At 47.1% G+C, this 424566-nt stretch overlaps 2 protein-coding genes and 1 long non-coding RNA gene across 3 annotated transcripts; 1 reads left to right on the top strand and 2 right to left on the bottom strand.

Annotated features, from left to right (window-relative positions):
* Positions 1-21060: 21060 nt before the first annotated feature.
* RPGRIP1L (RPGRIP1 like) lies at positions 21061-104322 on the bottom strand. The gene is made up of 26 exons (XM_037141551.2): positions 104195-104322; positions 101530-101621; positions 99824-99968; positions 96379-96677; positions 93253-93346; positions 91835-91978; positions 80937-81042; positions 78246-78392; positions 76676-76749; positions 70992-71131; positions 65989-66095; positions 65706-65756; positions 64834-65013; positions 64221-64338; positions 60104-60556; positions 57383-57534; positions 54119-54497; positions 50924-51114; positions 50718-50804; positions 47954-48046; positions 47353-47515; positions 46311-46375; positions 33870-34053; positions 29137-29221; positions 25737-25870; positions 21061-23511 (listed from the first exon to the last, which is right to left on the bottom strand). The coding sequence occupies exons 2-26, from the start codon at positions 101612-101614 to the stop codon at positions 23387-23389; spliced, it is 3801 nt and encodes a 1266-aa protein (XP_036997446.2). The 5' UTR covers positions 101615-101621; positions 104195-104322; the 3' UTR covers positions 21061-23386.
* Positions 104323-104505: 183 nt separating this feature from the next.
* On the top strand, positions 104506-415733 carry FTO (FTO alpha-ketoglutarate dependent dioxygenase). The gene is made up of 9 exons (XM_037141548.2): positions 104506-104600; positions 186443-186520; positions 199541-200165; positions 212512-212655; positions 226531-226610; positions 228145-228288; positions 235244-235363; positions 271150-271274; positions 413574-415733. Exons 1-9 carry the CDS (start codon positions 104556-104558, stop codon positions 413743-413745), a joined length of 1533 nt encoding a protein of 510 aa, XP_036997443.2. The 5' UTR covers positions 104506-104555; the 3' UTR covers positions 413746-415733.
* On the bottom strand, positions 105932-108870 carry LOC119046449 (uncharacterized). Its single transcript, XR_008391168.1, has 3 exons — positions 108464-108870; positions 106329-106439; positions 105932-106221 (listed from the first exon to the last, which is right to left on the bottom strand). It is a non-coding gene; the product is annotated as an uncharacterized LOC119046449 (long non-coding RNA).
* Positions 415734-424566: the final 8833 nt, after the last annotated feature.

The raw sequence follows: 424566 nt of genomic DNA, 5'->3' as shown, positions 1-424566 counted from the left end.
CCTAAATTCCTCACTCCGGACCCCCACATGGTAGGTTTTCTCACTCCAGTGTGTTTCTAAGTATCTGTGTATTTTTTAGGTGTTAGCGAAATCCATTTTTAGGGATCGAAGCATGTTTTTGAATGTAAGAATCAACGGTTTAAATATCTGTTTTTTAACAGGAAAAGAAAGAAAAATGACAGTTATCAGCCCTCAGAAAAATCAGCTCACTTTGAGACCGCAGTGGCATTATTGCCTCCTTTAATATTGCTGACAGTCTCTTGCAAATGTATCACAAGTTGGCATTTATTAGTGTGAGGCACAAGTACGGGGCGTGTTATTTGATTTGAATAACAGCTCGGAGCTACAGTTTGAGTCCAGAAATATATTAGTCAGAAACAATCTCATTTAATAACACAAAAACTAATAAAAGAAAAGTATTCCGACTGATTCAGAATTGAATTTATGAATATTGCTTTAGCGGGATTAATGATCAAACCCCCAACCTGTTTGTCACGGCACAACCGACTTTTCCATTTAAATGCAAAACCAGAAGTCGCCGGGTCCGAAGGACTGCGTGTCGCTTTGAAGAAGACCAGTTTCTTTTACATGCAGGCTTCCAAATTGGCAATAAACTTTAATTACGGGGTCAGATAATCAAATTATAATCAAATAGCCTCACATAAAAACCTGTGTTTGAAATTAATGAGACACACGCCTGCCACTGGGTATCACGGCACCTCTGCAACTTACTGACAGACTTTTCATTTTCATTTAGAAGTCACCTGAAGGACTTCCTCCGCCACTTCCACTGCTAGCTTAATTCGATTTAGAAAACATTTCATTCTTGGACCACACGGTCCTTCGGATTTTCCTCTCCATCTGCAACTTCCCCTCCTCCTCCCGCCTCGGGAGGTCTGTTTTATCACCAACACTGGGGTTTCCGAATTGGCCCTGTTGGAGGGAGACCTTTCCTCCTGGGAGGTGAGAGTGTATCTCTCTGCCGTGTTGGAAAGAACCTTCAACCTGGGGCCAGGGGTCGTCTGACAGAGGCAGAATCCGCACCCCGGTGCTGAGTGGCCCCAGGGATTTTGCCAGAGGTGAAAGTGGGTATGGCTGAGAGATACTTGCTACTTTGAAATCAACGAGGAGCAAGGGAGCCTCTTCTCTCTTGGACACGCTCTCTCTCCTCAAACGTAGACTTTTCTGGAGCTTTCCCATGTTACTCTGTAAATGGGGTGCACAGCATCTGACAGAGTTGCCAGATAAAAATACATTATTAGTGTAAGGATGTGCCAAATATTGCACGGGACGTACTAATACTAAAAAAAAGTCACTCCTTGTTTATGTGAAATTCGAATTTAACTGGACAGCCTGTATTCATAAGTGCTAAAGCTGGTGATCCCAGTCTGCAACCCCAAAATAATAAATGCTCCCCGAACGCTCAGAACCGGTGTCTTCTGACGCAGCGAACGGTGACTGCCTCTGCGCCTCCAAGATGTGCCCCACCTCCCAGTCCCGAGACAGGCGGGAGCGTTTGCAGCTCTCGGGGCCCAGGCCCATCCTGGGATGCTGACTCTGGAAGTCTGGGGTTTGGCCCAGGGGTTTCTATGGTAACAGCTCTGCCAGGTGGTCCTTGGCATTGAACTAGTTTGAAATACTGCACATGTCTCTTGTCACTACATCCCCGAGAAGCACGTGGCAATGAAGTGCGGGAGACGAGGCAAAAGGCACTTTCGTGTCCCGCTGGAAAAACCAGGGCCCGGAGGACCGAGGGGCGCTGTGGGCTGTGCGTAGAACTGCAGAGCGCCCCACTGCGGTCTGCGGTCCGGGAGGTCTGAGACCATCTCAGTCGTTTCTGCCAGGGTCACCGTGATCTTCACTGTTTGGCCTGCATGCTCAAGGGTCCTACTGGGAGGCGACCAGGTGTGGGGCGTTAGTCGCGTCTGCCCCAGGTGTGTCGTCTGTAATACGATCTCCTGGGCCCCAAGCAGGTGGGTGGAGGCACCTCCCGGGCTCCTCCCGTCAGATTCTGTTCAGATGTGATGTGAAATCCTACGAGGTCCACCTGGTCCGGTCTCGAGGCCTCTCGACCCACAAGTTTCACGATTAGGGGTTCATCTTGAGGACTATCTGCACAAAGCTTATTAAGTGAAAAGCTGGGAATCTCCTGTGGAATTTATAAGCTATGGTTCGTGCGTGTCAAAGAGGACCCTGCAGCCAGAGAAACCCGTGACAACGCGGGAGAACGGTTACCCGCCCCCCTCCCGGCTGGTGAAAATCTCGGGGGGACCGTGTTCTGAGGGCGGGTGAGTTCGGGGCCACTTTAAATGGGGAAGCGTGGACACCTTCAGCTGATAGGATTACGAACACTGTCCATTTGTTATTCCTTTTTGTCTTGTTTTCCAAGTTTTCTGCACAGCAAAAGTTTTTTTTTGGTATTACTTTCTATATTAGGAAATAGCTGTTCCACTTCCGAGGGGGCAAGGGGAACAGGGTGAGGTGTTCCGGACCCTCACGGCGCTGGCTCCCTCCTCCACGCTGGGGCAACTGCCGCTCCGTTCACAGAGTTTCCGAGGCGTTCCCAGCTCTGCCTCGGCGGGTGTCGCTGGTCGGTCTTCTTTCCTCTCTCTGCAGCCGTGTGGAAACTTCTCCGCCACAAGCAGCAGCAGCAGCAGCAGCGAAAGGCCTGCGGTGCATCAGTGATGGGCGTGTTCAGACCTGGCCCGCTGGGCTCATCGCAGAACCTGAGACGCAGAAGGTGCTGATGAAGGTTTGAAACACTTCATTGGCATGAAGAGAGTGCAATCTCGATATTTTGAGGGCTTTTATTGGTTCTGTTGTTAAACTAGAAAAGAGAAAAGTGGAGAAAAACCCCTTTGATTCACTCCATACAAACAGGTTTGAAATAGAAATGCAGACTGACGTGGGCTCAAAGGCTTCTGGCACATTCTGAGGGGCTGCTGCGGTGGAGGCACCCTGGAACAGGCGACGCCGGACTGGACACGCGTGCAGGGAGGGGAGGGGCCTTCATCAGCCTTCACTGCTGTGGGCCCTCGAAGCTCAAGGCCGGCCCCGGCCGTCCTCCCACAGGCTGTAGATGGAGCCATAACCTCACTAAACGGCACCCCAGCCGGCGGGGGCCTGGGGGTTGTGCCGCCAAAGCCAGATGTTTGCAAGTTCTTCGGCTTGAGTTTCTTCTGAGTGCAAACGATGGGAAACGCAGACCATCTCATCTTCTCTGGCGCTGGCTGGGCCGGGCCCTGCTTTCACTCCCTCGGAGGTGATCACCTGCCCTGGCCACCTCCGCCCCGTGACAGTCGGTGCTGGAGGGCACCCTGGGGCTGTCTGTCCGTCCCACGGGGGCCTGGGAACTCGTTTAGAACAGCAGGCCTTTCGCAGCCCGGACTCGCCGGGTGCAGCTGTGGCCGGTTGGTTGCACGCCCGACAACGGGCCTCCCGCACTGGGCACCGCCCCCCTTCCCCAGGGAAGGGCCGCCGCCTGCCGGCCTTGGGTGGTCAGGCCCAGAGCCTCCCTGACCGGGTTAGCTCATTCTTCCTCCTCTTCCTCCCCTTCCCGCCGGGGTCTCCTCTCCCTTCACTCTCCTCTTCCCCTTCCGTCTCCCCTCTGCCTTCTCTCCAGGCCCCCAACCTCTTCTCTCTTCTCTTTCCACACACAGACCCCGCCCCCCCGAAGCTAGAGCCCTGAGACAAAGGTCAAAGGTCATCACCATTCACACTCCCCCATCCTACTGACCTGCCGAAGATTCCCTGGCCCCTCCCTGCTCTCATTCTGGGAAGACCACCCCCCCTTGGCCTGGCATTCCATCCCCTGCCAGGGCAGGCCTGGGCGGGTGAGGCCAACCCAGCCTACCCTGAGGCCCTGCGCCTCCAGGCGCACCCCTCTTCCACTGGCTGAGGCTTCGCTCACCCTTTGAGGCCCAGGTCACCTCTTCCATGCAGCCTGCCTTGCTTGCCTCCTATGTGACTGTCTCTCTCGCTCTCCCAGGCAGGACTTCATGCTGGTACACGGGATGCTCACTTGGCTCCTGGCTGCCTGGGGGCACGTCTGTGTGAGAGCTCATTTGAAGGGTTCCCCTGTGTTTTCTCGTACACTGAGGCCTCTGCCACTCACCTGGCACTTTCCTAGGCTCCCTATTACAAGAGCAGGGAGAGAATATACCAGGGACAGTGAGCTGCCACGTGACTTCCTAAGTCCTTCCTTCCGCCCGTGGGGAGGTCCCCTGCAAACACAGCAGCTTCGAGTCACCATGTGCTGGTAAAAGAGGTGGTCACGCCAAGGGTCCCAGGCCAGGTCAGGGAGGGCAGGAGAGGTGAACATGGGACCGTGGAGGCTGGTGGGTTCCTGCCTGGAGCCGGTGAGCTGGTGAGGCAGGGGGACCCACTGACCCCCTAGAGCTTTGTTGGATCTCAGAACAGAGGACCCCCAGCCTTGCCTTCTGGGTGGAGCCTGGAGAGGTGACCAGCTTTCAGTGACAACTCAGATACAGGGTGAGGGTGGGTCTGGGCAGACAGGGCCGTGGGCAGCCTCACAGAGTTCCAGTCCCCCTGCCTGGCACAGGAGGGACGTGGGGACCGAATAATGGCCCCGCCCCCCCATGTACCCATCCCATACCAACAACAATACTCAGCTCACAGCCAGTCTTGTTTCAACTGTACCTTTACCTACTCTGCCACCTACTGTTTTGTTTTAAAGCAAATCCAAGACATTTCATCATTTCACTCAGTAAAGCATTTCACTTTTGTGATTAGAACTAAAAATAATTACCTGACTCATTCAGAAACTAAATGCCCCATACACCACTGCAGGGGCACCAGAATATCCTGGAGATAAACCCTCAGTCTATGGGGGATTTAGAAGAAATGTGTTTTCTACCCATGGTTCTTAGCAGTGTTTAATCCAAAGGAAGGAATCTCTAACAGTGGATTTTCATATGTCTGTGGAAAAGGCTGTATTTTGAGGCAGGGAACAGGGTCAGCTACTTCACTGTGAAGGGAAATTGCTGTCCATGTTTTTCTCAACCCTTCTTGTACCTTATACACCAAACCCCTTCCTAAGCACTCAGAAAATACAACAGGGAACTTTGGAAGTCCGGCGGCTGCAGCCGGCCATCGCCGCCAGGAGGCTGCACTCATTAAACGTCCACTTGGACTCGCAGCCTCACCTGCTGCCCGCGGGGATCTCCCTTCGATTTGCTCTCCGGGGTGAGCTGTTCGCCTGCTTTATTCATCTGGGTTAGACACCTCCTGACGCTCAACCTGGCTTTCAATTTTCTTTTCCAAAATGATACAAATGTTTTGGAGGGACCCTGGACTCCATTAGGCGATCGCTTCCAATTTTCACGCGAGACGTGTGGAAAGGCTCACCTACGCTTCCAGCTTGTTTCCTGCGACCGCGTGACCCGGTCGACACCCCACGATGGGAAAGACCTTGGAGGCCCCCAGCGCTGGGGCACGTGTCCCGCCGTGGCCTGCACTGACCTCGGGCCAAGACTCAGGAGAACACAGCAGGGCTACGAGGACCCACCCGGACTGGCGGTTGGGAGTGGGGGACCTCCAAACGTTGCAAAGCGAGACTGGACCTGACTTTGGGGGTGGCACAGGTGCTTCTTTGGGGCGCTGGAGAAAGCCCAGGGGGTTTGTTCCCTTGGGGACGGTGCTTGCTCTCCGCCTGCCTGAGCCGATGGAGACAGGCTCTAAACCGCGAGCTCCCTGGGCCCTTGTATGTGGCTTGCAAATACCCATGTGAACTGTTCCCGTACAAAGAGCGCCAGTGGTTGAGTGAGTGTTTGTCCTTCAGTGAAGATTCCGGAACCGAGGGCTGAGGTCTCTCTGCTTTGTGAAAGCACGAGCTTGCACTCGAGGTGCAGGGAGAGGGGGACGGAAAGGAAGACAGACTCAGTCCTTCACGGAGGAGGACGTCCAGCCCTGGGAGGGGCGCTGGGCAATTCCTCATCTCCCTTTGATGTGGGGGCTACGGTCAGCTGCTGAGGGATTTTAAAGGAAAGATTCTTTGGCTGAAAGGAAAGACTGGACCCTGCTCTCTGGCACGGCAGGGAGAGGGGTTCTGAGAGTGGAGAGAGAGAAGAAAGGAGAAACGTAAGGCTGTTTGGAGTGAGGCTGGGGGAGGGCGAGGGAAGGAATGGCCGTCGAGGACTTTTGCTGTGGATGGGCCTGGGATCTTTCCGGGCGTTTTCCCGGTCGCCCGATGAAGATTTAGCTTCTTCTCAGTTGCTCCTGGCCACGGCACATGACCCTGCCTGGCTGCCGCACTAACAGAAGCCTGGGCCCTGAGGTGGCCCAGATCATCTGGGTAACTAGGCTGGGATGTGCACCCTTCAGGCAGAAGAGGGGACAAGAGCAAACGCGTCCCCGGGAGACTGTGAAACGCAGTGCACGCCCACACAGGACCTGTGGCCTTCGGTCGAAGGTCAGCCCCTCTTTTCTCTCTGACAAGGGGGGGCAAGGACGGCGGCCTCGGTCTGCCGCTGGCACTGGGATCAGCCCGTCAGTGCATCCCTGGCGGTGTGCAGGGAATGGGCACCACGGGAGCCCACCGGTCTGGGAGCTGCCTCTCCCAGGCTTGTGGGCAGCTCTGCAGGGAGGGGCGCACTGTGCAGGCAGCAGGGATGTGATGCCAGTTCGGACAAAGGCGCGCGTGGGCAGGGCATCCATCCCTCCATGCTGGGGCCTTGGCGGGGCCGGCAGAGCTTTCTGGCATGGAGTCCTGAGCAGGTAGGGCTGGCTGGCTTCAGAGAACTTCAGAAAGCTCAGGTCAGCCTGCGTCTTGGGGTCTTGTTTGCTGACTGGGAAGTGATGGCGCTGGTTGGCCAAGTGCGAGATGTTCCTTGGGGGACCCGTGTGGAGGCTCTGAACTTGGAGGGGCTCTGTCAAGCCAGCGAAGGCCGGGGGGCAGGAAGGCAGGGCTGGGGATGGAACGCAGGGCAGGTCTCATGGCCAGAGCTACTCTCTGGGCCTTAAGCAAGTCATGGTCCCTGGGAAGAAAAACTCCCTGCTCACTTGGCCCAGAGACAGGAGGGTTCTTTTTTTGTCTACCTCCTGTCTGTGAGGAATTCTGCCCAAACCCAGCCCTCCCTGGAGCACTCTGCCACCTGGACCGGGGCTTGCTTTGAAAAGGCGTCCTTGACCCAGCACATCCATGGAGGCTGCTTCCCTGGAAGCGAAACAATGGTGTTGTGTGCAGACACTTAAGAACCCCGTCTCCCCGCCTCTTCGGGTTCACTCCACTCCACTCCAGGCCCGGCCTGGGGTCGCAGGCAGGTGGCCCCTGGCAGAGTTCCAGCGGAGGGGAGTGCTTCTGCACTTGGAGAGGCCTCTGCCCTGGTTTGCTTGGCCAAGGCAGCTGCCCAAGGACGTGACCCAGATGAAGAGAGTTACCCAAGACTTCAACTGTGTGGCATCGAAAAGAGAAAGGTCTTTTAGAATTCTCTGCTGAGGCCTGGAGGAGTCTGGGGTCCAGAAGAAAGAGACAGGGGTACAGGGCCCCCGGCACTGGCTTCTGTGGCCAGGAGTGGAGGCAGGCTGGAGAGGAGATCCGATGACAAGACCAGGGAACGTGAGGGTCAGACACCTGCAGGGTGGTGTCATTTCCTGCCGCGGGGTCATTAGGAACAGCGACTGTACCACCTCCTGCCTCTCTGGTGGTCTCTCCCCTCACCCCCCGAGACGGGACCCGAAGGAGGGCCACCTGGGCTAGGGTCCCTGGGAAGTGATGTTGCAAGTCCAGGCGGTGGCCAGCCCGAACGACGTTCGGAGATGAGTGACAGTGGAGGCCCAGGCCGCAGTGTGCCAAGTGACCAAGGCACAGGTTGCTAGCGAACTCCGTTTTCTTCCACCCCCCGGAAAAACGAATCTCGAGAGTGCTCGATGGAGGCCGGGAGGCCCTGGTCCAAGTCCTGCGCAGCACGGGGCTCAGGGCTGGGACAGGGCGAGGCCGGGAGGTGGTGTGGCGCTGGCCTCGGGCACATTTCAGGCTGTGCCCCAAACACTCGGCCACTAGGATACATCATGTTCTAATGTGACATTAAACAAACAAACAAAAAAATTAATACATAAACCTGTGATGTGCAAAATACCAAAGTTTTACACAAAACTAGAGTCAGTATGATGGATTTTTCCTTTGGCCTCTGGCTCCGGTACGGCTGGGCAATGCATCACCATGGATCCTGTCTTTATTCAGAATGTTGATAATTTATTCACGATGGATTTTTGGCACTGTGGTTTTTAAAATACTGCATCGAAATATGACTTTTATCTGATGACCGAGTTTGGGGCGCACCCTGAAACGTGCCTCCGGCGAGTGCTTTTCCCCGCTCCCCCAGCCCTGCGCAGGCATCTTGTCTGGCTTTGGAGGAAAGAGTGTCCCACAGACCTGTGGCGCTGGGGTCCTTGCAGAAAACCTCCGGGGGCTCCCGTGCCCCACCGACAGCTGTCCCTCCTCCGGCCAGTTAGTGCTGTCAGATGACAAGAGAAAACAGTTCAGTGAGTGTGACCGAGGTCCGCGGGCCGGGCGTGACGTGCCTCGCCAGCAGCGCAGCCCCTCCCGGGGGATTTTGGATGCGGGGAGTTTTCTCCAATGTCAGGAGTGGGGACGAGGGGGCAGGGCGGGTTCTCTGGGAGGTTGGGGCTTCCTCATGTGGCGAGAAGGCCCCGTTTTCTAGGGGAAGGTGAGCGGGCTAAGGCTGAGCTGGGGGATGGGGGTGGGGGTGTGCCGGGGTCCCTTGGCAGGGGTTTCCCGTCAGCGTGGGCTGCCTGCGGTTCATATCTGTGACGTGGACCAGACCCCTGGGGGCGGTCTCTGCAGGGAGCATCCTGGTGAACGGAACGTCCCGTACCAGCGCCCGGACTGGGACGAGCCCCTGTCACACGTCCCTGCAGGCAGCGGCGCTGGGCCCTCCCTGGGCACAGGCGGTGGGCACGGAGCGAGGAGGCCCGCTGGCCCGAGAGGAGAGCGTTTGTGGGGCGGGGCCTTGGTCTGGTTTTGCCTCCACGGGAACTGTCTCTGGCTCTCTCTCCCTGACCTCACTGCGCATTCCCAAACAACATTCTTCTCCGAACACGCACCAGGACATGATACTCCACGCCCTGCGCTGGAAGTGCTTCAGGCCATGTTGTTCTAGTTCTTTTAAATAGTTCCATGTCAAACCGGATGTTAGCTCTCTGAATAAACCCCAGTGGAAACGCCGTTTTTCCTGCAATAACACCAGTGACAGTCAGAACAGGTGGAAATAATATGAGCCTCTTTTGTTACGGAGCCCAGTGGGTTAGCAGGAAGACACTAAGTTGTCACATGTGTAACAAATAATTCGTATTTACTGATGGTGTGAAAACGAAGGAGGCTCCCAGGGAAAGCGCAGCGGAGGTGGGTTAGTGGGGGAGGGACTCGTGTCTTCCGGGGGGAGGGGGCCTGTTTCTTTCACACTCGGGTTTTGCTTTGCGTCTCGGTCAACACTGGCTTCGCCCGCATTGGGTCCATTGTCGCTGCGGTGTTTTGAAACCTGTTTATTCAGCACGCTGCAAAAGGGACAGCGTCGCCAGGATCTGGGACCCGGGGGATGCTGTGTGTGTCCCTCAGAATCCGGAAATCACGGGATGCTGGACCTGGAGGGGCCCTTGGGGGTCGTCTGCTCCCAGGTTACAACCCCCGCCCTGGCCGCCCTGCACCCTCCCCACTTCACTGTGACGGAACGAGGAGAATGGGGACTCCGGGCAGCGTCACGCACAGCTGGCTTTGTAGGGACACTAGGGCAAGACCTAGACATCTAGCTGTGGTTTCTTCTTTCAATTTCTTCCTGAAGTGCCACATAAAACAGCAACTTCGTTAATGGGTGTTGCGTGCGGCAGAGGTGGCCTGGACACACACACCACCCAGGGGCGCTCCAATCTTCGTTTCCCTCAGAAGATTCCCTCTGGTGAGCGTTGCATTGTGTCTTCAAACACTTGAACTTCACACACAGCACAGGAGGGGCCCTTCAGAAGAGCCCTTGGCTTGCTAACGGTGGCCGAACTAGATTTTAAATGCCGCTAAGGCCAGTCGACTTGGAAGACCTGTGTGTCCGCAGACCCCGGGCCAGAAGACCTCCAAAAACACTCGTCTCGAATCTAGTCAAATCTTGAAAATTTCGTCCGAAACAGCTGCTGCTTGCTGTAATCGTTCCCGCTCTTCTCTGGGTAGACGCCCAGGGCGGGAGAAGGGAAGGCCCTGCCTGCCCCAGCAGGCTCTCTGCCCACGGGCCCTCGGCGTGACGCCGGCCTCGTGGCCCTTTGCTTCCTGAGCTTCCAGACTTGTTCCCGTGCAGCCTTTTTTTGTAGTTGTTGCACTTGTTTATCTTGTTTTGAAAGCTTTTCATCGCAAATCCTAGGCATTCATTTTAGGGGAATGAGAAAACATGGGTAAAAAAGTTAAAAGAGATAGACATTGCCTATAATCCCACAGATGGCCAACCACTGACATTTTGGAATATGTATTTCTAGACTTTGTGTGTATGTACACACATATGTGTTTATGTACACACACGTGTGTACACACACACACTCCAGCACGTCTTCTCGGTAGCAAAGGTGGGGTGGCACTGCGCATGCTTTTGTAACTCTGGGGCGTCCCGCCCAGTGTGCCGCCGTTTCAGAACCCGCCGAGATGGGCTCGGACCCTCTTCTCTGGGCCAGGCTCTCGCCTGAATTCTTCTCACTACAGAGAGAAAGAAGTTTCAAGGTGGCGGAAAAGGGGAGGTGGGACCCAGCAGTGGACTTTCTTCTGCCCTCCATTCTCTGTCCATGATTCTGAGTGTTGCTTCCGGCCTCTGCCGGCAGTGGGATTATTTCCAATGTGCAGGCAGCCATGGCTGTGCCCGTGGTCCTGCACCCTGGCCCCCTGCCCCCATCCCATGGGTTGCCCACCGCCAGAGCCACACTCCGTGAGCCTGACAGGGCGAACGACCGGGGGCTGCCTCTTCCACCAGCAACATGCAGCAGCAGATGCTCCGGTCGGTGACCTCGCATGGACGCACGGTTGTCACCCGAGTGCCCAGCCTGCACCGGACTCACCCTTGCTGCCGTGCATCACAGTGAACATTCACTGCCCCAAAAACCCTCTCCACCCACCTCTTCATCCTTCCCTCCCCCCTGCCCCTGGCGAACGCTGGTTCTTTGTCTCCATGGCTTTGCCTTTAACAGAATTCACCTAGTGGAATCACACAGTGCGAAGCTTTTCAGACGGGCATCTGCCACTAAGGGGCAGGCGTTTCCTCCGGGTCTTTCTTTGGCTTTCATGGCTCCTTTCTTCTTTGTGCCGAGTAACGTTCTCTTGTCTGGATGAACCACAGTCTGTGCACTCACCTGGTGAGGGCACCTGGGTGGTTCCAAGCTTTGGCAACTCTGAATAACCCTGCAGCGACCGTGTCTGTGCAGGTTTTTGTGTGGATGTGGGTTTCCAGCTCATCTGGGTAGATAACAAGGGGCTCGACTGCGGGACTGCATGGCAGGAATGCACTTGGTTTTGGGAGAAACCATCAAACCGACTCCCAAAGGGGCTGCACCATTTGCACGCCCACCCACCGTGCACGAGGGCTCTCTCACCCCCCCAGCACTCAGTGGGGCCAGCACCCCAGATCCCGGCCATCCTCAGAGGTGTGTGGTGGTTTCTCGCTTTAATTTGCATTCCCCGCCCATCTTTAAACTGGGTCCATTGTTTTACAGCTGAGTTTCAAAACTCAGCACGTGTTGGATGACGGTCCTTTATCAGGCACCTCATTTGCAGCTGTATTTCCTCTGTCTGCTATGTCTCTTCTCACTGGCTGGGCAGAGCCGAAGTTTTCAATTTTAATGAAGTCCGGCGTATCAGTTATTTCTTTCATGGATTGTGCCTTTGATGCTGTGTGGTTGCTTTTAATAACAAAGACAATGGCAATAACGAGACTCGCCCAGAGTGAGATGTTAACTGCTGTAAACACATCCTTTGCTGTCCACTGAAGCTCACTGGTAACGTTTTGCTGGGCACGTGAGCATCCCCGTGTGCAGAGAGTTCCTGTGGACGTGTAACGTGCACACATATTTACAACTGCCCGTTGCTGCAACCGTTTCAATGTGCGCAGGAGAAGCATTCTAGGCTGCATGTTCTGCCCCTCCTGAGACGCTGCTCCTGTCACTTGGCTCGAGCTCAGAGTCAGGCCGTGCCAGCCAAGGTGCCTCCTGCTCCCTGGGAAGCCAGGGACAGTGAGCCTGCACTGTTACGGGAAGAGAGACAATGGCTGCAAAGGACCGTCCTCTGCGGACCCTCGGGGTTTGCTGTAGGCGTTGCTGTGCTGAGCAAGAAACAACTGTGAAGGTACCAAGGCAGTGACATGCCCGGGGGCTGGACTCCAATGAAATCTGTGTCCGGAGATTTGGGGAAAGTGCTGGGCAGCGCTGGTCTAAGGGACGCCAAGTGCAGTTGGACTGCGGACTGAGGAGCTCAGAGGAAATGGGGCCTCCTTGAAGGTGCCATCAGGACCTGACATGCATCATCTCGGCTGCCTTCTCGTGGTCAAGACCGTCACAGGCCCAGCCCAGATGCATAGCACAGGAGAAAGAGCCCCCGCCTCTCGAAGCAGGCAGGGGGGTCACTGCCCAGCCACCTGTGGTGATTTCCTTCCTATTGGCCCACTGGCCGGAGAAACCCAAGGGCATGGTGAACCGTGTGTGGCGTCCGTGGAACTCCGGCTGCTGCCTTAGGTGAGAGGGCTCCCCGCTGGGAACTGGGACCTCATGGACGTCACACTGTGAGACTGGGAAGCACATTTCTTCCAGCAGGTGACAGGGAGTGGCGTCAGGGGCTCTCCTGTCTTTTAGCTCCCGGGCCCATGTGCATTAGCCGCTGGGCACGAGGGGCCACGGCAGCTAAGATTCAGCCCCTGCACTGCATCCTGGAGGGCGCGCCTCGGCCTGGTGGGCTGCCTCCGAGCAGGCACCTCAGCTGAGCCTGTCGCGGGCCATCCTGCCGCGGGCCATCCTGCCGTTCTCCTAGGCCGGCGGCTTCGGGGTAGCACGGTGTGTGGTGGCAGTGGCCACATTTCCTCTTTCACTGGAGGGGTCCCTGGACCAGAGGCAACGCAGACAGGATCTCAGTCGGCAAATCAGACACAGTTCCAGCTGCCACGGCAGTGCGGGTGGAGGCCCTGTGGTCAGGGAGGGCGTTGGCGTGTCCAGAGGAGGTTCCAGTGAGAACGAGTCCCTGCCTCCTCTGAACAGGGGTCCAGTGTGACCTACTTGCCATCCAGGGCTGGCTGGGTTCAGTATTCATAAGGAAGACCGGGGTATAGTTTTCTTTCATTTTTGTGGGCAGTATTTACCAGGTTTCTAAGTCTGGAACACTCAGAACAACAATGAAATCATCTAGTCTTTGAAGGCCTATAAATGTCTCTATAGAACCTTCTGGGTCTGCTGCATTTTAGAAATTAGCTTTTTAATAATTGTACTTCTTCTATGGAAACTGATCTTTTAAATTTTTCATTTCTATTAGGGTCGATATCGGTGAGCTTTATTTTCTAGAAAATTATTCATTTAATCTAGGTTTTCAAATGTATCTGCATAGAATTGTACAACTTAGATTCATGGTATTTTCTTTTAAATGTATTTTATTGATTATGCTTTTACAGCTGTCCCATTCCTCCCCCCCCCTTAATTCTCCTCTGCCCTGCACACCCCTCCCACCCACATTGCACCCTGCTTAGTTCATGTCCGTGGGCTGTATTTGTAAGTTCTTTGGCTTCTCCATTTCCTATACTATTCTTAACCTCCCCCTGTCTATTTTGTACCTACCATTTCTGCTTCCTGTTCCCTGTACCTTTTCCCCCATTTGCCCCCTTTCACCTCCCCACTGATAACCCTCCATGTGATCCCCATTTCTGTGATTCTGTTCCTGTGCCAGTTGTTCCTTAGTTGATTTTTGTTTTTGTAGGTTTGGTTGTTGATAGTTGTGAGTCTGTTGTCATTTTACTGTTCATACTTATGATCATCTTCTATTTCTTAGATAAGTCCCATTAACATTTCATATAATAAGGGCTTGGTGATGATGAACTCCTTTAACTTGACCTTAACTGGGAAGTACTTTATCTGCCCTTCCATCCGCTACTCACAAGCCAACTGGGCCCTTCTGGTGCTGATTCCAGGGTGGGTGGGCTGGTGTACATTCTAGAAGCCTTGGGGCTCCCCAACGAGCCCTCCTGTGAGGCTGGGAGTTGCTCCTGCCTCAACCCCCACAGGTGTTTTCAGTCAGAGGTTTGAGGCTTTATTTCTGGCGCCGGAACCCAGGGTTGTGGGGGGGTCTGTCTCGCTCCCCAGTTGTTCCTCCGTTTATCCAGGTTTATCCTGACACGAGCGTGGGACCGCCCGCCCCACCAGCTGCCACCTGCCCGGTCCTCCAGCCGCCGCCTTCCCCGTGTCCCCCTGCCCACCACCCATCTGCGCCCCGCCTACCGGTCTGGGTGAGTGTTTCTGCTTTAACTCCTTGGTTGTCGGACTCCCATACAGTTCGATTTCCCATCAGTTCTGGTTGTTTTCTGTTGTTAAATTTGTTGTCGTCCTTTGGTTGTGCGAGGAGGCGCAGTGTGTCCGTCTTCGCCTCCATCTTGGCCGGAAGTAGGTTCACGCTATTTCAGGACGGCGTCTGACCCTACAGTTAACCTCCGACCGTCATGTTCTAATCTGCACTTATGCTTTCGCTCCTTTAACATGATTAAATCATGTTAAAAGGAGCGAAAAATAACATGCTATTTAATCATGGTTAAAACATGATTAAATAGCATGTTAATTTTTTAATTTATTACTGCTTTTTTCTTTATTATGTCCTCTCTCCTTTCATTAGGTTTACTTTTTGCTCGTTTTCAAATTTTTGAGATAGATATTATTACACTTTCATTTTCATTCTTATGTTTAATCTACACTTTTTCTTCTAACCTTTGTTTTAACTGTATCTCAAAGATTCTGATAGTTTTCCTACTCATTATTTTTAAAAAGTTGTTCAGTTTCAATTTTTATCTCCCTTTTGACTAAAGAATTGTTTAACAATTTTTAAATTCCCAGATGGAAAAAACCTTGTGCCTTTTGATTTTTATTTACTTTTGGTCTTATTGCATTGTAATATGACAGTGTTGTTGGTTTGCATTATTTTTACTTAAAAGAACTTATTGAAGTTTTCTTGGTGACCTCACATGTGGTCAATTTTCATGAATGTTCCATGTGTATTTGAAAAGGGGAAATATTCTCTTTGATAAGGGTAAAGAGTTCAATATGTATCCATAACACCTACCTTGGGATTATATTGTTTAGGATATAGAAACATAAATATTTTCCTCTCAGATATCAAACTCTCAATCCCTGCTTTTTTTAATGTGCATTTGCCAAGTAGAGTTTTGCTGAGTCTTTAATTTTATTGAAGTTTGTTTTAGACGTGTCTCTGACAATACGGAGTTGAATTTTGCCCTGTAAAAAACCCCTGAAAATATTCATCTCATCGGTGAGACCATTTACATTCATTGATACATGAGACCATGTACATTCACTGTTACAACTTACATACTTGGTCTTCGCTCCACTGTTTCACATTATACTCACTGTGCGTATTTACCATGTGTTTTTCATCCCTTACTCTGTTTTCTTTGCTTTTTACTTTTAAAAAGTGTTGTTGATTAGAATGACTTGTGGTTTTATTTTAGTGAAGATCTCTCCACTATGTTTAATGGTGTCTGTGTTTATTTGGGCTTCTGCTGTCTGGTTTGTCTGCTTTCAATGACATCTTTGTTACTTAGGATCCATGTAAAACCGGTACATTTATTCTACTTTCCCACCTCTTTTTCCGCTTTCTTCTAATGAAAAAAAAATTGTGTTCTCTCTGCTTTGTCAGAGCACAGAGTGGCTACCTACAAGCCTTCCACCCGGTCCGGTCTGGGTTCGTGGAGGATCGCCCACCCCCAGGCCTCTCCGCAGCTTCCTCGTCCACTTCTTGGTTGGAAGAAGGTGGTCTCAGAGGAGATTCTCAAGAAAGACGCACAGGACAACAGTGCCTGCCTTCTCACATGTCCACGATTGTTTTTCTATAAACAAGCACATGGCAAGATGCTCAACATCATTAGTCATTAGAGAAATACAAATTAAAACCATAAGGAGATGCCAGTTCACACTCAGGAATGGCTGCTAAAAATTAAAAAGAGGAAAATAAATGTTGCAACACATGTTGCAACTCTGTGGAGAAATTGGAACCCTTGTACCTTGCTGGTGGGGATGTCAAATGATTCAGCCGCTGTGGGAAAGAGTTTGGCTGTTCCCCAGAAAGTTAGCGGTAGCATCGTCACATGACCCGGCAATTCCACTTCTAAATAGAAACCCAGAAGACGTAAGAACAGGCACTCAAGTCCTCGATCCAAAACGTTCAGAGCAGCCCTTCTCACAATAGCCAGGAGGGAGAAACCAGCTGAGCGCCCTTCAGAGGACGAATGGGTAAACAAGTTGTAGTTATACAATGGGACATTACTTAGCCATAAAAAGAAACAAAGTAACAATGTGTGCTACAGTACCCCTGGACCTCCGAAACCCTGTGCTAAGGAAAAGCCAGCACAAAGGCCCGAAGTTGTACAATTCTACTTGTATAAAATATCCAGAAGAGGTAAATCCAAAAGTTGCTTTTCTATAGCCTTGATACTTGAGGGATAGCTGAGTTGGCTGGAGAAAAAAAAACTCTTCAGTTTACATTGTGAGTTTTTTGATAAGAAGATTTCACTGCTGTTTGTTGTTCACGGGGCTGCTCTTGAGAAATCAAATGCCAACCAGATTTTCCTTGTAAATAAGCTTTTTTTTTTTTTTTGGCTTGGAGGACCAGAGGATCATTTTTTAAAGTTTAATATCTAGTTGTTTTATTGCTTCAAACAACTAGAATATGCTTAAAAAGTTCACCATTTTCAAACAATATTCCTTTCAGGTGGCCCTTTCAATATAGAGATTCATGCCTTCTTTTACTGCAGAAAAGGTTTCTTCAATCATTGCTTTATATATTAGTGCTCTTTCATTGTTTTGTGTTTCTCTTCAACATCTCTAATTACACTTAGTTCACCTGTTATAGCTGCCATTGTTCTCACCAATTCTTTCCACCTCTTCCTTTAATATTATTTTCTTGGCTCCTTTCATTTTATTCACTACCTGTTTAGTCTACTCTCAGTAGGTACTTACCTACTTTCTTTCCTCGTAGATACTTACCATTTAGCTATTTCAAGATGAAGTTTTTTTTTCTTTTTAGATTTCTCTCCTGACATCACCTCCTTGTCAATTTCTATTTTGAGTTTTACATTTCTGACCTGTGCCCCCCCCATCTGCAACTGCTTATTTAACTGTAGTTCACTCACGTGGGAATAGTGTAGTCCATTTTCTTTTGCATCGGAGCCGGTTTTCTTTGTCTTCTGGAGTTTGCCATCCACTGAAAACTCATTGCACTTTCACAAAATTTGAAGCGCATCCTGAATTCAGGAAAGTAAACAGCCGATAACCCAACGCTTCACTGCCCCCCCCCAATGTTGAAAGGCCACCGTCCAGACTGTCACGTGCCAGGCTCTCTCACAAGACCACTGACGGTCAGGAGTGTCACCCCGTCTGCCATCACACTAGTGAGTGACGCCGTTTCGGAGTGTCACCCTGATGTTCCGTTTCCTAGGGCCGCTCCCAGTGTCTGTTCCGCCGGGGCTCCCCAGGGCTTGGCCAGCCGGGAACGAGGGCCTGCAGGCAGGCAGGCAGTTTATCTGGGAAAGGACCCGAGAGACAGGAGGGGGGGCTGGCAGGAGTCAGACGTCCGAGGAGGAGGCCAGGGCACACTTGCGTTAGCAGGCTGATCTGCCAGTGACGGGGCTTATGTCTGCTGGAACCCCAGGGCCTTGGCCTCTGGCTCGTCAGCAGAGGAGACTGGTTCCTGGCTCCCACGAGGCAAGAGTCCCCCTGGGGTGTTTACTTCCAAGTTTATGAATGGAAGATAAAGAGGCAGGAGTGAGGCAGGGCCCAAGGGGTGTTTTGTGCTATTTCCCACTGGCTTCCACTGTTTCAGTTAAGGACTCAGCCGTCAGCGCTGACTTTGGCTCCTGACTGCTGATAAGACTTTCTTGTTGTCTTTGGGTTTCCCTGGTTCTCTGATGTGCTTTGAGTGACTTCGTGTTTGTCCACCGTGGGCATATTGGACTGAGTCATTCTCAGACCTACGCCCGATGTGTATTCTGGGAAATTCTTAGCCGTTCTCCTTTGTGATTCTAATTGATTCTAATTCCTTTTTCTGTTCTCCGATTCTAAGTATAATTTCCCACACAATCCCATGTCTTTTAAATCTCCCCACCTTTTTTTTTTTTTTACTATTTCTCATTCTTTTTCCATGCATCAGAATAAATATCATCTTGACCTTTTTTAGTTTCATCTTAAACTGTGTCTGATTTGCTGCTAGAACCACGTGGTGAATCTTAATTCCACACTCATGAAAGTTCCACTTGGTTCTTTGTAAACGATGTCCAATGCCATGTCAAATTCCTTAACACTGCCCTTGAACTATGAGCACACTGAGTAATGTTCTGAAGCCCACAGGTGACAGCTGCATCATCCGAATGGTTCATTTCCCCCCTCCTCTGGGCCTTCAGCCTTCAGGTGCTCTCATCTCCTGCTGTGCCCAGTCAGTCCAGACGTGCACCCAGGCCTGGGAAAGCCCTGGGCAGCTTCTGAGCCGTGACCCCTGCCCTCCAGCTGGCAGACGCCCCTGTCATGCCTGGCCCACACTCAGGGCTGTCCTCTGTCCCCAGACTGAATGTATAGTGTGTGTGTGTGCGCACACACAATCAGCTTTTCTGTTTGTTCTTAATGAAAAGGGTCGTCCGAACTATTAACCTTCACCATTATTAAAGTTGACCTCCATCCTTGTTTTATTTAAGGAATATGGATGTGGGATTCTTTTCCTTTTTCAATTACAACGTGTCCGGGATTCTTCTGCACTAGCTGGGGCAGATTATCATAGAGGCAGGGGCAGGGGCAGATTATCATAGAGGCAGGGGCAGGGGCAGAGCCTGGGTAGCTCACAAGTTTTCTTAGCTCAAGAGTGTCCTCTTCTGTTGCTACAGGGAAGTGCAGTTTTCTTTAATAAGTGACCAGTTTTTACTGCTATTGATACCTTTTCATCAGTCTTGTTTCTCTGGGGCCCAGTTTCAGCTGGTTTCTTCTTTCACTTAATTACTACATCTCCAAAGTACACCTTGCCCTTGCAAAACACAGGGTGCATTTTCAAGGCCACTGCCTCCAGTCCTGCGTCCCTCACCCCCGCACCCAACCCCTCCATTCACTTTCCGGGTAGCCCGTGCTCCGACCCTCCGGGCCTCACGCCTGGCCTGAGAATTGCCCTGTTCGGTGGGCCACACCTGGACCACAACCGGTCAGGGCAAACAAGACAGGTCTTAACCCACGGAGCACCCTGGGAGGCCATCGGAGCAGGCACAGGTGCTGCTGGCATCTCAGGAGGTGGCTGTGCTCCCCCAGGAGAAGGGGGAGGGTGCTTTCACTAACTAAAAATGAGTAGGGGAGGAGGCGTTCTGCTGAATAGAGCTGTGAACAGAACAGATGACAGAAAAACAGAGATCAAGCTGGTAAATTCAGTGAGAAAACCAATGGCGTTCAGTGACGACAGAGACGAGGAAGGTGAACCTCAGCCAGGAGCCAGACGGGGCAGAGGCTGCAGAACGAGCTGGGAGGCGTCCCTGTTCTCAGAACCGGACGTCGCTTCAGGAAAACTGCGGAGGAGACACTGCGATACCTCGGTGGCCGCCACAGGGAACGGGAAGGGCGAGACCAAAGGTGTAACGAAGCCAGGAACAGGGGCCCGGTTTTCCTGGGGATCAGACTGCCAGGTGCCGCCTGCGGTGGCGCTTTGAAGCGGAGGTGAGGGTGCTGTCTTGTGAGATAAAAGAGATCAGGCTGAGGGGGCTCCTAATTCCATATGCTCAGTTTTTAAAACACGTGTTCCTACAGCTTTGATGCGCGCCAGCTTCCTGGTTGACCCGGGGAGGCTGTGTCCCGAACAAAGGGGATGCAAAGCTGTCTTCGCTCCCACTCGTGGATCTGATTAGGTGCGTGGCCCGGTCTCTGGGAAGGTGGTCACAGGCCTTCGGGCAGGAGTCACTTCCTGACACGTGCTCATCCTGATACTGTCAATCACCTGACAACCTTACATCCCCCAGAGCTCTCCTCTGTCGTTTTAAACGACACAAAGATGACATTTTATTGTCAAATTTGTTCACAGGCATGACTCACGTTCTGCTATCTAGTGCTTGAGGAAATCATTCAAAACTCAGCAATACTGCCGGTTTGACTAAAAAAAGTTATTTTCCATATCCGCAAAAATGTTAATCAGATTCTTGCTAGGACATGTGTAAGAAGTGGTTTTCATTGTCACAGCTCTTGATGTCAGATTACTAAAATAATTTATGTTTTGTCGTGGGAACACGGGGGTGCGCAGAGCCCCCCACAGCACACGGCCGCTCTCAGCCCCCAGGTCCTCACAACACACAGCGATTATTCGTGTTTTGTGGTAACAAGTGAATGGCAGGAGCAGCAGAATTTCAATGCGGCTGTTCTTTATTTGATTAAATATATTCTCTATTTATTCTTTAAAAAACTAATTTAAGTTAAACGGCAATAAACCATGATAATTTAGAAAACATGTTGAAACCGAGAGTGAAGAGAAATGTGCTCTCTGTAAACCACACTGTAAACCATGAAACGTATCTTCGTCAACTGCTTCTCATGGCAGCGGCCGGGGACTTGGCGCCTCCTCCACAGTAGGCGAGAACCACGCAGGGTGCACACACCACAGTGCATCCCCACTTGCATTTCCAGCTGGAGGCCTCGCAGCCCGAGTGCTGGGTGCGGTGTGCACACTCCCGCCAGGAGCCGCAGGTCACACAGGCGTCACCCTCAACTGGGGCATTTCCCGCGGCCAGGCCCTGCTGGTGCCCCCCCCCCGCCCCCCTCCCCGCTACAGGAAGCGCATCAGGCTTTGCTCCCCAGACCCAGGGGGCAGTGAGCTGCTCAGAGCACACTGGCCAGCACAGGACAGGAGAAACTGCCCTCGGACAGGTCAGCAGCCCAACGGGAGCGTCCACAGGAGGGCGCCCCACGCCACACGCGGTTCGTGTGCCAATGGGGCGGTTCGGCCACTTGGGAAAATGAGGTTTGTTGGAGAATACGGTGAAACTGGAAAAGCGGTCTTTAGTGATCCGTCGAGGTGCACATGAAGGGGACAGAACAAGGCTATTCCCCCAATCTTATCGGGGGTGCACATTCCACACCGCTGATCAGGTCTCAGAAGTTTTCTAAGAAACCCCTGCTCCGACTACACTTAAGGAGTCAGCACAATCCGGTCCTCCCCGCAACAGAAAGGGTATTTAGTTTGGGATGTAACGTTTTAAAACAGTAATACAAACCTCCTGGGAGAATACCACAATAAATGTCTCAGAAACCACTTGGTTAATCCCAGGGTACGGCCCGGCTGTTTCGAGTTACTGCGGGGGCTCTGATGGGCCTTAATGACGGTGTCGCTGCATGAAAGCCAGAGAAAGCTGGAAGGAGAGGCCAAGAGGATGAGCTCAGAGCCAGCTGAAGTGGCAACAGACACGGGACTGTTTACTAGGCTTGGAGAGGCTCGGGCCACAGATGTCTGTGGTCTCTCGAAGGTTCCGGAGGAATGAGTTACAGTGGGGACTCGCAGAGGCTGAGGAGAGCATGACTCCTCTTGGGGACGGAAGTCCCCAGACAGGGAGGCCCGGTGGCAGAAGCAGAACTTGGAGATTTCCGAGGCCGGCCCCCCGAGGCGCACCAGCACACGGACGCCGTGCGGATGCCGCTTCAAAGCCCCCCGGAGACGGGGGTCGCCTCTGAAGCCACTAGAGCACAGATGGCTCAAACCATAGGCAGATATTCATACTTGCATTTTTGCATTGTAGCTGCTTTTTTTTCTCTGCTGAACTGTAATAAATTGTCTCATAATCTATTCCATCTTCTTGCCATTAGCGAGCTTTGAATGTTCACAAATAGGAGCAAAGAACTCATTTTCCAGAGCTTTAATCACACAAAGAGGGAATGCCTAATTCTCTAAATGAAATGGTCTGTGATCACTGAAGCAGAGATTTAATATATCACGGCAAATTAGGTAGATTTTAATAAATTACTTATCTCCCTGAATACTTTACATATGCTTAGGAAGGAACATAGCCTGTTTGCAAACAGTGAAAACCCACAGCCTATAAAAATCCTTTGAAGAAAACGACAAATAAAAAAGTAAATTAAAAAATGAAATGCGTTATAGCCCAGACCTCTAGAGACAATTCCTTCTCAGTGCTGATTCACGGCTCCATTAAAAAGATCAATTAAATCCTTCGGCGAGATCCGGCAAAAGCTAGAAAATTAACTTTCTGAGTGGCTTTTTGAGGATCTGGTTATCCAGATACACCCAGCATTGTACGAGCCTGATGTACATTTAAAAAATGATAGAAAGATACTCCTTTCGGGTCTAACGGAGCATGTCGTCTTGAGCCATGCTTTTAGCAAGTTCTTTCTCTGTCCAAAGCTCAGTTTCTGAAGTATGAAGTTGGCATATGCTTGTAACCTGTCTCCCCTTTACACACCGTCCCCACATTCCTGGCCCCTATTATCCACATCACCATCCCGAATCCACCAAGATAGTGCCAACAGGAAGAACTGCAATTTTGAAGGAGGAAAAAACCAGAAAACTTGCAGTAATTTAGTAAGTTGGTGCCAAGTCTCATTCTTTATATTTAATTGATAGCAACTGCAGGCATCAGTGAAAATGCACACTGAGCTGTGATGTGCATAAAATGGATATTAGCACTTTAAAGAGGAGGATTAACACATTAATCCAAGTAATTTTCATATATTGCTTCTAATAAAATCTTCACAGTATAAAACTCCTAATGAGGCTAATCATAGGCATTCCACTTACTGGGAAGACGAGGGATAACACAAAAGTATTTCCTTTTCATGGGTTTTCGAAGATGTGTGCTGTCGGCTTATTAAAAATAGAAATGGGACTTGCATTTCAGTGCTTCCTAAGAAAGTGTTGCCAGTGCGAGTGGACTTCCTTATGCCACCTGGCAGGTGTAAATGACGGAGCAGGTGTTCCCTGCGTGGGGACCTGGAATCCTGAGGGATGGCGGGCGAGGGAAGGCGGGGACAAAACACACAGGTGAACGAGTACACAAAACAGGAGCGTTTCAGCCCCGGGGCCCCCCCCTGCTCCCCACGACCTGCAGATGCTGTGCACCGGAGTAACCACACACTGCTCGTCCGAGGGCTGTCGTGGGGGCGTTTACTCAGGGGCAGGAGCCTCCAAGTCGTCTCTGTACTGCTCGTGCACGGACTGGAGGGCCTGCAGCGCCTCGACCGTCACCCGGAGCTGGCCGATTCTCCCGCCGCCCGTGCGGGCGTCTAGCACTAGGGAGAGAAGAGCAGAAGAACGTTCCCATCATTCGACCGATTTTTATTCAGGCAGGGTGGCTGAAACAGTAGTTACAAAGATGAAAGTACTTTTACAATAGCCCAACGTCCGCTGGCATCTCAGAAACCTAAATAGTGGAGCTGCCTCGTGTGTACGCAGACACGCCTTTTAGATGTGTTGCGTGTTTGGGCATGTTTTGCTCAAGGAGCTAGAGCTAATGACGTCTGCCTGGTGGCAAGGCCACAGGATCCCCACCCCCACACCGAGTCTGCGTTTCCAAGCTAGAGAGAAGGGTGTGTCTGGAAGGGACCGAGACACAACAGGGAAGACTTCGCTCTAACTACTGCGAAGAAGTGACCGGGTCCTAACTGGGACCAGTGACTGTCTTCCTAAGGAGAGCGTCGCATTCAGTGTGAAAGCAGGAAAAGCAAAAACGGCACAGTCGGGAGGAGTGAGGTCTGCGGACGGGCTCTGGGGTCCAGGACCAACGCTGCAGGGGAGCAGAGCGGAGATGCTGACTGTGGGGGCTGCCCTGGGGGGCCGCTGCCTCCAGTGGCGGACCAGAGGGGGCTGCCGGACGACAGCGCCGGGCCCTCTGCGCCCTGTGGGCGGCAGGCGGCACCCGGACTCGGAACCTGCAATGCGCCTCTGCGCACACAGAATCCTGGACTCCTTGAGTCTGATAGCATTTGTGAGTCTGTGTGGTTTCCGGTTCGTGTTCCTTGTGGTTTTACTTGAGCTTTTAAACATGTAGGGGTGTGTGTGTGTGTGCGTGTGTGTGTGTGTGAGTGAGAGAGAGAGAACCTCCCAACAGAGCTTGGGACACAGAGACTCGGGTGGAGGCAGGAGCAGGCAGGGGCGCTGCAGGGCTCCGGGCCGTGCACCCCGATCCTAGACAGACCAGTTCCCAGCACCGGGTGACGGCGGCCGTGGAGGCCGGACCACGGGGCCCCTGCGGCCTTAGACAACGAACGAGAAGGTGGGCTGCTGACCAGAACTGCCTGGAGAAAAGGTTACGGCGAAAAGCACATGATTTTGGTTATTTTTGTCAGACCCTCTTGGTCCTGGGTATCGGTGGTTCAGGTTAGTACTTTAATTCTTTCACCTTTTTCTTCTGCGCTGCCAGACAAAGTTCTGACCAACTGTCTTGTAATTAGATGTGCCTAGTTTATCAAAATTTCTCAGGACAGGTTCCTAATTTGGTTATTTGATCTACTTTGATTACTTACTTGGCTTGATCATGACTTTTGAGCACTTTTCTAAGAAAGATTTTTTATTTATTTTTACAGAGAGGGGATGGGAGGGAGAAAAAGTGGGAGAGAAACGTTGATGTGCCAGAGAAGCATCAATCAGTTGCCTCTTGTGCGCCCACAACTGGGACCTGGCCTGCAACCCAGGCATATGCCCTGGGTGGGAATCGAACCAATGACCTTGTGGTCTCCAGGACGTCGCCCAACCCTCTGAGCCCCACCAGCCAGGGCTTGGCTTTTGAGCACTTGACACACACGGGCCGAGCAGCCTGACATATGACCCATGGCTGGGCCGTGTGCCTGGCACTTAGATGCCTAGTTAGTTGTCATTTAATGCACAGATAGATGAGTAAACTGACATGTGCATTTTCCCAGAGATGGCTCTGCTAACTTAACAAATGACCGTGGGACTTGGCCTCCTTCGTCCACATACTGTGGAGCGGTCAGGCCACCCTGGTAACGATTCCTGGAAGTCTGATTCCTAAAGAACAATTTCTTCAGCGTGTTCCACATACGTCCTCCCAGAAGCGAGGGCAGAAGTTAAGCCTCGCTGGGCCTCACGCCCAGTGAGATCCAGCAGAGCGCAGGGGTCAGGGGTCTCCGCCCTCCCTGGGTCCGGGGGCAACAGGTGACCACTGGGACTCTGTCGCCCAGCTGCACCTCTGAACTGAAGGGAAACCTTGCAAAGGCCCCGAAACGCCCCTGGGGGGACAGGCCTTGGCCAAAAGACGGCTGACAGCAAGAGGCTCCCATAAACAACACGAAGACGCCCAGTGGCTCAATTTGTCACATGCCCCCCCCCCCCCAGTAAGTACCAAATCATTCCTTGTGAAACATAACTAATTATTTTTCAATTTCTGTTGATTCAAAGGAAGGCGACTCACGGCCCCTCGCAGCCAGCAAGAGAAGGTTTTAGTCAAGAGTCTGGGTTTCAGCAACCGCTGCCCGCACAGATGGAGCCCGGCCCATACCGTCGATGTCTTGCTCCACGATGTCTCTCCCTTCCCGAAACGCCTCCGCGAGGTCGATGTTCGCGATGCCCACGTCCTCGCACTCCAGCTCCTGCTCATCCTCCGGCGGGTCGCTGACCACAGTGAAGCGGATGCTGGGGAGGAAAGAGACGCAGAAATTCACCGGGACGCAAAACTCCCCGAAGGGCTTTTATCACTGCAGGTGAAATCTTGAAATTCCCAATTATTCCAATAAAAAGAAAAGGGTATTAGGCCAGATAAGTAGTTATATGAACCACCAGAATTATCAGAGCGCACCACGCCTGTGAATGGACGGTAATCCGGTTTTCTCGGCCTCGGTGATGGGCACCTCTCCGACCTGAAGGTGTTATGAGGCAGGGACGGAGCAGATGCTCACCCCGTCACACACCGTCTGGTGGCCCTGTGACACTTGTAAGGCTAAGAGGAGCCAGTGGACAAGGACCATGAGGTTGGGGCAGCCTTTTCGATGAAAACACAATCTCTTCTACAGAAATGCACAGCTTCGGAGCTGCTGAGAAGCAGTTCCACGGGCCGCGCGTGTTCTACGAGGCGGTGAGGGCGGGCTTCCTGACCCGGGGCAGACGCGTGTCGTAGCCCCGCCCGGCAGAAACAGGAGGTGTTTGTTCGACTTTAGCAGGTCTCTCAACACACAAGCAGTGTCCGAGTTTCGTTTTACTTTCAGACACGAGCCGTGGGGCTCGCCCGAGCTGATGTGAGTTAGTGACGTGTGTGGTGGCCAGACTCACTTGGACGAACTACAGGACAGGAATTTGCAGCGAAGCTCTTTGGATGTGTCTTGGCACTGCAGCACGGACCACGGATGCTTGTAAACTGCAATTTTACCCATTTTCAAAACGTACCCATCCCACATCAGAGGTGAAAAAAGAAGCTTGTTTCTTGGGTAACCTTCTCAGATAAAAACCTCAGTGTCTGGGCCTTGGAAAATATGCATAAATCGTATCCTTCCCAAACACATAGGTAAACACGACGATACTTTAAACTAATTTGCTGAAAATAAGTATTCAGCACTTCACTCCATTACTAAGTCCCCGTGAGGACACAGAAGTCCCTTCTCTGCAGTCAAAGGTAGTAGCTGTTCACAGAGGAATTGTGAAGGGTGCAGGGCGAATATTTAGTATGACACATAAAATACTATGACCTCACACAAATATTTTTTAAAGTCTCATTTCCATGTGTGACCTCCCTTTTAAAGTGACGGTTGTGTATCTGTGAGTGTCGCGTGGGGCAGGAGGCAAAGGTCCTTTGTGGAACTCACTGCACAGCGCGTGTCACCCCGCACACGCCAGGGCCCAGGGCCCAGACCTCTCTGGCTGTGGCCCGGGAGGGCTGCCGTCTGGGAGCGCGCACCCTCCTACACCAGGACGGGCTCAGGCAGTGGGGCCTCTGAGCATTTTGCTGGAATAACAACTGTCTTCTGGCCGTGGGAAAGGTCCATGTAAACCCCTTATTTTTTCCTTAAGAAAGTAACCCTGGCAAGGGAGGGAAGGGGCATCCTCTCCCGTGGCAGTCCCAGGAGCACACTGACGAGGTGTCGTCAGTCCGGACTCGGTCACTTGGCACCTGCCATCCCTCTCTCAGGGCGTCTCAAGGACAGGGGCCCTTGCGTCTCTGTGGCCAGTCAGAGATTTCTAGAGAAACAATGATGACTAAGAGGGAGTCTCTACAGTTACCTTGGACTATTTGTTTTGGAAAATAGTTTCCGTTAAAATATGCTATTTATGGAGAAATGAGTGAGTTTACTTTTATAGTATTTTAAAGTATTCTCCGCTTTAATTCATAAGAGGAGAATTTTGATAAAACCTACATGAATGAAAGTGATTCTGAGTCCCAGGGGCCCTCAGTGATTCTGAACGGTGCAAAGGGATTTGGGGTGCTGTGGCCTTTTTATTTTTAAAACGACTTTGGTGCAACCATGCAGATCTTTTGAGGGAAGGCAGGTTTAAAATTAAAGCTGAGTCTGTTCTTTTAAACTTAAGCACTTTTGAGGAAATGGAATTTCGCCGCCATCAAGGAGTGTGACTTCGAGTGTGCACTAACATCCTAGTGACACAGTGAATGTGGAGGTGGACAAACACGGCTGGACAGATGGGCCGGCCCAGCGCAGGGCTCAGCCCCTGTCGGAGCTCAGTCCCGGGCAGAGACGACCTGGCGCGCGGCCGCAGGGCAGCGGAGGACAGGCCTGTGCTGCGTAGTCCTTCCTGCCCCGGGAGAGCCCTGGCGGCCGGTGGAGTTTGAAGGGGCCTTGGCGGAAGCTCACGCACACAAAGGAACTGAGTAAAACTTCAGTGATTCTCCACCACCCGGGGACAAACGGCCTTGGGCCAGCTCACAGGGCGTTGGCGCAAATGATGCACACATTTCAAGGAGTTAACGAAAAGCTACTCTCCGAGCCTAAGAGCTGAGAATTCCAGTCTCCCCTCTTGAAACGGGATGAAATGCTAGGGTGGAAGCTCTTTGAAAAACAGGTCTTTAACCCTCACTTCGTGAGCCGTAGGGCAGGAAAGAGCCCGAGTCTCTCTCAGGGGCTGGGGGAAGCTCCATTTCTGAGGCAGTGAGAGGCTGAGCCATCTTCGGGCCACAAGGTTCATAGATGGAGGGTCCCCCAGACCCGCCGGCGGGGGCGCAGCTCAGGGATTCAGGGCTGGTACTGAGACTCCTCAAACTGCATGGGTGGCAGCTCACACAAATGTGTAAAGTCACTGAGATCAGGTTTTCTTGTTTTTCAAAAGTGTATATAATTTCTCTACTGAACCAGAATTGCAAAGTGTCCTGTTCAAGTTTGCCCCCCACCATGCATTAAAAAAACATCAAATGATGAATTACTATACTGTGACAGTAAAATAAATATTAGTCTGAAAGGCTGATGAGCTATTAAAATGATAATGCAAACATTACTGTTCCTTACAGGGACTGCAACTGACACTTGCTGAGAACTTAGGTGCCCGTCAGGGCCGATCTCTCCGCCGTGGGCACACTCTCTGTGACCTCTACAGCGTCCCTGTTGGCATGGTTACCGCCTCACAGACGAGGAACCTGGGGCACTGGAACTAGTCCCAGGTCAGATGCCCAGTAAGTGGTGGGGCGGGGGTTCGCACCCATGCCTTTTGGCACCAAAGGGCCCCTCCCTGCAAGCACAGGGAGGCTCCTTAGTCACATGCGAGAGGGCAGTCTTTTAGTTTTGGGGGCACTGCAGGACCGTCCGTACGGTTAGCCTGGGTGGCAGGCAGGGCGACTGCGTTTTGGGGGGGTACCCAGGGCGGTCACTCTGAGGCCTGGCTCCTGGCCCTGCGCTTTCTGCCCCCGCCGCGCTACAGATCTGCTTCCAAACCATCAGAGAAAGTAGAAGGCTGAACGGTACCTTCTGTGAGGCATGTCTTGTTTTTGCAGTATAGCTTTTAAGACGTCTCTCTTCGCTTGGTTGTTCTCTTTATCCACGTAGATCACTGTACCAAAAAGAAAAAGAAACAAGGCCACACAGGAAGTCACTGAGGAATTCGCTACATCCGCCCCCTTCTGGACCAGCACCGATGCCTGTTCCAGAGGTGCAGTCCCGGCACCGCTCGCACACCCCCCTGGGAAGGGAAGCCGCCCAGGCGGGGAGCACGCCCGCCCCTCCCCCCACCCCCAGCAGGCCCGTGACGTGGTGCCCGGTCCCTGGCAGGCTTCCGTGCACAGTCAGAAAGGACACGGGCACCATCCAAGAGGGCTGCCGCTGTCACCGCCCGTGAGCGGTGCTGGCGGTCGCGACAGGAAGCCGGGGTCTCTGCTGCATCTGAGGGGTTTACTGCGTCTCCTTTGGCCCACGAAGCGAGCGACAGCGACAGTGTGTGGCAGGGAGCCTGCCCTTCCTGACAGCCCGGTAATTTAATCCTCCTCTGCCGCCACCACCCGCAGTGAAAGAGGCCTCTGGAGCGCGGGCTGGAGGGACCGCGCAGGCTGCCGTTTGCGGAGCAACGTGGCGGAGGAAGGAGAGAGGCTTTTCAGGGGAAGTGTGCCTGGCTTCTAAGGGTGTGTACTGGCCTGCAGGGGCGCCCACCGGACCTAGCTGAGGGTGCAGACCAGAGAGGTGCGCCTCGCCCCACCAGGACGGAGCCCAAGGCCCCCGCAGCTGTGCGGAACGGCCCGTACTGGGGGAAACAGGACCTCCAAGTGTGAGCACGCCGGTTTTCGCCCTGATCACTTTTTCTCCTCTCAGCAGCCTTTCAGCCGCGTCCTAGCTTCTGAAGACACTTCTTTTTCAGATGCCACCTGGGAGGCAAAGGTGCCCCTGGGACCAGATCTCAACTCAGAGGCTGGCCCTGACCAGCAGCACACGCGACTGAAGGACCCACTGGCGGTGCCAAGGCCGGGCTCCCTGGGGAGCAGACCGCTTCATCCCAGAACGTTCCCCAGGACAGTCCTCGTTCAGTCTCACGTTCCGACGCTAGCAGATGATCTCACCACTTGGCTCCGCTGAGCAAACACTAAGTGGGGGCGGAAGACGTGCCGGCACCGAGTTGGGCGCAGGACAGCGTTAGCGATGGGAGACAACCCCAGGCCGGCAACTTTCCCCGCTGTGCCTCCGCACAGCGCCATTAGTCCTGAGTGAGTGTGCCTAAGCACGCGGGTCACCGACGTCTCCAGAGCCTGTCCCCCTCCCCTCGGCACTGCACCTCCTCCTTCCCCGGCTGGGGCCCAGGCCCTGCTGCTGTGTGAGCCCCTCGCTTGGCACGGACTGCAGCGTCAGAGCGGGTGGGACATCGTCCTCCGCTGCCCTTCCTAAAGGGAGCTCGCTTATAAACCCTGGTCCTTACATAACTCTCTTGGCTGAACACTTTGAAGAAGTTCTTTTGAGAGAACTCAGGCTACTCAATAAGCTTCTCCAAAGGTACACGAAATGAGAGCTCGGCTCTGCTGCTTGTACCAACCAGGCCTGGCCTGGGCATGTGGACACAGCCCAGGGATTCTGAAAGCTCTGGAGGGCGTGCTAAGATGCAGGCTGCTGAGTTCACCCCAGTCTCTGACTCAGCAGGACCGGGGCAGGGCCTGAGAACCTGCATTTCTTTTCTACCATTTTTCTAGGCCCTGTTGCCGGTCAGGCCCCACGCACTGCGCACTCGGGTGAGCCCAGGGTTCCTCTGCCCAGTGTTGAGTGGGGGCTGGAACTAGCCACACTGTGTTGAACACGTGGTAAGCAGAAACGCGGAGGCCACTTCTGATTAGGTCCCGGCCCTGAGGACGTCCGTTTTGTCCTCTGAAACTTGATGGGAAAAGGGTCTGCAATTCCCAAAGCGCAGACACACCCTTTCAAAAGCAACTCTGGTGGTTGAGAAACATCAGAACTCCCCAACCGTGAGCTATGTACCTTTCACTTTCATCGGAAGTCACATCTGTTCAGGACTCGCTAGAACTGGACACAAGCTCACTGAAGGCATTGGTCTCAAAGAGAGACAAGCCGGCACTCCAAGTGTCGGGACTTGAGTGGACTCTGAAAAGTCTGCCACTAAGAACACGGCCCTGGCTCCTGCCGCGGGGGAAGTGCGGACGGTTTCACTGCGAGGCGTTGACGGCCTCCATCCCAGAAAACGGCTGTGTCCGAGTGGCCCCCTCCCGTCCCTTCTTGGCCAAGTCTCTCCTCTCCTCAGCAGCCCAACCTGAAGTTCTGCTTCCTCTCGCACTCCAAGTAAAACTCCAGTCGTCCCATCAGACAGGCTCTCCGGTGCTCAGAGACGAAGGACCTCGCTCTGTGGAAATCTCGTAAAAACCCTGGGCGATGGCCTCCACCCTTTCTCTCCCCACTGTCAGTTCTCACACAACACTCTTCAGACCCACCATTAACTCTCTTTCGAACTATTTTTTTTACCTTCTCTGCAAAATTTTCAAGCCCAATAAAATATGATTGTTTTGTTTTTGCTACTATTGCCTAGCTGTGTTTTTTCAGTGTTAGTAACCCAAAGAAGATGATCTTGTTTGTGGAGGTGAAGCTGGTATGAACACCTCTTACTAGAGACTGAGCTGGGTTATGAACAATCCTGGGGACCCGTGGTCTCAACCTCCACTTTTGTGCCCCTGCCTTGGGCCTCTATGTGCAGCCCCCTTTGAATTCACGGCAGGTTCAAGCCGTAAAGCGTGGCCACCGGGCTCAGGCAGTCTCCCCACCGTGTGGTGCTCAGACAGGAGCACAGACTGACTGTCCCTCTAAACTCCCCATGAGAGTTTAAACGTGGGTTTGGAAATGAACTTACTTTCATCACAGCTGCGTGAGCTTTGGAAGATGCAAGTGTACACTGTACTGATCTTTTATATTAAGTAATGACTGAATGGTAAATCATTACAATAATTAGATTAGATTGGTTACTTATTCACTGATGATTCAGGGAGGTTCCCCTGCAATGAAGGCAGGTAAATGTAACACTTTAAAAATAAACATTCTCACTGTGTCATACTTCAGTGAAAAATAAAATAAAACCTACAAGGTTAATATTAATTATTTCTTAAGGTTGATGATGACTGAGGACTTCATTTCTCCAGCTGGAGCAGAAATAAAACAGCATTATTTTGCTTTTAAGCACAAACTACATTCCTCTCCCCTCAATTAATCTTAAAAATTCTCCATCGTCAAATCTCAATAGGTAGGAAGAGATGAGGAAAGGTGAACACCATACTGAATTCATTTCTAACAGGTCACTGACTTTCTTGTTGGTATTGTATAGCCAATTCATAGAAATGTCAGCAACTCTGAAAACACCAGTTAGACAGCAGGGTACCTTGCAGTAAAAGGTGGGAAGCCAAACACACAAAAACAGAACCAATGCCAACCAACCAACCAAGCAAAAGCCTCGCACAGACCCAGGCCACCAAGAAAAAAATGGGCAAAAATTCAGGACCTGCGAGCGTGTGTCTCTGGTCGCGCCCAAGGATGCTTTGCGCTGCTCCTTCGACAAATGGAAACATCTGCTCTGGGGCCGGGCCAAGTTTTCCAACGTACAATCAATTTCTAAAACGCAGTTTTGTTCCCAGTCCAACCAAACTTTCCACTGCTGGCCTTCACAAAGAACTATACAGAAACCAGAGGAGTCTGTCACTTTTCTTGGGAGTATCTTCATTAAAAGTAGTTGACTAAACAGTTCTTTCATTTCTAATAATATTTTGATATGGTTTACTTTTCTGGTACTTTGCAGTGAAAACATCTATAGGAAGCTTGAGAAAATATTTTTGGAAATGCGTCTGTTGTATCAAGTTGATGAAAGGAAGGAGGGATTGGACTTTTGCCCTGACCACACGACTCATTTCTCGAGTGATCACTCAACCTACCTGCCATTATAGAATTACACGTTTGAGCTGGAACGGACCTCAGAGAGCACAGTGTTCAACAGGTAAGAAAGCGGGGAACCGCACAATTTAAACATCTTGCCCGAGTCCACATAAGGTAGTGAGAACTGTGGTTACAGGGAAGAGCGGACCAGGTCTCTCGACACTCACGACTCCTGTCGTCGCTGTCCGAAGCAATAAACACGGTTCTCAACATGCCGGCTGAAAAGAAAGCGCTCACGCACATTGGTAACGGTGCCTGTTGGGGCCGTGCTGGTCCAGGGGACCTGCATGTCAATCAGCCGAGGGAGAAAGCCCTGCATTAAGAGGGAGTCTGCCCTGCTGCTGAACACGGACGTGAGGGAAGAGCTGCGTCACCAGACCATAGTCCTGAACACCTGGCACCAGGTGAGACGCGGGCATCGGTTCTAAAACACCCATGTGATCGCGTTGATCAGAAAGGTGGGGGGAAAACGAGGCCCCTGAATTGTTCAATTCCACATGATTAATAAACGACTCTATTTCCCCCCTTTGAAATGCCGTACTTTTCTATTCAATTCAACTGTGGTTCTAGGTGGCATTTTTTAAAAATGGTACACTGGGAACCATTGTTCCCCCACTGTTTTCATTTTAACTCAGCACTGTTTCACAGTTTCCTTCAATCTACTTCAATTCCTTTATCCTTATGCCCAGGGTGACTTCTCCCCACCGACTCTGACGGGCCTCGGGGGCTTTCTGGGACGAGGAGAGAATGTGCTTTCTCCAGGTCCTCGCAGCTCATCTTGAGCCGTATGCACGCACCGTGGCTGTAGTTGAAGTAGACCCACTGGCCACGCCTGGGCTTGGGCAGGGACACGGGGGTCTCCTCGGCCGGGAGGCTGTAGAACCGGCACTCCACGAAGAGCCGCCGGATGCTGTCGTCCGCAGTCACTCGGGAGTCACTGAGGCTCAGGGCTATGATCTCGATCCGAATCTTCTCTGACGTCTGTTAGAAAAAAAAACCAACACAGAAACGAATGTAGCAAATGGACAAAAAACCCTTTACTCTTTCTCACCATCGACTTTCAGTGAAACACCAAGGCCTACGGTGTCCTCTTTTGGAAAGCACTGCACGCTGCTATCTAGTTGCACGTGATCTATGGTTCCCGACAGAGGGAGGTGGGGGCGGGATGCTAAAGCCCCCGGGTTTGAAGTTAACGTGTCGGGGCCTGAGTCTCCTGGTTTACATGTGAGGCTGCAGACGCCCCACCGGTGGTCCGCCAGGAGGGGAGATTATGAGATCTTCATTTGTGCTCTCAGAATGACAAGCATCCCTTGGCCTTGTTTTACACTGTGTAAGGAAGTTCGTGTTTACCCTGCTGTTTTTTAATCTGCAGCGCCCGGGAAAGTCTGGGTTATTCGGAGATCAAAGCCTGCTGCATACTTTACAGCTACTGTGGTAATAATACACGTAGCTCTATGAATCCATATTAACTAGAGCAGAGCCTGCCCCAGTCCATTAAGTAGTTTTCAAACAAAAGAAACAAGGCTTTTTAAAATCTAATTTAATGTATGTTCTCGCAATTTTTAATTTCGTTTTCACAGAATTAACAACTAAAATATGTATTTGTTGGAGAGGGTTGTTTGCCCTTCAGTTCTTACTTAATGGACTTCAGAGTCACAGACGTTGTTTAGGGGTCACGCGTGTCTCCTTGGGAGTGATTTAAAACCAATAATAAATGATGACTCAAAGACCAGATCACGTCAAGGTGACGCCTCGGTTACATGCTGGTTTTTACAGTTTTTAATAAAGGGGGACTTCTTTATCCCACTTCATTGTACTCAGAAGCACGCTGCTTGAAACTGCGTAACTTCAAATCATGATTAGAAAATCCTGAACATTATTAGCCTTGCTTATGTGACCAACTTTTAGAAATTCACTGTTCAATATAAATCGGTGTGTAAATTTACCAGGGTGATTACTTAGATATTTCAAAGCATATAATTAACCAAATTGAAAAGCACAAGTACCCTCCTGTAAAAATATCCTCACAAAGAACAATTTCCTTTGCTGTCCAACCCCCTCAATATTTGATGAAGTAATTTTACCCCCTTCTTCCAAAAGACATTTCCTTTTATTATGTATTCTAAGACACTTTAACTAAAAACCCAAATCTGAATATTTCAATAAGGCTATTTTATTATTCAGTAGATTCATGGAAATTTTACCAGGATGACAGAGAAAATTCCACACCATTCTGTCTCCACTAATACAGGTACAAGGCTGCAGCTGGCAATATTACTAGGATTAGCATAGTATGATGAAATATTTAAAGGAAAATTTTTTCTAAAACCTAATAAATCAAATGACTGCCAAATGTCATTAAAGTGATGGTCTTTGACTTGAATGTGCTTTTCATATTCAAATGTGGAAAGGAAGAGATGAAAGCCTGGGAAGGTTACTCGGTTTCCACTAATAACCTCAAGCCCTCTCTGCTCACGAGCAGAGAGAATGAGGTGGGCTGCGGTCCCCTCTCACTTCACAAGGCCCCCCTCTGCGTGCGGAGGGCTGACATGGTGAAGAAAACGCCTGAAAGGGTGCTGTGTTTTCCCTAAAATGCACTCTCGCTGTAAAAACACTGCGCACAAACACACCGACACTTCCGGTTCAAATACAGCGCGATGCACACAGTTCGGTCTTTTACGTAACTTGTACTTTGACAAACTTAGAAGTGTTGTAATAATATGTCTCACAAAACCTTCCTGCTTCTGCACAAAAGAATTTTTAAAAAGCCATAAAAAGGCCAAAGAGATCTACATGGTTGTTTTTGTACTGTGAAGATAAGCATTTGAGATTGTTTATCAAAGAACCCAAATGAAGAGATCGATGAACTTTAAATAGCAGAGGAATCAAATTTATTTAAGGCCTATTTTATCAATAATATATCAACTGTATGATCTCCAAGTGAAAACTTGCATTATTACGAATTTAGGCTGTCAAATACGATGATTTCCAAAAGTAATTCCAACTAAAAGGAGGTACCTGGATCACAGGTAAACAAACCAACAAACCAAGAAAAACCCACCATATTATTCAATGAAATCAAAGAGCTTAAAAATTCTTTTTATGATTCCTGTCTTCCTTCTGGTCCTGTTTTGTCTTTTCTTTTTTAAATTTCCTCCCCTAGCTGTATTAATTCTATCATGTGTCCTTTTTAATTCTCTGATATTACTGACAGAAGTTATTAGTTATCATTTCTTTGTTCCTTTGATGATACATGAAGCAACTAAAAATAAATTCCAAACAGATATGTTTCAAATAGTATAGACCTAGGGAGGCATGCTCTGAGTAAAAAATTTTCCAAACATTGTGAATTTTGGCCAACGGGGCTAGCCAACTTATTTCTCAACATCGGAACAATGCTGGTTGTATTCCTCCCCCGTGGGTCAAAGTTCAAGTAGATTCTATGCGAAGCTTTTGAAGAGTAAGAGGTGAATCGGCAGCATGACAGACAACTTGGACTTAGTGTGAGATACGAACCGTCCTCTCGCCTCCCCTCTCCTGTCTCCTTTGTCCTGTTTCCTGTCTCAAGTGATGAGATCACCGTCACTGCTACCAGGAGGCCCTGAGCCACTCCAGCCCTCCCCACTTCTCATGCCCACCCCGCGCCATAGCTCACCCATTCCTGTGCATCTTACCTTCTGAATATCTCAGTGACTCATTGGAGGATAAAAGGCTTAGGATATTCCCAACACTGTGTCAGCGACTGGGGATACAAAGACTAGACAAGATGCGGTTTCTTTTCTCAGTTTCATCTCTAGAGAAAGTTCTTTAGGTTCTCATCTGATCTGAGGGGGAAGGAACACGGCAGCTTCCTAGCATTAGAAAGTTGAAATGGGATAGCATAAGGAGGGAGAAAGCAGCGGGTGTCGTAAAAGACCAGTGTGGTCGGCAGAGTTATGGGCAGACAGACGGCGTACAACCCATCAGCTCGGCGGCACCGGGATGACCAACCCTCTTGCTCACTGTGGCACCAGTGTGGCAGGCAGCACACACTCGATGAACACGTGGGCCCGTGCCCGTGGCTGGCAGAGAGGGAGGCTCCCTGCTCCTACCCCCTTGCCTGCAGCCCCCCCCCATATTCTCGGGGCAGAATTCTTCCCAGAAAACAAATCAGACATCACCTCTCTGCTTCCTTCCTATCACCTGACAGCCCGGCTGGTTCCCCAGACCTGAGGGGTGCTGCTGCCGTCGCTCAGCCTTTGCATCTGAAATCTCCCGCAGACAAAATTCCACCAGTCTGAGGCCCTGGGCCTCACGTACTCTCCTTTGACGGGCATGTCCCGGATCTCCAAGAGCCCGCTGGTTCCCCTCGGGGTCCTCCCCGCGCTGTGTGGTCACAAGGCACTACACGGATTTGCTTACGTAGCTGCCTCCCTCTGCATCCTGTGACCTCTCGGAGGCTGGGCCCATCTTGCTCATCGTCGGCTCTTTATCCCCCCGCCAGGAGCTGACTCAATGATAAGGAGTCAAGAAAGGCTGAATACCTTCCACGTACCCAAAATATCTTTTACAGATTGCCAGACATATGTGAAGCTGCAGGTATTAGTGTTTCCTTCTTTAATAAATACCTACTCTGTCTAGCATGTTTTGGGAACTGGGCGATTATTCACTGTTGAAAAATACACAACAAAATATAAAAAATATACAAAAGCAGTGAGTATTCACTGCCGTTCTAGGTTATAATTGGGTAAGAGTATCTCGGACAGGCCAATGCTGTGGAATCCAGGTGGCAGGATAGTACTGTGCAACTCTTCCCTATGTCTGAAATTTTTCATAGTAAAAAAAGAACAATGTTCAAGTAGGAGACCTGGGAAGGGAAACAATATGCCGATTTGAACCGCAGTGACCGAAGCAAAGCCTTTCAGACAGGTGTGGAACCCCACCTGTCCGGAAGCCCCCGCCGGGCAAGGCCCCGGGTCAGAGCTGTGCAGGGCATCCGTCGGGTGCAGCGTGCCAGCCAGACGGCTCGGCTTCGGGCTTCCCCGTTTTGTTTCTTCGCTCAGGGGGTGAACCTCTGGGACGAGGCCCACCGCTGCCTCTCAGGACCCTCTCGTTTGCCAGCCGTCCTGTGAGCGCCCCTGGTTAGTGAGGCGTCAGCATCAGCGTGCAGAGCAGCACGTGAAAGCCCTGACTGTGACGGACGGAAGCGGTGGAGGTCGCTGGTACAGGAACGCGTGCAGCCTGCTCGAGCTGTCTGCAGAGGTGGAACTCCAGATTATGTGACGGACTGATCCAGAAACGTGATGAGCATTGGGATTACTCTCCGAGAAAAAAGGGTTTCGGTTCTCGTGACTTTGGCTCGGTTCCACCGTTGCTCTCTGACTGATGCTCACTCACATGTCAGGCCGGATTGTTCTGCAGTATTTACTTGGGCTTTTATTAGCATCCTTAAACGTTTTATGTTTTACTTCAGGGGATCGTGCTGAATCCTTCCTCTAGTTTCAACCATGAGAGCAGCCCCACTGAGGCTGGACGGCGAGCTCAGCGAGGCTTCTTCTTTTTTTTTTTTAAATTTTTTTATCTTTAGAGGGGAAGGAGAGAGGGAGAGAAACATCAATGTATGGTTGCCTCTAGTGCATCCCCTGCAGGGAAGTGGCCTGCAGGGAACCTGCCTGCAACCCAGGCATGTGCCCTGACTGGGAATCGAACCACGACCCTCTGGTTCATAGGCCCGCGCTCAATCCACTGAGCTACACCAGCCAGGGCTTGACAGTGAGGCTTCTGAACACGAACTGGACGAGGCGGCCCTTGAACACGGCTGCTCCCCCGACAGCTGCCTACGGGTCGGCGCTGGCGACGCGTCTCCCTTGGTGAGACTTCAGCCCGACTGCGGGGAGGTCCCATGTGAGTTCCATTTCACTCTGAATTTCTACGGCGACGAGACGTTTAACTTTTTAAGTTACAAAGTATAGAAAATAATTTGGCATATTCAAGGTCTCGGCATTTTAAACAGATGTTCCCATTTGGCTGTATCTGATTAAAACCTGTTTGTTGTTATTGTCCAAGAGATGAAATATGTCAGGCACAGGTGAAGTCCTCACCTGTATCTCCCAATTCCTCCCCACCCCCTTCCCCATTGCCCTGAGGTGGCCCTAGCCTGACGCTGGTTGTGTACTGCTTCCAGACATGCTTTTCTATTTTCACCTACATACATGTATGTCCCTCAACAGCCTGTGGCATCGTTTTGTTTTTAGGTTTCATGAGAGTGGTACCGATCTCTGTTTATTGTTCTGTAATTTTTGGCTTTTTCCTACAATATCATATTTTTGAGATTTCTGCATGTTTATAATTAAACTCGAATTCTTTCACATTAATAGTCACACAGAATTCCATTTACATCACACGTACAGCCTACAGTCCATTTACTTATTTCTTTACTGGTGAACAGTGAAGCCATTTACAGTTTTTCTGCTACTGCAAGCGACGCTGCGTTGAATACCCTCTCGCGTTTCCCTGTGTGTGGGATCTCTCAGGAGGAGGCTTGCTGGGTGGTGAGTGGGAGACTCAGTTGAGGAGGACCACCAACCCACTCCCCAAATGGTTACGTGAGTTTACACAAGGACCGTGGGCACCAACACGACCGTGTTTCACATGTGTGTGCGTGTGTAAATAAGTACGAACAAAGCCTTCCGACCGGCACGGCAGTGTGTAGGACCGGTATTTTTTAACAGAACAAAAGAGACAACATGGCAGTGGAGGATAAGGCTTGATGTCTGTGCCCCCTGAGAGCAAAATTTTAATTACGATGAGTTCCAGGATAGGCTCAAACTCACCACAGGCACTGACAGAGCCCTGGGCAATCAGGGTGGAAGTTTACGCTGATTAATGCTGACTCTTTATTTCTGGCTGGGGGTGGGCAGTGTCATCGCAAAGACTCAGGGAAAAAAAAGGCCCCTGGACCTCGTGCCAGGGTCCAAAGCTTCCTGTCCGGGCAATTCTGATTGAAAGGTGTTTTCTCCAAATAACAGCTCTCCGGGACAAATAAGCAGAAATGCCAATTGTTGAGGCAGTAATGTTTTTACCAACAAAACAAAGCGAACCCAGTTTTCAGCAGTGGCAATAACTTATCTTTTCTCATATGTCCTGTTAAAAGACACTGTACTGAACAAATAACATAAATACTGAAAACACCAGTGACGGCGATCAAAATGGTGCCAGGGTTTTTCTTCCTTTTATTGATTTTAGAGAGGAAGCGGCGGAGAGAGGCGGACAGACACCGAGTTGTATCCGTGCACTCATCGGTCGGTTCTTTTACATGCCCTGCCTGGGGACTGAACCCGTGACCCTGGTGTACTGGGACAACGCCGTAACCCCTTGAGCACCCAGCCGGGGCCAGAGTGCTCATTCTGGGGAGAGTGTCACTGTCTCCCTTCGCACCGTGGGAGCCGCTGTGCCCGCAGTGGTCAGCGAATTAACAGAAGCTTGCTACCGTGTGTTCTGAAGCCGCAGCTGGAACCCTGTGCTCGCGCACCTGGGGGACACGACACTCCCACCACTGGCTGCGACTTACTGTGCCAGTGGAATGTGAAGGAAGGAGAGGATTTTAAAATCACCCTCGATTTCAGGTGACTTTGCTGTGCACCCCACTTCCGCCATCATTGAGAGCAGATGTCCTAGGACAGTGGTTTGGGCTGCATGTTAGCGTCACCCAGGGAGCTCTAAACAGACTCCTGACCTCCCTGACGGGTGCGGTGGGGGCGGCCCGGCGTTTGAAAGTGCTCTCTGGGTCCCTCCAGTGCGCAGGCGCCCTGGGGAGCAGGCTCTCTCCCTAAGTCGCGGTTCTCAAACTTCACTGTAACCCAGAAGGCGGGAAAGGCGGGGAACCCCCCCCCCCCCAGGCTGCACGGCCCGCGTTGCAGGGTTTCTGACGCACGGGGTCTGGGGGGGTCACGAGGAAACACAGTTCGAGGAGCCCCGCCCTGAACCGAGAAGGACTCAACCTCATTTGTTGACCCTTCCTGAGACATCTATGGAAAAAGTTCTACGACAGCGTATTAAACTGTTCTTTAGTTGTTCTTCAACATTTTAGTTCAGAATAGGCCAACAAATTATTTCCTTTTTAGAAGCAGTCTACACTCATCATTAAAAAGATCCCAAGGATATACAGTCCAGTAAGTAAAGCATAAAAGCTCCGTGTTTCCTCCCAGTCCCTAACTCAGGGACTGGCAAAGTTTCTCTGTGAGGGACCAACAGCAAGTATTTCCCACTTCGCAGGCCACATGGTCTCTGTTGCAAACAGTGAACTTGCTCTTGTGGAGTAATGACAGCTACAGACAGTATGTAAATGGTGAGGGTGGCCATGTTCCAATAAAACTTTATTAACAAAAATGGGTACAGAGCTGGATTGGGTGCACGGGCCATCGCTGGCTGACCCCTGTTCTGATGCCTGTCCCAGGGATACTTCGTGCTGACAGTGCTTGAGTTATAGACTTTCAGACATCTTCTTTGCTGGCACACTCGTGAACCTAAATGTCGTGTCTGCGTGCTCATGTAAAACTAGGTATGTATGTACATGAACATACCTCTCTGTTTCCTTCTTTTTCAAAGGAATCATCAGTGAGGTATAATTTCTTAGCCATTAATTTGGCAAAGGGCATGATGTGAGGAAACAAGAAGTTTCATACATTGCTATGTATAGAAATGCTACCTAGAAACAACATTTTAAGCAGGAATGTTTATATTTGCAAAAGCTGATAGAAACCTAAGGGGCCATCAAACAAGGCTTATTTAAACACCTGCGTTGGAGATATACAGTGGAATATTGTGTGTGTGTTAAAGAAACAGAGCGTCCTGCTGTGGAGAGAAGTCCATGGTATATTAGTAAAAGATAAAGCTGCAAAACATTAACAAATAGTTTGAAAAGCAATTTTCTATCAGGAAAGTAATTGGACATATCTGGTTTTACTCAAAATATATTTTGAAACCTACTCTATCTAGCTTAAGCTATGTAAGACATTGGGAGGGACTTATTTCACCCACTGATAGGATATATTTGATTCTGAAGAGATTTAGTAATTTTTTGCATATATTTTATTCATTATGCTATTACAGTTGCCTATTGCCCGCCCCCCTTTATTCCCCCAGCCCTGCACCCCCCCACACACTTCCCCCGCCATTAGTTTATGCCCACGGGTCGTACGTATAAGTTCTTGGGCTTGTATATTTCCTATACTATTCTTACCCTCCCCCTGTCTATTTTCTACCTGTCATTTATGCTACTTATTCCCTGTGCCTTTTCCCCCATTCTCCCCTCTACCTACTGATAACCTTCCACGTGATCTCCATTTCTGTGAATCTGTTCTTGTTCTAGTTGTTTGCTTAGGTTGTCTTGGTTTTTTTTTTTAGGTTTGGCTATTGATCATTATGTTGGGTTTGTTGACATTTTATTGTTCATATTTTTTATCTTTTTCTTAGATAAGTCCCTTTAACATTTCATATAATAAAAGTTGGGTGATGATGAACTCCTTTAATTTGACCTAATCTGGGAAGCACTTTATCTGCCCTTCCATTCTAGATGAAAGCTTTGCTGGATAGAGTAATCTTGGATGTAGGTCCTTGCCTTTCATGACTTGGAATACTTCTCTCCAGACCCTTCTTGCCTGTAAGGTTTCTTCTAAGCAATCAGCTGACAGTCTTATGGGAACTCCTTTGTAGGTAACTGATTCCTCTTTAATCTTGTGTAACGTAATTATGATGTGCCTTGGTGTGTTCCTCCTTGGGTCCAACTCCTTTGGGACTCTGAGCTTCCTGGTCTTCCTGGAAATAAATTTACTTTGCCAGTTTGGGGAAGTTCTCCTTCATTATTTTTTCCAGTAAGTTTTCAATTTCTTGCTCTTCTTCTTCTCCTTCTGGTACCCCTATGATTTAGATGTTGGAGCATTTAAAGTTGTCCCAGAGGTCCCTAAGCCTCTCATTTTTTTTGAAGTCTTGCTTCTTCATTCTGTTCTGGTTGAATGTTTCTTTCTTCCTTCTGGTCTAAACCATTGATCTGAGTCCTGGTTTCCTTCCCTTCAGCATTGGTTTCCCTTTACTTCACTTAGCATAGCCTTCACTTCTTCTTCTTCTATTTTTCAACTATACTCAACCAATTTTGTGAGCATCCTATCACCAGTGTTTTGAACTGTGCATCTGATAGGCTGGCTGTCTCTTCATTGCTTCGTTGTATTTTTTCTGGAGCTTTAATCTGTTCTTTCATTTGGGCCATTTTTTGGTCTCCTTGAACCTGTTACATAGTGAGGGGCAGAGGTATTCGCCAGTGTGGGCAACCCACATGGCTGCGTTGTGACGCTGTATGTGGGGGAGGGTCCGAGAGGGAACAGTGCTGCTTGCTGGGCTCTCAGCTGGCTTTCAGTCACTTCCCCACTTCCCACAAGCAAAGTGGGCCCTCTGGTGCTGACTCCCAGGTGCGTGGGCTTGTTCGAGGACCCTGTGGGTCTCTCCAACGAACTCTCCTGTGAGGCTGGGAGTTCCTCCTGCTGCTGCCGCAACCCCCACAGGTGTTTTCAGTCAGAGGTTTGAGGCTTTATTTCCGGTGCTGGAGCCCTGGGCTGTGCGGTCTGTTTCAACCCCGTTGTTCCTCCTGGTTCATCTGCACGTGAGTGTGTGACTGCCCGCTCTTCTAGCCGCCACCACGCTGTGAGCCCTCTCCACCCTCGGCCCATCTCTGCCCCTCCTACCGGTCTGGATGAATGTGTCTTCTTTAATTCCTTGGTTGTTGGACTTCCATACAGTTCGATTTTCTGTCAGTCCTAATTGTTTTTTGTTTTTAAATTTGTTTTCCTTCTTTTGGTAGTGCGAGGAGGTACAGTGTATCCACCTACACCTCCATCTGGGGATTGAGTAATTTTTTAATACATGCATTTTCAAAGTAGTGTGTGACTGCAATGCATTTTGCTTCTGAAAGCTTTAGAATATATTTTGCTGAACAACATTGTTGCAATCACCTGGAAATGCTACCTCACATTGTTCAAGGGAACCTGCTATCCAGGTGGAATTGCAATTCAGTCCAGCTGGATATGGCAGCTTTTACAAAACTGCCGTTAGCAGAAATGGAAGGAGAGCTGTGGAAATACGCACTGTGCAGAGGAGCCCCGTGGTTGCCTGGCCACAGCCTCCCAGGCTCACCCGTGGGCACACTTTAGGAGATCTGCGAGGGGTCGGCAATGCATTTGGTTGTGACAACCGAAAGCTGCATTGCCTAAATGACAGAATTAGAAATAACGTAAAAGGATTGTCATATTTTTAATGCGAGGACAGAGGCAAATTCTCAGTTTTGATGTCTATTTTGAGGACTTAAAATAAGGCTTTTAGTCAATGCATTATATATCAAATTGATAATGTTAACTCGATTATTCGCATTAATAAAATATTCATAGGGAAATGTCCAAAGTTTCCATCTCTCTGAACCTCCCCCCCGAAGGTAATGGCCGTGCCTGGAAGCCTTTCAGCAGAAGCCGCAGCCGTCAGGCTGACACACGCTGACAGGCAGGCCAGGCCCCATCACGCGGGCACACTCAGCGGCACTTTGATGCCCTGGAAACGAGGGGAGACAGGGACGCACTGGGTAGCACATTATGCTAATGGCTCGATTTAATCCAGCCACTAAACTTTATGTAGCCTGTTAAAATAGATGCTAACACAAATTACGCCACTTTGGAAAGGAAAGGAGGGGACAAGCATTTTATTCTGACAAAGTGAAGCTCATAAATGTTGTAAATGAAATGAAACAAAATGAAGTAATCTGTGATTAATTATACATCACAGACAGGAAGAAGAGAGGAAAAGCCAAGTAATATGTCTAAGTCCTGGGAAATCTGTTAGATTCCTTCTAAGGATCCACATTTCTCAGAAATAACTATGAGCTATCAGATTCTGTAACATTAAAAAAACCCTGGATGATCTTAAATAGCTTACACAGTGCAGTAGATCATTCACGGTCACAGTGTAATTGGCATGGATGACATTTATCTTGCACGCTACCTCCGTTCTCACTTCTGTGATATTGTTAGGGTAGAGGCAATGCAAAAAATCTGTGAAGTGGGGCAATGGCAGAGCAGGGTTATCTGGGAACTTTTCCACTGGTCTCTCTGCCTCTAATCTAGGCTCTACATTCCTGAAAGCACGATCTTTTGAAATGCCATTCCCGAGTGTAAATGCCACAGGAGCAAAAGACTGACTTCTCTTATTCTCTGAGATGTTCCCAATCTCGAGAATAAGGCTTGGAACACAGTAAATGCTCATTAAATACCTAAAGAATGAGCGTTCCCCCTCCCTTAAAAGTCCTCGCTGGCTGCCCCTGGAATTTCAGGAGAGACTTCAGCCACCTCGATGGAGAGGCCCCCGCGCTCTGGACATGGCTGACTTCTCAGTGTGTTCTGGCGCTCCCTGGTGTGTGTGCCGTAAGGCTCTGCCCAGCCTGAAGCCGCACTGCAGTCCCAGAACAAGCCGTTCTCCACGTTCTCTCTAACTCTCATGCTCTTGTTCCTTTGGCCTCTGATGACCCCTCCTGGGCTCTCACTAACTCCTCCCAATCATCTTCAACACCTGGTACCAGCTTCACCACCTCTACAAAGACCCTTGAGTGGAGTTAGGAGCCCCCCTGGAGTGCGCCCTTAACACCCTGCACCCCGTGCTCCTAGTGCTGACCACTGCGCACTGTAACTGTGTTTCCTTTACAGACCGTGAGTTCTTTGGGGATTGCTTCTGATTTGACACAGCGGGTGCTAATGAATGAGGAATTGCTGTGAGCAGGAACAACGTAACTTTAACAGTTTGTCAGCAGACATAATTATATACGAAGAGTCTGTAAGTTCACATTTACACATGATTGGAGTTTTAACAGCCATCTCACATTCTGAATTCTTTAAAGTTCAGACCTGATTTAATACATTCTCGTCCAATGGTTCTGAGAAGGAGTCAGGGAGGTCAACTGCTTTTAGCAAGTCCCTTTTGAAGGTGCTGAATGTTAGGTGCTCTCAACACGTAGGCAAAATAATGCCTAGCTGTTCTGGCCCCTTACACGATGAACTATAAACAGAATTTTCTTATACTAGATGGTTACTTGCAAAAGAGTATGCTAAGGTATTTAATTACTTCTAGAAATATTTTTGCCTTAACACGTTCACCTACGAAGATGGATGCACTACGAATGCAAAGCAACTTGATTTCAGACCATTTCTAACTGGTGTCATGTCACTGACCTGCTTGGGGACAGGGCCGGGAATGATGCACTCGTCACTGTCGGAAGCTGATCTGTTTTCCTCATCTGTTAAAAAATGAAATTTTAATAGTTTAAATCTGCTAAACCAGTTATATTTACACCTTGTAAAATGGTGAGACATAAGCACACGTTATAAGGATAACCTTAAAAGAACATGATAATCATATCTAAAACTTTTTAGCAGCATATATGTTTATATTTACATTACTTTTTAGAAAAGAGAAAGAAATGACTGAAAAATTCCAAGTTTAGCTTTAGTACAAAGGAAAAAATGTTCATTGTGCTGCTATGAACTTAAAAAATAATTTTTAAAACAGGACAGAGCAATAGTTTTCCAACAGTCTACTCAATACTGTTGTATAAGAATCAAGTATTCTCACTATTTATAAATATTACTAAGTTTTACAGCTTTACTGTGGTAAAACTGACATCCAGAAAACCACACACATTTAAAGTGCGAAGTTTGCTATTCTGACATATGTAATTCCATGAAAGCATCGTAACAATTAAGGTGATGAACGTACCCATCGTCCCCTAAACGTTCCTCACGCCCATCTTCCCTTCTCACCTCTCTTCCCACCTGCCCTCCCCAGGCAACAGCTTAAATGCTTTCTGTTACCAAAGATTAAGTTCCCTTTTCTACACATTTATATAAGGGAAAGCATGTTGTAAGTTGTTTTTTGTCTGAGTGCTTGGTTTTAATTTTTGCAAACCGAAGTCCTCCAGAATAATCGAGATGACAGCACTGAACCCAAAGAGAATCTAAGGCCACTTAACACCCAAACTGGGAACAGGGCCGGTGATAACACTTGCATTCCGTTGTGGCGCCCCAAGTGGACGTGAGAAGATGTGCAACACTTCCACCTGATCACAGCCAACCAGACCGACCTACATCCATCATTTCTGTTGAGAAGCAGGTATCATGAAGTAACTCTGTGACTCAATGAACATGTTCTACGAGGCATACTATTAAGTCAAGCTAAGAGTTAAGCAAATAACGTCAATTTTAAAAAGAAAGCCACCTTCCGGTTCCAGTTCCTCGGTTACTTCTGTTTCATCTTCGGAGGAAGTCAGGCTGCGCTCTGCCAGTTGGCCCTGGGACAGGAAGGACACGTCACTGCTCCTCCCTCGTTGCGTCTGCTCAGCACCCTCCCTTGCTCCGTCGGCACCGCTGTCTGGGGAAACCTGAGGAGGGGGGAGCACACTGGCTGTTAGCTCTGTCTAGGTCACATTTGTAGCATTTTAGCTTAAATACTTGAATAATAAAGCATGTAAACCTGAGACATAAATATACATACATGCAATACATATAATTCAGTCAAAAATAATCGCTTAAATTGTACGAAACTAAAGAAAATATGGAAATAAATAAGAATCTAGTAATAAAGAATGGAAAAGTAGATTAATTCCAAAATAAATTTTACATGAACTCATATGTATTTGATATTATGCTAATATAGTATAATTGTAGCTGTTACACTTGTCATACTTTTGATTTTTCTATTCCAAGAGAGTCATATACGAAACTAAGATCAATGCTATGATTTCCTGATCTATGTCTATACACAAAGTCTTTAAGAACCAAATCGAATCTTTTGAAATAATGTTAATACAGATGCATACCTCAGACATGTGTGAAACCGTGGGCGTGCTCATATCTGCTTCCGGTGTGTGCTCCACCACGTCCTTCCCATCCGCAGGGGCAGCAGGTAGCTCCTTATATCAATGTGAGAACACGCAGGCCTGTTATTCTGAATTGTTACTAAAGCCAAAGTCACCCTAACACTTTTACACATTCATATGTGTGTATGCTACATATATAATAAATAGCACTAATAAAAACTGGGACCAAATACAGCAGCTGCCCGTGGCACAATGAGAAGTCCAGTTTAAGAACTGCCAGGGTCTTCCACTGAAGCCTTGCTCATAACTCAGAAAAGTGAAAGCAATGCAGGTGTCCACTGGGGCAGGAATCACACCAAATACGCCACATCTGAGTACCGGTGTCTGCGTGACCACGAGACCTAGTAATGCAGATTTGTAGTTACAGACGCTGAAGAGAATATACAGTAAGTTGAGTGAGAAAACTATTATGCAAACATAGACACAGTTGTATACTGTTTTGTTTATCACTTCAACTATTAACTATAGTGAACTATGGTTCACTATAGTTTATCACTTTCACTATTTTAAAAGGAAACATGCCCAATACAGAAAATGGGAAAGTGAAACAAGAAAACATAAAATTAATGAATATAAACCTACATTCCCATTATTCAATGATAATAGGTATTAATACCTAAATTTCTATTTCCTCATAATTGATTTTTATGCAAATAAAAATTTTTAGTTATATAGTGATGATTATAGTATAAATATAATATATACTTTTACATTAAAAACACTTAACATTGTAACACAAAATTTTCTCCTGATATGAAACTTTGGATAAACATCATTTTTTTTAAGCAAAAAAAACCAAAACAAACCCGAATCACTTTATTAGAGGAATGAAATATAGAGTAGACATAATCCTCTGAAGTATATGATGTCAAGAGCTACAGGATTCTTCCTTATCCGCTGACTGGTTTTTGCCGTGATACCGGACTGCAATATTCTAGGGAGGGTCGCTGTTACAGACAGGAACACTGAGCTTCGGCACTTGGCATGTACAGTACTCTCCATTGTGTTGTGCCTTCACTGAACCTCACAACAACCACAAGAGAATTTGCATCGCCACTTTTTTTAAGAGAAAACAAACTCAGTGACAACATATTACACTGAGTGGATGCATCATGATTTAACAAACATTTTACTAGTGTTGGACATTTAACTAGATTGTCAGCTGCTGCGGCTAATGTTGCAAAAAACATCTCTATGTACATGTTTTTTTTATATCAATGATCATTTACTTAGGGATCAGGCTACTTGTGTTTGAATCCCAGATCAAACACTTTGACCTTGAGAAAGCTGCTTAATCTCTGTAGACATTACTTTCCTGACCTGTAAGTGGGAATAATTCCAGTATGAACAGCATGAAGTTGTCGTGAGAATTACAGGAGTTCAGTGATTATGAGGCATTAGGTCAGTGGCTGACGCACAGTAAGCACTCAGTAAATGCTGGCTGTGAAACAGTGCCTAAATGATGACCGCGTTCATTTATTTAGAACATAGCTATTAAATGTCTATATATGTCAGATATTATTTTAAGCCCCGGGGAGAGGGAATATTTTGATCTGGGTGGTGTTTACACGGGTCTATACATACGTTAAAATTCATTGAGCTGTGTGTTTCAGATTTGTGTCCTTTACAACATAGAAGCTATATTACAAAAGGAGTATTTTCTTAAAGTCTTCAAGAGTGAATGGTGGCCCAAGTGGTAATGGTGGGAGAGGATGTGAACACAAGATACATGTTGAAAGCACAGCTCACAGTTTTGTAGGCGAACTGGATGTGAGACGTGAGAAAAAGGAATCGAAAAGATGCCTCTGAAATCTCACGGCCGCGCCACTGGTGTGTGACAATGTCACTTAGTGAGAATGGGAAAAATAAGAGAGAAACGTTTTGAAAAGTTGGTCAGATCAGGTTTGGGTCTGCTGTGCTAAGCTGAGATTCCTATTAGACATTCAGTGTACATGAAATAAACAGTAAAAAAATAAATGTGGAATTCGGCAGCAAGATCAAGACTGAAGATTGTGAACATGGGAGTGTCAGCAAATAGATGCTTTTTAACAAGAGGGGACTGGATGAGCTCTCCTAACATCAACATAGACTGAGAACAGAAGAGGTGTAGGTTTGAAGTTTGACAGTTAAGGCGCTTCAGCATTGCAGAGACATGGTCTCAGAGAGGGAGAACACCTGGTAAACTTGAAGAAAACTCAGAAGGCCCCAAGGCCAAGAGAAGAGGGAGCAGGTACCCTACCGTGGGGAGCGTTACTGGAAGATGAACACAGGGAGAACTGACCCCTGGATGACCACCGGATGTGGCAGGATGAAGGTCCCTGGGTCTCAGCAAGAGTGGTTTTAATCAGGAAGAAGGGCTGACTAGAGTGGGTTCAAGAAACACTTCAAAAAAGGGTAGACAAAATTAGAACAGTTTTTGAAGAGGTTTTATTTATTTGCTTGTTCGTTTTTTGTAAGCAGAGGGCAAAAGATTAAGGGTAATACCTGGAGGAAGGTATGGGGCTGAAAGGAAGATCAGATCAAAGATCAAGAACAGTTAACACACAGAAGACCGAGTTACAAAGCTAACACTTGAAAGGAGAAAGAAATATTCTCCTTTACCCAACTTTCATTGAAATCAGGTAGGGTGTACCGCATCCCCATCATTTATTTCCAGCATTTGCTATAGGAAAAAAAATCAGTGTTTTGAGTGTTTATTACTTACGGCGTCCTGATGTGGCGGGGCATCGTCCACGAAAGACACCTTCTTCGTGACAGCTGTGAGGCGCTGTCTTGGTTTAGGTGTCGGGGCCTAAGGTAAACCGATATGGCAGACTGATTATTTTGATCGTCCGTTTCAGACAAGACTTCAGCTGTTTTCTCTTTCTGTGGCTGTGATGTTATAAGAAATTCAAAGTCACCGTTACTCACCACAACTACTGTGCTCACAGAGGGTGCTGGAGGTATCCTCTGAACAACTTCCGACTCCTCCTTGTGTATGGCATTTCCTAACTCCTCAGAAGTCAGGGATTTACTTGGTGGAAGGTAAGCAAATTTCCACTTCAATGTAACATGAATGGTTCCTGCCGGGTGCTGTTCATGGTCTGTCAACTCGAATATTCCTATCAGAGCACAAGAAAATACTGCTAATTAATGCTGGAGTGAAGTTTTGTTACCAGGGTAATTAACGAGAACAAATCACAACTTAAAAAATGATTCTGGCTTTTACTCATAACCCAAATGACTTAGAGAATAAAATAAAGACAAAAGGATGCATGATAGGTTCATCTCTCAAGAAGACTGCTTTCAGAAGTTACAGCCTCAAAGATAATGCTGTTTCAAAGTGGAGAAAATTAACTTATAAATATTTTAATCCGCTGAAATGAAATTCAGAGATTATTCAAAATTCTAAGCACTCTTCAAAGACATTACCTGGGGTCTATCTCAAATATCAACCTTCATTTTGATTTAAATATTCTTCAAAAAAACTTGTCTCCATAGAAAAATATATTAAAACTTCAAAATTTTAAATAATTCATATATCTAAAGGAGTCCTTATATTACTATATAACTCTATTATAACTTTAAATATTTTATTGAGATTTGTTAAATTACTCCAAATTAATAGAAGCATAGCAAAAATATGTCCATAAGATAAAGCATCCAAAACACAAAGCAGTAATAAAAAGTATTGCCTACCTACATCTGTAATATTGAGTCACAAATTTTAATCATTATACTAAATTTTTCACTCTGAAAAACCCCTGACTAGAAACAAAGCAAGCCTATGTTTCAAGTCTATCTTTTGTCTAGAGGTGCCCTCCCCTTGGTCTGCAAGAGCACGCCACGTCTCTTAATGGCTGGCTGGGAAAGAAAAGACAAACCACTTGAGACATGAGGCAGGACAAAAGGACACAGGTGGAATACAGGGAGGAGGCAAACTTCTCTAACGGGCACAGGTGAGGCTTCCAGAATGGCTGAGTGAAGAGCTCAGCAAATCCTCTCCGTAAAAGTCAATAATAAAACTGGTCCAAATGATCAAAAAGAACCAGTGAAGGCCTCTGGAAATTGGTCAAAAATGTACAGCAAATTAGGAAGCATTTCTTCAAGGAAATCTATTCAACCTTAGTAAGAACAGTACGAATTAGGACAGACCCCAGTAATCTTTCTGCACAGGAGACTTGTGGACTGTGAACCTTGAGTACAAGCCATTCACTGACCTGCAGGCAAAGGGTGGGCACCTGCCAGCCCAAGGGTTGAAGCACAACCTTTGACCAGCCGCCGGTTGACCACTAACCTATGCTGACCAAGGCTTAAAATTAAAATAAGGATAACATGAGCAAACAAAAACTTAGCAGAAACATCAATGGCTACAGTGAGAGAGAAAGACTACAGAATTAGTCTAGGTAGGTCACCAAACAAACAGGAACAGCAACGATAATCACCCCATAGAGTAAGAAAGTTAGAACCCAGAGTTGGTACAATATAGTATCCACAATGTCCAGTTCTAAGGGAAAAAAGAGGGAGAGAGAGAAGTACAAAGAAAGCAGAGGGTGTGATGTACACACAGGGAAAAAGCCACCAACAGACACTTTCTGTGAGTGTCCAGATATTAGACTTAGCCAACAAAGACCTCAGAGCAGCCATTATAAATATGTTCCAATAACTAAAAGAAACCACATTTAAATAGTTAAAGTGTGGTTACAGTGACTTATAAAACAGAATATAATAAAGATACATGAATTACTAAAAAAAGAACTAAACAGAAATTCTGGGGTTGAAAAGTACAATTACTGAAATGACAGGCCCAGTAGGAGATTGAATCTGGCAGAAGAATCAATGAATTTGAAGACTGACCAGTGGAGATTATCCAATTTGAAGAGAAAAATAAAGAGAAATGAACAGAGCCTCAGAGACATGTAGGACACCATTAAACATATGAACATACATGTAATAGGAGTCCAAGAAGAAAAAAAAGGGCAAAAAATAATTCAAGAAATAATGGCAAAAACTCCCCAAATTTGGTACATAACAATACCCTACACATAAAGAAGCTCAACCAAGTTCAAGCAGGCTAAGCACAAAGAAATCCATACTTAGACACGCCATGGACAAAATACTGAAAGCTAAAAAAAAAAAAAAATCTTGATAACAGCAGCAAGTACCTGGAACTGTAATACCATTGACAGCTGACTTCTCATCAGAAACAATGCATGCCAGAAGTCAGCTGTCTGATGTGCTCAAAGTGCTTTACAAAACCCCCTGCCAGCCAAGAATATTGTATCTAACGAGACCGTCCTTCAAAAAGTAAAAGCAAAATAAAGTCATTCCCAGATCACCATGATGGAGAGAATTCATTTCCAGCAGACCTGACTTACAACGCACATTATAGGAAGTTACTCGGACTAAGAGGAAATGACACCAGAGGGCAACTCGAACTGGCGCAAAGGAACAGGCCAATACAGATAATTACATAGGTCATTGTGAAAGCTAGTATAAATAAATGTTTTTCCTAACTACTTCTCTTAACAGATTTAAAAGACAGTGGCATAAAACAATAATTATAAAGTTATATTGTTGGACTTATAGAGAGACAGAAATATAGGAAAATAATAGTACAAAGGACTGGGAAGAAATGAAGCTATAGTGGAGTAAGGAAGGGATCCCAGAAAGGAAGAAATAAAGAGTATCCGAAGTGGTAGATACATGTTAATGTAAGAGGCTCCAGTACTTAACGTACGTTCCCCCTTCCCTTGGTTTCTTTAGAGGATATGCAATGATTGTACACCATGTTGCTGGGTTTCTAACAGATGCGGACAGACCGTGTGTGCATGTGTGTGTGTGTGTGTGTGTGTGTGTGTAACGACAGACATGGGGGTGTGAAATAACACTATACTGGAGTGGACCTATATTTTAATGGACTTGGTATTAATTTTAATCAGATTGTGTTAAGATAAATGTTGTAATTCCTGGAAGAAAAATAAAAAAACTAAATGCTGTAGGCCCACAGTTAAGATTATCCGAGATGGCTAGGAAGATTAATTATAAACAGAACAATATACTCATACCATTAAGGTATAACTTAGGCTTGCGTTTGTAATTTCACAGATTAGAAAATAGGCTTACCTGAGATACACCTGTCATGTGCCAATGAAATGAGAGGCACAGTGGCTTTTCCTATATAAATATTCTCCTGGGTATCGCTGTCATCGAACACGTAAAAACTCAGAGACTCTGACTTAAGGTATCGATCCAAATCCATGTTCATTGGCACTGGGTAGCACCTATGATCATCAAATTGTGGGTCATTGCTACTGGGAATGATGGCCGTATCGTGGTCGGTGAAGTCAAAAAACTTGTACATGACATAGGGGTGTGGCTGGAGGCGGCCTGCTCGGGGCCGCAGCTGGTTACAGCCCCGCACGGTAATGTGAAGTTCATTCAGGTTGCCGTCTCCGGAGTCAGCAGAACTGGGCTGAGCCGTTTTGGATGCTTGTTGACTCAACTGGAGAAACATAGATACTTATATTAATAATACAGTAAAAAGATAAACAGCAGCTGCCGATGCCCAAACAAAATAACTTTGTGAATGGACAAAAATCTGTGCATTTTCACTTCATAGTGAATTTCTCAGTTAGAGACTCCTCATTCTTATTCAAAACCAATAGTCACTGGAACATGTGTAAACAGATGATCCTATGCTAGTAGCAAAAAAAAAAAAAACCCACAGAAGACTGAACGTATATGTAAAGATTGCTGTTAAAACCAAATAAAACCAAGAGAAAGTTAATCTGATGTCCTTTAATTCTATTTAATAACTGAGTAAAGGGAGCAGATCCGGGCAAAGACCAATGTTCTCTAGTTCACGATCTCACTGAGAGTTAATCCTTCCACCATGCCAGCTATTTGGCTGTACCCCTTTCTTAAGTGGGAATCCAGTGAGTCTGATGGGCCCCACCTAGAGAGATAATTTTGTTCCATTTGGGTTGGCCCTCATCTTGAATCAATGGGGTTTGAGGAAGTAGACACCTGAGGGTAAAGACTGGCCAGTGTAGAACTGCAGTAAGAAGGAGAGAACAGAATCAGAGATAAACTTGGAGAGGATAAAAAGCTGGGATCGGGAACCCATTTCAGAAGAGAGAGGAGCAAAAGGACTGTTAGGCAGAGCTAGACACTACCCTGTGGCCCCTTGGCTCAGGCAGCCAGTGAGCGCACAGGCATTTCAGCAAACAGTTGTGCCGTCTGGTTGTTAGCTCCACCACAGCTGATGTGACGTGGGACAAAGACATGCTAGTGTTTCAGTGCCTGGCTCGCTTTGGAGTTGGGCTGTTCCCCACCTTCCAGAAAGGGACCCACTTTCACTGCGTTTCTGACCCTGGGTGGAGCACCTGGGACCTCCGCCTGTGGGGAAGTTTCCTGGAGAAGGAATACTAGAACAGGTCTGATCTCCTCCGGGGAGAGACCCCTGGCCCTGCGGAGAGGGGAATCTGAGAAGCAGCTCAGAGCACTGCTTCCCCAGGGCCAGTGCACTGGGCAGCAGAAGGCTGAGTCGGATGAAAAGTATCCCCTCCACATCTTTCCCAAGTCTACCCACAAAAGCCAAAATTCCCACAGTCAATGACCCATTCGAGCCAGAACCTGGCAGTCTAAACACCTTGAAACTACAAAACTAAATAAATAATCCGGTCCTTCTATTCCGAGTTCCCTTTTCCACTGCAGCGCTTCCCGAAGCGTGTTCTGAAGAACGGTGGTCCAGAAAGATGACCTCTGGGGAAGAGGTGCTGTGCTTTCCGAAGGTCAGGAATCTTAAGTGTTCTATCGGTCATGCTTCTTTGACAAAGTTACAGAAACTAATTCCATCTAGTAAATCTAACACAAAAGACTTTATTTTTTTAAAGACTTTATTTATTTATTTTTAGAGAGAGGGTAAGGGAAGGAGAGAAACGTCAGTGTGTGGTTGCCTCTCGCACACCCCCTACTGTGGACCTGGCCGGCAACCCAGGCACGTGCCCTGACTGGGAATCAAACCGAGACTCTTTGTTTGCAGGCTGCCACTCAATCCACTGAGCCACGCCAGCCAGGGGTAAGGGACTTAATAGAAGCTACAGGGCTAGTCCATAGAGCTGTTATAGGAGAAATGTAGTTGGGCCTTGTTAGGAAGGGGCTAGGACTGGAAAACCACCAGAATTTACTTTCCACCCACTTTCTGTTTTTTTTCTGCATACTTGCTCATGACTATGTGTCTCCAGACCCACTTGCTTTTCTTTGCTGGTTAACGTGGTAGGAACATTTTGCACATTCCAGGAATGGAGAGTCTTGCTTTCTCTTGATCCCAGACAGCAGAATCTGATTGGCTGAACTGGAGTTAGGTGGATCTTCCCGATTCATCAGTTGTAGCCGGGTGGTGAGTGGGAGAGAACAGGAGCATCAGACATAAAGCTTGCCCCTGGGGGCCCAGCCCTGTGGATCAGGAGTGAGGGCAGTTCCAAACACAAAAAGGTACTTAAGGCTTGATCAGACGTTCTGCAAGGTTTCTACGCTGTTCCATCCCTTTGTTACTCTGAGTAGCTGCATACCTTGTGGTTCCTCTTGAGAATCATGATATACACGGGAAGTCCGAAAGTCAAGGATTCTATCTAACTTTGCTTAATTCAGGGCTTTCTGCATCCACTGGATCATGGCATTTGTTCTTTTGAAAAAAAAAACAGCCTTTAAGACTCCAAGAAACATCATTTGGAAAATGCTACCTGGAGGACTTGCATTTAAACATCCAATTTTCAGTTAGGATCCTCACTTTGCCTTCTACTTTGCATTTCAAAAACCTAACATGAGGAAACAATTTGAAAGATCGACCGATGGCCCAATAATAGCTATGTATTTCCTTAACAGTAGGGAGTGTAACGTAGGCCCTTGGTGTGTGGTAACCGCACTGCGGTTCTATTTTTCAAAAGTGTCCTGGGAAGCACGAGGACAGGTTTCTGCATGGAAACAATTCTGCATCTCGATTGTGGCCGTGGTTACATGAACGCCTACATGTGATAAGACTGCACGGAGCTCTTCCTCCTCCCCTGCACATGTAAACGCTGATCAGATCTGCCTGAGGTCTGCAGCCCGGTCAACGGTACTGTGCACGCGTCCGTTTCCCGGTTTTGCTGCCGCACCAGACAGCTACGTGAGCTCTTACAACCGGACGAGCTGTGAGAGGGGTGCACGGGACTTCTCTGACTGCTTTTGCTACTTCCTGCAAGTCTATGATTATTTCAAAATAAAAAGTCAGAAAAAGCCACTTGGTGGCTATGAAAGAAAATAACTTTAGTTTAAAGCACAGCATATAAAGAATATTATAAAATTTTTGTGCCATAAAAGAGTCTTAAAGCCAAACAAGCTTACCCATGGTGTTTGCTCTGGCCCCTTAAAATTTGATGCTATATATCCCAAAGCCTTTGCCCGTTCCCGATAAAGTCGAATTGCTTGGTCCGCAGGAACTCTTAATTGGAGCCAGTATTCCACTGTGCCAAAATTTGGGATGTCTCCTTTAGTTCCTGCAAATCAATATATAACGTGCTGTTAAAATAGTCCCATAAATCAAAATATATACCCATAAAGAATACATCAATGGTACTATACATTAAAACTGTAAATGTTACACTGAGTAAAATAATATATGACGTCCACAAACGATGTGTGATTGGCAAATAACAGAGATGAAGAAAATAATGTTACTCTCCAAGTCTGAGTTGCACTGTATGTCAGGTATTATTTAAGAACTGTAAACTATGTTTGTAAGCTGTTCAATCCTTCTGAAATATAAAGAAAAACCTAAGTATTGAAAATCAAATACCCAGAGACTCTTTTTGATGCTGCTGTTTTTAAAACACAAGGTGCTCTCAGCGCAGTCTGACAGATACAAGACCTCAAAGTTATGAACATGATGTTCCACATTACAGTCAACTTAAAGGAAGCTCGGGCCTCTTCCCACTCCACCATGTCACAAGTAGCGGGAAAAAGGCCTGGGCCAGGCCACAGGCCCACCCCCGTGTCCCCCACCCTTGCGCGATGGCGCCCTGCACACACTCAGCGCGCATTCCAACTTGGGCCGCCCTTCGCCTCTGCCCCTTCACCTCTGCCCCTCTGTGAAGAGCCCTCTCTGCCTCCTGCACAGGACGGCAGGCCGTGTCCTCACCGGGCGCCTGACCTGCCTGCCCGCGCCGCCGTCTGCTTCCCCACCACGCCGTAAGTTTCCCGAGGTCAAGGGCTGTGGTCTCCCTGGATGTGTTCCCACCAGAGGGAGGGGGATGTTCAACCAGAGGGATGGTTGAAGAGGTAACACTCCATATAAAAACTTTCCTGAACATAACATATTAAAAATATTACCCCTAGTCTCTCTTACTTTTATCAGTTCATTGCTTGCCAACGGGTCATTCTCATCAACATGCAAACATGATTCAAATCTGCCATCATTTAAAAACTTGCCCTAAAATAAGAATATTAACACACACACGTGTTTGTATTGCATAAAATTTGGGGGGAAGAATCTGTAGCCTTCGGTGAGAAAACTCAAGGTATCCGGGGGACAGGGCTAGGAGACATTTTACAATGTAAACTTTTGTTTTTGAATCATGTGACTGTATTACCTATGCAATCAATTGCTCAATCAATAAAATAAAATCCCTCCCCAGCACCCAGGTCCCCCTCTTTCCTTCATGAAATGTTTTCTTCACCGGCATCTGGGCTGCTGGACACTCTGGGTTTGCCTCCTACCTCACTGGCCACTCCTGGCTCCTCCTCTTCATCCCTAACCCTAAATTTGGGGATTTCTAAGGCTCGATCCTTCACCATCTTTCCTTTCTTATGTGCATTCACTTTCCATGTGATACTGTCTAGGCTCAAGGCTTAACATATATTCTGTATGTTAATGACTCCCAGTCTCCTCTCCCGGTCCGTGACCTTCGGCCTAGGGTCTCCAACCAGGTCGGTGGCTTCCCCACTTTGCTGCCTTGCAGGCAGGTCAGTCTTAACTTGTTCAGACACAATTCAGTTCTGTTCCTTTCCCAGGCCCACCTCAATAAATCACCTCCCCACTCTCCTAGTTTCTCATGCCAGAAATTCTTGCCTCCTCCATTTCCCTCACTATTCTACATTCAATCAATTAGCAAGTCTCGAAGGAAGAGTGACTCAAACACACATTTACACCCACTTCTCACCGACACGTTCATCACCATCTCCCCAGACCAACGAGAGAGCTGCCTGACAACGGTCCTGTTCTCCCTCCCGGCCCACTTGGACTCTGCTTCCTATGGCGCCCAGGGGGCTTCTCCTAAAACCTGTGAGTGATCCCGTCCCTTTCCTCCTGGGCATCCTCCACTGATCTTCCTCATTCAGAGGGAAAAAAGTGAAATCCAAACTCTTCACCGTGATCTGCAAGGCTCTGGTCCTGGGGTGACCTGGCCCCGCCTTAGCTTAAACCTGGCCTGCGCTCCAGCCCCTGGCCTTCCTGCTACTCCTCCCTCAGGCCTCGAACTTGCTCCTCCCTCTGCCTACAACCCCCTTCCCTGGTCCTGGAGCGGCTCTTTACTCAGCCTTCACCAACGTCACCCCACGGGGAGGCCCTTCTCGGAATCAGCAGCCCTCCACCTCCCTCTTTGCCACCCGCCCTGACGATTTTTCGTCCTATGCGATGATACGTGTACATTTGTTTTATGGCCCGTCTTCCCCTCTAGAAGGTGAGCTGTACGAGGGCAGGCGCTCTGTCTCTCTTATTTACCATTTACCAGTACATTCCCGGTACTTACTAACAGTGATGACAAGATCCGCTCTCAAAAAAACACATTTGATGAATGCACTGCAATTAATGTTTAACAAGCAAGGATATCAATACTGTGGATAAACATTTGCACCTATAGGATTTTAAAGAACTAGCAGTCACTGCACTGACATCGCCAGGACATTCACAACAGTCCACGCACCTGTGGGCAGCTAATCAGAGAACGCGGCCCTTCCCCTGAAGGGACACCTTGAATCTGCAGAAGACGACACCAACCTGGAAGACCAAACCAGTATATAAACCAAACTGGTGATTCAGACCACCGAAGTTTACCAAACTGTACTCACCAACCAAACTTGCTGTGCAAAATATTCTACCGCTCTTTTCTAGAAGTTCGTGGAATCTCAACTGACACGCTGCGATTGTTTCATAGTCTGGTCCGTATGCTTGGTGCACCTCCAGAGTGACAGTGGTCCTCTGAATATAGTGCAGGAACAGGTCGTTGACATGCACGAGGTACCGAGAGGTCAAGTTGTATTCTGGGTGAAGGCCCCGCACGACTGGAGTCGTCTGCAGTTCAAAGTCATAGAAAGCATAGGTACAGAAAGTGACAGGCTCTTTGTCGCCGGATGCCTGTAAAACTTCAGAGGAAAAGGTCACTTTGTTGATGTGGATTTCAAGGAGGTTTTCGCCTCGTTCCAAGTGAATGGTTTCGTCGAATTCATCAACGGAGTCGTCTGGCGTGATTTCTGGTTTAAATTTGTACTGTTTGGTGCCGTAGGCAATGTCCTTTAGTTGGGCTGCAAGAGAAGACACGCAGTTCAGAGCCTTGAAAACACTGGCAGACGAGCATACAAACTGGGTTTTGAAGTTCTAGGAAGTCTTGGTGCTTTTGGTTAATAGCATCCATCTCAAATTCTATGACCACACAACTCTTCTCTAGATAATACTGTATCACACCGAAATTCACCATCTGTTTTACTATCACCTATTAAACAACAAAATTATAACTTAAGCTGTCACACAGGCCTGCCCATGGAAGAGGAAAAATGGCTTTTGAAGGAGCAGCTGAGGTCAGAGCCGGGGATGCACCTGCTCCTCCTCCTGTCACCTTCTCCCCTGCAGAGTCGGTTCCCCTTCCCAAGGCCCCTCCCTTCCACCCGCCAGAACACAGGGCGACTGACGCAGGCTGATGGCTGTGAGTACGCGGAACGCAGTTTAGCACCCTACTGTTTTCCATCTGAGCAACTGTAAACTCACCTTTATCCCACCCGGGATACACTTTCCTACTGGGTTTTGGGGGGTGAGGGATCTGTTTATCTTGATTACGGCGATGGTCTCACAGGTGTACACACATTGATCCATACTCACCAAATTGTATACTTTAAATTATGTGGTATAAAGTTGTTATTTACACTCCTCTAAAAAAGATACCATTTTTAAAAAGATCCAGCTCTTTCTAGACACACATTTCCCCCCAAGGTACAGCCAGATTTCCAGGAGAGTGACGTCTACTGTGTCCCCACCTCCGCATCCAGCAGACACCCTTCAGCCTCCTGCAAGCAGCATCTGCCTTCCTTTTCTCCTGAAACTACCCAAGAAAAGGTTGTCCAATTAACCGCTCTGTTGGGTAGACTTCGGTCCTGTCCTTACTGGATTCCTCTGCATCGCTGACACCAGTAACCACTTCTCAGGACCCCATCCCACCTCGGCTCCCAGTGGCAATCCTTCTGCTTCTCCTCCTGCCCCTCCTCTCGTTCCCGCAGGGCTTCTTTTTCTGCTAGTTTGCTGACGTTCTGTTTTTATCTTCCTCTTAGTCTATGTCTCTCATGGGTAAGTTCATCCTGTTACTATTATCTAATGGCTTGCTGAGCCCTCTATCCAGGTGTTCTCAGGCACATCAAACTCAATATATCCGAAAGAGAATGCTTCCATTGTGTTCTCTTCCAGTTATTTCCGTAATCCGCATCTCAAGTGATGGCAGGAGCCCTCACCAGGCTGCCTTAGGTGAGGCCCACAGTTGTTCTGGTTTCCTCTCCCCACACCCGTAGGGTCGTATCCAACACTGTTTCCTAAGTCTTTGCCCTGTCCTCTTGCCCTGTCCTCTCTGTCTCCACTGATGCTGCCTTACTTAACCTCTAGTGTTTACTTCCCAGGTTATTATAAACCCCCACTGCTTCCCTCCGTCCTATCTGACTTGTTCTTCCCAATCCCGAAGCAGAATAATGTCCACAATGCAGTCCTGGGCATGTTTCTGGAAAAATGCCTTAGCGGCTCTCCAGCTCAGTGAGCTTCCCACGCTTCAGGACGGCAGACCAGGCCTTCACCACGACTGCTCCCGGGTCCCCACTCGATGGGTCCGCACACGGTTTCCCAAAGGAACGACAGAGCTTCCCACGTGGGCCCTTCTTCCCGCCTCATCTCCTACCCAGACCGCCTTCTACAGCTCTTACTCAGTGGTGAGTCCTGCCATCTTTAAACACTCCCAGCCGAGGGTGCGGAGTCTTCCCTGAACCTTCGGGTAGAAACAGGCATTTATTCCTCAATTTTCCTCTGGTACCTTTCGCACATTCCTGGCTCCACGCTCTTCATAGAGAAGTCTATCTGTTTGTTCACACCTCCTGAGGTCCCCAAGGCCCGCGCCCGAGCTGTCCTCCCTGTCCTCCCTGTCTGTGTTCTCGCAGCCTAGCACTCTGCTCAGGACGCGTTAGGAGCTTGGGCACGTTTATGGGCTGAACCAATGAATGTAGGGAACAGATGAAATATACTGGCAAAGATGTACTACGACCTGAAAGAAAGGAAAATCCCAAACTCTGTGACCGTGTTATTCAGGAAGTTGCATGAAGCAAATTTTTATTGCGCACGACTTGAGACGAACGGTGCACACCGCCCTGCGACTTCTGGGAAACCCCGTCCAGTCGGAAAAAGATGCTCTTTGAGCCCTTCTGCCCAGGGCAGTGGTTCTCAAAGTGTGGCCTGGGAACCCCTGAGGGTCCCTGACACAGTTTGAAGGTTTGTGAAGTCAGAACTATTTAAAAAATAATCCTAAGATATTATTTGCTTTGTACATTTTTATTCTCTCAAGAGTGTGTAATGAAGTTTTCCAGAACCTACATGATATGTGATATCATAATGGGTTCAACACAGAAGCACATATAAAAACCCAGCTGTTTTCTATTAAGCCAGACATTAAAAAAATTGCAAAAATGTTAAACAATTTCAAAATTAACAAAAAAGCCCTGGCTGGTGTAGCTGAGTGGATTGAGCGCGGGCCTGTGAACCAAAGGGTCGAGGTTCAATTCCCAGTCAGGGCACATGCCTGGGTTGCAGACCAGGTCCCCAGCAGGGGGTGCACGAGAGGCAACCACACACGTTTCTCTCCCTCTCGCTCCTTCCCTTCCCCTCTCTCTAAAAATAAATAAACTCTTAAGAAAATTAAAGGGGCACTCTTCTCACTACTTTTTGGTATAGAAAGTTTTGCATTTTAAAACTACATGCTGTAATCTATGTTAACATGAATGGGTTTCTTATTATTTAACATGACTTGAAATATTTTAAAAATTTCTCACCTTTAACTCCTAATATAATATCGCAAGTGTAACCCAATAAACAAAAGGCCTCTGGGACCCTCAGTAATTTAGAAGTGTCAAATTGCTGCTGGCATGGATTGTTGAATCAAGCATCGTATGGCAAGGGACAGGAAAGAGAGGTAACGTACTTCCAACCGCAGAACTCACACTGCAGTCACAGAGTGTGCAAAGCCCCGACAGTGAAGAAATTGAGCACTGTACTCCCCGACACAATTTCCGAGTACCCGACAGGAAAAGCGCTCAGTGCCGAGACAGTATTTTTCAAATCGTGGTCTTGCACCTGCATCGGAGTTCCTTCGAGTTATTCATAAATGAATAGACTCGTGGGTCCCAGGGTCCCGGGAGGCCCCAGGAAGCTGCAAGCCCTCCCTGTAATCCTCATATTTGCTTGAGTTGGAAAACTGTTGCAAGGTCATTTCCAGTTGAGGAGTGGAAAGAAGTAATGGGAGCCAGCTTCTTGGCTCGGGCCTGCACTTGGATTTTGAAGCAGGGGAGGGTATATCTTGGAGTCAGGGGGAAAAGGTGGTCCCCGTGGAGGAGGTGCGGCCACGGGACTGAGCTAGAGGAGTGTGACAAAGAGCAGGCATGCTTGTTTGGCTAAGATGCACAGGTTCCTTAGAAGAGAAATTAGAAATGAGGTGGCACATTCAGTCTGAGATACTGTATGAAGTGCCGTGAAATCCTGTCTGCAAGCAGCACTGGATTCAAAAAGCCGTAGGGATGACTACATATTCCTGAGTAGAAAATACTCAGATCTTAACAGCCTCTCTGGAATTTTTATTACAGTTATAAACTGGGGGCGGGGTGGGGAAGGCATAAAGAAACAGAGAGTGCAGATTTGGACGAGACGGACAGTGCACTGCGCACACCGTACCTTCCAGTTTCTGGATGCGCGCCGCCCTGATGTCAAGAAGGTGAACGTACTGCTCCGCTCTGAGTTCGTAATCCTGCTGCAGATTCTCCGTCCTCTGGGTCAATGCCTCAACCTCCATCTAAAAAATGAGATAGGGTTCGGTACTTGTGATTCGTTCCATTTTTGTTTTTTAAAGTAAGAGGGATTCAAGCATTTCCTAGATCCTGCAGATACCGGGAGCTGGAAACCACTTTCCTGCCTTCAAGTAGCTTACAGTTTAGAAAACTGGTTTAGAATTGTTCATAGACTCATAAGTAACATCCACAAAATTCGGATTCCCTGGGCGGGGGCGGTCGTCCCCCTGGCGGAGGTTTGCGCGCACCGTGCTGGGGTGGGGCTCCAGGACCACTGCAGTCCGCCTGCAGAGGGCGCTGCGCCGGAGTTCACTGCCACCACCGCCTCTCAGATCCGGGCCCTTTCGTTCTAAGTACTCAGGTACGAGGCAAACTTCCAGGTATGTGGTAACGCAGGGTCACAGATTACAACAAGATCATACACGAGACTGCTTAAGAAAGTAAATCATCTGCAGAGCATCACAGGAAACTGACTCTCCCCACTCAGTGTATTACATTACCTGATAATCTTTATTAATTTTATGTTGCATAATTAGCATGTTCCTTGTCTTTTCAAGTTCTTGCACCGTTTCTGCATGAGTTGCTTGCAGCTCTCTCAGGGAGTGTTCTAGATCTTTATTAACTTTATTGTCCACTTTCTCTAAAAAGGAAAGGTCTCCATTTTTCTGTGATTTTTGAGCCTAAAACAAAACCATGTTTTATTATTGAAACAAGAGCCTCTGAAATGTAATCATGCAATTTACTATAGATACAGCAAGGAAAAATCATTAATTGAAAACAGATATATTTCCATTTTCCATCAGGAATAAAGTAGTCCTGCTACAGCAAATATATTTGGACAGACATTTGGAACAATTATAGAGAATTCAAAAAAACAGTTTATTACTTCATGACATAAAAAAGAAATCATGTACATTTATTTCTATTTCTGTGTCTTCATATGATTAAAATCTACACTGTGATGATCTCAAAGGAAATAAATGCATTTTCTCATGTCTTCCTGTAAACAACAGAATATCCTAGAACTGGAAAATATCTTCTGGTAACACTTAAAATTCAATCTTTGACTTAAAATGATAGTGTGTACCAAGATCTCTTAGGACAGAATGTTGTTTATTCATTTTATAGTAAGGCATATAAAAGCAAAATGTTTGTTACGGTTGGAGAAAGTCCTTTAAGCAAAAGATTCTGAGATCCGTGGTAATGTAATTTTGGTGTCATTATGAAATATGTAGATGCTGTAAGTATATGTCACCTGACCAGTTTCCTGAATAATTCATTCTCCACCTAAAAGGGTTACAGATAAGGGTCTTCATTATGCTGAAACAGTTATATGTAGACACGAAATTCACGATGAAGTTCAGAAAGTTACCTTTATAAGCAGAAGGGCTTCACTCAGCTCATCAGCATTAATGTCACTCTCCTGCAAAAGACGGAGTAAGCGGAAGTCACAATGAGATATTGATGGCAAGAATGAGAGATGCCCCAACGGTGCAGATTAGCCTCATGGGATGAACGTAGCTGCCTGACCCCAAGAATTAATATGTGAAGCAATATATTTGTATTCTTTTTCGTTCTAGTACAGCGTTCTCTCTGTGCGTAAAATATGTAGGTAAAAATACGGGGTTTATTTCGAGAGGAAGGAAATGGTTCACCTGGTTGTAAAACTTCACTCGGTTTTTAAGTTCATCAAGTTGTTGCTTTTGTTCGAGGGAGTGTAACTGCAGCTCTCTGTTTTCTTGAACCAGTTTCTCATTTTGCTCTTAAAAGTAAAGTCGACACAATCAGAAAGGCATGAGAGGATGCAGGATAAGAACACATTTTACATGAATATAGCTCCTGACGCACACACCCCACGCACTGTTCTGGTCAGAGAGGAAATTGAGCTCGCACTTCGGCGGAGGCGGCGGGGAAGGAGGAATGAACCGACCCTCCCATGTGTCCACCATATGATTCACTGCTTATCGAAAACTTAAGACGTGAGTTCGCAGTACTAATATAAGGAAATTGTGGCCTCTGGGACTTCAAAGGAACATTCTATCTAAAATACCTAAGAAAATATGTTTCTAAATCTACGATTTTTACTTACTTATTAAGGGTCCTGAAAGGCATGCAAAAAAAATTTTTTTTTATCTTTTAGTGTTTTGACTTCCTTGAATTTCCTTTTCCCAACTTAACAAAAAGGGTTTTTTTTTAATTCAAACAAGATAATTTCTCTGGTAATAGCTAAAGCCATAATTTTAATCAGCTATAATTCTAACAAATCCGTTAAGATAGAAATAGATTCTCAACCAGTGCGTGGCAGTATCAATAATAATTCATGTGGGTTGTTGATGAGCTCATGCTGTTAATGAGAAGCCACAGACCCCGAGGTTACAAAACCGGGGTGCGGGGTGTTCCCCAGGCCCACAAACAGGGGTTCAGAGTAGCGGTGTTAACGAAGACAGGAAATCCACAGAGAGACTAATTTTTCTCTCCCTGCATTAAACATGCTTTAAACTTGAAAAAAAGAACGCATAGTAGCTAGCCAACAAGTTTATTCTTTAGCCTCATGTGCTTAAGTGTCCTCTTCCCTCGAGTTCACTGTGGTGGTCAAAGTACCCCCGTCTGGCTCCCCAGTGGACTGACCCTAGACCATGTCATCAGAGCGTCCCCACTAATTTCAGCCACTCCCAGAGATTTATGTTTGTCCTACGCCCTCAATTCAAGTTCTACATTTTTTTGTTTCCTTTTCTTAAAAAAAAGTCAATACATTCTGCCAAGAATTCTTTACATGAGTACATTTGCACACTGACTGCTTTTTATACAAAAATATGTTTCTGACATTTAAAATGCTTTCTGTTGCCAAGCTAGAAATACTACATGTAAGTAAAGAAATGGTAAAACACAGTTAAGAAGAAGGGGAGTAAATCTGGGTATCTGTAATGTCACGTATTTCCTGGCAAACTAAAAAGTAAAACAAACCAACCTGTGAATCTAGGGTGTGCAGAGACATTTTAGAATCAAATATACAGATACCTTTCCTTACTGGTAAAAGGTTAAAGGTTATCCTAGAGGACAAATGGCTAACATTTAATGAACAAAATGGAAAAAAAAATATCATGTGGACAACACTTGGAAACTTTGAAGGTCAAGGTGAAATACTTGTCTTTAAACTAAAAATCAGGATTCATAATAAATATGAATTCTCATGAAATAAACTTGCTCTTTGTTTAGAGAGTAGAGGAAGAATGTGGAAAGCTTTCTTTGAAGTTTATTAGGTTAAAATGACCCCTAGATAGAACAGTTAGGTAACAAAAAGGAGGCGGCTGTGGTCAGAGGGTGTAAAAGCACAGGTCTTGAGGATAATACAATTTCCTTCTCCGGCCAGCAAAACTTCGAGGGACTCTGAGGGTGAACTGAGTGTAAGGGACAGACCTGCCCGAGCTCATTAGACAATTATTTCTATGCTCTAGTTACTCCGCTGTTTCAGTTCTTCAGAGCAGGGCCCCAAGAATGACATGCTAGTAAAAATAAATAAACTTATTCCGATGTTTCTTCTTTTACTCGTTTTTGTTTCAACAACTGTGTCCCCATATGTTCACTGACATTTTTAAACTATGGCATTATTAGTAAGTAAATAACTCAGTGGGAGAAGATATGACTGAGTATCGGTAACTTTCTATTGAATTTTATGTAGAAGTATTCACTATATTTTTCCCTTATTAAACTGTTTATTGGGAGACACTGTAGTTCAAAGAGGAAATAGACTTGCTGAATTATAATATGAAAAATCAAAGCGTCCTGTACAAGATGAAAAATAACCTCCTTTACCTTATCATTTGACAAAAAGCAGGTTAAACTAAACAGCATTTTATTCAAATGAGATAACATTTCACTCTTTTAAAATTATGTTCTTCAAGCACAGCAGTAATAAACAGAGTGCAGAGAACAATTCAACTAAACAATTTTCAGAACTCCTTTGTGCTAATATCTTCAGCTGTGATCAATATAACCATATGCATTATGCTGAATTATGCATTTCAGCTAAAGATAGAAAGGAGCTTTCAAAAGCAGGCCTTTAGACACATGCAGTTAATTTAAGCATTAACCAAATGCAAACGGCATTTACATATCCTTCCCCCACACATTTACACAATCTGAAACTAATTTGTACCTTGAATAAAGAGGTGAGTATTCTCTAAAAATAATTTGCCCGCGAGATGAATGACTTCAAGAAGCCAGGGAAACATCTTCTGGCAAAGAACAGTTGGTACATGAAAAGGTAAGTGTGTGAAGACACTTCAAAGTAAAATTAAATGGTTTCAAAATCTGTTATACAAAAAGGAACTTTCCAAATAGTAAAAGATTTCCTTAAATAGGCAGTGTCAATTTTTTGGTTTAGTGTTTCTTTGGAAAAAAAATAGTTAAAGGCTGCAATATTTTTCTTGTAATCTATTGTGACATTTTCATAAAAAACAAACCCTTAAATCATTAGGCCTATAAATTTCAGGTATTCAAGCAAAAAATAACTTAAGATAAGTGTGGCTTTACAAATAGAGATTTAGTTCCGGTAATTTTCTTTAGAAAAAAATGAATAAATGTACACAGATTTGTTTAGAAATTTTTGATGATACTTAAAAAACTAAAGCAATTAAAAAATTCACCAATGCAAGATTGTTAAACAATCGGTGATCTATCCTCACACTGAGAAACTATGATAACCACGACAGATCAGGAGGATGTCAATTTGGATGCATACTCAAGGAATTATTTCACAATATAGTAAATTAAAAAGCACGTTATAAAACTATCTATACATAGAGAAAAATCTGAAAGGACACACATAAATATTAATAGAGATGATCTTCAGCACTGTGAATTGAGTGATTTAAAAACATTTTTTTACAGGACTTTTGTTTTTTATGGTGCACCTGAGTTATTTTTATTATTGGGAAAATCCAAAAGAGACATAAGAACCAGTTTGTAAAAAAAGATGAGAAATTGACTAGTTGAAATAAAATAACTTGGCAATTGTAGATGTAATAATTTATCAGATGTCCATACATAAGAGTTTCAGAATTCTTAATATCTCCAGAAGTACAGAAAGCACAGAAATAAGAAAAGTTTACTTCATTTCTGTTTCCTTTAAGAATGAGACATTTATATGTTTTTGGAAGAGCACAATTTATGTTTTCTTCGGGAGCGGGAATTCACTGAGCAACTATTAAACCGGGCACTTTGCTAGGTAGTCAGTTCTGCAGCAGTAAAATCAGAAACTGTGTATCTTTCACATCAAAGCTTTAAATACCCACCTGGTCAGAAATCATGTCACCATTTTATTTTACTCACACTATTCTAGATAAATATTCATATAATTTTTCCTCAAATTTAATCACTTGCTAAATAGAAGTGTTTCATTGAAATTAAGACTATCAATCATAAAGTGTGTTCTGTTACAGCCTTCTTAAAATGTTAAAAAAAGTCAGACCATAATTTTAAATGTTATGATTTATAAAAGGCATCTCAATTTCAGAAATGTTAAAAATGGGGAAAAATCTTTCTTATAGTTAATGAAGTATGTCACTGTGATTTAAATCAACATATAGAATACTGACAAGATATTTTTTCTTTTTTTACTGAGCCTGCATTAAACTTTTAAATGGTCTCATAAAACAAAACTGCACATGTTCCAAAGAAGCAACCTTATTATCACATCACTTGGTTTACCTAGTGGATGAGCCACAGATAAAACATGTGAAGCAAATAATTCTGTTCCCCTGTTGTGCACTTGTGTGTAATATATGTGTGTGCAATACAGTGAATCAAACATGTACTGCAATTATGTTTACTTCTATGGGACAGGAAGGGTGAGACCTGTGCCTCGTAACATGAAACTTATTAACAATTATTATTCAGCAGGGACATCTGTTCTTTTTGTGGGGGTGGGGGCCTCATCAGTCCTTGTTTTTATTCACGATACAAAAAAAAAGAAATAAAAAGCAAACAAAAACACACCTGCCTCCTCCAGCATTCCAGTTCTATGCCCACCTCCCCCTCACACACGACTGAATTTTTACAGCAGGGACATCTTGACAAGGCTTCCTGGTATGGGGTGGTCACTGTCACAGTGAGGAATTAGATTTCCCACTATCAGCGGGCCCTTCCCTGCTGGACCCATCAAAAACGTCTGCCGCTCTGTCGCCTGGCACTGCTTGCATTCCCACTGTTCTTGCCTCTGCCAGACACCCAACCTACTTAATCACTGTTCTTCTCCCCTGCTGAACTTACGCAGCATGCGGGCAAGGCTTTCGTATCTGTATCCCCAGATACAGTTCTGGGACACTGCTGCATCCCCAGAACTAAGAACAGCGTCGAGCAAATAAACACTTGTTGACCGTCAAAGAAAGGCTCAAAGTTTAGGAAGACTATACAAATTAAAGACAACCTGCATAACCCGGAGGAAAAACAATCCCTTTGGCCAATAGGCGAGGATGAGTAAAAGAAAATTTTTGCAACCGCTAGTCCTTATGCGTGTGGACAGCTGCAGACACCGGCTGTGGCTCCCACCCACGGCAGGTGCTCGGTAGGTGCTATTCACCCACCGAGTCCGTGAACAGCAAGCAGCGCGTCAGGCACAGGTCTGAAAGGGGTAAGTCAGCAGTCAGGTCACAGGTACCTCTTTCGGTTTTTAACCGGTCAAGGATCTCAGTTTTGTCTGTTAGATCGGATTTTAAGGCCGTCTCGAGCTGAGCGATCTGCACCTTCAGCTGCTGTTCCTTTAACTTCCACTGCTCCTCAGGGGCGGGGCTGAAGGCACTGCAAAACACACGTGACATGCAAGGAGAGCTTGGAAGTCAGCTTGGACCGAAAATAATAAAGAGCAAAGCGTTTGGTGGCGCAGAGACCACTGTCATCATGTCTCAGGAATTAGGTAAACATGTGCTGGTCTGCTGCTGTTGAGACCGAGGCGCCTTTCTCAGGCTGCGGTTGGGGAACATGAAAGGCTGGTGGGATGAGCGGAGGAGCTGGCCTTAATTTAGAGCTCCAGAGTCAGAGCAGTTGGCAGCGTGCAGCGTTTGTGGGGCTGGCGGAGGAATTCAGACCCTGTGCGTGCTCCAGAGGAATCCGCGACTCCAAACCTCAGCGGTCACCGTTGGACCGGTCCCTCCCACGCACACGGCCTCTGCCTGCGGAGCAGGGGACCTGGTCTTTGACTCGGGGCTCTGAAGTGGTTAGAGAGTCTGTGATAATAACACAGCCACGAAAGCCTGGCCTCAGAGTGATAGCATATTGAATGACAAGGCCGCAATGCTGATAATAAGTTGCGATAAGGCAGTTTTTGTCCTAAAAAAACAATAAGCACCAGAACAAAGAGAACAAGTTTGACCGGCAACACATGACCAGGAGGAAAACCCAGTGAGAACACTCTGGTAAGAATTACCCCTCGATAAAAATGTAGCAGTTTAAACCCTTGTTGAAACCTACTACTGACCAAGATTGGAAGGACTTGGTGAAAAAGAACTGATAAACTGTATACAGGAGGTGCGCACACCCTGCATTCGTTTAGGCCAGTGGTGCCCCAATGCTGGCCTCTGCTAAATGCCAGTGACACCGGAGAACACTTGGGGAGATTCCACAATGAAGATCTCGGGGCCCAGCAATCCCTGTTTTTCTAAACCTCCCAGGTGATAGCCAGGTTTTGGAAGAACTGATCTTGATCTGTATTTCAGCAGAGAACTATTATCTGTGAGGCTTGATATGACTGAATAATTATCAGCAGCTTTGACCTTTCTACTTGTTGGAAACCCAGTAAATGAAACAAAAATGTATAAAATCTGGTTTTGTACTGATGATGAAGTAAATGTAAAAGAAACCTGTTATTGAAAATTGCCCTTTTTATGTTGCTCCCAGCTAGTCTTGAGGTTTGGGGTTTTTTTTTTCCTCCCCCAAAAGGGATACTTTTCTGGGAGGCATAACTTTGAAAAGAAAAAAAAAAACCTGTGCTTTCATTTTACATTTTGCATGTTTTTGCTGCATTTAAAATAACATGGCCTCAACAATGAATGAAACTCTAGTTTTTCTCAATGTGATGTCCGCTTCATCTACCGATGTTCTCCTTCCACATATGGAGCCTTAAAAAAATGCATGGATCCGATATGCCAATATTTTAAATTAATTTTTCAAAAGGTACAATTACCTAGACTTAAATGAGATCTAAATACAATACGTACTTTAAATACTAAAGAGCATTCCTTTACATTTTCCTTTTCAAATAAAAAACATATGATTTCTGTGTCTGGTCAAATTATGTCTACCAAACGCATACATATATATGCATGTGAGTTTATGTGTGTGTGTGTGTCTCATATTATTAAAAACATGTACTAGCCAGGAAAAAAATTAGCATGATGAAATAGGCACAACCGTGCATTATATCAGATGCCAGAAATTGGAAACAGTAGTGGTCCAATAGCATTAGTACCAGCAGAAAGATCACCGACAGTTAATCTGGCAGAAACATCAGAAGCTGTGTGTGTTTAAATTAAGAACAATTTAGCAGCCTGGTTTTTCCAAACCCACAAAATGCTAGTGTAAATCAGCATAAGTCAGTCTGAATTTAGTGCACGGCTATCTTCTCCCTGGATGGAGGGCTGCATTCCACTGGAGTTTCATGAGGAATTCCTTTTGAATTTACTGTGTTCCTCTCTGCTCGGAGCCATCTGTGTAACTATAAATGGGCAGCCACATCTGACTCCATTTTCTTTGTAAAGGCTGTGTACATGATTAAATCTGCATAAGAGAACAGGCTCTGAGAGCCTTTTATTCATGAAAATGTTTCTGTGCATTGCCTACAGTGACAACTGAGGGGACGACAGTTGGTCTTTGTGTGCGTTTCCCAGTCCCACTGTGTTGCAGGAGTGATCACGTGTCCATGTGCAGTGGCGGGCCCGCTGGTGCCGGTGCCCACGGGCATGTCCACTGCGGCCATGGGCCAGCGTGCGGTAAACACAGGCCCCTGATCAGCGACAGGAGACCGAAGTGGGAGCTGAAGAATTCATCTCTACCCTTGAGGAATTTTTCTCAGGGGAGAAATCCCACTTACTCCATGTTCAAGGGCACCCTAACGAGACAGGGAGGTGCAAGCTCTAAATCACCCCTGGAGAAATCCACAGGGACTTTAGTTCAGGCCTAATGGAAATGAAATGCGTATCTACATCAGGTGATTTCACTTGTTGAAGGAGAAACAAGGGCCCAAACAGCCTCATGTCCTGTCTGGGAAGCACCGGTCACATGAGCTTCTGTGACTCCTGCCGGGGGCAGGTGCTCACGTGTCGGTGGTGGGGCCCGGAGAGGCGGTGGGTGGCGAGCTCTGCCCCTGGCCATTGTGGGTGTTAGGTGACTGTCACGCTGTAAAAACTCCATTCACCCAAGTCTTAAAGAGGTTAATACCATCTTCAAAAACTAAACTCACTCTTTCTTTAACAACAGACATTAGAGTAGTGTCTCTGGGGAGTTAATATCGTCAGAGCACCTTCAGCAGGTTCTGTGGGTCTGACTACAAACTGACCAAATCCGAGCTGGACGGTGGCAGGTGAAGCGCCCTCAGAGGGGTGGTGGAACCCGCATTTTCTGTTCTCCAGGTTATTCGTGTACGTGATGGTTGAAGGACAGCTGCATTCATTCACTACATGACCCCAAAACTGTACTGACTGCAAAAATGGGACACAGCTTTCGCTACTTTATCGTATGGAGTTTCTCTCTAACCAAATATAAAGATTTAATTGCAAAAAATTTATTCTGAATTTTTAAATTGACCTTTTGTAAGGCTGCACTTATTTCTTGGCATTGCCTCAAGAATGTTTAGCATATTAGAAAAGACTCATACCAAATACTAGCATGAGGGTCTTATCTTACCAGATGATCGCTAATATGTCACATGTCAAGTAATAAACACATTCAAAATCTCATCTGAGCAAGGAAGATGAGAATGCAATCTGCAAGTCATATTTTTCTCCTGAAAACTGGCCAGTTTTGGATAACAAACAAATGCTCTCCTCCTAAGAACATGCTGTCGCTATGACAAACCCAACAGGGCGCATGGAGCTTTGGAGAGCACTAGCTGCTGGCGATGATGAGTAGCAGGGACACGCAAAGCGACAGCCGTACAGAGTCTCAGGAATGGTATTTGTAGCCTGTTGAGTTTCTGTTGGGCTTTGTAGTGTCTCCAACTTCTGAAAACATATTTAAAAAACGCATCGGAGAGTGTTACAGTTCTGTTTACTCTCCTGAGTGCTTGCGGGGCTCCGTGCGTGACGTGGTGTTTTGTGACATGAAGTGTTGTGACCCTCCTCACACACATTCACTGCCAGCTGCCCGACGCAGACTTGGGTGTGCGCAGCACAGTGAAGTCTGCAGAATGTAACAGAAAAAGTGCAGCTCGGGCATAAAGCATAAAAGAAAAAACACTCAAAGTTATATTTATACTCTTAGGTCACCACCTAATATGGGAAGATAAAGTTTCGTGGTGATAAAGTAAATATGAGAAAAAGATGTCTTTCTAAAAACTCCATTTATGAGTTATTCCCAGCTAAGCGTTTTATTCCAAAAGAGTATGTTCAGTAAATCCCCTAATTGGGGGGAAGTAGAAAATGTACAAGTAATGGCCAAATGGCAGTTATTTTCTTGTAGTAAGACTATGCGTTAAATTATTTGAAATTACAAGATGTTGAAGATAAAAATCAATAAAAATTTCGGAACGTATGACAGTTCTGTTATTCCATGAATGTTTCCCTTTTGAATGCATGACTTTCCAGGCCAATTACAGTCAGAGAGAGAGTGAAGCACAGGGGGGAAAAATCAAGTTTTAGGATCAGAAGAATTAGGTGGAAATCGTGCGTGAGAGTCTCAGCCACGCTGTTCTTGAGTCTCAGCTCCCTCATTTATAAAACAGGAGGGTAACATCTGCCCCAACATATAATATGATGGATGTGCAATCGGTGTCATGAAATTTGAATTTTTCAAGCACACAACTACAATGTCCTAAATACTTAGGACATATCAACATAAACCTGTGTTGCTTTATAGAGATGGAAATACAAACCAAGAGGTACGATAAGTGCTTCAGGTAAAATTAACCAGGCCAATGAGGGGACCGGCACACACCACCGAGGCCAAAGGCGCACAAGGGGGCTGCAGTCAGATCCCACAGAGAGGCTGCTGGCCAGTGGCTCCTTGCTGGGGAACCCCAGACACCCCCTGAGCCGTGGCCTGAACCTGCCACTTGTAGCCCTCACTGTATTGAGCCCCTGAGCAGACAGACATCAGCTTCCATCGGTAAGTGACACGGGTAACGCACGCCACTGGAATGATGCCTAACATTAATTTATTTTCAAAGTAAAAATGAGTAACGACCTATCACTATACTCTTTAGGTATGATTTGTTTAATTGAAAAATATAAATTTAGTTTACAAAACATAAACTGTACAGATACAAAGTTAAAGATATATCTGTAGATAAGATGACTACTTTCTGATGGATCAATGGAAGCAACTGTTGTATCGGCTCTAACAGATATCCTTCAGTATACAGCAAACGTGCTTTCCTATAAACGTGTATTCATCGTTTATCGGCATCATGTCCGAAACACACACAGACAGCTGTACCACTTAACTAAACTTAGCTGTGCAGCAGAAGTCTCTAACAGTAGAAGGGATTAAGTTTTTAAACACCTTGATAATAAACCAGATAAACAATAAAACTGGGACAACTCCTTAAATGTATCCTGAGATAAAGATGCTTGTGCTTCTCTTTACAGGGAAGAGAGACACTAAGAAGTTAACACCTTTGCCTCCGCCAGAGACTGCTGGTAAGAATTCTTACGGGCTGGGCAGCCCAGTGGAAGGGAGCAAGGGCGTGGCAGGTTCAAATGCAAGCTCTACTACATCACAGCCGTAAGAAGCTGGGCAAGCTACTTAACTGTCTCATTTTTGTTATCTGCAAAATGGGCATGTACAATGCTTACACTTCCAGGCTGTTGGAAGTTAAATAATGTGTACAGACTGTTCAGTACAGTACCCACTGGCTTTGGTCTGTGTTCAATAATAGCAATAGTTGTTACTAGGAACAGTGATAGGGTTTTCTCGGTAACAGATTACCGCTCAGGTTAAAAAACTTATTGCCAATGCCCCAAAAGGCTCATTTTCTTTTATAATATATATAAACATATATGCCACAACATCTATTTCTTGCATTCCTCTGTAGCTAATTCTTTAATAAATAGTAGATGCTCTGACACCCAATGCTTTGATAGAAAAGATCTCAAGGCAAGAGAATGAGAGAAGACATGGAATCGGATTTACCTGTTATAGAGTTTATCATAGTTTTCCTTTAAAAGTTCCCGCTCCTTTTCTAAATCATTAATTCTATCTTGCAGCTGAAATGAAAACGACACATTAGGTGATTATCACATAGAATCACATGGGTTAAAAGCACGCGAGAGGAGGCTGGCATGTTTCGGTCTTACGTTCTCAATGGCAGCTGCTGACTAGTCCACTTATATTGTCTGCATTTAATTTAGTGCTGATTTTCCCCCAGCTGTTAAGTAAACATGAAATCAATGTATCTGTTTTAATTTAGTAGAAACGTACGCACTGCTTTACAGCAGCCTGTGCCAAAACTCAATAAAGAATGTGTTAAAGCTTGCTGTTGAGTCTGGGGACACATAATATTTTTTTCTTTCCCCCCAATCAATTTCATCATTATATTCATTTTGCATCAATTTCCAATGGGCCCATTAAAAAGAAAAAAGGATTCACTTTACTTTTATTTACGGTTCACAGAAACTTGGTCAAACGCTATTTACTCCGAAGACGTCATTTCTCACGTCACCTGCAGTTCACCAAGAGCCAGCAGCACATCTTTTAAATATATGAGTGAAAAAATAAAACTGTATACGTTGTTATATCCCAAGGAATAGTTTCAGAAGTTAACTTGGGGTAATAATTGTCTTTATGACTAAAACGTAGCTTGCTGTATTTAAGTTTTATTCAGCGGCATATTTTGTAGTTACAACCTCTTCCCACGGATCAGAGTCCTTTTAAAATTCATTTCCGTTCTCAAAGTTCTCTTTTGGTGCTGGCATGAGACCTAGTAAAAGATTCTCCCAAGATGAGAACAGAATGTAGGCATCTTATTTCACCTCTCTCTCTTGGAGAGCGAGTTTCACGGACTACAGACAGAGGCTGCACAAGCTCTGTGCGAGTAGCAGAAATAATAGGGAGATGAGTTTTCAGACAAATTCTTAGGAAAAGAAAATGATTTCACAAAATTGCTCATGTTGCAAAATACAACATCCTTTTCCTCACGACAAATAAATTCCTATAACTTCGTGTTGGCATTGCAAATGACTAATTAACTATAAAAATTGAGAAAGTTAAGTTCCACAGGTCATTTGGCATCTGTTTCAAAATGTTTTCTTTTTCCTCAAAGATCCTTCATTCTTATGTAAACAATGGCTATGGCTCTTGGTACATTTGCAAGTAGTTAAAAAAATTTTTTTTAATTTTACGAATTTTTAAGTTTATTGATTTGAGAGAGCGAGCGAGCGAGAGAAACACTGATTTGTTGTTCCACTTATTTATGCTTCACTGGCTGACTCGTCTGTGTGCTCTGCCCAGGAATTGATCCCACTACCTCGGCGCATCCGGACAACACTGTAGCCAACTGAGCGAATGGACAGGGGCCACTTGCAGGTGTCCGGGCACTGCTTTGCTATCCACGTGACATGCTGACCACACTGTGCTGTGCTCAGTGTGCTGTGTGAGTAGCTTAGGGTTTTTCAATACGTATAGTATCTGAAATGTCTCCACCTTTGCAAAACGGTGCCCGAGAAGCTGCGACGCAGCGGATGCTGCGCACCCTGGGACTCACCTCCTCCGCCCTCCTCTCGGAGAATGTGACGGCCCGCAGCTGCTTCTCCAGGCCGTGGCACTTGGCGCGCTGCTCCTTCAGCTGCTTGGTTAGCTCCTCTCCGTTCGCCATCAAGGCATCGTGGCTGATCCTGAGAGTTTTTTGCTTCTAAAAACCAAAAAAAAAAAAAAATCTTTTCAAAATTATGTTTGGATTCTGATCTGAAAACAACTCCATAAATAAATTTACCCCTCAAGTTCATGTTACACAGTTTGCTCTTCACCTCACAAACGTCTGCAGCACTTGACACAGACCCTCCCAGCCGAGGTGTCTTCAGGGAGGAAATGCAGGGCCAGCTGGGCACAGGGTCAAGTGACGCAAACTGTTCTTGCTCTTTTTACAATTTCTGCCTAGTGTTTCACCTGTTGACAGTGACCAGTGAGTGACTTAGCTCTAACGACCAATTTTTCCTCCTCTTGCTGTGACCAGAGGGGTTGGATCCGTGTCCAGCGAGGCTGCTCCCGGGGGCAGAGGTCAGGGCCGACCATGGGTGGTGAGACGGAAGCCACGCGCCGCCACAGCAGACTGGCGGCCTCGGGAAGGCGGCTTCTAGTTTCAATTAAGCTAAAATTTTCAATTCAGTACAACAGTTTCCGAAGTCTTCTCAATTTTTAGAGTGTCTACGGATATTTTAAACTCAATCTTATATACTTAAATGCCACAACTTTTATAAATAAGAAAGGTGATTATGTTAAAGTCTTTTCAAAGACCCCACGACCATGCCATGCATGCCTCACCTGCTAATTAAAATCACCTACAGCCTTGGCTGGTGTAGCTCAGTGGATTGAGCGCGGGCCCACGAACCAGACAATCGAGGTTCGATTCCCAGTCAGGGCACATGCCTGGGTTGCAGGCCCATTCCCTGCAGGCCAGTTCCCAGAAGGGGATGCACGAAAGGCAACCATACATTGATGTTTCTCTCCCTCTCTCCTTCCCTTCCCCTCTAAAGATAAATAAAATCTTAAAAAAAAATAAAATAAAATCACCTACGTTCTACTGAGTTTCTTCAGTCATTTAAAAGAAACATGTACTGAACTATTCGAGTCCAATTTTTGTTAAACTTGGTGTTATTATAAAACGCCTTCCTAACTCACTGAGGCTGTTGGTCTGAACCTCTGGATTCTCTACCCAATGCCACTCCCCAAACCTGTGCCACAGCTGACACTTGTGAGTGCTGGTATTTCAACAAATTCCTGGCACTGCTGTGAAACGGTGACCAAAACAGTCAGTTGTAAAAGAAGAAATCACTTTTCAAGTCCTCTCTTAATTCCTCATTGTAGGTGAGGTTTTCAGCTACGTGTGTATTCAGTCCCCCTCTTCTTCCAACACAGAGACAGCAGGCCATCATTCCGTTCCAATGGCTCTCCCCGCTTTCATAAACTCTCCTGCTCATAGAGGAGGTAGGTGTACGACTTAACACCGAATTCAGGCTGCAGGTGACCCTATGCTTCACATCGATTTACTGCTTTCCCAGAACTTCTGAGAAAGCACAGCGTCTCCCCTCGACTGTGGGGGACACGTTCCAATACCTCGGTGCACGCTGAAATCACAGACTGCCAAACCCGAGATATACTACGTTTTTTCCCTGTAGACACATACCTGTGATAAACTGTAAATTATAAACTAGGTACAGTTAAATATTATCAACAGTAATGAGCAACACAGTAGAACAATGATAGTAGTGTACTATAATAAAAGTTATGTGACTATGGTCTCTATCTTCCTCTCTGTAACCAAGACGGCTCCTAAGTGACTGGGAGGCAGGCGACAAATATGGCATGGATACACTGGACAAAGGGATGATTCAGAGGTGGACAGCCCCAAATTTCATCATGCTACTCAGAACGGAATGCAATTCAAAACTTAGGATTGGCTTATTTCTGGATTTCCCATTTAGTATTTCCAGACTGTGGCTTGCTGTGGATAGCCAAAACCGCGGAAACTGAGTGCAGCTAGTAGGGCCACAGAGCTGCTTAACACAGGCGCTGCTCGTGCGGAATCTTTTGGGCTCGTTAGTCCTGGAACCTGTAGTGAACTGCGCAGCACTGGCGAAGCCCCCGAGGGCGCGTCCCTGGGCGGCCACTGCCCTGTGGGGCCACTGCCCTGTGCGGCCAGCAACGGGGTGACGAGCTCCAAGCGCCATCGACCTGAGTTGTCCAGGTGTAAAATAAACGCAAGGAGAGTCGGCATGATGGACCCCCAGATATGTTAGTGGCAAAACAAAGCAAAACACCACATCAAGGAAAGACTGAACAAAACCTGATTATTAGCCTATTCATAACCTTAGTCCTTCTTGGATATTTCGTAAATGCTTAGAACTGAAGATATGTGCAAATGCCTCTGAACTGCCAGTGCTCTGTGCCCACAGAGTTAAAAATACATTTTCTTAACATGAGATGCTGTACGATAAATGTGTTTATCATTTTAAGATGACACATATTTATAAAAAGTCCAGCCACTTGGGCATTTCTGTAAGTATTAAATTATAAATAACAGATAACATATAAAGTGAAATTATATAAAATTGGGAATAAAAATCATAATCTTTACTTTTTAGTTTTATGACCATTATATTTAAAAATATACAACTTGAACACTATTTTGGACATCTGTATGCATGAATCACCATAATAAAATAAATTATCACAGTACCTCCTGAAGCTGGATAAATTTTCCTTCCATTACCGAAAGAGCATTGCTTTTCTCCACTAGTTGCTTATGAAGCTTAATCATTTCTACATTGTCTCGAATGTTTGACCTTTAATGACATGTTTAAGAAAAAGAGAGATAGTAAAAAATACAAGGAAAAAGTAAAAATATCTGTCATGAAATCACAATTTTTCATGGAATGTTACCTAAAGAAAAAAATTATACACTTGCAGATCAGTCACCAAGATTTTCAGTTTATTACATACTCAGGATTAGATAATTTAAAAACCAAGTAATAACCACTTTGAACTTTATAAACCCAAAGGCTCTCAGGACCTGAAGGAAGCCCCTGTGATGACCTGTGTCACCCGTACAGTGACTGACAACACGGACTTCGTGTCACTACGCAGTGTCCTGAAAGACAGTGCAGGGGACATGAATCTCGAGCCCAGAAGTGGCCCCGCCACCAGACCTGGGGTCACCACACGAGCCTCCCTCTGCGAGAAGCACGCAGCACCGCCCGCCACTCGTCTCTCTCCGCCGCGCCCTCGAAACAAACGGTATCACAAGATCACCATTTGCTGGCGTTTCCTCCTGGAGTTTGAACTTTTCAAAAATTTTCTAAAAAAAGTGACTTACCATTTTATACTAATAATGCCCAAAGCTGGCATTTAAATGTGTTGCAGATGTCCCTGGGGCTGTAAGGGATCGTTTAACGTCCACGGGGTGTGCAGAAACTCTATACGCTGCAATACCAGTTCGCATTTTTCCCACCGAGATTAAAGCAAATGTGGACTTTAACAGGGAGATCTTATTAAAGGTTAATCACAGATCTAAATGAATACCTGTTTGCAACAGGCATTTATTTTCCCGACAGAGAAATCGAGTTCCCTGATTTAATACGCTGTACATTCAAAAGTATCTTTGAAAATGGGAAGCTCGGTTTTAGGCTTTATACTTTAAGGAAAATAAACATACACATTTTAAATTCAGCAAACTTTCTCCGTATTGAAGGTAAGTAGTTCTGCTTCCCGGACCTATCTGCTGCACACATCTTGGACAAATTGTCACACGGCCCTACTGGAATCAGCAAATGGACTACAAAGCTCACACATGTGTAAACCAGCTGAGGACCTGAAACACTTACTTTCCCTCTTTGATATTTGGAAGTTCACTGCATTCTGGCATGGGACAGTCGGCTGTCCTCACACAGAAGATAAACAAGTCCAGGAACCTGGATCTTGCCCAGGGCACAGCCTTAACACAGTGTTACAATAACTGTGTGTCTAAAACATATTATCTCGTGGTTCTGGGCCCACCCTCAACAGCGCCTCACTAAGACAGAAACTGTATCTCTACTCACTAACGACAGTATCACCCCTACTGTCTTTACTCACTAAAGAGAATACTATCTTCACTAAAAAAGTGTAATATGGAGGAAAAAATATAGGTCTAAAGAAAATAATACATTTTTTCCACATTTAAAAGTCAAAATGTGATTTATCTGTTTTCCCGCAAACTACCTGGTTTGGCCACCCAACAGCGAGTGACATTCACTGACCTGGAAGAACAGAACGGTGTTCAAATAATTTCAGACCTTTCCTTCTATTTTCAGTTCCTGATATTTCATTTTTCTTATTTCTGAGTATGTTCAATATTTTCAAGAAGATATATAGAGTGGGGAAAATGAAGTTTACGTTTGTGTGGAAAGCAATACAGTAATTGATGAATAATAATACAGGAATAAACCCTGTGTTTCATGTAGTCACACTGAACATCCACTTTTGCCCCACACTGTGTATGTCAAGCACATTTAAATAACAACTATTGTTTAATGATGCTAACACCAGAGACCGAAGCCCCAATTACCCACTACGCCACATAGGGTCTCAGAAACAACAGATTCTAATTTTGAATTTTCTTTGTATGGCAAAGGCCAGTAAGTGTCTCAGAAACTTTTAGTGGCTTAATTGGTGGACGTTTTCTTGAATATCTTCCAAAACCGTTTGGGGTTTAGACTTTTCGAAGTACTGCCGAGAAAAGCAATGGGACATTTCATACTAACAGTGCCCCTGCAGTGGGCGCGAGCCTCAGCGTAAGAGGCTTCTGAAGCCAGCAACAGTCGTGTGGCGCTTCACGACGCCGGTCCGCTGGTGAGGGCACCTGTGCAGGGGCCGCAGGAAGCACCTGTGGGTCACTACCAGCTGTGCTGAAGGGTGGGTCTGGGGGCTGTCCAGGGGACAGCCATCACTGCGATCGGACGTGGGTGCGCGCTGGCTCCCACGAGGCTGCCACCGTCCATCCGACAGTGCTGGGCCAGTGGTGCAGAGGACGGCAGAGGTGAAAGCCACCTTGTGATGGCTGCGGGCTGGCTTTGGGAGGACCTACAGTGAAGAGGCATCTCCAACCTATCACCAGCAGAACATGTTTACAGAGACAAGATGCGGTGAAAAGAATGCAGTGGCAGCGGGAGACGAGACAAAGGCCAGTCCACACAAAGCTGACAAGGGACATGAGAAGGGTGCTGCGTGCGGGTAGGAGGGAGCGGGAGTCCCCGGCTGCCGAGTGCCCTCTGTCCTCGACTCCTGTGCCCGCAGAGGCAGGCCTTGGGCTGCTCTCCTCTGAAGAGAGGAGACAGGCTAGGTGAATGACAAGGGGCTAAGTGACCGCCGCATTCCACACACAGTGACGGGAGCGTCGTAGCCTATCTCCAGGAGGATGACATTCCAACAGCAGGCATGACGCAGAGCCGTGGCTGCTGGGGCTCAGCGGGTAGGGCATCGCTCTGCAAACAGGAGAGTCACTGGTCGGGGTGCGTAGGGGGACAACTTATCAATGTTCCTCTCGCACATCGCTATTCCTCTCCCTCTTCCTCTCCCTCCCTTCCCCTCTAATAAATAAATAAAATCTTAAAAAAAGAAAGAATGCAGAGTAAAAACGTTCGGATGAACTCTGACAGCCATGTACCAATGGATACACGCTGCATTACACATGGTGAAAAGATCTGCACACAGGTATCAGGCATATCAATTACATTCTTCGTAAAAATAAACTTCTCAACAAGGATTTTGGGAAAAATATGAATATTGAGTTGGAAAATGGTTTCATTTCTTCCTTTTTCTTTTTAACAGACCTATTATTTAGAATTACGATAAAATCTTCTCAAACTCTGAAAAGACTTGTTGGCCCATCTCAAGATTAAAAACAAACTAAAATAAATTAGATTTTATGTTGAAAAAGTCACACAGCTCAACAACCTGTGTGCCAAGTTTCTCTCGTTAATTTGAAACAGTCAAGCAGGAAGCTCTGAAGAAGGGATTCCTAACGGGAGCCCTGAAAACACCTGCTTCCAGCTTTGCTACCGGGCGCCCTAACAGATCCAGGAGCACCCAGCCTTCCATTCGCTGGGGAAGGGGGACGTTCGGACGCACGAGGTAATGTACGGTCCACTACGAAATCCTAAGGAGAAAAAGAGTCTTCGCTTTGGTGCGTTTCTTACACTTCATTTCCCAGGTACACAACTCCCAAAGACGGTTCCTTGTTTGCTACAGTAAGAATGGTGAATGCTAAAAGATCCCCTTGACTTTTTAAAAATATTTTACTGATTATGCTATTACAATAGTCCCATTTCCCCTTTATTTCCCTGCTCCCTGCACCTCCCCACCTGCATTCCCCCCTCCGCTTAGTTCACATCCATGGGTTGTACATGTAAGTTCTTTGGCTTCTACATTTTCTATATGATTATTAACCTCCCCGTCTGTTTTGTAGCTACCAATTATACGACTTATTCCCTGTACCTTTTGTCCCATTCTCTCCCCTCCCCCTCCCCACTGATAACCCTCCATTTGATCTCCATTTCTGTGAATCTGTTCCTGTTCTAGTTATTTGCTTAGGTTTTTTTTGGTTTTCTATTTTTTTTAGGTTCGGTTGTTGATGATTGTGAGTTTGTTGTCATTTTGCTGTTCATACTTTTGATAATCTTTTTCTAAGACCCTTTAATATTTCATATTATAAGGGCTTGGTGATGAACTCCTTTAACTTGACCTGAACTCCTTAACTTGACCTTGATGAACTCCTTAACTTGAATTTATCTGCCCTTTCGTTCTAAATGAAAGCTTTGCTGGATAGAGCAATCTTGGTTGTAGGTCTTTGGTTTTCATGACTTGGAATACCTCTTTCCAGCCCCTTCTTGCCTGTAAGGTTTCTTTTGAGAAATCAGCTGACGGTCTGATGGGAACTCCTTTGTAGGTAGCATGCTCCTTCTCTTTAATCTTGGGTAGTGTAATTATGATGTGCCTTAGTGTGTGCTTCCTTGGGTTCAACTTCTTTGGGACTCTCTGAGCTTCCCGGACTTCCTGGAAGTCTATTTCCTTAGCCAATTTGGGGAAGTTCTCTATTATTTTTTCAAATAAGTTTTCAATTTCTTGCTCTTCCTTGTCTCTTTCTGGTACCCCTATGATTCGAATGTTGGAGCTTTTAAAGTTGTCCCGGAGGTTCTTAAGCCTCTCATTTTTTTTTTGAATTCTCGTTTCTTCATTCTTTCCTGGTTGAATGTTTTTTTCTTCCTTCTGGTCCAAAACATTGATTTGAGTATGGTTTCCTTCCCTTCACTGTTGGTTCCCTTTATTTCACTTAGCACAGCCTTCCCTTCTTCCTATTTTGCAACCACACTCAACCGATTCTGTCAGCATCCTGATCATCAGTGTTTTGACCTGTGCATCTGATACACTGGCTATCTGTTCATTACTTTGTTGTGTTCTTTCTGGAGCTTTAATCTGTTCTTTCATTTGGGCCACGTTTTTTTTTTTTTTTTTTTTTGTCTGGGTGCACCTATTACATGGTACAGGGGTGGAGCCTTAGGTGTTCACTGGGGCGGGCAACCCACGTGGCTGCGTTGTGACGCTGTATGTGGGGGAGGGTCCTGGAGGGAACAGTGCTGCTTGCTGGGCTCTCAGCTGGCTTTCAGTCACTTTCCTCACTTCTCACAAGCCAACTGGACCCTTCTGGTGCTGGTTCCCAGGTGGGTGGGCTTGTGTACGTTCTAGGACCCCATGGTCTCTCCAACAAGCTCTCCTGTGAGGCTGAGAGTTTCTCCTGCCCCCTCAACCCCCACAGGTGTTTTCAGTCAGAGGTTTGAGGGTTTATTTCCCCGAGTTGGAGGCCTGGGTTGCACGGTCTATCTCGCTCCCCAGTTGTTCCTCTCGGTTTATCCACACACAAGTGTGGGTCCCCCCATTCCACCAGCTGTGCCTCACTGGGTCCACCAGCCGCCACCTGGCAGTGAGTCTTCTCTACCCGGCCTATGGGTCTGGGTGCGTGTGTCTTCTTTAACCCCGTGGTTGTCAGACTTCTGTACAGTTTGATTTTTCTGTCCATTCTGGTTGTTTTTGTTTTTAAATGTTGTTGTCCTGCTTTTGTTTGTGCGAGAAGGCAAAGTATATCTACCTACATCTCCACGTAGGCCTGAAGTCCCTCTTTTTTTCTTGAGGTAAAATGTTATAATATAGTATCAACACCATTTAGAAGAGAAGGCTTTAGAGTGCAGAACCTAGGCCCTGAGACTCTGGAAAGTAGTTAGATAAGATATTTATGAGCTAGAGAGGCTCTTTTTGAGTAATAGTTTCAGGCTGACTAAATTTGGGGGATGAAGCTGAAAATGACCTTAGGATTAAACACTGTACATTTTTTTAAAAAGCACATACGTTCTGTAGGTTTACTGTAGAAAGAAATGAGGGTCATCCAGCGCTTTTGTTGGAGCTACAGGGATAGCAATCTCTAGGAGGCACCCCTTCTGGAGGGGCTTACAGAAAGTTGCTGGCAAATTAAATCGGGTAAGTTTCACTAAGAGCCGATGACAGTCTGTTTGGAAGGTAACAGTGCCACGCAAAACCGCTATGAGTTCCCAGGCAACATAATGCTCCCTGGTCCAAGACTGCACAGAGGAAAACGTTTGTCGGTACCTATTTAGCTGCCTCTGGGTGATATCTTTCTTGTGGTGTTGGGTCAAAATATAGATCAGAACTTGGTATTTTCTCTCTCTCAACACCCACAAAACATGCAGGGGCAGTGGGCGGACCTCTCACACTCTCCCGACAGCAGAGGGCGCCCTCCCCGGGCCGGGGGGGGACAGCAAGAAGCCAAGCCCTGACTCGTCTTATACAGGGGGCCCTTTTGAGGCTCGGGTTTCAGGGATTACGACGAGTAATAGGAATCTGAGAATTATGTTCGATATATTAAAAAGTTCCAGTGGGAAATGTAGATTTATTGGCAATTCGTGGCAAAAATGAGCTAAAGTATTGTGTTTGTCTCTTGATGGAATTATACCTACTCAGTAATAGCACAGGTTATGTCACAATTATCAGAAGCAATAGTTGGTACGATATAGTCTTTAAAAAAAATTAATTAACACTGCTTATTTCGTAGGAAAAAAATGTGTCAGAAACACAAGGTCCCTAGGAACACAAGTGGCTGTTGTTTGAAAGGCAGGGAACCACTTAGCCATTTCTATCCTCATGTCGTACAGTCGAGGGGCCACCCGAGGCTAAGAAAAGTAGTGAACTTGGCCACAGCCCTCCAGCAAGGAGCCAGCGCTCCAGTCCGGTCCGCAGAGAGAAATTCTCCCGCTCCTCTAAGTCGCATCCTTCCTCTGAGATGTTCCCCTCCACTCACAGGTGTGTGCTAACAGGTGAGTCACTGTTAATTGTGACAATTTCTGTGGTTTGTATAAAGTGCTGAGAAAATACGTCAAGCTGCTATCACACAAAAATTCTGACATAATACCAATAATAAAAAGAACAGGGATAAAAATGGAATGTGAGTGATAGTTTTCATTGGACAAATTCTAAGGTGTTCGAAACAACAGTAAGAGCTTGGTGAATATATTTGTAAAAAAATGACAGATCACCTCCCTGTGTAATAGTAACGACTGCACGGTTGCCCCTGGCCCCAGTTACCTTTCCATGGGAGAACCAGATGTGCCCTCTAAATTAGGGGGCGGGGCAATCAGACGAATGCAAATTGAGGAACGTTCTGCAAACAGCTATCAATTGGCTGCAAAAGACTGGAGAACCACTCTAGAATAAAAGGAACCTAAAAGACGTGACAATTAAAACACATCACATGAGCCTTGATTGGACACTGGATCAAAGCAAAACCGTAACAGCTATTTAAACAAAACAGCTCTGAAGGGCATTATTGGGACACCTGGGAGGTGTGAACATGGACTGCTTGTCAGGCAACGCCACTCCATCGCTCCCTGTGAAATGCCCTGAGTGGGATGGCTGCACTGTAGTGATGCAGGAGGATGTCCCTGCTCCTAGAAGATGCTCAGAAGTGCACAGAGGGCAAAGTGGTCCGGGCACTCCACTCTCAGACAGGAGGGGGTGGGGGAGGGGAGAGAAGGAGAGGAAAGGAGAAGGGCTTCTGCTCGCGCATGCGCAATGCAGAACGGCCTCCTGTCCTTCACAGAAGGGCAGAGGGGCGAGAGGCAGGTGAGTGTTCTCACTGCTGTGTGCACACCTTTTCTGCAGGTTTGCAGTTTTTCAAAATGAAACCTTGGTGAAGAACTCAGGAGCGCCAGGAAGTAACCCTGTGCCCTTGCACGGACAGGAAACTGGAGCCCTAGAGCCGAGCCCCGTCCTACGCTGCATGGCTGCGAAGGGCCTGCTTCAGGGTTCGATCCTTTGCCCTTAACCGAAGGGGACGCGGTAAGTGAAATAAATGTTTGAAACACTCATGGGTTAAATTTCCTCCACTGGGACCTTATGGCAGCTACATGATTTTTAATTAAGAAGATAAACACCCTAACATGTACTTAAAAAAGAAACACAGTACAAACTAGTTACACATTTGGTAAGAGTATAAATATTTTTGGAGTTGAAAAAGTCAATAAAAGGTAAAATCATTCTGATTTTAATGTTCATGTACATGTGTTCACTGGTTACTGCTGTGCATTTAATTTAAGACGGCCTTTTTAATAAGCAGAAAATGTGCATTTTTATATTGTTTAAATTTTAATGTGGACTTTTGTTCAAAACAGCACAGACATTCAGGCTACTTGTAAATGATACAAGATTTTTTGCTAATGAGGCATTATGTAGAACATATGCAAAAATCACAGCTCAGTCTTCCAAAATAGACCCACAATAACAAGGAAAAACACGATTTTAATAAAAAGGAGCAGCACTGGGCTTTTACTTCAAAGCAATTAAGGGCTTTGGATAACTAAAAGTTTATGTCAGGCTGATGCCAAACCAAACTGGTCTATTAAACACATACTACGAAGAGTCGCTATAATATTCTATGAAAAGGCCCTTTGCCATAAATACCCAGCGCTGCACTCTGAAGATTACAGCTATGCTGGGTTCATGTTTGAGAACAAGGAGTCCAACATTCAGATCAGACTTCTAGAATTTCAAATCTGAAATAATGTATCCGTGAAAGACAAGCTCAAATATGTTTTCCATTTTGTAATTTTTCTCTACAGTAAATTAGACCAAGTTTTATATTCTCCCCAACATTTTTTCAACAGTTTTCCATTAGTCTCAAAAGAAAAAACAAGCTTGCTGTTATACATAAAACTTTGAGCTATGTGTAAACATATAAGAAAAAATGGACTCGAAGCCTCTGATTTGAAGTCACTGCTTCAGGTTTCAACAACTGTAGTTCAAGAAACAGTCTGCCATTCACTTCAGGTACCCTTCCTTCTAATGAAGTAACATGTAATTTTCAATTTTATAAAATCAGTGAGGTAGGGTACAAATTGGTTTATTTCTTTGGCCTCAACAAACAATAGTGCCTTCGTCTGTAATTCTTATTTTGTCTTTTAGTTTTTGATGTGACAAAAAACAACAGGCTGCTATGATGTGAATCAGAGAGATTCCCTGAAGAGGGCGGTAGCTCAGTTTTTAAGGTGAGCCCCTCCGTGTGTGTGTGTGTGTGTGTGTGTGTGTCGCTGTCTCCTGCTGACAACACTTTGTCTAGAAAACGTACACCTGCCCATCAGCCTGTTTCTGGTGCGGACCCAGTCCCAGGACTGAGGGCTTCAGGAGCCCCTCTCGGTTCCCTCCGGCCATCCCAGCTCCCAGACGACCCTCTCCCTCTGGAAGGGGGACCAGCCAGCACCATGTCTGTGCTGCTCTTTGGGAAGAAATACGACAGAGAAAGCGCGGCTGACAGGAGGGGGCTCCAAGCCTGAACTTGGCCTCAGTGCAGAATTTTTACATTCAGATGACACCTTATATATGGCAGTGGGCAACTTACTGAGATCGCCACACTTGGTGTTGGGGTGCAGTCCTTCAGCACCGTTCTTCACAAGGAAATGTGCGGACTGACTCTCCAAGAAGGCTGAGTCTAGATCAGTTTTTCTTAGGGGAACACCAGTCACTCCTTGGTTTCCAAGCTGGTTCAAAGCCAAGGATCAAATTATATCCCCTACTCTATATGTAATTCTCAAAAAAAAAAATTCATTCTTTGCCATGCACTTATATGCATATATAAATGTCCCTAAATATATAGAATTTCATCATATAATTTAAATTTACATATAAATTTTCAGAAACAGAGATCATTAGTCAGTGCTTGTGTTTTAAAACTCTGAAATATAGTTTTGCATATATTTTTAACCCTGCTTTGCTTTTTAAAAATGAGTCTCACATTCAGTATCACTTCTTAGCTGCTGAGGTCTTACCACGTGGGGCTGGTTTGTTAAAGGAGAATGAACCTCTGAGCCTGAACAACCAGGAAGCCATCCCCGGTCTCTCTGAGATCCCAGCCACATGAGCTACCACATCGGCTGGGAAAGGGGAAAATGGAGGGTCTGGGTCTGGTTTAAAAAAAAACTGAGAGAGAAATAAAGTAGGTGCAGCACGTGCAAAGCGCAGGCCCTGCACGGACTCCAATCCCATCGGCAGAAAGATACCTGCAGGGAAGTCTGACCACAGACTGGCCATCGGCCAAGGTCAAGGAGCTGCTGTGTTTGTTCAGTGTGACAACGGTGCGGTGGTCATGTGAAAAGAAGATCCCGTGTCAGACAGAGGTGGACACTGAAGCATTTACAGGCGAGATGACGGGGCATCTGGCTGGGGCCAATTCGCTGAAGACAGAGGTGAAGGGACGGATGAAACAAGATTGGGAACACGCTGATAACTGTTGAACCTGAGTGATGGGAACATGGGGGCTCAACACATATTCTCTTTACCTTTGGGTACACTTGGCCGAAAAAAACCCCAACATAAAGAAAAAAGAAAAGTGACAGAAAGAGAAAGGCCGTAAAGGGAAGAAAATATCCAGGAAGAACCCACAGTCTTCCTGGGAACAGTGTGAAAGCACAATGAGAACAGTTATGAGGAACAACAACAACAGACCAAGGGGACGGCACAGAAGGTGCTGCACGTTACGACCGTCAAAACTGGAGAGGCCGCCGGGACGCTGCTGCGGGCCCCCACCCTCCGTGACCATCAGGAGAGTATGACGCAAACTTTGAATCCTGGGAGAGGCAACACCTTTGGGGGATAGAAAATAACTGGTACCATTGTGAGGAATTTACTGCCTTTTAAGGTTGAGAAACCTCGAGGCTGGACTTATTCACCAGGTGTGCAGCCAGTGGCTGGGTCCGCGTCACACAGAGTTCTCCTCGAGGGAGTAATCGCACGGTGTGAGACTCTCCTGCAGTCCCAGTAAACGGGACAAGTGCATGCTGTCACTGAGGGGCGGCAGAGCAGAACAGGGAACCGCCCTCGGGCCAGAGGCGATGGTGGTTAGTGGGTGTAGAGCGGCTCATAGGAGAATGAGAAGTGAAAACATGATTTTAAAATAGACCAGACTCATCCTTCTGTGATGCACGATGAAGTACTTTAAACGAATTTTGACCTTATCAAAGTGAGATTTCGGTTTTAACGCACCTTTGATCTGTAGCCTGCTGCTCTCGAAGCTGAAGCAGAGACAACTCAATTTCATTTTCTTTTCTCCGTAACTGGGTTTTCAGGATCTCAACCAGCTGCTCTAACTCTTCTATCTGGCCTCTCTGGGACTGAACAACATCTTCTCTGAAATAAAGAAGCTTCGCATGAGTATGTCATTTGCAGAAATACCTGCAGTATTCAAGATCAGTACAGAGAAAGTTCTTCAAAATAAGGAGAAAGCAGAAGTTCAAAATTTTAGCTTAAGTGCCTCTGCGCAGAGGAAAATAGCAGCAGTTCAAAGGTGAAGGCGGCACACAGGGCGCAGTTCCAGCTGTCTGTCTGACAAGGTAATGTCCCAGGCAAGGAAGGGATTGGTGGGCAGATTCAGTTCATTAAGCATTTACTGTTCACCTACTATGTGCTCCTCATCTGTCCTCCTTCACCTGATTTCTATGCCTTTGTTCTTTCACAGGCAGGTCTCCCTATACTACCCACATTAACACTGCAGAGAGAGAGGCCAGGAAACCTCAAGACACCATTGCATGGTCTCTAGCATGTGCTTATTTCTGCCTTGTCTGGCAGCACCCCAGGGTAATGAGTCTCAGGAAACGGGGGCGTGGCCCTGGCTTTTCAGCTAATGAACAGGGTAACGAGATTAGGTGTAGTCTTTTGGTTTTTTTCTCTCACGGTATAATCATCACTGTATCTGGTATTTACAGTATTCGAAAGGAAAACAAAAGCCCATACATCCCTTAAGCAACTACCTAAAGTATGATACTCGTTCCTCATTCAGAACTGGTCCTTTCTGATGCTCCTCCAGGGGAAGGCCTGTAGATGAGGCGGAACCTTATCTTCATTTATGCGACTTGTAGACACTGAAACCATGAGGCTTTGATTAACTGGAAAGTAAGCTAAACGTGGCAGAAGTAACGGTTTCGGAACCGTACTCCGATGAAGAATGCAGTACTGTAGAATCCCAGTGAAACAAAATCTGAAATCCATATGTATTTGATAACTCCAAACTTTTAAGCCACGCCTTCCAAATATTTTAACCACAAAAAGGCTAATTAATTCAGGATTAAAGAAAAATTACCTGTAATTTTTCTGAGAATGAAAAATGTTGCCTCTAAAGTTCATACTCTTCTAAATGAGTGGACTTTATACCATTTCTTTGCAGGGGAAAATTAAAATAAAGGACCTTTCTACAAGCACTTCCATTGATGCAGTTGGTTAAACTGTTCATTTGCCTCATTTTAATAGAAACATGTTTAATAATATGTTCTTATCCCGCAGATACAGCTGTAATTTGGTGGAGCAAATTACAAACCAATTTTGTTTAAAATAAAAGAGAGGAAAGAAAACAAAATAAAACATGATCAGTACACAAAGTTCCAAAGCGACCACAAAAAAATACATACAAATGTCTTATTTCTCCTCTGGCTTCTTCCAGTAAACTGTTGCCGTATTTTGTAAGCATGGGTTGATCTTCATCTACGTCTTGGAATCTAATACCTAAAAACAAATCAGTAAGATTACAGACGTCAGAAAAGAGGACCCTTGTTTGATTCAGCATCGTGAGGAAACATGTGAGGCAGTGAGGTTTCTCAGGGGCTCAGAGCCGCGCCCTGTGGTACGGAGCCCCAGAGACGCCCTGCCAAAGGGCCTGTGAGGTCTGGGCCCCTGGCCGGCAGGAAATCGACACAGCGGCACGTGTGTAGCCCATTTGACCGATTCCTCCATGGAAGGGACGTTACCTAGAGCTGATCTGATCCCATTCAGAGTTCAACCTCCTGACACAATGTCTGAACGGACCAAAGTCTTCAAATCAGGTCTTTACAATATAAACTGAAGTAGGAAAAAAAAAGTTTCAAAAACTTGATTTTTTGAAGTATTTTTGATAAGTGTTACCTATACTTTGGTTTATTCCACCTCAGTAATCAAATTCATATGTAATTTGAGGACAGATCATCAATAGGATTCCTTTAAATAGAACAGTTTGCTGCTGCACTTAAAATACAACTTTTCTTATAAAAATAGTTACGTGCAATTCTGTAAGCCTGGTCCCACTGATAAAAATGAGACATACTTTTAATTATATGAATTAGTTTTACCTTTAGAGAATAAGTCAATTATTAGAGTTTAAAGTGGATATTACACAGAATTATTAGAGTTTAAGGTAAATTATGACAATTTAGTTTTTAATGGTACATAGTCCCAGATATAAAGGTACAGAAGAAATTCTGTCTCCTTAGAAATGTTTCCTTTTTAAGAACAACAGTTTTAGTTAGAATAGTGGCACTATTATGGGCTGTTTTCAAAGTGCTCCCCATCTTTTGCTAATATCTAAACGTTTCTGCCTGAAATGTTCCAACAGTTCACTGTAAAAGGCGCCAGTTACTGTCCCTTGGCAGTAATGCTAATTCTGAAGCACTTCCTACATAAATCATGGAAAAACTGAACAACACTAGTGGAATTTAAAAAACCTATTTGAGTTCAAACTATATCTTAAAACTACAGTCTCGCTGTGAGTTGTCAATGGTTATCTTTTAAAACACATACACTTCATAAAAATCTTCGCTCTTCACCACAAGAACTGTTTCTCCATTGCAATGATCACACCTTGAGCCAGAACTTTTGTCCCTTGTCCTGACAAGGCATAAGTAGAAAATGATAGTATTTGTACAACAGCTTGGGGGGTGGGCTGATGCGGCCAGACAGGGTCTGGGCTTCTCACCCGGCCGCCCCAGGCTGCACTGTTTCTGACAAGCCTGGCCTAATCCCAGCCTCAAAGGTGGTCTTAAAGATTCTAATAGGGTTACTATGGTAACAACCTTGGTCATGATGCTTCCAGTTTACTGAGAAAGAGACTGGTTAAGAAAGTTCTCATCATGATTGAATGCTTTGTGCAGCTCCTGTCTTGGACTCTGTACCAAACAGTGAAAAAGGTCTGAATTACCGAGTGTAAACACAAGGAGAAATTCAAGCTACATAACCATATTTTAAAGACTGCTGCTCTGGGGCTCTTTTTTTCTCCGACAGGGAAAAACTCCCATCGAGTTCTTCAATTTAAATAGCAATTCATGGCACTAGATTAAGTTGGCAGGATCTAAAATTTGGGCTTTGTGTTAGTCTGAAAGACCTGCAGCCTTCAGAGCTCAGCTTGCCCGAGTGCAGTCACAGAGGACAGAAGCGGGGCACAGAGGCTAAGGGACTTTTTAAAGGTGATCCATTCTTGCGCAGCTACCGTCCCCTAACCTTTCGTCTAGTCTGGCGTTACAGCTCCATTGCACAGAGCGGAAAATGGGGCCCTCCGAGGTCAAGTGCTCTCTTCCATGTAACAGGTCAGTCCGGGGCAGAATGCATTTTCTGCTTCATGATTCACCGTAGCTCCTCCGGTGACCTCCAGCCCCTGCCAGTGTCACGTGGTGAGGGCAGCCCAGCTCCCTCGTGCTGTGGTTGCCTCCTGCCTGTGTGCGGAGGCCCTTCCCGACTTCAAAGGGGCGCTGTCTAGGGAGGAAAGTGTTAACATTTTGGCTTCAAGAAAAAATAGAACAAATGTATCTCCTTTCTGTTCCTAAGCTGTTTTTTTCTTTCTCAATGAATCAAAATGAAAGTTTACAATATTTTTTATGTCCCTAAAAATGTTTGGTCTTTATGTGAAGCATATTCCAAATAAAGATCAGTTAGAGCTAAAATTTTATTTCCTTTCCTAGTAGTTGAAATAAAGAATGTGTTACCTAAGATATTTCCTGTTTTTTTTTTCTTGCTTCATTATAAATGCAGTTTGCCTGTGGGTGGAGAGCACTGGAACTTTTTTGGAAATATTTGGGTCATTCTATAATGTCTTGTCTATGCAATGGAATTGTTTTATAACCTGGGTAAGTTTTAAGGGATTCATTTTCAAAATCAAGAAAGTGACTGGCCTATGATAATTTTTCGAGATGGAAGAGACCCTTATGATCACTTGATTGAGTGCTTTTATTTTACGTGTAAAGACCACTCAAGTTCAGAATGATTAGAAGATGTGTCCAAAGGCCCTGGATAATAAGTGGAACAGCAAGAACCCAACTTTTAAACCCCTAAGTCTGTGCGCATTCCGCTCTCACGCCATCTCCACACACCAAGAAAGACTGACACTGTTCTGCAAGTTTTATGAAAGGCCTTTTGATGGAGAATTTAAGTGTGTTCACATGTACGCAAACTAGCTGGTCGCCCCATTTGCCTGCATCCAGAGGGTTTGCTTCCGTGATATAAAAAAGCCAACTCAACTAAGCAACTCATATTTTATGTAGTTTCACGCATGTCTCATATGCGTTAGAATGAATAGTGATGTTCAATGTTTTACCGAACAAATTTGAATCTAGTGATTCTTAAGGAACATGGTCTTCGTGTTAATATTAATGATTTTATCAACAACCAAGTCCAAAAACAATTTTTCTTCCTAAAGAAACTTACAAACATGAATGATACCGAAATAGAACGGTGCGTGTGTAAAATGACCTATTAAAAGACTTCAGTTGGGGTCTACAGAAGCCTTATTTTACCTTTCCCGGGGCGGTCCTGCGAGCCTGTACTTTCATTTGCTTTTCTACGCCCGGTGTTTACACGGGAGTGCACGTAATTGTACGGGGTTTGCCTGTGGCCCTGGATTTGAAGTTGCTGCTTGGCTGAAATCAGTCTGTTTTTGAGGACTTCGTTTTGTCTTTCCAGCTCATGCACTTTCTCCTGCAGCTGCTCCATCATTTCTTCCATCTCCACGTCTCGTCCCAGCCGCTTGGGGCCGCCACCAACCCGCTCGCATCTTTTCTTGTCATTAACTAGCCGTATTAACTTGGTGGCCATTCTGGGGAAATAATAAAAAGATGAAAAGGAATGTGAGAAGTCAGCATAAAATGCATTCTGTTGAAAGGAACATAATCACTGTGAAGACTTCAGTGCAGAACCTGAATAATAAATTTCAGGTTTTGATGTAACTATTACTGCCTGTGAAGAACCCTTTGATGATAATTGAAACCACGGGGCAGCAATCTGCTTTACAGCACTGACAAATAACAGTTTCCTAAGGCTTATCATTTAAGGTTGGTAAAGAGAGGACACATATTTACTCCATATGTTCCTCCAATGCAATTTTTAACGCATGACCTTATGTAGGAATGCTGTATGCACTTAAGTGTAGCTACAGATTGTGGAGGAGGTGGGTTCTATCTGCAAGCCACAGTAAGTTAAAACTTTTGCAAAGCGTGTTAAGACTATGCAGCATTTAGGTGATATATTGTTTTCGGTTTCTCTAGGATTAAGACATATGACAAATACAAAAGTGTTAGAATGCATAGATACACACATATAAAAAACCCAATGAAAAATTCAAAAGGAACCCAAATGTGGCATTAACTGTTGCTTAGTGCTCAAGAAACATGTATGTTTAATGGTAGAGAATAATTAGATGCAGAAAGTATGATTTTAATGCTACCTTTAGGTTTCTATATAAATTGTGCTTTTTGACATCTCAGGAGTTTATACCTTTGACTCTTTTAAGTTCTGATAAAAACTGGTTCGACAGAACAAAAGACAGAAAGGGCGCATGGGGGTGATGTAATATACACGCACAGAAAACACGCCTGACAGTGAATGGAAAAATCTTGGCAGGACAAGAAAGAAAAGGTGGCTTTGATGAGAGACACAAGTTCAAGACTTTACAAAATTGGTCGCACATCTTCAATCGCTGACTCTAGTTTATAGTGAATCTATTTTTATGAAGACCCAGACAGGAGATTGAAAATAAAAACTCACTTCATTTTTCTTTAAGCGGGGTTGGCTTTATTTTAGCATGGTTATGGACAGAAGCTTTTACTTAGGAGAACAAAAGTGAAATAAAAAGAAACCCTTAATAGCTTTGGGATGTCACAGAACCACCTCTTTTTGCCCTCAGCAGAGTCCTCTGTAAAAGCGGTAGTAATACATGTCTATCTACACTTTGGGCTTCTCGGCAGACAGCATGTGGCACCGGGGAGAGCTACGCAGAACATAATCGGTTGAGATTGTTTGCTCTTTCCCTTGAGGCACATCCATTAAACATGCTTTATAAGGGGTCCAGGATAATAAAAACCAAGATCCAAGAGTACCACAAACACCCCAGTAAAATAATCAATGGATTAGTTCCTTTTCCACCTGGTCCAGGGAATGACAGATCATTGGGAAACATGGGCAGGCATCACAGCCCCAAGAGCCGCACGCTCTTCACAGCCCTTCAGGGAATTCAGGGCCCTGAGCCCCAGCCAGTGGCTTATCCCTGGGAATACGGTAGCCGTCTAAGTGAGATGCCAGGCTAAGTATCTGTCATGGGGAGACTGGCCGAGGCAGAGATAACATTCAAAGGAAGGACACAAAGCAAAACCAAATAAACGGAGCAGACAAACAAAAGACAGACTTACTATGAAAAAGTCGTGCAAGAAAGGCCTGTCAACGGACTGGCTTTAAATTCCTTCCAAGATGCTCGAGTAAACTTTGTCAAGAAGCCTAAGATGACATCTCTTTCTCCGGTAATAGGAATAGTCATTTCCATTTGCTTATTTTATGATGTTAATGAACCACAAGTGACCGGGTAAAGTTTGAGTCCTTACTTGAAAAGGTGGTTCGTCAGACCTACGTTTATGCTAAAGAGACACTAATCACGCCTGAGGGATACATGTAAAGGTTTTACCTAGGTGTCTAGGCAGTGTCAGTGGTGTGACAGTGGGAAGGAACTCAGAGCTCTGGTCACAACGGTCATGAGATCATTACTCTCAGGTCCGAGTAAAACAAAATCCCAGGAGGTTACTGGCTAGAACGCACCATACGCCAGAGGCAGGGAGATGAGCAGAACACATGCATTCGACTTGACTCCTTGCCCAGGCCTTTTTCCATTAAACTATGTGGCTCATTATTCTGTTGTTTTATATTTTCTGGCTAGGACGAATTACTAATGAGGTCAAGGTTGGGAATTCAATTCTTTTACTGACCCATTATGCTTACAAAGAAGAAGAATCGTTTCGTGGTGATAGACCAAAGTCCTCATTCTGACAGGCTCACGTGTGTGTGTTACTGGTCAGAAGGGGAATCAGGCAAGTGAGCCGCGTGTCTTGAAAAAAGACATCATCATGACTCAAAGACCCAACTCAAAGTAACAGCCCCGCACACAGCAGGTCAGTGGGGCATTAAAACAAAGTCCACGGAGTAGAAACTGAACCAGAACCACCCCTTTATAACAAATTCTAAGCAGGAAAACACCCCATCTTCTTTCCTGGCTGTTGGACCTTGTCATTGGACCTGGAACGTCAACAGGAATCCAGACCTGCTCACGTTCCACACGGGAAACACTGGTGTGCAGTGCTACCCACCCAGAAGGCAGGCAGTGTTTCTGAACGAGAAAGAATGAAAGAGTATCTGTTCTTAAGAAATATTCTCTGCAGAAACGTTTGCGTGCATATCAAAAGGGACACCATGTCTTCAGAAGCAGTTGAGACTGGGAAACAAATGCAGAATCTACACTAACTCAAGCAAAGTTACGTTTGTTCCAGATACCGAAGTAATGTTTTCATTAGAAAACACTAAATTTTAAGGACATAGGCATTTTAACACATTCAAATAGACAATTACTTTTTTAAACTTTCATTTTAAAATCAAGGCATTTAAAAAACAGATGCTTTGGCCATTTGCTTATTAGACCATATATTTGGTTATAAATAACCAAAGTTATTTATAGATATAATACACTCAGGCACTGTTAGCTCTTCCTTTCAAATAACAACTTCAGGCGTAATAAACACTCATAGCCTTTTTGGTTTACTCTTCTAGTTTGTAAGAATTTCCATTTTTAAAAATTGCATTTATTTACAACCTGCCTTGCTACAAAAAGGATTCAAGGTGGAGTTTTCAATTAAGTTGATAAAAAAGCAAATCCTCTAAACTTTACAGAGTCAGGAAAAAAGACTTAAAGCTTTTTATCACAACCTTTTAATTTTATCCTCTTGCTTGCGGGCATGCTGTTTAAGTAGAATGTTCTCATCATGCAAACGCAAAAATCTGTCCTCCAGTTCCTCACGACTGATCCGTGACACGGCCTGGTGAGACTTCATCGTTCGTGTTGCGGAAGTTTCTGCAAGAATGCCAAGGTCATGAATAGTGGGATTGCTTAAAATAGTCTCTAAAAAGGGGAACTGTTAATATTACTATGAAATCTGCTGCACGTATAGTCAAGATTGTTTTAGAAAATCCAGCATTGTTCACATCGCTGATTGGAGGGGAGAATGAAAGCCTTTGCTACTCAGACCGTAGGTGCAGAGTTAAAGGATCTGAACAGTAACAGTATCCACCCAAAAATGTGTTCAAAGATGCAAGCTGGAACTCTGATTCAATAAAGGCTTTTTGATTTATATGCTCTAGGTTGAAAAAAAACTAAATTAAAAGTATTTTTTTAACAAAGTGATAACAATAATCTAGTAAACATAATATGATTACGAATATTTTTCTAAGCTATGGGTGTTGGGTTATAGAAAATAAACTATAAAATTTGTAAGACCAAATGAGAAAAAAATCCTTCACAGACTATTTGTAATCTATTTTAAATATTTTAAAAGAACTGTTAAACCTTCTAGCATGTGCACATAATATTTTTTACATAGGCTTAAGTTTGGTATTTTCCACATCACTGCGAAGTTAGTCAATTTTTCAACGATCCTCCAAAAGAAACAAAGAGCAAATGGACCAAGATTAAAGCCCTCTGTGGGGTAACTGAGGGTGAGAACTGAACTTTGAGTGTCATATCCCAATAAATAGCTTTGCAAACTTAAAATCTATTTGTATCTGAATCCCCAATGCTCTGCCAAAATTCTAACGCAAAGCTTGTACACGTTTTTTCCTTTTCACAATACCAGCTGTGTGGTCAAATTGATCTTTGTCGGTGAACAATGCTCTGATCACCTTTCTGGGGTAGTTCAAGGCTACCACTTGCACTCCTCTGATTCTCAGGTGCACGGAGACGCCTCAGTGGGTTAGTTTACACCACTGCCTTTTCCGTGGCAAACCAGCGGCACGACTGAGTGGCTGACAAGCAGCGCGCACGACAGAGAACACAGCTCAATGCCTGTAATCATCCTTGAAGCTGTGCTTTCCTTTCTTAATTTGAAAATGCTTTTTAGATCTATAGCAACCACTAAATATAAAAGGATAAAGAAAACCTTTCATGTACATCAATTTGATGAATCAAAGTCAATATCACTTGGATAAACAAACCATTTTGATAGACTCTACTTGAAAGACAAGAAAAAATTTAAATACGGCATTTCCTCCCACACAAAATGGAAACACAAAGGAACATTTTAATGGTGAGTGTGACTTAAGCCAGGCAATTCGTTCTGGAGGCCCGATTCTCTCTCTCTAGTTTCTACGGATGTGTGGAATTTTAAAAAGATGATTTATGACAACTCTTTATCAGAACAGAGGGAGACTCTACATTTTCTATGAGCTGTTGATAATTGATGCATGCGGTAAAATACCATATGTTGTTCTAAACACTCTGTCCTCTCATTTGGTCCAATCGAGAGCTATATAGTCGCTTAAATGGCTTCATTTGTATAAATATCAAAAATACTTTAAATTAAAAGTAAAGAAGTTACTGATCAAAGTTCACAACTGTAATAAATAACAGCTGGCCATACCGTGTAACCCTCCCACTCCGAAGAGGTTGGGACCTGTATCTTTCACAGGCAGGTCTCCTGCAGTCTCATCGGCTGGACCAGACATGGCCTATCTGCAGAGATGAGAAAATTCAAATAAAATCTTTCCAACTTATAACATTAACTACGCAATGGAATGAACCAAATAAAATAAGGAACTATAACTTTAATGGACATCTTATTGCCCACATGTGCAGCTTGAAGATGAAAGCTATTTTAAAAGTAATACTACTACAGTGAATTATGGAGACAGTGTTCCTTTCAACAGTGTACTTCCTACGGCTTGCTTAGGAAATGAGGTAAGATTATCATCCTTCCTTCTCTCTTCCTCCTATTCCTCTATCTGAAACAAAAACAAACTCCCCTAAATTTAGAAATACCTCCTCTCCATCCACCCGCCATCCCCTTCTGTGTCCCCAAAGGAAAGCAGATAATCTTGGGAAAAACTCAAGTCAGGGACTTGATTCAAATGGTTGTTCTATTACTTAGTAGTTGGCTGACTCACCTAATCTCCCTGACTTTCAGCTCCTTAAGTCAAAAATGGGAAAGGAAATACCACTTCACAGTTACTAAGTGTACGTGACGGGGTAAATGAAGAGCATTGAGTGCATTTGCCTGAGATGATACTACTACTTGGTATTAATTTTCAGCCTGATGCACAAATGAGCAGGCACTTCCAAGTGCTGGGAAGGAGGTTTCATAAATTCACCAAATGGGTTGGTTTTCCTTGTGTCCTGTATTTGTAGCCATGACGCCTGGGTCCCAGGGCTTGCTCCTTCAACACACAGGCTGTGCAGCGAATTCTGTCATGTTCAGAGTTTCTATTCTTCACAGATACACCACAGTAGCTTAGTTATGTATGTGGATGTGGGTGGCCCATGCAATGTCTGTTATGCTTAAAAAAAAAAAAAAGATTTTTTATTTCAATCTACTCTGAAAGCCAAGTGCAAATTGCCAGTGGAAACACCCTGAGGCAGACATTCTCAATTTCCAAAAGGTTGGTCCTAGAATGTCAAGTCTAAGAAAGTTGCAAGCTTATTGGTTTTGCTGGCCTCTGTATTCTCAGAGGCTGGCACAGAGCTGGGCACATAACGGACATTCACTTAAATAGTTGTGATAAATGAATGGTGTTCATGGAGCTTCAGGGTCTGTGGCCCCAGAAATGGTTTATAAAATTTTGTATGCTTATGCACAGATGCAGTATCTTTGAGAGCGAGAGGGTTCATAATGGTTGTAATAACTCATCAAAGGTTGAGAACCACAGCATTTTGCCGGGACATGAATAGCTAACAGATATATACCCGGGTGGTCATCTAGGTCTTCTGTACACAGTGCTATAGGAAAGGTCAATCACAGGAACTAAATTATCAAGATGTTTCAACACAGGGCCCTTGTAAAAAGGTAGCTTTTCCATGATAGACTTATGTTAGCTTTTATAAGAATAACAAGGATGATGGTGGTGGTGGTAACATTTACTGAATGCTTACTAAGTGTGCCAGGTGCTCTTCTAGGTGCTCTGCTTATGGGAATGAAGCAAACATCTCACCATATCCTTCCTTGTGAGGTTGGTACTCAGATGATTCCTACTTTACAAATGAAATAACGGAGACACAGCTTAGGACACTTGCCCAGGATCACTCATCTAAGAAGTCACTGTCCTGTCATATATTTGATTGTCACTACTAGGAAGAGGGAGTGTTACTGGCACCTAGAGCTCAGAGATGATGCTAAACACCCTACAGGGCATAGGATGTTTACAATCATCTGGCCCCAAAATGCTAAGGAGGTTGAGAAACCCTGTGTAAAGCTGTAATGTCTCTCCAGCGCCATCTCACACTGTCCCTCTTTGCTCACACTGTTGCCCTTCAGGTCCCCCGAATCCAGGGTCCTTTTGCCTCCCCCAGAGCCTCTGCTGGATCCTCATTCTTTGGGGCTCAGCTCACATGTCACTTCCCTGATCATCCCATGTCAGAGTACTCTTCCAGTTTCATCACTGATAATTTCTGTTCTAGCAACCATCTCCATCTGAAATGACTTTATTTACTAGCTGATTACCACGTTGTCTTCACTAGTAAAGGACGAATGAGCATGTTGAAACAGGCAGTGGCCCTGTGCACTGGACCGGTACAGTGCCTCGCACAGGTGGGCAGCAACATTAATAGTTATTGAATGAATAAATGAACATCTGGCACTGTGACCAAAATGGTAAACAATGCCCCTGCCTTTATGCAGTTAATAGGCTATGGGGTAATAAGACGATAAACAGATCACTAGAAATAAGTAATTGGCCCCTCGGGAGGCTTAAGGGTGTACTAACCAACTCCTAACCCACGTCAATGAACTGTGTTTCTGTAACCTTCTGCTTGAAAGAGGACTTGGAGAAGCTCTGCAATTAGCGTCAACTCTCATCAGGTGGGGTTTAGGTCGGGCATAAATTTTCCAAAAGGGTGCTAAGCGGGGCGGGGGGGTAATTGGCGGGGGCTGCGGTTCAGGCCTGAGGATGTGGGGGTGTCTCGTGCTGGCATACTTCTCACGCGAGAACTCCAGAGCCTTCTAGAGACCGTAGAGCAGACCCCACGACCCCAGGTGGTGCTGCACGTAGAGTCGACCACCTCTATCGCCCTCTCCTTCCCCCGTGGGTACTCACCGCCACTCTCTCTCGGCGGGTAGCTAACCCGTTGCTATAGCGCCCACAGCACGTCGCGCCGCTGGCAGAGAGAAGCACGGGAAAAACATGGCAGGCCCCATTGCTTCCTGGGAAGTGTAGTTTTCCTCGGGCCCAAGCCCGCCAGCTGGCTGCCTTGAATACAAGCACTTTTCCACTTCTCTAAATCCCGAGGTGCTCTGGGCGTCTCCGCTGTGCATTCTGGGAGTGGTAGTTCTCGAAGCTCTGCGGTAGAATAGCGGTGGGTGGGAGCAGGATGCCGAGAGAACTACACACAGGAGGTGGGGTCCAGAGCGAGAGGCTCTACAGGACTGGCACTGTTGAAGAAGGTTGCAGCGGCAGCATGAAGCGGACTCCGACCCCCGAGGAACGAGAACGTGAAGCCAAGGTATGCAGGGCCTCCGGAGTCTGGGATCTTTTGTGCACTCGTAGCTAGGGGCAGGGAACCTGAAGGACTTGGCTGGATGGCGAGTAGACGCGAGACCTAAAGCCTAGGCATGAGAGGGCCTTCTCAGCAAGGGAGCCAGAGATACTGGGGATTATAAATTCTTACCGCTCAGGATGCAGGCCTAGTCCTGTTGGATCACCTCACACATGGAAGACATCCACGCACTTGTTCTGCACCTACTACCTTGGGTAAATCTGTAGCTACCCTTGTGCCTCAGTTTACCAGACTCTCAGATGACTGATTGTACCAGCTGTGCTTTCTCTTTGGTAGTGATTCCTGAGGACTGAGATCAGATGTGTTTATTTGGAACAGTTGTCTCAGTGGCTCGTTGGTAATGTTCTATGTCTTCAGCACAGCAAGATACAAAAATTTAACTATAATTCTGTTATCTACTTTTGGGGTTCCGCCTCTAGTAGTTGTTGCCATTCCATGGGATGAAAATAATAATAGCAATAGCAACTTTTCAAATAGCATGTATTATGTGTCAGGCTTGCATTAAGTTCATAATATTTATATTATTTCATATTCTTACCACAGCAGATTGCAAGATAGATATTTATACAGATGGAATATCAACAGTCCTGTTTCACAGATGAAGACTTGAGGCCCAGAAGAATTGAGTGTTTTCCTTTTTCTCATTCCCCAGATCAAGTCCTATTTATTTGTCTAAATATATCAGTAACCTGTCCCCCGCTTTTTCCATCTCCACCTTGGACCAAGCTGTCATCTCTAATGGATTGTTACAATAGTCTTCTTACTGGTCTACACTTTATACCCTAACACTCCATTGTCCCGTACTTCCGCTGCTCCCAAACAGTCACTTTTTCACACCGTGGAGTATGATCTTTTAAAAATGCCAGTGTAATTATGTTCATTTCCTCCCTTTCTCCTCTATCAACCACCTGCTTAAAAATCTTCCATGACTTTCTGTTGCTCTCAGGATAAGGACAAAACAACATGGCCTACATGGTCTGAACACTCATTGCTTCTACATCCTCACTGGACATGACACTCTCCTTGCTCTCTGCCCATCAGCCACTTTGGCCATCTTCAAAGTCCTTCTTTCTGTTACGGAACTCAGGGGTTCCCCACCTAGGGGTGTTCTATTCAAGAGTAAGTGGCCGCCATCGGGTAGTTTTATTTACTTGCAGCAAGTAAGGGAGATGGGATTCACATCCAGAGCTTTGTCTCCAGGAAGGGAGGCTTAGCCATTGCTTGTATCCAGATTTGGTTAATTATATGTCGATTTTTCCTTTACATTAGACTGGGTTCCTATCTAGCTCTTCTATTATTGCTGCATCTATAAAATATGATGCTGTATTTTAACATCTAGCAAGAATAGCATTTAGTAAGAACTGCTCAGACCTTGAGACCCTTGTTGTATATAAGAATTCCCCTCTGAGATTTTTTTATTTCTCATTCTTGAGGGAATGGGCTTGAGGGTCATATTTCTGTAATTGCTTCCTGCTGAAGATGGATGGATGAAGTCTTTGAGTTAGAGGAATGAAATTCTCTGGCTGCTTGAGTAATGAGTCTTGGGGTCCCATAGCTTCTGGGGTTCCTGAGAACAGGAGTACATAAAGAGACAGAATGTAGAAAAAAAACTGTAAGAAGAAGACTCCTAAGAAAAACTTAGGAGTAAGAGAAGGTTTATGGGACATAACTTACCTTGTAGTGGCTTGAGATGGGACAGGGACCCACAGGAGTACTGTGGATCTGGTTCTTTATTCTCACTGGGTAGGAAAGCAGGCTTGACTCAGGAGTGATGTATCCAGTAAGCTGCATTTTGTGGTTTAAGAAAAGAATGAGTTGTTAATAGTACCAAATGAGGACCTGTCCATATTGGGTTCAGTTGATCTTGTGGAGATCCTGAGTTCCAGATTTTTAAATATACCCAATTCTTTGGGTTTTATGGGTGAAGTTTAGTATCTTATGGTGTGGGCAAAATCAGATTAGCGTTTTTATTTAAGTTACCAGTTACCTTTCCTAATTGGCTCATTCAATAAGATTATGGGTGTAAAGGATCACTTCTCGGCCTTTTGGCGAAGATCAAGTGTAGAATAGGTGGAAAGGATCCCAGGAACAGGAGAAGCCAAGTTATGTTGGGGAGGGTCAGTTTTACTGAGCTCCTCCCACCAACCCCCAAATCATCTTCACAATTAAAACCACCCCAGCAATTATGTCCTATTTCTTTTTTTTTTAAATTGATTTTAGAGAGAGAGGAAAAGAGAAAAGGAAACATTGATTTGTTTTTCCACTTATCTATGCGTTCACTGGTTAATTCTTATATGTGCCCTGACTGGGGATCAAACCCACAACCTTGGTATATTGGGGATGATGATCTAACTAACTGAGCTACCAGGCCAGGGCCTGTTCCTCGTTTTCACATTGTGTGTAAGTTAGTTACTCTGGTAAGTTAGTTCTGGCTGTATTTTAAAAGTGGCTCCATTTATATTATTATTTGTATTTTTCCTCCGTTGATCAGGCTCTTTCTTAGAAAAGCATTCCTGATCAATTATCAGAGAATGGCACTGATCAGTTATTAAAAGCGTCATTGTTCCTGTATTATCAGTTGGTTTATTGTGAGTATTTCATGCCATTGTCGGTCCCTGAGGGCAGAGAGGCTCATTCCCAGTATAACATGTCCCCTGTGGGAGGGAAAGTTGCTCTTTCCCTAAGAACCTTAGGTCACATTGGAGCAAAAATACCAGAGCGCAGTAAGGTTCCACAGTCAAGTTTCTTTAAGGGCAAGGCCTGGATTATATTTACTTCTAACTTTGTTTTATCAGAGGTGTTTTATCCAAGTACAAGAGGTAGCAACAATGGAGCAAACCCACCTTACTTAGACACAATGTTTTCAAAGAGCAATTCTCCTGTCTAACATTGCAGTGGAGGAGGTAATACCCGCCAAAGGAAACGTCTCTTCTGAAACGCCTGTAATTTCTTGTATGGAAATTTTATAGGCCTTTGCGATTGTTTGCAAACTGAGTAACCTGTATCAGAGGGGTGTTTTTATACCATAGAGCTGTGCAAAATAAACAAAGATTTATAATAGCAAAAATGTTGAGTTCAGTTTGAAGAAGAGATCTGAATCAAGAGGCAATACCTGGGGGCAAGTAGCTGAAGATATTAAATAACCACAGGGTGTTAGTGGGGACTGTGTTTAACCATTTGGCTTGTGCTAAATCTGGTACCTTTATTGGCACTGACATCGCCAAGTCAATAAATAGCATCTAGGAGGGAATACCTTTAAGTTTCGTCACACGGGGATTGGTTAAGAGTACCTGAAGTTTTGTATTTTAGAGTTTTCTCCATGAGTCTCTCTGAAGATGAAACATCTTTGTACACACATTTTTGTCTTATAAAAGCACCGGAGTAAAACAGCCATTGTCTGTAAATGACAACAGACTTAAAACGGCCTTGGTTGGAGTTCGTATGCATACACCTTAAGATCCCTCCTCCGTGAACCTTCTGTAATGTACGCGCACCTTTCCCAGCATGCACAGCCCATCTGTAACTTACGTAGATCTTCTGGTTTTTGTCCCATGTTTCCTGTCCTCAGTTTGAAACTGTCATTTTATTCTAGGAAAAATTATTTTCCTATTTCTTTCTTTACCAATAAAACCAATGTCTTTGTATTCTTCCTTATCTAAAGACATTCAGTGAGAGTGTATGTCTACTTCCCATACCCTCCACTACCAAAAATATACGACCTATGCTAAATGTAATCAAACGTTGTAATCAAACATTGTGTTTGACAGTGTCTCCTGTGCGATTTTAGTGTATCAAACAGGCCTACTTACTTTAATGTTTCCCTTTATCAAGAGGAAAATGAGTCGTGGAGGTATGTCAGGGGTCCTTCTGGAAAAACTCCGAAGTTCTTAAAAATGTCCCAGGTCAAGAAAGTGACGCTCTTTAAAGTTTGAATCTTGGGGAGTTTGTGAAATGTAGCAAAAGTTTTAAAACATGTTTCAGGTAAAATCATAGATAACAATACTTTAAAGTTACTCATTTAGTCAAAGTGACAATCAAAGATTTTTGCCAGCAAATGCAGAAAAGTCAAAGAGTTGTTAAGATGAAATTTTAGTGTTTCTAATATTAAGGTGATTCAATGGACTTGAGTAATTAAAGATCTGATGGTAAGGAGTATACCTTTGTCTTCTTTTAGAATTTCTTTTTTTAAAAAATTAATTTATTTATTTTTAGAGAGAGGGGAAGGGTGGGAGAAAGAGGAAAAGAAACATCAATCTGTGGTTGTCTCTTGTGTGCCCCCTACTGGGGACCTGGCCTGCAACCCAGGCATGTGCCCTGACTGGGAATCGAACCAGTGACCCTTTGCTTCACAGACCCGAGCTCAGTCCACTGAGCCACACCAGCCAGGTAGAATTTCTCACTAAAACCATACCATTAATACAGAAGACAGAACATTATATGTTGGCTTTATGTAAATACACTGTTGATACTGAAACTTAATTTAAAAAAGCCCTGTAATAACAACATAATTTTAGCCAGCTTAATACATAAAAGGCAGTCTCCTTTTCTATTTTTTTATTCTGAATTTTTAACCCATAGAAACCTTAATTTTAGTGACAACCAAAACTCAAATTTGTGAATAATTTTATAACCTCCAGAAACCAATTTTAATATTTCTGGAAGTAGACAAACATACACACATATAGACAGACATGAAAACTTCATTTTAAAAGTCCTTTAGCCATGACACAGGTACAGAAAAACAAAACAACATTAGTTTCTACTCATTAGTCACAGTTAGTAGCTGGCTCTAGATCTGGGGTATGCGGCCCCAGATGGCTATGAATGTGGCCAAACACAAAATCATAAATTTACTTAAAACACTATGAGATTTCCTTGTGATTGTGTGTCACGATGTATTTCATGTTGGCCCCAGACAGCTCTTCTTCCAGTGTGGGCCAGAGATGCCAAAAGAAGGGACTCTCCTGCCAAGGCAAAACAAACTTCAAGTGTGACTGAAGTTACCGAGAACAGCTCTCAAAGCCCATTCCCCTACGACGGCCCAAAGGGGAAAGCCCCAAACCCATTAAGTCCTATAGAAAGTCAGAAAACAGGGAAGTCTCTGGGGTCCTTGGTCTGCTCCTGGAGAATGCACCTCCAGGGGTTGCATTTGGGGGTCAAATTTGAGTTTCTGTGGCTGGCATGTTTACATACAAGGTAAACGCAAATGTGCACACAGCGAAATCCAGCAACCACAGGGCAGAAACAAAAGGGGTTTGGACACTATGATTCCATAACCTCTGGCCCAGTGAAAATACCATCAGGGACCCAGGGTTTCCCGACATCAGGCGGCCAGCCCGGAGATGTCCCCTGAAGATGTCTCGGATTGCCTTGCAGGTGCTTCTCCACCCTCCAGAGCTCAACCTAGGTTGGGCTCTGAATCCAGAGTCCCAGAGGCAGTCCTGCCAACCTACCCGAAACCAAGTGTTCGTTCAAACCGAAAGTGTCTGTCCAGCAACCCCGGGCAGGCCCAGGGAGCCCTTTCAATCAGCACCAAGTGGGAGTCCCCTGCAGACGAGATGCTCTGTCTGGTGCAGGGCAGGTGGGAAGCGCTGACCAGCTGCCACTGCTGACTGCCCTGCCCAGTACCCTCGCCAGGCTGAGAGGGGGCCCCTTTAGGGGAGTTCCGTGGGAGTGGCCAGATGTACTTCTGGTGGTAATTTGGGGAACTAAGTCTAAGGCATTTGGGGTAGTGAGCCCAAAACCAGGGGACTTAAAAAAATGGAAGCTTTCCCTCACAGATTCTACTCTTCCTTCCCCCTCCAAGTTCATCTTTTCCTTGATCTTTCAGGGCACAGGCCAGGCATGAATCACCGTTCAGTGGTTTGAATTTTCTTCTCTAGGGAGAAGGGTTTATTTGTTGGTAGTTTCCAAGTCACTTTAAATATCTTCATTAAAAATGATATTAAGCTTGCTGGGGCTGGTGTGGCTCAGTGGGTTGAGTGCTGGCCTGTGAACTGGAACGCCGCAGGTTCGATTCCTGGTCAGGGCACGTGACTGGGTTGCCAACCAGGTACCTAGTCGCAGGTTGTGAGAGGCAACCAAACGATGTTTCTCTTGTACATGTTTTCTTCCCTCTCTTTCCCCTTCCCTGCCCTTCTCTCTAAAAATAAATATATATAATATATAAAAAATAGAAAATTAATTAAGCTCAGTTGGTTATAGCATTGTCCCTCTACTGTAGGTTCAATTCCCTGGTCAGGGCATATACAAGAAGCAACCGATAAATGCATAAATAAGTGGAACAACAAATCTCTCTCTCTCTCTCTAAAATCAATAAATAGAATTTTAAACAATGTTAAAAACATTAAACTAATGAGTAATAGGGAATTCTTGTTACTTTATTATTTCTTGGTCTGTTTCTTAATAATCCTCTTGTCGGTTTTGCAAATGAAATTTGCCATTTGGAAAATGTCTTAAACACTTTTTAAAACAAGCTGTAACACTCGGACACTTGAAACAACCACTGGCTTCGTCGAAGTCAGCCTTGCTGTCTCGTTAATCCTCCCCCCATCTCCCCGGTGGACCTAGCTGAGTGTCTTGCACATGACATTTATCTTTTGGAGACATTTATCTTTTGGAGAAAGATTGAATATGGTCGAGAGTCCGCAGCATCTGTTACCTGTGACAGGCAGACTGTTCATGGAGACCACACCGGCTCCCCGGCTGCCGCCTGGATTTACTGTGGGTGAGCTTAGTGGACTGCACGCTTCAAGAGAGGACAGCCCGTGTCGTTTTGGTTTGGTTGTTCACCGTTCTGTCCCGAGCACTTAAATTAACAGTGTGCCAGGCACAGAGTGAATATTCCATAAATAGTTATCAAATGAATGAATGGCCCAAAGCATCACCTGTTATTTGTCATTAGGTTTTCTGCCAGTGAGAGATGGAACAGAAACCTGAAAGAGATGCTGGAAAATGGTTAAATACTCTATGATTGTAAGTTGCTAAACATACCTTAGACCTAGGTATTCATGTTGAAAAACAGGACTCTTCAGCACACGCTTTGGCCACTGCCAAGAATTGTTTTCCACTGTTCTCTTTCAAATTGAAAATGCTAATGTATTCCTCAGGCTTAGTTTGTTTTGTTGTTGTTTGTTTATTACGGTAGCTTTTATATTTAAAGGGTGACTTTGTAACTTCTAGAAGAGAAGAACTTCATAGTGGGCATGGTACTTTTGGAACCTTACACTAAGGCACTGCTTAGAGGAGCATTTAGAGTTCTGTTCAGTGCCATTCACTTTAACGTTCTCTTACATGACTGACTTTGTATTGTTTTACAATGTTTTCTCACCAGGTGATTTCCCAGTGTAAGCTGGGGGGAGCCTTGGGGACTGCTGGGTTGGGTCAGGGCGCGTTGTGCAGGTTAAGATTTGTATTGGCAGGAACTTGACTCTGAACATTTGTCCTTGACACAATGTTTCTGGACAAGACCAGCACCGGGGGCATGAATGAGAGGTGAACCATGTGCAGGTGCTGGCGGCTTGCATCTTTGTTTCTGGTGCAAGCCTTTGTCAGGTGGCCACGCCCATCACTTATTTGCTCTAGTTTTGCGAATGACCTGCCTGCAAAGCAGCGTTGCCTTCCTTTAGGTCAAGAACTGCCACGTGGGTAAGTGGCAGCTGAGACCTTTACAGCTGGTAGAAACTGAGGAGAAAACTTACTGTGAAGGACCCACTTGTGTTGTGTCTGGTCTGAGGAGGGGGTGTGTCCAAGTGCATGAGTGTTTTCATAACTGTTTGTGGTCGGAGGACTCAGAGCTCCGGTTTCTGCATTAGCCCTAAGTCTGCCCTTCGGCACCTGTGTTTAGTGGCTGGACCATCCAAGGCTGAGCATCAAGGGCCAGCATATCAATAATAATAGCAATAATAATGGTAATAGTAATCATAGTAGTGGGCTAATGTGGCACTTTAACTCACTCAGGTGGATGGGGCGTGATTAAGGTGTAAGGCTGTACTCCTATGGATTTTCGGTTTTTATATACTGCATCCGTCATCTCGTTCTTTTCTAGTTTGCCGTATTTTGAAAACAGAGATGGAAAATTTTGCTGATGAATTTATTTATTTTTTCTGTCAGCACGAACGTTCTGCCTTTTTTTTTTTTCTGGAGAAAAGCACCCAGCAAACAAATCCAAACATACGTGGCCTGTGGCCTGTGGTCATGTCGATCTCGCTGTTTAGCTAAATAGTGTGCCATTTTCCGCCGAATCAGCAGCCAAGAGGCTGCGAGCGATTTTCGTGTTAGTCACAGCATTGGCCGGTAACACTATTAATGAGACAATAATTGGGAAATCGCAGTCATTGTTCTCATAAAACATGATCCTTGTCTTGGAACCAGCCAGGCAGAGGGGTTGCCTCTGCAGCCTGGGAGGCAGGAAAGGCTGAGTGGCCAGACTGGCCAGCTTTTAAATTCATCAGACCCCTGCTGCTTAAGTTGCCCCAGCTGTTAATGCTGGAACCATTACAGTAATGGACTCAGCAAATGAAGGAGAACGAAGACACGCACACTTTATTACCAGAGGGGCAATTTTCTCTTCATCTGTAATAGCAGCCATGCCTCATATTGATCAGACCATCAAGATACTAATCCTCTGTAATATTACTTGTTATAACCGAAAATGTGTTCATCCAAATCAGTCTGTGTCCTGACTGTCTACTTACTATTGAAAACAGACTATTAGATGGTTTATTTTTCATGATTTAAAGCCTTGGCCCTGAAAATGGGTGGCGTCACCCTCGCAACACTGAGTGCTTCATCTTCGCTATAGCCAAGGGTTGTCTTTTTGTTTTAAACAGAACATCACCCACTTAATTAAGGAGCGAGTGTCCGTGTTACTGTCTGAGTTATGCTGGTGTTTTATGAGCCTCTGGATTTATTAAGCATCTTGTTTTACATTCAGTCTGGGGTTCGCGCTGTAAATAAAAACAGGCCCATCTTGCACATATTAGAAATTTGCAGGTAGCAAATGTCAATAAGTCCCAGGGATGTAAGGTTCTTTGATTTATATTTCAGGCACCAGGTTGTGCTTTGTCGATTGAACCCATAGGCGGGATGCATCCTGGTGTCTTCTGTGCAGCAGATGGGTTTTTTTGCATCATTGTCTCAGAAAGTTTATGGTTATTTCTGCATCCGTGGTTCAGTAGATTGCTTTTTAGACAATGAGGCATATCTGTGCACCCCCTTGTGTTTTCTGAGAAATGACTGCAGCTACATATTATGTTATAAGAAGACCTGTTAAAACCTGAGTTGTATGTTCCTTAATATTTAGAATTTTAGGAATGACTCCTTAAAATTTTCCATTTTTCTTCATTAGTAGCTCCACATATATTCTATATTTATTTGTACATAGACTCAAAATATACATTTGGCAATATATACTTTTTATTGTAATATATTGTCATTGCTTAAAGCTTTCGTGTGGAGTTCTTTGTACAGTTCATTCAGAAATAATGAGCCCTCTTTGTAAGCCAGCAATGGAGGTAGATAGAGCCTGGAGAGTAAGGGTGAATAAGATACAGTCTTTGCCATTGAGCACCTCAGCTCAGTAGGAAGATAGGCATGTGGATGAATAATTACAAGAATGTAGAATGGTGAATGTTAAAATCCACTCTGTGAATGTAGTTCTTGGGAACAGTTACCACTTCTGAGCATAGTAGTGAAATCAGGTCCTCCATTTTTCTTGCCTTATTACCAAGAGCAGAATCGTGCCATGCAATTGAGCTTTCAGACTTGAACGTGAATGATTCCTAGCTGTTTGAAAGAAATCTTTTTCTCCCCCATGGGAGACAAGTTTACTGCCCCCTGGAGACAAAGGAAGGATTTCTAAAAATGTTTGGATCAGAAACCACACCTTGGGGTATGTGTAGATTTCCATGGAGCCCACTTTGAAGGAAGGGGATAGTGCTTGTTTGGTGGTTTATGTTCTGGCATTTGGAGCCGTGCTGCCTGTTTTCCCCAAAGCTCCCCTACTTACTGGCTGTGAGATCTTGGGCAAGTCACCTAATGTCCTTGGGCCTCAGTCTTCTATTCTATAAAATGGGGATAATAATAGTTGTGAGGATTAAGTGATTCAATACACGTAAAGCATTTAGAATAGTGATGTACATATATTAGTATTCTAGTATTATGTGTGTTAATGATAGCACTAAGAATTATTCTAGTATTAAGAATATTAAGCAACATTCTAGTATTAAGTATAATGATAGTTGCTGGCTTATTTTAACTGTTTTTTTCTGATTCCATAATAATTTGTTATTGTAGAAAAAATTAAAAATACAGATAATTGCCAAGCAGGAAGAAAAATGGTTTCCTATAATCCCCCAGGGATAATCACTGTGTTACCTAGTATACGTAATGGTATATTTCTTAGAGTATTATTATTATGCTTGTTATATGCCCAATGTTTACAGTATGATCCCAGCTTCATCTAAAATGTATTTGGTACCTATTTATATAAGATGTATTTTAAATAATTGGAATCTTAATTCCTATTCCATTGTCCCTGTTTTGTTCTTGGGTCTCTATTGTGAATATTTTTTTCATGTTGTTACAATTATATAGTATTTCATCATATTGATTTTTTCCTGTTATTATTAATAAACCTTCAGTGGCCATTCTTGCCTATAAATCTCTGTGCAGAATCTCTGGTACTTTCCACCAGGTCAGTTGAAAGAAGGTGTGTTGTTGGTTAATATTCGTAAAGATCTTTGGTTTGCGTTGTCAGATGCCACCCAGGGAGATGGCGCCAGCTTCCACTGTGACAAGCAGGGCGCATATTTGGTGCCTTCTCTTCTGCCCTGGGAGTCGTCATGACATAAAAATATTTGTTGGGCTGAAAGAAATGAAGTAGGAGCTCATTGTCGGACAAATTTATATTTTCTTAATTTCTAGGAATATGGTTGAATTCCCTCCTACCGTGTTTCTTGGCCAAATGTAATTCTGCTGTGATTGATTCGTTATATAGCCTTTGTTCATTTTGCTAATGTATGTGTATCTTTTCTTGTTGATTTGTAAGAGAACACTTCATAGATTAGGGATATTATTATTTGTTAATTGTACGATAGAACTATTTTCCTGGTCTGTTTATCATTTGTCTTTTACCTTTGTATTTTTGTTATTCAAAAGTTTTCTTTTATGTACATATGGGGAAAATTTTCCCATCTACATGTCCAATTAATGGTCACCTGTATGTTTTTCCATTTATTTTACATTTTAATTTTTTTCCTGTAACTCTTGTAATGCATCTGGAGTTTAGTTGGCGTATGACATGGAGGAGTTATTTATGTTTTTTTCCCAGTGGAAGTTTTCCCATCTGCATTTGTTGACTAATTTGAATGCTAGAATACTCAGATCTGTTTTTATTCTTTTTTTTGTTTGTTTATTATTCTTACACACCATTCTCATTATCAGAGTTTTATAATACCCTTTCTGTGTCTGGAAATACAAGCCTCATGATTCTTTTCTCTTAAGTTAACTGGTTTTTCTCTTGCATGGAGAAGACAACATTGTTTCCAGATAAACTGAAAAAAAATTTTTTTCAGGGTCTCCTGCGTATTCCACCAACCCTTTGGTGTTTAGTTGTTATTACACTACATTTACCACTTAATTGGGGAAGAACTGAAGAATTGATGGTAAACAATTTTTCTCACTCAGTAATGTTTTGCACATTTATTTAAGTTTTCTTTTATGACCTTCAGAAAATTTTGTACTTTTATTCAGTCAGGTACTATTTATTACCTTTTGAGTTTATTTTGGGGTATTTTACATATTTACTATTGAAAATGGGATATTATTAAATAATGTTTTTTAAGTGGTACAGGGGAAAACTGTGTGTGTATATTATTTTTGTAATTGGCCACACTGTAGAATGCATTGTTATCATGCTGATACTTTTTGGTAGATTTTCTTGGGCTTTCTAGGTGTATGTAAGGTAGATAATTCGATCATTTGCAGATACAGTACAACCTTTCCTTTTTCAGTAATTCTGTTGTCTTCCCTGCTTTTCCCTGCTGTGCTCTCACATTGTCGAGACACTAGCGGTGACAGCAGATAGTGACGTCCTTAATAGTTACACTTTGGGATTTGAGTATTAAGAACAATAGTTGTTGGCAATGACTTATGATCCTTAGTTTACTTTTTTCCCTAGGGACTGAGGTTGAATTTTTATTGACTATTTTTGACATATACTTGGAGGCTTGTGTCTTTACTTCTGCTGATAGGATATCATCTATTACTATATTTTCTAACATTGATTCCTTGGTATATGTGCTGCCGAAGTGAGCACATAACATTGATTCCTTGGGATAGATCCTATTTGGTCACATGACATCGGCCTTTTCATGGAGCACTGCATCCGGCCTTGTTGCGGTTCCATCCGGAAAGTGACGGACGTGGCTCTGCATTGGTGATTGTCACACATGCTGCAAGGGCGGTGCCCTCCGGGGACCGACCTGAGTCTTCAGTGAGTCCTATTTCATATACATGCTGTGGTCAAGTCCAACTACGGTTGGTGACTTAATAAAGCTTTTTGGGCTGGTGGGGATAAGCCAACAGTACAAGGAGGTACAGCGGGTAAAAATATTGACAAGCATTTCTTTTTTGTGCTCCTCTGACAAACTTTGGTGTCCTAATTGAGTCTGTGTCGTAAAACGAATGGTGTCATTTTCCTCCTGTAGGCAAGAGCCATTTTCAGAGCATCATAATTATTGGCTCCTTGTAAGTGTGAACTGAACTCCCTGTAAAAAGTCTTCGTGTGATGTTGGGGAAGATAATTTTTCTCTTTTGTAGCTATTGTTTTGTTTAGTCTTCTTCTTCTTGTGTAAATTTCGGTCTTGAAGTTTTCCCAGAAATTGGGGTTTCACATTTATTGGCATGGCATTGAGCATAACATTCTCTGCTTTACTAAGATAGAGTTTTATAATTTTAAAACTCCCACCCTCACCTTTTATATCTCCTTTTTAATTAGAGCTTTCTATATTCATGTATTCTATTCAAAAGTTGATTATATTTGCCTGTGTGGTCTGTGTATTTATTTTAAAAAAAAAGAGTTGTTAAATTCGTTTATGCTAACTCATTGATTTCTACCCTTGTCTTGTTTCCTTCTGCTTTGCTTAGACTTCTCCTACTTTTATTTTACTAAAATTTTGAGATGAATATTAGTTCATTTATTTCTATTTTTTTAAGTATGGAAAGCACTGCAAACTCTTACAAATAATTTATGTTCTGTGTTCTTACAGCAATTTGTGCATGCGCTTATAGGGCTTATCACTCAGTATCATAATGGCTTTTGGTTAATGTCTTTCTCCCCTCCTTAGTTGCACAGACTATTTATCTTTATACTCCAGTGCATACAGAGTCTTGAACACAATGGTCACTAAACAATTTTTCTTGAATGAATATTGATCCCGCCCACCCACCCATCCCACCCAGGGATTAAGCAGATCTTAAGTTTTCACTGTGCTGCGTAGATCCACGCTCTTTTTAAAATTATTAGCGAAGTATAGGTAGTGTGCAGTATTTTATTTACTTTCAGGGCACGACAGTGTTCCGACTTTATATTTCTTGCCGTACAGTCAGCACACTAAGTCTAGGAACCATCTGTCACCATGCAAAACTATCACACTGCTCCGGACTGTAGTCCCCTTCACCTTTTCACCCATGCCTCCGCCCCTCTGGCAACCATCAGTGTGTTCTTTGTTTCCACGAGTCTGTTTCGTTGCTGTGTTGTGTTGTTTGTTTGTCCCTATGGTTCTTCCGTAGAGACAGGAGCTGCCGCAGCGAAGGAGCGCTTCGCCGTGGTTAGGAGGCTGAACTTCTGGGATTGTATCTGCCACTCACTAGGTCTTTCTTCTCTGATACTTGTCCCTCAAACTCTATTTTGGTTTCTTCAGCTGTAAAATGGGGATGATCATCAACTCCCCTCCCTGCTTCATCTGAGATATCAGGAGAGAACGAATGTAAAAGAATTGTGAACAATAAACATGTTATATACCAGTAAACATAAGTAGAAAGCTTTTACTATTGTCTTATGTACCACTCCACCAGTCCCATTCCCCAATGTAGAAATGATCAGAAACTGTTCAAAAAGTAAATGTATATGGCTGTATGTCTCCTATGTCCTCTGAAATATCTATCCCAGAGCTTCGGTGACAGGTAGACAGTACATATTTGTTGACTGAATATTTTCTGAGACTCACTTTTCAAACGAAACGCTCATTCCCGAGTGATCCTTAAGTATCCTAAGACGTAAGGAGCCCTGGACCCAACCGTGGAATTTCTAGTTTACTATTTTACAAAAAGCTCCGTGTTTACTTGGGGTGCACCCACACCCCGTTAGGAAGGGGATGTGTAGTGCTTGAGGCCTCAGACCTTTTGGTTCAATCCCATTTCCTCGCGGGAAGAAAGCTGGAGACAGATATAGTCCCTTCCCAAAACACAGACTAAAAGGCTAGTGTAATTTTCATAAGTTGGTAACAAATTATAAAAAGGGTAAAAACCGTTTTCCATTTTCATAAGTCTCAGAGCAGTCTTTTTAAAAAAGTGCATATTTGGAGGAAAAATAAATACGTGGATATCTCCTCCCTTTCAGTTATAGTTGCCCTGCAATTTCATCGTTTCCCTTGTACTGAGGTTTATTTATTTTTAAAAAGAGTTTATTTATTTATTTTAGAGAGGGGAGGGGAGGGAGAAAGAGAGGGAGAGAAACATCCATGTGTGGTTGCTTCTTGAGTGCCCCCTACTGGGGACCTGGCCTGCAACCCAGGCATGTGCCCTGACTGGGAATCGAATCAGTGACCATTTGGTTTGCAGGCCGGCGCTCAATCCACTGAGCCATACCAGCCAGGGCTGGTTTATTTTTATTTTTAACTTACTTTGTCTATTGCTGTGGAAGGGTGACATTGTGTACATTACTTAAAGTCTCCCATGTTCTTCAGAGAGAGGAGTATCATCTGATGAGTCAGTCTTAGTTTAGCAGAATGGGTTTAAAGTGCTGGACACCATCCACATGCAGAGCGATGGTATTTTTCTGTGTAATTATTAAATATTCTCCTTCAGAATAGCGGTCGCCGAAGGATGTCATGTAGCCCCTGACATTTCAGGATTGTGACTTCTCATGGAGCACATGAGTGCCACCCCCACTTTTACTGTTGGCACTATTGTAGATGTCCCCCACTTCCTCCCCACTGCCCCCCAACCCAGCCCCTGCTCGCCATTTTTTAAAACAGTTCATTGCTGCTGGAAAAAGTAGTCATGACTTTTTTTTTTAAAGATGCCCTTCAAGCTGCTTTTAAAGACTTCTATGGGTCTGTAGATCTTAGATCATCGGTAGGTAAATTGTGGGTTTTTTTTTTTAAGCTGAAACTATGGGGATTTACAAAAATAGTTTCATCTCAAAGAAATGAAAACGAAGTTGATGGTGTTGTATTGGATTCACCAGTCCCTGAGGAACTGTCTCAAGTTTCTTCTCTTTCATGAAGCTTTTGAGGATTACTGCTTTTCCCTCTTTTGTTACTGACCTTATTTCTCCTGTCAAAACATGTGGTAACAACAGAGAGGATGTGTATGGAACACTTACTCATGTATGGTAAGTACATCTTGGACATTTGGTCATATTAAATTTGGCACTTGATTACAGCTTATAGCTATTTAATGTAATTATCTTTTCCCTAGGGAGATGATAAGCTCTCTCTGGCCAAGAACTATGTGATAAATTTATTTTATATCCCTAGCAAGGTGCTGAAGATATGGTTGACTCTTTTAAAAAAAAATAGATGTTATTTATTTATTTTTAGAGAGAGGAAGGGAGGGAGGAGAGGGAGAGAAACACGGATTGGTTGCCTCTTTTACCCACCCTGACTGGCACTGAACCTGCAGCTCAGGCTGGTGTACCCTGGCTGGGAATCGAACCAGGGACCTTTTGCTTTGCAGGAGAGCACCCAATGGACTGAGCCACACCAGTCAGGGCTACATATGGTTGACTCTTAACATTTCTGGTCAAATGCAGGCATATAGAGACTGAAAGATGAGTTGTTTTCCTTACAGAGTATCTGCTTATCTTCAGGTCTTGATTTGCTCTCCGCCGGTGGCTGCAAACATTGTGTTGAGAACTGTTTTTGTCTAATCCCGTCGGGCAGACGAGACCTCAGGCAGCCGTGATCATGGGCCCCCAGACAGTCTTCGATTTCAGTGGTCCTTTCCCTGTTCCGATGCGATTTAGAAGAGTTATGTCCGAACCGCCGGAGAGTCCTGACTCACTCTGCCATTTCATCTGCTGCTCTTCCTTCCTTCTGTTTTTATTTCAGACTATAAAGTTACTTTAGTGTAACAGCCGCTGTCACCTTTGCCCTCAGCTAATCAAATAGTTTACCTTGAGGGAAGCATTTATCTCCCACTTTCATTATTATTATTTTTGTAGCTGTAAAGATAGATATTTTATGTCTGCAGAAGGCTGTAACGGTGAAACGAGGTATTGATCTGCTGTATTTAGCAATTTCTTTCCAGCTCGCCATCAATAGCTTGTCAGCATCTGTCCGTACCGTGGTTGACCTCACAAATGGCTCTTTATGCTCCCATTGGATTCAAATGATATAGTATGCTGAAAACTAAATCAATGAATGATTATAAAGTTTTTAGTGTTATTTCATGACCCGGAGGCAACTGGCACCCCTGGCACTGAACGCTGCGGTGCACAATGAACGGGGTAAAATGAGAGTGTGTGGCTTTTGTGCAGCCAAAAGGGGAATGCGGGGCCGCCCGCCTGCGTTTTGGAGAAGAGCAGCCCCTCCAAGGAGCCTTATCCTCTGACCCCCATGGCCGTGAGCATGTAGCAGTTCCTAATGTTATTTAAGCTCTAAGCATGGAGGCTTTTGCTTTCTTTCACGGGAGAAAAATAAAGTTAGAGGCTGTGTCATTATATCCCTGAGGACACACCAGTCAGGGACTGTGCCCTAACAAAAAGGCACATGGCAAGAACAGGGAGAGCCCCGTGGGTCCAGGTCTCAGGATGCGACCCTGGGCTGCCTTCAGCACCTGGAGCAAATACCAGGATACAGTGTGGAGGCCACACTCTCCAGCCCTCATCCCACTTGTGCGAGTGTTGCCCGGTCACCTCTGCTCATCTGTGGAGCATTGAACCAGCAGGAGTCACTAATCAGACTGAATCCAGCAACGAGCATTTTTTACAATCTTGCTGAACTCTGTGTGTGTGTGCGTGCGCGCGCGTGCGCTATATAAATATAAAAGGGTCCATCCAGAAAGTATCCAGCCATGTCATGTGAAACATAGAGACATTTATTGAAGAAGATGCAAGATATAAGAACCATTGTACATAGGACAATGACAGCTCTGTCCCCTTCAGAGTAGGCACCTTGGAGCCTCACGCAGTTCTCCCAGTCACCATCAGCTGCCCCATCGTATTTTCCTGAATCTCATCCCTTTTAAAGGTGATTCCAGTTTTAGGAAAAGCCAGAAGTTGTGCTTCTGGCTTTTCCTAAAACTATGCCAAATCTGTGCTGTAGATGGGGTTGAGTCACCTGGGTGATTTGATATTTTGCCAAAACACTCTGCACAAGACGTGATGGATGAGTGGGTGCGTTGTTCTGATAAAGCTGCCAATCACCGGTGGCTCATTGCTGCAGCCTCCTGAATCATCCAAATAGTTTCTATACGGGAATATTCGAGGTTGATGCAAAATTTGATACAGATTTGCTGCTCTGCTTGCTCAGTCATTTTGAATGGGATGGCCACACAGTACACATGCGTCTTCCACCCCCACTGACTGGTACAGTGAAGTCGTCATTGTTCACGCATACGTACTCCAGTCCACTCTCCTTGGCTGCCAGGTGACATTGATGTCATGCAAACTGTTCTCGTTACATTAACTATCGCTGGATGTTTTCAGGACAGACTGTTTTCAGACTTCTAGATATTGAACTTTGGGATATGCAGGAAAGTGGAGGGACAGCAGGTGAAATGGGGAAAATGGAGCACAGCGGTTATCTTCCTGATCTCTTAAGGGTATAAATGAAATGTATTTCTCTCTAGAGAAGTGCTGTTTTGGTGTATTCCTTTGTCCATCAGCCCAGTTTAGAGTTTGATGAGGAGTATTGAGGAAACATTTACTGATTCATTCCTCAGACATTTATTGAGAATCTACTATGTTCTGGTTTAGAGAGTCTAGCCCTTCCTTTAGAATGTTCCTGGAAAAGCTGTCTTGCTCACTTTATCAAACCTGAGCCGTGTCTTCCTGTCTTATTCCTGCCAGTGACTGTCCCCACTCTCCCCACAGTAAGATGTTTGATGAGGGGAGGTAAAGGAAAGGGTGGGTTTCGTGACCACAGGGTGGGGTCCAGCCAACCTCTGCTGTATGCCATCTGCATGAAAGGAGGAAGCGGGGACCCTGTCACGCAAAGTCACAGAGCAGGAAGGCCCAGAGAGGGAGATTAGCCCAGGCTTCTGAATATGGGATTGACAACAGCACCAGCTATGATGTGCTCTTTTTCCTGTAAGTTTAAACCTTGCTGATATTTCAATAAATTGAGCACTGGACTTTTTATCTTCGTGAAGTTTATCTTGGGGTCTGCTTCTTCTAAATTCTTGGTTTACTTCTGTTGTCCATTAGGAATCTGTGATTGATTTGTGAGCTAATCTGTGTTTGAAGTCATTTTGATTTTTGTTCTGTATTGTCCCTGAAAAGCATTGAGTAGCATTAGTTGACTCTGTGGCTTCTTAAGGAGTGCTTCTTTTGACTTGCCCCGTGTCAATTCACATTAAACCTTGAGGTACAGCCCAGCTCTAAAATGAATGGATTTAGGGAGGATGTCCCTGTCTCGGAGTTCAGTTATGCCTGAGTACAAAGTAAGGGATCTTCCCCTTAAAATTATCCTTCAGGAAAGAGAAGCCATTTCATATGCCAATTCTTATCAAGTCTCTCCTATTGCAGAATGCTCCCTTAGTTATCAATACTTTATTTGGAACAGCAGGGTTAAGTAGCGGCCCCAATAGAATGTGAATAGGTACTTGTGGCTTAAGATATTTTTCTAGATCCAAGCTACGTACAGTAATCTGGGCTGATCACCATCATCTCTGGTTTTGCCTGACAGTGGAAGGTCGATGCATGCTCATAGGTCACTTCGAATAACTGATGTTCAGTTATCTGCAGCTCTCTGTGAGAAACTAGCTGTGTTCTGTTCGCTAGAGCACAGGGCAATTAGTTGACCTCTCTCTGTACAGGCTTTAATAATGGGGTGCCTGAGCTTTGCTCCTTATAGTTGATAGGTTATCTTCTTTCCCCAGACTTACTTAAGAAAGGGCCGGTGATAGCAATCAGGGCTTAAGGGGTGACTTTAGTGCTGCAGTTGATGTAGACCAACACCTTTATATAAGGTTCATTTTCAGGTTCATACCACTAAAGGCTGCCTTGGATGAGGGCTACTTATGGCTCTATTTGCGGATAGAAAGCCCATTGTTGGTGAAAAGGGTATAAGAAGATCTGTCCAGCTTAATTCTTGATCCTAGCCAGTCGCTTTTTGTGAGAGTCCTATGGCTTCTAAATAAGAGGAGACATTTCTTGTTACCCAATAAAGATAAAGAAGAAATCTCTTTGTTAATATATGTTAACACACACATCTGAGTGGGGATCGTGTAATTCCACTACATCAAAAAGGAATAAGGTTTCCAACTTACAATTTATAGATGGAGGTATTTGTGTCATATGCTAAACTCTGAATCTTTTGTGAACAACCTCAAAAACTTACAGAACGTATTGATTAATTACTGTGTACTTAAAATTATGCTATGTTCATTGAATAAATTATATGTGCACTCATATTCCTATGCTGTCAAAGCAATATGATAATATTAAGATGAAATGATCCCTTTTATTGTAGACATGAACTTTCCTTAAAAACTGCACTTGGGTGCTTCTGTGCCATTTTTCACTGTATACTTACTAGAAACTCCCTAAAGAAGAATAAATTAATTTTGCATTTCTCCCCCGTTTTAAGATCTGAGAATATGTATGTAGCTGAGGCTGCATAGATGTCAGAAAGCATAGCTTGCTTAGAAGCTTGGCTGCAGAGTTATGCCTAACTGTATACTTTGCATGCATTTGTGATTTGAAATAGGGGAAAAACAGTCAAGTCGGAGACAGCTGGAATGGCACGCTGTCAGCGTGGAGCTTGGTGAATTGGCAGTGGCCTCATTTAGGACCTTCAGATGTGTCTCTGCCCGGACAGAATGGGAACGTTTTGCATGTTCTGGAGGAGACAGCCACTCCTTGCCGCTTCGCTATAGGCAGTGGTGCATGACAGTTGCCCTTCATTGCTGGCTTCTCGGAGCTTAACCTCCGACCCTCCGCTTAGTTTGCTGTGCCGCGGCTGGAGCAGGTTGGAGGTGCCGGTGAATGACGGGCACTGGCCTGCAACGTGCTTGTCATTATCTGGCTGTCAGAAGGAGCCTGCCATCGGTTTCGACCACGGTCCGAAGCCCCTGTGCAGCAGTCCATATTGCTTAACTTCCAGGGCTGTCAATGGCATGATCCAGTGTGCATGAAAAATCTGAGGGCTGCGTGTATCTTCAGTCAAGGAGGGAAGTTTGTCCCTCTTCTTTCTCTTTCTCTTTCTCTTTCTCTTTCTCTTTCTCTTTCTCTTTCTCTTTCTCTTTCTCTTTCTCTTTCTCTTTCTCTTTCTCTCGCTTTCCTTTTTTTTTTCTTTTGGGTGAAATATATGCAGATGACTTTCAAGGGGCCAAGAGGTTGAATCCGTTGCCACGGTGAGAAAAGGGCACTGTTGTCTCCTGTGGTCTGAGCTTCAAACAGCACAGTGGCGATCTGGGCAGCTCGGCCAGTCGGCTCTCAGGCCTGCGTTGTGTATTCTATCGGCTTCTGCAGCCCATCTAAGGGGCTGGACCTAGCCTGGTGGTACCTGGGGCGAGCGGACCAGATGCAACGCTTACTCCGGTCTCTCTGTGATGTTGCCAGGGTTTGGAGAGGTCACTGCACGTGATCTGCAGAGCAGGTTTTAAAGTTAAAGCCAGGAACGCAGAGGTGGTACACGATCATTCCCTCATTTAAGATATCTTTTTGCTTATGGTGAAAAAATTTAAACACAGGGAGTTTAACTGGCATGATCAAGTCTTAGAAGCATCAGAGGTGGGTCTTAGGCAGTAGATTTTTCATCAGATACAGAAAAATAAGGCCAGGAAAGCCATCTTTTCTCATAAATTTGAAACTCTGAATTAAGAAGCATCCCCAAGGGGAGAAGGATAAAGGCAAATGCAACAATGTTCTTGAAGTATTTGAACAGGTCTGGTAACTGAACTTGGTTTGCTTCTGGCATGGTGGAGTAGGGGGGACCAGGACCCAGAGACCCAGAGAAGGTTGTCCTTCTGCCATTTTCGGCTGTGTCACCGTGGGTGAGTCAGGCAACCCCTCGGTCTGTGTTCCTTCAAGTGCCCACGTAGGAACACTGATGTGTGGATGATGAAAGGCATCGGTTTGGAAACGTGCTCGACTTTGTCAAGCTGTTAGGTCTTCCATAGGCACTTCCTGGTCCAGTTGGTCACCAAGCCCTGGCCTCCGTCCTAATGTCTTTCCTTCTTCCATCGTCTTGCCAGCCCTGTGTCAGGCTTTTTCTGTTCCCTTCAGCTCTCAGCCATGGTTTCCCTCCATCAAGTTCTTTAAAAATGTCGAGTGGCCATGGCCCCCCATGGGTTACAATTTCTCAGAGTTTTGCCGCTGGCTGTATGTTAACGTTCGGACCCCTGGGCTTGCCATATGTGGTCCCTGTTGGTACAGTTTCTCTTATTATTATCTGGGGCCTACTCTCCCCGCCCCCCATCATTCCTGGCTTCACACCCATCCTCCTGCTGGAGGGAGGTGGGGCCCGTCTTTCAACGGCAGCCCCCAGAGCTGCCTCTTCGGGGACCTCCCACCTGGTTTCCTCCGCTTCCTTAGCTTTCGCCTCCCGGGGCCTGGGTAGCCACTTACTGATCAGTCCATGAGCCTCCTTGAAGACACGCGCTGTGTCTTCATTCGTGTCTTGTGTTTTCAGAGTCTGGCACAAAACAGGCACTCAACGAACTTACCCATTGTGGCATGAACTACAGAAATATGTAGGGGCTGGTTTGCCATGGAGTTTCAGTGTAACCGGGGTGGGGCTGTGCCTTCTGAAGAGCTCTTCAGTCAAAAAACCCCCGTCATCGCTAATGGGACTTCTTCCCTTAGTTCTTCTTCCGCCCTTGGCTTCTTCTTCCTCAAGCCACCAACACCATGTTAAAAGGAAAGGGAGGTGGAATGTATACACATTGGAAAATGGAAACGTTGTATCAACTTCCCAGTAATTAGAATAACATCGGGATATAGTGTGAGTGAGCAAGTTAGTGCCAGATAAACCCGTTGACTTTTTAGATAATCCAACAGGTTATGTGTCTTTGGCTGAGGAAGGTGGCATTACATTTCCGATTCCAATTCAGTAAATAAGTAAAGTTTGTAATTTATCTATCCACCTGTTTATCTATGCATTTTCTGGATGCTGTTTGGAGTGGTCATGATTTTTTTTCGCATTTTTTATTATGTTAGAAGTATTTTAGTTCAAAGCACAGTATACCCATCATATTATGAACATAATGATTTATTTAAATAGTTCCCAATTGTTGAGCATTTAACTTATTCCACTTTTATTAGCATAAGTAGTGCTGAGATGAACCGGTTTGTTCAGGCATCTTTAGGTATCTTATTTATTCCTTTATGAATACATTCCCAGAAATAGAACAAAATAGAAGACTGTTTTTTAAAAGGCTCTTTAATGCATATTGCCCAATCACCTTCTGAAAAATGTGTATAAATCTTTGGCGAGGTAGGTTGTAAAAAGTGCCTCATTTTATAGAGCATTTCCTAGATTACCTGTAACCTATGGGGATTTAATTTTATTTTTAATTGATTTCAGAGACGGAGAGGAAGGGAGAGAGAGAAACACTGATTTGTTGCTCTACTCATTTGTGCGTTCACTCATTGACTCTCGTTGAGCCGTGGGGATTTTCACCGTAAGAGGTGACCCAGAGGGGAGTTCGGTAATGGCTCCTAAAAGAAAAAAGAAAACAGGATGAAAGAAAGAACAATGACATCTCAAGTTTTGCCCTTGTCAATGGGCATGTTGGCCCCCATGCCCCGATTGGCTCACTGTCCTGAGTACTTCCAGGACCCTGGGGTCCCTGGTGCAAGAGCCAGGGGCCTGAGAACAGCTTGGTTTCTCTGTGTGTATTTTAAATGTTTATATTACACTTTGGGGTAAGATTTCATTCAAATTAACGACTTACAACTGAAAAAATTTGAAAGCTCTTAGGTTCCTTAGTACTATTTTCAGACACGTGGTTCAGTATGGTCTCTGATCATGCCTCTGCTGTTTATTTGAGAGGCCAGCGTCCTGATTCATTGTGGCCTCCTTAAAGGAACTATCCTGCTGACCCAAGGAGAGAGGAGTCACCCGAGCTGGACAGCTCTGCTGGGCTTGACAACTGTCCTGTTAACCTGGTGAAGGTCTGTGTGATTGAGGCGTGTGCTATCAGTCCACGTTCCAGCCCCGAGCCCAGTGCAGGAACTCCGAAGTGTCTTTTGTTGCATTTGTTTATGTTTTTTTAATCCTTGCCCAAGGACATGTTTTCATTGCTTTTAGAGAGAGAGGAAGAGAGAGACAAACACATAGCAGTGATTGGTGGCCTGACACGTCAGGAGCAGGCATCAGACCCGCAGCCTAGACATATGCCCTGAGCAGGGAATGAACCTGCAACCTTTTGGTTACGGGGTGATGCTCCAACAAACCGGGCCACACTGGCCAGGGCTGCATGCGTGTGTTTTGGACCAGGTAGAGGTTAAGGCACCGTAAGGCTGAAGACTTACCTTGCTTATATTAGCAGTGGTGTCAGCGTGCACTAACATGCCATGACCTCCTCTTCTTTCTGATGAAAGGGAAATGACTTGCCTGGCAAGGTGGGAAGAAGGGTGCCTGGAGCAGACTGCATTGTCACCTCTCATAACAACAGCAGGCACTTGAAAAAAAAAAAGCCAGCAGATTTCTGTGTACCCGTGGAAGGGGTTAACATTTTTGGCTCCTGATGTCCACAGGGCAGTGGAAGGAAAGAGTGAGGAAGACAAAAAGGAACAAAAAAGGGGGTGTGGCTTCCCTAAGAGAGATCTGAGGATGGGAAGGGACTTCGGCCACAACCCTCTCCCAATCGACTGGCACAGGCCTAATAGCTCAGACCCTAGAGGGAGCTCCTCTTTTCAGTCCATTTTTAATTTAACCTGTGTTTTTTTAGGGCCAGGGTCTCGAACGTGGTTTGGCTGACTTGTCTGTGGAGGTGAACTGAGTACAGGGTTACCTGTAGTGTTGTTCACAGTCTCTGAGGCGGTGCCAGTGTGGAAAATGAGAGGATTGCCCACTTTCCCACCAAGGGGGATTTTTTCCCCTCTGTTATCTGCCTTTCATTACATGAATTTGAGGGCAGAATCTGAGAACTCTTGGAAAAAGTTGCAGTTATTCTGAGATGTTTGGTGTAACAAGTCTTTTTTAAAGATAGTTATTAACCTGTTATCTCGAAAGAGGAATCGTGTGGAGAGAACATTAAAAATATTTTATACACGATACTTCCAGGTGTCTCAGAAGAGGGTTTGAGTTTGTCTCATCTACCACGGCAACTCTCCCGAGTTATCATACAGGCCGTTACATTAGGATTTCCTGTAAAGTTTTGTATCTGAGAGTCTAATGTGGTTTAGCCAGAATAAAAGGATTTTATATTAGTGGAACACTGGTGGGAAAGAAGGTAGAAACATGACAATAGCTTTAATCACAAAAATAGTACTTATTCTACATGATATAAGCACACAGATTCTACAAACTGAAGGTATTTTTGGAAATTGAATCACCCCATGACAAGCCATTTTTTTAAAAGTGTACAGGGTGGAAAAATACTAAAAATGCATTTCTTGATTTAGTAGCATTACCCAGTCAAATCTGACAGTGAAGTTCCCTGTCAGACCTTTTCTTTGTCAAGATGTGAAGATTTGCACTCGTTAACGTTATTTGCAAGTGGTAGAAAAGCTAGCTAGTACCACAACTTCAGGTTCTGGATTCCCGGTCTATTATTTAGGTTTTGTATGAGTACGGGAGTCAGTCTTCTTTTTTGTTAAAGAAAGTAATTTGTATTCCTAGCGTGGTACATCCTGTTGTGCGTGTTCTGAACCCTCCGTGCAGAATTTGAGAGGCATAGGCATTCTCTGGTGGTGTAGGACTCTTTAATGCTTCCCAAATGACAGTTCCCTTCCCCTGGAATGGAAGGGTGTAGTGATTCACCCGTCTGCAAATCCCAGATGTGTACAACTCGGGTTGCGTGGCCAATACCACATCTGGGGAGGTGTGCGTTCAAGTGTCTTGTGTATGTGCTCAGTATGAATTCGCAGTGGAAGATCATTGCAGTGAATAGGAGGGGCAGCCCCTGAGCCCAGGGGGCTTACAGACTAGTAGGACAGAGACGTCGCTCATAGTTCCAAAGTCATAGCTTAAGTGCTTTGAATGGTGGAGAGCCGAGTCTGTGCGCAGTGAGTAGAAATGAGCCAACAGAGAGACCCAGTTCACCGCAGAGAATGATGAGTCGGCCCCCCTCTTTGTTTCGATGGTCTCGGAAATCAAGGCAAAAACGAGTCAGCTCTCCTTGTGGGAAGAGTGGCAGTTGGAGAATTCTATGTCATTCTTGCAGCCGGTGCTGGAGTCAGCTGCTTGGGAGGCGGCCTAGGGCCGAGCGTAAGTAGAGAGGCAGTTTACCTGGAGAGGGTAAGGGACGGTTTCCCGGAGCCTCAGTTTCTCACCCTGTGAAGTGGAGCACGTGCTCGCACTGGTGGCATGTGCACGGACATGAAGTGGAGCACGTGCTCGCACTGGTGGCACGTGCACGGACGTGGGAACAGTTTGGAGAAGGTTAGCTCAGCCCCTGCACAGGAATGACAACGCAAATCCGTGAGATGCTGCATAGTTGTTCACTCAAAGAACACATCTGAAGGACTCATGGACATGGACAATGATATGGGGATTGATTGTGGAAGGGGGGCAGGCTGGGCGGAGGGTGATGGGGGGGAACTGGGATAACTGTATAAACAATGAAACATTAAAAAAATGGAGCTGGTCCGTTGCTGTGCAGATGCCATAGTAGGAAGAGCCAGGACTGACATGGTGCGAATTGTGTGCAAGGCACTTTTCTAAGCACTTGATCGCATTTAATACACGTCGTTCCTATGAAATGGGTCTTATCATTATCTCTGGTGTACAGATGAAGAAACTGGGGCCAGAGAGGTTAACCAATGTGCTCCGAGGTCTCCAGCACAAGCTGGGTTTATTAAATAGTCTGGCTGGCCCTTGAGTCTGTGGTCTGCATCGTGCTGAGAAAAGTCGATTGTACTTTTCTAGACTCCACCACTCTGGGACAAACCGCGTCAATCTTCCAGCTTCGTGTCTTCAAAACACTCCACATCAACTCATAATTTCTGCCCTGACCCAAGTCAATACTGCTCCCTTTCTGGAAGTCTTGGGGTCACCCTTTTGTCACCAGCCGGCTGCACCCAGTCCCCGAGTCCTCCCACCTGTCAGCTGCTGTCTCGTACAGCCCCTCCTTGGCCCTGCGGTCTCAGCTTCAGGTTAGATCTCAAAATACCTCCTTCCAGCAAAACGGCAACAGCCTCCTAAGTGGTTTTCCGGCTGCTGTCCTTCCCTTCTCCCCAGCATCCCCTGTCTTTTCCGGTCTATCTTTACCTAACAAAGTGTTTTTTCTTAGTATTTGGCTCTGGTCTTAATTCACTGTAGGCCTTAATTGAATGTATTCCAGGTATCACAAGTGCCCTGTGTGTCCCTTTATTTCCAGGCCCTCCCCACCCAGCTCTGCCTCTTCCCACCTCGCCCCTTCCAGCCCCTCCCAGCCCCTTCCCACCCATCCCCTTGCCATTCCTGGTCACTTCCTCCGCGGGGAAAGCCAGCTCCCTGGTGTTCTTGGGCATTCTTGTTCCCCGCTGCTCTGGGAGCCTTCTTTGCTGGCATGCTGCCCCCCAGGGAGACCCATGTTGGTTCTCTTGGATTGATTCTATGAGGGAAGACGGTTTACTCAATGCTGCTTGTAAAGTTTGGCACATACTTTTTCCAATAATTTTTTTATCACATTAATAACACTCGCAAGTTACAAATGATCACACTTACAAAGGGATTCTGATGGAAAATAACAGCGCTTCCTCCCCCTCGTTGCTCCTAACTCCTTCTTTTAGAAATGACTATTTAAATTTAAAAAACCCAACTCTTGAGGTATAATGTATATACATACAGTTTACCCATTTAAAATGTACCAGGTCTGTGGCTATACTACCCTGAACGCGCCTGATCTCGTCTAAAATGTACGAGGCAACGTGCGGGTCCTTCACATCTGCCCAGGGTTGTGGGGTCGTTGGCACTGGCATCCGACTGAGGACCTGTCCTCTCTGGGAGAAGCCCTGTGCTGGTCAGTCAGCTGCCACTCCCCACTCACTGTCCCCTGCCTCTCCCAGGCCTGAGCAGCCACTGGTCTGCGCTCTGTGTTCGCAGATTTGTCTTTGAAGATAGCTTCTCATAAATGGAGTACAGATATGTAGTCTCTTGTGACTGGCTTCTCATACTTAGCATAATCTATCTGTTTTCAACATCTATCCATGTTATGGAATGAATATGTCGTTCATTTCTTTTTATGGCCAAATACAGTTTCACGAAATGGATGTCCCACGTTTTACTAACCTCTTCATCACTGGGTGGACATTTAGGTTGCTTTTATTTTGGGGCTGTTATCAATAATGCTGCTTCAAACATTTTGTGAGCAAGTTTTTGTAGAGCTGTGTGTTCATTTCTCTTGGGCATAGATCTAGGGGCGGAATTACTGAGTCACGTGGCCCCTCTGTTGAACTTTTGGAGGAGCTGTCCAGGTGTTGTCCAAAGCAGGTGTGCCTTATCATATGCCCACCGGCGATGTGCAAAGGGTTCCGGCTGCTCACGCCCTTGCTAACACTCATTATTGTCCATCTTTGCACTTCTGAGAGTTAATTCTCATCATTCCATCAGTTAGCCGAAGAAAAATAATATTCTTACTGTCATTTCATAGGTGGACACTGCAATATACAGGTGAAATGGGATGCCTGGTCCGTGTGTGAATGGAGGGTGATGGTTGAAAACGACCACTCATTCGAAGCACCTTTGGCATCTTTGAATTAGATACTCAGCCATGGGGGTTATGGTATTTCCCACTCCCACTTTTTTTATTAGTATGGTTGTGTTTCTTTTGCCTGTATTAAAAAAAATGCAAGTAATTTTTAGCATCTAGCATAAAAGTAACCACTTTAAAGTATATGAGATAACAACTCTTCTTTGTGTGTATTTCTTTGTGCTTCTAATAGTTCTCTTGTCTTTAAAATATGTACATATGATTAAAAACACCTTTTTTGTTGTTTAAGAAGGAAGAGGGACAAACACAAACTTGGATCTTAAGGGAGGCATCCTGAGTACAATACATGGAATAAGAATACAAGGACCAGAGGGCAAACCCCAAATCACTTATTTCGAAGTGATGAAGAGAATTATGTTGACTTTCTTCCCTGCATTAGACATAGCCGTTTCAAAACCAGAAAGCCGTGCCTGCCTCGCGTCCCGACATGAATATTTAGCGGCGTCATCGTCAACACCAGGATCACAGGGAATGTTAACAAGCAACACCGGAACTTGTGTTTTTCCTGTGTTACTGTCTGTCTGCGGGAACGCCGACGGCTGGAATGGCTTTGTGACATTGCGCCTGCAGGTCTGAATGTCATGTGTAGGTACCCCGGCAGGCGTGGCGGGTAATTTTTTAAAAAAGAGCTGGACATAGTGACTGGATGTCCTCAGGGACCTCTGGTGTATAATCCTGAAGAATCTTACATATACATAAACATAGATACATATAGACAAAAACGGCAAATAAGAATTTTTGACAAATTATATTTCCATGTTATGTCTCTGCTAAGTGATAGAGCATTTTATGAAAATGTAAAACTTCCAAAGTATGTAGAGAATTGAAGAAGTACTTTATATAATAGTTTCGGGTTTTTCTTGGATTTCTTCTGTGGTGTAGTTTTATTTATTTATTTATTTGGGTGCAACGACATGCACATTTCGCAGTGGGCTCTCCCAGCCTGTTTGGATTCTCCGTCTTCTGGTGTTTGTTTTCAGGTAGGGCCCGTGGTTGCTGCCCCTGCCGCAGCAGCTGGTTTGTAGAATCCGTGTGGGGCCACGGAAAGGCTTCTCCCTGGTGTAGCGGACAGTTTTTGTTGTTGGTCTGGTGGGAACCAGGTCTCCTGCTGTTTCTCAGGGTGCTGGTGTCTCGCAACAAAATCTCCCCCCTCCCCCTGCCCACCTCCAATGAGCCAAATTTCACCGTGCGTCCTAGTTCTGAGATACACGATCCTATAGGCAGACAGTGCTGGAAGGTTTCAAGAAGAAAGTCAAAGCCATCCTTCATGTTACTTCCCAGACAAACAGAATTGCTGGCGAATATTCTGGCCGATCATGGGTTAGGCAGCTACAGCCCGTGGGCCAAAGATGGCCAGCCACCTGTTTTGCGTGTAGCCTGTGAATTTAAGAGTAATATTTACGTGTTAAGATGGTTTAAAAAATCAAAAGAACAATGTTTGTGACATACGACATTAATAGGAAGTTTCAAATTTAGTGTCCATCAGTAAAGTCTTACTAGAACACCACCACACCCACTCACGTGTTATATACGCCTGGTTTCATGGTAGAGCGGCCGAGGTGGGCCCTCGTGACAAACCAGTGGCCTCAGAGCCCGAAGCATTTACTGTCTGGCTTTTTCCAGGAAAATAAACTTGCTGACCTGTTCATTGTCTGTAACCTTTAAGACTTTTCCCCCCACGTTTGTGTGAATGTGAATGTGTGTGTATAGCTTTCAAATAATGGGGTCATCCTGTGTGCTTTGGTAAGCTGTCCTTTTTACAGAACATTATTTTTACTAGTAACTTCTGTTGAATTCTTTTTCTGCCTGTTTATCCCTTGAGTTAAAATCTGGGAGCCTCTACTTTTTGTTTTATGTTTGTATTATATAAACCCGTTAGATGTTGCCTGGCAACTGTCCTAATAATAATGATGGGATTGACTGCACCACTCAGAATTGATTGTAACTGCTGAAGGAACTAAAGGTGTCTTTTTCTCACCCGAATCTTGAGGTTGGTAGTGGAAATCAGGCTGAGGAGGTCTCAGGGGCCAGCGTGTGTTTAGCCTCCTCTTTCTGCCATTCTCTGAATCATGTCATTGGAAGATGACAAATAGACTCTGCCATTGCTGTGTGACAAATGACTGCACAACGTCACGACCCAAAACAACAGATCTTTACCCTCTTAGAGTGTCCTTAGGTCAGGATCTGACGCAGGGTGCCTCTGGCACAGGGTCCCTCGTAAGGATGCGCTCAAGGTGTTGGCTGGGGCCACAGCTACTTTGATCTGTTTGCAAGCTGGCCTGTGTGGCTGTAGGCAGGCTGCAGCCTCTCACTGACTGTGGGCTGGAAGGGACACCAGTTCCTGGGCACATGGGCCTCTCCACAGGGCAGCTTGCAGTGTGGCAGCTGCTATGGCTTTCCCCATAGTGTCTGTGAGTGAGAGCGTGCGAGAGAGAGACAGGAAAAGGGAGGAGGAGGAAAAACAGTCTTTTGCAGCCTAATCTCAGCAGTAATACCCCAGGACTTCTGTAGCATTCCACCGGTTAGACACGGTATGAGGCCCAGCCTGCCGTCACGAGGAAGCATTACAAGATCGTATAAAGACTAGGAAGCAGGGATTATTGGGGGGCTTCTTAGAAGCCACTTCCGTCATTCAGCAGGAAGTGTCATTAAAAGTGGTGGATAGACCCTCAGGCATTGGTTGGAGGTCCAGTCTACAATAGCTGACTTGCGCTTCTGTTCCATCAGCTAGAACTATGCCACATGGCTACCCTAGCTGCAAGGGAGTCTGTGAAAGCAAGCTTTTTGGGTGGGCCCATTGTTACCCACATCAAAATCAGGATTTTGCTGACAGGAAAAATTGTCAGAATGTATGCTGGGTGGTCAACAGGTAGTATCTACTATATCTGTTTTCTAAGGTGGTCGTAAGGGTTCAGTGAGGTAACAGCCTATCACTTACCTGGTTTATAACATGCACTCCATTAAACAGTAGCAATGTTTTTACCAGTAAATTATATCATGTAGCTTTGGAAGTTAGCTTGCTGGTATAACAGGATCTGTGTGCATTGATACTGAAAGAAATAGCAAAGAAAGAAGAAAATGGGCATTTAGTGTGTACTACCTATATGGCAGGCATTTTATCAATATAAATTATCTGATTTAACCCTCTTTATAATAACCCTGTGATGCAGATGTTATTTGCCCCATTTTTCAGATCGGGAAACTAAGGCCCAATAATATTAATTGGATTGTTTAAAGAGCACACACAGTTCATCGTTGTGCCTTACATGGGTTAGGATTGTGAGGCTTTGAGTCCCCTTAGCTCATGGAGTGAGCAGCTGGACACTGGGGCAGCTCAGGGCTGGGACAGCTGGTCCTCTGGGCCCTTCAGCTCCAGCTCTGGCAGCCTCTTCTGATCACTCCTGTGTGCCATGCAGCTTTTGTGCTTTTCTGCATGCTTCATGATGTGCAAAAGGTTAGAAAGTATCGCGCTGTCCATGAGTAGGTGGAAGAGCTGGCATTTGAACCCCGGTGTGCCTAAGTCCAGAAGCCTGCCATCTTTCGGTGACTGGGCCCTTTGCAATCTGTGGAGACAATGACTTTCAGGTACTCTGAAATGGGAGTTAAAATGCAGCTTCGTGTAATTCATCAAGTATCATATTTCTTCTATACTTCTGTTTCTATTTCTTGCTTTTAATAAACATATCACCTACTAAAAAACAGGGGTTCTAGGATTATAAATGAACTTTATTTGCTGTTTAAGTCTAGTCTGAGTGGACATGTACTTGACCACTAGGTGTCTCCTTGTGGTTCTGCCCTTGCTCCTGTGCCGCCAGCTTAGGAGGAACCTAACAGGGACATAAGGAAGGTCTGACAACGAGACACTGAAGGAATGAATGGGGCCTGCGCTCTGATCATCCCAGGTGCCTTGGTTTGTCCTTCACTCTCTGCTTCTGCCTCTCCTTGCTCACAGGCTGATATTTAGGTCATAGATTAGTTCTTTGGAGAAACAGAGAGTATTCGATGCTTGTTATTTATTAATAAAGGTAGTAAAGTGAGGGGAAAGGATTTCTGTGTTCATCTAGGTATATTAGGTAATAAAATAATTTTAACATTTGCAGAGAATTTTCGGAACATTTTTTTGTTTCTCTTTCCTCTTTCTGGGAATAATTTTACTATAGTTGGTTATCATGGGAACACTTGTGTTACTGGGCAAATAACGATTGCATTATTAATATTAATTTCCCTGTTTTTTTAATATAATAGTCCTGACTGTAACTACCAAGTATCGTCTGTAATTCTCACAGGTGTGCTATATGGTTGTCATTTTTTCCCCTGATTTTAGAGATGAGGAAAAGAAGCTTGGAGAAATTGGTTCATTTGCTCCAAGGTTAGTAGAGCTCAGTTGCTTTCAGAATTTCCCCCCCTCCATTCGGAAATCGTCAGAGTGTGAGAGTGTTCGGGAGAGTTCGATGTAAAACTCCTGTGAACTGATTCAGCAGAGAGCACCCCTGGAGGCGTGGGTGGGCTGGGGGTGCAGAAATCCAGTCTGTGGCCGTCCTGTGGAGTGATTGCTGTGCTCTGGGTTTAGGCTCCCCCACCCAGGAAGGCGACAGGCTCTCCGCAGAGTTACAAATCGTGCACACTCAGAGATCACACTCGCTTTCCCTTGCCTGCGAATGCCTTGCTCTATCATCAGCCCGTCCTCATGGAAACCGCGGGACACCTCACAGCTCTGTTCAGACCTGGAACCTCACAGGATGGAACATTCTTCTGACTCCATTATGGACACACGAAAAAGACGGGATTGCAGCTCGGCCTAGGGTTTTCTTTGAGACTGCCGGCTGATATGTTCTCTTTTACCTGAATTTAGATTCTGTATTCATTTCCAGATTTCTGCAATTGCCTTAAAAAAAAAAAAAAAAAGTCTGTCCACGCTAGGTTTTCTGTAGTGTCGAATAATTTAATGGTGCTTAGCATCGCTCCCATAGACCTCCTCCCCCCTCTCCCTTGTGGTGGTGATTTCCATAGGCCACGGGGAAAGGTGTAACAAACAGTCTGCCTCCGACACTGTCACTTCTCTTGCTTTGTTCCCCTTCCTGACTCCCGTCCTGGCAGGGATTAGTGACATATTTTGGAGCAGATCAAATGAGCCCCTGACACCTGATGGCCCAGTGTTCCTTGTTTACAGTTGCTTTCCAAGGACCCTGGACAAGATGGAAAGCTTAATGTACAGTAATTAAATTTGCATCTGCCCTGGGACACCACTCAAAGGCGTCTTCCCCTCCACGTAGGGGTCCCATTGCAGAGCTCCTACTGCCTTTGACTGTGCTGCCTCTGAAAAGGCAAGACGTGCTCAGGTCCACCAACACTGGTCCGGCCTACTGCCTGTCAGTATAATGAGGGAAATCAAATAAGATCACCCATATTCCTTTCTCACGTGGCTTTCGACTCTTCACTAACTTGTGTGGCCAGATTTAGAACACGTCTTAAATATAAGAACTGGAGCTCGGAGGTGATTTTTTTTTGGTAATGTTTTTTAAGGGAAAACAAACATTGCTGAACAATCTGGATGGGTTTAACACACCCTTTGGTTTGTACATTTCGCACAAATGCTAATGAATAATTCAGCAGAGCCAAACACAGTCTGCTGGTGGTATCTAGTGTTATTCACACTTGCTAATGAATAATTCCCTTTGGCTTGTTCGAGAGCAGCTCTAAGCAGTGACTTCTGAGACTCACAGGGGTTATTATTGGGCTATTAGTCAGTGTCTTTGGGGCATTGTGAGCCGAGGTCCAACTTGGCTACCCACCCCGCATATCTCTGATTCTTCTGGGAAACACGCTGCTCTTTCTGTCCTGGATTTTTAGCTCTTGCATGTTGCTATGGGGGAGGCGGTCCTCTATCAGGATTTTGCTTCCTCTGTAATTTCCTTGAGTCCCTTTCTCCATTGTTTCATTCCAATAAACAAGTGTTTGTTGACACCTTACTAGGTACAAAGTACTGAGTACAGCATTGTAGATACACAGAGGTAAAATAGATTTTACATAACATGTCCTCAAAGGGAATGTAGGGTACATAGGAGAGGCGCGGGGTCCTGGAAGAAGGTGCTCGGTAGTTTTTTTTTTTGTCAAAATGATCAGTTCCTCGTTTCTCATGGTGTTCTCAGATATGTGTTTCAGTGCATGTATGTTGTGGATGGTGTTGTGTGATGTCGCATTAGAGAAATTCAGTTGATCTTGGAACTGTTTATAAGATAAACCTGACAGTGTAATGCCAGAGATACGTCAGTGTTCACTTCTGCTGCACGGAGGTCGGGACTGTGGCATGATGACCTGGCCTTGCCAGCCTGGAGAGTCTAAGGAGGGTGACGGTGGATTTGTTTCTGCTGGAGCCGTCTACGTACCGCCCCTTAGCAGTTACTTGCGTGACGTGCAGCTGAGCCCAGCGAGGCACTCCTGGTCTTGGTAGGTCATTTCTGGCACCCTCTGTCTCCATCATCTTTTTCTGTAGAACTCCTGCTTTTTTGCTTTTCTCTTTGAGGACCCTGGGAGGACTGTAATTCCCACCTTCCCTTGCAGTGAGATAGGATCATGTGATTAGTTCTGACCAATGAAATGTAAGCAGAAGTGCTGGGTCTCATTCACTGTGAAGACATTGAAGGGCCGGTATGCCATGCTTTCCCTTTCCCTGCCACCGTGACCTTGGGGACTCTGTGTTCCAGATAGTGGGGTCTCCTGTAGGCTGGGCCCATGAGTGACTGTGTGGAGCAGAGCCCAGCCTGCATCCCGTTGGCTCAGTGTAGACAGGGAACTTAAGCAAGTTTGTTTTAGGCCTCTGAGATCTGGGAGTTTTTCCACAGGGGAGCCTAGACCATTCTCACTAATAGAGCACAGATGTGCACCATCTGATAACAAACTGCGGTCTGTCCATAGACGCACCTGCATACAATGTCTGCATCAAAGGGGATCTGAATCGAAATCAGTTTTGCTTTGGGGGGTTTTAACTCAAGAGGGTAGTTTGTGTTCAGATGCTACCTTAACCTTTTTTTTTCAGTTGATTTCTATATACAGCCTGGCAAGCAGTCTCTGCTGCTGTGCGTGCCCCTTTGCAGTCCATGTGGAATAATTTGTTTTAAGGCTTATCCCCCCACCCCACAACCACTAATGATGGAGCAATTATGCGTGGTTCCACGGGCATTCTTACACCGTCCTCTGACCCAGCTGTGTGGTACGCGGCGTATCTGCAGGGCAGGAACGTGGCTTGCAAGGGACAATATCGGATTGCCCACAATTATTTTAATGTCTCCCGCGATATGATAAATGGAGTTTATAGTTATAATAAGAGTCAGCCCATTTCCCCTAAGGTAGAAAGAGTCTACGAGTAAAATTGACATAGTCAGAAGTGACTTTTTTATGGTGTAAGAATCTTTCCTTGAGGGCTTTAAAAAAGAATCCAGGCGTAAGTTTTCAATGATTTCATTAAGCCAAATAAGGGCAAGAAAAGCATGGAAACACAAGATTTATCACTGCTCCTCCAGGAACTTACACTTTTTTTTTTGTTGGTGGCATCATTGAAACTATTCTTCCAAGTTTTGTATCTGTGTATCACCAACTTCCTATAACTTACAGCGTATTTGCTGGGGTTTTCCCTGGCCCTGGCAGGTCCCAGAATTTGGCCGTAATTCCTGCTTTTTATTATTGGGGGCCACTTTGGTCTGTGTCTTCCCTAACTGCTGTAAATCCTCCAGTGCGCCCCCACCTTTACTTGGTAGGACTGCCGCTTTAGGAGGCTAACTGTCCCTCCTCGGAGGATTGGACACAGTGCCCACTACAATAATTTAGATGTCTCTTTGAAATCCGGCCAAGCCTCACCAGTCCCCCAGGTGGGAGGTGTGGGTGGCGGAAGCTGCGCCCCTGCCCCCTGCAGCTGCGGCTCTCTGCTCTCGAAAGAAGCTAGGCTGTCCACGCTGTCCTGCTGGCTGCAGCAGGTCTGGAGGCTGTGTTTCCATTGAGAAGATGCTCTCGCTTTCATCCTGTGCCTGCTGCTGGCTACTGCTGACCCCCAGCCGGACGCTGCTTCTGCTGTAGTTTGTCCACGGGCACGGCGGGGATCCTTGCTGTACACAATGGATGTCTCCGTTTAATTTTCACATCTTTGTGGATTGTTGGTGAACTAGGTTTGGAAGTGTCCAGGCCTTCTAGAAACTATGCTGGGAATCCTCATATTCTGTCTTTCAGGTAGGTCCTTTTACAGATTCTACAAGGTGAGGTAGACTGTTATTATTACTGTTGTTATTAAGTGATACCGCATGTCCCGTTCTTTGAGTCAGACTTCCCCATGCACACCTGGGGCCCAGGAAGCCCAGAGAGCTTTTTGGCTTCTTTGAGATCACACAGCTGCTTAATTGTGGAACTGAATCCATAATTCAGAATTCCAGACCCAGAGTTTTTTTTTTTTTCCTCTAAACTGATGCACATGTTCAAAGGTACTTTGAATTTAAGGGGAATCTAGAAATGAATGATGAAATAAGATAAACAACATTCCATTGAAATACCTCGACAATGAAATACTTTGGGAAAAAATAATGCTTACGTATTTACAATTTTATTTATCTTCATTATAAATCAAAGGAACTAACAAAACCTCCCTGTAAAACATGGCTAATGATCTTTAAATATCCTTCCAGGCCCTTCTGCAACCTACAGGTAGTGTGGGAATATTGCTGGTAGCGATTCTTCCTTCCAGCGTCAGTGTTCAGTAGGAGTAGAGAGGGACTTGGGTTAGGACAGCCGCAGGAGAACCGTTTCCGATGGCTGTAGGCACGCCAGAGGCCACATCCGTCCTAGGTGAGGGGGCTGCCCTGTGCCTGTTGCTGGTTGGTGTGTACAACACGGACTAGAAGAAGTAATTATTTTTAGCCGACTGACTATGACCAAGATGAATAGCTCTTGAAAGGGCTATAATGAAAGTCCGCCCCAGCTGGCTTCCACATTATTCTTTATTTATTCTGCTCTCATCCCTGTCACCTTTGGGCATCAGCCAAATGTCGTTTATGTGAGATCTGCCCCTTGGATGGGAAAGGCCTTTCTTTCTCAATGACAGGAGGGGACTGGGCAGCCGGGCGGACGAATGCGGACAGTTGACCTGACCCAGAAGAGGGTCCCTTTGGGTGCGTGGGAGTCCCCAGAATAGGACACTCACTCCTGAGGCAGAAAGACCAGGTGAGGCTTCAGCTGGCTGATCCGGATCACCGAGGTGCACTTGGAGGATGATAGGGAGTCCTTCAGAGGCCTTATTGTCAAGACCATATATTCCAGTGGCTCTTCTGTTTGGAGTGTTGGCTATGTTTTCATTCTGCAGGATTTTTTTTTTTTGACTGGAACCAGTAACTATTTCTCCTTTTCCAAAACTTGGGAATCTCCTTGTGTTGGAGACTGAGAACTAACTCCCGAATGGCTTCTTGCTGCCTCTTCTCACGGGTTTTTCAGGGCACCAGCCGCCCAGAATAATCCAGATTGCACTTCCCAGCCTCCCCCAGGGCCAGAGGTGCCTGTGGAACTGAGCAAGAGGACGGATCCCAGGGTTTTGCACAAGTTTCCTTAACACAAATCCCAGGTGTGTCCTCAGCCCTTTTCTTCTCAGGCTCTTCCTTTTATCCTGCTGCCTGGATGTAAATGCCACCTTTGGATGTTCAGGGTGAGGGCCAGTCCTTAGGGATGCGACTGGAGTCTCTAGGGACAGCACGAGAACCACCATGTCAACCTGTGCGGTCCATGTATTACACATTGATGGTGCTTCAGCACCATCATTTTGGATTTTCTGTCACTTGCAGCCAAGTCTAATCCTCGATGATACACAGTTTCTATACATTGCGAAAGACGAAGATTAATCCCAAGCCCTTAGATCTCCTCCGCTCATCCTAAATATTAATGTCTACATTTAAACAGATTTCTCATCCATCCTTCTTTCAACTGCTACACATTGAAACAACTTACAAAAAAAAAGATAATACGTTAATTCATTTACGGATGAAAGCCACAAGAGACATATTCATATGAAAGATAGGTATGAGATAGATGGGCAAGAAAGGGGGAATAGAGAATAACTTCTTTAGGAAAATGATACCCAGGGTGCGTGTCCATGGCTTTCTGGAAGAGGTGGTCAGGGAGCCCTCAGGACTTTGCCAGGTCTGTGGCAACAGCTTCTTTCCCTGGGGCTTCAACTTCATCTGCTTTCTTAAGGACTTGGGAGCTTGTTAACATTTTAGGTTTCAAATGTCAAGTCTAATCAGCGCCCCCAGTTGCCTTGCCTGATGCCACTATTTTGCCTGCCTCACTGGTTCCAGGCCCTCAAGTTTGCACTTGGCCGTCCTTCCTCGAGCCGTATCTACATTAGATAATATGTACTGTGTTAGCTGCAGTGAGCTGCAAATGATTAACACACCCCTTTCTAAAGGAGATGCTTATTTTTCTCGATTTTTAAAAACTTTTCAAAAGAGAAAGGCCGGTGCTTGGTGCGCTTGTTCTCATTTGCATTTGTAAGGGGAACCAAGCCAGAGGTTCTCTGTGCCATGTTTTTCCTAGCTGTTTCTTGCCTTTTAATTTGAAGAATGGCAGGATCTTGTCTTTTGTTCACACGAGTGAAAGCCCGCTCAGCTGGAAACCAGAACAGGGGGCTCTTTGTGGACTGGGAGCATTTGAATGCGCTTGGTCGCACACTAGTTACTGTTTAACTACAATCGAATGGGGACCAAAGGAGATAGACATTTAAAGGATAAATGACAGGGCTGTTAATCCAAAAGCAGGTTTTGTGGCATTGTTGTTTTAAGCTAATAGCTATATAGCCTGGAGTCACGGAGAGGATTTTAAAGGCCGAGTCAAATCTCTGTTTCTAACCAGTAAAAAAAAAATGACGGCAGTGAATATTTTAAATAACTCATCATCTTGTGTTTTAAAAAGTCATCTGAACACACTTAAACCGTGTTTGGAAACGTCTAGGAATGTCCCTGATGTGTTCACTAGCTTGGCTGTGTCATTCCTGTGTGTATACACACATGCATGAAGAGCGTGGGGCAAAAGAAGGCGCAAACTTGTGAGTGCCTGAAGCAGAGTTGATTCTTGGAGTATTTATTAATTATTGTATTGTTTTCCATTTCAACCACTGCAAACCTACTTTTGCCCACCACTGTGTATAAATACCAAACATATCACGTATGTAAAGGAAGAACCTTTAAGGCTGTTATCAGTCTATGAATTAAGACCTTCATCTGTCTTTACCACTCACTATGGTTTGCCTGCCCTTTGGTGGAGGAAAAGCATTTTTGAGGATTTTCTTCCCCTTTAGGGGTGCAAAGGACAAATCTGGGCCTTTCTCTCTCCCCACCCTGACCCCTACCTGATGGAGCTGAAACCTAGGTCTTTGGCACATGACCCTTTGGGAAGAGCTGATTCTGGCTGGGCTGAAGGTGCTCAGATTTTGGAGCGCTGGTTGCTTTCTGGGAGATGAAACGTGCAAGGTTCCACTCATTTGTCATCTCCGATTCATTGGATTTTTTAGCCTTTTTCCAGGGCACTCCAAAATAAGATGAATTCACGTCGGTTTGACAGAGGTCTTTGCCTTTTCTGCAGTCACATGTCACTGCAGCAGGAACCTTAAATTTTGCTTCCCTGCAGGGCACAGATGGGGACAGGTCAGTGAAAACTACGGCTCCTCGAAGTTCGGGAGAGACAGCTGGAGGCAGGTGCTAGGAGGCAGGTGCTGGGGTGGAACAGGAAGCACCCGTCCTACCCACAGAGCCAGCGGAGTTACATCCACTAGACGCGAGAATAATTTTCAAAGACCTTTCAGGGTTTTGATCTTATTTTATTGGCCAAGCTTAACCTGTGCAGGGGTGAACTCTCGGGGTGTCCAGAGACACGGTGCCCAAAAGGGCTGCAGACGAGAGTCGCGCCAAGTGCGTACAGCTAAGTCCTTATATAGGGATGAGCAAGCAAGCGTTGAACAGAAACAGACGTGGCAGTTAGCTATTTGCTGACAGAGACCGTGCGTGGGGAACAGGGCGGGGTTTCAAAATTCCAAACTAAACATTACAATCAGCCTATCTTGCTCTAAGTAGGGCACTCACATGCTGCAGGCTGTCTGCTCAGCCTTTGTTTGCATGCTGTTCCTTGTTCCTGTTTTGCTGTGGTCAGGCTACGTTCTCAATTTCCCAGATCTCAACAGCGGCACCTTCACTTCCGTGAGTGAATGTGTTTGGAGATGCTCTGATTTTTCAAAAGAAGGTGAAAATGTGCATTTTTTATCCAAAAGTTCTTTACTTTAAATAACTGTCTACTAATTGAAATATAAAACCTGTGCGGTCCACGTATTCCACCTTGACTGGATACTTCTGGCTGGAAGCAGCTGAGGGCCTGCTCTTTGTCAGCACCATTTTTTAGAGAGGTTACGTAACTAATGCAACCTCTTCAAGGAAGGTGACCTGCCTGAAGAAAACCATGGAGGCTGACATGTGGGGGTATCTAAAGAAAAGGCCAGGTTTCCGCCGTATTGCCCTCCAACAAGGCCCACCAGGTGACCAGCTTGGTTTCTGCACATGCGGCTTCCAGTCCCACCGAGGTGGCCTCATGTGTGGTGCTGAACTGGTAGGCGAGGTTCATCAGGCGTGGGTGGAGTAACGCCTCCGACAAGAACAACAGACTACAAAGTAATAAAATCCTTGCTCTGGCTGGCGTGGCTCAGTGGACTGAGCAATGGCCTGTGGACCAAAGGGTCGCTGGTTGGATTCCCAGTGAGGGCACATGCCTGGGTTGTGGCTGGTCAGGTCCCCAGTAGGTGACACACAAGAGGCAACCACACATTGATGTTCCTTTCCCTCTCTTTCTCCTTCCCTTCCCCTCTATCTAAAAATAAATAAATAAAGTCTTAAAAAAAAAAAAAACCCAAAGGAGAGGAACCCAGAGAAATGGGACAATATGGAGAGCAGAAGACAATACTTCAGAAACCAATGACACGCCCTGGCCAAGCAGCTCAGTTGATTAGAGTGTTGTCTGGGTAGCCAAGGTGGCGGGTTCGATCCTGCCTCAGGGCACCCACAAGAATCAACCAAAGACTGCATCAGTAAGTGGCATAGCAAATCTGTCTCTCTCTCTCTCCATCCTTCTGTAAAATCAACATGTAAAAATTAAGAAAGCAATTACAATTATTATTCTTAGATGAGGAAAAACATTATGAACATGAAACAGGACCATGATATTAATAAGAAGGAATGTTCCTATTATTAATCTTGTTCCATGTGATAATGTGTCGTGATAATGTGTCGTATTTTAAAGCTTATCCTTATCTGTTAGAGCTACCTACCAAAGAATTACAATTGAAATATCAAGGTTTACTTTGCATTAATTCCGGGGGACGCGGAAAAAAGTAGGTGGGAGAATAGATTAGTTAAGATTAGCCAAAAAGATGAGAGGGATTAAAGAAGTACAAACTGCCAGTTACAAAGTAGTGATGCGGCTGCAAAGTACAGCGTAGGGATCATACTCGGTAATATTGTACTAGCCAGGTGTGCCGTCAGATGCGCTGGACTTATGAGGGTGATCACGTGGTACGGTGTACATCACTGTCGAATCACTATGTTGTGTACCTCTGAAATTTGCATACTGTTGCATGTCAGCTGTAATGGAAAAATAAATTAAAACAAAAAAGATTAGCAGAATGTTGATAATTGTTGAAGCTGTGTAATGAGTACATGAGGTCTTAGTGTACAAATCTGTCTACTTTTGGATGTTGGAAATTTTCCACTGTAAAATGTTTTCTTAAAAAGCGAACATCCAGAGAACAAGAAAGAGCTCTTGGAAATTAAAAATACGACAGTGAAAACAAAAATTTCAGGTGGTCCAGGTGGTCCCACAGCTTGCCCCAGGAGCTGTGGACTGTGAACCAAAATGTCAGAAGAGAAGAAATGACCAAAGAAATAATAAGAGGTCATTTCCTTGATCTAAAGACACGAATTTGAAATTAAAAGGACCCACTGAGGGCCTGGTGGGGCCACTTGGTTAGAGAATTGTCCTGAAGCACACCAAGGTTGTGGGTTTGATCCCAGTTAGGGCACATCCAGGAATCAACCAAAGAATTATAAATAAGTGGAAAGTGGAAGAACAAATCAACGTTTCTGTCTCTCTCTTTCCCCGTTCTCCTCCCCGACTCTAAAAAAAGTTAATAATGAAAAGAAAAGAGCCTACTGAGTGCCCAGCACAGGGATGAAAAACGACCCCACTGGGGCACTTCACTCATGAAGTTACAGAACCCTGCGTGATGGGGGCCGTGCGGGTGCCTGGGCCATTGGCATCCGGGGAAAGGACTCGGGGTTTAACCTCTGTTTGCAGACTTCCAACCAGGCTTCCATTTTCAGCTCCATTTCTGAAATACGCCTGCCTTCAGAGGTACGTGGTTTCTGTAACTCCTGGGCCTTCCCGGCTGCAGATGGAGGCGTGAATCAGCTCACTACGCACTGGTCTTCCCCGGCCAGGCCAGTGGGTGTCGAGTTTTCTGTTCGGTTACATTAGAGAGTGTTCCCTTGTCACCTTCCCAAGCATGGGCTTGACATCTTTCATCCGCCGTGCTCTTCTCTCTCATTCCCTTTGTCCTTGAAGATCGGTGCGTTTGCTTTATTGCCGGTTTTGTTTTAACGTCTTCATAGGCCTTTCGGTCAGGTTTCGTGAGGGAGCGGAGTGCTTGTTTTGTGTCCGCCATGTTTCAGTGGGAGTTCACGTGTTGTGTTAATCGTTAATTTGGGTGTTGGGGTTTCTTTTCCTCGCGTGTATTTGGAAATCAAATGAAGACAACAAAATTTACTATATAGAAACCCTTTGTTCTTGACGTCTTCCTTGCCTACCGTCCTTTGGATCAGCTCGTTTCCCCCTTCTCTGAAATCCTGAGTCCTTTGAAGCCTCCTGCTCACTACGGCCTTGACTTCGGTGCCGTGTTGGGTCTTTCTCTAAACAATCGATGTGTGCTCCGTCACCCAGCTCAGTTTTGTGGCCTGTGACCATCCCACGATGTCTCAGTCTGCTTAAGTATCCACCCCGGCTCCTGATGAATCTGAGTTCATCAGACACTTGCAGATCTGCGCCTACCACTCAGATCTTCATTACTTGGCTGTTGTGTGTGTCTTTGCTCAGAGATCAGCAGGAAGGAAGAATAATAATGAGTAGACTTTGGGAGTAATATCGTTCAGTGATGACGGTCATTGGTCTGCAGCTTCAAAAGTATTTTGCTGAGATGGTACATTTTCAGTTGTATTTTGGAACAGGAGAAATAGAGTTGTTATACTGAGGAAGGAGAAATCTGTCTGGGACTCGAGCTCCGTGTACAGACTTCCGTAGACTCTTCACAGTGTATTTGCTTAATGACTCTCACCTGTAACCAGGTATCTGCGTTTGTTTTCAGCTCTTGCCTTTTCGCATAGGACAGCTTCCATTGTCCCCAGTCTGCCTCTGTTGTATAAGTCACAATGCTGTCATTTTCTCTCGTCACTTTTTTTTATTACAGAAATTCTTTAATAGTGCCCCGTATTCTTTAGTTATGCATTTCTGTGAGTGCTTACTGACCCTAGCCCAGTGTTTAATAAATTATTGAACTTTGAAGAACCTTTGAGAAGCAAGGGCTTTATGTGACTGAGCAGCAGACATGAAAAAATGCTATTCTCTAGAGCCTCTCACCGACAGAAATAGAGGCTTGATCAGACAATATACGCACCGGGTGAATGATGGTAAAACCATGAAATATTTACACCCAGAGAGTGGGCGAGGGCGGGGAGGGAAGAGCATGTGGGTTTTATCGTTTTTTTGGTTGAACCTGATGCCAGACAACTCACACTCTATGATCTTAAAAGCAAAACAGAAAATAAAACAGGAGGCGGGAAAGAAAGGAAGAAAGGAAAAGGGAAATAAAGACGGGAAAGAAGAGGATTGATTTGGTGATATTTGCTTGTTTGCAGGAACTTTTCGCAAAAGCAAGGCTGCTTTTGTAGACGGTCACCTTACTAAGAGCCGAGTTTTGAACAGTCCTTAAAAGACACTAGAAAGTCACAGTTTCTTGCTACTGTGAGTTTAACGTTTTAATTTAATCAATATCTCATGGTTTTACATGCCCTCATTTTATTATCTGTATAAATAGAGACTCAAATAGCAAAGAACCAAATAGCTTAATATGTTCCGACTTTCACAAAAAAATTTGGAATTTATTTATTTTCCATCATTTCAAATTGTCTTGTGGTGAATTTATTTAATAATGATCCACAGAGAAAAATAATGGAAGGAAGAATTATCTGGAGAGTATGCTTAGAAAAGATTTATTTGGAAGATATTTATCTGAGCTGTTATATTTAGAGAATTTCCACTATCTTCCAGCACACCAAAGGGCTAAAATAAACATGCCAGGCCAATTTCTTTTGCCCCGTCTGCCCAGTATTTTATATGTAAATTACTTACTTTTAATTTATTTATATTTAAAAAAAAATTTTGTATGTAAATTTTTCTTAAAGGGATAAACCTCTTTAGATTTCATAGTGGGATGTAGCATTACTGAAAATATTTCTTGTTGTTGATGAATACAAGTTGACAAGAAAGAATTTGATTTATTAAGTTGAATTGTACTCATGATTTATGTAAAAACCGGCCACAGATTGTGTTTGGAAGCTATTTCCATATGTAATGTTTTTGCTTTTGCTTTTTAGTGGCAGTAGAAACAACGGAATCTTTTATTAATAAGGAGATTCAGATTGGCCATGGACATCGGCACGTCGGAGGGATCATCGGGCTGTGTGGCCTTTGGTACCTGTCATGAGCTGCCTGGGTGTTTGATATGCATTCTGCTAAACTAGGTTATTTGTCCCCATGATCACTTTGACGTGCATTGACAAGTTTCTGTCACTCGTAAAATCCAGGTTAATAATGTTGGAAGGGAAACTTTGGTGAGACTCTCCTTTGCAACGGTAACATCTTGTCTGTAGCTTATAAATCAGGGATCTCTGAAAGGAGTTTAATTCACTGTTCTTAACCCAAGGACCCACTGCACCCAAAGAAGTTCATAGTCTAAAGACCCAGGATCGGGGCCATGGGATCCGGATGTGTTGGTGACAGGATCTATTGATCCCCAAACAGAAACAGTAGAAATGAGGTAATCTTGGTGTGTTTATTAATTTTGTTGCAAAAATGGTGACTAGGAAAAAACTGGGATTTTAGAGTTTGAATGGTATGGGTTTAAATTCCGCCTCTGCCACCCTCTTGCCTGCCTTCCAGCAAGTCTTGGGCCCCGGCTCAGTTCCCTCACCTGTAAACGTGGGGCTAAAGAGAGTTCACTTCTCAGGGAACACGCCTCTCAGCTGTCAGCACAATACCCAGCGTTTGGGAGGTAGTCGTTAAATATTAGCTGTTCTCCCCGTCCTCTGCAGTTAGACCAGAAGGGGTTTTATCTATAGAAGCGAGACTTTCAGAAGTTCTTGATTGATGGAGGGAAGTCATCGAACCAGAAGAGCATCCCGTCTTTGGACAACAATTTGAAACTCTGTGTGTGTGTGTGTGTGTGTGTGTGTGTGTGTGTGGTGACGGACAGATAGGGAAAGGAAGGACGGAACTCACTGATTTGTAGAGTCTAGGTGATATTAGTGATTTGAGCTACTGCTGAACTCCCACTGTCCTTATTTGCAGCTCAGAATTGGAGTGATGAGCACATGCAACGTTGAGCATTGGTTTTTAGTTATTTTCTGAGGATTTCTAAAAAAGATGTTATTTACTTTTAGAGAGAGGGGAAGGGAGGGAGAAAGAGAGGTAAGGAAACGCCAGTGTGTGAGAGGTACATGAATCAGGTTTTTTCTCGCATGCTCCCAACCTGGGGGACCTAGCCTGTAACCTAAAGCATGTGCCCTGACCAGGAATCAAACTGGCGACCTTTCAGTTTGCAGGCTGGCATTCAGTCCGCTGAATCACGTCAGGCAGGGTGAGAGTTTATTTCCTCCTGCCAGTCTTCTTGATCATCTCACTGTTCTCAGATGCAAACATGTTGGACATGTTTGATCCTGCACAGGACAGCTCAGAGGTATCTCTCTCTGTTCCTAACTTTGGGCTCTGACCAGATGACTTGGAGAGAAAGCACATTGCTGATACTTGAAGCATGACAGGTATCGATAACCGGGTTTCCAGGTGCGACCCACGCAGTCCTTCAGCAGCTATTAACCGAGGCCATTTGCGTTCTCAGTGCTGTCCTGTGCACTGGAGGTCAAGTCTGTTAGAGGACGAGAAGCAGCGCACAAGGAAACCATATTTAAGGAAATAAATAAGGACCACGTCTAATAGTGATAAATAGTGCATTATGCTAATGACCGAGAGGAGGGGAGCACCGCAAATGAAGTGGTCTGCAGTGGAATTTGATGTGAGGTTCGACTGGGGGTGCTGATCAATTTTGCGTGCAGGAGGAACAGGGGTCAATGGCCAGGATTGAAGGAAAAAGAGACAGAAAGGAGAAGGAATGAAGCCAGGATCACAGTAGGGTCTTTACGCAGTAGTAGAGAGGTAGGTTTTATTCCCAGCTTGGTGGGGACCCATTGGAGGGTTTTAAGATGGACCGTGTGGGTATGAAATGACCTCCCCTGATTTGCATTTTATGGAGATCGTCCGGCTGCTGCTGCTGCTGCAGGTATAGGTGCTGTGTGGGGAATCCTGGAGGGTCAGGGGAGAATTAGGGGGGAAAACCAGGAGGTGGGAGATGCTGGTGGTCAGCCCAGGTAGTGATTGTGTGGTGGAGAGAAGGGGGAGGATTTAGGGCTTACTGATGAGAGGGAAAGAAGCATTGATCTTCGTTGTTCCGCTCATTTATGCATTCACTGGTTGATTCCCGTATGTGCCCTGATTGGGGACCGAACCCACCACCTTGGCGTATCAGGGTCACCCTGTAAACAACTGAGCTCCCCAGCCAGGGCCAGGATTTAGGCTATATTTTAGAGGCAAAGCTGACAGGGGTTGAAAGAGTTTTGAAAGAAAAGAGGAATCAAGGATAACTTCCACATGTCTGCATTCTGGACTGGATGGTGACGGACAGACACTAGAAGACCAAGGCAGGAGCCGCTGCGGGTGTGGCTCAGGTCTTTCCTCTGGGCACTCACGCGTCCGGTGCCTGCTTGGCATCCGAGGGGCTGTCCATTAGGCCCTTGGCTAGGGAGGTAGCCATCGGAGAGTCCCCAGCACGGAGATGATGGCTTCAGGCCTGGGAGCTCCTCTCTTCACGAATGGTCGTCGTTCCTTGGGCCGAAGTGAATCCTGAGGCCCCTGTTTCCCTGAGCGAAAGCGTTGTTCTGGGGCTTTCCTGCCAGACCATCGCCACGCCCCACGGACATGCTCCTCCCTGGCAAAGAGAAAAGATGACACACAGATGAGCCAGATTTTCCCTGACAGACTTGTAAGGAACAAGATAATCGCATTGTGCCTCCTGCTACTTAAAAATAAAAGTAACATTGATTTTAGAGTAGCAGTTCAGGTCCTAAGGCATGATATTGATTAAGCGTCTGATGAGAATTTGCAGGGTAGCCTCCCTGATCAGCTGCTACAGGGCATGTCCCCGCCGGGTCAGGCCTGCCTGCTGACCTCTGCCCCTGTCGGTGCTGTTTTTCTGAGGCGTTCTTGGCCCTGTTTGGTCTGGGCCCTGTCCAGAAGCATTTATTTTACCTGATGGATGGCTTAATCCAGCCTATTACCTTAATCTGACCTTAAAGGCGGGAACCCTTTTGTTCTTCGTAAATATGAAGGTTAATTTTGACTCTGTTTAGAATTACATTCTGAGCCATAGCAGTGGGTTTCATGTTGACTCCTTTGCTGTGAAACTTCCTATTAATTGGTACGTAATCTGATGTTCCTCTTTTTTTTTTCCCTCCCTATGTTACTCTGGAGCAAGGCTCACTTTATGGATATATATATATATTTTTTTAGACAAGAAAGGTACCTCTTTTAAAGGTGTCATGATGAAGCCCATCGGCCTCCTCAATGTTAATGTCACATCAAGGAAAGTAATTTTCTTGCAGTTACTGTGAGATATGATGCATTCAACATACTCCTTTGACAGGTTCGGTTTCATAACATTTACAAGTCAGGTTCTGAGGATATTCTGAAAAATTTAATTACAGTCGAGGGATAAATTGTTTCCTGGCCTAGAGTATATCAGGAATCACTCAAAAATAACAGTGTCATATAAAAGTTTTGACTTTCTATGGTAATAAGAGATATGTTTTCCCCTTCCCCCCCACTTCCTTGGCATCCCCCGTACCCGGGTCTAGAAATTCTGGCTGGGTCGTTCACGGGTGGATCTGAGGTTTAAATGGGTCATACAGACTCAGGCAGGTCGTATAGTGCCTGGGAGGGGGCAGAGGTGGCAGTAACTGTTAGCTGCTGTCAGTGATGACATGAGCTGCCAGCCACCAGGGCCAGCTCAGGCCTAAGCACACAGTATAATATTTAGGAAGAGTCCCAGGGACTGACTGGTGTCTCCCACAATTAGGACTTCCTCTCACGTCTGTGTCATCACAGCTAATGTTATGTCTCTTCTCAAACAGTCTAAATACCCGACACCCTCCCATCCTTTCTCCTTCACACGGTTTCTCTCAGAAGGGGCTGCTTGAATTTTGACTGTCTCCTTCTTTGCAGAACTTCTTTGTTAGTTGCCAGATAGGGCTCGGGTTTTAAGTTCTTTGCAGTTAGAAGAAATAGTGAATATTCACATTCTTAGGATGGTGCAGCACAGAATTAAGTGAATAGCGCCTGACAGCATCAGGCCTGCTGGTCAATTCCGCCTTTGGGGATAATGCCAGCAAGTGGGGTGTGTCTTCTCTTGAGATAGGAGATGAAATAGTGATTTCTTCTCTTAGTAGATGATAACAAGGGGATCTTCGCTTCTGGTAAATTCTCCAGTTGTTGCACAAAGGGACAGCTCTGAGTGGCCGGACCTCGGAGGAGCGGATGGATGGGTGGCTTCCTATGTGGAGAAATGGCTGCTGTTTGGCTCAGTAGCACAGAGTCATTTTGGGGGTGGTTGATGAGTCGTCTGAAATGTGCATTTAATCTAGACTTGTGGCCTGCTGGCGATGCTGCTGCTTTTTTACGATCTCAAATGTCCATGTCAAAACTTGCCTTGTTTCTGTGTTGACTTTGAATCAGAAAAATGTTCAAGACCACACTTGGAATTCTTCCTCAAATGCGCATTTGGTCACATCACCCCTGGCCGCCACTGGTACAAGACTGTTTGTTTTGGACATGCCCTCTGATGTTCAGCTCATTTAACCCACAGCAAAGTTAATCTGTGCCCCTTTGGAAAAGTACAGATTTGCTTGTTAACTGCTTGCAGAGACATCTGCGTTTTCACGAAAGTAAGTATAGAATTCTGCTGACGTGGGAACCCATCTGCCCACAAGGGCAGGGGGTGCCTGTTTAAATTCAGGGTTTAGATAGGGCAAAGCATAAGTGCTCTGAGTGAGCTGAAAGTCCTCTTATTTTTAAATTTTATTTTTTATTTTTGAGTTTAGGGAGAGGGGAAGGGAGGGGGAAAGGGAGAGAAACATGGATGTGAGAGAGAAACCTCAATTGGTTGCCTCTTGGATGCACCCCAACCAAGGACCGAGCCTGCAGCCAAGGCCTGTGCCCCAACTGGGAATCAAACCTGGTGACTTTTGGTTTGTGGGATGACGCCCAACCCACTGAGCCACATCAACCGGGGCGGGCGTTCTTTTTAAGATCAATAATGAACATGTATGTGGCAAACATGGGGACGTAGTGTTGCATATTCTATTATGCCCATTGATGTAGCCTCCTTGTGTTTAAGAAAGGAGAAAATCAAGCTTCTCTGGAATTCAAGTTTGTACCTCCGTGTTGGCTTGTATAGCAAGGTGACTAAGAAATGATGGCACATTTGTACCACTTGGGCTGGAGTCCCGGCTCCGCCGCTTGCGGGTTGTGTAACTTTGTGAAGGTTACTTAATTTCTCTGTACCTCAGTTTCATTATCTGTCAAGTGAGGATAATTATAGTAATTACCACCAAGGGTTATCATGAGGATCAAGTGAGTTAATGCGTGTAAAAGCATTTATAAGCGAACCTTGTACATAGTTACTGCCATCCAGTGTTAGCTATTACTTTCACTAGGAGTTAGTAATTGCACAAATAAAAAGGGAAAGGTGTCAATCATTAATCTGGGCCATTTATCCCGGAGACACTATAGGCATTGTGTCTAGCACTGCGGGTTTATATTAGCTGGGCAGGTTCTCGTTGTAACAAAAATATCAAAATCCTGTATAATGGCTTGACCATAATAAAAAGTCATGTCTTGCCTATGAGACAGTAATAAGTAGGTAGACAGGTCGGTGGGATGGCTTTTTTCATGCATTGGTTTAGGGACACAAGCTGAAGGGGGTGCTGCCCCTTCAGTAGCCTGAGGTCACCTCGGGTTATCCGCCTGCCAGCCAGCCAGTCGGGAGGGGAGGAGGGCAGGCAGGGGCTCGTGGAGGAGCTCGGGAGGGGCCCGTCAGAAAGTGGCCCCCAGCACTTCCATTCACATTCCTTTGGCCAGCACTCAGCAGCCACCAGCCTCGGCCACCGAGCTTTTCTGGGGTCCACAAACACGGAGGAGACTGGGAAACAAGGCGTTGAGCCCACATTTCAAACACAAACGTGCGGAATTGAAAGGAACAAACGCCTAATGAAATGTTGAAAAGCTGTAGCTTTTTATCAGTCAGCTCCATAATTCGTTCCATTTAGTGTTTGTAAAATGTTGTCACATTTGAAATTCATTTGTCGGTTGGATTTCCTGACTTCCCAAGTACTCCCAGTGATTGCTGAGAAATTATAGGCAGTCGTAAACGAGTTTCCCAAAGCCAAATCAGTTCACATGCAAAATTATGAAAGTCCCATCAAATTTTACTATTGCAAAGAAACTTTCTAATGTGAAATGTGGCTACAATTTAATATGCTTATTTTGATGTCAAGTGGGGCCTTCAAATCAGCAGTAATAGCAGCTTACAGAGGTCTTTAGACGGTCCTGTTGTTCAGTCTGGGTGTGTGCTGACCCATTTTGGCCGCTTTGAAAAGGTGTGTAATGGGGATAATGAAAAACACACGTTGAGTTTTGAGCTCAGATGTTTTTAGTCTCCTTTCTCCCCTTTTCCCCTTCTTAGTTTATTTTTTTTAAGTCTTTATTTTATTTTTGATTGATTTTAGAGAGAGATAGGGGAAGGGAGAGAGAGGAAAAAAAAACATTGATTCGTTGTTCCACTTACTTATGAATTCATTGTTTGCTTCTTATAAGTGCCCTGACCAGGGATGGAACCCTTACAACCTTGGCATATGGGGATGATGTCCTAACCAACTGAGCTACCTGGCCAGGCCCCCCTTCTTAGTTTTGGATAAAGTATTTGCTGCTGTGATATCTAAGGATGTAAATTACTCTGCATTGAATAACCAACCCAGGTTCTTGGTCTTGGAGATGCCAGACATGAAAAGTACCACTCTTTTCACCCGTCGTGTCTGAGGGCTAGGGTTTGGCAGCTTCCTTTAGAGTCACCCTTTCCCTCTCGGACCACAGTCTCTTCCTCTTGAACTCCCGTTCTCTTCAAGCGAGGCACTCCTGAGTGGGCACCTGGCAGGCGTACTTTCAGAAACCACTCCTGGGACAGGTCTTGTCCAGGGCTATTTAATTCCCATACCTTTTGGGTCTTCTGTTTCTTTGCTGAGTCCTGCTCATTGGAATTTGATGTGTTGGTTACGAAAGCAACACGTCCCGAATACCTCTGATGGGGGCGTGATGTGGGTTGGGGCAATGGCATAGACGTTCTCGAAGGGGCCAGGGGGGAAGTCAGAAATGCAGCAGTTGCTTCTGAGAGAGAGCGTTGGCCGCGAAGGGATCCCTGCATGTGGAGTGCGGGCGACCTCCGACCTCCGGAGCGGGAAGGGGGCTGCAGGGGTGGGGTTGGTGTCGTCTGCAGCCCTGCACGTGGTGACTTCATCCTTTCATATCCTGCATCTTATCTATTAGCACATCCTGTTGCTCTGTCTTCAGAGTGTGTTTAGAATTTAACCACTTCTCACGGATGTCACTTCCGGGTTCTTCTCCAAGCCACCAGCATCTCTCTCCTGTAATTTCTTCCTGACGCGTCTCTGCATGTTTTCTTTGCCTCTCCACCTGTGACAACCAGCATCTTAAAAAAAATCAGATCATGTCACTCCTCTGCTCAAACCTTCTTACGGTTTCTCAAAATGTGAAGCCGAGAGTTACTGTATAGCCCAGCAATTCTGGTTACCCGAGAGACATGAAAACACGTGCCCCCACAGAACTTGTGTGGGAGTGTTTACAGCCGCATTATTCACAGGAGCCGAAAAGTGGAAGGACCCCAGACATCCGTCAGACGACGAGTGGGCGACCCCAATAGTGTCTAGCCGCACGATGGAATATTATTCATCAGTAAAAAGGGTGAGGTAGCGGTACATGCTATAACATGGGTGAACACTGAAAACATTATGCTTACAGGAATAGCAGGCCACATGGTATATGATTCTGCGTTCAGAATAAGCAAACCCACAGGGACAGAAAGTAGATCAGTGGCTGCCAGAAGCTACTGGTAGGTCCAGGACTTCTTTTTGGTGTGATGAAAATGTTCTCAAGTTAAGTTGTGATGGTTGCCTAACTCTGTGGGTGTACATGCTGAATCATACACTTTAAAAGGGCAAATTGTGTGGTATATAAATTATGTCTCAATAAAGCTATTAAAAAAACCCCAAAAACCTTTGGTTTTCTATCTGATCTGCTGCCAACATCCTTGCCGACTTCCTCTTTTACTCTGTTCTTCCTCCTTCCTTCTAACCCACCCAGACTGGCTCTGTTCAGTGCCTCAAACGAGGCAAATGCTTCCTGCCCCAGGGCCTTGGTACTTACTGCTCTCTCTCAGAACTTTCGGACCCCAGGTATCTGCCTGGCTGGTTGGGTCACTCCCTTTAGGCCTCTATTTAAACATCGCATTCCCAAGAGGCTTTCTCTGATTACTCTGCATAACACCATCTCATTGCCTGTGGGCATGCCACTGTACTCCCTCGACCCTGTTTTATTTATTTCGGTGCCACTTACCACCATCTGACACACATTTTGTGTCTGTCTTCCTCCAGCAGGACATATACTTCACGAGGCCGTGACTGCCTCAATCGCTGGTGTATCTGCAGCAAGTAGTCCTGATTGCTTCACTAAACCGTTAGCACGAGAAGGACCCGGGTCCCTGCCGCACCCGTGATGTGTGGGGCAGGCCCTGTACTCAAGCAGAATGTGCCGTGTGCCTGTCTGGTGCCATGTTAGAGAGCAGGGGCCAGGGGGCCGCCCCTGTGGGGGAAGCCACTGTGATTCAGCGGAGGGGGATAGAGCTTCTCCAAGTGACCATCCGGTAGTGAGGTTTTTTACTTTTTAACCTGTTGGCATTATGCTAGTATATTCTGTGCAGCTTGCTGCTTCTCGTAATAGGCCTTCTGGATTCAGAGCCTTTACTTAAGTCTTCATTGACCCCCCCTCTGTTGTCTTCTTCTGCCACCGACACTCTTAAGGGTCCATTCTGAAGATGTTTTCCACCAGGAGATGACTGGCAAAATCAACTACATTGCCGGAAAGCAACTGATTCGTTTGAGACTTTGATTTTGGTTAAGAAGAGTTTATGTTGGGACATACCTATTTTGTGGTTATTTAGGAATGCAGGTGCGGGGCTGAAAAGAAAAAAGATGTAGGCTTTAAAAAAGTATTTCAGTTTGAGGGGCCCTCAAAATTCCACTTCTTCGACCCCTGCTTCCTTTTTCTGCTTCCAGACTTAGGTTACAGACATCACCAGTTGGCCTAACTCTGAAAGTTACAAAGCGCACGTCAGTAGGTGGCACTGAAGATCTGTCCCCCGCACAGCGTAGCCAGGGACCTCTCCGGTTCTCTTGCTGCAGCCGACGGGATTTCTAGGTGTCAGGGAAATTGTTTTATTGGCCGAGGGCATAGTGTAATATATTCATCTCCACCCTAGGCAGCTATTTAATGCCCTGAAACATGCCCCTCTGGTGGCCATGGCCTGTTAACCGCGCTTATTTGGTATAATAATTAGCAGGAGTTCTCACTAACAGAGGTACTTACGGATGCCTCACATCTTCACTGCGCGTTAGTACGTGATGGATTGCGCATTCTGCGGAGGGAAGTCGGGAAGGTCACGGCGTCACCCCTGTGTAACAGGGCTGCCTTCTGCAAGGCGGTTTGGGGGAGGTTTATATTAACTCGCTTGTGAGCTTCTTCAGCCTGGATTTGCATGTGGGACAAGCACATTGGGGCTTTTATGTTATGGCCCAGTGAAGGTCGGTAAACACCACGTGGTTAATTTTCCAACTCTTGGAATGATGGGGGAATAAATGAGTAGCTGCCCAGAGAACTGGACGCCACGTGCCCCTCGGACTGTGTGTGTTGGAAGGTGTCACGGGAACATGGGGCCTGCCACAGGCTCCACATTGGAAGTTAAAATCGGAGACGAAAATTACACAGGATTATGTTTTTACTTTTCCATGGTTGTGAGTTAGGCCCCATTTAATTCTTTGTGGCTTCCCTCGCCTGGCCCTCTTAGGGTCCTAATGTTTCTACACCAACAATTTTAACATTTACTCTAGAACATGGTTCGAGTTCACTGACAAAGCCCAAACAGGAGAAAATAGGTTTAAAGCAGGAAATACTTCAGCGGGACCACTAACTCACCCTCCGTGACCTTAGGGGGTTGTTTGCCTTTCCCTGCACTTCGTGGTCACGTTGCCGGAAATGGATGCAGTGACAGCCACCCTTTTGGTTGCCAGGTAGAATGAAGCGAGGACGCCTCCGAGGGCCTTGGCTCACGTTCGGTGCTCCAGAGAGACGTGAGACACTGTTACAATGACTTAAGAAATCTAAGAGGATTTTTCTTTGTTGATTCTGGCTTGGGGAAATTTTGTTTGCAAGTTTTAGTTCTGTTCTTTGAATTGCATTATCGGACATTTATACACTTGGCTCGTCTGCCTTTATTTAAACCCACGTATCTGCCTGGCCTTAGCTGCAAGAAACAAGCTATGTGAGAGGGGAAATGCATTCCTACGCAGTCTGCGGGAGGACCTGAGAAATGGGCTCATGGCTCAGGTGCCAGGGGTGAGCTTCTGCAACAATACCACAGACAGGCTTGCGAGGTGGGCTGCTGATCCGTCCCACTCAAGGGGGCCAGCAATCAGGAGCCTTTACTGGACTGTTGATTTTTAATAACATACCACCATAGCTGCATTCGGGGGAGAACAAGGAGCTGCCATTACAACTGGCATCCGATAGCCTCAGAGCTAATGGCCAGACCCTGGAATGTCGTTTCAGGGATCTCCAAGGTTTCCATGACTGTGTTGCCTACAGGACAGGTGAAAGCAACGAGCAGATGGCCTCCATTTAATTTCTGCCTTCTCAGTCTCACCTGGTAGAGCCCAGGTCTCATCCAGTGCCCCAGCTGCACTGCAGAGCAGTCTGGGAAATGTAGTTTTAAACTTCCCATTCTTTGCAGCACAGTCACAGATTAGAAGGGTGCAGAGGGCTCTTCCCTCACATCCACTCCCCCCACGCTCAAGGTGCTTAAAATCACATCTTTCCCTCTAACTCAGTATTTCATTTGCTGCCTAGCCCAGCAACACCCTTAGCAGACCCTCAGTAGAAGTGTTGTTAATGACCGTGACTGTTTATTTCTCTGTATGGTGGTGTCTTTTTTTATCATCTTGGCGCCACATTAGATTCCAGATCTATTTACCTCCATGCAGCTCTCGGCTCTTTTCCATTTCCTTGCCGTCTCCCTTTTCAGGCCCGGCTCACATCTGTCTGCCTGGGCTTCTTAGTGGTCTCCTTATCGGCCTCCCTGGCCTCTAGTCTTGGTTTCTTTTTAACTCATATGATTAATATATTAGTATTTAAAAAACAAAACAGGAAATAAGGTAGCATGGTCCCATTGTGCTTCTATCCTGCTCAAAAGCGTAGAATCTGGACAATGTCGTCTGACTTTCAGCATAAACCAGATCGCCCTGTTGTTCTAATGTTACCTTGTGACCCCGACCCCGTCCCCACCCCCCTGCCCTCTAAACCGAAGTTTAGCCAAAGGGTGTAACACCGATGTCTGAGAGTGTCTTGTCCTTTCCTAACTTGGCTTTGCTCCCTCTACTCCCTGTGTTTAATTTTCTACTTTCTTCGCATTTATTCCTGCCCTTGGTCACGTTGGTGCGTGGTTTTCACCTCCTTTCTTCACCCTGTGTAGCACTGTTTACTTGGGCGTTTTTTTTTTTTTTTATTACCTGTATTGTTAGTTTTCTTTGTGTGACTGCATAGCCTCTTCTTTCATGTAGACAGTATAAATATTTGTTACGGATTTGATTGGCCGGTTGATTCTTTCTGGTTGAGAGGCTGGCTTGTTCGGGGGCAGGGGATGGTGGAGGGTCAGGGTGCGGGCTGCAGCAGCACTCTAGCTGTGTGATTTTGGGCTTTTCATTTTTAGTGAAAGGGCAAATTAACTATTTGCTTTGAGCAAGCTAATGCCGTGTTTTGTGGATTCAGTGTCTGAAAAGGGCCCTTGGCTGGAGAACCCTGGAGCGGGGCCCCTTGTCCCCGTTTGCCGGGCTGGACGGGCTCCCTGTCTGCACCACCGCGCTGCAGTTTGCTTAGGAGCGGGTTGTGAAGCAGCAATGGAATTTGTCTGTGGTTTCTTGCCAGAGAGGAGGAGGAAGAAAGGATTCTGAGTAAATCAGACATGCAAATTAGCAAGGCCCCTGGGCATAAGTAAATGACACAATAGAGCCCAAAGAAATTGTTTGTCTTTGTTCTGCTTTTCATTTGTGCAGGGTGTGTGTGGAACAGGCAGTGATTATGGATGTACTTTAAGCCAAAATTCTCAGCTTATTGGCTTCAGGATCCTTTTAAAAATACTTACCCTGCAAAAAAACTATGAAGAACCCCCCAAGGGCTTTTGTTTATAAGGGCTCTATCTACTGATATTTACCATGGATCTAAAATTGAGGAACTTAAAGATAGCATGAAGTCATTTTAAAAAATAGCAAAAAAATTTGACCACGTTAACAAGTATTTTTATGAAAGCAACCATTTCCAATACAAAAGAAAATAGCAAGAAGAGTGGCATCATTTTACATTTTTGTAAATCTCTCTAATGTCTGGCTTAATGACACTGGCTTCTCTCATACCTATTTTTGCATTCAGTCATTGCAATATGTTGGTTTCGTTGAAGTATATGATTAAAATCCAGCCTTACACAGACCCTAAGAGAAAAGGGGAGTATTTTAATTGGCTATTATAGGTGGATCTTTTTTGATATTACACCAAAATTCAACATACTTTCGTAAAGGTTTGGTTGCAGTGTGGAATCTGAAACCATATGAGTGATTTTTTCCTACTCTGTTTTTTTATTATTTATATTCTTACCTTCTGGTCTACTTTTGCACTTGGAATGGGTCTATTAGTCATGCAAGATTTCGTAACATCATGCTTTTGGTTCGTTGGAAAATTATTAGCTCACTGAATTAGATCTTTCAAATGTGGACACATTTCATTACACCGTGTCAAAGTTCACATTCATTAATATTACCAATGATCATATCAGAAAAGTCGTGAAGTACTGGGAACCTGACCCGTGCAAGGAGGCAAATAGAAACTTTCCTTATTTCTAAATTTTGACTTGAAAATTCAAGTTTTGTCCCTGGCAGCAAATACGGCCTGTTGAAGCAACTGGCTCACTGTATTGATTTTTGAGGATACCAACATTTGCTGAACCCTATTTGTTAGTCAGTCATTTCTCCAGTAAAAATGGAATTCCGTGAATAAAGTGAGAAGCCCAGTCCATGACTCAGTCGCACGCACAAGTGGGTTCTTCTTTGAGACAGTCATTTGGCTTTGCTATTTATCAGAGGTACTTTATGTACATTTCCCACTTTGTCCCACACAGTACTAAAGAGACCAAGATTTGATGCGATTCTCTTTTACTGCTTCACCAGTGTTTTTCCTTTTTTCCCCTTGTTCCTGGGATGCAGGGGGGTGAAGACAGCAGTGACTGCCAGTGCTTGCTCTCTGCCCCCCACCTGCAGTTGTACCCCCGTTCTGCTGTTACCCCCTTGGTGCCCGAGGCCCAAATGCCACCACAGCAAAAAAGCCAACACGAGTATCGTGTTGCCAAAAATGCCGATCTCACACATTCTGTACTGAACCACCGCACGAGAATAACTAGGAAGACTTGACGAGTTAAAAACTCAAAGACTAGAATGAGAATCTTATATCTCCCAGGCTAATTTCCTCTTCACCCTGGAATCTGAGTGTGGCACCCAGAGGAGAAAGTTTCCCTCCTCCTCTGGGCTTGCCGTCGCCGGGGGCTTCGTTCCTGGGGCCGGGTAACAATAATCCTTGGTGATGACGGATGTTTAAATTAGACCAGTGGGTTGTGGTCTTGCTGTTGTTGTTGTTTGGGACGGCAGTGAAGAAAGGCTTCTCGGAGAAGAACCTGTTTGGGGCAACGTGTGAAAAATCATTTCCGGCAGTTGGCCTCCTCAGCAAGCTTTTGATGGTTTTATTAGTTCGTTTGTTTGTTCATTTATTTTTTATATTTGAAAGCTAACCTTCCATCTGATTCTGGAACCCCTGTCAGGCTGTTGGATCCCCCCGCTGGCCAGCATCGTCCTTCTCTGGCGAGAACACAGGCTGGACTCCGGGCAGCAATTAGCTGGTTGTGTAACAGAAGAATCCCAATTTTCCAGTTTCTCTCTCTCTCTCTGTTTTTTTAACTTCTTGGGTGGTTGGGGCACATTATTGAAACAATTATTACATTTACTCAAGAGTGTGTCTTTTCTATGAAAAAAAAATTCCATCTAAGTGCCTCCCGGTGAAGAGGAGGAGAGCTTGTGTAACCCGAGTCTGCTCTTAACTCGTCCTTATTGTTAAAGAAGACTGATCCCTTTGTGCTGAAGCTTGGCACGCAGAAGCGGTTTTAATTCAACAGTCCGGCTCTTTTAATAGATCAATTCTCTATTGTGTTTGGAATTTGGTGCCTTCCCAGTTTGCTCTCTAAGCTCTGGGCCTCTTTGGAGAAATTGGGGCAGGGGTTCAGAGAAGCTTAGTAGTCATTTTGGGGATGGTTTATCGTTCTCCCCGCCACCCCCCCAAGTTTCTTAGTAATTAATGTCAGATGGGGAAGGTCATTACCATTTGTAAGTGCCTGTTCTGTGTCAGATACTCTGCTAGGTGTTGTGGCTGCTTTTCTCTAGTCCTCACGGTGACTCCACTGTACCCTCCGCGCGTGTACTTGTCCCTGCCACTGTGACTACAGGGCAGAGTGACCAGGTCCCTGTTGTCTCCTGCCTGGACTTCTGCACCCCCCAATTGGTGTCCCTGCTGCAACTCTTCACAGCCACGCTGCCCGCCCCCTCCTAATCCTTCCCCACACATCAGATGGACTCATTTTAAAGAGGCGAAATCAACTATTGTGACACTGCCCTATGTCCTCCTGAAGGCCCTCGGATGAGGCCGCATTGCTCACAACAAAATGAAATCCTTGCGCTCCGGCCGAGATCCGGCTTCTGCAGATCTGAGAACTCCCCTGCCACCCTGCCCAGCCCACCGGTTTGTCCCCTGTGGTCCAGGCACACTGGCCTTCTTTCTGTCCCCAACAGCCACCAGGCTGGTTCTTCCTCGGGGCGTTTGTATCAGCTGTTCTTCCTGCTTGGAGCACTCTCCCAAGATCTTGATTCTGGGCCTGGTTTCTCATGATTTGTGTCCTCCCTGCTCAGTGTAGCTTCCCGGACCAGGCAACCTACAGAGACCTCCATCATATCATTACCTGTATAGTAATTAAACCACTCGATGCAATAATGAGTGAAGTTCTGTTGTCACACTGTTTGGGTTTCAAACTTGACCCTGTGACTTATTGGCTGTGTGACTTGGGGAGAGTTACTTAATCTTTCTGGGCTTTGGTTTTCTCCTCTATAAAATGAATATAATAATAATTTTATGTCCCTCCATTGTGAGAATTATATTAGTTAACACTTGTCTCCTGTAGTATTTTCTGATACATTATATATATATATATATATATATATGCTCAAGAATGTTAGCTGTTATTATTTTAAGGTGATTAGTATTATTAAAATCACTTTTTTATTTATATGGCTACTTGTCTCTTTCACCTAGAATATAATAAGCTTAATGAAGGGCAGAACCTTATCTGTTATATTCATGAATATACTTCTAGAGCCTAGAACAGTGCTTGACATAAGTAGGCACTCCCTACAAATGTGTTCATTATTAAAATATGAAATATCATTATCCTTATTTTAGGAATTGTGTCATCAGGGTTCAGAGATGCCAAGTAACTTACCCAAGGTCACACAGCTACTAAATCACAGTCCTGGGATTTAGACTGAATCCTGGTTCCAAAGACTCACGTTCTTTTACAACACAATACATTACATAAGTGATATTTCTTTATACTGCAAACTCTGTCACATCTGACATGGTTTTTTTCAGACTGCTTTTTATATAGTTCCCGACGTGACTCACGAAATGGAAACAACCATTTGTGCGAATGTGAGAGGTCAAGGCCGAGAGTTAGCCCCAGAGGAAAGCTCAGAAAGTGAGAGGTATGCAAACCCACCAAATTCAAGGGGTGGAATGACAGTTACCCCGGCTCCTGCCGGGGGGTTAGGCTGCCCCAGGAGATTCCTGTGCTTTGACTTCTGAATGGAAAGGATCCCCGACGTCAGAAACCCCTCATTTGAGGCCCTGTGCTTCTGTTGGCTTATTCCTGTGGGGCAGAGGCAGAACTTGAGAGGTGCTCCTGGGAAATACTAGGCTTCAATCTGCCTTCAATATAATATCGTTGACGGCACACGGTAGTGGTCCTTGGCCCGTGAGGGCTTCACAGGCTTACTCTTTTAAACAGGCCCCTGTCCCCCACCTTATTTTTGGTAAGCGAATAAAGTATGAAAGCTCATGACAGAGAGAAAATGAATGTGCTTTGAGGAACGGCAGGACAGGGTTCAGATTTCTCCTGTGCTGCTTCTTGGCTACGTCTTAGGACTGAAGCTCTTTACCCCTGTTTCCTTATTTCCATAACTGGGGTCCGTATGGAGGGATGAAGGCAAGACGCTGCCTGAAGTGTCCTGTGCAGCGAGCGCCTCCAGTTTGGATCATCGACCGTTTTGAGAGTTGAATACCAGCCGTGCACCCTCTCCCCAGAAACACACATGTACACTCAAGACGTGGCATTTAATTTCTGTGGGGTTCGTGGAAACGCTGATGCCCAGGTTAAGAATCTGTGCACTGGACCAGGGCCCTTATGGGAAACGTCTGTGGGGTTTTTCCCCCCCTTTCTTTTTTAGGAACTAGGCGAGTACTTGGCTTTCTGCAGTCTCTTATTAATGTTTGTTGAGTGAGGGAATTTAACGAATTTCTGGATTCCTTAATCGCCTTGAACTTGATATTTGGATTCCTTTGCCCTGGGGCCCGCACAGCAGTGCCAACTTCATCACTCGGGGCGGGCATGCCCGTGCCCGTGGCACCGTGGCACCATGGCACCGTGGCACCGTGGCAGAGACATCTGAGCCTGTGGTCAGCCGTGGGTAAACCGAAGAGCTGGGCCCATGAGGTGCTTGGGAAGTATTTTCGGTTTATGATAATTGAGGGGTGTTAGCTCAAACTATTAGGACGCTAGATGGGGTGCGGCCCTCCCAGTACATGAAATTTTGCTAGTGCATCTTTAGGAATAGTATATAAAACTCTTCGGGCTGGAAAGCCTTAGAGATCATGTCATCTCATTGCTCCAGGTCGATCAAGTGATTTGTCCGAAGTCATTTTACTGGTGTAGTGGCAGTGCTTGGGGCGTGGAACTCCCAACCTGTGCTGTTCCCCCACCTCCCACCAGGTGAACCTCCTTCAGCCCCTTGGAAACCAGGGACTTCCACAGACTTCCCTGTGGCTTCCCGGCCTTGGAGACTAAGTGCAGCCGTTTTAATGCTGAATAACATCACTGTCTGAAACTGGCTCATTTCTGGATGTTTCTTCCCCATCTCTCCCTCCCCAACTGTAATCCCCAGGTGGGCAGGGATATTGTCTGCCGTATTCAAGTCAGTATCCTTACAGCCTTATACACAGAAAGGGTGTGTAGTAGGTTTTGGTTGAATGAATGAATGAGGACGAGTTAATAGTGTCAGAAGAGTTGTGGTTGCACCTCGTTTTTATCAGTAATTTAGCAACCACCGACTGAACCCACCATACATTAGGCACACTATCAGGCCCAGAAATGAATGAGGTAAGGTGCCCAGCTTCAAGAAGTGACCGTGTAATTGCACAAGTAACGCACTCAAGAGCAGCAGACTGAATTTGGCTGCAGTAACTCTTCCTTCCATGTGAGTGCATGCTGCACTACTTCCTGAGTCTTTTATTCGACGGCTTTGCTCATTTAACTGCCTTTCTTCTGATGGTATTGGAGTTGGGGTTTTAGGTTCTGTAGATCAGTGGTTTCGAGATATGATTGATGATCACTTCTGCCCAGCGGCTTCAGGACCAGCATCCACACCTTACTTCTGGAGATTCTGAGTCAGCACGTCTGGGGCGCGTTGGAAGCTGTACCGAAAAGCAGTTAACCCCACGGGCAGTTGGGATAAGTGGCCGCATCTGGCTGGGTGCCTCTGATTTATAGCTGAATACCAGTCTTAGAACCTGGACCTCCTGTTCTACTTCAAATATCTTCCTCTGAGATTTTAATGTTTTTTTCAGTACATACTTCTGTTCAAGGGTGCGCTGCAGATTCACATTGCGTGTTTGCCCCCTGCATATGTGCACTCTGAAGACCCCTTTGAATTGTATACAAATGAATGTGAAGCATCAGATGAATGGCCCCTGAACCGGTCGTTGCCTCCTTGGGCCCCCCGCCACCCGACCCCCCGGTGTCTTCCTGTGTGTGGGTTCTCTCCGGGGCTAGAGTCAGCATGTACGTGGAGCAGGCGCTGCTTCCACGGTGACTCTTGGGAGTGCATTCGTGTTTGTGGAACGAGGCGTGCGGATCTGTGGTCTCCCAGGCTCCCTCTGCCTTGACTGGGCAGAGGGCTAGTTGGCGTCTCTCAGCAGACCTGAAACCAGGTGAGCTCTGTCAAGGCGTTGGCAGTGACAGGCTCCTCTGGGTGGGACTCGGGGCACCCTACCGGCAAAAAAGGAGAGGATGCCTAAGTGCTCTCACGCTTGGGCTTTACTCAGTGGTTGCTCGGAGTGTAAATTGGGGAAGACAGACCGAACAGGCAGTTGCCAAGTAGATTTCAAGTCATCAGGCGTTGACTAGAGAAGTGAAGTTCCTTATGTGAAAAAATAAGACCCAAGAAGAAAATGAGCCTGTGCTTAGAGTTAGAACTAGAATATTGCAGATCCGTGTACACGTATTAAAACTGTTTTGAATACGTCCGTGGGCTCAGTTCAGGATGGGGGTACAGCATGGGGCGGAGGGGGGGCGCGACTTATGAGAAACTGTAAAAGAGGTGAGAATTGGCCATCAACGAATGTTGCTGGTGGGAGCAGGACATATTCCCAGGCAGCCTTAGGATACCGCCCAGCTCCCAGTGCCCGGGTCGGAGCTGCGATTGTTGACCTTGTGGCAGACTGTACGTTGCTTCTGTGTGTGTGACCGGTCTCAGCAGATTTCATTCATCAGTAACCCGATTGCTTTAATGAGAATGTAAAAGTCGTCTTGAGGCACAAGAGTAGAACCCGAAGACTGAGTGGCTGCAGTGTTTACGTTCATTCATTCAGGAAGTATTTGCTGAGTGCCGACTCTGTGCCCTGGATTCCACGGGGAGCCCGGCGGGCCGGCAGGGCACCAGGAAGGGGGTCTCTGCCTCACTGGTGGGTTTACCCCCTGATCCCGGCAACTTGAACAATGCCTTGCACGAAATGGACACCGAATAATTACTGAATGGACGAAGATAGGGAGGTGTGATTGATCTCTGCCCTCACGGAGCCTGCAGTCTGGAGGGAGACCGATGACAATACGTACAAGTACACCAACGGAATGTGTGCCAGCGAGTGACTGGCGTGTGGGCGCTGTCTGGGACAGGATGGCCGGGGTGGGGCTGGTCTGGGACCGGACTGATGAGAAGGAGGCCAAGCTGGCGGGGGGGGGGCGCGGGGAACAGAAGGAAGACCTGTGTGGCTGGAGTGTGGTGAATGAGGGGCGACTTGCTGTGACTTGGAAAAGCTAGACAGGGACTGGGTCACCATAAGGAGTTTAGTAGGAGCCCGGGAAGAGGGCAGAAGGTTTTAACCAAGGACGGTCTAATCTAGTTTTTCTTTCTTTCTTTTAAATGTAATTAAATTTTTCCATTATAGTTGATATTCAGTGTTTGTCTGTATTTGTTTCAGGTGTATAGCATACTGGTTACTTTACCGGACAATCAGATACTTTACAGAGTGGTCCCCCTGCTAGTTTCAGTGCCTACCTGACCCCATACACAGTGGTTACAGTGTTACTGACCATATGCCCTATGCGGTGCTCCCATCCCTGTCTGGTCTGTTTTTTTTTCAAAGACACGGCTGCTCTGACTGCGTTGGAGCGTAGAACGCAGTCTGGGGACCAGAGGAAGGTCAGGAGGATGCTAGTGGAGTGTTACAGGCAAGAGATGATGGTGATGCGCCCTCAGGGGGTAGCAGAGGGGACAGAGAGAAACAGATGGGTTTGGAATATATTTTGGGATAGAAAAAAAATGGTTCAGTGGTCTCAAAGAGCTGGACGAGAAAGTGGATGTGCACATACACACACACACGCACACACACACTCTCTCTTTTTTCACAGTGAACCTTTAAAAAGTGTTTGTTGGACTGTGAAGTTATTGCCCATACATGAGCAGAGTGCTGCTTTTGAAGTCTGGGGAGTGTCCGGAGAGGAGATGGCCAGCCCCGGGCTTCCGGGGCAGGCGCTGCCGTGGCCCCGCGGTTGCAGGTGGCTCTGATGGTGTGGGTTTAAGGCAGAATGGCAGGCAGCGCACACACACTGTGTATCTCTTGGCAGATCAGAGCATCACGAAAATGGAATCAGAAAGTTCAGCTCCGGCTCTCGAATGAAATAGGATTCAGGAGAGATTATCTGGAATCTCGTTTGTGAGATAACGTGCTTTCTCATAAACACGCACATCAGTTATGCATTGAGAATGTCTGCTTTGGTATTCTGGATTCTTTCTGGCTGCGGTGGAGTCAGCCATCGTCTTGGACAGTCTCTGTGACTGTGAAGTTTTAATAGGTAACAGTCAGAAACAGAGGGAGTGGGAGCACATGAAAGGCATGCAACTCGGAAACCATTAACCTCAAGCCGGTCCTTCCTGACCTCATGCTGGGACCTAGGATGGCGGACAGGTGGCCTGGGACTGGGGCGCTGGTTCTCAGGAAACGCCACCGCAGAAACAGCACGCACCTTCAGTTCCCAGGGCAGCGGACGACCTGCAGGTCTTTGTGGGGAGGTCGCAGTCCACACTGTCGCCCGTAGAAGCTCAGGCAAAAGCAGCTTTCACGCTGTTGCAAGAGGCACAGTAAGAGACGCGGTTCCCCTGCGTGGAAAATGCCACCCGTATTTGCTAGTTTATTTTGATTTTGGTAGTCAGAAAATCACTCCAGAAGTCATCCTAGACAGAGGTCATGGACTACCACACATCATATAGATCAAGAAACTAAGGGTTTGCCTGACATTCAACATTAAACACAAATGTGCCCATTGGGCCAAGGAAAACTGGGCAACTATAATTTTAAAAACTTCTCTTAACTTTTGTGTTAGGGTTTCAGAGGAAGAAGCCTGATTGTTCATTTCAGGCTGACAGCAGATTAAATCCGAGTGACATTTAGTTAGAATGGAGGACATTAATGCTGTGTAGGCAGGTGAAATTTTTTTCTGAGCTTTTGAGCTCCCCCCCCACCTTTGTCTCATCTGCAAGTCTGGTATATTTCACTAATCATATAAACATCTTTCATCTCAGACTGTTTGGTGTGTCCCTAGCAGACTACGTGAGGCAAGTGAAATTATAGTTCAGTCGTGCCAAAAAATATAACATCAGAGAGAAGACAAGTGAGTCGGGTCTCCATGGTGAGTGGTGCAGGTTCAGACCAGCCAAGGACACTGAGTTACTCACTGTTGCTGGGTCACGGCAGCAGATCCAGGGATGTGTTACGCTGATTCCTTGCGATTGGGTAATTCTCGGGCTGGCTCCTTCGCTTCCTGCCCCGCTGAAGTCTCCCTCTGTCACCGAGCCCTAAACTGTGGGTGTTCAGAAGTGCCAGGCTTTTGTTTAGGGGAGCAAGATTGGGGTGAAGGTCAGCAAGAAGCAACAGGGCCACATTTCTTTCTCATCCAGCGGTGTTCCATCAACGCTTACCGGCTCTAAGCACTGAACTAGGAGTCAGCCGTACACATTTCTGAGTTTAGGAAATTGTAACCTGATGGGAATTCTTCAGATGGAATTCTTAACTAAAGTGTGTGAGTTCTTTCCCTTTCATCCTCACGCTTTCTTCACTCTTGACCTCTGTTCTTTCTGCCTCTTTGGCTACGTGCTCTTCTGCTTTTGATACAATGTTCACCTTCTTCGTGCACAACCTCTATCTCCATTTCCTTGTCTCCTTGGAACGTATTTGGTGCCAGATGCTTCTGTAGTGTCCTGGAGGCATTTACCTCCCCTGGGGAGGTAGGGAGAACCTTGGGCGTGTGTCTCTTACCTGGACATGCACCGTGCTGTATCAGAAATTGTGCAAATGCGTTGTATCTATTGCATTTTCCCACTCAAGCATGTTGTGTCAGTAATAAGTACCAGGTGTTGGAATAAATTAATCACATGCCAAATTTCATTTTGGAAATGAAATATTGTAGCTTAGGACTGTAGCACATTTGCAAAGCTGTAATATATTGCAGTGATGAAAGCTTTATAAAATGTCGTATAGCCATGCTCCTTAAAACTCTTCATTGTCACCTGTGTTTTATGCATGTGTAAGTTTGTGTATGCTAATGTATACACATACATGCAGATATATGTGTATATATGTATGTGTGTGTATATATATGTGCTCACAGACACACATGCAAATAAAAAGACATTCTCTGAGCAAGGTCTGCGTGTGCCAGATTTTAGCCCGAAGGAACTTTTGTGGAGGAGAGGGGACCCTGGGAATGGAACCGTTGGCATAGCCTCGTGGATCATCTAACCAGCAGCGCCGTAATGACCTGCAACATGAGCTCGAGATCCACAAAATGCTCAGGGAACACAGGCACAAGCATTATTCTTTCCCCTAATGAGCTAGTTCGTCCTCCAAGAGCAACAAGCCCTGTGTGTGTTTGCAGAGAGCCGGCATGGAGCCCACGGACTCCTTGTGGTTTCCGCTCCATGTAGGGTTGCTTTGCTCCGCACCCTCCGCCCGGGAAAACTCCACAGTGCTCTTGGACTTTGACGAAGGTTTCTTAACTCTGAAGCTCGGGAAGGCTCTCATTTCTGATTAGGCGACTGTTAACATTGTTTCTGGTCTCGTTGCATGATGCCAAACAGTCGTACATGGCTGTTCTGTTTGGAGAAGAGTGTGTGGCCTCAGACACGTAAGGTCATGTGTAGCTTAGAGCTCAGCTGTGTCTGTCAGTTTTTGGGCTTTTCTCCCCAGACTTTCTGAACTTTTTAACTTTCTTTTCTTTTTTCTTTTCTTCTCTTTTCTTTTTCTTTTCTTTTCTTTTCTTTCTCTCTCTCTCTTTCCTTCCTTCCTCCTCTTCTTCTTCTCCTCCATCTTCTCCTTCTCCCTTTTCTTTCTATTTGAACTTCACACCTAGTGTCTGCAGTGCATTTTTTTTTAAAAGGGAAAAGTGTGGTAAATAGACATACCATAAAATTTACCACCTTAACCACTTTAAGTGTGCATTTCAGTGGCATCAGGCACGTTCACATTGTCACGCCAGTCTTTCCTTCCTGTATCACAGAACTGTCACACCATCTACCTCCTGAACTTCTTAAACCTAAACTGAAACCCTGTCTCCATGAAAAAACAACTCTCTGTGCTTCCCTCTTTCCAGCCCCTGGCAACCACCATCCTACTTTCTGTCTCTCTGAATTGGACTACATCTGGCCTCTTGTACAAGTAAAATCGGGTAGTATTTGTCCTTTGATGACTGGCTTATTTCACCTAGCAGAGTGTTCTTTGGGGTTCATTTATGTTATAGTATGAGTCATAATTCCCCTTTAAAGAATAGATAATATTCCATCGCAGGAACATTCTGTGTTTTGTTTATCCATTCATCTGTAGATGGACACTTGGGGTGCCCCTGCCTTTTGGCTGTTGTGAATGATGTACAGATCTCTTTGACATCCAGCTGTCAGTGCCTGTGGCTGTCCGTACAGAAACGGACTTGCTGGATAACATGGTAATCAAACTTTTAATCATTCGAAGAAAGATTGCACCACAGTGGCCGCACCGTTTTCCATTCTCATCTGCAGTGTGCGCTGCATCCATGCCAACACGTGTTACCTTTTTCTTTTTTTTCCCTTTTTTGAGGGGGGTGTTAACAGCCCTTCTAATGGTTGTGAGATAGCATCTCTCGATCCCTTTGACCTCCAGAGCTCTCTGTCCTGTCCTGTGAGGCAGGTGCCATAGCAATGCTCCTGGCCTCCTGTCTCGTAGAACTTCCTGCCTTGGAGTTTAGCTTCTTTAACTTGTCTGACGCTTATACTGCATGTTGAGTTCCATGAAGGCAGGCATACCTGTCTTGATGCACCTGCCACGATCACTGTTGTGTCCTTGGGACCTGGCTCTGTGTGGAGGCAGGGGCCACGGTGTTTACTTTTACTTTTAAACACGCCCCCCCCCCCCCCCCCCGTAACGTGCTGTAAGGGGCATTCTGGGCTTTGTGGATAAAAACCCGTGAGTTTGACTCCCAGCTCTGACAGTTCCTGGCTCCGTGATCTTGGACCAGGTAACTTATCTGTGTTGGTTTTCACTTCGTTCAAATAAAAAAAAAAGGTGGGGGGGGGAATAACGATATCTACCTCTTCCTCATAAGAGTTTAATAATGATTAGAAGAGTTAGCATGTCAACATGTATGAATGACTCATGGACATGGACAACGAAGAGGGGAGTGACTGTGGGCAAGGGGGTGTGAAAGGACAAAATGGGTACAACTGTAATAGCATAAAAAATGAAAAAAGAAATACAAAAATAAAAGAATTAGCATAGATGGAAGAGCCCTTCCAGTCAGTAACTACAGAGCGAGGGAGAAGAAGCAGGAGAATGGGATGCTTTTCGTCTGAGTGGCGATGCCATTCGTTGAAGATTAAAAACAGGGGAAACAGCCCTGGCTGGTGTAGCTCAGTGGATTGAGAGTGGGCCTGCGAACCAGACAGTCGGGGTTCAATTCCCCGTCAGGGCACATGCCTGGGTTGCAGGCGGTTCCCTGCAGGCCAGTTCCCAGTAGAGGACACACAAAAGGCAACCATACAGTGATGCTTCTCTCCCTCTCTCCTTCCCTTCCCCTCTAAAGAGAAATAAATAGAATTATTAAAAAAAAACAGGGGAAACGGACTTCAGGAAATTGGGGGAGGCGAATGTTAACTTCGATTCTGGGCTTATTGAATCCCAGGTGCCGGTGGGGACGTTCACGTCCTAGCATCCTGGAGATGGAGACAGTTTAAAAGGCAGGTTTGGGCTGGCGATGAGGATTTGCGAGTGATTTGCGAGGGCCCCCCTGTAAGCAGATGACTCTCTGAAGCGAGGAGAGGACAGAGGGAGCCCAGGCAGAGGCGTAAAGGGGAGAGGATGTGACAGAAACCAGGGCCCAAGCGGGTTCTGAGAGAGGGAAGCAGGTCACTGTTCCCAGTGCTTCCCCCAGGACCAAGGGGACGATGCTGTGCTTTGGCAACTGCAGTCGGTCCTTGACTTTGGGAAGAATGGCTCAAGTCACCGGCACCGGTAGAAGGCAGATCACTGGAGGAGCCGGGGCAAAAAGACAGCGGGAGTTCTGGGCATTGATCCTAAATTGTTGTTCTGGAAGTTGGGTAGGGGAAGAAAGGACTTCATGGGATGGTAGCGGCTAGAGTGGGAAGTAGGAAAGTCCAAGGAAGGGTTAAATAATGAATGAATTAATTAAATTGGTTCATCTTAATGAGGCTCAATTATTTTTAAAGTCTGAGATAACAGAAGGGTAAAGGGTGGAGAGAACAGACCTGCGGAGAGGAAGCAGTAGCTTGATGCCGTAGGTAAAATAGAACCTCGAGGACTGGCACATGACCCCGAGGAGGCAGGAAGGAAGGGGACCACGGGAACAGGCACATTGTTAGTCGTTTAGTCTATGTAAACATTTTGTTAACACCTGTACCAAAGTAAAGTGTTTTATACTTTGGTTTGTAACAGGAATTGCTCTACACTGGTGTCTCGACCATTGCCTTTATTCTTCCTAACGGCCCCGTGAGGTAGGTGTGATCAGCATTATCTGTTTTACTGATGGGAAAACCACGGCCCACGGAAGCCAAGTCACTTACTCAGGGTTCCGCAGCCAGCGATGAGCAGAGGCAAGGTTCGAACCAACAAGGTCTGATTCTGGAGCCGATGCCCTGGACCATTATTTTAGGCTCTGCCCTCTCACCTTGTTTCCTTATGGCTGCAGGATGCTTGGAAAGGCAGCTTTGTATCCGCAGTTAAGACACGAAGCGCCGAGTAGGAAGCCTGATCCTCTGGTTATGACATCCCAGGCTGTGGTGTTGTATTTTCCCGCATAATGAAATTAAACCCATGACACTTAGGTTAGGTGGCAAGCCTTAGCCTATTTGAAGAAGAATAAACATATTAGACTTACGGCTCACTTTTTATCAGCCACGCCGGCTTGCGTGCTTTCTCATTAGTGATGTAATTAGAAGAGGGAACTTGAGAACATCAGATGCACACATTGAAATGAGATCAAACACCTGCTGGAAAAGTTAGGGAGTTTCATGCCATGCCGCTGTCAAGAAATCGCAGAAATAATGAGTGTGTATTGATTTTCCCAGAATGAATAAATGAAGCCAAAAAGGCACACCTCCTTTGTGTTAGAAGCCTCCAAAGTAGTCATTAAATAACGCATCGTTCCAGGCGTTTTTCTCTAACTTTTCATTACAGCTAGGTGAAACTAATAGTTGCTGCAAAAGGGATTTTTGTTGTTTTCAAGGTGACACGTCATGCCTTGTATAATTCAGTTGCAGCTACACAGGGGGAGGATTTAGTGTCTGGTTATGCGGGGTCTGCTGTGGAAGCAGCCGAGAGCCAGGGAGGGACGGTTGAGAGCTAAGGATTATTAAATGGACAGTCACCGGGGTCACTGACTGATGTCATTACGGCAACATCACGCACGTCTGCTTTCCCGTGGCGGGTTGTTCGATCCCGGAGTAATGGCTAAAGCTCTGTGAAAGGACAAAGGAGTCCGGGATCCTGCTGGTCTCCAGTGTTGTCATTTACCGTTGGCTGGCTAGCAGAGAGGTGCTCGGTTTGACCAGGCTAATGCTAAGCTAGGCACGATGTGTGGTGGGATCTCAGACAGCCCTGTCCTCTGGCCTTTGAGTAGGCCGCTAAGGTATAAAATCACAAGGTGGGAAGTTCCCTGAAGACTGAAATATGACTGAGAGACTTTGATTTTTTCATCTAAACAGGTGCAACCAAGAGGAGAATATTTTTGTCCTCTTGGAAAGGTGAGGGGTGCATTTCTTAGGTCCTTGGAGCTAGAAGGCAGGTGCCGTAGCTCTGAAGGAGTTTTAATTAATCTGTTACCTCCCTTTCATGGTTTGGAAAGCTACCACCCTTGATCTTGTGTTCATTTCCGATCTGATGGGCAGTATCATGACTGGGCAGGAGAATCTTGGGTAAGCGATCATCTCTGTTTTCAGTCGGATACTTGGGGTGTCTCAAGGAAATTCTAGTTTACAAGGCAGTCGCTCCAAATGAAGTCAAAAGATGTCAGGATTGTTCCGAGTCATTATCCCAGAGTGAAGAATCCAACGCTTTTGTTTTGTTAAAGGTCCTTCCTGTTTTGGTACCAATATTAAATCATTCAGATGCGGAAACTGCCCTTTCCCCAAAGTGTCAGTCCTACCTACGAACCTTCATTGCTTCTCACATCTTGTCCAGCTGCTTTTCCATCGCAGACGTTTCAATCTTTAGGAAACTTTCTGTTCCTTTTGAAACTTGGACTACATTCTTACACTTGATGATTTGAGGTAGGAACTTAATATCAAGTGGGTGAGACAAACCATTTTTGATATTCAAATTATATGAAAAGCAAAAACGTATACTTTGTACGTAGTGTTTCACTTATTTAAAAATTTTCCTTTGAAAGAATAATTTATGAGAAGGTGGAGGCCACGGCTACCTCTGTGGAAGACTCGGGACCGTGTGAGGCGCAGTGAAAGCCTCTCTCTCAGGAGGGACAGCTTATAAGTGCTGGGAAATTCAGTGACAGCTTGATGCAAGAGAGGCGACTTCCTCCGGGAACAAATGAGTTTGTTGGAAAGTCGCTCATAATGAAAGAATGAAGAAGAAATGAAGAAAATTCTAATCAACTCGCATGCAACCCAGATTCATTTTATTTATATGGAAGCAAAGTATAGATCCTTAGATTGGAGACGGGATAAGATAAACACTCCTGCCAGAGAAAATAAAATGGACAGAAGGCATGACGGGAGTTGCACAGAAAACCTACTGCAAGTGGTGGTAATGTAAGAAAAGTTACTCAAGATCTGATGAACAATCAAAGGAGGGTAGATTAGAGCGAACTTGTTTTTTCATCTATCAACTTGCCAAAGATTTAGAAGTTTGATACTACCTGGTGTGTGATTATATGAAGAAATGGATATTGTCTGCCGATGGGAATGAAATGGATGCGGTTTTCCTGGAGGGAAGTTTCACAATATGAATCAACAGTCTTGATAGAGCGGACCTTTTGACCTAGTGAACCTCTCGCTAAGAATTTTTATCACAGAGAAATCATCGGTGCCTCCTTGTCAAATGGTAAGCTCAGAGTCTGTGTGTGCCTTTTGCTCCAAGCATGCATACCAGTGACAGATGACAGGGGGAAAGGATGAAGGATAAGAAAAGAGTCGTGCCTGAGCTCACCGCCCCCGGACATGGCTGTGCTCTGGAACAAGGACAGTGTGGAGGGGTCAGCTGGACCGAAACCACGGGCCTGCAGGTGCTCCGGGCGTGGAAACAAAAAATGGCAGCTGTGAGTTGGGGTCCTACCGGACCACAGGGACTAACAGTTCCCACTGTGGACGGGACAGAGCTAGGCCAACCATGTGAGGCCAAGGGTGGAGGTGAAGTCATGGTCCTCACAAAGGGAGACTGAGAAGAGGCCACCATGATGGGGATCCAGGTTATCTGGAGATAGGGGTCTTGAGGGGGTGGGATAAGAGAGATAAACCTGCAAGGGTAGAAAATGAATTAGTCCGATTGGTTGTGGAGTAATTGGGGGCCGGGGGGAGGTTGTGATGCTCCACATCACCATTTAATGAGGCGTGGTCCAGGACTGGCAGTACAGGGATCCTGGTGCAGGTGACTGCTGACCCGCTATGGAGGAGCCTGGTGAGCACAGATGGAGGGAGGGAGAGAGAGGAGTGGGCGGGGGTGGTTAGAGAGAGAGAGAGGTGGAAAAAGAAAAGACGAAAACATTGTCCACTCAGAAGGAGCCCTCAAAACAAATTGTCAGAACACTTGAAGAAAATAAATGCCAGTAAAGAGAGCTAACAGAAACAATGAGAACAAAAGATCATTCCAGATGAGGTTGATTTTATGGAGAAGTTGGGCAAAGACTAAAATAAGCATGTTCAGGAAATTCAACGGGATAAAGTCCAGACATCCCACTGATAAAAATGAGATTAAAGAAGTGCTCCAAAATATGCAGAAAAGGGACAGGAACAGCTAGCTGTACATGATAAATTTTGGAAGTAAAAAGTATGGCTGTAGGAATAATAACCTCGAAGGATGGGGTGAGTGGGAGACCTGACACACTTGAGAAGAGAACGGGCGAACTGGAAGAGAGCACTGAGGAGTCCAGCCAGGCTGCAGCTCCCAAAGACCGAAGCTTAAGAACAGACAGAACACCTGAGAGACTCGGAAGGTGGATGGAGAGGTGCCAACTGCGTCTGCTAGGAGTTTCAGCAAAATGATAAGGAAGATCATGATGGAGAAGAGAAATTTGAAAAGCTAAGAGTTGAGCATTTCCCTTGTTTAAAAAAGACACGAGTCCTCAGATAGTTTGAGTAGTGCCATCGTGTTGCTGTGTAGAATATAAGGGACATAAAGAAGGAAAATCCGGAGGAGACTCGAGATATGAAAATGTACATTATCTGTAAAAGAAAGATTTCTATTACTAACAGCAAGTGCTGGAAGAGAGGAGGGGAGAAAGTCTTCAAAGTACCAAGAGAAGATTACAGTTAATTTTCATATTTAAAACTCCAGTAGTCTTTGATTCAGGGATACAGATATTTTCAGTGATAAAAAAGACTAGGAGAGTTACTATCCATAGGCTCTTACTAGGAAAACCGTTCAGTGTTGCACTGTAGCAAGAAGAAAAGTGAACCCAACATGAAGGTTTTTCTTACAAGAGACAGGGACGAACATAGAAAGTGATAAAAATGTATTGGGAAACTCACTTAATTACTGGTCTAAAATACTTTCTGTTTTACAATGAATACAAAACTGAAACTCTGGGTAACAACAACCGAGAATGTGGGGAAGAGGAGGCGAACCACGTGTGATACAATAGGAGGGGCTCCGAAGGAGACACACTCTTGGCATCATTGGTTTCTGAGAGTAATAGGAAAATGCGGTCCATCTGAGAAATAACAGATAAAATGGGTACGTATCTAGAAAAATATACATGACTCAAATTGCTTTAAGTAGTCAAAAGTCTGACAAAGCAATGAGAGAAGGTGAATGATCATCAAAAATCGATGCCTTAAATGCATCAGGCCCATTCTTGGAGGCAAGATATACTGTCTTTCAGTAGTTCTCACTTTCCCCATTCCCTGTTTTTAGGAGGACTTTATTGGCATCATTGACATACCATGAACTGTACATATTTAAGTGGTACAGCTTGTTAAGTCGTGACATGTGCCTGGACTTGTGAAACCACCCTCAGAATCCAGGCACCTCCCCTAACTCATCACGCCAGGTAATTTCTCCGTGTCTCTCAGCAATCCCCCTCTCTTCCTGCAACCCTGGCCCCGGGCAACCACTAATTGCCATTTGTCACTATTGATTAATCTGCATAAGTGGAATAAAACGGGATGTACTTTTTGTTCTGGCCTGTCCTCCTTCACTCGGCATGACTTTAAAAGTCACTGATGTTGTATCCGTAACTCATATTTTTGTGTTGCTGTGTAGTGACTCTTGGTATGCCTTAGCTTCTTTTTCTCCAAGATGCTACAATTGTTTTCTGTTCCCTTGATGGACATTTGGGTTGTTTCCAACTGTTGGCAGTTGCAAATACAGCTGCCATGAGTGTTTATGTACAGGTTTTTTTTGTATGGATTTAAGCTGTCATGTTGTAGGTGTGTATCTTATCTTTTTTTAAGATATTAGCAGATTGTCCTCCAAAGTGGTGGAATATTTTGTTTTCATGAGAGCCGTGTTTAAGAGTTTCTAGCTTGGAGAGTTTGGGGAGTAGAAGTCCCTCAATTTGATGAAGTTTATCACCTGTTTACCTTTTATGGATAGTGCTTTGGTTTCAGATGTGAGAAAACTTTGCCTGCCTAAGCTAAACACTCAAAGAATTTTCTCTTTTCTTCTACTAGTATTATAGTTTATCTTTTACACTTATATTTATTGTTAGCTTTTGCCTTGATGTATTCATTCGAGTTAAGTTTATATATGGTACAAGATGTGGATTAAATGAAAAACTATGGGTACTAATTCTTCAAGTAGTATTTGTTGAAAGGAATTTCTTTCTCCACTGAATTAACATTGAATCTTTGTCAAAAATCAATTGGTCACAAATAGGTGGGTCTGTTTTTGGATTCTATGTTATTCATTTATGTATTTGTCTACTTTTCTGCCATTACCACATTGTTTTGATTCCTGTAGTGTTAGAATGCCTTCACTTGAGAGTCAAGTCCTTCAACTTTATTCTTCCTTTGCAGAGTGGTTTGGCCAGTTCAGGTCTTGCCACTTTAATATAAATTTTAGTCGTGTGCCAATTTTTACAAAAAGGGCTGCAGGGATCTTGGACTGGGCCAGCATCAATTTGGGGAAAATGTGACATTCAGTCTTCAGACCTATCAACACACCATATTCCTCTCTACTTACTTAGAGCTCCTTTAATTTCTTTCAGCAATGATTTGTGGGGATTTAAAAGAATGTAAGTCTAGAGAAATCTTTCATCAGATTTATCGCTAAGTACTGTATAATTTTTGATGTTATTGTTTATGATATTCTTTAAAAGTTTAATTTCAGTTAGTTGTTCACTCATAGGTAGAAATACCTGATTTTTGTATATTTACCTTGCAGCCTTGCTCTCCTGTAGATTCTATCCTGCAACGTTGCTGAACGTATTAGTTCTAATAGCTTTGTTGTAGATCCCGTAGGATTTTCTATACAAGTGCTTCATTGCAGATAAAGACCGTTTTATCCATCCTGTATTTTTCCGTAGTCTGAATGTGTGTTTCGTTTCTTTTTCTGGCCACATTACAGTGCCCGGAACCTTCAGTACCATCTCAGATAGAGGGGTGACAGCCGGCATCTTTGCATTTTCCCCAATTGTGCAATGAGACCACCCTGGCTTTCATCACTAGCTATGACGTTACCTGTGTGGTTTTCACAGGCTCATCTATCAGGGTGAAGGAGCTCTCTAGTTCACCGAGTGCGGGTAGCAGGATTGATGTTGGGTATTGACTGATGTTCCTACTGCATCAGTTCAGATGAGCATATGGTTTTTCTTTCTTAGCCTGAGAGTATGATAAATTATGTCGATTTTCAAATGGTAAACCACCCTGGCGTTTCTGGGATAATACTTGGCCATGATGTATTGTCCTTTCTATGTGTTGATGGATTCAATTTGCTAAAATTTGTTAATAATTTGTATATTCCTATTCTTAAGGGGATATTGGTCTGCAATTTTATTGTAATAATTCTGCTTGGCTTGGGGATTGCATTTCATTAATTTTCTGTATGAGTTTGTGTAGAATTGATAGATCTGTCTTATATGTTTGGTAGAATTCAATAGTGAAGGTTTTGTGCCTGGAGTTTTCTCTGTGGGAAGTTTTTACAATACAAATCCCACTTCATTATTAGATAGAGGGCTCTTTGGGTTATCTTTTTCTTGAGATAATTTGTGTCTTTCAAGGAATTTTCTTCTATTTTGTCCAAGTTTTAAAATTTATTGGTATAAAGTTCATAACACCCCCTTATTATCTTTTTAGTTAGTATGTTGAGCCTTCAGGTTTTTTCTTTTCTTTTTCTTATCTATTTGGCTGGAGACTTTAAATTTCTCAAAGAAGTAGCCTCTGGCCTCATTGATTTTCTTGACTTTTCTGCTTTCTATTCTATTGATTTTACTCAGATCTTTTGTAATTTTCTTTCATCTGCTTACTTTGTGTTTCATTGGCTCCTCTTTTTTCATTTTCTTCAGGTAGAAGCTGAGGTCATTGACTTTAAATCACTTTTCTTTTTTGATATAGGCATTAGTGTTATAAATTTCCCTGTAAATAGTGCTGTGGCTGCAACTTAGAACATTTTGAATGTTTTGTTTTTATTTTTATTTAATTTAAAACTTTCTGGTTTCTTGTTTTGTTTCTTCTTTGACCCATGGATTATTTAGAAGTGGGTTGTTTAGTTCCCAGATATTTGAGGAGTTTCGAGATACATCTCTCTTATTGATGTTTGTTTCAATTTTGTGAGAGAACATTCCCACCCCCACTCCCCCCCCCCAGCTTTACTGAGATGTAATCGACATACACTATAACATTGTGATACTTTGACCCAAGTATTTATAGGGACATGGTTACCATGATAAGGCTAGTGAACACCTCCACCATCTCCCATAATTCCTTTGTCTTACTTCCCACCTGTGTCTGGGTCTCCCCCTTCTCTGCTACAGCCCTGGTGACCAGCATAGCCCCCTTAGAAGGGTCTTCAAAATGCTCCTCTGGCCGGGTAGCAGGTCCAAGGCTTTGGATCCTCTCTGGCTTTCTGTGTGTCATTTGTGAGCAGCCTGATGTATTTGACATGAGTGTGACAGCCAAGACACGTGAGCAGAGCCATGTGCAGAGGGCCAGCTGTGTGGGTTTATCTGTACCCCAGGCCGAGGGGCCAGACCTGAAGGTCAAATACGATCGTCGTCCGCCTCCATCCCCGAGTGCGTTTTGGTGTCTTATGCGTTTGCCAGCTGCCTGGTGTTTGACCCAGAGGAGTGGCCACAGCTGTGTTTTCTCCCCTCTTCACTCTGTGCCTGTGATGACTCGCTCCCCCACTCCAAATACTTCACTGCGTATTGGAAAAGTATACACTCTCTAAAATTAAGCCCCAAATCACATCGTCTTCATCTTTACATTGAATTGCAGGATAAGAATTAATGGGTAATACATTCGAGTTGATATTAGGACAGCTGCTGACTGGGCAACAGGTTTGCCCAGTTCAAAATCAAAGCAATGCAAAATGGAACACTTTGAATGCTCTTGCTCCACCTGTCGCCTTTTGTCATTTCTTGCCTCCCCACCTACAGGTCGTCACTGGAATAGTTTGTCACTGCCCTTCATGTTTCAGGACTGCAGACACAAGCAGGTGTTTCGTCCCTGCCTCTTACTTCCCAATAAATCCCAGAGAGCTTTTCAAAATATTCTTCTATAAAAAGGGCTGGTAAAGATTCATAGGAGAACGTAGCCTTTCCCGAGCTTGATGTCTACATTGAAATACAGATTTTGATGCAATCCGTGATGGAGAACAGAAATGTGCAAGTAAAATCATGGAAACATCATTAGTTCTTTCTATGTCCCAAACGATGGCAAATGTTGAAAACAGATGAGCCACTTAACCAGTGATTTACCTAAACAAATCGTTGGCGTTAGTAGTACAGGTCCTCACAAAGGAAAACTGTTCATAGTTTAACTGGTAAGCCGGTGTTATTATAGAGCAGAAAATACCTATAGTCCAAACAGAAAGTTTCACTCAACAAACAGACTGGAACATTGTAGTAAAGTGTACTGTTTCATCTCTATTAGGTCAACTGGTGCTATATTCCTACTCCCTTCATTTGTTCTTTATTCGCTGCGGATAATTACATAAAAGGCCCGGCAGGAATTAGAGTTCGCCCCGAGGTTACTCTGGGCTGCCCTGCCCGGGTGGGGAGGAGGATGCCCAGGGCTCCCCTGTCCGGTGAGCAGGCTGTCCACTGCGTCATGACTCAGCTCGTGGGGTCCGGTCTGTGTCCACCAAGCTGCGGGCCCTGACCCAGAGTGAGGTGCACCACTTCCTCCTTCTTATCAAGGAGCTGACAGTCTGGGTGTGCATTTCATCACAGTTTCAGTCAAAATCAGTCCTTTCTGCCATTTCCGGTCTTCTTTGTTTAGAAAATTTCTATGATGTATAGATGATTCCTATGTGTATGTGCATCTGTGTAATAAACACACATATGCCATTTATATATCATGTACACACACGCACACACCATATGTGTTTGAATATAAGCCCGGATATTCTTTGAACAATAACCCCCTGGAAGGAGGGCGTCACCTCACAGGTATTTGATTCCTTAGAAAGTACTTTATCACCTGGGGTCCTTCCCTACTCTGTGTGAGCCGCTCGGTGCCGTAGGCTTGCCCGCCACCCAAAGGCAGGGCGTCCCTCTGAACCCTCTGTAAACTGCAGTGGTGCAAAGTAAGGAAGTAATTATAGTAACTTATATGGAAACACTTTCGAGCACTCCCAGAACCCCCAAATAATCCACCGAATCGTACCAAATAACCCATAAAACCTGAGGTAGCCCAAGTGCATAGAAGTCAAAGGAGGAATGATACGGTAACTATACAGCCTGTATACAGTAGGAATAATGTCAGTGCAGTCTAGTTTCACTTATTGAAAAGACTGACTTCTCCTTCAGTGTAAGGTAACAACACCACACTGTGCACGCCCATCCATCCACTCAAGCAATGAATGGACTTTGTATTTTATCCATTATTAGATGCCGACTGAAAGAGACCACTTTGCTACTAGTAGAACCATTAGTACCTTCAGCAGCTTTCAAGATTCTTGTTCTGTGCATGTAAATAGTACAGTGGTGAATGCAGGCAAGTTCAATGCACACTCAGTGTCATTACTTTGTTCACCACAATGAAAACGCTAACTCCGTTCAGTTCTATGTTAAGTGTAATACCCTTACGAGTGGTCTTAGGCTTCTCTGATACCCGGGGCACATCTTGCTAACAGAGGCACAGAGTAACTCGAGATAAAGCCAGGATGCTCACAGGTAGTTCAAGGTTGAGGTGGCTGGATGCTGAGATGCTAGGTGTGGTCCCCGGGGAAGGAGCCTGTTGGGGGGGGGGGACCTCTCCCTGTGGGGGACCGCTACCTCCATAACAGCTCACTGCGGAGCAGGTGCTGAACAGTAGTTTCCTTTTCTTTTGGAAAGACAAAAACACAGTTTGGGTTTGTTTTGACTGGCAAAAACAGGTGCTATTGTAACAGGTCTTTGTAGACGTCAAGTGTCGCAAAGCGAACTTTTGGAAAGTGGGGGAAACCTGTATTTGGGAAGACACTGAAATGGCTTCAGACAGTGCAGGTCGTTGCTGCTTAAAAAGATTTCTTCGTAAAATGGGAAGAGAAAAGAAGTAAAGGTGCTTAACACAGATTCTTCTAGAGGTGAAAGATCACTTTTAAAAAGTAATTGTGTCAGTGGATATGATAGCCAATAAAATCTACAGGATGAATAAATATTCCAAATGCCCCCTTGTTATACGCACGGGCACTTGGAGCTTGGCTCGGTGTCTCTGGGGGTGGTGTCATGGGGAAGCGTTCGGACACCGCTGGGGCTCCAGCGGATTCTGCAGACATGGAGATTTGCTCTGGAAACTCTACCGGGTGACTCGAAAGGAGACTCTCTATGAAAAGGCCCCCGATGTTGAAGATACACTTCAGGAGTTAGTTAAATTGTTTCATGAAATGTGACAATGAATAAAATAATTATTTCCAAATTAATGCTTTAGACAATGTGTAATGTAAGTGTATGTCATGAAGTTACTACAGTTTGTAATTGGCATTCAACTAGTTTCTATCTAAAAGTGTAGACATTCAAGTTGGCTAAAATTTTTCTTATTTTGGTACTCTCTCTCTTATTGGACAAATAAGGGGTTGTCTTATATTTTGGGCCACTTTATAGTCAGTCACCTATAATGATTATTATTTTTATACAGAAACTGAGGCTTCTTGAAGAGCTTGAAGACACTTGGCTTCCTTATCTGACCCCCAAAGATGATGAATTCTATCAGCAGGTAAGGCCTTTTGATTCCTTTATCAATTTGTAGTGGCTTGTTCTGATCCACCTAAGTTTACCTGCGAAGCACCTGCCGTCTGGAGAGGTTGAATGAGAAGCAACAGGGTCTGATTCGGCCGTCTCGTGACTCCTCACCCACAGAAGACATGCCTGACTTTGCAATCAGCTGTCCACTGTGACTTCCATCCACAGGGGTCCATGGTTTTCCCCTCTTCCTTGCCTCTGCTCATGCTCTTTCTTCCACATCAAATGTCCATTTGCCAGATGGCTAATTCTTCAAGGTTTCTCGCAGACATTGCCTCCTTTGTGAGAGTTGCCTCGACTGACCGTCCCTACACGCAGGCTGGACTGCTCTGTCCTCCGTGCTGCTTGTCCCCCATCAACACCTCTGTGGTCCCCATCACACGGTGTTGCAGTTGTGGGGTTCTGCGTCTCTTTCCTGGATTAGTTGGAATTCTTTCCATCACGAAGGGCAAAACCCTAAAGAAACTCACGGTGGAAGAAAAGAGAATTTATTGACCTGCTTGAGCTGTCTCGGAGGACTGGGCTGTATCCAGCTTTGCCAAGGGTGTTGTCTGATCACTCTTGGTCTCTATTCTGTGGGTTGGCTTTCCTCCGTGGGACTTCCTGCTGAGGGGGGTGCTCCTGGCAGCAGCAGAGGGATCTGACCGCCCAGGGGTGGTGCGGTCTTAAGCACGCGGGGTCTTAGAAGAGCATAGTGATTTCTTTTTTCCTGGTTCTAGTTGATTCTCCTGGCACTGATCTCATCGGCTTGTTTAGACTCATAGGCTCATCTCCAAAGCAGCCTTTGTGTTTGTTTCTGGGTGTGAGGTGCCCTCGTTTGCCTGGCCTGGTCTGTGGCCCCCCTCTTGAAGTAGGGTAGAACGTGAGCAGTCCCCCTCAAACTGCGTCAACTGTGAGTCAGGGGCAGATGGCTTTCCCCAAGGAGAACCATCCTTTGGGGTCCTGTTCCCCCGAAAAGGAGGGGAAGGCAGGCCGAGCAGGTGAAAATGATACGTGCTCACCACTCTTGCTGATGAGAACGTGAACTCTCAGAGCCTGAGAATTGAGCCACAGCATCTTTGCGTCGGCAGCAGCCGGCTCCCACTTTTGTGGCAAGATGCTCAGTAACTGGGGAAGGAAGAGAGGAAAGGAGCCCCCAGCCACAGTCCAGGTGTCCTTCTCCCCAGGTCACCGTCCATCCCAGACGCTGTCTCTCACCTCCATCCCCATCAGGTCTTCACTGTCTTTCACCTCTGGGGCCCTTTGATCGTTGATCTCACTTTCCTCTTTGCCCCTCTTCCTTAATCCTTAAAGTGACAGTACGTTTTCTTTTTGCAATTGCATTTTTCAGTTCCAGTCTACACCCCATATTATTTTGTATTTGTTTCAGGTGTGCGTTTTCTCACCAAGACGTAACTCGGACCATGCCTGCCCCTTGCCCCAGCCCCCGAATTTCCAGCCCCGTCCGCCGCCTCAGTCACCATTCCCCACTCCGGATTTTTGCAGTACCTCCGACTGGCTGTGCAGTCCCAGGGTGTGGGCCTTCCTGCTGCACCCTCTGCTGACGTGCCTCTTTCTTCTTTCCTCAATGGACTTGTGTGTCACCTGTTTGTCACAGCCCGTGTATCGCTTCCTGTAGGGCTCTTCCCTGCCACTTCTGCAGCCCAGGGCGTTGTCTCTGCTCCCCAGCGCGTGTACCTTCATGAATCCTTCTCTCTGTTTATTATAGTGGTTTTCTTGTTGTCTACGTCTGTCTTCCTCACCCTCTGTACTACATACGGTGCCTGGCACCTAGGTGTTTAATTAGTTTGCTTGAGTGAATGAATGAATGAATGCACACAGTTAATTTAAAAAGCCAGTTCTATAATAATGCGTAGTGTGACTTGAATTTTGTTTTCACACACACGCACACACGCACGCACGCACACACACACACAGCCCTCCAGGGAGGTGGCATCTGGAAAGATTTGCAGGACTTGCGCAGAGATGCTGTCTCCCAGGGTCGGTAGGGAGAAAAACCTCGAGTGTCTCTAGTTCCCCATGTTACCGTACATGACCACGTATTCTTTCGTAATCAGGAGAAAAAAAATACCTTTAAGGAGTACCCTTAAAACAGGCAAACCCATGCCCTGGCTGGTGTAGCTCAGTGGATTGAGCACAGTCCTGCGAACCAGAGTGTTGCTGGTTTGATTCCAACCCAGGGCACATGCCTGGGTTGCAGGCCAGATCCCCAGTAGGGGGTGTTCTAGAGGCAAGCACATATGATGTTTCACTCCCTCTCTTTCTCCCTTTCTTCCCCATCTTTCTAAAATAAATAGATAAAATCTTTATAAAAAAACACCCAAAACAGGCCAACCCAGAAGATGCAATCAGTTCTCAAATCCTTACCGATATTTCCCAGATACGAGCCTTCCCATGCACGGCACACTCTGCGTTGTCAAGTGATCCCCGAGCCCGTCCAGCGGCTGTGTTGTGAAGGCGGCACACGAAGAATCAAACGCCCGAGGTTATCAGCCCCCTGTGCCGCGGACCCGCCACGTGCGGGCGGAGAGAAGCAAACTCAAATGCAAACAGAACAATGCTCAAGGCTTCTCTCTTAGCTTTCCACGGCAAACCCGACTCCGGGGTCTAATCGCTTTACGTGCACCTCCTAAGAAGGCTTGGTGCATCAACAAAACCTTAGGAAAGTAAATCTAGTCTCTTAAAAGGCGAAGAGGAACTTCTGTTTAGTGACATGGATACATAGACCGTTCAGACCTGCCATCGGGTCACCGGAAACAAGCCCTGGCCATGGGAATGCCAGCCCAGCTGCCAGTCAAATGAGACTCGGGGTGTCTGTTGAGTCACCCTCCCAGTGAGCCAGGGACTGTGCTTAGTGTCTTTATTTAAAAAAAAAGGAAAAACTGAGGCCCAGAGAGGTTTAAAGTTTTATTCGAGATTTATAAGGGAGAAGTGCCAAGACCAGGGTTTGAGCCGGGGCTGGCAGGTTCTGGGGTCTGAACTCGGAACTACTCTGCTTCTCCCCTCAATCTCTTGGGGCTCCTGGGATGTCTGTGCTTCCCTCCCCGCCACCACCGGCCCCCACCCCTCCCAGCTCCATTCCAACTGTGTCCTGGGTGGCTCCACTTGACCCACATTCATTAATGATTTACTTAAACAATTGTAGTTAGCTCCCCCTGGCCTATGCCAGGTAATGTTATTGGTACTAAAGATGAAGTTGCAAACAATAAAAGATTTCTGCCCTCTTTAAGCTTATTTCTTGAGGGGCAGGGAGGAGAGAGGAAGTAGAACTTTTTGTTTAAAGTGGAAAAAAAAGAAGAAAAAGTCAGAGGGAAGCTGGAGATAAAAAAGCGGGTGAGGGAGGTAGGGAATACCGTGCAGTGGCGGGCGGGGGGTGCACACAGTGTGACAGAACAGGAGGCCTCCTGGCGGAGGCGCTTGAACACAGAGCCGGTGGAGGTGTGGGAAGAATGTTCTGGAACAGGGAACAGCAAAGCCCCTAAGGTATGTTTGAGGAGGACAGACAGCACCCAAGGCTATGGTACCTGGAGCCAAGTGAGACCTGGGAGAGTAGAAAGAGATGAGATCACAGAGCAGCGGCCAGACTGTGTAGGAACTTGCTGTCTGATGAGAATGCCGGCCGTGACCCCGAGAGACGGGCAGTTGGGGGAGGGTTTGGAGCACAGGTGTGGCCGGAGGTGACCCGCCTTAATAAGCTCCTCTCTGCAGGAGCCTCGCTGTTCGTTCCCTCCTCCGATGGCCTGTCCTTTGTCTTATTCTTCAAATTCAAACCTTGCTGTCCTCAACATCTGTCCAGGACTTCCACCCCTCATTCAGGCTCTGGGCCCTGGCTGCCCCAAGTCTTCACAACCAACCCCCTGCCCCCGGGTTGTTTCCTCTTTCCAATGCCACCCACGTGATCTCAGGTTAGCCCCTCAGCTGTCTGCTTCTGCCAACTGACCATCATTCTCCTCGTCGGTGTCCTGCAGGCCCTCCCCAGTGTGTAAGAATTGTTCCTATGACCATGTCTGACCTGTCACTCCTTGCTTCATGCAGGTGGCTGGGTCTCTTTTGCCCCTAAGGTCAAGTGCAAACTCCTCAGCATATTTCGAGGTCATCGACTCTGTGCCCTCAGACTGCCTCTCTGATCTGCTCCCTACCTGTTGCCTGACACCATGTCCAACCTTGAACTATCACACAGAGTTTCTTGCCATGCCTGAGCCCGCCGGGTCCTCTCTCCCTCACGCTGCTGTGCCTCTGATGATTTCTGAACCCTCTTTTCCCTCTGCTGAGCACCTACTGACCCTTACAGACCTTGCTTAAACACTGCCTCTTCTGTGAAGTTACTGGGAAATCTTGCTTGTTCACCTTCCAGAAACAATGAGTCTGACCACTTCTCACTTCCTCTGCCCCATTCCCAGTAGCCACAGCTCCCATCATCTCTTTCTCCGGGGGCGGCTTGACCTCTGAACTTCTCCCCTCGGCCCCCACCTTCAGTGTGTTTTAACACAGCATCTGTAGTGCTCTTTTTAACACATAAATCAGCTCCTGACCCTCTCTTGCTGGCCCTTAGGTACATTGCCATCTTGTTTGGAGTGAGAGCCCGTGACCTTCCATTCACCTACAAAGCCCTGTGGGCCTGGCTCCTGACGGCTGCTGTCCCCGCATTTCCTGATCCTCGGGTCCTCTCTCCACCCCCCAACCTCTGGCAGCCTTGCTCTGCCCCGGGGAATACACCAAGCAGGCTCCTACCCTCAGGCCTTTGCACTTGGTGTTCTCTTGGCTGGACCTCTCTCCCTGCCCCACGTATCTGCGGGACTCTTGCATTCCTGTGTGAGTCGTCTCCATCAGAGCAGACTCGGGCCATTCTGGGGAAAGCAGCAAACCCCTGCACTCCTCCTGCCTGACTTACTTGGCTTTGTGTTTCCCCACAGCACTCGGTTCGGTCTCAAATGCTCTGTGTTTTACTAGATAAGCAAGCACACGCTAAATAATTAAGTAAAATACTATATATGTAGTGAGCTGTACATGCTGTATTTGTGCACTGTGTTTATAAACACGAGCTCCCAGAGGGTGTATGGAAGGTTTGCTCACTCTGTCTTGCCCGGACCTAGTGCTCGGCACCTAGGATGTGCTTGGTAAACACGAATTCAGTAGATGAAGGTTTTCCAGACCCCCTTCCTAAGTACCTCCTGCTCCCAAAGCAGTGCGTTCACACGTCTACTGTGATGTCTTTTTCTGACTCTTGGTTTCTATTTCTGCCTGTCTTGTTAAACTGCGAGAGGCTGTGAAAGAGGGCCTCTTCATGACAATTTAGACAGTGTCTGGCACATCATGGGTATTTGGTACGTTTTAAATAATTTGTAAAAAGAACTACTGAGGGAATAAATGAATTCACATACATCTTTGTGTCACTTAGCAAACTGGAGGTCATCACAAGACCCCAGGGCCATTAAAATAAGTGTATAGCGCACCTGTTGGGATGGCTGCAAAGTCATAAGCATTTCTTAGTGAAAGTTATGTAGAAAATACAACTGGTATAATGCAAATTTCTAGAGAGTGCAAAATATAACGTGCTACCAGCAGAATTTATTAACAGCCGACTTAGAAATATACTCCCGTGAATTGGTGTATCCTGACACTTTTAAATGAAAGGCATTTCCCAAGTCACTTGAAGATTTAAAATTTTATTTCCCCCTACTGAAGCTCAAGTTCCATTGGCCATCATTTAGGTGAGCCTTTTGTAAACTGGTTTCTTTTTTTTTTTAAAGAATTTTATTAATTTTTAGAGAGAGGGGAAGGGAGGGAGAAAGAGAGGGAAAGAAATATCAGTGTGTGGCTGCTTCTCACATGACCCGCACTGGAGACCTGGCCTGCAACCCAGGCATGTACCTGGACTGGGAATTGAGCTAGTGACCCTTTGGTTCACAGCCCATGATCAGTCCACTGAGCTATACCGGCCAGGGCTGTAAACTGGTTTCTTATTCATTTAAAAACATGTCTGACTTCTCCATATGATGAAATTCTTTCAGAAGCATCCCTTAATACAAGAGGAGAGGCTAGAATTTTTATAGAACACTTGAAAGTTGTTAGAAAACACAGCCTATGCTCTAGAGAACGTAGAATTCCACGTCTTTCAACCATCGATAAAGGTCTGGAGTGTTGGCAGTTTATATCTAAGATGCCTTTCCAAGTGCTTATGAAACTGTATAATCGTCACTTATGTCGTAGAATCTTTTGTGGATCTCAAGAAATATATAATGTGACCGGACACTGTTAATACAATTGCGTGACTGTACGCTCCCTGGAAAAACATTAATAGGATCAAATGAAAAAAAAAATGTTAACAGATTTGGAAATCTGCCAGAAGGTGTTCCAAATCGTGCGATATCTGATGTTCTAGACGCACCTGTCCAAAGTGGAACGGGGACTTATTTGACAGCGTTAATTAATATTAAATTACTTCATGTTCAGTTCTTTTCCAGAGTTACTTGCTGTTCTCTTGAAAGAAAAGTTTAACAAATGCTACAGGCGCTTTTCTGTATCTGGCACTAATCTCACTCATTTATAAATATGAAGAGAGGGCTTTGAGGTTTGGGGTTCTTTTCTCTTGCATTTTTTGAGAGAGTGACAGTATTAGCCAACTGGTATTTGTATTAATATTTCTTGTAATCAAGTCAAAATTTCCTAGAGCATCGAACAATATTCCAAGTCAGTTTTTAAAGCACCAGACCTGATTTTGAAAATTCTGGGTCCTTGGAAACAGTCTCCCGGCACACATAAGAAATGTCATGAAATTAAGAAAATTTGAGTGCAACATCTTTTCCCTGATTTTTGTTTTAAAAAAGTATTTTACATTTATTTCTGTCCATTTGAAAAACATATAGCTATCTAAAGGAGAGAATTGAAATTATGCCCAAGTTTACCAGACATGAGCATCATAAACTTTTGGCCATATTTTCCCCCAAATCTTTTTTTTCCATGAGAATTTACATATGTACATTTTTTTTCTTTTGTAAGAAGCTAGAATCCTATTGCCTAATTATCCTGATACTGATTTCTTATAAAACAGTAGCTCTTTTACTTATATTTTTCATAAAACTATATAAAAATTTTTCTAAGGTATGTTACTTTACTACTTCATCTTATGAGTGATATACCATTTTTCTTTCTAAACTGCTGTTGGGCATTTTGGTGTTCAGTTTTAAATCATTATGAAGCAAGGTATGATGAATGTCCATATAATCTAGATAAATATCTCTATTTCCCTATGATAAACCCTTAGAAGTAGAATAAGTAATAAAAAGATGAATATGTGATGTTTTGCTGAATCTTTGTCCAATTGCCTGTAAGCTGGGTTGTAATTTGCTTTTCTAAATCTAGGCTATCAGACTATTTGATTTGTACTCACCAACAATGTGTCTTATTACTATGACAAAATTGTATATTTTGCAAATTTAATGGACAAAGCTCAATTGAAAATAATTTAATACAATTATGTTAATTTATAATTTTTCTGACTTCAGTGCAGTTAATTTTTTTCTATGTTGAAGAGCCTTCTATATTAATTTGGGTGAATTTTTCTATTGATATATATGTATAGTTTTAAAAGTATATATATTTAAATTGAGGATGGTTCTTCATTAAAAATTTTAAGCCCATTTCTGCCATATAGATTGCAAATATTTTTCCAGGTAGCGTTTGCTTTTTAGTTTTATAATTTTTTTATGCAAAAGTTTAAATTCTTGTCTATGCCAATGCATCAGTCCTTCTCTGCATAACTTTATTGATAAACCATGTTCGGGTACGGTTCACATATGATAAAATTCACCTCTTGGAGTTGTACAATTCCGTAATTGTTGGCAGCTTTAGAACATTTCCAGCTCCCCGGAGAGGTCCCTCTTGCCTCTTTGCATCATTTTATTTCCCACCTCTCAGCCCAGACACTCGCGATGCTTTCTATTGGTCTCTGAGCTTTTCTTCTTTTACTCTGAGAAAGACGTCTTTTGAATGTATATTTGAGCCACGTCCTGGGGGTACAATGGAGAACAAAACAGCAGCCTCCTCCTCCTTTCAGGAGACTGCTGTCCCGCAAGAGAGATCATTAAACACATCACAGTTCCAATACATGCTCGTTCAAAGAAATACAGGGTGGGGCGACAGGAGGTTTGCAGTTGTGAGTACGCAAAACACAGAGTTTGTTCTCATATTATTATGAGTTAGTGACTGTATTATTTTCCATGGGAACCAGTGGAAAGCCACCCGTATGTAGTTACAGAGTGATGGCTGCTGTGGAAGGTAGGTGAGGAATGGTAACAAGGCGGGGTGGGGTGGAAACTCGGTGTGGGGGGCTTTCTTTGAGAAAGAGCGCTGGGGGCTGAGAGTTGGGGGACGGAGCCCTGCCTGGAAGGTGAAGCACTGGGAGGAGAGGCCGATGTGGTCAGGGGGGAAAGGGACATGAGACATCGGGGAAAAAAAATTTTTTTAATACTTTCCTATGTCATTATTTTTTATTTTTAGAATGCTGTTTTTAACCTCGAGGTATTTACATGTGATACTCCTGAGGCCACGTGAATTTCCCAGGCCCTTTCTATATACTTCCTATGGTCTCCAGCCCCAGGACGTATTAAACAATACCAGCAAGAGTGGTCTGTGTGTATCTTTCCAGTCTTCTCCCTCTCAGCCCCACAGGAGTGCCTTCTAAAACAAAAGTTCCTGGGGACTATTGTATCTTAACTTTCTTTAATATTTTTACATCAAGGGCTATTATAATAACACTGGAGTGGTTAAAATGTGGAAACATTACCTTCTTAATTATCTTGCTAGTTAGACGTGCGTCAAGCAGACTAAGCCCTTGAGGACTTGCGCAGACGATAACAGGTTGAGGAATAAAATTAGTTACTGTCCACGGCTCCAGAATGTTCCGTCTCTCGCTCACTACATTCCAGCACTCCCCTCACGAGCTGTGAAAACATAAAGTGCGATATTTCTGTACTTGTGTTTCCATCGGGATGGAAACGAGGGCTAGACACCAGAAACTGGACACATCCCCATGCCACCTAACTCTGCCCTCTGTCCCTTTACACTGTGACTCCCCAGCTCAGAGAGGGGAGCGAGCCACGCTGACTGTGCCCTCCTAGGAAATCCGCCTTCTATCCCATTCTGATCGATTTTTCTTCTGCCTGCTTCCTCATGCTGTCTTCCTACCTTCGACTTTCTGCATTCTGGACCAGCCAGAACAGGCCAGATAGCGCTGGAGGAACAAACAAGCCTCAAATCTCAGTGGCTTCGCCCAACGGTATTTCCTGTTCATTTTACACATCATTTGTGGGTTGGCAGAGAGTCACTGCTCTTTAAAGTAGTGACTCAGGAATTCAAGCAGCCACCAGCTGGTTGTGGTGCCAAAGGGAGAGGTGTTCCGGAGGGTCTGGCCCTGACGATGGAACGCCCCAGGCTAGAAGTGACAGCTGTCACCCCTCATCGGGCAGAAGCAGCCCCACGCTTCATCCAGCACAAGGGAGCCTGGCCGCGTAATCCTCCATCGGGCCCCAGACGCTGGGTGGTGGGGAAGGAGTCCAGAACTATCTGGCCAACAGCCCCAGTGACCAGCACGTATTCTTAGCTAGTGATTCGTTTTACATTTTCACTGAGACAAATGGAAGTGCCCCTCTCCCTGCCCTCTCAACACCCCCAGGCTTAGTCAGCTGCCTGTTATCAACTTTGCAGTCCTGTAAATGTGTATCTTTTTTCCCTTCCAGCCTCATCCAGTATAGCAAGTGTTTTTTTTCCTCCTTTCCAAATGCTCGGGATCATGTACTCCTACCTGTAATAAGTTTCGAGCGTAAGCAGTGGTGTCCTAGTAAATATGTAACAATTGGTTCTCTGGGGTGGGCAACAGCCTTGAGTTTGGGAGTTTCCCGATTTCCTCCCTGTGGCTGTCCACCCTGGTCAGTTTCAACCGTGTGTCACTGAACGTGCCACCAGGAAGAGGTGCACATGATGGGTTGTCTCGAGGTGAAGCCAAGTGACTCTGGCACACCGTGTGCAGGTCGGAGTCCCAGTACGGACACGCACATTTCAGTACAGCTTGATTTCTTTCTTTTTTTTGGATTCATAATGAACAGTTGTACTCTCCCCTCTCCACTTCAACACCAGGGGGTTGCCCTATAGATCCCAGGGGTGTATCTGCCTCCCTTGGGGACACTGCTATTCTAGACACCCGAGGACTGTGCTCCTGTGGCCAGTCCCCCATCCTGTGCGACGTCAGCCTCCTCCTCTCGTGTCAGCCCCGTGAGCATGCTGACGGTGCTCTCTTCCACCGTTGGGAACCGCGTCTGATTCGACTTTCTCCTTCACCAACAGCTCCGTGCTTCTGCCCGGTCATAGCGGGACTGCTCGACATTTACACGAACCATCTCCACTTCCTTCCCTTTCGTTCCTCATGAGCCTACTCTCGTGGCCACCACTCTGCAGAAATGGCATTGTCACCAGTGATTTCCATGCTGCCAGATCTAGTGGGTCCGGTCTGTCCTCCTCTTGCGTGGCCTCTCATGGACAGTTGACATAACCTTACGATTCCATCCTTGTGGGAAGGTGCTCTCGGCTTCTGCTGCTGGCCTCCTTTGCCGAGCTCTCCTCTGCACCCGAGGAGATGGTCTGGGCTCCTGCCGGTATTTGCCGGTTGCCTAGGAGACCTCAGGAATGCCCAGGCCTTTAGAAGCCCACTGCATGCCAACAGCTTCCACCCTGACTTCCCTGAGCCCCGGCTGTGTGTTTTCATTGCCTGCTCACTGTTTCCACCTGAGGATTTCATAGGTCCCTTAATGGCAACAGCTCCAAGACGGAGTTCCTCGCTGCTCTCTCTTCTTCTATCCTCCATTTCCGTTTTGCTCCCACCTTGCTTATTTCGACAAATAGTGAGCTGTTGATTCATTTGTTCAGTTCAGACGTTCGGAAGTCATGCATAACTTCTTTCCTTTCTTCACCCCTCACGTCTAATCCAGAAGCACATGCTTTCGCTCTGCCAATTAAATATATATTTTATCTGTCCCTTTATCTCTGTCTCTAATCCAGACCATCCTCACGGTTCTCCTGCATGGGTGTAATAGTACCTAATAGGATATTCTATGTTGGTATTAGCCTCTTTCCATTCCATGCCCAGTATTTTAACTGAGTGATTTTTATCAATGAAAATCAAATTACTGGGACATGGAGAAGAGTATGGGTTGGTGGGGGGGGGCGGTAAATGGTGATAGACAGAGACTTGACTTGGGGTGGTGAACACACAATTATATAGAATTGTATATCTGATACCTATATAATTTTATTAACCAGTGTCACCCCAATAAATTCAATAACAAGGAAAAAGAGGAAAAGAAAAAAAATCAAATTACTCTTCTCCCCTTGAATCCTCAGTTCACTTGCAGTCAAGTGCAGAGTCCTTACTTTGACCTCCAGGTGTTACCCATCCTCTGCCCTCCTCTTTCTCTTCTCATCTCCTCTCCCTCCGCCTTTGGCTTTTTTTACTCCAGTGAAGCTGGCCTTTTGTCTCTGCAGCAAGCCGATCTCCATCCCTCCTCCCAGGATGCTCTTTCCCTAGTTGGTCCATGACTGGTACCTTTTTTCCCTGAAGATCCCAGCTTACCTGCCAGCTCCTCAGAGAGCACTTCCTTACTCTACGATTTCCCATTGGTGTGTTTGGGGTTACGTTTTCTCACTTGTTTATCCGACTTGGTAGAAAGCTCTGTGAAGGTAGGAACCTCATCTCTATCTAGTGTTTATTTTGTAGGTGCTCTGTGGACATATTTTAAGCAAAAAAGAAAGTTTGGGAGAGTAGATGGTCTTGCCCTGTTTAGTCACATACACAGTGATGGTTAAATGAAGACACAGAAGGACTGTATGTCAAAAGGGTGGGCAGCACAGTGCTCAGAAGCAACCCAGTCACACTAAATTCTACCAGGGTAAACGTGAAATCCTGTGCTTTGATTAAAAAAAAAAAAAGAGGTCATTCCACTATAGGGAAGGGGGGACTCTGGCTTGATACCAATTTGCATGTCAGGTGCTGGGAGTGGGAGGTGCTGGCTGAGAAGGACGTGCGGTTTGAAGCTGCGTCAATAAAGCCACGTCATTCCATGTCAGAGGGACTCATCTAACAGGACCCTCCTCCGCTGGCATCAGCAGAACTAGTCTAACTTTCTAACTTGCAGTGGGGCGCTTCACTCATTCATTGACTCACTTTTTCATTCAAAAGTTGGCGAGTGTATTCTGGACGCTAGTCTTACGGTTGCGAACACAATTGTCCCAGCTCTTATGTTCATGGATCTCAGCGTCCAGCTCCCAAAGAGAAGCGCTTTCTCCTTCGGTGACAACTGTTGGAGCAGAAACCAGAGTGTCATTTATGGAGACGCCCTGGAATCTCGGGGTTAAGAAGCCCTGCTCTGGAGCGATTCTGGAGCCTGCAGATTTCAGGTCCAGGGTTCATCTGCTGAGTGACTTTTGGCAGGGTTTTAAGATGTCTCTAGGCTCCAGTATCCCCATCTGTAAATGGAAGGTCGGAATAACGCTGCCGCTTAAAGTTGTGGGAAGTTAATGAGTTTGTGTACGTCAATCGCTGAGAATAGTACCTGGCTCATATACAGTAAGCACTGAATACACAGGAGATGGACACTTAATTAATGTGATTACGTTTCCTGGGGGACCACAGGCTGGAACACAGGTTGAGGGCGGAAGTGGTTATGGAGGGGGCTTGAGAGATCAAAGCCTAAATTATCACGTTATTTTGTTTATGTGTTAAAGACTGCTGCTCGAGCTTGGACCTGCAATCTCGGCTGCAGAGTTGGAGACAGTTGTGTTACTCTATTGTAGGCTAGAGAGATGTGAACCCTCTTTAGAAGCACCACCGGCCAGGGGTTTCAAATTTATTTATTTTCCCTCATGCCTATAGAGAAACGCCTTTTGGCCATACTGAAACCAGCACCCTCCATAAACACACATTTTTGCTCTGGTTTTGCTTCAGTGGCAGCTGAAATACCCCAAACTCGTCCTCCGCGAAGCCGGCAGCGTCCCGGAGGGGCTCCACAAGGAGGTCCAGGAAGCCTTCGGCGCCCTGCACAAGCACGGCTGTCTGTTTCGGGACCTGGTCCGGGTCCAGGGCAAAGACCTGCTCACCCCGGTCTCGCGCATCCTCATCGGCAACCCCGGCTGCACCTACAAGTACCTGAACACCAGGCTCTTCACCGTGCCCTGGCCCGTGAAGGGCTCTGCCGCAAACTACCACGAGGCGGAGATCGCGGCTGCCTGCCAGACCTTCCTCAAGCTCAACGAGTACCTGCGCATCGAGACCATCCAGGCTTGGGAGGAGCTGGTGGCCAAGGACAGAGCGAATATCGACGTTGTGCCGGTGTGCATCGGGCCGGATTTCCCGCGGGTCGGCCTGGGCTCCTTCGACGGGCAAGACGAAGTGGACATTAGGAACAGGTCTGCATACAACGTGACTTTGCTGAACTTCATGGATCCGCAGAAAATGCCCTACCTGAAAGAGGAGCCTTATTTCGGCATGGGGAAGATGGCGGTGAGCTGGCACCATGACGAGAACCTGGTGGACAGGTCGGCCGTGGCGGTGTACAGTTACAGCTGTGAAGGTACCGTCCGCTTGGCGGAGCAGCTGCCTGAATGGCTCGGGGCCAGAGCTGTGCAGGCTCTGGGTGTACACGTGAGTGTGCGTGTGTGCGTGTGCGCGTATGAACACAGGCGTTGTGCATCCTTTTTAGGCTAGTCACAGCTGCCAGTCTGCAGAACACACGTACTGCTCACGCAGCTGTGCCGTCTGGCTTACTGTCACACTGACACCGCGTGTAAGTACGGCTGTCATGTCGTCCCTCCAGGGCCCTGCAGAGCGGCGTCTTGGTTTCATACAGCGAGTGCCTTTCTCTGAAGTGCAGAGAAGGTTGGGAAGCTGCTGATAAAGCTCCGGGGAAACAAAAATCTGTCCAGTCTCTCCAGATTCCCACAGGTGCACGTTTCTCGTCTTGCCAAAATATTTTATTGTGGTTGACGTCACTCTCTGGTTGGGAGTGGCTTGTCTAACATTGACTTGTTCTTGGCTTCCTCCTGTCCTGACCAGTGATTGGTAAGCAGACGGTCCTCTCTGTTCAGGACACTCTCCAGCCACCCACTTGTCCTGCACATAGAGACCCAACAGGGTGGGTTGTGGTGGACTCTTTCTTCCGGACCCCTTGCAGTGTGGATCACAGGCGAGCTTTTTTTGTGGCCCGCCCGAGTTTTCCTTTCGTTGCTCAGTTCTTGGGTGTTTGGGATAGCTTTTCAGGACCAGGCTATTACAAAGGTGGCTGAAGCTGCCGAGCACAGCATGATCCCCGCCGGCTCTCTCTTTTTGCCCGGTCATCTGACAAAGGAATACACCACATGCGTTTGGAATACACACACGCTCCCTTGCCTGTTTCTCTTCTGCTTGTGTATTGAGAGCTGTTTGGAAAACCAGAGTTCTTGACAGCGCACGAGGGAATGAACTGGAACTTTTAAGAATTAGTGTTTTCTGACAACAGTTTTTTTTAAAATTGGATCTTCTTGTTGCTGCTAGTTTTTTGTTTACTGAAATGACTGTTTTGCAAAAAGGGACCGGAAAAAAGCAGTTCTCGTGGTTCTCTTTCCATTTTCTACCCTTCCCCAGCCTCAGAGTGTTCCTCAGGACACCCAAGCTGTTTTCTAACTTGACCTTAGGCCTTGAGCCTGAAACAAGTAGTTCAGCAGCTGGAAATTTCACCAGGTTCCTTGGCGTCTCAAATACTGATGCTGACTTCAGAAAATCACTTCGAGGGGATTTGATGCTGTCCTAATGGAAAGCACCGAGATCCTCTGATCTTTAATGGGGCCTCGCCAGGGCTCTGAACTATCACGTCCAAGAACTCCGATGTGAACCAACAATGGAGTTTGTCAGTTTCCCTCTTCAGGAGGCAGTACTCTGAGACGAGGCCAGCGGTATGTGGTGCCCCAGGCGGCCACAAAGGTGTCTTTGTGCTCCAGGTCCTTTCGGCCCTGCAGCTTAATAGTGCCATTGTCCTCCCAGAGTGTGGGTGACCGAGTGGTTTCTGAAATCTAGAATATCTCTCAAAAGGAATTTAAATTTTTAATGAATAGTTTCTGTGGTCTGGACTCGTTAAGACCGATAAAAGTGTACAAATGCACATAACCTTATAAAGGTTTACCCTTCGGTTTTCACCTGGAGGGGGGAACTGCAGGGCTGGAATCTGTAACCCCTGAGATTCCCAGAAGTCTGTCTAATGACAACGGCAATACCGGGAGTTCTTTATTGTGCATCTACTATGTGCCATCACTAGGATAAGCATGTTCCATGTATTACTTACAACAACCCCATGATCGAAGTACTGTCATTATCCTCATTTTACAGATGGGGAAACTGAGGCATGGAAGGGTGCTGCACTTTTCCACGGCTGTACAGTATGGATTAGCAGAGCCAGAACTTGAACCTGTGCACTTGGGCTCCAGGGTCCTAACAGCTTTGGCCGGTCGCCCCCTCAGCAAGTGTTTCCTATTCCTGCAGCGTAGAGTTTTCTGGGATCTGGATTCTTTCAGTGTCCCCCCCCGGACTAGTTAAAGGAACGTTCTGCCTGCTCTTCCTTCTCCCCACAGAATCGGCTGCGTCTTTCCACACAGCCTCTGGGATGCTGAGAAGTCATTAGCTCTGAACTGGAGTCTTGCTCGAGGTCTCGGGCTGTGCACACGAGAGCAGGTCAGGTGGCTAACAGTGCACGTACCTTGAAAGTTTTTGGTGGGTCATCTCTCCCAAGTGACTTCTTCCAGGTGACAAGGGACGTGCTTGTTTCTCTGGCCTCCTTAGAATCCTGAGGTATGTTCAGGCAGATTCGAAGAGAGCCCTTTGGGTTAAAATCGTGTTTGGGAAGGGCTGAAAAAGGGCAGAGTGGTCATTGCAGACAACGGCACTGTTTTCTGGGCTCCTGAACTTGTTTGATGAGTACTTGGTAAGGGAAGTTCAACGATAGCACAGAGGCTCCCAAGGTCAATCACATGCCCTTCTTGCCTTGAAAGTACAGGTAGGGGGAGGTGAGCTCCTGTGATTCCAATGACGAAATGCTGAACATTTGTTCTGGAAGGGACTTTGGAAATCACCTAGCTGAAGCCTCTCCACAGATGGAGACATGCAGGTTGGGTAGAATGTAAGTGACTTGTCCAGGGTCCCACTGTTACTTGGTGACGAGAGGATACTATGGGGAAGATTCATGTAAGATGCATTGGGAGTTCAGAAAAGAGACGATCACCTCCTGGTGAAATTGAATTCAGGCGAAGCTTAAAGTCTCTCTGGACTTCCACTTCCATGCCTTTTCCCAGTGAAATTTTCATGTAGGTTCATAGTGAGCTGGTCACTCCTCTTCAGTTTATTTCTCCGAGAAGTAGTTTATGTAGGATGCGGGTAATTATGCACCAAAGTCATTGGCTTCCCAAGCAGTTCTAGGTACTTCATCTCTCTGGTACAGAGACTGAAATGGTACTATTTTTAGTCAGGAATGGCTTTGGGAAACCATGTATAAATAGGCAGAGCATTTGATTTTTCTATTTTAGCTTTGCTAGCAGTTGCAAGTTACTCCAGAATATTAAAAACAAAACAAAACAGGCCCACCAATTTCAGCAGGGAAAGCATTAAAAACGCATTGTTTAATAGGGTCCTATACCTTGTTCTTACACTGGAACACCCTCAAAAAGATCACTTATTGCTGACCATTTTTCTTTACTTGGAAGGAAACATTTTCTGGGACCTTGTTTTTATAGGAAAAGCAATTCTTAAGATATTTCAGGGCCAAAGATGGCCAAATATTGCAGATTCTTGATCTTTTTTTCTCAGTCTTTCATGAAGGAAGGAGGAAGGGAGGGCGATCCTGCCTCCTGTTGCGTAGGTGACAGGCTAGAAAGTGGAGACTCCGCAGTGATTTTTCTTTAACCCCCACATTCCCGTTTGTGTCTTTGACTTCATGTCTTTGACGAGGTGAATCCAGTGAAGGATGGAAATTTGTTCCCATCACTGTGAAATCTTTATCTTTCTCAGCCCATCTCTGAGACCATGGAAAGCTAGATTGTAATTGCAGTTTAGGGTTTGGGAGCAATTATCCTTAAAAAAATGCTGTGATATTTGATGTTTTCTTTGGCCTCCCTGCATTTCTGTCCAAGGTCTCAAAGCTCACTTACCTTGTGTTATTTTGAAGTCACTTACATTGCTCAGTAAAACGTATTTGGTCTTAGAAGTCGCATATTGTTTTTTACCCCCATGCAATTATTTATTCAGTCAACAGAACGCATCTACTGTTTGCCAAGCTCACTTCTCGGTGCTGAGCACATCACGATGAACAGAAGGCTCTGGCCTCATGCAGCTTACCCTTTATAGCAAGGAGAGGCAGGAAAGACACACGTCAGTAGATTGCGTGGCAGGTGTGAGGCACATAGACTTACTGCTAACGAGGAAAGTCGGGCTTCATTTAGAAGGAGACATTGAGGCAAAGGCTAGAAGCTGAGAGTGAGTGGAGAGAGAGCAGGCTACACGTCGAGGGGATTTGGAACAGGAGCTTGTGAAGTTTCGGAAGCAGCATGTGTGAGAGAAGAGATGGCACAGTGTGAGAGAAGAGGGGGAGTAACAGAAGTGAGGACAGGCAAGGCTGGGGGTGGGGGTGGGCGGAATTTAGGGCAAATTTGGTGTCGTGTGCAAGGTAGCGGGCTGGTCCTGGGGATGGGAGCCATTGCATGTGTGAGCATGAGAAGGGAGGCGCCCCGGCCGCAGAAGAGCGGGAAGGCGGGTGCAGTCCCCCACACTAGAGATGCGGGACAGGTAAGGAGAGACAGAGGTGGTGACGAGCCCGGGCACACAGTCCCGTCTTTCCACCGGAAAGGAGTGGCCGTGCTCGGTGCTGGTGATGATGGAAGACCCTCAGTGCCATCTCCCACGGGGCAAAGCTGGCCAGCAACAGTGGTTGATGTCCGCCTTTCTCAGTGGCCTCATTGAGATGCAATTTATAGGCAGTAAACAGCACGTAATTCAAGTTTACAATTGCATCAGTTTTAACACACCTGCGAGGCCATCGCCACCATGGTCAGGATAGGAAACACCTACACCTGTTGCCCCCAGAAGTCTCCTTGTGCCCCTGTAGTCCCTCTTTGTGACCCCCCCTCCTGTCCCCTCCCTTCAGGCAGCCACTGCGCTGCCTCTGTCACTAGACCATTAATTTGTCTTTTCTAGAATTTTGTATACACGGACTTATAGGGTATGATTTTTGGGGGGGGAGTCTGGCTTCTTTCACTGCACAATCTTTTTGAGACTCATCCATGTTATCATGTGTATGCGTGGTTTATTTTTTCTTTCTTTTTCATTGTGGTGAGATCAACAGAACATAAAGATTTACCACCACATGTGACCATTTATTTGTAAGTCACAATTCAGTGGCATTAAAGATACTCATGCTGTTGTGTGATCATCACCACCGTCCGGCTCCACAACTTTTTCATCGTCCCCAGTGGAAACTCTGTCCCCATGAAGCAGTGACTCTCTGCTCCCTCCTCCCCATCCCTGGGGTGACTGTTGTTCTGCCTTCTGTCGCTGTGTTTCCGACTGCTCCAGCGACCTCATGGAGGTGGGACCGCACTGTATTTGTCTTAAGCGCAGGAGTTATTTTTTATTCACCATAAGTATTCAGGGTCCACCTGTGGTGTAGCACGTGTCTGAGTTTTACTTCTTTGCCGGAGCAAGCGATAATTTGTTTATTTTTTCAAGCAGCTCGAATACCGTTTCCCACGATGATCGCTCCCTTTTACATCCCCTCAGCAGAGCATCATTTGTCTACATCTGTACTGACACTTGTTTCTGCTTGTCGTTGTTAAGTAATCCCAGTCCGGGAGAAGTCATTTCTATTGCCTTTCCCTAACGACTAATGATGCTGAGCATCTTGTGCTCATTGGTCATTTGTTTATCTTCTTTGCAGAAAGGTCTATTCAAGTCTTTTGCCCATTGTTGGCTTTTTTTTTTTTAATCACTGAGTGTTAGGACTTCTTTATAACCTATGGATCTCAGTCTCTTATCAGATAAATGAGTTGCAAATGGTTTCTCCAAAAATTGGCTGAACTTTTAATGATGTATTAATGTAACGAGCAGGAGACAAGAGGACAAACTGGAGTGGAACGAGCTTTATTGTCTGTGACACAGGCGGGCAATTAAATCCCGTACTGTTGAATGACATCCTTCCTGTTGATGTTAATTAGCTGTGGGACCTTAGGCAAGTTGCCTAAATGCTTCCCGACTCAGTTTTCTCATTCCTGAGAGTGATAAGAACCGAGGGAATCCCACCTGAGGGTTAAACACGGGGGGAATGCTGAGCAGGTAACAGTGTTTAGGGCACAGTAAGTATTCAGTAAATGTTATTTTAAGTTTTTATTCAAATTACCCATTTTGTTAAGCAAAAACAGCAGTGATCTGTGCCTTTTCTCTCCATCTGCATTTCCTGAGAGACCACTTTCTTACTCTTTTCTTTCAGGCAATGCTTTTGAAAGAAAGCATTGTACTTAACATTGGGGGCATTATGGATAGGCTCCCAACATGGAAAGTGAGGTTTGGCTTTGCCTTCTCCGCTCTGCTCTTTGCTTAGGTGCGTAAATTTCAAGACCTTGACCGTCCTAACTTAATCTTTATGCTGCCTCAACATACGTATATGTTTTAGGTATCCAGGTACGAAGTCCTTTTTTGCAGAACTTTTGACAGTGGGCACTGCCCCAGAATATTTAACCTTCCAGTGTTCATGTTGAGAGTTCTGGCTTTTTTTTATCCTTCATTTGTGATGATTTTTTGGTTGCACTTTTCCTAATGTTTTATAATTTTTCATGATTTTTTTCACCCTTGATACTGGCACTTGGACACTCATACTTTTCAATGTGGCACTTTTTCTCGAATTACACTTTGTTAATTATTTCTTCCTCTTGAATTTTCTCCCTTCTGTAGGATCCGTATGTTTTTGGTTGTTGAACTGCCTGGGCCGTTCCTCTAATTTTTAAAAATGTATTTTCTTTTCTTGAGTGTTTTTGCATTTTTTAACCTACTCTCTGAGAGATTTCCTTCACATGATCTCCCAACTGGTCCATTTTTCTTTCAAAATAGTGAGATATAACAGGTTATGAATATATAGCTTGATGAACTGTCACAAAGTGAACATATCTGTCACCCAGATTAATAAAGAAAACATTGCCCCCCCCCTCCAAATGCTCCCCTCCAAGTAGTGTGCCCTGAGCAGTAAGCATGGCCTTGACTTGGGCCATGCTTATTGCTCTAAATCAAACCCATGTTTGATTTAGAAACCGTAGCTCTTGGAAGGCAGGGCTTGCATCTTGCTTCTCCTTTGTGTCTACCTACAATGGCAAATCAGTGAGCACTCGGTGCCCCAAATCAATATGTGTTTTCCGTTCTTGAGTAGCTTATGCCCGTCAACTACACTGTGCCCATTGTCCGATAACTCTTTGATTTCTGTGGCTCCGGTCTCTGCTTAGAGTTGGGATTCTTCCGATTTCCAGTGGCAAATATCTAACCTCAACGGTTCTCAATTGGAAATGATGAGGATTTGCCTCCCTGAATACTAAGACCAGCGGTCTCACCGGCTTCCCTTGGACCTTGTTTTGACAGCAGCAGTGGGGCGACTTGCCAGTCTCTGCCCTTCACCTTTCAGTTCTTCAGCTGTGCTTCCCTCTCCTGAGGCAAACCAGCTTCTCAGGACTGTTCCCAATGTTAGTGGCCACGCTCTTTCTTTTTCAGGAGTTTTGGAAAGGAGAGGAACTGGGTCTTCCACTCATACTTTGAACTGCAGATGAAGCTTTGCCTGAAGCTAGAGGAACAGATAATTACCCTGATCTTCTTCTATGTTATTTACAATGGAAAGGTTACCTGTAAGTGTCCAGGTCTCTTTCTGTTTTCTCCTGGGGTAGCCCCGGGTTTTGTAACCTCTATTGTTAGAAGCTCTGGTTTGGAGGAAGTATTGTTTGAGACGTATTTCTCTTTCCTTTCGTCATTTCATATTTGCTTTAGATAATATAGTGGTTTTGAAGCTTTGGTGAAGAGCCCCAGAGCAATTTTTCTTTCTTTTCCTTACTTTCACTTTTTTCCCCTACCAAGTCCATGAAAAATGATGTAATGAGGTTCTCCCATTTATGTGAATAGTTAGATCTTAAAAAACATTTTTTTCAAGTGCTTAGTCTGAAAGCTGACAGAGCCAGGCAGCATGGTGAAGGGCTTTAGATTTTTCAGTAAGGAGTTTTCAATATTTCTCCTGAAATCCCAGAAAACTCATAGTTAATTTTGCAATTTATCTGCTTCAGGAGACTGTGTGTGTCCTGCCTGCTTCTCTTGAGGCCTCTGAGAGCAGCTTCTAGTTGCAGATTCTGAGCTGGGACTGATCAGGTTTGCCCTTCAAATGTACCCAAATTCTCCATTTTCTCAGACCATTCCCTCCCCAGTGGCCAAGGGAGGAGCAGGCGTGACTCCTGTGTCTTCCCACCCACAGGGAAGCATTTCTACCTTGTGGGACCCTCCCAGGGAGGCCTGACCTTGACTACTAGTCTCCCTTTCCTAGGGATGGAGTCCCCCCCCCCCGAGGGTTTCCCAAATGTTCTTTGGCTTGTGTTGTTTGCCATTCCTTTGGAAACCTGTCCAGAAAGACTCTGCAAAGTCTGCTCACAGAAGCTTCTACCTTCCCGACGGGTCATTCTGAGCAATGGCCTTGAGCATCTGTCACTGTGCTCAGCAGACGTCCAGGTGCCTCGTGTGGTTCACAAAGCCTCTGTGTCTTGGCCCTCCTGGCTCTCTAGCCTCTTCTCTTGCAAATCCTTTCCATTCCGGTGACACTCTTGCAACTCAGCATTGATTATGTTTGTATGTATCCACCTGCCATTTCCCTCCTTGTGTGTCTTCCCAACACTTAGCACCTGCCCATTTCACGTCCTGTCTCTTTCCATTAAAACCCACCCCCCAAACAAACATATTTGTGGGATCTCAAAACAAAGCACACAGAACAAGCACAGACTCAGAAACAGACCAAAGAAAGGATGGACACCAGAGGGAGGGGTGGAGGGATGGCTAGAAAGGGGGAGGGGCTTATAGTCACTCATTTGTGATAAGTGTACATGGTGACAGCTGATTACTAGAAGTAGTGGAGTGGTCACTAATTAAAGTATACAAATGTCAAATCACTGTCTTGTATGCCTGAAACCAATATAACCAATATAAGATTGAATATCCACTGTACTTAAATAAAAAGAATAAATTATTTTTAAAAAAGATTCCCCATCGCAGATGCTGGAAGGTCATAAGGCAGCCCTGGACACAGAAGGCATCATTAGGTTTTATATGCCTGCTGACCGTCTGTAACTCCTGGACCTCTCCTGACACGGGTAGGAGGGGACCTGCCTGCTATTTAAGCCTCTCCAGGTGTGGGATTCAGGGACTAGAGGAAATAATTTGCAGGGCCAGAGTCTCAGAAATCTTAGTGCTTGGCCAAAGAAATGGGTCTATTTTTCATTGTGTGGTGATGACGGATATATACATTAGTATCAGGGAAATTATGGACATATAATAATATTAATGATGTATATTATTGAATGTGGTAGAAAAATTCAAGTGATGTGTTTTATTTGATTAGAACGGGCATCTCTTCCTTCATGCTCAGCCTTCCTTGTTTTCTATGGGTGGTTGCATGTAGCTTTAAAAATGTAAACATTATTTGCTGGAATTTACCTTTTATCAAGTGGAAGTAATTTTTCTAAAAACTATGTAGCATAAAAAATCAAATGGATTAATTTGGGGGAGGTGAGTTTTAGACATTTGAAATTTACATTTAAACTTTGTGTTTTTTTTAAAAGATTTTATATATTTATTTTTAGAGAGGGGGAGGGAGAGAGAAAGAGAGGACGAGAAACATCACTGTGTGGTTGCCTCTTGAACGCCCCCTACTGGGGACCTGGCCCAAAACCCAGACATGTGCTCTGACTGGGAATTAAACTGGTGGCCCTTTGGTTCACAGGCCAGCACTCCATCCACTGAGCCACACCAGCCAGGGCTTCTTTATTTTTAGTTTTTGTATTTTGGCACGTCATTTACCTCTGTAATAGTCTGGGTAGTGGGAGCTGGGGATGCACCAGACACACTGAGACACTGAAATTCCATGCAGGGGGACTGAGGCATCCAGACAAGTAGGGGCCTATTGCTTCGGCTCGTGTCCAAAATAACACGAGGCAAGAGTAATCACTTGCAGTTGCCGTAGATAATTGCAAGCTGATTTTATTGAGAAAGAGAGCAACACTACACACATACAATTAAACACTGATCAAACCTGCAGCTTCCGCCCTCCCTACCCAGTCCAAGGGGAAACTAAGCCTCAGCCGAACAGTATTTAATGATTGCATTTCAGAGGCGCTGGATCTATGGGAGATATCAGGAAATACAGACTGCAATTACTGTCTCTGTCGTCCGGGACTTTATTGGTGCCACACTGAGGAGAGTGTTAGGACGCAGGTTAGAGGGGAAAGTATTCAACCAGCCTGTTAGCCTGTAAAGGTGACCACTTACTAGAATCACCTTACTCAGTGGCATTAAGACCCCCTGTGAAAGTCATTGTGTTTGTAGTTTGAAGTCATTTCTAAAGTTGAGTTACAGTTGATTTGCCCAGCGAGGGACATAGGGAAACATTTCTTAAGCTATTTCTATTGTTTTTTCATGTGCCACTTTGACACGTCTGTTGTCCTTCGGGTCTCACGCCAGCACTCCAGCCACAGAGTTCTCAGAAGAGTCAGGCTGGCATGTCCTTCTTGAAATATTGTATGTACCTGCACATGTATGTGTGTGTGTGTGTGTTTGTATTCTTCACACAAATGACAGCCTATGAGTTAGTCTCTCTTAAAAATATATCAGGTAGTCCTATATTGGCTACATAGTTTTTTATGGTCTGGACATATCATAATTGATTCAACCAGAAACTTATGATGAGCATTTAGGTTATTTCTGATATTTTTGTTCTTATAAACAGTGCTATAATACACATATATCCTTGTTCAAAAGTCATTTTGCAACCTCTGCAAGTAGAAATCTTAGTATACATTCATAAAGGTGAAATTGTGGAGTTCCTCTAAGGTCAAAGGGCTTGTGCGTTTGTCATTTTGAGAGGTGCTGTCAAATTGTCCACCACAGAGATTCCGAGTGTGCCAGTTCAATAACCACATACTTTATTGATGTGTTTCATATATTCTGGTCTGATAGGTGAAAAATATCTATTGTGGCTTTAACGTGAATGTATGTGAATAAGTTTGAACATCTTTTTTATGTGTACAAACTCATTTTATCTCCCCTTATGTGTTTTACCTTCATAGCTTTGCCCAGGATTCTATCTGATGGTTGCATTTAGTCTATGGAGGTGGAGAGAGCTGGTGATGCTCATTTACACTTTCACGTGAGCAGTGTAATCAGCTTGCCCGGTTACCAACCCCATGCACCCAGAAATCAGTCCTGGTGGTGTTTTTATTGTGCTTGTGTCAAATTTATGGATGAATTTAGAAAGAACTGACATTTCCACAATGTTCAGTCTTATTTCCCCAGAAAATAATATGTTAGTATCTTTGTTTAAATATTCTTTTGTGGCCTTCAATAATATTTTTAAGTTTTACTTTGTAGAGACAATGCACATGTAAGAATCTTACTAGGTATTTTTATATGCACACTTTTGTAGCTAGCATTTTCTTCATTCACCTCTTTCTTGGGATATGTTTTTCCTGGTTGATTTGCAGATAAATAATCACATCATTTGCAAAAGAATGTTTCTCTTGTTAAAACATCTTTTACCTTTTTTTGAGTCCGACTAGGACCCCCTCTGACATACCAGTCCAGGGGACCATTCCTTTCAGAGTCATGGAGAGTCATGGTGGTGAGTCACCACCATTATGAGTCGTGGTGGTGACAGAGGACATTGTGTTCTAATCCCTAACTCTGGGAATATTCCTCATCTTTCCTTACGAGAATATGATGCTGGCTTTGGGTGGAGTAGATCTGTATTTTATCACTTGAAGGAACTAGCCACCTATTATATCTCTTTTATTGAGATTTTCTTTATGAAAAGATATATTTTGTTGAATACTTGAGTGCATATCTGGTGACTCATGATTTTTTTCATTTATGAATAGGATTCATTTTAGGTATAAATGTTTGCACACTGAACCATCCCCGTATTCTTGCAATACGGTCTACGTGGTTGTGCACTGTTGTTCTTTTACTGCGCTGCTGGATCCGAATTCTGTTTGCTTATGTTGTATTTAAGAGTTTGGCCTTGATTTTTTTCAGATGTGAGACTGGTTGTGTTTGTGTGTATTTGTTTGTGTCTCTGTGTGTACATGTGTGTCATGCGTGTTTTCTTTTTGGATTTTGATGCATACTATTCTACCTGCACAAAAGGAATTTGGGAACTTTTGCTATGCTCCTAAGCAATTTAAAGGGTATTAAAATTACTCACTCTCTAATTGTACAGTAGTATTTCCCTTTGTGTTATAATTCTCTTGGCCTGTGTTTTCCTAGGAGATACTTCTTTGACATCTTCTATATCTTCTCTGCCTTGTTTAGCTATTCTATCTCTTCTGGGGTGGATTTGGTTCTTAATATAGTCCTAAAAACCAGCCATTTAATTTATATTTCTCTAATTTATTTGCATGGAATTTAACAAAATATTTTTCCCTTGATAACTGAGGTTATTTCCTCAACATGTGAAAACTTTTTGATTAAAAATAAATGTTAAAAATATTCTAAAGACTTGTAAAATATGTTATAAAAGGACTATATTTTTGTTAAAATTTCAGTGATTCCTGAGGTGAGCATTGTGGCCCCAGGACTCGAGATGCCTCCCTTCCTGTCTGATACCCTCTCCTCTTCGACAGGCCCTGAGGAGGAAAGTGAGGAGGACCCTCAGCTCGAAGGCCGGGACCCTGACACTTGGCACGTGGGCTTCAAGATCTCCTGGGACATCGAGACGCCAGGCTTGGCCATCCCCCTTCGCCAAGGAGACTGCTACTTTATGCTGGGTAATTCGGAGGACCAAAACCCTCTGCTGATGCTCTATTGTCTAAGTGTTACGTTACTGGGTGCATATTTTGAATATGTCTTTCGAAGTACGCTTTTCAAGTATTTTATAGGGATAAGGAAAACTTAGACACGTGCCTAGATTGTTTGTTTGCTTTTTGAGACACAGCTACTTTTTGGAAGTTATTTTTCATTCTCAGTGTTTCCGGAGTTCTGCAGATGTTCTAGACAATTTTCAGGGATCCTCGTCAGAGCCACAGAATCATCTAAATCCACTTAGCACTGTGAGGTTTTAGAAGTGTTTCCCCATCTCTGTAAGTTCTTGGTGGGAATGTGCTTTTCTCCCCCAGCATTGTATTTGGTTTCTTCTCGGGAGCCGCCTACCCGACCGTGAGCACGTGTTTTTCCGGAAGTCCCATTTCTGCGGAGGTTAAGCTCTAACCCAAGCTGTGCGGTGCTTCCTTTTCCCTTCTTTGCTCCAGGTGTCGTGTTTTGTTTGTGGGCATTTGGCTCATTTTCCAGGGTACTGTGTTTTATTTTTACCCCCGAAGCCTCTCAGGGTTTATTGTCTCCTTGGCTGTAGCTCCTGACTGTTTTGGTCTGTCTCGCTCCAACCTGCTTCGGGGGGCGCTACTCCTGTGCTGGTTGTAGAGCCAGGAGGCACCAAGGCTCCACCCCAGTATTTGTGATGAAATGATTTCCCAATCAAGTATACGTAGCATATGTTCTGCATGCGGCATAAGGTTCTAGAGGAGACACTGGGGATGGATGAACCTTGGTCCTCACCCTGTAGGAACTCGGATTTCACAGTAGCTCTCTGGGCCGTTACTTCATTAAGTATTGTCCAGCTCTCAGTGATTCGTACCAGCTTCGGAGCATCTCGCCGTATCCACTTGTTTTCATTGTAATTGAATATTTTAAATGGACAACCGGTATCACTTGGCGTAACTAGAAAGTTTTATAAATTGGTAAAGTAAAACAGTATTAAGGGTCTACTACCTTTTCCCCCCTCAAGACCCTGAGTCTGGGTCCAGTTCTGCCTTTGTTAAAAGGGAGATTAGTAACTGTTAGGAGTTTACTGTGTAATGGTACCTCTTTGAGACTTTCTCCGTGATGTCAGCAGGGAGATGGGAAGATCATTTTGTAAGAAATGAGCTTCTCACGGTGGGATTCCCTGGTGCTTACTGCTGTGCCCCTTTACCTCTGAAATTCTCCTCCTGGGCTGATTCCTGCATTTGTTGAACACGGATCTCAGTAAGCCCCAAATCTCTGGCCTTCCATTTGCACTCGCTTTACAGTTTACAAATCAGTTTCACGTAAGCATCCCGTTCGGTCCCCAGACAGCCTCGTGAGGGGGGTGCTGCAGAGGCCTTTCCCCTTAAGTAATTTGTCTACGGTCACTCCGTCACTCTGAGGCAGTCTAGGACCAGGATGGGTTTCAGGTTTCACGTACAGATGGTCCCTGACTCGCCACCGTTTGACTTCAGGTTTTGTTTTGCCTTTTCGATAATAGGAAAGCAGTAAACACTCTTCGGTAGGAATCACCCCTGGAATTTTGCATGATGGTCTCTTCCTAGACTGTCTCCTTTCACAATGCCGTGTAACACGCCAATTTTGGCCAACAGGTGGCCACCTTAAGTGTTCTGAGCACATCTAAAGTAGGCCAGGCTAGGGCACGATGTTCAGCAGGTGAGGTGTATTAAATGCATTTTTAATGCACAGTAGTTTGAACGTACCTGGGTTTTTCCAGAGGTAACCCATTATAAGCTGAGGAGCACCTGCACAGTGCTTTGTCTGCTCGAAAACAGACCATTTAGACTTGAACCCAATACACTGGAACCTCTATGTAGGGATGCTTTTAGGGTTACGTTCGTATCTCCCCCTGCCTGTCCTCTGCTGCCTCAGGAATGAAGTTTTTTAATGAAGTCTCTGCCCCATCACTGAGTCCCATGTGCAGGTAAACAGATTATTATTTCATTTTTCAATGTATCACCCTGGTGTGGATATTTATTCAATACCTTAAGTATAAATTTCAGCCAATAAACCACTTTCCTTCGGGTACTTTGTTCAGGAGTTTCTATTAGCAATTTGCATCTTTAAAAGAAATGAGTCAGAATGTTACCATTTTAATAGCTTTATTCATTTTCTGTTTAGAAAAGTAGTAAATACACATTGTAAAAGTTCAGCTATCTCCCACTTATTGATTAATATCTCATGTGTCCTCTTCTGATTGAAAAAGTGATCTATTCTCATTTTAGAGAAAAGAAACTCTGAAAAGTATACAATGAGAGAAGATGATAAACATCAGGTTCATCCTGTTTCAGGATATTCTTTTTAAGTCTTTTTTCTGTACATGCTCATGTCTGGAATGATAGCAGTGTATGAGTAACAACCCCCTTTATTGCAGACTGATAGCAAGCCACACATTCTTTTAATCCTCTCAGCAACCCTAGGAAATAGGTCTTAGCTATACTGCCAAGGAAAAAAGTAAAGTTAGGTTGATGTAGTCGCTTCGCCATAATTACACAGCTAATAGGCCTGGGCTGGCACTTGTCATTTCTCCCCGACCCCGGGCTCTGCCACCGTGTGTCGGGCCACCCTCCTCCCCACTCGGGCGCTGACCCCTGCTCTGGGCTCTGTGTCCTCCTCTCCCTCCCTAGCACAACGCCATGCCTGACAGGCTCTAGGACTAGATTGTTCCAAAAGGGAAGAAAAGAAGACCACAAGAGTCCATTTGCTCCTTTCTTTTCATTTCTTTTTAAAGTTACATTTGTTCTTGCCTTAGAAATTGGTGAGTAGTGACGATATTGAATCATTACATTGTCCTTTTGAGTTTTGTGTTCCAGTGCCTATACCTTTGAAATATGCATTGAGCCCCTTTAGCTACTGTTGGCGAGAAACAGGAGAAGTGAGTATTTTATGGGAACTGGTAGCCAAGTTCTAATGTCTCTTCCTGATTTCCTAAATTTGCCTTCAGTTCCAGGTGAGATAGCTGGTAGCCCACCGAGCAGGCCAAGCCCAGGATAGCATACCCTCGGTGTGCATCGAGGCTATATTTCCTCATGAAGACGTCATATTGGATTTCTAAATGGAATTTTCCTCCACTTCCTCTTAGAAACAAACGAACAAACAAAAGCAACCGCGGTCAAATCCCCCCTTTGCACTGTTTGCAAATCCACAAACTATCGGGAGCCCGAAGAGGGACCTTGGCCCTGCGCTGATATCTGAAATCTGAACTTCACAGCACTTACGAAAAGGAAACAGTTTAGCTCAATTTATAATAATATATTGGTCTGCAGAGGAAGTGCGGGCTGAGCCCCGCTGTCTCAAGTCAATACTCGGGGGGTGTCTGATGGGGAGCTCGTCGGGTGCCTGCCATAAATCCAGCGCCCGTGCGAGTGAAGGCTCTGCCCGCGGTGCCCGAGGACACGCTTAACTGGAGTTGTCACGGTCTGACTTTGAAATCGGAATCTTGGCCCTAATCTCAGAGTTAGACATGACCAGATTTGCAAACAGATTTACAATTTTCACTAATTTTCCAACCAGGACTTCAAAACACACTTAGAGGAGGGAAAAAAAAAATAGATTCTGGTCTTTTTCAGAGTAGGATGATTTACTTTGCCACAGATGTTTTCCATAGACTGAATGTAACCTGGGACGTAGGGACTTAAAAAGTGACTTGGGGACAAACTGTAGGTTTGTGTTTTGTGGAACAGATTGTACAGTTCAGGGGACGTCGACCCCATTTTGTTTATTAACCAGGAGCCTGGTGTGGAGGAGGCATGTTTCAGGACAAAGGTGGGTGCTAGGTAAACAATTGGGGCGAACCTCCTTCTTCCCTCCTTAATTTATTGTTACTACTTTTTACACGTGACTCTTTACAGCTCCCTTCTAGCTGTCTACTCGCGTTTCCTTAAATCCAGCTGCATCCCTTTTCCAAATATCTGTTACTGTAACAATCAGCTACTTCAAAGCTTCAGCTGCCCCGTAAAAATCCATGGCAAGAAAAAAAAAAAGAGAGAAAAAAAAAATGTCAGTTGGAATTCATAGTCTTTCTTTTTGGGACTTTGTGTTCCCTCACCAACAGTTTGGGGTAAGATATTGAAAGAGCTACTCTGTTTTCCGTTGGGTGACTGGGTTCAGACTCACCGTCTGCGGGGTGGGCGCTGTTAGCCCCTCTCGGAGTTCCTACCGCCCTGCCCCCCAAACCAGTGGTGGTGATCCTCACTTCCAGGTCACTATGAGTCCAAATGAAATGTACAGGACAGCGCTTTGCACACTACGATTTGAATGGGGGGCCTTGGGAAGACTGGGACCTTGGAGAACCAGAGAGACGAGTGGGGGCCCGGAGGGGGCCGAACGTTCTTCTCACCCTTCTCCCCACCCTGAGTTTCGCCAGCTTCATGCCTCGCTTTTCCATGAACATGTTTTCCTAGCACCCAGAGGAGCCCCAGGAAGGAGAAGTGGTACCAGTCACCTCTGGCGGGAGAGAAGTCCACAACTGGCCACTGCTGAGTCAGAGCTCTGTGGGGACCACGGTCTTCCCTGGGTAGAGGCTGAGTTGATGCCTGGAGCCTGGGCGGGAGTTTCTGATAAACGGGGTTCCCTTCCTTGTCCTGTTGGCGGCGCAGAGCAGCAGGCCCGGGCCTGTGCTCCAACCTGGAAAGGCGCCCTGCAGGGCATTGGGGGTGCCCTGGGTAGGGTGTGCTGCCCTGTGAGCAGGAAGAACCGAGAACCTGGGAGCTGAGCATCTCTGTCTCCGCTGAGGCCCCCCTGGGACTTCGTTCAGAGGCTGTGGCATCTTAGTTTATTCCTCCGGGTGTCCCTCTGTCCTGCCCCGACTTACACATTTTATTGGAAGGCAAAGGCTTGTGTTATTTTTTCCCTCTGACCCCGCTCCCGTCCTCCCCCCAACCTCTGACTGACCAACTGAAGTAAAAAGTGCCTGGAATTTACAGCTTCATCATAAATTCTAAATAATTATACTTTATTACCTCTCCTGGGTCTTGAAACGCAGGCGCAGTGTTCCGCTCCCTGCCGGCGCGAGGGAATAACACAGCAGCAGCCATAAATTATAACTCAGGCCGCCGTGGGTAAGCCGGAGGAATCGCCGCCTGGGTGGAAAGTGCTCGCACAGCCGAAGGAGCACCTGTCATGTTTGTTTGCACTCTGAGAAGCGGAGCCACGGCGGCGGGGCTGTCCCGGCCGCTGGTCCCCGATGGCCTCCTACCACCCTCTCTTCCTCCACATGAGCTGTAGCCTGTGCTCCCTGCTCCTCGCTCTCTGCAGGGTTGGGGCTGCCACTCGGAAACTGTCTCTTTAAAATGTGCCCCAAGGGCTGACAGTTCTGCAAAGTGTGCCTTTGGGCTGCGTGCCTGATTTTTCTGTACTCAGTAGAATTCGGCAGAGGGCCCGGCTAGTGGAAAAGGCTCTGAGGATAGGAAGCCGAGCTCCTTCCCGGGCATTGGGAAGGATCTCCCACCTCCTGTCTTTTTGTCATAGCCTGTCTTTTTGCTGTTCCTGTCCGTTTTCGTCTTGGACTTTCTGAGTGCCTGCTGAGGGCCAGGCCCTGTGCCGGACGCTGGGGTATATTTTATTTTTCAAAGCAGGCCCGTCAGGTCCCCACTGTCTCCTTGGAAAGGAAAACAGACGGACGGACGGCTCACACAGACGTGGTCACTCTTAGGGCCATGAAAATGCGCTGAAATTGCTTGGTGGTGAGGGTGGCACAGTCCTGCGGACACGCTAAAAAATTCGGTGAATTACGCACTTTCAGTGAGGGGATTGTTTGGCGGGTGAATTATATCTCAATAAAGCTCTCTTCTGCAAAAAGGAAATTGAGGCTTAGGGAGGTGAAATGACTTGTTCAAAGTAACATGCCTAGGAAAGCTGGGGTTGGGACCCAGGCTTTTCTGGGGCCAGGCTCTCTGCTCTTCCACAGGACCGTTGCTACCTCTACCAACTATGCCGTCCTGGAATCTTTTTTCTTTAAAAATGTAGGAAAATAATTGAACAACTGAGGTCAGATGAGGAAACGTTTTTCTCATTGTGAGGGGTTCCAACAAGATTGAACTACAGAGAATAAAGTGTGGAAATATTTTGTTACCCTTCTCTCCTGTGTGGTCCTTTTATAATCAGTAAGATACATGTAGTTACGCTAACATATTTACGTATATGTTGCTGCTTTTTAAAAAAAGGATTTTATGATCTGTATTACCACAGCACTTGCTTTTTTTTCTTTACTTAATAAAATATCCTGGAGATCTTTTCCTCTCCATACCTCATTCACAGTATTGTCGGTATTACAAACATAATGTATGCAGTAGGAAAAACAAACGCTCCAGGATGATCTAAAACAGGCAGCGACGAACTCTTTGTGCCTAAACCCAAGTTCCATTCTTAGAAGTCACTGCTTTTCTCTGTGTTTGCAGTTTATTCTTTCAGTGGCCGCCTCCTTAACTCTGAAACGTACGCTCAGTGCTTCTGTTTCTTCACCCAGTGGCCATTGCTCCAGGAAGGGGCATGTGAGGTTGGCTTCCACACACTGTCTCCTGCTCTTGCTAATGCTTGTTAGTTCACATTTACTCTTTTTTTCCTAATTGATTGCCTTTATAACCAATATATAGATTCTCTCTCGACTTTCAGTATGTGTGATAATTAAAGTTCTTTCTCAGCCATATCATTACTTTCCCATTTTTGACGTTGATAATGTGTATATGCTAATCTGTCATTTTGATGAGACTGTCTTGCTGTCTCTGCACATTGATTCTGAAATTTGAAAGCCAGCCCATAACTGTGCTTACGTATGTGTTACTTACTGCAGAACCAAATACAGGGACTGGATTTGTTAGTAGGAGACGTAATCCACAGTCATCACTACCTGAGTCAGTGATGGGAATGTTACCAGTGTCGGGTCCAGACTTTGTCCTTCATCAAAGGCTTAGAGTAATCATGCTGCACTTGAACTTGCTTTGTATCTGAACCGTGACTTTCTTGTGCAGCTCCCTCTTCCCCTGGAATTCATAAATGCTTTTCTTTATTCTTATTGATGGAAGGATCATGCCAGAGTGATGGCTCTCTGTCACTGGGTGTTTTATCGTACCGCTTAATTAGCGTTTGGAGAAGTACCAGTGCTGCAGACCTAATGGGCACCCCGAGATTTCTTCTCACGGTACTCCTTACCTGATTCGACTTTTATGTGGGTCCCCTGTCTGCCTGTTTCTTGGAATTTTCTAAAAATGCCTTCTACGCACTATATATTGTGTTTCTAAAAATCTGTAACCTCTATAGCACCTAACACAGTACTTTAAATGTGGTAGGTGCTTTAATGAATAATTATTGAGTTAATGAGTGAACAGTTGAACCTAGAATTAGCTTTTTTAGAAAATATTTATTTATTTATTTTTAGAGAGAGGGGAGGGGAAGGAGAAAGAGTGGGAGAGAAACGTCAGTGTGTGGTTGCCTCTCATGTGTCCCCCACTAGGGAACTGGCCTGCAACCCAGGCATGTGCCCCGAATGGGAATTGAACCAGTGACCCCTTGCTTCACAGGCCCGTGCTCAATCCACTGAGCTACACCAGCCAGGGCAAGAATTAGCTTTAAAAAAAAAAATTCATGGCACTATGACTTGGCCATGTAGACTGAAGAAAATATTTATTCTGTCTTTGAAAGCTCCGTTCTAGAAAAGGTTCTGAAGTCCTTCCTGCAAACAGGTGGCCATGCACTTCCTGCTTGGGGATCTCCCGAGACGCCTTTGGAGTCTTCAGTGTTGTCTGACTCTTCAGTCACCGGTGCTTCCACTTCTTTCTACCCAGTCCAAATACGTGTGTGGCATCCCAGAATTCATCAAATCAACACAGTGTGTGGGTCAGTCTGTACATCCTCTTCCAAATCTTTTATGAGAAAACCAGCAAAGGCAACAGAAATGTGTTGATTTCTTTGACGCTGAGGATGATGCGTTACTGTGAATGTGCGATCCTTTCACTCTCCTATTTCATTCAGAGTCTCGCTGTGTTGGGATAATTCTGCCCCTGGCTTAGGCGGCTGGTGGGTGTTTTCCTTTGGCAGGAAGCCTTCACATGTTCTCTCTGGCTCTACCTGTGCAACTCCTAAAAGCATGAGCTGTGGAAGGTGGTTTCTCAGGCTCGTCATTTGATTGCATATCCTGTGTTTATTCTTTGTCATAAAGACAGTGGAAGAATGACCACAAATGAAGCTTAAAAATAATTCATCCTTATTGAAGGTTTGAGCCCAGGACTAGACCAGGAAGGGACGAGTCTGACTTTTCTAAATCAGTTAGTCCCCATTGCATATTTTAAGGCCAGGCTATCTACCCCATGATGGATGACTCATTAATGGGAACTTACCACCTATGGGGAAGGAACATCCTTTTTTTTTTCTCCCTGAGCTTCAGCTGGAAATCATAGCCACCTTCCTCAATTGCCAGTGGGAAAATAGATGTGAGATAGAAATGAATGAAGAAGAAGTTGGAAGTCAGAGGAAAGAACAGGACTTAGAGTCCTAGGTAGCTGCTTCTGGTTCATTCATTGACTTATTCAGAAAAGTCTGGTCCCCACAGGCCACTGGAGTCGTGGGCAGAAGTGACGGGTCTGCACGTAGGCCTGGGGAAAAGAAAATGACGTCACACAGCTTAACCTCTGTCCCTTCTCAACCATTTCCCCGCCCCCACTGCCCTCCTGTGTCTTGAGAAGAGTTGCAGCCCAAGTGGGAATTTGTGTATGTGTGTGTGTGTGTGTGTGTGTGTGTGTGTGTAGTAAGAAAGCAAAAATGAATGATTAACCTCGAGAATCTATTCTCCTCACAATCCAACAACAAACTAAGCATTCCATACAAGTTAATTTAAAAAAAAGAGGGGGAAGCTGTGTACCCTGAGGTCATCTTCACCTCTGTACTTGTTTTTATAAGAGTTTTCACTCCCACGGAAAACTGTGTTTGAGGGGAGATACACAAAACTAATCAAAGCTTCTGTCGCCTTCACCGATGGCTGTGTGCCATCGTTTTTGTCTGGGCAACAAGCACCTCTTTTCGGAGCATCTCTTCACTGAACGTTTGCTTTGGATCTTTCAAAAATAACGATACTCACCGTTTTATTTTTCCTTGCTAAGTGTGGAAGCAGTTGTATATGTCACCCAAAGATGCCGTGAATTTTAAGATGTAGGCCAATTTCAGAGATCTTAACTATGAAGAAAAAAAATACAGGCCTTGGAATTGATGAAATATAGTGTGTGCCTTTTTTAAAGACTTTACAAACCGTAGGAAAAGTATGAGGTAGGTAATAAAAATACATCGTAACATCACAGAGGTGATATCATCCACCCTATTTGGCCTGATTTGTTCTAGTATTTCTTTCTATAGGTGGGAATATATGTTTTTTTTTTAAAGAAAATATCAGATGTAACATTTTGTATCTGGGTTTTCTTCTATATTCTTCTATCTGAAACATTTGTTCTTATTAAGTATTCCTGGAGAGTGGGTTTCTTAAAAGGGATTGAAGTAGTAAGCCTCTACTTTGGTCATTTATTCACTTCCAGTGTTTTGATATCATGCACTGGGCTCCGGTGAACAGCTTGGCCCATCAGTCTCTCTGCATCAGTGATCTTTTCTTTAGGGAAAATTACTAGACCTGGGATACCTGGGTGAGGGGAGAGGGTGCGGCTCTTTTAAAACTGCATCTGTTATACCGCCCATCCTTGGCATACCTGCCTGACCGCCTTCTGACCCCCTCAGTGCCAGGCTCGCTTCTTAAAGTGGCCGCTTGTGCCAGCAGCCTATGCCAAGGTCCGGGTGCCCCTCACCCCCTGGGCTGGGGGCCGAGCGCTCCTCTCAGGGTTCACTTGGCGGACTCACCCGGATGCCGCTCTTTCAGAGCCGACCGTCACGTGGCAGCCTTCTGTAAACTCATCCCCCCACTGCTGTACCCAGCACCACTCCTGGCCTTTCTGCCTGATCGAGCACCTTTCTCTAATACTTAGTGTTGGAAGAAGGTTCCGTCTCCCCCCGTGTGCCACGGCCTGTCTCACTGGGAGTCTAGGGACGGGGCAGGTGCAGGCCTGAGTCTGTGCTGACATCTTGCCAGGACACTTCTCCTTTCACTGGCCCTTAGGTTCTGAAAATGGTCTCAGTCGTGGATGTCCCTGCCTCCAGGAAAAATAAGGTCATAAATATTGAGATTGAGGGATGAGGATGGACAGGTGAGTCCGAACGAAAAGCTCCAGTGATTGTGTGAAGCTGGAAAGATTGGATTTCAGTATCGGGCTTATTTCGCCCAGGTGTGCCGTCGGCGAAGCCCTTGATTGTTACTTTAAGAAATTTGGGATGCAGTAGCCACGGTGACACAGGGGACCACAAAACCAAGGAAGTAAAGGCTGGGTGAAATTCAGAGGGACCAACTGTTAGGGCGCCCTCTGAAGCCCTAACACAGGGGGCTACAGTTCAGTGGGGGGGCGGGGGACAGATCTGAGGAAGAGAGACCTGGGTGTTAAAACCAAGAAAGTCCTGGGCCTGAATGGGTCACCATGGTGCAAATGAAGCCTTTGCCGCTGCGGTCTTTTATATATGAGACGAGATTTCATGCCACAGTGATGGCCTGCAGCCCTCTTCACCCACGATAAGGCACGCAGCGTTTGTCAGCAAAGGGTGACAGCTTCTTTCTGTGTGTTTGTTGAATACATTCAACAAGCTCTGGGTCCGCTTGCATATTGAGTCAGGCAACTTTTCGCTGTATTCTGAGATGGCTCTGGCAAATAGACGTTCTTTAGTGTTTTCTTTCTAAAAGTTATCAGGAGTCCACTTTTAAAGTTCGGAACATCTTTCGTATACACCCTTTGAGAAGTACAGTCCATGAAGCTTGAGACACTTGTAGAGGCTTTGAATTTTAGGTAAATTAGAAGCTCTTAAAGGAAAATGACAAGGTTCTTTCTAACAGCCATGCAGAGTTAGAGACAGTTGGGGCCAATTGAGAGTTTTTGGATTAGAGAGTCGCCAAGGATTTAAATAAAGGTACAAGCCTCAAAGCAGTGCTTGGCGTGTTGTGTTTGCCACTTGGTCTGCATCAGATCTGTTGCCCTTCAGTGGAACAAAAGCACTGCACAAATCCGTTCATTAAGACAACTTCTCCCCATTATGATGTCTGTAGATCCTAGAATTTTTATTGACTGATTGATTGATTGATTTTAGAGAGAGAGTAAGGAAAGGAGGGGGTGAGAGAGAGTTTTCTTGTTCCACTTATTTATGCATTCGCTGGTTGATTCCTGTGTCTGCCCTGGCCAGAGGTCAGACCTGCAACCTTGGCACACCTGAACGATTCTCTAACCAACTGAACCCCCGGTCAGGGCTGTGCATCCTAGTTTCAATAGCACAGGAGCACTAAGGCTTTTGTTTGGGTAGATGAGAATGGCCTTTATGTGTTTCTTAGAAATTGTTTCGCCCCTTTATGGAAATCTAGGATGGGAACCTCCTCCAGCCTCTGCTTGTTTGTCTGTTTGTTTGTTTGACTCTGAAACCACCATTAGGGAAGCTAGTCTGGAACAACCAGGGGTTCTCGGGGGTGTCCTTACCCAGAATCCTCGGAGAGGGCCAGGTAGAGGGGAGACCAGTCCTCATCAGGCCTTGAGCTGCACCTCTGGGCCCCCGTCTGCCGGGGCTGGGTCTGCTCTGACCCTCTCTGTTAGCCTTTCCCGTTGTCTCTGCATTTGACTCTAAAACTCCAGGGGTATCGCCGACGGTTTCACTTTATTGCATTTTGCAATGCTGTTTATTCCACACTCCTGATGTTTTGTGGCTTCGTGAACTTTCCATCAGTCGTGCCAGTGAGAACCCCCATGTTGTCTCCAACCTCACTCCCCCCTCACTTTACGTACCCAGTTCCTAAGCAGGTCCTGTTGTTTCCCTTTAAAACCTTGTGACTCCAGCCACTGCTCACGATCACCCTGCTGTCACCACCGTCCAAGTCACTGTCGGCTCCTTCATGGAGTACCGCACCAGTTCCCCAGCTGGTCTTCCTGTTCCAAACCAGTCCCCCCACCCCTGCCACCTCTTTTCTATAAAGCTGCCACTGTGGTCTGTTTTAAACTTAGATGACATTTTATCCCTGCTCGAGACTTTCTAAAGGCTTCGTGTCCTGTCTAGAATAAAACCACGGATTCCTAGCACAGCCGACCTCCATAATCTGTTCAGCTTCCCACGTGCCCCTTGCTCACCACACTGCCCTCGCACTGGCCTGTCTTCCTCCCTGAGTACAACCAGCCCGTTCCCACGCCTGTGCCTTGACCCTGGCCCTGTCTCTGCCTGGAATTGTGGAGTACCTGATTTTGTTGGCCTTTGCTCTAATGAGTGACTAAATGACCTGGAAGAGGTTTAAGTCTTCTAAGGCTTGCTTTTGATCTGTTAGGCGGAGCTAGAGCAGCCTTTAATCTAAGATGCATTTAGCACTACTGCTAAGATGAGGCTTTTCCGAAGACTCTATTCATTATCTCATGTGGTAGGAGCCATTCTGCTGCTGCGAGCACAGGGGGTTCCCGGCCCTGTGTGTGGTCTGAGATGTGCTCCGCCTGTAGCTTCCTGGTGCTGCTTTTCCTGCCCTTGGGCAGTTTCCATTCACACGTGCACGGATGTCTGTGTGCACTCTCTCTCTCTTTCTCTCTGTCTCTTGTGTGCAGGTTCTTCTATCCCTGTAGTCTGCTGAACACACTCTAGTGTCTGCCTTCCCAACTCAGCAAGAAGGAAAACTGAACCCTGAGTGTCCTGACTTCCTCCTCTCTACTCTGTGACTTTGAAACTGTTTTCAGGGAGTGAGTTAGGGCAGTCGGAGGGCTCCCTACATATCATTTCTCTTACCTTCGGACTGTATCTTGCTGTGTTTGCCAGTGTCGGAACCTTTGTTTGCTACCGTTGGTCTATTTTGTAGTTTGAGGTCGGAGGGTAAACCTTGTCACTCTTCCTCCACAGCGCCTGAAAGCGAGAGTCCTTCCACTGCCATTTCACATTTCCTTTCTCATGTTTAGAGGTAACCGTATAGGTGTTTTTTGCCAGCATGTGAAGGCTGTAGCACTCTTGGCTTCTTAGTGTTAAGTCATTGTCTTCTTCTCGTGCACATTGCTGGGAAACAGCACCCTTCAGTTCTTTTCTTTGTAACAGGGGACGCGCCGGGCCAAGTGGAGGTGACATCAATTTTCCCCGACACTCGGCGTCATGTCTTAGAATGCACAACACTGATGTTCCTCCACTGCCCATGGTTTTAGGCGTGTTCTTCAGTGGATGAGTTCACCACCTACCCCATTCTTGGGTTGTCAGTCCACAGGCTTGAATTCTGTTCTGAGAGCCAGAGCTTTGCAAGATGCCGAGTTGGTTGGTTTGTTGCCTGGAAAAGTGTTAGAGCAAAACCGACACGTTGAGGAAAGAGGAAGGTTTTCAGATGAAAGACACTCAACCCCAAGTAACGTGAACGAGTTTCAGGTTATTTTAAAGGCATGTGTAGAATCAGATCTATCCTAAGAAAGAGAAAGAAGTCCAATCTGTAAATTTTTAACTTTGTGGGGAGTGGGCATCATAAGACTACAAGTAACTAAGGTGACCACACATGTCCCGTCTGTGAGGGACAGTCCTCGTATGGGCCTGTCGTCCTGAGATAAATACTAATCACATCCCCTTTCGCTCCTGAAAGTGTCATGGTTTTACCGGTCATTGAATTTATAAACAATGGTTTTAAGAATAAAATGTAATTGTTCGGTTTTTGGCCACTGTTATTTTTTTTGAATGATGGATTTACTTGTTTACTTTGTATTTTTGTTAACTAGTATATAGTGACTAAGTGTGTGCATGTGTGGTTTTGTTTTTAATTTTTGGTATTTTTCCTGCAGATGATCTCAATGCCACCCACCAACACTGTGTTTTGGCTGGTTTACCACCTCGGTTCAGTTCCACCCACCGAGTGGCCGAGGTAAGTGTAAATAAAAGTGTGATTCAGATTAATTGGATGTGGCAGAAGTGGTCGAATGAGCAATTTATCATAGAACTTTGGAAGCATATTTGATAGGAAAATTGCTTCCATCTAACTTGACTGCAGTCTCTGTTTACTTGCTTTCTTGGCTCTGAGTTGTGTTGAATAGTTTTTAAAAGTGTATTCACAGCGTGGGATAAGTATATTTTGCTTATTTGGGTTTATGTTTCTTGGAGAAGGTAAGTGCCATTGGCAGGTGTTGCTAGTTAGAGATTTTCTAAGGGGTTTGTATCTGTCAAGGTCAAAGGCAGGAGACGGCCAGAAGGAAACGGGGCGGATTTGTGTGCGCGTGCATGTGTTAGCTGCGATTGGGCGCAGATGGTTGAGAGTTTACATTGCCCTTAATTTTTTGGTCAGGCTTCTGGGCATGTGAATGTAAATGAAGAAGAGAGTTGCGGCGGAGCCAGGAATTTCCAGGCTCCCCAGTTGTGTTTGCAATGCAGACTTGATTGCGAAATTCTGCCACCGCTCGGAGTGGCCGACGGTCAGATGACTGGACTAGCTCAGTACGGGAATGTCAGCAGCAACGAAAACCCTTTGTAGTCAGCCCAGGGTGCTGTGTGTGTCATTAGGAAGGGTGCCCAAGAGCAGAGGGGTAATCACGGAGAGGATTATGGGTCCACCGCTTTCCAAGCTTGTTATATGCACTTTGCTTTGCCTTGTGCCGCGGTTGGAGAAAGCAGGGCAGAAGAGATTCGGCTACATGGCAGGGAGTGCGAGACCTTTTCAGTGCCAAGACCGTGAGTCTGCCAGGCGGTGGCCTGCCTTTTGGGAATCAGGCAGCCTTTCTGGTGGACTGGTCCTGTGGCTGTGCAGGCCGGGAGGGCGTGGCATCCATTTCAGTCAAGTGGCCAGCAAGCCCATCAAGCATCCCTTCCTCCTTCCTCCTCACCTTCCCGTCTTCTCTCTTCCACTCATTCATCCACCTAAATGTCTGCGTGCCTGTCATGTGTCCAGCAGCACCACGAGCTCCAGAGATACAGCCATTGCCACAACTGTTATGGCCACTCCCTTTGTTGAACTTCCATTTCAGTTGGGGAGACAAATAATAAACAAATAAATGTGGAAACATTATTTTAAAGACCTAAAAGTTAGTTCTGTTAGAAGGTAGGAGGGAAGGAAGGAGGGAAGGAAAGAGAAGAGCAAGCAAGTGAGCATTTTACAGGTTATTTAATACGTGCTTTGCGTTGTATGAAAAAGACTTGACTTTAGCGTGAGATGTTCTAGGCATCTGTTGTTCTAGCCATAATCCACTCAAGAAGCCTGTTCTTCTGGATCCATTGCAGTGGGTGGCTGCTTATGTGCATTCTTCTTGCACCTTCGCAAATCTAATCTGGAAGAGCAGACAAGCTTAAGTTAAGGAGTACAGACCGAGCTGTGAGGGTGTCAGGTGAAATGCACAGAAAGGGGACTGATGGCAACAGTCCTAGACTTGGGAGCTGCCCATCATCTGGATTTCTGGTTCTCTCCGCAGTGCTCGACAGGGACCTTGGACTATATCCTGCAGCGCTGCCACTTGGCTCTGCAGAACGTCCGTGACGGAGCAGGCAGCGGAGATGTGTCTCTGAAGTCCCTGGAGCCTGCAGTTTTGAAACAAGGAGAAGAAATCCACAATGAGGTGAGGGCTTTAAAGAACTGTGCAGGGTCTAAGATCTGATCCTACTGGCAAACTCACGAGTGAATCTGCCATAGTTTCGTATAAGACATGTGACTCCCAGAGACAAAAGGACAGTGTATTACTCCCGACAGTAGCAGGAGGCAGAGTATCAGAACTTTCGTGCCAGGTCTCCAAGCCTCTGTCTCCCCAGGGCAATGCCAAGTGGGCCAGAGAGCAAGTGCACACGGAGGGGTTGAATTATAGGAGAGGCACCCAAGCTAAGGGAACCCAAATCCTTTATAAGAATAGGCAGTCAGCATGCCTGTTCTTTGCTCCAAAGCAAGGCACTGTCTTCATCCTCCAAGTCTGTTAGCAAACCTGCCCTTCGTTCTGGAGGGAGGAACCATACCTTCCGGGGATGCCCGCAGGACGAGCATCCTTGTAGTGAGAGTGTGGCACAAAGGGCAGTCACGTCCTGGCCTCCAGTGCAGAAATACGAGGGAGCAAGGGGCAGGGCCTCGCTTTTCGTATTATCAGCTCCAGTTCTGCAGTCCTGTGAGACCACAGGTCTGGGTCCCGTGAGTCGGTTTTACAAACGCCACTGGCCTCACCGATGCCCTTTCCACCTTCCTTCGTCTTTGAACCCCATAGACTCATATTGAAAAAATCTACTTAATACATCTTAAACATCCACTTATTCTTTATGTAAATAAATTTCTCGAAGAAGGAAGCTTCACATTACCACTGCGAGTGGAAAACCAGTATCACCGGCCAAAGGAAAAAGTAACCAGGAGAATGTCGTCAGTGGAAACAGCAGTGTGATTCCAGCAGCTGGTCCTGGCAGCAGCGGCGGGGAGCCTAAAGTCTTCATTCTTTATGTTAAGAAGGGAAATGAGGGCACAAATTCATAAATTTTCTAAAAGTCATTGAGTTCTACACATAAAATGGGTGGATTTTACGGTGGGTCAATTATACCTACACACAAAAAAAAAAAACTAGTAAAGGAAGAAAAGAGTTTACCAAGTGGTAGAATTATTGATGATCATTGCCAGCCTGAGACTTTCTCTTTGGTGTAATTAGAAGGATTGATGGAGAATTTGGAATATAGAAGTGTTATTACTCAGTTTTTCAATAAATCATTACTGAACATGTGCCAGGCACTCTTTTGGGTGCTTTAGGATATATTGGTAAAGAAAATAGACATTCAAGTGCAGGGAGAAGACAAATATTAAACAAATTGGTTAATTATCTAGTATGTTAGAAGTTTGTAAGTACTACAAAAAAAAAGACAGAGCAGTGATAGAGATTCCGAGAGGCTGAGAACAGCCCGCTGAGAAGGGGCCCTTTGAGCAGAGACTTGAAGGCGGTGAGGGGGCGAGCCTGGTGGCTTCCTGAGGACCAGCGTTCGGGCAGAGGGACATTCCAGTGCAGAGGCTGTGTTCATGATTAATTCAGGGACAGTCTGACCAGAGGGGTGGGGGTGAGGCCGTGAGTTATAGGAGATGAGGTCCCAGAGACGGCACCTGAAAGGTTTGAAGGTCCCTGGAAAGGACGAGGACTTCCCTTTCTACCCCGTGGGCAATGGGGAGACATTAAGGGATTTTGAACAGAGGAGACACAGTGTAATATGGAAACATCGCCTTATTTTGAAGACCCCAAAGCAAAGGAATTCTGCCTTTCAGGGAAGTATTAACCGGTTCTGCTGCCAGGCCGAGCCCGGGCTGATGTTCTTCTCTTCATTGTGCCTGATCACTGCCCCATGTCCTCTGCCATCTGTCCCTGCCACAGACAGGGCTGATGGCAAGCACTGTGGGAAGGATGAGTGTTGATGGACCGAGCAACCTCACCGAATTAGGCTTGGGAGCAAAGTTAGGTCTTTCTCCATTTCGAGGGTGAAGAAGTTCTGCTCTGTAAGTGTGGTTACTTCCTTCCCTGACAGCCCTGTGGTTTTAGGAGTCAGGCTAGGACACTCTCACTCACAAGCACATGGACTCTTCAGCTGTCTGGTCCTTGTCAGCGACTCTGATGTTTTGTTGTCGTTGGTGGGTGGCGGAGATCAGTATCTATTCGGTTGGCCAAAAAACCCATATAGTTTTTTTTTCCATAAAATGAAAGACATTTTTCATTTTCACCAATAACTCTTGATTTGGATGTTTTGAGTATGTCGCTATCTCCCACATGGTAGAACGTAGGTTGTTCTCAATTAATGTCTCGATTTGACCACTATCAACTTCAACTGGTCTACCTGACCTCGGAGCATCAACCAGCAAGAAATCTCCAGCATGAAACCTCACAAACCATTCTTGACACATTTGATCAGTCACAGCACCTTCTCTATGCACCGAATGAATTTTTTTTTAGTGTTTCAGTTGCATTTTTACCTTTCTCGAAATCATAAAGCATATGCCAAACACGTTGCATATTCTTTTCCACCTTCGGTGTTACAATGGCTATGCAAAAATTCACCAGTTTTGATGTGTCTTTAAAATGCATGCCGATATGACAGCTGTCCCAGTACAATCTAACAAAATGGTTTCGAATGAAGTTAAATCAACTAAGTGCTGCTAGAGCCATCTTACAGACAAACAAACAAACAAGTGAACTGTTTGGCCAACCCAGTCGAACGTTGTCATCCGACCACGTCAGCTTCAGAGTGCCTGGCTGCTGTTAACATTGTGCGTGGCAGCAAGGTGGGGCGGAGATGCGTCAGAAACCTTGGCCCTCTGAGGCTAGCCTGCCATTGAACGGAGAGAGAGAACCTGGGTCTAAACAGCGTGCGTTCCAGTCCTTTCCATCCCCCAGCCTTTGGTTCTTCAAGGACATCTCCTGACCTGAGAATTAAATCCATATGTCAGGGCACATGGTCACACACTGTTCTTTCACCCTCCACCTTGGCCTGGGATCAGGCATTTGCAGGATTAGTCGCCGCTGTGCCCAACCGTCCAAGCATGAATGTCCGTAATGGTTATCCCGGGTCCTTGTTTGCTTTCCCCTTTCTTAGAGGCCGTGTGCCTCCGCTCGACTGATTACAGGGTGAAGTCCTTGGTTTTATAAGCTATGGGCTTGCAGGCTGTGTGGGTTTAGAAGTGGCTTGTTTCCCTGGTCTCAGGTGGTTTCTGAGTAAGCGGTTTGGGAACTTGGGGATTGGAACTGCACCCACAAGAAGCTATTTTTTATTTCTAATTTAAGATGTTTAGAAAAGATTTTTGTTATAGGAAGAATCTCCCTCTGTGTTCTTGAATAGGTTGTTTTCCTTCTTAAACTACATAAAATGTGGACTCCGGTCTCTAACAAGCAAATTTTTCCTGGGAGCACCTGTTATTTAAGGACACCCTTTGGCTCTCACTGAGTCCGGGTCGGAGCTCTTGTGAAAGGGACCTCGAAGGGTGGCTCTTTGTGGGTCGGACCTTCGAGTCTCCCGGTCTGCGGTCCGTCCTGTTATTACAGTGGGATGTTGACCCCTTGGCCGTGTGCACACGTGTCGTGAAGGGATGTCCCGACTGGGCCTGGGATCAAGTGAAGAGCCCAAACTACCTGGAAGAGGAGCCAGTAGGTGACATTCGCTCCCCTGTACGAGTATTGGAGACAATTTGTAATGATAGCCTGATGGAGTAGCTCGGAAGTAGGATTTGGGGATGAGCTTCACTCTCTTAATGCTCCAGTGTCCAGTGACCAAGAAGATTCACGCAGGCGGGTGATTTATGTTTCTTTCTGCCCTTCCGGCTTCTGCTAGCCGTTTCCAGGATGAAAGCTTTTCCCGATTGATCTTTTCTTTCTTTTTCTTCTTCTTCTTTTTTTTTTCTTCTGCAGAGAAGGCAGAGAAGATTAGTTAAGAGGTTATAGAGATTTCTTCCGAGTCACAGCTCTGAAACTGACACTGTTATGAACATGTTTCATTCTCCTCTGATGACTCAGAGGCCCTTCCAGGATCCTGCAGGGCCCTCCAGTTGGCCTGCCGTCCTGTACCTGCGGGCATGATCCTGAGCTTCTGTCGTGCGCAAGACGGCAGTCAGGGAGTTTGGCCACGAGCATCGTGAACTCTGAGTTGTGGACTCCCTGCGGCTCACATCTCGGGGGGTCAGTTTTCTCTGATTTATGCTCCGGTCTCTGTGAGCCACCCAGAGGGACTATGGTGAAGGGATAGAGGCCCTGCTCCTGTCACAGCCAGAGCCTCAGCTGTCCGTCGGTCTGGTTCGATAGGTTCTTTATCCCTGATGGAAGGTTCTGCTCCGTGTTAAGTCCCCACCCTTTGGTTTTTGCGTGGTGTTCACCCCTCTGTAGTTTTCCTGTCTCATCCCTCGAGTTTGAGGGGAAAGCCAGCATTTTTTAGTGATGAGTAACTCAAACTCTGCACCAAGACCTGGATTTTTTTTTGCCTCCTTAATTAATTTTAAGAAAGGAGCCAAGTACTCCTCTTGGCACTGGGGGACCTGGCGAGGGTGGCATTTGGTTACAGTCCTGTAGTATTTTTGCCCACAACATTGGAAGGAAAAAGCCAGGCTATGGAGCACAATGACATGCATGACGATGGGTCTGAGGCCCACAAAGATCGTATCTCATGGGCAATGCTTTGACTCAAGAATAAAATGCTGTTGGGAATAAGTGGTCGGCATTGAGCTTTCCTGACTGGCTTCAGTGAAAGAGGGGTGGGCGTGAACTGGCGTGGACATCAGACATTTTCCTGCTCAGAACACATGATGGGAAGATCCTCGAAGACAGAAAGGTCTAGGCCTCGCGACCTTGTTCAACTCCTAGTCATAGCCTCTAGCATTATTATTATTAATCCGCATTAATACTACTCACTTAATCCTCACCACAGACCTCTGTGGTTATTATATAACTATCTTTACTTTACAGATGGCATGGCTGTTCCCTAGTGAAGCCCAGTTCTGAGTTGACCCCAGAGCCCTTACTCTTAACGATGGCATCCTTTTGCCTGCAAAGAGAGTTGTACAACTGAGCGGAAAGATGAAGTCATTGTTTACTAAAAAGGACAGGGTCTCTCTTGTTGGAAAGCTGTCTCCTTGCTTCTGAGTTTTAATTCACTGGAGGCCAGACTCTCTGGGACCCTGATGGGTGGAATGAAGTAATTACATAGGATCCTCTACTTGCCAAGACTTTATGTTCTGTCCTCATTAATGGAAATAACCAGCCCAAAGATACAAAACACTTCAAAAAATCTTTTCAACTTTCCTTAACATAGGGCTTAGTGCTTTGCTGGCAGTTTATTCCCGTAGCGTAAACTAATTTCATGTTGTGTCTATTAAACAGAACTCTTTTTTTTCATGTAATAAATGAGGTTGTTAATTCTATACCTTCAGAGAAGTTGAACTATGTACACTTGCTTTTATTCCGCTTTCAAAGCAGTCAAGTTCACTTCTGTTAACCACTGTCTTTTGTGCCACAGGTAAGGCTTAGAAACCATTGTCTTAATATTGTCTACATTCCTTTTTTTTTTTTTTGGTTGTTTAAACAACTTTAACCGAAATCACTTCTCCATATCAAACATCTAGTTAAGGTAAACTAAAACCCTTTCGTGTGACTTGGTGTTCTCGGGTTAGTTATTTGAGTCATTTTCTCCATTGTTAAAACTTCACCAGTTGCTTTTGTTTGCTTCATGAAAGTTCAACATGGGTAAACAAACACAAAAATTCTTTGTGGTGGCAGGTGAAGATTATAATAGGTTGGTGCCTGTGTGTGCAACATGATTACATTAGCAAAGCCTGATGACCTGATGTTAAGCTGTAAAAGCTCTGCATTTCTTGAAAAAGCATTTGGGGATGAATGGAGTCATACTTTGATGGTAAAATCTGATTTTCCCGTTAAGATGAGTGATAGGCGCCTTGGAAAATAGATAGGAAAGAACTTCTTATCTTTTCAAAGCTTTATTTAACCTCATGTACATATATGGGGCTCATTTCAGTTGCAGGAGACAAAAAGAAATTAACCACCTGAACTGGTTTAAGCAAAAGGAGTTTCAGGAATAGCTTGATCAAGAGTCAGTTGATGTTACTAGGACCCAGTTTTGATCAGTTCCTCTTGCAGCTGGTTCCTCGATTTTTTCCATTCTGCCGAATTGGTTGCAGAATCCACTTCCTGTTGACTTCTGACAGTCTGCCGTCTCAAGACTTATTCTGATAGAACACAGACAGGCCTATTTCCCCAAAATTCAGTTCTGTGGAGTAAAGAAACATGGTGGGCTAACTGCTGGTATCAGAGCCAGAGCTCTGCTCAGACCATGTGGACTGAGACTCGGAAGGGGGTGGGTTACCAAATGAACAGTGGGGTTTGGCTTGAATAGAAGGAGGAAAGCTACGAAGGTGAATAATAGAAATATACTACAGTAGCTTCCTAGGAAGGAAAAGAAATCGTTTGTTTTTGCTGCTCTTTGGACCTGCGGCCACTGTCCTAAGTTGAAAACGGACGATTTGAATAGCTCTGCAGGGTACATTGGATGCACGTGTTCATGGTTAACTTTGGGTCGTTCAGTCGTATGGGTCAACATTATCACCAGGACCCCAGACCCGTGGGTAAATTCTTCATTTTCAACCTAAAACACTTAATGTCACTATCTCCTAATGTGTGTCTGAATTTGGCTCCTCATGCTAATCTTTACTAAAGCTATGTAATAAAAACATACCTTGTGTGATTATATCTTTCCCATTGCACCTACCGAGGGCTGCTGTATACTTCAGAATCCCAGTCCTTGCTGTTGATTGACCGATAAACGTGGCTGAAAATCCCTCCCAGCCCGAGCTGAGTTGTCTCATTGCGCATTACGTCTGCTCTTTCCCTGGCTCTGCAGGAATGCTCCGGGGACCCCAGGTCACGGTGCGAACTGGGGAGGCTGAGCTTTCTCCCTGTTCTCATCCCAGGGCTGTGAAGTCCCTGGAGGTGAACTGAGGGACAAAGTCATCGTCCTTGGTGGTCCGTCCCAAGGGCATTGTAACCACAGCCTGGTCTTTATGGTCCGCAGGTGGAGTTTGAGTGGCTGAGACAGTTCTGGTTCCAAGGCAATCGCTACAGCAGGTGCACCGACTGGTGGAGTCAGCCCATGGCCCAGCTGGAGGAGATGTGGAGGAAGATGGAAGGCGTGGTAAGGCCGCGGGGTCTGCGAGCAGCTCCTGGGAGGGGGCACTGTAGACGTTCGCCGCCGCCTCATTTGCATAGGTGAACACATCCAGCTATTCTAAATTATCGAGTTAGGCTGGTTACTTCTGGTAAGGTCCCTGAACGGGCAGGTTTTCATCAGTGCAGCCTCGATTCAGCTGGAGGAGTATTTTTTGAACATTTCCTACCTGTAAGGCACTGTGTTACACGCTCCAGGAAATAACCATGAGGGGAGAACGATGTAAGAATAACACCTAAAATTTATTTGCCTTTTTACATGCACCAGGCCTTATTCTAAGGGGGTTCCCTCTAATAACTTTTCAAATTATTACAGCCGTCCCATGAGCCGCAGAAATGTGATGAGCCTTCATTTATAGATGTGAAAACTGAGGCACAGAGGAGTGAGTGCGTCACCCAAGGTCCCCCAGTGAGTGACCCTGCGGGGTTGTGAGCTGGCGGGCTGGCTCTGCAGCTTGTCCCCGTACCCACGACCCTCAGTTTAACCAGGAGGGGACTTAGGGATATCCAGGTATCACATTGGAGCCAACGGATGGTGGTGATGGAGATTTTTGGAAAATCGCAGTCCAGCAGAGCGGGTATCAACTTCAGACCACGGGAGCTGGGACTGCTGCAAAGTGGCAGGTGTGGCTTTCGGGGACATTGGGTGGAGAGGGCGTCTGGAGAGGAGTGTAGGCCCCGGGAACTGTATAAACAAGATCAGAAGTGGGGGTGTCGAGAGAGACGAGGACTTTGGGGGGCAGGGCAGGGAATTTAGCAACCGGAAGGCAAGATGAGGCCACATGGAGGACTTGAATTAGGTCTTAATGCAAATACTTACATGATACTAAGTGCCAGACACGATTCTCAATGCTTTAAACATAACTTAACTTTTATGATGAGCCCATAAAGTAGGTGCTTTTTTTCCCCATCTTGCAAGCAAGGACACTGAAGTGCGAAAGGTCTACATTGCCTCCCCAAGGTCATTGACTCCAGGTGGGGAGCTGGGATTGGAACTAGGAATGGTGGCTCTAGCTAGGGTCCCGCCTCCACACAGCTGAATTTGGAGGGCCGTGGAGAAGTGATAAACGCCCACGAAACTCTGGAGAGAGCGTCGCTGCACAGACTTTAAAATGCTCCGGAAAGGAGGAACTCTTGTGCAAAAATGGGTTAGCTCTTGCTCATCCCTGTTTTATCATAATGAACACATCAAGTCACAACCCTGGTGGGGCCCTGGTTGGTGAGTCTGGGTCAGACCCAGAAGTCCCTGCTTTCCAGACGTCTCCCCAAGTCTGTAAACCTTGCCCGTTCGTGGATTATGTGTCTGAGGAAGGAATGCTGTGCCCCTTCTTTTAGAATACGGAAAGTATCCCCAAAATGGAGTTCTCCAGGGAAATGAATCACTACAAACCTGAGCACCATAACCCTGAGCGGGAGGCGATGAAAAGCCGGTGCCTGGACCTCCTCCGTTAGTTCTGTCCCTCCCGCTCGCCTGCGTCGGGAGTGCTCTGATTTTATGGGATGCGTAGGTAAGGGGGGCTTCAGTTTCCGGCTGTGCATTTTTTCATTCTGGCGTCGTCCATTTACATCAGAGTCAGAACGTCTTTCTTTGCTGAACCTTGACTGTAAGACGTCAGCTTGACCTTGAGGGTTGTAATTTGACAAGTCCGTGAATTAGAATGGGCAGACAGACAAGAAAGGAACTCCCTGATTTGGTTTAAAATGTTTTTCAGTTGCTTTTTCTCAAGCTTTTCTTCTTTTTAAGTGAAAACTTTGCTGTTGGGAGCTTCCCAATGATGTTCGTTGTGAATTCACGTAAGAGTTATAATGCTTTTTAAAACTTTGGTGGCGGTGGCCCATGCAATGGAATATCTTCTATTTATAATGCTCATGTAAAAAATACTAAAAAAGAAGAGCGTGGTCTTGGGAATTGTCCAGAGCGAGTTGGCTTGCAGTCGGTGTGGCGTTACCAAGTGTTCGGAGCACAATGAATGGCCTCAGTGTCTCGCAGCAAAGCTCGGGGACGATCGTTATCAGCACGGGGAAGGTCTGGGCGGAGATAAAAGGGATAGCACTTCTAAATTAAATTTAAGCATGGCTTCGAGCCGCTTTTAATGACTTTGAACAAATACATCATCATTTATTTGTGCGATGGGAGGAGACAAAGAGAAGGATCATTGGGAAAGTCTATGCTCTGCTTGTGTTGTGGACACTGGCTGGTTCAGTTCCTGCTTTGCCCCAGCCCACCTCGTGTTTTTTTCAGTTGCAATCAGTAGGGGGCAATGTTGAGCTTCCAGTTGGAGGCCTCCAGATGCTAGCCTTTGAGGAAAATACAGACAAATCTACCATTAACTGTCAAGAATTATCCCTGTTGCTTCAAGTTAGCTGTAATCTCCAAGATTCCATAACACAGGAAATCAGTTGTGGGTTAACAAATTCAACAGCAATTTAACATAAAAAGTGCAGAGTTGGGTGCACATTTGGATTCTATAGAATTAGACTAATCTAAACGGCATTTCTGAACGCACTCACTTTGCTTCCAGGGACTATATTACTCAAAATTATTATCCTTTAAGACAAATGACTCTTCTTTATCTTTATGCTTTTTTTTTTTGACTTGTAAAATCATGTGTGTGTTGTGGAAAGACTTCTCTAATTAATGTCTTTTGTCTGCTCTGCAACGCAGCATCCAACTCTTGGATGAGGAAATAAAACAGAAAACCCCAGGCCATCCATCTATACATTGCTTTTCCCCTTCAGCTTATGAGCAAAGCAACCTCTGACAGCCCTCATCCCAGCGAAGAGACTGGCATAATTTCTCTCTGTTTTGTGTTCTTTTCCTCACTTGGTGGTTGGAAGGTGCCGTCTCGGGTAGGACCGAGAAGAATGGGAAATGAGCTTTGAAATCGCGTCTCTGACATGAACGGTAATTACTCCGCATGTCATAACAAGTCACCTCCTTCGGAAAGTTGAGTCAGCTGTCTCCAAAACTCCCCTCGCCTCCATCCCCATCCTCGGGTCTGGAAGCACCGTTGTTATTGGGCTGTGTGTTCCGGTGGCCGTTCCTCTCCCTGAGGGTAGTTTGATCCTGAGAGTGCTCTTGTGATGTAAATGTGCAGCCTCTCCGATTTGAATGACATTCCGATAAAATATCACATTTCCCTTGAATATTTATCACGAATTAAACCTAAAGCAACGTAACATCTCTTATAACCCAGGAATTTAGCCTAACCTTTTCTCTCACTCTGCTGCCTATTCAGGAAGGTATTATACCACAGGAGCACCATTCACACACTCGGATTTTATTTTATTTTATTTTAAACCACCCCACCACCCCACCAGAGTCCTCAGCATAAGAGAGAGTTACCATTTGAAAGAGGCTGTACAAGCTGGGCTTTCTGGGTAAAGAGAAAGATGAAAAGCCGACTCTCCTGTGAGGTGAGGGAGCCTTGCTGTAGCCAGAGATGCAACGGATAGGCCCTTCGTCTCCCAGGGTCTGGTATCGCGCGTCGCAAAACTGACATTTATTTTACCTATAAAATGTTTTAACACGATCACATTCACAGCGATACAGAAAAGAATGCATGGCGTGTTGTCCTTTAAATTGATGACATTTATTCCTTTCCCTTTGACCTTAAAAAAAGAGAAAAGCTTAATTTGGTGTAAGCCAATGGAAATATTCTTAGAAGAGTTCCCAGAATAAGCGTTTTTGGGAGCGCGGAGGACTTCTGGAGTGGAAAGAAATATCCTTGTGCCTTTTTCGTTGCTTTTTTTCTCTCTCTTTCTCTCTCTCTCTCTCAGAGGAGAGGAGATCCCCGTGGCTTTGAATGCTCTGACTTGCACTTCCTGTCTTGACAGTTTCTTGGGCTGGAGTAGCAGTGCCTGCCCATGGCCCTTGGCTTTCCTAACCTTCATTGACTTCAGTGGGTAGGAGCCACGGCTGGATTATTTTTAATGTATCTGCTCTGGAAGCAGTGTAAAACATAGCGTATGATTATGTGGGTGAGCCATCGGCTACATTTAACATTACCCAGGTCCACCGAAATTTGGCACAGCAGAGCAGGAGATGTGCAGTGAGTAGGTGTTTTGTTTTAAGATCCTTCCCCGTGTCTTGTTGCTGGAGTTCGAAGAGAGGAAGGTGCTGAAGAACGTGAAGGTCGTCCTTTACAAGTCAGCTAGAAAAGTCCCACTCCACGATGAGTTATGCCTTTGCCCTGGTCTTTCTGGCCTGCATGCACCTCCTGGAAAATCTCACGCCTGGAGCCGCTGCTCCAAAGTTGGGCTGAGCCCCTCACGGTGTGGGTCACCCAGTCGCAGGGAAGGGCTCCCGCCTGTTTGTTTTTGGAAAGATTAATGACGCGTTCATCACACTGGTTTAGGTCAGAATCTCTGTCACTGAGCAGAGGAACAAGGCTGCTTTTTCATATATGGAAACATGTACGGAGGATGCTGGACTTTGCTTTCATGTTATAGTTCCAGTGAGCCAAGTTCATCTTAAACTTTCTGTTAGGATTGGAGATTTTGGGGGGCAGGGAATGAGGATGAAAGTGGATAAATGAATATTAACTTTTTGTCCATAATGATGGTGAATTCACATATATATATATATATGTGTGTGTGTGTGTGTGTGTGTGTGTATTTATGTGTATCCCCTCTTAGTGTTAATTCGTAAACCAAATTATATCTGCGAACACAATCCTGTCTTCCATGCCCCAGAGCTAGCATTTCTGATCTGGGAGCAGGAATGTATTATAGTAATTTAGGATCTGGTCTGAGCTGTCCAGTGGTTTTAAATTAAAATTTAAATTCCCTTCTCCCCTTTTTGACTGGTACAATGCTGAGTGGCTCAGGATATGCACAGATTTGAAGGCAGGTCACATGCACCCAATAACTCAAATTATGTAGGCAGACTCTGAGTTTTGGGGCTGCTGTGTTTAGCTTTGGAAATTTGGAAAAAAGGCAGGGTGGGGATGTTATTTTTCAGCCATAGCGGCTTACAATGCTCAGCTCCAGTATTTTTATTGTCTTAAATGTGTCCCCTGAAGGTTGCTGCTTTCTATTCTCGCCCCCCGCCCCCGTCCCCATCCAATTCCCTACAGCTGCATTGTTCTATTAAGAGTAAACTATCTGGAGGAAATTGTACGTGTAATTTAGCAATGAATTTTTAACACGTTTTGATTCCTTCTTTTGATTGCCTTCCGGATTTCGCTCAGATTTTTCCAGTTTTTTCCTTAGTTGCTACGGACTCGGTAATGATTGGGAAAAAAAAAAAAAAGGTGTTGTCTATCCTGTCTTTTTGGGAAGAAATTTACAATTCCAAGCGAATTCAGGCTTAAGCCTTAGAAACAGAATGTGCATTGAAAGCACAAAGCACTATGTTTATGATTCTCTTTGAAGTGTTTTTGCAACTGGATAAGGAAAAATTTAGAGCCCGTCTGATAGTGTTCAGGGTAAATACTTAAACCCCTTTAGAGAATTTCACACACAGATACTGTGCAGGAGAAAAAAGGGATACTTATGTTTCTTAAAGCAGCTACAGCCTACAGCTTTGTACTTAAAGACAGAGGTGTTGAATAGAATTCTACTGAGGATACATCCAGTGACAGTATCTACAAGAACATCAGAGCCAACCAGTGGGTAGGACTTTGCGTGTTTAACCCTTCCGTGAACTGTGTGAGGGCTGAGCCTTATTGGTACCAGGTCCTACGGTGCGCCTGGTACACCCCAGGAATGTTCAGAGGAGGGTCCGGGCCTCTGCTCTGCACCCGAGGGGAGCGAGGCTGAAAAATGCTGAAGGCAGTGAAGCAACGTGACAGGAGCCAGGAAATTCCAAGGGAAAGGCTCGTCTGTCTTAACTCTTGTTAGTGTGCGGAGCGGAGAGCTGGAACCAGCAGCCAAGGTTTCTATTTCAGGTTTCAGCTCAATTGTGCTAGTCTTTGTTAGATACATATACATGTATCTTTCACACACACACACACACACACACACACACACACACTTTATATAGGTATATGCATATGTATTTTTAGCAGGGAAATTCTTTTGTGTTTCGTCGTTTTAACTGCATTGGAATTCCGACTGATGGAAAGGTGTGTAGATTCTGCGACCTTCCCCTGGTGTGCCGGGGTAACCAGGCTGCCAGGATTTATTCTGGATGACCGTCCTTTGACTAGTGGGCCATCGTAGCGTTTCAGATGGGGATCCAGAAATCCTGGTGCCGGGTTGGGGTGTTAGGGATTTCCGTTTTTCCAGGAAAAGATACAGCATAGAACAACTGTGTACTTTATTTCCTCTGGGTTTTTTCAGAGTGGGGAGAGAGTGGGCAGTGGGACATTCAATGCAGCTCTAGTCTGTGGTTGTTTTATTGTAAATGCCTTTGAAATAGTCTATAAAGATCTCTGGAAAAATGAAGTTGTGTTTAAAAAAACACAATTTGGAAAGGAAAGCAAGATTTTAAAAGGATGTGCCAATTGTTGGTAATATTATCAATATTTTAGGATTCTTTCCCCCCACATTAGTTACTGGAAAGGTCGTTAAAAGTGGTATCTTCCGAAACAGTTCTTCCTATGACCAAAGGAGAAGGTCTGTGAAATATCAAACATTGTAGACATGCCAGGCATCACCCATAGTGATTTTAGAAGGAAGAGTAAAGAGTCCTCAGTTCAGGAAGCATCACTCAAAGGCCGTTTGACCGTGTGTCCCTTAGGGATAGTGTCCCTCCCCTCTTCTCGTTTCCCTTCCTCTGGGGCTGGGGTCAGTCCCGGGGCTGTTGGGGCTCACGGCGAGGTGGAGCTCTGGGCTACTCCGGTGATATTTGTGCTCCACTGTGGACTAGATACTTTGGGAGGCGGGGCTGCGAATTTTTCCATAATTTGCAAAAACGGTCTGCAGAGCATTGTGCTCCCAGTGCTGACACCCGACTTTGCCGAGCGCTCCTGGACACACGGAGGGGCCCTTCCAGGTATCGGGGATAACATAACCATCCTTCCACTCTCCTCTCGTTCTCGTGAAGAATGAGCTTTTTTTTTTTTAAACGAGAGGAAATTATGATATGTCGTCTTTTCAGGATGCCTGCAAGTGTGTCTGCGATCATTTGTAGAAGGTATTTCTAACACTGTCTTGTCCCTAACGGGCGAGTTAGGGTGGACTTTTCCATCTTTCCTCTCCATGATCTCAGCCCATCTGGAACCACCTGTGACACTCTCATCTGTACATTTTTCCTTGATGTGTATAAAAAGCCTCGACTTGGTTTTGCTCCATTGACACAATCGGCCTTCAAATGAACATCTGGAGCATTATGGCAATATTCCAAATGAATTTCCAGTTTTTAGAACTCTCTGTTTTGGTCACAAAGACTTAGAACAGGTGGTAGCTTGGTAATATATATCCCTCTTATTTCAATATTATTAAATGAGCAATTACGAAATACCTAGAATTATGCATAGATCTTCTTCAGCAGATGCTGGGGGATTAAGAGGGCTTGTGTTTTAATTCATGTCATATACTTTTCCTGTAGTTACAGTGAATATTTTTAACGGTGGAAGTGGCGGATATGCCAGTGCCTATAAATCCGTATTTTCTTGAACTGGGTCTCACATCTTGGGACACCAGAATGGTAGTTCAGAAAGGCGGGCTATAAAGTATTTGATATCTCAGATTTAATGCATCCCTAACCAGACTCTTGGTTCCCATAATCCCCTGGGCCTTTCTCCCAGGGTTGCAAGTTCCTTTGCCCCGTTTAGTTGCCCCGCCGAAAACCTTGGAGTCATCTCATTTGACCTCCTGATGTAACAGCAAATCTAGTTAGCTGTTTTCCAAACATGTTCATTGTCAGATTCCCCTGCTTTCCGCACCCCTTCCGCTGCCACCACTGTTTGCAGAGAGAGCCTGCCTGCGCCTGCCACCCCGGTCCACCCGTCAGAGTGCTCCTTCAACCTGTGTCAGGGTGCTGCACTGCCTGGACTTCCCCATGCAGAAACCCAGCTTCCCTGCCCAGGGCCTGGTGCGCCCCGTGGGGCTGCCCATGCCGCCTCCGCTGGCCTCCTTCCTGTCCTCAGAGCTTGGCCCGCTTCCTCCAGCCGCAGGGACGCTGCAGTGCAATAGCCTCAGTCTGGGGTCTTCTTCCCTGTTATTTGCATGACTCCCCCGTCCCTCCCATTCAGGCCTCTGTGTACCAGCCACTGCAAGCCCTCTCCCACTGGAGGGGTCACCGTGCCCCGCCACCTGCCAGGATACACCTGCCTGTTGCAGTTTTGAGTAAAAACTCACAGTTAAGTGTGTCCTAAGGCAGCCTCTCCCAGAAATCTGCAGAAGGGCTTTGCAGTGAGAAGCCAGTGTCTGCCAGTGGTCTGTGTCCATGGACCAGAGTCCTCAGGAGAGCAGGGGCTTTGCCGCTTTCGCCGTTGCGTCCCCAGCTTCCAGATCAGGGTCTGGTACACAGCAGGTCCTTGACAGTGTCACTGGTTGAAGAGATGAAGGGATGTGAGGTCAGCTCGCTGGAACTGGCATTTCCTGACACACGCGTTGACCAGTGTGGCCTTTAATAAATTCCCTTCAACTCTGTGTGTTTCCCTAAGACGTTAGGTCCTGCTTAACAGGAATATTTGGGGGGTATTTTTATTTTTAAATAAACACGATCCTGCAAACAATGCCCCAAAGCATCTTTAACATGGAAAAAAAACGCACATATGAACCATAACCGGTATAGCTCTGTGGGTTGGGTGTCACCCCACAAACCAAGAGTCACTGGTTCAATTCCCAGTCAGGGCACGTGCCTGGGTGGCGGGTTCAGTTCCCGGTCAGGGTACGTGTGAGAGGCAGCTGAGGGTTGTTAAAATAAATAAATAAAAAATTTAAAGTGCACATGGAGAGCACAGGAGATGCAAGAATGTCCTGTTTTATGCCTTTGACATTAACAGCCAGAAGACAGAGCAATCGCTGGCAAACACCTTATGCAAATACGAAAAATCTTTTTATTTAAATGAGAAAGGTAAGTGGGTTATTAGTTTCCCTGAGTGTCCGAGCTGCTAAAACTTAAAATCATGGCCATTTTCCTTATTCGTTGTCATCCTTCATTATTTTAGATTTCCCTGTTCTCGGGGGGGGGGGGAACAAAAGAGCAGAAAATGGCCACGCAATTAAGTGAGTTCTCCAGCCAAGCTTGAACTTTTCCTGCTAATTCCCAAAGTTCGAGAGGGAAAGCGACCTGCGCCGGACTGGTTTTGGGCACAGAACTAGGGAAATCTCTGAGGAGTAAACTGACTCCGTTAGACAACCTGAAAACCGATTAAAATATTTATCATCCTTTGGGTATGCAAGGGCTTTTGATGATGGAAGCCATATTAATATTCATCTCTGCTGCTTGTCAACACTTCAGACAGATCCCAGGATCGGGTGTTGAGGTGACCAGTTTTCTCTTCTTGCCAGGAGTCCTTGGGCCCCAGCACAGCTTGGGACCAGCACACATGCCTTGTGATGTGTCCGGCTTTTCCTCGGGGGGACGGGGAGCGAGGGAATACAAACCAGGAGAGACTTTGGACCAGGAAGCTTTGAAGGAGTCCCGCTTCCTCACAGGAAGTCTTTTGCTAGAACAAAGGGAATAGTTGGGTTGTAATTTTATGAGCAGGAGAGCCGCTTTTGCTCTCTGAGTCCACGGAGCAGAACTGGCTTCTCGGGTGAGCGGGAGAGATCTAAGCCTCACCGAGGATTTTGGTGGGAGGGCCACTGGAGGCTCAAGAGCCCCCCCTTTCCCCTGCCGCCCCCATCTTCGTTGAGGAAGGAGAGAAATCAGTTGTGTTTGCTGCTGACTGGTTGTTCTAGAGTGTTCCACCTACCTTTTGTCCAGGCAAAGTAAATAAATATATATGTATCTCCCACATAGCCAGGCGTCAGTAGTACAAGGTCGCCTTACTGGGGTTCTCAGGATCTTTAAAATCTTTTTCCACTCAGCAAGAGAAAGAATCTGGCTTATTTAGTTAATTAAGCGGTATTGTCTTCCTCCTAAATTAGAATAGCCTTGATTACATTCTATAGCCAAGAAAGAGCTCTGACGGAACCTGACCTTTTTATCTCGCGTGCTCTGAAAAACCTGGAAGTGGAACAGACTATCCCCACGAAAAGGGCAGCGCGTGAAGAAACTTAGTCCTGGTGTCTGGAAATTCAGAATCCTCCCACTTTTCCCTTTGTCGTCTTTACTATTCTGCGCGAAGGTATTTAATGAGGGTGCTGTAGACATTGGACGATGATTATATTCGAAACCTGTTTTAATAGAGCGATAGCAGAAGAGAAACCATCTTTTTTGTTTTTCCCATCCTGGTCGTTTCTTCCTTCATTTGCCCCACCCGATGCGAGGAAAGGGTACAGTTATACAAAACGCTGGGTCTTCCTGTCTCCCTGGTTGATAAGGCACAAGACAGTAAGTGATTCGGAGGAAGGAAAACAGAGGAAGAAAGTGGATGCTCGCACAGGCCTTTGGGAATACAGGGGATTTTGATGGATGGAGGCGGACGGAGGATGTTTCGGGAGGGCAGAAGCTGAGACAGCTTTCGGGGAAGATGCAAGATCCACTTGCAGCCTCGATCGGCCTGGGCGGAGCGCGGTCCGTGGGGGGCCGGTAGTGAGGGAGGAGGTTGGGAAGATTAGCAGGGACCTTCTTTCTCTCAGAGTGCCCTTGCCAGGGACACTGCCTTCACCCCCGCGGACTGGCTGCCCGCCAAAGGATCGGGAGCCAAGGGCTACATGCGTGCAGCGAAGACTAAAATGAAAACGGTTTTCCTCACCCTGCCTTTGCGAAGGTTGTGCTCGGGACACAAGTCGAAATCGTACAGTCTGCACTGATGTCAAGACCTGCCCACATCCTGAGCGCGTCGTGCTGGCAGCCCTGTACGTTTTCAGGGGAATTACAAAGTGAGCCGAGGCGTTTTCCTACCAGGGGTCTTTTTTCTCCCGTAAATTAAGTGCCAGCCCAGCCTGCTGGGACTTGGGTCAGAGGCGGGTGTTCCCATGCGTGACCCACTGACGACTCTTTCTAGTTTAGGAGCCTGGGTTCTGTTTCATTTCGTGCATTTAATTTTTTGATGTGGGAGGAACGGTGGTTTAGAGGAAATGGCCCCGCCACCGCCTCTCGTAGAGGGATGGCCCCAAGAACTCACGCGTGCACACGCAAGTATTGAAACACAGCCCGCGTGCCCTTCAGGAGTTACTCGGCCTGGTCGCCTGCCGCGCCCACGGAGTGTTGCCTTTCCCACGCGCAGCCCCCTGTCCTCGGGCTCAGAGCACACCCGTGGCCGTGCCCTTCATGCTGTCCAGCATTTGCCACTGCCCTTTGGCCCGCCGGTCACGCCCAGAGGGACCACGTCAATGCTCAGACCGCGTCTCGCCCGCCATGGCCTGTGATCTCCACCGGCCTCTCAGTCTTCCCTTGGATGTGACGTTACTTGCCTTCTAGTGGCTGGGTTTACTCTAAGGCACAAGGTGTTCATTCTTGAGTTATTGATAACTCCATTGATAATTAGTTTGTGCTTCAGACCCTGCTCCTGAAAGGTTGCCTCCCCTTTGATTCTGTTCAAACATCTAAGGTCTTGAGTTAACTCAGAGGCCACCTTGTGTCTCAATGAGATGGAGGAAGGATATTTTGGGGCCATCGTTTCGTGTTACCAGGCAACCTTAGGAGACTCACACCCACGAGGCACTTCCCTAGAGAACAAACAGGTTTTGTGCCTTTTTGGTGTGTGTTTCCTGTTGATACCTCTGTCCTTCCCAGTGCCCGGGATGCAGCCATATTTGCCACGGCTTCATTCCTTTCGAGGTCTGGAACCTTTAGTCCGGGCTCTCTGTGGAGCAGGCTGGTGATGCCTGCCCTCCTAGGCTCAGACAAGCTGAGGCCCTCCCGCCGTGCAGTCCTGGCACGTCAGTGTTGGAAGGCACCTGAGAGGTGGTCACCCCGTTCTCTTCGTTCTGAAAAGGAAGGGCTCAGAAGGAACAGAGACTTGTCTGTGGGCATCCGAGCCACACAGTGCTGTGCACAGAACTCACATTTCCCAATCCCAAGTTCAGTGCTTTTTGTCATTTTCCAAGGGTCCCCGTGGCTGGATGCTAGTATCAAAATACGATACCATGAATGTGTTGTCTGGAGCTTCCTCCGCCTTGAGTTTTGGTGGGGACTCCAGTGTTAGAGTCTTGCACGCTGATGTGGACACCTCTTTGCTCCTCCAGTGTTCATGTCTCCTTCACTGACAGCATCTGGGTGTGACCTTGTGGCCCCGAGTCCTTCTGTGGCCGCAGGTAGAGGTGCTCATGGCTGCCCCCCCACCCCTGAGCATGTGGCCTGGGCGAGCTGGGTCTTTCCTACGAGCCCCCCCAGGACTGTCGACTGACGCCTACGCATGGTGCAGAGTTCGAAAGGCGAGGAAGCCCTCTTCCCCGCCCCGTTTCCCTCTGTCGGGGGCCAGCGCTGTCCCCATACTCTCTGTACCTTCCCACGGATGCTCAGTGCTTCCAAGTGAACGACACTGCCCCCTAGAGAGTTACCCCTGCTTGTACACTCTTTTAAATGACTACTATAGCTTTTCATTGCACGGTTTTTTAATTTAGTCATGAGTCTCCTACTGCCTTCAGTCTTCTGCTTTTACAGGTAATGCTGTGATGTCTGTCCTGGCGCCAGAGTTTCCACATGTGACGCCCGTGGTGACACCGAAGGGTAGAACGGTTGGATCAAATGATATGTGTTTTTGGCCTTAAGAGGGATGCTCAAAGCGCCTTCTGTAATGGAGTTCGTAGCAGAGTTTGTATGTGTGTGTATGTGCATATGTGTACACGGGTAGAGTTCACGTGCCACGGCACCTGTTACCCTCACGAAAGCCATGTCCAGGAGCACGGGCTCTGTCCTGGAGGCACCGAATAGTTGTGGCGGGTAGAACTTGGCGCACTCGCCGTTTCATGGTTAATCGTTAGTTAGTGTGTGAGTCTCACGAGCCATCCCTTGACAGAGCGCCGGGTGTCGCTGGTCAGACAGTGAGAGCGTGTGAGTCGCCACGCCACTTCTTTGCCTGTGTCTCCCCCATCGTTGGGACGAGGTCCCATTCCACCGTGTGGATTCGGGCACCGTTGTCTGCAATGAGGCAGAACGCGGGAGCGCTTCTTGGTAAGAGGCAAGCCCAGCTTGTACAACCAGTCCATGTAAACCAGGGGTGAAGATGCTGTCCAGCTCCTGATACATGATGCTCAGACGAGTGGATTGGCGAGGACTCGCCTCCTCTGGTGGAGGCTGAGTCGGACCCTCCATGGAGCTCCTTTCCTGATTTCAGTGTCTCTGAACCTCACTCACCGTAGACTTGAAGAAAGGCCAGCGCCCAGGGGGCGGTCGCAGTTTTCTTCCCCTTGACAGACATAAGCAACCCCAGGAACCTTGGCCACCAGCCTTTGCCTGTGGGGAAGGCCAGGGGCCATCATCTTCACTGCTGCCCCCTGGTTGTCTAGGTGGGGAGTCATGTGGCAAGTCAGGAAACGTCAAGGGCCTGTACATTTTGGCGCTGACAAGCCATGCGGAGCGTGGGCAGCAATTCCAGCTGGAAGGGACTGGAAGTTTCCTGGCCCAGGGTGCTCTGGGCACGTGGACGAGAAGCCTTACACTGACTGAGTGGGAATCTTCCGGTGAGAAGTGACTTGTTGCCCGAGCCCGAAGTTGAGTTTCACCCCTCGCGTGAGTTCTGTTGTGGCCTCCTGTGTTTATAAGCGTGTCTGGGGCATGAGGGAGAAATGTGGTAACCTCTGGGCCCCCTTGTTTTCTCTGTGGCTGGAAGGAAGGTGGCTGAGCCAGCTTCTCCGGAAGTCCTCACTGTCCCACCCTGCTCCGGCCAGCGGGCCTGGGGCGGCGCCCACACTGCATTTCCCAGCGCTCCCATCCGCTCCCAGGAAAGTCCACACGTTTCCTACTCAGCCGCCACCTACCAGCCGGGCACGGAGTCCAGGCGAGGCTTCGGTTCAACCGGGCAAACAGCCATCGGCATTTTTGTTAAGATTCAGTGTGTCTGGCGTTGGCGGAAATGAAGAGTGGCTGCAGTTGTGGTGTGTGCACGCATGTTAAAGAAATAGACACGCACATAAACGAGGCATGACGTGTCCAATGACAGGAGGGGACACAGTGTTATGACAGTGCCCCCGAGACTGTCAGTCTGGTTGGGGAAATTGGGGAGGTCTTCATGGAGGAGGAGGTGCCTGTTGATGTACCTTGAAGAGTGAACTGGCCCTTAGTAGGTGGGGTTGTTGCAGGGGAAGGAGAGAGAGAGGGCGTGTTTCAGGCAGTGGGAACAGCAGGCAGCCTAGGGCGTGTTGGCCCAGGTGACAAGGTGCCTTGCCACCTGGGCTTCAGGCACGTGTTTGGAGGAGGAGCGTGGCAGAGGGGGCCAGGCACCAAGGACCTAGCGAACAAGTGGAAAGAGGACCATGTGGCCAGCTCAGCAAGAGCCTGCCGTGGTGTGCTCAGAAATTTGGCCTTTATTCTGGAGAGAAGGGTAGGGGTAGGTTTCAGAAACTTTTGAGTAGGGAAGTGGTAGAATCAGGTTCGTTTAAGAAACCAGGCCTGGCAGTGGCGCCGCGGAGAGATAATAGGGGAGGAGATGCTGGGGCGTGAAGACCTGTGGCAAATACTCTGGTGAGAAATGACAGAGTGAGGTTCCGAACCGAGGTGGTGGGAGAAGGCAGGAGAAGGAGGGCTGAATTCCAGTGTTTGGTTTTTAAACAAGTGCATAAGCGTGAGAGCCACGGGTGTTACACAGTGGAGAGATGAGAAAGAGCCGCAGGCAGGTCTCCAAGGTTTCCAGCCTTGTGACCAGGCAGATGATAATGCCACTCACCAAGCTGAGGAACGGAAGTGGAGGAGCCCTGGATGGTACTGAGTTTGAGGAGCCCGTGGAGCATCTGAGAAGATCTGGAAATTCTGGTCCGGAGCTCGGCGGAGCTGTCCGAGCCGAGTATGGATGTGGGAATCTCAGACGCGTCTTCAGTGGGCATTCCTTACGTGCCTGACACTCGCCAGGCGATGTCCTTTCTCCTCCTGTGGCTCGGTGCTTGACCCACGGACCACTTTCCATAGACTCATCTACAATAGGTGGAGGCAGTAGCCGGAGCGGTTGGAGCAAGAGAGAGGGCAGGTTAAGTGGTGAGGAGCAGCCGAGGGGGAGTGTGGAGCCATCCGGGGTAAGGACAAGCCCAGGAGAGCCGGCGACACAGAATGGTTCCAAGAAAGTGAAGAGTGGATGGGGCAGCTGGAGGAGACGCACAGTGTCGGACCCTACAAGGGAAGTCCCAGGGCCCGCAGCGACCTGCTGTTGAGTTCAGCACAGGAAGAGTCCAGGTGGAGAGGCCGGGCAGGGGACGAGGTGGGAGAAGACTGTTTGGGGATCTGATCTGAGAGGAGGTTTCTCAGAGCCGTGTGTCTGCTGGGGATGTTTATCGTCACCCCGAGGGGCCAGAGAGTAAGGGAATTTCAGCCAGATGGGGGTGCTGTGGTCAGCTGTTCCCCGAGTCCCTCCAGACATGAGCCACAGACATTTTAGTTGCCCAGGAGCTGGCTGGAGAAAGGCTGACCCAAAGCAGTAAACATTTTCATTGGCAAAACCGTCGTGATAAATCACAGACAGGAGACTATGTAGCTATGCCTTTCCGAAACGGCACTGGACACTGGCTGTGGTTTTGCCCTTTATGGTGAGACCCGAAATTGAGCTATGTGGCATAGGAACAGATGGTCGATTTGGGGATTAATTTGGTCGGTAAGGCCAAGAAAACTAGCAGTGCCCTAGATCAGTTATAAAGTTGTGCTAGTATTTGTGGAGCAAAATGAAAAATCAGGTAATTACATGAAAAAAATTGTAGCTACGGGATAGCTCTCTTAAAAACCAGGGTGTGTTTTGTTGCAAATCCCATGGAAGAAACTGAACCCCAAAGGGGATGAACACACCTTCGTTTTGGCACAAGAGTGTGTCTGTAGCCGAGGACAATGGTTGGTTATTATTACAGTGTAGCTGGGGGCTGCTAGGAGAAGGACCACATTGTTGCAATTTTGAGTAAAAACTCACAGTTAAGTGTGTCCTAAGGCAGCCTCACCCAGAAATCTGCAGAAGAGCTTTGCAGTTAGAAGCCAGAACACCTGGGTTATCCTTCAGCCTCCGCGAATCACAGGCTGGTGTCAGCAAGTCTTTCTCCTCCCCGTGTCCTGCGGTTTTATGTGTAAGCACTTCAGAGACACATTGACATGCCTGAGTGAAAGAGGAGTGTCTTCCATCAACATCACGGGGAATAAAACACCCACGGGGTTGATCGGCTTTTGCATTCCTCGAAGTGGGACTAGACGTCTCTTGTATCAAGCCTGTGCATTTAGAGGGTAGATGGGGGATTCCTTTCTTGTTTTGCTTTTTGTTTTGGGCAAAAGGGAGTGATCCCCGCTCATCCCGGCAGAAGAATCATCATAACAGACTGTGTTAGACACCTAGAATGTCGATGGTGGAACCTTGTTTTAGACAGGAGCGTGGAGAATCTGGAAACAACTTGCTCACCTTGGACTTGGCCACGGTGCTGAGGTGAGAGGCTGGCATCTCGACATCCGGGCAGAGATGTATCCTGTGACCAGATCTGCCGTTCGCCCCTGTCGAACGGGAGTTAATCACGGTCCACGGTCCAGTTGAGGCTGACCAGCAGCTTCTTAGCCTAGGACAAAATGAAGTCCTATCCTTACTGGTCAGATCCCACTTTGAGGCTGGAGAAGATCCAGCTTAGAGAAAGGAGAGTGAGTAGAAGTGGTGAGAGCTCTTTCCACCTCCAGCGGGGCCCTTTCCAGCACCGCTGTCCCTCCCCCCACCACTTGCCCTCCACCCAGGACTGCGGTCTGCGGGGGCTGCCCCTGAGGCAGCGGTTCTTTCTTTCTTTCTTTCTTTCTTTCTTTCTTTCTTTCTTTCTTTCTTTCTTTCTTTCTTTCTTTCTTTCTTTCTTCCTTCCTTCCTTCCTTCCTTCCTTCCTTCCTTCCTTCCTTCCTTCCTTCCTTCCTTCCTTCCTTCCTTCCTTCCTTCCTTCCTTCCTTCCTTCCTTCTTTCTCTCTTTCTTTCTCTCCCTCCCTCCCTCCCTTCCTTCCTCTTTCTTTCTGTCTGTCTTTACTTCTGTCTTTCTTTTGCCTTCTCCTCCACTTCTCCTCATTTCAACTTAAGCCGTGAACTGTGTGGTCTTTTACAAGGTAAAGGTGAGTGCAGCCATTTTTAAGTCACTTCTCGTGATCTCACCAGCTAGCTCTTTGTAAAAGGAACACTCTTGTCTTGTTAGACTGACAGCAATTGCTCCGCAGTTGGGATCGGCTCCAGTAGCTTTGTTCCCTGAAAAACGACCTTGATGTGTTGAATTAAAAGTTTGGGGTGTTCGATGAGTCAGAGGGCAGGAACCTGTCCTCGTGTTGGATGAGGCTGTCACCGTTAGACACACGGAACATCAGGGGTAAAAGAAACCTTAATCTCCCGCCACGCCCCCACTGAAAAGACCCTGGAGCCTGAATCTGTTCCCACTGGAAGTGCCGTGAGTCTTGCAAGCCATGTGGGTTTTCCGTTTGGGGCAACATCAAAGTGCAGTGACTTTAGCTATTAAAGTGTGTTTGACAAGCCAGACTTTCCCCGAGCCCTGCTCCGCACGCTCCCTGTGAGACTTGGCCTGTCTCTTGCTTTGGTTTTGCCTCCCTGTGACTTCCTTTCCCCTCCCAGGGAGTGGGAGGCCTCACCTCCTCCCACCGGGGCTCCCACCAGGCTGCCAGGGCCCCTTCCTTTCAAACCAGTTGTTGGCCCAGGTGAGCACTGTCCTGCCCCCAGGGTGGACGGCACCTTCTCAGGGCCACCTCCCAGGGGCCCTCTTATGTGCGGAAGGGTTTCAGAGCCCGCACCGGGCGGCAGGAAGGCAGTGCGTGCCCTCGGCTCTGCCCAGGAGTTGGTGTCTGTCCTCAGAATCTGTCGCTCTGTTGAACCACCGTCTCTGCCGCGGCGAGAGGACTGCGCTGCCCTGCCTGCGTGTTTGTTTGCCTGTCTGACCGAACTCGGACAGTCTGTGCCTTCTGTTCTGCAGCCTAGAAACCTGTGACCCAGCTGCGGGCCGCATCTCAGGGAGGTCACACAGCAAGTGGGGGGCAGGCCAGGAGGCCAGTGGCAGCTTTCAGGGGAAACCCCATGGTGGGAAATCTCACCCCCGGAAACGCGCTTTGTGACTCAGGGTAAGAGAGGTATTCCCAAGTGGGACGCTGGCTACGGCGACTGCTTAGGGACTCACTGTAATATCTGAAGCCGTCGCCGTTAAGCATGCAGCTGCCTTAGAGGTCAGGCGGAGCCGAAGCGTCAACAGCTGTACAACAAGCATCCGAGATTGTTTTTAATTGTGCCCCCTTTCTCTAACAGCGGTCATTCTTGTTTATATTGTCAAGAACCTTTCCACTGAGCACAAGCGCACCATCCTCCCAGGTCAGATGCTTAACCCTTCTGCATGGTTACAATGAAAACGGGCCCCTTTGTCTCCATTCACGGACACCCCAGCCACGCATGCGGGGTGGACGGGGCCTCCGGTGCTCACCACGCTGGAGCAACTTATTGTCCGAGTGCCACAAAGAGAGCATATTTTCTATTTCTATACGACAGTGGCTCGGCCTTTGCCTGTGCACCCGACCACGAGACACCGTGCCCATTTATCAACAGGCAGAAGTTGGGGGTACCATTTTGTTCCTGTGACCTGTGTTACTTTTTACTGACCCGACCAAATTGCTTAAAAATTTTCCCTTTCTGCTGCCAGTGTTTAAAGCTGCTTAATGTCTCTGAAGTGACCCCCCACCCCCCCTGCTTTCTTTTTAACCCTTTACATTCCCATTTACCGCAGCACCTGTTACTGTAGTGGGCCATGAAATCGCAAATGTTCCGCGGCTCTTAGTGACCGATAATAACTTATTAAATATAAATAGAGCATCTCCTGACTCTGGGATCGCACTGAAGGGTGAGCGGACCGTTGACTCAGTCCAGGGACCCACATGTATTTATTTGTGGGAGCCGACTCAAGACAGTACATCGGTGCATTGGTTGGTTGTGGCAGGCAGGGAATACTTCTTATTCTGCTCCTTTAAGAGTTAACGAAAACCAAAGGGGGCCAGTTGAGCAAACATTAAATGCGAGCCTCAAACGTGAAGGCTGCTTTGTCACCGAGACAAAACCGCCGCAGCAGGTGGTGGACTCGAACACAGGAGGGAGGAGGCCATTCAGTTGTTGCCCATTTTTCTCATCCTTTCAAGACCCCCATTGTCTCAAGCCCCAGAGTGCAAGTCTTCCTGCTCAGTCTCACGGAGACGGTTGCAGCATGAAAGGCCAGTGCCCAGCGCGGGTTCTGTCCGGTGGTTCCGTCTCTGGGTATGGAGTGTCCAACTGATACACGAGGCTGAGGGACAGGTTTCTCTAGAAGATGAGCTGCTCGTGTCTGCTTCTCAGGACACAGAACTGTTCTCCGGCTGCGGCACGCGGGGGTGATGGAGGAGCCCGGTGCCCACAGTGGTTGTATTTCACAGGTTTCAGGTTGTACCCCTCTAGCCAGACGTGTGGACTTTTGTCATCTTTGGGCGGGGGGGTCTCAAAGCCACCTTGTGGTGACTGCCCTGCCTCTTTAAAGCTAAGGGTCAACTCTGTGGTCTGTGCCTGTTTGTGACATGGTGCTTCACTGGGGGGTCAGCTCTTTGAAGGGATTCGTCATTGAAGTTGGAATCATTGCTTTCTTTCCCCTCGAATGGATGAAATGTCGTTTATAACTCTGGAACCCAGAGCACCCTCGGGGGGAGGTATCCAAAGATGGGGTGGAGGGTGAGGCAGGGCCCTGGGCAGATTTCCGTTACTGCTCCTGATTCCTGACGACGGTGCCGAGTGTCCCCCTTCTTCCCGCCCCCCCCCACCCCGCCCCGTGTGCTTTCGTTCATTCTGAATCACGGTTGGAATGATTGAAGACGACGAACACCTGTAGTGGTAGTTTTTTTCTGTGAGTTCCTGAGAGGGCTGGAGTGGAGGGCCTGGTTTCCATGGATTTGAGGAACTTTCCCGAGCTTCAGCCACGACTAATTCTGATATGTGCACAGACGCGCCTTTCATGAATGTCTTGACCCTTGTTGTTCGTGTGAACGCTGGGTGTTGTCCGCCCTGGAAAGAAGCTACATTTCTGCTGCTTAGGCCACGGTATCAGATCGAATGACCACCGTCATTGGTGCCACTGTGGGTGTAACCAGAACAGCACCCGCTGGACTCGAGGGCTCTGTAACTTCCTGGAGAACGACACCAAGACCCCGCAGTTGACATGAACCTGGGACACTCAGATTCCTTTCATGCGTAGTGTTGATACACACGAGGACGGGTGAAAGAACCCCTAAATGACCCTAGCACTTCGACCCCGACTTGGGACATTATGGCTGAGAAGGGCCTGACCTCCCTGGAGTGGGTCTTGGTGGGAAGATAGTTTGGTCGATCTGAGACTCAGCAGCCTCTTGGTTGCTGTCTTGTGTATTCAAAAAAACGGAGCTATTCTCTGTGTCCCTCGGGCCCTCTGTCCGTGTGTCCAGGTGGGACTCCAGCCAGCCCGGCAGTGAGCCACTGTGTCACTCTGATCCCTCACCTGTCACTGAAGTCATTGTCAAGCACTTAGCGTTGTTTGTAACAGCTCTGTTAACGACCCTCTCACTCTGGCAAGGGGATGCTGGGCCAATTACTAAACTCCTGTAAAGTGAGTTTGCTAACGATACCAACCAATCTTGTCGCATTGTTGGAAGGATTGTATGAGCTGCTGTATCCCTGTCTCATAAAGAGAGAATGCTCTGTAGATGCCTCGTCGTTACATAGTGTAGTGGGTAAGAAAGTGAGCTCTGTGAGCCGACTGCCCAGGTTCAAATCCTGACCCAGGACTCGAACTTACCAGTTGTGGGATGTCAGACAAGTGACTTAATGTTTTTTTGTGCCCTGACTCTGTTATCTATAAAGCAGGATAATAATGAAACCAATTTCACTGAATTGTTATGAAGACTTAATGAGGAATACATGAAAAGGAATTAGGACAGAGCTTGGGAGGGGATGAATGTTCAGTAAGTGGTAGTTTTTGTTATTGTTAGTACCTTGCGAATTATATTTATTGTTACTGTTAATGCTCTGGTAATATGCCCTTAACATTGCTGACTTAAGGGTCCCTTACGTAGGCTCTGAATTCCTGAGAACTGTGTCCCCAGGTGGCATGTGCATCTGTCTCCCCTGAGTGGACATGTGCCAAGTAGCAAGGAGGGCTGACCCCGAAGACGCCCGAGACAGCGGTGTTTACAGAGAGTGGCCTGGGCAGGGACGGCGTTCGTCTTGGGTAGGTGTTACCTGGGGGTAAGGGCAGCAACTCTGCCCACGTGATTTCACTGAATTCTGTTCCCCTACCAGGTTGTTGCTTTATGTAGAGTTTTACAAGTCACCCGGTCAATAGCGTGAGCCACTTCAGTATCGTGGGATGTAGCTGTAACCGCGAGAATCTCAGGGAAGGTAAGAATTTTTTCAGGGTGGGCAGGTGTCTGTGGGGAAATTAATTAGTTATAGTCTCTGTTCACTCAGGTCTCAAAATTAGAAGGATAACAGTGCTTCGCAGATCGGCGTTAAGTGGTAATGCTAAGGCTATGGTAGACAATGACCAGGGCATTTTAGTGAATTTTATGAACGATTTCTAGAAATAAAAATGAATCCTAAGAGCTCTATTGGATCGGGCAGTTATTTTGTGTAGCCCCTCCGGTCACCTTGCACCCCGCGTAGATCTTGTATTTTTTTCTACCTGGACTATAAGCTCCTATAGGCCAGTCGTGGGATCTGATGGGTGTTCACTGTGTAGCAGGAACGATACACAGAGTCAGAATCGGAGGCAGAACAAACGATTTCCAGTCATAACTCAGCTCACACCACTTTGGATGTCGCACGAGCTACTTAGCTAGGCTGAGCCCCACGTTCCCTGTGTGTAATAATGCAGTTCGTGATTCCCGTTCCCCCTGACTCACGGAGGTTTTGTGGGGATTATATGAGATAAGAAAGTGTTCATGAAAGTGCTTTTCAAAATGTATGTCTGATGCCTGGGTTGGACTTGGCTCTACTTGCTCATGGAGGAAAATCTGGCAAAGTCACTTCACCTTCCTGCATCTCAGGTGGTTTCATCCAAAACAGGGATGACAGTTCCTTTACCTCGTGGGCCTGTTTTTAGAAGTCAGTTATATTACGCATGTGGCCGCACCTGGCATGTAGTAAGTGCTCGGTAATGTTAGCTGCCATATGATATCACGTTCATCATCGCCACCACCACCATCGTCATTGCCACCATCACTGCCATCTCCATCACCACCACCATCACCATGACCACCACCACCATCACCATCCAGAAGGCATCCAATTAGAGATATTGATCTCTCTGGTACAGATGGTTAATGCTGAACAGGGGCTCAGGTCATATAAAAATGACAGTTGGAGTAGCTTTACTGTGGCTCTGGGTGACTAGTGCTCTGAAGGCCCTAGCACTTACTGGCTGGCTGCTCTCATGTATTGGGCACTGTTCTCTTCCGGGGACCTATGTGTAAGACTTGAATCCTGTCCACCCTGTGAAGTGGGTGCTGCAAATAGCTTCGCCTTGCGGGTGAGGAAGCGGAGATAGGGACAGGGCGGGCCCCTTGCCCTCTGAGCTGCGTCCTTTCTCCCTGCCCTGCTGAGGTCCTCGAGGACAAGAGAGACCTCCAGACTCACCAGCCGTCATTTTCTCTTCACTGCGGCCGAGACCTGAGAAGCCCGCCCCGTTAGCTGTGCTTCAGTTTGAGTTCTGTGCCGAGTCCCCAGCTGAGATGCGGTGACATTTACAGGGCAGAGTGGCCTTTCTGTATGTATCATCTTCCCAGATCTTCAAGTTCTGCATGGACGTTTCTCTCCTGCTCCGTACTCCCATCTGCTGAATGCCTCACACTCATTCCCACGTCCACAGGTGGCTCTGGAGAGTTACTTCCTCTCTCTGAGCCTCAGTTTCCTCATCTTTGAAACAGAGACACCTCACATTTGGTAATTGCTGGGTGACATGAGATGAGGTTGATAAAATGCTGTCGCAATGCCTGGCACATAGTAAGCGCTCACTAAATCTCTCTCTTGCTATTATTGCCACCACGGAGGGACCCATGGTCTCAGCGTGCAGACAATAGAAGGGTCTCAGCGGTGCATTCTGGCCTCACCCTCCCGTACAGCAGTTAAAACTTTCACTAAAGCTTTGGTTTGGATGTTCCCGAATGAAGGAGTGGGCAGGAAGGGGGTGGGGAGCCAACAGATACAAAGGAGTGAATTATAACAAAGCGTCTTTCTGCTTCAGTTCTTGTGCAGAAAACATATGTTCAGTGATGCAGGCAGCAGTTGGGTTAAAGACACACTGTAGGGCCGCAGACAAAAGGCCCGCACCCTCCCTGCATTTACAATGTTTCCAAACATATTCACTTGTCTGCCTTGTTAGGGATCGGGCTGTCAGCTGGACCCTCTTGCCAGTGTGATTTCTTTTCCCCCTTTCAAAGGCCTCCCCGCCTCCCCCGCTCCCCCAGTGTTTTACACTTTATATAACCCAGTGTGGCTGACAGACCACTTCACCTTTGTGCTAAGATACCCGGGCAGCGGTGGGGGGCCAGGGGGCGGGAAGCAGGGAGCCGATCTGTCAGAGATCTTGGGGAACTTTCCACTTGCCGGAGGATCGGAAGGTGCTAAGCCACTTTGAGGACAAATGTCGCCAGTAGCTGTTACTTAGTGCTGGGTGTAGGTAGCCGTTCTTCACCTTCAAGTAGCAGGCTGACCCCCTGATCTGGGCAGAGAGTCTCGGCAGCGCCAGCTGGGAACTGGGGGCCTGCGCTTGCTGCCGTGGGGTTGGGGCCGTTCTCGCTTTTATCTGTAGGGTGAATCGTTTTTGATGAAAAGACACAGATAAGTGAAGGGCTCGCACAAGGAAATTCGGGGAAATCTCGGTCATTCTCATACGCATTATGTGGAATACAGACTCGCGTCCGTACGTAGTTCTGCGTCCAGGGAGAATGTTGCTCTGTGTCTGTCTGTAGTTAGACTTCCTTATTTTTTATTGAAGGTTTTGTAGCTGTGATAGGTTTATTTCCCTGGATGAGACTTTAGAAACATACCCTTATGTGAATTACTTTGTAATTATGTATATGTCTGTAATGTAAAAGTTATTATAACACTTTTATGTGTAATCCATTAGAGCCTCCATGGCTGTGAGCAGTCAGCTGGAAATGTACAAAATTCTCACACCAGTGGCTCTTGGCTGTTTCATCTTCCCAGTCTCAGTTTTCCCATCTACGAAATGGGAATTCCATGACCACTATACCTTATAAAACATACCCTAATCAAACAAAATCAGTATCTGCAACGTAACAGTCAGTGGGAACGCTCTGTCTGTGTAGAAATCTCGTGGCCTCGTTGCCCACGACTGAGTACACTTCATTGCTTTTGTTTCTTTTTTCTTCTGAGTCTCTTGCTGCTGTTCCCCATTGCATGATCTTGTTAATTAGCTGACTTGCTCATCCTGGAAAGCACCGGCAGATTCTGAGGAAGGAGGGAGGCCGGCTATTTCCCATTGGCTTAGCGCGCTAAATGGGTTGTTAGCTCATTTCAGCGGTAGAGGCAATTACCGTCCTGTTAATGAATAGGCAGTCAAGTGGAATTTCCCATATAGACCGTCTTCTGGTGCGAGGATCATTTCAACACCTAAAAAGCCCCAGACATAAAACATTGTATAAATATTTTCTAATGAAAGGTGCCAACGAAGTCACCCCTGCCAGCCCTGACAAAAGAAGCAACTGATACTGTTACAGTGTTTGGTGCTGCCATTGGAAAACGCGAGAAAGGAAAACATTGTGGAAATGTATCCGTATTACCCCCTGGGAGGGAAAATAAGTCTGCAAAGATTTTACTAATGGATGAAGCTAATAGCCTGCAAATTGGGATAGAATGTCCCCTGAAGTGGCCCTGTCCTCCTTGACTGCAGTGCAGCATCGGCCAGCACTAGGAAAAAACACATTGATATTCTTCCCCGCACTGAATGGATTCATATCACGGAGTGATGGGAAAGGAAGGGAGTGATGGGAAAGGAAGGGAGTGATGGGAAGGGAAGGCGATGCTCAGACCAGTGTGTGTGTGAGGCTTGCGTACAGGTTCTTTTTTCCTTCTTGTTTTTAAACAAAGCTGATGCTTCAGAAGCTAGAATGATTCCCGGACTCTCTCAGCAACAATAATTATGCCGTTCTTTCACCTCTCTGTGAATCAGCTTTATTAGACGGACTGCGTGTAGGAGCCACGAAGAGCAGACGATAGAAACAAACGAATCTATTAGGCTACTCGGAAAACAGACGGGGGAAAAAAAAAGAACAATGATTTTGTAAACTCCATAAAGGTCAGAAAAAGGCTTTCAGTAAGTATGCACAGACTAGAAATCAAATCCCATTTCCTATCATAAGAAGCCCGTTGTTTTAGCCACGGTAGTTAATGTACTGTATGTGAAAGATTTAAGACTCGTTGGAAAGCTTTGCTTCTGTTTTATTAGGCTGCTATTGAAAAGCCAGCAGCATACCTCGGACTAGGTGCTTTGAGATTTCTTAATGGGCTGTCAGGGGCAAGACACCGGGGCTGTGCTATACTAGCTCTTTCCTGTACATTAAAACAACAGGGGCCAAGCGATCACATACAGAAGTATGAATTACTTGATGCTTTCTCTGTTCCATATGGCCAGCCATGTCTTTGGCAATTAATCATGTACAAAATCAGTCGAGTGCTTTCTGAAGCATTGAAGTCAACATTTAGTTGTACCTGTGCCAGTGGGGCCGAGGGGTTGCAGGCGTAAAATAGCAGGGTAGGAGCTGCCGGCACCAAGGCCCATGCAGCTGGCTTCTATAAACAACACTTTTTTTCTCCTCTTTGCCTTTTTTTTTTTCCTTTCTTTTTTCTTTCTTTTTCTTCTTCTTTTTGCTCTTTCCTTTTCTTTTCATTTCTCTTTCTTTCTCTCTCTCTTTCTTGCCTTTTCTCTTTCTTTCCCCTTCCTTCTTTCCTTCCTTCCCTGACAGATGCATGGACCATTTTAACCACTGCAGCTCTGAGGTTTATCTAACTTCCATTCTCTGCCCCGGCACCGCAGGTTAGGCCGGAGAGGCAGGCTGTCTTCTGCTCCACAGGCTGGGTGTTCCAGCAGCACCCAGCCTCTGCCCTGGGCATCCACCTGGTACCAGCCCAGTTACTGTGGTTTGGGAGCTTGTGCCGAAACACATGAGGTCCAGTGATTTCCGTACTGGTGGGAGGAACAGAATGGGAGGAACCAGGGAAGTGCTCTACAGACACGAGTAGCTATTCAAGTTCACGGCTGTAGTCTTGTAGCATTAAAAAAAAAAATCAGTGTCCATATTTTCTGTGATCTCCCCCCCCCCCAATTTTTTAATCCATAGTACTGCTGATAATAAGAATAATATCAGTTTGTCGCATGTATCAAGCCTGTTGTGTGTACCAAGCCTGGTGCAAAGCGCTGTACCTGGATCATCTCATGGAATCGCCCCAAGAGCTTCAGGCCCCGTTTCATTGACCCCTTTCCGGCTGAGGAAACTGCTCAGAGGAGCCTTCCCCTGAATTCCTTCCCCGAGCACGTGTAGAGAATTCTCAGCTCCCTGAGCTCACCAGTACGTGGTGGGAAAGTGCTGAGCTGTGCCTTGCTGGTGCACGTTTGAAGATTTCATCGGGCAAACTCTGCTGAGATGGTCATGGAAATAAAGTGCGTCTTTGCGATGAGCTGAACCAAGTGCGTTCTTAAGTGGGAATAAAAGGCCGCTTTGTCCGCAGCCTCTTGGAGGCTTCTGCCTTTGTGCCTTCCTTTCAAGACAGTCTAGCTTATCTCCTGCTTTCCAGGGTAAGGAGACTTTGAAGGGTGGGGGAGGGGAGGGAGGGATGAAGACAGCAGCCTTAAGTAGTCTGGTGGACTCGCCCCCCCTGCCAGGGACTGGGTGTTATCTCTGAGCCAGGGGTCATCCAGGATGTGTTTTCTCAAATTCAGGAAACAGGGGAAAGAAAGTTCTAACATTGTGTAAACATTAGCACCCCCAAAACCTCCTGCTCTGGGGGAGGGAGATAAAGTCGGCAAAAAGGCCGAGAGGCATGTTTATTTGTTCTGCGGGGCTGTGGATCCAGGCGCGCTGGAGATCCTTGGTGGTGCCCAGGCCGGTTTAGGAAACTCGAAGGCATCACTCAGCACAGAGCTGCAGACCTCACAAAAGGGCCATCTGAAACTGACAATCAGTAAATGAAGGGAGACCCGCGATCGACCTTTCTTTGATGGGACTAAGGCTATCTCAGTGGGTTCTGTGCCTTTCTTCTTTAAAAAAAAAAAAAAGAGGAAAGAAAGAGAGGGGGGAAAAAGCTCCTGGACTTTTGAAGAGGGGCGTCCTGGTCGGGTGTTTGACAGCCCGTGGCAGTGTTGATGTGAGGAAATGGCTTTCCCAGCCGATAACATCTCCAACCAAGTTTCTTCACAAGTTGAACCTTTAGCCCTTATTATCAGCCCCGGCATAGCTTTGTAATTTGTGTGTGCAGAGAGGGAAACACAAGCCGAACACGAGGCAGATATGTACATAAAAAGTGTTAGGGTCGCCACTGCGTCCATAATGACGGCGTTACTTTTTTGGTGGGGGGGAGAGAAGCGGACGGGCCAGGGGAAATGCAGGTCTGGCAGGCTGATGTTTATGCGCCTTTCGAAATTGGAAAACCGGCAGCAGAGTTTTCTTTTTCTTTTCTCTCTCTCTCTTTTCTTTTCCTTTTTTTAAACACACTAAGCCGAGGGATGTCCAGCCCTAGTTGTGGGATGCTTCCTGTTGTCACACGTTTCCGTAGACAGAGTTCTCTGATTGGATGGAGAAATCGGAGTTTTGTAGACAGAGTTCTCTGATTGGATGGAGAAATCGGAGTTTTGTAGACAGAGTTCTCTGATTGGATGGAGAAATCGGAGTTTTGTAGACAGAGTTCTCTGATTGGATGGAGAAATCGGAGTTTTGTAGACAGAGTTCTCTGATTGGATGGAGAAATCGGAGTTTTGGAGTTAAAGGTCTGTTAGAAGCTGTTACAGTCAACCCGTATCAGAAAGGAACCCAAAGAATTGAAGACACATAGAATACTTAGGAAGGAGCAAATGCTGTAATTCTCCCTTTAAAGCCTCAGAGTGTCAGAAAATGTTGCATGCGACGAATTCTGCAAACAGCACACATATCCACGCGTGAATTTTTGTGATGCCCTAGAATTAGGACAGGCTGAAAGTTACTTAAACATAAAAACATCTCCACCAAGAATTCGGCAAATTGCTCAGTCTTGATAGAATAAACTTAGAACTTTTCAAGAAAAATGTGTACGGAGAGCTTAAGAATTTTGGTTTTTCTTTTCTATCTGTCCATCTCTGCCCTCCACGCCCCACCCTGGTTGTGGACTTTTTTTACTTTGGTTTTATGTGTAAAGTTTAATGGGCCGGGGGAAACTAAAAACACTGGGGAATGTGTGGAGGTCCTTAGAATGCTGCGGGTTGCCAGAGTCCAGAGTAGTTTTCTCGGCTGAGCTGGGGAAAGGCAGACTTCTTCCTTTGTCTCACCAGAATGGTCTGCGTGGACTAAGTGTTTTTCACCGTGAAGTAAGACTGTGCATGTGTGGACACAGCCACCCAGATGGGCATCGCCCTTCTAAGCAGTCACCTAGAGATTGCATATATTTTTCTTGATGCTATGGCTTCAAAGATAGTTTTTACAACTTTTTTGGAAAGAATTGTCTTCAGGAATGGTTTGACTGAAAACCAAAGCTTGCTTCCCATATGTTTTTTTTTTTTTATCTCGAATAGCACTCCCTGGCATGATCGTTTGCTCTGGCCTGGCACCAGGGCCCGCTGACTCAATGAGCATCGTGTGACCTGCTGATACCATGCTAGGCACCGTGGAGGGTATCAGGAATAAATGGGTCTGGACCCTGCCTGTTCTATAGAGCCCTCGCACTGGAGGAGGCCACATCTAGCAGATAAATAGGTGCAGTGGAATAGGACATGGTTTGTACGGTACTCAGGGCTACTTTGGAAGGGCTGGCCACCTCTGCTTCATTTAGTGCCAGGATGTGGTTCATGGGAGACTCCACAGGGGAGGTGTTACTTGAGATGTTTCTTAAAGAATTTGTAGTTACTGCTAAGTTATGCAGCCAGGTACAAGTACCAGTAAATATATAGCGTAGGGCAGCCATGGGTTTTTGGGGAACTACAATTAGTTTTACATGGAATGGAAGATGGTAGGAGATAAAATTTAAGAGGTCAGCAGGGCCTAGAGAAAGAAGAGTTTCTTGGATCAGGTTAAGGAATTTGGCCTTTTCACAAAATTATTAGTGTCTGGGGGTCCCTCAAATACCAATAACTGAAGCGCAGATGAACGGAGGTGATCCGGGTTCACTGGGTTCTGGAGGCTGAGGCCCTTTGACCCAGAGGTTCTTCCTGGAAAGGCCAGGTCGTCACAAAGGCAGCTTAAAGCCATTGCCATCTGTCATGCTGGCCTTGAACTGGAAGGGAATGAACATGCTCAGACTTGTGCCTTAAAACACCATTCTTCCAAGAGAACAACTCACCAAAGGGGCGAGGCTGACGCAGATGTGATTTTGGACCCTATTTCATGGTCCAGGAGGGAGGTGGGCCTGCACGACCTCTGGCAATGGGGACAGGATAAGTCTGAGCTCCACTGAAGGGAGGGAATGACAGGACTTCACGTTCAAGTCTAGGGAGTGCAGGGAGGGCGAAGGGAGGAGCCCAGGATGATTCCTGGCGGTCTAGTTGGGAGGAAGGCATTGTTATCTGCCCCTCTGGGAAAACACAGGAGATGGAGTGGGTTGACCAAGAGGAAAGAGATGGGAGAGCAAAGATGGTCAGTTCAAAATGGCCCAGTGAAGACGCCACGTCTGAGTTATATGTGCAAGAAAAGATAGGCAGTCGTTGGCTCTCTGGGGCTAGAGCTCAGTGGAGAGTCTGTTTAAAGATAGACATGTAGGTGGCATTAGTCCACAGGGTCCCCTAAAGCCATTGGAAGGGGAGGTCACCCAGAGAGAGAGCAGAAGGGACGAGAGGCAAACCGAGAGGGTAGCTCTGAGCTAGCCGCAGTAGAGGGCCCTAGAATGAGGGACCCATAGGAGACCAAGAAGGACAGAACAGGCGTGGGCGTGGTGGCCCCAGTGAGAGAGGCATCGACTCACAGAGAAGCATTGCGCAAAAGCCGGACCGGCTCTGAAAATGAACCTGCCCTCAAAGGACACAGATTTATTACCACGGGGGGGGGGGTTGCAGAGGGAGATGCCTGGGGGTCCCGGCACAGGCTCTTCCTGACTGGCACTGTTCAGCGGTAGCCTGATTTCCTTTTGGAGGCTTTTGTTTAAAGTGATAGACATTTCAGGAATCCTTTGGACAAAATAGCACCACCTCGCACTGAGGTTGCTGAGTGAGTTCAAGAAGAAACCGAACAATGACAGTCAGAGGGGCATCTGTACTGGGCAGTCGCCCCTCGAGCCCCCGTGGACAGGCCCTGCTGTCCCTTCCACGCTGCTGCTGTGGGAGTGGCCTGCAGCCAGGGGGTGGCCACTGGGGTTTGAACAGCCAGCCCCCTTACCAATACTCTCAGTCTTTTCCTGATAGGCCAGCGTTTCCATCCACGGCTGTTGAAAAGGAATTGCAGTGAGATGGATTCAAGCTCCAGACCACGAATGCCAACTCTGTAGTTTCCTTTCCCTACAGTTGGAGGGGAGAAGTAGAAGAATGTGTTTTTGGTAATAGGATACTGTTTAAAAGCTGCTGCTTGTGTGAAGACAGTTCTGTGTTGCTACTGATGGGAAAATGACCTATTAACATTTCCTGTGCAAAGGCAGCCCTCGAGGAACCAACGCTGTATTAGGGAGCAAAACCCCACTGTAAATACTTGTAAAAAGAATGCTCTTTGGCACTCTGAAATGTCCCTTTGGGCAGTGACTCCTCTTCACTCTGAATCCCACAAAATACTGTATTTTGGGGTCTGAACACTCAATCTAAGTTCACCCATCCTTTCCCAGTAGTTCAAAGTATTTATATTGTAAGAGATTTTGTTTTGTGATGTCATCCAGATATAATTCTTCCTGTTTTTTAGTAACTATTTAATTATGAAATATTTTTATATGCAGGTGTGTTCTCTACATTCATTCTTGTCCTAACAATGTGATGAAAATGAGTTTTAAAAAAGCACATTGCATAGACTTTTCATACAGTCACATAGACTGTTTGGGGACAAACAGTTTGTGAGTTTTAACACATGGGACAAAGCCATGTTGTCACCCCAGTGGACAGCACACAGAGGGGTTCCATCCCCCCCAAAGCGCCCTCGTGCTGCCCCTACTGCGATCACACTCATCCACCCTGACCCTTGGCCAGTGCCGATTGTCTCTCTGTTCCTGTAAGTGGCCTTCCCCAGAAGGTCAGACCGATGGGGTCACTCAGGGTTTCTTTCACCTTTGCACTTGGTGTACAGCCTTGGACGTCCATTGAGGGGTCGCACCGACAGTACTTGTCCCTTTGCACTGCCGGGCAGTCAGTACTCTGTTGTGTGGACAGGCTGCCATGTGTTTGTCCACTTACCTTCTGAAGGACATTCCAGCTGTTTTCAGTTTTGGGTGCTTATGAATAAAGATGCTGTAAACATTGGTGTGCATACTTTTGTGTGAACATACGCTCTTTGTGTCTTTAGATAAACCCCTAGAAATGGGATTTCAGGGTCCCATGTTAAGCGTCTCTGTGCCTTTTGCAAGAAGCTGCCAAACCATTTGCCGGAATGGCATAATTTTGTGTTCCCATTAACAACGCCTGCACTTCCAAACACTCACATGCTACGTAAACACTCTTGGCTTGGGGCTGGCGAATTGTGTGCCATGGTTCCTTGGGGTTTTGAAGAGACTCCTTTTGACAGGGAGAGCCTCTAGGTGCCCCATACCAACTTCAAGGAGAACTGCTCCAGTTTTGTTTTTCTTATGTGAAGTCCTGTGTAAGAATACATTTGGGGAGAAAAGAGGTTTATCCGTGAAGAGTTTAAAGACCATTGCAATAGGGCAGTGCATCCAGAGCAGGGTGTGGACCACGGGTGTTACTCGGGGAGAGGCTGGGGGCGCTCCAGGGCTGTACCCTCCATGGGGACCACATGGTAAGAATGTGGTTCCCTCTCAGCTGCTCCCTCAGTCCCTCATTAGACTGACGTGTCCCTAGCACTGTCCATCACGTGTCCGTGTCCTCTTTTACAGATGGGGCGGCAGCGGTCCCCCAGCCGTCAGCAAGCACTAACGTCTGTCCACAATGACATAAATACACACACACCTCTGTTTCTAATGTGTTATTTCTGTGGTTATCTGCTCATTTATGACAAGTGCCACAAGTTTTGCATTTTTCTTCTGAAGTGAATTCATGTTATAGTTTAAAAGTTGGGTCAATCTAAAGAAAACTATTAAATAGTGTATGTGTTATACACAAAGATGGCAAGAATTATGAGAATGTGCCAGAATGACTGGAGTTTGGGGAAGTCTGAACTAGGGGATCTGGTTATTTAAAAAGACCACAGAGTGAATCCTTTCCAGAGGCAAAGAGAGATCTTTGGTAAAGTACCTGTCTGTTAGTTCACCTACAATATTTTATGGGTTTATATGTTTATATCACGACAATTTCTGAAAAGAGAATAGTTTCTCATTGCTGGTTTGGTTTTTTTTTGTTTTTGTTTTGCAATACTTGTTTCTTAAATGCCTTCTTTATTCATTGAGTTGACAAATGTTCGTTCGGCAAGTAGTGGGGACACGGTGGTGAAGTAAACGGACAAGGTGCCTTGTCCTCATGAAACTTTGTTTCTTCAGCCTCCTTCCCCTCTTTGAGGCTGTTCATGGAAGACACAGCCTCCAGGAAAATTTAAGTGTTGTGAGAGGCAAAGAAGAGGTGAATGACATTTTTATTTTTACTTTTTGTTTTGCAATTTCAGCTCACATTCGGTGTTACTTTATATTAGTTTCAGGTGTGCAGCATAGCGGTTAGACAGTGAGATAATTCACAGCGTGATACCCCTGGTGATTCCAGGGCCCAGTAAGAAGTTACTGTAATACCGTCAAACTGAGAAATAGTTTCATTTTCCCCCTGTCTTTGGAACCATCTAGATGCGTGGTTTGTCTTCTCTTGGAAGCGTTTTTGCATTTGGGGGAATATACTATGTACCTGCAGACATAGTGATAGACTGTGTGGCTTTTTGAGGTCCCTTTCAATTGTCAGTGCATCACGCAGGGTGTCACAGACAAGACGCAACCCGGGACTGTGGTTAACACACCCCCAAGGGCCGCGACCGCTCTGAAACTGGACGTTCTTTACACCGGAAGTCGCACACCGGCAGCCGCCTGAGTTCTGTCCAGCCACTGGGTGTTTCTAGTTTGGCCCACGTGATATTTAAAACAAGTCAAAAAATTAGTTTCCAGCATTTGAAAAACCAGAGATTTTCACATTAAACAAACAAACAAATTTCATGTCTGTTTTGAAAAAAAATTCATGAATCCTGCACCGCTGAATGAGCTTCGGTGACCGGCAGAGCGGGCTGCTGCGAAATAGTGGCCGCCCTTGCGGACGGCGTGTGCTCTTCTCTGCTCCACCCCTTCAAGCCGCCTTCCTGGCCCTCGTGGATATTTGAGTTTACACCCCCTGCTTTAGCCATTTGGATCCCGGGCTTCATGCGGTGGAATAGCCTGGAGAAATTAAGCTCCGCCCCCACCCCCAGTGCTGGGGAACTGAAAGGTTGTTGCTCTGGAAACTCCTGGATCGCCCGGCTGGGTGGGCGTCCTTCTGGGCCCCAGAGGCAGCCGTCAGGGTGCTTTCCCTGGGTAATGCTGGTCAGGTTATCTCGGATCTTTCACAAGGAGATACTGTTTCCTGTTTGATTGTAAGCAACAGAAACAGATTCTGGTGAATTTAACCAAAGTGAGACTTTAATGGGAGAGAATATTGCACAACTCAAGGTATGGAAAGAGGAGAAAATGATCTGGACTCGGAAAATTCAGGAAACCAGGAATACTTGGAGGACCATGGGTGTCAGGAACTAAGGAAATTGATAAAATGCCTCCTGACTTTTCCCCGTTCTTTGTCGTTCTTCTTGTGTGTCTGAAGTCCCGGAGAAGAGAATTGGGTTGGCCTGGGCCCCGTCCTTGATGAGGAGAGCGGTACACTTTGGCTGACAGCCCTCTTAGATGACGCACGATGAAAGATTACCCCACCTGGAGGTCTGGGTGCTGTTCCAGGAAAGGGGGCCGGCTGTGGGTGGAAGGCAGCCGGAGCAGAAACTGCTCCCTGCCCCTCTTCCCAAGCTGGTTAGGAGGAGATTCGGTGCGCCCTGTAAAATGCAACAGAGGAACCCGGAAGCAGTATTTCGAGTTACACGAGAACCAAATCATGGGCGTGCCCTTTGACTGAAGCAAGGAGGCGTGGGGCTCAGATAAGGAACACGTTGAGTGACTAGAACAAAGTGACCATTTCAGTCCTTGTAGCAATTGCTTGGGTTGTAGCAGCTCCCAAGAAGCCATGCCAACCTCTCATGAAAAGCAACATCTGTAAGTCCTAAAGGTTTCTACTCCAGTTACATGCGATGAGAAGTTCTACGATTAAAACTTGAAAGGCTGTTGCCCACTCCAATTTTTAGTAGCAATAGGGTATTTTCCATTGTCTTTTTGACTGTTTTTATAAAGTGACATCAGTTTGCATGTTTAAAATACATGCATACAAAAAGACTATGCTAGGGTGAGCTACAGACGAAATGACAGTTTCAAATTTGACCTCTGATGTAATGCTACTTGTTAGCAGGATGTGATGTGTTTTGGAAGCCACCTGCCTCTAAGAGCAGCATCTGACATTTCCCAATTCGAGGCAGGAGCTTGAGTGTTTTTGTGCTCATCTGTGAGCCTAATTTTTTCAAGGATCACAGTCATGGCCGTGGAATAAGTGATCCTCCCCAAAATTATAAGTCTTAAGAGCATAAGAATCCCTGTACCTATTCTTGGAACTACATAGTAGATTTTCAAAACTGGCAAGCTGTTCACTGAGCTATAATACTTTTTCATTACTGCACTCTTATTTCTTTCTTTGCAGGATCTTGGTTTGCAAAAAGCAAGGAAAATAAGTGAACGACAACAACAAAAGTTGCCGGTGTGGCTGGGAATAGAAATTGAGGTTTCAAATACGAGAGGCAGTGCGGAGAGCCTCAGTTGGGGGGTGGGCAGGAAGTAGAGAGAGAGAAAGTCGGAAGTGGCTCTTTTTTAAGAGGCAAAACAAACACCTCACAGCGAAGTGTACGTGAAAATCATTTCTAATAATAGCTCTTGGTAGGCAATTCCCAGGGAAAAAAAAAAAGTCATTGGTGCGCTGAGAAAATCAGGGCAAGAACACAAAGGATGCTGGTGTGTTACTCAAGGCAATGGGGCTTTGGAGTTTACCTTGTACCATGTACACTAATCAATGCGGAATATATGCTGGCCATTTTTGACCATCATTTACTGTATTGATTTGTTAGCAGGAGAACCGTAATAAAAAAGCTATTGATTTACTGTCTTTATTTGTTTATGGGCTTTTTTGGCATTATTAATTTTTCACCCTTCCTTTCTCTTTTGGGGGGATCATTTCTTCTAGACAAATGCGGTGCTTCGTGAAGTTCGAAGAGAGGGGGTCCCCACGGTACTCAGGAACGAGACCCTGACCGCCATCCTGGGCTCGCTCAGCACACGTCAGAGCCTGCGGAGGGAGTGGCGCTCCAGGTGAGTCCGCGAGTGGCCGCTGTCGTCCCTGAAAAACAAGGGCTCTGCTTGCCTGGCGCAGCCCTTCCTTGCAGCTGGTGTCCTCTGTCTCACTTGAGGGGCCTTGAAGAATGAGCCAGTTTTTATCTCTGTCTTCAGCCGAAGTGAGCCTCTCCTGCTCAGGCTGCATTGCGACGATCCGTGGTGTCCTCTGGATGTGCATGTGATTCAGCCCCGAGTATGACATTTAGCATGAACGCTAGCACCTTGAGCCGAATTCAATATAAGTACCTGAGGCCAAAGAACCCTTTGAATCAATGGCCTAAAAAGATCAGTGTTGCAGTTTGGGGGGGGTGGGGGGCAGACGTCTGGGTTGCTTGGAAGCCGTCTGTCAACCCCCTTTTAGAATTGACCAAGTCGGAATCAGGTTGGCTTCTGCCTAGTTTCTTGGCACACGGGCTTTCCCGTGGTGGCAAAGCCGTCGCTGGTGGGAAGTTTGTGCAAATCACCAGTTTTTACAGCATCGATTCTTGCATGCTGCCTATCACGGTGCCCTGCCCTGATTTGGCAAACAAGTGATGGATGGACAGCTGGAACGACTTCCCCCACGGGTTAGGGTTAGCCTCCAGGGCTGTAGTTTGTAAAAAATTGTTGAAATATGGTGTGTCTCTGAGCAGGAGGGGGAGGAATTGGGAAGATTAGGCTGCACCTTGTCTCCGGGTCCTATTTGATGCTTAAAAATTCCATGTGCTTGGGAGTCAGGAGCATTTATTGATAGCTGTAATATTCGCCAAATGAGTCCATGCAACAGAATTTGCAATAATTGATGGCTTTACTAGTAACCATTATCATAAAAATAGATTTGTCTGAACAAGGCTGGAGAAGAGCATTTTTCCAAGGACAGGAGACGGTAAAGAGGATGGACTGTCCCTCGTGATTGGGTATCAGTGACGTTTGTTTCCGAATACGTGTATTATCTCTGCATTCAGACTTGCCTTGAAACAATCATTTTAACATTCCCAGGGATGTTCTCCCCTTTGCCTGCTTTTTGGCTGTGTGGTCAGAGTAAGTAACAGTTTTCAACCGCAGTCATTGCGTTTCCCATTTAAATGTCACTAATTACATTTTAAATTTTCCTTGTGTTACAGTGTAAGTGTGTGTAGTCAGGAGAGTAGGCAGGTTGCGTTAAATAACGCAGTATCGGTGTGGGGACGTGGAAGAGACTCCTCTCTCTGGGTTTGACCTTTTATAGCTCTGCCCCCAGTGATTCTTATTAAACGGGAAAAGGGGAGCGAGAGAGAATTGCCCTGTACCCTTGCTCCCACCACCTCCCACACCTCCGAAGACAGTGCAGCTCAGAGACCGAAGGTGGAGATGGGGGGAGGTCTTCTGCCGAGTGCCTTTGGCTTGGGAACAGGAATTGCCTGATACACCAAATCATCCCACGGTGTGGCCTGTTTAGAAAGGGTCTGGTCTCAGTCTCTCCGGCCCCGTCAGGGGCTGGAGCCAGTGTTGAAGTCGGTGTCGTCTGGCATCTGAAACAAAACTTTTCCAGTCCTTCGTGGGAGGGGTGGAGGGAGAAAGAGCCGACTGACCCAATGACATACCGCAGGCCTTCCTTAAAATCGAACCCCTGGAAGGACATTTCAAGAGCGCGCTGTCTGCAGAGCTCGGAAGGAAAAGTGTCCTCAGAGGGGTAACTCACCCTCATCCTGGGCCCCCCTGCCCTGTCTTTGCCCCCCTACTGGATGTTTCCCATCCCTGGGACCTAGCTCAAAGACTCACCCACACGACCGGTGTAAACACACTGTTCTCACATGGCTTTCTTCTGCTCCTTAAAGCCGTGTCAGGCAGCCAGGGGTTGGGCGTGGCCTCGTGGGGCCGCAGTGGAGCACGTTACAAAGCACCCACTGCCTCGCTCCCCACGCAGCCTGCGTTCCAGAGCCGCCTGTTGTGTGCGTTGGAATCGCACGAGGAGAAATGTGCTTTGACAGAAAATAATTAGCGCTCGCCAAAGGCCAAGCAGTGGGTTGCAGTATTTTACTTTCATCAAAGCTACCAGGGGATCAGTTAGATTAGATAATAGAAATTTTTTCCTCTGAAAGTTAAATGCAGATGACGGTAATTACCTTCTATTGCACATTAGAGAGTGCGTTATGAATAGTCCGACTTCAAGAAATTTAGGTCGACCGAGACTTCGCTGCTGGCAGCAACTTCAGTCCAAGTCGGCTGGGATCAAGGTTCCCACCTCCCCCTGTCAGCAGGTTCATTTGTGATAACAGTACTGGGGAGACTTTGAAGCGAGACTTGTGACTTGTTTTTAAAATATTTACGGTGATCACCAGTGGGAAAGTGGGGAGAAGCAGGTGAGGGTATGGAGGGGTAGATGGTGCTGGAAGGAGATAGCTCGGGGTGCTAAACACACAGTACCATATAGAGATGATGGGTTATAGAATCGCACACCCAAAACCTATATTATTTTATCAACCAGTGTTTCCCCAATACAGTCAATAAACATTTTTTTAAATAGAAAAAACTGTGTGTCTCTCTCAGGCCAGGAGCCAAGCCATTGTTTGGGGACAACTCGCTGAAGTCTCCTAAACTGAAAGCATATGTTCCCTGTAATTTAGCTTCTGGAGGAAAGTGTCAATTCCGCGTGACTCGGGGTAACCGGGTTTGTCACAGTGTCACGCAACCCCTCGGTTTCAGAGGCCCGTTGGAGCGCCGTGGGTTTCCCTCGCCAAGCCGGGTAATCCCATAAACAACCCTCTCCAAATAGGCTTATTAGGGCCGCCGGCCCGCTTCCCCGGAGCTGAATGCAGGGTAAGTGTTAACAGAGGCGGCCCAGAATTTCTGGAGACTCGGCTTTGTTTATCCAGCCCACTCCGCCTGATGGACAGCTTGCGATAGCTTTTAAAGAACTGGGCAAGCCCTCTGCTCTGACCCCTTCTCGACCCCCGCAGCCCAAAGGTCAGTCTGCAGCTAATAAAGTCGGAGGTTCTGCGGGCCTACTGGAGGAAAAGGCGGCGAAAGAGCAGCTGGGAGGACTGGCTGTCTCGGCGAAGGCTGTTTAGGGTCCCTCTCTGATAATGAAAATGATTACCAAATTATATGGAAGTTTAACCGCAATAGTGAGCGAGAGGAGGGTGGAGCCCAGCGCATTAGGTTTGATAAATGAACTGTGAAGAGGCCCATCTGGCTCTCAACATCTTTTCTCCTCCTCGCTCCCTACCAAGGGGAAACACTTTAAAATAACAGCAGTACATACAGACTCAGTGACCCATGCAAGGAGCTGGGATGGATTAAGATTTAATGGTGACAGTGGGAGAAATTATCATTTGAAAAGTGCACTAAAGAAAAGGTACAGTTCAGTGCCGGCGCCCAAACCCTTCTCCCGCGTGAAAGGGAGTAAAAGTCAGCGCCTTTGTTTCTCTTACACAAATCCCTCGCGTCCTTCCTGGGTTGCTGACAATTTTGAGGGCGTGTGCATTCCGGAGTCACCGTTCATGGCCAGTTTAAGGAAAGGAGTGGGCTTCCTTTACCTCGAATGTCTGGGGATGAGAGACAAGTGTTTTTATTTCTGCCCGCTTGTTCCGTTTGGAGAATGTGGGCAAGTCGCATGTTAGAGAAAAGCCTTTACAGGGTCTGTGTGATCCGCTTCCACAACTGCCCACTGAGGGTTCTGTGTTTTTTGACACTGAACATACACGTGTGACTCTGGCACAGTGTTTTACTTTTACTACCACTTGGCTGATTTTCTGGGAGAGTAAGGAGACAGCACCTGCCTGCATTGAGTAGACCTGTTCGCTTCTTGCTCCCTTTTTCAAAGAGGCGTCCTGGCGATGCTAATTAGTACCAACAATGGGTAGGTCATGAGCTAACTGTTTGCCGACTGTTAATGGGGAAGAGGATTCGGTTTAAAGCCCTCTTCCAGCTTCTGGTGTCCTGGTTTCTGCCCGGTGACGTTGGCGTTCCCAGAGCTCTACTGTCGTCTGCAGAGGCAGCTGGCACCGCCCATGACTCTTCATTCCGAAGCAACAACGATTTTACGTAACAAGCATTTTTGGTGTGTTTCGTATGCCTAGCTGGTACAAAATGCTACCCGAGAGGATGTGCTCAGCGGCCAATTTAAAAATGTGTCCAGGGTTGAGAATGGACCTTAGATCCTAGAAAGAGGCTTCAGGGGCAGCAGAAAGGAGGGTGATGGGGACCAGTCGCTCTAGCCCACTCAGGACAGTGTGGAACCGTGGACGTCTCTGAAGGTGAGAATCGCCGGCCCGTTGAAAGCCTATATCTTGCCCTGCATTGTCTACCGAATACAAGCCTTGCCCAGACCATAACTATTTTTAAAATTGAAATAAAGAGCTCCTAAACATCGTCCTGAGTTAGCATTCACCTCTGCTTTTGATTTCCTGTGTATCCATGGGGATTTGCAACTGAGCAGAAAGCCAGGTGATGGATAATGCAGAGAGATAGAGCTAACTGTGCTTTTTAACTTTAAAACAGTGCCCTTAAATTTATGCTGAGGAAGGTACGAAATTAAAAAAAATAAGACACAAACCAGGTCATCAGGGTTTTTTTTTTTTTTAATTGAGACATAGTTCAGCCTGCTCACTGTGGCTCGCTTGGGTGTTAGCCCACAAAGCAAAACGTTGCCAGTTCGATTCCCGGTCAGGGCACACGCCCAGGGTATGAGTCAGGTCCACCAATCGGAGCACGAGAGGGGCAACCCATGAATGTCTCTCTCTCACATCGATGTTTCTCTCCCTTTCTTTCTTCCTTCTTTCCCCCTTTCTCTGAAAATAAATAAATAAATAAAACCTTTTTTAAAAAACAGAGAGAGAGCTCACATAAAATAAAATTTCGCATAACGTAAACATCATCATTTTAAACTACAGGACGATCTGTTTAGGACGTTCACGGCATGGTGCCGCCATCAGCATCATCCGCCCCCAGAGTGTTCCCATCACCCAGACGTGAAGCCGCTCCCGATGTCCCTCCTCCCCACAGACCCTGGCAGCCTCTCCTTGGCTTTCTGTCTCCGGAGGTTTGCCTGTTCTGAACATGTTAAATGATGAACATTCTGTATAGGAACATACAGCGTGTGGCCTTTTATATCTGGTTTCTTTCATGGTGCGTATTGTTTGTAGAGGTCATCTGTGATGTAGCATGTCAGTGTTCTATTCCTTTGGATTTAGCCAATAATATGCCACTGTATGGATGTACCACATTTTGTTGATCAGTTGATGGAACTGTAGGTTGGGTCTATCTTTTGGCAGTTGTGAATAATGCTGCTATGCACACTCATCGGTTTTTGAGTGGCAGGTTTTGGTTCCTTTGAGTGTATACCCCAGAATGGAGTTGCTGAGTTGTAGGGCGACTCTGTGTCCTGCTTTTCAGGGGCTTCCAGACTGGCGTCCGCACCTGCCACGCCATTGGACATTCCTCCCGGTGGACCCCAAGGTCCCCTGTTCCACAACCTCGCTGACACTTATTACTTTTTTAAAAACTACAGACACCCTAGGGGTATCAGTGTGGTTTTGATTCGCATTTCCCTGATGACTAATCATGTTGAGCACCCTCCCATTCGTTTTATACTAGATTTCCAAACTCGGCCAACTTGTACTGGGCTTATTGACTGGATTGACTTGTCTAATTCCTGTGTAGACAACTTTATCTGGGTCTAAGGAGCCTGAAAATGGTGCTGAGAACCGTTTGAAGAAATGCATGTGGCAGCATCTTAGAAAAGCTTTTAGAACTACTCACTGCTGTTGACAGTAACTCTCTGGACTGAGATGGCGCAGTGTGTGTGTCTTCCCCGCACTGGGCTCCGGCGACACAAAGCGCTGCCAGGTGAGCACTTTTTTCTGGACATGTAAACCAGACATCTTATTACTGACCATCCTCCGTTCTCCACACCCCAGCCCTCGCCTCCTACCTCCAGGATGAATCTACTCTGGGATCTCTTTTTAAGGCTCTGAAATCTAGTTGTCATAAACCAGATCTTGTAACGAGTAGGGTTTGCTTTTCTAAGGGAATCAGCTTCAGAAGTCAGAGCTGGGTACCACAGATGGAACAGTTTGTGCAAATCACTTGTGTGGATCAACTTGGGTTCTAAGGTTTTCTCCACGGATGTCTGGTTTCTCCTTTCGCTTCCTGGAGGGGCTGGGTATGTGTATTTAAAACTGACAAGTTGGTCCAGTCCAGTTTAGCAATGAACTGTTAGCCTCTGAGTGCTTAGTAGGTATAAGTAACTGCTAGATGCTGTGAGAAATATCAAGATGGGCATGAAACGGCCTCGATGATGAAATAATTTGTAGGTTACTGAGGAGGAAGGCGGAGAAGGTTAGTAAGAACACAAAAGGCTAGCGTGCCAATTGGTACTCTGTTTTGTGTGAGGCACTGTCGGAAACTGAAAGACGGCTTAGCCATGGGCCCCTCTTCAGGGGAACTTAGTTGGTCAGACCTTATGAAAAGGAGACGGCTGTTAATGTGGTCTCTCCCTGAGCCAGCCATTCCTGATCCCCAGCCCTTCCTGGAACTGAGAACTAACTGCATAAGGAAAGGAGAGGTTAGGGTTGGAGAGCCAGGGCTTCCCTCGGACCATTCCTTGGAACTTGGGTTTCTGACCAGGAAGGGCAAAACTGAGGCTCAGTGTGACTTGAAGTCTGCATTTCACCTGCTCTGGGCAGGTGCTCTTGGCTGGTTACCCACTGATGTCCTGTTGTGGCTTCAGTGATGTCAGTGCAGTGATGTGCCCCAGCCTTGGGGACTTGGCATGTGGGCCCATGCTAGGGAGCTGTCATCACAAAAAGGGGACCCACCAGCCTTGAGAGTGGGCAATGGGGCGATGCGACTGACAGAATTATCCCCTGGGACAACATGTGACTGAGTCATCTGAACGTCCCAAATGCCGTCCCTCACGCCACAGAGAGTAGCTGCTGCTTCTGGCGGAGGTGGCCAGGAGCTGGTTCAGGAGCTGCCCATTGCGCCTGGCTGTCGTTGTTGGTGGGTCAGGACAGGCACGGGGAGCAGGTGAAGGCCATCCCAGGGATAAGCAGGGAGGTGCCAGCCTCTTTCTTTTGCGACGCATCTGCTCCATCTCCTTTAATAGTTGCCGTCTCTGCCTTCCGCTGCCCTTCGCAGACGGGTGTCCTCTATGTCTCCATAAAACCGGATAACTCCATAAAACCTCCTCATAAATGTGCAGGAATCGAAACACTGTGTAAATTTAGGACAAGGATTAAATGAGTCTAGAGGTAGGGTTACCTTTTATCTGAGACGCAGCAGCTTAAGGAGTCTAGTGTTGTTCATGTCATCCCCATTGTTACTGTCATTATCTGAACAGTTTTATGGGGGACAAAAGCCAATGGACTCGCGCGCATCTTATTTTATAAAATCAGCACATCAGCTTCAGTGAGCCTCCACTTCCGGCAAGTTCCTGACGGTGATTGGGTGCTGGCATTTCTTCCAGGTGGTGCTTCTTAAACTTTCTGAGAAAACATCGATCCATTCATTTATTTATTCAACAAACACTATTAAGTGCCTGCTATTTGCCAAGCACTCTCCCAGATACCGGAGATACAGCAGGGAAGGAAACCAGTGAAAACTCTGCTTTCACAGAGCTGCCATCCGGTGCAAAATGACAGGCAAAAGCGGGTCACCTGGGTGGGGCTCAAAACTTTCCGTTAATAAATGTATGTGGTTACCATGTTCTGTGTTCCAGCAGCACGCCAGGTCACCTAGCTGAGATCAAAATACACAACTTTCCTTTCTGATCCTCACCCTAAAATAATCGCTTGCAGTTTGAGTCCCAGTGGGTCGTCTGGATGCACTGTTTGCGGAACCTCAGCATTCTGAGGGCCCCCAGTTCAGGGAGCGCACAAGTCTCCTTAGCCAGCGCACCCTGGCACCCAGTGACTTTTCAAAAAAAAAAATGCCACCTTTAAGGTGGAAGTCTGAAATGCACGCTATATTCATCAATATCTCCCGAGAGAGAAAGCTGGGGAGCGCTGCCCGTGTCATCGGCATTGTGATGACGGCGTGTTCTCGGGGGCGGTGGTTACAGTTGCTGGCGGTGATCTGTCAGTCATACACTGATTCGGCAAACATCTACGGAGGCCAGCCTGGTACTGGGTCACGTGGTTGTAGAGGTGGGTAGCACCTGAGTAGGGGCGATAGGTGGTACAATACCGTGTAAGGGAGGCTGTGGAAGAGGTGCAGCCAGGATTCTACAGAAATTCTGTTCCAGGAAAGAAAGAGGCAGGTTCTCCTGAAATGTTCTTATGTGAGTTTCCCATACCCCAGCGTGAAATGTGTCGGCGACCAGAGGGTGGGTAGCTCTTTGTCTCTGAAACCGAGTGAAAATAGGGGAGAAATCCGTAGGTGGTTATGGGTTATTATAGGATACAATTGGGGGGGCTACGCTCTCTCCGGTGGACCTAGTGCTCATTGTTAAATGGTGGGGGCGTGGCTTTTTCGTTCAGATTCTCTGCGGAAGATGGGAGCAGGAGTCAGGTGGCCTGGGCGTGAATCTTGGATCCACTTCTCTAACTTCAGGCGTGTTACGAGGATAGATTGTAACTAGACTAGTTACTTAGTCCCCTGGATGCAGTGTTCTCATCAGGAACTTGCTTGATGAGGACAGTAAGGGAACTGTCCCCAGATGGGGACAGTAAGGGAACTGATCTCATAGGGCTGATGAAGGGGTTGCATGTCAAACACCCAGAGAAAGTACCTGCAACATAGTAGGTATTCAGTGAAAATGACCCATCCTCTTCAGGTCAAAGCAAAAATGTCAAGAGTGAGCCCAGCCACACCTACCCAAACTTGCCCCCGCTCTGAGAGAGGGCTGCATGTGAAACCCCGGCCTCGTGGTGGGTCTCAGAGTGCTGACCGGGGGGAGAGAGAGGAACCCGGGTGGAGCTGTGCAAAGCACCATCATGTGGATTTGACCGACGATGGCCCGAACCCCAGAGTGAGTCCCAGCTCCAGCTGGCTGTTGACTCCAGGCACGTCCCCGACTCTCTGGATCTCGGCAGCTTCACCCAGAAAAGACACGGTTTGAGGTCAAAGGTGCCTGCGGCTCTGACAAGGTGTGGCTCTCTGAGTTAGACACTGGGCAGCGGCCGCAGGCAGGGCAGGCGTTGCTCCTGGCGTTGTCCTTGTACCGATTTTAATGATAAGAGCTGCCAACATTGATCGAGAACTCACGAAGTACCGGGCAGAGTTTAGATATTTCACATGGCGAGAAACGGCGGCATGGAGAGGCCGCACAGCGAATGAGTGCTGGAGACGGAACTCAAGCCAAGGAGACCTGTGCTGTGTGGCCGGAGCAGTAACGAGGCCTTGCTCCCGTAAACACGCGTGTTGTGTTCACTCAGTACAGAACTTACAGACCTTCCGGGACCCTCCCCAGTGCAGGGACACGCCGGTGGCCTCTGTACATACCCTTTTCCTCTGGTCCCCAAATGTGTTTCACACAGTGTTGGCTGTGGGGGCGTCTCTCTCTCTCTAGGAGGAAGTACGTTCCAGCTTCTGCTTCGTAAATGTTCCTTACGGTGAATCCTTTAAAGGGAAGTTACAATTTTATAGCGATGCCATTTCTTTTGTCTTGGTTACAATCTTTCGGAAGGTGGGAGGTTGGGGTGCCAATGAGAACATTAATGTGGGGCTCCCAAGAATCTGTAAGTCCTCTAAGTGGGGTAATTTGGGGGCCGGGTTAGTCAAGGCTGATTTGAGTAAACTGGGGGGGGGGGGCATTCATATCCTCTCTGATGCGTTAATTACCCACTGTACATCATGTTTACACCTAGGAAACAGTTTACTGCCCATGAAGAGTGGCAACTGTATCCTGCCTTGGAGTGTCCGAGTGTTTCACAGATTTCCTCTGTGGTGTGAAGTCCAGACCGTAGATAAAAGTTGACTCTGCATCGAGGAAGTAAGGGGGGTGACGAGGGGGTAAGGCACAGCTCTGATGGCCTGTAGGGGACACTGTTGCCTCATTTATCAGAATGATCTCCAGCGTCTTGTCCCAGGACAAGAAACCAAAGGAACAGGTCGAAAAACCAAACTAGGTCATTCTCCTTCACACTGTTCGCTGGGTGATTCCAGCATGTTTGGAATGGTCAGTGTTCTGGGGTCTTGATCAGGCTGTTTATTAAGTGTGCACAAAGGGGGGCAGTCGAGCGTTGCTTTTGAGGATGGAAGTGATTGACGGAGCCTTCCCGGTCCCTTTTCTCCTGTGGACAGGGTGCTCAGGCGGATGCTTTTTAGTTGAACGCACTTTGTGGTCTAGCGGACCGCCTTCATTTTATGCTAAGATGCGCCCACGTGAAGTTGGAACGCGTCCGTTCTACTGTATTCTAGGCAAACATCATAAGCCTTTGAAGGGCATTTCGGAGTTCAGATTGACTTCTTCCATCCACCTCTCTGTCTCCACTGAAAAAGCTGCTATTTTCTGAGCAAATGAAGTCACATCTGCAGCACAGGCGTGCTCAGGGCTCCGCGTGAGCAGAATGCCAGGTGCTTGGCCCGGCTGCCGGTTCGTTCGCCCGGCTCTCCTTGCAGACTGTCGACAGCCTCTGTCTCCGTCCAGGTGCCCGTGGCATTGGCAGCGACACCTCCACCTGACTGCCCTGCTCTGGCCTCGTCCCGTCCGGAAGACGGGCCCTGGAAGGCGACTGCCATTAACCCTGGGAAAGCGTCGGCTTTGCTAAGGCGGCGCGCACGTGGTATCGCTGGCCTGCTCCATTTCCAGTTGCCCCATCAATTACGCCATGTGTTTCATCCAGTTGGTGCTACCCTCCCAGCGTTAATTATAACCTACAAGACTGTTACAGTTAATTTTATGGCAAGCATATTGTCTCTTCAAGGCTCCAGAGCAGCTCATAAATTATCTTGAAGGTAAAATGTAACTTGGGGAACTAGTTATGAAAATTCCATCCATCTCGCTTAGGAGCTGCAGCTGCTCCTGTCAGCTGCCTCGCCGCGGCATTGTGGAGGAATTACGGTGGGTCAAGTTTAAGAGGGTAGGCCCGGGCTGTCACGGAGGAGAAAGGCTGTCCTGGCCCTGTCAGACAAGTACCTTCTGCCAGTCCCTGGTGATTTCACTTCGCAGGCAGGAGGCGGCAGTCACGCAGGTGGACGGTCCCCAAGCTGTCTGTATTCATTACCTTACAGAGACTTGTTGTCGGTAGGCAGGGCCAGAGACCTTTCCTCTTCTCTCTTGTCATGATGGGAGGCGTCATCTGCAAAGGGCAAGGGAGACGGCTCTGTCCCTCAGTCTGGGCTTGGTCCGGGAGACCACCGGAGGAGAGGGGACAGCGCCGTCTGAGATAATACCTCCCCGCAGCCCCGTGCGGGGCCCCCTACCTGGTGATCCGTCTTGCAAAAGCCCCGGCTGGAAGGAGCATTTCATTCTTGGTTGTTATTTTTCACATAATCTGATAACGTGAGATTTCACTGTGAACAAACGGACTCGGAAATTGCCTCCTAAATAAATTAGCAGGTTATCTTATTGGGATAATAAACACACTCCGTCCTCTATTTCCTCACGCGAAGGATAAGCTTTACATTTCAGCCCTCGGGGCTGGAGCATTATTATTTTTAATGACTGAACACAAGTCTTTCATTTAGCTTGTTTGTGTAGTTACTGTAAATGATCTTTCTGCTGTGGGTCCGTCATTTGAAATTCTGCATGTTTTGCTTGCCTTACAAGCTTCGAGGGGGCCTCTGAGGACTGGGAGCTGTGCTCAGCACGGCCTCTCCTGCTGCACTGGAAAGGGGATGCAGCGGGGAAGTCGGAGAGGGTGTGCAAGAACGTGCGCCTGCGTGCACGCATCCAAGTGCAAGTTTGAGTGACGGACGCTAAACGGCACTGGCCTGGCAGGTGGGTTGAGAGCACAGGAGAGCCAGGGAGATGGCCCCCCAGCCGGTGACGTCTCCCTGTGTGTTTTGGAGAATTTCTGCATGTGTTTACACATGCACTAGCCTTTGTACCGAGGGCCCCCAAGACCCTTACACCAGGCTACGTCACAAAGCGAAGGAGGCCTGGCGCTGAGGGGCGAGGGGGGGCCCCCCAGGACGGTGAGATCTTTGCCCCAAGGGGCACTGGGCTTTCTCAACGATGTGTTCTTCTGAGCTTTCCCTGATCCCGGCGTGATCCCTGGATGTCTGTGAGTTTTCTGGCGAGTTCAGATAAGACGTCGCAAACACAGAATGTCTGCAGGGCCTGGCAGCTCACCTGGAAGGGTGAAGGCAGAGGTGGGACCGGGGTGAGCGGGGATGTGCACACCTGTCCAAAGTGGGCAGCACTTTCAGCCTTGCAGACGAGGCCGACCCGGGTTACCGGGGCCTCCGTTTTCAAAGAAGTGGAGCGTGTCTCCTGCGGGTGTGCATGAAGTTTCTGAATTACCCGTTCGCTGAGATTCAAATGTACATCCTAATCAGTGCATTGCGTCTGGAGACTGGATGGTGTGGATAGGATTCCGATGTAGAATGGAAGTCCTGTCCACTCCGAATGAAAACTCTCCTCCACCACCCGCCACCCCCCTCTCTTAAACACAGAGATGTTCAGAGGCATCTCTTAAACATGGAGGCAGGGGCCCTGGGCAAGAGACCAGAGTGCCCCCTGGCCACTGCCTCTCCTGACCTCGTAACACTGGTCTGCTCCACCCGTCGACAGCTTCTTGCTTGGAGCAGATATTCGTGTGGGGTTTTTTTTGTTTTGCCTTTAACTTGCCGGCCTTTTATTTTTCCTTTTTTAGAGAAAGCCTCGGAGAGTTTTCAGAAGTGAATTAAGTGTATACGGTGCTCACTGTCACCTTAAAAAGGGTGCCTGCGAACACGTTGGTAGTTCTCGATCCGATGAAGGGTTTTGATTCTCAGGAGGAAAAGGTGGGGGCGGTACGGGTAGTGACCACCACCTCTCCTCTTCCGCCCCTGAGTTTGAGCCTCATTCCCAGCCCCTCCGCGGAGGAATCCAGCTGTGCTTCCAGGGCCCGACACTGTGCTGTGGGCCGGTCAATCCTTCCATCTCCCAGAGCAGGGCGGGTGGGCGCATGGAGGCGTGGTTGGGCCCTGCTCGCCACACAGTGGGGGGGGGGGGGTGGTCTTCTGGAGAAGAGGAGAATAGAAAAACAATTTCTTTAATAAAAAGTAAAAAGGCAAGCCCAAACCTCTGCTGCCTCGAAAGGCAGCTGTTAGGCCTGCGTGGTTGGATTTCCCTGTAAATATTTCACGAGGGTTATTACAGGGGGGCCGTGGTGACGTCACAGTCCCGGCTGCACCGGAGGAACCCTTCCACGAAAACTCGGCCAGCGTTTCTGAAAGAACGTGGATTTCTAACGTAAAGTTAACATCAGGTCAGAAAACCCTCTGGAAGAAGTGCCTGTATCCATGTTTATAACCTCTGCATTTATGGATTTGCAGTTTGTGCAAAAAAAAAACAACACCCAAAACACCTCCCAAAGAGACTTTATTTTCGTTAAATCACACTAGCTTGTAAAACAGTTTGTATAGACAAATCCCTCCTAACCCAATGTGTTGGCAGCCCCTTTGTGTAAATAATGTCTTTTCCAAAACGAGTGTATTTGAAAAGGGAAGAGGAAAATTAAGTGGCAAACCATGTCTCTGGGTTGCCGTGACTGGCAGAGCCCTAGAAAACAGGGAAGAGGCTGGTGGTTCCTTCGTTCTTGCAGCAAACTGCAGAGCCATCCATTAACTGGTTGATCTTTATGGATGTCTGAAAGGTTGCAGTGATGAGCAAAATGTTTATTCTAACTAATTTTATTATTTGGGGGGGTGGGGATAAAAGTTGATTTAAGCATGTGGTGTGGAGGGTATATCACGTAAAATATGTATGGGGTTTAGAGGCGTTTGGGGGGGCGGGGAATGAAAGGGTATTCCCATTTTGTCATAACTTAATCCATGCTCACAGATGGTCCTGTTCAGGTGCAATTTTAATTATGAGGTAAAGAACAGCCCCGCACAGCGGGGAGTCGTCTTAATAAATGGAGAGGGGCTGTTGTCTTCCAGCCTCAGAAAGCCTTGTTACTGAGAAATGGAAATACTTTGTGTGAACAGGGGCGAGTCTCTGAACGACCGAGGCACTTGGAGAAGGGACAACAATGGCTTCCCAGAGACCCAGTGTGTGTCCTCAAAGCGCCTCACATGTGTGTCGTTGTGAGCTGCCTTAACAGCGTCATTTTAGCGATGGCTTTTCCGGTGATAAATGTCCACCATAGACACACTTGCGTGATCAGAGGGAACATAAACAGAACAGATCGCAAATCCATTTAAAAAAACATTAATCCCAAATGCAAGTATTACTTTCTGCCTCTTAGGCTCGAAGGGCTGCTTCGCCCTGCAAGCAAGAGAGTGCCCCAAAGAAGTAATAATAACTCAGACGCCGCCGTAACGTACGTACAGCTTGCACTCATAACCCAACAACAGAACAGCCCTTTTTAGCAAATATCAGTAATGGATTATAATAATGCTCTATTGTCTTCCCCGTAGCAGGGGAGCTCTGAGGACCTCGTGTTCGTACCTCTGTGTTCTGACACAGTGAATGATCCACAGATAGTGCTTCTCGGCCGTCGAGGCTCGCCGAGTGCGTGCAGCCCCAGGTGCAGTGCACCCACGCGCTTCCTGACGGGGGCGAACAGCTGTGTTTTCTTTACCGCGTTATACATCACGGAGAGCATCTCATTTATTACAGCCAAGCTAATGATGCAAGTGCAGACCTTTATGTCCCGTTCTATACAGCGCGGATACACGGCTGTGGAGGTGTGAGCTTGTTCTCCATAAGTAATTCATCTTTTCTCGGAGCAAGTGCATCGCATGAGAATGGGGCGGCACGGGGGGTCAGAATTCACTGAATTGGGGCTGCAGGGATTGGGAGAAACCGCTGGGTGGGGAGCCTCTTTTGCTCTCGCTAGGTGCTCTCAGCCCGTCCCCAGTCCCCCCGCCCACACGGTGCTCCCACCAGGAGGAACTGAGGCTGGTGAAGGGCATCGCTCTGTTCTTCGGCACAGAGAGAGGCTTCAGACCCGCATATGTGCGGAGTGAAGTCCGGTTCATTATAGTCACCTGCGTTCAGGGCCTGGACAAGGCTTTGTGTTGCCTGCGCGGTAGGTTCCTGTCACACTTGAAACGTCTCCCTGACCAGGTGTAGGCGGGTCCTTTGGAAATGGCCATGGCCAAGTGCAGTGGCTCCCCAGGCCTCACAGACATGCTGCTGGTGGCCCACAGTGTGATTTTGTCATACACCCATGAACACATTTTTAGAACTTGTATATATACATACATGTATATGTGTATATACATGTGTGTGTATGTGTGTATTGCTTTAGATTAGAAAAGCATAACTAGCATTTAGATCCATGGTTCTCGAATAATATTTTTGAGAACCAGAGATATAAGTCTGTCTTTAAGTTATTTTTTAAAAGTTTTAAGTGGATTTTAAGGAAAATGCTAGAAATATAAAAGTGTTGGTGGTTCGTCACTAAAAATCATGATGGCAGACCCCATCGTCAACGTCTAGGAAGCGCAGGCCTTAAACACAGGAGGGGTTGGACACCTGGGTTGCGGTGTGAAGTGCGCTGTTGATTATGAGGAGGAGGAGGAGGGTCGCCATCAGAATAGCCGATGCCGGAGGACCCTGCTGTGTGCCTGGTGCTGTTCAGAGTGTCTCCCTCCCATTTCCTTGTTGACTCTCCCCGAGACCCCAGAGGGCTGCCTTCATCTTCATCTTACAGTCCAGGTCCCAGAGGCCCAGAAAGGCTCAGGAATTTATCCCCCATCACACAGGCTTAACTGGCCAAACCCCAGGCCCCGCGTCTGGGCACTGAGCTTCTGGGGCCTCCTGTTCAGCCACTGCATTTTCCTACACCCCGATGGCCAAAGAGAGAGGACACCATGTCTGTTCTTTAAAGCAGGAGAAAGGCGGAGAAACATGAAAACACGCAATACTGCATGGAATAACAGATATGCGGTCAATAACACATACATGTTGTCATATAGAATGTAACAGTGTGGTGAGGGTGCCTGTTTTGTGTGGGCTTTGACCTTTGCTGCTGGCTGGGCCCTGCTGTGACTACATTCTGAGCCCTTGGCTGCCTTGCATGGCATGCATGCCACATGTGTGCTGGAACAAGTACTCCTTAGAGCTTGAAGTTCTTGATTTGAATAAATGGAAAGAAAAAGGGGTGGAGAGGACTTAACTTTTCAATTAGCACTACAGGACCCTCCAAATATGTACCACGAGGAGGCAAGTAGCCCTTCTTCCTACCGGGTGGGGCAAAGGCAGGTGTAGAGCGGTTTGTATGGGAAGTGATGCAGTAACGAATAAATAACAACGTGAGAATGAACTCGGGTTCCCGCACTCACATCTGCCGACCTGCTTTTGCCACGCCCTGTATACAAGGGTTTATGGGGCGAAAAGTCCTTCGGCAACTTCTCGTATTTTTGTATTCAGAAAAGCATCAATAATTCTTTCCCTCCTTCACTTCAAATACATGTAAGCCATGTCTAGTCTTGCCTGAAAGTTCAAGTGAAAGCCTTCAGCAAATAGCCCGGTTATATTTTCAGAAAGGAGAGACAGCATTAATCTATGAAACCTTACTCTCGATTCTCAACCAATGAGCCGGAGTGACCAGAACCACCCAGGGCACAGGACCGGGTGCAGGCGTGAGCCCGATTGCCTGGGTTCCAGAACAAGGCTGAGTACACCCAGCTCTTCTGAGACTCAGTTTATCTTGGTTTAAAGCCCCAGCCAAGTGCTCACATAGGCAAGCACTCTCATCTGTCCTTCTCATCTGATACTTTCCCAAGCCAGGGAGCTCGGTTTTCTGCACCGGTATTTACGACCAGTTTCGTTGCTCAGGGAGACGTCACTCGGGTGAGGCGTTCAGGCGCGGAGAAGGGGGTGACTGGGCCACTCCGAGAGCCCGCCCGCTGAACGTTTCCAAGCCCACCTCCACACGGGCCAGGAGTCATCAGGAACAATTACTGGAGAATCGTGAGGGGCACAAAGAGGAAAATGGGAGAACAAAATGGGTCGAAAGAATTTAGACTTTTTGTCATTTCAGGTTGGAGCCAGCGGCTAAAACTCCTGTCTCGCGCCATCATAATCTACAACCATTTAATTTGCTAACAAGACTTAACTGATTGGGATCTGCAGCCTCCTCCTCCGGTGTAATCAAAACAAGAAGCTTTGGGTTCTGGAGAGTAAATGTTGTCGATCTGTTATTGTCAGCCCCCCTCCCCCGGCCCCCCTCCGTCCCCCCCTTCTCTTTCTGGCAGGCTGACATGAAACAGAAAGCTGATATTTGGAGCCACTGGAATTGCAGGCCTTGTAATTTAGAAATATCCATTTTATCCCATGTAATTTCTTCCCTAAGATTCCTCGGTCTAAATCTGATACAGGTAGGAGCCAAGACAAACAGTAACCATTTATAGTCACCCAGGCCAGTTTGAATTTCACTCTAATGTAAAGCAAAGAGAGTTTTTGGCTTCATTTCAGGTGTGTAACAGGGGTAGAAAATGCATTTAAAATTTAGCAGCAAATGTTCCCATATGTTTCCATAACAACTGCAAACTTTTATGTTAGAAAAAGCAATAATATAAACACGTAGGAATCTTGGAACAGTAAACTATTAATTTACCAAATATAAAAAATCCAGCATGAAGGGGCTTTTATAGCCACAGAAGCCAGGAGGGGGCCCAGCATTCTGTGAATTTCTCCATTATATGGCAGAAAATGCTGCTGGTTGGTTTAAATGAGCAAATCTTTTTAAATTATAGGTACAGGGTCAGCTCTCCACAGTGCATTTTTTTTCCTGGAACAGCATGTGGTGGTGCCAAGGATAAGATTTCTTTCACCATCCTGAACCAGGAAGAGACCCTTTCGTAGCTGTCTCCCATGCACATCTGTAAAATAATTGCTTTTTTTGTCTTCATCCACGGCTTCAAAGGGCAGTGCCCAGGAGCTGGGTCTCACGTTCGTCAGGACCAGAGGTATTCATAGACTGTTGATAAATATGGAGAAGTTCTGCTTTCTCTCCTACCCATTTTGAGACACAAGGGAGAAAATACGATCTAGTTGACCAGATCTTAAGACTGAGGAGTTAGTAGCGAGAGCCGTTCTGACCACCACCAAGGGGCGTCCAGTATTCTCTGATTTCTCTGTGGGACAGAGCGATCATCTTCTTTGAAGGGATGTATTAGAAACCTGACAACCTGTGGATGGGTCTTGCGTTCGAGGAGAAGTACAACTTTTGTCCCTAAACCTGGCTCGGAGTGCGGTCGGCATTTGGAATCTTTTCCTAGGGTAAAACAACATGCCCTCGCCATTTAAGGCAACACGATGCCTCTTGACCAACTGTCATTGAACATACTGATCGATGAAGGTTAAAGTCAAGTAGAAAAGATGGCCCAAGGGTGGTAGGCTGCCCTAAAAATGCAGTGCACAACCCCAAGAGGGCGTGCATCCAGGAAGGGACCTGGGGTGGTTACAGATGAGACGAAAGGCTCACATGCTCCGAGTTGCAGAAGGTGAAGGAGACTCCACTGGTCCAGCTGCGGGAGGACGTGCCTCTTGGCCACCCCGCAGCCATTCTAGCAGGGCGCACAGGCTGTGGGGCTGGAGGGGACATAGCCAGGGGCACTGACCAAAGCAGGGGTTGTCCTATTAGAGAACCAAAGCAAAGGTGGAGGCTAATGTGTAAGGAGCCGAGAAAACTTGGCTAAGCAGGAGTAAGAGCGAAAGGCGTGGTGGTGGGTCGAAGAGTTGTTTGTGGAGACCTGATTCGTTCCTGAGCCCTCTGTGGGCTTGCACCTGATTTCCCCAGATTATCAGCCTTCTCTCCTTGCACGAGCAAGTGTGTCGTGTTTCTCTCAGTGCTTGGCCAGTGCTAGGGGGTTTTATGCTCTAAAGGTTCTTTTTAAGAATTAATGAGGTCGGGGTCTGGCATGAATGTTATGGGTCCTCAATTTGTGTCTAACTCTTCAGTAGCATGAAGATGGATGGATGGCAAAGAAGAAGCGGAGTGCCATTCATTTACTCAGCCAACACTTGGTGAGCGCTCACCGTGAGCCTGTAACTGGGAACACAGTGATGAACAGAGTAGGGGCCAGTCTGTGCACTGGTGGAGTTTCCTGGTCCCATGGTGGGGGAGAGACTACAAATAAGTGAGCCAATGCTAGAAATAAGTGCTCTGGAGAAAAGGGAAAGGTGGGAAGTTGGGAAGAGGCACGGAACTTTCTAGGGATGTCTGAGGAAGCCCCAGTGGGGCTGAGCTGGGGACAAGAGGGGACCAGCCAGCGTGACCAGAGCACGGTGACCTGAGGGAGCAGTGAGAGGGAGTCGGAGGGGCAGGAGGGGCGGATCTGAGGGCCCCGGTGGAGGTTCCATCTCCACCTTGGTGTTTGCTGACTCAGATTAAAAACGAAGCCAGATTCCACTTACAGAAGTATTTTTGAAAGTTGCCATTGTGTGCCCAGGGCTGTGATGGGTCTTCCAACCCAGGCTTTAGTGTAGTTGTCAGAAAACAGAGACAATTGATTGTGAGATATGCCGAACGGAGTGGCATGACCACGAGTAAACCAGGGGCCCTTTGAAGTCAGTGGGCGTTCTGAGTGGGCGATGTTTTTTTTATGGGAAGAGCAAGGGAATGGAAGTGGAGGACAGAGCACCCACTGCGTGCCGACGCTTTATCTGTAGCTGCGTGTTTATTCCTCAGAGTCATGATACTGAGGCCAAATGCCACGCTCTTGATTTCATGGATGCTGAGATGAAATTCAGAGAAAATTAGTTATTGACAAACCGAAGCTCAAACCAATTTAACGTGTTACGAGAGAATCAGAACTCAGAAGTCATTGACCATTCATTTAAACTCAGAAATCACTGGCCACTCATTTCAACGCTTGCAGTCTTTTGAATAGCCCTGCATTTTCTTTCTCTCTCTGTCCCCCTCTGTCTGTGGATGTGCTCACCCATCCACACAGAAGTGTCTGTGTGTCCGTGTGTAGGGATGTGGGGAAGAAAGGAAGAGGGCTCTGGGGAGATGGTGGCCCATTATGAAGCTCGTCTTCGGGAGGAAATCCTTTCAGGTAGAGGAGACAGTGGCAGCCACTCAGCAGCACGAAAAGCAGGCCCAGTCCCCAGAGGAGGAAAGGGGGCAGCCAGTGGAAGTCGAGGTGCCAGATGTGACTTTGTAGGGCCGCGGAGGGCACCAGGGTGATAGGACCCCGAGGCCATCGGAGGGTACAGTGCATCATCACTGGTGTCATCACCTGGAGTCAAGCAGCAGTGCCGCACAAGAAGGCGTGAGACACCGTTTTCCTCCCTGGTCTCAGGATCCGTCTCTGTGCTGTTCAGGTGTTTGCTCCGGGGGTCCTTTCCTTTGGTGCTCTTGGAGGGTCGGCCCTGGGTGTCTGTAAGTCAACTTTAAAGTGACTTTTTTTAGCCGAGGCCATTGCTCATGAAAAGCTTTCTCCCTCGGCTTCGGCCGGGCTGGCATTTCTGACAGACGTGTAAACAGATGCAAGCATCGCCACTAATGACAGGTGATTATAAGAGGCACAGGGGCCAAGGTAATTAAACCTCGGTTTGACAGGACCATTTGGCAATGCAGTATTTCAGCGTTAGAGGTATCTTTGCGACACGCTTTCCCCACTGGGTTTGGTGGGGGTAATCCATCTTGAGTCGTCCGAGTGCGGTGCTTTGGGGTCTGGAACTGCCCTGTCTGAAGCCTTCCTGGCTCATTGTGGGGCTCTGAGAAGTGGTCAACCATTGGACGGTGTGTGGCTCTCGTCAGGGCCTTGGACTGTCCCCGAGGTCTGCTGTAGACAGCCAAGGAATATGGGCTAGGGCCCTTTTCTGGGATTGTACTTCCTATATTATTGTGTCCAGTTTAACAGCAACTGTGCATTTGAAGAGAAACGTGAATTATTTTCAGGCTGATATCATTTCAGCTTCTCTGTCGTCACCTGGCTCTACCAGGTGTTGTTCACAGGGGGGGTCAAAGGGCGGCTCATTCAATTCTCTGGTCCCCTAAGTTCCTGCTACTGGAAGCAGGAAAAAAAAAAAAGTCTCATATGCCCAAACGCCTATTGTTAGAAGAAATGGTAATAGAAATAGTCATCGAGATATGGAATTTGTTCCTGTATTCATGTGATTTAAATGTAATTAAAAAAAATACTCCCCATCCTTTCCGCTCTCAGGATGAGAGCAGGGCCTGCAGAAATGTTCAGAGATGGCCGCCTGCTAATCGCTCATGGTGGCCAGCGTGCTCTCACGTGTTTGCAGGAATGCCCTCTCCTGGATAAGTCACAGACCGACACAACTTCACACTTGCCATTTTGACTGTTGCACTTGCTCTAAGAATCTCATTTATAGGAGAGGCGGTAGCATGGTTTCTTCTAAGGAAGGGTAGCAGCTAACACGGACCTCTGATTATGGTCCTGGCCCCGGTCTAAAACAGGAGCTTCCCCCATGGGGCTGAGAGCCACCTGGCTGTTTGAAGAGACTAGTGGCCCTTCTGATGTTGCCCAGGTCGGGGTACGGGGGTGGGTGGCTGCCAGAGGAGCATCGGGTGACTGTGGCCCTCTGTGGCTCGCCCCCTCCACCATGCCGATGTCCCCATTCTGCTTCGGGCTGAGTCAGTTTCTAAGTAGAGGCTTTTAGAAAGCTTTGTCAGGTAGGTTAAAAGGTGTCCCACCCCCGGTGTGTTAAAAGAGAGAGAGAGAGATTAAACTCACCAAGCCTGCCATGTTCCCTGCAAAATAGCAAGTCAAAGTGATTTTTAAATCCACAGTGACTAGGTTTCGGGGGTGCGACCTTTAGTGACAGCAGCCTCCTGAGAGAGGAGAGTGTTTGCAGAGGACCGTCGGCCTCCCAGGGTGGCGGCCTGGGGGAGCTGCTGCAGCTGGAGCAAGTCATCTTGTCACCCAGCCTTCCAGCCAGCAGAGCTCGAACTCCAGTAAGCGCATGTCTGGCGGCCTGCCGGGCCTTTGACACCACCGTGCAGTCCCGGTCAGCGAGCCGGTCTCAAAATGCCTGCTCCATGCCCAGACCAGGGGTTGCAGACCAAACCAGGGCAGGCACTCTGCCCTCAGGAGGCTTGACGTCAGATGAGCATTGCTGCCAAGAATAACTCCTGCTGAGCTCCTCCCGATGCGGCCCAGTGTCTGCTTGCGTCATTAACTAACTCACTTAATCCTCCATAACGACAGGACTGCCCAGTCCTACTGCGTGCTTCTCAGTGCCAGGCGTTTTTTAAGTGATTTCTGTGAATTAACTATTACACCTGGAAGTGTTTTTTGTTTTCGAGGTTTTTTTTAATTGAATTTCTCATTTTAATGGGGAAACCAAGGCAAAAAAAAAAGAGGTTAAAGAGGCTGTTGCCCGGGACACAGAGCCAGGAGTTAGAGGAGCGGGGATTCCAGAGGATGAAGTGTGGTCCTCAAGCCTGAGCCCCTGAGCCAGCCAGGTCCCTGGGAACAGCCTCGGGATTGGCCCGTAGGTGTGTCCCTGGGAGGGGCGCTGACACCCACGGCTCTGTGCCGAGGGGCTTGGGTCACTGTGAAGCCGAAAGGAGCCACTGTATTACTGGGGTACACGGAGTGCTTTGAGAACACCGGTAGTGTCACTGTTATTTGTCGTTGTCATGATGACCGGCATTTACTGAGCGGTTGCTCTGTCTGGGGCACTGATGTGTGTCCATGTCACCATGTAACTGTCCCTATGGGCTGTCTTCATTTAATCCTCACAGCCACCCTATGACATAGACTCTCCTGTTAACCCATTTTACAACTGAGTAAACTGAGGCACAGTAGATACAAACTTGCTTACAGGCCAGGACGAGGACTCAGACTCCCCCAGCACAGTGCCAGAGCCCAAGCTCCTAGCCACGAGGAGAGCAGTGAGCAGCGGTGGGGTCCAGAGCCACACCCACCAAGCAGACAGTGTATGAGCCAAGCCCGGAGGAGGAGAGAGCGGAGGAAGGGCCCCCAGATGGAGTACAGGGTGCAGAGGCTCCGGCCTGCAAGGTGTGCAAGGGCTGGAGGGCGGTGAGACTGGAAAAGGAGTTTGCAGACCTTGAAAACGAGGAGTCACTGCTCAGAGTGGCCCTTGAGGTTTTGAGCACCTGTCTGGGGCGCATTGTGCCTCAGAACTCACCTCGAGACTTCCAAGCAGAATGACGGAGCCCTTCTTTGTTAAGGCTGTGGCTGGACCGTCTCTTTCCTGCCTTTCATCGAGTGTCTGACTCTGCTCAGAGCAGAGTCTGATTACTGAGGTTAGCGACCCTGTGACTGACGTCCCACCAAGAGAGAAGTAGGAGTTTTGCAATCCGGCCGCAACAAACACAAGTGGCAACAAGTGCATAGGTCCATGAATGTGTCCTTGTACAACGCCGGCGTGGCATGGGCTCATTGACGGCTTTGGAGCTGCCAACTTGTTTTATTTCTGATAGTGCCTGGCAGCCCCTGAAGGAGAGGATGAATTTTTATCTCCCATTTACCAGCCTTTCATCACAGCGTGCTTACAGACAGAGTGTCAGCACATACAATGTTAAACATCACTGGTCTGAACGCGGCTCCCACCGCCGTCCCGCGGGGGCTAAGGGGGTCGGGCCGGCCTTGCTGGATGGTTCTGTCAGCCTACTATGACGTGAAGCATTTCTCAGTAATGACAGACACTGACTCTGAGTGACAGGAACTCTGACCGCAAGGAATGGGTTCAATTACCAGACACGGGGGGCTACCTGAGATAAAACCAAAGGGCCCGATTGTTCTTGGTTTTGACCCCTTGACTTTCCGATCCAGCGCGGCAAAGACAAATGGCTGATTAACCGGCCTCTAACCCTCTTTTTTCGGTGATAAACTTGTTTGGATTTTCCTGTCTGGAGGGAAAAAAAAATCTCCGGGTGGCGTGTTTCTAAAGGAAATACGATCAGAAACCACCAGCAGGTCCGGTGCGAGTCTTTTTTTGTCTCTTGCAGGCGTAAAACCAAAAGCCGCCATCCTATCTCAGGATGGATCTGGAACACGGTGTCCAGAAATCAATACAAGATCAATGATTGCCATCTTAACCTCCCCTTTCTCCTGCTGCAGTGGCTACACCACGCCGGCTCACCTGTAGCCAACCTGATGCCAGTGTCACCGAGAGACCCTGCCATCAGAAGCACCCCTTGTTTTCCTCCCTTGTCCCCCTCCCCAGCTCCACTCAGCACCACAGGCTACTTGTTGGTCGTTCATAGCCCCCAGTTAGAGCTCCAGCAAGCAGCCCAATTAAACTGTCTCGGGCTGCCCTCGCTCACCACAGACATTCCTGACTATTAGAGCTGGTAGCGGCACGACTCCAGAGCTGGAGATAAAGTGAATGAAATTTGTTCTTCTGGGCCGACACTTGATCCCAGCTGCTGAACTAATGCTGTTGCACCTGAAGTTTGTCTTTATGGTAATTGCTGTCTGTGTTATTATTTCATACACTAAATTGGAGAAAATTGCAACAGGTATTAAATTCTTTGAGCTAATTCGAGGGAGTTCTATTGTGCATTCTTCCAAGGTCAATGCCAACTTCTCTTCAAGGCCGGGAAGACGGGATTTTGGGCGCCAGATGCACTGGCTTGTGTTTCGCGATTATCAGAGACATTCCAGTTTTAGGTCCGGTCAGGCATTTATCAGCTTTCCCCGAAATCTGTTGTGAAATCTACCGGTGTTGCTAATTCAGTCAGCATATGTCAGGACCGGCCCTGGGGAATTTATTTATGATGACCGACAGTGACAGTGATTTGTACTAGTCTGGTTGATCCATGACACATCCTTGGTGGTGTCATTAAGTCTCTTGCACCAGGTGTGCGTAGGTAAATGGGCAGCGTGGAAGGAGACTTCCCGCAGGGCGCCTTGGGAAGGCCCCCTGCTGTGGCCGGTAGTTCATGAATAGCTCAAGTAGAACCTCTTCTATGAGAACCCGTTGGAACCAACCTCCCGAAGCACCGGCCCCACCGGTCCTCCCTGCCGTTAATGTTCACTGTCTGCTGACTTCTGTCCACCTCTTTCCCCCGGTCTCTTCCCAGAACGAGGGGAAGTTATCTGTAGACGTCCCACAGTGGCACCCGCTGTACGAACCGCGTTCTGTGCACCGACAGAGGCCTCCGTGCTGTCTGTGGTGAGCACTGTGGGAGGCCATGTCTTTCACCGCAGTCGCTTGTCTACTTAGCCTTGGGGTCTGAGCTGCTGGTGAAGGCCCCAGGCAGAACCCCATGTGAGAATTCTGTCCAGTTAATGGCAGGACTACTGTGCTTGCCTTCAAGTTAATGCTTTGGAGGGACAGCGACCCCAAGGATGTTATCAGTTTAATTCCTACCCAGGACCACATGTGGCAGGCAGAGCAGAGCTTGTCAGCTTCAAGAGCGTAGGTCTTTAGAATCCAAAAGCTCTGTCGCTGTCCCCACCAGGAAGCAGTGGTAGGAGGGTTCTGCTCTGTATTTTGATTAGAGGCAAATGTGAGAAGCTCCAAGTAATGGAAGATGGACACAGGGCTGTGTGATTATGTCCGCTGCGTCATTCCACCCCCCCTACGTGGGGAGAGTCTACAGACTTTGAAACAAGGACAGCTGGGAAGCCATAAGGAGGCATCAGAACTCCTACTCGGGCTTTTCTTCCCAACCTAGACCTCTGTGCTTTGAATGCTGTCTATGGTGGAGGATTTATAGTTCAAGTTGAAGTCCATAGAGTTCACGGGATCCCAAACGTCCCGCGTGTGTGGGTCCAGATATTCATAAGGTTTGTTTAGACAAGCTGTTCTGACGACTCATGCCTGCCAAAGTGGAACTGCTGTAATTTACAGCAAAGTTCAACATGAGAAATCTGTATTTTCATGCCTCACTGAGAAAATAAAGAAGTATTAGTCTTCATATATGAAATGTATAGAATATGTGTAGAGCATCCAGTATAGAATATGTTTTAAAATCCTGGGAGACTGATTGTCTCCCCTCATATCCAGTAGGAAAAACTGGCATTTTCATCCAAACTAAAGTGAGAGTAATCATTGTTTTATGTCTTTAAAATGGCCAAATGTACACCGGTTTGGGGTATTTGTAAACAATATATTCACAGCCAAACGTGCGCTTGCTCCCACAGGCCCTTCAAATGCACATCCGTCCTTGTCACTGGTCTTTGAGAACCCTGGTGGCGCCGCAATAACGCAAGTACGAGTCGTTATATAATAACTGCGTGTGTGTGCGTCTCACGTCCAGAACTAATGCTTCATGTGCCTGCCTCTCAGGCACGAGCACTGAGCCCTTCCTCCCACCGCCCACCTGCACGCACTGTTCTGTGTACTCGGAGTCACCGCTGGGCCCGAGGCTTTGTGACCTGCTAGATCTGGGTGCTATGGAGAGCAGACCACACACCGTGGCTGATAAACCTGCATTCAAGCTTGCTCGGCGGCTGGTTGTTTTTACAGTTTACCTAGAATAGGATTCAGAATTTGGAAGAGTCCTGAGAAGAGAGGGGAGTGCCGAGATGACTGAGGTTCGGGCTCTCCAAAGGTAAAATGAAAGGAAAACGAAGACCCTTGAACGTTTATCCTGCAAATCCAGAAATACTTCCGTTTTCCTTCTCTCATCCGCTCACACCTAGGGGGTCAGCGGGTGCCTGGTGTTCACTGTAACAAGTTCCTTGGTTCACTGAGGAAGGTTATATCCTCTCTCTCCCCGTGAAGGAACTTGACCTTTGAAAGCTTCCCTAAGTGATTCCCTCCACCCACTTTTAAAGTCATTGTAGAAGGTGTGCCTCAAACCTGGGTCTGCCGCTTCTAAATGCGCATCGCTGGTGTTGGGTCTGCGTGTCTGTGATGTGAGCTGCTCTCGTCTGGGGAAGTAGAGTGTTGGCAAGTTCAAGCAGGCTGCTGAAATCCCTCATCATCACTCCTGATGGTACAGCCAACCTAACGCTAAGCTTTCAGTCACTGCTGTGACAAGCAAACCCTACCAGCGTATGAACCAAAGGACGGTTCTTCACCTTTCAACTTTACCCAGCTTCCCTGAAGGGTGACGTATTTGGCATCGGTCAGGGTCCCTGCCCCTCGGATCACAGCAGATCTTTATCAAGGTCAAGGGCTGGCAGACTCTTTCCATAAAGGCCGAAGAGCGCCTTGGGTTTTGCAGACCACGCACAGTCTCCGCCTCTGCTGCTGTAGCAGAGAAGCAGCTGCAAACGGTATGGCCAAGTGCGGCTGTTCCAATAAAACTTTATTTACTAAAACAAGTGGCAGGGTTTGGCCCACCAGCCGCCGACGCCTGGTCTAGGCCTGTAGGAAGCGTTCTATTTAAAGGAACAAGGACGCAACAAATGTTCTATTCTCTTCTCCTTTCTTCGTTGTGTGTGCAGATTGCTGGTGAGAGAGCTGTCCTCTCAGCATAATTTGAAACTTGTCATTGGTTTGGATTTTAGAGGTTTCTTTTTTTTTTAAGTGCATGTTAAATGTGTCCATGTTCTTTCCATTAAACATCTTGGTTGCTTTCCCAGACTTCAAATTGCAGTGAATTTATCCCCAAAGGGTGTTTGGTATCAATTCTCAAAATGCAATCTGAGTGTAGTCTGTGTCTGTAATGGAAACAGGATTCCAGATCTTTACTGTTTGAGTTCCATACGCAGTCACGAGTCACCGAAACGGCTGTTGCTCAGCCCTGTCGAGGTATACTGAGTCCTTTATTTTCTTGTCTTATAGCTTTATAACAGCTCCCTGGGTAAAAGAGTAGGAAGGTTTCATTTTAGGGCTGCCTACAAGGCATTAGGTTATGATTTCTAGGTAAGCATGCTGAACTCAGATTATATGATAATGAATCTTTTTTTCCCCCACCACTCATTTTCTAACAAGTAAAACTAAAAACAGACAACAACCCCCCAAAGCCAACAGTTTGTGATCCTTGAATTATTCACCCTAATGACTGCAGTGGCTTCCTTGCTATTGCGCCCCTCCTGTGGCGAGGACCCCCTTTTGTGGGACAGCACCTCATGCCGGCCCATCTACTAGGAACCAGTGGCATCACCCTCCTTTATAAAGGGGACTTCGGAGCGCCACCGTGAGAGCAGTCCTAGTTGTCTTTAATGGGTGGCGTGCTCGGGGCGTTAGCTTGTCCCTTCACAACTCCTGAGGGAGATATCAGTGGGGCCCTCCCCTCCCCCACCCAAGAGCAGTGGTGGGGGGAGGCAGGGAGGGGGCAGCAGGAATTGCATTCTGAGCACCTCTGCCTCCTTGATCCCTGCCTCAAGCGTGTGCACCCCCCCGACTCCTCCCGGACTCCCCCCGCTCACTGTACAGGGATGTGCCCACGTTCTCTCCATTTATCCAACACTGTACATGTGAAATGTTTGGTGACACCCCCCCCCCCACCGTCTGTCTTCCCTCTATGTCTTCTAGGGCGGCAATGTAAGGCAGTGGGAAAATATGGAATCTGAAGTCAGAAACCCTATTATCTAACTTCTCTGATTTTGAAACTTAATGAGGATGTATGTTTAAGAGCTTTGCAAAGTGTACTTATCATGGGATGAGTTGTTTTTACTGTTTAACCAGTTCTCCGGCCCTGCCGAGGTCACCAGGCTCCTTTACCGTCATGTAAACCACTAAGCAAATCCATTGGCTTCTTCAACTTGGAGCCCACTCTATGGAGCTGTCCATCACCCGAGGACTCTGTCATCCAGGGTCACGGTGTGACAGAGTACCAGGGGGCACTGTTACCATTGTGTTCAATGAACGGTACCCCCGGAAACACAATTTCAATGCTAAACTCAATGAGTAAAGTTCCAAGTGCCTGCCTTTGTAACTTCTGGCTTGGGGCTCACATTTGAAACTACCGTTTACTTTCTCAGTGTATAATATTTTAATACCCAGGGCAGATCTTTCTCTATTAGCACTCTCTCGAAATCTTTTGTTGATCTTGGTTTTTGTAGCTCCAAAAGACAGCTGCCTTCCAAAGCCTCTAGAGTGAATTTTGTATGTGCCTTAGCCTGTGGCCAGAGTTAGACCAAACCAAGAATAGCCCCCGAGTTTGGCGACCATCTTTGTGGCCATTTACGTGTGCTACAGTCACAAACAGAGAGCAGCGTAACTTCCGAGGGGCAGCTGGATATGAACGTGAGGCTCTAGTGCCTTCCAGGAAAGCGTAGGGTACCATTTGCAAGGGTAGACAGTTGCATGCCGTTCTTCAACGGTAACGGCCTGATCCGTGTGGGGTGGGCGAGTCTTGCTTAACAGTCATTCATCTACTGGGTCTAAGTATTGGAGGCCCATCTTGGGAAGCAGCGGTACTTGGCTGGACAAGTAGGGCTTTGACTTCCTTGTCCATAAGGACAGCTTCCTGAACATTCTGCTGCTCGCTGGTGCCTAAGGATTCTTGGAAGAAAAGGTTTTTCTTTTCCCTCTTTTTTTGCACGGTGGGAATGCATTGTTTGTCTCTTCCATCCTCTAGGTTACTCTTTATGCTCTGCCCTGATCTGCTTGTCCCTCTATTTCTCCACCTTGTGAAAGTCTCTTTCTGTGTGACCAGGAGTCTGTTTAGCAGACCATATTGTGAGTGAAGGGCCAGCTTTTGTTGCCCGGTTTTGGCAACACCAGGCAGTCAGCTGGGATATAATTAAGACTCTGAGAACAGGCTGTCTTCTCCACGGGAAGGGTGTGTTAGATGGTGCTGGGGTTTGGGGCTGTCAGCTCGGCCAAGGCTGCAGACAGAGAGCCAGGGACGGAGATGCTTCCTTTCATTTATAATCCATTTATGTCCAGTGCATGCACTTGGCGACGTTTACATATATAACCTAGTGGCGAGAGTGTACGAGCCGACGCAGCGAAATTAGCATATGTTACATGTATATTTTAATGATATTTTAAAGCGAGGGCCTGTGTCCAAGGTGAATTATGCATGGACGACAGCGATGGGGTTGTGTTGAGCTAGGTGTCAAATCCCACAACTTTTTGTCGAGACCGTGGGTTTTACACTAAAAAGGCAGAAAGACTAAACGAAGTAAAACAGTTTTAATTTTTAACAGTTTGCTTCGGCCCAAGGAGCCTGGCTGTGACAGATATAACTGACATTTGAATAATTGGATTAATTTAGAGGAGGGCAAATCCAGTTTTGACGGTCGGGCTTGTGTATGTCTTTTTTGCCCCCCCAGGCATGGAGTTGTGTGGCTTAGATATGCACTTTTAGTGATGCCAAGCAGAGCGCCAGGAAGCTCTCCACAAGGCTTGTAAAATCGTCCGTGAGTCAGTCTGTTTTAATATGTGTGTGTGTATATGCCTGTGCATTCCCATGGTATCACGCATTCTTCATACGTTGTGTCAAAGTAACACAAATACGTAACAACGTATTTGAATGAAGTCTGGGCTTCATTCAAATCCATCAGCGAGAGCCGTGTACACAAGCTGCGTACACCAGCGCGTTGGACGTGTTCTCGGTGGCTCAGCACCGAGTGTGAGACCAGTGCGGACCGCGTCAGAGGCTGATAAGAAAATGTGCAGACAGGGAAACCCACCGCCACTTGGACAAGCTCCTTCTGTCCCGACCTCCTTGTGTCAGGGACAAATAGAAGCCTCACTGGGTATCTGAGGGATCAGTAACCAAAGTCCACATGCTGAGGTCCTCAACCCTAAATTCCTTCAGGTTATGGGGGCTTTGGAAGCTCCTTGCATAAAGATAATCTTAGCAATTTCAAACCAAATACACCCCCCCCCCCCACGCTGCTTCTTCCAGAAATTCCGTTAATGAAATGCACCACCTACAGGCAGTGGGCCTGGCACTTATGGAGGGCAGGCCGGAAGTGTGGTTCGGGGCTGGCTGGAAAAGCCACTTCCCAGCAGGACATTAATAGACATTAACACCCAGGCAAGAGGTGTTGATGTGTGGTTTATGATGTTAGCACCCAGTTAGGCAGGTCCAACACATGCTGTAGGAATCTTGTACCAACACGTGTGTGTGGCGAGTCAGATTAATGAGAACCATAAAAGGAGGGACATTCCTCTGGAGCTGGGGACGGCACGCCGTCCTCCCCCCGACCCCCAGCAGTCCTGGCGCCCAGCCGGGTGGAAAGGAACTCGCTTGGTTTTTTTTCGATACTCGCAAAAAGGGGACGTTTGAACATTTCGTTTGTTCTGTTCCTCTGTCATTGCGGAGTCCAGGGTCTCTTCGTCAGAAATACTTCACGTTGAAACTCTTGCCGTCTAGTGCCTGAGAGGAAAAACACCTTTTACCACACTCACAACCTGGGGGCCGAGCAGACGTCACCATTTTCCTCCTCCCTTGGGCTTCCCCGGCTCTTCTTGAAGTGTTTCCGAACGGTGCGGAGACCCTTTCTGGCTTCCTTTGTAAATGGGGCAGTGAGGCGTTCTCATCTCCTGACCGGCTCTCCTTAGAGGATTCTCAAAGCCTTTTAAAATTGTGTGTTTTTCTGGGGCAGGCTGGAGAGTCCCAGGAGTGACGTTGCCATCTGTCCTTTATAGGAAAAGAATCCTCTGTGTTGTGTACCTGATGTGCCTGTCCCCGAGATAGATGTTGTTAATTAAAGGACAGCGTTTGTCCTTTATCTGAAGTAAAACCTTCTCTCTTGCCCGAAGAACAGGTTTCCGAGCTGAGGAAGCAGGTAAGGACATTCCGCCTGGGTCCTGGCGTTTTTGCTCGAGGCCAGTTTTACTCTCTCAGCTTCCATAGGCTCAGACATGTAGAAAAATAAGGGTTTTTTTTTGCTTGTTTCCTAGTTAATTTATCTACCCATATTTATAGCTTTTGCAGGGGCTTATGGAAATGATTATACTATACAGTGTTGGTGGTGATATGAGTCCTTTTTGTGGAGATTCACACATAGCAAGCTCCCAGACATTTGTCATCACGCACTATCTTTGCGCAGCAGATGTGGTGGCACCTCTGTCCTCCAGTGCCACCTCTCCCCTTTGCTGCAGTCTCTGTTCTATACCCTTGGCCCCCCAGGAAGAGAAAGATTTGAACATCTGCCCGAGCCAGAGTTGGGTCCGATTGTAGCTAGAACATCACAGGGAGAAAGAACGCATTTCCCCTCACTTGCTGGCTCTCTGTCTTGAGAAGCTCAGAGAAGAATTTGGACGCGTCATGTGGAAACACAACTCAGGTGATGTGGCTATGAACTGCTGTCCAGAGGGCGTCTGCCTCCACAGGCCTGTACCGCTCGGGGGAGGAAGGGGTCAGGGCCTTCCTGGGTACTCAGCTTTGGGGAAAGAATGAGGTGAGGGATGAGCAGAGACTGTCAACTGTGGCGCAGGTCCAGGGGTGCTGACAAGATGGGTGCCATGGTCCTCTTAAGGGGGAGGGACAACTCCAGAGTCACCTGTGCCATGATGAGGAGACAAGTGGAGGTGCCTTCAATATTCTGGTGGAGGACAGTCCAAACAAAACTGAGTTGGATGTGCAATGGTTCACCTTCCAAAGGGGGTTCAGGTTGGGTGTAGACCTCCATGTACGAACTAGGAATCGGGCAGGTGAAGAGACAGTAGGAGTTGTAGCAGTCATGACAACAGGCCAGCAAGGGACCGCTGTGTCTTAACTCCAACCACTTGTCACCTTTCGAGGATATGAAAAATCCTCAGTGTTCCATAGAAGCTGTGGGTATGAAACTTTCTGTGTCTTCCATATTGGCAGATAATTCAGTTTTTTTTAAAAAGGCCCAATACCCCTCACCTGTAGTAAGACATGCTTTAGGGGCTGTTAGGTCTATAGCCCTGATATACATGTACATGTGTATCGATACACATCACATGGTAACATGGCCATAGTGGGGATATTCGAAGTGACAGAAAATGTGGAAACATTTTTTAAAAAGAGAAGGCAACTCAGTGTAAAACAACAGTTCACATTTTGGGGTATTTCCCTTTCAATCTTTGTTTACTTCATATGTACTTTATATGCATGTCTTTAAATAATTATAATCATAGGAGCCAGTGTTTTTTATTACTGTGGGCAGACAGTTTAGAATGCCCACAGGATATTCCATTAGGGAAATACATCACAAAATGCAAAATCATTCCCCTATTGTTGGACATTTAAGTTGCTTTTGACTTGACATCATTATAAGCAATGCTACAATTACATATTTACTCATATCGCTTTTTTTCCTGATTTTGGATTATTTCTTTAGAATCTGAATGGAGGATTGCTTACTCAAAAGATGTTAATGTTTTTGCGGCTTTTGGTACATTTTGCCAAATTGCTTTTCAAAAGTGCAGCCCCAATTTATACTTCAGTCAGCAAAATATGCGTATACGAGTTCTTTTGTATCTTTGTCAGCATTATTATATTTTAGAAACTGTCCTCTCCCCAGGTTTGTAGGTGAAAATTGGGCTTCCTTGATGTTTGAATTTGCTTTTATGTTTACTTTTTTGAGATTCTCTCATAAATCTATTGACTGATTATATTTGCTCCTAGAACAACTGTATTTTTGAAGGCTAAATTTTGTTGTGGTTTTGTTTGCTTTGGTGGTTTCTGAAAGTTCTCCCTGCTAACAGTCAGTCAGTAATTTGGGAAGAGCCCACTTGGCAAGGCCCTCCTCCAGGGGACCCTGATCCACAGCGTTGCGGCAGCTGCTGCTTGGAGCCGTGCGTTCACCTGGACTCGGTCCAGGGCCCACGCAGGAGCCCCTGCCTGAAGACAGGCTCCTGTGTGTCTGGTAAACCACAAGCTCAGGGCTCTATCTGCCAATATGTTTTTGGCAAAGCCATCGAATAAACTCCCTTCTGCACTGTTCTGTGAAATGCGGTCACAAGTTAGGATGACGACGGCCTGATGCCACTTTTTGGTATCAGCTAATCCCCGTGTCATAGAGGGGTTTTGTCCATTACCTCCCCCGCCCCTCCTGCCCCGCGCCACTAACTGCCGTGTGGGTGATGTATAATCCGAGTTCCCAACCCAGGGTCTAATGGGAAGGGCACTGAGCCAGAAATTGGAGGGAGATGGGTTCTTCTATCAGCTCTGCCCCTTGTTTAATGACAGCTTAACAACAACAGCCACGTCATTCTTTACGTACTGAATCTTCGTAACCATCTGATGAGGTAGGAAATGTTATCGTCCCCATGTAGATGAGGAACCAAGGCTCAGAGAGATGGAGTATTTGCCCAACATCATCTTCATTTTCCTGAATTACAGTGAGTTTTTCATTTCTCAAGGTCTCAGCCTCCTCCTCTCTAGAGTGGAGCTGCTTCTCTTGACCTCTTAGCGGTGGCCTGAGACTCAGGTCACGTCTCGTGTGTGTTGTAGATGTCTTGAGTATTGGAACCCGAGGCATGCAATACATTGTAGTTATTAACTCGTCCAGGTCTCTGGCCCTCAGCTTCTTCATTCATAAAACGTAGGTGCAGATCCCCAGGTGATTTTCATTGGCTGCTTTCATAGGTTAACGTTTCCTCATTGGCTACAGACTCAGCTCTTGGTGGGAAAAGCCTCTGTGGTTCCAGGGGCCGTGCTTAGCAAGTGCAGACTCTGCTCTGCCTGCCTGCCGGTCTGCCTGTCTCCCTGAGCTGTTTTCTTGGGGAGGAAACACAGACTTCCAAAAAGGAAGAATTTCACTTGTTGGCACATGTGGAGAAGGTAGGGAAATTCTCATAATGGGGTAGCTGAGATACCAGTGTCCACTGGCCATGTTAAAGCTCTATGCAATTGCTTACTTTGGCTCTGAGGATATTGAGGCCTCTTCAGTATTAAAGTGGGAACATACCTTATTTCTCTTTTGTCTCAGATCTGCCCGCAGGTGGGAATGAAATGAACCAAGGTGGTTAATGGAAAAATTGAGGCACTGAGTCAGCTCCGTACAGAAGGGCATTCTGGCCCAACTTCATACATACTGTTTTGTTTTGGGGTTTTATTTTCTAATAGGGCTTCAAGATCCCACAGGACACTTAGCCTTCTAAACAGAGATCATCAGTCCTAGACGAGAAGCAGGTGGCCTGGCAGGGGGAGCCAGGTTATTTTTGCCCCTGGGCTTCGGCCATTTCAGAGTCAAACGGTGGCCAGGCTGCGCTGCGGGAGGCCAACCGCAGATGCTCAGTCGTTGGTGGGGGTGTGGCAGTCCCCCCTCCACTGCGGGCGGCAAACCTGACGAAATCTAGGTCACGGTTCCCAGCCCGGAGAAGGCTCTGCCCAAACTTACTCCTGTTGGCCACTTAACTGCTCCTGACTCTTTCGGAGTGAGGGAACAGCCTCGACCCCGGTGTCTCTTTAAAGCCTGGGGTGAGGGTGGTATCTCGGCATCTTCTTTCAGACCATCCCTTGGGCAGTAGGGTGACAGCTTAGTTTTGAAGGTGGTTATACAGCAGAAGTTTGGAAACCTTGATTCTACTTCCGACTCAGCCTCTTCCTCGGGATCTGTTTCCTCACTTGTAATCCAAAGGGATTTGGACAAGGTCAGGAATTTCAAATTCCCATGCCGATGGGCAGGTGACAAAAATAAGTGAGGACAAGTGAGAAAGGAAGAGGGGTCATGATTGGGAACAGCATGAGGGGACTTTGGGCACAGGGGGGAAACGTTCCTCTTGATTGGGTGATGGTTGCAGGGGCACATACACTTCAAAACTCGTTGAACTTGTACTAAAGGTCTCTGTGTTTTACTGTATATGAAATAAGTGTGAACGGAGGGAAGGGGGTGGGTCAGTGAGCTGGGGAGTGTGCTCTTCACTGAAAGCGGGGCCGTGAGGACCTCTAGCCATTTGCTTCCCTGCACAATGTGGGCTCAGCATTGCCATATTTTCAAGATCTCCAGAAATTTGGACATTTTCAAAATAAACTCTCAGGACATGTCGATTTGTGAGCCCTGCTTGGTCAAATAGTATCAGGTTATGATCTCTGAACCAGGGGGTTCTTAATTGTACCCTGAGGGTCATTTCACCCCCAACGTTGAATGATTCTGGCTCACTACCAGACCTTGAACCAAAAAAATTAAACATGCCACGCCTTCATTTTCTTCGCCTACAAAACGTGGATTATTCACGCTTGATCTTACGGGGATCTGGTGAGGAAAGCACCTAGGAGGTGCCTTGTACAAAACCATGTCGAAACACAAATAACTACCACAGACAAAAATCCAAGCCATGATTGCCTTTATTGTTGCCGTCAAGAATTATTTCAGTGTTTTCAAATTAATGATTGTTCAGGATTGAAGCACCACACTTGTTAAAAGACGGCTAATAAAAGCATCAAGAATTCACCCTGAGTCTGTTGCTGGCCTGCGAAAGAGCAGGCAGACTTTTCATTATCCCTGGAGGGGCTGTGGCAGGGCTGCATGACAAAAAGAGAAGGCGTTTCATTTGTCCAACTGCCCCTACGCATTGCAGGCGCTCCCAGAGCCGCAGCCCAGGGCGCGGCGGCAGCGGGAGGGAGACGGCCTTGGGGCTGCATTAAAGTTCCCTCTCACGTGCGCTCGCTGCCTGTCACTGACATTTTGTGAACAAGCAGCCTGTATTGGATGGTGATAAATGGATTATCTCAAATGTCATTCCGCACTGTTTTAGAGTTGCAAGGAGAGTTTTGATATTGAGTTGTTGGTTAGTATATGCGATACCAATCCTCTGTGATGAAATAATCTCCTCCAGTTACATCCCAAAATGTCAAAGTTGCTTATTTCTTCAGTCACCCGTAGCCATGTTTCTATTACGAGATATGCAGAGAAGATTGTGTAATAATGTCAAACTATTTATAGAAGCGTTTCCGCGGAATCTCTGCTCTCCTGGAGTTGTTTGTGTATTTAATACAAGGGGTTTCTTTTTATATTTATATGTTTTTCTATTCCTAAATTGACTTCAGCTGAGGACATGTCACTGGTTTTTAGCAGAGCACATTTGAAAGTGGGTATTAGCATTAAAAAACTAAAACTAGGCCAGTCTGACCTTTTTTTAAATATAAAGATTCACGTAACTTGTTTCAAATATTGTGTGTGTGTTTGTGTGTGTGTGTGTTGTGGCTGTGTTCTAAACATCATGCAGATGTTAGAATCATAACAAACTTAAAACATGCTGTTTATTTAGGACAAAGTCACATGTGATACTTTGGCAAAAAGAGGTTTCATTACTTACCTTGTGCTCATTTGTACATTATTTTATTTTTAATATTTTTTGAAATTACAGGTTGAACAAAATTATTACTATTAGAATGTAGTCATTTGTATAAAGATTTGGTCCAGCGGATTTACATGGAAATATTCCAAGTAGATTTTGAAAGCATGTCTCAGGTTTTACTTGGCAAAGTTACTCTAAACATTGGCCTTCTTCCCTACGGAGATAAGATCTCCTTCTAGACGCAGATACTGAAATCACTTTATTTGTGTCTCTGTGTGTAGTGATTCCCTCCATCCCCCCTGCACTCTGCTGATCTTCCCCATCCTTCCCGTTCTACAGTCCCGAACAAAAGGCATGTAATGTGCATTTTTAAAAATCAAACTAATATAAGTAATAACATTGAGTTGAACCATATAAACCACTATTTTGTAGATTACATACCAGTAATTTTATATGGCTGACCATAACATCTCATATGGATATTGCATTTTCTATATGCCAGACATGTGCTTAATACACATTAATTAATTTATTGATCACAGTAATCCTGTGAGTAGGTACTATCATCTCCCCCACTTACAGATGAGAGAGTTGAGGCGCAGATTGATTTAAATAGCTGCTGGAACCAGGAATCCTATGCCATGAATTTATAAGCTTGATTATTTTATTTTTTGCTGCTTTCATAGGTGAGCAGTTTTATCTCATGATTTTAATTTTCTTGATTATTTGTGAGCTTTTCACATTATTATTGGACAGTTTGATTTTTTTGTCTCTTATTGCCTCTTCATATTATTGATGCGTTTTTCTGTTCTCTTGTTGATTTGTAGTTCTTTATTTGTGGTGGACCTTTATTCTCTTCTATTTTATGCGTTGCAAATACAGCCGACCCTTGAACCACCGAAGTTTGAACTATGTGGGCCCACTTACATGTGGATTTGTTTTTCAGTAAATCCTGTAAATGTATTTACTCTTTTTATGATTTTCATAATTACATTTTCTTCTCTCTAGCTTACTTTATTATAAGACTACAGTATATAATGCACACAACATACAAAAACTTTGTTAATTGACTGTGTTATCGGTAAGGCTTGAGGTCAGCAGTAGGCTACTGGTCATTAGGTTTCGTGGGTATCATGAGTTATACACAGGGGTGAGCACCCCTAATCTTATGTTGTTCAAGGGTCAACTGTGAGTTCTCTCAATCTGCCACTTGTTATTTAACTTTTGAAAATTTAATTGCATCTTTAATCTTAGATGTCTTAATACATTCTTATTTTCAGATATTTTTGTCAAATATGTTTTTTCTTTATAGATTTTGCATATTATATCTTTCTTAGACACCTTTTTTAGACCATTTATGGAATAAATCATTCTTGTCTGCATTGATTTGAAAGGACATTTCTGTCATATGCTAAATTCCCATAAATGTATTATCAGTTTCTGCATTATCAGTTCTATTTGATTTATGCTTTTAGTCCAATTACCAAAGTTTTGTGTTTTGCTATAGGACCTGCTCCCTGCCATTTTATTTAATTTTTTAATAATCTTGTTGCTGTTCTCATGCCTTTCTTGTCTAGATCACTTTAGAAATCAAAAGGCAAATTCCATACTTAAAATTACTCTTGGCATTTTTATTCTGACTAATTTATAGACTTTTGTTAGAAAACTTTTTTAAAATTAGGGTTTTTCTATCCATTAAAATGATATATTCCTTACTTATCTCTTCTGTCCATCAGGAGAGTTTTAAGGCTTTTCTTCCCATCTTTCTAAGTATATTTGTAGGTATTTCATGGTGGTGTTGTTATTATAATGGAGTTACAAGTATGTGGGCTAACTGTTAATTTTTATATTTATTTAGTACTGTACCATGCTGTTTTATTAGTTGTAGTGGTTTTCCGGTTGATCTCCTTGGAATTTCTACACAAGGAATTATATAATAATCTAAAATAACCATGACGTTGCCCTTTTCTCTTCAACATAGACACTTTCTATTTGTCTTTCTTACTGTCTTAGCTGAGATTTCCAGAATAACGTTGAGTAGGAGAGAAGATGATTGTAGGCATCTTTGTATTTTTCCCTTTATTAGTTAGAATAGTTCTAACATTTTACAAGTCGGTTTCGGGATTTGCTGAGGTTTCTGGTAAACATCCTTTATCAAGTAAAGGATCTTTTTTCCCCTCTGTAATGGGTATTTCATTTAATTTCCTATTTTTAGGCAGAGGTTATATAGTGAGGTGATCACATGTTTTTCCCCTTTAATTTATAAATGTGGTTTATTACACTATTAGATTTCATGTTGTCGAACCATCCTTGAACTCCTGGAGTAGACCTTCCTTTATCCCGATGTGGACGGACTGGATGTGCTGGGATTTTACTCACTGTTTTCATATCCATTTTCATGGGTGAGATTTCCCTCTGGAGGCCTGTTGCCTACAGAGACTCTAGTTTAAACAGGTCTTAGTAGAACTCATTCAATTCCTAACTTTTTTATGAAGTTGACCCTTTGGAAGTTTGTCAAAGGCTTGATTGGCTTTTTGGCTATTATAACATCAAGGCCTTTGCTCCCTCACATCTTTGAACTTTCTTTCTATTCATAGCTTTGCAGAGGCAAGGCATGAAGTTGCTCTTTCAACGTTTGCTCTTGCCTTTCAGCTTCTTGATGGGGCGAGAGTATAAATATTTCACGGAAGTATGAAGCTATACCTTGTCCCTTTTCAGTTGGAAAATATGACGCTCTTTGTTCTTTGCTCCTGGCGGTTTTATTTAGTGCCAATTATATCCCTAGAAATAGACGTTAGCTATTTTATAGTGACAGACATCTGGTTTGGAGAGGACCGTCTAATGCAGTTTTCTGCGAGTGTGTCAAATACTGGGCTGTGCCCAGCGAGACCCCCCTCCTTCCCCGGGGCAGGTGTCGTCCCCTTCTAGCACCTGTTCTGCTCCAGAGCTGTGTTCGATCAACTCAGCTGATCGAACGTCAACCCCCAGATGATCTGCATGCGTAACGTAGACCAGGCCTATCCGCAGTCCTGGCGTCGTGGAACTGGCGCAGTTGGGAGCCAGGAGTCCCGGCCTCTCTGCCTCTGACTCGCCGTGTGAGATCCAGCCACTTGTGCGTGTGCCCTTCGTTCCCGCAGCCGTCAGTGAAGAGGCTAAACTCGGAGACCACTGGTGGATCTGTGTTGTGAACACTTTCTGATTCCGTTTACACACGCATCTTCCACATTGTTTCAGAGCCCCAGATTGATTTGTTTTCCGGATCCGTAAGTCTCCACCCAACTGTCCATTTGTGATTTTCGGTTTCCCCATTGTGCTGTTTTCTTGTTCAGTCACATGGGTTTGAGATTCTAAGTCTATCCACTCTTTGGCTGATGCCTCTTTGGCTGATGTTCAGCACTCCCTCCCGCTTTTAAAGTTGATCAACGCTCATCCACAAATGTTAGCATTGGGTGTGTGATTAGAAATACTTCCGTTTTAAACATTTTGGTGCCTCTTCTCCTTGGACATCATTTTGTCATCTTCTCCTAATTGTCCTGGACTTCATTCAGGAAGACTTTCTCTCAAAGTATATAATAATTTATTTAACACTATGTCTTTTGTTTTTTACTTTCAAATACTATGATAAACATCCTTTTATAGGACTCTCTGACCTTTTATGGACCAGATTCTTGGTAGGGAATGATGAGGTGGGAGGCAGTGTACATTTCAGGTCCCCCCCAAATCACATACGTGTATAATGTGTAATGTGTAATGTGTGTTTCAGTAAAACATCACCAGTTTGATTTCCAGAATGCCATATACCAAGTCGCATTTTCAGCCACTCTCCTGTTTAGGAGCAAGGAATGTTACCATTTAAAACGTTTTGCCAATTTTATGGACACAAAGTGACATCTCATTTTGTCTCTTCATCACCACTGTGGGTGAGAACATTTTTTTCATGTTTATTGGCCGTGTATGTTTCTGAATTCCTTGTGTCCTCCACCCACTTCCCCTTCCTCTTGAAGCATACATGTTAATTGTTCGAAGCTAGGATGGCCATGAACTCTTTTCCTAGGTGCTGTGAATAATTTCCATTGCAGCTCACCTTTGGGGGAGAATTCCACATGGAGGTAAAGAAGGACCTCAGACGGCTGTCACCTGCTGGCCTGACCGTCACTGACTCTGCTGTAGTCTCCTGCCAACCCCCTCGGTAGTTTCTGAAGCCCCTCTCCCAGGCAGCCTTCCATGGCTCTCTTTCCTGGGAGCTCGTGTGCTTCTGCAGGAAGCCTTTAAGCCAAAGCATGTCGGCTCAGTAAGCCTGCCCCCTGGACCTTTAAACCTGGCTTCCCAATTGACGGTGCTTGCCAGCAGAACTCCGTGCGTGGTCCTTCATGCCACCAACCCACGGATCTGTGCTCTGAGTCAAAACAGGTAGCCCTTATCACAGGGCCATCTGGACCCTGATGTCCAGAAGAACTGGTTAGTCCTGAAGGGAAACCTCGTGACCTTGCTCTTTTCTGTCTTAATGTCTCCTGATTCTTTCTGTTTAGAATTCCTTGATGTATTCCTCATTCTTCTAACATGATGCTATTCGGGTCATTTGGCCAAACCCTCGTGACATTAGTCGCTGACCTCTTCTGCTCCCTGGTGAGATTGTCTGACAAGGCTTTCGCTACCTGGACACCAGAGTTGAAAAGAGACCTGTTTGTGCATTTTTTTCATGTTCAGTACCAGGCAAGCAGGTTATAGTCTGCATATGGGCTCCTAGCTCAGGGCACCGACTTGAAGGGAGAGAGGCTGAAATCCCCCGCCCACCTTCCTCTCCCAGCTGGGCCTCTCTCTCTGCTCGTTTTTCCAGTTTGCCTGAAGGTGTTGGAGAGGCTTGCCCAGGCGGGTATACAATGTACAGAAGGGCTCCTCCTTCCGAGCAGGTCAGGACCCAAAGAGCTGGGCGTAGGAGCCTCTGTCAGTCCAGATGGGCATTAAGCAGCCACGGGCAGTACAGTCTGTTAGAGAAACACTTTTGCTCCCGTATTTAGGTTTGTTCATATCATTACATGTACATTAACAGTTGCCAAGTAGAGGAACGTCTATAGTTCAATAAACAACCAGTTTTATTTTTTATTGCAACATTGCCCCCCCCCCCAAAACAACCATAACTGATACTGGATTAGACGGAGGGGCAAATACAAACAAATATTCTCTGATACAGCTCGAAATGACAACATTCCAGATTTCCACAGGTTCCTATTGTACACAGGTCTGAGGAGTGGAGCCGTTTTCCTTCTAGCAACAGGACATGGGTTCCCGGCAGTGTTTTAGGCACATGCTACGCTGCTCCTGCATGCGGAGGTGATGTTCTAATGGCACCTAAAGGTACAACCTTGTGTGCTTTTGTGTCCCCAGATCACCCCACCCCCGGGTGCAAAGCCATTTCCCCTATTAGAAGTATCTGGAGACAATAAGGAGAACTGAAGCCTTTCTGAGCTTCATTTCAGTATCTCCATTCCGGACCCCAGGGAAGAATTTAGCAGAGGCTCACCCAGCCCACTGTGTTACTAGAAAGCCTCATGGAAGAGGCCGTGAGGTCAATCTCAACCTCATTGTTGATGAAGGTCGAGGGTCTCGCTCCTCGGAGAGGGCATGGCACACTGCGGGGGCATCTCTCCTTTTGTCCGCATGACATGGTGAATACGATGCATCAGAGCCCATCGTGTGAGATTTAGATTTTCCTTTTCGCAGTGGAAATTAAATTTTAAATAATTTTCAGTAGACCTCTGGTTCCAAGACTGTAGTCAGCACTGAAGAAAAACTTACCTTGATGATCGTCGCGTGCTTGGTTGTTAGAATCAGAGGTGCTGCCGTGAAAAAGCCAGCTTTCTGGGTTCATCCTCTCCCGCGCCGCTCGCAGGAGTTACCGTTACAGCATCTGCCTGCGAGAACTTGTTCATCCTCACTGGTACACATTCGCGTCGTCCAAGTGACAGAAGGCTCAGAAGTATCGCTCTCTCGGAAGCTGTGCCCGAGAAACACAGTTGTCTAACGGGGCTTTGCAGCTGGTGAAACTTCCTCCCCTTTCACCTGAATTCCTGTTATGTTTTGCAGATGAGGAGCAGGTGAGAAAAACATGCAGCTCGGAGCTGGCGGAGTTTTAAGTGGGTGTAGCTTGTAGTGTTCAGATCAGAGCTTCTGCTAACGTGGAAATAAGGCTCTTTGCTGCTGAGAGATTGGATATTCAGATAGATTTTTTTATGAAGGAATAAATATTTCAACATGCAGACACTCCCCAAGTGGGTGGTGTTGCTTCAAAAGAGGGTTGGAGGTCAGGGTTTTTTTTTTCTGTTTGGGGGGTGGCTCCAAGTTCAAGGTATTGCACATGACCGCCTACCCTGAGCCTTACACAGTAGAGTAATTACTGCTAGCTAGTGCAAAATACATACATTCGTTTTTATCTGCAAAAATAAGGAGATTTCTGTCTGTGTTTTTTGCTTTTTTTTTTTTTGGTCCTCATTATTTAAAAAATGGATCATAGGGAATGATAGTTTTTCTCCATCATAACTAAAAGATGTAAGTGTGGTGGCTGAACTTTTAACAAACTCACTTACGAAGGATAGATGAGAGTAAATAAGAATCAAATGTGTTTTTCCTTTAGAGAATGGTATGCCTCATTTGCATAGTTTGCCTTTAAAACATGAGCCAGACCCTTAGGGTGTTGGCTCTACTTTCTAGAGGAGAAGCTGACCTGCCAGGCAGCCAGTTGAGTGGCCGGGGGCCCAGGGGGACGTCGGGTGAGCAAAGGAGATGCCGAGTCCATTGTTCTGAAGCCCAAGTCCTGACTCACTCAGCACTCTGGAATTTTGTTCACAGTTGGAATTGCCATGCAGGACTTCAAGCTCCTGAAATCCTCCTCTCTGCCTGTAAGGAGGAAAAGGAATGATTTGCTGGGCAGTTAATTAGTGGTCACAGAAAACAGCAGAGATGATAAGCGCCTAGCTGCACAAGAGCCAGCAGGGAAGGTCAGTGCGTGAGGTTGGCTAGCCAGGCATGACCCCCTGGGGAGTGCGGGGACTGGGCGGACCCAGATAGCTCACCTTCATTGTCAAGAGCACACAGCCAGGCCTCCGCTCCAGCTGGCCGTTGCCATGAGGGAATGTGGCCCACCTGTCAGATTTCTTTTTTCCAAAAGGAGCTAGAAATCCATATTTGTTTATGAAATGTGCCTTTGGAAGAGTGTCGGTGACTAATTTTTAGAAATGCTTGCAAGCATATCGAGGGCTGGATTTGGCCTATGAGCCACACGGCTGTGACCCCAGCTTTCAAACACTGCAAGAGGTGGGGAGCTCTGTGTTTCATGAGTGCAGAACCTTCTCCATCTCACTGGATGAACTGGGGGTGGGGGGCACCCAGAGCCTGGTGGGTGCTGACCAAGGGCTGATCTGTGGCTTAAAACCCTGTTGCAAAGAACAGAGTGATTCTGAAACTGACGGCAGCTTGCCACGTGGATATCATTTCTTTTTAGTAACATAGATCCTTTGACGAGGCCAACTTCGGGGAGTAAAGTTCCAGAAAAGTTTACTGGGCAGAGCAGTCCTCCACTCGCTTTTCTTACCAACTTTTAACCCATTGACAAGTAATTACTTTCTCTCCACCCCTAACCCGTCCCCATTGTCCTTTGAAATGTGCTCATTCTTTCAAGTTCCTCCGGATGTGGGATGTCATTCACATTTTCTTTCCCAGAGCTGAGAAGCATCAACAGAAGACGGTATTCCTGCTGCAGCCAAAGACATAAATCATCAACTAATAGGCACTTTTGAGTAATGATGGGTTCGGTAATGATCACACAGACAAGAAAAGGTCTTGACTAACTCAGCGGTACCAGGAAGGGATTGTTGAAGTGTCATATCTTTTGATTTCTTGGGGGTTGTCTAGCCGTCACTGTCCCTCCCAGCCTCAGAGGTTCTTGGGCAGAGCCCAGCGGTTGGGACTGTGTTTGTTTTGGGGGGCAGAGAGGAATGGCGATGAGCAGAGAAATTACAGTGTGTCCTTGGCTGCCGTTGATGACCTTCCAAATAGGCAAAGTTCAGTTTAAAACCTGCCATTATTTCTTGGCCTCTGGCCAGAGTGGAACAAGGTTGCCTGTTTGTTCCAGTGGGTGTATAGTGGAGCAGGGGGTAGGCGGGCAGGGCGGCAATTAGTCAGTGACATTTATGACCGATTTATAAAATACAAATGAAGTAATTGGTTATAAAATTACGACAAGCCTCCACTTGTTTTTTTACAAACTCATTCCCAGCGCGCTGTGAAACTGGATGAACACGCTTTGCAGAAAGCAAACGCCAGCCAATGGGAAAAGATCAAGCCAGAGAGCCCTTGACTTTGGGAATAGCCATGGGACCAGAAGACTCTCAAAGTGTATTTCCTGTTCGTTGTACAAACAAACCTTGTTGGTAGGTCCAGAGATCGTCTCAGACAGGGCACCCCTGCAGTTTGGGTGTAGCATGTCCGGCTGGGGGGAAAAGGAGGGCTTTCCCACCGAAGTTTAGATGCATGAGAGTCTGTGGTAGTCTGTGCTGAGATTCAAGTACAGGGCGTCTGTAGGAGACTTGGGACTTGATGTGGCATGGATGCAATGAATGCCAAGGTTGACGCCAAATCAGTAGCCCTGGGCAATTTTCTGTTTTTCAGATCTCCTTCCCATTCCCTACCCTTGACCCACAGTCTTTTCATTCTGACTCACCTCCAGACAGAGACAATGAAAAGGGAGAAAGAAGCTGACGATACGTTCAGAATCAGGTATATTGGGGGTCCGCTGAAGCTAATTTTTAAAGGCACGGGTCCCTGTCTTTGATCAGGAAGTTCCCAGTGTGAGGAGTCTAACCCCCAGTGTCCACAGAGCTGGTGCATTTAGTTTCTTATACGTTCTTCTTTAACATGTCAGACCCATTATCAGAAAGGGCTGACTGGACCCAGGTCTTTTATTTTCTGCACTCCAGAAAAACTGGCTGGGGCGGGTCACTGAAGCAAGCTGACTCTAGAGTGCTTCTGTCATGCGTGCCTACTTCAAATGCTTTGCTTTTGGTGCTGGACTCTCCTAAGCTGGAAATCAGTTTAGACTGCTCTCACGTTCTAAACGTCCAGTTTTCTCCTCAGACTGTTTGAAATAGCCCCTCTCACCAAACCTCTGAAATGTGCTTTGTTCAAAACCGTGTTGGAAATCGCAAAGGAAAAGTGAGGAGTGGATGTTACCCCGCAAATCTAGGTTGAACCCGTTGGAGTTTTTTCCGGAACGCCCTCTTTTGGAGGGCAGCCGTCTCAGATCGGCAGCATGATGCTGTACCCTGTTCTTTGGTGAAGACTAACCGCGTCTTCCCTTCATCAAGCTCCCAGGACCAAGACGGAAGAAGAAGACTGTCCCAAATGCTCCAGGTCCTACTGAGAGCCTTTGTGTGGCAGGCAGGGAGGGCTGCGTCATGAATATGCGATGTCCGACATGTCAGGTCTTCTGCTAAAAATACGAAGAGGGGCTCTGATCTCCGAGTTGGGAGCTGATTTCTGATCTCAGCCTAGACAGATCTGCTTAGAACTATAATCAAGCTGATTGTGTTGCTCTGGAATGCTAATTTCCAATTTAGGGTTTTGCTATATAATCTCTAGTAGAGTGTGTCTAATCTTCACGAAACCCAGCATCTTTATATAAACTCTACGGGTTTTCCCCCATGCGTCCAGGCTGAGCTGGGCAGTGTCTTTAGTCCGAGCAGCAGAGACATTAAATTACCACGTAAATGAAGGCAGCGCTGGTACGTCACTCTGACTCTTTGAAAAACCAACTCAAATTCTGTACGCTGCAGCTTTGATCCTTTTCATTTAATTCTAAGTACACTTGTTATTATACTAACTGTTGTTTGTATGTTATTTTAGCTTTTTACTTAAGTAGCTATTTAGCAATTTAAATGAAAACGTAATTAGGTTACATCTGTTTTACATGCATGTAATACCACGCAGATGTAAACTTCTATTAAAGCCATATTTTCTTTTTGGCAAGAAAAGGCAAAACAAAATTGCGCCAATCATAGGAGTACCTCTTACTCTTAAAATTAAAAAAAATAAATATATATATATATATATATATATAGTGTATACAAAGAGCTCTGCCAGTATTGTGTGGTGGCAAGAGGGCATCACTTCTATTTTGGGGAAAAGAAGGAACAAACAAGTGCCTCTTAAGTCACCTGGGTGCAGAGTTTAGAATGACAGAGCAGCTTCCCTGCTCCTGTAGGTCTGTGCAGACTGGGACGGACCCCTCTCCGTTGTTACAAACAAGGCTTTCCTAACTGCACACAGCGGGCTAGGCGTCAGCCTCACCTTGCTTTAAAGCAACTCCAGCAAAACCACTGGGCCCTTCTCTGTTATTTAAAATCCCCAAAAGTAGCAATATTCACCCAATCTGCCTCACTGGCTTCTTGTGAGGATGTGTCCAGGTATTTTGAAAAGTATAAAATATATTTGTTTTAGTGTATTATAAATATATTAGTCTGAAAATAGCAAGAACAGTCAGTCCCCCCCCCCCCATTTCTTCCACATTTTTTTGGTGTGCGGACAGGGGGAATGAACTCAGAAATTAATTCTCCTGTTTGGGGGACTATTGCCTCCCTTATTGCCTGTTAATAGGATTTATAAAACATCATTTCAGACAAAGTCATGGGTCTTATTTGCTCATGAGACACAAACTTCGGACCGTCTGGAACCTGGCAGGGGTTTAAGGGTCGCCCATTTGCTTCTGACATGTTCAGTTTTTCAATGCAGTCATGTTTAATGGTGGTTTTTATAGCATCAGTAAAAGTGTTTTCATATAATTCTTCCTTGTAAATATGGTTACACTTTCAGCTTTCTGCTACTTGGTGACCTGTGAAATAACTGAAGGCACTTTCAAGCGGACTGTTCCGCGCCAGGACAACCCGAGGCCGGGAGGAGCCTGCCGGACAGGATTCCTCTTTTATGTTGGGGCCTGTGCTGAGCTGCGAGGGAAAACCAAATCTAGCAGAATTTCCAGTACCCAACTTCTCAGAGCGTTTTCATCTCTGATTCTGAAAGAGGGAGCCTGGACTGTAATTCCAACTTCTCTCTCATATCTGTTTTGAGAAGTTAGTGTTCTGATGGCCAAGAACGTGAATGTTCTGTCCATGCACAGATACAGCCACCACTTCTCAAGCACCTACTATGCGTCGATGCACTTGTAAATGCCTCCTGTGTATATTCTTTAATCCTTGAGAGCAAACTTCTGGGGTAGCTACTGTTATCCCTCATTTTTGAGGTGAAGCAGTTGAACCCTAGAGAAGTTTAGAATCCTTCCGGAGGTTGTATAGCTAGTGGGTGGTGGCGTGAGAAGTGTAGCCATGGCCACGTGGCAGTGAGGTCTCAGTTTGTGCCCACTGTGCTTGTCCCAACCGCATGTAGTACTAGGGTTTTTGTCGTTAATGTTACTTCCTTGTTTTTATTGGTTTCATCATCTGAATCAAGCATCTGTGACCCAGAAGGAATCTTGAGATAGTCTTTTTCCCCCCTGGCATTTTTTTTCCAGCTTAGAAAGACATGTCGGGACGGCCCACCTGACACAGAAACGAGAATAAATGGGACATGGTGCTCACAGTGCTTACCTTTAGTTCATGAGGGGTCTGGGCGAGGGGCCTGGATGGACAGAATGCCCAGGAGGATGAAATACGTACTATGTTTAGCTGATGTGCTCTGGGGTCACAGGGGAGACTTTCCTCAGGTCAGGGGCAGCCTCATGTTGTGACCTGGGGTTGTGACAATCAAAGGAGACAGGTGACACTTCACGATCCAGGAAGAGAATGAGCAAGAGAAAATGCAAGCTGGCCTGTTGCCATCGTTCAGGTAAGAGCTAATGGATCTCAACTTCGAAAGCGGCAGAAAGAGCACAAAGCAGGAAATGAATGACCCCACAGAGGTGGGCTTATGGGATCTGGCAGTGGCTTAGGAATAGGGAGGGAGAGAGGGCGAACTGGAGGAGGGGATGGGCTCTCTAGCCCCCTAGGCTTGCAGTTATGTGAGTCATCAAAGGCAGCTCAGATTCGAGAAACTCATGCAAGGAGGGTGGGACGGGCTGGAAGGGAAGAAAGATGGACCTTGGATGGAGTGTTAGGTCTACTGCTTACTGGTACAGTGACTTTGACCAGGTTCCTTGTTTAATTCTCCCTAAGATGGAAACAATCGTAACATCTTGTCTCTCTAAGATAGATATGAACCTAATATGCATGCAGTCATGTCCTAGGAGAAAAGTTAGTACCTGTAGAACGTGGAACCTAGCGCCCCTAGCATCCCTCAAGTCAATGCCACTTTGTGGCCTCCGGCTTTGGGCAGTAGGCTTTTGTCCCCATTTTGTGGTGTGAGGCCACCGAAGCCGGAGTCGGTAGAGTGACTTTGCAGAGTCCAACCCCAGCAAGGGCTTGCAGGGGGTGTCCAGACCCATCCTGTGCCCTGCTGCATTCCAGGCGCCTCCCCGCCCGCCCACGAGTCAGGGTCAGGTGGAGTCTTGTACAGGGGTTACTTTGACCTTCCTTCTGTAGAGGGCGGGCCTCACAGAAGCTGGCACTGTCTCTTCTCTTCCCACCAGGAGCACAACTGATGGGACGGCCGCGCCATGACGTTTTGCATGTGTCTCTAGTGACCGAATGTAGCCTTTCCTGTCCTCCCTCTGCTTTCTGTAAATTAGACATTTGTGTACACCGAGGGAGTTGGACCCTGTATGCGCCCCATGGGATTTTCGTGACAGTATAAATCATATTTCTCCATGACTTGCTGGGGCAGGAAGGCCACCCAAACGGTACTCTCTTCTGTAACCTAAGTCTCTGTATGTTGGGTTTTTTTCCCCCTCCTTTTCAATGTGCCCAAGTCAAGCTGTTAAGTCCATAATACACTGTTAAACCCAGATCACGGTGCTTGGGAAAACAGCACCCAGGACTGGAGAATGAATGGTGTGCACTGTTAATCATGGAGCTGCTGATGCCGGGTGGCCGACCTCAAAGCCACTGTGTTGTGACAGTTCCTTCGCACCGAGGAGGTGCATGAGCACTGGCCGTGGTGGTGGGAGTCAGGGATGAGTCTGGGACACGTGGACCCAGCCTCCGGTCGCGTTTCACCGGGAGAAGACGATTGGCTGATCATGTTACTCAAGGGTGCGGTGGCCCCGGCAGGCTGTCTTACTCCCTTCCCTGCAGAGCATGCAAGTACAAACAGCTTTAACACAGTTTTTTACCTCGAAAGGAGCCCGGGGCTCCATCCAAGTACGTTTAACATATGAAAATTGAGCTGCTTTGAACTTGTATGTTTTTGATAACTGCTTGGTATGCTTCCTGGAGGATCACCTGTAGGCCTTTCTTTCCAAACCCTAATCCCTTTGATTGAGTGCCAGGACAGATAGCTCTCATTGAATAACTCCAGCCTCATAATTCTCCCTCCATTCAGAGTTGAAAGGGAACAGCCCCAGATTCAATAGGCAAATCCTCAGACTTAGCCAAAGTAATTCAAACACTTTAAAACTGAAATTGTTTTGTTCTGAAAATCGGGTTCAGATGGGCTACTGGATGTTTATGCACGCCGCTTACTTCCCTGAATGCAGGGTGGGGAAGAAAACCACATTTTTCTCCAGTCCTGCCTGCACCCCCCGCCCCCGCCTGGCTGTCTCTCTGTGACCGAGGATTCAGAGGACACCTTTGGGAGTTCGAAGTTTCATAGCAACCTGGCCCTGTTTTTTTTTTTTTTGTTTGTTTGTTTTTTTTTAAACGTGGGCATAGAAACAGGCTTGACTCTTCTATTCTCGGTGGTCCATCAGGCCGGGCCGGAGGGTCCTGTCCTCGCCTCCCTTGCCTCCCAGCCCCCTTGCAGAGGAAGGAAAACCGCCATGTTCTTTTTATCTTTACAAATGTGCCTGGTGAGGACTAATCCAAACCAGTTCAAGATGCTTTCATTTAAAACTGTTCAGAGGAGCGGAAGGTGCGGCAGAATTGGAAGGAACCGGGCATCTGGGCCTCTTTGCCCTCCTGCTCCCAAGCTGGCTGCCTCTTTCTTGCTTTCTTTCTCTTTTCTTTCCTATTTTTTTTTTCTTGGCACCAACCCTCCATTTCTGCTGAGATCTGTTTCGATTCTTTTCAGAGATCATGTTTACCGAAAGATTGGGCCTTTCTGCCCAACATCCTGTGTCTGTCCTATTTGGCCAGAGCAGCGCCTCCGCGGCAGAAAGGCCATCTCCTCCGCACCCAGTGTCCCAGTTCCGAAAGGGAGCCCGAGCAGTTGGCACCACGTTCTGTGGGTGGCCGGGCCCTGCGTCATTTGTCACAGTGGCCTTCCCTCCACAACTGTGAGCCGTCCTCACCCTCCGCTTGGCCACCAGCTGAAGAGAAGGACCACAACCCGTGATCAGAGTAGGGGGGATCTGAGTGGCCCACCTGGGGTGAACCTGAAGCAAGGCGTGGAGATTTTGTCTTCCCTGGCTGCTTTCGCAGTTACAAAACAGGGCTGCTTCACTGATCGGGGACGCCAAACCCTTGCAAGGACAAGAGTCTACTGGTAAAGTGAAGTGATGTTGTGTGGTCACGAAAAGGATTCAGAAACGGAATCCACCCCCATAAAGGAAGACGAGAGGATTCAACAGGGACCCACATGAACCCCGTCTGGACAGGATGTCCAGTCTCCCGTGGGACTACACGTTCTCTCCAAATCTGTCCTAGGACTTGACCCTGCTCAGCCTGTGGATTTTGACCCATTGATGTTTTAAGTTCATTAACAGCCTTGTTCATTAGGTCCTTCCCCTGTTTTCCCTTTTCTGTTTCACTCCCTGGAAGGTTTTTATGACACAGCAATCATTTATAATTTGAAAATGCCTCCAATAATGCTTAAAAACAGCGTTTGATTTTAATGAGCTGCTTAACCACAGAACGGTTGTGTCTGCCTTGCTGCCGATTGTCCCAGCAATACCGTGGAATGAAAGTTAGGAAGGTTATGGCACATTTTATTACATGCCGAAACGTGAAAGAGGATTCTAATTTAAAAATAAGCGGCTCTACTTTTTAATTCTCTGTAGCTGTTTTAATGTCTCTTTGACGGTTGGCTGGTCGATGTTTTAAAGCAAGTTCTTCAGGGGCCTCTGCCCATTAGTCTCTGGCAAAAAAATCTGAACTTTACTAAAATAAGACGTGATGCCTTGGAGCAATCAGGAGGAGAACTTTCAGAGATGACTGCGAATGTGAAATACAGTGATTTACTTTATTAATGGATTTGGGGGAAACCAGCCCACCTCTTTTAAGCCCAACTATGTGGATTTGGGGGGCTTTTATATTTTTAATTTATTTCTTTGTTTCTCTCCAGGCATTAGGCAGCCCCACGGTGGGCTCCTGAGGTACCCCAGTCCCCCTTCTCCAGCCCGCTGCTTCTGAATATGCGCCTTTATTTTTTTATGTTTTGTGGAAAATGGGGTGATGTCACTTGGGGAAGCATTTTTCCCTGAAGTAGTTTCGGGGTCCAGAATCCGGTGATGTGTTATTTAACAGCGATAATGCACTAAAGCGGGGCTTTGTGCTCTAAGTCATTGGAGGATTTATGGGACATCCCCCCTACCCTGTTCAGTTTTTATGGGAAGGACAAAATGCAGGTATTCATTCCATCAGCGTTCCTTGAAAACCTGGAAATGCAGTCGACAGTTATTGCTCTCACGGTTATAGTGACTTCTTTGTTTATTAACCATAGTCTGTAGTAATTTAAGAGGGTTGCAATTTACTAGTTATTCAATTTGCAAATAGGATTGGCCTCTCTAACCTTGGAAGGGAAGAGTTACTTTTAATGCTTTAAAACCTTCATGGAGGAGGAACAAACAGGAAGGACACAGGGACGAGAACTAAGGGGGGTAGAAATGGGAGGGAGGTGGGGAGCACGGGGCGGGGGGGGGGGCTGGGATGGGAGAAATAGACAAAAAACTGTACTTGAAAAATAACTAAATAAAATAAAATAAAAAACTTTCATGGACACTCAGTAACCAACCAAAAGAGAAGGTTCAGGTTTTAAAAGGCTTACAGGTCTTTCAGCTTCCTCTCTGCACCCCCTCCCCTCCCCCCATCTAAGCCCCAGCTTTCCTTCCAGAGCCTTCCCTGTGTCCCACCTGGTTCATCTACTGCACACTTTTAGGTTCCCACACGCTGCTCAGGCTTTCTTTTCTGTGTGAATTTCTTCTTTGCCTTGCCCCCCTCCACCTGACTCTTTCTTTGCATTTAATGCAGATGTTGCCTCCAGGATCCAGGGCTCCGTCTTCCCTACACAAGATGTGCGACCCAGCCCCCACTGCTGTATGTCTGGGGAGGGGGGTGAAGTGGGGTGGGAGGGGCCACGCCTTCAGCATCCTGCCCCTGCCCTGCCAATCAACCTCCTCTCCAGTTCCTGGCGCTTTCCATGGGTCTGAATGATTGCACTTGTCTCGTTCTCCTGAGCTATTTGTATAAAGCTTGGTCTTGTTCACCGGTCAGCCAGCCTCCCCGGGGCAAAGGCCACCTTTGCTGTCTTTGTGGCCCCGCCTGCCACGAGGGAGACCCACAGTAGCTGCCAGGTGAGGGTCCGAACAAACGTTTTCTTGCCTTCAGAAATGTCAAGAAATGCCTACCCTAAGAATTTTGGGCAAACAGAAACTTTTTCCCTTCCTGTTTTAAAAGTCATTAGTCACACTGCTACTGAGGACACCTCACGGGAGAGCTAGTGAACGTGAAGCCCAGAGCGCGTCGGGAGGGTGCTGAGAACCCGGGGTTGACTGGTGAGAGTCCTCGGCCCCAAAACCTGACTGGTTTGGTCGCACAGCCAGATGCCCCAGCGCCCAGGCCAGTGCCATCCTGGCGGGCACTCTTGCTGCCCCGCCAGCCGCCAGTCTCCGCCCCTGTCTTGCGTCCTTCAGCCTGGCGATGAGACGACCCCAGTCGTGTCCCGCTGGTGGATCCAGGCCTCTGACTTTTTTTTCCTTTTTCTAACCTCAGTTCTGCAAAATGGAAGCTTTGGGGAGAGTTGGTATAGATTTCTTCAGAAAGCTTGACTGAGAAGGAAAGTATAGTTACGGGGTGGCACCTAGAAGAGGGTAGGAGTCAAGGGAGGCATTTCATAAACTCGGAGAATCAAAAGCATGTGTGTATGCCAAGGGCAAAGAGGAGCGGGGGCGGGGCAGGTAAGGGCCAGGAGCAGAGGTGCATGATGGGTAGGGCCAGCGCGGTGCTCCAGGTTCCCAGCAGGATGAACTGTTGAAGGGCCCCAGCCAGCACCTCTGTTCGCGTTACCAAGATTGCTGTACCGTTGTGTTTCTGTGTTCTGAGAGAAAGCAGGACTCTTGACCCGAGACTCTACATATGTACCGTAATCTATTTACTGAATTTAGGGATCAGTATTCTTCCAGCTGTAAGAGACAGAAAAACCCAACTCAGACTGAGTAGACAGAGTTTATTGGTTCAGGTAGTGGGAGAGTGCACAGTAACTCGCTTTAGGAGTAACTTGTTCTAAGGGTTTGCCACATCACCAGGGCCCATCTGCCCATTCTTGGGTTCTTCGTAGGTGGTTCTATTCCTCGGTCGCTTGTGGCTCCGGGCAGCTTTGGCCTCTTCTGGCTGTGAGGTGGTGGCAGCTCCAGGCGTCACACCGACCAGCACGCCCTGACCCTATCAAACGAGAAACTCTCCCTTTCTTAGAAGTCTCAGTGCCTCCTTAGTCTGGAAGCATTCTGTGTTCATCCCTGAGTCAGTCCCTAGAACCAGGAGATGCCGACAGGCTACAATCAGTCCAGCTCCCTCCCCTGAAAGGGAGGCCCAGAGTTCTGCATCTCAGGAGTGGACTGTGTTCAAAAGGTAGCTAATCCCATCTCCAAAGAGGAAAACCCCCCGAACGGAGCCTTTAGACTTCGCCCAAGATGATTTTAAATGCCGGATGCTGCGTAGGGTCCCAGATGGGACGGCAGGAGGGAGACCCCTGCGCGGGGAGCACCCACGTGAAGGAAGGGTGCGGAAGCTGACTCCCCGAAGAGGTCCTGCAGTCGGTCCTCTTTAGGGATGAGCAAGCAGCGGTTTCTGAGAACCCAGCTTTCACCAAAGACCAAACCCGACCGCCCCAGGGTGTCTACACTCCCCATCCTCATTGAGTCAACCAGAGACCTGCACAGGGCTCTCTCTCCCCCGGAAACCCGCCCGAGGCATAAGGAGGACTTTCCAGATTGAGTTTCAGGCAACCTCGCGTGTAAATCCCCTTAACGAACACTGGGATTTGGGTTTGAAACTCATCTCTGTCAGTGTAGGGCCTGGAGACCAGCGGCCTCAGCAGCCATACCGCTGACCCAACCCAAGCCAGGAAGAAGGGGTAGAGTGGGTGGTGGAAATATGGCAACCGCTTAAATTGGTGACTTGTGGCCCTGCGTGCATTTTCGCTTTCAGGACTCTTGCAGTGCCTGAGAGTCGTTGGTGCCCCTCCCCCAGCCTTTCTCCTCCGTTACAGACCAGGCTGTACCCTGGCTGAATCCCCCCAAACTCAGTGGCAAGTGAGCACCGGAAAGCCAGCATTCTCTCCCTGTCTACATCACAGCGGGCGTCATTAACCTGCAAAGTTTCTGCCTCCCAGGGAAATGAAAAAACCCAGCGTACTTCTCGTCCCCCTGGACTGACAGATGGTCTTTGTGTAGGTGCCTTTGTCTTGGGAAACTCAGCCAGTCTCTGCCCCAACAGCACGCGGGGATCTCACTCGGCCTGTGACTGTAGGCACAAAGTCAGAGCGATCCGCGAGTCCCTGAAGAGGAGATCCGGGAGGCAGCCCACCGGAGGAGAGCGCAGGGCTGATCTCGCCCGGTGATGGACCCTCTGCTGCTTCCTTGGCTGTGGACATGGCTGCCTTGCTCCAAGCTGTTTCGTTTCCTCCTCCTGTTTGTTTGCAAACTTATTTTGACTGAGGATTTACTTGTCACCTCCTGTTGACATTTCAAGTTATTGCATTTAAGAAAAACACAGGAGAAGGCAAACAAGCCAGTATATTCCAACAGGTCACCAGGCGTGGAAGTCATACTCCGATTTCAAAGAGAAGGCAGGGCTGGGGTAGGTGGGACTGGAGACCAGAGAACAGATAGGCTTATAAGGGAAAAGCCCCCCTCGCTTTTTTGGGCCCCAGTCAGATCCTGGATTGTGAATGTTTATCTCAGCTTCCGGTGACCCCTGGGGCCATGAAGAGGAGGAGCTTCTGGTCCCACCGAAGCTGCCGTTGAATTCTGTGGGCTCACGCCCCTGTCCCGACTCCTGTGCCTGTGGGGGGGGACAGCAGCAAAGACTCTCTGCTGCGAGAACTGTGTCCACAGTGTCTCCAGGGGACAGGTTTGCTCTGGTCTGTAAATTCCCCAAAGGCAAGCTGAGACTATGTAAAGAAACAGAGCCAGTGACAACCAGCTCTGTGGTTTCATTTGATTTTCCAAAAATGCATGTCCGTCAGCGTGTCATGGAGGACACAATGTGATTAAAGCGCAACAACGATCATCTGTCTATTGAGTTTTAATTGGTGTAACGTGCGGTGAATGGTGGGTTGGAGCTGCTGGGTGTGCTTTACCTTGGAGCTATTTCCTTCCTTCACCAGAATGTTCTAACAGCATAAAATCGGAGTCAGGAAGTCTGCACTCTGAGCTGGGCTCTGCCACTCACCAGCCTTGTGACCCTGGAGAAGTCACCAACTGTCCCCAGGTCCTGTGTCTCTCGGCTGTAAACCGAGGGGTGTCAACCAGAGGAGGCCCACGCAGCCTTCCACGTCCAAGCTGCACTCTTCCAAGGCCTTTGCGGCCCCTGGACTTTCGTAACTGAATTCTGTGACCCGACGTCATCCTAACAGTTGTGTTCATCCCTTCGTCATCCGTGACAAAGGCAACTTTTGTCTCAACTTTGAATTTCCGAAAACTGATTCCATGAGTTGAATCATGCATATTTTTAACTAGCGTAGAGTAAACTAAAGAGGAAGAGAGAGAGAGAGAAGTCCCCTCTCCTGTGACGCTGCCAGTCTGCTCTCTGTAGCTATGAGTCTGTTTCTATTTTGTTGGCTAGTTTATTGTGTTCGTCAGATTCCACGTGTAAGTGAAATCATGGGGTATTCGTCTTTCTCTGACTGGCTTCTCTCACTTAGCGTAACGCTCTCCAGCTCCACCCATGCTGTCGCAGAAAGTGAGATCTCCTTCTTTTTTACAACCAATTAGAATCCCACTGTGTGAATGCACCACAGTTTTTTCTATCCACCCATCTACTGACGGGCACCCGGGCTGCCTCCCAATCTTGGCGACTGTAAATAACGCCACAGTGAACCGAGGGGTGGACGTATTCATTCAAATTAGTGTCAGATCTATTCCCAGAAGTGGCCCTGCTTCTCTGTCACACCTAGAACAAAACCGACCTCCTCGCCAGCGCTGGGTTCCTGCCTGCCGCCTGGCACGCCCACCCGTCACTCACCTCTGGCCCCTGCTCTGCCCCCCCAGCACCGGGGGTGGGTTTCTGTGTCCAGGCCTTTGCCATTGCTGTCCCTTTGGCCTGATGCTCTCTGCCCTCTGCCCTTCGTTCAGCTGTCACCCGAGAGAGGTGACGACCCTCAGTAAAGTTGCCTCCCTGTCCCCGCAGTCACCTCATCTTGTTCCCTTTTCTGCAGAGCATCCAAGTTGACCTGAAATTCCTGTTCATTTGTCTGTGGACTTAACCCTGTGTCTCCCACATGAAATGGAAGCTTCTCTCACCAGAGCAGGGCCTTTGGTCAACGGTTGGGTCTCCCCACTCTCACCCCGTGTCCCCAGACACAGGCGCTCGCTGCTCGTGCGGGGTGACGGATCGAGCTTTTGTCCTGCTCCGCTGGTCAGCGGACGGTGGCCGCCCCGGTTTTGTCATGGCGCCCCGCCGCATCGGGGTTGCTCAGAGCCTTCTCCCTGGTGCCTCTGTTTCCTTTTTGTGATGTGTCCTGAGACACAGGGGAGGCGGGGACGCCTCATCCTGCATTGCCAGAGGGGACCCAGAGGCATGGAGAGAACACCAGTGGGCCTTGTAATGGGACTCAGCTGAGAATTTGCAAATACTGTTCATGGTTCAATGGACTTCCATTCATTCGGTCCCTGGAATACTCTTTCTCCTCGTAACACGTTTATAATTACACATGGTTTCTTTCCGTCTGTAACACTGTATATCGGAAGCTCCTTGAGGGTAGGCCGTGTAATCACTGCCCACTGAGTGTTCCTCACTCAGGGTCCCCAACACCTGCACAATGTCTTATGTCTCGTGGGCACACGGTACACCTGTCATTGGTCAACTCAAATGACTTGCATGTTAAGAGGTTAAAGTGGATGCTTCTCCAAGGGGGAGCTGAATTGGTAATGGTGCCTTTTCCTGCCTTTTGCCAAACCTGGAGAGAGGCTCTGTGGCCTGGCACTGGCTGCTCTTAGGACTCGTGTGCCCACATCTGATGAGAGAAAAGGGCCCCCTCCAGGAGAGTTGGGGTGAGGCCCCCAGGGAGACCCTGAGGGCCTGGGTACGGATTTATGGGAAGAGAGCACGTAGCCGACATCTGTCACTACGTTTCACCAAAACTAAGTTAATTTATCCATTACCGGTCACTCATTGTCACCCACTTACATCGTTAACCCTTAAGCTACAGTAGATGAATGAGCTTTATGTTGACTTTCCTGGTGTTTCATTTCTCTGGTCCACAACTCCGTGAAGAATTCTCTGTAGACATGTCCTGGGAACTGTGACAGAGACAGTTCCCGTTTAGAACAGAGGATCAGCCTTTTCCCCACACACATACGTAACCTGTGGCTGACATCCTTGCTATAAAAATATATCTTCAGCCCCTGTATATTTTGTATTCTGACATCTCTTTAGTGGGTACCACACCTAACGCGCTTTCTGAAGAACTAGCATCATTTCTGTGCAAATATTAAGGGATGTTATGCTGACGCCGAGAGCAAAACAGCCTCTGCACCTCCATTCTGGGTGGGCCACGGAGCTGAGTGACGTGGAGATGCCTTAGCATTATGGGATGTCTCCGGGCAGCTGCAGGCTCCTCCTCCTCCCATCGAGGTCAATGTAAAAGGAAGGAGAACCTTTGCCCCTCCCACTTTCCCGTGGCCTTCGTAGAACTTAGCGCAGTATTTTTGTTTTATATATGTAAATATCCACATGATCGATGGTTGGTATGTTAATTATGTTATTCATTATATTACCAAATTGAGAGCTATATAGCATAGCCGCGTGTGTGACTGTTCCGTGAATTACATTACTTGCAATATTACTATGTTAACAGCTATGCAGTGAGCACAGCACAGGGCTAATGCAATGCACAGGGTAAGTAAGTATCACTCGTGTGGTCTCAGTCCTCAGGGGAGTTCTCGGAGGAAGAGAGTGCCATTTCACAGATGCCAGCTCCTGATGAGGTAGAAGGTGGGTGAGGTGCCATGCCGATCCCCCCGCTTCTCACTCGTTCAGGATTCATTCATCAAGCGACCACAGTGCCCTGGTGGGAAAGGCACAAGGAAGGGCCCAACACGATTCCTACCTTTAAAGAACTTAGCGACGTCATTTCAAAGATGCAGGGACTTGCACCGGGGCGTTCTCCATCACTGCTTCAGGACTGCGCAGCCAGGACGAACGTGACCCACAAACACAAGTGCAGGGTGCTTAGTGGGAGGGGGTCGCCTGGAAAACGGTTTGTTTGTTTTTCTTAATGTGCATAGGACTCTTGGGAGCTCCTTGTTCTGTATTAAGTTCTTTGATGACACAGACCATTGCTCAGGAATCCTTCCCAGGGCAGCTCATTTATACACATGAAGTGACTTTTGTGACAGGCAGCCCCAGAAGGGGTTAAAGTTCGCTTCCCTGGGACATCATGGGAAAGTAGCAGGCACGATTTCAAAGGGATTTTTGTAGGAGAGAATTCCAATTACAGAGAAGTAATTTCCCTTTCTAGCTTACTAAGCTCTGTTTCAGACGAAGGCAGCTTCCAGACCCACATCCCTTCTTCCCTTATTTCAACAGCTATTTTGAATATGAAAATCGCATGTCAAAACTTAGCCGAAGCCTTCATCGGGCTTTTGAAAGGCTAAGTAAGAATTCTGTTTCTAGGAATAAAGAGATTTGGATCAGAAAGATTCTTCGCCTGCTAGAGCTCCTTTTTGGATGGTAGTTCAAGCAGTCTTTAATCTTGTTTTTTGTTGATTATTTATTAGTTTTCCCTGGGAAATCAAAGACTCGGTCATGCAAAATGTATTTTTTTAAGATATTTTATGAATCAGAATCCAGAGTAAAGAAATAATGGAAAATGCATTTCCTTTGCTGATATGGACTAATTGGGCATTGAAATATACCCCTCGTTAGTCTGTGCCCCACATGGAAATGCTCCGTAAACCCAACTGGCCGATCGGACCAACCACACTTTCTGCCCCGACAAACTCATACGCCACCAGCAGATCAAGAGAGCGCTTTGTCAACCAATCAGAATTGTAGGGAACCAGAACTAATTTAAATGGAAAGATGAGGATGGGCAAGCTATTTGAGTAAACCCTCCACTGAACCGAGTGGCGGGAGGGGTTCTGATGGAACGATACCTGTGTGTCCAGCCGCCGGCCTGGCGTATGGTGTTTGTTCCTGAGACGCGTGAGGCAGACGCCCGTCCCCCTGCCGCATCGGGTTGTCAGCCGGTAGCATCTTGGGCCGATGTTGGGCCAGCTCCTGGGGAGCCAGACTCTGGCCATTTCCTGGAGGAGGCTGGGGAAATTGCGGAATGTGTTTACTTCTATAGCTCTTCCTGATCAGGTGAAATCAAAAGGCATAAAGTGGCGGGGGGGGGGAACCTGTGAAGTAAAACACAAAGGAAATACGATGTATCTTGTGCCATTGAGATCAGCAGAGTGTGAGGGATACAAGGTGTTTTTTAACGTGGAAAAATCTAGGAGACAATGCAGAGAAACAAAGTACGTCTGTGTCGCCGGCAGCAGACCACAGTGGAGAGGAATATGCTCTGGAGCCTGGTGGTCTGAGTTTAGAACCTGCCCGACCACTTCCTGGGCACCAGGCCCAGAGCGAGTTACTTGCCCCTTCTCTGCTGGGCCCCTCCTCTGGGAAGTGGGGATGGGCAGCTGTGAACGCATTGCTGAAAAGGTGCTCAGAATGGTGTTTGGTTATTGCCGTTGTAAATCGGAAGTCTGAAGCTGAGATGCCCGCCACGCCCTGGACTGCCAGCTCAGTGATCACACTGGCAAGGGGGACACAGCCTGGTGGCATGGGGACAGCAGAAAGTGGTGGGGACAGTGGCTAACTGCTCTCCAAGTACAGCCAGGTGTGGCCCGATGGAAATGCTGGTCGGTGTTGCCCTATCTTCCGATATTTCAGAAGAAGCTGGAAATCTGAATTTTGTCGAAAATCTCCCAACTCGTAAAGGTTGTCGATTCATTTGAAAGCCCTCTTTCCAAGCCAAATAAAATACCATCTGCAGACTCTGGGTCACCAGCTAGTGACTGCTTGGTTCATCTACATTTGAACGGAGTGTGTGGAGATTCAGCTGGTGGGTTTGTTGTTATCTCCCTGGGGAAATGCTGAGGTCCTACTATGTGTCAGACCGTGTGCAGGCGCTGAGGATACAGCAGGGACCACAGCGGGCAATCTGAAGAATGTACACACTTTATGAGGCTTTGGAAGACAAAGCAATGCCCGACACTTGCCAAATGCTCAGAAAATGTGGGTTTCCAGATCCTTCCATCGTGGTGGATAGTTGAGACCTGACCCAGTGAGTATTTGGGAGCCAACGTAGGTTTCTGAGTAGTGACAGCGGTGCAGCTAAAGAGCGATTCAGTCAAAAACAGACGAGCCTGCCCGCAGTATGGCAAACACACTCTGCTAATGCCCTGTGCCTCTCATGTCGCTTTTTCTTTGGTGCATTTTCTCTTTTACTTGGTATCTAGAGAAGTGCAGGTAGACCCGGGCTGTGGCATCTTGCACTGGTTTGCCTATGGCTTCACACATTTTTTTCTAGTTTTTTTTCTTTGAGAATCTGCTTTTTCTTCACACTCCCAACGGCTCCAGGGAACACTCAGTGTGGGAGCCAGTTCAGCGGCACTTGGGAAATAGGGACCATTAACTCCCTCCTCCCTTTCTTCGAGATTCACGAATTCTGTTCACAAGGCCCACTGAAGGCTCTGAGGAAAAACCACGCTCTAGAAAACTACTGGGTAAACGTTGTCTAAATAAACGTCTCCCACATGTACGGGACGGAAGGAGACCTTCTCCCTTCCCCCACTTAATGCATGTTAATATGCCTGGTCACCGGTATTGTTTGACCCATTTGGGGGAAAATGCTGGGTTGTAAGATTGTAGTGCCTGCTGGGGACCGAGGTCCTTCTGACTTCTTCCCCACCCCAGCTTCACGGATAAAGATATCTCCAAAGGCTCACACTTGACCTTCCAGGCGTCCAGCAGTGGGAATGTGGCAGTGGCCATCTCTTCGGTGCCCAGCGACGGAATCGTAAATTCTTGGAGGAAAGAGGCAGACTCGTAGTCTCTCCCCAGCACAAGCTCGCTGTGCGTTCTGTGGTGGGTGTTTATTGATGCACGTCGAATGCTATGAGATTCTTTCGACACTGGGGTGGATTCATGGACCAGGGAATAGTCACAGCAAAAAAAAAAAGAAAAAGTGCTGGAGATGTTTGTTTCTCTTTTCAAAGAGAGAACATATTGCACAGTTTGGCAACCTTGGGAGATAAGAGCGAGAAAGGAAGATGGACAATTCCCATAAGCAGTTAGATCAAGAAAAGGGGATGAAATGTACTCGGCGGAAGAACAAGTGAAGGACAGAATCGGCAGGTCGGGATTTTCCCAAAGATCAGTGCTTATGCTGGTTTCCAAGACGGTGTCTCCCAGGAGCCCAGTTCCCAGGCTGCATTCCAGGCTGGACCTGCCCGGGGCCGCCCTGCCAAGCCTGTAGCAGTGGCATTTGCCAGTACGTTCTGCCTTCACAAGCTGCCAAGCCCTCCCCTCCCACCCTGTCCCACCTGTCTCTTCCACATCTGGTGTCTCAGCCCAGGAAGCCCCTCCACGGTCCTTCAGCCTCCTCCGGGCCTCACACACGCTGCACCCCCCCCCCCGACCCCCCCCCATGCTGCTCAGGGCTGCATGCAAGACTCAACCCAGCCCTTCTTTGGAGAAAGAGGAATCAGTGTCCAAGTCGGGGGTTCCACTGTAAAAGGACGTTTCCCACACTCACGAGCTGGCATGCCAGCGAGGGACTTCAGTTTATTTTTGACTGTCGCTGTGAGCTCTGTGCAGACCCCGAAAGACAGGGGACCCCTGGGCTGTCAGCACCTTCCTGAGCCTCAGTAGGTCTAATATGTCTCTGGGGCTGTGGGCAAATTCTTTGGCTCCACTACAGCCCCTTCTCACCCAGGTCTTCACACTGGGATATTTTCAGGAAAGTCAACAGGCCACGTTCCCACCCGTTGTAATGGAGGAAGACTGTTCCAGCCTTTAAAATCCGTGCTGTTGATACGCGTAGCTTTACCACCGCTTCCTGCCCATCATCCTCATGTCCTGGTTTTTATGAACACCAGCGATTTAGGACACTGCGAGTCACAGGATTTTTGAAAAACTCAGTTCCTAGGTGTGTTCGGTAGGGAAACAAAGATAGCCCTGTTCGACAGTGAATTGCGCGCCTCTGGGTGAATGGCCAGGTGTTCTTTCAACTGCACTGTGAGACTAATTTCTTCCTGGCCTCTGGAAACCAGCTGAAGCCGCGGGCCAGCTGCTCTATCTTCAATCTTGCATGCCAACATCTTTCTCTGATTCCCAGATCGCCTGGATCCCCGGCCACTTCCTCTGGTACATGCATCCCCGACAGTAAGCGATATCTCTCGTTGGATTTGGGCGTTTTTGAACTGTGAGCCTTTGTGGGGGGGAGGGGAGAGGAAGGAGGCTGGGTGGTGGAATTAGAATATTTCCAGAAAGAACCTCCCTTGCACCTCACCCATCTCTGGTTCTCATGCACCGATGACCTCCTCCCTCACAAGGAGAAGTCATCGGGGCCGACTTCGTAAGCATCATTTTTTAAAATGCTCAGACGATCTCCTTGAAAACAAAGTGAACGTACATCCCATCGCTCTGATACCTGTGGCTGGGAGTGAGAAATCGCAGGAAGCTGTGGAGATTCCCGTCAAGAGGAGACGTTTCTTTTGGAAATTTTCTGATGACGTTCAGTTGCAAAGCCCAGTTGTTTCAATGACTTCAGGTGTTGGAGAGGCCCAGAGATTTGCCTGGTCACGTCGCAAAGTAAAACTCGGTATTAGGAAGCAGGAGCCAATATCTGTTGGTTCTCAGAATACAGGATCATGTCCGTAATCTATTTTCCCAAACTGCCGTGACCTAGAAGATTCTCCACGCACTAGGAAGGGTGTGTAAAAGTTGCAAGTGAGCAGTGGAGGATCTCTGGTGACCTGAGGCACGTCCGCTTTCCGCCGTGAGCACCTGGCACTTCTCGTATACTCTGCGTCCTGTCTTACACACGAGCATTGGAAGGAGAATGTGTTTTCTCTGCTAGCGACACGTGTGCCTGGGGTTTCCGGAGCCTGCAGTGCTTCGGTTGACGCTCTCTCTGTTTTAGAGAGGAAATTTTGCAGGCACCTCCCTCCCCCTCAATGTGAGCTGCACCATCAGGCAAACTGGGAACCTCTGTGCTTCAGGCAGGTGCGAGCGTTTTGGTCAACTGGACAGAGTCACCGCTGTCCTGGCTTCACTGGAGAAGGCCGTCCACAGGCCGAGTGCTCAGATCTCACACCCCAGAAGTGTGCTATGAAATGGACCCGGAGCTCCATGGGGAGAGGGACCCTGCACACCCCCTTGAACCCGGTGGTATCAGTAACTCATGTTACATAAAAGATTATGTTTCATTGTTTATTATAGCAGCTTTCACTCTTAAGAATGTACATAGGTCTTGGCTGGTGTGGCTTAGTTGGTTGGGCATTCAAACTGAAAGGTCACTGGTTCCATTTCTGGTCAGGGCACAGGCCTGGGTTGTGGGTTCGGTCCTGGTCAGGGCAAGTACCAAAGTCAACAGGTCGATGTTTCTCTCTCATGTGGATGTTTCTCTCCCTCTCTTTAAATAAAAGTAAATGAAGTTAAAAGAGAATGTGTATCACCTAATCTGTGTATACAGAGTAGTGTGTTATAGCAGGTCCTTTGCACTCAGTAACAATTGTAATAGTGAAAGTAGCACTTGAAGAAGCAACATAGATTCAGTTCCACAAGGGAATTTCTCATGGTTCATGACTAATGATTAAATAATACAGCTCTGCCCAGGGCAGAAACGCTCATAGCAGAAGGGCCTGGGATGAGAGCAGGAAATTCGGACCAGGATTTTTAAAAAAAGATTGAACATGCTAAGACTGGAAAAATTCAACTTAAAAAAATAATGTGAATTATGACTGAATATTTATGGAGAGTTCACCATGTGCCGAACACTGTGATACACGCTTCATATAGATTTTCCAGTTTTGTCTTCCCAACCGCCTACCAAGCAGGGCCTTCATCATCCCTGCTTGCCAGGTGAGACAGCTGAGGTTTCACAAGGTCACTTACAAGGTCAGGTAGCCTCCAGCAGGTAGGGAGGACAGAATCTCACCTGATGCCGTAGGCTTTGGGGTCGCTGCTCTCGGCCACTTTTCTTTCTTGCCTCATAGGTCAGGAGAGGTCACAAACTAAGAGCCAGCAGGCCACCCCGAGCCTCAGGTGACAGTTGCAGCATCGAGCCACCTATGAGTCAGGGTTACTTCACGTGCACTCATTTATCCCTTCATTTCATCCTCAAGACAACTCCACGAGATAGGCAACATCTGTTATCTCTATTTTGCATATGAGGAAAACTGACATTCAAATTAATTAACGTATCCCAAATGCTAACAGAGCTAATGTCCAACTCCAGGCAGTCTGGTCCCAAGAACAGACAGCGGGTGGTTAAGAATAGTGTAGGAAATGGAGAAGCCAAAGAACTTATATGTACAGCCCATGGACATGAACTAAGGCAGGGGGTGAATTGCTGGGGGGAGGCAAAGGAGGAAAAACTGGGACAACTATAATAACATGATCAATAAAAAATATTTTTTAAAAAGGAATCTGCTGTCTTAACCATAATGCTGATAAATGCACTTGTTTGCCAACATTTTACAGCCTGGGTATTTTATATTACAAATGAAGAAGTCTGACTTCTCTTGAAAAATACTCAAAACAAGACAGGAGATCAGAAGACATGGGTCCCAGGTCCTCTTCCGCCTGGCAACAAGTACCAGGCAACAGGGGGGAGCTGCCCGTCTCCAGCCCTTTTGCCACCAGCCCTTTTCTTGTGGCTGTGCCCCATGGTCGCCCACCTTGACTTGGGGGCATTGTACGTTGCAGCCCCAGCCTCGGGTCTGCAGCGGGGCCTGTCTCTGCAGCAGCCCACGTGCCTGTGGTTCGACGTCTCAGTTCTCAGCACGAGCCGTTCAGGGCTCCGCAAAGCATCCCGCACAGTAACAACAGATTCCTTCTCCTGGTCTCCCTCCCGCCCTCGTCTCCCAGAGCAGAGCATCTGCACAGGTCTGGTGTCTGTGCCCAGCCAGGTGGGGGCACGCAAGGTCTGTCACCTTTTGTCTCTGCCTAGTGGACGGCACTCTGGCGGGGCTTGGTTGGCAGTGACCGAACTGTGAACAGCACCGCCAGCCGCCCGCATCCAGCTTGGGAGGTGTGACGCAGAGACCCCCAGCCTGGGTACGTGTCAGAACAAAATACAGCTATCGCGTCCAGAAAGGAAGAGAAGGACTTCGGCAGGTACACCTCTCCTCCTCAAACCAGAGATTTATAGATTTAAAAAGGGCTTTTCCAACAGCTCCGCGTTGATCATTTGTTCCGCGTTGGGCCAAACCAGTGCATTATGGGTAAGATAATACATGGCATTCACCCCGGGGTAATCCTTTCAGGGATTTTGATGATGCGGTAAATCATGGGCGTAGAGCCTGAGTGGTTTATGCCATTAAAACCTCAAGACAGAATTAGACTTGTAATCACCACTTGCCCGTGTTTTGTCATTTATGATAATTATAGTAGTAATAATCCATGTATTGTTGAGGACTAGCAGTCAGAAGCATCCATCAATTTTGTATTGACACCAAATCAAGTTGATACTTCATCTTGGCTGCAAAAATGTAGATTGCACCAATTAGTCTAAAGAAATTGCGCAGTCGTTAGCAATGAAGTAAGCAGTTAATCTGCAGAACACTTCTGGGCCCTCTGATGTCGACAATCCCTCTTAATTATGTGGGATGTTCCAGGCTTCCTTGGGACTCTCTCAATAGTGCCATTGTGGGCTCAGGTTAGGAGAAGCGTCTCCGTGGCTGCTTTTACTTAAAGGAAGGCTCCAGTACTCCCCAGCCCCCACCTGTACCCTTCTGCGCTTCCAGGCAAATTTATTCTGAAGCAGAACCCTTGAATCAAAGCAGTTGGCATTTTCTTTTTCTTATTTAGAAATAGGAAACTTCCCCAGCGGGCCGCTTGCAGCAGTGATGTGTTAACTCACCATCCATATTTGTTGACTGTTCTTGTTCACCTTCCCCAAATGGTGGAAAACTCATCTTAAAACAAAAAAAGAAATGAAAAGAGTGGACTGTGAAAGTGAGGGATGGAGTGGGCGGAGGAGAGCGAAGGGGGGGAAATTGGGACGACTCTTACTAGAACAACAATGAAATATTTATTTTTTAAAAAGGGAAAGAGAGAGAAAAAGTCAGGATTTAAGAGAAATATTCAACTGGTTGTGAAGAAACCCGGTGCTAATGAGCTTTCTGCACCGGCCTCCAGACTTTTCCCCAGGCTAGCCCCGTCCGCCCGCTCTCTAGACATTTCTAATCAACAGTGCCCACCACTTTTACTAAGCAGCTGAATAATATAGGGTGGAGATTTTGAATCTATTTTTTTTCCTATGTAGGAAGTTTGGAAAAGAAAGAACAGGAAAAGTAACTCACCCCGATCTCCCACCTCAAACCACTTCCCAGCAGATTTTATTTGGAGCCTTCGAACCCACACACGTGCGGAGCTTTGTCGTCGTTGGGGTGTTAGTGTTGTTATTATGGTGTCCTCTTTTTCACTGGTCATGAAGACTTGTTAACTGTACTAACAGTTTTTAATCAGCATTTTTAGCAGATGCATAATACTCTTAGTAAGTATAGATGATGTATTTCTTTATGTGTTGGACGATTTCCCTGAGATAAATCGCCCAAAGTGCAATCCTGAATCAAAATGGACAAACTCCTTTGCAGCTCTTGATACATAGTGACAAACTGCTCTCCAAAAAGACTGTGAATTGTTAAAGCCCCACTGCTCCTATGTGCAGACACCAGCTTAGTGTGAGCGAATGACACTTCAACTCTAATGTGTCGGCTCACATGTGCCTTAGCTAAAGGTCCACATGCGGTCCCCGCACAGTGGACAAACCGGGACAGTGTCAAACTGTGCTCTGATTCATAGGCTTCAGCGAGGGTAGCTCACGTTGCAGGAAGTGTGGGAGTAGGACAGCTGCAGGTGCGACCTGATCACAGGGCCCACGAAGTCATCGAAGCCCTGGCTTCATCCCTCCCGAGCTCTGCCGTCCTCACCTTTGCCCCCGTGCTGGTTCCCTTTGCGTTTCAAGTGGCTGCAGCTGCTCCAGGCATCACGTCCAGATGTAGGAATGACAGAGGCGGAAGGGGATCAGCTCCGCTGGTGTCCGCTTCCACAGGGGGAGGAAATCCTTCCCGGAAACCCCCCAGGGACCTCCCCTCTGGTCTCACCTCCCCGTTCTGGTTCAGACGACTGTTCGACTATTCAGAAACCGAAGACTGGCGAGGGAAGTGGAAACACCATTATGGGCTCATTAGCCAAGCTTTGCTTTGGAGCTGGCGAAGGAGTCATTTTGCTCTGAATGCTGAAGAGCTGGATAAAATAGGGGCTCTGTTAGCAAGGACTGGGGGTGCAGTGGGTGTTGGGGAGATAGCCACCACACCTCCCCCAGACACCGTGCTTTTCTTTCTTCAGTCTGTGACACACTCTTAGGACCATTTAAAATTCTCTAGTGACGATTGATGCATTTTGTGGATCTGTGCACAATAGACACGAGCACTGCGTCTGTGAGTAGGGTTCTCTCCAGTGCAGGGTCCACGTCCCGTGTTCCCCTCTGGCCTTCCTAAAAGCCTAGCACAGGGCCGGGCCCAGCAACCAAAACCAGGAAGACCTTCACCGTTGTACCTTCTGTAGGTAGCTCTCCCGTGGACAGTAAGCGGGAGCACTCCTATTGGTGGAGATCTGACCCGTGGTAGCGCCTTTGTCAGGGCTTCTGCAGAATCTGGAGGTGTGTGGGCTGGTGAAACAGGTCTCGCTTTGCAGTCCCGAGGATTCATACTCCAGCTCTGCGTATCTTCTCCCAGCCTTTGGAGCATCTCACTGCTCATGCGCACCTGCTGGGAAAGACCCGGGAAGGAGGGGGGGTTGGGCAGGGGTGAGGAATTCAGAGAAATGTCTGCCTCGGACCAAGTATTTGGAAAATCATCTAGGTTATTTCTACATTGATTTTCACTCTCACTGTGCCAATCAATGGGAACATTTCATTTTAACGGAAAATAGAGCAGAAACAATTTAAAAGCAGCAACAGAAGAAAATATGGCGCCAGAATGAAGAAAGCAGCCCACATACTGTATATATATATATATATATATACCTGATGCCTCTGAAATTCAGTACTGTTTTGCATTTTGGGTGCACAGTTGGATCATAACGTGCAGGTGATGTTTCTTCATTAATGCCTTGGTTGGAAATATTATTTGGTACCGGGGAGATCAAGGCAAACTTGAGTCAGAGCTGCCTAGTCCTCCAGCCAGGTAGATGAGGGCCCAGATATGCCCATGTCTCCCCAGACCATGGTGTCTTCACTTCAGGTGTTGCCTGGGCGGAGACCAAAAACAAACACACGCCAGAAAACCCCAACCTGTGTACTTTTTGTTTTATGGTTATGTAAGTATTTTTACAACCTAATTGCATGCTCTAATTATGAGATTACGTTCATTTTCTTCTCTTATATAATGAAGTGTAATTATACCAGCTACTTGAACAGACAATGGTAAAAATTACTTGCAACAAAAATGACAAAACACAATGCTATTTCAGAGAGTTTTCTTGGAGCCAATGCTGCCAGAGGTGGGTCCGATGAATATTAATAGCCTTCAAATGGCCATGAGAGTTTGCATAGACTACGGCGCCAAGGAACGACTTGTATCGTTTTAGAAGACTTGTCTTTTTACAGCTGTTTCCCAGATATAGCGCTCCTGTACGTACCGGAACTGCAGGACCTGTGTGGAAGCTGGCCGAGTTCTGGAATTGCCTTCTTCCTCCCCTCCGTTGCCCTCCCTCAGTCTCTCTGTACTTCCTTCCCCTTTGCATCTTTCTTTCTTCCTTCTTTTTTCCTCCTTTCCTTCAGGGGCCAGGAGAAGGGTTTGAAAGCGCTGGGAAACTGGGGGGAAATGGCACAGATTCCCGGGACATCATTTCCCACCGAAGTAATCCAGGGATCCAACCGTTGGGCAGCAGCCGGCGTTGAAGAGTTTCTGTGGTCTTTAGAAACCTCCTGCTCACTCCTCAGAGGGTAGACTGGATAGAAAGTCAAGGTCTGCTGGGTTCCATGGCCTTTAGGAGTATTTGTAGCATGGCGTCATGGTCACATAGGAGAAATGGCAGAGAGGGAAGATAAACTACAATATATGCAGAATCAGGAGCCTTCGAAAGGAAAAATATCACAGGCAGGTCCTTAGAAACAGCACACTCACGTTCTAGTTCATTGTCATGGCCTCTAACAGCCCTGAAAATAAAATGTCTTCCAAGGGCAATTCTCCTCCAAGTCGACTCCTTTTCCTCTGCTGTTTCTTCAGGGAAAAAAAAAATTAAGCAAAATGTTCTGAAATCGCTTCTTTAAAGTTATTTGTGGGCCATGACTAGATCACTAGGATTTCTCCAAACCCTTTTCATTATTTCAGCTACCGAGTCTTCTTTATTTAAAAATAACAAGATTCTTAATCACCTGTCCTCAGTGTATGGTTCAGAGCATGGGTTTTTGTGGGGTTTTTTTTGGGGGGGGGAGTAGTCACTCATGTTCTGCTAAAGACAGTAAGTGTTAGGTGTGTTGCTCAGAGCCCAGATGGAGCGAATTAGGGAGTGAAAGAATGGAGCTGCCACTGGTTCTGATTGGTTACGGTCATATTAAAAAAAAATGGACTTGCCCTGCTCTGGAGAAGAAAGATGGATAAAATGCTCTTTGAACACACTGGTCTTTTTTTTTTTTTTTTTTAAATGTCGGTACAGAAGGGTTGCATTTATATGTGGCTTTCCAGACCTGTCTCTTGACCTTCTAATTACTTTATTTGAAACAGCACTGAGGGTATAATAAACCTGGAGGTTGCCTCTCCTTCACTTTATCATAAATTAAAGTTGCTGGTTTGTCGAGGTGAAAGTGGAAGCAGAATGTTCATTACAGCTCAAGTGACGGCTTGTCAATAGCTGTGCTTTTTAGTTTGTTCGAGTCAGCACTTGCTGTGCATTTTGTCGGGCCGCTGGGAAATAAATACAACAAGATTATACATTTGGAATACCACAAGAGTTCACGGGGAGGGAAAAAAACACAAATGATAAATTATACACGTGGCAGAAAGTGACGTGCTATCTTGTGCTATTAACAACCAAAGATAATTGCAAGGAATTGTAATTGCAGTTTGCAACTTGCAGTACAGTGTGTCCGACATCAATCTTAATAGTGAACAAAGCAATTTCTATTAAAACTTAATTCACTTGGTAACTTTCTGCTGTATACACGGGAGCTAACAGATGTAGCTTTTCAGAAAGTTCAAAGGCATTGGGAACGTGGCAAGAAATGCTAATGCAGTAAGCCTTGGAGAAATATTGCATTACTACTTGTAATGAAAACAAATGTATGTCATTATCTCCTAGTTTGTGTTTATTTAATAAAATATGCAGTTTGCGCATTGGCGAATTCAGTGCCGCTGAATGGATAGAGACTGATGTTCTATTTGGAATCACAGGCCAAACAGGGCCAGCAATTACGCAGCTGGTATGAACAGTCCACTCTACTATTTTAGTAGCATTCGCGTCATGCTTCAGTGGGTTTGGTATGAGGTGTAACAGCAAACTGGGGTAACTTTATTCATGACTTTCCCTAGATTGGATGTCTTTGAAGCAAGAAAGGGGGATCTCCTGGAATTACTTAAGAGAACGAGCATATTTGTTTTGTGAGCTTGACTGATGGCCAGCAGAGCAGTTGAGTGAAATCTCTAAACTGATTAGGGCTTTAGTTCAAATAATCTTCTACCTTTTTCATTAATTTATGCCTTAATGCTATTTTGCTGCTCTCCTACCAAGGATAATAATCTCACACTCGCTGACCTCCAGGAGTGGATGACCTAGATCCTATAACTAATCTTATTTACTCTCCCGACTAGCCGAACTTCATTTACCTTGACTGGATAAGGAGGCCCGGTTGCTAAGCCTCCTCTCCCTGGCTCCTTCTAGTTAATCTGCAGTGAAGGGTGGATGCTGAGCTGTCCCATCAAGAGCCCCAGCATCCTGGGGTCCTGTAAACTTTGTGACATTCCTCTTTCTCTCTGGAGAGCAGTTTTTTCTCTGCTTCACTTTCCTCCTTTTTGAAATTTAGAAAATAGTAGAGAAAACATGAGGAGCGAGATCTTATCATAACAACTCTTTTCATTTTGAAAGCCAGTCCGCAGCCCTGGGCCCTGTGAACACATTGTTTAATTCAGGGGCGATTGTTGACGACGGACAAGTCCGCATGCTGCTTTTTTGTTTCATACTCAAGTGTTCCCCATGTTCCTTCATGATTTAATCACCGTGTGTTTTATTGGCAATAATGATCCATTAAGTTTACAGACTCTATTTTATCTAATTATTTCCCCTTGTTGAAAAGTTGGGCTACTTCTACTTCGTTTCACTACTTTGGATAATATTGCAAATTTTAAAACTCTCCTTAGGTGTTTTCTGCATTTTGGTTGTTTCTCTGGGATATATTATTAGAAGCGTAATTATTAGGTGAAAGGTGTACATGTGTGGTTTTTCGTCTTACATTTCCAAAGTAGGTCCTGGCCCAGCGAGAGTGGTTTATATGGCCACCAGCAGCATGGGGGGAATAGACAATTTTATTGCAGTAGCATAGACATTTGTCCTGGTTCTTCCATTCACAAACTAAATGACACTGGGCAGGTCGACCTCTCTGCCTCCTCCGAACCTCATGACTCCCCATCTGAATGATGGGATACTAGTGCTTACCTCATGGACCAGGATGAGCCCATACGCTGTATGTATATAGTTTTGGGGTTAGTGTCCATCATATGGAAGGCACTCAGTAGAGGTTAGCTGTTGTTAGTATTGTTATTACCCGTGTTATTTTCATCTCATTGAGTGTCGCCATCTATTGAAGCTGCAGTTTTTAAAGGTAATGTAGTGGTCCAGGGAAGCTGAGTAGTCGGTAGACTCCATAATCAGCAACTTCTGTGTCTGTTCAGTGGAGAATGTAACTCGCTCAGGGAGTGAGCCATCAGGAAGAACTTGGTAAAAACGAGTGTTCTCTTGGTAAAGTAGAGGCTTGGGAAGCGCTTCCTCTACCTTTTTTAACCCTGGAATAGCTCTTATTCCAGAACTCTCTGCTTGGGCCTTGAAGCTGGTTCTGCAATTGTCGTCTTTGGTGAGAACCCAAGACCCTGCACTCGGGTGCTGAGCTCTGCATTAAGTACGGTCAGGTGCTGGGAGGTTCTGAATCAACACAAGGAACTGGGCCTCAAAATTTTGAAAAGCTGATTTCAAATTCATTAGTTTTTCAAAGACAAACTGGAACGAACTGTATTATCTCTTGATGACATGCGTGGGCTACATTTGCCTGAGACCCAAGCACAGCACCTTCCGAAGCAGAAGTCAGAGCCGTTGGCCCTGTGGGACCACGTAGGCTCTGGTCGGACTCTGTCCCCAGCTGGGCATTTCCTACCCTTGGCCAGAGCTGAAAGTGACTTTCCTGAGGCCTCCTTTTAAACACAAGGCACGTGGATGCCTTCTAGCTCCCTTCTGATGACGATTTATGAGTTTAAATTCTTTGGTTACAAGTAACAGAAACAAATGCATGGCTACATTAGGAAGGGGGGAAAATCAAGAGAAAGAGAGCATTTCTCTTTGCCTTATTCATTCATTCTTTCATTCATTTTGAATGGCATGGGGCGGTTTACACTACCTGTGAAAGCTAACTCTGAGAGGAGAGGAAGAGCGCAGCTCCAGGATCCAGGCCTCAGGGTCATCAGGTGCTGCTGTTGAAGGGAATAAGCTCTAACCCGACTCAGGACTTAAAGCCAAACGGTTCCCAGGCTGCACCTTGTGCCTGATTCTCGGCCAGGGGAGGCCAGAACACTTTGATGACAGTCTGGTTAGGACTGCATCTCACTGGGGGACAAATTTTCCTAGAAGAAAACTGGAGCCCCATTACTAGAAGAAGAGTAACTTGGAAGCTGGGCTGCTGAAAAATAACCAGGCTGCCCTGAACTTCTCATGGAGTGTAGCACCGTAGTATCTCAATACCAATGACTAGGAAGCAGCTGAATAACTAACTACAGACACCACGGAGTATCTGCATCACCCAGCAGCCATCACCTATGACATTAGCCCTAGAGGTGAATGTCACTCACATTTTATTAGTCAGTATGGCATTGAGGGCTCAGAAAATCAGGCATTTGATTTGCAGGAGAAACATCTCCTGTTTGGCTGGAAATAGCATGGATCAGAAAGACAGTTGCTTAAACCCCATGAGGACTTCTATTTCCCTCATGTGAAAGAAATTTATAAAGGCTGGGGCCACTCTTGTGGCTCCACCACCTCATCAAGTTCATGGCTCCCTGACTCTTTCTGCTCGGCCATGCTCGTGACAGGGCTTCCATCTTCCAGTTTCAGGGTCACAACGGAACTGTTGCAGGTCCTAATATCTCGTGCACGTTACAGGTAGGAAGAAGGAAAGAAGGGCAGGAAGGCAAAGGTACTTGGCAGTTGTGGCACCCCCTAGCTTCCTCCTTTTAAGGAACTTCCCGGAAGCCCCACCCAGCAATCTCCACCTAGATTCCACAGATTGATAAAGGAAACTGAGAAATATCTTTCAGCTGGGTGGACTGCTGCCCCCAACAAAGTCAGGATTCTGTACGGAAGGGAGAAGCGGGGAATGGATACCAGGAAGGCAACCAGCACTTTCTGGCACAGCCCTGGTGTCTGGAACAGACAGTCCTCTGCTCTTGAACTCCCCTGGCAGCCCCTGATGCTGGCAGTATTATTGACGAGAAGGCAGGAGAGCAGTGAGGCAGCGTCTTCCAGGGGACAGAGAGAAGTAAGCATATTGAATGATGAGAACTTTAGGTCATTAAATAAAGTTCCAACATTTTTTTTCTTGCCCCAAACCTTCACAACAGACTGCGTGGAGCAGGAATCGAGGGAAAATGTGCCATTTTTCTCACGCCTTTTTGCAATGCAACAGGACAATCAATAGAAATCTTTGCAGTAATCATATATTGATTTTCCTAGAATATAACTCCATTTAAAGCACTTTTATCCCCAAGAGTAGACACAGTGGAGGCTATCAAAGGAGGAAGTAGGTTTCCTTGACCCCATCTGCAGTGCGCAATTGATTAACAGAGAGGATAGTTATGCGAGAGAGAGAGAGACAGAGAGGAGAGAGAAGTCACAGAAAGGTTAATACTCGCTGAAGAGAAACCTGGGTAGAGGATATTAGGCTTTGGGTAAAATCATATGGTTGGAATAAGGTAATGATACCTTCTAAAATTACATGAGATTCTGAATATTTAGCATCCTCCTGCTGTGTACCCCCACTCCCCCAAAACAACCACAGCCGAACCCCTCTGGGGGGATTAGCAAAGCTGTAAATAGACACAAATAGACTGACATGTTCGGGTTCCCAGCTGACGAGCAGACTTGGTAGGGGAGTGAATCTCACCCTTTCAGTTTTTCTGAGTCATTTAGTCACTAAGCAGTAAACTAAAACTAGCATGTGTCACGATGCATGCTTCTCTGCTTCAGACAGAGCTACAAGAAAAAAGAAGAGGAGCTATTTTTTAAACTCTCATTTTTATGCCTTTTCTTGAGAAAACAAAACACAAACTACTGCTCCCTTTCCTCCTTCTCGTCACTTCAATCCCTAAACATAACAACAACACAAACAACCCACATTCTGAAAAATCCCAAGAGTCTGGGTCTGCTGCGTATTTCTATGTGCGGATGTCTCTAGCCCAGAGACAAGGAGCGTCATGGGAGGTGACACTGGCACAGCCCGCAGGGTCGGCTCTGCTTCTGGCCTGAGCGTGCGGGGTATCGCCAGGACGGGAGACGAGGCCTCCCGCAGCTGCCCCTAGGTCGCCTCTCTTACCCACAGTTTGCTAAAAGGCAGTAGGGTGCCCTGCGGTCTGTTTGCAGTAAATCATTCTCAGGACTCTTCTCACCCTAAATCCTGCTCAGTTTTTCTATCGAGGCTGGGTTCTCACAAACAATCTCTCTATTGAACTAAAAGGTACACGAGAGCCTCATTCCCCTTCACAACATGCCCTACTTGATAGTGTTGGTTTTAGTAGCCACTTCGGGAGTCGATGGCATGTGTTGGGGCAGGGGGCTTGTTTTTGGCCTCAGGCAAAGCAAGTAGTACACATTGTCAGATAAAGCATCTTATCTGTCAGCAGCACCCTTGTGAATTAATCATAATTCAATAGGCTTACTAATCAAGGTTGGAGATGGATGTTTTGATAGAACAACCAGATCCATCTAATCTGTCATCAGCTGACAGTCGCTGCGGGCAGAGCGTGAACTCAGGGATAGCAGGCTCCTGTCTGATCCCCTGACCCCCGTCCTGGCCTGCCAGTTGGCCGCATGGCTGGTCGTAGCATTGGACCTGGGCCTTATGCCTTAATTAAGTTCTGGTTCTTACTCCCCGCTGTCCTCCCTCCCCCCCACCTATTTTCAGAATACGTCAGGTGAACTTCAGTTCTTGCGACTCCCCTCAGGTGATGAACAGATTTGGGGACAAGGTGCGCCAAGCCCAGTGACGAAGCTCAAGGATGATGATGGTGTCACCTGCAAATAGTGGTCAGAGAAGGATAAGTAGACAAAATGTATTTTCACACGTTACTGGTTACGATGTTCGTCATGCCAAGTGTCCCTAACACATGTACCCCATTCGACTGAGTGGTGCATTCCAGGGGCTCGTTGACAGAGCGGCTTGCATATTGGTTCAATGTGATCATATCAGTGCAAACTTCTGCGGGTTAATATTTTATTGTACCCGGTGTTCTAAGTTCTGGGATAAAATCCTGAAATAATAAGTTACACTGTCTATTTTACAAGGTCGTCATTAGTACATCACTGTGGAAAGTTAAGGATGGGGTCATTTTTGTGGAGGAGAGTCATCAACTTTTCTTTTCTTTCCTATAGTTTTATTAGTTAGAAAGGTAGTATTTCCTCACTCTAGAAAGCTTGGGAAATTCCAGAAAAAGCTAAAAAACTTTTAAAAATTTCCCCTAATACCATCAGGGTTAAGCCATATTAATAATATATCGTCCTGTGAAAATTAGATAAATAACAGCACAAATTCCTCAAGCAGTGGGGGGCCTGGAGGGCTGTTCTGGAATCGGTAGAAGGACCCAAAGAAACCACACGGGAACCCAGGAGGCCCCTGCTTTCTCTCAAGGTTTCCGCTTTCTCAGGAAAAGCACACAGCACAACTCATTCAGGCCATTAGTGTGTCTAACTTGTTGGAAGTGACAACTTCTCCGTTTCATAGGCACCCCATGAGCCTCACTAAGTAAATGCTGGCCGCACTTGGAGAGGTGCGTGGCTCGGGTGATTCAGACATGGGATGGTGGAGAGTCTCCGCATTAGCCTGCAGGTGTAATTATGAACGGCGTCCCAGGCAGCAGCGTGCGGTGTGTTAATTAACTTCCGTGCTGAACACGCAGTCACTCTTGAGCAGAGAACGGGTCGCAGAGGCACAGCTGCCTCACCTTGCCCCTGCTTTCGTTAGTCCTTTCCTGAAGCTACCTCCCCTTCTCCCTTTGGACTCGAGACAGGGAGCAAAAGGCCAGGCTACTTTGCAAGAAGTTCCTCATTTGTCCTCACTTCCACTTTCTTCCATAATCCTAGCACGTTCTTGGGAACAGTCTTTTACAAAATAAGATGATGTGTGCGAATTTCGTCGCGGTTTCTCTGTTTCGGGGTGGTGAAGCCTGAGTGATTTCCAGCCTTGCATTTTGCTCTCCATGAAGCTCCACCGGACTCTTTCTGGGGTGAAGAATGACGGTCACTGACCACAGGATAAGCTCACATCCTACTAAGACTTGTGCGCGGCCCTCCCGGGGTGGCCTGGCCCCCGTCTCTAGGTCGGCACCAGGCGAAATGCTGCTTATGTAGAGATTGATTCAGGCCCGACTCGGGGCCGCCTCAGCTGTCCATGGCTCCTAACTAAGGCAAGAAAGCCAGCTTTGTAAGTCCATGTAAATCAACTCTGTGTATTCGCAGGAGAAAAGATTCCTGGGCATCCGGGCAGCACCATGAGTGGCCAATGCATTTTCCAGCCCTCTTGCCGTTCTCCAGCGGGGAAGCCTCACGTGGAGGGTCGCTGCTCCCACTCATCCCGCCTCCCTGGCAGTGCTCTCTGGCTTCGTTTTACTGCTGGTGAACTCTCGGGTGGCATACAGCAGCGTATGACCACCCTGTTCACAGGGAAGATGAACAGAAGTTCTGGAATTCTCTCTACGTTGCACGACATTAACATAGGTTGAGGGTTAACAGACATATTAGGAATATGTTGATTGACACTTTGTTACTACCAATTATGAGAGAGAAATGCTTCAGTGTCATTGCTTAGTGGTAACAAACAGTCTTGTTTGTACTGCTTTATTGAAAAAAAGGAATAATAAAGACCTTGGTGACCGTATGGGAAATGCTTCTGGGCGATGAAGCCCTAGTGAGGATGAGGGACATTCGGACAATTTGAATGCTCCCTCACCATAATTTTCAGTCGTATATCTAGTGAAACTCTATCTCCATTGTGCTTTCCTCCCCCACTCCCACCCCCACATAGGTGGACTAGGTCAGGCCTTTATAGTCGAAACCAGAGCAACCGATTTTGACCGAGCACCTGCTCTTTGCAAGACTGGGTTTGGTGCATCAGGAATCCAAGCAAGTGTAAGACATGCCTCCGGTGCCCAGAGAGGTTACCATCAGTTTGGGAAGACAAAACATAAAAAGTTGAACAGTAAAACTTCAGTAAAGGATTTAAATAACCATTCAAGACAATGCTAGGAGAGATACACCGCATATAATCCGTGGCTGTCAGATGCATTTATAGATTTCTTTTGGAAGCAAAATGTCCTTAGACCCTTCCAGTGGTAGGGGCTCATAGACGCCGGTTGTGAATCTCTGAAATATTAAGAAATGGAAGTAATTTTCTATAGTAATGCTTTTCGGTATTGATATTTCTGTGCAAAAGAGAAATCTGATGCGTATAACTGGTAAAATTACTATTTTGATTATCATTGAAATGAAGGCATACAGTCTAAAAATTTTCATGAAACTTGTGGGTGTCTAAAAATGCCAATGGACCCCAAAGACCCGGGCAGTCATTTCGTGAGTGAGCTCCAAGTTCAAATAGCGAAGTTCATTTCAACCTTCGTAGGTAAGATTTTAGAGGAAAGATGAATTTCAAATTGGGTAAAGAGTAGATGGATAGGAAGAGGGCACCCCAGTTAGATAGAATTTGCTATGAGGGTGGGAATAAGGAGTAGAAATCAGGGTCGGTGTGTCGGGCTACCTGGCTGAAACAGAAAGTTCAAGATACTTAGACCAAATATGTAGGATCTGGCAGAAGTAACACCTGCTTGAGTGTGGTTGGTAGGATAATAATATGGGTGTACTAATTTACAGTTTTAATTTGAACGTTTCACCTAAAATGAGCTATAGTATGCTTGAATGGGATATGGTTATGTTACAGAATTACATGCTTATGATTTTATAGTTTTAAAAAAGGGGGGGCCGTTATTTGTGCTGGACCCTGTATGTGAGGGACTCCAAGATGGCTGTGTTCTGGGAAGCTGTGGAAGACCTCCAAGTCCCAGAGTAGCACAGTGCTGTGATATTTTATGGAGGTTACTTTGGCGGCAGGATGTATAATGGATGATTTGGGTTGTTTTTGCTTAAGGGGGGGTATTTGGAGAAAAGCAGGGTCCCTGAGATGAGTCGGCATGGTCCTGCAATAGGTGGTGTGGGGGTGGGGGAGGTGGCAATAACAGAAGGGAAGTGTCAAGTTCAAAGGAGTTCTTACGGGCGAGAACTTCAGAACTGATTGCTTATGGGGATGAAGAAGAGAAAGGAGGCACCGGCGACGCTCTGACTTCAAACTCAGAAGTAAACGGACATTTGGGGAGGCGGGTGTGTGCTCCAGGGCCAGCTCAGTGGGGGGAGACAGTTGAAGAGTAACGGACAGCTGCCGGGAAGACCTCGGACGCGAGGAAGGAAGCACAGCCTTGGCATTCTCCTGCTGGCCGCAGTGACGAAATCATTCCACGAAAGATGACATTAATCTCGGCATCAACTCAGTGACCTCAAGGTGTATTAGTACTTAAAGTATGAAGCCAGTTACTGAAAGAAAAAGATTTACAGTTTTTTTTTTAGTGATCTTGATATTTTGTTGTGGGTGAGTCATCGTCCTGACGGCTTGCAGGGCCCCTAGTGAAGTGGCGGCCAGAGTCCGTCTTGGTTCCTATTTAGGTTGAAAGGTTTTCACAACACCTTGGGTTCCAGACACGGGCCAGTTGCTAAGAGTATCGATTCCAGGTTGACTTTTTTTTTCCTACCTCCTTAAAGAGATGCTGTTGACTCTGAAGAATCCCTGTTTTTCTCCAATGTGACTAAGCCCCTGTTATCTTCAGCCACTTGATCAAGTTGAGACTGCCCAGCTGGGAAATCTCTAGGGCCACACCCTCAAGTTTGAAGAGTGAGAAAAACAGCACAGAAAAGCCCTGTCCCTTTGGCCACTCCCCTGTTCTGGATCTCAGCCTCTGGCCCTGGGCGAAAGGTTGATACCTAGAACCTAGATAACGGTAGTTACCCAGAACAAAACTCTATGTATAAAACCTGCCGTCACCCCACTGCGGGACACAGGAAGAGGCCCATGTTTGTCAGGAACAGCTAAGCCCTGTGAACCCCAAACAATGTGACTCTTTAGTGTACAGTCCTTCCTACAAGGTCCCCAGTATCTAACGGAAGACGTGTTCAGTGTTGCATTGCTGTACCCATGTATCAGTTGTCTCAGCATCACCGCTGAGTGGTAGAGGCATGAGCTGGGCAGCAGGGGGCGCTGCCGCGTGCCAAACTGGAAATCCACCTGAAAATCAGAAGATGAAGAGGGAACAGTGCTGTTTCCCCTGTTACCGAATGGGAAACTGGAAATCTTGTGTCCACCTTTCCAGACTGGCTGCGATGTCCGTGTGACAGGTAAACAGGCTGGTCCCAACAGCCCTTGTCCAAGACAAGATCTCGTGGTATTTCCATCTCAAAACCAGAGTGCAAGCACTTGAGCTGCAAAACGAAAAGAAGAGTTCCTTTGCTGCAGAAGGAAAAGAGAGTGACGGAAAGCTTTCACCAACAAAACGCACGTTACTTTGCCGCCTCTACATAGCCTGCTGGCGTGAGTCTGCCGGAAGGAGGAAACTCTTGTTAGGAAGTAACCGTTTCCAGTTCTGGTACAGTCTTTACCCAGAAAACTTTCCTGAATGCCATGCACCCTAGGGCTCCCTGGAATTCGTTCAGCCGGAGGTGGGGAGTGAACGAAGTTTCCGAGACCAACGAACGGGAGGGTGTGAACATCGGTGAGGTAACAGAAGTCTGCTGGTAGTTTGAGGATCTCAAAAAGGATCACTGGTGCTTTCAAGCCAATCAAAGTTTAACTCTTCCAGAGCGGTCCTTTCCTCCTTTCATACTTCACAGTTGCACATGAATTTGCACGAATGCATTTTTAATAAGCCAGTGCCCGTGGCTAAGCATATTAGGTCATCAGCCCCCACTGGCCGCCTGTGCTTTGGGAAGTAGCACACACAGTCACCAGCGAAGCGTAATTGGGAGCATACATCCCTTTCAAAGCAATTGTAAATGCCGCATATAGACTTTGGTTTCATCTCCTTTGATTTCATTTTCTGGAGTCATGTAACCATTCGATTCAGGAAATGCAGAGTCGGTTCCAAGTTTTTCCTTGTGGTCTGAAAGAACTCAAGTCCCAAAGTGACTAATGTTCAGCAGGATCTGATTTGTCAATTTTGTTATTTTTGCTGTAAAACGGATAGTCTCTTTAGTCAGACCTTCTACTTTGATTGAAATGTATTCCTCAATTCAAACTTGCAAGATAGGGACCGAGATCAGTATTTCATAGGTACAAACAATGAAGCCTCGTGAAAACAGGTGACGTTTCCAAGAGCACATAGATGTTCACCTCCAGAAATGAAATGAGACACTCCCACCCCCAAAGGCCTCTTCTGCATTTTGGTGGGGCCACTGTATTTCTGGCCCCTGAATCTGGCTCCTGGCAACATGAGGAGTGTCTCAGATGACTGCAGGGTGTTCACTAGATGTCCTCTGTCTAAATGCAACTTTCCAAAGATCTCTTAGCTATGCACTGGCTTGAACGACCCCTCCCCTGGGAGTAAAGGGTCTTGGCAGTCTTTTGCGGGGAGGAGAGGGGTTTAGAGGTCTAACCCATAACTCTACACCCCCATGATTGGGGGCACTCACTGACATGGGAGGTTTCAAGGTCTCCCTTGGAGACATTATGGTTTGTCATGCTGAAGCCCACCAGAGGACACTGAATTGTAGATGATGGTCCCTGCGTGTTGCAAGGCCTTCTCAGCATCTTTGACAAAGCAGCTTCCTGCCACTTACGGGAAACCTTGGGATTTTTTTCTTTTAAGTTTGTGCTCTTAAATAACTAGACTCTTCAGATGTTTTTGTATCTTCCCTGTTCTTTTTTCTTTCTTAAATCAAACCTCTGGTGTACCTAGATCCCTGGATGCTGGATGTATGTTGATTGCTTTCCTTTTCTAATTTCTTTGTTTTTGAGGTTGGGATTTTTGTTGGTGGCGGCGGCGATAGAGATGGTGTAATGAGCAAACGCAATGATCACATCCAGGGGCCGCAAAGCTTTGATTTGGAAATGTAATAGATACCACATCGTCTCACATGGAACCAATTCCTCCTCGCCGCCTTCCCCGGAGGAGTGGGGGAAATACCTCTGGTGGATGGTTAAACACCTCCTAGATTAGACCTTCAGATAGGCTGGTGGATTAAGGCAAAGTGCAAAAAACAACACAAAAGAAGCTCATGGTTTTTTTCAGCTGTCTATCCTATTTTAAGGTTCTTATTGCCCCTCAGTATTCCGAGTTTACCACATTAGTCCTAATCTAATATTCGGCTCTTTAATGTTTTAAACCTTTCGGCTGGACCGAGCTCCCAGCTGGCATGCGGCCTGTCTCCGTTAACATCGCCGCCTGCATCAGAGGGCATTCGATAGGGCTGCACTGAGGGCAGGCCCTCAGAAAGCCAGGCCCCTTTTCTTGGGGCTGGGAATCCAAGGCCCTAGAATTGAGGGCACGGTGAATCAAGAGGACTTCCGGGGTCATAAAGATCGACCGGAGGGTCAGAATTGAGAACCTCGAGCCTCCTTTTGCTGGAAGTCCCGGCTCATTCAGAAATGAGTGCCTCTCCGGACACAGGGAAGTTCCACGCGATCCGCCTCCTTCTCGTGGTTTCCCACCCGGTGAAATGGAGATTAACCTGTAGAGTCAGAATAACAGCATCTGCATGCTAAGCAAGAATTGATGGATTGAGCTCGAGCTCAGCCAGGACATTCGTATGTTTGTTTGTCGTTTTACAAACTCATCGGTTCATCTTCCTCAGGTGGGGCTAATCATACTGCTTCGTTTCTGTCTTACCGAATTACCAAGAGGCGTAGATGTGCAATGGAGACCGCCAGCTCTGAGTCCCTCCTGCTGTGGGGGCTGTGCCCGTGGAATAAGGGACGCGGTCGTCTTGGGAGAAGTCTCCAGATCTAGGATTATCTCATTAAAACCCAATCTCAGGAATAGGTTGAGGGGTTGTCTGTCTTTGATGTCTGCATCTCCCCTCGTGTCTGCTTGCCCCCCTCTTTCTGCACACCAACTTCTGCTGGATCTCACGGCCACGCAGCTGAAAGATGGCGACCACTTTCTGGACAGTCCACTCTGCCTGGGGGTGGGGTGGGGTGGGGTGAGGTCACAGGGAACGAACAATGTGGCTGTCAGAAACCCTCGACTGAAATTGTACGCGTGTTGGAGAGGTCAGTTCCCCAGAAGGGGGCAGAGGGACACAGCCCAATGTATTTCCACCACATTTCCCCTTTCCCGGAGTCAGTTAAAGCACCCACAGTTCTTTGTGTTTCTCAGAGTAATGCTGCTTTAAGTAACGCACATAAACTTTTAGAGCAAGGAAGGATTTTAAAGTTCACTCAGCACTACTCTCCGTAGCATATTAAGGAAACAGAGGCACAGTGATTAATTTTCCAGAGGTCCCAAAGCTAGTTAATGGCCAGCTAAAAGTGTGTCCTTAATTTAATTTTCTTCTGTTATATCACCACTGTACATACTGCAGATGCTCTGCTTGCCTGTTGCCTAGAAGTTTTTACATTTCATGGGGTTTATATTTATAGTCGCTCATTTAGTAAATGCTTTGTTTTAGGTTTTTATAGACTCTTTTCTGCTCTAGGAAAAGATAGATGGTGCTTATGAAGACAGTGCGGAAACATGAGAAAACGCTGATGATTACCATTAAGTGAAAACAAAAACTCAGTGATTATATAGCCTTTATGTTGAAAAATACGTGACAATTACATATGCATGTGGATGTCGTTCTAACTTTATTAGAATGGTCATGGTGGTGTGTAACTTTAAATTCTCCCTCATGCTGTCATTGACTCATTTTTAGAATTTTAGAGAGCGTATTTAATCAGTGCTAACTGAACCTGCATCATGCTGGGTGCTCTTGCCGATTGGAAGGGGACTTTCCCCAGGGTAAGGCATACTTTTATTCCAGTCGTATACACGTTGAAAATGAAATCCTGGTAGCTATGGCTACCGCTGCATTAAATTAGGGTTTTAGTAGAGACTTGGGCCCAGAAAGATGACCCAGCAGAGGCAGCCAGAGGAGAAGATGTTTCCACATACACATAGAATCAGAATCTAGGAGCTGGGAGGAATCTTGCGTCGTGTAATTTGACCCTTGTGGGCTTATGAGCTGGTGACAAAGGCATAGAACAACTCAGGTCTTTAGAGGCATGACTCGGTTCAAATCCAGATGGCAGATCCTCAGTGACTGAGTTCTGCAGCGATCCCAGACGCATCCTGGTTGTGCTCAGCCTGAAAAGCACCTTCCCAAGCCCTGCCGTCTACTTCTGACTGCAAAACTACAGGTCAAAATCCAGTTGCTTAGCCACCATCTAATTTCTAATCTGCCCTCACGACTGTCCATACGTAGAGCAGGACAGGGGCAGCAAGAGCAGCCAGCGGGACTCGTGGGGCCGGAGGGCCCACCTTGGAAAGGGGGCCTCCCAGTGGCACTGCTTCTTTTCTCCTCCTTGGAAGGGCAAACTGGCTCCAAGGGGATGAGACCCCAGGCACCTGTCCTTTCTAGCCTTTTTCTCACAGAGCAGAACACTGTGTGGTTGGGGCTTCATGGAGGCAAGGTTGTCAGGAGCAACCCCAGAGGCACCTCTGCTTCTCTGGAAGTTGAGTCTCTGTTTGAGTGTCGATACTGTTGGGTTGAGGAGAAGGAAGGAGACTCTGCTTCTGGAACAAAGCTAGGTAGAGATAGAGGGAGGAACATGGGGACGGAGGTAGGATTTCCATCACTGCAGGATTATCAGGTGCTGAGCCCTATGGGAATGACTTGACCCATTCATTCACTGATGAATTTTTTTCACTGGCTTCTGTTTTTCACTCAACAGACTTTCCCTGAGCCCCTCTCTCTGTACCGAGCCCTGAGCAGACAGTGGAAAGCTGGAGAGATATGGCCCTCCCCCAGGCAGGCCTGTCTTCCAGACTCACTCCACTGTGTATATCTTGAGTGCTTAGTGTGTTAGACACTATCGGGAGTTACAATGATGAACCAGTCACGGTGCTAAAGAAGTGTGGGCGTCAGTGGATTTATCCTAATCGTAGTCTCTTCAGAGATTTTTTTTATCATCTCTCATTTCTCTAGACACTTACTAGGTCTCTCACTTCCTGTAGGAATGTGTTTTCCTCTATTAGGTTCAAAACTGCCTGTTCTATAATAATTTCAACTGTCTTCTGTTCCTGGCGAGTCCTCAGTGCACTGGACTGCCATCAGTATCGGCTGTTGGAGGCAGGCGTGTTGTTGAGCCAATGATTCTAACCCTGGCCACAGGAGCACTGAGCGGCTCCTCTCCGAAGCTGGATTTTGCAGGGATTTGTTTGAACTTCTGCAAACTTTGGTTCAAAACAGAATTCAAGCTTAGTGATAGGTTGAGTGAACTGCTGCAGGGCCAACAGTGAAAAAAAATTGACTTTAAAATAATCCTTTTAGGGACATAAGATGAGTAGTTTGACCTTTTATTAATATTCTCTTCTTTTCAATAATAATAGTTTGAAGTCAGCCATCTCTCTAAATTTGGTTAATTCCATCAGGGTCACTCCAAAAGTGAGGTTCCACATGTGGCTTTGAAATCCTCATGGGATGAAGAAAAATCATATGGTAGAAATCCCAGATATACTCACCAGATTAAAGACTAGGACGTTTTACCGAATTGCAGAAATACTTCACACACAGGTCATTTGAAACTAATTGTAGATATGTTTACGCACATAGAGAAATCTACCGTGAAGTTTTACTATTTCCAAGTTCTCTTGGAGCTTACACTCCAATGGGAGAGACACCCATTAAATAAATAGTTAAATAAAATTATTTCCAATAGCAAACTAGGCCATAGGGGTAGAAAGGTGGGCAATATTAGTAGACGTGCAGGTCAGAGAAAGCTTCCCTGAGCTGTGACATTTAAGCTGAGGTCTGAAAGACGAGGAGACAGTCACACAAGGACATAGAGCTAGTGTCCCAGGCAGAGAGACCAGGAAGGGCAACGTCCCGGAGGTGGGAGTGGACTTGATGTCTTAGAGGAACAAGAGGCTGGGGAGAAATGTCCAGGGGGCGGTGACGGCAGCTGGCAATGGTCACAAGGGAAGGTGGAGACACGGGAAGAAGTTTAGATTTTACTTAATGCCTTGAGAGTAATTTGGAAAGCTAAACACTGACTTCTTGATGCTGTCAGTAAAGAAGAAATGTGCCCGAGGTATGTATTTTATTTAGAACCGAAGGGGAAAGTGCTGAGGTCCCTCCCCCGTTTTATACCTCAACATCCAGTTATACGAGTATTAGTAAAATGAAAAAATACTTACAAAAGTGCTTTGAAAATTTTAAAGCAGCCCGTAAACTTAAGAATATTGTTATGAAAGCATTTAACCTAATTAAGGGTATTATTACTTGGCTGTAGAAGAATCAGGCTGGACCCGTAAGCAGATTCTCCTTCCCTGGCGATTCTGTGAGCCCTGTGCCTTGCTGTGGGACTCCTCTGCCATTTTCCGTATTTCACGGAGGTTTAGGGGAGCTGGAGTTCCACCCCGTGGCCCCATAGACCCTAAGGAGAGGAGCCCGTTTGGCACCCTGCTCTCCAGCGAATCCATGCGGGGGCAAAGGCGAGGCTGTCCTGAGGCTCTGATTCCCGGGATGTCTCCACTTCTGGGGCCACACTAGCTAAATGGAAATTATGAAAATAACCAGGGCAGGCAGCTAATAAATAAGAAGTGACAGGCATCACATTCTAGGGGATTATTGCTCATACTGCCTCTCCTACAAGACACACGGTGGAGGTTGAGGGCGTCTAATAATCCCCTGAAATGTGCTGCCTGGTGCAGAAGGAAAACGGTCCCATTGGGAGAACAAGCCTGAAGCTGGCTGTCCTGTGGATGACTATTCCCTCTGATGTGGGTCCCTGAGATGCTTCTGAGATGCTTTTTGGAGACCTTTGGGTCCTAAATGTAGTCCTTGGCTCTGATCTCTGGAAAACATAAAGGAATTATGTTCCAGGTCTGTTCACCTGCAGAAATAAGTAAGCCGAGATCTGTGTCTCTCAGGTGGTGTGGGTGCAGGACAGTGGCCACCATTCCGGTTGGCCGTTGTCTGGGCGTGGCTCCCTCCAAAGAAGACCCTGGCAGGGTTGCCGTAACCATGTGCTCAGTGAAGGCAAAAGCCACTGTGATGTCTTTTGACTAAATAATTCCACCAATGCTGCCCGAGCCATAAGGGTGGCACAAATTAATTGAGCAAAAAAAGGGTCTCACGTACAGTTGGCAGTTCTGTTCTTATTTGGATCAGAAGGAGCAATTGCGTGGACAACAGTGCGGGGGAAAAAGAAAAATGCATGTGTTACTTATTGTTTTGGGCGAATGTGGTTATGAGAAGAGGGGGGTGCCAAGTCATTAATAACTGGCACGCCATACTGATTCCAGTCGGCCTGACGGAGTAAACATGAGCTTTCTCAGGATTCCGGCGGCACCGGCTCTCTCTCCAAGCTAATATGTATTCCATGCACAGTCAAGCCTCGGAGTTGACATCTTCTTCTAAAACTGTTTGGCTGTAATAAATATAAAACTTTCACCACTGATGTAAAGCATTGCGGGTTGGCATCATTTTCCACCCCCTTTTAATTATTCCTGACACTGTGGAGAAACATCTAATATAAATCTGTAATGTGTGCTGATGACAAACTACACGGTTGAAGGACCATGTAATTTCTCCACAATTAATTAAAGTGCATGGAGATTTTTTTCCCTCTCTTTCTTTTTTTTTTATTTTTTTTATTTTTTTCCCGCAGCAGCCAGATGCCACTGACTGGCTCAAATAACACTGCTGTCAACTGTAAAAAATTAAGATCCAAACCGTAAGAAAGGTACTTAGATAAAGAAACCAGATGCCGGGTTATTGGCGATCCCTGCATGCATCCCGCTGTAAGCCGCCATTGTGCAACATCTGTAGTTCCACTGCCTTAATTACGCACTTAACTCAGCAAGTCTGTCAGCAGTTTATTTGCACGGGTCTCGTCACTTTTGTTAAGTCTTTTTATTAAAAATTGAACGGTGCCAGTCAGCAGAAGGAAGAGAGACCCTGGATGAGCCTGTGCAAGAACGAGGCGGCTGCTAGTTGGCGCTGGTGTTTATGGGCACGTGCGTGTGGTCACCGAGAAGAAGAAAACATGGGCTGCTACCATTCCGGGCTGATCTACCACCTGGAATTGATCAAAAGCAAATTAATTTTCATTTTCAATTAGGAATACAATTAAATTCAAAGTGGTGGTGGTGGTAGGGGGTGGTTGTAATGTTTACTATAGCTCCGGTGGTGGGAGGGCTCGGGGAAATACCAGACGAGATGAAATACACGTCTTTGTATCTTTGCATTTAATTCATTCACAAGTGTTAGGGAGGTGGCTGCTGCCCTGGCCCTGCCAGCTCCCATCCCAGCATTCCGCTCTGCAGCAGAATGGCCGTGTGTCCCTGACCAGGCTGAGTTAGGGAAGAGGAATTTGGCTCTTCATTCTGTCTCCAGCTTGCTGGCTGCCCGAGTCCGAGCCATACCTGGCACATGGATTCCCCTTCCCGGTCCTGCCATCATCCGAGATGCTGAGCAATTGTGTGAAAACAATCTGGCCCCTGAATGCCTCATGTCATAGGATCCCAGCTCTTTTCACTTGACTCTTCTCTCCATTCAACTGCTGCCTTTTGTTGGAGTCACTCACTGGGGGCCCGTGGGGCGGGCAGGATTCCTCCCGGCCACCCGGGGAACAGTTGGCCCAGTGTGCTCATCACCAAGGGTGGCCATGTGGGCAGCGTTGACCCTGATTTTAAGGAAAGTCAATTATTTGTCAATTATAAGGCCTAGACGTCCAGATAGGAGACCCGGATGTTAAATGCCCAGCTCTCTGGTTTGGGGACCAGTGACAGGGTATTGGCAGACACGGAGCAGACATTTCCTCTCTGTCTCTACCTGTCTCTCCCAGGACTTGCCTTCAGCAGACTGCTGTGCTCAGAATCTTCGAAGTATCCATCGCCACGATCAGCTTCTTTGAAAAAGCAGAGTGGGTGATAAATATTTTGTCATATGAATAACAATGAAGATAGCTGTAGATAACAGCTTACATCTTTCTAAAATCCTCTGGGTGATGGATTAAGAGGGAGAAAAGGTTCTGGGTCATGGAAACCCAGCTACTTTCTTCGAAAGATTATTCCAAGCAGTGCGATGGCCACGAATCCCCCATACTCCAGTCCGGATTTTACGTCATACCACCCCCACCTCCCTAGTCCCCTTGCAAGGGTTTACGTTTCCTCCCTGCACGGTATTTGTGCTTTAAAGGAAGATTTTATTACTTCTGCTACATTGGAATTTCTCTTTTTACTAACAGTTGGCATGACCGCAGCCTGAAACCACGGTGGAGTTAACACACCAGGATCAGTTTTTCCCCCTTTAAAGCTATTCTTTTCTTTATTTTTTTTAAAGAAAGAAAAAAAGAGAAAGCTCCGACAAATCAACAGAACTATTAACTTTCTGATTTATTTGCTAGAGGGAGCGAAAAAAGTCAATGCGAAGTGACAGAAAACCAGAACAGAGGGTAGGAAAACATTCTACGGGAAAGTCTCCCACTGACGTCGCACAGCGCGCTGTTCGTTATCTGGAGAGAGACACCTTCTATTTCCTGATTGCATCATAGAAGTGGGATTTCTTTTTCCTCTACAGAAGAAATTATCCGTAGCTTTGACAAAGTTTTCTGTGCCTTGGTTTCCCAAAAATCTCTCCCTCTCGAGAACAGGCTTGTATCTTCGTTCACTAACAGGTTCCACCATTTCAGGGCAATGTGTCTAGCACGAGGAAGGCCAGCAGACGTCTTCAGGGGCCTGGGACATGAACTCTGCCCACCTGGCAGGTGCCAGCGCATGTAGTAAATAGATTCCCCCAGCATGAAGCGAAATAGCACTGAGAAAAATTAATCTGGTTGTGGACTGGCAACCCGATAGCTGCGTAGCCATCATTGCTTTGCAAGTCTCTTCAGGTTGGACGTTTCTAAGGATGTGAGCCTATGGCCTGGGGCAGTTTGGGGCAGTTGGGACAGCTGTCCTGGCCGGGCTTGGGTCAGGTTTCGAAGTGGACCCTCCCTCCTCAAGGACTGTGGCATAGGTGATGTGTGGTCCTTCAATGGACGTGTCTCCACAATGCAGTTGGTGACCAGACAGTGTTTTCCTCCCTCCTGGGCTGCTGCTGACCCATCTCCGAGAGGGAAAACTCTTGGCCTTGGCCTACAGCTGACATCACTTCTGCACTTAATAATGCCCGTGATCTCAAACGCAGTCCCCATTTTCTAAACCACTCTGCGTGTCAATACTTCATTTTATTTAACACGGTGTTTTAAAATTATATTTAAAAAGCAGCGCCCTTGGCTGGGAAACAAAGGCAGCCTCTTTTAAGAGGTGTTTTACATTTTACAACTACTGGGAGAGACTGTAGTTCTTTAATAGGTGTATGTGTACGAGTTCCACGCGATAGGCTTTCAGAGATTAAAAGCTGCGGGGCGAGGTTGTTTGATAATATCTCTGAAGGGCGAAAGAGCAAATGGAAACCTTAGAGGTGGAGATGCCAAAACAGAACACTCCCTAAACTTGTGGGCCACGGGGGCCCTTCTGAGATCATACTCTTCTCCCCGAGAAGAGCGTTCTGCCCGGGCCGCGGCCGAGGGCTGGGCAAGATGGATCATTCTTGTCTTTTACTTCATGGTTATGGGCATGTAATATGTTCTTCATTGAGCCAGGCAATTGACGGAGACGCCAGTGCATTTAAGACCCGAGTCTACTGGAAATGAGACTTGCGTTCTTGCCAGGAATGGATGCTGTTCTGTGTCTACCACTATCACACATCTTGATTTTTTTCTTAATCCTGACTCTTAAAACAATAATATCAAACAACTCCAGGGGAAAAAAGTTAAATATTTCCATATGAAGAGCTGATTAAATTTGTATGGTTTTCTTTGCAGTAAAAATGATACGGGATGAAACACAGTGCAGCTGGCTGGCTGGTTTGGGCTGGTCCTCTCGGGTCCTCGGAGCCCTGGACCCAGCTCTGATGCCGGGACTGTCCGGTGACCACCTGGCTGCGGCCCAGGTTTGACATGCCCAGTCCCAGGGCATTGGACCGCAGCATGCAGGTGCAAACACGGAGCCAGTGGTCACCTGGCTGAGGTCTTTCCTCTTCAATCGCATGGTTCTTTGTGTCCAGTCCTTTTCAAGGGCAGGCGGAGTCCCTGCGAAGCATCACGGTTGCCAGCGGGCATGATGCTCCACCAGTTGGAATTCTTTTCGTTGAGAATGGGGTGGCAGTGGGGGGCTTGGCTGGGATGGGGAGGGAGGCAGCGGGGAGGATGGTTTACTGGCTTAGGCGTCTGAAAAGGCTGAGGATGTGGCTTCAGCACAGCACGGCCTTGGGTTCCGATGAGGCGGCTGCCACCCACGTCCTTTGGCTTCGTAGGCTGTTTGTGCTTCACTGAGGTGTCAGTCCCACTTTCAGTCCCACTGTCCTCTCTTGGTTGGCTGCCAGCAGTTCTTGGGGGGCTCTGCCCTTCCGTGTTCTCAGCACAGGCGCTCACTTGCCTGGATTGTAGCAGTGTTGGGTGGCGGGGGGGGGTGGATGCCAGAGGCAGAGGTGACTACACTGGAAGCCTGGGACAGAGGTTTCCTGACAGAGCTGGTGGCAGAAACAAGAAGGTCCCTCACCGATGCTGGTGACCATTCCACTGGAATGGCGGGACAGGGATGCAGACCTCTTTAGTCAGGACACTGGGGTGCGTGGGGGGGTCACACTCCTGGCTTCTGTTTTCATCCTCTTTATAGTTTGAATCATAAGAGCCAGGGACCCCCCCAGGCCTCAGCCAGCTTTGGCCCCTGCCAGTCATGCGTTCTTGGGGCTCTCTTGGTCTCCAGGGCAGGAGAGCCTCTGTTCTTAGTCCCGTTCAGATCCTTCTTGGCACCATCCACCCTCCATTCCTCTCTCCCTGATACCTCTGTGGGTTGACCATGGTGCTTCCCCCCTCCTTCCACCTTCCAAAGTTCATCCCCCGCCGGGTCTCAGCTCAAAGCTCACTTGGTGCGGTGGCCTGGCTTCCAGAGACCGCACTGTGCGGCACCACCTCTGGTCTCTTCCTGAACGAGGCCAGGCACTCAGAAAACCGATCGGTGACCTCGGCGCTGCAGCTCCTCATGCGTCTTCCTCAGCCGGGCACGGTAAAGACCATGTGCGCTTGGGGGCTTCGGTTTTGGGGTAGAGCAGGAGACAGACCTGACCCTGCCCGTTCATCAAGCTCCGGGCAAGTCTTCGCACGCCGCACTTGGGGCTCCCCCCTCTCTGGTCGTCACACTGCGTGTTTACCGTGGGTCCCCCCCAAACATTTGCCCTCCGAGGATTTCTCTCTGATTAAAATCGTACATACACCAGATGAACAAGGGCCCGTTTGAAATGTACATGTGTCGTTTTCACAGGCAGAGTCGGCCCCACCTGCCTGGAGATCGGTCTCTCCTCCAACACAAAGCCGCTCCCCTGTGGTCTCTCTCTGGTCCTGAGCAGCTCACATGCCCGTGCACTTATATCCTGGTGTGTGTGTGTATGGGGGGGGTGTTTTTTTCCCTCAATACTTTCTGCAGTTTAGTTATTTGTTGTAATTATCAAGTTCATTTTTCTCTAATAGACGTGATTAAGTATATTTAGCACTGTGTAATGAGTTTTCTGCCTGGTTGCGCCTTAGCTAATAAGGAATTCCTCAGCGGTATCTCCGACAGCTGCTGCGAATCCCAGGTCTGCGCGGCCACGGGAGACCCCTCCCGTGCACGCCTGGCATTAGAGAAATTAACTCCATTACACTCACCATAAAATCAAGGCTGAAATTTGATTACTAATAGATCCTCGATTCACGCAGACGCTGGAAATGGGGTGGTGCCGGGGGGAGGAAGGTGAACGGGTGTGAAATGCCGGTGGCCGCATTCTCAGCAGTGCGTGCTCACGTGTGCCCGCCCACCCCTCCGCCTCGCATCCTGAGCGGGAGTGGGGAGCGGTGCCTGAGGACGAGCCCCGAACCTCGAGATTTGGAGGGGATGGGGATGGGCGTTTTGTGTTCTTTCTCAGTGCCTCCGTCCCCACTCAGCTGAAGAAACCTCTGGGTGGGTGTCTGGCCCTCCAAACTACTCGCCATTGTCACAGGCGGTCCAGATTTGTCAGGCTAAAGTGCCGAGGACAATTAGTCATTGGCGACTGGCTGCTATGATGTATGGTTGCTTAGCAACGGTCCCTGAATTAAGTCTCTGGGAGAGGCAGACAGGAAAAGACAAGACAGAAAGATGAAATAGGTACCATTTCCACGTGTAGGTGAGTCGGTAATGAAGAAAGAGTAAAAGGTATTTGTAATCACAGAAACGGCCGAGTGGAAAATTAGGGTGAAGGGAAAGGACAGACCGAACATCGTCCCCCTCTTGCTGCAGGAATGAATGGCAGCTGACCCAGCCCCGCGGCTGGAAGAGCTCGTTCCCTTCCTTCGACGCTTTACGATGATTCCGAGGCAGGCAGAATCCAGGGAGAGTTTTTTACCCAAAACGCAGGTGAAAATTCATGGAAGGACGAGATGGAGGGTCCCGCTTCATTCTGGAAATCTTTAGAACGGGCTAGAATGTAGCTTTAGTCAGTTCCTACCCGTGAACCAGGATGGACAGGGGACAGGGATGGGCCCTTACTCCGCCCAGCTTGTGGGGGCACCACGGAGAGATGGCGAACTCGTGTATGATACTCGGTCTTGCTCTGTTTGAAGCAGAGACCTACCCCGAAGAAGCCAAGAACACCATCTCCATTTCATTAGCCTCGGCTGGGTTCAGAGACTCTCCGCAGACTAAGTTGTCACCGCGAACTCCAAGATTCAGCGAGCGGCTTCAGCCTCTGGAAGGCTCATGAGCCAACGACAGCGGAAAAGCAGGCAAAGACCTTGATCCAGATACTGAGCCTTGTTCGGGGGCTGCCTTATCTGTGCAACAAGCCATGTCTGGAGGTCTGCAAAGGGCTAGGGACTCATTACTGTTCCGAGGGCTGTTTTGCAATTAGTGTTGAAACACTGAGATAAAGAAAGGATATATAGGAATTAAAAACAGATAACGTAAACACTAACAAAGAGCCTTAATCCCCTTGGCTGAGCGGCTGGCGTGTTTACCTCTGATCAGAATTCTTAATAATATTGAGTGTGTTGCAATTCAATAAAGATGCCCCAGGAAGGAAGAAGCTGATTCTTGGATTAGGAAAATGGAAGGAGAAAAACTTCTACTCCATGTCTTTCCATGGCTTTAAAAATAAAAATTAAGAAAATGTAGAGAAACAGTGAACCAATGAAATGACCCGGGAAGGTCTGTGTTGGTTCACTTTGGTTCGGATCACTCGTGGGCATGACTCAATCCCCCGATGCCCAGGGATGAGAAGGGTGTCCCGTCTCCACCCGTGACTCGTTTTCTCTCTGAAGCATCGAGGTAGCAGGTGAGAATGCCCGGGCCCTCCGGTCCTGCAGGTGCTCACTGGAGAGAGGAAGCCAATGGCCACCTCTTATCCTCGTGGGGTACCCGTCAGGGCTCACCCTCACAATACAGGGCTGGATATTCAGGACCCTGTATAATTGTTTGGGGAAAAAGCCAGAGATGGCTGCTAGGGCATAACAATGGCGTGCATAATGACACAGTCTGTCTTCTGGCCCGTGGTTCCAGTTTGACCGTCTGAGGCTAAGGGCGCTCTGGACTCCTATGTTCCCTCCCCCGACCCTGCCGCTTTCCCTGGGCGACCCTCACATTCTGCTTGTTCAGCACCCAGACACCCTACTGGACCACAGGGTCTGTGATGGCACCTGCCGTGTCCCCAGCACCCAGGACAGGGTCTGGTATGTAGGGGGACCTCAGTGGATGTTGGTTGAATTCAGTTATCATCCTAGAAACTAGCAGTGGTCTCCAGCCTCCAAAACAGTCCCCTGGTATTCACAGCCTCGGGGAAGCCCCTCCCTTTTAGTGTGGGCTGGACTTGGTGGCTTGCTTCCGATGATAGACTAAGTGGGGAGACTGGGTCATAAAAGGCATCGCGGCCACTTGCAATCATCTGTCTCTGTCTGGACCACTCGCTGTTGGGGGAGCCAGCTGCCATGCTGTGAGCCGTCCTTCGCAGAGGGCGTCATGGTGGGGAACGGAGGCCCCAGCCCGCTGCCACGTCCGCAAGTCCAGAGTGAGCCTCAGCGCACGCTGATACATTGATGGCCTTCTTGGGAGAGACCCAGACCAGAGCACCCAACTCCTAAATCCCTGACCCAGAGAAACTGACATAATCACGTTTGTGGTTTTAAGTCCCTAATTTTTTTTTTGTGGGGGGGGGCGGGCATTAATTTATTACAGAGAATAAATAACAAATGCACTGGCTGTTTGCCGCATGTATCCCTTTGCTCACCACTCAGCAGTCAGTGTTGTTGGGATGCCAGCTCTGCCGGAGAGAGTGCCGGGTGCAGGGGAACTTAGGTGAGGTCCCTGCCTTCTGGAACTTCCGGTCTAGGAGAGGGAGATGGGTGTGTAGACAGAGAGCAGGGAAGTGCAGTGGCCACCGAAAGAACTGAGCCGGATCCGAGGGGCGGGGAATCCCACAGAGTGGCCCCTCATCTCACAAGCATCACAGCAAACACTTCCCTAACTGTGACGCACCCAGCTCAGCCTGAGGCAGGTCTAGCAAGCCTTGTCCTATCCCTTCGTTCTGCAGGTGGCTGGCCTCCGCCAAGGAGGGAAGCTCATCCAAGTTCTTGGCCCTGTGTCTGAAGGCTGCTTGCTGAGGTTGACTGGGTTTGGGGGGCCTCTTCTAAGTCTGCCAGTTTTCTTTATCCACCCCCGGTCCCTCCATCACTACCCCCCTATTCTCTAGGTACGTTTTGAATTGAAATAAGTAGCTTGATGATTTGGAATAAAAAACCCCGAGATGTATTATAATGCTTTGAATAGCTGCTGGGTGTACACACGAAGTTTCACTGCAGATCAAGGCTGACCATGGCAGGAAGATGGCCCAGGCGTTGAGCCTACCAACCGAATACTTCTCGGGAACGCCGAGGTGATAAAGACATCAACCAATAAAGCCCCGATCTCTTGATGGTCAGTGATAAATCACAGCGGAAGGAACATATCTCCAGAGGGACCCGGCTGTAATGGCCCTTCTAATGGCTGATTCATTAGTAGATCCATTTCCAGGACCTGGTCCCCAAGCCACACCGAGCTCGCCCTGTGCATGGACAGTGTGGAGTGTCCAACCATGGCCTGTGGGTAAGAGGCAGAGGCGTAGGTGAGAAATTCCACTTTGTAGTCAAGAAGCAGCTCTGCGGGCCCGGGCCCCCCACCCTCAGGGGCGGGGAGGCGGCCCCAGGTACCAGAAGGAACGGCGGCAGGAACTGAAGAGCCCTAATAGTACTGTCAGGGTTTAGAGATGACACCAGGGAGGAAGAATGCCGATGGCTTCTTTTTCCGTTTTCCACAGGGAAGCAATAAAATGCTGATACCACCCTCTTGCAGGTATGACTGATTTAAGTGGGAAGAGGCAGACAGTCTGGGGCAGACACTAGAGATTACTTGGCTTGTCCCCGGCTCCCGTGCATGAACAGGGCAAGGATGGAACAATGTGCTACATTTAGGACCTTTCTTTGCCTTCTTATCCCCCTTCCCTTAAAAAAATTTTTTTCCTTTGTACACTGCCACAGTGTCTATTTTTTTTCCAGTGGTTGTTGTTTTAAATAGGAGAACTTGTGAAATGAGGCTGCATAAAAGATGGACTTGTTTTATATATGGGAATATTGCCCGTCCTTCAGATCTATGTGCCTCGCTTATGGAATGAACCCAAGTAGGAGAGATAAACTAATATTTTGTATCAGCTCAGCCAGACAATACGGATGATAAAGATGTTTCATCTTCTTATGCATGCAGAAAATATGAAAAATCGTAGTTTACACAGATTTGCTCAATTCAAGTGGAAAATTGGGCCCCTGGATTGCCCTGGGCCACAGAGGCTGTGCTACGGAAGCGGGATTTACCTTGCAGCCGAGTGAAAAATGATCGGAATATTAGACTCATCTAGCCCACATTAAGGAGCCATTGCATTTGCCGGCGATTTTATGCTATCTCCATATGAAAACAGAGCAATTTCCACTCATATCAGGTTATGATCGACAATTACAGTTGCATAATTCACCTCGGCGTCTCTTTGCGGGGCCTTTATTTTCCCTCTTGGTGACATTCCTGAGAAAGTGCCTGATAAAAATGTCATATATCATCCCCGCTTTAGAACTCGTGAGGGGCTAATCTGCTATGCCTTGCCGAGCCCATATTCATCACCGGATTTTTGACTCGGAGGGGTCGCGGCACTCATAATTTCCCGTTTGATATTGTCCTCGCCGTCTCTGACAAGGGCTGTGAAAGCGTGGTCGGCGGCGGCGGCTCAGCGCCGTTCCGGTGGGGGCCCCTTCACCGGCAATAACACTGCATTACTGTGGCTCCCGCTGTAGTTGGCCGTTTCCAAGATAATTAGATCCGATGTCAACATTTCTTTATCACCTGCATCCTTTTGTGCATCTGTGTGTCAAGTTGTTATTTCCGGATTTATTAGCGCCCTCCGCGCTCCTCTCTATCTGTCAGCCTGCGTGGCGTTCTCGCTGACAGTTGTAAAGTTAATTACTGGTACTAATGAGCATCGGGCTTTTGGTGGACACGGAGTTTTGGACATTTAAAACTATAATTAGGTTTTTTTTTTCCTTGTGTAAGTGCTCCAGTGCAGAAAACAGTGTTTTATTTAAAAAAATATCTTTCTTCCATTCTATTTTTGACATGCTGGGTGCAGTCAACTTATCTTTTATTCAAAGCCGCCCCCCACCCCTCCAATTCAGTTCTGTTTATTTTTAGAAGGGACTGTCTTTTCATCGTAACTCTCTGGATAATTTCTTTTGTTCCTTACTCCTTTTCCACCTTGACAGTATGACCATGTCACAGGCCCTGGGGATTAAGGGTCATGATATGAGATGGGCAGAACATGGGTTTAGGGAAGGTTGGCCTCCACCCAGTCAGCAAACTAACACTTTTCCCCGGAGACCTCTCCTCTCTTCAGACTGGACTCTGGATTCCATGGAAAGGCCCAGTGAGTGAAGAAGACTGGGTGATATTAAAAGCGCTATAAGCAGTTCTTCTGGGTGGCTGGCCCCTAAGGAATAGTAAGAGCTAACACGTAGGTAGCGTGAATTCTGAGCCAAGAATCACCGCCGCTCTTTCCACAGCATCCCTCATTTTAATCCGTACAGCGAACCTCAGAGGTCCGTGCCGTCATCCACCCCCGTTACAGGCAGGGAAACTGAGGTTCAGGAAGGCTCGGGAATGTCCTCCAGGTCTGACAACAAGGGCGCTGTGCTGGGATTTGAATCCAATCAACGCAGCTCCGAGCCCAGCCTCATCACGACTGCTCTCAGACACAAAGTGTGCTTTCAAGAAAAATTAGCAGGCTCCCGGGACATGTCCCCTGGACCAACAGAAAGCAATCACTTACCGCACTGGACGGGCTCATTTGTATTTGAGTCCCAGTCACACACGGATGCCGGCTTGAGTGTAACGGCAATTATCTGTGGCATGTACTTTATGGACGTATTTTGTCTGCTCTATTCCGGCAGCAAAGCCCCACCCCCTTGCTGCTACTCATATTTACTTTCTATTCATCATTATCTGCCATTTTGCTAAATAACTATCCTTCCCAGACATAAATCATCTATAAAAATACTCTGGCTCGGAGAAGATTTCGCCCTGGCACCGTGATCAAGAGATAACCATTTTCATCTCTGGTTGAAGCATTGAGATTTATCGGCTTTCGATGGGCAGCGGACCAGGCATCCCTCTCCGCTAAACAGACTCTCACTTGCATTTATTCTTATTGCATTTAGAGATTCAAAATGGAGCTCCCGGAATCCCTGGAGGGTCCCTTCCCGGCCGGGGTGGGGTATTATTACTTTATATTAGATAAGGGAAGGGCACACAAAGAAACATGCGGTGATTCGGATGATTTTTTATTTCCGTTTAGCAGTGATGACAGGATGTCATAGTGAAATGACTTCAAAAGTCATCCCCCCACCCCCACCCCGGTTCTGCAGCCTTGTCCCTCGAGGGCTCTTCCATTGTACAGCGTTATTAATTCTGCTAACTTTCAGACTTCGTTGCTGACAACAGGCCTCTCGGCTTTCGCAGCCTATTACATTAAATTTCCCATCAAACCATGTCAGCCTCTGAGGTCACAGATTTCGAGAGAAGCTTTAGATGTTTCGCCATCTGACTTCACGGGCAGGTGTTTTCTAAATTGCTTTTAGGTTTGTTTTTCCAGTGTCAGAAATCAGATTGAACCTATTTAAAAAAAAAAAAAGAAAACAAACAAAAAAGAAGAACTCGAGACAGTCGGTGCTCATCAGGATAAGAACAAAGCGGAGCGGGAGACACGTCCGGCCGGGGCACGTGCGTCCGCGCGGGGGCGCGCACCCGCCCACGTGCACTTGCCTTTCGGTCGACCTTTCAAAGGGAAAACAAAGCCTGCCCGAGTAGACTTCATCCCTGACCCCACCTGGTGGGTAGTGTCTTGTCGACTATCTATGTTTCTATGTTTCTAATACGTATCGAGGCCTCCAAATACAATGCGGCCGCCCTGCTGAACAGAGCTGTGCCCCGCTGACCTTGACTTTGAAGGGATCTGTGAAACCGTTGAGTGGCATTAGAAGGCTGCTCTGGGCAGGCCAGAGAAAGGCTCGTGGACCTGCCTTAGGGTGGGTATGTCTTAATGTGCGATTCCCCAGCAAGCTCCCAGTGGCCCTAAAAAGCCAGTGTTTGGCCCGTGACTCTGGGATTAAAATAAAGGCAAGACATACACCTCCCTTCCTAGGAACGTGGCCACAGGTGCCACGCTGCTGTCAGAATTGCGTTTTGACGGGAGCCTGTGGAGGAAAACGGAACTGGGGCTCCATTTAAAACCAGAAAAAAAAAAGTGAGATGCTAGTTTGGAAGCAGTCAACTCTCAAAAATGATTACAAATCATGTGGCAAACCCAGGCAAGGTACCCTGGAAATTCTTATTTCTGATGCGTTCCAGTTAATATTTCTGCTCTACAAAGGACGACCTTGCCATCTGGGTCTTCCCTGGGAGTTCAGGTTTACAGGCGGGGTAGGTACCGGCCTTGGACCCCCAAACTGCAGATGTATGTGTGTGCTCAGGAGGGCAGGACAGTGACAGGCCCCCGGAGTCGAAGGGAGAGGAGGGTCCGCTCTCTGGCTTGCTCCGTGATCCACGTGGGGGCCTCCCCTCTAAGCAGGTGACTGGAGCGTGGGCGCCTTGCAGGAAGCACCGAGGTCAGGGCTGGCCCCGTTCCCTCCCTTCTTTGTGATTTTTAGAGAGATCCCTGCGCCCATTACCAGCCACGTCTTCCTGCAGGAGGAGGTGCTGAGCCAGGGAAGGGCGAGCTCGGCGGGGTGGTGTCACTGTGCTTCCCCCGCTAGCAGCCATAAGGAGAGAGAATCATTTGTGGCACTCTGGGGACAGTTTTGTCACCCTGACAGTAATGCTGTTATGCGCTGGCTTGACACACAGGATGAATCCATAAAGACAGATAAGTAACTGTGAAAGTGGCTGGGGATCAGGCGGAGTGCCACCACTCACCTGCAGTGACAAATAGATAGTCATGAAGGATTGGAAATCCTGCCCAACACGGAGATCTGTCAGCAAGGAGATGGACTGCAACCCCGCGACACCGGCAGCTGGAGGGGAGCGCGCGCGCGCACATAGGCACGTGCGCGCCCCCTGGGTGCACGAGGAAGTAGACTTTGGAGCCCCGTTGGGAGAGTTAGGCCTTTCGGAGAGGGGGTGGTTTCAGTACTCTTGTTTTTTCTTTGTGAAATGGAACCGTGGGTGTTGAGTCCTTTCCTTGGGAAGTTCGGACATATTTGGCTAAGAAAGCTGAGTTTCCGTTTTCCCTGGGATTCTTTTCAGACCAATAGGGGTCTCCATCTGCAAATCTAACGACTCCCAAGTTTTGATAGTTAGCAAAATATTACTGCGGAGCTGCTGCTGTCGTGGTGGGGGTTGGGGGGCACGGGGCAAAGGGCAGGCAGAAGCAGGGGCCCTGGAATTTATCTTTTATGCTGAAAAGGTTTGTTATTTCTGGTCGGGAGTCTGCTTCTCCTCAATGGAAGAAATTCCGAGGGGAGCGTCTGACCAAACAGGCTCTGGGCTGGAACTCCCGGGTCCCATTCGGGTTGGCCGTCCAAACAGAACGGCGTCCTGCACTTTGCAAATCCACTGTGGCTATTACACAGAATAGGCCGTCTCTTTTTTTAATTATTCCTGAGGTTGCAAATGCCTGGCTGTGCCCTACAGTCTTACTGGAAAGTCACAGCATACATTTGGGGTGAAAAATAGGCAGAAATGATAAGAGGCAAACCTCCTTAAATCCTCGTCAGGGGGAGGGACAGAAGCCGAGATGTTTTACAGCCACTTGGCGCTCTGGCCTTCACCTTGAAAGAATATTTGGACCCACACCCCCGAGTCAAGGTGACTGTATTTGGGCCCCAAAGGTTTCAGACAGGGTAGGGCCTGCTTTGCATGACCCATCAGCAGGAGGCAGGAGTGAGAGCAAACTGCCAGTTGATGGTGTGCTTTCTAGAACAGTGACCGGGGTTGCTCGCGTTTGTAGGATGGGTGGGGGCCAGAGGCTCATCCATCAAGTCCTCGTTCTGACCTTTTCGTGTAACTTTTTAAACCGATGAATTACAGTTAATGAGTCCTCCCCCAAATGAGTCCTCTGGTCCTTTTTTTAGTTCTACTTTCATTCCTGCCACCTACCTTTATCATGAGTGGAAATGGTCTTCATCCATCTCAACTATACGCACCCTGCTAATTTTAGTTCCAGGAGCTTCAGGCTGGAACTTGTGTTTCTGGAACTGTTTTCTCCAGACTGGTTACCTGTCGCTTACGTCCCTTCTGCTGCTGCCATGGTCATTCCATTACTATTACTACTTCTGGTTGAGGACTGTTCTCCTGCTCGGCAAGCCCTTGCCACCAGATATTTCTCTAGAAAACCCTGGGCCCTGTTTGTTGCTTTTAAGATTCTTTGTTTTAGTTTCTAATTTTTGGAGGCTAGAAATGTTTTAAAGCAATTCAGCCATAATGAAAACACTGTTGTGGTTTTTTTTTTTTGCTGGGGGTGAAGGGACCCTAGGTTCTCAGTTTGCCATGTGTTCACCCTAGCTTTCTCACCGTGATTTAAATTCCGAATTTAAGAAACCTTATTAAAGATGTCAATTTGTGCCCTGGAATGGTAAACGTCCTTGTGAACTTTGACTCCTAAAGGAAACTCTGTTTTGAGAGAATAAAAGGTTTTACTGATAAATATGTTCCTCATTTGGGGCTAATACTTTCAGTCTGAAGGCTGGGTGGGGAAGGGCCAGCCAGCCCGTGGCCTGACTCCACTTACTACCCCGGATTCTGCGACCTGGTGCCCTTCACAACCCCCAGCCCTGGATTTTCATTTTTGCCGAGACCAATTTTGTAATGGGATGTCGATCTCCCAGCGTACACCTTATTAAATAGGCCCGTCGAGGAAGGAAAGAGAGGGCGGGCCCCTTGCCACCTCGGGGCTGTCCAGGTGAGCGTGGCCATTCACTGGAACTCCATGGCTCCTTTTGGTAACTTAGGAGTCAAGGTCCCGCTGCTCCCCTGGGTTTGCCCCTGGCTGCCAGCCCCTCACTTTGGCATGCGCAGATGCTCCTGGCTCCCCCCCACCTATGTTCCTCGGGGGCCCCCAGCGGCCACTGTCCATTGGTGCTGGGGTCTGCGGCCACTGGAGCCAAGGAGGCTGAATGGTGCTTACACTTGCAGTCAGGGCTTTCTGTGGACCCCATTCTCCCATGGTTACGCTAAGTTCATGGTCAGGACACTGAGTCCCAGTGTGTCAATAAGAAAGTGTCAAAGGATGCCAGTTTCCCCAGTTTTGGCTCCAGACCCCACTTGTCAATGAGACTGGTTTGGGAGAGGAATTACTTCCGGAGCACTGTGCTTGTCCCCAGCTGCCCCTGTGTCCACCAGTTCAAACTGTTCACGGAGAAAACTGAGCCACATTCAGTACTTTCCCAGGAATGGGGAAGTTATTCTGGGAACAAGGCACAATTTAAAAAAAAAAAACCGATGTGCCCAGCCCATGGTGCGTCATGTCCATCAATGCCTGGCATTACCTCAGCCTCCTCTGAGTCCTCTGTGCCAGCCCCCTGCCCTGCATGGTTGTGAGGGACGTGGGTGTATTTGGAACCCATGACATGGGCATGGATGGCTTTGGAGACCATCAGGAGGAGACCTGGTTTACTAACTGACACAGGAATGCTCTTTGGAAGCAACTGACCTCTTGGCACGTCATCGCTGTTGACCCTCTTGACATGGTGACGTGAACAAGGCTGATGCCTTTGGCCCTGCTTTACAGTGGGGAGACTCAGCTGACAGGCTGGGCTGGAACTCACCCCAGCATTTTTGCTGTCCTGGGAGACTTTCATTGTCCCTTGAGCCCTCACAGCAATCTATGCAGCAAGGGGGACACAGGATGACGTCCCACTTTGCAAATGGAGAGGCTGAAACTTAGTGAGGCTGTCTGGCTCTTTTGGGGACACAGCAGATGACAGGTGACACAGCTGGGAAAGTCTCCCAGACCTGCCGGCTCTCAGACCAACACCCTTCCATTACACCAGGATTAACTCCACAATCAAGGAAATCTCAAGAGCGAAGCTCCTCTTAAGTCTCTGTAGAGCTTCACCCTTAATATGATTCCAGATTCCCATGTCAATCAAGCTGCCGTCCCCTGGGGGAGATCTCGGGAAGGGCAGGTCCCCTTGGGTGGCTGCTCAGACCAGGCCGGGGAGGGCTTAGCAGAGCGCCCCACGCCCAGGGCGCGTGCACCGACCAGCTGGCATTGGAGATGCTGCCGATCTGGCAGTTGCTCTCCTTTCGCTGACTTGTGCCCTGCGTATTTGCAGAGCGCCTGGGCTGAAACACAGAGATGGGGAGTGGGTGTAAATATGCAAGAAGGGTGTCAGGTGTTGCTAGGGGCCAGCAGGAAAAGTGTCCCTGTCAGTGGGGACAGAGTAGATGCAACCACCCCTCAGAGCAGATGCTGGAGGTGGAGACTGGACGGAGAGACCCCCCCCATGCCCTAGCTGTGCTGGGCTCACAGGGGTGCCACCACACCGCACCACAGAGCCGGCCACGCTTGAGAAGGTCCGGCTTTTGTTACCTGCCCAGTTAAATGGAAGTAACTGCAGAGAGGTCACATTCGTATTTCTCTGGCCTTCATTCATGTTACTGCTCTGTCTTTCTCTCCTCGAGTTTGTAAATGCAGTTTCCTTTAGTACCTTTAAAAGGATTATTTCTTTTTAATTGTTTTACCTCTGGAGGGAGAGGCCACTCTTTTCTTCGAGAAGTTAAACAAAAAAAACAACAACGATCTTTGCCTATGCATCTCTTGCTAATTTATTTCAAACCCTGTGCTTTTTATAGTCTTCTGTACTAATGCTTTTGATGAAAACACAAGCAGAAACCAACCAACATGAACAGGTTGAATGCCACATCTGGGGAGAAGATAGCAGCTCACTTATTTATGGCTCAAAGAAATGGGGTCTAAATTAAGCTAGCTATTGCCGGAGAGTGGATAAGCGGCCATTATGAATTATCCTTAATTATAGCGATTTCCTAAACTAATAAACCTGCTAAATCTTTATTGCAAAGGTTAGTGTACGCGGCGCATATAAAACCCGCATGTGCTCCGCATCAACCACCAGCTGTCTGACGGTGTGTTGCTATTTTAGCGAGTGCTCACATAAATTTTATGTTGGTTATATTAACAGTCAGTCCATATCACTACCCACAGATGCCGGCAGACATAAAAATGGCTCTCCAGTGAGCCTAAATATCCCTAGAAGCTAGTTGTGTCTAATGTCCCGTGTAGTATTTGTACGGGAAAGCGCCAGATTGGAGGGTTATTTACAGATGAGTATTTCCATCCAGTTAGTTCATACAGGGCTTACTTAGCCTTCTTGGCTGGTTTATTTGTATGCTAAATAATTCACCAAAGGTTCGTGTTTACTCTCTGTAGTCTTTTCTATGAAATGCAAACAAGGGAGCCAACTTCTTGCGTTTGAATGCAGGTCAGAGCCACAATCGCCGCTGTCTCGCTCACGGGCTGTCACTCAGTTTTACGCATTCTCCCCTTCCTTCCCTACCCCCCCCCCTCCTCCAGATAAAACTGGAGCTTGCTGCTTTCATAGGAATTTTTGGCTGGACTCTCTTTATTCTGAATTTATCTTTGGCGATACCTGCTACCACCCCTTTCAGCTTGCTCAATTAGCGCCACCGACCGCCCCCTGCCCCCCACCATGTTGGCAGCAAGAAAGCCTCCTGCCTTCGGAAGATTCCCCATAGTCCTCTGGGCTGACATGGCGAGTCAGTCCTCTGCTATTGAAATGCCCCTGTTTTCTTCCTGCGTGGTTTTTTTCTCCCTTCTTTCTCCCCCTCAATATATTTTTGGGGGGCATTTCCAAATCTTGAGATTTGAAAGGACAGCACATAGGACCTTTTGCTTTTCCTGCAAAGCCCTGAGCCTGTCCGACCTCTGTCGTCCTGAAGGACAGAGGAACAAAGCCGAGCTCTAAATGATGTAGCCTTTAGCAGCGCCCGGAATATACGGCCACCTGGGTGGGAGGGATGGTGGTGTTCTAGCGAGGGGACAGGTGCCTGGCACTATTACCCAGGTGTTCCCAGGACTCAGGATCCACGGGGGAAAATACGTCTCCGCCCTCACAGCGTGTCAGTGTCTATGATCCCAAACATTTGCCCCGAAATGGATTGGAAAATAGCCTCCTTCATTTTCTGCCAGGTGCTGCCAAGATCACGAGAGAGTTCAATAGCAGTGCTAACTTTTTATTTAATAATATTGATTTTATCATTTTTACTACTTACAATGGGGATTGGGTGGCTGATAGTTATTTGACCTCCCTTTGTGCACGGCTGTGCAGTGCTTCGTTAGGGCTATCGACATCTCTCTCTCCCCCCACCGCTCTCCCAGCAGCCCATCTCGGCAAGTAATATTGAGATGCAGTAACTGGTTCCTGGTATTGATTTCGGATTGGGTTCATCGTGCCTTTCCGACGCTAGGCAGAGAGCAGCAGCCGCGTTCTGTAAACCCGGCTGCAGTTTGCAGGATCGTTTCCATCTCCCCCGCAAGAAAATCACCCGTATATGTTTCAAAAAAAAAATTACCCCAGAAAAGGAGAGTGGTTTTTTTATCTCTATTTTTTATGCATTCATAATGAAACTGATCTCATCAGGTTTCTGTTGGGCTTTTTCTGTCATTTCCTGCCCCTCGCCACCAGCAACACTAGAAGATCCCTGGGTTCCTGAACTGGTAGGAGGAACTCCCATTACTCTTAAGCTTCTGAGATTCAGAGTTCGGCCCACGCAGATAGAGCGGGGGCCGCTCTAGCCTCCTGTCCACAGCCAACTGGGGCTGTTCGCACCACCTGGGCCTAAAAAAGCTCCAGGTTTCGCCTCCATGGTGTGCGTTGAGATGGTAGCACATTTAAAAGAACCGGGGGGTTAACATTCAGGGAGAGGCATCTCCTAACCTGGTGATCATAATCACCTCTCTGCATAGGAAGGACATGATGCGGTCTGGATGGATTTGTGTATTCACTGTGGAGATCCCAAATACCAAGCACCTCATACTTGAAATCCTAAGTTTTATAAACCAAAAAAAAAAAAGGCAATAGAGAATCTGCCCCAAGAGTGATTGTATGTGGGTGGTGGAATTGCAGGCTCCTTATATTTTCTTCTCTGCACATTTCTGTATTTTTGTAATTTATTTTTGTAGTTAGGAAAAAGATCCTACTCACGTGTGTTATTTTTTGAAAAATGGAAATGTTAGTAGAAGGATCAGAACTCTAGCACATTCTAGTTCACCCAAGGGGATGCTTTAGCCATGGCTGGAGTGGACTCTCTGACCATGCTGACCTTTGCTCCAGGGGAGGAGGACCTGCCAGTGCTCAGTGTGTGAATCGAGGGGGGGGGGCGTCGCAGAACCCAGCCGCAGAACCCAGCCGTGGCCACTGAAATAGGGGTGCAAGATGGTTAGGAAGGAGGGCCGTGGAATCCGACAGGCCGGGGCTTGATGCTTAGTTCTTTCTCTTGCCAGCCATGACTTTGAGCAACTTACTCTACTTTCTCCATGCCTCACCTTCCCCATCTGGAGAATGGGTTATCCAGAGGATTAAATGATGTGGTCTGTGTAAGAAGCTCTTAATGCAGCACCTGGCACCTAGTAAGCGATCGATGAATGGTAATTGTCAGTACCAGCACCCAGATCGCAATTTCCTCCTTGAACCAGAGCTACACCGGGGTGAGCATGCCGAGTCCACAGAATGGTGATTTTTTTTCCCCTGAAGCCCACCTGGGCCTCCGCTGAGATCTGTCTAAGATCTGACTCACAGATCTCCAGGATGGACCTGATCGAAAGTAGCACTCCTGATCAGAGGCAATTCCTTTTTCAGTACGTATCTAAATGTCCTTTTGTTTATATACTTTTTTTCAATAAATAAGTATTTAGGTCAGGAAAGAACGTTACAGGTCTGTATTTATGGTTCTGAAAAGTATAATCACGGTCCTGCTAGTCCTGTAGGCATAGACTGCACCCCTCCCCCAAACACATGGGTGGGCACACGCACACTCTCCTCTTCCCCAAAGTGAGAGTTCTTCCGAAGAAATGCCAGAAGACGTAACAGGAACCCTCGGAGCGTTAGCTCCCTTTTGTCGCAGTCACGGCTTTCTCTTCGGGAGCGGCCTCCATTTGTGTGGTCAGCACACTCCCCACCACCACAGACGGGCCTGGGATTCTCCCCTGCAGACGGCCACCTCCAGGGCTGAAGGCCGAGAATGACAAGCAGCTAAATGAGCGACCTCACACCCACCGTTGAACGAGAGACAGCGAACAGTGTGCAGGCTGCTTGACTTCGGAAATGGGACAGTCCAAGCAGATGAAATCACGGTACCTCTCACTGTCGTTTAAGTGGACTCAAACTTGGCATGCGGGGCCGCTGAGGGCTCTATTCGAGGAGCTAGATGGGGAGCACACACCTAGCTCAGCCCGCACAGCACATCTCCCAACTTCAGGACTGAGTCTTTGGGTCAAGAGACGGACAGAACTGCAGCGGGAAAAGGCTGAGACCAAACACTGGCGTGGCCAACGGCGTATCTGTCACCCCAAGTTGGGTGCTCGAAATAGCTCAGCTTCACGGCATCCCGCACGGGCCAATTTATTTTAAAGAGGCAGAGAGAAGGGAAACAAACTTGGGCCCTCTCTTCTGCCTGTTAGCACGTCAAGGCATCAGCGTCAAGGACTCGTGAACGCAAGGGTGAGGGTGAGCTGGGCATAAACACTAACAAGAGACGAACAAGGCACAGGCCTCCTGTTGAGTGTTGCCTAAGTGGAAATCCCAGCGGAATAACCCCCCAAAAAGCAGAACGTTATGAGAGCTGTCAAAAATGGGACTGAAATCCTGTCAAGCAAGAGGAGAGGTAACGGAGGCCGTGGGAGGGAAAGGTTGCGTTTTGAGAGGGGGGTGATGTTAAGAAGCAGGTTGTTTTCGGAGGCACGTGTCTGGGGTTCGGAGGCTCTTAGAAAGTCCAGAAGGGGATCTTGGCCTCTCTGTTTTGTCCAGGTTGAAACAGACTCTACAGCCCCGGCCTCATCAGGTCCACCGTCCTCTACCCCCCTGACCACTCGGTGTATGTTCACTGTCACTGTGGCGTCAGATGTAGCCAGTAGAACCAGGAGTGTGGACAAACTGGGTGCCTGCATGGGGCGGGCCGTCCTAGACATTGATTTTTGAAGGTTCGTTAGATAGATGCTGACATCACAGATTGATGTCTCTTTAAACCGGTACCTCGAGCAGGCCTGTCCGGGGAATCAAAGATATCGATGCAGTGTGTTTGAGCCGAGGGCCCGCGGGGGAGTCCCGAGGCCTAAACGGGACCCATCAATTTAGGCTTTCTTTAATTATTCTAATTCTGCGCATCCCATCGGGAGGGTGTCTGTCTGCTGAATGTTTTGGGGGCTTTTTTTGTTTGTTTTTATGGGGAATGTTGCCCCTACTTTAGGGGCCGAGGGAGGCCAGACTAGGTGCACATGTGTTTTTCATTGGTGTTCCGAGTGGCTATTTAGTAATTAAAATTTTTTATCATAGCCTGAGTTTCCCATACAGTATGGCCGTGGAATCGACAAGGGACTGATTAATGGGCCGACCCCAGGGCCAGGAGGCTGCTGGGCTGTTCTCTCGTGGAAGGCATGCAGGCAAAATAAAGTTGATGGTTTTGTTTGTGCTTAACCCTTCACCTTGGCACTATCAATAGATTGAAGACATCATTTGTATCTGCAAGTGTTTCTTTAATTAAGACCTTCTAAAAATCTTTCCTATTGATTCATTCCATTATCCTATTGATTAACTGCAGTGGATCATGTACTTGGTCTTCAGCGGAAGGCAGCCGCCGCGGCCGTCTGTCATGACTACAGATGCAGGCTGCAGGCGGCTAGCCTCCAGCGCCCAGGGCTGGCGGGAGCCTCTTGCGTCCTAATGAGGCATCGGCAGTGGCTCAGTGGGGCTTGCTGAACGCGGCCGAGAAAGCTGGTTGTCTCCCGCTGGAGGGGCTGCCAAGCACACGGCACTGCTTTCCGTTCTCCTGCAGCCACTGAGCGTGTGGAATCAGGGCGCCAGCAGGTGGGAGGGGTGGAGGGGAGAGGAGTCCACTCTGCCTCTGAATTGGAAAACGTTTTACTTTGCAACAAAAGCACACGCAGAGATCTAAGTGCCAGGCACGGTTCAGAGAGAGGTCGCTGTCTTCCTTCACTGGTGTCATGGCCTGTAGCTTTGTTCCCCCAACACCCACATTGACGGGCCTCCTCACCAGACTGTCTACAGGTGCCTCAGTGGGCTTCCCGTGCCAGAGCAGGTCCCCGTCTGCCCAGGTCAGGTCCAAGAGCTGGCCACCGCTTTGCCTTCTACAGCTGGGTGTATGCCTTAATCATCCCCCAGGGTTAAAAGTGAAGAAACTGGCAGCCAAGTGAGTTCTTAGAAATAGTGCTTTGAAATATTCCTTAATATTGATAGTCACAATTATTCGAGCTGGAGCTTGAGGAGAGAAGGACTTGCTAAGGGTGGAGTTTGGCATTCTGGGATACTCAAAATCAAATGAGATAACGCACCACGGAGATAAAGCCCTCAGCACATAGTAGACACTCAATTAATAAACTGATAGTTGTCAGCCTGCCAGTGATTCATGTTCCCTCCTCTCATCCATGTCTCAGGGCCTCCCCGATGCATTCTTCGCTTCCCCGGCCTTCAAACAGACCACAGCTGGTGGCCCCGGAGCTGATGCCAGTGGCTTCTCTGTCGTCCCCGAGAAAAGACATTAGAAAGTCCCTCCCTGAGTGGTTCAGGGTGGAGATGGGGACGGGGGAGCTGCTGGCTGCTGGGAGGACCTCTCCTTTTGAATGTGCATATTTAAAATAAGAACTCCCCCATTTCGAGAATTTTAAAATCAAAATTGAGTGCACATTCAGGGCTGGTTTATGTTATTCCAGTTTACTTTTATTAATTGCCAATGCTCTGTGCCGAACCAAGTGCCCAGGGTCCCTCAGCACCAGATCCCACGGGTCGGGCATCCTCCACTCTGTCCAGTGGGTAACATTATGCAGTGGACAGATGTTTTCTCAGGCTGGGGCCTGGCCATCCGAACTGCCAGCACCTTCCCCTTGTAAACCTTTTAAAATGTCTGATTTCTACGTGTCTGTGAAATATGTCATTGTATACATAGATATCCCAGATTCTGCTCCCCCCCAAAAAAAGATGGGGCTTATTTAGATCTAAGTGTACTTTGCGTCAGGAGAATCATTTAGGGAACGTGGTAGGAAACATTTTTAAGGCTCCACATTTCTGTATTTGCTTTTTTCAATGAGCAATTTTAAACTAACATGTAATCTCTGCTAATCAAAATCATTTTTTGAAAACTCAGCAGGAGTTTAAAACGGTAAGGTCTCTCCTACAATCTGCCGCTTCAAGGTAACCGCTGGGAATACATTCGTGCATAACCATCCACTCTTCCATCTGCGGGCACCAGTGGGCACACGTATTCTCTAAAGCAAAATTGGGATCGCAGCATTTCATAACCTGCCTCCCTCACTTGCTCTAGCTCATGAGTGGGTTCTCATTTCTCTCAGTGTTCTCTGGGTCATGATTGTCAACAGAAACTAGAATTCCCTTTTCCAGATTTGCCGTATTTACTGAACTTTCCTCCTGTTGTTGCGTATTTGGGTTGTTTCCTATCTTTTCCTTATGGACGGTGGGGGGGGCACATCCTCGTTGGAAAATGTTCTGTGGATTTCTCGCACCTTGGGACAGCTTCTTAGAAACCGAATTACCGGGTCAAAGGACGCATACGTTTTTAAGGTCTCTTGCACATATTGGCAAAATGTTCTTCCAGAAGGTTGAACCCGTTATAAAGGCTCTGTAGCCATCTGTGAGTGGATGCCTGCCATCCTCCATCTTCAAGTCCCTGGAAAGTGTGTGTGTGTGTGTGTGTGTGTGTGTGTGTGCGTGCGTGTGCGTGCACGTGTGCACATCCACACATCACCGGTTTCAATGTGATCGATTAAGAAAATAGTATCTTCTTGATTTCATTTACCCTCCTTTGATTCCTGATCAGATAGAGGTATTTTCTGAGGTTTAAATGACTATCTTTCTTCTTTTGGGAGATATTTGTCTAAGTCTTTTGCCTGTTTTTATTGGAATGTGTGTTGGGTTTTTTCTCATTCATTGGCCAAATTGTTTTTTCTTTTTAATTAAGAACCACACCCCTTTTCACAGATAGGTTTGACTGTGATAACCAGATGGGGGTTTACGTGTAGACAGCGAGCTGCAGCTGAAATACCTGCTGAGGATGGCAATGTGATGAGTGTACTTTTTACTTTTTAAAAAATGGCTGGTCGGCCTCTGATAAAAAAGATATATGAAAAAGAATCTGACAGCGTCAATCCGAGCCGTGCGAACCCCCCCAGGACACGACCCGCATTTTATTACAGTTGTCAAAAAAAAAAAAAACAGAACCCAATCACTTTATTGTTTTGATTATTGAGATCCAGCCGCAGATCAACTGAGCAATTAAAACCTCTAAATAACTTTCTCTGAATTGTCAAACAAAGGCTTGGTTCCCAGTGGGAAGGACTTTAAAAAAAAAAAAAGGAAGAGGAAGATAGTTTTCTCCGTAATGTCTGTGCCAGTAAATGGCTGCACTAATTGGAATATACAGAAATATTTTACCAGTTTAACAATGCATGACATCCTAATAAGACCGCGGTGACAAGCCCTGCGCTCTATGAAAGGTGACGCTGCTGCTTCTCAAGCACACGGGCTCGTGTGTCGTCCTCTGGCATGTTCTAAACGAAATATTTACAGGAAATTAATCTGCTTTCCTGGGTCTTCCCTGTACACAAAACTGTTTCTTAAAAGCAGGACAACAGAATCTGGATTTCTGTTGTTTTTACGTAAGTCCTTGGAATAAATCTATTTATTTTAAGGGATCTTGAAGTGGACTAGACAAGGATCACACAAGACGCATATTAAACAGCTCGCCCTGAATCCCACTTGTCCACCATCAGGATGTGTGAAGCCGGTTTCCCAGCTCCCCCAGCTCAGGTGGCTGGCTGAGTGCAGTCTTGGGACAGTTAATGACAATCTTCCAAGATAAGCAGGACTTAACATCAATATCCCTCTGCCTGATAATCTATAGACGCTGGAGGTGGCGCGCCCTGGCAGGGTTTTGATGATTTTATGATGACTCGTGTATATTTACAGTGTGTTTAAAATACTCTTTTTAATTATCGTTTGAGTGACAAAGCTTAATCTTTCGATCTTTATCTGTGCCTCCTGCTGGGGTCTGTTTGTTAGGTAACTAAAAAGCAGAAATTTCCCGAAGCCAGAGCTTCCTGCCAGTAATAACACCAAGGAGTCAATAGATGATTGACCTGCCTTTCTCCTCTTTGGGAGAATAAAGGGGTCACTTTCTAAAATCTTCGAAGGTGGCCCAGATTTTTTTTTAAAGCAGTGCCCCAGAACTATAGAACAACCATACAGGAACCGGCAACACTTGCATGGCACAAAGCAAGTGTGTGTGGAAAAGAATATCAGAAAAACATGTGAATACTATTCTTCTAACACAGTGATCTCAACCCCCCATTGAAACTATGTCCTACGCATTTTGGGTACACATATATTTCATATGTTTATGCATATATACACATGTGCATGTAAACACGTTAGACACCATGTATACATTACAGGCATATAAACTATCACGTGGAATGAAGCAGCACATGTGATTGGGAAACTGATTCTTGTTAGATTTTAAGGGCTAAATAAATAAGATACAATCGTGATTTAGCGCGTCAGAGCTTGCCTTAAAGTGCTTCTTTAGTATTATTATTTCATTAGGAACCAGAGGAAGGGCTGAAGTGATTATTCCTGGCTGCAAATGAGTCAAGGCACATGTGTTAATAACAGACGCTTAGGACTCAGAATTAAATATTGAACCTCTGTCTCGATTTTCCAGAGTGATGAGGCATAACCGCCACCCTTTTTGAAAGCTCTTGTTTCATACAATAATAGGTCAAGTTTTTAAGCCAAAGCAGGGGGAATACAATTTCAGTGAACCGGTCTGTGTGGTTATTGACATATGTGATTAACTGATAAAGTTAATGAGCACCACCATCATCCTATATAAAGGACTCCGGGCTGCCTAAGACTCCTCTCAAAAAAAAAAAAAATCTTAAAAGTCATGGATTGATTTGCAGATTTAGTGGGATATTAAAGGCTGAGGTTGTGCCTGAATAAGATAAGCATTCTATATTAGGCTGTCCTGGACGAAGCTCTCACGTGGCCAGGTGGTTTTATTGACATCTCAGAAGTAAAGACCGTAAATCCTGCTATTGGGCAGTATACTGTCCTCAGAAACAGACATCGTGATGACCAGAGCCACCATTGGGAGCCCAGTATATGAGTGTGGAGTGAAATAAAGCCACAAACCTCAGACCAAGTCCAACACCTGCAGAGTGGTCACTTGTTTTGGCCTTGATATTGGTAAGCGAGACTGCCATGTATGTAGGTCCTTCATTGCTTGTGTTTTCTGGCATCACCAGTGAGTCCTACTCAAGGCCAAGTATGCATCCCCAACCGCCCCCCCCCAAGCTACTGACATTAAAATGATGCTTATACAATTGTGACTTTGGGATGTAGGCAGCAATAGGACAACAAGGGGTTTGTGCCAGCACTTGAGCTTGACCTGAGGGAAGCTGAGTGTCCCAAGGCAGGCAGGCAGGCAAATTCATATCCAGAGGAATTGTCAATGCAAAGGACAGTGAGCTGCAACAAGCAGACAGCAAGGGTGCAGGGAGGTGCAGGAGGGGTTTGGTATGGGGGGCTGAGCTGAAAGGAAGAGGCAAGCCAGGCCTGGAGGCTCGAATGATGGGCAGTCGGGTCAAGAATCCAGATGAATGGATTTGGGAAGAAGAGATCAAAGACTTGTGCAGAGTTCTGGGTCAGAAGGGGCCAGGAAACCAGACAAGAATGTCTTGATAATCGAAAGTCAAAATCGAGTTAGGAGACGGGCAGTGATGGACCAAGGTGGGGCGGGGAGACGCGTGCACCCCAGCCTGCCTTCCCCTCCCCACGCCAGCATTAAAGGGGGCACATTGCCTGTAGAATACTCAAAAATAATAATACATCTTACAGTCAGTCTGCTTTTCATGATCACTGTTCTCTCGTAATGCGAAACAGTATCAGTGATAGAATAATTCTCTCTAAAAGTAGCTTGCTTAGCCTAATTTCTAAACAATTTCTGAATTACTCCTAAAATGTGCTAATATGTATGTACGTGTGTATATGTTTCAAATGAGCACATTTCAGTAACATGCCCTTTCATAAACATTGCCTTCCGTGTGCGCATTTAATTTCTGAGCATTCTCAGTTATACAGTCAGCGGCTCATGCGTGCGCACACTCCGTTACACTCCTCCACTGCAGGAGTGAGCGCCTTGCCATTCGAAAGCGTTGCAGCTCCCTCCCTGTGCAGTTTCTGTCTTCAGCCTCTGTGGTGCCGTGTAGACCAGCATCTGAACAGTAGATTGGAAATAAGGGGTGATAGACGGTGGTCAAGACAAAGAATCATCAGTTGAGGTGCTCCTGCTCTCACATCACGTGACCACTTCAGTTCAAAACATCGAAGCCCTTTCCAGACTACTCTGTATCATACTCATTAGGTGAAACCTTGAGTTCTCCACACAAAATATTTGACTGCATGTAACATTTTCAGTTGCAATTTATTCTCTCCTTGTTAACTGATTATTTTAAACTAATCAATCAAGAACGTTATTGTTGCCGGAGATGATATGATTGTTGCTGAGAATAATTTTGGTCCATAGGGGAGAGGGGTGGTGATTCTGAGGGCCTGGTGACTCGGGTGCCCCCTGACACAATCAGGGACAATAAGGGCACTTCAGCACAGGACAGCCATGCCCAGAAGGAAACCCGATTCTGAGCTTAGTGATCTGGCATCTCCCTACATTCTTGGGTCTGCACAGGCCTCGGCGAAGCCAGAAGGAAACGTAAGTTGGTTTGACTCCAGCGAGGGAAACTGAAATGGGGGGAGGGGCAGACTAATCATTGGTGGTGGTCACCCCACAGAGATGCCACCCAAATATTGCTATGCAGTGGGGCCACTCACAAGACTAAGCTCATGAAACCCCAGGGCCCACCTGAACTGAAAATTCGGAAAGCAAAATGGCCCAAGTCCGGAAGAAGCCAAATGGACCAACCCCCAGGTGGCTCGATGGCCGCAGAACCGGGCTGGCTGTCTTCCAGGCCAGGGAACCAGAGCAGCACCTGGTGACAGGGACGCAGGGAGCTCGGAGCAGGCCAAGCCGGGAGGCGGGATTCATTTCCGCTGCAGCCTGGGTGTCTGTCTCCTCCCCGAAGGGACAGCCGGTGACCACCGGTGACCACAGTCTGCAGCCAGTGACCACTGTGGGGCACCTCAGCCCAAAGAAGCAGAGCCTCCCGTTTTTCAAATAAATTAAGAAATCTGGTCTGGATTTTTGAGCAAAAACTCTGGATTTCTTTCTATTTTCATTTTTAAAAAAATAACTAATTCACATTAAAAGAACTACAAGAGCCAATACTGTCAAATGGGTGGGTAAATGTGACCCCCAGACACCATTTTGTCACCTCCGTGCCAGAGCCGTGAGCTGTTTCAGGCGGTTGCGCCAGCAGGCGTAGGGTGGCGTCCATTCTTGGGGACACCAAGAGGGGCTCATCCTCGTGGGGATAAGAGCGGAAGCACACGCCTGGTTAGTCGTCAGAGACAGTGATGGGGTGATGGTCCCAGCGCGCAGTCCCAAGTGCCAGGGAAGGGACAGCACCCACAACGGTAGGTGTCACTGTGGAGCCAGTTACCACGTGCCAGGCTTCATGCTCCACACTCCACATGCACGACCTCGTCAAATGCTCACAGCGGCTCAAGGACATCAGCATTTGTGTCCCCACTCACAGAAAAGGAAACTTAGCAAGGTTTTGTGCTTTTCCCAAGTCAGGTCACCCAGTCGGGACCCCAACGCAGTCCTCCCTTGGACTTCAGAGCTCAGGGTCTCGGCCACTGTGGCGTAGCTGCCGGCACTCAGGGGACTCCGCTGTCCTGGGAAGCCCAAGCCGGGTTGCCTTGAGCACCGCCCAGGATCCTTGGCGGTTTCTCCAGGGGCACAGACCTGACCGACTCACGGGGTGTTTTTTGTTACCTGGTCGATCATTCTAGTTTGAGCACCGAAGTCGGCCGTGGCCCTCACCGCACATGGAGAATTCTCTTTAACAAAACAACCCCTGGCAGAGGGCCGGACCCATGTGCAGTTTGGTCTGGAACCCTCGCACTGGGATTGTGCTGGAAGAGCGGGCACTATGACCGAGGCACTGCTTGCTTAACAGACCACAGAAGTCAGCGTCCCTCCGGAAGAACGCCCCGGGCTCCCAAAGATCCTGGTGAGGCCGGGTGTCGTGGGGACCCTGTAAGCAGAGCAAGCCCCGCTCTACCCCCACCCCCCGTCTCCTAATATTTAAGGAGGCCTCAGAGTCCGCCTCTGCACTTCATCCCCAAAAAGGGGGCTGGGATTTATGCTTTTCAAAGCTAGAAGGGCATCAACTTTTTTTTCTAAGTGTCTTTTCCGTCGACATATGGCAAGTCTACAAAGAAGGGGAGGCCACCTCATGGAGGGGCAGGAGGGGTGACCCATGGAAGTCTGCACACATTGGGAAGAGACCCGAAAATGGACACATGGCACAGCCTCCCCGCCTACTTCCCAAAGAAGACAGGTCTTCGGTCAGATAGTTTTCTCACTGTGTCCTCACCCCATTATCCAGGAGCCTTGTGGTGGGCCCCCAGTTCCAGTCATCCTCTCCCCCAGTCTGGGGCTGGGCCTGTGCGAGGGGCCCAGGCAGCCATGCTGGTGCTGGCGTGGCTGACACGGAAATGAAACCCGGCCTGACACCCGGTCGGGACACATTCCCGAGCGGGTGCGTGGCCCCCGCGTGCCGTCTGGTAGGTGCTCGCTGGCCGTCTCCGGTACACAGAGGATGCGAATAAGCTGAGACTGTGTGCAGGCCCTGCGCCAAGTGCCACAGACGAATTAAATTCCAACTACAAATAACAAGCATTATAAATCATTCGATGCCCCAAACACGGTGGCATCGTCTGGATTATGGCACGAGGAAGGTGGCAGGAGGCCTCTAAATCAGAAGCTCAGAATGAACCGCCTCGCGGAACAGATGGGCAAACTCTAAGGGCGTCCCTTCCTTCGTGAGAGGAGGGGCCGTCATTTAAATTTATACATGGTGGAAGCCACCGGAACGCCATCCTGATGATTAATTCTGGGCGATCATAACATCCAGACGCATTAAACAGTGACCTTCTCAAGGCAGACATGAGCAGAGATGCCACGTGGCGCTGGCCAAGGACACACAGTTCATTCGACAGGCGCTTTGGTCTGGGTGCCGGGTAGGTAGAGAGACCGATTTTCACCATCATCTACCTGCCCTTTCAGACGGGGTAGACGGGGGTGCGGGGGTTAACCCTTCTACCTCAGTTCGGGTCGCCCCAACTCTGTTCATCTGAGAGATGGCTTCGATCAGATCTTCCCACCTGAATCACGGTGGAGCGGCGTGAGACTCTGCAACGCCCAGTCACATCAACATCCACTACCAGCATTTTGCGTAGGAAACGTAAAACCTGGGGCTTGGGGTGTCCAGTCCAAAGTCCTGCCTCTGGTTACGATATAAGAAGATTAGGAGCAGTAAAAACTCAAAATATCCTTCATGGCGTCTCTGTATGGGCTGTGGGTCACTTGTGCGCCGTTAATTAATTACACTCCTTTGCAACTTCTATCTCCCCACAAACCCCACAAAGCTAAGGAAGAACCCTTTATCTCTTCCACGGGGTTTGCCGATCATCTAAGAGAAAAACGCAGCTTAGATTTAACAGGTAGAGGGGCTGTATAGTTTCACCTACAATTTTGGGAATCCTTCTATGTCAGTGTCTGACAAAGAGCAATTTTTGGCTTAAAAACTTGATCAGATGGGGAGGGCTTGTCCTGCATTCCTTCATTCAGGTTCAAGGACTCATTTTGGTTGCAGCGGACAAAAGAAACCCTTCAAAGATGGACTTTACAAGAAAGGAGAAAGGGTGGCAATTTGGGGACCTCTTTTTTTATTGGGCTCACTTTCTTAGTCCTTACCCTGAGTGGAAAACAACACGCCACATACATGCATTTTCTCCCTTGTAAAAAGTAGACACTCGAAATGTATTTCTCAAAGTGTGCTTATGTTACCGTGGTTTCTATGTACCATGGATTAGATTTTTATTAAGGGCATTATTAAATAACTGGTGTTTCACCAACATCTAATTAAATCTTCTATCTAAATTGAACAGAAAATTATGGGCGAAAAGAGAGCATTTGTAGCAGACTTTATTACAGATAAGACTATTATTTGTTCATCTTAAGAATTTGAGATCAAATTTACAAGCAGCATCCTCATCAAATTTCTTTCTTGGGCGGCTGCGCCCTGGTGCTTGAAAGCAGCTCATTATCTCCCCCCTCCTTTCTGCTCCGTGTCCTGCTTGCTGGCAACACGCCCACTGTTTAAGGTTACTTTCATTAATTAACCGAAAGTTAATTTCTTTGCAAGCAAAATCTCTGATCTCATTATGTTGTCTTTAAAGCTGAGAGCTTCAGGTTTTCTGGCCTCCTTTGATGCTACAATAAAAAAAGCAAGCTTTTTATCTTAGGGGAAACTGTCTCCAGGGTTTAATTTAATAGTCCTTGAAATAGTTACAGCCCAGCCAGGAGGACTACAATAACGTGCCCGCTTCAGAAAACCTTGGCTTTGTCATGGTCAGCGAGCCCAGCGGCTGGCACAGATGCGGGCCGCAAGGGACCTGTGTCCGAGGGAGTGCTGCATTTTACGACACCTCTTTCAGGCCCCTGTTTACACCCCCGCGGTGTCCTGTCTGAGAACAGAGCACACGGCCCCACCTGCGTTCCTTCCACGTTGTGCCTCTGCCCAGCCATCCTCTACCTGCGCATTTCGAAAGTTTCGGGGGGGTTGGCATGTGGTCGCTCTGTGCGTTTACCGCATTCGGTAAGCTGTCTTCTGTCCCTCTGGTGGAGACGAGGCCACCTGGGTGGTGCACAGAGTTTTGGGAAGTGATTTGGAGCCTGGCAGGCCTGGATTTGAGTGGCCTTCTCCCCTGGGACTGGCTCTGTGTCCGTGGACAGGTTCCGAAGCCCCTGAGCCTCAGTTTCCTTCTCAGTGAACTTGAAGTGATTGTGCAGAGTTAAGAAAGCCAGACAAAGAAACTGATCCCTAGCCAATACTTAGTCTCTTTCCCTTGACAGATCTATGCCAGCTGCAAATGTGTTTCTAGGTTTGGGGTTCATTCCGATATGCAGGGGGATGGCTTCTAGACTGCTGCATCAATAGGAGCAGTTTGGGAGGTGCCCCGGCTCCATGGCGCATGTTCGGGGTGAATCCGAGGAGCTGGGGTTTCTACTGCCCCACACGCTTCTTCATAGCCTTGGGAACAGGAAAACTATTCTCCTTGTCTGTCTGAGTTAGCTTCCTCCCCAGTGATGAAATCTGGTTGCTTTCTGGAGCATTAAATTCAGTGAGTTAAGAGCGGCCCAAATGTCTTTTGAGAGCTAGCCACCAGGTGTAGGTCACACAGAGGGGACAGAACTCTTCGGGTGGCTCAAGTCTCAGGAGCCACTCAGGTACACGGAGAAGCCATTCGTACCCCACTGAGTCCAGCCATGTCGCAGACACACAGCTGAGAGTTTCAGGGTCTGGGGTGGGGCCGGGAGGCCTGTCAGGACCAGGCAGGCCACTGGCTTCAGATGCCCAGAGACTAGTCTGTGTCACCTGTACCGGTTCCTAATGAAGGACACAATCAGCCCAACTCAAGCAGATCAAAATCACTTAGGCAGAAAATCCCTGGTCTCGGGAAGAAAAGTCAGGTGCCCCCAGGGCCTGGGGCAGAAGTCAGAGGTCCACAGTAATGTACTGGCGGAGATCCTGTCTCCTCTGGTGTCTTACAGCTCCCCCATGCTTTTAGGCAGAAGTATTGTCAATGCTATTGATTAGTTGATCTGATAATCCAGCACACTCCCTGATGTGTTAAGTTCCCTGCTTTCGGACGGCTGTGAGTGTGGGCAGAGTGTGCCGGGGTGCGGGCGGAACTCTCCAAGGGCCTCGCTCAGAGCTGCTCTCCAGTGGGAAGGCCACCAGTGTGACAGTTCCAATCGTCCTTTTGGCTGTCACATTTAGCCCTTCCTGAGACAGTTATTCCCTGTCATCCATGCTTTGTAGCCTGACTGTAGACAAGGGGGGAAAAAAACAAAACACTTTGCCTTCTGCACTGGGATTTGAGAGTCTCTTGATTTATTAGCATATATTCCATTTTTATGTTTAGACTTTTACTTTCTAACTGTTTCTCTGCTGTGAGCACACACGCTGTTCTCTGTGTCTTGCCTTCCTTCGCACGCCCTCCATGGCAAAACTCACGTCCGCCTTTTTCTTTGTCCTCTGCCCATCTTTAAACGTCCCCGCAGCCATAGTCCTCGGTTTAGAAATCCAGCAAGACTGTGTGAACGGCAGGTGATTCGTGGTGTACAGGTATCCAGAGAAAGGGTGACCGTGGGCCAGGACAGTGGCGTTTTCTATAAGGAGCATAGCGGTGGTAAATTAGCTGGCTCCATGGCCTGGAAGTTTGCTTGTAAGTTGTTTATTTTTGAGCCCAACTGGAATAGCTAGGAACTTATATCCCCTCTGATCCTGACTTCCTTCAGTTGCCTGTTCACCACCCTCTCTCTCTGGCCTCCGTCTTCAAGCCCTTCAGCCTCACTGAAAGGGCACAGGGGTACCCTTGGAAATCCCAGCTACCGCTTGGATAAATCACGCCCTCAGCTGAGGGTGTCTAAGGTGGCCATTTATTCTCCATCCCCGGCTACTGTGCTGGACGTCCATCACACCCTCCGCCTTGGTGCGGAGGAGGCTGCCTGACTTCTTCAGTGCCCTGTGCAAAATACCAACAACCACCACAAGGCCTCCAAGCAGAGCAAGGGAAGCCAGGTTCAGACTTTTTTTCAAAGCGAAAAATGGATCCTAAACACCTGAGAAATGAGGTTCATAATGGGACCCCCAAGAAGCCCTTTCACCCGGGCAAAATCCTATACCACAATTACATACAATTTCACACTTGCCTGCAGCTGTCACTAGAGCACAAATGACCACTTTTCCGCTCGCCCTAAATGAACCACGGGGCCCGTGCATCCCGCTGCAGAGAAACGCCGTCTCGCCCCGTTCGGCCGGTGTGTCACCGGCGGGCTTGGTGCAGGACCGAAAGAGTTAATCATCGGTTCCTGCTCTCGGGGACCACACAATTAAGGGCGAGATTAGCAGAGATGAAAAATTTATTGTGAAAACACAGTGCTGGTCTGCAAAACAAAGTGATTTCGCCAGGCAGTTGCTCTCTTGCTATAATCCGAACAATCAACCCTATTTCACTAATAATAGCAGAAAAACTAATTGCAGCGAGGACAGGACAAATCTTTTTTAATCTGCGTTGTCATCCCGGCTAAGTCCCAACCCATTTGTATTAACCTCTGCTGACAGAGTCACATGATGGACATAATTTCTTATAATATACCAGCTATGGATCTAACCTTTCTTCATCAAATATTCATAAAGGCAGGATTCTCAATGATTTTCTGTCTCCCCTCATATTTACAGCTTGTTGTCTTCTTCCTTTTTACAGTAATTTGGTCACAATTGAAGTCAAATGGAATTAAAGTTAAATGCCTTTAGCAACTAAGGTGCCTAAAAGCAAAGGCTTAGAGGAGGGGTGATGAACCCCCGAGGGGGGAAGCTTGTGTTCCCGGAGACCCTTGGCATCTCAAAGGTGTTCCAGGAGGCTGCCCTCCCCTAAAAGGAAAAAGGAAGCCAGCCAGAGAATAGGAGAATAAAATGCAGTTGCCCCCACTTGGCCTGCTCAAATGTAGCTCTCTTAGGCCTGTTGCTGGCAGAGGGGGGTTGGGGGGGAGGGGTGTGCTCTGAAGTTCGGTCCAGAGCCGCAGGCCCTCCTGTCTTCAGGGTTTGCTGGAAACTCTGGCTGTGCGGCCAGACACCGTTGGATCGGGCCTGCCCAGAGGGGCCGGAGAAACACGCCAGGGGCTGTGATGGTGGACAGGAAGAAATAATGGTGGGTACAGTCGCTTAGAAAACAACTCTGACTCTCTGACACCATTCCTGAGAGCGCTTTTGGTAGAAAAACATCTGTTTCCACTTGGCATCTTTGTTGCTTTGACAGTTTTCTTAAGAGACGTGTAGATGAAAGAAGTTTTATAAAGCTTAGGTGTTTAAAATAAGCCTAGTCCCCGGTCTTTTATTTTTCATTCTTCCCTGCAAGGCTTCAGTTTCCGAGGGATGGCGGGAGGCTGGGGAAGGTGAGGCAGGCAGTCCCAAGAACTCCCTTTTCCTGCTCCAATCCTCAGGTGACCCTACCTTTGCTAGGCTGCTGGTTGTAAATTTGCCCTAGTTAACTTCAAAGTCCTATATTGCCCAAGCCAAGAATTTACTGCCTCTCACTGAGTTCCCAGCATTCTGACTGGTAGACCAAAAATTGGAGCTAAATACAGTTGAAGAACTGAGCCACATCCTCAGCTAAAGTATTTCATTCCTTTCACTAAATATATTTAATTTTTTAATGTTTTTAAACTTATTTGTATTGTATTGTCCCATTACCTTTTATCACCCTTACATCCCCTCTCCCCACCCCGCAGTCCTCACACTGCTGTTTGTGTGCACAAGCACTTTTTCCTTCTTGCTCAATCCCTCCACCCCCGAACCTCCCCGCCAACAACCCCGTAACTTCTGTCCAGCTCTTCATCTATGAGTCTGTCTCTACTTTGCTTTTTAGTCCAGTGTGTTCATCAGATTCCACATAGGAGTGAAATCGTAGCGTATCTGTCTTTCTCTAATTGGCTTCTTTCACTGAGCAGAATGCTCTCCAGGTCCATCCGTGCTGTCACAAAGGGCAAAAGCTTCTTGGTTTTGTTTTTTTTCAAGGTGGAGTAGTATTCCATAAATTAAAACTTGAACGAAGTACTCCTTGACCCCACTACCCTGCAGTCTCAGACCTTGCCCTTCCAACTACATTTCTATGCATTTACAGACATGTAGCTATACCCACAGACAAATACATGTTTTCCTTGCTTGTTCTACATTAATGGTTATTATGCAATTCAGATCAATTCCCAACTTGCCTCTGTTACTCAATTATATGCCTTATGTTTGGAAATCTTCCCCTATTAGAACATATAGTGTAAATCACTTTTCTTCTATTTAATTGTGGCAGAGAAGCCCATAGTGTAGATATACCAGAGCTTAGAATTATTCCCACAATTTAGGTTGTTTCCAGTTTTTCAAATTATAAGCAGTTATGCTAAACATCATTATCCATTTGGAACGGAGATAGTTCAAGCAATTGTTTTAAGAGCCTGCTGGCTTCTGCAGTTTTGAGAAGGTTTACACTTCTCTGCTAGCTCAGAGTACTTTCTGAGTGTTTTCTGCAAGGCCACACTTCCTTTCTGATGGTGAGAACAAAAACAATTATGAGATACTCACTCTGCTCAGCGCCCCGCAAATAAACAAACATTCCAAGTGGCTGTGCATTCAGTGTTTGTGAGGGGGGAATGGTGATCAACTGTCAGAAACACCCATGTGGAGGTTGTTGTGCAAGGAGGGCACAATTGTGGTAAGTTCCCTATTACACAGACGCAGTTACACCCAGGGTCAGACTGTGTCCCCTGAGCAGCCACCGCCTGGCGGGAGAGCCCCGCCCACACGCTGGCATGCGCCTGCGCAGTACTGGGTTCTCGCTCTGTTTGCCCTCCTTGCCGAGACTCGTGTTAGACAGAGGTGTCACTGACTGCGTCAAGAATGGGTTTCCGCTCAGGAGATGGACCCATGCATGGTCTTAATAACCACTCCTCAGTCTCTCACAGATTTAAATGCAGGTGGCAGGAACTTCTGTAAAGGATCAGAAAAGTGTGCCGGGAGGCCTGAGGGGCAAGGCCCATGAAAAGTTTTACTGGGGCCTCGACACTGCCGTCCCTGTAGACTGGAATCTGCCAGGAGCCGAGACACCTGCCCATTTCCTCTGGGTCAGAGGCGGAAATCAGGCGCCCGTCCAGTCGGGTCTCATGAATAGAAGTGCGGAATGGAAACTTCCAGGCTGAGTGAGTGTAAATTAAAGATGCTGGGGTATTTTTTTCAATCATTCACTTTCCTTACCGTTCGAGTTAGGGAAAAGCTCAAAGTTGCGTTAATAGTATCATCAAGTAGAGGTTTCGCTTTGGGGAAAGCCAAGCACTGGCTTGAGCATGGCGTGTGTGTGGGAAGGACCCTTCCAGCCTGCAGGAGACATTGGTACCTAATGTACCTGCCACTCCACTCTGTGCTGGTAACCAGTCCAGTCTTCCCTTCTGTGCTGGGTACTCTCACGTGGGCGGGGTGAGGGCAAGCTGGGTTCTCCTGTAACATTACAGGAAGCCAACAGGTAGTGTCAGAGCTGATGATCAAGCCATGGCAGTGGGTGCACATCAGTTAGGGGTACAGAAGGGAGCCACCATTGGACACACATCCGGGGTGGGAGGGGCCGGAGGGGGAGACCCTGGCTTTATAAACCCTCCTGTACCATTGGATTTGAGACTGAGAATGTGCAGTGTTCCAGGGACGTACATCCGCATTATAAAGTGGTGGTTCGGAGCCTCGCTCTGGGGCCAGGCTGCCTGGGTTCACATCGTGGCCACGGCACTCATGACCTCTGTGACCTTGGGCACATCACATAACCACTCAGTGCCTCGGTGTCCCCACCTTCAAGATGCGGCGATAACCCTGTCGACTCCCAGGGCCATCAGCATCCCGTGAGTAAAGCGCTTCACCAAAACACCATCTGGCACAAGGCATACCCTCCACATTCACAGTTAGAACATTCAGTAAGGAAAAAACAAGCAACAGTGAACTGGGGACCCGGGAGCCTGCATTCCTGTCTTCTTACCTGCCGTGACTGTGTTGAGCAAATCCGAGAACCTCACTGGGAGACAGAGGGGGGCACGAGGTCAGATCAGCTCCTGAGAAGAGAAGTTTCGTCACGTTCGAAGTCGAGAAAGAGCCGCGGGTGTCCAAAGATGACTTGGCTGAAAAACGGGAATTGCCTCGCTTTTAGGAGAGCGCTCCAGATTCTTTGCCGTTAGACCCGTTCCTTCATCCTCATACTATTCCCTCTGCAGAGAATAATTCACTGACTCACTCGCTGCCTGTCCAAAGACCTTTCTCCTGGAAAGAACTTCATAAGTCATTTTAAGTTAGTGGCCATGAGTCCCAGGTGCTTCCACGAGACCAAGAGGCGAAGGACATTAACTTGGAACCAATTACATTGCTTCTAGTCTGGAGTTTCCAGCCACCTGAACGAATCTCTCCCTGGAGGCTGTTCCCGTGGTCGACCCCAGGCGAAACTGGGAAGAAGGTAAAACTGAGACCCTTGCCTCTTCCTCCTTCCCCAGGGAGGGCCCAGCCCACGGCGAGTCTCGGCCTCACCAGGGAGCAGCGGCATCTGTCCAAGAGGTGACTTCAAATATTGTCCTCCTGCAAGTAGTTGCATTTTTAAGTGCCTTTAGATCTCCCCTCCCCCACCATAGATTTGGGGGGGGCGGTGAATGAATGGGATACTTGGTGGCGTTGGTTGGAGGCCAGAGCAAGAGCAGGTCTCCGAGGGAGCGCTGAAGTGGTACCTCTCCGTTCACACCACGTGGGCTGGCCACTTACTGACGGCACTTAGGTGACCCTGGCTTTGCAACCCGCTGGTGGGCGCCTTGGGGCCGAGGGCCTTTGCAAGCCAGTCTCCAGTTGTAAAGAGCAAGTCGAATTAGGAGCAGCAGCTGCATTCCCAGGTCTTGCCGTCTGGCCTCCCGCTAGCACTGCAGAGAAAGCGTGAAGTGTTCTGCGCCAGGTCCCAGGTAGTCTTGACTTCAGCCGGCTTCGTCCAAAACGTGTAAGTTCCAACTTCCCAGTCTGCTTGGAAGCCTGGCTCCCGGCAGGCCAGGCACAGGGACAACGTGCTCCAGCAGCCAATCAAGTCCTGGCTGCGCTGGCCCAACCCACCCTCCGAGGACCCCACTCCTGTGCTGCTTGCTCAGTGGGGAGCCGACTCCTCCATTCACCGGCCTGGTCTCAGGAGCTGGAGAGGTGGCTTGTCACAGACCTCTTGCTCCCAGCCTCCCCTGGCATGACATTCTGCACAAGCAGGTACATCCTTTGATCCTTACAATAGGGGTGTCCACCCTGAGGCCCTTGGGCCGCATGCAGCCCAGGATGGCTGTGAATGGGGCCCCACACGAAATCATAAATTCCCTTAAAACACAATGAGATTTTCTGTGTGACTACATGTCGCAGTGTATTTAATGTGTGGCCCAAGACAACAAAAAGTCGGACACCCCTGCCTTAGGACCTCCTGAGTTTTGGGGCAAAGGAGAAGGTGCCTGGGACCCGCAGAGGCTGAAGGGTGCCTTTCCTGCTCAGAGACACTCCTGTCGGCCACTGCGCCCCCACCCCTAACCAGCATGCGGTGAAAAGGTGGCCTTGCTCGTTGACCTCAATGGAAGAGGCCTTCTTCCTGGGCCCTGGGGGCTCCAGCACGAGGCGGCCGGGGCCAGTGTCTTTACTGGAAGGATCCCCAGGGCTCTGCCGCTGCCTCAGCTTCACAGAGGAGAAAATGTACCTTATGGGCACTTTCCAAGGTCACCCCACAAGCGTGAGACTTCGCACTGGCCCGCTGAGGATGCGGGGAGGATTGTACATAATAAATAGATAATGGCTTGTCTCTGGGCTGGCAGGCGTTGTCCTCGGAGACGCCCCGGTGGGAAAGCTGTCCTTGTGATGATTAATAAACAAACCCTCCCAGTTAACCTGCAGTTCGGAGGCCGCACGGCAACCCCAAGGCAGCCTCTCTGGCAACTCGTCCCGCCTGTCCAAGGCGCTGATGGGCTCTGTCCGCCGATGGCATCGCGGGCAGCCCCGCGCAGACTTCCGTGGGAGGGGTTCAGAATGCGGTCTGTGTTCTGTTGAAGTGCAATTTTTAAATACTCCTTTAGAAATGAGTCATGTTGGAAGTACAGCCGGCGCCGATGCAGGGGCCTGGTCAGCCTTCCGTGGCTCTCAGCAGATAGGGTACCTGCCCTCCCCAGCCGGAACCCTTGGCTCTGGCCAGAAGGACGGTGTGAGTTGGATGTGAGCTGAGTTCGGCAGATACACACCAGGTGAACTTAGCAACCCGGGGAGGATCTGGCATTGCTCCTTCGGAGCTGCCCTCCTCTTGGCCCTGTGTGGGGAGTGGCCATCGGGGCAGGGAAGGGTCTTAAGGGGGATATGTTTGCTTTATTGATTGAAAACTGTGTATGGGTTGAGCTTAGAAGTTTACTCTTCTCAAAGGACCCGACTCCTGGAGAAACCAGAGGCTTTCTGCCGAGGACTGGGACGGAGGCCCTGCTGAAACCCTTCCGTCGCTTCCCATTTAGAATGAAGCCAGTCTGTGTAGTGGCCCCCAAGACCCTCTCTGACCCCATCTCCCCCCTCCCGTGTCATCCCCCTCAGCCTTATCACCCTCATGGGCCTCCTTCCTGTCCCCCGAGGAACAGGTGACTCAGGTGACTCACTGTCGCCTAAAATCCCCTCCCCCGGTGGCTGCCAAGCACGGCCACTCCGACTGGGACTCGTCCTGAGGCCACCCCATTCCTTCCCTCGGTCAGTCCCCATTTGATCTGCTCCAGACACTTCGCTGTGGCGGGAACTGTCTCCACATTTATTTGCTTACATTGTGCGGCAGAGGCTACTGCTTTCTCGTCCTGTCCCCATTCTTCCCTTCTCCCTTGGTGTGGAACCTCGGTTTTGATGGGCTATCGCTAGAGCCTAGTACCCAGTAAGTTCTTGTAGAATGAATGAGTGAATGAATGAATGAATGAATAAACACACACACACTGAGCAATAACAAAGCTCCTTCTGCCTAAATCCTGGCTCTGTGATGAGGCAGGTACTTCGAAAGCTGTGCTGAGTTGGTACCATTCTCCACCACCGAGCCAGGGGCATGGATGTTTATGTGGGCCAGAGCAATGTGATTTCTCAACACTGGCGGCAGAAACAGTGCCCTGCAGTCCCCAGGGGGACACGCGATGACCGGTGGTGATTTTACAGTAGGACGTGGTGCCATGGCTGCTTGGGTTTGTGGCCTTCCACGGACGAGCTGAACCGACACAGACGAGTGTGATCCTGTTTCTACCCCAGAACTTGTGTAGGCAAATGGCGTGGTTCATTACCGCTGGCCTTGAAGTGAAGAGGCAGCTTAGAGAACCTGCGGAGACTTTGGCTGGAGGGGGAGAGCGCCTGTGACACGTATGTCTTATCTCCAAGGGGGAGAATTTGCCCGATGAAACAGTGTTTGAAGCAGAGTCATGGGGACTGGTACCGCTTCCAGTTCCACCAGCAGAGGAAGGCAGCTCAGTAGAAAAACACTGGACCATGAACGACCGATGTTCTAGTCGCAGGGATGGGACTTACCAATCATGTGACCCGGCGCAAAGCTTCCACTTCCTCATGACCCCAACTGAGATAGCTCTTCTCTTCCCTGCCCTAGAAGTGAAGGTCCCCCGAGACGAGGTATGTGGAGGTGAACTGTGAGGTTTATATATGAAACCCCACTTTTTTAGAGATGGGAAGAACCTTAGGGATTGTTCAACCTAATGCCCCATTTTACAGATCTGAATACTGATAGTCAGAAAGTCAAGGTTTTGCCCAAGGTCACAGGGTGAGGTAGAGCTGGGTCTTGAATTCCCAGACCAATGTTCCTCGTACCACAACCTCTTCCATGTCGGTGGGTATTGACAGCACTCTTATTATTTCTCCTTTGGTTGTTATAAAATGGGTTCCGTTTGGAGGAGGTGCAGTCCATGCACAAGTTGCTTTCAATCATCTGTGTGTTCCGCTGTGTTTGTTGTGGCCATAGTGGGCCAGACTCTGCTCCAGGATTGGAGGGTGTGGACAGAAATCCCTGCGTTCAGGGGGCTCATTGAACACACGCATGCCCAGCACACACTCCAAGTGGCATCGAGTGTGGAGAAAAATGTGGCAGGCAAAGAAAGGGGGCAAGCGGGGGGGTGGGAGAAGAAGGGAGGGGTGATGTTGATGTCTTAAGTCAAGGAAGGGCTCATGCATTGGATTATGTTTAAGCAGCAACCCAAAGGGTAGGAGAGCAAGCCACAGGGATACATTAGGGGAAGGGCTTTCAAGGTCAAAGAAACAGCAGACGTCCATCCCCTGAGAGTGTTCTTGACCTGTTCACGGAAGAGCAGATAAGCAAAGTGAGCAGTGGGACACAGGGAAGGAGAGAAGGTCCAAGAGTCAGGGGTGGGGACAGTGGCAAGGATCCTGGGGACGGGTGGACCATTGTAAGAATGTTGACTTCTACTCAGCTTTTAAATTAGTGCCCAGCATAAATTCATCGGGAGACCCGAGTGTCTTTGCCTAATTGGCGTTTTATTTGGGCCCACCACTTCCCCCCTAATTCTCAATGCGGAACGCCCTGCTGTTGGCACCGGGCCGCCCTGAGTCCACTGCAAGATGCTCGTGACCTGTCCGTGGACGTGCCTAAAGAAGAGAAGGGGAACAGGCCCAGCGGCTGCCCATTCTGAATAAGGTGAAAATAAGCTTGGGAGATGCTTCTCGGCATCCACAAGCCAATTAAGCAGGGTCCACGGAAGTATTTCTAGAAACAGCCGTGCAGTGGAAAGAGACTGACAGGTGAGCAGATGGGGGAACATCAACTCAAATTTATTTCGCAGCTTACAACTCAGATGAGCATTCCAGAGTCAGAACAGCTGGCCCTTTGTTCTGTGAGCCATTGTCCTTCCCCGGGCCTATCTCTCAGGAGTGTGCTTGGATTGTGCTCCGATGGCCGTCTGTCTGTCAGCCTTGCACTGCAGGGGAAAATCCTTTGGAGAAAAGAGGCTCTTGGTGTTCGCCAGATTTCTCTGTGGTATCTGCTTCTTCTGTGGGTTACGGAGTTTCTGGAGACTGGAAATCAATGACGCTCGCCTTGTAGCTTTCATTTCCGTAACCGTCCCCAACCCACGTGACTGTCGTGATCTGATTCTGGAGTGAGTGGACTTGAACCAAAGAGCCAAAAATTAAAATCTACAGATTTCTCAAAGAGAAACTCTTCTAAAAAAAAAACAACAAAAAAACATTGCAGTGCATCTGACAATCACAGCTGCCTTGAATTTCTGATCACTAAGATATTCTGGAATTCTTCTGAAGTTGGAGAGTGTCTCGTGCAAACCGGACTTCAGTTTCACACAACAGGGAAGTCGAGAAATTTGGAGAGGGTTATCTTTTGTCCATCACGGCCCTTTGTGGGGCACTGCGCTGACAGAGAGCAGCAGAGAGGCCGTATTCTGTGGCTGAAAGGAGGGCTTGCTGTTACCCGGTGGGGATTTTGTTCCAGTAATGGCATCAAATTGGACCGTCTGCCTCGCTGCAGGTATAGCATTCATATCACTCATTAAGTCATACGCCTGTGTACCTTCCCTCCCCACGGCAGAATCGCTGGCAGAATATATTTTCTTCCAAAGTGTTTGTTTTCATTGTTGCCCTTTAAAAATAATGAGTTCATTCTATTCCCTTGCAAGGAGAGTTACTCTAGACCGCTTTGAAATCGTATATCTTTTGTTGAACGCATTTCTGCGGTGGTTACATACCTTTGTGTGCCCGGGAACCCAACCCGGCCTCCGCCAAAGCTCCTCGGTGAGTCGCCTCGGACTTGATCCGTATAATCGTCCAGCCTACTTGACCTTTATATTGTTACCCTTGGCCAGCTAGAAGTCACGCAAGTTTCAGGTGACCCTATCATGTGACCAGAGATCAGAGGTCAGCGGCTCCTAAATGGTCAGCTGTCAAGGTAGCCCATTCATCGCGGTCATTATGTAACTGACAAGCCGACAAATGAACCTGGGCAGAAAATTGTCCTCCGCCCGCCACCGCCTGGGTTTGCACCCTGCGGCGGGCCAAGCAGTCTCACCTGTTAAGTGGCTCCAGGAGCCTGTCGGGGTCCCTGGCGCAGGAGGAAGGGCTGCGAGGGGCCTGCTCCAAGTGCTGGGCCCTGCGAAGTGACAGTTGCAGGTCTACGAGAGCCGCCCCGGTGAAAGTCATGAGAGTTCTTTCCGGACCCAAAGACCCCCACGTGTCCCCCCTCTGCATTCCACCTGCAGCACCTTTGAGGCCCTTGGTGGCAGTGTGTCCAAGAACCGACCTGATCCAAAGAGCAGCTCGTGACCCTTCGGACTGACGGGATGCTCCTTGGGAGAGGCCGGCTCAGCTAGGCGCCTTCACAAAACTGTCTTTTTAAACAGGGAGCCAACCTGATTCTTTCGAGGTCTGTAGTTTGGAGAAGTACAAAGAACTTGAGATTTGGAGTCTGAGAATTTTGCCAAATCCTGACCACCCCCTGGGTAGCTGCGAGCTCTTGGAGGAGTTAGTTCACCCTCTGGGCCTCGGTCTGTGTCCCGAGGACAAACATTGAAACAGGAGCTGTACACAGTGCCTGGCACTCCAGTTATTCCGGGCTATTTCGAATGTGTTTCTTAGCGCTATTCCTAGTCCTTCGGTCCGAGAGGAGACGTCATGGCATGAAATAGAACATCTCTACAGTATCTCCTGTATCAATAGAAACATGAGAAATTCACAAGGGCAGCTTCCGGGGGGCGGGACAGAGATGGCAGGTTACACGGGCAGTCACTTGGGCTGAGGATGACGGCCCTGGAGGAGGCAGCAGGCGTCTGCAGTAGAAGGGAGATTAGCCGGCACGCCCTAGGGCCCTGGGAAGAAAGAGCGAATATGCCTTCGAGGAATTTCAAGACCAAAAAGTGTCCCCAACTTTTATTATCAGCAAGGGGCTCCTGTGACCCCTGTGTCTTCATCTCCTGACGACCTGGAGGTTCTGCATGGGCACCTGTACCCCTTCCCCAGGGTCTTCTCTGCTTTGGCAGAGACCAGAGGAGCTCTTTGTGTGACCAGCAGGACCGGAAAGCCTCACCAGAGGAGATGTCTTCTTGGAATCCCAGCTTGGAACTCTGACTGTCCTTCCTCATTGAACAGCACAGAACAAAACCTCTGCTATTCGTGGTTATTGGGCGCTGTGGTACGTTAGTGTTACATTTCAAAGACACTGTAGGTAGTATCACTGTTGAGGAACAGAATTGGGAATGGCGAAAGCCATCATTTATATAGAAAATGCCTTTCCAGTTCCAAAGACACGTGTTGGACACAGCCCTTGGCAGGAATGGGGCTTTATTCTGTTCTCTTCTCCTCCTGATGAGGAGAGCAGGGCAGACCCCAGTGGGTGCCCCTTAAATAGGCTGATTGCTCAGCTAAGACCCAGACAAGCAGGGTTATTGGGCAGATGGCACGATGACTTTTGGAACAATGGCCGGTAGCCCACGTTGGCGCAACCACATTGTCTTGGTGTCCCAAAGCATTCTGGGGACCCTTGGCTTTGAAAGCCCCTGAGAAGGCCCTCTTACTCCCTCCCTGAAGTGGGAAGCCCAGAAGCAGATTCTTACACACCTTGACGCTAACTCAAGTCTGACTTTTCAAGTGGTCATGGTTGAAATATACCACCTGCTACAAAGGTATATTGACCCAAGAAATTTTAAAAAAAGAAGAAGAAGAACAAACCGACCCACGGGCCAGAGCTGGCTTTTCCTCCCTCTGATGTGTGTTGACTTCGCTGATCTAGAAACATTCACATGAGCTGCGGAGGCGAACAGCCTTTCAGAGAGGAGACGCCTGTGCCCCTTGTCGAAACTCATTCAGGCACTGGTTTTGCGTAGCGGGGCCGCAGTGGGCAAACTGCGTTGTACAGATTCAGCAAGCTGGCGGCATAGACCACCTTTGTCAGAGGAGACCCTTGCGATAGACACGACAAGGAGCTATTTATCTGCCATGGTGTCCACAGGAACTAAAAGTCCCAGAAGACAGATTATGAAGTCATTAACTCACTCTCCTCTTTTCAAAGGATTTAGAGTGTCCGGGGTAAGATTATTAGAAGCCAGACTGTATACTCTCCTCACCGCTGCCGAAGACCATTTGGAGCAAAGCATAGTGAGACCATAAAAACCAGCACAGTGGGGGAACCTCTTCGATGGGTGCGATTGGAATGTGGTGTTTAAGGTAGACGCCATGGAGGGTCGGAATTGCGCATGGAAGTTCCCCAAAGTTGTCCCCAAAGTACTGTCAAGGATTTAAAGTCTATGTTATGTGATAATCCCCATCTTTTTTTTTTTCATCCTCACCCGAGGACATGCTTATTGATTTGAGAGAGAGGGAGAGACACAGATGTGAGAGAGAAACTTCAATCGGTTGCCCGTCATACACGCCCCAACCGGGGAGCACACCTATAACCCAGGCCTGCGCCCCGATCGGGGATCCAACCCAAAACCTTTCAGTGTTCGGGACAACCAACGGAGCCACACCAGCCAGGGCAAAAAATGCCGGTCCGCGAACACTGGAATCACACTGCAGGACCAGCTTCTGCAACTCCAGTGGGCCCAGCGAGACTGAGAACAGGACATTCCGTCCCATGTGGGTCTCTCATGCTCCCTCCAAACACAAGGCCACTGGGGTCATTGTCCTCCCTTTGCCTGTCATCCCCGCTGCTTCCACGCTGACCGGGTCTGTGGTTGAATGTGGATGCCGTCTGACCAGACGCCAGCGTTTTCTGTGCGCGGGGAACCTCCCCAGCCTTGGGCTGTTTGAGGGATGTGTTCCTCGCAGCCGACACCCCGAGGACTCCTGGGCAACCTGAGACAGAGTGACGGCCCCCTCCTCAAGGTCAACGGCAGTTCCAGGAAAAACCCCCGACTGGAAGAAGAGTCCTGCTTTTCTGTCCCTGAGTGTTTTCCGATGTTGTCAGTTTGCGGGGCTCTTGTCTTTAAATGTGTGGCTGCTTTCATTTTATGCCTGGACGTTACAAACCCCTCTGGCTGACACTGCGTGATCAGTGCGCTTTAACAAACAGGACCTGCGTCACCCAGGAAAGCGAATGGCAAGGCCTGATTGCGCATTGGCGTGGTGCTCAGCATATGTCAATGGGCTTTTAGGTTCATCGTTTGAGTTTTATTTCCACATAAGCCGTGAAGCAGAAGAGCATTAACTTCATGGAACAGTTAAGGAAACCAAGCGGTTAAGAAGGCTTTCTCAGCACCCCCCGAATTTAATTGGAAGTATTATAGTTTGTGTCCTTAAAAGAGGAACGTGTATCTTTTATTTCTGTAGACATCTTACGGAAGAAGATTACGTCAGAACACGTCTTGTCAGTCATTTGCTGTAATAATCATCTTTCTAGAAATGTGAACCAAAAAACAAAACATGTTTTGCTTCTTTCTTTCCCCGGACATGGTTTGGAGCCTCCTGAACATGTAAATCTGGTACAAAGAACCAAAGAGTCGGGGACGGGGTCTGTTTCAGTCCAAATGGAAGTGCCTGGAAAAGGCAGGCCCCGTGGGAAGAGCAGCCCCCCCGGCGGAAGTCCAGGGTCCAGCCCAGCCCCCTCCGTCCCACTGCCAAGGACTAACCTTGGGTGAGACCGTCCTCACTCCACGTGGGGATCAGGTAGCCCCCTCCCGTCTCTCTCTGGTTATTGTGAAAACCCAACCGAGTAAGACAGTGCCTGTATCGAGTCTTTGAGGTGTTTAAACGGCGAACAACGCATAATTGTTATTTTAATCAAGAGTTGCTCGCTTCTTTCCCATTAAAGAATTCTCTCTCAGGGGTTCATTTTTCTTGTCTCCTCAATGGCCTGTGCTTGGTCACATTTCTCCACCAAGCTCCAGTTTCTTGTGTGTTTTTAAAGCTCACTCACCGCACCGAATCTATAGCAGGAGTCATTTCTCCTGAAATCTTTCTTTGCTGCTCCATCAAGAGTGATGGAAACAGTACCTGTCCTTCTTTATTTGTGGCGAAATTTAGTGACAAGGAGGAAGACTGTGTGTGTTTTCTTAAAATCGATGGCCAGCACATTACTGTAAAACCTATTGATTAAAAACACAGAGTCTGGTGTTAGTCATTTAGTCGGTGAAATGATGCAATGAGGGGAGAAATTTCTCCTCTGACTTTTGCATTAACCTTTTATTGACCGCTTGCATACCCGTAATTAACACACACTTTAGCTAAAGTGGTTAATTTTAGCGTGGTGACCGGCGTCCACTAATGTAGCCGTAATCCAGGACATCCGAACCTAAGTGTCACCTTGGGGGGAATCAGTGGGTGGCAGCCCCCCTGACCTGCACCTGTGGGGGGAAGGCGGACCCTCTGGGCTGTTGTCTGCTCCTGGTCCACCGATGGAACACCTGTCGGTTGCTCCCCGGCATGTCACCAGGTCATTCAAAGAAGCTCGTTCCTAAGTCACACGAGTTTGGGGGCGGCACACAGGGTTCTTTGGGTTGAAATAACGTGAGTTTGGGAGGGAGAGGGGTGAAATATGTAGTCTTTTCCTTTGTCCCCTTCAAAGCCTTCATGAAAGCAACAGGGTTTCCTGAGTCTGTTCAAGTTCGTTTGCTAACCCCAGGCATTAAAAAGAAGGTTTTTCTTCTTCGGGATAAGAGACGAGAGAACAAAGTGGAAAGGGGAACGGCAGTGACCGTCACTTTCTTACTGGTTAGCTGGGTCCAGAGTGCTCTGCTGTCCTTGGGAACACTGGAGGGGAAAATTTAACTTCCCTCAGAAAGGTCACGCAGCTCCCGTCATGAAAACTGGCTCGTTCTCATGCAAAGACCCGTGGGGACGACGCCCCCTCTCCCTTCTTTTCTGCATAGAAATCTGTCCCAAGTGGAAACGTGGTTTGAACCAGAAAAGAAAGCTAGGGTTCCGTGCTTTTCTACCCCGATGAGCTCCGCGCACACGGCCCTCTGCCAGCGGCTCGGTTTGGCGGGAGGGCCGGCAGCGGCCACCTGGCAGGCAGGGCCCCGCTGCCCTGGATGTGGTCGAAGGCGGGAAGCCACTGCGGGGGGCGTGGCCGGCCTGTCAGCCAGGACTCCGGGTGGCAGGCCACACCAGCACGTGACCCTGGAAAGGCCCAGGCCCCCCTGGTGGCTTGGTGCCACTGCTCCATCTCCCTGGGGCCCAGGCCTGGGTTGCAGGGGACCGAATGACGTCGGCAGCTCCGGATGGCGCCGCCACATCCTTCACAGACCAGGAGGTCAGAAAGTCTTTTCCCTGGCTCCACACCAGGCCTCCCGTTGTCAGTCTGCTCCCCTGCCCGCAGTTGGGCCAGGAGCCTTCCCCAGACCCACTCCCTGTGGCCGGGAGGAGGGTGTGTACTAATTAGGGTTAACCAATCACCGCCGTCCCCTGACTCTGGAGGCGGGGCCTATCCCACTCAAACCACCAAGGTGGGGAAGGCTGGATTCGCGGCAGAATTTGAATCCTCTTTGTGGGAATGGTGGGAAGAGACAGAAGACAACAAATGTCCACCCCTCAGTTTTCTAAAGCATTTCCTAAGGGGACGTGGGGCCCCTTTATGTTGCCAGGACCTGTAGAGTGTATGTGCTGAGAAGCAATCCAACCTTATTTCCTATCAGGGCCACTCAGCAAGTCCGACAACGGCACCTCGTATTGATCCCAGGGCTTCGGGAACAACTGCTAAGTCCTTCTGAATCTGAGCGTCCCAACCCGTCCCTGCAAACTTGTAGCAGCCTGAACACGGAAGCCTCCGCATCCCAGGAGGCCGCTCTGTGATGGGGTTCAGCTACACTGTAGCTGCTACGGGCTCAGCTCCGTGCAAGCCAGAAAGCAGAGCTGCTTCTGTATATCCAGTGCGTCCCCTAAAATGAGCCTGTCCAGAGGGAGGGGGTGGTCACAGGAGAAACAGGCAGCTGTCTGGTTGGCGTGGCTCATCGTCACAGGTACTCGGTAGAAGTAATAATGGCAGTAATCATAGTTCATAATTACTGAGTGCTTAGTATGTGCCAGTGTTCTCAGCACTTCCCACATGTTACTGAATTAATTTGTTTAACCACAACCACTCCGTTAGCAAGGTCCTATCATCCTCATCCCCACTGGACAGATGGGAAACAGAGGCTCAGCCAGGGTCAGACACTTGCCCAGGTGTCCCTTGTCCAGGGAGCAGCTCTCCAGGTGTGCAGAGAGCATCCTCTTAACCACACCCCTTCGATCTCCCAGCTTCCGGCCTTAGGAAACGGGACGGAAGCAAGGCAGGGTGGGTGATTGGAGCAAGGGGAGTTGGGGTAGGAATTCCCAGTCCTCTTCAGTCCCACAGTCTGGCAGGATGTTGAATCAGACAATAGATAATAATTTGAGTTGGGGTGACTGTCCTTTCTCGTAGCTACACACATCACCTCAGACATACAGGCCCTCTACCGGGCCCCATATTTGGAAATTGGCCTGGAGCTCAGGGCATTAAAGGAAGAGCTTTAGAGATCTAAACGAAGGCCCCAAAGAAACCCAGTAAAGGGGTTGTACCTCTAGCCCAGAGGGAGGCACTCAGTATACTCAGCTCCCAGCCCCTCAGGGCTGCACGAACAGCAGGGAGTTCCCCCACCAGCCAGCTTTTCAACGAGAAACTGGGCAGAAAATCAGGAGCACCTTGTTGGCAAAGAAAAGCCACTGGGCTCCGGAAGCCCGCCCACTGCACTCGTGAGCGAACGCACAAGCAAGCGCGGAAAGCAAGTTGTAGTATTTTCAACACACTCAGAGTGAGGGCGCAAAACCCACCTGACGGGTAAAAAACCCTCTATTGACAAACCTTCTGATATTCTGACACCCTGGAGGGTCAGCACTTATCGCAACCCTTTCATCCGCCAGCCAGGGTAACGAACGTGTGTGCAGACCATTGCTCCACCGCGAGACTGAGATGCTCCATTTGGGACCACTTTCACTGGCTCTCCAGTGGAGCATCACTCTCTGATTCCCAGGCAAGGACCAAAGCACCGTTTAAAAAGCTTTGCAGAGTCTTTCGTAATTAGCCTCGTCTTCCCTTGAATATTAATTTGCCCATCCCTTCCGGGTGATTCCGAGGCTGTCTGCAGAGTCGTGCGGGGACACCCTCCACGCAGGGTCACCCTTTGCACACGGGGCACCCTCAGACCCGCAGCAGCAAGCGGCACCAGCTCCACGACCCCCACTACTGACGAGGAGCCTGCACAGCGCACCCTCTGTTCACCGGCACTGCGAGGGGCTTATCAGTGCAAACAGTTTAATATTTATGTTAAGAGGATTGTCAAAAGTAGCTTCTGTTGCTTTAATTCTTGTTTTAAATAAATGATGAGAACATTTAAACACATTACTCTTCTTGGGGCCCGGAGGTCAGCTAATCTTATTATTTATGAAGTGATGCGCCGCATAACAGTACTTAGTGCGTGTTAACAGGCGCTATTATCAGGGCCTGATGCGGGCAGCTGAAGATATATTGGGACGTTCTGTGTAATGTACGGCGGATTGAGTGCCGGGGATGCCGGTGCGGCAATTAAGCACACGAGAAAATAGGTGTTAAGTTGAAGTATGTTTTCCTGTGGGGGTCCCCGCACCATTAATAATTCCCCAGAGAAGAGGATGTCTTTTAGTGAGGGACCTGCTCTGCCGTCAGCTCAGATGTAGGACCAGGGTATTTCGTTCTTGGATCTCTTCGCAGTGAGTCCCACCCAGTGGACAAACAACCGCAGGCAGGACCACTGCTGAGTTGATTTAGAGGACAATGCAGAGAGAGTGTGGGGTGGTGGCAGGGAAGAATCCCTGTGGCTCTTCCAAATAGAATACAGACAGCCCCCCAACTTAGGATGGTTTGACTTCTGATTTTTTTTTTTTTTTGGACTTTGCAGTGGTGCAGAAGCGACACATCTGGAAAATCAGTGCGTGAGATATTCAGCACTTTATGATAAAATAGGCTTTGTGTTAGGTGATCGACCCACCTGGAGGCAGGTCTCGGGGTTCTGAGCACATTTCAGGTGGGCCTGGTTGAGCGAGGAGGCTCAGCAGGTCAGGTGGATTAAATGAATTTTCGCTCACAGTGTCTTTGACTTAGGTTGGTTCTCATTGCAGGTCGAGGAGCCTGTGTGTTTCTCCTCAGTCCTCAGTGCAAGCACTCGCCACCATATTACACTCTTGTTTCTTCTTTGTTGCAATGTGTGTTTCCTTCTCTCTGCTCCTCAGTTCTCTTTCAGATAAATAAAGCTGAAGCCAATTTTGAACACCCTGGTCGGGGTGCCCCCAAGGTGCCGGGAGGCTGCCCCAACCCTTTCCTGCGAGGCTGTGCTGTGGTCGCATAGGATAATTAATTTCTCTACTATTGATGAATAATCCATTTAATAAAAAACCGTGATTTAAGTGTTTCCCTTAGGGAGTAACTCTTGCTAGCCTCTTAATTTAATTTTGTGGAAGTTTCCCCCACCTATTCATCAGCGGAAATGATTGTTAACCTCTATTTGCATACATCCTTATAAATCGGCCTCTCCTTGGAGTGCCTCCCCCCCCCCCCCAGGTCTGCAAGCTGGGACACTTGTAAATCTCTGGGATCTCCAAAGTCAATCCTGGTCTGTAATATTGTTTAATCTGTCCTCGGACGTTTTAATGCAGTAAATTTAATTTAATCTTTCCTGGTAATCTAGTAATACATTGAAATCCCACAAACATTTAAATCTGATAATGGCTTAATCACACACTTTAAGTAACAGTTCAGATAATGAAGATATAATGCACTATTTTAAAGGCAGAGTAACTGAATTTCCCTGACAGTTGGCTTCTCCAAAGCTGTTAGAGATACCAAAAAAATGTGGGAATTGGGGAGGGGGAAAAAAGACTAAAGAAATTCCAGGACCATAAAAGAACAAGTCTTGCTTATTACAAACACCTGCTTCCTGCCTCTCAAGGTCGCTCCTCCCCATGCCCACCACCACCACCAGGAAGGACTGTACTTGGAGCCCTTGGCCTTGTGCCTCCAGCTGCCTGTGGGTTCCGGTCTTCTGGGAATTCGCCCCCCACCACGGATGTAAGAATTGCCTGTTCTTACTCTTCCAGATGCCAGTCCCGCACAGCTCGGACCCTGCCCGAGGACCAGAAGCCCGAGTGCCGGCCGTACTGGGAGAAGGATGATCCCTCGATGCCCCTGCCGTTCGACCTCACGGACGTCGTCTCGGAGCTCAGAGGCCTGCTTCTGGAAGCGAAGCCCGAGAAGGAGCACAGGGCTTAGGTGGAGGCCCAGAGGGACACTTCTGGCCCCTCTCCTCCATCGCCGTGGTGGGCCTGGGCGAGGGGAGGCTGCCCCCGGCGTGCAGAAGCTGGGCTGGGGAAGGCAGCCCGTGAGCGTTATTCCGACAGTGTCTGAGAGGGGCACGGGCTGTAATCTGATTTGGTATCAAATACAGTTTGTCCCCCTATGTATCCCCCATTTGGAATAATTTTGATCGTGAGCCATTCATTCCGCTCCCAAGGCCAAGGTCGATGACAGGGGTGAACCCAGCCTGTGACAGCGCCTAACCTACTTTCTCCCTCCTTAAGCCTTTACAGAGACTCAAGAGCAAATGGCCCTAACGTCATCTGGGGGACACAGAACTCTGCCACAGCCACCCCAGTTTCTCACCATGCCGCTTAGAGGTGATGCACCCCATGCGGCAGCCTCTGGCCACGTGTGGCTTCTTACATTTAAGTTCAGCTTTAATGGTTATTAACAATTCAGCCCCTCTCGGGCACTAGGTGCATTTCCGGTGCCAGGCGGCCCTGTGTGGCCACTGGCTCCGTGATGGATGGCACAGGTACAGAACAGCTCCATGGCCACGGGAAGTCCTCACGGGTGACACCCCGCCACAAACTTCAGAGCAGGGCACTCTCTGCCCCAGCTCCCTGTGGCTGCGGTCCTCCCAGGCAAAGTAAATAAAAAAGATGAACGTCTCCTTGAAGAGTAGCCTCCTTCCCTTCTCCAAGAAAGACCTGCACAGAAGCCCACGGTGGGCATTCCGTACTCTGCACACCAGAACGGGGGCGTGCTGAACGTCAAAACACCAAGGGCATCCTCCATTTAGGAAGGTGCCCCGATCTAATGAAAGAGATGTGGCCCCGCTGACACTGCTTTGTGGGTGCAGCCAGCACCTCATTTTCCCCCCTCTAGTCCCCCGTTTGCATATAATGACAGGTGGGACTGAGGTTTGAAGAACCCTGGTCCCCCCCGGGGTGACACCGGAGCATCAGAGACGACACTAAGCAGAGGTTGAAACCTGGGCTCCAGGGCAAAATCCCCCACTAGCTTTGTGACTTTTGGCGAGTTCCTGTGCCTCAGTTTCCTCATCTGTAGAATGGGGGTGCTGGAGGCACTGGCTCCCAAGGTGAAGACCCAGTGAAATTGTCTAGCTACAGACTTACGTGAACAACTTCTGACATGGAGTTAAATATCCAACAAATATGCAAATGATTATCAGGACTCTGGCCCCATGTGCACCCCTCCCTTCCCCAGTCCTTGCACCAGTTGGGTCTGGAGATGCCAGGACATGTCTCCTGCCCTCTGTGCCCCTAGAGACCGTGAGAACAGTGTGCCCCTCCCCCAGCCCGTGGCCTTCTCCCGTAACCGTTCTCTGCAGTGGGAAGGTGAAGAGCGTTTCCGCCCTTGGAGGCACGCGGAGGACCAAGCTCTGTCCTGTCACCAGAATCTCACTGGTTCAATTCGCTCACAGGGAGTTGACCACAGAAGGGTCCCTTCATACTAAGCAGCCGGGCTTCGTCACCTGAGACTGGGCGTGTTCTCGAGCCTCCATGTCCTCACCAGTGAAGGAGGTGAAGCCTTGCCTCGCAGGGTCCGTAGGTTAAAGGGCATCTCGTAGGCGAGGAGCGCCTGGCCCAGAGAAGTCACTGCCTGGGGGCAATCCAGCCTCGTGTTTTATTTAGCTCCCACCCTGTTCGTTCTTTGTTACATTTCGTAGGGGCCAATATGTGAAAAACTAGGAGATGTCATATAAAATAAAAATGTGCGCTGAATCTCTAGGGTTCAGGAGATCTGGCAGCCCACCGCACGGCAAACAGCTCGTGTCTTCTCTCTCCTGGGTGGGGTGTGACTGCGTCATGGCCCCATGGCTCCTGGTGTCATCTGTTGTAAACCTGGCCTGTCCCCGCTTCCTGTCAGCCCTCTCCACGCCTCATTTATGCCCCTGTAGTAGAAATAAATGATGCTGTTTAGTGCTCACCCCAGTATACGTGTGTGTCATGCTGTCTTCGTGGCCTGCTTGTTCCAGTGTGTCTTGTACGTCCTAAAACATGCATCAACAACAGAAATAGTAGTGGGATGAGAGAACAAGAGAGGTTCTGCAGTTTTCTCTCTGCACACCAGTGGCGGGGTGGGCCAAGTGGGGGTAGTTCCCAAAGTTCCCTGGGTGGGTCCAGGAGACGTACTGCCAACGTTGGAGAGACCTCGACCTCCAGTGAAGCCGAGAAGGGAGGTCACGTGTCCTCGGAAAAACGGGTGGCTTTCAGCGCGCATGCGCTGGGCGTGTCTGAGGGTGGCGCATGCTCTCCAGGGAGGTGTCGAGGCGCCGGAGGAGGAGAGGCGACCGGAAGGGGCTGCTGGGGGACCCCGGCAGTCAGCTCAGTGCCGGTGGGGCCAAGGACAGGCCCCTTCTCCCTGGTAAGTTAGGGAAGGATGTACTTGGGAGGGTGGGCAGGGGGTGTAGCCTTGTCCCCGCCAGCCCCCGGTCCCTGTCTGCTTCCTCTCTCGCTTTCCCCAACCCCAGCCATGGTAAGAACGTGATCTGAAGAAAGCGCCCCCTTCCGCCCTTCCCCAGCTCAGCGGTGCCGTGAGCCCTGGGCACCCAAGGACAAAGTCCCTGTCTCCCTGGGGCTCCTCTGTGCCAGCCCCACGCCAGGTGCTGGGCGTACCAAAGGGGAACTTACCCTGCAGTGGGGGGACAGACACCTGGCCAGCAAGTACAAAAGATGCTGTAAGTCCAGGGAGGGAGCCCCCCACCACCACTAAATGACGGGGTGGAGCGTAGCTGGTGACTGACCGAGGGTGGTTTGGGCTAGAGGTCAGGGAAAGGTGGTGACAGGAAGAACTTTCCAGGGACGGGAACAGCGGGGACAAGGACCCGAGGCAGGAAGCACTCGGGGTGGGCTGCTCGGGGAAGAGTTTGGGCCTCTGTGTCTGAAGCAAAGACCCAAGAGCACAGTGGGGGAGATGCCAGCGGTGCAGAGCCCGGAGCAGCCCTTGGACTTGATTCCCGTACTCAAGAGAAGCACGGAGGGCTCCCTGCAGGGAGAGGCAGGGCAGCCGAGATGATGTTCTCGGCTTCCAAGGGATCGCTCTGGCTGTAGCTGGATTCCCAGGGCTCTCTGACAGCAGGCAGCTTGGTCCAAAAGCACAGCATGGCCCTCGTCCTGGAGCAAGGTCTCGGAACGGGCACAGAGTCCCGTGAGCTCCCGCACCCCTGCTGCCGCACCCACTGCGATTTTTTCTGCAGCCACCCACCCAGGGGGCTTGGCTGGACGGAAGAGTACCCGGTCATGGCATCTCTTGGGACACAATTTTAGTAAAAGCTTCTAACCCCATCGCTCATGGAATCGAGGGATGCTAGCAATGTGGCTGCACAGGCCCTTACTGACGGATGCCCCCCATTCAGGAGAAGGCTTTGCATGTGTTTCCAGGGGCAGGATTTTCAAATGCAACTTTCATTTTGTGTGTTTGCCTGCTCTAGTTAGGGCTGATTTCACCACTGGGCAAATTGCATACATGCGAACCCCTGCCACGCTAAATACTGTTTATTTTGGAGATCTGTCAGAGGCGGGCGCAGGGGAGGCAGGAGTCTTGTTTGAAAAGGCAATTCCCCAAACAGATTGCGGAGGAGAGGAGCTGTGCGGATTCAAATGCGCCAAAGTGGTAATGCCGTTGATGCAGTTCGCCTTTGTTACTTGGTGATTAAGTGGTGTTTTTAATTATGTTTCACTGGGAGCCGCGGGTATCGGTGGTGGTAAAATCGATTTGACAACCATACAGGGGAGGGGAGGCCCGGGAGTGCTGTCATGGTTTCGGCTGCAGGAGGAGCAGGCGGCCTTGTGGGGCTGGGTGGGGAAGGGCAGAGGCAGGGGAGGCCACCGGTAATGACTTCCTGCGGGCCAGCCAGGCCACCTGTGGCCGCTGCCGTCTCTGGGAGGCAGGTGTCCATGCTTTCCGGAAGAGGGATACACCTGGCTCTCGCTCGCCTGAGAGACCCACGGAGGTCCCCAGGCTGGCTGGGGACTCCCAGAAAGCCTCCGAAAGGTCGGTTTCTCATTTCTCGCTCATGAACAAGGGAAAGCGTGAGTGCCCCCTGCACCATCCTTCAGCCTGGAGGCCCCTTCTCACGCACCAGCCCCAATGCCTGCTCGAGGCAAGTTGTCCTTGCAGGCACTGCACCCAGACCCCCCGTCCCAGTGGAAGACCAGGCCCCTCTGTACCCCGTGTGCCGTCTCTGCTGCTGTTCTCAATCAGGTTTCCGAGTCTTCTGATGCTTGGAGGGCCCTAGAGGCTCCTGGCTGCAGAGCCTGGTGACACCGATGCTCCCGATGCTTTCACCCCTGTTTTCTTGTCTGCGATACAGGAATAACAACAACAGGCCCGTCACCTAGGTTTGTACGGAGACTCAGAACAGGCCTCCAGCAGTGCCTGGCACACACAGGGCTTCCGCACTAGCTCTCCAGATGGGTACCCCAGTTTCTTGGGACAACTGTGGTAGCTCCGTGACTCAGGCAGCTGCCTGCATGCTCTGCGCTCTGTTCATGTAACGGGGAGGATGATATGACGCCTGGCTCCCTGGACTGTCGGTCACCGCCATCATGCATGTTAAGTGGTTCACATCCCGTCTCGTAGGAAGAACCAGAGCAATGCGTCACCACCCCACACCACCCCGTTTGCTCCTCACAGCTTCCTCTTCTTCCTATGCAGGCAGCATGGACCTTCTTATACATGAGATACAGTGAAAAATGATTCTTTAGTATCATTTTAGTATCAGGGCTGTGGCAGGATTAGGTCACCCATTGCAATTTAGATTTGCTGAAAAAATTCTCGCCATCGCCGTCTAATGGATGATCCGGGGACAGCGATTGTTTCATTGATGGGGAATGTCTGAGTACCGGGGTCGGTCTGTTTCAAGGGGAGGGAAGCATTAATTCACTTCCTGAGTGAGGTCGGGGATCCTTTTCCGATGGCTCGGTTCGCGACTTCGCTTGCATTTGCTCTTCATCAGTCCTGCAAGAGTCGAGGTAAAATAGTTCCTCTGCACATGTGTGTCAGGCTAAATGGATCACAGCAGATGCAGATCTGTTTGCCTGTCTGCACTTGCCTTTAGACAAAATTCATCAATTTTACGAAAGCCGCTGCCTGAACCTGGCACCAATACAAATGAGCGCTCGGGCCTGTGGCCCAGCCGGCCGTCGTGTTTAATCTGGTAAGTGCAGTAGCGTCCCGCTGAGAGGTGGGACGCGCTGGCAGAGGACAGCACCGGGCCCCCAGACAGGGACGAAGAGGTCAAGGCCGTTTCACGGGACCAGGGTTCTGGCCCCTGGGTGCTCAGAGCCCTGCTTGGTCAGTGACTGTCCACAGGAAGTGTCTCTGCTGTCTTGCAAGGTATTAAAGATGAAATAAACACCACCCTAGGGGTGCCCATTTCAGAGGTACCCCGCTTGCCCTTCCCAACTTCTGAGACCAGGGGGGTTGCATAGTGGAGGACACCCTGCTCCCCAGGGAAAACTCCCCCAAATTGCGTGGCCCCCACGTTCCCAGGTGGAGACCCCACGTGGGAGCACTTTGGTGCACAATAAAGCCCCATGCACATCCACGGAAGGAGGAGGATTTGTTTTGTGAACCAGTTTAATTTGGGTGGGTGGTGGAAGACTTGGCGAACACATCTCTTGCTTCGCAGCAGGCAAGGCCAGTCGGACAGGGGAGTGAGCGGCACATGGCTCACGTTCAAGGCCACCAGTGGATCTGAAGACAGGGAAACAAGAACCCCTCTTGCATGAGAACAGCCTCAAAGACGAATGCTACAACCTCTTTGTACAGTATGGCTGACCCCGTGTGCCCTCGAAACACGCCAGACCTGAGTAGAGGGGTGCTCGGCATTTGCTAAAATAAACTTGGGGCCTCAAAAGCACCGGGGTGAAGAGAGGGTGCCTTCATTTGTTTCTTTGCCAAACTTCTGTCCCCAACTGAAGGCTCTTTTCGTCCTTTCAGATAAGGAATTGAGTCTTTCACTTGGGGCCAAATACAGCCAACCTACCATCCCCGGGGCTGCAAAGGGGCTGAGTCCATTTCCCGGAGTGGCCAAAGCTACTGCTCGTGTCTCATCCAGCACAGAACACTGGACCTCTGGCCACCCTCCTGCCCCACCCCCCTGCCCTCCGGCCTCCAAGTCTTGAGACAGAGATTTCCAGTTGATTACGCCTTGATTGGAGTCAGGAGAGGAGCGAGCCAGGTACACAGGATTCTCATTGTCCTCCCCTCGGCTGCTGCCCACCGGGGTCGGGCTGAGAGGGCTCTCGGGGAACACGGAACAATCAAGGCCTGTTTATCACGGACGCTAAGTTTTCTTTTCTCAAAATCAAAACAGAGTTTTAGTAGGCAGCATATTTCATACATGTCTCTTGATCAATAGAATGATCTGTCAGAAGCCATTAAAGCCCCCATTAGCCTGAATGCATTCAAAGCTAAACTATTGGATCATTTAAGGGCCGCGGTGATTGTTTTTAATATACTGTACATTGATTTCTCCCTGCAAGCAGGAACATAAGTTTGAGACTAACTGTGTATGACTGAGCCTTCATTTGCTGTCTCCAGCGCTCTGTGAGAAGCGTGGTTTCACTTCGACCAGAAATGTCTGTGTATGGTTTTTAAAGAGATGCAGACCCTGGTCGACTTCCCAAAGTTTAGGCTGGATCGGGTTGTTATTTTTTTTTTTTCCCTGAGCTTTCTCCCCTTTCTCTGTGCCCGTTAAGTGAGCTGTGCGTGCAGAACAGGAGAGGCATCGCAGCCAAGGAGCTCAAGTGAAAGGCCTTGGGGGAATTTTTCTGAAAGCATGAAGCCCCAGCTGAGGCCACAATCGAAGTGAGTTTGGCAGCCTCGGGCCAACACACCCCTGAGCCCAGCGCAGCGCAGCGCAGCGCAGCGCAGCAGCGGTGGTGTGGCTGAGCCGGGCACCTTTGCCGAGCAGAAGGCAGGGAAGTTATCCAAGGCCCCAGGCTGGCCTTTGGCGGCCATGTTTCCAACTCATGGTAGTGCCGACCCTTCTGCCTTAGCCAAAGTGGGTTTTTCTAACATATACTCCCTGATTCCTTCCTCAATACTAAACTCTGCCCCAGGGACACCAGACCCCTGCCCTCCAAGTCCTGTTCTTAACCAAGGCGTCTGCTCTCAGCCCCTTGGCTCATTTGAGTACAAAGCTCGAGACCAAGATAGCAGTTTGGCCGAAGGAGTAATGCCATGTATCCCAAAGGGAAGGTTTTTGTGTGTTGTACCCATATTGCAGATGGGGCAAGTCAAGAAATTGGGTTTCAATTTCTGGTCTATATTGAGATTTGGGGAGAACACAAACATTCTTGAACCCACTTTCCAGATAAGTCTAAGGTATGTTGAAGGGGAAGATGGTCCCGGATTTGCTGGTAAGAATGGCCTGCCCCTCTAACTCCAGCCCACAAAGCAGGAGTTGTGTTAGTCTAGAAGACAGTTCGTGTGTCGTGAATTCTTTTCTCCTTGGGCCATGAAGGTCCACAGAATGTTTGTGATTGTTTAACTACTCAAACAAGCCACAGGAACTTACGGTGCAGGAGTTTAAAATCACAGAAGCCAAGATTCATCATTGCAAATACTGGCCTGGCAAGCAAAAGTCACAATGGTGACATTGGGAGCGGGAGTCAGCACATCATAGCCCGTCATCCCATCCGGCCTGCCAGTTGTTTTTGTAAAATAAAGTTTTATTGACAGACGGCCATGCTCATTCGTTCACATATGAATCTATGGTTGCCTTCACGGAGCTGAGTGGCTGTGGCCGAGAACAGGGATCCACAGAGCCAGAACTAGTTTACTGCTGGGCTCTTCACCAAGGAGATTCTCTGACCCCTGGCCTGGCTCAGAGGACCGCCGTGTCACCTGTGATTTTCCTGTTAATCGAGCACCATCGTGTCTGGCACTCGGTGACTCCTCCATTCATATCCGTGATCAACATGACGCTGCAAAGGCGTCCCAGCCAAAACATGCACACCAAGACCTCCGTCCATGCAGCAAGGTGGGAGGAAGCATCGAGGGCAGCACTGCTTTGGGCAACGTGGAATCCAGAGCAAAAGCTAAGGCTCCTCCTGCATTAAAGAGCCCACGCGGTGCGGTGAGGGGCCAGGGGCAGCCACCCCAAGCAGATGGAGACCCACCCCCAGCACTCAGGTTCAGGGGTCTTGTCCCCACAGAGGGCGGGGCCCCAGGTCAGGGAGCCACAGCCCCATCCTCCCTGCAGAACCGCTGAACAGGCAGGCGTAGCATCTTTCCCGAACATGCCCGAGCCTTTCTCTTCCGGTAACCGTGCTGAGGTTATTCTGACATCTCGTTAGGGGAGAGCCTGTGACCTGGTCTGTGGGTTTCTGTTTTCTTTTTTCCAGAGGGGTCTGTGCTTTTTAACTGGCAGGGCTGACTAATGTGTAGTGATACAGGGTCAGGAGACCTGGCTGCTGCTTATTCCGTGGTTGACGCATCACCCTCAGGCCTCCGGCTCTGACCGTTTCTGAGAAGGATTCCAAATGACGCATTTCCATTCAGATGCGGTACCTGAAACACACTGCCAAGTGAGCCTAGTCGTCCTTTGACTTTTGTCTTCACCTGTCCGGGAGGGGGGGCGGCGCTGCTCCGAGTTCCTCACCTCCTTGGGGCCTCCCTGCACTTTGGCTGTGTGTCCTGACTCTCGGGGCACCTTGGAGTCACTTGTAAGTCACTCTGTAGATCGACTTCATCTGCTCTGTCACCAGACTGTTTGGGAATCCTGGTTTACCTGTCAAATCCGGCTGCTATCTCAGATGATAAACTACAAGGGGCCAGAGTTCTCGGGGCCGAACCCTTACTTCCATTTCGTTATGCTCCTGAATCCTCAGAGTAACATTTCATAGTCCCCACATTACTTAGTATTTATTAGCAGCCAATCCAGCTCACTTTTATCTGACACGTAATAGGTGCTCAATAAACATTCATTGGCTGGCTGTTCACTGGAGGGAAAATCTTTCAACACCATTCCCTGCCCTGAGATCCGCCCCACATTCCCCTTCCTGGAAGTTTTTCTGGTCACAGCTTACAAGGACCTCTGAAGGTCACCCCCAACCTCTCTCTCCATCCTCATCTCCCGGAACTGGGTCTCACCTTGGTCTACAGCCACACGCAGTTTCATGCCGTGTCCTGACTTCTTCCGTGGCTCTGGTGCAGGAGCCTAGGTGAGTTGGCCATGCGTGTGGTGGAACTGAGCAGCAGGCGAGGGACAGAGCTGAGAATGGGTGGGGCTGGGGAGACTGGCCAGCAAAGTGAGTGTCCCAAAGGGCCATTGGATCCAGGAGGTACTGATATGGCAGCCAAGCATCTGAGCTGGTATTTGGGGCCTAAGGTGGTCTTGTTCTGTCTGGGAGTGAAGGGGACAGAGAGGAAGTAAAGGAGACACCCCCAGAAAGGAGCAGGCAAGGCCTTCTGTGTGGGGTCAGGGCCCAGCCAAGCTGCCCGGCTTTCTCTCTAGAGCTCCAGACCCAGCACAGCTGAAGAGAGCAAAGGGCAGACGGCCTTGCCATGGAGGCTGAGGGCAGACCGGATGAGTGTGGTGGACACGGGCTTGGATAGGCAAGACTAATTTCAGATTCCACTGACCTGAGGTCACGATCACATCATAAATACCTGACTCAAGACTTCAGTTCTTGAGTCACAATCACAGGTGTTCAGCAAACACACACACACAGGTGAGGCAGCACAAGGATTCCATTCCCAGATTGCATGTGGTGAGGGCACAGCCCAGAGCATGGGGAGACAGGGGACAAGAGTCTCTTTTTCCCCATTTGGGAAGTTACCACAGAGCCTCGAAACACAAGCCAGGGCCTTCCCCAGGTGCTCAGCTGGAAAACCAGCCTGTCCCAGCCCTGCGAGAAACACTGCCCAGAGGGGACACTCCGGTGGCCAGGAAGCCCACGAAACCCACGGTCAACGTCGTCAGCCACGAGGGAGGTGCAGAGGAACTCCACCGCGCACCTGTGAGAATGGCAGCGATTTCGAAAGCAGTGGTGACGTCACCTGCCGGTCAGGATGCAGAGCAAGGGGCTCGCTCACACGTTGCTGGTGGGGACGTCACCTGGTCCTGCCGTTTCCTGGAAGACAGTTTGGCAGTTTCTTATAAAACATGCAGTGACCGCATGACCCAGCAACAGCCCTCCTGACCATCGGTCCCCGAAAAAATGAAACTTAGATTTGCACGAAACCTGTGCGTGAATGTTCGTTGCAGCTTTATTTGTAATAGTCCTAAAGCATAAACGACCTTCAGCGGGTTCGAAAGTAGTCTGTGCCCCTTGTCACCTGGAGGCAGCCTCATGACCTCGGTCCCTCTGAGTGGACCAGTGTGGGAACCGCTTTTAGCCCATGTGAGCAGGAGATCTTGGGTAGGACCCAAGATCTTGGGTGCATACCGATTCTTCAGCCATTCTAGAAGTGACCAAGGTCGGGGTTTGGAGTGACATCCAGAGGTCGCACTACTCCCCTCAGGTTTTTGTAAACAATATTCTAAATATTTTTTAAAATTCTTGTTTAACTTCATAGAAAACTAGAGGATTTTTTTGGAGAAAACTTATTTTTGCTGCTACCTCTCTAGTCTCATTGCCTATAACCCTCCCCAGTCCTCCCCCAGCGTCTCTCTCTGCACCACTCACACACTGGGGCTTCCCTGCCTGACGCACTCACCCACCTCAGGGCCTCCGTGCTTGCTCTGCCAAGCTCCCTCCTCCCAGATACACACCTCCTTTAGGTCCACTCCTTCACCTTCTTTAGGTCCTTCCT

This window comes from Artibeus jamaicensis, unplaced genomic scaffold (genome assembly GCF_021234435.1).
Source record: "Artibeus jamaicensis isolate MK-2021 breed Jamaican fruit bat unplaced genomic scaffold, CSHL_Jam_final contig_3152, whole genome shotgun sequence".
Lineage (NCBI taxonomy): Eukaryota > Metazoa > Chordata > Mammalia > Chiroptera > Phyllostomidae > Artibeus > Artibeus jamaicensis.
Note: the sequence above shows the minus strand (reverse complement) of the source record. Positions and strands in the feature narration are given on the sequence as shown.

Coding starts and splice junctions, on each gene's coding strand:
- RPGRIP1L (XM_037141551.2), bottom strand. CDS start 101,614: ATGTCTGGTCCAGCCGATGAGACTGCAGGAGACCTGCCTGTGAAAGAT. Junction 99,969..101,529: donor CGGAGTGGGAGGGTTACACG/GTATGGCCAGCT, acceptor GCATTCTTGCAG/AAACTTCCGCAACACGAACG. Junction 78,393..80,936: donor AATTTATCCAGCTTCAGGAG/GTACTGTGATAA, acceptor TTTGGTTTTTAG/AAGCAAAAAACTCTCAGGAT.
- FTO (XM_037141548.2), top strand. CDS start 104,556: ATGAAGCGGACTCCGACCCCCGAGGAACGAGAACGTGAAGCCAAG. Junction 104,601..186,442: donor AACGAGAACGTGAAGCCAAG/GTATGCAGGGCC, acceptor ATTTTTATACAG/AAACTGAGGCTTCTTGAAGA. Junction 226,611..228,144: donor CCACCCACCGAGTGGCCGAG/GTAAGTGTAAAT, acceptor TTCTCTCCGCAG/TGCTCGACAGGGACCTTGGA.